Source organism: Notolabrus celidotus, chromosome 10, assembly GCF_009762535.1.
Source record: "Notolabrus celidotus isolate fNotCel1 chromosome 10, fNotCel1.pri, whole genome shotgun sequence".
NCBI lineage: Eukaryota > Metazoa > Chordata > Actinopteri > Labriformes > Labridae > Notolabrus > Notolabrus celidotus.
The window spans coordinates 18,947,223-19,453,753 of record NC_048281.1 but is presented as its reverse complement, the minus strand read 5'-3'; the positions used below and the strand labels follow the sequence as shown (position 1 = coordinate 19,453,753).

The 506,531-nt window shown below is 39.5% G+C and overlaps 17 protein-coding genes, 1 long non-coding RNA gene, 5 other non-coding genes and 1 pseudogene across 32 annotated transcripts; 14 read left to right on the top strand and 10 right to left on the bottom strand.

The window, feature by feature from the left end:
- Window positions 1-19,499: 19,499 nt before the first annotated feature.
- On the top strand, window positions 19,500-54,203 carry vwc2l (von Willebrand factor C domain containing 2 like). 2 transcript variants are annotated; one of them, XM_034693276.1, is made up of 5 exons: window positions 19,500-20,388; window positions 21,190-21,723; window positions 30,373-30,486; window positions 42,904-43,033; window positions 53,625-54,203. In XM_034693276.1, exons 2-5 carry the CDS (start codon window positions 21,298-21,300, stop codon window positions 53,774-53,776), a joined length of 822 nt encoding a protein of 273 aa, XP_034549167.1. In that variant the 5' UTR covers window positions 19,500-20,388; window positions 21,190-21,297; the 3' UTR covers window positions 53,777-54,203. The 2 variants fall into 2 exon arrangements, with proteins under 2 accessions (XP_034549167.1, XP_034549166.1); XM_034693275.1 differs by lacking the exon at window positions 30,373-30,486.
- A 7,017-nt stretch (window positions 54,204-61,220) lies between these two features.
- On the bottom strand, window positions 61,221-101,173 carry bard1 (BRCA1 associated RING domain 1). Its single transcript, XM_034694143.1, has 11 exons — window positions 100,963-101,173; window positions 100,410-100,466; window positions 98,927-99,075; window positions 96,311-97,356; window positions 93,613-93,693; window positions 90,632-90,804; window positions 78,678-78,804; window positions 78,426-78,558; window positions 74,213-74,305; window positions 65,309-65,406; window positions 61,221-61,722 (listed from the first exon to the last, which is right to left on the bottom strand). Exons 1-11 carry the CDS (start codon window positions 101,052-101,054, stop codon window positions 61,375-61,377), a joined length of 2,397 nt encoding a protein of 798 aa, XP_034550034.1. The 5' UTR covers window positions 101,055-101,173; the 3' UTR covers window positions 61,221-61,374.
- On the top strand, window positions 80,151-81,327 carry LOC117820400. Its single transcript, XR_004632735.1, has 3 exons — window positions 80,151-80,258; window positions 80,798-80,867; window positions 80,977-81,327. It is a non-coding gene; the product is annotated as an uncharacterized LOC117820400 (long non-coding RNA).
- A 2,025-nt stretch (window positions 101,174-103,198) lies between the features above and the next one.
- On the bottom strand, window positions 103,199-198,595 carry abca12 (ATP-binding cassette, sub-family A (ABC1), member 12). Its single transcript, XM_034694676.1, has 77 exons — window positions 198,139-198,595; window positions 197,026-197,103; window positions 196,767-196,860; window positions 193,274-193,424; window positions 191,623-191,738; window positions 189,951-190,021; window positions 188,405-188,575; window positions 187,991-188,184; window positions 187,085-187,203; window positions 186,721-186,815; window positions 184,642-184,788; window positions 183,665-183,831; window positions 183,225-183,358; window positions 182,491-182,621; window positions 181,229-181,393; window positions 180,504-180,712; window positions 180,015-180,145; window positions 178,504-178,624; window positions 175,103-177,988; window positions 173,830-173,942; window positions 173,498-173,565; window positions 172,741-173,171; window positions 171,470-171,582; window positions 171,137-171,204; window positions 170,372-170,808; window positions 167,866-167,978; window positions 167,535-167,602; window positions 166,993-167,141; window positions 166,696-166,826; window positions 166,200-166,342; window positions 161,664-161,831; window positions 161,236-161,453; window positions 158,459-159,367; window positions 158,160-158,266; window positions 156,814-156,920; window positions 156,135-156,334; window positions 153,740-153,816; window positions 153,244-153,374; window positions 151,539-151,709; window positions 148,178-148,342; window positions 147,794-147,992; window positions 147,479-147,618; window positions 147,179-147,298; window positions 146,908-146,998; window positions 146,297-146,476; window positions 144,726-145,044; window positions 143,683-143,797; window positions 143,065-143,394; window positions 142,449-142,518; window positions 142,221-142,355; window positions 139,350-139,511; window positions 138,933-139,116; window positions 137,831-138,049; window positions 136,425-136,621; window positions 134,166-134,323; window positions 131,482-131,715; window positions 130,235-130,382; window positions 129,518-129,764; window positions 128,157-128,246; window positions 127,042-127,129; window positions 126,735-126,862; window positions 125,290-125,377; window positions 124,821-124,929; window positions 122,222-122,276; window positions 119,312-119,489; window positions 118,936-119,051; window positions 115,955-116,117; window positions 114,780-115,033; window positions 114,115-114,319; window positions 113,557-113,666; window positions 112,152-112,302; window positions 107,777-107,911; window positions 107,177-107,280; window positions 105,749-105,841; window positions 105,423-105,528; window positions 104,556-104,693; window positions 103,199-104,078 (listed from the first exon to the last, which is right to left on the bottom strand). The coding sequence occupies exons 2-77, from the start codon at window positions 197,089-197,091 to the stop codon at window positions 103,977-103,979; spliced, it is 14,916 nt and encodes a 4,971-aa protein (XP_034550567.1). The 5' UTR covers window positions 197,092-197,103; window positions 198,139-198,595; the 3' UTR covers window positions 103,199-103,976.
- A 1,088-nt stretch (window positions 198,596-199,683) lies between these two features.
- On the bottom strand, window positions 199,684-213,756 carry pofut2 (protein O-fucosyltransferase 2). Its single transcript, XM_034694736.1, has 9 exons — window positions 213,380-213,756; window positions 211,493-211,746; window positions 211,154-211,298; window positions 207,084-207,194; window positions 204,213-204,279; window positions 203,887-204,012; window positions 203,264-203,444; window positions 202,991-203,114; window positions 199,684-201,054 (listed from the first exon to the last, which is right to left on the bottom strand). Exons 1-9 carry the CDS (start codon window positions 213,553-213,555, stop codon window positions 200,901-200,903), a joined length of 1,338 nt encoding a protein of 445 aa, XP_034550627.1. The 5' UTR covers window positions 213,556-213,756; the 3' UTR covers window positions 199,684-200,900.
- LOC117820796 (tubulin alpha chain) lies at window positions 213,642-244,194 on the top strand. 3 transcript variants are annotated; one of them, XM_034694731.1, is made up of 5 exons: window positions 213,642-213,754; window positions 219,717-219,847; window positions 242,321-242,543; window positions 242,794-242,942; window positions 243,076-244,178. In XM_034694731.1, exons 2-5 carry the CDS (start codon window positions 219,815-219,817, stop codon window positions 244,051-244,053), a joined length of 1,383 nt encoding a protein of 460 aa, XP_034550622.1. In that variant the 5' UTR covers window positions 213,642-213,754; window positions 219,717-219,814; the 3' UTR covers window positions 244,054-244,178. The 3 variants fall into 3 exon arrangements, with proteins under 3 accessions (XP_034550622.1, XP_034550623.1, XP_034550621.1); XM_034694732.1 differs by lacking the exon at window positions 219,717-219,847 and having other exon boundaries at window positions 213,656-213,754; window positions 243,076-244,194; XM_034694730.1 differs by lacking the exons at window positions 213,642-213,754; window positions 219,717-219,847 and adding an exon at window positions 240,816-240,965 and having other exon boundaries at window positions 243,076-244,194.
- Window positions 214,544-214,662, bottom strand: LOC117820844. Its single transcript, XR_004632864.1, has one exon. It is a non-coding gene; the product is annotated as a 5S ribosomal RNA (ribosomal RNA).
- Window positions 215,115-215,233, top strand: LOC117820843. Its single transcript, XR_004632863.1, has one exon. It is a non-coding gene; the product is annotated as a 5S ribosomal RNA (ribosomal RNA).
- Window positions 217,345-217,463, bottom strand: LOC117820842. The gene has a single exon (XR_004632862.1). It is a non-coding gene; the product is annotated as a 5S ribosomal RNA (ribosomal RNA).
- On the top strand, window positions 217,917-218,035 carry LOC117820841. The gene has a single exon (XR_004632861.1). It is a non-coding gene; the product is annotated as a 5S ribosomal RNA (ribosomal RNA).
- LOC117820833 lies at window positions 218,640-218,773 on the top strand (annotated as a pseudogene).
- LOC117820802 (trans-1,2-dihydrobenzene-1,2-diol dehydrogenase-like) lies at window positions 219,375-224,218 on the bottom strand. The gene is made up of 7 exons (XM_034694739.1): window positions 223,946-224,218; window positions 222,887-222,998; window positions 222,535-222,698; window positions 222,199-222,451; window positions 221,879-222,003; window positions 219,882-220,032; window positions 219,375-219,757 (listed from the first exon to the last, which is right to left on the bottom strand). Exons 1-7 carry the CDS (start codon window positions 224,033-224,035, stop codon window positions 219,648-219,650), a joined length of 1,005 nt encoding a protein of 334 aa, XP_034550630.1. The 5' UTR covers window positions 224,036-224,218; the 3' UTR covers window positions 219,375-219,647.
- LOC117820832 lies at window positions 220,460-220,578 on the top strand. The gene has a single exon (XR_004632853.1). It is a non-coding gene; the product is annotated as a 5S ribosomal RNA (ribosomal RNA).
- On the bottom strand, window positions 225,147-232,580 carry LOC117820798 (tubulin alpha chain-like). Its single transcript, XM_034694735.1, has 4 exons — window positions 232,406-232,580; window positions 226,910-227,132; window positions 226,582-226,730; window positions 225,147-226,424 (listed from the first exon to the last, which is right to left on the bottom strand). Exons 1-4 carry the CDS (start codon window positions 232,406-232,408, stop codon window positions 225,450-225,452), a joined length of 1,350 nt encoding a protein of 449 aa, XP_034550626.1. The 5' UTR covers window positions 232,409-232,580; the 3' UTR covers window positions 225,147-225,449.
- LOC117820797 (tubulin alpha chain-like) lies at window positions 237,567-240,369 on the top strand. 2 transcript variants are annotated; one of them, XM_034694734.1, is made up of 4 exons: window positions 237,567-237,584; window positions 237,804-238,026; window positions 238,421-238,569; window positions 238,654-240,369. In XM_034694734.1, the coding sequence occupies exons 1-4, from the start codon at window positions 237,582-237,584 to the stop codon at window positions 239,623-239,625; spliced, it is 1,347 nt and encodes a 448-aa protein (XP_034550625.1). In that variant the 5' UTR covers window positions 237,567-237,581; the 3' UTR covers window positions 239,626-240,369. The 2 variants fall into 2 exon arrangements, with proteins under 2 accessions (XP_034550625.1, XP_034550624.1); XM_034694733.1 differs by lacking the exon at window positions 237,567-237,584 and having other exon boundaries at window positions 237,771-238,026.
- A 2,972-nt stretch (window positions 244,195-247,166) lies between the features above and the next one.
- Window positions 247,167-259,296, top strand: dnajb2 (DnaJ heat shock protein family (Hsp40) member B2). 2 transcript variants are annotated; one of them, XM_034694738.1, is made up of 11 exons: window positions 247,173-247,630; window positions 250,397-250,490; window positions 251,400-251,509; window positions 251,680-251,733; window positions 252,073-252,189; window positions 252,329-252,403; window positions 252,590-252,722; window positions 254,207-254,277; window positions 254,510-254,785; window positions 258,194-258,260; window positions 258,435-259,296. In XM_034694738.1, exons 2-10 carry the CDS (start codon window positions 250,426-250,428, stop codon window positions 258,220-258,222), a joined length of 930 nt encoding a protein of 309 aa, XP_034550629.1. In that variant the 5' UTR covers window positions 247,173-247,630; window positions 250,397-250,425; the 3' UTR covers window positions 258,223-258,260; window positions 258,435-259,296. The 2 variants fall into 2 exon arrangements, with proteins under 2 accessions (XP_034550628.1, XP_034550629.1); XM_034694737.1 differs by lacking the exons at window positions 258,194-258,260; window positions 258,435-259,296 and having other exon boundaries at window positions 247,167-247,630; window positions 254,510-257,993.
- A 111-nt stretch (window positions 259,297-259,407) lies between these two features.
- ptprna (protein tyrosine phosphatase receptor type Na) lies at window positions 259,408-288,771 on the bottom strand. The gene is made up of 24 exons (XM_034694729.1): window positions 288,163-288,771; window positions 284,713-284,763; window positions 276,096-276,206; window positions 273,848-273,980; window positions 273,512-273,659; window positions 271,779-271,974; window positions 271,446-271,598; window positions 271,224-271,349; window positions 269,323-269,357; window positions 268,967-269,235; window positions 268,791-268,877; window positions 268,590-268,669; window positions 268,315-268,379; window positions 266,725-266,934; window positions 265,607-265,864; window positions 265,379-265,526; window positions 265,105-265,178; window positions 264,817-264,894; window positions 264,512-264,631; window positions 262,980-263,146; window positions 262,158-262,211; window positions 261,958-262,022; window positions 260,414-260,487; window positions 259,408-260,282 (listed from the first exon to the last, which is right to left on the bottom strand). The coding sequence occupies exons 1-24, from the start codon at window positions 288,236-288,238 to the stop codon at window positions 260,211-260,213; spliced, it is 2,850 nt and encodes a 949-aa protein (XP_034550620.1). The 5' UTR covers window positions 288,239-288,771; the 3' UTR covers window positions 259,408-260,210.
- A 12,558-nt stretch (window positions 288,772-301,329) lies between these two features.
- Window positions 301,330-312,246, top strand: desma (desmin a). Its single transcript, XM_034693925.1, has 10 exons — window positions 301,330-301,910; window positions 303,933-303,993; window positions 304,257-304,352; window positions 306,747-306,908; window positions 306,994-307,119; window positions 307,218-307,328; window positions 309,046-309,155; window positions 309,288-309,340; window positions 309,925-310,013; window positions 311,519-312,246. Exons 1-10 carry the CDS (start codon window positions 301,330-301,332, stop codon window positions 311,558-311,560), a joined length of 1,431 nt encoding a protein of 476 aa, XP_034549816.1. The 3' UTR covers window positions 311,561-312,246.
- A 2,832-nt stretch (window positions 312,247-315,078) lies between these two features.
- Window positions 315,079-335,446, bottom strand: tmem198a (transmembrane protein 198a). Its single transcript, XM_034694028.1, has 6 exons — window positions 335,308-335,446; window positions 327,838-328,076; window positions 327,372-327,584; window positions 325,821-325,944; window positions 319,852-320,156; window positions 315,079-317,889 (listed from the first exon to the last, which is right to left on the bottom strand). The coding sequence occupies exons 1-6, from the start codon at window positions 335,444-335,446 to the stop codon at window positions 317,737-317,739; spliced, it is 1,173 nt and encodes a 390-aa protein (XP_034549919.1). The 3' UTR covers window positions 315,079-317,736.
- A 25,007-nt stretch (window positions 335,447-360,453) lies between these two features.
- LOC117819721 (myc box-dependent-interacting protein 1) lies at window positions 360,454-379,700 on the top strand. Of its 5 annotated transcripts, XM_034693146.1 has the most exons (20): window positions 360,743-361,161; window positions 362,085-362,165; window positions 362,480-362,534; window positions 362,678-362,772; window positions 363,411-363,506; window positions 365,125-365,235; window positions 365,900-365,992; window positions 366,091-366,176; window positions 366,502-366,577; window positions 367,031-367,086; window positions 369,017-369,058; window positions 369,932-370,001; window positions 370,261-370,383; window positions 371,030-371,113; window positions 372,292-372,312; window positions 373,772-374,131; window positions 374,658-374,711; window positions 376,148-376,282; window positions 376,370-376,471; window positions 376,571-379,700. In XM_034693146.1, the coding sequence occupies exons 1-20, from the start codon at window positions 361,075-361,077 to the stop codon at window positions 376,670-376,672; spliced, it is 1,929 nt and encodes a 642-aa protein (XP_034549037.1). In that variant the 5' UTR covers window positions 360,743-361,074; the 3' UTR covers window positions 376,673-379,700. The 5 variants fall into 5 exon arrangements, with proteins under 5 accessions (XP_034549042.1, XP_034549037.1, XP_034549038.1 ...); XM_034693147.1 differs by lacking the exon at window positions 371,030-371,113; XM_034693150.1 differs by lacking the exon at window positions 373,772-374,131.
- Window positions 379,701-381,344: 1,644 nt separating this feature from the next.
- LOC117820380 (indian hedgehog B protein-like) lies at window positions 381,345-389,006 on the bottom strand. The gene is made up of 4 exons (XM_034694116.1): window positions 387,964-389,006; window positions 386,480-386,637; window positions 386,018-386,121; window positions 381,345-383,576 (listed from the first exon to the last, which is right to left on the bottom strand). Exons 1-4 carry the CDS (start codon window positions 388,267-388,269, stop codon window positions 382,825-382,827), a joined length of 1,320 nt encoding a protein of 439 aa, XP_034550007.1. The 5' UTR covers window positions 388,270-389,006; the 3' UTR covers window positions 381,345-382,824.
- A 29,150-nt stretch (window positions 389,007-418,156) lies between these two features.
- Window positions 418,157-432,916, top strand: LOC117820022 (sorting nexin-4-like). Its single transcript, XM_034693635.1, is given in 15 exon segments — window positions 418,157-418,298; window positions 420,350-420,401; window positions 420,404-420,473; window positions 421,744-421,885; window positions 422,016-422,165; window positions 422,496-422,543; window positions 423,695-423,750; window positions 423,994-424,066; window positions 424,218-424,279; window positions 425,399-425,464; window positions 425,608-425,697; window positions 426,783-426,882; window positions 430,797-430,942; window positions 431,438-431,552; window positions 431,703-432,916. Coding segments are annotated over 15 exon segments (1,314 nt in total). The 5' UTR covers window positions 418,157-418,202; the 3' UTR covers window positions 431,751-432,916.
- A 518-nt stretch (window positions 432,917-433,434) lies between these two features.
- On the top strand, window positions 433,435-458,648 carry si:ch211-39i22.1 (translation initiation factor IF-2). The gene is made up of 13 exons (XM_034693636.1): window positions 433,435-433,487; window positions 434,939-435,230; window positions 443,268-443,395; window positions 445,110-445,323; window positions 445,705-445,799; window positions 446,445-446,514; window positions 447,200-447,235; window positions 448,833-448,925; window positions 450,134-450,160; window positions 450,751-450,771; window positions 453,550-453,666; window positions 455,559-455,618; window positions 455,726-458,648. Exons 2-13 carry the CDS (start codon window positions 435,167-435,169, stop codon window positions 455,752-455,754), a joined length of 954 nt encoding a protein of 317 aa, XP_034549527.1. The 5' UTR covers window positions 433,435-433,487; window positions 434,939-435,166; the 3' UTR covers window positions 455,755-458,648.
- A 5,249-nt stretch (window positions 458,649-463,897) lies between these two features.
- arsh (arylsulfatase H) lies at window positions 463,898-479,410 on the top strand. Its single transcript, XM_034693155.1, has 11 exons — window positions 463,898-463,993; window positions 464,878-465,033; window positions 465,186-465,307; window positions 465,434-465,556; window positions 469,087-469,289; window positions 470,809-471,029; window positions 471,821-471,957; window positions 473,130-473,267; window positions 473,623-473,782; window positions 474,298-474,419; window positions 476,290-479,410. Exons 1-11 carry the CDS (start codon window positions 463,989-463,991, stop codon window positions 476,697-476,699), a joined length of 1,797 nt encoding a protein of 598 aa, XP_034549046.1. The 5' UTR covers window positions 463,898-463,988; the 3' UTR covers window positions 476,700-479,410.
- The last annotated feature ends 27,121 nt before the right edge of the window (window positions 479,411-506,531 follow it).

The following is a 506,531-nucleotide window of genomic DNA, read 5'->3' as shown; positions in this document are numbered from 1 at the left end:
CTAAAAATATGAGTCAATGCGGAAGTGTTAAAAGCTGCAGTTCATCGAGATCCGCTTGAGGCTGGCTCCGGAAGTACTGGAAGTCACATACATGAATGGAAAAAGACTTTACAGCAGAAATAAACATGTTTACAGCCTGGTACAAAAGACGAGTGTAGTCTGAATAGCTAATTTCTCGATGTCCTCTCACTGTGAGGGGGGTGATTTTTTTTCTAACGCAGCAATTATGAAGATGTTGAGATTACTAGTCTTCCAATGAAGGCACAGCTGCCTGTGGGAAACTGCAGCTGTTGGCTAGGAGGCTCAAAGCCCGCCTCTTTACGTCACACTGGCTTGACAGAAGCAATATGGCTGCCTCTGCCGATTGGCTTCAAAACAGCGTTCAGAAACAGATGGGTGACGTCACGGATACTACGTCTATATTTTACACAGTCTATGTTGCAGACACAGTTAAAACAAAAAACAATCAATGGCATCCACGTTTCTGTGCTTTGTTGTTAGATAACTGAAACATGAATTTGGTAAACTAGATTTGGTAAACTAGATTTGGTAAACTAGATGTAGATGTATCCCAAATCTTAATGAAAGTAAATCAGCAAACAAATTCAATCTTTGAAGCTACAGGTGAAGCTTCCGAGGCATCCAAAACTGCGCAGACTTCCCCCACAATGCCTTCTGTGGAGAGATAAATCCAGCTTTGGTAGTAATGTGAATCCTGTTTTGGTATTCAGTTGCACAGTAGAAGCTCAAGGAATTACAGAAGTATGATCCTACATAGGAACAAAGCATTAACAGAGAAGTCCTTCTTTGGTAAGCTTTCATTCTGCTTTAATAAAACATGAAATGCAATGCAATCTTGATTGGCTGACTTCATTTTTGTACTTCACCAATCCAAGTGTCATGGCACCCTTTTTTATCTACTTCACTGTAGGCTTCAAGAAACGTTTGAAATAATAATAAATAATCATGTGAAAGCTTTTCTGACATAAAAGTAAGAGAGGAAAATACAAGGAAATGAATGGACTTATAATATACACTAGCTATGTTTACATGAGACTTTAAGTCCTCTTTAATTCAGAATAAAAATTAAATCCTCTTTAAAAAGATTAAAATGACCTTGTAAACACCTTATTCTGAATGTAAATGACCATTCCGAATTAAACTTAAATCCGAGTAAGTGGCTGGTTTATTCTGATTTTAAAACTGAATTGAATAATTCTTCAATCATTTATACGTTCATTTCCGCTTTAAATTAATTCCAGTCGTTCTGTGCATGCTCGTTCCCTTGTCCTGTCACAATGACGCACATATTCCACACTGGCGGGCACATATTTCAGGCTGGGTAGAGCAGCCGTTGCACTAACTGTTGGCTTTCATTTGCTAAAGTACGGTCTTTCACCTCCCTTCTCTGGTTGTCTATCTCTCTTCTCCTCCTCAGCTGACGAAACTGAAGCAGTATGTTTGTGTTGAGCTGCTTATTTCAACACTACAATCAAAATCAAGTGAAAATTGTACTTGTTGTGTGGTCTTCCATGTTGTAACTGAAAATAAAAGAAGCAGGAACTGGAGTCTGTTTTCTTCTGGTAGACGTAAATAAGTCACGCCCACCCCTGTCCATCAGAACCCTTCCCAACCCCCCAGACCTTAAGGGGAATTGAATAAAGACGATTAAACTTGTTTTCCATGTAAACCTCAATTTGGAATGACTATTTCCATGTAAACACGAAGGAGAATACTTTAATTCAGAATGATTTAACTCAGAATAATTAATTCAGAATTAAAAAACATCATGTAACCGTGGCCACTATCACAGAAACAAAAAACTTCAAATGAGCTTTACTTCATGATTGGCACTGTCGCAGCAGCAGGTTATGTGATAACTTTCAGTCCATAAGTCTCACTTGTACAAAATTGGGATGCATGTTGACCTTGTTCATTATGCAGATAGAGTATGTTGCACAAGGGGAAATCTATTTGTCACAGTTTGCTCTCTAGTTCTTGGCATCGCTGAACAATTAGTCAACAAGTCAGGAATTAGAGGCCGTGTATGTTTGGAAAGCACTTTCATAAATGGGTACGGCATGAATATTAAAAGCATTCCAGATGCTGGGCTTTTCTGCATCCTACACGCACTTAACAGTTAAATGGGTTTGCATTTCATTTGCAGGTCCATTTAAAATGCAACGTCTCTTGTGGTGTAACACCTGGTCTTATTAGTATAGTGCAAAAATCCATATTCTGCCATCTGCTGCAGTGATGTCAGCACCCCAGTGGGTAACTATTCCCACCTCTACATCTCCCAGAATCAGTGCTGCTGGGTGAAAGAAAAGGAGCTGATGAAGAGGGGGGAAGAATGAAAGATGGAGGAGATGCCTGCAGTGAGGGTTGAGTTCTGCTCGAAGCCAGTGCTCCCAAGAGATACAGTCCCAGAGCAGCAGAGACGGGGAGGATGGAGAAGGGCCAGTAACTCTTCTGTAAGCTTCTGGCTAATTATGAAGCCAACAAGGGACAAGCAGCTGTTCACATCAACCACACACCATTAGACTAATATCACACATTAGCAGGAGGAATAGTCACATGCCATCTTGGGAAAGAGAAGAATTTACAAAAACTAAATACGATACTGCATACCTTCATAGAAGGCATAGTTTGTATTGTGTTAACTGAAATGATTCATTGTTAATCCCCAAATGGTGAATAGGGTTGCCAGACAACTGATGTTTACAGTTTTCTAATGCATTACACAATCCCAGTCAGAAATAAGTTACTCCTATGAAAAATATTACGTTGATATGAACATCAAAAATTCTCACAGTGGTACTTATACATGCAAAAAGGTTTAAACCCCAGAACAACAAAGACACTTTTTCTAAACGTTGTAATGTAATAACTTAGTTTATAAAATGAAACCAGATGACCCTGACCTTACTTAATATGTGTAAGTTATATTTTATTATTACCCGGCATACTTAATCATCACCCAGCTGCTTTAAACACTTGGTTCTGATTGGTCAAAACCCCTTTTACAACAGTGATTAATTCTGCATAATAACAGTAGCAACAGAGAGAAGCAGTTCACACACTTCATATCAAATCAGTCCGTGTAAAACAGTTCCTGCACATTTACTTCTGTGATTGGACACTGAGTCAAAATATTAGTTTCCATGAGCATCATATTTGTAAACCATAGTGAAAATATGTTATGTTGTATTTCCTTTAGCAAGCTGAATTGGTGGGCTATTAAATTTTTTTTTTTTTTAAATAAGATGATGTCCTGCAAGCCAGGCAAGGGCAGCAGAGCGGATGAGTGCATCACTAAGTTACCGAGCGTTACAAAGAAAATATATAAAATATATTGAGTGGTAGTGATAATAGCAACAGTGCTAAAAGTTGTGACTTTTGCACATTTATTTTTAAAGGTAAAGGTATAAAGCTTCAAGATCAACAGCAGCATCACTGTGTGGTACAGGGCCTGCACTGCGTCGTGCCGAACGAAACTCCAGCGCATCGTGAGAACAGCTGAGAAGATTGTTGGTGCCTCTCTCCCCTCCCCTCCATGACATTTACTCTTCCTGCCTCACCTGAAAAGCCCTTGATTTTAAATTGCACTATAGCAAAGATTTTGCACTGTTTTAAACTGTATTTTATTATTTGCATTAGCTTACTCTTTTTAATTTTAGCTTATCTTTTTCTAGCTATTACCTATGTTTATCTGTTGTTGTTGTTGTTGTTGCTAGAGTCTGAGAGAGAAACATAACATCAAATCCTCATACTGCAGTTTTGGACAATAAGGAAGACTTTGAACTTTGACATTGATTTATATACTTACTGAAGATCTGTTCACCCTGAGAACAGTCAACATAAATGTTTCATTTAATGTGAGTAATAACCAATAAGCAGGCTACAAATATTCCTGCAGAAGTCCTTTTCACCTAGTCTATGATAACCTTCAATGGACATTTTCAGTTGAATAATTATCATATCAGCATGCTAATGTTAAGCGTTAACTGAGATGTTTAGTTTGATGTTTGTTTCTGCTGCAGTAAGGAGGACTGGAATCCAAAGTAATGGTAGTGTTACAGAACGTGAAAGTAAGGGACTATTTTTTGTATCCTTTCCTAAATCAATAAAAACATCTTTAAATCAATATTTAGTGTAATAGAATCCCTTCAGGGTGGACAAGACCCCTCTGCATCTTGCCTCGCCCTGTTGGGAGAGAATTTGGCATAACCAGTGGCTAACTATACATTATACCTTACAAACTGATGGCTTATACAAAAAATTGTCATAACAGTCATTGACTACATGCATTGCATCATTTAAGTGCTTTCTTCCCATTTTTGCATTGGTGAGATGCCTGTAACTGCTTCTCTACTTTTTTGTATTTCCCTTTGCAAAGTTATAAGCTGGTATTGGCATTGAGCTAAGAGGTGATGCCTTGTTTAAGATCCAACTTAATGTAACAACTGATTGGGATACATGCCTGTTGTCCATGTTTTTTGGAGATTTCAACAACATGTATTTTAAAATATATTGGTGATATTTTCAGAAGTTATTCTATCCTGAATAATCAGAATAATTTGTAATTTTATGAATAAAATAATAGACTTAATCTTTTTTAATCCTATATTTGCACGTTCTGCTACATTTTCAAATGAACTCAAATCCGAATTCCGTGTCCTGATTATTTATTATCTCAGTTTTCGAGGCCATTAGCAAACATATGCAACAGATGCCTCAGACTAATCTGCCAGATCTTATGACTCAAGAAAATATCCAGCCTCTAACTCTGCTAGAAAACAGGTAATCTGAGTGTAATCAAGGAAATCACATACAAATGCGTGAGATGGTTAGGTCATGCATCAAATGGAAGATTCGACACATGACCTCTGTGAGGAAACCTGGAAGGCCCAAATCCACACGAAGCGTAAAACTGTCACAATATACTGTCAAGAACAGAGTACTATGGAGGGGGCTATGGGGACATCAGGAAGCATGATGTTCCATAGGGAATGAAGAGTTTCTAAGATTATATCATCATGTATCCTAACTTTACAGGTCCATTTATTCTTAGATTAGTATTATCAATAAGCTTGTGCATTATATGTATGGACAGTTGCAAGGGATGATAGTTAAAGTCTTAAGCAACATTATCAAAGGATCAGGGATAATCTTTGAAAATCACAAATGATAAATGTGATGTTTTTACTGATGTTAAAGACAAACAATAGCACAAGATTATCTCAAAGCAGCAAACATCAATTCAAATATGAGGCTGCTTTTCAAATCAATACAGATGGCTTTTCACCTCAACACCAGTGCATCACAGTGGATTGATTTTGTAGTTTGCATTGCGAGGAGACAGTCTATAATGTAGCCCAATGGCCATTCACTAACTGTTTTGTGTGCTGTATTAGTGGACTAACACATAGCACACGTCTAATGATGTTGTCTTTTCAGAGTGATCAGACAGACTTGTAAATGTGCTACTTTGCATCAAAGTAAACAGATGAAATGGTTCTGTTTTGAGCAGAACGTATAAAGTATGATATTTTCTTACTTCTTTTTTTTTTTTTATATCTCTTTATTATTTATGCCCATTGAACCCAGAGAAGAAAAAAGGGGCTTTGAGGCTGCTGGAAATTAGTCATGTATTAAGATAACACTTGAAATGCCTTGAAGTCACTTTAACATAAAGCCATAGGAGGAGTCAGTGTAGACTTTCCATGAAATGTATTGAATTTTTATTTCCAATATATTCAGTTGATGAGCTTTGATTTGTATTTGTTTTGACTGCAGTTCTGTTGCCATGGCAGCAGCATGGTGGTCCCCTTCTCGCCTTTGGTCAGCTTTAATGAGGGTCAGACAATACACACTTGAAATGAAGAAACCAGCTTCACCTCTTCAGTTTCTCTCTCACTCTCTCCAAGCAAAATAGTTAAGTTGTTGCATAGATTCAGCTTAATAGTCATAATACGCCCCTGATCTATGAACAGTGATGTTAGACTAGAAATGTTAAATTTCCTTACCACAAATGTGTTGACATGCAGAAGCTGAAATCAATAAACACTGCTGGAAATGCAGAAAAATGAAAAAATAAATAAATAGCTGAAAGCTGCTGAAATATTTGGCTGCCCTGCTGAAATTCGTAAGTCTTAATCAAAGCTAAAATATGTTAAACTTTTTAATAGCCTAAAATTACTAAGAGCAAAATCAGTTGCAGGGTTTTAAAGATATTAATATAGCTGTTTTATCAAGAAACATAAATGAAAAGTTGTAAGGAAGTGAAAAGTGGAATGACTGAAACTGAGAAATATAGAAAAACCTTGTCATTGTTGAAGCCTGTATTTTAAAAGCATATGAGGCGCCTCATCAAATATTTGAAGAAATAAAACAGCTTTAAGAAGAAGTTGCAGCAGATGAACTGACAGACGGTGAGAAATGTACAGTAACTGTATAATTGCTAAAGATTATATTGTTGAAGCATCTATAAAGCATCACTGAATATTAGGAAGAAGGAACTAACTGCCCGGGATAATGGACATGAACTGAATTTATAGCACTGACATCATTAAAGCATTAAGACAGTTGGTTTCAGAACTGGGATTTTTGGTTTACCAACTGTCTGTAACTGTGGTCTTTGCTCAGAAACTGTATTAGTCAACAGAAAAAGCAGTACACCGTGAGCATCACAATGCTCGAATTAACACAGTGATCTGTTTTTTCATGTCTGTAATGCCAAAAATGTGGGCACCACAGCAAGATAAAAAAAATGATTCAAAGTTGTTTGATCCAGTCGCTCCTGGTCAATCTTAACATTATTGCAGAAGATAAGATTTTGTATATTTTGATGTAGTAATTATGTACTTAGAGTGAAATTTGTGGAATAATGAAAAATTAACAACCCAGTGAGCAATGAGCAGAATTTCAGTGTTAAATGTTGGTTGAAAACAGGGTGAGTCCGGTTTGAAAGTTCAAGACCGGATTTCAACCATTTAATATGTGTGTTTGGAAGTGTGAAGAATCTTGTGAGGGACGTAAGATCTAGCTTAGGGTCAATCTGACCGAGTCAAAACAAGATTTTCATGGATGCAAGAGATGAGCATGAGGATAATGAGATACATATCATTTCTTATCCAAATATTCTTGATAATATCTGGACATTTGAATAAAATGAATGTCATGTTTTATATTAAGCACATTCATTCATTCACTAAGGTTGTGGCTTCATTGTTTCAGTAGGATGGTCAAATTTCCCTCAATTTTAAAAAGCCCCTTTAAAAATGTTTTCATTTAGTGGCTGTGTAGCTGTCTATCACTGTCCCGCATTGGAAGAGGAGGCATTAATAGTTTGGCAGTGAAAGCCTTGTCCGGTAGGTTGAATTCTTTAAAACCCCTGTAAACTATGCATTCAAACTAAGTTTACAAGCTTTCATATTCAGTTGAATGTGTTAATTTCCTCCACTTAGAAAAACCAAGTCTTAGTTCAGGTGAAACTCTGTCTTTATCAACCAGGGAAACTCAGTCTCACATTAAGGGGGAGAGAGGCAAAAGATAGGAGGAGCTACCAAAGGCAGGCACTGGCAGATGAAAGTCTGGTGTGGCAACTGGTTATACCATGTATTTCAGTCATCTTTCATCCATTTAAGATGTAAACCCTAGCCCTAAATTTTGTTTTAGTATCCACTAACTCCATGGTAGTGTATGATATAGTTATTTAAATAGACAGCAACAAGTTAAAGTGACATCAATGCCAGAATTAACATGACTTAATTTAACACAAAGTTCATGTGTGGTTTAATTATGTCTGCTATTAAATTTTTAATATAATTGTTGCAAGAAAGCTTAAAGCTGGGGTTGGTAGTCAGATTTAGATACACTTTATACATTCAAATCAAGCGGCAAACTCCAGTCTCAAATGATGAAGCCAATGCGGAAGTGATATAAACTGCAATACATCGAAAATCCGCTTGAGGCTGGCTGCAGAAACACCGGAAACCACATAGATATGAATGGGAAAAAGACGATCTTTACAGCATTAATTAACATGTTTACAGCCTGGTTCAAAAAACGGCTTGGCCCTACAACGCTAATCTCTCTAATGGCACACACTGTACGGGGGTGAATTTTTTTCTAACATGACGGTTAAGAAGATATTAAGATTATGAGTTTTACCCAAATAAGGACATGACTGACGTGACTCTTGGTCGGGAACACACAGCCATTGGCTAAGAGACTCACACTACGTCACACTCTGCCTAGTTGAGTTCCGCATTACCAATATGGCTGCTGCCGTCGATTTGCTTCTAAACAGCGCTCAGGAACAGATGGGTGACGTCACGGATACTACGTCCATATTTTATACAGTCTATGATTCAAATTCATGTTAGTTTTCCTTGACTACCAACCCTAGCTTTTAAAAAAAAGAAAAAACATTTGGTATAAGCCACACCCACTTCCAGTTTGAAATACAGATACCTTTCAATTTTTTGGTTGAACAGATGCAGATACAAATAATGACTTTTTGGCAGACCTTTAATGGATGCAAAGTTACTTTTTCCGCTTCATTGCAAGTATTTGATTTCTGTCTGAGACACATCCCCAGGGTGTAGTTTTTATAGATGATTACAGTCAAATACATTACAGTTTCCCTTTGACATCTTTTGTAAGCAGTGACGATCATTCTAAATGGATGCAAAACTCCAGCAAGCATTCCACATCCAGAGCGCCTTGTGAGCATTATGAAATCTGAGGAAGTTGATGCTATCACACACAATCATTTCTCAGTGTAAGGCCAACTAAAAGCTCTCAGTACTAGTAATCATTGTGAGTTATCCCTGAGGAGCAGTAGTGCTCAGACTGAACAGTAAATGGATACGGGTGTCACCTATGCAAATTAATTTAAATGATTGTCACAAATGATTAGAATGATGCTGCACCCACACTGCTCGCATGGAATTGAAGTATCAGGTAGGAAAGGGGACAAAGTGATGCTGATGACTCAGGTTTGTCACATAAACTAAAACAAGTCACACATAAGTCTACATGTTTTTGCAGTAATAAAAGTGTAGTTATTTTTGTGTTGACAGGCCCAATTCAGTTCCTTAAAGTTAATTTTATAACCCTCGCCTTTGATTATTGTTCATGCTGTTGAGTTATTTAGCATTGGCTGTTTTCCTTTTAATATCTGCATTGCTAAAAATATTAAACACAGATGAATTCATACATCTGGACAAGTGTTTACAAAAGAAAGTGGAGAATGTTGTTTGTTTTTTTCATACTGAAAACAGAGTGAAAGATAAACAAAACCTGGCTGCCTCATTCTGTTATGTGACCGAGTGTTCTCAGAGGAGTGGAACAAATGCACAGCCAAAAATAGCAACAAACAGGAGAGAACCAGGACAAAGGCAACTGTTTTTATACTAATTTTATTTGGACAACAAACAAGTCAAAACCACCACACTGACACTGAAATCCAAAGTCAGTTATTAATACTCCAATCTAAGGATGGAGTTATCATTTGCCCAGTCCAACAATTATCCTCAGAGCCCAGACAACAAAGACTGGGCAGATTGGCATTATTTTTTGGGTGGATATCCAAAGCTTCCTGGTGAGTGTTCCAAAATAATGATTTTTTTCACAGTCTGTGTTGTAGCTGCATTTAGAAAACAGTCAAAAATGACCTGCAACTACAGGAATTTTAAGAAAGTGTTTATCCCACTTTGTTGACTGTGCAACTTTTGAAGGAGACACAACATTTTTTCCTAAAAGTTTATTGATGAAAAAATGAGCTTAACACTCATGCACATCACAGGCATGACTGGGATGAACCAGCCATGAAGTCATGATGGTATGAAGAATGTATGCACACCATGTTACAAGTGAAGTCATCATTTTTGTCTCCACTTTGAAATTAACATTTGGACATGAATCATCATGATAAGAACTAATTGTTCTGACAGAAACCAACTTTTCAAATAATGTATTTGACCTGTATTTTTGATTTACAGTTCCCCAATGTTCCATCTGTTAACATGATGAAGGCAGAGTTTATGACCTACACTGCAGTTAGTCAGCAGGGGGAGCTCTAAATATTTTGCCTTCACAGTCAGTGAACACTTATGACATCAATTTTCATATACGGTCTATGATGCAACACAGCCAAAAAAGTTAATCGTAACACAAGTCCCACCTCTGAAAATCGTTGAACCAATCATTGTTTAAGATTTGGAGGTGTCATGTATGGTACCACTGAGATCTAAGGGGAGGGAATGCAAGGCTACTTCTCTGGCCTAGCCCCTATTTACATACTGTATATTACTAGATAGGTTGCTTATGTTAGTTTTGGGGGTTTCGTTAACTAGTGCTCACTGGATTGTTCAGCTTTTGTTGGAATTAGTTATTGTTTTCCAGGGCTAGCTATTTTCACATGCTATTGGTCTATCAGCTAAGATTGAGTATTTGCTCTGAGTCAGATTAAGTAACTTTCAACAAATTAGCATAATTACTGAACTGTATAAATATTTAATGTCCTATGAGTCTTGACTTGAACACGACTACATGACTAGATTAGGGAGAAAGTATCTTACGCTAAAGTATGCTACAAAACAATACCAAAAAGAAGGTGCAATACAATATGATAGGAGATGGTAGAATAGAATACGATAGGATAGGATATGATACAACACAGTATGATATGATAGGATACTGTACGATACAATTCTATACTATACAATACAGTATGGTATGATACACTTTATCATCATCATCATCATGTGTGTGTCCGGAGATCCTGCTTGTAACCTTGGTAACATTGTTTACATACGAGATCAGCTGTTAGCAGCCCGTAGCATGTCAATGCTAAACGATGCTAGGCCTAATGTTCCCTGCGAGCTAAGGAGAAGGAGGCAAGGACGACGTGCTGGTACTGGTACAAGCTAAAAAAGATGACATCGACCTGTCCTTCCACCCACCATTATGGGGAATGTAAGATGGACGAGCAAACTAGCACCAGAGTAGCATCATGCCAACAGAGCTAACACCAGACACGAACGCCACATTGGAAGGATTTCACCTGCTGTTGGCGGACAGGATACAGGAGAGCAAGACTGAACACACTGGTGAGGAAGGCCAGCTCAGTCCTGGACCCTGTGGAGGTGGTCGCTGACAGGAGAATTATGGCCAAGCTGTCGTCTCTGATGAACATTTCTTTTCTATATATATATTCTTCTTGAAATTCTTGTACTGTACACCTTTTTGTTTGCTACTGTAACTCCATGAATTTCCCCGTTGTCGGACGAATAAAGGAGTATCTTATCTTATCTTATCTTATCTTATCTTACCTTATAAAAAAGGAAATCTGTTGTGGTCTCCATGCTGCACATATTAAGCTGCCTCAGTAGTATTGATAATTCTCTTTGATTTAGTGTGTATGGTAAAAAGTGATCAGAACATTTAAGAGGTCGACACTATTTGTTGCCACAAACCTTACTAGAATGTTGTAAATGATGATATTGGTATTCAAAAAATAAAGGATGCATTCATCCATTCATACAGTTAGAATTCAGTCACATAATACACTGTAAAATCCAGTATACTGCATCGATTCATATGCCAAATTGTCCCCCTAGGCCCTCTCTCCACTTCAACTCTATTTGCATGTCTAAAGCAGCAGAGTCATTAAGAGGCAGCCAACCACAGCGACACAGTCTCAGCGCTCAGTGCCTCCCTGGAGCTGCTCAAGCATCGTCAGCCTTTGGAGAGAGCGAATCAGAGAGTCTCTACAGGTCCCCTATGGGAGGAGAAGAGAGCTCTTATTCTAACTCTGTGGAAAATGCCAGCACCCACAGGGGCACGGTTACACACAGCTGGGATAATAAGTATCACAGAGAGACTCACGATCCACCAGCAAACTGAGAGCAGAGCATGGATTTCTCCCCTATTCACCGTCGCCGCCGAGCTGACTCATCCCAAAGAGCCAATGACTCTCTCCCCCCTTGATTTAGAATGGCTATTTGAATGTCTGAATCAGTGCGCCATGTAATACAGGATGTGGTTTATAGGACCACAGGGGAAGGCAGATGGGGTTAAACAGTGTGGGGCTGTGAGCTCTATGGAAGGCAGGCTCCTGTTGAAACACTTAGGCATTCAATCCACATTGCACCCAGACTACAAGAAGCTTCTGGCGTAGATTTATTGCACTTTTTTATACTTTCCTTAACCAATTAACACACATATTCATCTTGTGTTTCCCCTCACATTATTTAGCTTTATTGTTAAAATGATGACTGTACAATGTTGTATCATAACTATGTGCTACATAGTTTTCAATACCTGTATGATATTATATAATGTCTTTAATTATCTATGTGATATTGTCTAATCTGTATCATTGTATCATATTGTGTGATCTGTGTCTCTTCATTTCCCAAAAACTAATTTTTTAATCTAAGAATAACTTTTTGACTGAAATCAAGCACTCCTGATTTAAACCTTTTATTTTTTAATAATAGTTAGTTAAGTGTCTAAATGTCCATCATACAACCTAAACTTGTTCATACTGTACTGGAGCATTATTTGCTGACACATTTTAAAAATGTCCCCCTTGTGCCCCCATAATCCGGCTTTTTAGGTAATTAAAATAATAATTTCTCACTTCGTGATAATATTGTATTTCCTTAAATGTATCTACTTCAAAGTTAAACTTTATTGTGCATCATTCTACACATATTTTCTTCAAACTCGACCGTCAACCCTTAGTTACCTTTTTTGTACCCTTAAAAACAGTAACAAAATGGGGCAAAATTTTTGATACATTGAGCAAAGCTTATAACCAGGATATCCCCCCAAACTCACTCTCGGCCATTTCGCATACCCCCTGACTCTAGCCTCCCGGTTGCGATGAAACAAGCTCTCGCTTTCACTACTTTGTTAGCTCGGCGGCTGATCCTGTTTGACTGGAAACTAGCTTGCCCCCCATCATATGATCGCTGGATCAGAGAAGTCCTCTGCAACCTTAAGCTGGAAAAACTCAGATTCTCTTTGAAAAACTCTATAACATTTCAAAATATATGGAATCCTTTTCTGACCTTTGCAAAATCCCTTACTTTAATTCCTGATTCTAATGATGAGTAATTCACCTTAGTCCCACTCTTTTCACTCTTCTCCTCAAACTGCTGCATCTTCTGCTTGCTTGTACATTTGAAAAGTAATAATAATTAAAAAATTTTACTTTTTTTTGTCTTTTGTTGTCTTTTTTTTCTTTTTCTTTATTTATTGTTTTTCTTTCTTTCTTTCTTTCTTTTTCCCTGTTGTGTGCCTGTTTGTGTAGTGTGTGTCCACCAGCCTCCGTACAGTCTGGACCTGAACAGGGTGGGTAGGGCGGGGGGGTTTAAGACATTACTGTAATCCTGTGCCTTATTATTCAAAGCAACTTGACATTGTCTGATAAAATGTTCAAAACTTAATAAAAAGAGTTTGAAAAAAAAAAAAAAAAACAGTAACAAATGTCTGTTGAATTATCATGTTTCACTGTCTGATATATGCATATATGTATCCTGATGATTTTTACCAAAGTTGAAATTCCAGCTTTTGTTATTATATAATGTGCATGTTTCAAAAAAAATGTTTGGAGTTGCATTATTTGAATCCTCACTCAATACGAACTAAGCACCAGAGTCTTGCTCACCCTGTCATGATGCTGATTCACATAACCACCTGCTCAGTATTGATCATCCCTTACACATATACTCTCCCTTTCCACTTCATACACACATTACACTACTACGTTTCCAACATATAGCCTCAAGCATCATCCCTATCTATCAGAGGTGTCAAAAGTATTCACATTCATTACTGAAGTAGAGGTATAGATACTAGGGTTTAAAAAGACTTCTGTAGAAGTTTAAGTATCAACTCAAGCTTTTTACTCAAGTAGAAGTGCAAAAGTACTGGTTTCAAAACGACTTAAAGTATAAAAGTAAAAGTAATGTAAGGGGAAAAATGCCATTAAGGACAAAAGCTTAGGCTGCGCCACAGGGGCCTATAGTGCAATACCCAACCTCCCAAGAAAACGTGTTTCTAAAGGCCATAATGACTAGAATGTTATATTAATATGTTAATGTTGAAATATTTGGGTTGCACCTGTTTCAGCCGCATTTATGCCCATTGAAAATTAAAGCATTTTAGTACAATGCAAACACATTAAAGAACCACATATGTGCATTATTGTGTTTCATGGAGCGGAAGATAACGAGGCTATTTTTAAAATGTAAGGAGTAGAAAGCTCAGATAATTGCGTCAAAATGTAAGGAGCAGAATTAAAAAGTCGGCTGAAAAATAATTACTCCAGTAAAGTATAGATAACCAGAATTTCTACTTAAGTAAGGTAACAAAGTATTAGTACTTCGTTACTTGACACCTCTGCTATCTATATGCCTGTAACATTTAGTATATTTCTGTATCTTTATATTGATATTTATGAAACCCTTGTTTTTTATGTAATGTGCATTAACTTTCTACATATAATCCCCAAGTTCAATCTGGCATAATGTGCATTTCTCCAAAACTTAGGAATAGAGAGATCAAGTCATCTTTAGAGACCATTTTATACCCTGAATACTGTAACAAATGTCTGATTTTCCATTATGCAGCCTCAGTGTTTTGATGCTGTACTGTATTATGTGAAGAATAAATTGTCTATGGAATCAAGAGGATTTCACTACTAATACATTTATTATAATAAGATGACTAAATTACTTTAAGGACTCAAATGAAAATCCACAAGAGTTTTATTTGTAAGCAGTGTCTGGATCCAGAGAAACATGGATTCCCCTTGTTACACAGTCAAATCAGCAAGGGATTGTGGGAGCTCAAGCCAAGGATTAAATTTGTCACAGTAAAACTGTACTACTAGTGTTAATTTAAAGTCACGAACAGAATACTTAGTGACTGAGAGGCATAACTGCGTTGTTAAAAAGTGAATGTCCCTGCTAGAGACATTAGCACAAAGCCCTGGCTTTATTAGGCATAACCCATTTCCATGGCAGAGGAGAGGAAAATGTATGCTTCACTAACACAAAAGTCTTGATTCGCCTAAGGCCCTCCCCCTCCTCTTCTGCTATCTGTTTCTTCTCTTTCTCCTCTGCCTCACTCTGCTCTCTCCCTCACTCTCTGGCATTCAGTTTAATAAGTTAGCGTGAATAGCTGTGACCGAATATAATGCCTAAGACCTGCTAGCAGGCTATAAATGTAGCCCTAATGGCTAAACCATTATGGCATTAGGTACAGGCTGCCGCAGTCACTGTGTTTCTGCAGGAAAACGGAGGTGGTGGAAGGCGGATGAAGAGCTCTCCTTCCATTAGCTGATTGAATTGGAACCCATTCCTGTGGGCCGGGAATTGTTTGCCTCACATCAAACAAAACGGAGATGTAAACACCTCTGTTAGTGGGCGCAGGGAAGTGTCATATGAAAGGAATGTCCCATCAACATGACTACCCAGCAGTACGACACAGGTACAGACTGTTAATAGAGCTGGTTTCTTTAGTACCTTTGTCGGTACCACTCTTGTTTTGTTTCAGACACCACATGTTTTTCGTGAGCTAGAGTGAAGGCCTAATGGACCATGGCGTGCTACAGCAGGCAACACATCTCACATTAGGATCCAACATTTACCCAAGTGCAATGTCAGATTTAATAAATGATATATATACTTGTTCTGGCTGAGTCGCGGAGAGTGTTGTGAGAGGTGGTAGGAGGATGAGGGTTTTCTTATGAAACCTTAAGTGTTCCTTGTCTTTGTAACCAGGTCAGCGGCCAAGATGTTTCTGCACTGAGAGCTGGGTAGGAGTGTTGTGGTGCATAGCTAAACACAGTGTAGTACAGAATGGAGAATGTTTTTAACACGGACAAAGGTTCATAGCTTGGTCTGAGAGAGAGAGAGGGAGAGAGAGATAAAGAGATAAAGAGAGAGAGAGAGAGGGAGAGAGAGAGAGAGAGAGAGAGAGAGAGAGAGAGAGAGAGAGAGAGAGAGAGAGAGAGAGAGAGACAAGTGCTTTGAGAAGAAGAAGCCTTCAGCAACCATGTATCAATAAGTTACTTTATGTTCTTGTACATTTCAGAGTTGAGAAATCAGAGAGTGCTTCAGATGCACACAAATGAATAAAATAAATAAATAGAGATGTGCAAAGAAGCATGGCTGAACAAATGGTTCTTGAGCTGCGATTTTAGAGGTGTCAAACGTATCCATGGATCTGAAGTAAAAAAGAAGAGCTTTCCAAAGTTAACGCAAAAAATACTCCACATTTTCTCTCAAACTCAGTCCGGTCCAAAGTGAGAGTATTTTGAAGGATTCAAGGGTATAGAGGCATCAACTATCTAAAGGAGGGGGTAAATAAAAACTTCTGTTTTGTTGGCATTTAGCTGTACAAAGTCATCCGGTACTCTGTTTTCTTGGAGTCAAAGCAGATATTCAAAACCAACAACAGTCTGATTCCTATTCTGACATAAATCACATCTGTTTGTGGAGGAGGCATGATTGGAAGGGGAAACAAAGTCAGTCGTGTCAGAGTGAGGAGGGAAATGCAGCCCACACACGCAGCTTGATGTAGTCAAATACAGATTTGGAATGATGAGAGAACAGCAGTCAGAATTAGAGGCAATTAAAAGAGATGCAAACAGTGTATGGAAATGTAAAGAAAATATGCCTTCTTCAGTTCTGTATTCAAGCCAGAGAAATAACCTCGCTTTGCCCTTGTGTGTTTGCCTTGCTAAATGTTTCAGCTTACACAGTAATTATGCACTTTGGGCGTGTTACATGGAGTTTGACAAACCCCTGCTCGCCACAGGTTTTGTTGTGATTGCAGCTCTGCCGGCATCTGCATTTCAAACACCTGCCACCTTTCAGAGATAACTAACCCCCACATGATCCCTGTCTATGGCACCAGCTGAACTGCCTCCCAACCTGAATGACTTAACACTGCACTCAGACTCTGTATTATTATGTCTAATGATGGAGATGATAGTATATATAATTTTTTAGCCCTTAGATTCTCTGTGATTGAGAAAATAATTGGTGGGGTGTATCTGACTGAAGCTTGCTCTTCAGTCACTGAGGTTGAATGTCGTGCGGTCTGAGCTTGATGCTTCATTTACTTGACAAATGCTCGCCCAGAATCATATTCAAAGAAGAAGAGGCCCAATACTTGATACATTTAGGACATCTCCTCGAGGTTGAGCCACAGCATTTTTTTGCACTACTAACTTGTTGGCTGTCGCAAACATTTAAAATCCCTCTCTACTGTGCTTCTTTATATCTATGTGTTAGGTGTAGGAATAAATGTGTACATGTATATAACTATTATACTTATCATATGTTGGTACCAACACATTGCCTATAAATACAACTGAATGGAATTGTGGGGTGGGGCTTCACTCTGCACAACTGTCACTCTGCAATTGCACTTTCTGACAGGCTGATTCCTCTCCTACAAAACCTGTCTACTACAACAGATATGTGAAAAATCTTCCTACAATTTAAAGTACCAGAAGTGAAACTGTGCTATATTTAAATGCAAATAAATCTACCAGCAGCCTGTTGAAAAACAGCCCAAGTTTGATTTAAACATAAGTCCAAACTCTGAGAGATAGCTCATCATAGTTTCAGATTGTGGATTGATAAATCAAATTTCTAGAGGGACCCATACCACGCCTGGAGATATGCCCCTGCTCCCTCTATCCCAATTTCTAGGTCCATTCAGCCATGGCAGATGACCCATGGGTCTGGTTCTGCTCGGGGTGTCTGCCTGTAATAAGGAAGTGTCTTTCTTTCTACCTATCAATCATTGCATAAAGTTGCCAAAGGCTTGCTCATGAAGGACTTGTGTTTGGGCACTGTATATAGGATAAAGACAATAGTCTAGAACTGCTACTTTTGTTAAGTGCTCGGTGAACCCTTTTTCACGAGTCAAAATTTATATTTATTGTATAATTGATTTGAATGAATAATTCCTGTAAAAAATAATGCCAACATTTTGCTTGCTTTGCCTAACATTGGACTTTCTGCTAACACTGAACTGCTCTTTAATATTGTCCACAATAATAAACTTAAAACCAGTCAATGATTTACAGCTAATTGGTTTTCTGACTACTGACTTCTACTGCTTATCTTTATATTAATATAAACACAGCCCCATGATAATAATTCATGTTTATTATTGATGCACAATTACCCACCTGAAACCATTGACTTTGGAGGGTTAATTAATTATGGCTGGTATCTGCACTAGTACCTGATGTTTGTTGGCTTTGCCTTACATTATCCTCTGTTGTTTTTTGTTGTCACAAGTTAACCTTAAACTGATTCATATTTTTGGAACATGGTTAAGGAGTCAGATTGATGCATTAGCATTGTTGCCAATACCTGACCCCACAGAGGCTGATAACAACACCCGTATACTATTATCTGCACTGGAACAACTTTGCTCAACACTTATTGGGATAAATTAGATTACATTGTCAAATCAGTTTTTGCTTGTTATTGATACCTTATTATTTACCCTAAACCAATTTCATTAGGCTAAATGACTATGATGTTGGATTATTGAATTGGTTGGCGTAATGATAATACCACTGTATCACATATAATTCTGGTATCTCTATCGATTCTGGTATCTGTATCAATGCTGTTATCTGTATTGTCACTGTTAATATATCAGTACCTTTAGTGGTATCTGTAACTGAATAGTTGTGATAAATACTCATCTGCATATAGCTAGTTAAATTAAATGAATGTAAAAGCTAGTCTTTGTTCAGGTAGAATGTGATGCAGGTAATACCAGAAGCATTCATGACCCAACATGTTTTTATTCAGGCTGTTTGAGTTGGATTTGACCTGCTACAGGGAGTCGTTCATGCAGCAGATGTAACTGTGCGATTTGTATGTACAAAGGTGAGTATAGGAATATGTTACACAGGGGACTGACAAGTGCTTCAAGTAAAGGAGCTCCGGTAAAACAGCAGGTTTGAATCATTACTCAGATAAAGGCCATGAACACATTCTCATATTAGAAGGAGACAGGCCTTAAGGTTGCAGTTGATAAGATGTGCGTGATTCCTCATGGGAAAAGCTAATTAAGGGAAAGTCTTTGGGGTCTCACTCAGTCATCTGTTCTCAGACTGAATGTAGTCAGGCAGTGGCCCCTATGGGCTACCATCTGTAAAACAAAGCTGCTGCTCTAGCTCTGCAAAGCCACGTTGTATTTTTTCTGTTGTTGTAGGGGCTGAGAAGTCAGCCTCTCTTTTTTCTGCCCTGCACTGTGGAATACAAATGGGTTTCCACAAAACTGTGCTGCAAATAGTGAGTGAGTCAGGAAAACATGCTGCAGGTCATGTGTGAAGACAATCTGACACGCACAGGCACACATGCGCATGGACGCACACACACATGACACAAATACAAACACGGACACAAAAAGGCACTCACACACTCATTTGACTGATCGAGCCTCACCTCATCTGCTGCTCCGTCGGGACCATCTCTGACTACAGAGCACTTATTTCGACTCCATATTTGTTAGCCTTTAACTCTTGCTGGACCAGTTCAAGAAACGTAGTCGGAGTTGTCCTCGGATCGTGGGATGTGAGGGTTGTTGTGTCTGTGGGTGAAAGAGGGGGGCGGTGGGTGCTGTGCTCTGCTCTGCTCTGCCTTGCTGTGCTCAGTGCAGGACGCAGGAGACAGTCGCTCTCCAAGGTGCTGAAAGTCGGAGCGCTCCCTCCTCAGCTGACGATGAATGCGACCTCTGCCGAAAAAACGAAAATCAAATAATGTCTGACTTCAATCCTGAATGGTTTAAATTTTTATACTCTTCAACTTCCACTCACTCGGATTGTCATTTCTCGTCGTCATGCAACCGCTGGATGTATACGCACATATGTGCAACAAGACTGGCTGCTGCTTTCTAATGTTCACCTGCGTCGTTTGGAAATACTGAATTGACTCCGGATTCTCAGGGAACGCTACTGAGGATTTTTTTTTTCTTGGTCTCCTTCCCCACATACATGCGGTATGCCTTTGGACGTAAACTGTGATATTGTCTCAAAAAAAGGTGAGTCCAAGGAGGATAACCATGAAGCAAACCTACTTTTATGTGGATATCATATTCTCTCCTCTTCTAAGGGGGAACCATATCTCAAAAAGGCTGGTGTTTAATAGCTTTTAAAGCAACCATCACGAACGACAGGGAGGATTATAGAGTCTGGTGGAGTCTGGTGAATATACCCGCTGGATAAAGTGAAGTTTCCAATACAGGCTAGACGACTATCTCTAATCTGTTCTGTGTGCTGAGCTCTCCGGATACACGCTAAGTGGATATCAAGCAATTTTCAACGCGGTGAGTTTCCCTTCAGTGAATATACATCCCTGCTGTCACTAGCATTGCAATTGATCTAAAAAGGTAGACACGTATTTTTTTCAGCTGTGTATTTGTCCGAACTGTCTGAATTATGTACCGTGCGTTTCCATTCCGGAAGGACAGATGCGTTTTTTGGAGGGGTTAAACCACTGCGCATTTGAGATTCGGGACATTTGCATGTTGCATGTCTGATTTAGTGAGAGCACGTAACTGTAAGTACATTGTAGGAGCAGCAATGTGTAAAATCATTGGTTTCATGGGAAATTAAAACGGGACTAATAGCTACCTGTTGTCTGTGGTCGCTCTCATAGTTTGGAATTGCACAAAGATAGCTCATAGGTTGGGTTTCTGTGAGTTAGAAGAATTATGTGATGAGCCCACTCCACCCACTTTAGATTATGCATGTTTTCACCTTTCCTTTCACTGTTGGACGTTGGAGATTTTGCACAAAGTGAATAATTTGGACCTAAACACCCACAAACCTCCACCAACACCAAACAGAAAAAATACAGACAACGCTATTTCTGTGTTATCAAAGGTTTTTTGTTTCTGTAGGAATGATGGCCTGTTGAGTCCCATTTGTCTTTGGAGATAGTAATGTAGAAACTTGAATATCCCCTATAAACACAGCTGGTGGCAGCAGGAGGATAAAATATAGGCTACAGAGACCAGAGCCAAAATCAAAAGTATTGAAATGTAAGATTTAGTGGTCAAAGGGGGTGTATCTGAACTGCTGCAGAGAATCATCGTCCATCATATTATCTCTTATTCTCTCCACAGCAGCCCTCTTCCTCATGTGGTGATGACTGTGGTGATGGTAATGAAGCGCAGAACGGATCCGGAGAGGATACAGAGAGCTTAGGGATGACATCCAGACAATCTTGTTGAATGTGGGTATCGATGCCGCGGCGAACGATGGGAAGGATGGGCCCTCTCCTCCTCTCGGCCGCATGCGTCCTCCTGCTGGCCCCGAGCGCCGTGCGTCTGGCCTCAGTGGGAAACCCCGAGGATTACCCCGCGGACGAGGCGGAGCGGACGGCCAGTGAAAGCATCGTCTTCGATGACTACCGGGGTAAAGGGTGCGTGGATGACAGTGGCTTCGTGTACAAACTGGGGGAGCGCTTCTACCCGGGACACTCGAACTGTCCGTGCGAGTGCACGGAGGACGGGCCTGTGTGCGACCAACCCGAGTGCCCTAAATTGCACCCCAAGTGCACCAAAGTGGAACACAATGGGTGCTGCCCTGAGTGCAAGGAGGTTAAAAACTTTTGCGAGTACAGGGCCAAAACGTATAAAATCCTGGAGGAATTCAAGGTAAGATCTCAGTTACCAACCTTGATCCTAATTTTCTCTGTTTCTTTTTCTTATTGTCATTTTAACTTTTAAACAGTTGGTTTAGATGCGTCAGCCTCCAAAAGTCACACTCTTGCACTTTAGAAAATTTGACATTGACATTTCTAGTATGCGTCATGCAGGGGGAGTGTGATTTTTGAAAATACTGTTTACAATCTGTGTTTGTGTATCTGATCTTTGTCGTCCAGTATGATAATAGAAAGATGTATTCACTACAAAACCGTATTAAATCATAAAAGGACTGATGCTGATGAGTTTGTTCCATCCTGCCAGGTTGACTCACTCAGTCAGAGTTTAACTCTGGATGTCACTCAAGCAACCACATGACAGTCTGTCTGGGTTATTTGGTTGTTTTAAAATTCAAACCCAGTAACCCTATCTCCCATAAATGAATTAGCATGTTCATACTGGGCATCAATTCACTTTAATGAGAAGCTGAATCCAATGCCAGGATGATGCCATTTTTGTTGCAGCCACTAGCCTATGTCCCATGGGAACAGAGGCCAGTCTCAAGCAGCATTAATCAAACATCTACACCTTTCTCACAGTTTTCTTGGTGTTGCAACTTGAACAAAAAGGGAAAAGCAGCTCATCAGCAACACTGTTTGGATAATGAGGCTTTTGGTTAATATGAGTAAATTTCATTTTTGGCAAACCAGAAAAGTATCATAAATGTGTTTGCTGGCCAAGGGCAGAAACATGGCTGCCTCCCAGAGTGATGTCACATGCTTGTCCTCCCCTCCCTGCACCATCAAATGAACACTCAGCCAGCATCTCTAAACTGACAGATGCTACAACCTTATTTTAATGCTCTGATTCGTGGACTCGACACAGAGTCATAGCTGGCAGATCCAGTTTCCCTGCATCGCCTGCAAAGAGAGCACTGTTTTTTAACCATCAACCCAGCGTCTCAGTGGTTGTTGTAGAGCATAACAGCACTGTCTGATTCGAAATGACACTTCCAGCATGACAACTACGGTCTGTGTTTAAACTGTTGCTGCCCACGAGGAACCCCTCTTCATTCAAATTCATCACAAGTGGATTGGGGCTGTAGGTGATTGAGATATAATATGACACAATGGAACTAAGAAAGGGTATAGCTCCATGGTTCAACATGGTTGTTTTTCATATTTTTGGAAATGTGACACGAAGGAGTTATAAACTGGACATCGATTTTATTTCTCTCAGGAATATGTTACACACATCCAGTAGAGAACTTCATTTTGTTATGTTCACACAATTACGAGAATTCAGGGCTGTTGTAATGTTGGTGTTTGTGTTATCAGTCTCTCATATACCTGCATTTAGAGTGTGTGACTTATAGTTAGAAGAGTAATAATCAAGTTAAGTGATCCCAACATTGAGAAAAGTCAGCAAGTTGGTAGTTAGATGATGACTCATTCCCAGTGTCCTCTTGATGTTTCAAAAGTTAAACTACATGAAAAATACCCACATATTCAGTCAGGGCCTGTGTCCACTGATGGCATTATTCATGCTGACAGCACCCATGATTGCCACAATCTTAATTTCAGAGCACTTCTCACCTGAGTTTACTGCAGTTGGGTTATTTAAGTTTTCCCCCATCAATTCCACTTCCCCCGGTCTGTTTCAAAATGCTCTGTGGGAAAATGTAAAAACAATTGATAGAAATCAGCTTTGGTGGCAGCCAAGTTGATATTTGAAGTCCTGCCCTTCTTGATTTTGATTGGTCGGTCAGAGAAGTGACACTGACTGGTGCAATGGTGCTAAACAAGTTGAACTATGTTTTTTTTTTTTTGGAACTTTATTTATATTTTATTTTCATTAAACATGGAAAAAACACAACACAGAACATTCCTTGACAACATCACAGAAAATGTACGACAGTGCGAGGAAAAATGAAATAAAACAAAGAGAAAGAAAACACATTGGGGCCTAGAAAGCCGAATAGAACTAATGAGTGGAAAATAATTAAGTTTAACAGAGTGCTAAGAGTACAGGGACAAAAAACATGCGGCCGTTGTTTTGCTGAGGACACTGAGTGCTGGAAACACTGAACTGCATTGGTTTGTATAGAAAATGGCCACTGCCAATTAAAAAAACACACTGATAGGGGACATTGGCCATCAAAATCTGATTTATGTGGATTTTCACAAACAACCACTTTTTCAACAGCTTTCTGGGTAAGTTCTTCCAATCACGAGTAGCAGTTAAAATAACTATTTTGTGAAGCCACCCTGAAATGATAGCTGAGCCTGAACACATTGCTAAATGTCGCTATTTACAGACACTTTACCTTGACCCACAGCCAAATTTGTCAGAGCTTACTCAGCTTCATGTAACTTAAATCTTATAACAAAGGTTCCAAAGCTTAAAAGAGAAAGAGCAAGTCATTTCACCAAGCTCATTAAACATGGAACAACATGAAATGTCATTCTTTCCGAATGCTAAATACGAAGATGACTGCAACTACATTGAAAGTGCTCCTAAGTGCTTCATAAGATGAAGTAGCACACTCGATTTAAATGTTTCTTGATAGTATACTATATAGTAGTATAGGACATGACTTTTTTTTCTGCAAAGCATTCGAAGCCCTTTGGTTTTTGCATTTGCAAACTGGTACAGTGAGTTGTAACCCTTAACATTATATTTAAAATCATTGAACTATTCATTCAGTTGAAGCAGTTTCAATTGCTTCCTGTTTTGCCACCAGGTTTGTTAAATTTACACTGACATACTGTCACTATGACAATCTGTTATTGCTAATGTTTTAGCCAGCAGTGGTCCATTTACACTTTTACTTTGTGAGACTAACCGCCTGAAAAATTTATTTCCAATATCCGCCATCGTCCCATTTCTGGCTCTCCTTTGTTAACTGGTTGCATCACAAGCTGAACACGTCTTGGTCGGATGGTTGATAACTCTTTCAGTCTGCTATTTGGTGTTGTATGTGTACCATAATGTTTCCTGTTTGAGATTTTTTGCCATAAACTGATGGCCCATGCAGCTTGAAATGAGTTCTATGGGTGCATTGACAGACAACCAAAACATTGAAGTCATGGATATAAAAACCAAAACAACAGGCTGAAAGATCCTAAAGTGTTCCACATGGCTGAGGGGAACAGCAAAGTCTTTAACGCTTCATGTGTGCTGGTCACTTCAAGCGATACATTTTATATTAGAGATAGCTATCAAACCAATTTTTTAACACATACTGTAAATAAGGGAATGTGTAAAGTTAGGGGAAACTAGCTGTTGGAGAAAAAATATGTATGAGAGGAAAATAAACCTTGAGTTTTTACTGAGAATTCACCTTGTTAAATGGGTCTGGCTCTGTTCAATTAATTTCCTTTTTTCCAGGGGGCATTAGCAATGGCCACTTTTTGTAAGTGCTTCAGGAAGCAATTGGACAGGCATACAACCAATCAGAGCAACGCAGCATGTGAGGTAGCACAGAGCGGCAGAGTATCTGTTGTTAATAATTTTTTTAATGAAAATGCATCATTCCACTTGTTCATGTTTAAAACTGCAGCAATAGCAAATTCAACAGCCCTCCCTGGGGTGAAAGCTGCCTATCTAGGCTGTTTACGAATAGGATGAAGAGGCACTTATGTGGCCTCATCTTGTAAGACCCATCCCATTTCTAAATAAAGGGCTGTGATTGGTCTGGTGAGCCTGAGGTTGGTGGGAATTCGATTAGAATAACAGCACCTTCAGGACCACCTGCCAGAAAATATGAAAAATGGGCTGGCTGATTGAATGCTTATACATTCTGACTATAAATTTAAACCTTTTATTTGAAAAGTTCTGGACTTTTTTGCAGCAAGTGGCCACCTACACAAACAATCCTACTTTTTGCAGCTAGAGTCGCTACAACTAAGTTTTAAATTGGGTTTATCACAATTCTAATTCACCTCTTAGAAAAAAGAGGAGTAATTAATGTCTGACATGCACATCATAACTTCACCAAGATACCTAACAGTAAGATACATTCTATCTACCTGCCAAGAAAGAAAGCACAATGTTCTTTACTCTCTAGTACGTTTGTTCCAGTCTGGTTTCATCAAGACTCCAAGGCACAGCAAAGAAACATCTGCTGGGGAGATGTTGGAACATGTTGAACCTGTGAAGATTAGCATGTCATGACACTGAAACTAAGTGAAGCTGGCAGGAGGGGCTGCACACTGAGCAAGGTTACATAAAATGGAGACAAGGGCCATTATTAGAAATCTGCTACCATTTATCACCATTTGTTTTTGAAAAATTAGAGAAAAAAATGACTATCAGGTGTCAATGTTAAACCTTTTCTACTGCCTTTAATTTTCACTTTCATATTGTATACACCTGTGGTATAGTCAGCTGACTGGGTAAAGGGTAATACCCTGCTGCTTTTGTATTGTATACAAGGATTTGTGTGCCTCTAGTAGGAGCTGAAACAATAGTTTATTGAGTAGTTGGTGAATTATTGTTTTGATAGCCAAATGGAAAAAACAAGCCGTAGAAAGTTGTTATCAAAGGCTTCCTCTGTTAATAAGGGGTGTTTGGGATCAGCCCATTTGAAACCCATGTACTTAATCTGCACTGATTGGTGTGTTTGCACGTCAGACAGCATCAGCCTCAGTCCTGCATTGGGATGCAAGGCCACAGCTTTTTAAGGGCTGCTGTGAGTGCATAAGCCTCACAGTTTGATGTGAGATCAAGTCCATCAATAGTGCAGCTCGCCCTCGCGCTAACCTTGGCTGGAAGGCCCAGCGAGAGAAGGACAATTCTTCACACTTGAGGGAGAAAAAAGATTCATTCGTTTTTATCGATTATCTGAGTGAAAATGACTTGACAGAAATAAATAAGGAGAGAGGAAATCTGTGATGCAGGATGATCCCCCCTCCTCTGTCTCAGACCTCACAAGTATAAGTCTGAAGACTTAGTCCACATCCTGCGTGAAGGTCGAGTATTCAGCGACGACATGAAAGCTTTGGAACCCTGCGGCGCTCAAGGAAATCAAAGACTGTCAGGATCTGGTTTACAGACCCCTGTTTAGAGATGCCGACAGGTTAACCTTTGATGTCGGCCTCATTGGCATTTCCTTTTTCGGAGAAATGCAGCATTGTGCAGACGTTTGCTTTATATTCACAAACTAATGATTGCCAGGGAGATGCAGAGGCAGAGCATCTTTGAATATTAATTGCAGGGGTTTGGCCAGTTTAGTCTGGTGTTCTGGGATGGCAATAAGCTTAAATAAAACATTGATGCTGGTTTACATAAGTTTCCAGTTTAATAATGCTAAACCTCACTGGTATGTTTTGTCAGTCTGTTGCAGAGGTGGGAATTATCAAAATAAAAATATTTTGGTACGGCACATCATTGACTCTATAGACATGTCCAACACTCATGATAATAAACTTCAATGACTCTTGTGTTAGTGTCAGATACAACTCCTCATACTGTTCCTCCTTTACTCTGCTAATCCTGTGCACACAGCACCGCATGAGCAAAGTCTGTAAAAAGAGCTGTCAATCATGGTGTCATACCCTATTTTTAGCATCAAATAACTGATTCAAACTGATAAAAATAAACACTATGACATGAATCAGTGTAAGAACTAACCATAATCCCAGAAACCGTTATTGGATAAAAAATATTTGACGTGTATTTTAACTTTATATTGTGACCCTGGTACCATCTGTCAACATGGAGGAGGCATGGTTTATTATGCTAACTGAAGACATTAGGGGCACAGTCAGTAGGGGGAGCTCTAAATATATGTGGCTTAACCTTTGAGAAGCTGATCTTTTTTTCCTTTTTATATAAGGTCAATGGCTGTTTTTGAAACTGCCTGCTGTACTAGCAGTACGTACTGATTTGGCCAAAATTCAGTATGTAGTAAGTAGTATGTGAACAAGAGCAAAATCTGCAGTATGCCAAAGTAGACCCGGATGTCTACTGATTCAGGAACATTTCACAGTATGCAGTCTCCCTCTCATGCTGTTTCCCACAATGCACAGCGCTCGTTCCACTTTTTCTTTTCTCTTCTTTTTTTGATGGGGGGAACTCAGATTTAAGGTGCTGTGAAAATTATTGAATTGCATATAAACCACTTCTTAACTTTTTAAATCATAAATTGATGCTAAAGAAGCAGTTTTGCGATCAGCTTGGCCGTTGTTTACTTCCGCTTTCTGAAAACAGAAATTCAGTGACGTCTGGCAGTACCTACTGCCTACTACATCAATAGGTAGTATGTAGCAAGCCGTTTTGAAAACAGCCAATGTCTTTCCCTTCTAAAGTTGTTTTGTATCTATGCTTTTCTCAAGTATTTATTTTCTGTGCTTACACTAAAATCTTTACCTTTGATTCCTTACACTTAAAAAGGCTAGTCACTTGAATCTACTGCAAAGAGTTTTGAAAACTGGCTGTTAAATAGACTCAGTTTAATACTAATGTCGTTGCTTACAAAATTAATTCAAGAACATTGACTAATTTAAGTAGTTATTTGTAATAACTGTCGACTCCGTCAGCGGTTTAGAGTCCAACGAAGCAATTTACAGCACTCAGATCACATTGAGCTTTGTTTACATTTCCACAGGAGTGAATCACGGTAACATTAAACTGTTAAAAGGAAAAATGCTTTGGATGCAAACAATTGACACAAAATGTAAAGCTCAACTGCTTTACCTTAAATGCATTTTGAGAGTATTATTGATTATTTGTTTGTGTCTGAGCACACCATCTAAAGAATGTCAGGACATAATTTTAACCCAAATACTGAGGAATTAATTGCCTTGTGTATTTGTCAATCAATCAAACAATCAATCTTTATTTGTATAGCGCCAAATCACAACAAACGTCATATCAAGACGCTTTTACAAACATAGGAGGTCTAGACCACTCTATGTCAAATTATCAACAGAGACCCAACTTCAAGACAGGGTAAGACTCAGTCTGACCCCACCTTAATCCATCATGAGCATTGCACATCGCAGTATTTAGCTAGTTACAGTGGTGAGGAAAAACTTCCTTTTAACAGGCAGAAACCTCAGGCACAACCAGACTCATGTTAGACAGCCATCATGCCTCGACTGAGTTGGGTCTGGAAAGACAGATAGAGGGGAGTAAGAGAGAGAAGTGATAGTGATGAGACGTGTAGTAGAAGCTGTTGCCGCTGGAGTCCAGCACGTCTGTATCAGCTGGAGTCCAGATCGTCCGCAGCAGGAGGACGTCTACGGCAGCTCAGAAGAATCTACGAGACAATGGAGCTCAGAGACTCCAGAAAGGTCTATGGTTAGTAACTTTAATGGGACAGGCAGAGTTAAAGTAAGTGATGAAGGGGTTGGGGGGAAGGGGGTGAGCTAGGATCCCAGTGTGTCAGTGCGCCAGTTCCCCCGGCAGTCTAGGCCTATAGCAGCATGACAAAAGCTGGTCCAAGCCTGAGCCAGCTCTAACTATAAGCTTTATCAAAAAGGAAAGTTTTAAGGTTACTCTTAAAAGTGGAGAGGGTGTCTGCCTCCCGGACCCTGACTGGTAGATGATTCCAAAGGAGAGGGGCCTGTGAACTGAAGGTTCTACCTCCCATACTACTTTTAGAGATTTTAGGTACAACTAGCAAGCCTGCATGTTGGGAGCATAGAGTTCTAGAGGGGTAATAGGGCACTATGAGCTCTTTAAGATACAAGGGTGCATGATTTTTAAGGTTTTAAGGATTTGTAAGTGCATGTGACACACAACAGACAAGACGTGAGGGAAAGATGGATCAAAGTCAAACAGCCAACATTGTCGATGAAGTAGGAGCAGATTCAGAACAAGACATTCCCCATTCAACCTCTTTTCACTTTGGAGCCAAGATTATGTTTATTAGTTAATGTTATGTATTATCTTAATACATTGATGTTAAAAAAGATAAAGTTTAATAGTCTCCCAATTTGGATAGATGTAAGCAGAAACTCAGTAGAAATATCGAACGGGGGGGCTGGTGGCCTAGCGGTCAAAGCGCCCCACATACAGAGGTTACAGTCCTCATCGCAGGGGTCGCCGGCTCGATTCCCGGCCAGTCGACCATCTCCTGCATGTCCTCCCCAATTCTCTCCTCCCCACATTTCCTGTCTCTCTTCAGCTGTCCTATAAAATAAAGGCAAAAAGGCCAAAAATATAACTTTAAAAAAATGAAAAATAAAAAAATAAATATCGAACAGGGAGCTACCGTTTACAAGTCCATTTCAGCACCTGTGCTCTTAACTTTTATTTAAGTGAAAAATATTATCATCTTTAATCTCCTTCTTTTAAAAACATTGAAGCACCAGTACTTTTACTTCAATAAATAGTGTGTACTCTTGCCACCTTTGGTCATATAGCCTTTAGTGAGAAGAGCCATTGTCATGTCAGTGGTATTGGGCATTGGTTCAACACAAAGCAGCTGACTGCAGTGCGATGTCAGCATGTCATTTGTTGAATCTAAAGCTGGTGTAACTCATGCATCAGCAACCAGACTGACAAGTTCAGATTATTCACCTCAATATCAACTTTTAGTGACAAAGCAGGCATTATGAAATTAAGTGTACAGTGATATTTCAACCAGTAGTTGTATTTTCCTCTCTTTTATTCTTCCCCCTGTGAGAGAGTCATGCCACTCAACCTAAGTAGGTGTCTCACCTACAGGGTTCCCCATCAGATGAGGAAGGGACCAGTGCCCCCAGCATGGCTGCCGGCAAGCCTCAGGCGTCAGCACAGCTGCAATCAAGAGCCAGGAGATATAGGGTGAGTTCAGATCCCAGATCACCAGGCTAGGGCTGGGATGTGAACTCAAATGTGAACTATCCTGTACGTGCTTTCCGTCATCCGCTTTCCGGAAGGGATGCAGAGTTGAGGAAAGGAGTGAACGGCTCCAATATTTTCAGTTAGGCTCACAAAGTAGATTTAAACTCCAGACTATGTTTAATAGTTTCTCATTTAAAGGCAGTAATGTTAATTGGCTCATTTTTAAGTAATATAACAAAGACATGCAGCTGTAATACTTAATTTGTACTAACCTTTTCCTTAATTCCCCACGAGGCAGGTACTAATTTCCCCTCTGCAGCTACAGCATACCTCTGAGCAGCCACATTTAATAATTTCTCAAAGAAAAATGTAATGTTTTTTACACCCTTGCACCTTAAATAGATGCAAATGATAGAGCAGGTTTTGTGTTTCTTTCTACTCGTAAGAGTCCCGTCAATACGCCTTGTCTTTGCAGAGCTTGGTGCACCATAATTATGAACGCATACTGTGAAAGCACCTGTACTCACAATAACAACATTTAATTTAAAACAGCACGCGCGCACACACACAGACACGGCGCTGCCTCCACATTACACACAACAGTAATTAGTGACTGTGTTTTTCAGCGCTGACACCTATGAGGCAAAAACAGTCATAAAAGCTGTAAAAATGATTGCTCAAATTGATTTTCCTATTCCTTTTTCCCGAGGCAGCAAGGGGCTGAATTAGGAGAAAATAATTAAATGCAGACAATTAGGAAACAGATCATTTTCAGTTCTTTTTTTTTCTGGATTGAAATTACTTTCATTTCATCCCTGCACAATGGGGTTTCTGTCCACTCTCTACCCCTCTCCTGCACTGTTTCCCTCAACCACCAGCTCAATATTGTTTTGACTTGGACAACAGCATTATGCAGTTTGACTGTCAACCCATTCCCTGCATGGGTGGGATTCCTGTGACCCTGTTGTTCAGCCTCAAAGTATTTCACATTACCGTTTACCTCAGTGAAGGTTATCTGACGAGTCATTGCTTTCCTACCTAGACTCCATTTGTTCCAGAGTGGTGATCAAAAGCACAACAGCCTATTGACTTTTATACCAATAAGGCGGGGACATACAGGAGACTTTCTCCCACAAAACATAGATACACGGCTCAATTTAGTGCTCCATTTTCTTTTGTGAGGCAGGGCTGGTAATCTTCATGAGAAACATCACACAAAAATACATGCTGAAAACATCAGGTGCTGCAGAACATAATAAAAAAAATCCAAAGTGTGTCATGGCTGCATGAAGTGGTTTTCTTATTGAAGCTTTGTTTTGAAGGTCATTACTGAGGTGCTACCTGTGAGAAAAAGACACACAGTTATGATGAGGAAACTCTCAACACAGCTTCAAGTATGTCAGAAATGACAAATGGGCATTTATGTGGAAGCCCCTAAAGTCCCATAAGGTCATCATTTTTGATCTTGTGCACGCAAGTTTCCTATCTTGTGCACATGAGTTATCAACCTGGGCAAGTGCAACATGTTTCCACTTGCCATGAATTGACGTTATTTGACATTAAATGCCATTTTTTGACTAAAGTCCTTTTTTGATTATGCAAATACTATTAAAAAAATTATTTTCCTAAAGCGTCACACTAGTATTTTTTGTGTGAACCACAAGCACCCTCTGCTGGTCACAGTTAAGGGGTGTGCCCCATGTAGTGTTAATTTGTAATGAACTAATCTGCATGAAAATACTACAGGGTTTTTTGGTGAAAGAGGCATTTTTGCGTCTATATCTAATATTAAGCACTTCTATTATGATATGGATTTGATGTATAGTAATTACAGCTCACCATGTAATGCTTTGGCTAGCTACTTCATAGCTACAACATTAATGTCTTTGGTGTAGCAACGCTATCCCACAGCTAGCAAGATTAATGCTCCCTGTGTTGAAGCATTTTTCTTTTATTTATTACTTCAAAAAAGCTGCTATGTTTTTATCAGAATGGAGCTTATGGTGATGGTTTATGTGTAGGTCACCACCAAGCAGCAACCTCCGGTCTCAACATATGAAGCCCATGCGGAAGTGTTATAAACTGCAATTCATCAAGAATCCGCTTGAGGCTGGCTGCAGCAACACCGGAAACCACATACACATGAATGGGAAAAAGACAATCTTTGCAGCATTAATAAACATGTTTACAGCCTGGTTAAAAAAAACGGCTTGGCTCTACGTTGCTAATCTCTCTATCTGCACACACTGTACGGGGGGTGAATTTTTTTCCAACGTGACGGTTCAAAAGATATTAAGATTACGAGTTTTTGCCCAAATAAGGACATGGCTGACTTGACTCCCGGTCGGGAACACGTAGCTGTTGGCTAGGAGGCTCAAACTCCACTTCTTTACGTCACACTATGCCTGGTTGAGTTCCGCATTTCCAATATGGCTGCCGCCGTCGATTGGCTTCAAAACAGCGCTCAGGAACAGATGGGTGACGTCACGGATACTACGTCCATTTTTATACAGTCTATGGTCACCACACAAGAGAGTGCTACCCAAACTACTTATTTTGTAAGCACAAGTCCATAATGTGTGCACACAAAGAAAACAGTGTCTCCATACATTTCTTGTCATTTTGCCAAGAATAAAGAAAAATAAGTAAGCCATAACAAATGAAGCCTCCCCTTACTCATGTTGTCTGTCTCATATTCATCTTAAAAATGAATTATGTTGCCTCAAATTACACAAATGATATATAGTCATGTTCATGTTGAGTTTGATTCCATTTCATTCCAACACTGTACCTGCAGCTACTTCATGAATGATGCATCTGCTTCGAAAAACAAATAAAAGGTTTGGCAGATTTAGCCCTCGAACACTAGCATTATTTTGAGAAACATAATATGATGTATAATCAACTCCTTTGCTTTCCACTAAAGATGGAAACATGCCTTGTGGGGGGGAAGAGAAACTGAGTGTGTGCTGCATGCAGATTGTGGTTCAACTGATTCTAATTAATCCCATTTTATGTTTTGGGGTTATGCATTTGCCGTTTGATTGGCAGCTGATCAAATATTCATCAAAAATGGATCCTAACCACCCAATTAACTAATTGACCTGCTACTACAGAGGATTCATGTGTGTGCTGTGCTTTTAGCCAGAAGAAGATGCTTTACCTTTGATGTGAGCAACCATCCATTGCTGGCCAAACGCTCTGTTAATGAGAGGACTGTTATGTTGTTAACCTGTTGCTAGCTGAGAAAGGAGTAGTTTGTACTTTCTTGTTGATACTGTTTACAGCTGCTTGTTTTGACTCAAACTTTGCAATAGATATCATCCAATCAGGAGAGTCTTAAATATGAGAGATAATTTAGTTTGTATGACGTCATTGGGAATTTAACGTGACATATTCAAATCTTCAAAGGGGTGATGAGGCTGACTGCAGGATAGGATACCCTGATAATATGGAGCTAAGGCACAGGTGATAGTGGTGGGTGTAGAGGAAGGATGCAGGATGTGCTAAACCCAGACACTCCTCCTGGGAGTGAAGGTGATTTGGGTGAAGGAGGGTCACAGCGATACAGGTTGAACAAAAAGGAGGACAGATTTAAAGTTTGGCGGCAGCAGGGTGGTTGGTTTATTAGGTCATGGCAGAACCAGGTTTATGAATACTTTAAAGTGGATCCACCCATGATCAGGTGACAAGAGAAGCAGGAGGACATAGACAGGAAGATAAAGAGATGCAGAGTGATATGAATGAATGATGAATAAATGATGAATGAATGGATAAATATGGAACAGTCTCCCTGCTTGAACTTATGCTGAACTTCGTTTAGTTGCACTTTCATTGGCTTCACATTTACATGAAAGCAAGACCTTAACACCGAATTCAGATATATTTTTCAGATATTTTAACCCTCCTGTTATGTTTGTTTCTCTGGAACAGCAATAATGTTGAAACAATGAAACATTATTGCTGTTCTTTAATTCTCACAGATCATGGTTCAATGAGGATAACTCACTCGTTTTTCATTAAAATTAATGTTAAAACTTTTTTAATGTACATCGGAAAGCCCTAAATATAAATACAATAGTTTTACATGACAAATAGATTTTTGTTTATTATATTTTACATTTTGATTTTTTTTTTTTTTTAATGAAGTGATGTTGATAAATTAAACTCGACACCTCTTCTGTCACATGCTGCCCAGATTTTTATGCTGTATTTAACTGGTTTGGAAGGCATGTATTGTCTAAAATAGACTTTAAAAAGGGTCAATTTGACCAGCAACATAACAGGAGGGTTAAACATGACAGGTCCTGACTCGATCTTGCACTTCCCTGCATGTGCAAAAGAACAACAACAAAGACGTCTAGAGGGTGTTCAGGAAAGTACACATGGCCACCACTGAAATAAGCATGGTTTCCAGTTCCATGTTGAAATTGATGTGCAGTGAAAGCCGGTGAAGCTATGAGCGGTTGATAGTGAGGAGGAGAAACCACCTCCGTTGCAGCTGTCTTCCATGTTTGTTGTGATTAAGTGTTAGTGGCTCCTGCTCCCACCAGCCCTAGCAGTGCAGAGCTGTAACGTGCGTTCCAAACTGGCTGTACCTATTGAGTGCCACATATCTGATTGAAGAAGATCACATTCTGTGTGACTTTTGCTGTTAAAATTGTCATGAAATCACCCGATTTGGGTCCCTATTGGCTGAAATGTGGGCATATTCTTAGTGTTGATGCCAATCTAAAATTGTCTCATACATGTTTTCTTCGTTGTTTTCTTTTAAAGATAACAGCTTTAATATGACGACATATCAAAAAGCTGTCCTGTATTACCCTGATGCTATATACCAACCAATATATCGTTAAGGCTCCAGTTTTCATCCTGGTTTTAAATCATGTCTTGGTATTGATCATGTAAGGAATGCATAAAATCTGTGAAACCAGGTTATTCATATTCTTCTCCAGTCTCTTGTACTGTGCGTTAATGCAGGTCTGTCTGATCCCTCAATTCAAACCGTCCATTTTTGCACCAACTGAGCTTTTTTTCAGTATTATAGAATGATCCATTTTTTGTTTCTAGCAGAATTCTGCTGCATTTTGATTTCCATTCCTCTATCTAATTAGCTGCATTAAAAGAAAGAGAGCAACAACACATTTTATCCTCTGCATTAGAGCTTGAGGCGCTATTAGATGTTCACTTTCTCCTCACAAAGTGTTTAAAGGAAATAGGGCTGGACGTGACTGTCACACTGAGTTAGTGTTCCATCACATCTATTGTGACTGAGAGGTGGACTTTGACTGTTGGATTCAAAAGTTAAGTTATTGTACAGATGATTTAAAATTGCATTATTTGTTTTCCAAATTAGCTGATGCTGTCTATCACTATAGAGACAAGTCATTTTGAATGCTGTGTGCTCTTTATTTTGTAAATGAGACTTCCATTTAGAGTAAAATTGACAAACAGGTGTACTATAGGGTGCAGTTGCTTGTAAATGGTAAGTCATCATCATTGCCCTCTGCCAAATGCCAAACCTGAGGCTTCAAAAGAGAACTCACAAACTAAGGGTATACAGTCTATGGAAGTCACTTCTTCCTGTCATTGAAAGTCTGTAGGTGTAAGGCAGATAGCCTCTCCCTACAACTACTGGAACCATCTTGGAAACAAGAGTGTCATGTATGCCATGCAACTTCTTCTCCAGGTTTTCTTGCCATCTTGAGATATTCATCTACATGGTGTCATCTACAAATAATGAAAGTCCCTGGGGTCTTGTTTTTGCGCATGGTAGACTGCAATTTGGATTTTTATTGCGTGTTAAAATGCCATAGAATCTGTGTTTCTGTTGCTTCTGACTTGCACATACATTTTTTTAAGTGCTTGTCTGGGTTTTTGAAGCCATACAATGTATCCCTACATAAAATTCCCTAAAATCACACCAGGGATAATAGTGGGTATGCATACACCAAATCCGAGTTTGCACCTCCGTTTAAAGATGACAATAAACACAATATGAAGCTCATTATTGCCGCACGCTGTTGCTTCAATCCCCTGATGAGACATATTTATTATTACCTCACATAATCCTGACTGAACTTGGGTTTCTGCTGCTGGAAGTGTCAAATTAAAGTGTAATTGCTTTTATATGTTACCCAAGGTTAATGTACCTTGTCTCCAGTCAACCAGGAACTCTCATGGGAAACAAAGCTAGAGCAAGCCTTAAATATTTCATGGCTAATCCCAAGACATGGAGAAATATTCCTGTCGGGAATACACGCAGAATGATAAAGCTGGATTCAGCCATGACATCACGGAGCCTTATTGCATGTGTCAGGTGCAGCAATATAATCCCACCCTGACAACCCCCACAGGTTAAACCTGTCAGGCTGACAAAATGGAGTCCATCGTCCATATGTATGAGACAACATCTCACTGTGTTATTAGTGCATGTCTGTGTGTGCATTCAAACTGTCACAGGGGTGGACAACATGACTGTAGAGGTGATAGAAAAAAATAGAAAGTGCCATGATTTCTTCACTTATGTGGACTTATGTGTCATGTAGGGGAGAATGGGGTTGGTTGTCACACTTTTTATTTTTTGATGATTGCTCATCATAAAAACATCTTTCAATAGTCATTCCTACATTAAATTGAAGCTTAAGGTGTTGGCTTGAAATGTGTATCCTTCTCATTTTCCAATTCATTGTAACAAAGAGGCAATTAACTATCAAAGACACTCTGACACATTGTGACAACCAACCCCATCACGGGGATGGTTGTCACACGATGGGGTTGGTATTTCAAAGGGAAAAATCTTTTAAAAAAGGCAAGAAGGCAGAACTAAATTTGAAAGTTTAATTGCACTGACAAGTGATAGGCCTACATAACTTAGTGCATTTTAACATAAAATGAGCAAGGAACATGAAACACATCTTTAGGCCAGCCTATATAACAACATAAAGAACAAAACAAATAGGCCTAACAATAATGGCCTACTCAACTAGGCCACATGCAGTCACTGCCTGAGTTACAGTGATGGCAAATATAGGGTCTGCGCACTCCAACTCATTTCACCATGCTTGATTTGGGGATAGGGGTTGGTTGTTATATGTCACAACCAACCCCAAAGAGAATGTGACGACCTACCCCAACTGGAATTTTTTGCTAGCATCAAGGCTAACAACCATCTAAAAACGACTTAGCTAGCTAATAAAAATATAAACTATAGCTTTCCCCTCACACTTTGTAAGGGTAACACTTGTTTTGTTATAAACCCGTCGTTTAAAAGCCTAGAAGAAAAATACTGAGGAGCTGAATATTTACAATTTGACTTGAAAAACACAAAAAGTCATCTCACCTCATGTTCAGCTGTCTTACTCCAGAGAAGACTATTGAGCTCTGATCTTAATTCCGGAAATGTCCATACCCCAATTAGAGAGACAGCGCCCTCTGGTGGCGAGATACAACGAGTGTGCCAACCAACCCGTGTGACAACCAACCCCTTTCTCCCCTACTTGTGGATGGGTTAGATATGAGTAGCTGACAGGAATTCCCAATAAGGTGAGCATATAAGTTATAGATGTTCAGGTGCCATTTCTATGTGTGTTTAAAAGAAGCCTTTATCTTGTCAGTGTGGGTTCACCAGAAAGAGGAAAGGCCTTGAGATGTGTCTCAGTGGATCAGTGGATCTAATATATGCAGCAGACACAATGAATGAGCAAACAAAATCAATCATCATTAACATCACTCTGAGTGGGAGTCATTTGAAGCAGATATAAGGAACAGAGTTTCTAACACCAGAATACAAACAAGTTGTCAACATTTCCACACAGAAATTCAGAAACTGTTGCAGCACTCATTCACTGCCTGCAAGGAGTCGATTTTGAACAAAATACATTAATAACCGTTTGTCGCCTTTCATGAACGACATATCTGATAGACAGCTTCTCATCCTTATTTTTATTCCCACTGACAGTGTTGACATATCAGAGAGGGCACAATCACCTGAGACAGTTTTATTAATGTTCTACCTCAGGGAAGAAAAGAGGAATAATGGGAGTAGAAGCTGTTTTAAGTTTGTGTCTGAATTGTTTCTACTCTGAGCCTTTAATGTCGAGCATTTTATTTCAACTTGATTTTGCAGAGTTCATTCAGACAGTAATAATTTCAGTAAGTACATCCACAATCAGAGAACGGGTTCTGCATTCCCACTGTTATGCTCCTCTCTATCTGTTAATGTTGCAAATATTTAATTTGTGGCTCTAGTGCATCCAGATTGCAGTAAATTCCTGTAAAAATACGAGGCTGACTTCCCATTTTGTGGCTCTTAATGCATCCTGGCAAAGCTGGCTGATAAAAGTCACATTAAAGCATCCAGATTTACCACAGCCCATTCACTTATCTCTGCACAAAACTGGATTATGAACAGAGGAGCTGTTGTTGCTGTTGTTGTTGAACGGGGTAATATATTTTCTGAAGCTAATGCCGTTGTAAAGGTTGATTTGCAAAATAAAATAAAATCTTATGACCTGCACAACATTCAGCTTTTAAAGGAATAGTCTGAGTTGATTTTGTGGAATCGTCTCAGTCGTTTCCTTACCAAGTCTAAGATGAAAAGTTTGATGCCAATTATCAGTTTTGGTGCAGTAAATGTGAAGATTGAACCAAAAGGCTCATATGCATTGCCAGTTATAGGCAATTTTTTAATGCCCCGTTTACATTTTGTCTACAATGTGAAATGGACAGAGGCGTAATGGTGTCGTTTTGACTCTGATCTGCTATTGGAGTCAGTAACAGAGGCAGTATGGGGGGGAAGACAGTGGCAATGTGACTTGGTGGAACAGCACTGTGTGTATGTGTCAGAGTGTGTTTGTTTGCCAATGTGTAAGTACAAGAGGGTGATAATGGCAGAACTGTGTTATGGCGCTTTTGACATATTGCAATTTGTATTTGACTAGCATACAATGTATATGGAATGGACAAAACAGCAGATATCCTGTGTGAAGCCATCATTTTTAGAGCTCATCTTGGTGACTGGCTGCAGTATAGGTCATAAACCCCACCTCCTACATTATGTCAGATAGAAAGTTAAAAGACATTGTCAAATCTATGCAAGTATTATTTTTTGACAAGCCTAGTTTTAATTAGTTATTTGATGTTAAACAATTCGTTAGCCTTGCATAGCTTGACAGGAAACAGCGTGGCCCTGGCTCTTTCTAAAGTTAACAAAATCATCCATCTTCAAGAACTTCTAATGCAAATTAGTATAAAGTCCAAACAAAAAACACAAACACACTGTAACCCCCTTAGCTTCCACTAGTTAGCTTATGAAACAGGAGCTTATGAAATGGAGAAAGTTTGGGGACAAAGGAGACCAGTTTTGAAAGTTAAATGTTATCCCATTTTTGCCTGATGTAGGATTTCAGCTGCTCATAGTTTGGGGTCTCCTTTGTCATAATTTTTGTGTTGTGATGCGGCAAATGTTTTCAATCGTTGACAGAAACTGCAGGCAGGCCAGTTTAGCACCTGGACTCTTCTACTACAGAACCAATTAGTAGAAGAGTTTAACCCCTCCCCTCCCTCCCCTCGGAGCTCCTCCAAAACGATGCCCCTGCTCACATGCATAAGCGCCGGTGATTCGCGACCATATGATCGTGACTGATTCAAAACCAGTCCTCAGCACATCATTTGTGTTTCGCTCTACGTCCACTCATGTCTCACTCAGTGATAAGAAAACACCAAAACATTATCATAGTGAAAGTTAAAAACACAAACATGAAATGTACGCGCAGGAAGCGGGCAGAACGGCAGGACAGGATTTGATTGGTTTCATAATTTGGCTCCTGATGGCAGGGATTGGTTGGTGTTTTCCAAGGTTTACTCCGGCTGTAGATAGTCTTTTTTCACTCTTTTTTTAGAACACATTATGTATTGATTACCATCAGGACATAAAGATAATTTTAACCAGTATAACAAAAAGTGTATCTGAATCTGACTACCAACCCCAGCTTTAATGGGTCCTAGATGTGTAAACTAGCCATTCCATGGGCACTGCATCACCATACCATCAGGGATGCTTGTTTTTTGAATTGTGTGTTAATAACAATACAGGTGGTCCCTCCCCCTTTCAATCCATGATTTCCAAAAAGAAAGTCATATTTTGACTTGTCATGGTACATTTATAATCTGCATTAGAGAACATAGCAACAAACTGTTTTCATAGACAAAGGTTTTTGGATGTGATTTTGAGCCTATGCAGTGATCTCCACTACAGGGTCATTTACGTTTTTTTATGCAGTGCCGCCTGATGGCTCATAGATCACGACCATCTTGTATCAGTTATTGGCCTTGTACCATTTGTGCAGAGATTTCTCCAGATCCTTTGAATCTTTTAATCATCTTTTAATGATACTCTGTACTGTCAATGAAATCCTAAAATTCATTCCAATTTAACACTGAGGAACATTATTCTTAAAAAGCTGAACTAGATCCTCACCCAGTTTCTCACAGAGTGGTGAGCTTCTTCCTATTTTTACTTCTCACAAATTCGCCTCTCTAGACCAGTGATTGTCAACTACTGTGCCGTGGAACACTAGTGTGCCGTGACAGATCGTCAGGTGTGTCGTGTGACATTTTCCAATTTCACTTAATTACTCCAAAAAAATGTTATTGCTATACTGCATTTTTTTCCCCATGTAGTGCGTACAACAGCGACGGATAAATATTCAAAAACAAAAAATGAAAAGTCCAAACTGGTACCTGCACAAAATTCTAACCTGGATGAAGAGCGTAATATGGGTGGTGGAAAAGACAACTTTTATGAGCTACAACGGTGTCTGCTAAATCAAAAAGCCACACACTGGCAGAGACATTAATACTACCTGCAAAAGCTATTGTAAATAAGATGTTTGCCCTGACACTGTTAAAGAAGTAGCCAAAGTCCCTCTCGTATATAAATAGATTCATAAATTGAGAGACTAAATGTGTGATTTTCGTAACACTTTTGGTTGGTGGTGTGACTCCAGATTTTTTTGATGTAAGAAATGTGCCTTGGCTCAAAAAAAGTTGAAAAACACTGCTCTAGAGTGTCCTTTTTATACCCAGCCATGTTACTTACCTGTTGCAGATCAATGTTATTCATTAGGAGATGTTCCAACATGGGATGTTCTTTGAGCATGTCTCAACTTCTTTATTGTTTTATTGTCCCTATCCCAACTGTTTCAAAATATGTTACTGTCATTTTCAAATTTAAAATAAGCCAAATGCAAAACCATTAAGCTCTGTTTTTATCAACATTTTACATAGCGTCCCAACTCCTATGGAATTGGGGTTGTAAGTTATGCTAACAGGCTTCAGCCCACAACTGTATTACCATAAAGATGTGACACGACCTCCTCTTTAACCCATCGGCAGGAAAACTGAAAGTGTATTTCCAAACTGTTGCTCTGTTTTTGTGGAACAGATAGAAGGAATGTGACTCTTGTATAGCTAAGGGTAAAAACACAGTTAGTCAGCTCGTTGTCATTCAAGAGCAAAAGAATGCTCATCAAGTAGCTGGTGTTGAATATAAATTGATTTGTATAACATATTGACAGCTGAATTTTGGGAAAGTTTTAGACTTTGAATCATTCAAATGGATTGCTCACCCAGTTCATTATGACTCATCTGAGCCATTTTGTCCGGCTGCTGCTGCTGCTGCTGCTCTCCACATACACCAACCTGCCTAACCCTAAAAAAATCAATACTTTGTCAAATGTAAACTGCAGATCCGTTATAAAATATGAAGCATTTGTACCCTTTAAGGTTGGTACAAAGTAATGAGTCACTGGCAGATCAGACCTGGTGCAAACAGGCCTGTCGAAAGAGTGTTCACTGTGATGAGCAGAAGGAAAGTGTAATATGATGAACAGCTGACCTTTCGTGATTTGGAAACAGTTTGTATTTTTCCACTCCATGTAATTGCATTACAGTTCATTTTACGGTCAAGAGACTTTGTAAAGATAGAGTCAAGTAAGAGGCAGCGGCACAGAGAGCTGCATAGCTCTGATTTACATGTTGCAGAGTAGGTTAGATAAGCCTGTGAACTGCCTCCTGAGGTAGCAGAATGCAGCAAAATACTAAATATCATAACCACAGTTTTATAGACCGCTTTATTGGTTATTTCTAGTGATTTTATTCCAAGTACAGCCACCGTTTGTTAAGATGCCAGTGGCCTAATAAAGCTGGCTTAGTGCATAATTTATTAACTTGCCTCTTTGTTTATGATACAGTCAGAGATACATATTATAGGAATATATATCCAAATGGGAAAAATCTGCACAATGCGCACAAGAGGAGGCTGTTCTGTAGTAATCATGTTGAGTACACACAAGGTGAAACCTACTGACTCATCTAACCCAGATTCCTGATTTCTCTTCCCCTCTCTGCCCACAGCCGTCACCCTGTGAATGGTGCCGCTGCGAACCAAATAATGAGGTGCACTGTGTGGTGTCCGACTGCGCTGTCCCAGAGTGTGTGAACCCCGTGTACGAGCCGGAGCAGTGCTGCCCCATCTGTAAAAACGGTAAACACTCGTCTCCTCTGGAATTCAATGCACACACACTCCTCAGAAGTCATTAAATTTTCATTAAACCGATGACGGGAAGTTTATCTGCAGTATCGTCATTTGATGGCCGCGCCTTTAGAGGATGAGGATGTAATTGATGTTTTATGAATTAAAATTATTACCTTGGGCCTGTTGGACACTAATGAGCAGTACTAGTTTTAATTATAAATGACACACTAAGCAGAGTAAACATTAGCCCACTGATTAAAGGCATGGTAGGAGGGACTAATGGGTCCTCGGAGAGCCTTTTATCTCCCAGTGCCCCGACGCCCTTGTCACACACAGCCAATCCCTAAATTAGAATTATAGGATTCCAATGGTTCATTGGCTATTTACAAGGCGAGGTGGGAGATTTCTGTTTGCCAGCATCAATCCTGAGGGAGAGATGGAGCTTTATGACTAAAGTACAGTAAGTGCCCTTCTACAGTGTGATCCTAGCTTGAACGATCAACAGCAAATAGTGCCGGCGGGATATATCAAATGCTGTTACAACAGAATGGAGTATTCTCTAAACAGACTTTTATTTTGTATTTTTACAGGCCTGAAATGTGAGTAAAAGATAATCTGAGAGTTAAAAAAAAGATGGCAAAGTTTTCCTGAGCCTAAAAAAAGATCCACTTTCATAATTGCATGCCTTATTTTTGCATTCAGTCTTCTCATTATGAAGGATGTAACGCCAAAAAATAGACATTTTTCATGAGTATTTCTGTTGAAAGAAGCTTAAAAAAACCCAAATATCCTGAATATTATTTCTCTTCCTTTCAGGCTGTCGTTGACCTATAAATGTGAAGAGAGGAATTTAGTTTGAGGCAGATGCTAAGTGGCCATTTCAACACAACTACCCACATTTTCTTTCACACTTGCGCTCATTTCTTCTTCGTCCCCCTTGCCTTTTTTTTTTTTATCACACACATACACACACCCGCACACAAACACCCACACTAACAAGGCTGCAGAAGCTGCTAGCAAAGCGCTAATCCAGGCTGACAGGACACAGTGACACCCTTGGCATTTCAGGGTAGGCCTGCCGTTTCTAGACTTCCCTAGGGTGCATGGTCAGGCTCTGGCAGGCAGATAAATCGCTATAGGAGTAGATGGCTGAGAGAACAATGAAGAATGCTATTTAGCTTTCATTTTTGGCCATGTGAAAGGAAGACGTTTACTCATGTGCTCTCCTTAGACATGCAATTAACCGAAGACATTTTCCTCTTGCTTTACCTGCTCCAAGCATTTCTAATAATAAGGTGAAACGAGTCCAACCCTTCTGAAATGTCAGTGTATTTTTTGCACCACCTCTTCTCACCAGGGGCAGCTTATAAGACAGGACATGAGCAGAACACTTCGTAGTTTGGTACAGGGGTTGTAGTGTCGGTTTTGCTCTAAAATACCTAATGCCTCTAGGTTTTGTACTGTGACATTGTCATTTTTAGTTAAAGCTTTCTCAATTTTACCAACAGTCTGTTGAGTAGAAGAGTTAGCAGCTTGTTCTAGCAGCTTATGACAGTGGTGCTTTAGCTTAATGCTATCATTAAAATGCTAACATGGTCACAATGGCCCTGTCACATGTTCCCACATAGCAAAATTGGTCTGATAGGCCTGGGCCAGATCTGGCGTCAAGCCGGCACTGCTGGCTGACTGCTGGCATGGCAAGTGGTATGTCAACCAGATGTGGACCAGGTCTGGCAATGATGGCATTGTATATATGATGGCATGCCACATCTGGCCCGATTGTGGCTTGGTTTATGTGGCCCAGACCTGTCCATGCCGCATCTGGGGAGATTAAGGTTGAGCTTGTGATTAAGCTGGCCCGTGTGTCGGCCATCTCTGGCAAACTATAGCTGGGCCACTTAAGGGCCGTCTGGGCTGGACTGAGTCTAAGTGTATTGTGGGCCAGAACCGGGCCAGACCAATTTTGCTATGTGGGTTGTTTAGGAACAAGATGCACTATTATGTAATTAGAATAAAAAGCCACAGCCAGTATGTATTTGTGAGTCTTACTTTACTTTCTGTTGTGACAAACGTTTAAAAGTGAGAAAAGCTAGTAATGGTAACCATTTGTGAACATTTAACCAAAATATAACTCAACATGCTTGAAGTAACAACTAAGTAACAAGTGATTCAACTAGATGATGTCACTAAAGGCCCTTTTCCTATGGGCACGGTACCTTGTGTCAGATACCAGTTTTTCGTACCTGCTCTGCTCTGGTTCCAAGCAAGCTGAGCCGATACTAAAAGGTGATGTCGACGGACTGCTGGCCACTGATTGGTCAGAGAATGTCATCACCGAAGGGTCATGAGCGCAACGCCAAACAAAGGAATCAAACCCGCCACTTAAAAAAAATCGACATCTGTACTGTAACATTGTTACTGTACGCTCGGCCTACGACAAAAAGCCACAGACCGAGATGCAAGTACACCATTGCCTCGATGTCCTTTATTGTTTGTGATTGTTGTGTTTGTGTCACGTTTAAAATGATGTGAACGCAGTTTCGCACAGCTCTGTTATGAAGACCCCGCCCACCGTGAGTCGGTACTCGGGCTGGTGGAAAAGGTACCCAAACCGAGTAGAGCTGAGTCGAGTAGAGTTGAGTCGAGTCGAGTAGGGCTGGAACTGTGTAGTGGAAAAGGGCCATAACTGGTAAACATTTAGGCTTTCTGTTCAAACTCTGGAACACTGCTTTAATAGAAATGTGCAGAGAAGCTGGATAATCACATCCCTCACTATTTACGATGATTTCTGGGTAAGTCCCACCAAAGCTCCTAGAAATACAGACAAACAGAAATCACTTACTGATTTCAAAACCTATAGTAGCCCTTGTAACGACTGTCTGAAGCACCACAGCCCCCCCTGCAGACATTCATAGTTTTGGTCTAATATGCAAGAACTAAATATTTATGAAGGCTCTGCATTAATGTTTCAATGTACTTAATTGAATCTTGCGTTGCCAACATAACATATGAATTAATCTTTTTGGTATAGCTGTGTGAGTTCTATTTGGTGCTCATGATTGATTAGCCTATGTGTGCTCATAGTCAGGACAAGATTGATAGACTTATTCATGAAATAATCTAATTTCAGTAGGTCATCTCACATTGTTTTGATCAACACTTTAAAAAGATTAACTTTAAATGCAGAAATTAAGAAGTGATGACATAATATCTTGAACCCCCTATAGTCAGAGGCTGCAGGTGAATGCTGGGGAGATGGCGGGACAGGAAAGCAGTGGCGTTGGCAAAAGCAGAGGCAGAAAGTGGAAATCTTGCAGCTCAAATAGACCATCTAATTGGGAGGATACATTGTCAGGTGATTGTGAGAGCGAGGCATGGCAAATGTGAAAGCAGTGCAGCTCGAGTTGCCTGCCTGGACTAGCTTGCAGGCGATGCTCCATTACTTTTATTACATTATCACTTTGTATCAGGGGGAGATTGAACAGTTTTGTCTTTCTAACATGCATGGCTTTATTTCTTAGTTAATCTTTACTCGTCTTATCTCACAAATGTGCCGATAACAGTTGAACTGTGAACTTCTTAAATTGTCAAGCTGTGTGAGATACTTTTCAAAGCATCTCTGATATGACATTAGAAGCTTCTGATGTCACCAATCTCATGACTTTTTCTGTTTGACACAAGCTCAGACACTTCAGAAAAAACAGTGTGGATCACTGAAGTAATACAAGCTTCCACTCATCTCTAGCATTTGGTGTTGTAAAGTCTGCATCAGTGCCCTCACACACTTGATGATTTAACAGTGGGGCAGCTCCAAACACTCACACACTTACCAAGAGCACGCCTTGAAGTCCCCAAGTTTGGAGATTAGGATTGAGTCACTGACCATTCTAACATGTTGCTGTTGATCAGATAAGATTAGTACATGTACTAAATAGTTGCGCATTTTAGAGTCCATGCTTGTATTTCCAGGATTTTATATGACTGTCTTTTTTCAGACTGAATGAAGCAAACTCTACCTGGATAAACAAGGTCTGCTGGGTTACTTACATGAAACGCAGTGTCATGGTTGAAGAGGCTGATTCATCTGCAGATCCAATCCAATCCAATCCAATCCAATCAAATCCAGCTTTATTTGAATAGCACCTTTCATGCATGCAAGCACCCAGTCTCAAGTGCTTCACATAGAACAAACAGAAAGAAAGGTTACAGAGATCAATAAGTAGTAAAAGGCTAAGGCAAGAAAGATGATAATAAAATAATAATAATAGTAATAATACACTTATGTATATAGCACCTTTAAAAACAAATGTTTACAAAGTGCTTTGACAAAGCGTAGTTCAAATAGCAGAGTTAACAATTTGACAGACAGGGAGGAGAAAATTTAATCAATGCAAAACAAAATGCAACGGAAGAGGTTAAAGGGAATACACGTCGATTAAACAGTATGGAGTGGTGTGCCAATGGACCAGTAAATCATTGTTCAGAGTTTCTTCAGGGTAAATAGATTAAAAAAAAAAAAAATGGAGAAGTAAATAAAAGCATTAAAAGGGCAATAAAAGAGGTTTTCAGAGTAAAAGGACAACATCACATCGGGAAAATTAGAAAAAGTGCAAAGGATGAATTAGGAACATTAAAATAATAAAAGAAAATAATAATAATAAATTAAAACAATAAATAATCAAATAAAATTTAAGACAATGAATTAGTTGGATAAAAACTAAAATTAATAATAAAATAGTTAGAAAAATAAAGTCACATAAAAGCTAGTCTGTAAAAATGGGTTTTAAAAGGAACCCCGGCTACCAAAACGTATTTTCCTATATGATAAATGTTTGTATCAGCTATATAAAAACAATAATAAAATCTCTCAAAATATCTTAGTTTGTATAAAACTGGAAAAAATATTTTCACTCGTAGGCCACCATTGTTCTTTGCGTTGCAATGATGTTTGGGTAGTGACGTCATTTGGTTGCAACAGACTGTTTTCTTCATGCGTGTCAGCTGAAGCATGTGATTCCTGGGTGCTCTGTGAAGGCTCTGATGAACTTATGTTATGTTTCGGATCTGCCCAGGCCCTCGCTGAAAAAGTCATCATCTGAGAGGAAAAGATCCAGAGATTCACTGTCCTCCTGAAACAGTTTTTTCAGCTCATTTTCACAATTAGCAGCATAAACGTGGTCTTGAGTAATAAGTTGGTGCGCATCAGCTGGCCACTGTACCGCTGCATCAGATGTGTGTTTTTCTGTCTGAGTTGCGACATCACTCTTATTTGGAGAACAATGTACACTTACGGACTGCTGTGTTGACTGATCGGGGGACTCGTCGTCAGCTTCCTCCGTGATCGTGGTAGTGGTCGTGGTCGTGATCGTGCCCGATGGTTCGCCATCAGAGGCTACATCTGCAGGTGCGGGTTGTTGAAATCCCCGCAGGAGCACATCCAGCGTCTCCTGCCTATGGCGTTTCCTCGTGTGGACTTCACTCTTTTCCCGTGGGCGTTTTGTCTGTTTATGAACGAAAACTGACAAAACAGCATTGGCTTCAGTCTCTGTTTATAACTAGCAGCACTTGTGAGCTCTGTCATCAGCCTAGGTCGGCTAAATGCATCAAATGCATCTGGAGTGAAGTGGTGAGAACATAGCCGCGGGTCCTTCGGAAGTTGTGTACGTCCACAAGCAATTTCCCACTCCTTTCTTCTCTTTTTGTCTCTTGGAAAGCTGTGTAGACATCAGTTCCCTTGTTGCCCTTCGACTGGAAATTACACCCAAACGCAGCATAGTGTGGCATTATTATGGTTTTCACGCTCCTGAAAGCCAGCGAGTAAACACGGCGAAAACCAGAGGCTCAGCAAAACCCAACCATTACACGTCATCAACCCAGCTTGCATTGTGCTAGTAAAACAATGGCTGCGCTCGTAGGTTAGAATATGTGTTATAAATTTTGCTCTTTAAAGAAATAACAATTCTTCATGTCTATTTAACAATGCATTCTAGTATGAGACAAACATTAAAGCAGATTTATGCCTAATAGTCCCCACAGTCGGGGTTCCTTTTAAGAAGAGATTTAAAAGATGTCACTGACTCTGCGTGCCTTATCTCCTCAGGGAGGTCGTTCCAAAGTCGAGGAGCTCTGACCGAGAAAGCACGATCCCCTAAATAACAATAAAAGAAATCAAAATAAAATCTAATAATAAAAATAATTTAAATGTAGACCAGTTACTCCATATAAATAGCTATATCAAAACGATAGGTATTTCATTTAGTTTGAAAAACACAGAGATCATTCTACAGTGTAGGAAGCTAGCACCTCAGCACTAAATTTGCCCCTTTCCAGTAAAGTTGCAAGTTGAACCTGCATATTCTGGGATACATAAAGGAAAGCTATTTGTTTCCTAAATTCGATTTAGGGCAGATCCTAATTACATTTCAGCATTTAAAAATATCCCTTTGAATATATTTCTGTTGTAACCTTGATGAGCAGACTTCTCTTGACCTACAAATAACCAAGTCAAAGCTACTTTCTGCCAACCCTTTGTCAAGACGATTCATTATTAGAAGTAGCTTTTTAGCTTGTCTGCTTCTCTTTGTGCTTCACCCTGAATACAGCAACAGAAAGTGGAAGGACAATGGAGCAGTCAGCTATTCAAAGTGCTTATCTCTGAGCTCCACATTCATTAAGTCGGAGTGATGCAGCTCTAATCTTTATCATGACTTATATACTGTAAATTCATCAGGGGACATATGTAATTATATAATTGTCCTGGAGAAAATGATGATGAGAAGCACTTGGAAAACGTCCTGTTTTTCTTCCTTTTTTTTTTGAGGATGAGAGGATTAAAGCATGTATAGATCTGCTGGGTCTTATCTATTTGAAGGCTGTCATTGTGGTTTTATAACAGACATATCATAGAGTAGCAGTGTCACATAGCTGTCTTTGGTTAGGTAACATATTCAGAATGACATTTTCTGTGAACCAGCTGCAGGTTTTGTGAATAAGAGGTTTTTGGCAAGTGAGTTTTTTGTGGAGTACATCTTCCCTCAAGGCAAAAAACAATCATATTTGAGCCAAATAGACTGTAATGAGACCTAATATGCATTCACTCCTTAAGCTGTATTCACTTAATGTATGATGTGCTGAGACAGTTTTGACATAGGACAAACATTTTCTGTCTCGGGTGAATTTTATTGGCCATGAATCGATCACAGGCTCGACAGGTGACAGTGCGCCCTTGGAAAGGAGACAGGTAGCTCAAACTGTGTCCTTGTGCCTTCAAATCTATCTGGCTATAAACAATCACACTTGGCAGCGTCACCAGTCACTCTCTTCCCTCATCAACCTCGGCTGAGTTTGTCCTGTAACCTGTGCCAGCGGTCCAGAAGCAGATCAATGAGAGTTAAGACTTGGCAAGCGCTCTCAATGTCTCCTCTAAGCTCAGATCAAAGGGCTTTTATCAGGTCCGTATAGAGCATTGGACTCAGCTATACTGGGGCAAGAAATGAGGATTCTAAGTAGCTAACGGCCCTCTGAATATAAAAAAGGACAGCTAGGGCGTCCTGTAACTTATTGTGACTTATAAACACTGAAGTAGACAGATCAAAATCCTTTGTTCAATAGAAGCAAAATCTAGTAAATGTACAATCCAATTCCATTTTCCCATCTTTAGGTTATCAAAACACTTAACGTTAATGTTGGGTAAAAGTTGAGTCTTGGTGAAATACTGCGAGTGTTGGCATGCTATCAAATTCCTTTCAAGTGTGTTAGTTTGGTGTGTTTTTGCAATCATCAACACAAAACTATGTTCCTGACCTGACTTTAACACTAGAAGAGCCAGAATTCCATTTCTACTATAAAGGCCACGAGAGGTCGTTTTGACCGCCAGATTCCAAATTTTATTATCTGTTATGATAAAAACCCAATATAGAGATTGATGTGTTCATTGTTTAAGAATATACATTATATTTATATACTGTATAGGATGAAACTTTCCTCGGTGAGTCACTTTTATCCACTTCTTATTCAGATAGATCGCCGGTCTGCTTTGTCCAATACTGGAACAACTGTCAGGCTTCCTTAGCAGTCATCCCTCTCTTGTGCTTCTGTTTGCCAAAGTACTACCCCCCAAGCAGGGGCTTTTCAGGGGGGAGATTAACTACCCCTGAACAAAATTTAGACCCTGGTTCCTCCAGGTGAAATGCACGTAGTTCAGGGGTAAAGTCCCTAGTTCCGGGTTACAGTTCTTGCGGTCGAAAAACACCTAAAGGCCGATTTTTGCCAAAGGCTGAACCGTCACTCCTCACAAACTCCCATGCATCCCTTTTGTTGGGATGCTCATTGGACAATGCACACACCAGAGAGATTTTTCTAGGTGTTCTACTTTGATGTGTTTTGCTGGTCTAGCTGTCAGTGATGGCTAGACTACTCAATACTACTCCTATGGTGTCTGGGGGAACTGCAGTGTTTGGTCCATATGTATAGGTTTCCAGGAAACAGGCAGAAATACTTCAATAATAATGGCAGAGTACAGGCAGAAGGCTCCATCCGTATCTGACAGAGAGCATAAATGAGCCATGAAAAGTTGCTACCAGTCTGGAGATGTGCAATATGTATCCATCTTCTCATGCAAATGTGGTCACTTCTGGTTGAAAAAAAATGGTGGCAGTTAGAGTTCCAAATTCTTGGCTTCACAGTAGCAGCATATAAATCAATTGTTAAAGGCAAAGTTGCCATGTCTGTTATTTACATACAGACAATGCGTAAAAGAAGTGTCATGGATTGTTGGATAAAATACTTAAACATGCTTTTTTCTGTTTAGTGTAACAGAAGAAAACACACAGGTGTTACTAAAAACAACAGCAGGTTCTTCATTTCAAGAGTACATTCAACAGAGTGACGCTAAGTCAGCATTTACAACACAGCGACCCTGGAACTGAAGAACTTGACAGCAACCATTCACTCTGTTATTTACTCTTGTGCTGTTCTAACTTTGACATAATAAAATGTCTGCTGAGAAAAAGAGGTCTATCTTGTTCTCGTTCCCCACAAAACTCTCTTCAGCAGACAGAATTAATGGGGCTGCAAAGAAGTTGTTTTTGAAAGAGCTCTGTTCTTCATGCAAATTTGCAGTGTCGACTCGGGTAAAGTGGAAAAACAAAGACTGAGAAGTAGAGCTACTAATAATAATATGAGCCTCCAAACAGGAAGCTCAGATAGACCGTCTTTTTTCAGAGCAGATATTTCAACTTGGCAAAGCAGGACAGGCACAGGTGTTACAAACAACATTAATAATGGCACAGATCCCAGTAAGCCATGACAGTGTGGCAGTGAACCAGCATTCACAACACTGAAACCCTGAAACTGAAGCCGCTAAATGGAGTTCAGCCATCATTCATTCATTGCTTTTCCTACTGTGACAGGAAAAACTGTCCTCTTGAAAAAGACCTACAGTATCTTGTGTCCAAGATGAGTGATTTTCTAGGTACTCATGCAGCTGACTCATGTCCCTAAATGCACTCCAGGTCTACTAACCATACAGCCTACACTAAATCAAATCTCCTGGGACTATTAGATGTCCATTAATATTATCCATGGAAGCTACTGTGTCTCCTAGAGTTATGGGACATATGAGTATTTTATGACTACTTGTAGAGGGCTGTTGAATTGTGCAGATTTTTTACAGAGCTGAATACTGAACTCTATCCAAAGTCACCGTCACACCAATTGAGCTCCTGATTGCTGTCTTTAAATGATAAAAAAAGGAGCAAATTCTTCCTACCCCTCTGCATGAAGAAGAAGAGTAAGACATGTACGCCTACGATCAGCCCGAGGCAGGAGAAACAAATTAGATAAACCACTTTCATTTGGTATTTACCAATAATAAATGTGCTGTCGTTTCCACAAAGGTAAGGCTTTTTCTGGCTTCCTCGAAAACAGATCCTTGGATGTACCCAGCCTAATCTGCCTGTATCAGCTTAGATTATCAAATACATGAGTATGAAGTGTGCCAGTGGTACACATTCCAAAATGTTTGAGAATTAATCGAGTCTGATCAGTGAAAAAGAATCCAAAGAAGTAAAAATCCTCCAGTGTTTTAAGGAGATGTCAAAATGAACCTGTTATTTACTGTTTTGGAAGCCAACACAGAGAGTGTGTACGTGTGTCTTCATGTGTGTGTGTGTGGAGAGGAACCATGTAAGGAATAGCTAAGGAGTTCTTTGGCCTTTTCATACAGGCTGAAGTGATTAACACCATCCTCCCTACTGCCTCTCAAAGCAGATTTCTCTCTCTGTACTCCAGCCTCTCTGTACTGCCAAGCAAGCGCCTGGCAGGCTTCTCTGCTCGCGGCGCATTAGGATGCAAAGCGCTCCATGTCGAGGGAGAAGGGGAGACTAACAAAAGCGCTTTAGTGTTGCAAAAACAAGCCCATCGGTGCATGCCCGTGAAAAGATCTGTACGTCTGCTTTGACTCCCCCTAACTCCCTGCAGCTCTCTGCATCACTCCACCACCCCACCAAAAAAGAGAAGCTCTCAGGAGGGCCACATCCATTTCTTGTCGTTCTAACTCCTTCTTTCCTGTCTTTCTTTCTCTTCCCTTCCCATGCGACAGGTCCAAATTGCTTCGCTGGAACAACGATCATCCCAGCCGGAATTGAAGTAAAGGTGGACGACTGCACCATCTGCCGCTGCCACAACGGAGACTGGTGGAAGCCGGCGCAGTGCTTGCGGCGGGAGTGCCTCAACGGCCAGTCGTTGTCATAGAGAGACTCCACCTGGGATGGTGGGAAAGCTCAGGCAAGGCCCTGCCTACTGCACCATTTTGTATGATTGACAGAGCAGGAGCACAATTCCTAAGCAACCTGAGACAGCATAGTATCAAGGAGATGCTCACACAAGCTTCACACAAATACAAATTTAGCCACTGGGAAGAAGACGGAACTTGTCTCCTGGCTGTTTTCACCCTCCAGTTTTAACCGTCCTCTATATTTTCAGAAATTGACTTACTTGACTTGCTGCTCTCACACAAAAAGTTTCTAAGCTCTTTGAACTCTTTCCTAACCATTGGCAATGTTGGATTGCTCATGTTGATTTCTGTATGTACGTCATCTGCTTGTTGTACTTGTCTGTCACAATCACGCAGGTGTTGTAAAGTTCAAACAGCAGGAAAACAAACTGTAAGCACACTTAACGGCGCTTCTTTTCTTTCATACCAGAATTGACACGGCACTGCAAAAGTGTGCTCAAGTTTCACAACTTCACTCTAAGAGCTTGTTTACAAGATGCACATCACACCTACATGTTTGTGTCTTCATAAGACTTTTTATTGCTATGGCAGGAACTCACCTCTAACACTTAGATGACGCTACTGTCAATTTTATAAACTGTTGTAAAATGCCCAAATGCTGATTTTATTCATCAAACTATTGTAGTTTTGAGTCATGTTTCTCTATAATAGCGGCACAGGCAGGGTAAGTTAGTACTGAAGGGTTCGCTGAGGGAAAAAAGGAGATTGGTACGCCAACTATGGGAAGAGTACATTTCAAATTCAGCAACACTGCAGCAAAACAACTTTGGGCAGCCTCTTTCCGGCTTAATTGTCGTTATTGTTGTCTCTCAGAGGTCCATACCCCCCCCCCCCCCAAAAAATATTCCCTCTAACTAACTGCTTGAACTTGTTATCAAGGCAATTAGTGAGCCAAGAGCAGCCTGCTTTAATTTCCCTTAATCAAGGAGTATTCTGTGATAAATCATCCAGCTGGGTGCTTGGCGCTGCCGCAGCCTGCATGCTGGGCACACTCAACCAGAAGCAGCAGACAAAAGGAGGGAATCTGCATCTGCCTGAGCAGCATTCATGTGCACATTGTCCATGTGAGCATACACATGCACACCATTCATGCAAAGTCTCCTAGCCAGAGTAGTCAGAGCTGCACCAAGTGAAGCCACTAACTTGTTAAAATACAAGGCTGTTACATTATCCCACTGCTATAAGTTATGTAATAGATTATCAATACCTTCCCTCCCTGTAATGTTGGAAAAGCTCCTCCAGAGTGGTGTGGCAGTGGCTGGGGTTATAACATAGACAAGCTAATGTATTGCCTTGATATTTTCTAAGACTAGAGTGGTCCTCAAGTGGTCCAACCTGTGAGAAAAAGCCCCCAACCAGGCCCCGAATCCTGATATTTTTTACATGATAAATACTAGTCATTAATCCAGAGGTGAATTTCAGTAAACCCTTGCCATTCATCACAAGAATTTTTTTCCATTTCCAGAAAATCCGTTCCTGTTAACCTTTTAGACCCTATTCCTAGGTGGTGATGGATGATCTGTTTAATAGCTGCTACCAGCACCCTGTAATGAGACAGATATGAACATGCTATAAAGACCCATGATTAAGAGCTGTGTTTTCTTAAAAATCACTACATTTGGGGAGAATCTTATTGTGTGCAAATTGTGCTGCACGTTGTAAACGATGGAGCACATGGGTAGTGGAAGGAATTACGGAATTGAAAGAGTGGGGGCGGACTTCAATTTTAGGTGCAACAATGGAACTTAGGTCATTTTCATCAATAAGCTACAGTGATTTAGTGTCTTTCAATGGGAAATGACAGACCTCATCTATCTGGCTTGGGGTCTGCAGACTCATAAAACAAAACTGACATCTACGGTTTATCAATCACAGCCTCAGCGCTCCACACATTTTAGGATTAATAAAAGGAGCGTCATTCATCTTAATTACTTTAAATGCCAAATAATTATTCATCTCATGCATGTATCTGAAAATATATTGGTGTTTTCTGGGTAGCAACAGAAAGTAACTAGGGTGAGTGTGCCAGTTGACCGGTGTTTAGAGGCATTGCTGCCACCAACGATGCCTTACTGCTTCTGTTCTAGTCATGATTCACATACTGTACATACAGGAAAGACTGCTTTTTAGTGCTGCTGTGTTTGCACTTCACAGTGCGGTGGTTTTCCCCAAAGCTAGTTATTGTTTGACCATCCAACATTCCAGCAGGGTCACTTGCATATTCATTTGACAGCCATTTTTTTCTGATATCACTTTCAGGTTGGGAGGCCGAATTCTGTTCTAATGTTGTACTGCTGTGCTCATAGTTGCAAACTCTGTATCTAATAAGTCATTAGTGTTTCACCACTTGCTGTAGACATCAGTAGCTAATGAAAATCAAGAAGGCCATACTTCAAATTTATACTATTTATCTGTTATACAATTAGCTACCATTTAACAGTAGCTAACGTTCTCATTTAGCCACTTTCTAGCTAATAGTATCATTTTATAGTGAGATACAATAAGAACTTGCTTGTAGTTAAGTTTGCTAGCTAACAACAGTTCTAGCTAGCTTAAAATAATTTCAGTATGCAACTGGATAAAGCTAATGTTACTGCAGTAACATAGCACATAGTTGTAGACAGACTTAAAATATGGACAGTCTAATTGACGTCATTCATTGGTGTTTGAGGGGTTATGGAACCCAAACATGGCGGTCTCCTTACTACGAATGCTGACTCCAACTCTTGTGTTGTAAATCTAGAAGCAGGTGGACTTCTTCGTAAACATGTTTCGTTCTGTTGTAAAAAATGTGGACTCTAGTGGCAGCAAGCCTCAAATTGGACACTGGAAGAACTGCTTTATTTTTGTTTTACTCTTTATTGTTTTGTGTAGTTTAGCATAGGCTTCATTTTCCCACATTTGTTCTGTATCAGATGAGCTATAAAATACTATAGCAATGGCCCGTCATGCTTTTTGGTGGACTGAACGCAATTTATTGATTTTGTTGTTTGTGTTTCAAATATGCAATTGTTGCTTGTTTTTGTTGTTGTCAGTGTTCAAAGGCTGTTTTGTGCAGTTGGGTATCATTTGTGTTGGCTGATTTGTCTTCTATATTTAGTTTGACCGTTAAAGAGGAGCCCGTCTGCCTTGTGTGGGTAACCTCCAGCAAATGTTGGCACTAGCACGTTGTAAAAAGATAGATTCTGTCTCCTCTTCAAAACGTTGCTACAATATGTTGTGCAGGACGATGCCCCCCAGACTTTCAGTAGGCTATGAGTTATCTTGTCAGCAGCTCACCAAAAGAGAAGTTTTAAAGGTGACATATTATGCTCTTTTTCATCAAAATATATTGGTCTAAGAGGTCCCCAAAACATGTCTTTAAAGTTTATTGCTCAAAAAAACACTTTGAAATCAGATTTTGGTCTGCCTGTAAACCCCTCTTTTTCAGCCCTGCTCAGAACAGTCTGTTTTCTGTGTCTGTGCCTTTAAATGAGAATGGGCTCTCTGACCACGCCCCCTCAGGAAGTGGATGTGGCCTCAGCTCTCCAGCACGTTGATCTAATGTTTACATGTTGGCTGAATATACAGTACATGGCTGCTCACAGACCCGCGTTACTTCAGCCCTCTGAATTTGATCCAGAATCTGATCCTGACGGAGAGGCGCCTGCAGCAGGACCTTTCTGAACGATTGGTCACAGATTTTGTGTTTCTTGTTGTTTTATTTGTCAGTATGTCTACGTGTGTCTTGGTACACAGCTACAAACATGTAGCTATGTGGCTATGCTAACTAGCGCTAGCACTTTTCCATGAAAAAAAAATGAATCCATTAGATCTTCAAATCTGCAGACGTGGGGAGTAAAACCGACCTTTGTGTTTATTAAGACAGCCTACAACTAGCATGCCTCCCTCCTAAGCTCCTTGTTAGCACACGTGTGCAGGTAATAAAAACGGAGGAGGAGTTGAGTTGTATTTTATACAGTCTATGGGCTGAACAAGCTCCGAGCTCTGACTTCTGTTACAGACCGGATGTCGTTGTGACGTAACAAAAAACTGAAACGGCTCGTTTCAGCACACATTTACAGAAAGGTGGAGAAATCAAAACAGGGGCAGAATGGATTTTTTTTCATTTTTGGGGGGTTTGTAGACATGCCAGGGACACATATTTCAGGTAGAGAACCATTAAAAAGTCGATTTTGCATGATATGTCACCTTTAAATCGCAATGATAACAATAAGTTATGTACCTACTTTCATCTGGTTTGTAAAGCTAAAACACAGCAGTATGACGTTATTGCATTGAGACTTCCATCCCTGAGTGTGATGCTGCCAGAAAATGGCTGCCATTTGAATGGAGTAAAATTGTAGGGGTACAAACAGTTCTTTGTTGGAAATAAATGTAGAAGCCACGAAAATTGCTTATGGAACTGTTCACATAATCTGTACCCCATGACGATGGGCCATTGCAAGTCATTGTAGTGTTCAAATTGCTCGGAGGGGTATTGCCTTTGATTAACCAAACTGGATTGCTCTCATCTTTTTAATTTTCAAGCTACAAACTGGTGTTATCACGAGGTGTACATCAGGGTGCAGTGAGGAAAGTTCTTTTCATCAGAAAGGCAAGTCATCTAGACTGTACTTCCACAGGTAAGTGCGGGTTGTTATCCAGGCTGCTGGTGGGAAGTGGGGAAAGGAGAGATATGAAATCAAATAAGCAAAGCATATATTCCGAGCACGTAGTAAAGTTAAAGAAAACCATGGAAGAATTTTTCTCAACCCGGCAAATGAGATGCAGAAATGCAGGAGGACTGTAGCAGTGCTTACAATGCACTGCACTGTAAGCTGGTTGACTCCTTAAGAGCTGTCGTAAAAATGACTGTTACATCTCTGCGCAACAACCAAACAAGATGAGTTTCCATCCAGGTGGATTAACATACATCATCTCTGTTTGAAAGAGTAGGCCTCATTTAAAAACACAATATACATAGTTTATGTGGCACAAATCCCCTATATCTGAGAGTCTTTTTCTGTTTACAGCAGGTATTACATTTATCTCCACAAATTCAAGAAAGTGCAGTGTCATAGACAAACATGCAGCAGAGTCTGCCTTTGTTTATTTTGCGTCATGAATCTTGAGTCTTTCTGTATGTTTGTGAATGTCTATTCAGATGACACCATCTTTCATTCAATCCACAGCTTGTACATGGGCATTTTGTAAAGGTAAACCATTTGCTCATCCCATGAGACACCGACTTACTGTAGCTGGAACTATGAAAGATTGTTTTTTTTGTCCCTTGTGTTTTTTTCTTTTTTTTCTTTTTGGCTTTTTTTCAGCAACGAAACTGTTATATAAAGTGTGCCTGAAAACCAACACAGAGTATCTGGGATACAATGAGAGAAACACTGTTATTATACAATCAATTGTATTAATTTTAGGGACACCAAGGGGTGTGTTGATAAAGGACTCAAATGTGGGTTTATTTCTTTGGCAAATTTGAGTTTCAAATTGAGAGCATCTTTGATTGTATATGACTTCATGCTCACACAGGTTTAACCCAAACTGTACAAGAACTAATGAGTCTAAATTTTAAAAAGCTAAACAACCCTTGGTGTTCCCCCATGTTGTTCATATGTAAATACCTTCAAACGTATAATGTGTATTCTGAAATCTGAGGTGGAGTAAAAAAAAAAGAAAAGAGAAATGAAAAATGTGTATCATTGATCAAGACAAAAAATATTTTGTTAAATAGACTCAAAAAGAAGTGATATTTGGACAAAGTGTGGATTTATTTTTAATGCTCATCCCTTTTTGTTCACCTGGAAGTACAGTCATGTTTTAGACACACTTAAAATGCTTAAGTTGGCATCAAGACAGCACCATTAATAGGCTGAAAAATGTGACCTTCTTTACTGCAAAATGAATGAACGTAGACAGCATGTAAAAAGTCAACTGAACCTCAGAGAATTCAGACACATTTTCTATGTTCTAAAACCATACAAGGACCAACAAACAATCTATGGTATGACACTTATGAGCTAACACAGGTCCACAGGTCCCTTTAACTGGGCCGAGAAATATATAAGTACAGTATTTTCCGGTCTGTGTAAGAGAAAAAAATAAGAAGATTTCAGTGCTTAATGGTTTTGTAATGCACGGTGAGTTCAAGGACATTACTCACAGGTTCAGCCTTCTATTTCATTACATGTCGGTCTGGGCTTCTATCTCCTCCGCACTACTAATTGCCTTCTTCCACCTCTCGCTGTGGACAAGAAAAGAGAAGCAATTTTATGCAGCACATTGCAATCAATAGCAATTAGGTGCATCCCTGACTAATCCCATTGAAAATGGCATCTTGGGAAATGGCCAGTAGGAGACCTCTCAATGCACACATACCTTTGGGGCAGCGTCGGTGGTGGAGAATGTGCACACATCCACAAATGGTGAACAAAGCAAGTGCCAGCTCTGTGACGGAGCAATTAATTGCTTTGTTTTTCTTTTTCTACACTTTTATTGAATGTCCATCGATCTTTATCAGAGACACACTCTACTCCGTTTGTATCAACCAGGCATTTTCAATTAGATAATTATCTCTTCCTGCTAAAACCATGCAGATTATAGAACACATTTCCACTCTAATATCAATTATTAGACGTTGCAGCAAGCAACTGTCTGATTCGACTGCAATACACACAAATGGAACAGATCAAAGTGTATTAATGCGTCAATCGAAGGACGAGCTGGTCAGGGGCCAAAAAAGATGAATGCTGGAAGTGTCATGGTGAATCAAGGAGCAGACCTACTTTCCAATTGTACCCGTTGGGTAATCACTGGAAGATTCTGATCAAGGATACAGGCGCTCTCAGTTATTTTTCTCCAAAGGACAACGGGGCTCTACTTTAGGAGAAATTAGTTAAGGTGCTTTGGGTGACGGCAACTTTTAAATAGGTGGTTGTGTTGCACATTTTTTAGGAAGTCTCTTCAGTAAGGCCTCCACGCTGTATTACTTGGTTGTTTACATGAAGAGGGATGGAGACATTTCAAAGCAAGAAGATAAAACCCTTCGTCCTTATTTACTCTTGTGTATGCTGCCAATAATGGTGTGAAGTTGATGTAACAGTTGGATTTCAGAAACTTGCCTAAATGGTCAGACACAGTCACACAATGTTGTTCAGGGATGGGGGTTGAGGCACCGTGCTCCGGCAACCGGCAAAAATAGAAGTCTTGCGTATCTGATCTGTTGCGTTCTGACCTGCCGGATCTGATACGCAGCTGGAACACAACAGCCTATGCCCCCTACAAGAATCCAGTTTATCTAACCAAAGATCAACCCCTATACTATGAGGGTAGAGCGTTAACTGTACAGCGTACTGTATGTAGAAGACATTACCACTCCCTTAGCCCAAAAATGAAGAAACACAGAAATGCACAGATATCCACTTTAATCTTAGACTTTAAGAGGCACATTATTGTTTCATAATAATGGTTTACATGATTTGTGTCAACTTAATTGATACATATTTAAAAATTATTAAAAAAAACAAACATGATATGTGAATATGAGCATACAAAGGGTAGTTTACACCTTAGTCTGAGGGTCCGGCACGGGCAGGAGGCGAAATGCTGTGATGCAGTTAATGATCCATGTGGAGGGAGCCGACCATACCTTACCTCTCCTCACTACTGCTGGTCTGTGTGGGCCCTTGGGCTCAAAGATGATGTACTGGGTGCAGAGGGCTTGGTCAGAGCCTGGCAGTGCGTGGTAGGCAGCAGCACTCAGGGTTTGGGTCACATCGCTGTCGGGCTTTGGCTGGCGGCTCAGGAGCTGACCTCCTCCCTCTCTGAGCAGCTTGGTGAGCTCGTCTTTGGGAGGTGCCTTAAAAGAGCCGAGGAGGAAGAAAAAACAGCCATCGAAGAGTGGAGGGAGCTGCAAAAGTCAAACGATTAGAAGGAAAAGATCCAAACATTAGAGGAAACTTCTATTAATTCTTCGTGCATTAAAGCTATTATCTGTTATCCTCTTGCAATAAATTTGGAGAGCAACTTGAAGCCAGCGCCAAGATAACACCCCAGTTCTTCTGAGAACAGTAGCAGAAGGATTAAAGTCTCCTCTTTGTTTATGATGAAGTTGAACACTGATAATTTCTTTGCCACTAAATCTAGGTCCTTATAACACAAAGTGTCTGTGAAGATGCTTTATATTTACTTCTTTGCGACAGAGCCAGGAGACGTTTTTTTTTGTATCAGTGCGGTTCTCCAGACAAACTGAGCCACTTAGCATTGCTGTTTAAAGCAGCATTGAATTAGGCCACTGGAGACTGTTCTATTCACAGCATCAATGAACTCAACTGTTACATGGGGTAAACTGGCTCTCTCCAGAGTCTGTAGTAAGAGTGTTCTTCGACTACACTGAGTCTTGATTTCACTTTAAGATGTGTTTTTATGTAGATGACACTTTTAGAGACAACAGGGATATCTTAAACTACTAAATACATAAAGTGTTCATATATACTGTATATATGTATCTTTGGAGTTATCACTACAAAATGTCTTGAATTAGTCCACATTTTAAAACAGATTTGAAACAAAGGTTCCCACTTACTACAAAGTGTGTACACTTTTCATACTGGATTGTGTTTCTCAGACTGTATAAAACATGCATAAAACTTCAATGACATTACCCGTTGGTTTCTGAAGACGCATTATGAAGCCCTAACAATAGACTATGAAAAACATGGACGGAGTCTCAGTGACGTCAACCATTGGTTCCTGTCACGCTGTTTTGAAGCTTTCTGACGGCATTTTTTTTAAATGCTGACTCAACCTACCTTTCGGTCGACCTAGAAAGGGGCAAAGAGGCAGAGCTGAGGAAGGCCTTAAGCCTCCTCGTTAACAGCTACTGTGTGCTCGCCTGTCAATCAAGTCAGCTGTTTCACTAATTGTGATGCCTTGTAATGTTAATGTCTTCAAAACTAGTGAGTTATAGAGAAATCACCACCACCCTACAGTGCATGTCAAAGGGAAATGAGCTATTTAGACAGAATTACTTTTTACTGTTAAAGGGATATTTCAGTTTTTTTGAAGTGAGGTCGTATGAGTTACATTACACTATTGCTCCTGCGAGCCACAATGAGTGCCGGTGAGCTCTTCCCCAGGAGGTTTGCATGTTTGAACAGCTGGGATAAAGACAAGTATGTTCCATCTTTTAAATTTGCAGAACAGTGAGTTTAATTCACTCTAAAGACCGATACCACTACTTGATCCTGCTACCTGCTTGTTGATCCAAACAGCTGATTGGCGTGTATCCGTGCTCATGCAGCGGAAGAACACCGGTCTGCGAGGTGCGTCTGAAAATAGTGCCAAAACAAAGGGGGTTTGTGACGGCAAACTGAATAGCTCCAATTTTTTTTACTGGTGCATGCATTTGTACCGTGATGAGTGCCTGGACCATATTTTCTCAACTTTAGCCAAATTACACGAAATAGGAGGCCCCGTCGGCAGAGAAAATAGCCTAGCTTACCTGCCGGTCATCTGAGAATATTCTAATTAAAAGAGGAAGAGCTCCCCTGCAATCATTGTGGCTTGCAAGAGCAATAGTGTACTGTAACTCATACGACCCCACTTCAAGAAAACTGAAATATCTCTTTAAGATCAGCTCAGCTCCAATGTGTAGTGCTAAAAACTGCAGTTCCTCAAGTTTCTACCTGAGGCGAGGACCAAATTCAGAGGAACTCCTATGTTCTCTCATGCTAAAATGTTTACAGCCTGGTTCAAAAAAATATTTTTTATTTGTACACACCATATGGGGGGGAGTTTTATAACTCAAATTTTTTGAGGATATCAAGAAAAAAGTTATACATAGATTTGCATAATTAGAGGTACAGCTAAATTGACTGATGGGTGTGTTGTAGCTGTTTGCAAGGAGGCTTAAGGCCTGCTTCTTTAGCTTTAGCTTTAGCTTCTCGTCTGTATCCAGGTGATCAGAGAGACAGGCAGTTTTCGAAACGGCCTGCTACATACTACCTACTAATGTAGTAGGGAGTAGGTACTGCCTACTACATACCTGTTTTAAATTTAGTATGTAGTATGACTGTTTTGTTCGATCTGTGTTGCAGTACGCTGAGCCAGACATCACTAAATTTCCGGTTTCGGAAAGCGGAAGTAAAAACGGCCAAGCGGATAGAGAAACTGCTTCTTTAGCATCCATTTATGATTTAGAAAGGTAGGAAGTGGTTTATATGGAATTTAAAAATTTTCACAGCCCCTAAAAACTGAGTTCCCCTCGTCAAAAAAAGAAGAGAAAAGAAAAAGCAGAACGAGCGCTGTGCATTGTGGGAAACATTACGTGAGGAAGACTGATCTGATGAAATATTCCTGTATCAGTAGACATCAGGGGAGTTTTGGCATACTGCAGATTTTGGTCTTGTTCACATACTACATACTGAATTTTGGCCAAATCAGTACATACCGCTAGTATAGTAGGCGGTTTCAAAAACAGCCTTAGTTTGAGTCGGCGTTTCCAATACGGCCTCTGCCATCGATGGGCTTCAAAATGTCTCTTCAGAAACCAAGGGGTGAAGTCACTGAGGCTCTGTCCATGTTTCATACAGTTTGTATTTACTTTGGTTTTCCTTTTCAACACTGGAGTCTACCACTTGATTTTATTACACTGACTTACAATGTATGCGTTTCAATTTTTTCACATGAATAAAAAAAAAAAGACAAAATATGTCTAAACTAATTTGACTAGGTATTTAACAAAAATTATGACAGTATAAAGAAGGCTTCTACCCCACTAACTTACTACTACAGACTAGGGAAGTCTTTAGTAGTACAGTCTTGAGTGTGTAAACAGGTCTGTATCTGCTTTGCATCTAGGCCCTGCAGTGTGCCGAGTTTTTCCTTTTTTGAATAATAAATTCTGTCAAATTTCATAACTACTGATATTTTAAGCAGCAATTTTCCCACAAATTCTCATTTCCACTGAGGTCATACTTTTGTTTTGGCAACAGCAACACATTAACCTTGTTGCTGTTGTTTCGGAGCTACTCCTGTCTGGCCATGGCTTTGTTTGGAGAAGTTGTCTTACTAAAAAATAAATCCCCAGAATCACACTTGTCTCATAGACTGCAGCAAGTTGTCCTCCAGGGTTTTGCTGCATTCATTTCACTCTCTACCCTTATAAACCTTACAGAGCTGGCTGAAAAATAAACATCCCCACAACATGAGTCTGATAACACCAGGGTTTAAAGGCAGGGTGTTGTGTTTGTGCTGATGTATCGTGTTTGGTTAACACCATACATTGCATTGTCAAAAGGCTGACTCTGCTAATTGCTGCAATTCTATCTGTCCTCCTACATTCATTCAGTTTAAAACAGAAAAATGTTCAGTTCAGTACTTTAAACGGCACTCTACTGGACCATAGAAACAGTGGCCACAGATTCTTTTTTCACAAGGACTGAATGTCTTATCTATCATGTGTTTGTTTATTTGTTTGTTTGCCTCTCATTTACCAAACTGCATCTGTTGATGCGACTGCGTTGGGGGCCCTCTCCTGATTCATGCTCACTTTCGGGGATCCACTTGCCCGCCTGCAGACATGCCTCCACCCCTGGCATCAAAGAGAAAGAGAGGAAAAAAAATTAAAGCAACAGCTAATTATGTTGACTTGAAAGAGGGTGACAAGGCAATTGCAAACGGGGGATGACAAAGCTTGCGTCTGTTTTATCGCAACGAGTCGGAAAATCTCAAGCATTGGCAAAGCTGCAGTTGTTGACAGAGAAAGATGCCCACAGCGTGATGGAGTTAATGATGCAGCCCTCGTTTTAAGTATCTCAAGCTTAAGCAGAATTCGAGCATCGTCTCTTTCTTTTTGTCTCCTGAGGTTTTACAGAGCTGAGCTGGGGCTGTGTGACATTCAGCATCGCAGCGTTTTATGAGTGGGAAAATAATCTTTTGTTCTAAACTCTTACAAAAAGCATCTTGTAAGACTGAAAAGTTTTATTAAGAGAGGATAGGCAGATACGGTGGAGGGGAAAGCATCACATTTAATGACCCCTCACTGTCACAGATAAAAAATGCTTTTGTACAAAACACAGATCACAGAGCTGCTGTTCTTGGTAAGTGCTCTAATACTGAATATGTTTGGGGAATAGACAAAAAAATCCAACCTGAAAAGTATAAAGGATGGCAAATACACCTGAGCATGAGGCTTGGCCTAAATAACTATTTTGATTGTGTACATTTAAAGACTTCTTACAACTTCAGTCACACAGGATTAATACACATACCCACGCATTTTGATTCATTTCACATTCAGAGTAAGCTCCGTGTTCTTACACTTTTTCTTCCAGCTAAAAAAAAAGCCTACGTGAACAGATTAGGCTAAATCTGTGCTTCTGCATCTTGTCACAACACGGCCCCCTGTCATTAAGCGGCACATTACACATTTACAATACATACACACACACTGGGCAGAGAGGTAATTACATTTCTTCATCCCCCTTAATTACGGCTTTCATTGACGAGGACCCTGCCAGAGCCAGAAGCAGGGACGAGGGGAGATGTGGGGTTAATCGCTCCGGACGATGGCACTTAGCGCTGAAGAGTCATTAGCATATTTGCTAATTATGCTCACAAAGCCTTGAATGCAGAAAAACATCTCAAACTCCTTCCTTCCTGAGTCAGTGAATGAGGGAACAGCCAGATGAAGCCACTTCCTTGATTAACTATGAGACCAACTGGAACTGTGATCTCATTATGAGGACAGCCACTGGAGACTGATGTGGAATTAGGAAAGCCGATAGTGACGCTACAGGATCCAGGGTTTAATAGCTCATGCTTTTTAGGATGAAACAAAGTATTCAGGTAAACACAGGTGGCACAGCTGCAAGTCACACGGCTCACAGTTGAATCTGAGGTTTAGTTCCCTTGCAGGGATGCCTCTGGCAGGGGCAACGGGACAGGTGTCTGAGAGGAGCTCTTCACCGGCAGCCGAGGAGAAGCAGCCAACAGTAAGAGTGGCGGTGAATTAACTATTACAAGCGGAAAGAAGAGATAGATGTGCAAATGTTTAAAGGAACAGTTACACATTTTTGAACAAGTGCCGTTGGCTTTCTTTTAAGACAAGAAAATCATTCACCCACTTGATGTGTGCAATAAGCTGTTAGATTAGTTTAGCTGTAGGACTGGAGGTACAGTGTAACAATTTTCCTGACTTTGTACATAATGAGTAAAGCATGCCTGCCAACAACTCTACAGCCACCTTATTTATACAAGGGGTCTAGTTTGTGCAACGGATGTCAGAAAAATCGGAAAATGTCAATCCCTGTGGCATTTTCTGAAAAGTAACCCTTGTTGTTAGTCAGGATTGCCTGCATAGAAACACGATACATATTTACAACTGGAATAAAATAACTGAGCTTCTTCTGGAACTACAAATCAATTAGATACAGTTGATTTGTCAACTTAAAGTATCAGTGCATTCACAATACAGCTGAAGAGACATCAAATATAAAGCCTTGGGTCCACAGGATGCACGTCTCAGCTCCTTCTCAGCTTCGTCTCGGGAGTGTGCCCCCGAGCCGCTCCGCCAAAGATACGCTTCAAGTCTATTTTTGATGGAGCCTGCGCCAAGCACGCGTCAATATGCACAGAAAAGAACGACCTGGACAGGAAGTCAGGCACAAGGATCGCATGCAGCATCCGCCAATCTCAAAATAAAAACATCATATACGGACTGCCGACCGTTTAAAGATCATATAGATCAGAAATACTCATCGATTATAGATGTAAGCTACAAACATCCACATATCAGTGATCCAGGTCGACTACAACAGGACTTTAAGATGATAACTGTGTCAGAAGGTAACAGGACAACAAAATAGAGCAGAATAATTACTATTATTAAACTCATCTAAACCTGCAAAAACGAAACTTAACAGTTCTGCAGCATACTCAGTGATGATTAAAGCATAAAAGTAATGGAATACTCTCCAAATGAGCAGAAATTCAACATCAGAAAGGCTCTGTGATCTGTTGTTTGTATGTGGTTCTCTCTATGCTGGATCCAGCTGATACTGCCTGCTCTGAGCTGCGCTACACTCCAAGTAAGAGAGTGAGCACTAAAAGTGATAATCTAACCCTTAACAACTGTGATTTTATAAATAACAATAAGGTCATCAACAGATTGTATTATTTTCTCATTAGGTTGCTTTCTGAATAATTTATTTTTTATTAATGCCCCGATCAAATTCACAAAACAAAAACTTTGTTGAGATAAAAATACTGTTAACTTATGAATTAACTATACTTTACAAACTATATATATATTTTTCTTCATAATAATAGTCTTACTTTTTGTTCCATTAACAAATCAAAGTAGCCACAAACATGGAGCTTCTGTACCAGCTTTAAAGCTCCTGTAAAGAGTGTTAGGTCTTTGTTGATTTGAGCACCCCCTGTGGACAAAGTGATGTCCCTTGTCTCTTTACTGAGCTCGTCTTGTACAAGCGAGTAGTTATTTTAAATCTTCATGTTAGACAACAGTCCAACGTATAACTCATTGGAAATCTTTAACATGGAAAATGAACTAAAAGGTGGTTTCATCAATCTGTGAAAGACTCTTCACTTGAGCTTTAAATTGATGCAACATAAATATTTATGAGATACACCAATTGGCGACTACAAATATTTTTCCAAAGCTAATATCCTATAACAGAGGCCCTCCGCCGGCCACCTATTTGTGGCCCCTGAACTGTTATTCCTTCACTCTTTGTTTTGGTCGGGTCACCACGTGTTTACAAGGACTTGTCTCAATGTCAACAATACGCAGACAGGCTGTTACTGGGTCACTCAGAGTCCACTGCTAGTGCAGTTTTTAACTTTCACTTTCGTTTTTGGAGCAGTTCACATATTGGCACTTTGCCAGCTGTAGGGCCCGAGAATATACGAAAACGGTGTGTTCCAGGTTCGCAGCTCAAAGAAAAGTTGACGGTGAAAATGGGCGATTGAAAGAAGAATGGAATGAAACTTAAATTCACTCACCCTCCAACCACCAAAGACCCATGTGCTTTATATGCCAGGAGACTATAGCTGTGATGAAGATTTCCAATTTGAAATGGCCTTATAAGACGAAGCATAGGAATTTTGAAGAGACATTTCCTCAAAATTAGAGGGAAGAACTACAAAATAAATGCACTGAAATCATCATATCAAGCTGCAAGCAGGACTCTTGACACATCTATAGACTATGACACAAAAACACACAACAACAACGTTTACTGTTATTTTGAACGAAAGGGACATTTTGTTTTGAATATTACAGTATTATTGCATATGGTCTGACCAACCTCATTAAATGGACCTTTGGTTCATTGAAAAAAATATTTGTGGCCGTTTAAGATTTGTATTTGAGTACCCCGGTCCTGTAACAAGGCTACCAGAAAATACTGGTGTTCAGCCAACAGAGTGACACATCCCTACTTAAAATGTGCACATATATTAGGGTCAAGCAACCGGGCTGGCTTAAGGATTCATGAGTCAAACTGAAATAGGCAGCAAGCCTGACATGACACGCTTTGCCTTTAAAAGGGAGAGACCTAAATCTCTAGCCTTAAGGGAAGTGGCTTTATTGGCTGTGTAGTGTGTGTGAGGTGTAAGAGGCTATTTTTACTCCTTTTATTTCAGTTCACCTGCTGTAGATGCAGCTGCTTAAGCTTTGATTTTTGTATGAATTTTTAGTTTATGTTCATGTTACATTTATGAATCACAACATGCCAATTTGTGATCTTAAAGTATGGTGATTTGTTGCACACTGCTTTTTGCTTTTTTGTCAGTCGAAGGTAAGCTAAAAGCATCCTGACTCCAGCTCAGACATAGAGATCAATATCAATCTTCTGATCTCTAAATCATAATTTTAAAAAAGGTGCACTTCCCATGGAGCTGAACCATTTCTTAAAATGATGGGTGCAGGATGGATGAAAGGTTTCAAACCACAGTTTGATCTTCAATGAAAGCTTAGTTAAGGCTGTCAGCCGGGATGGAGGCCCGTAAGGCAGGATGAAGTTGTTTTTCATGACGGGGGTTTGAAATATAACACCAGAGTTGCTTTCCAAAAGAAAAATGGCTGCAATGAAACCTTGAACCAATAAAAAGTTAAGCTCAGGCTCGGCCTAGTTGACAGCGGCGGCACACAAAGCCAGGTGACAGCAAAAAGTCAGCGGCTCGTGTGTGTGTGCACACAAAAACAAGGATGGAGACAGATAAGATGCCACTGTGATTGTCATGAGGGAGACAAGCTGTGTCAAGTGCTCAGCCTGCGTGGAGAAAAGAGAAGGGGAGGGACTGAAAATGGTCCTCACAAACACAAAGTCGTATACAGTGACAACCACACACGCAGTCAAACTTAAAATGGCTTTCTGGCAGAGACAGAGACAAACGTTTTACTCTCAACACACAAACAGGCACACACATACACACACACACAGATGCAACTGACGGATATACCAGTCAAGGGCACACCAAGGTGCCAGAAAACTCTTTGACAGCAAGTCTCTTTTTACTTTCCCCTGAAGCCGATTTTTCTCTGAAAATCTGCTTGTTGACTTGGTTCACGGAAACCAGGGAGGCTGGGAAGGAATAGCAAAAATGTTTGCTAAGTATTCATCTTGGAATGAATAAAACAAGAAAGGAGAGTTAGCCATCTTTTCATCGCAGGTGATATGGAGGCCTTGAGGTGCGTTGATTCCAAGATTCTTTCCCCCCAGTCACCCACCCGCTCTATTTGGCTGTCAGACATGTAAACAGGTGTTTCTGCACACAGCAGCTGGCACAAACAATTTACCTGAAACTCACCTGATGCAGAATTGTCTTTTAATGTTTGCCAGGACATTTTTATTATGTGTTTCACAAACTAATAAAAAAAACTCTTCAAGTAAAGAGGTTATATTCCAAACACAGATCCTGATTTCACCTGAAGGTTTAAACCGAATATTCATCCGTCAGTCTGGTGTGGTTACTGTGGAAGTGACACTGAATGCTTAGTGGGACTATAAGACAGCAGCCAGAAGATAGATTTACTCAATTTATACTAATGCCCTCGTGTTTCCAGTAAAATTTGGGTGCCAGAGTAACTTACATTGTATTAACCAATGGCAATCCATCTTATAGCCTTCCCTGAGACTGAGAAGGCTGCTGAAATGTTCTCTGGGATTCAGGGAAGAGCACAAAACCCATAAAATTACTCGAAAAAGCTTGTGCAGCACGATCCATTTGTTCTGCACTGTTGTTTCAGGACTCCAATATTTACCTCTTAGATTTTTCACTTGTCCTATACTATGCAGAGAGTCACCTTACTGCAGCAAACATAACCCCAAGGCTGGCAGAATACTTTTTCTTCTCGAGCACTGCTGAACGATTCAGTAAGACCAACACAGATGTGACCTTGTAGGAAGCAAACAAACACTAACATTGAAATAGATGCAAATCGATTGAGACTTTTCTCTAAACACAAGGTGATTATGGTAAATGGTACAAGGTCTGCACTCATACAGCTCTTTTCCAGTCTGAAAAACACTCAAAGCACTTTACACCACATGTCTGAATTACCAGACACTCCATTATACTGATAGCTGAGAACCTTTGCATCATGATCTAATGTAATTAAAACATTCACACACCCAAATGAGGTGGAGATTCAAGTATTCACTGCATTTTGGTAACTTTTGTTTCAATGAAATGAAATGTTCTCTTTTCTTTTTCATTATTTCTGTCAGCTTGCCCTCAGTTACACTTCTGCCTTCAGAGCATCAGTGTAAGTGTCCTGCATCACACTTGTTTGCAGCACATATGAACGCCACATTGGAAGGATTTCACCTGCTGTGGGTGGACAGGATGCAGGAGAGGGGGATGGGACGGGCTGGGAAAGAAGGCCGGCTCGGTCCTGGACCCTGTGGAGGTGGTGGCTGATGGGAGTAGCTGCTGTAACTCCATGAATTTCCCCGTTGTGGGACGAATAAAGGAGTATCTTATCTTATCTTATAAAACTCTGTCACATGCAGTCCATCTATCGCAGGTGACTGGAACTGTCCCTGCAGTGTGCAGACTGGAGTGCATCCTCTACCTTTCCTCTTGTGTCAGCACAAAGAGCTGGAATAGTTTTTTCTGGTTTTTTTCTTTCTTGATTTAAGAGTGGAAAGCACATCTCTTGACTTCTGTTTGCCACTGCCCGACATTATTCTGCTGTCTTCTTCTGCTACTTTGTCACTGTCAACTTCTTCTCTGGCCAATTAACTTCCGTACATGTTCCCCTCATTCCCGCCATTAGCACAAAGGTGAAGAGTCATTAAGTAGTGCCGTGAGGAGTGAAATTGGCAGGGAAATTTGTTCAGAGCGTTGTATTTTGTCAATTAAAATATCAATAATTGTATCTCAAAAGTCAGGAACCCGATACATACTGCAGGGATTGATAGTTCATCCCACACCTGGCAGTCATCTTATTAGAAGACGGCCCAGTTTACCTCCTGAGTAACAGCCACCACAGCCTTTAGCAAGTTTCTCAGTAGATTTGTTGTCTGATCTGACCCTAAATGCATCCTAAACACTGGTTGATTACCAAATCAACAGTCTGGATCTGAGAATATGGGGTTGGGGTGCCATTGCAACCAGCAGAGACTCCACAACATCCCTTCAATTGAAATGCTGTATTCTGATTTACTTGTGTTTTTTGTCTGATCAAAACACACATAGTAATAACTGAGTTATGCTATCAGCTGCCCTTTGTGCTTTTAATTTTCATGATGGAGAAAAGCAGGGGTGGGAATTGAAAACCGGATCCGACTTAGAACTGGTTCCAATTGATCAATTCCATCAGAATTGTACATCTCAAATGTTATCGATTCTTCCTAATGATTCATTCCCAACACACCGTCACGCCAAGTCACGTCACGTCGCGGTACGTTGCATTACGTCACAGACTGCGACGCAGAACTGCTAGATGCAAATATCTCAAATATGCTGAAGCATTTGTCGACTTGGGCTCGAAGCTTGGGGTTCGAGTCGGGCCGAAGTGGAGAAAGGTTCCATGTGAACATGTTCGCATCGGGGAGGCGAACCCCTGACTACCTCTCCCATTTTGGAGTCGGGACGCTTTCCCTCAGGCTCGAGGGGCCACGCCCGGACTCACATGGCCGAAAATGAGGCACCGAGAGTGGGCAAAATACCTCTGCGATGACCCCCGGAGGAAAAGTGTTTTTCCTCCAAATTCAAAGTCTTTTCATCCAGGCTCGAGGGTCCGCGAATGGACTCACACGGACGAAAATTAGGTCAACTTATCGTTCAGTATGTTCAAGTTGAATATGTTCATGTTCAGTCTTGTGCAGACAGAATTTTGGAAAAAGTAAAATGGTTCTTTTTGGTGCGGAAGACTGTGTAGAATTACTTTTTTTCCTCTCAAAAACATACTCAGGAATCGTTAGGAGAATTGATAAGGAATTGGATTGATAAGCAGAATCGACAATGGCATTGACATTGATAACATCTTATCAATTCCCACCCCTAGAGAAAAGTCAGGCCTGTGCCATGTTGTATAGTTTTATGTAGCATCAAATGCATGTCTTTAGATTGTAAATTAATTTTTGAAAGATTCAGGCGCTTGTCCAGAAATGCAATCAAATCCAGCTGTGAGGATAACAAACGTTTCAAATGCATTAGAGAAACGACATTTGATTTTCTATTGTCGAATGATAGATGATTTACAATATGTAACCAAAGCACTTCAGAACATTTTCTGTCTGTTGGTTGAATTAAAACATCAAAGATAGAAAAGTTAAAGCCAAAAAATCAAAAGAAGAGTATTATCAACATGCATGGTTGCACTGGGTCTAAGAATACTATACACAAAAACTTGCTGTCTGTTTTTCCCGATCTGCAGGTTGGAAAAGAGAGCTTGAGCCTTGGAACCAAACAAACTGAGAGCAAAAAATATAACATCCAATTGCCATTCATTGCCTTGGATGAACTCTAATCTCTCTGCAAGAAGTCATCAAATCTAGGAGATGATGAGGTAAATATTTGAGTTTGGGATTTATAGTCAAATTATTTGTCTGAACATTGATTTACACAACATGGAGTGGTTGAACTTTCTTTATTTTCAGAAAACCCTGTTTGCAGCCACAGCTGCTGCCTTAATTAAAGCCTTTCACTGCTAATGTAACCTGCTGTGATTGTGGGGTTACATACACTTCATTTGTGTTTGTGTAATATGAAGGTACAGCCTATATCAACAGAACCCATTTGAGGTACGCTCTGCTGCTGTTGGAGCCTGGGTAACGGTGTACTGCCGTGACATTGTTTAACATGACGTCCAAAAATAGCATCTACAGAGAAATACACCCTCTGACGTCTCTCTTGATACTCACAGCTGAATTTGACGATCCAGCAGCCAGCAAGGAGACCCAGGAGGGTGGAGTAGGTGGTGGGCATGAGTCCCTCTGGCACAACAACATGGCTTACTGAAGGAACAAGACAGACACCAAACACAAAATAAGCCAAATTAAGGTGGTACAAATGAGTTGTGCTCCACATACAAAAATAGCAGCTGCCTGCTGCTGCTGCTGCTGCTGTCCTCCTGCTGTGTGTGGCTGGCTCCAAACAGAGCTGTGGACTGTTCAGCTAAACAGAGTGCAAATAAATGTTTTAGGTGCAAATAAAGGTGAGTTTTTACCCTAAGTGCTGCAAGATAATATATCAAACTTCATAAAAGCTTTGAGTTTTTATTCTACTGTTTTATTCTGATTCTGTAAAAAAACAACATTTGTATTCTTTTTGTATTCCATCACAGTTAAGGTTGTATGAGTCATGCTCCTGTAATCTAAAATACAAATATAGTAACACACCTGAAAATAGACGACGACCTTTATGATTGCTACCAGGAGGAAGAGTCAGTCAAGGACACTGTGTAGAAGCAGCACCACAAGCGAGGGCTTATAGAGGCACATACAGATTTTGCTGAAGTGTAAAGCTCTATCTCATGAAGACTCAAACAATAGCAAGAGATGAATGACAATATTAAAATATGAGATGTTTTTGGTTAATTTTTAATCAAATGCATCTTCTGATGTGCTTTGAATTTTGCAACAAAAGAGGCCCCTGCTGAGGCTTAGCTCATGTAAAAACACAGAGTCCTTGCTGTTCCACTCAGGCAGTGAGACTCTACCGACATCGTCACAAAGAAATGGAAATCATGCAACACGATAAGATTTTTACTAAGAGTGTGTCCTAAGGCAGGACCTCTTCAACAGTGCAGCTTTTTGCACTTTATTTTCATATTTCACATACTACCACATATCTGGTGCACTGATGGATTGTTCTCTTCCTTTCTAATGTGATTTTGGAACAACCTGGCACTAAAAGTCCCAGATTTATTAATACAGTTCTATCTTGTCTTATCTATTTTTTCCAGTGTGTTTTAATGTTTTCATAATTGGTGATACAAAAGCAAAGAAACTAATGGAGAACAGCGGGGGAATTACCTTTTTTTTTTATTTCAAGTTTTTTATTTTTGGCCTTTTATGCTGTTATTTAGAGCAGTGGTTCCCAAAGTGGGGTCCTAGGACCCCTGGGGGTCCGCGAATCATAGCGTGGGGGTCCGTAAAATAATTCTGATAAATTTCTAATGAATTATAAAATTGTGCTCTGTCATTAAAAACAGCATACAAATGAGGACCATTTGCACCAATGAAACCAGCATATTGTGCCCATTACTCCCACCCTAGTTAACTTTGGGCCAATAGAAACTGATATGATTGTGACACGTCACATCAATCTGTCACTTCACTCATTCACACTTCACTCAGATCACAACTGTTCCTGCTACTACTTAGCTTTGCTTACTAGCTCGCGAGCATGGAGCCATTTCTAAATCAGTTCACAAATAATCAATGGAACAAATACAATACAAATAGTTCCACGGGCATCTAAGAGTGAGAATGGTAGTTAGCATGTGCTTAATCCATGTTACAATTGTGAGGGGGTCCTTGGAAAATGTTCTTGCCTGTAAGAGGTCCCTGGCCCCAAAAAGTTTGAGAACCCCTGATTTAGAGGATAGGACGGTGGATAGAGCATGGAACAGGGAAAGAGAGAGGGGGGATTAACATGCAGTAAAGGGCAGCAGGCCAAATTAAAACCTTTGCCGGCTGAGTTGATAACTAAAGTTTCTGTACAAAGGGCGTGCAACTTAACCACCAGGCTAAACCGATGCCCCTAGAACACAGCTTTAAAACTATGGGAGTAAATTAATCACCGGATCATGCAACTTCCACACATTTAATGAGTGGGTGGCCCACTGTTGTTGGAGATGAAGCTGAGGGCAGGATGTGACTCTTCTTAATTTCTTGACTTTGTTTTAGTCATTGTGACATTTGGTGTGGATTCATTTTCAGCCTCGTTTTGACAAAAGGTGACCTGCTTTTGAAGTGGTGGCACCAACATTGTGGAACGCTCTTCCTGTAAATATATTTATTCAGCTGTCTCTGTTGTCAATTTTTAAAAAACTCCACTACAGGAACTTTACCCCCGAACTACGTGCGTTTCGACTGGAGGAACCAGGGTCTAAATTTAGTTCAGGGGTAGATAATCTCCCCCCTGAAAAGCCCCTGCTTGGGGGGTAGTACTTTTCAAAGGTCCTGGGACTTTGGGTTGAACGTAATGGTGTTTGTGGAGTTTACACAGTTGTTGATACACAGAGGGAGTTCCTGGGAATGCATACTAGTTTAGTTTTTTATTAATATTTCAAAATATTAATTAATAATGTTTTTCCTCCATACGTCACTGGCCTGATTTGCACAATCTACCCGGAACTTCAGCCTGCGGTCGAAACGCAGACAACAATGGGGGCACAGGAACCTTTTAGTTCTGGGGAAAGTAGTTCTGAGGGCTAAAAGACCCCAAAACTCTTGGTCGAAATGCACCTTTAAAGACACACTTATTTAAACAGGCCTTCCACTCACCTTGTACAGACTAATGTTTTAATCATGCTATTGCCTGTTTCTTTTACTGTTTTATGATTTCATTTTAAGTTGAATATTTTTCCTGGGAAGCACTTTGTGATTTTATTCTATGAAAGGTGCTATACTGAATAAAATTTACTTACTTACTTACCTGGCACTCCTTTTACAAAACTGGCCATGCAGAACAGAAGCAGCCCCCCCCTAAGAGTCCCACCCCCCAGTTTGGGAATCATTGACTTAAAGTGACCTGTGAGCTGCGAAGGGACTGCAGATGTAGATTAGCTTTAAGCCGACTGAGGTACATGACTCCAGAGGGAACACTGATCAAAATATAAAATTAAAATACACGACAAATACATTTTTCTCAAACGTGGTTTCAGTCATGATAGTTCATTCTAAATCATGCTGATCAAGTTTAGTTATTTCATTTGAAAAAGAGAGGATGTAACTATACATCATACTATATTATATATTATACTATATATAGGATCATTTATTTTTTATACTATATATAGTCAATGGCAACATATATGATAAATCTTGTTTAAAAAAAAAAAAAAAATTAGAAATATTTGAATATTACTTGCTGATATTATACAAAAGGACTGCTATGTTTGTTTAGAGTATTTTCCAGTCATTCAATAATGTGTGTTTCCTCCGTTGCCTGAGTCAATTGTTAAACTTGCTTCAAACCTGTCAAATAGTTCATGACAACACAACAAAAGGCGAGGCAGCGGCTTATTTCAATAAACGTTTGAGACGGGGACACATAATTACAGGTTAATTAAAATTTTAAATACAAGCTCATTGCCTCTTAATTCAACAAGAGAGGATGCTTGACAAGTATAAAATGAACATAATTACATCTCCAGGGCTGAACTGTCCTCCACTGTGCATTGACCGTGGAATTTTGTGAAGTTGTAGCCTTTGGATAAAATTGTTAAGAAATATATAAAATCTCTAAGAGCGGTAACTTTCACCCCTCTGGTCCAAGTAGAAAGCCTTATGAGAACACTTTTGTTTTCTATTAGTGCCTGGCAGTACCTGAAACATTATATGAGGAATGATTTCAATTATTTTTGCTCTCTGGTTTTCTTACCTCCATTAGTATGCAACAGTGAAGGAACGGCTGGATCACAATGATGCATACAGCTCTAGAAGCACTTGTTAGTTACTGTTGAACCTTCAAAATTGATTATGCTTAAGCTATTACCGTTGGCTTTTACAGTACAGAGGATTCAAATAAAAGCCTTGCCTCTGTGATGGCGAAAGGGTTAGTTTTTGGGTTTTTTTGCATAATTGTCATTATAAACCCCCATGACCAGGGCTGACACTTCCTCCAGACTACATGTCTTTTGGTGGTTCAGTTAATCAGGGCATCCAAATCGTGATTAATTACCAATCACAGTATTTGGCAGTGAGTGAACCTGCCAGCCATGGTCCCGGCGCCCCAGCAGTTGGCTGGTGGCTGCTGTTAATTTGCAGAGTTGTTGAGAGCCGCTGTGTCACAAACAACAACATTAAAAAGCAATCATATGTGACTGGTATTCTAAGCAGCTTTGAGTGTAGCAGTGAGGAAGTTTAAGCCCCCCTGTGGAGGTGCTTCTGCACACACAAACATTACCTGAGCCAGAAAATGTGTCAGCAATCCTCCCTCCCAGTAGCTCCCCCAGTCTGCCCAGCTGAAGTTGCTCTCGGTGTGACAGCTTACTGGACAGAAACACTACCATTTCATCCCTCCATGCACAGTCACTCACCTGGGAAAGGACAGAAGAACATGAATAAGAAATGCCTTGGCCTATAATGCATGGATTTAAGAATTCCAGGGGTTAACTTTTCAAGGGGAATATGAATTCACATCTTGATGCAGACGTACCACAGAGAGACTGGCTGAGGGGCTGAGAGCTGTATTAGCATTTTGGGTTCCGTCTGAGGCTTCCTGGAAAATCTGCAGCATCTCCAGACTCACCGCGTAATCTGCAGGCCGCTTTCCATGCAGATTACTACAAGGAAGAAGAGTCAAAGGAAAACAAGTATGTCAGAACGTGGGCTTCATTTGTACGTGTGCATTTGCATCATAAAGCAGACCATCTGGTGACCAAAGGGACAGCTGGAAGTGTTAAAACTGAGGAAAAACAACAACAACAACTTGCTAAAAAAAATTAAAGTTACATAATTATAATCACAGATTTCTTCACCAAGAGTGCAAACACAATAAAGGGGACTTCCACCAGATCCGTGTCCAGTCCGTCTACAATCCACTGCGGTCCGGCTCCGTGCGCCCTTGTCCGTCGACACCCACCGGTTGCGTTTTCGGAACGCAGCGCGGACTAGGACCGCCGGACAGCTGGAGTCAGGTGACAGAGATTTTCCTACGGCAATCACTGAATCAAGGATTCTCCTCCTCCTCTCCTCATCCATGTTGTCTTTATTGGCCTCTGAAAACATCCGACTTGATGACTCCAGGCCTGCCTCTGCTCTAAATGGCATTTTGTTTTCATAGTTAAGTTAAAAACGATCTAATGATAACATAGAGTGTTTTATTCTGAAAATGAACGGGGATTTGATTTTGTTTTGGTGCCTGACTTCCTGTCCCGCTCCATCTGCTCTGTGCTGAATTGATGCGTCATGCTCCGGCATCTGGTAAAAATAGAAGTCTTGTGTATCTGATCCGTTGCGTTCCGGCGACCTCCGGTCTCAAACCATGAAGCCCATGCGGAAGTGTTATAAACTGCAATACATACAGAATCTGCTTAAGGCTGGCTGCAGAAACACCGGAAACCACATAGACACCAATTCAAAAAAGACGATCTTTGCGGCATTAATAAACATGTTTGCAGCAAGCGGCAAACTCCGGTCTCAAACGATGAAGCCAATGCGGAAGTGCTATAAACTGCAATACATCGAGAATCCGCTTGAGGCTGGCTGCAGAAACACCGGAAACTACATAGATATGAATGGGAAAAAGACGATCTTTGCAGCATTAATAAACATGTTTACAGCCTGGTTCAAAAAACGGCTTGGCCCTATGAAGATAATCTCTCTAATGGCACACACTGTACGGGGAGTGAATTTTTTTCTAACGTGACGGTTCAGAAGATATTAGGATTACGAGTTTTGCCCAAATAAGGACATGACTGACGTGACTCCCGGTCGGGAACACACAGCCATTGGCTAAGAGGCTCACACTACGTCACACTCTGCACTCTAACGAATTGCTGTAAATTTACAAGGAAATTTCAACAATAAGATCCTGTTATGTTTAAATACAGGACAACCCTGTATAATTACGGTTTATGACATTATTTTACTGTATTATTGCTTCAAGGAAAGAAAACAGCAATTTCTTGTAATTTTTGCATTGCATTTTGGGAAAAAGAATGTGAGACCACATGCTTGGAAGGAGAGCGGAGTAAGAAGACAAATTTCCACCCAACTCCATCCTAACAACAAACAGGTGAGTGCCTTACTGCTTTGCTTGTTAGAATTGGCAAAAACCATCACTTACTAAGTTTGAAGTCATTTGTAAGATTAGCATTAGCTAGAGTTTGACATGACACAAAAACAGCAGTCACACAGAGTGAGTAAATTTTGCCAGCTAACATTAGCTTGATCTTAACAGTTGATGAATGGGAAATCTCCACAAAGCATTTTCTTGTAATTTAAATGTGTGTAGGGGTTGTTATATGGGTCAGCAATGCGTTGAAACATATAAATTAAAAGTGGCAACCTCCAAAAAGGCAGTTTTTACAGTATAAATTGTGCGTGTTGTTCACAGCCTCATAAATAAAACCGAATTGGTCAGAGATTGGTCTGACAAGCAGAACAGGCCTCCTCTTTCTTTATTCAAAAAGGGAGACACTGATAATAGTATCAATAATACAATACAGAGAATTATTTTTGCTTTTTTGCTGCTTTTATTTTGTCCTTGTCATACTTTTTAACTTCTTTTCAAACTACCAATCATAAAATTATTTACAATTTGAACTGTCCTAGGAATCCGTCACAGCAACTGATATGGAGAGAACCCTCTCACTTCCCACAACTCCTCGGCTGATACTCCATGGTATGTATGACATTTTCTTATTCTTTGTATGTTTAGATGAGCCACCAAAGTGTTTCCTGTAATTCAATAACTAATAGTCCCAACTCTGACATGCACTCTTGTTTTTCAGGCAGGACATAGGGATCAACCCTGAGCGGGGCACAAAGGCTGTACGGGGCAAAGGGAAGGTCAAAAAGAGCTCTGGCAGACCTCCGCTCTCAAGTCTCCTAAAAAGAGTAATGGACTTCGAGTGGGACTTCATGTAGTCAGTGATACACACACGCAGACACAGACATACACACACATACACACACACGCAGACACAGACATACACAGACGTACACACACGCAGACACAGACATACACACACATACACACACACGCAGACACACACATGCAGACACACACAGCGATACCTAATACAGTGCATAGCTGTATGTATGTTCAATTTCAATAAAGACAGACATGGTTTGAAAAGACACTTTGAAGTTTGATTATTTGTCTTGACATTTTAAGTTGCAGTTTCAAAGGCTGTTTATTTATCACATTAAAACATGTTGTTTATAACATGGCATGCAAGGAGTGTTTATCAAATCAATAGGTTTAGAAAAATAAATATATTGTCAATTTTCTTAGAAGGAAATTGATTAACAGCAAAGTGTAGTATTTAGCTACAATTAACAGTAACAATCTGCAAATATACCCATAATATAAAAAGTGTAAATATACGTGAAGAAGCTGCTAAACTTTTCAACAGTATTTTCCTGTTAAGGTTTAAAATAACAGCTGTTTGCAGTATTTATAAAAACATTAGCAAACTGTAAATTTCAGCAACAGCAATATACCGTGAATTTTACAGTAACTTCCTGGCAACCCTACTGCCAGTTGTTTACTGTTTTTTAACAAGGGGAATTTCTAAGAGTGTGCCTGGTTGAGTTCCGCATTTCCAATATGGCTGCCGCCGTCGATTTGCTTCAAAACAGCTCTCAGGAACAGATGGGTGACGTCATGGATACTACGTCCATATTTTTTACAGTCTATGGTTTGCAGCCTGGTTCAAAAAACGGCTTGGCTCTACGTAGTTAATTTCTCTATCGACACACACTGTACGCTAGGTGAATTTTTTTCTAACGTGCCGGTTCAGAAGATATTAAGATTCCGAGTTTTTGCCCAAATAAGGACATGACTGACGTGACTCCCAGTCCAGAACACATAGCTGTTGGCTAGGAGGCTCACACTACGTCACACTCTGCCTGGTTGAGTTCTGCATTTCCAATATGGCTGCCGCCGTCAATTGGCTTCAAAACTGCGCTCAGGAACAGATGGGTGACGTCACGGATACTACGTCCATATTTATACAGTCTATGGTTCTGACCTGCGATCTCAAACAATGTCATACACTTTGGAGTCCTTTTATTGCATCATTATCACATTTTTTGGCCACTGTGCATTTTTTAAGCATAAATCTAAGGAATTAAATTAGTAACCAACCTGTTGCAGTCCTAACCGCTTGTCAAAGTGACAAAGCCCTCACAGATAGCACTGTTACATTGTGATAAGTCCTTCTTTTCCGACAAGATAATCACTCTGTTTGTTTTTCATTAAAATCTGTGCACATTCTGGGGTTTTCTTTATCACTGGTCGAGCAGGACAGAACTAAATCAATATTTGCCAGTCCAGAGCTTGGAGAAAAACAATCTGCCGAGGTTACACCCTGCTTGTTCTGTGAAACTGTGCATCCGTGTGAGTCATTCACTTGTTGGAGCATAATTGTTTGATAAGAGGGTTAGCTGAAATCTGTGCTCTAGATTACAAAATACAATGAAACATACTAGACAGTGAATGCAGGAGAGATATATTATCTTAAGAGATTTTTAAGTCGCTGTTTGACTTTGATACGATTCGCACGCATCAGATGAAACTCCAACTGTCCCCAATAGGTACAGTTGATTGACGAAAATCCTTTAAAGGATATATCTTTTGTTTGAGAAGCTGTATGAAACAAGTCTAGAGTCACCTTGAGGAAAGGAAAAAGAGGACAAAAGAAGGGAAAAAAGGCACAAGAAGGAGGAGAGGGAACGAGGGAGAAGAAGCGAGCCCAGCAGGTCGTCTCTCAAAGATTAGGCGTCAGCAAAGATAACACCTGGGGGACAATTAATAGGTCCACTGGTCCATAAAATATTTCATTTGGATTCATACCCCCAAACCCCGTACACACACAAACACAAACAAACATAAAATCTCCCTGACACTAATACGTATGCGCACACACTCCCTCACACACGCACTGGTTTATGCAGCTGCACGTGTGAGGCATATCAGAAGAAAAATAATAAAGCGTGGAAAATTGTGCAGGAGGCAGAGTCACAAACACTCTCCCACAAGCCTCTACAAGTACACAAGTGGGAGGCAGGCGGTGGTGGATCTTAACCACTGCAACCATGACTCTTCTTTGAACTGGGAGGAAGAGATTCAAATATTAATTCTTCACCAAACACTAATTTGGTTTACACCTACCAGTATCCTGAAAACAATGACATAACATACAGACAACAGTGCTGACGAATGTAGGTGGTTGTTGATATCGATCCAGCGTTGAACTTAATCTGAAATATTATCTACATTTCTGTTTCAAAGTGTACTCCCCCTCATAGAGTGCTGGAAGAGTTTGTCAGATCGATGCAAAATTAAAATGCAGCCTCGTGCTCACCCAGCAGCAGGCAGAACTTTTGAACTCTGTCAGCTCAGCAGTGTGTCTAAAGAAGGAATCAGAAGTCTAATGATGGAAACATGTGGCAGGCAGCTGATGAGGCAAGGGGTGAGGCCTCAATGCATTTTTAATCAAAAGCATCATTAGTTATACTTCCTTCCTTAACAATCCACCCTTGATTTGTTCTGATGGTGAGAGCAGCTGAGTGTTACTGCTAATGGTAGATGAAGCATTACATGACTCACCCCATGCCTCCATTTAACTCTGTCCAAGTGCTGTGTCGTTTTTTTTTTTTTTGGTTGTGCAGACCTGTGCTCTTTCTCTGACGTCAAACTGTGTATCACAAATTATCAAGAGCGGAGCTAGATGCGCCTGAAAATCGGCTCGCATGGGATAAATCTGCCACGTTTTATGGATGAGCACACTTTTTATGGTAAGATGAGGACACTCTTCACCCTGGTGGTTCACAGTGTACATTTCGAAGATTAAAGGAAATGGAGAATGGAATCCACCCAGTTAAAGGTGAGAACATGGATGTAGTTTTTAGTGATGTCAGGCATTGATTTCTGAAAGGGTGAAGCCCAAAGATGGTGTCACCGTATTGGAAATATCGCCTCCCAAATGACTTTCAGCTGAGCTAGAAACTGGCATGGGGGAGGAGTTGAGCCCACTAGCTTGGCAAACAGCCAGAATGCACCCACCTGGTGGTCAGATCAGCCCCACCTTAACCCTAATTATGTATGATACTTAGACTTAACATAATCAAGATGGATGTGTTACAATATATCATTTAATTCTTCTATTTAAAATCAATTCAACCAGTAAAGCCTCATTAATTCATGTTTAAAAATCTATTTTCAGAGCAGAAGCACATTCTAACAAAGTTACAGACATAAAATACTTCACAATTACAACAGATCAAAATATCCTGTTACATAATGTAAAGCCATTAGTCAAAGCATCAACAACCTGATTCATCTTTCTTCAATGCCTTGCACACACTTTAAAAAGACATAAAGAGACCAGCTCCCTCAGCAGGGGTGGGAATCGTAAACCGGATCCGACTTAGAACCGGTTCCAATTGATCAATTCCATCGAAATTGTACACCTCAAATGTTATCGATTCTTCTTAACGGTTCATTTCCCCGGCAGGACGTCATGGTACGTTACAACACTCCTACAACCACGAGGAAACATGAAGAGGAAAAGCGTTTTTCCTCTCCAAATTCAAAGTATTGTCATTCCGGCTCCAGGACGTCCAGGGCGCACGTCCGGACTTACACGGACGAAAATGAGGCACCGAGAGCGGGTGAAATACCTCCGCGATGACCCCCGGAGGAAAAGCGTTTTTCCTCTCCAAATTGAAAGTCTTTTCATCCAGGCTCCAGGGGCCACGTCCGGACTCACGCGGCCGAGAATGAGGTCAAACTATTGTTCGGTATGTTCAAGCTGAATATGTTCATGTTCAGTCTTGTGCAGACATAATTTTGGAAAAAATAAAATGGTTCCTTTTGGTGCGGAAGACTGTGTAGAACTACTTTTTTTCCCCTCAAAAAATACTCAGGAATCGTTAGGAGAATTGATAAGGAATTGGATCGATAAACAGAATCGACAATGGCAGTGACTTTGATAAAATCTTATCAATCCCCACCCATATCCCTCAGACCCAAATCCTCCTGCAGCCAATTCCTGGCTGCAGAAGAACCATACCCAAAACTGTTTCCCCATTTCAAGACACACTGTGGAGACCGACAGCCAAAATAACTCTCATGAATGGGTCACAAAGCGACTGTAGCTTCCAGCATTTTTTGCAAGAATTGAACTACATGAATAAAAGGGAGGCAAGTTCAGAATTGCCTTATAAAAATAGCATGCCAATTATGTGGTCCACAGGTGGACAATGCAGGCCAGCCAACTCCAGCATACAGGGAGCAGTGAGGAGTCAGAGTCTTAAGGCTTGTGGTAAATCTAAAAGCTCCATGGTATACACTATCCAAGGAGTGAAGGCATGGAAAAGACGCACATTATGAAACATCACAGTTGTCAATCAGGGGCATAAAAGTAGCAGCAACAGGTCTTCTTTTCTAAGCATAAATAAAACATGACTTGTTTCTGAAATAAATGCCCACCAGCAGCTTCAATTTCTGTGTGTGTTGGTGAATGTGAAGCTTTACAAACATCAAATCATCTAGATATAAAAGATTCAGACTTAATCACTTCACCCTGGGCAGAATACTAGACAGCAGGTTCTGTGGCTTTGTCTTTTGAGTTTGTTATATAATGCGTTATGCTTTATTTGAATTTAAGATCTACTTAAACTCATAAAAGATGTCTTGTAAATATCCAATGCATCCTGTAAATAACAGAGAGTCTAATCACTTTGTTTAAATAAAAGTATCATCTGCATATAAGTGAAATTTGAAATTTGGATTGACATAAATTGTGAATGACAGTGGTCCCATGGTTAAGCCCTGGGGGAACACCATTTATTATTTAAAGAGATTTTGAGATGATGCGTTCAGCCTGCACACATTGTAATCTATTTAATAATAATCAATAGATTAAGATGTGTGAACCAATCTTTGAATATATTTCATTCTTCTATAAATTAAGATTTTAATACGGGCTCCTATGGAGTCTTCTTGGTTTTTAAGCCAGCCAAAAGAGGACACTCAAGGAAATTCAATATTTTGCACCTTGGCATTGGATTCATTTTTGATGAAAATATCTTATCTTATGAAAAATAAGCCCTGCTAATAAAATTAAGCAAATATCGTACACAATTTCTGGATGTAATTGTTTTGTCTTGTTCATTTGAATGCTGTTTTGAGTACTGTATACACAAATGTATTAGTCTGACTGGAAATAATGTTGTTACCATTCAGTGCCAACATTTGAAGGCTGTCACTGTGTGTTCCTTCTTTTATTTCTCCACTCAGTGTATTAGGATTGACGTGTCAGTACAAGCTCACAGGTAATGTTAATTAATGTCTGTATAGATTCAGAGCTCCAGGGTTGTGCTGGTAGATTGGAGTAGTCCAATTCACATACGTTGCTTTTTTTTTCATTAATACAAATTAATTTTCTTCCTGGAGTGACATTAATTTAGCTTGTTCAATCTACAAAACCTGTAGTATGACCAAGAAAAGGTTGGTAGCAATAGACACAAAATTTGTAACATAGGCACAAATATAGAAAATAATAGGAAAATAGTCATGTAGATTTGTGGACATAACAAATGCTGTCTGGTAACACCTTGCAGGGCGCGCCTGGGCTGTCAAAATGTGCTGCACTGGTAGATATTTGTGCTTGCAGAGCTGAGACGTATGGTCAGGAGCCCTGCTGTGCATGCTGTGCGGCTCCTCTGATAATGCTTAAACCTGTTGTTTTAGAGATAACGGGGAATCTTGGACTGTATAAAACATTAGTATTCAAGTAAGAATTTGCCTATTTAAAGACTTCCCTTGGCGTTCCTAATGGCAAGCCCCACTGAGGCCTATACATGTGAAAATGGACTCACTGTCATTGAAAGACACACGATCCAATCATTCAAGCTTAATGTGGACACAAATGTACACAGAGGAACAGTGGAAGTCTGAAAAACCTGTATTTTCAAACCCTGAGCTGTGTGCCAATCATTCCATTAGGGATTGCATTGGCAGATGTCTTGGTTTGCTTCTTGTCTGAGTATGCATATGTGTGTGTGTGTGTGTGCGTGCGTGCGTGCGTGCGTGCGTGCGTGCGTGCGTGCGTGCGTGCGTGCTTGCGTGTGTGTGTGCATGTGCGTGTGTGTGGGCGTGTGTGTGGGGGGGGGTTTGTGGTAAGTGGGGAGGCTGGGGCAAGGATTGCAGTCATCTTGCAGCGCTCTGACAGACAGTCCAAACCACTGCCTCTTTTTTTTTTCTCCCCCCTTGTAGCAAAGAGATAAAATGTAAGAGAGGGCAATCGGGACCCATCAAAGTCATGAGACAAATAAAGCGAGATGAAGAAGGGAGGAGACAAGAGGATGATAAGTATAAGATGATCGCAAGAGAGCGCTTACTGACCAACAAAGCGACCCTGATCAACTGTTCTATCGATCTTGATGATTAACCAGCATCCCCCTCTCCCTCATTAAGGACCCCGCCTCCACAGGCCAGAAACGCTGATACAGCATCAATGGACTGACCAACGACTAATCAGCATCAGTAGATTTTCTGTCTATCGACTTACTGCCCTAACACGGGCCTGTTCTTGGTACCAGAGAGGCTGAATGCCTGGTACAGTGAGTGGGAAACAAGCACCTGGGGAGTAATTGAAGAAGTGGAAAATAAGCACTGGTCCAGAATTCACCTCTATGATGTAACACAAAGAAATACAATAGCCCATGCCAGTAATTTTAACTTTCTTTGAATGCTCACTTTCTGTAGAGATTTCTTTTCTACAGTTGTCTGATTCAGTTAAAGTTGTTTTGATATGTTTTGTTCTCATTTTTTCATGTACAGCCAGACCTCATCAATGAAGTTAACCAAAAAAAATGCAACCAACTACTGCACTGACACAGTCCCTACAACCATTGGAATATTCAGTGACTGTTTCAAAAGGCAGTGATGACTGAAAATATGCTGTACTAGATTTATCTTTGGGTTTGTTTGTGTCAAATTCAATGAAAGCCATCGCAGACAATGACTCTTGTCCTGCCCGAGGTATCTGCCCTTTAAAGGTTGTTTGGTTCCGCCTTGCTCTTGCTATAGTATGTTTACATGTGCTTTTTCAAATTGGGCGAACATGAAACACAAGACTTACACCACGGCTTATATGGCAGAAGTTTAACTAAAGGAATCAGCTGACTGAAATAGACTTGGCACACATGTGGTATGTTTTAAAGTTTGAGTATTCATTTCAAACAGGTTTATAGACACAAGCTGGTTATGCCCGTAGAACACCAAAATATGTATTTATATCTAAATGCATATTTCATACTAATCTTAAAATTGTTCTATAAATCTGTAAATGTAGTTCACAAACTAAACTTTTTTTTTTACATAAATTGTTTCATTATAGCAGTGATTTTCAACCACTGTGCCGTGGCACACTAGTGTGCCGTGATAGATCGTCAGGTGTGCCGTGGGACATTATCAAATTTCACTGATTAGTCCAAAAAAATATTGTTCATATACTGAAAATAATTTGCCTGCAGTGTAGTGTCTGGCAGAGTAATTAAATACTTGTCCATGTACTGACCTGCGCTACCTGCCCACTGGGTGGCAAAAAAGCACACTTATGACCTTGTTAATTTAAGACAATAGAATTAATGATGCGTGTGAGGGGTGTATGTGACAAGACGTAGGTGTACAACAGCGATGGATAAATATTCGAAAAGGAAAAATGAAAACTCCAAACAGGGCCATGGACAAAATTCTAACCCGGATGAAGAGCGTATGATGGAAAAGGCAACTTTTATGAGAAAAACTACAACAGTGTCTGTGAGAGCTCTCAAAGCTAGCTACTCAGTAGCTGAACTCGTAGCCAAATCAAAAAAGCCACACACCGTGGCAGATACATTAATACTACCTGAAAAAGCTATTGTAAATGAGATGCTTCGCCCTGACACAGTTAAAGAAGTAGCCAAAGTCCCTCTCTCAGATAAATAGATCAATATATTGAGAGACTAAATGTGTCATTTTGTAAAACGTTTAGTTGGTGGTGTGACTCAGGATTTTTTTATGTATTAAATGTGCCTTTGTTCTAAAAAGGTTGAAAAACACTGCATTATAGTGAGACCAAAACAAAGGACAGTGGATAAATACATGAATCCTGCACTTTACTTTTTTTAGTAGGGAAGTGGCAAATTATCAATACAGCTGTAAACCGTCGTCCTAACCTGTGATAAGATTATTGAAACATCTGACTAAATATACGTATTTTATTTGATAAGCACTGCACTCTAAATAGGCCGAGTTATGCGGCATTGCAGTTTTGTGATATTATTGTTATTGTGAACTAAGTAAGGTAACTCAATGCATCGAATCCTATAATGTCATGATGTGTTGTGCCATGTCGTATCGCAACGCATCGTGACGCATCGTGACGCATCGTGACGTAGCGTGACATATCGTGACGTATCGTGACGCATCGCGACACATCGTGATGCATCGTGACCTATCGTGACGCATCGTCACGTATTGTTACGCATCGTGACGTATTGTGACGCATCGTGACGTATCGTGACGCATCGTAACGTATCTTGACGTATCGTGACGCATTGTGACATATATAACTGGTATCCTATGGACCGACCATCGTACCATATTGCATTTTGAGTCACTGCGCCTCATTTTTGAGAGGCATTTTGTAATTTTCAGTTAATCGGATATGGTGATTATTATTTCTATTATTTTATTGCAATATTCTGATTCAATTATTATTATTATTATTATCATTATCACAGAATCCAAGTACTGGGATATCATGAATATTCGTGGCCATGTATCATGCCATGTATGCTATTGTTTCCTATCGTACAGCTGTAGGGGGGCATTTGAGATACTTTTATCTCATTATTAAATTAATGTGCATAACATGCCTCATCAAACTGTCAACAAACACTTTACATGTTTGCATACAGCCAGTTTGGATCCTGAATGACACGTCAAGAGAGTGGATACATTTTACAGCATAGCACTTATAGAGCTGAAAACAGGGTGAAAGACAGAAGACAGAAGATAAAATACATAGAATAACAGCAGTTATCAGTCACGTGTACAAGACCTTTAGAAGATAATCCTGTTTTCAGGTCAGAGTTTCTGGCCAGCCCTTAAAGATCTTCACAAAAGACCGGTACCCACTCAGCAAAGCCCACCATCTGTGCAGCTAATTACTTGTCCAGCTGCAGCTCTATTTCTCACATTGCACCAACATGTACAGGTCTGACCCCGACCTTGTAGTGGGTCACTATGTGATTACTCTGACATTAGAAACACTTTAGTAAAGCTAATGCTGTCTGCCCTACTGTAAACACTTTACTGTTGTTGTTACAAGCTAAAAAAAAAAAGAAGCTATTTGAAAGTGTAGAAATATGTTTGAAGAGACTCACAGCACACTCTGGGAGGCTCCACGCTGTAGTAATAGCTCGACAACGGCTGGGTGTCCATTCCTCACAGCATCATGAAGTGGAGAGTCATTTTCATAGCCAGGCGTATTCAACAGGGCTCCACTTGAGAGCAAGACCTCCACGACAGCCAGGTGACCCAGGTTACATGCTTCATGCTGGAACAGAAAGGAATAAAGCTCAGGGTTATCCTGCTCTGCTTCATCTGTTCTTTTTAACAGGTATTACAAAAAACAGTCTTTAACTTTGTCATTGATTTCAACCCAATCTCAATCAGTATCATTTTGATCTCTTTTCCCAGAGGATAGTTCCTTTCATGGGTAATGTTTAAGATGGGGGGGGGGTGGACACTATCTAATGAGATAGTGTCTCCAAAAGTCTGCAGCTTAGTCCGGGGGATGGAGAGGAGACCCAGGTCTGAAGACCGTAGGTCCCAGGATGGAGTGTGTTGGTGGAGGAGGTCAGCCAGGTATTGGGTGGCAAGGGCATGCAGGGATTTGTAGGTGAGGAGGAGGAGTTTATAGGAGATGCGGTACTTAACAGGGAGACAGCGGAGGTGAATGAGAGTGGGGGTGATGTGCTGCCAGGGCTTTGTATGTGTGAGAATTACAACTTAACCATGTGTTTCAAAGATCATAGAATGAGATGTTTTCCTGGCCTGCCTTTCTTCATTTCTAATTTTAACTTGAATGAAGGATGTAGCTTCATAAATGTGTCTTTCTTTTAAAAAATGCTGTGTTTGCAAATGGTACCTGAAGAAAATTGCACAAAGTAAGGTTTATTGAGGCTTTTCCCCTTAGGAGTGGGATCCTGCTAACTCAAAGAAGTGCACTGTTTTTCAAAACTGTTCATGAAAATCAGTGGTTATAAAATTAATGTAGAGCTACATGTTGTAGTTTTCAGTCCAGATCAATTTTGTGTGTCTTAAGTGGTGAGTGCAGCACAAAACACAAGCCAAGAGCTGCTGGACAATTTCATCATGACTAATGCAGAAAAGAATAAACATCAACAAAAATGATTGGCTTGATGAGAAAATAAATCTGCACTGTTATAGATTATATTTGTCTAGAAATTGAACCCGTCTCTTCCCATTTTTAAAACCTTACAGAAGTGAACACAGCATAGTTTTGCAATATTGTATTAATTCATAGCTGCTAGTTTAGATATTTCTGTTGTATGAATTGCAAATATGAAATTGAACTCTTTGTTAGTGGAGGAATACAGTTGATTACTTTTCAGTCCACTTGGTGGTGCTGTTGAGTTTGATCGCCACTGATGTCAGCAGAGTTGACGATCACTAAGAAGATGTAATGTAGGGATAATATATGGTAAGCAGGTGGTTACAGGAAAAAAAATCTTCACAGGGTCCCTCTGAGCTGCCGTAGGCATCCTCCTACTGCGGACGTTCTGGACTCCAGCTGATACGGACATGCTGGACTCCAGCGGCAACAGCTTCTACTACTCGTCTCATCACTATCACCTCTCTCTCTTACTCTCCTCTATCCCTCTTTCAAGACCCAACTCGGTCGAGGCATGATGGCTGTCTAACATGAGTCTGGTTCTGCTCGAGGTTTCTGCCTGTTAAAAGGAAGTTTTTCCTCGCCACTGTAACTAGCTAAGTACTGCAAGGTGCAATGCTCATGATGGATTAAGGTGGGGTCAGGCTGAGTCTTAATAATTTGACATAGACTGGTCTAGACCTCCTATGTTTGTAAAAGTGTCTTGAGATACCGTTTGCTGTGATTTGGCGCTATACAAATAAAGATTGATTGATTGATTGATTGATTGAGGGTAAGACCAGACTTGAGTCTTGCCCCCCTGAAACTCTTGTTTCCCCCTGTTGGGATTCTATTCCCCATAACCACCAGCTAACCATGAATTATCCCATACATTTATGGCAGGACGTGGTATTGCAATACTCAATACCCTTTTAATTGAAAAGTTTTTTCATTTAATTTAAAGAATTGAAAAAGTACTAAAGCTCTATGAGAACAGACAAATCGTACCGTATTTTAAACCTTCTATTCCAAGCAGAACAAACTGGTCCTAGAGGAAAGGAAACCTTACTGGGATTAGTTGTATAAAAAAAGCTTCTGCTGAGTTCTTTCTGTGACCTGTCTGTTTTTGATAGTCTTGGTATCCAAGATTTTGATGTGCAGCTTTTGTTTAGTTGGGAATCCGTTGTAATCGCAGTATACGTTCTTTAAAAATGAACACAATCAAGTCTGTGGGTTTTTGGCGGGATGGCGGGTGGGTCTCCTTTCTTTTCTCTCAGTTGATGTACATTTTAAAGAGATTTGTTGCCACAGCTGTGTGATTTGTGACTGTATTGAAAAGATGAAAAGCAAACATTTATATTTTTTGCGTTACCCTTTCTCCTTGAGCCTCTTTTTTACTCCTTTCAGGCCTGTATGACCATAGCATGTCACACTGGACATATCTCTCCTTCCCAGGCACATACCAACTCTGTCAAATATAAATATGTCATGCCTTATGCTTATTAGGGGCAATATAAGATCTTATAAAAACTGTCAAAACTGAAATTGGAAACTTAAGTTTGAGTCGAGCATCTTGACAGCAAGTAGCTTTGTGAAGTGCTGCAATAAGAGAGCAACAAACATGATTCCACCTATCCCCAAAGGAACAAAAATGGCTCAGGCAGGACTGAAGGAATTTCCAGTTTGTCATCTGCAGACGACTGAGAAATGCATAACATATCATCATTACAGTACAATACTCGCTCGGGACTACACGGGCATGTTGGTTTACCAAAGGAGATATACTCAAGATGTTATGGACAAGAAACACAAATTTCGTCCATGAAAAAGACAAAAACACAGCAAAAGAATGTATATAAAGTAAATCAATTCAACAATTGTAGCTTTGTAGATGAAATCTTTGAAACCAGAGTTCTTCCACAGGACAAATAAAGCTGTGGCATGTTTTGCCTGTTGTGTTAGTCTTACCAGAGGTGTCCACCCAGCGTTATCCTTCAGGTTAGGGTCAGAGCCCTGGTCCAGCAGCTCTCTGACAGCCTCTACATCTCCCTGCAGGACCCAGAGAGAAAAATCCTGAGGTCAGAACAGCAGACATGCAAACGCAACCCTTCAAACACAGCCACTGATCCCAGAGTACCAAAGGCCCGCTGTTTATCAATCAAACTCCACAATGGGTCATTGATTACCTTGTCTGGGATTCAGAGGGGGATTACTGCGATGTTTACAAGGATTACTGCGAGACAGTTTTATTCTCAACAGACCAGGACTTTACGATCGGATCATCTGAGGACTAATATCTTTGATGGGGGGGGAGGAAAACCGACAAGAAGAGGAGACTGTTGCTCCAGCAGTTTGATGCAAAGTATTATAATGAAAAAGATGAACTAGTCAAGTTTGCATCGTGCAAAATCCCTATTTACACTGACACTTTTTATAGTGTTCACTGGTTCAATAACAAAAGAAAGGGAGGAGGAAACAGTGTTAACATGTTTTAAATAATCTGAGTATGGCTCATTTTTATTGATTTTTATTTGATGAACATAAGGTAACATTGTGAGTGTGTAACTGTTCTCTGCATCCACTGTCTTGTATCTCAGAATTACAAGGTTGTTTTTTTTCCCCCTATGAAACACAAAATCTGGGGCGCTGTTGGCCTAGCGGTCTAAGTGCCCCACATACAGAGAGGCTATAGTCCTCGTCGCAGAGGTCACCGGCTCGACTCCCGGACGCAACAATTTCCTGCATGTCTTCCCCCACTCTCTACTCCCCACGTTTACTGTCTCTCTTCAGCTGTCCTATCTAATAAAGGGCGAAGGTCTAAAAAATATAACTTAACTATAAAAAAAAACAAAACTGAATTATCAGAAGAACCATAATCTTGAAATTAGAAGCAAAGACTTAATTTAAAAAAAGCTATTTTTCCCTCAACAGGATACCAGTACCTCAACATCCCAACAAAAGTTCTGTGCAGTATGTAGTCTGCTCAGATGCACTAAATGACATGCTTTAAAGCATACCTGATCCTGGAGATGCACAGCAACATCCAGAAGATCAGAAAGGACTCAACGTCTGAACATCTGTACAGCCCCAACTGCTAATTAACAAACTTATAACTGCACCATCTACGTTTCCTAAAGACACAAGGATCTCCTGCGGTCTCAAACTCAAAATAAAACAGTATCAAACTAACCACCCAGGGCAGGTTTGCTTTCTTATGAATCCTAAATAAGAACTTCTGTTGGGATTTTGAGGTACCAGTGAAACGTAGGAAGGTTTTTCTTTTCATAAAACGTGTAATTTGTAATTCGTAATTTATGTATTATAGGATAGCCCGAGATGCAGCATCTCGTTTTCAAGGGGGTGTCTTGTAGTTCCATGTAATAGCATGCTTTCGTGAAATTTAATGTGGTGTTTTCATGTGTGGACTTCAGAAGGAGTAGCTGTTTACCCTGGAAGCGGCTAAAGGGGATCCAAATAAATAAATACATACATTAATTAATAATCAAATGTACATATGCACATAGATCCATGTATGTATGTGTATAAATAAGCATAGCTGAACATAAACTATTCTATTTATCTCTTTATTTTTTTCTATTTATCCTGCTGATGGTTTATAAAGAACTGAATGGTTTAGGCCCAAGATAAATTGCTGATCTGCTGCTACTTTATGAACCATCTCGACCTCTGAGGTCATCAGGTACTGGTCTGCTTTCAGTCCCAAGAGTCAGAAGGAAACATGGTGAAGTAGCGTTTAGTCATTATGCACCACATATCTGGAACACACTCCCTGAAAGCTGTAGGTCCGCTCCAACTCTCACTTCTTTTAAATCAAAGATTAAGACTTTTTTATTTGACACTGCCTTCCTATCTTAGCTTATTTTAACTCACTTTAACCTAATTTTATTTTTAAGATTTTTCTGATTTTCCTTTTCTTTTCTGTTTTATTATATCTGTCATTTTAATTGTGTTCTTCTATTCTTGTCTGAATGTTTCCAATGCTTTTAATGTTTTAATGTAAAGCACATTGAGTTGCCCTCGTGTATGAAATGTGCTATACAAATAAAGCTGCCTTGCCTTGCCTTGCTTTATTTTTCTATATGAACTTAATATAGTGTCATATTATTTATTATTATTCTTTCCATTTCCTCTTTTCACTTAATTAAAGGGTTCAGTTGTTATTTATATAAAACATGTCATTCTGCTTTATTTGTTTTCTAGATAACAAAATAGAAATGTATAATAGAAATAACATTAACGATCATAATTGCTAATTAAATGTTGAAGCTCAATCATAGAGTTCAACTCAAAGATCTTCTGTGGGAAATGATCCTGACTTCCATTTCTACTTTCCTTAACAATTGGACAATAAGAACGTTTTCTGTCAGAGATTTTCCTTTAAGGGTAACGTTTGCAACTTTAATCTGAGGATAAATAGACAAACTAAAGGGTAAGTATGGGAGTTTTTCATTTAACTATGAGATTAAGATCACTTCACACAACTGCATTGTATTCAATGCAGTATGTGGAATGATGTAATTCATCTGATAAAACTTTATTTAATCCAAATTTAGATTTGTTCATTATTTAAATACCTATTATGCTGCTGAGCAAAAACATTTATTTCAAAAGCTGATAACAGGGACATTTTCAGTAAAGAGAGCACCTTTATAGCAGCTAGATGCAGCAAGGTCTCTCCTTTGTGATTCCTCTTCATAAACGGAGGACTCCCTGGGCTGGGCCGTCCGGCAGCCGCGCATGGAGATTTTCTTGCAGTAGTAGCTAGGAGAGAGGGGCTGTGTCCTCGCTCTCGTCCTTGTGATTTTTTGATGCTCTTATCGCACCTGGGGCTAGCTGTAGACTGAGGATTTAGGACAGCGGGAGACATCTGTGATTTTCTCCTCCTGCCTGGGGAAGCCCGGGGCCTCTTTGGGGTGGTCTCTGGTGTGACCACCTTCTCCTCCACTCTGGATCGTTTTATGGAATGCTTTGGGGTAGATGTGTTGTCCTGTTTTTCAGGATTGCTGGCTGGGTTGGGGTCATCTGCAGGCAGTTTGTCATCGTCCTGCATGCTTTGACAAGGCTGGGATTGGTCGCTGGGCACAGTGACAGTGCCCTCAGTGAGACTTGTCCCCACGGTGCTTCTGCAAGAGCTTAGCTCCTCAGTGCTCGGCTTTGGCACTTCAGATGTGACAGGAGGGCTTAAGAAGGAAACCCTTTTACTGGACCTCCTTGCCCCTTCAGTACAGGGCTGCTCCGTCTCCTTCAGGGCATCTCCCTTCTCTGTGATTCCCCACTGCTGGTTTATAGCCTCCAGCTTGCTCTTCTTCGTCTTCTCTTTGGACTGTGTTCGTGTGGTCCTCGGAGCAACCAGCCCTGACACCTTCCTGCTGGCAGCATTTTTCTTGGTTGACCTCTTTTTTTTATTCAAGTTTTCATTTTTGCATCCGGCTTCTGAGCAGCCAGAGCCCGAATCTTGGGAGGACGAGGTGAAATTGAAAATCGACAGGTCCTGACCTCGAGCAGTAACAGAGTCTGGCTGTGCTGTACAGGCTTCTTTAGGAGACCGGCTCACAGATATAGGGACCTCAGAAGGCTTCTCCACTGTGCAGCGTACCTTGCGGCTGCGGGGGCTGAACCAAATCTTGAAATTTTTCTTGTGTTTTAATACAGGACTCGCAGGTTGTGGGGGGACCTCAGCAATAGACACGTCTGCAACAAAAAACACACAAAAAGTTTCAACTCTGTAAATAATTTTCCTCCCCTTTGAATGAGGGTGAAATAAACTTGTTGTATTTGCTATAATCTTTTAACTTAAACAAAAATACCAATAGCAAAATGTAAATACATGCACACGGTCAAAATAAAAAAAATCGTAGCGGAGAACAGGATTGGTTGTCACACTTTTTACTGTTTTGATGATTGCTCATCATCAAAACATCTTTCAATAGTCATTCCTTCATTAAATTGAAGCTTAAGGTGTTGGATTGAAATGTGTATCCCTCTCATTTTCCAACTCATTGTAACAACGAGGCAATTAACTATAAAAGACACTCTGACACATTGTGACAACCCACCCCATCACGAGGATGGTTGTCACACACTATGGGGTTGGTTGTCACACACTATGGGGTTGGTTGTCACACACTATGGGGTTGGTTGTCACAATGGTATTTCAATGGGAAAAATATTTTTAAAAAGGCAAGAAGGCAGAACTAAATTTGAAAGTTTAATTGCACTGACAAGTGATAGGCCTACATAACTTAATGCATTTTAACATAAAATGTGCAAGGAACATGAACAGGAAACACAATCTTTAGGCCAGCCTATATAACAACATAAAGAACAAAACAAATAGGCCTAACAATAATGGCCTACTCAACTAGGCTACATGCAGTCACTGTCTGAGTTACAGTGATGGCAGATGTAGGGTCTGCACACTCCAACTCATTTCACCATGCATGATTTTGCCAACATAGGGGTTGGTTGTTACATGTGACAACCAACCCCAAAGAGAATGTGATGACCAACCCCAACTGGACTTTTTTGCTAGCATCAAGGCTAACAACCATCTAACAACTACTTAGCTAGCTAATAAAAATCTAAACTCTAGCTTTCCCCTCACACTTTGTCAGGGTAACACTTGTTTTGTTATAAACCCATTGATTAAAAGCCTAGAAGAAAAATACTGATGAGCTGAATATTTATAATTTGACATGAAAATCACAAAAAGTCGTCTCACCTCAAGTTCAGCTGTCTTACTCCAGAGAAGACTATGTAGGTGAGCTCTGATCCTAATTCTGGAAATGTCCATACACCAATTTGAGAGACAGTGCCCTCTGGTGGCGAGATATAACGAGTGTGCCAACCAACCCGTGTGACAACCAACCCCATTCTCCCCTACCTGGTTAAGCTGTTAAAGCCATGCCTTTTTCTTTGTAACTTTATAGAACCTAAATTCATCTGCAGATTTTATTTGTTTTCCCTACAGGCTTTGAAAAGTTGCCCTGCAGTTCTTTGTCAAAGCCGTGAACCTCTCCCAAACACCACCATTGGTTAATTGCAGTGCATAATTACTGTCATTAGCAGGATGCTGGAAGGGCAATGAAGATAATAAACCACACGATCAAGCCACTAATGCTGTCATTCAGGGGTTAGATTGGCAGAGGAAAAATGTCAAATGTTTTTGGTCAACAATCAATAGAGGAGGATGTGGGCAGGCAGATGAGTGTGGGGATTGTTAATTATACTTTCAGGCTGCTCTATAATAGCTTCTGTGTACCTGATTGCTCAATGGGACTAAGCAAGGACTCCAAATTGCAGAAGAGCTCCACAATGCTGCTCAGCTGCCTGTTGATTTGGATGTCCTTCACCCACGCAGGACTGTGACACATCACGCAACCGTCTCCTGCCCGGGGGCCCGCACAGGACCTGAGCAATAATCAAAGCTTGGATTAGAAGTCAGTCTTCACAGGTCAGTGAGAAGAGATTCAATGAGCTTATTGACAAACCTTTTAAGAGCAGTCGGTCATGAAGACAAGGAATAACTTGAGGATAAAGTTCATGTCAGGGACATTTTAACCACCATGATGTTTAACAATCTAAATCCTGCATTGAAAAAGGGGAACAATGCTATTACCTATTATAGAAGTGTGGGTTTTCTGTCTACAGAATTTCACAATTCTTAGTAAATCATTTAAATATGAGCTGTAATTTTCACTATTTAAAAGAAACCCCGCAAACATATGAATGACTATGCCTCTAATGACAGGGGCGTTTGAATTGTTGCCTTTAAGCACAAATGGGAGATGTCTTCCAGAATGATTTTTTTAAGTTATCCAAAAATATATCTTATTATTATTATTATTTATTTATTTGTATTTCATTTGTTTTCTTATGTTTAACTTCCTTTTTTGTTTGTACAGTCTATTATTATTATTATTTCTTTATCATTATTATTATTATATTTTTTGTATTATTCATTTTTTATTCTCTTTGTTGGTTTTGTGTTACTTACATATAATTTGTTAACTTGGTGAACAAAGAAATACTGAAAAAATGCACAAAAAAAAGTTGAATGACAAAAGTTATCTAAAAATAGTAAATTTGACCCATTATAGTAAACAATATCGACAAAAATTGTAGCTAAACCTGAAATAAAACCCTGAAAATTGAAAATGTAATGAGTTTTCTGCCTTTCTTTTGGCCAGATGACTCCTAAGTTTAGGGTTAGTGAACAGTTAATTATCAGAAGAATCAGGAGCAGTAGGTTAATTCAGGAAACAGCCACATGCTCATATAGGTAGGCTAATTTTCTGCAGACCAGCTAAATTAAGCCACATTAAATCACTTTGAGGGACAGTGGGGGGTGGGGTCACAAGTCTTTGGCACCAATATTTTGGGGGTTGCAGGCTGAAAAGTTTGGGAACCCCTGGATTAGATGATCATCTTCAATTAGTTAATCCTCACACTGTATTAATTTAAGACATCAAACTGTACAAAACGTAGCCCCCTCTCAACTCCTAGAGGGCTCAAAAGACATTACTGTGGACATTTCCATTTGTAACATCACAAAATAGCATGTTGTTGTGAAAAATAGGCTCTATTTCCTGTGAGCGAAACAAGAATGAACAATACCAGAGACCTGGCATTGGTACAGCTGCATTCAATTGACCTAAATAAGCATTAGCTATGTTCACTATGAGTCAGGTGTATTGTTCTTTAAGCATTTCAGAGAAAAACACATTCAGCTGAGGCTGCATTACCTGCAAAGCATATGCTCACACGTCCCTAGACACACAGGTTCCTTCATTAAATTCGAGCTGGAGAAAGAAAGAAAACATTTAATCATTACTCTTAGAACAAGGCTCTGCAAGTATTGATCAATAGAACTGTGTATTCACAGAGACACTCTTAAACACTCAGCAAGATGGCTACAGATACCAGAGCATGCAAGGAGTATCAGCCTCTTCTTCATGGTCACATCTATCAGGTGTTGTCTAATCTAATGGTGCTCAAACCTTATTACTGTACATGTTGTAATGTATCATTGTCTTTAAGTTATCATTCTATGTTGTCTTATAATAACAGACTGACGTGAACTCGCAGACTGCAGTTATAACATTACGCGAGACAGCATACAGTTCAAATTGCCATTCAAAATTATATCAGTTTGGAAGAAAGTCGTCGTTAAACGGTTTGTTTGCTTGCTATATAGTCTAGGTTGTCACTCACGCTGCCTCCACTTAGCCTGTTTATGAATAAAGTACATTCTTGTATTACATTACTGAGATCACGTAACTATATTATTTAATTTACCACTTCGAACAAATTAGAAGTCTCCGAAAGTTTGCCAACGCCTCCTTAGTGTTCTTCCAGTCCGTTGTCTGCACGAGATTGTCACTATCCATTCTTAAATGTGTTGATTGTGTCTTTCTTCTGCTCCAAAATCTCTGCTGCAAAACAAATCCAAACTCACTTCCTGGTTACTTGCGTTTCCCGCCAAAGATTCGCGGAAGTAACCAGCGATGGTTGCCATAACCACAGTGATGACGTAGATTCGGCCCGCCTCAAAGCACCGCCCTCTCCACAGAGGAATACTACCTTCTCCAAAGAAGAAGACTACATAATCTAAAGAGGAATACTACCTACTCCACAGAGGAAGACTACCTACTCCAAAGAGGAAGACTACATAATCAAAAGAGGAAGACTACATAATCAAAAGTGGAATACTACCTACTCCACAGAGGAAGACTACATAATCAAAAGAGGAATACTACCTACTCCAAAGAGGAAGACTACATAATCAAAAGAGGAATACTACCTACTCCAAAGAGGAATACTACCTACTCCACAGAGGAAGACTACCTTGTAGACTTTTAAGCCAGAATAGTTACCAAAATTAAAATGAAAAAGCAAATTTGAAAACTAAATTGCATCAAAAGAAATGCTTATTCATTTTCCAAAACTGGGTGCATTTATCTTTTGAAAAACATATTAATAACACCATCCAGTCTTGCTTTTATCACCTTAGGAATATTGCCAGGATGAGATCTATGCTGACTTTTAATGACACCCAAACCATTAGTCATGCTTTTATTTCTTGTAGACTAGAAATCTAAGGGTGACCGAGCATTTGCTGTGCAGGTTCCACGACTGTGGAACGACCTGCCTGAGGATCTCAGGCAAGCTGTATCAGTATCTTCTTTTAAACCACAGCTGAAAACATATTTCTATCCAAAAGGCCTTCCTGTAATATTGTTACATTTATTTTTAAACTACTTAAACTAATGTGTTATTTGTTTTACTGATTTGAATTATTTTATTGTTTAAATTGCTTTTATTAGTTTCTCTTTTCCTCTTTTATTCAGCTGTTCCTCTTGTCTTGCCAGCCCATATACCCCCCCATGCTTTGTTCTCTTTATTGTGGGTTTCAATCATCTTATTTGCATTTGAAGTTTCATCGTCAACAATGCCAATTATTTTACACAATTCAAATGAAAAATAAAAATACATTTTCTTTTTCATTTCAATTGTTTTTAAAAAAATGCCCTGCTAAATTATTATCATAATTCAAATTAAAATTAAATTTGAAAACTAAAACATAACATGCAAGGCAGTTCAGAGACAATAAACACATCAATATGTTACATAAACAATAACCCAAATGATAAGAAACTGTGGGACTGGGTGAGTTGTTGGAGAACATTTTGTTTCTTATTACTTTTTTACAAATGTATTTTTTACAACTGTTCACTCAGTAAAACTGCACCGAATGTAATTTGAGTTGTAATAAATATCAGAATGCTTTAATTACAAACAGTTTTGTCTGAGCTTTTGGGATGAGAGCATCTGGATTCAATTTTTTTATGTTGACACTAATGTTAACAATAATTTATTCCCACACATTTATCAAGGTAAATTAATTTTATAATCACAGAAGTGCATAATTTGAATGTATACTATGCATTAAGTTTTGCATGAATCAAGCACTTTGAAGGTCAATGTATTCATGTTCGGAAAGGTTTAATGCCATAATGTGGCCTCCTATCTGGACCATCCAATAACAGTCATCTGCTCATAGGCAGCATAAAACTATTCTGTAAAGCTACAATACATGTTACTTTTTTTACAATTAATTTTTTTACTTGTAATGTACACTCACTGTAACCTATGGCTATCTTTTTTTTTTTTAAGGTATATTTTTGGGAATTTCCACCTTTAATGGACAGGACAGCTGACAAGAGACAGGAAATGTGTGGACTAGAGAGTGGGGGAGGATATGCAATAAATGGTCGAGGTTAGAATCAAACCTGCAACCTCTGCGACAAGGGCTATAGCCTCTGTATATGGGGCGCACGCTTAGACCGCTAGGCCAATGGCGCCCCAACCTAGGGCTATCTTGCTGGGTTCCTCGATTTACTGGTGTGTTTAACCTTCTATGTTGTCTTTTGCAGGACCCTTACTTATAAGACAGTAACAATAACATCAAGCATGAACATTTTTTGAAACTTTCACAACAACTCATAAGAAAGCAAGTACAAATGACCAGAAGTTGCATCTGAAAAATAGCTTTATTAGAATAATAATAAAAAAAAAGGCTTGATACATTCAAGGCCATTTTAGAAGGGTCCAAAAGCAGGAAAGAGTCCATTAAATATTCAGTTCGATCTAAATGTAAGGTTTGCCCTTAGAGCACGTGTTAATGAGTTGGGAGAAAGTGCATAGTGAGGATATTCTTCAGTGTATGATTATATTCTTCTTTCCAGTATCATCTAGGGAGGACATTTACAGGTACCTTAGAATTAAAAAAAATCCTTTAGATACGCCTTCAATTCGGCATGTTAGTGCCTTATTGTTATTATCATAAAACATCAAGGTCGAATGAAAAATATTCAAAGTAAAAAATATGGTGTTTTGATTAGCTATGATCATATTCCCACAGTGAACAGTGCCCAAGCCACATAGAAAAATGAATAGCCTTCACATTGCATTTCATCCTTCATAAATAACAAGACCTATGGAATAAAAGGTAAACAGGTGTGTGACCTGCAATAATGGATAATGTCTCTAAATATAATGCTTCAATTCATCATCTTTTTCTATTTTTGCATTCATGCAAATGAGTGTTTGTTCTTTTGCTAAGTCATCCTTCATGTAATCAGTTAGAATATTTTCAAGAAATAACCAATACTTTTTAAAAACATGAATAGTTTAAACTCTTGTTTTTCACATATCAAGGGCAAACTGAGGGCAGACAGTAATAAACAGATACTGTGTTTCATTTCACAGTGGACATAGAGAAAATGACAAAGAAAAGATGGCAGTCAGCCTTATGTTTCAACAGTGTTGAAGGAGCCCAGGCTGTCAACATCAGGGTCATCAATTGGTATGCTTTCCATGTCATTCTTTTCCAATGCAAAGTTGATGAAGACCTGTACAGATAATGAAAAATATAGATTTAGAGTCAGTATAACAGGGAACTTCTTCTTATTTGAGTTATTACAGTTATTCTACTTGTCAGTTTCCTTCCTGACCCCCCTGGCTTTATTTGGCCTGTGGTATCTTCCAATCCCACAGCCCCAGGAGGGCAGAGTGGTTGAAGAATATCAGCACTGGCTGCATATAAAGCTCATGGATTCTTTCCCTAACTCATATTCCATTTATTTTCCCTCTGGCATACCCTCTGTCAGTTTCCCTCTGCTTCTTTTAAACTTTCTCAGCTCACTTCTCACTCCCACTCAGCATTCTCCTGTTCCTGCTCTCTCTCCCTCTCTTCTATCTACAGTCCTCTTTTTTAGTCCTGTCCCTAGCTGGCATGTTCCCACCCCTTCAAAACCCTTCATACCGGAGCCCCCCCCCTCCTCCATCCCTCGTCCTCCGTTTGTTTATGTCCTGTCTCTTTCTCTCACCTCATCCAGTGTGGTCTGGCTCACAGAGAAGTGTTTGATCCGCAGAGCATTCTTGTTGGACTCCAGCTGGTCAAAGATGTCAGCCACCCCTCCTGGAGCGACTGGGACGTGATATTCCACCATACTGGAGTGCTGGTCCTGTGGATTGAGACAGAATGCACAAGTAGAAGGTTTTAATATTTAGAAATAGCCTCTCTGTGGAACCAAAACTCTGTGAAACTCGATGAAAAGCCGTTTACTGAGCAAACTTTGCATATTCATATCAACAACATGAAATCCCCAGCTTGCTCAGGGTTAAATAACAAAACCATCATGTGCTCAGTGACATGTTAGTAGTAAGTGGTTTCCTTAAACTTCACTTACCATCATCATTGTCATGTTAACAATGACGAGTAATAAAGGAGTCACAAAGTATGAATTTATTATTTTATTTTGTATATTTTTCCAGGCCAACAACTTTGTTGTTTTGGTTCCGTCTCCTTGCCCACAGCAACCTTGTTTTCTTGCTGCAGCAGGCAGAAAATTCAACTCTTTGATAAACCGACTCTTCACTGACTTGAGGGAAATATGGAGTAACATTCCTCATCTGGATAGAAACATGATTCTAAATTAGGGCTAATGTTGCCCCATGTCTGCTATAAGTGTAAATATGCTGCAGTTGCCATCACGCTTGCCTTGATGACTTAATATTCCCAGAGCATTCTAATGCTGTTTTCAAGCTATGATCAGCAATTAGTTCAAGAGCCCTGCATGGAAACACTAACACAAATGTAATGCTACATTCCTCTGCAATATAAACTATACCCAGGGTTTGTTATGTTCCCTACCAAGCACTCTTTAGGACTTTCAATGGCTTGCAAAGCTCACCTTGAGATAAGTGCTGGGGAATCTGCGCTGCATGAAGTCAGTGATTGCCTCTGCATCACAGGAGGCCTCAGCCAAGTACATCTTCACAGTGAACCCACTGCCGAACCTGCACAAAGGAGATGTTAGGAACAAAGAATTGCGTTATTACACGTCTTAGGTAAGGGGGTGGGGGTGAAGGTGAAGAGAAGGGATGGCACTTTTGTTCGTACAAGTAAAAAGTGAGCATTTGCTTGCACAAAGGAGCGCATGAGGGTTATTGAGAGCAGTGAAGGCAGGGTGGAGAGAGCAGTAATGGTAGGATTGGAGGATGAGCAGAGGTCACTAACCTGTTCTTAATGTGCTGCAGGGAGCCCAGGCAACGGAACTGACCTTTCACCATGATGGCAAGACGGCTGCACAGTGCCTCACACTCCTCCATGCTGAGATACAAAGACAAGGACAAGAAGAAAGAAGGTCAAAACAGGGCCTTGCGAGCACACAGTAATTACATTTCTTAGCTGTTATCTCTAATGGAGAGTTTTAAAAAGCCATACAATTTGCATTACTTCTATACCTTAGACCTACTCTTAAATTTCGTTTTATGAATTCTCATTAAGCTCCATTTAGGGATGGAATGGGACCTCTTGAGACAGATGGTGCTACACATAAGAGACAATTGAAATCGGTGAGAGGATGAATGATCTGAATACACTTCTGAAGACAGCAGAGGGCACTAACTGCCTTCGACTTCTCTTTTAATTTTTTTTTAGATTTTGTCCTTTTTGTTTGCAGCTGAACAGAGTCATACAGACTGCTAGTGGTTCCCACACATACACACCTGGGCAGCTCATCTAAGCATATTTAAATCCATATAGAAGAGCCATCCTAGTGACCTGGGGGTGTTGTGTCATATCAAATTAATTTTGTAATTGATCTTTTAGCTGTTTTCATTTGCTCGAACAGAAGTACCGTGTTCAGTCCTTCAAAATAAAAGCATGTTTGTTATGAAAACAAGAAATGAAGTCACCTAGGTGTAAGTAAGTAAAAAGACAAAATTAAAGCATCTGAAATGACAGCTATCTGTACAGAAGAGGAAAAGGGACACCTAAAAAAAATCAAAAAGGGGCAATACCTTTTTTGTATTATTATTATTATTATTATTATTATTATTATTATGAGATTAAATTCAGAATTCTAAGATTAAAGTCAGAATTCTAAGATTAAAGTCAGAATTCTGAGATTAAAGTCAGAATTTTGACTTTTATCTCAGAATTTTTAAGTTTTTTTTCTGACATTCTGACTTTAATCTCAGAATTTTGACTTTCTCAAAAAATTTAAAAGGGGCAATACATTTTTTGTATTATTATTATTATTATTATTATGAGATTAAAGTCAGAATTCTGGGATTAAAGTCAGAATTCTGAGAAAAAAGTCAAAATTCTGAGATAAAAGTCAAAATTCTGACTTTAATCTCAGAATTCTGACTTAAATCTCAGAATAATCATGATAAAAAAATACATATATTGGCCCTTTTTAAAAAAAAAAGTAGCCCTAATTCTCTTCCGTGCTATCTGAGCTATCTCTTCCCTTAAGCATGAAGTTAAACTTAAATCTTTACACCCTAATAAAAATAAAAACAAGAAAAAAAACGAGCCAATCATATCTTGACTTGAAGTGTATCATTACATTCTCTCCATACATTTTTCTCAGTATTATCCAATCCTTTTTGAGTCATTTATGTACAAAGGGACTGCAACATGTTTATGTCTTCCAACCTGTGGGAGGTGAGGACCACGGCGCATTTCCCTTTCACTTCATCAGAGATGATCTTCCACAGGTGGCGTTTGGTGCGTGGGTCCATGCCAGAGCTTGGCTCGTCCTGCAGAGAACAGAGGGATTTAAAAAGAGAATCGCATGCTGTGTGAAACAAAGGAAAGACATCAAGATAGAGAGATTAAGGGGAAATGGGAAGTTAATTGAGTCGGGCAGCAGGTTGCAAACAGTGTGCACATACTGTAGTAGAAGGAAAAAACAAGGGTAAAATGGAGAAGACACAAAGGAATATTGCAAAATGAGAAGAAAGATGGAATGGATAAAGAAATGAAGAGGCAACAGAGGAAACAACAGTGGGACGGAGAGAGTGGAGCATCTGATAGAGACATACTGTAAAAAATGTTACAGGGAAAACCACCCCTGGGTAAGCCTGAGGAAGCAGACTAATTAACTATATGAGATCTACCAAGTCTAGGGGATCAATATCCACTTTCCTTCAAAGACCCCTTCAGGTGGAACATTTAGATTAATATGTGTGGTCTGGTGGCCAGTTAGGTTTTAAAAAAAGGCAGCTGGAATAAGTTGAACAGGTGTGTCCTCACCAGGAGCAGGATTTGCGGCTGCCCGATGAGAGCCAGCGCTGTGGAGAGCTTCCTGCGGGTTCCACAGCTGTAACCTTCCGTGGTGATGTTCCTGTGGTAGTTCAGCTCCAGCCTCTTCAGCAGATATCTCACCACCTTTATAGGACACATGTAGGGGATTATATAGTGGATGACCAGAATAACAAACAGCTTAAGGAGGATTCACAAATGTCATCTTGAAAGGAGAAACAGACGGCTATCTAAAATTCCTGCAAGTTGATAGATCACAAAACTGATTTATGTCTGTCTGATGTATGTCAATTTGACCCGCAACATAACAGGAGGGTTAAGTTTTGTTTAGATTGATTATTTGTTGTTTTTCTGGAGACTGATAATGGTTTTTATATTCAATTCAATTCAATTCAAAACCTTTATTTATTCTCGAAAAGACATTGAGGTTTCCCTCATTTCCAATGTTGTTGAGATCACAGGCACATTAGAAACAGCAAACAAACACACACAATCATTCACAGAATAATATATTAATTAAAACAGATACAATTTGAGACACAGTGGTCTGTGATCAAAGTCTTAAAGGTGACATATCATGCAAAATTGACTTTTTAATGGTTCTTTACCTGAAATATGTGTCCCTGGCATGTCTACAAACCCCCCGAGAATGAAAAAAATCCATTCTGCCCCTGTTTTGATTTCTACACCTTTCTGTAAATGTGTGTGAAACGAGCCGTTTCAGACTTCCGTGTTTTTGTTACGTAACAACAATATCCGGTCTGTCACGGAGTCAGAGCTCGGAACTTGTTCAGCCCATGGACTGTATAAAATAATACTGAATCCCTCGCCCGTTTTTCATTACCTGCACAAATGTGTGCTAACAAGGAGCTTAGGAGGGAGGCATGCTAGTTGTAGGCTGTCTTAATAAACACAAAGGTCGGTTTTACTCCCCACGTCTGCAGATTTGAAGATCTAGTGGATGATTTTTATTTGTCATGGATAAGTGCTAGCGCTAATTAGCATAGCCACATAGCTATATGTTCATAGCTGTAGCTGTAGCTGTAGCTGTAGCTGTAGCTGTAGCTGTAGCTGTAGCTGTAGCTGTAGCTGTAGCTGTAGCTGTGTACCAAGACACACGTCGACATACTGACAAATAAAACAACAAGAAACACTAAATCTGTGACCAATCCTTCATAAAAGGTCCTGCTGCCTTTCTGGCAGAGGTCGGTTTTACTCCCCACGTCTGCAGATTTGAAGATCTAGTGGATGATGTTTATTTATCATGGATAAGTGCTAGCGCTAGTTAGCATAGCCACATAGCTACATGTTCCTAGCTGTGTACCAAGACACACGTCTACATACTGATAAATAAAACAACAAGAAACACTAAATCTATGACCAATCGTTCAGAAAGGTCCTGCTGCAGGCGCCTCTCCGTCAGGATCAGATTCAGAGGGTTGAAGTAACGCGATCTCTGAGCAGCCGTGTATATTCAGCCAACATGTAAACATTAGATCAACGTGCTGGAGGGCCGAGGCATATCCACTTCCGGAGGGGGCGTGGTCAGAGAGATGAGGAATGAAGAAGAGGACTTTTCAGACATGCCAAAATCTGATTTCAAAGTGTTTTTTTGAGCATAAACTTTGAAGACATGTTTTGGGGACCTCTTAGACCAATATATGTTGATGAAAAAAGCGTGATATGTCCCCTTTAAATTCTGCAAAAGAGGGAACGAATGTCAGCTTTAAAGTCTGTTGGACTTATATGCTATTGTAGTATTTAAATGGTGGCTTTTATCTATTTGTTTGACGTAATGTTTGTGGGAGAATGTGCCGTGTTTTTTTTTTACACATGTTAATAGAGACTGCGCATTTCAGTGGCAGTAATCGACTTGGAAATTGTCACTTCCGATCATCCCTAGTTTAAAGTAATAAAAACGGCTTCATCTTTCACTGATAGATTTATATTAAAAACAACAAAATGGAGACTTCCCACCTGTGTCTGCTGCTAGATGAAAATCACTACAGTGGATATGTAATAATCTTACTGTCACATAATGGGGAAATTTCATGAGCCAGAATGTTGAAACAATTAATGAATCAGTTGATCGGAAGGAAAGTAATTGCCAATTATTTTGGTGAATCATTCAATCACCGAATTTTCAAAGAACAATGTTAAACATTTACTAGTGCCGGCCTCTCAAAAGTATCATTTGTTGTTTAGTTTCTGGACCGTTGTTTTTACAGAAGAAAAACGACAACAGTCACTTTTTCATGCATGTCTAGGATTCAGGGACATGTTTCACTACTTTTTTGACATTTTAAGGATTTGAATAATGGATTGATTGTATAAAGAAGTAAGATTTATACAAACAAAATCATTGTTAGTTACAGCCCTGTTCTCTGATATACACTCAGCCCTCATCTGTGGCTCTAGCAGATCTACACAACATCAGACCTTTACAGAAAGTTGATTTTCTGTCCTTTTAATCAATCGAATGCAGGCTGTCTCTCCGAAGCAAATCGCCAATATCCACAACTCAGGACCTGAACTCTGCTAGTAGAGGTAGATTTACACAAAGCTTTCCTGAGGGCAAAGCGTGGTCCTACAACTTATTTGCTACTTGATATTCATATTCATTTCTGTTATTGTCACCTCCTATTCTGTCCACAACAGCAGCCCTTTTCAGAACCGAGCTATCTATCTGCCCCAGTCCCATGCATATTTAATTTTGTTTGTACAACAATGATGGCTGCACTGTGTGACTTTATTCTATGTAAACTCCATGCTGTCCCGAGGCTGCAGCAGCTTTACAGAGTAGGAACTGACACAGCATAATCTAACAAATTATCCTCAGAGTTAAGCCACACAAAAAGTGGAGGTGGAAAGGACCTTAATGGCTCATAACCATTTCACTCGCCTAAAAATCTTGATGCTTTCCTATTAATCACAAATTTACAGCACACTATTTCATTAATCATGAAATAGTGTGCTGTAAATACACATTCATTTTCAAACAGCTTGAGGTGATTTCCCATCGGTACACTTCAGGCCTTTTTCCCATCAGCTGGCGAGTTTAGAAAGCAGATCAATGAAGCAAGTGAATGCAATAGATAGCTTTATCTGTAAGAGGATTTGCCTTCACTGATGATTTTCCATATGATTATGAGCCCACTGGTCCATGGTCTTAAAACACAGTGGAAGACATTTAATAGTTGAGAGGAATAAACCATACCAGACACATGTTCTGAAGGATAAGCACGGGCAGCATAGCATATACCTGACTGCTTCAGATCAAAATAGTTTGTGTTTTTATGTCCTCTCACAAAAGCCACTTTCCATCACCTTTGATGTAACAGCTCATTAAGCCTGACAAAACCATGTCAATGCAAAATGACCCCATTAAGGCTTGTCTCATTATCCACAGCTAGGGGACTGTCGGCGGGAGACAACATAAGAGGAACTCTATATATAACCTCATCTTTGTGAATTAGCCCGACACCGATGCTGTGGCCATTATAACCATTGTTGTCAGTATCCTGACCAGAGACGAGGAGCTGGAACAACAGCAGCGAAAGCGATTAGAGCCAGACGGATCCATATTCCTGTGCTGCACTACATAAGTACGTGTGGTTGTGTGTCTGTGTGTCTGTGTGAATCCTTGCTATTGCAAAAGTGTATGTCTGTTTGTAACATGACTGAGACTGTCAGGGAAAATTAATGTTTTCTGCAGTTGCAAAAAAAGGATGCAGAGAGAGCAAGAGAGGCAAACATATACAGATGTTTTTCTGCAAACAATTTAGATAGTGAAGAGTAGGGATGTTTTCAGTATCAACTCAAAGCTGTCTATTTTCTTTTTGCTTTTATGGAAGGGGAAAAAAAAGACGTGAAAACTGTAGAAATCACTTCATATAATGATTCATTTTCTCCAAAGATTCCTCTCATGTCGGAGGCAACAGCAGGAAAGACAGGCACGCTCGGTAATCAACACAGAAGCAAGATTGATTAGTTCTCAGAAAGATAAATGAGAAGAATAGGGCTAAAGTGACACGTCAAATGAGATCCTCTCATCATCAATGTATTGTTTAAATGTAAATTTGTCTCCAGTCAAGTATACAGCATCAGCTTAAATCTGAAGTTTGGACTGCACGAGCTGACAACAGAAGCTTTTCCATTTTTTGCCCCAGATAGTACAGCTTTCAGCACGCATCACTCAACGCTTCAAGTCCTCTGATTCAGTATGCATGGAAGCATCAACAGTTACTCGTCCTGCAGTGGGAGTGCACCTTTTGAATTTCTATCAGATCTGGTGTCATTTTGTGGATGGTGTTGTCACTACCCAGAGCTTTGAAAAAGATGCACAGAGCCTGCGGCCTCTCCTTACCCCATCTATCTCCCTCTTTGAGATGCCTCGGATGCGCGCGTAGAAGTACAAATGCTCCTCTCCGGTGAGCAGGTTGTCCAAAGCGTCTACCTGGGGACAGTAGCCAATGTTAATTCCCTGGTTGCGGCACTCCATGATGTCTATCAAACGCCTGGGGAAAAAAGCAAAGAGACAGATATTCTCTTACACAGTGTCCACACATGAATGGTGTAGTGCAGATGGACATGTCGGGTCTCTTTAGGCCCTGCTGTGCCATGCATATCCACTGAGCAGCTTAGCAAAAGAGCTGTAAGGGAGCCAGACCCATGAGAATAGTGCTGGTTTATATTTGTACACAAACATCTGAAATACAGGTGTTACATACAGCTGCTACTTGTGAAATCCCAAAGCATTTCTGCTCAAATTTTGGCAAATTTGAGGCAATGAAAACCCTCATTTGTGGATATTTGTGTAATGCAAATTGAATCTAGCTCAGAGTCATTAGAGAGAGCAGCTTGGACACCTGTACAGATGAAATCACAGCTTTCCCTCCTGTGATGGGTTGGCTTCTGTTGTGATTCTCTTAAATATCCTTCTGCTTTTAGAAATATATTTAAAATATACAAATGCTGACCTCATGTATTTTGAAATGGGCATGCAGTATCACAAAACTAAGTAGCAAGACATCTTTATGTGTTCATTGGTTGTCAACATTTTTGATACTTTGATTTTTGATTTCTGTTTTCTTCACAGAGGTTAAGCTCAAAAAGAAAGTATCAACACATCCACGTGCAAACGTGCAGGAAGGTGCTGTGTTGTTTGTATGATGATGAAGTTGAAATGCTTCTTCCTGTCTGATTTGTGTGTCTCTGCTCCTCCCTCTGTCACAGTCGCTACACCGCTGACTTTTATCATTCACAGCTTGGTATTTGCCAAGCTGATGTTCTGTTGAATCATTTTTTTCATCCCATAAAGATGCACACATTATGTTTCCATCTGTTGCAGACAGACTGAGAGCATAGGACAGAGTTAACACTGTCACCTGATTCCTAAATGTTGTCTTTTATCATTATGTATGAGAAAGTCTTATTTATTTTGCCTATCATTACTGTTAACAGTGTGTCAAATGTTGGTCAGTGTTTAGTATCTCTTTCTTTGCCACCCCTATGTGCAGGTGGCAAATCAAAAATAACAAAAAGAAGCATTTTGGGTGCCCTGGTGTTCAGGGTTTGATTTTCTGCAGTATGCAAACAGATATCTTTTTTTGTTTGATGTTACTGGTTTTGCATCCAAGTTCAAAAGTCTTATATTGTGACAACTCTGGCACAATCTGGAGGTAAGATTACATTCTGACAAACAATGCTGGAAAAGCTATGCCACACTGTATATGCTAAGTATGGAACAATGGAGTTCATAAACAGCTTACCCGCTACGGTCCCTGATCTGTGCTGTGCCATCAGATGGGCTGATATCTCCAGTCAGCATCTTGAAGGTGGTGGTCTTTCCTGCTCCATTCACTCCCAGCAAACCAAAGCACTGTAAACAAATATGTGTTGCTTAGGAATCCTGAAACAATTGTCCTATATACGAAAAGGGATTTTTCAAAGAAAAAATTAAACATATTTGACTTTAAAATGAAGTAGAAACCAAGTATACTTAAAATAAACTCCCATTATTCACAGGGTTATGATTTTAAGTATTTGGCATCAATTTTGGTCCCAAACTATAGATTAGTAGCAAAACGGATGACTACAGAGACTAGGTTATCTGAAAAATGAAGGTAAACTAACTCTAACACCAATAGTAAACATCAGTGTATCTACTGTATATTTTCATTGAAGTAAGAGTCTTTATCTGCATGTCTGAAGCAATAGCAGAGGGCATGAGATTATTTGGATAATGACCCTCAAGCTGTTTTAGCAAATGGTTGATCATTTTTGGAAATCACACAATGCCCCTTTTATTTGTACAGTTTTAGCTTTACCTCTCCGGCAGGGATGCCCACGGACACCCTCTTGACAGCATGGACCTTCTTGCTGAGGTTCTGATAGATCTTAGTGAGCTGGTTGACCTGCAGGATGTCTGAGCCGGCTGCTCCACTGGACACCCGAAGGTGCTCTGTTGCCACATCCTCATCCTCGTTTGGATTAACCACATTGGGCACTGTCTTTCTGCCACAAATGAGGTGTCTACAAAGGAAGAGGCAGGTTTTTATAGTTTGGTTTGCAGCAACACTGAGAATGTACAAAATATCCAAGAGTTAGATCTAAAGGTTCAGGCTTCTTGTGTCTTTGGGTTCAATGTTTTTGGGTTTTATCAGAATATGATATTCATTTTAAATTTTAAACAGTTTCAATTATTCACTTTTTTACTTAAGAGGAAATATTAATCCCTGACTTTGATATTCTTTGATATTCTTTGATATTGAGTTGCAAAATGATTTTAAAAACCTCTCCTGCATTATCTTTTAACTGCAAACTCAGATTTTGCATTTGTGGAAACAAATTGTGCAAGAGAAAATTCATCAAAGAAATCCATCTCCAAGCATACCCTCTCATCAAAAAGAGGCTGAATATGCCCAACGAGAATTCTCTTTCTCTTTCTCTTTCGTGGCATTACCATGCATTCCTGTCTTTGTTTTTTCCTCACCTGACTTTGCGTGTGACAAACTTGTTGATCAGAAGCCGCAGGCTGAAGAAGACCACGCCTTGGATGAAAGAAGAGATGAAGAGCCAGCCCAGCGCGTCTGTGGAGAATGGGTTCTGATAGGTGTCGATGCCGTAGCCGCTGAGGATCTGCACCTCGATGTTCTTCCTTGCCAGCTGCATCATCCCGTGGCCAAAGTTGAACTGGGGGAAGATGAGGAAGGCGTTGCACATCCGGTTGAAGATGACCTTGATGATCTGCATGAAGAAAGGACAGAACAGACTGAGTGTAAGGTAAACTGAGAGCTCATCCTGATTTGTAATCCCTCAGTTTTCTGCAGGCCGCTTTGATTGATAGGTTTCAGATGTTTTTTTTCTACACCTTATGGATTTTATGTGTCAGAGAATCCTTCATGTTGTCCCAATTCAGTGGTAGGATCCTTTGAATGACCCACCCTTCAATGGAATCAGCCTTTGTAGCTTGTATAAACCACTCAGGGTGGACTAAAATAAGAAAGTCTGGTCTATGGAGGAAATCCTGTTTGCGTCATCACCTGTTCACACGCTTAAACTTGCATCACATAGCGCTGCCCCTTGGCAAGGGGTAGCCAGCTGGCAGACTAGTTAACATGTCTAGCCTAACATAACTTTAACCATGGTCACTTATAACTAACAGTCGGTTAATCGGCCACCATTTCGTTCTAATTGGCGCAGAAACAATCACAGGAAATGCTGGGACATCAAGGATGCACCTGATGTAACCTTAATGTCTCAGTTAAAAGTAGGACGTATTTGAAGGGGCCATTGAAATGGGACAGACGTGGATGCGCCGCTGTGAAAAAGTCTGTCTTTGAATGCGCTACAGGGTGCAGCAACTGAATTAAGACACAGCTATGGTCATGTGCCCCCAGGCACAGTGGAACAAGGGTATGCCCACATTTCAAGGGATCTGACCAAAGAGAACAAAAGAGGGGGGCTTATTTGTACAGAACATGAAATCACCTGTTTCAGACAGAGGCTGAAAACAAGGAGGGGAAATATAAGGTATTTTTTTGAAGCTGTAGATCATGTAACGCTATTACAGAGGTTTCAAAGAGAGAAGATATAAAACTTGAAATGAGCATAATATAGCTTCTTTAAGCGTGCATCTAACTTCTGCATTTGGCAGCTTAGTCTGACCTCAGGCTTCATTGATGAAATTTGACTCAGGAAGTAGAGGATGGAGGTGGACATGATGGTGTTGATACTGATGAAGAGGTTGATGCACACATAGATGATGAAGGCCATCTCTCCGTCCTTGAAGATGCCAGATAGCAGATACATCCAGGGGAAGGTGGCAAACCTGAGGATTTACAATGACAGAGAATCAAGTCAAAATAACTCCACACATACTCTGTCGAATACCCTTACTGTGATCTTTTCTGGGTTTGGTTTCAAATACAGAAAACTCACAAAGACAAACACACAAAGAGGATAAGGGAAAATGTACACCCTCCTACTTCCAAATCCTTCTTAAATGTCATGACCTTGCTTTTTTCTACCAGACTGAACTGGCTCAGACCTTTAAAAGACTAAAGAGAACAGCTGTGAAAATGAAAACAGGCACCAAAGATTACAGTGGAGGGAAAAAGCTAAAATACCACAACATGAAGAGTGTAAACATTCAGTCATGACGCCAAAAAGAGAGGAAGATAAATTGCTTCTCCCTTTATTCCCCTAGTGGCAAAACATTCCTCTTTTTGTTGTCTCTCCTCTCTCATATAATCTGCTTGTTCATTTGATTGGGGTGTTAGGGTCAGCGAGACTCAGAAGAAGAGAACAAGGGAGTAAAGCCTAGGAAGAGACAGAAGTAGGGTGGGAAAGAGAAGGAGGCACAAACAGATAGAGTCAGACAGAGACAAAGCATCTGCGTGCCACATCCAAAAAAAAAGGTGCTGGGTAGGCAGACTGTGGGTGCCAAGCCATGACAAGGAACAGAAGCAAGAAGGCTGCAGACCAGGCCAGGTGGGTGCCGCCTGACAGATGGAGGGCTGTGATTATTCATTGCTTGGGAGGGAGACATCTGTCTGATAAATGAGAGGCAGAGTGCTGACTTGGCCTCCTAAGATCTAGGGCTTGGGATGAGGTCTGCAACAGCAACACCCAAAAAAAAAGGAGGCTTAGGTTCAGCTACAGTTGCAGGATGATGTAAGTAATCTCATTGATCCAGATGTGGGAATCATAGCTTATTGTCGGCCTGAAACCTTTTAAAAAATCAAAAACTCCTTCTCATTACCAGATTGATTTGGTATCTTGAGACAACAGCGTGCTAGTCTCTTTCATAACCAGTCATTTTGTTATTGCCGGGAGCCCTGTTGCTTCCTGATCCCCGTGTCTCCAGCATCTTTGGCTTGCATCCGATAAACATGTTGATAGTGATTTTTCTAACAGCCTTTCAGTCCTACTACCATCTGTCTAAGTGAGAAATTCAGAAAAATTGAGCAGTGTTTGTGTTTGAAGAACAGCAGCCTCCGTATGCTCTGTGCTGTGACTCCTACCTGGTGGCACACACATTAAGAGCAGGAGAGGCTGGAAAACACAGTGTGTTTATAAGAGTGGGCTTAATAAATCAAAAACCTCCTGGATGAAACACATGGTCATGTTATTAACAACGATAACAGCCAAAATAATTCTAATGTTTGGCCATAAAAAAAATCCTTGGGTATTTGGGATATATGTGCAACACTTTCACGTAGCACTGTTTTTAAATCTACAATGTTATCAGAACTGATCAAACCAATCACAACAGCTATAACAAACAGCTGATCACAACATAGTTACTTCCCTGTCCTTGTTTCTTAATGATTCGTCCAGGTTCATCAGCCTCAACTGGAGGTTGTTGTTAACAAAACCAGCCATCATTTTCTTGTCAACTTTTAACCCTCATGTTATGTTACAGGTCAATTTGACCCATTTTAAAGTTCAAAAATCTAAAGAAAAATGTTAAAAGTATTTTTTCGGTATAAAACTTCTTCTGCTTGGCTTAATTAGACCAATCAACATATAGAATATTTTATCAACATCACTTCGTAAAAAAAAATTAAAAAAAATAAAAGGCTAAATAAAATTAACAAAAATGTATGTCATGTAAAACTATTGTATTTATATTTAGGGCTTTCCAATGTACAACACAAAAAAGTTTAAAATGGATTTTCATAAAAAAAACGAGTGAGTCATCCTCATTGAACCATGATCTGTGAGAATTAAAAAACACCATAGCACTAAATACTGATTTAAAAGGTTAGTAATTGAGTTAATAATGAGATTCAAAAACATTTTATTGGGATTTTTTTGGGTTCTGACACTTTTGCATCATTAAATATGCCCCGGGTCAAATTGACCCAAGGACATTATTGCTGTCCCGAAGAAACAAACATAACAGGAGGGTTATAGCAACTCCTATTGATCTTTATTGCTAAGATCTATTTGTCTAATACTGACAGTCTAACAACATTTTACGCAAATAGCACTTATTATATATGTTATGAATGAACGTGTTCTATGAACACAATTCATTTTTTGAATATGTGGTTAATGACGTTTTAATATAACTTAATTTTCTTTACTTAAAAGCTTGCCCAACCAAAAGGGTGGATACTGCTGGTCTTATTAAACTAGCATTATTCTTGCACAGACTGTATTAATTAAAAAAAAAAAATCAGAACCTCAATCATAACGTAAGTATATCGTGTGTATTATCTTTATAAGCCTACTACAGAAGACTTAAAAGTGTTGTAAAAAATTAGCTATTTGAATGACCTGGTAACAGAGACAGTAAAAGCAGCCTATTCAAGTTGTGTAAGATAGACCGTGCTGAGCACTGAACACTCACTGCGTGCCCCAACTGTGTCTGAAGTTAAGGGAATAAATATTGATGACCTGTTATTTTTAACTTGAGCAAAAACCACAAGCAAACCAGAGGAAAATATCTGCTAACAAAATTCTTCAAAGAGCAGAGTTGTTTTTGAAGACATTTTTTTTAAGCTTTGGTTTGAGTCAAGGAAAAAAAAATCCCTCTCCCTTATGAGCTCCAAAGACTTTTTGGCTATATGTTTCAGGTAAAATCACTTCTTCATGTTATCTTTTAATCACTCATATCTCGTTGAGGCCACATTACTCACCCAAAGAGCACCAGAAGCAGAGTGACAGCACCTAAGTTTTGTCGATCTGTGAAGGCTGGGATCTGGAAGGCTGCGATCACGCAAATAGTCATGGTCACTGGGATCAGATACATAACCTGTGGAGAAGCATAGGGCATGATGCAATAACATGTTGGTGTACCTTTGGAAGAAGTTCTTCTGAATTGCAGATTTAAAAAAATACTTTCTGTAATCAATAAAAAATGTATAAACTTTCCAAAATATATAAAAGTACTTGTTGTGTTTTGCATCTGTTGGACTTCTATATAAATAAAACTTGACAAGAGCCTGGTTTTAACTCATAAGGGCGTGTCTGTACTGAAACACGCTAATAAGATGTTGTGATTAAAATTGTTACCATGTCATAGAAGAAGTTGACAGCCCAGTAGAAGTGTTCACTGATGCCGGCGATGTGCTGGAGTCTCTTTAAGCCACTGTGGTGCTCGTTGACGACATAGATCGCAAAGCTGGCTGTGGTGATGGAATAACCAGTCAACACGCACATGGCCACCAGGATCTGAAGCATTCCCTGGACACTGTGAAGGAAAATACTGAATTATTTTGATGCCGTTGATAAATTATCAGTCAGGTCCTCAATGATCAATTTCATTAACCACATCTCCTCTTTTTGTACCCTTTATATCCCTGCATGGTTCACACACTCCAAAAACTCAAAATCTTACCAAGTGAAATTGTCTCATTTTTAGTCAAAATGTCTTCTCCCACTTGATTTAAGATACATTTACTTAACAAATAACATTTGAGCAAGATAGAGAGACTTGTTGTAAGACATCTTAAATATCTTATTCAGTCAAACGATCTTGAAATGATCTTGTTTTGAGTTGTAATTCAGAAGAAACAAGGTTTATTTTACATTTCATACATTTTTCAAGCTGAGGTCTTATTTGTAGAAGACGGATAATCTTGATTTAAGACAAACCCTTTACTTGATTTAAGTAAATGCATTTTATTGGAGAATCTATCAGAAAACAGCTCCATTGATGAAAGAAAGAAAGAAAGAAAGAAAGAAAGAAAGAAAGAAAGAAAGAAAGAAAGAAAGAAAGAAAGAAAGAAAGAAAGAAAGAAAGAAAGAAAAGTTGATTTTTTTTAAGGGTGGGTTACAGTTTTCTGTCACTGTTTCTTCTAAATCAGATAAAAATATACATCCTCAAACAACATGCACACAATGAAACACCTACTTTTGAGCATAGCTGGCTTATCCTAAAAAACAACATGACTGAATATTAGTATATCCAGCTCACTATGAGAAGACATTATATCTCAAAATGCTCAAATTAAACTTTGTAATCTTATTTCAAGTACAAGATGGTCTTCAACCTAGAGAAGTGCTGCTATAATACAACTCAAATTAAGGTGAATATATCTAAAATGAGGAAGTTGACATGAAATGTATTCATGCAAAAATCTTTTTTTGAGTGAAAAATATTAATTGTTAGCATTCCTGGCTTATTCTGAGACAATAAGCTTTAAAATACTGGTAAAATACTGCTTAAAATAAGTTTTCCCTGCTAATTTTAAGATCACAGTTTTCTAAATATTACGTCTTATTTTAAGAAATCTTACCTAGCAAATTTTAACTTGTTCTATTGGCAGATTTTTTTGCTTATTTCAAGGTTGAAGTACCTTGAAATACATTTTTTTTTCTTGTTTTCTGAGGGGCATTTTTTCCAATGCACTGTTATATTCCTTCAGTTGTTATATTCTTTCCTTCAGTTTTCCAACTTCAAACCACAGACTATACTGTACAGGTTTAGATAAAAGGGCAACAAATTGCACGCACACTATCCTCCAGTGTGCTGAGTCACTTTGGAAAAGGCAACCTGCTGTAATTCTTCTCCAAAAAACAACAGCCCATTTCAAAGCCCTCCGACAAACTATCATATCGCTCCCTGCTGGGCACTGACTCATTTGAACTATTGAAGTGGCTCAGTGTAATTTGAATTCCATTAGTAACAAACAGCTATGTTCAAGCGATACTTGCGCACTGCCTTTTGACATGACAACTAAAAGAAACAGATGGCTTAGTGTGGAGACTAATCTTACACTTTTTTTGCTGTGTTATAAATCACCCAATAAAAAGATAGCAAGCCTTCTGTCCGAGATAGACCACGGACAACCAGTTGAGGTTTTGATCCCTTAGTCACACCTCAACTCTGGGGGCTCATTTAAACTTTCTGGATGTCATCACCTGTTCCTCTCCTATGTTCCACCATTTTTTTTTTTTTAGGAATAAGCAGCATGAGGCTAAAAAAGAAGCAGAGGTCGAAGCTGGCAGAGTGACCGAGTTGGAAGGAGAGAGAGCAACAAAGAGTGACATGTGGTGGGCGTCTGAGGCCAGTACTAACTACAGAGGGTAGCCAGCAGCAGCAGCAGCAGCTACTGAGCAGGCTTGTTATCAGTACGGCCAAGATAGCATTTGAATGTTTCCCATGGGCAAAGCTACCACGCAGTAAGAATCAAGACATTTGGAGTTATACGCTTGTTGTATCTTTCGCATTTCTCAGGGAAAATCAATGTATGGAGTCAGGATGTAGAATATCAACATAGAAGGAGGGGTAATGGTGCATTTGCAGTTGCTACAGCACCTTAGCAGGCAAGCAGCGTAGTAATGCATGTGACGCATGGTGGAACATGTGGCAAAACCAAGGGGTGGTAAACACAGGCGAATGGGCAGTGAAATGTTTAGTGCTAATAAGACCCAGGAGAGTAGGGACCTTCATGAGGCCACAGCCTCCCTCAACCCCGCTGTCTGAAGGATTTATTTGATTTGATCCACCCGCTTCCTCAAAAACACACACAAGCACATACAGTCCATAGTCTGGGTCTCTAAAGCAGAGTATGGAGTATTTTATATATAGACTCATTTTGGGGAGCGGGGTAGAATCAATCCACCTCTGTGCCACCTTCAGGGTAAACACTCATTATATTGGGACAGTGATCAATAGTGCAAGCTCAGGGAAATCCATTTAGAAAATCAAATATGGGTAAATACTGCTGTCATGTACCTCCCTGCCCTCAGTCTACCCGACTTTGATGTCTTGAATTGAAAAGTAGGATGCCTCTGCAATTCATCTTCAGCTCAGCCAAACAACAGCCAATAATATTCATTATGACTCGGCTAATCCTGTGATTTTTTTCACAAATTAGAGTGCTAATTGCAATCTTCTATTTAGAAGTGCAGCTAATAGTATTGTTGAATAACGACAAACTACTTAGCAAAAGGAAGAATATCAAGTGTAGTCCTTACATTGCATCTTCATCATCCGCCCGGCCAAAATAGGGGTGACTGGAGACCGAAATGGCTGTAACCGAAAGACACAGAGTATAATGTTAGCAATTCAAAGCATTACACAGCAGCAAAGCAGCATACAGGCTTTATTTTACCACAGGAACCAAATGAGCAATGATACTCTGTAAGCTTGGAACACACTTGATTGAAAAATATATGGCAGGATGATTTGGTTTGCCAGAGAGCACACAAAGGGAGATTGAATTTTCTTTATCATTTTTCCAGGGTCTCCTAAACGCTCAGAGACATAAACTGCTCCACAATGTCTCTGTTTCCATTTCCTGAGACGGGACCGTGAGTTCACCCAGAGCACAGCAGCCCCGGAGCACGTTGGAGGCTCAGTGACTTGCTCAGGGGCACTCCAGAGGGAATGAAGGTTTCTGACAGCTGATCCATTTGTGATTGGTGGTCATTATAGGACATCACTATTGCCTTGACCTACACACCAAAACCCAGAAGTGCAAATGACAGAGAGCAACAAGATAAGATGTATCAAGAGGACATGATCAAAAAAGAGACATTTGCTCTGGGGAGAAACGTTCCATTTTTATCAATTTTGGAGCCCACTGTAGATAAATTGATATATACTATTTATTTTCTGATCTTATCTTGTAGTGAACATATATAAGTAGTGCTTTCTGGTTTTCTGAAAAATCTCATCCTGCTGTCACTCAACACTCAAACCAATCACTGTACATTTTTGCTGTGGAAGAGGAAAAAAATTAATCTGTCTCATCAGTGTGCAACGTGTCGCCTGACACCTTCCCTGTGGCAGCAGTTGTACAGGCATTCAAAATGATCGTACATAAATGATCAGTCTTGTAACTGATGGTCTCATTTGCTTTCATAGGTCATAAGATGTTATCATTATTAATATCAGGCTGTTTCAAAAACTAGTTCAAACTCCTCACAGGAGCATTAAGTGAAGAATGTGTGCATTTTTGACACCTCTGATAACAAAGGGTTACAAAACCCAACAAAATATCCAATTTTGAGAAGCTGAAACTAGTACATTTTTGCTTTATACAGATTAACCATGCGGCAACCTCTGGTCTAAAAATATGAGTCCAATGCGGAAGTACAGTTCATCGAGGATCTGCTTGATGCTGGCTCTGGAAGTACTGGAAGTCACATACACATGAATGGGAAAAAGATGATCTTTACAGCAGAAATTAACATGTTTACAGCGTGGTACAAAAGAATAGTGTAGTCTGGATGCAACGCAGCAATTTCGAAGATATTGAGATTACGAGTCTTCCAATGAGAGGCACAGCTGACTGCAGGAACACTGTAGCTGTTGGCTAGGAGACTCAAACACTGCCTCTTTACGTCACACTGGCTCCACAGCAGCAATATGGCTGCCGCCAACGATTGGCCTCAAAACAGCTCTTCAGAAACAGATGGGTGACGTCACGGATACTATGTCCATATTCTATACAGTCTATGAGATTAACTAGTTCTCTCAGATCACCTCTACAAAGCTTAATATATTTTCTTGTGGGTATGGGGAAGAAAACTTTTCATGACAAAACATTGTTGCAGTTGGGTTTAAACACAATCCCTCATGTGGCTATTGGACAGGAGTGTGATGCACACCAGTTGCCCTGGAAAGGTATGGTCAGGAATTCTGTGAGAAAAACTGTTTGATGGAGACATCCTAACAGTTCCCTTCAAGGGTTGGTTTTGAAGTACACAATGAGGGTCAGGGCTTCACATGTGAAACATGAACCATCACCTTGAAAGTAACCTCCCTGGATATCCAACCCTCTGCCACCACTAACATTTAAATGATTACACTCCACCCTCGAGTACTTTTACCATCCAGTGGGGAACAAATATGCCTGAATGCATGTGCGCATGTATTTCTGTGCGGGCACTGAATGTTTTTATGAGCATTTCTTCATGTGTGTGTGTGTGTGTGTGCGTGTGCATGTGTGTGAATATGCGTGCTAGCGCCAGCAGGCAGATGGTCAGGGTAATACTCAGAGCTGAAACAGTACTGAAAACGTGGGCCAGCCTCGTTCTCTTCAGCATGGCTCCCCAACGAGCAGCACTCATCAGTATTCACAATGCATAGCGATGTGAGTCTAAGGACACACAGCACCCCCTGGCTTTAATCCAGTGAAATGAAGCATGAGTAAACACAGTGTTTACAGCTCTCTTTATATTTAGCATACAAAATGCACTGAGTGTTCAATCAGAAGCACCTTGCTAAGTAGATAGATTTGCCTGATGCTGATGTGTGCATCCCTCCTGCACAATCCAAGTCATGTCTCATTTCCTCTGCTTATTTTTTTGCAATAACAAGGGAGTGTTGTGTGGCTGCATGACTAAAGGACAATTCCACCGTAAATAATATGCGTACAAACCTTTCTAGAAGCATTAAAATATTGAAAAAATATAAGAGGAAACAAACTTAGCAAAAAAATGGCACGCAGCCATCTTTGATGTTACTGCCTTGAATCTATTTAAGCATTGTCCAATTAAAATTCAAGGTGTGTTTACTCAAGTTTTTAGTTCTACTTACAACATTTTCTCAGCACTAACTCCTGCTTACCATATTTACGTGGATCCTTGTCTGCTGGGAGATTGGAGCGTAGGATGAAGTTGTTGATGCTGTTCAAGTATGCTGGCATTGTGTGGTGGCCCTCAGGGTTGAACCAGACCTAAAGCAAGTCACACACAAACATTGAGTGGTACAGAAACCATCCCTCGCACTGCTACTACATATCAGCATATGCAAGTCTTGTACCCCTCTCAGTACGCTTTACAATATCTGAAACCCAGGCTTTATAGATACAATAAAAGCAGTCGTCATCATTGGAGGAAATTTACGCACTAAAACAGTGGCGTAATTGCTGCAGTAAAGCATATTTATGATGACACTGATGGTGTAACAAAGTAGTTCCATCTGCAAGACAAACAACTTTAACAAGGATGTCATATTTTAACTTTCTATAACTCATCAGTGCAGCGATTAAAGGGATAATGAGACAGGAGGCATGAAAGACAGAGAGATACATTACCTTAGACAGAGTGCGGTTTTTTGGTACAGCTTTTATATCCATCTTCAAGTCGGGAGGGAGCGGCATGCCGAAAGCAAAACCGCCATACCTGAAAAACACAAACGGGTATTGATCAAAACAAAGACGTCACACACTGTGTCTTATGATTGGTTCTTTCTCTGGAAATGTAGCAGATGTCCTCCTGCAGATGGGAGGCAGTTTTGGTAAAAGCACCAGAGCCCATTTAAAGTAGGACAAACACGACTGACAAGGTGCTAGAAGCCTTTTTTGTTTTGAGAAGAGCAACAGGTGAAAGGAAGCTTTTAGACTGCGAATGAAATGTCTGCTATCAACTGATGATTAGACTCCAGCAAATCCTTCATTTGATTAAAATTAACTTTCCTTTCACAGGGAACATTTTTAGTTGGCTATTTAAAGCTTTCATGCCAACTAAAATCTATTTTTTCAAAGACTGGAGCGGTAAAAAAAATTTGGAGGATGACAACACTTTTTTGTTAGGGGCAGTTATCTACTGTGAATGAATAAAGCAGGAGGTATAATATTGATTAAAAACTATCTTGATCAGCCACTTTAATTCACATGTTTTGGGAACATCTACGATGAAGCAACCAAACCATTTAAGACCTTCCATTATCTTCATCAACAATTAAACTCACCACAGTAATGACCAAAGTACCAAGCGCTGGGTCACTCAAGAGCTGAACACAGATTCCCAGTTACATTTTGTAAAGCTGGAGAAGGTAAGGTATAAGTACAAGTTTGTATTGATATGGCAGCCCTTTCTGAGGGATGTTGATGTTTTAAGCTCTGATCATTTTGTGGATGAGTAACCTTTCATGTCAATGTAAGTAATAAGAGGCATCGGGATCAAACTGCAAGGACCCTTGAGATGCCCCTTTGGCTCATGCTGCTTCTCCCCTCTTTTGTGTGTTTCAGTGCTTGTGTATGCCCTAGATAATGGTGTACTGCTTTTACCTATAACATTTCACTTTATACATTTTTGTATTCATTTCAATTTATTTATTGTATTTAATATTATTTATTTTATTATAATTATCGTATTCATTTGTTTTTATTTCATTCTATTGTAATGTTTTGATATTAAGTTGTATTCCCTCTTAATGTTACCATGGGTGGGGCTGGTGGGGGATTCTATTAATCAGTATATGTCATCACTGTGAACTATTACTGTTGTATTGGAAAATTCAAAATAAACTTTGTTTAAAAAAGAAAAAAAAAAAGTGTTACAAAAAAAAAACCTATCTTGATAATACAATAACATTTCTCCTGTATACTGGAAATAACATATTATGATTTTTTGGGAGTTTTGTCACAGATACATATATATATATATTCTATTTTATACAATCACTGATTTCCACTCAAACATGTTTCCACTTTCTCTGTGGCTACACCAACCGCATGTAAACCTTCATCACATTCACCTGTTCCTGATGAAGTCGTTTGCTGTGGACACCAGGTATTTTTCCACATTGATGCAATTGAGGTTATACACAGTCTGAGATGAAGGGACGTTTTTGTGGGGGGGCTGGTAGCTGTCAGTTTCACAAATCTGCACAGGACAGAGCAGACAAACATATCACACCTGTTTCTTTTCAGGGAATTGCACATATGAGGACACAAAGACACATTGTAGTGTAGAGACGCACAGATGGATGAGAACATAAAAAGTCACTCACACACTTACACACACACACACACATACATACATACACAGTGACCCGGACTCACCTGTTCCTTGCGGGTGCATTTACAGCCACTAAATGGTTTGGAGCTGTTCCCACTGGATTTCCAGAGACTTTCACTTCTTGAGCAGACCCTTAAATGAAACATTCACAAAGTGAAATGGTGGCTCAGTGAAGTGATGGGAGTCTGCAGTGCGTGATAATGCCTCCAGACTATCCCCAGACACACCCCACAACACATCTGAAACCGAGTTGATATGTTGGCCTTCTTCGCCGCAACTGTCTGCAATCATTCATGCAGCAGCTGTGAGCTAGCAAGATCCTTTTTTGAGATCAGGACCGTAATATCCTTTGATATCAGTTTAAAGCAGTTTTCAAAGCTGTGCAGAATCTTTCTGTAAAGTCATATTGTGTGAGATTTTTCTCATGTGGGTTGATGTCAAACTCCCCCACATTTTGTTTTTCTGCCAAATGGGACACAGTGCAGAGAAAGACGAGCTATACACAGATCTCAGAGCACTTGCACAATTGTCTGCACACCTGTTGGTCAACAAAACAAAGACAAAGTCCAGAGTATGTTTTCATAAAGGTCAGCTAGATGCAGCACTCACTACCCATTCACTCACTGTCATGTAGCTGTGATTTTAGGACATAGTGAGCAAAAGCACACAGTCTCTTTTGGACTACAGCACAATTCCCCCCCCCCCTCGATATTTCTTTCTCTCTTTCTTTATTTTTGCTAAGAATTTTAAAACGCCTCAGAGGTCTAGTTCAAGAGTGCCAACATTGATTTGAGTGCCTGTAAGGGGAAAATCTCGCCTATAAACACGGGGTGTTTATGGAATACAAATTACGCTCTCACATGGCAGAGTCCTGCTGCAGGCTTTCTGCCACATACGTTGAGCTAAGCAGCAGGAAAATAGAGAGGAGGGACATGAGAGAAACGGGAAAGAAAGAGACACAGAGCAGCTGGAATTGGAGGGAGTCAGGCTAGTAAAATGAAACAAGGTGAAAAGAGAGGAGGCATGAAAAGAATGACAATGAATGAGAATTTGAAAACACTGTGTGAGCAGAAGAGGATAGATCACAAAGAGAAACCGACTGATAAAATTGGTCATTTTAAGGGAGAAAGCAGCTGACAGTGGAGGCATGATTACGTACGGGTTATTGGGCTTGTTGAGGCAGGTGTTATCGATTCCAGGGAATGACATCATGGCGTCCGACAGCTTCTCTGAGTTGGGATTTGAGTTACTGTGGAGCCAGAAAAAAACACAACCTCAATGGTAACACTCAAATTTCATCATAATTAAAACAATAATCAACATAAGGCTGTTTCATGAGACTCTACATGACATTTGCAAAATGACAGATACACTTTAGTTAGATTTATTACAGAGTTATCTATTCCATCTAGGGTTTTTAAAAAGGATTAGAATTCAATGCCGGCATTTAGCAGAAGTTTCAAAGCAGATAAGCTGGTTTGAAAGCAATTTACTGAAGAAGAGCGTTGTCAATAAAGTGACCGTAGCAAGCCGAGTTGGTGTGATTCCAATGAAGCATCCTTACTGTGAGGAAATAAAAGGAGAATGGAGATGCTTGATTTGCAGAGTTACATCTAAGTGGATTTCTTTAATTTGAGCACTCCCCAGCCTTTAAACGCTCACATAAACAATCAAGGCTGTTGATGCGGTCTAATATATAAGATCCCAACTTTGGAGCATCTTTCTAGCTATGACCACGCTCAGCAGTAGACCCTATCTTAAAATAAATAAATAATCCATGTTGTATTTCGAGCTTAAGATGACGAGTGAGAGCGTCCACACTGTCTTTGATATGGATCGGCTCATCAGCCTTTCCTCCCTTGCTCCACACTCCCTTGATCAAACAACAAGACTTTTCAGGAATGAAGACATCTCGCAACCTCCTGACACCCTCGATCCCTCTCACTTTGATCTCGGCATCTCTCAGCTGTCTTCATCACAATCATCTCCTTCCCTTACACTCTCCCTCGCTCCCTCTCGTTGAGGTCTGTCTGCCCTTCAACACTACACTACAGCATCACGTTCGTTTTAGAACAAGTAGGACATGCTGTCTCTTAAAAGCGATGCAGGGAGCCGACGTGCCGATCAGTTAAAGAAAAGCACCAACACTTCATTCAAGTTGCAGGGGTGGGGCTTCAAGATTTAATGCTTCACTTTGGATTCAGTTGATATAACATAAGGGATATCTCTTGAGGTAGACATGTCACTGTGATTTGTTTTAAGGGTTTGCCGTAACTCTCATAGTTTAAACACTGAGACCACAAAAAGTGTTCCTCAGACTTTATCAGTATTTGATTTCAGGTGTCTTGCTGAGGTTATTTGTTGCCACCTGAGTCTCAGAGGCATTGGTCAGACCATGCCAAATAAATTTAAACAAAAGTACAAAGCATCTCAAACATGCTCAGAGAAACAGCACCCTGATTAGTCTTGTTCACTTCTGTGTGCTCTTCACCAAGCACCTCTCTGTACACAGGAACTGACCTGAAGAAGGAGTAGCTCTGTCCTGATTTGTAAAGCGCCGGGCTGAGCTCGAGCTCAGGATAGTGCTTCAGGTCACTCTTGATGGAGCCCAGACCCATAGCAAACACCATGAACAAGACAGGGAGCAGGATCTGAGCAATCAGGCCTTTCCAGTCCCTGCGACTGTGATGGAACCTCTTAGTTAGTATGGCTACAAACTGCTGCCAGGCCAGCATCATGCCGCTCACTGTGGTTGAACCGGTCAGCTCTGCAACACATGGGAAAAGGATTGTTAAATAAACTCACTTGATGATGCATTTTTTTCCTCTATCAGGCACACTGTACTGGAAAAAAAAGGTTCTGGGCTAGATTGAATCTCAAAAGACGGCAGTGCAATCCATCAAGATGAGTGTTCCAGTTGTACAGTTTGTTGGAAGTAGGTCAGAGGAGTTTCATTTTTCTACCATTTGGGGATTACGAATGAAAGTTTTGAATCTAAAATAGAAAACCCACTCTTGATAAACATAAAAAGTAGTTACAGAAGTGCTGCTGAAGGCGTCACTAAACTTCATGTAAAGTTTTCTGACATGCATTCCTTTGCTTTAACGATGTTTAATCATCAAACTTAATGCCATGGTTTGTATCAAATGTGATATGTTGATGGTTGGCCCCTCTAAACTAAGCAAAAATGCCCCAAAAAATAGCTTTAAAAGAGAGGGAAGTATTGAGTGGACTCACTGATGCTATCGCTAAAGTCAGGGATGCTTCCGTCGAGGTCTGACGGGAAGCTGTTGATGGATCCGGTGTCAGAAACTGTCTCTGAGATAGACGGGAGGATGTCCTCAGGCCCAAGCTCAGTGTCTTCATGAGCTAACTGGAGGAACACCTACACAGATAGAAAGAAACTGTTTAGGCAAAGAGGATGGATTTTTATTCTCCAAGTTGATTGTAATTACAAAGATACTTAATTTTTTAATTAACAGAGGGAATATTGACCAACTGTAGAGATTGTTTTTCTTGTAGGGGAGAACTGGGTTGGTTTTCACACGGGTTGGTTGGCACACTCGTTATATCTCGCCACCAGAGGGCGCTGTCTCTCAAATTGGGGTATGGACATTTCCAGAATTAGGATCAGAGCTCACCTACTGTACATAGTCTTCTCTGGAGTAAGACAGCTGAACTTGAGGTGAGACGACTTTTTGTGTTTTTCATGTCAAATTGTAAATATTCAGCTCCTCAGTATTTTTCTTCTAGGCTTTTAACAAAACAAGTGTTACCCTTACAAAGTGTGAGGGGAAAGCTATAGTTTAGATTTTTATTAACTAGCTAAGTAGTTTTTAGATAGTTGTTAGCCTTGATGCTAGCAAAAAATTCCAGTTGGGGTTGGTCGTCACATTCTCTTTGGGGTTTGTTGTCACACGTAACAACCAACCCCTATGTTGGCAAAATCATGCATGGTGAAATGAGTTGGAGTGCGCAGACCCTACATTTGCCATCATTGTAACTCAGACAATGACTGCATGTAGCCTAGTTGAGTAGGCCATTATTGTTAGGCCTATTTGTTCCTTGCTCATTTTATGTTAAAATGCATTAAATTATGTAGGCCTATCACTTGTCAGTACAATTCAACTTTCAAATTTAGTTCTGCCTTCCTGCCTTTTTTAAAAGATATTTCCCATTAAAATACCATCGTGACAACCAACCCCATAGTGTGTGAAAACCATCCCCGTGATGGGGTTGGTTGTCACAATGTGTCAGAGTGTCTTTGATAGTTAATTGCCTCTTTGTTACAATGAGTTGGAAAATGTGAGGGATACACATTTCAAGCCAACACCTTAAGCTTCAATTTAATGTAAGAATGACTATTGAAAGATGTTTTGATGATGAGCAATCGTCAAAACAGTAAAAACTGTGACAACCAACCCCGTTCTCCCCTACTGCATCAAACCTGTGTTTCTTGTGAGTGGGTGTATACCAGAGCTTACCTCCTCCAAGGTGGTGTCAGACACGCCATATCCTCCGAGTTGCAGGGCGTCCAGGTTTGAGTCCAGCGCGGTCAAGAGGGAGCGGTATGAAGAGGCGTTGGATGAGGTGAAGGGAGGCAGCGAGTAGACCAGGTCACCCCCCTGGGCTTCCTTAAGTCGGGCTTCAGGTACATGAGCTTGGATGAAGGCTTTCAGTTCAGCGTTGTCAATCCGCTCTGTCTCCAGTTTCATCATCTGAAAACAGGAAATGGTTATGAAATGCTCTGCTCAGAAGTTTCCAAAGATTTACTTTAAAAAACTACAAATCTTTGGGGTTTTGGGCTGTGTATGCTACATTCTACCCTACATGTAAGAAAACACACTCCTCATGTTGCTCTTGTGCATGTAGAGCATGAGCCATTATGCAGCCTGCGTGGGCAGCTGGCACGCTTGAGACGGATGACTGGAAAACCGCAGCTGAAACGCCTGCTGGGTAGACACGCTGGGAGTTTTAAAATGTTGGTACTGCTTTTTAAATAATGTATTGTCCAGATAAGTAACAGGTCATTTAAATGCACAGCTGAGGGTGAAACACACTTAGAGAACTTGCAAAACATTTTGTTAGAGGGTTGCCTGAGGGTTGTGCAAAACGACTGACCACTTAATGGAAGAGGAGTTTGATGCAGACTTAAAGACATGTAAAAATAGATCCCTAATACAAAACATTAAAGAAGACTTAAAGCCTGTTATAAATCTTTAAACGCCATATGGAATACTGAGATACTCACTAATTCAGTAAAGCATCAACAGAATATTAGATTTCTACAGTTGAAACATGGTCTGCAGGGAAGTACAAGACAGTTTACAGCAGTAAGCTTACATCCTTTCTTCTATTTATGTGATACCAATCACAATATTGCAATAAGTGGTGTGTGTAACTCTAGAGTTCAAGCCAGCAAAAATAGGATCTAGGATTTTTCCCCTCTGAGGGAGATGTTACTACAGTGTTTCAAGCACACATGTTTTGCCTGGGAAGCTAGCCTAATTATATTTACCTAATTGCATTTGCCAACCATTTAAGCATTTTTCTATCCTGACATGATTTCCATCTGCAACTGATTAAGTTGAGGACATTCTCCCTTTGAGTACATGCTTCTGACACATACTACGCAGGTATTTAGACAGCATATCCCTCCTCTAGTTGCACTTACTGAAATGTCTGTTGTTACTATAATTTGAGGAGTTGATTAGAAGCATACAGGCAAACAGAAACTGTAGGAGGCATGGTAAGAGGAGTAGCTGTGTGTATTGATAGAGGAGGGGCATAGGTGTGTGTCCTTAACCCTCCTGTTATGTTGCGGGTCAAATTGAACCTTTTTAAAGTCCATTTTAGGCAATATATGCCTTCACAACCAGCTAAATGCAGCATAAAAGTCTGGGCAACATGTAAGAGGAGGCGTGTTAATTTATCAACAACACTTCATAAAAAAAATAATTCAAAAGGTAAAATAGGGGTGCTGGTGGCCTAGCGGTCTAAGCGCCTCACATATAGAGGCTATAGTCCTCGTCGCAGGGGTTGCCGGTTCGATTCCCGGCTGGTCGACCATTTCCTGCATGTCTTCCCCCGCTCTCTGTTCCCCACATTTCCTGTCTCTCTTCACTATCCTATCAAATAAAGGCAAAAAGGCCAAAAAAATATAACTTTAAAAGGTAAAATAAAATTAACAAAAATCAATGTCATGTAAAACTATTGTATTTATATTTAGAGCTTTCCAATGTACATTAAAAAAAAGTTTTGACATTAATTTTAATGAAAAACAAGGGAGTTATCCTCATTGAACCATGATCTGTAAGAATTAAAGAACACCAACGGACTAAATCTTGATTTAAATGGTTAGTAATGGAGTTAAAAAATAGATTTAAAAAAACGTGTATTGGGATTTTTTGAGGTTCTGACACTTTTGGAAAATTGAATATGCTCCAGGTCAAATTGACCCAGGAACATTATTGCTGTTCCGGAGAAATGAACATAACAGGAGGGTTAAGTTAACTATAAGGGAAGCAAGGTGAGCAGATTAAAGTTGTTTGCGAAAATGTATGCAAAGAAGTTGGAAAATAAAGCACAACTGAATATATTTCACAAACTCCTTTAAGGATTTAAGTGCCATCAGAGTTCTTTTAAATTAATTTGAAGTCTTTTAAAATGTTTATTTCCCAATCATGCCTCCTCTGATGCCTTTATGACCAGCCTGTTTTTACTTTGCTTCCCTTGTAAAGCACTTAGTAGCTTGGCTTTTGAAAAGTGCCCTATAAATAAAGTTCATTTGTATTAAATGTTATTTAACCCAGTTTAATATACATTGACAAGCAGCAACCCCCCACCACTGGTGCAATATCATTCTTGAGGAAACACTGCACTATTTATGCTGGCTGCATGTTGCCTGATATCACTGTTAATTGAAATTCAGGAAAAAAGCATCAGAGATATGCTCATCAATTCTCACTAGAAGAGAAAGCTCCTGGCAGCATCTCCTGACACTACAATGTTAGATCCAGAACCAAATGTGTATTTTTTTTTTTACAGAGATGACGTCTAAAAAGATGCCAGATGAGATTTTCACAGTAATTTCAGGTTGTGAATAACACAATCTTGCTGTTGTGCTTCAGATGAAAATAGCAGTTGGATGCCTCTTCAGAGTGAGTACCTTCTTAGTGAGAGTGAGTTTGTAGCCTTGACCCAGCTTGTCTTTCAGGTGGAAGGGTGATCCACAGCACTTTAATCCTCCCTTCTCCAGGAAGGTGATGCGGTCGCTCAGAACTTCGGCCTCATCCAGGTGGTGCGTGGACATGATGATGGTGCGTTCTGAGAGGACAAATGTATTGTACAAACATCATGTAATTGGATGTGATCTGCACAGAAAGAGGTTATGTTTACCAGCCATGCTAGTCAGAGAAGCTTTGGAGGAGTTTTAAGGTTTAGAGAGGTGAAAGAACGACACAGACGTTATATTTAGATTCCTTATGGCAAAACTGTGTTTCAATTTTTTCCTTATTTTCCTGTTCTAGTGAGTACATGTTTGCCTTTGAATGCAGCACATCCAAATAAACAACCGAAAAGCAGACATTACACACACGGTGTCACGCACACACACCAATCATTAGAGAAACAGGCACACAAACAGCAAGTGATGCAGAAAGTTTATTTTGAAGAAGATTCCCCTGAGCATCAAAATCCCACTCACATTGGAAACAGGGCCAATTTCTCAGGATGTCTTCCACATCTACAATTATATGACATTTAGCAGCCTCTCTGCCATTACTGCAACTAAACTAAGAGAGTCCAAAGAAGAAAGAGTTCTGGAATCCTTTTGGATTAATTATATGCTAAATTTAAAGTCAGAAGCCTGAGCAGGGAAAAGCCTTCCGGGGTCGACTACAGGTTGGCTGCTCTCTCCTGCTCCTTCACTGCTTTCTCTCTCAGGAAACAGAAGAAGAGGCATTTTCAGGGTAAAACACAAGAACAAGAGCTTGCTCTGTCTTTGCCATGTGTGTGTGTGTGCGTACTTTAGACTGTGGCTGTGAGTATTTATATACAAGGATTAGTTTTTAAATGTTTCTTTTCTTTATTGGCATCCATGTCTAATAGGATTAATAAGATGTCATGTGACTGACTTCATGTATTGTGTAGCTGTATAATCCGACAGTGAATCCTATCACAGAAATCCTTTTACTACATTTCTTTTCATTTCTCATACTGCCTGGGCGTTACCTACACTGTTACCTACACATTTCTAAACAAATTCAAAAGCCAGAGTGAGAAGACGCTTCACTAAAAATAAAACACAGCACCATAAAACACAACAGGAGGCTCCGGGATCAGGCATACGTAGAAATACGACAGAGTATAAAAGAATAAAATAAAACCGCTGGAGTGAAACGTTACAAAGTTTACAGCCTGTACAGGTGGTTTTAAAACGCTGGTATAAATGTTACTCAGGCTCAGCTGGTCTGATGTGATATTGAAGTAGAGGAGCTCTTTTGTCTTAGGGCTGAACAAGGGAAACTTTCACACAACTTTGATTTGGGGTTTTGATGCAGAGCTAGGAGTTACAAGATCAGGAATATATGGCACAGACAAACCATGCAGGGCTTATTCTGAGACGCTATAGATGGGTATTTGCTGCAAAATTGAGTAAAGTAATTTATAGATTGCAGAGGTTAAAATGAAAAGAAGATATGAACATTTTCAACCAAGCAATAATTTCACTAGCATTATGTTTGACGATATTTCTAACCTTACATGTTTCTGTCTAAGTGTTGTAAGTAAGTTGCCTGTGCTCCAAGTCAGGGTGGGTTGTGCGTGTGTGTGTGTGTGTGTGTGTGTGTGTGAGTGTGTGTGTGTGCGTGTGTGCGTGTGTGTGTGTGTGTGTGTGTGTGTGTGTGTGTGTGTGTGTGTGATACAGTTGGAAATATGATCTGGACCAATTACCAGATTTTTACTTTTCTCAGTATTCAGTTCTTAGAGGCCTTCTAGTCTTTGATCGCAGCAAGGCAGCTGTGTAGGGAGTCTGGTTAGTTGTGATTCAGGACTTGTGGAGACAAATGATTGGGTGTCACTGGTGTGACAATTTTAGGGCACGATGTCAAAGAAAAATAATAAGACCAAAGCAGGCAGCCGAGACAAAAACAATAGAGAATGAAGCGATACCACATTACGTTAGAGGAGAGAAATTTCTCTGTTTTATCATCTTTTTCTGCTATTTTTCACATGTTCTCCTCTTATAGTTTAGTTTAATGCTACCTTCATTAAGAAGGAAGCTTGCAGATTCATAATAACCTACTGGGTTAATGTAATGATGGCATTGTTGTAGGTGCAACTTGGAAGTCAGTGGTGAGGTTATGAAATTATACAAATGCTTAGATATGTAGGAGCGTGAATGAGAGAGAAAGAGAGAGCGACTCACGTTTTTTGTGCTGGATAACAATGTCCCAGATGGCGCGCCTGGAGCAGGGATCGACTCCTGTGGTGGGTTCATCCAGCACCACCAAGCGGGAGCCCCCTATGAAGGCGATGGAGATTGACAGCTTGCGCTTCATGCCGCCCGACAGGGTGCCCACCCGCTTGTGTCTGTGAGCGTACATTCCTGTCTCCTCCAGGATCCTGGTGGGGGAGTCATTGAAAAGCATTTAACATTGAGCTTGTGTTAACATACTTATTCTGTGCATTACAACCGTGTTTCTGAGTTACAGTTCCATCATCTACCCAGCAGGGGTTTGTGGGAAAAAAAGAAAAGAAGAAGAAGCAGGAACCAGTAGAGAGGTGCAGTGTCTTGCCCTCAGGTTCAGGCTTATTACTGCAACTCTTGTCATGCAGAGATCCTCCAGAAATAGTCTCATGATGCAACTCAGGGTTCAACCCATAGTTTAATGATGCTACAGAATAAAAAATGGTTTTTTCATTGCTTGCTCCCAAGAGCTCAACAGAGATATATTCTTCCTCTTTTATAGAAAATGTGACTTTGTAACTGAGGAAAAATGTTGTTCCCCATTTGTCCTTGATGTCCTGAGCATTATCACATCTTCAATCTGCATCAAATTGCTGTAAAAGAAGCTGAAACAATTTATGATCATGAAGTGACCTTTTTCCCCAAAAAGTGAAGCCATAAAATATTACAGCAATGAAATATCTAAATATATATTTAATGCTTTTAAGATTCCCCTTGTTACTACTCACTGGTGTTGAGGACTGGCAACTTTTCACACTTTACCTCTCATAACATGTACCCCTGCCCCCTTTTATTGGAGGACATGCCATTAACTGAGCTGTAAATTATGTTTAATGTCATCTTTCAACATCATTCATAATATAGAGATGTGAAAAAAATCGATACAGCAATATATCTCGATACTTTGTCCTCAGACATAATATCGATATTTCAACTCCTAATACAGATTTTTTGTAAAAATAAAAAATCACATTTTAGCCGAGTTGGAACTAAAATACGACTTCAGTATTTCAGAAACAATAAAGTGGAAAAGTTGTTTTCAATCAAATAGTTTTGACTTAATTTGTCCTTTCAATTTCTATTAATATTGTGTGATTTACATATACACCATCTCTATTGTTTTCTTAGTTAACTGTGTAGAATATTAAAATATATCATAATATCGTGATATATCGTGATACTATCGTATCATGACCCAAATATCGTGATGCGTATCGTGAGGTTCTTGCCAATACTCACCCCTAGCATAATAAAACATATCATACAATTAAGCGACATCTTACATGATCCTTGACATTATCTGTAAAACACAGCACATTAGCATTTTGAGCTGAATCCCCTTAACTAGATGAGCGGTCACTCACGTGCGGACTTGTTCACGCAGCTCCCTTTGTGACCAGTGTGGGGCTTTGATCTGGCCGTACAGCAGCAGGTGCTCCTTGGTGGTCATGTGGTCGAAGAGGACATCGTATTGCATGCACACTCCTAGCTCTTTGCGGACGTCGTCGATGTGGGTCTGCATGTCTCTGCCGTACACCTCAATGGTGCCCGAAGATGGAGCGAAGAGGCCAGTGAGGAGAGACCTAATAATGCATGACGATTAATTAGCAGGGAGACAATATTATTTATTAATTTAGATTATTATATATTATAATTACCTCTTTAATTTTAACTGCTAATAACTTTTTAATAATTGTTACTTTATAGGCTCTTGTTTGCTTTATATATTTCTTTTGCATTGTCTACTCTGTTACTGTGACACTTGAATTTCCCCGTTGTGGGATGAGTAAAAGACTCTCTTATCTTATCTTATCTCTTATCTTATAGAGAACTAAGATATCTCATGATGGCAGCACAGTAGTTTGACGATCCTTGTTTCATCAAATGTAATGTGTGAGTTGTTTCTTGTTATTTCATGTTTGTTATTGGGAGAAGTTTGCATATAAATCTAATACATATTCAGCCAGTTTTTACAATTACCTCTGTCCGTATTTGCTACCTGGGAAACAAGATGTTAAAAATACCCTTTCTCTGTGTCCAATTATCTGTTTTTTTGGTACTTGCTCTATGCACTGCCCTCTTAAATTCTGATTTATTGTTCCCAGGAAAATAATAACACATGAAATCCCTTCTAGGTTTCGGTATTTTAAAAGCTGAATCTTATTCTGCTGCTGCTCTCATTGTGCGTAGCTCTGGATGAGAGCATCAGCAAAATTAGTCACATTTAAAATGTAAATGTAAGTGCTCCAGTTGATGAAGAGCCGTCAGGCTAATCTCTACCATGGTGCATTTTGTGCTGCTCCAGATTTGAACAAAACAATCTCCCTGTCAGCAGCAAGCCCTTTGAGATGATTAAAAGCGTGCGCAAATCAAATTTAAAAGACACCACATAACAGTATATGAATGGTCAGAGTGAGTTAGACATGCTGATACAGTGAGAATATAAAGAAACTGGGCCACACATACATGGTGGTGGTCTTGCCGGCTCCATTGTGACCAAGCAGGGAGGTGACGTGGCTCTCGTAGAAGGAAACATTAAGGTTTTGAATAGCTACTCGGTCGCCGTACATCTTGCTGAGACCATGGAGGGCAACACCCACTGGGAGATGTGAGTAATCTTCGCTGGCCTGAGAAGACAGTGTGCTCTGGCCTGAAAGAAACATAGAGACAGGGAACTGGTATATCAAACAAAAGGGGGACAGGAATTACATGAAGAATGAGGAGCCTTATAAAAAGTAGTGAGGTGTCAGGGTTAGAGAAAAAATGACAGACCCTGAAAGCGAAGACATCATGTTCCTGCCTCGAAACATAACGCCGGAGGAGACAGGATTTCTCATTGTTATCTCCTGCGAGACAGTACAATGTCATTTATTTGCTCTGTACCTTTTCCCTTGTCGTCAAAGAAAACAGGCTGGTTTTCCTGCATGATGTTGGTGAAGAGGAGTCCCCTGCTCGACTTATTGTTTGACTTAACACAGCAGCACAGGTCGGCCCAGAAAGAGGCTTTGAAGGGGAAGTACCATGGGGCAGGGATGCCATACTTTCCTAAAGGGGTGAAATAAAAAGACATTTGATTGAAACATAAAAAAGAGGTGGCCAGGTTAATTTGGATTGCTGTGAGTTACTTGATTTTATGAAAGCATCATCTAAAAGAGCAAATAGGTTTATTTATGTTGTATAAAGCACCTGAAAAAAGCTAATTGAAGTGCTTTACAGAGTTAAAATGGAGCATAAAGTACTTTATTGGAATTCAATGAATATGGCAAAAACAAAAGTAGGACATAACATGTATATCAAAAACTGTGAAATGATAGAGATTAAATAAAAAGAAATAAGTTGAAGTTGATAACAAAGTAATTAAGCTAATGGGGAGGCAGTAGTAAATACCTGTTCTAAAAGAGCTAGCACAAAGAAAGCTTCAAATACTGAAGTAGGTTGAAAAGCTGCCTCATCCTGCTGAGCAGTAAAGACATATCAGAATAATGTTAATACACCAAACCTAACTTCGATATCTGACAGAGCTTAGCCAGCGTTTTAGTACAGGCTGGGATTATCTGAAAGTGTATTGACCATGGCATAGTGGTTGATAACAGCTGAGTCAAAGACAGCAAGGCAATGACACTTCAGTGACATGATGAAACCAATTCAATGACAAAGAATGCTGTTGAATGGCATGAGAGTGGCCATGGCCTGAGACTGGAGATCTCTTCTTATACAAAGGCATCCATGGAAATGACAAGTTTGACCTAGACTCTAGAGTCAACAGAATGTAGGTCACAGTATGTGGTCAGCAACACATGCAACTTCAGCTTCTACGTTCTGGTCTGGTCAAGTCTTTACAAGCGTATTTAAAGAATATGTTTGCTTCATAGAGAAAAGCAATGCAAAACTGAAAAGGACACAAGTCAGCTTTAATCTGATTTTAGAATTGGTGTTTTTTCTGGTTGGATCTTAAATCACCAGACACATGGTATCAGTATTTTGAATTCTACTTCTACACTGACAGTACACATTTAATGTGTGCAGTAAATGGTAAATGGACTTATATAGCGCTTTTCTAGTCGTTCTGACCACTCAAAGCACTTTTACACTACTCCTCACGTTCACCCATTCATACCCATTCACTCACTGATGGTAGGGCTGCTACAGAAAGGGACCATCAGTGTTAGATAATCTAATTTGTTCACATTAACACACCTCTGAGCAACAGAGGGAGCAATTTGGTGGGATTCGGTGTCTTGCTCAAGGACACTTCGGCATGTGACAGCCGGAGCTGGGATCAAACCGTCAATTGATAGATGACCGACTCTACCCACTGAGCCACAGCCGCCCCCCAGTACTCTCTGTCAGGTCAGCTGCTCTTGATGCTTAATGACACTATTAGTAGTGTTGTGGTATAGTAACATTAGCATTGCTTACATTTCAAGTTTAGTTGTATTCTCTGTAATCTATAAGTTCTGTATTCATGTTAAATGTTGAATGGATTATTAGATCTTCAAGCTTTTATCTTACAGACAACTGAGACATTTCACAAAATATTCTAAGAGGAACTGTTAATATTTGCATTAAAAGCTAAGATCAGCTTTCCATCTGAACTAACTGGACATATGTTATGACATGTGAACAATGTTTTAATGAAGTCTTGATATGTTCTGATATAATGTTACTGCCTTAGTCTGAGTTTTATCATACTTCATATCATATGTCTTTATTTTAAATATCATTATACTTTTCTTAGCTGCTCCACGGTTGAAATATGTGAATTTTGCAACATTTGATCTATATTTGATAATTATTTTTCTGTTTGCGCCACTTTGATTTTTGCTTTGTGAAGCACTTTGAGCCACATGTAGGTGTTTCTTTTTTTTACTTATTTTTGTCTATTAATGTTTTTTGAAAGGCGTTTACACTAAACTGCTTTCAAAGGAATACAAAATATCAATGTCTCAAATACATTTCCAATACAGTCTGCTTGTACAATGTCCTTTACACATGTTTTCCTTTCTTTTTACTTACACAAAGACCAAAATAACATAAATAGCCTGGCAATGAAATACCACTCGGGCCAGACATAACCGATTGACAAAAAGGCAAAACAAAACTCAAAAACAAAACAAAACACTGGGACATACGGATATGCTTCATGTATCTTATCCAGACACATTATGACTTGAGTTAGCTTTCTATATGAGTCCTGTGAATGAGGAATGGGCTCCATATTTCTTTAAATAGATCCTCTCTCCCTGCCACTCTTTAAACGACCCGCTCGTAGCTCGCCATTGTGCTTCTATCCATTCTTTAAAAGAACACTGAGAGTACTGGTGGATTTCCAGTGGCGTAATGTTATCCTACATCCCGTTATCAGAGCGAGGCGACACCACAGTTTGTGACCTTTTGATAATAAAACACTGTCTGGTAAAATTCCCAATATACAGATGGAAGGATCTTAAATCAGGTGTAATCTAAATATCTTATTCAAGAAGGAGATTATCAGATCCCACATTTTCTTTGTTTTTTTCACAGCATTATAACATATGCACTAGGGTCCCCACCTCTCTCTCACACCTCCAACACACATCACTGTTTCTTAGTTTGAGCCTGGCTAACCTGAAAGACCAGTAGGATCTATTCAGTATTTCATAAAACACATGTAGGTGTTTCATAAAAACTGTTTGGTTGAGGGATATTATGAATCTTTGACTTAAGATTACCCGGAATGAGTTTTTAAAACGCTACTATGATTTCACAGTGTACCTGGGAAGACCATGCGAATGTAAGCTCCAATGATGAAGTAGAGGATGGCGTCGATGAGCATCAGCCAGCACAGCCAACCGAACGAAGCGGTGTCTCCAGCCAAGGGGGATGTGTATGAGTTGCTCCACTGAATCCCTAAAGACACCCACAGGAGAAATAATGTTGTTTATACCGACCAAATAATGAAAGAGGCTTTGCTTAACACAAGTGAGATGTCTATATGTGTACCTTGTCCTTGGGATTCGTAGCGAGAGATGTACTGACTGGCGTAGCTGAAACAGGTCGGTGAAAACAAACTCTGCGGGACAATGAGAGACAAATTAGACTGGATACAGAAAGCAGGAAAAACAGAATGAAACATCTTTTCACTTTTATGCCTGTCTGTGATTCCCTCTGTTCATTTTTTCTGTTCTCTTGACAACTTTACGTAGTCTTAAATGATGTACTTCAAAAGCCTTCCTCTGAGTGATATGATGTGTTATGTTCAAAGCAAACAAGGCTTTGAATGTTCGCAGTGCTGTTTTGTAAGATAAAAACTAAAATGTCTGGCCTCCAATTTATGAAGACCAGACAGAAATCAGCAAAACAAAAAAAGTTTTCAGAAAATGAAGATGTAGTACATTAATGTGCAGAATTTATGTCAGGATAAGAAGAGGGGAAACTGTTCTGCGAACAGCAGCATTTGTAAACTGTCAGCTCAGTTTCTACTTGTGTGTCGCATGAAAAATAAAACAGTGAATATCATTTTTCAGGCTGCATCTTTATATTTTGAACCATAATTTCTCAGAATCATAACAGCTTAGTAAACATTACTCATGACAAATGAGATTCAGAGCTTCCTCACCAGGAGGCTCTTCTGTGTGAAAGTCAGAGTCCTCTCCACGGCCATGACCACGATGAAGGGGAAGAAACAGAGGATGTAAAGGAGACTGCCGCTCAAGCCGGCGATGAAGGTTTTGTCGAAAAAGGAGCTGATGAGGTAACTGAAAGCCAGGATGCTCAAGCCGTAGTCGCAGAGGTACAAGAACAGGATGAAACCGTTGCTGTGGGGCAGGATGCTGCCGTACTTGAGCACCAGTGTGAGGATGGAGATGGTCAACACCAGGTAGGTGGCACAGTGCAGGAACCAGGCGAAAAAGTGACTGAGCGGGTTGACTCCCATCATTTTCATGTACTGTTGGAAAAGTAAGAAGACATTTGGAAAATGCAGATATGTCATTAAAAAGTAAAGGTTGTCAGTGCTGCTAATAAATGTTACATGAGAGAGGAAACTTTGAGGAATTAGGGAAGGAAAAAGTTAATCTGATGTTTTCCTGTTGCTGTGTTTAAACCTCACACAGGAAGGCTCAATCACAGCCGGCTTCTTCAAAAACATGAAGAATGATCAATATCATTTCCGCACGTCCTTGAAGCCAAGAAGTCAGTTTTCAAAGCAAAAAATACGATGGCAGCTTTTATTTACCTCATGCAGCCTCAGCTCTCTCTCATGCACCAGCTTCTTCACAAAATCTGCCACAAACAGCACCCAGGCTAACATCAGCATCAGCGGGAAGACAAAAGAGATGGCCTCCAGGTACCTGGGGAGAGAGCAGCGGTACAACTGTCAGTCAAATTTGTTGAACACCTAACATCCAATCACTGTCAACAACAGCAGATGAAAAGGACAATCTTTCAGTCACTGGTCTGACAGTGAGATGGAGATGCAGAGCGGGAGAGCAATATCCAAGGGATGCTGGGGGATTTTTGACAGCCGTGTTTTGATCCTCTCATTATTTACGCAAAAATAAAAGGCCTCTCTGTTTCATTTTTTATTTTTTGAACTTATCATATCCAGTGCCTGATGGGAAGTAATTTAGTGCTTTCTGTTTCTCTTACCACACAGCTATATTTCACTGCTATCCTGTCAGACTTTTGTATTGTTGAGTAATAAATCAGGGGGACAGAGAGGCGAGGATCATCATATCTTGCTGTTCGTCTTTAAGGCAGCCAGATAGAGACAGCAGCCCGTTGGTGCTTCTGAGATGAGATATCAGCATTGTCGTAAGATGCGCTCCGGGGCAAGTGCTAACATAGGCATTGTGTTCAAGCATGATTTATTGGAAACAATGTTGTGTATCGATGCACAAGTTAATGCTGAACCCGTGTTAGATTGGATATATGCTGCAGAAATGAGTAGTGCTCTCTCTGATCCTTGTTAAAGGCCTGAAGGGTGTTTCAAGTGTTTGCACGTATATGGTCTTCAAATATGAATGCACAATAATAGTGAATATTCATGCACATGGTGCGGAACCAATTATAATGTGAGAGGCTACTGTGAATGAGTACTTACTGTCAATCCCAAGTGGCAAGTGAATAATGAGAGAGCATGCATTATTCCACATCAATGCCTGTGAGTCCCCTCAGAGACCTTGTGTAACGTTTCCATGCATCCATAAGGGAGCATATTTCTACTGTGCGTGAGAGTGTGCTTGTTTGTATGTGCACTTGTGTATTCAGTGGACTCACTCGTCCCGGTGGTGGCAGGGATACGGGAAGGGCTGCAGCTGGACAGCTGGTTCGGTCACTGTCTGCCCGGTCTGGGTGGCGATGATGGCTCGATCTATGGTCTCCTGCAGGTAGACGAAGCCACGGTTGTAACGCAGAGTGTGACTCGCTGAGATGTGCGTGTCCTTCGTGAAGTAGGGGTCCCGAACCCTGTCGGTACGCATGACATTGTCCATATGCATGCGGATGGTGTAGCTGACTTTGGGAGGAAGGGAGGATGTGAAGGGGGCAGCTCTGCGCTTCCTGGATGAGCTGTCTTTGGGAAGCTTGAAGATGACACCTTGAAGACAGATTGCACCATCTTAAGTTATACTCAACAGATATATTCAAAGAGCAGACTAACTTTTTAAGCCGCCCTAGATAAACTGTTGCAAAATCAGGTCTCCAATAAGCGCCCTCACTCCAACTCATTATCAACACAGAAGATCCCTTTAAAGGAAGCACGGGAGATTAAAAAAATGTAAATGAGTATCTCTTTGATGAGGTGGATGCTTAATGTGCCTTTGAAGATGCCAGCCTCCATTACAGGCAGGGCTTAAACTCATCCATCCTTGTTGTTATCCTGCCCACAAACTCACATACAGACAAAGTCCTGAGAATGTGGCGGATAACTGCAGAGTGAAAGCAAATGAACAACCTGAGTGGTTAATAAACTTGACTACAGACTTCTTTCATGTTGAAAATATAGGGGAGAACGGGGTTGGTTGTCACACTTTTTACTGTTTTGATGATTGCTCATCATCAAAACATCTTTCAATAGTCATTCCTACATTAAATTGAAGCTTAAGGTGTTGGCTTGAAATGTGTATCACTCTAATTTTCCAACTCATTGTAACAAAGAGGCAATTAACTATCAAAGACACTCTGACACATTGTGACAACCAACCCCATCACGGGGATGGTTGTCACACACTATGGGGTTGGTTGTCACACACTATGGGGTTGGTTGTCACACTATGGGGTTGGTTGTCACAATAGTATTTTAATGGGAAAATTTTTTTAAAAAGGGTGTCACATGTGACGACCAACCCCACCTGATATTTGTTGCTAGCATCAAGGCTAACGACCATCCAACAACTAGTTAGCTAGCCAATAAAAATCTAAACTATAGCTTCCCCCTCACACTTTGTAAGGGTAACACTTGTTTTGTTATAAACCCATCGTTTAAAAGCCTAGAAGAAAAATACTGATGAGCTGAATATTTACAATTTGACATGAAAAACACAAAAAGTCGTCTCACCTCAAGTTCAGCTGTCTTACTCCAGAGAAGACTATGTAGGTGAGCTCTGATCCTAATTCTGGAAATGTCCATACCCCAATTTGAGAGACAGTGCCCTCTGGTGGCGAGATATAACGAGTGTGCCAACCAACCCGTGTGACAACCAACCCCGTTCTCCCCTACTGAGCTTTATCCTTTTGTTTGTGAAAAATGATCTCAATTGTGAATCTCTTAGTAGACACATGATCCTGCTGTCAAGTAGCACACAATCTACAATTCTTAGGTGTGTCTGCTACAGCCTAAATTCACTCACTTGCATAGAGATCCCTGTTTTTGGCGAGGTCCTCAGCATCCGCATCGAGCTGCTCCACTGAGTCGTAGCCAAGGTAGCGGTCAAATTTAACACAGGAGGAGAGGCTCATCATGAGGGTGGACAAGGTTGTGATCTGATCCAGCATGGATTTGTTCTTCTCCAGCATCACAGTCATGTTAGCTTTGGAGAGTAAACAAAACACAACACATATTTAGGAGATCTATTGACAGGATTTGAGCGCAGTTTAGCTTTAATGGATGTAAATCAGTGCGAAAATAATCATATTTGTTGTCTTTTTAGTGTCATACCCTGTTGTATTATGGGCCAACTGGGATAACAACATTGTCTGACAATACAAGGTAATCTAATTTAGTAGCTGTATATCAAAGTCAGGCCTTGTGTAAATAAACTGACTGACGTGTATAATCACATCAAGGAGAGACGCCCTGAGAGATGCACATTGAAATGAGAGCAAGGCTTCCTGTAAAGCAAAGGAGCAGTCCTATTTCCTGATAGTGTGGATATTTTACAGGCAATAAGTGAGGGAGGAATAGAAGGGTACGCCTGGTTTCTGCAGCTTACAAAAGTAAGACCTTCAAACGTTCACTCACAGAAGTTGCTGAGCGTCTCCTTCATTGTTCCGACATTGATGTCTGTCTGCATCTCAATGAAATTCTTCACAAAGGAATTGCCCAGGGAATTCTGGAAAGGGAAAGGAGGAGGAGTGGAAGAGAGGACGCACAACATCATGATTCAGCTGCTGAAACTCGATGGAGACCATCGCAAAGTTTATCTAAAGACTTTCAGACGAGAGTGAGCCAGCGAGAGGGGGGGGAAAAAAAATCTGATATATGGAAGGCAGAAGGCTCTGAGTTTTCGTACCTGCAGCATCGGCAAAGTGTGGCTGAGTATTTCTGCAGCCTTTAAGACGTAGCCGGAGGATTCGATCCATTCCCTGGAGTGCTTCCTCAGGTTTGCGAGCTCGTGCAAGGTGGCGTTGGACTGAACAAGGACAGGACAGGACAAGGACGATGACATGTGAATTATGTTTTTTGTCTGGTTTTCAGAATCTGTGTACGCAGCAGTACAGTGAACTCAAAACAGAACCATACAGGCATACAGGGCTACACAAACATGTTTACACCCCTCTTCAACTCTCTCTATGATGTTGGTACTGTATACCTTCTGCATGATTTCCCGTGTAACAGGTGTGTCGGGCGTGAACAGAATTTTTCCCATCAGCATCGGTTTGAGGAAGGCCCAGGCGATGGCCCCTCCGGTGGTATTCACCATGTCAAGATACATGTTCATACAGAACGGAGCTACAAAACGAGAAGAGAAGAGAACCATTAGACATTAATATGATGGCATCAAACAAAGGAAGGGACATTTTTATCTGTCATTTTTCTTCTGTAAATGCAGTGAAAAGTTATAACACTACACACAAATACATGCATGTGAAAAACAGTGACCCACAGTGTCCTCTTCCTCACTTACAGGCATTTCTTGGAAGTTTGAACCTCTCAATCATCTCCTCTCTCTTTGGGTCATCCTGAGAGGACGGGTCTGAGTCGTCTGAAGACAGAGGGAGTTTGGAGATTCCAAACAGAGCGATGATGCCGTTACTACACAGCGCCCGAGACAGGGTGACAAATGAAGATTTGGGTACGTCGGTGGACCTTTGCACTCTTGTCTTCTGTAGACAAAGGAGGGTTTGAAACTTTTAACACTTTATGATTTTCAGAGAGTGGTGCTATAAAACTGAAGACTCCAAAAACATAAAAAACTGTAACATTTCTTCTTCTTATGCTGGGAGAGTGATCACAAAACTATACAAATACACAGGAGATTATAAGAATTATGTAGCAGTAAATTACACACGTGGTGAATTTTGCTGTTTGCCATTGAGTCGAGATCTTCCATAGAGGACACGTAGCTTTGTATCTGATGAACAGCAGGAACAATCTTGTCCAACATGTTGATTAGGACTTCAGCCATCTGAAGCATCACTTCCACAAAGCTCTGCATTTCTTCAGACAACACCATCTGAAAGAGTTTAAAATGTGTGTTATTTTTCTCACTCTGACTGCTTATTTTCCTTTTCTGTGACTCTTTCTTCTTCATGTTCAAGTGCATTTGACAATTTCTGAGTTTCCAAAGACAGTATTTCTTTTTGTCATGTATTGCCTCATATTGCAGTTTCTTATGGAAGACAGCAGCAAAGTATTCTTTTTCAACCTTAAAAAAATGGAGTAAAAGTTGGGGGCTTGCAACAACTATTCAAAAAGGAGGAATAGATTTATGCAATGGGGTGAGCATCGTGTGAGCAACATTTGTTTTAGTTCAATCTGACACTTACTTATACATTAACCCTCCTGTTATATTCGTTTCTCTGGAACAGCAATAATGTTCCTGGGTCAATTTGACCTGTGGCATATTCAATTATCCAAAAGTGTCAGAACCCAAAAAAATCCCAATACACATAAATCTAATTTTTACCTCCATTACTAACTATTTAAATCAAGATTTGGTCCATTGGTGTTCTTCAATTCTCACAGATCATGGTTCAATGAGGATAACTCACTCATTTTTTATTAAAATGCATGTTAGAGCTTTTTTTTAAATTACATTGGAAAGCCCTAAATATAAATACAATAGTATTGCATGACAGATTTTTGTTTATTTTATTTTAAATTTTGAATCTTTTTATTTTTATGAAGTGATGTTGATAAATTAACACGACTCTTCTTCTGTCACATGCTGCCCAGATTTTTGTGCTGCATTTAGCTGGTTTGGAAGTCATAAATTACATAAAATAGACTTTAAAAAGGGTCAGTTTGACCCGCAACATAACAGGAGGGTTAAACAGCAGAATAAACAATATTTCAAACTGCTGCTGGGTCACTCCTATTACAAATCCTAGTTGACAGACTGATTTTGTCTAGGCTGAGTTTCTCTTTGGAGTTTCTGTGTTATTTTTTAAAAATGTTTAATCATGTGTTAGATACTGTGGATGTCCATCCTCTCTGTCCTAGAATCAGACCTTATCAACTTTTTGTCTGCCCGGGGCATTTGTTGTTATCTGCTTACACAACATGTCCATAGTGGGTGGAAGACAGTGGAGGATACAGGGATTCAACAAAATAAGACAAGACAGAATTCACGGGATAAAAGCTGCCTGGCAGTTTCCAATCTGGTAGAGATTCTAGGTAAATACACAGAGGGACGAACTGACAGCATGCAGTCTATTCTGGGTGTCTCTTATATCCATCGAGTCTATGCTTAGTTGATTTTAGACAACTCAATAACTTGTTTTGTGCCATTAATTTGCTATAGACTGTTATGTTTTACCATACCTCTAATCTTCGACTAGTCTACCACAATAGAAAATCATGTTTCCCACTAAGGTATATCACTTTGTTCACACAATCAAATCTGAATTGTTACATACGTGCAGCTAAAAATGTCTCCAAGTGAATAACTTTGAGCTATCAATGTTTAACATAGCAACAAAAGATGTTCTTCAAATACTCTCTTTTAGACTCTGGCTATGACAAAACAGTTCCAGCTACAAGTGGCTTTAAACTATGAACTGCCTTTTAGTCTTTACCACTTCTAGGTTGCTAGCTAGGAATATCTCTATAAAAATGTCAGGCTTTAGTTTCTGCTCGCATGTCTTCTTGGTGAGATTATATAATCTGCAGACTCACATTTGGTCCAATTTATACTGAGTTGGCAACAATGTAAGTAGCAAGTAATAGTTTGAATGTACACCTCCAGCTGACACTATTCATCATTTTGGAGTTAATTTCTTTTGGAATTGATTTTAAAATTTGTAAAGCTCTTAACAGCCTTGCTCCTCCATGCATCACTGATCTCCTGTCATTTTATGTTTCAACCTGATCACTGAGGTCCTCGAATGCTTCCCTTTTAAATGTTCCTCTTGTGTGTCACACAAGCGCCAGCCAGAGAGCTTTCTGTTTTTACGCCCCTAAACTGTGGAACTCTGCCTCTGGACATTAAAACGGCGAGCTCTCTGGGTGTTCTTAAAAGTAAACTTAAGGCTTACCTTTTTAATCTAGCTTTTAATTTGGAGTAATGTATTTCTAGATCTGGACTGAATTATTATTTTGATTATTTTTAGAATTATTTTAACCATTATTATTTGAATCATTGCTTTAACATATATTTATCTTGTTTAATTATGTATGTATCTACTTATTTCTTGTATTCACCTGATCTTGTTAATGCTACCTTATTTTTAACTTTTCTTTCCACTATTACTTATTTTATTAATTTTACTGTATTGATTTTATTTTGTTTTAAAATATTTTATTTATAACCATGCCTTTTATAATGGTACCTGTTGTTTTCTGTCTGTTATTCTGTGAAGCACTTTAGGCTCCATGTTTTTATGTATGAAAGGTTCTATATAAATAAAGTTGAGTTGAGTCATGCTTCTGAATACCTGCAAAGATAAAATCCTTTTTTTTTTCTTGTTAGCTTTGGTTTGGGCAAGCTTTACTAAAACCTCTATAGCAACAACATCCTGCATTATCACATAACAAACACTAGCTCATTGTCTTCTGTTTGCTCTTCTTTTGCTTAAAAGAGAAATTAAGTTTACTGAAACGTAGACATTGAGGTGAAACATGCTCAAGGCTTCAGAGGTCTGAAAGGAACTAATTGTTCATAGGTCTATCACTGTAATTGATGCATTTTATGTTAATTTTGACCCATTGTTCTGATAAAAGTCCAGTTAAATGTTGATAGTTAAAAGACATAGAGACTAAGATTTGAAATAAAAAGAGGCCTATTAAATAAACCTGTTGGTTCTACAACAACAGAGGTAGTACCAGTCTCATAGTCTTATATTGTGTTTGAAGGTTTTCTCTTCTTTTGCTTTTTGATCGACAGTGTTTGTTTTTTTGGATCAAAGAGAAAAAAACATCTGTGTAAATGTGTGTGTGAAACAGAGTCTAATCCAGTAAACAAATATTTTCTTCTCAATTATTTTCATCTGCCTTAAGTGTTCCTCAAACACAATGCAGCATCAAACAGTTTAACAACTGCCCAACAGAAACGATTTATTTTTCGATCCAGCTATTACAGTTTTTGTGCATCCACAAAAACTCACATTCAGGAGGCTTTTTTTACCCAAACAAAGAAAAAAAACATTGGCTTTAAAAGAAAGTGAGGCATGGCATTTTTCCTCAGAAAATCGATCATAATTCAGCCTTACTCTGTAGATGAGTTTCTCCACGTTCAGATGGCGAGTTATCAGAAGTGAAAAGCTGTACCAGCCTTGAGGAGACATGGAGCAGAAGATCTTTAAGATGGTCTTATCTGCCTGGTCCATGTCCACTGTTGATATGGAGTCACAGTGACGCATGTTGACCAACCAGGAGAGGATCTGTTTTTAAAGCATGACACAAGTATGAAAAAAAAGTTAAGGACAATTTTCAGCTTTGACTTCCTCTTCCATGTGCTGTATGGCGAGACAGGCGACCATGTTCAGAACAAAAGCAAAGCAACATCTGCCCCACACATAAGTCAGCAAAATAAATACCATCAGTTCTTGCTTCACTTCATCCCCCTGACAAAGAATTGGCCTTCCCATCTGTTTTTGATGGATCTCAGTTTCACCGTATATACAATGTTGGATGGAAACATCACTGTGGCTGAGCCACCCCTTAGATAAACTGATATGTGATTAACAATCTTAAATTTAGACATTTTAAAAAGTTAAAATTCAGGCACAGGCTTAGCCTTATGGCTAAGTTTGTGCCCATATGGCTGGCCAGTTTCCTGCTCTATCCACTGTCCTCTCCTATCTAAATAAACGTGTAAAAGCCCAAATGTATACAACTTTCAAATGTAAAAAATCCAGATTTGTCGGATGTGTTCAGAAGACGAGGAAAATACATTGCAAATGCTTGCTTACTGAATGGAAGCTGGGGTGAGGCATTACAGTAGGCTATGAAATTTAAATTCTGACTGTCTTTTGTGGTACAGCATCAAGTATGTTGTTTTTGGGTATATGGAGATAAATAAACATTCCCAGATTCCTGTCAGCTTGCGGTGAATTACGCTATACCTGAGAAGAGCGTTGGTATGAAAGAGGGGTCGAGGAAGCCATCTATGTTAAGCTTGAACACCCTTTAACAGAGGTGGTGGATTAAGACACCATTTGTCTCCTGCATGCAATGCTGTTTGAATTCTGTGTCAAAACAAGTAAGACCATACTCATACCAGAGACCATGTGACTCTAACGACTCACAGCTGAACCATCACCCTAACGACTGTCAGGACCTAGGTTAACAATTGTCAGGAGGTACTGAACGACTGTCAGGAACTAGACTAACGACCCCACTTAGGACCCTTTGAGACTCCTGGACACACCCACGACTGTTAGTGGCTTGTATCTTCGAGCTCTTCCCCAGTCTGGTCAGAACTGAAGAAGCCTTTCGGAGGAGAGGTGAAACGTCTTCAAGAATTTCTACCAGTCCAGTTGCCTTACGGATCAAGCTTTGGATGACCGAGAACCTTCACAGACATAATGCTATACCTGCTTTTGCTCTTCATACAGACTGCTTTCATGGTATACCCCAAATCCTGCAGCTACATGATTGGTGAATACTACCTGAACTATAAACAGAATCAGGACACATCCCATACCAAAGTTCAGTCCTGCATCTAAAGACGTTACATATTTATGTAGAGTCTGTACAGATGAATACATTGTACAAGGTCAAAGCTGTAAATAGAACATAATGATTACGTTCTCTCCAGTTAGAGAAAGTGACTGAAAGTATGTTAGGAGACACATCAGTCTTGTTGTTGTTGTAGCATGATTGCTAGGTACTGGTGTGTCTTCAAATTCCCAGAAACAGGGATTACAGGTTTTCTTGTACACAAGAGCATCTGGAGGAATGATCCTGTCTTACCACTAAGTTGTTATTTGGTAGAGTTGTTTCCAACAGGATCGCGAGAGCAGTGGGATCAAAATCCATGTGTCTTTGCACATCCTCAACAAAGGCTGTTGTATTCCTCAGTATCTCACCAATTGTCACCACTCCTGGGAAATAAAAAAATACAAGACATAGTTGAAAATAGATTTTTCATTATGAGGATCATACAGTGTGTTGTTTGTTTTCTATGTCAAGAAAGTACAGCATGTCTTACTTTAGTTGGGGGGAAGATTTTGTGTTTGCTTTCAGGCCTTTTTTATTCAACATTTCATTTTTCTAATAAGTGTCTTGTAAAAATGTCTTGTCTTTGTGTATTTTAATTGTATTTGAATGATGGCAACACATGCAGCTCTGTATTTAGCTTTACTTTGTTTACTGAAGGTTGCAAATACCTGTGCCATCCACAAGAAACACCTATTTCAAAGAGATACATGTGACAGACAGGATGTTGAGGCAAAAGGAAATGTCTCACCTGGAGAAGTGATGTTAATGTTGAGAGAGCTCAGACCGCTGATGTTAAAGCTCAAACCTTCGCTCAGCACAGAGGTCCTGGAATTACACACACAGATGGATGTAAACACAAGTATGAGAAGAGAATTGAACCTTAATCAACAATAACTTTTCACTTTTTTATAGGGCTGTTGAAATTGATGCAATAATAATGAGTTAACTCAAATTCTCCTTAATGGCACTATTTTTTTTATTTTTATTTAACCTTTATTTAACCAGATGAGTCCCATTGAGATCAAGACCTCATTTACAAGGGCGACCTGACCAAGAGGTCAGCAGCACACCGATCTTCAAATCTGCAGACGTTGGGAGCAAAACCGACCTCGACCTCGAAATGCAGCAGGACCTTTTATGAAGGATTGGTCACAGATTCTGTTTTTTGTTCTTTTGTCAGTATATCGACGTGTGTCTTGGTACACAGCTACGACATGTAGCTATGTGGCTATGCTAACTAGCGCTGGCACTTTTCGATGACAAATAAAAATCATCCATTAGATCTTCAAATCTGCAGACGTGGGGAGTAAAACTGACCTTTGTGTTTATTAAGACAGCCTACAACTAGCATGCCTCCCTCCTAAGCTCCTTGTTAGCACACACGTGTGCAGGGAATGAAAAACAGAGGAGGAGTTGAGTTGTATTTTATACAGTCTATGGGCTGAACAAGCTCCGAGCTCTGACTCCGTGACAGACCGGATATTGTTGTTACGTAACAAAAACACAGAAGTCTGAAACGGCTCGTTTCACACACATTTACAGAAAGGTGGAGAAATCAAAACAGGGGCAGAATGGATTTTTTTCATTCTCGGGGGGCTTTGTAGGCATGCCAGGGAAACATATTTCAGGTAGAGAACCCTTCAAAAGTCGATTTTGCATGATATGTCACCTTTAAGATGGACCCAAAGGCGTTCAGTGAGATAAGATCTGACAGATTCAAGTCCTTCTGGAGTGTAATCCAAGCAGTAGGAGCAGCAAAACTGAACGCTCTCTTACCGAACTCTGACCGAACACGGGGAACACACATTTGTAAAGTGTCGCAGGAGCACAAGGAATAGTGGCTTTTTGATCTTTGTAGGTAAACACACAAATACATTGGGACCAAGCCAAGAAGGCATTTATAAATTAGACGTAGCCAATGTGTATGCCTGCGCTCACTCAGGGATGGCCAGTCAATTTATTTGACGCATGATTAATGCGCGCACGTTCTGTGTATGACCCTCGGCCCGCCCCGTAGTTTGGGAAATCAGGAATGGATACAGCAGTAACATAACATTGTGGATGACATGAAGAAATTGATAAAGAGGGTGTTTTGAATGGCAAGTTCAGCTTTAAAGCACTGCCAGATGGTTCTCTGGACAAGACCAAAGTGATCTGCATTTACTGTCGATGTGATGGAGACGCATGGACAACACGTCTGTTGTTGTGATGCATGAGCTCAATCACTTTGTGTTGAGCTGCTTAAATAAACAGGATGTTAGTGAGTTGGATATTACATGGTGGTAGTGTAACACCCTAACTTGTTTAATCTCACAGGAAAACTTCTGCTGTGCGTCGTGATGCCTTTAATGACTCTTCCTCAACATAGGACAACAGCACATCTAACTCGTGACACCTTCACTTCAACCCAAAACCATATCACCCTGAGCAACCTTAAAGAGGCAGTGCAATATATGAAATAGAAGTATTTCGAACTTCATTAAAGAACTCAATGATACAAATACTTAGACTAAGATAAATCTCATCTTACAGTAGTTTTACTACGTAATGTTACATTCAGGTCAAAATGCCCAGCATATTGTGTGGCATCGTTGTGTGGGGATTGTTCTGGACAGTATTTATCATTGTTTTGGATTGCTGCAATAATAATAAACATGCATTTGTATAAAGCAAGCATATTTGTCCACTCCAATGTTGATAAGAGCATTAAAAACTTGAAAATTATCCCTTTAAGGTACATTTTGAACAGATAAAAAAATGTGCGATCAATTTGAGATTAATCGCCAGTTAACTATGGAAAATCATGCGATAAGTTGCGATTAAATATTTAAAATGATTGACAGCCCTACTTTTTTCACATGCTTTTACTTCAACTCTGTGAAATGCTGTCAGTAACTCTGCAGGTTACAAGGTTTCAGGTGATATTTCACTTTAAACAATGCAGGGAAACTTGTCTCCTAGCCCCAAATACCTGTACAAGATAGATGTCTGATTTTGGAACTACTGTCAAATCTGCAGGTGGTAGGGTTTTTTAAAGTGCTCTGACAACTCTGTAATAACTATAATGCAAGATAGAGAAGCAAAGCAGCCTTTTCACTTCAAAAACCTTCAAATTATGAAGAAAGATGAAGACAATCCCATACCAGTTGGAGTTGACATCATAGGTACTTGGATCTCCGATGAAGGTCTCGAACACTGCATCGATCACAGTGGTCATGTTCATTGTGATACTCTTAACCAGGAACTGCAGGGCCGGCATCAAGGTGTCACACAGCACGTCAGGCTCAAAGCCAATAGTCCTCACCAGCACACGCACAGACTCTGTTTTCTCTACATTGCAAACCTATGACAGATCAGTCATGGGAGCACAACAAAGAGTGGTTAGAAAATGCTGCAGTTCTGTTTTTCTGATGTGAACTAAATAATAGCTTTTGGCATTTAATCAAAAAACAAATCACAAACTGTCAACCTTTAAAAACAACATGTTTTTTGACCCAAGCCTAATTAGTGCTGTTGTTATTTTTTTTGCCTTTTCATGTCTGTATTTACTTCAATAAAACTGCCACACGCTGGGCCAACCTATTTTAAAAACACTGAGTCATAATTATAGAGTAACTTCAAGAGGTTTGTAGCTCTGAAAACATTGGTGCTTTGTTGTTGTAAAATCAAATCATTGAAGTTGTAAACACTCATAATGTAAATATGCTTTTTATGACTTTTTTATGACTCTTAATAAACCCTAACAGTGAAACATTCTGACAAATTATTTTCCCCCTTTTTTTATGATAAATGTGCAAAAGTAGCTGGATAGATATGAGAAACCTGGGACTTCAGGTGGCCTAGTTGCTCCATGAATCTGGGGTCTGTCAGGCTGATGTGGAGGAGCTCAGCAGCTGTGTGGAAGGTCTCTGCCATAAGCTGCAGGTTCTCTATAAAGGTAAGGAAGAAAAGAAGGAGGGGGGAAAGACAGCGGTTATTAGAGTTCGACAGAAGAATGGCACAGGAAAGGAAAAAGGAGGGCAATAAGGTCTGCAAGGTGACAGAATAACGTGACGTCCCTGTGGGCTTCATTACAACTCACACCATTACAGGGCGGCGGTGGCGTCAGGCAGCGAGCAGCAAATGATGTGCTTAAAGTGAAGCCCTGTGCAGGACTGATGGGGCCAGAAGGGCCGGCAGTACTAGACGCTGTCGTGCATTAAAACACATTTGACAAGCCCTAAGAAAGGCACCACCTCAGGCAGCAAGACGTGATGACAGAATATTTAATTAGGCCAAAATTAGACAATGGTGCTGTTTAATCTCAGGGTGCTCAACACCTACAGGCCTTTGCAGTTACAACTGTTCTCCCCGAATGTGTGTGTGAAGAATATGAGAGGGTTTTTTTTTTTTTTTGGAAAGGGAGTAAAGCCCCTGCTGCTTACATAGTGATTGTATGCACCGAAAACATTATCACACAAGCACAGACGCCAATTAAAAGGAGGTCATAGATGTCCACTTGTGTGAGCGCGAGGGGAGACGTTTAGCGAGGGCGGACAGGATAAGTGATTGAATTCTACTTTGCTAATGAGATTTAAAAAGGTGCTGAGTGGCTTTCTGCTGGAGAAGGGCCATATGGCCTTGGGCTCTTTGGGAGCTCAAGCTAAGCTGATGTGAAGTCTTATTCCTCATATCTCTGGAATGAATTATGCCGTGCTATAATCATGTATACAACAACAACGGCATTAACAAAGTGGTTTACGGTCTTCCCTCAGTCCCAGAGTAGCTATGAAGGTCAGGCATAAGGTTGCCACTTCTGCATACTGTGTCACAGTTAAACTGCGCAGGCTGGTAGACTGTGTTTATATATCCATACTGTCATGGTAGCTCTGTAAACATCAGCTGAAGCATCACTGGGAGCACTGTGGCAGTTTACAGTAAAGCATAGTTATTGTAGTACAGTACAGCTCATGTTTAACATGAGTGTGGTTAAGCAGGAGTGTGAGGGAACTGACCGAGGACTCAGGAGGTGAAATTCATTTGAAGAAAGGACAAAGCATTACTCATTTCAAGATCTTGCATTCAAATAATGAGTGAATATTACTCAGAATAACTCTGCCCTTAGTCCAAGAAGTTTCTAATTGTCAAGATGGTGTCAGAGTGATAGTAGATCTGAACTTCAAAGTTACTTTGCTTTTCTTGGGCAAATGCTCTGCTGACATTCTGAAGCTCTGAGGCAAATGGAAAACCATCGGGAAGCATTTCTGCAGCCTCCAGCAGGAGTTCCATGGATGACCTGCAGAAGATTAAACAAAGACTGTTAATGAAAAGAGGCAAATGGAGCAATAAACCGATGAAACACAAAGAAGTCAAATAAGCTCTTTTTGATGTTTGAGCCTATTTATATCTGAAACTAGACACAAAAAGTGACAATGTAATATTTTCTAATTACTTGAGCCATATTTTGGAAAGTGCAAATTAGACTAACCTTTCAAACACATTATGGAGAGTGAAGAAGGAGAGCATCCCCGTAGCAGCATCTATGGTGTCTTCCCGAGAGGCATTCAAGTACCATGGCATGTCTCTTGTCACTCCCTTCATCACAATGTCAAGATCAGGATTTGCAAAAAACATGTGGGCTGTTTCCATCATTTCTTCTGAGGTCGGGGCGATAGACATGGCTTTGAACATGGTATGGTAGTCAATGTTGAACAGATCGATGAAGTCATCAATGGGGCTCCTCATGGGCATCAACGGGGCCTCACGTTTGCGTCGGATCCCTGTTGAATGGTTACGGCCTGTCATGTCCTGCATATACATGCCATGATGGTAGTCCACCGGAGCAGAAAAAACACTGGCCTTCACCAACTGTCTCACCATTTCTACAATGTTGTCAGCGAGCTCTTCAAACAGCCCCATGTTTGCTGGCATGTCCATACCCATATTAGTCAGAGAAGACACAAGAAGCCTGACGATGTGGTAGATTTTGGGCGGAACTTCTACCACCAGATACCCACCAAGCGTTTCAGCAGAGAACAACCCTGCAACCAACTCAGCCACCTTCTCCAACACCATACTTGTGTCATCCAGAAATTGCTCCAAGCCTTGGTAAACCATGGGCACATCCTCAAACAGCTCCATCAGAACTTTGACAGCTTGCTTCATCATGTAGGTCAGAGAGTCTTTGTCAAGATCAGAAAAGTCTGATGTGATGTTTGCATGGTGTAGGAAGATCATGACCGCTTCATCGAAGATGTCCTCGGATGAGCTCTCTTCTTGAATTTGATGGAAGTTGACCACGAGGTGATGGAGTGCTTTCTCCACAGCTTCAACGTAAGGCTGAAGGTATGGAGACACGGTGAGCAGCTGGTCTGTGAGCATTTTGAGTGAAGACAAGCTGCAGAGGGGAAACACACAATGAGTGTCACATAAGTTAATAACACAGTCACAACCTAATTTGAGCAATTACAATGAGAAATACAATATTTTGAGATGATTTTAAGATCTTCAACACTTCTATGGGTAATGGACAGAAGCCTTCTTGCTCATCAACTTCCTCTGTGCAATGCGAAGCTTGCTTCTGATTCACTCCCTTAATACAATGATTCTCATTTCTCCTCGTAGTAATATTCCTCCATCAAACTGCTTTGTACTTATTCATATAGATTCCCATTTCACCCTCCATAATAAACTGTGCAGTCTTTCCACTGTGATCAATGATCTATAACTCATGGAGTCAGACTTGATTGATTCCCTGCGATATGCAAAATGTGATCCTTATCACTGTGCCCGGCTCATTATTGCAGCTGGCGTATAAAGGGAAATCAATTTTAAGAGGATGTCTCGGCTAGCTAAATCATGGTTAAGCAGCTATCTGCATAGGCCTCGCTGTTTTCAGGCAAAGGGGCATTAAATTAGGCAAGCGGGATGCAAATGTGATCGCTCCAATTTCTTGTGTAATTATGTTGGAATCAAATTGGCCTGACTGCGGCAATGTGGGTAATGTTGTAACAACAAATGGAGCGATGAGTTCACGTATAGGTGAATCTGTGGCTATCGGTCTGCAACTGGAAACCATGAAAATGAGATGAAATTAGACTGAAAACTTCAGATCAAATCCTTCAAAATGTGATCAGACTGGGTTTTGTTTTGCAGCAGCTGCTCTGTGGTATGATTGTGCTGCACTGTACTCATATCCTGTGGCCTCAGCGTGGTACGGCCTGTCTGATCTATTAAGGCCTCTGCTGGTGACAAATTTGGAACAAAAGAGAGCCATGATGGATTTCTCTCCATGCAACTTTGGACCATTACATAAAAGCTGTTGCTCTTTCATTCTGCTGAACTGATGAAACAAAATGATGTCCTTTTCTTTAAAGCAGGGGTCAGCAACCTGCGGCTCTGGAGCCACATGCGGCTCTTTCATCCATGTGCTGTGGCTTCCTGTGGCTTTGGAAAATAAATGATGAGTAATCAATTCAAGTGTATTCTATTTTTGTTCGTTAGGTTTTTTTTAATGGTAATTCCAAATTTGAAGATTATTGTGAATTTGTAACATTAAAATAAAAAGCAGACAAATAATTTTTTGTCACTCAAAATATGCATCACAATCTTCGAATAACCCATTGGCGGGTCTCACACATCGGCACTTATACTTGTTATACTCTTATACTTATACTTTTTCAGTGAAATAGTGCGCTTTTAAAAATAAAAAATTCAATTTAGGTCAACACTCTGCTACACGCTCTGGTACACGAAGGATGACGGCATTTTTGTTTTGCAGATGGATAATTTAAGTTTGGCTTTTTATTACATAAACCTTCCCAGCGTGTTTTTTTCCCCAGAGTTTAAAATGTTAAAAATGTTTTCTTTGCATACAGAAATAACATTTCATTTTCCCTGTAGCACTTTATTGATTTCATAAGCAACACACTATAGTTTTTTGTACATAGCATAAAGGTAGAAAAACAATATATGCACTGTTATCTTCATTTTAGAGGCTCCCGGTGTTTTCTTTATTGTGGAAACCAGGTCCAATGGGTGTTTGAGTGTTAAAGGTTGCTGACCCCTGCTTTAAAGGCTTTGAATCTAAAAGGTGAATTTAATTTCAAACAATAAATATTGCATAACTACATGGATCTGTGAGGCCTATTTGTTAAAAGTCCCTGTTAGGGTTCATTATGTTGAAAACTCAGCAAATCCCGATCTTAGCGAAGGGTCACGTCATGTAAGCAGTGATATAACCTGTTTGTTTTTGTTTACAGTCACCTGTTCAGCAGCTGCACTTCCAGGAGCTGCATGTTCCAGCGCTGCTGTGCCTCAGGGCTCAAAGGCTGTCCTGTCAGCATAGAGAGCTTGCTTGAGAAAGTCATGATCAGCTCCTCTGCCACAACGGTGCGGTTTATGCTGACTTGGTAGTAAGACTGTAAGGTCCTGACAATCCTGGCAGCTGTGGCATTCGCCATCATTGGTCCCACACCCATGTGCTGTACAGACGACATACACAGCAGAGATAGACAGTTAATGAAGTGGCAGCTTTCTCTGTGCAGCAACACTGCCACCAAGTGGTTAAACTATAAATTGACTTGAGAAGGCATCACATTTTGAGAAAACATTGGAAACAAAATAAGAATGTAATATCCTATTGTTGTTGTTTTTTTTGTATTTCCTGTTTAATTTGGCATGAATCTACTCACACTCATATTCAGGTGGCTGTAGACAATCTGGGCTTCATTATAGGCCTCCAAAACAGACTGCAGGTTGGTGTTGCACCAGAAAGCGATGGTAGAGTGGTTTAACCCTGCCGCCTCTCTTACAGGATCCCATATATTTAGAACGTCACTGCACTCTAGTGAGCCATTAGCCTGGGGGGCAAAAATGTCAAAAAAAGACAAAATGTATCATGTTGCGTACACACTGTTCTGAGAAGACAGGTTTGGTTAACAAGACAGAGGAGGAAGTAGACAAAGTGTGAGAATAAAGGCAGTGGCACAAGGGAATTAACATAATCTTTCAGTTCATGCAGTTTAAAAAGAAGTGAAGAAAAGGGCAGAAGTCTCACACAGGTATCATCGCTTCTCACAGACTTCAATACCAGGTACACACCCACGCGTACAGTACAGTATAGACATACAATGTATGTGAATGTACAGTAGGTCAGCTATAGAATTTCTGCCATATTGGAAATCTCTGGCAGGTTGTAACAAGGTTCCCTCTCAGGTATACCCAAGACAAAGAATATCAGTTTAATAGTGTTACATTATACAGTGCTCTGATATTCTGGTATGAACTGGGTCCCATCACATTGTGCCTTTTTTTCCTCTTTGACTTGCCTTGATGTCAATACATGAGAAAAGATACGCAACGGGTGGATAATATGCGTAAATAGTGAACATAAAAACTGTTGCACGTCATTCGGAAACCTTTTCTTTCCTGGTCTTACTGTGAGCTTTGGGAAAGGAAGTGTTTTTACACTTCTAGCATTAATTTTTTTACAAACAAACACAAGGAGAAAAAAAGGTGATCTTTGAGGGTTTTTGAGGGGGAGCTGGTAACTTCATTCAGCACTATTTTGTTCCCCGTAATCCAGTCTTTAATGCTAAGCTAAGCTACCTAGCAGCTAGTTGTACTTTTATTGTCTTTACTGTGTTGGCATGTGAGATATCAATCTTCTCATCTAACCGTCATCAAGAAAGTAGACAAACTGGGGGTGACGGTTGGCCTTGCTGTTTAGGCGCCCCATGTACAGAGGCTATAGTCCTCATCACAGTGGCCGCTGGTTCAACTCCGGGCCAAGACCCTTTGCTGCATTGCTTCCCCCAGTCTCTACTCTACATTTCCCAAATTTCTTCAGCTGTCCTATCATGAAAGGCCCAAATCAATCTCTCTCTCTCTCTCTCTCTCTCTCTCTCTCTCTCTCTCTCTCTCTCTCTCTCTCTCTCTCTCTCTCTCTCTCTCCAGTAATTGTATTTATAAAACTTGATCTGATGTCTGCTGCATCACTCCCATTTTGGTAGACCTGTACTGATGTATTTCAAGTCAGGTAATTAAGGTTGGTTTGAAAAGGAGGAGCCAATGGCCTAAAGCAAAGAAGTTAACAGAAGGTTCTGATGCCTCAGTTACAATATATAAATTTATTAGTTAAAAAGTCATATTTTAAATTGGGTATTTTTTGACAAGGTATGGTGTTATGGAATGAACCTGATATTGGATCTACAATTAAATGTTGCGCATACGGGCACCCTACGGGGGTGTCAAGAGGTCTGAGCCAGCTTCAGGCTGCGACTCGATACAGAAAAGATTCAATCTGTGATTCTTAATCCTTGGGAAGATGTTCTGAGATGAATGATTAAAGGTTAATTTCGGTTAAGACAAGATCAGTTGTGATTCTGTGTCCGACGGGACAGTAAGACTCTGCAAGTTACGGACTTCAGAGCAGCGAAGGGGGCTGGTTATTTATAATAATCCCTCCTAATTTAAATAAATAACAAGACCCAACACTATTTACTATGTACGTTAAGTTACATAAGTACACAGAGACAGACAGAGAGAGAGAGAGAGAGAGAGAGAGAGAGAGAGAGAGAGAGAGAGAGAGAGAGAGAGAGAGAGAGAGTAGATCAAACATGACTGGCCGCATATAAAATGTAAATGTTGGAAGTGTTTGCTGTATGTTTTTGTTGATTGTTACTGTTCTGGTTTTTGTTTTTAACTCTGTAAAGCACTTTGAATTGCTCTATGTATAAATGGTGCTTTATAAATAAACTTGCCTTGCCTAATTGATTCACCAATTAAAACAACACTGGATTATAGGGAAAAAACATCTGAAAGAACAAACACATAACCATCCATTTAGCTGTTCCTCATCATAGGGCTCTGAGAGAATAAAAAGTGACTTGATGCACACATGTATTTTAACTTACTTCTCATGTTTTAATGAGATTTATTTTTGAAATATTTAAAGTATGTGGCTATAATTTTCACCTCATTAAAAGTAATATTTTTTTTTCTTGAGCATGTAAAAAAAAAAGAAGTTATCTATAATTTTGTAGCCATTCACATCAATAACAAGCATTGACTGTGTTTCTGAAATTACTCTAACTGCCAGAAGAGAGCGACAAAAGCCCTGCATTAGAGCCTATTCTTACATGTTAATGGTAAATGGACTATATTCATATAGCACTTTACTCTTCTGACCACTCAAAGTGCTTTTACATTATATTATATGTTTTATTCACCCATTCACATCTCATTCATATACTGACGACACACTGTAAAAAGGGATTTTAGGTTTTTGTTTCCTCAGCTCACTTTCTTAAGTCAGTTCAACATAAATGTCAGTTTTACTTGAAATATCAAGTAAAACAGTGTCCAACTAATCAGTCCAACCAGAGTAGTTCAGGTAACATAGATTTCGTTGTTGATACAACTCGATGTAAGTATGACCCCTGCACAAATGCACAGGAAACCCCTTTTAGTCACTGGAGTGACCAACCTTTACAATGCCATGTGCTGCAAGAGACACTCGGTTTGGATCAATCCTTTAATACTTTTCTGCATGCAGTGCAGAAGCTAAGTGTTTACCAAAGGGAAATGTTCAATGTGTGATATTTGTAGACTTTTTTTTAATACTAAGTTTCTGTTTTTATGCCTGCATAGTTCTTATATAGTGAGAGCACTCTTCTGTTATTCTGCTTACAGTGTTGTAAGCCAAGTGTTTACTTCTAGATCAATATTGAACATATGCCATATTACTCAATTCTTCTTGATAGCATTCTGATGCCAAGTCAAATTGGTACAAAAAAAGCTATTGTCAGTTTTGACATTGAATTAAGTATTTTGAATGTTGTCCCATGTTGAGAAATCATTTTTATGTAGTATTTTTTTTTTTTTCATTTAGGCTTAGGTTGTTTAAGAAATGAAAAGTACTTCATTTTTTGATGAATGTAATGTCACAAGTAAGATGAACAAGTCAGGAAAAAAGTTACCTGGCTGCCTTAAAAAGATATGTTGATTGAACAAAACACTTTGTTGAACTAACATTTTGGACATCTTTGCAGAAGTATTAATTATATATTGATCAAACAAGATGCTTAGTTCAGGCAAGTTACATTTTCATGTTTCTACAACTCAATATACCTGTATAAACATGTTGATCTAATTTGTTTTTTCATGTTGTTTCGACTAAGATTTAGGTTTATAAAACTTAGAATTGCTTGTTGGTCTCACTAAAAAGGCTTGTCGATTAAACTTAAAGTACGAAGTTGATAGAACTCATTTATCAGCACTGTCTTTGTCACCCCAACTAATAAAACTAAGTTTAAGGAACTAAGACAAAAGTGGAAACATCTTACATTTCTTGGCTTGCTGAACTTAACATTTTAAGGCAGCCAGGTTACAAATTATTTTAAGTTGAACTAACTTTCTTACAGTGCAGAGGGTATCATATAAAAGCCATCAGTATAAACTAATCCAATCCACACAGCGCTGACATAGTCACAGAGGGTAGTTTGGTGTCTTGCCCGAGAACATTCACCCTGCGTACAGTGGGACCTGGGATTGAACCCCCCAACTTTCGGCTGATAGACGATTAACCCTACTATTGAATAAAAGCTGCCGCATGTGTGTTTGTACTGTAGGTTTGTACGTGTCTCTCTATTCCATTGCAAATTAAAATGGCATTCCAGTGGTGTCACCAAATGCAAAGCACTTTTTTATCACTGACTTTGGTACATGTATCCCTTTGCCTGAGGTATAAATAATTTGTGTAACAAATCTCAAACAACATGTAGGAGACAGCTGCCTATTGATAATGTCAACAGAAACGTTCAACAGCCGCCTGGTTATTTTTATACACCTGGTATGAGAGTGTTTTCAGTCAAAAATGTTCTAAAGGGTAGATAAGCATGCAAATATCTAGGCATGCAGGTAGAACAGACTGTGTACCTAAAAAGCAACATGTCCTCACCCTGCATGAACATCGGTCAAGCATTTGGAAACATAGCCATCAATAAGATGTGACGGCAAGATGAGAGACGGACATTGTTTACTGCAACAAAGCATGACACTTTAAGCAGTCATACAGTAGCTCTTTTCTCCACCTCACTCTTTCTCTTTCTCTCACACACAGACACAGAAGCATGTCCACACATAACAAACGGCTGTAAAAAGAACACTCAAATGCAGGCTTATGGAATGTACTAGCGCTATTTCGGAGGGAAAAGTGGATGTCTAACCTGCTGAGCTGCCTGCACTGTGTGTTCAATGGCATCCTGCATTCTTTCCGAGACCTCAGTGAGGTTAACATGACTGCTGTTGACAGAGCGTGCAAATTCATTCATCAGGGTCATCACAGGCATTTGAAGGTTTAGTATCAAGGCTGTAAGGAAGAAAAGACAAAGGTTTAATAATATGAAGTGTCTTTCAAAAAGTATATTTAGAAAGTAATGACAAAAAAACAGGCTATGGATAAGAGTGTTTGTTATATAGATAAAAATAATGTGTGAGGCACTCTAGAACACCTGTTTCTAATATTCTAAAGGTGTGTCATGTTGTGAAAGGTGTGCCTTGGAAGCACTCGTAATCTACATTTGTCCTAAATATTTTACCTGAACTGAACTGAAAAAACATTCTTGTTGTTTAATGCAATTATTCAGGATCACTGAACGATCTGTTCTCATCCATTCTCCACTGATGAAAGGAAACTGACTTGCTGATCAGGAGTTTTCTCACCGTTCTCTGCTTGCATGTTGTTTACTAAACTTCCTACGATTTTCTCAAACAGGGGGATAACAGATGGGACACTTTCCCATAGCTCTGTTTCTTTGAGGATTGAGAGCAGGGATTCTATTATCTCTTCAAGCCTGTGGAAAAAAACAGCATTCAGTTAAGGGCAATCACAGAAGCATTTGATTCTCAATTTTAATACCATTTCCTGTGAAAACAAAAATGAAACTAAAATTCAAGGTGCCATCCAACCAGAAACAAGTAGGCAGGTTTGTTCGTACTCCAAGTGTTTTGGAAACATACTTGTCCCATGTGGATTGGTCTGCCATCCCAGTCAGCACCTCCTCCAAGACTGCAGCAAGATGAGCAAAGCCTTGAATTGACAGAGGGCCTGTTTGTGAGCCTGGGCCTCCCATGATGAGTGGCCAAAGCATGCTGAAGAGTTTGCTCATCTAACAACACACAAAAGGGTCATATAAGCAAACAGAGATTTTAACACACCCATTCAAATCCTCAACATGAGTTGTGTTTCACATGTCCTTTGATCTATGACAAAGAACATTAAGTGCAGGACACACAACCGAGTTAAAGATCATGTTTTTTTGTGTTTTGTTTGGCTGTCTGTGATAACGAATGACTCTGGCTTTCAATACCCTCACAACCAGCAGACACGAAAAAGGGCGCTGGCAAAACACTTCCAGTATTCATTTTGAATGTAATGTCATGCTTAACTTTCACATCATTGGTAAGTTACATTTCTGAGTAAATGAAACCACACCTAACAATTTCAAAAGTAGAAAAGGAAATGTTAATGCAAGTATGTGATGTTGTCTTTTAGATCTTACCTTCCCAATGATCATGGGGACATTTTCCACGGATGCATTCTCAAACATTGACCAGATACTCATGTTACCTAAAATCACAAAAAATATTCAAACAGTGGACCAAGACTTCAATATCAAATTGATCTATTGTGTCTTTCTTACATTTAACTTGGAGTAAAGAATCTTACTCTTACAACAGGCAACAGATTTACTACCCTACCTTGATCTTTAGTTCTTTAACATTCTGGCATTTATTCTTGAATAATGAAGTAAACAAGCAACCTCCACCCCAAATGAGTTCATCAGGATTCATGTGTTGCCTACCCACACTGAAACAGAGAAGCTGACTTGCCTTTGCCAGAATCCAGGATGAAGTGAGTGATGTTAATGAGGATGGAAACGTAGGTCTGTGCTGTGCTGTTTGGTGGCAGGAGGCTCTGGACTGTCTGCATCTCATTCAGAATTCTTCAGAAACAAAACACATCAATATTTCAGATCTGGATGTGTCTTATCAAAAGGTCATCATGTCTCATCAAATGTTATCAATGCATTGTAAGAATGCTTGACTTTGTCTGGTTATTTAAATGATCTAACTGTCCCAGTGTATGTTAATTATGACCAGGGGAATGACAGCTCTTTTGGTCATTTTTGACAGCAAACAAAGGGTAGAAACGATTCTGATATTCCGATTTTCAAGTTTACAGCTTCTCACATTTTCATATGAAGCAGGTTTGGAGTATTTAACTTATGAATGTAAATTCTGTTTATCTTTCTTTTGGTCTCAAACAATACCAAAGGTTTATATTTGCTAAATGATCTTCTATGTTCTCAGGCTCATAGCTATCTTTGTCTGTTGTTTGATCCCTTGTAGGGGCATGTCAGGACCACATTGACTTGGGTGGCCTAACTTGTGTTTGTTCAAGGTCACAATCTAGAGTACTGGAAAATTAGCTAGAAAACTCCTGGTAACGGTACAACTATTAAAGATGCATTCATTGGCAACCAATTGGTACCATCCAGTGTTAAAAAAATTAAGTGCAAAAAAGTGCTGTTCTTCAAGTGTCCTCTGAAAGCTGGCTACAAAAGCCAAGAAATCCCCATCAGGTTCAATGTTCAAATGTCCAGTTTGACAACAAAACTTAAATTTTTACTGACTGGTTCCAAGAAGAGATTGGGTATGTGACTCATTTATCTTTGAAGGGGCATTTTCTTTTTTCATTTTGCATCCATTCAGAGAATTTTAAAGCTAAGAGTTAGGTTGATCAAAAGTTAGGTTGAGTTAGATTTCCCAGTATTGCAGCTGAAATTGTCAAACTTCAAAACATCCCTTCAGAAACCAAGGGCTGATATTACTAAGAGTGTGTCCATGTTCTGTAAAGTCTATGTTGGCAAAGTTTGGGTACCAAAATGTTGCTAATATATGTAAATAAATAAATATGACAGTTAGACAGTGTGGAGCCCAAACACAGCCACAAAGTTGATTTTAAAAGTCTCGCCCAAACAAGGTAAACAGCCAATCATCTGGTTTTCAGAGCCTTCCTCTTCAGCTTCCTGCTGGGTCTGGGCTTAAAGACGCTTAGTGTGGTATAAGTGCAGGGAACTACAGAGAGGGCTGATAATGGGAGTTAACAAATACATGTAACCCATGTCATGTGTAATTATTCATGTGACATTTTTCTGTTTAAAAATCTTTATCATTAAATTGTGTTTTGATCACAGTGTCTTATTCCTCTGTGGCATTACAAAAATATAACATCATTGGACAAACTCATAAGCATTCCTTCAACTAACCACTTACAAAGTGAGAAACAAAAACCCTGTTTATTTTTATTCTAAAGCATGGTTTTACTTAGTTTATCACTGGAGCACCATTTAATACTTATCTAACTGTCATACTGATTCAATTTTACAGGCTGTCTGTTGGTATAGGGGAGTTCGGGGTTGGTTGTCACACGGGTTGGTTGGTGAACTCGTTATATCTCGCCACCAGAGGGCACTGTCTCTCAAATTGGGGTATGGACATTTCCAGAATTAGGATCAGAGCTCAACTACATAGCCTTCTCTGGAGTAAGACAGCTGAACTTGAGGTGAGAGGACTTTATGTGTTTTTCATGTCAAATTGTAAATATTCAGCTCCTCAGTATTTTTCTTCTAGGCTTTTAAACCATGGGTTTATAACAAAACAAGTGTTACCCTGACAAAGTGTGAGGGGAAGGCTATAGTTTAGATTTTTATTAGCTAGCTAACTAGTTGTTAGATGGTTGTTAGCCTTGATGCTAGCAAAAAAATCCAGTTGGGGTTGGTCGTCACATTCTCTTTGGGGTTGGTTGTCACATGTAACAACCAACCCCTATGTTGGCAAAATCATGCATGGTGAAATGAGTTGGAGTGTGCAGACCCTACATTTGCCATCACTGTAACTCAGACAGTGACTGCATGTAGCCTAGTTGAGTCGGCCATTATTGTTAGGCCAATTTGTTTTGTTCTTTATGCTGTTATATAGGCTGGCCTAAAGATTGTGTTTCCTGTTCATGTTCCTTGCCCATTTTATGTTAAAATACATTAAGTTATGTAGGCCTATCACTTGTCAGTGCAATCAAACTTTCAAATTTAGGTCTGCCTTTTTGCCTTTTTAAAAAATGTTTCCCTTTGAAATACCATTGTGACAACCAACCCCATAGTGTGTGACAACCATCCCCATGATGTGTCAGAGTGTCTTCGATAGTTAATTGCCTCTTTGTTACAATGAGTTGGAAAATGAGAGGGATACACATTTCAAGCCAACACCTTAACATAACTTTATGGCATTTTTCCCTTTAGTTAACTGAAGTATTAGAGGAAAAAGAAGCATCACTCACATCTGATTCCAGCCATCCTGTCCATTGGCAGTGAGGCTGCTCTCAAAGTATGTGGTTATCACTTTGATTCCAGGGAGCAGGTATTCAGTCAACATTTCTGGCAACAATTCATCGATGACGCTCTCAGCCCTCTCAAGGATTTTGAGTGAAATTAAACGTGAGGTGTTGAAGTTGGTGTCTGGTTGGAGAATGAGTTTAAGTGAGTACTGCAACATTTCCAGGATGTTCTGCTCTACAGAGTGTGGGAGAGGACCGTTGGTTGCAGTCAGGATCTGCATTGCAGTTTGAGCTGCTTTCAAGATGGCATCTAGGAAGTCGTCACTCTCAAGACCGCCTGGTTGCTCTGCCACCATTACAGCGTTACTCAGGGACTCGGTGATGTCGCCAATGAGGGAGAGGTAGGCCAATTCTTCACCACTGAGAAAGAGTTGGCTCATCTAACAACACACAAAAGGGTCATATAAGCAAACAAAGATTTTAACACACCCATTCAAATCCTCAACAACATGAGTTTTGTTTCACATGTCCTTTCATCTATGACACTGAGTGCAGGACACAACCGAGTTAAAGATCATGGTTTTTGTGTTTTGTTTGGCTGTCTGTGATGACGAATGACTCTGGCTTTCAATACTCTCACAACCAGCAGACACCAAAAAGGGCGCTGGCAAAACAGTTCCAGTATTTATTTTGAATGTAATGTCATGCTTCACTTGTAGATAAAGGAAATGTTAATGCAAGTATGTGATGTTGTCTTTTAGATCTTACCTTCTCAATGATCATGGGGACATTTTCCACGGGTGCATTCTCCAACATTGACCAGATACTCATGTTACCTAAAATCACAAAAAATATTCAAACAGTGGACCAAGACTTCAATATCAAATTAATCTATTGTGTCTTTCTTACATTTAACTCGGAGTAAAGCATCTGACTCTTTCAACAGGCAACAGATTTACTGCCCTACCTTGATCTTAAGTTCTTTAACATTCTGGCATTATTTCTTGAATATTGAAGTAAACAATGCAACCTCCAACCCCATATGAGTTCATCAGGATTCATGTGTTGCCTATCCACACTGATACAGAGGAGCTGACTTGCCTTTGCCAGAATCCAGGATGAAGTGAGTGATGTTAATGAGGATGGAAACGTAGGTCTGTGCTGTGCTGTTTGGTGGCAGGAGGCTCTGGACTGTCTGCATCTCATTCAGAATTCTTCAGAAACAAAACACATCAATATTTCAGATCTGGATGTGTCTTATCAAAAGGTCATCATGTCTCATCAAATGTTATCAATGCATTGTAAGAATGCTTGACTTCGTCTGGTGATTTTAAACAGCGGTTCTCAAAGTGGGGTCATAGGACCCCTGGGGGTCCGCGAATCATAGCGTAGGGTTCCATGAAATAATTATGATACATTTCTAATAAATTATAAAATTGTGCTCTGTCATTAAAAACAGCATATACAAATGAGGACCATTTGCATCAATGAAACCAGCATATTGGGCCCATTACTCCCACCTTAGTTAACTTTGGGCCAATAGAAATTGATATGATAAGTGACATCAATCTGTCACTTATCACTCATTCACATTTCACTCCGGTCATAACTGTTACTGCTACTACTTAGCTTGGCTTACTAGCTTGCTAGCATGGAGCCATTTCTAAATCAGTTCACATCGTCAAGTGATGCTAAGCCCAAGCTAGCTAAATTAAGACAATATGTACAGAGAGTTTGGCTTTATTGAGAACAGTGAGGGGAGACCAGAATGCATCATGTGTCTTCAGGTGCTAGCGAACAAAGCCATGAAGCCAGCCAAGCTATAGCTACATCTGATCACCTGGAATATGAGGACAAAACTAAAGTGTTTTTTTCCAGTGAAAAAGCAAGGAATACAACCGCCAGACAACACAGATGGGGAAGTGTTATCTGTTTAACACTATGGAACAGGTCTGAAGTATTTAGATTGATAAGTTTTAAAATACAAATAGTTCCAAGGGCATCTAAGAGTGCAAATGGTAGTAAAAATGTGCTTAATCTATGGTACAATTGTGAGGGGGTCCTTGGAAAATGTTATCAGTGCTGGCTTTCTACTGAATGATGACTTTTTGCATAAATAAGTTGGTAGGACTGTACAGCCAGATATAACCTTGAACACCACACACTGCAATTTGTGCCTTGTTACACATCTATAACACAGCTGGTGGTGTATAGTTTGTTTAAAATGTTAGTGTAAATTTAAAATTTTAACTATCCGTGTAACTGTCCTTTCTGAGTTTACAGTCAGGCCTTTTTAACTGCAAAACATAACTTTATGGCAATTTTTTCCTTTAGTTAACTGAAGAATTAGAGGAAAAAGAAGCATCACTCACATCTGATTCCAGCCATCCTGTCCATTGGCAGTGAGGCTGCTCTCAAAATATGTGGTTATCACTTTGATTCCAGGGAGCAGGTATTCAGTCAACATTTCTGGCAACAATTCATCGATGACGCTCTCAGCCCTCTCAAGGATTTTGAGTGAAATTAAACGTGAGGTGTTGAAGTTGGTGTCTGGTTGGAGAATGAGTTTAAGTGAGTACTGCAACATTTCCAGGATGTTCTGCTCTACAGAGTGTGGGAGAGGACCGTTGGTTGCAGTCAGGATCTGCATTGCACTTTGAGCTGCTTTCAAGATGGCACCTAGGAAGTCGTCACTCTCAAGACCGCCTGGTTGCTCTGCCACCATTACAGCGTTACTCAGGGACTCAGTAATGTTGCCAATGATGTAGGCCAGTTCTTCACCACTGAGAAAGAGTTTGCTCATCTAACAACACAAAAGGGTCATATAAGCAAACAAAGACTTTAACACACCCATTCAAATCCTCAACAACATGAGTTTTGTTTCACATGTCCTTTGATCTATGACACTGATTGCAGGACACAACCGAGTTAAAGATCATGGTTTTTGTGTTTTGTTTGGCTGTCTGTGATGACGAATGACTCTGGCTTTCAATACCCTCACAACCAGCAGACACGAAAAAGGGCGCTGGCAAAACAGTTCCAGTATTTATTTTGAATGTAATGTCATGCTTCACTTGTAGAAAAAGGAAATGTTAATGCAAGTATGTGATGTTGTCTTTTAGATCTTACCTTCTCAATGATCATGGGGACATTTTCCACGGGTGCATTCTCCAACATTGACCAGATACTCATGTTACCTAAAATCACAAAAAATATTCAAACAGTGGACCAAGACTTCAATATCAAATTAATCTATTGTGTCTTTCTTACATTTAACTTGGAGTAAAGCATCTTACTCTTTCAACAGGCAACAGATTTACTGCCCTACCTTGATCTTAAGTTCTTTAACATTCTGGCATTATTTCTTGAATATTGAAGTAAACAATGCAACCTCCAACCCAAATGAGTTCATCAGGATTCATGTGTTGCCTATCCACACTGATACAGAGGAGCTGACTTGCCTTTGCCAGAATCCAGGATGAAGTGAGTGATGTTAATGAGGATGGAAACGTAGGTCTGTGCTGTGCTGTTTGGTGGCAGGAGGCTCTGGACTGTCTGCATCTCATTCAGAATTCTTCAGAAACAAAACACATCAATATTTCAGATCTGGATGTGTCTTATCAAAAGGTCATCATGTCTCATCAAATGTTATCAATGCATTGTAAGAATGCTTGACTTCGTCTGGTGATTTAAAACAGCGGTTCTCAAAGTGGGGTCATAGGACCCCTGGGGGTCCGCGAATCATAGCGTGGGGTTCCATGAAATAATTATGATACATTTCTAATAAATTATAAAATTGTGCTCTGTCATTAAAAACAGCATATATACAAATGAGGACCATTTGCATCAATGAAACCAGCATATTGGGCCCATTACTCCCACCTTAGTTAACTTTGGGCCAATAGAAATTGATATGATAAGTGACATCAATCTGTCACTTATCACTCATTCACATTTCACTCCGGTCATAACTGTTCCTGCTACTACTTAGCTTGGCTTACTAGCTTGCTAGCATGGAGCCATTTCTAAATCAGTTCACATCGTCAAGTGATGCTAAGCCCAAGCTAGCTAAATTAAGACAATATGTACAGAGAGTTTGGCTTTATTGAGAACAGTGAGGGGAGACCAGAATGCATCATGTGTCTTCAGGTGCTAGCGAACAAAGCCATGAAGCCAGCCAAGCTAAAGCGACATCTGATCACCTGGAATATGAGGACAAAACTAAAGTGTTTTTTTCCAGTGAAAAAGCAAGGAATACAACCGCCAGACAACACAGATGGGGAAGTGCTATCTGTTTAACACTATGGAACAGGTCTGAAGTATTTAGATTGATAAGTTTTAAAATACAAATAGTTCCAAGGGCATCTAAGAGTGAGAATGGTAGTAAAAATGTGCTTAATCTATGGTACAATTGTGAGGGGGTCCTTGGAAAATGTTCTCAGTGCTGGCTTTCTACTGAATGATGACTTTTTGCATAAATAAGTTGGTAGGACTGTACAGCCAGATATAACCTTGAACACCACACACTGCAATTTGTGCCTTGTTACACAGCTAAAACACAGCTGGTGGTGTATAGTTTGTTTAAAATGTTAGTGGAAATTTTAAATTTTAACTATCCGTGTTACTGTCCTTTCTGAGTTTATAGTCAGGCCTTTTTAACTGCAAAACATAACTTTATGGCATTTTTTTCCTTTAGTTAACTGAAGAATTAGAGGAAAAAGAAGCATCACTCACATCTGATTCCAGCCGTCTTGTCCATTGGCAGTGAGGCTGCTCTCAAAATATGTGGTTATCACTTTGATTCCAGGGAGCAGGTATTCAGTCAACATATCTGGCAACAATTCATCGATGACGCTCTCAGCCCTCTCAAGGATTTTGAGTGAAATTAAACGTGAGGTGTTGAAGTTGGTGTCTGGTTGGAGAATGAGCTTTAGTGAGTACTGCAACATTTCCAGGATGTTCTGCTCTACAGAGTGTGGGAGAGGACCGTTGGTTGCAGTCAGGATCTGCATTGCACTTTGAGCTGCTTTCAAGATGGCACCTAGGAAGTCGTCACTCTCAAGACTGCCTGGTTGCTCTGCCACCATAACAGCGTTACTCAGGGACTCAGTAATGTTGCCAATGAGGTAGGCCAGTTCTTCACCATTGAGAAAGTGAACCATTGTTTGCAGTAGGTGGTTGAGGTCCTTCACAGGGGTGGAGGGATTGGAGATATTCCCCCATTGGAGCATGCTAGAAAGGACCAAAGAGACGCTGGGTTTCTTCAGCCAGTTCTGAATGTTGTCAAGTTGAAGCTCAATCTGATGCTGAGCCTCATCTAGAGCGGTTGTGTTGAACAGCTCCATACCTGCAAGATTATTCTGAAACTCTAGGTTGCTCTTTATGAGTTTAAATAGATGCTGGAGAAGATTTGCTGCTGTTTGGCCAATTTGACTCACCCCTGCACCATCTATTGGGTGCTGGGTATTGTTTATCAGGTGCTCAACACTCTTCATCACTAACAAAGAAAAGTCTGCCTGTTCCAACTGCAACTCCATTTGCATTAATATCTGGTTGAAGAATGGTTGGAACACTTCTGAGAGCGAGCTTTCCATGGTTTTCAAGTACACGTGCACCGCCTCCAGACAAACTTTCTGGGTATGAAGTGAGTCTGCAGCTGAGGGGTCATTAGAAAAACAGTTCAGTAGTTTCTGGTTGGTAATCAGACCCCCCAGCGCTCTGATTACTGCCTCAATTTCAGGGGTGAGCTGGTTGTTTAGCTTGAGGGTCATCTTGAAATTGGCCAGGGTTCTGTTCAGGGTGTATATGACAGCTTCATAAGGATTGGAGCTGAAGTTCACTTTGGCGACATCCCTGATTGTTTCATTGGCGATTTGCGGGATGAGGGAAAGGATGGCTGTCTCATTTTGGAGATTTGGCAGCAGTGATACCAAACCAGTGACCCCATTGATCAATCCCATGACACACTGGGGTGTCACCATTTGGTCTTGCTGAAGTTCAAAACAGTTCTGTATGATGTTATGGTAAAGTTGAATTTGTTGCTCAGCGGGATGCAGAGCGGTTGTGTTGAACAGGACCATCTTGACATTGGCCAGGATCCTGTTCAGGGTGTATTCGAGAGCTTCATTGGGATTGGAGCCGAAGTTCACTTTGAGGATATCATGAATTGTATTGTTTACAATTAAGGGGACGAGAGAAAGGATGGCTGTCTGATTTTTGAGAGCAGGAAGCTGTGTTAGGACACCTGTGACCCCATTGACCAATCCCATAACACACTGGGGTGCCACCATCTGGTTGTGCTGGAGTTCAAAACACTTTTGAGAGTTGATAACATCCATTATTTTTGCCTCCAGGTCAGCAATGTTGGCAGCACCGAATAGTGATGTCAGGTTGTTCAGCTCCTCTAGAGTAAGGTTTGACTGAAGCAGAGCAGTCTGAACATCAGAGATGGTAACATTTGGCATCGCTATGACCAATTTGATGAAGTTGAGGGCTTGTTTCAGTGTTTTCACATAGACAGCATCATGTGGAGGCAGGAGGAGTGAGAAGAACAGGGGTGCAATTTCCATGTGTTCCTGATCCATTAGCAATGCATTGGGTACATTTATTTTGATGTTGACATCTTCAGCTGAGAGCACCATGTCTATTATTTGATTCAGGAGCGCAAGGATTTCTGAGATTCCACCCAAGCAGTCGTGGCCTGCTGCGCATTTAGTTAAAAGATGCTGGAGAGCTTTGAAGTCCTGTAGAAAGCGAACAGCATCCTGTTGGATCTCAGTTGGTAGGAATGCTACAAATTTCTGTATAACCATGTCCTGCGCAGCATCTGGTCCAGCTTGAGTCAGCTTCTGAATGTTCTCGAGGGTGAGGAGGCTGAGAAAACTCTTGGAAACGATGTGGAGGTCTGTGAATTGTGCTGCACTCAGCTCCCCATTTGATAACAGGGATTGTTGTTCTCTTCGCAGCCTGAACAGAGACATGATGAAGTTTTGAAGCTGGCTTATGTACTCAAGAATGACATGAGTTGGGTCACCATTTGGATCTATTACTGTCTTCAGAAGTTCCATGGCTGTAAGGATGGCCTTGACTATGCCTGCTGAGGTCTGGTTTGTGAAAGGTCTGATGGCTTCTTTGAGTCGTTCTACATCGGCAGGGTTGAAGTAGCCTACATAGGTAAGCACGATGTTAGAGAGAGATGCAGTGAGGTTACCTTCCGACGAGAGAAAGCGCATTATCAATTGCTCCAGCTGGGGCATGGTGGGGTCTGTCTCATTGAAGGTAAAAATGTGCTGGTTTTCTTTGATAAGCTTGATGGCAACATGGAGAACTGTGGAGACATTGACTTGACCCTCGCTGGAGAACATAGGTAGCAGTGGTGACAGACCGGTGGACTCTAACAGGTTGACAACAAGGGGATGTATTGTGTCTGGGTTGGTGATGTCTTCATCAGTAAGCATGGAGATTTTATTGATAAAGCTTTGCAGGTTGTGTATAAGGTTGGTCAAGAAGCTGGAGAGTGCATCGCCGCCTTTGATATTTTCTTTCAAAAGATGTCCAATGGCAGACTTTACAACGTCCTTGTACACATGCTGCAATAGATTTACAGCTCCTTTAAGGGAACTACAAAAGAAAAAGAGACAACAAGACGCGAAATATGAAAAATAGTAACAATTTTGAGCATCAAATACAACAAACAGATATGAAAAAGGTTGTTTTTCTCATTTGAGTCTTATACTCCCTTAGGGTTGGGGGCCAGGGGAAATCAATGACTGTTGGGGAATAAATTGTTTTCACATAATAGATGACAACGGTGCATATGTAACAGGAGTCAGAGGTAAACTATCTGTAGTCTAGGCTGATGAATTAATTTTATCAATGGAGGAAATAAAAAAAAGAGCAATAGTCCAGGGATGGGAGGAGAACAAGAGCTCCTCAGTGGATGCCTGTCAGCTATCAACAGTGGATGATGGCACCAGTCCCTAACCCTATTACCAACCATTATTTAACTATACAAGTCAACATCGTACCGACAGTTGAAAGATGATGACAGGACAACAGTGTATTCCAACACATATACAATAAATACTGGTCCAGTAAGACGTCATTTAGAAAGTGTAACAAGTATAAGCACTTACTTCACCACCACGTGTGGGTTTGGTGACATCAGAGTCTGAGTCATTGTTGTAACAAAGTGGTGCCAGTTGAATTCAGAATCTGTGTGACATTCAATCCCTTGGCTAATCATGGCCACGGAGCCTAAAATGGAAGAATAAACATAATACATAGAACTTGATTAGGTTACATATATAGCACTTATCAGCCTTTTAAAAACACCTCGGCACATGAGAAGTACACGTTAAGTTTGTATGAAGTATTTCTATCATGCCGCTTAATGATGACCAAAATGCATGACATTTCACTGACAACATGAAATTGTCAAGCTGATACACAATTGAATATACTTAAGAGTAGGGATGCACCGATCCGATCCTGGTATTGGATATCGACTAGATCGGACTCAAAAAGCTAGATCGGATATCGGTGACAAAGGGCCGATATATAGTGCTGATCCAGATCTATTCATCTCAGTTCTATGCTTTTCTGTGTTTACAACAGCCATCTGCGTCTCCTACGTCATCAGCGCCGGTCTGTGCATTTTTGCCTGGCAGAGCATGATGGAGGATAACTACAGAGGCTCTGCAGTTTAGACACATGTTTTTTATTTTCTCATTTGAAGCATTGTTTTTATACAGAATATTTAATTCCTCTTATCCTCTGCTGAGGTTTACAGTTGAATTGTAATATCTGTTGGTTATGAGGATTAACTCACCAAACTGCTGGTACATACTTATAATCTCTTGAATAATGATACTGTCAGTTTAAAAATGTTCATTTTACTTTGGTTTACAAAGTCAGAAAAGCCTGAAAACATGGGTGTCAACACCAGGATCGGATCGGCTAGTATCGGTATTGGCAGATACCAAAGCCCAGGTATCGATATCAGTACCAGGACCTAAAAAGTAGGATCGGTGCATCCCTACTTAAGAGGCCTCTTTTGCATACTGTACTTCCTCAGTGTATGCATTAAATAGAAGAAAGAAAAGAAAGCAGGCCAGAAGAGAAAAACTTAGGAAAAGGAGAAAAATATTTGAAGCTGCTTTAGGAGGAGGAAAAAGAAAGCAAAAATGGTAAACGGATGATGCATAATACAAGTTAGAAATAAAGGAGGATACACATTCATCAATAAACCTAGAAGCCATGATTAATGCAACCAAAATAGTTGTTAAAACACCTGCCCACTTGTGTCAAAACAGATATCAAACTAGTTGTAATTTTCCTGTTAATTAAATATTATTCTGCTAATTTGTATGAGTCATTAAGTCAAGTGAGAGGTGTTTGCAATTAAGTTCTAATATTTTTCTCTCCATAAGTTACAGAGTGATGTTGAAAGATGGTTTATTTCCATTGAATTAATTACCTTCAACAGGGACACATATTCACCAGTTAAACATTTACCACACTACATCTATCATGATATTACACATTTTCTTTTGTCACAAAATTTGCACCAGCTGTTGGCTCTGCTGTTTGATGCTCTGTGGAGCAATGTGTACTGAATCAAAAAACAAGATACAGTAGAACTCACAGTTGTGGGGAGTTGTGACACCAGGTGCGTAGTTTAAAATCCAGTTAACGATGTGGAAGTAGTTCTTCACGTCAGCCCACTGATCACTGTTTTCAATCTTTTGCCCCAAATTTATCATGACATAGAAGACACTACAAAGAAAACAAGGCAAAAGCAAAACAGCGTTGAGACAATGAAACGATAACAGTATTAAATTAAATACATTAGGGTGGAAAAATGTGCCCCCTAATAAAGTATATACACAGCAGAGACATATTTGACTTAAATTAAATGTCCTCACTGGAAAAAAATGTTTGAGGACCTGACCTGGACTTGATAAGTTAAAAGACATATTCACTATTCATTTTAAGACGTGAGACTTTGCATTACAGAACAGGAATATTTTACAACAAAAAGCATCTCGTGTCAATCATCTGTTCTGATCTGAGGCCAGCTGATGCTGCTCTGGAATGAAACCTTGCAAGTTCAAAATCAACATGTCCTTAAGACCTTTGTTGAAGAGTCTCCGTCACATCATGAGTGCTGTTGTCAGGCATCCAGTCCATCCAGTATGCCCCACCCAGCTCCTCGGCCAGTCTGTGCACAAGCGTGAAAAACTGCATACTGTTGTTGTACATTTTCTGCCACTCAGAGAGAATCATGGGGAGTGTTACATTGTAGTCTGCAGGGACCATTAGAGTGCTGTTAAAGTCCTCTGCCTGTGGGAGAATAATAAACAAAACACATGTCAAGTTTTGTATGCAATCTCAAACTTTTCTCTGATGTAGTTTTACAGGAAATAATAAAACTTAAATAGAATGTTTAAAGCCATTAGTTTAATCATTAATCTTTAGATTTCTCTGTAAATTTGAGTATTTATTTGAGCCTGAACTGAGACTCAGAAAATATGTGTCCAGAAATGTCACCTATTGTACCAAAAGACGAGGAGAACCGTCGTATAAACGTATAATTTTTCTCTTTTTTGGCTAGCCTCTATACATGGGGCAATTCCACCACTAGGCCAGACCAGCACCTTATGTCTTGTATAATTTGTTAACATATGCAAACCAATCAGAGGTGGTGAAGTATCTTATTTCAAAACTTAGATCAAGTAAGAAGCTGTGATGTAGCATAATAAATAAAAGCTTAAATTGGACTCATTAATCACTCATGTTTTAGTACAATAAGAGATTCAAGAAGCATATCACTTAACAATGAAACTCTTTCAGCCTTACCGCTTCAACAAACGGCATCAGGCCCATCAGTAAAGCCTGCTGCAGGTCAGACCCGTTCCCACATATCGTTGACCTCAACACCTTAATCTGCATTGTCTCTGTTTTCAGGAGCCACTCGAAGCGACCCAGCACATCCTCACATGTTACAGACTCTGATGTCAACACCTGGTGAGGAGGGAAAGAAAGTACAGACTGATAAGATTTTACTATCTTCATTGTTTTCAATGCTAATCTCATAACCCTTTAACACATCATCCCTGAGGTCAGAGCGTTACACATGGCAGAGAGCTGCCATGATGAATAATGACTGATGAATAATGACTGATAAAATGATGATTGACAGATGTTTAATGAGGCATCTAAGCCTCTAGGCTTCTGGTATTCCTTTAAATGCATTTATATAAGTTGTTTCTCACATCTACGTAACATATTATAGATGTGAGCGAATTACAGTGTTAAATAACATTTTGTCATGTTGGTTATTTGAAGCAGGGTTCCTGTTTGTCAGATTTAGCCAATTAGAACTGACTGAAATGATTCCCTAAACCACAAACAATGCTATGTTAAAAATCATATAACTAATGTACCCTCAACTGTTCATGGCGTCATTGCCTACACCACCTTACTGGCCAGGCACTCAATCCTTTTTAAATGGAAACTTGTGTCTCCCCCGACTCACAATAGATGGTTACAGGACGTATTACACTGTTTAAAATTGGAGAAGCTGAAGTTCTCACAGAAAGGATCTCTAACATCCTTCAACAAGACTTGGGGCCCCCTAATAAGCCTTATTAGAGACAAGCTCTCTATCACTCCTGATGATGCTGGAGACACAGCGTGAGCAGAGTTAAGTGCTGGAGAGAGAACCCCCCCTTTTTTATTTATTTATTTATTTATTTATGGTCTATTTATTTATTATCGTTGTTTTTCATTTTACCAACTGTTGAACTGTGTGTACTTATACTTATGTATGTTCTGTGGCTACTTGTATTGTTTACTAGTATATATAATAAGACGGTCGCTAATGAACAACTACCTTAGGAAGCTGAGAGGGTGAGGGTTGGCAGGGTAATAAGGATTTATTTTCTAGTGTCTGTTTTTTCTGTTTGATTGGGGTTTTTTGTTCTATTTTATGCAGATACTTATCTCACTCTTGTGTGACATCTTTTTGTATTGCTGCAATAATCTAATAAAAAGATATGGGAAAAAAAAACGTAAAATAATAACGAGATTATTTGTCAATGAAAGCATTAGTAGCATACCTTCATTATCACGTCCATCGCACTGTCCAGGACACGACTGAGCCACATGCTCGCCTCAGACTGGTTTGTCACCAACATCAGATAAGTTTGTTTGAGTTGATCGGCATCTTTCAGGACATCGGCCACTATTTCTACAAACCAGGGAGAGTGTACACAAAATATTATGAAGACAGAATGGTTATGTATAATTACACCAAGTAGGATTATATGAAGAAAAAAGAAGAGGAGTCATTTTTAAACAGAGCTGTAATAAGTATTGCACCTGTTGAAACTTTTACATCATTGAAGAGGCTACTGCACTTTGATTTCCGTCTTACAATACATCCCAGTGGGTTGTTTTGTAGAAGTGTCATACTTAACCTGCTTACTCCTCTAGTCCTACTTTAGTAAAGCAGTATCAATCGTACAGTAGTCCCCTGAGAAAGGGTGTGCACTTGTTCCATTCACTTCAGGTTACACAGTTTATCACAGGTCAGAGATAACAATCGTGACAGTGTCAGTGTAAGACAAAATGGCCTCTTTTACTGAAATACATTCTCTGTATGTTGACTGGGCTTTAATCTGATCCTGCTCTTATATAATAAGAGATCTGTTTCATTTTGACAGAAAAAAAAACATCAGTGCACTTTGCTGGTACCAGGAGGAATACAAAATCTCTTTTTAATAGAGAATGAAATAATGTTAAACTTTTACTGATGACAAGTGCGTGTTGGGAGAGGCGCCTTGTGTCTTACCATCTACAGTTTCAAGGGTCAGCGTTGCTAACGTCATGGACTCAAAGCCAGATCTGAGGACACCACGGACAAACCTATCCGCTTCAGGCCATATCTGTATTAGGTCCATCACAACACCACCGACAGCCAGAAACCTATTCATGAAAAAGGTTGAACACAAAGTTAAGTACTGTATTGTTTTGTGTACATGTTTTGCTATCTTTGCAAATGTGTAATGATATTTGTTTTGTTTTGTATGGGTAAAGTAGAAAGCAGATTATGAGAAGGACAAACACATAAGAGACAAAATAAGATGGTTCTTGTTTTTTTCTTATAATGATCAAGAAGTAAGGCAAATAAAAACATAAAACCTAATTTCCTTTTTGGCATGAGCAGCATTAAAGAATCTGAATAATTTGCATTAAAGCTGTAAATGTAATAACCCTCAGGACTGCACTTACAGCTCCTCCTCAATGTTTTGTGGTTCTGTTTCTACGCTACGCCGGGTCCTGGTGATGTGGGGGGCCCCCTGTTCTCCTGGGGCAAGTTGTCCCATCAGACTGTGCAGCAGCTCTTTGGCGAAGGCCACGTCTTGTTGAGCAACATGCTTACTCCATGCCAGGAGAGCCTGGGGATAATGACGTTAACATGGGAGAGGAGAGAGAGGGAAGGAGAGGCATGATGTTTTAAGATTTGCAAAGTTAAACCAACTTTAGAAGATTATCAGAAAGATCAATTGCACAACAGTGTGCTACTTGTTATTTTTCAAGGTTGTACGTTGCACAAAATATGTACAATGCACATGAGATGCTAGGCATGCTTATTATGACTGTTACTAATAACTCATGTACTGTAGCTTTCAATTAAAGAGATTTAACAAGTAGGTTTGGAAGCAGAAAGATGAGATCAGATAAACTAGTTAGTAATTAGCATTTTAATGGATGCATGTGTGTAATGACAATAAATCTGTAGGTAGGAGTGACATTAAACATGCAAGTCATTGCTGTATGTCAGTATTCAATGGCTGATTGATGTCCAACTGTCTCTGAGTGGCTACTCATTATAAAGGTTAGCTAACAGCTTCTGATTGGGGATTGTCTCATCAAAACACATCTACCATAGTGGCAGCACTAATTGGACATGTTTGACGTGTCTGTTCCCCAGGTGCGTCCTGAGAGTAGCACTTGTTTGTTGCTATGGCCAACAGCTTTCTTGTGACCAGAGACTAATTATTTGGTACACTCTGAATCTAATTGCTTGTGAAGGTGGCACTTGAGAACGCAAATTAGTAGAAAGGACAGAAGAACAAAGACAAGAATCAAATGAGTCTGGGAAACAGTGAGGATTAGAGAGAAGGGTAAAGGGAAAATGCCTCCCACACTTTTGACTGAATCATTTCTGGTGTCGATGATTCCTTTGCAATATCTCTCCAACGTACCTGCTGTGCAACTTTGTTAGGACTGATCCGGCCAAGCAGCATGTGCACAGTGCCTGTGCTGCACACTGCTGTCATCCACAATGGGTTATTGGTGTTGTTACACAAGTACTGATACACCATGTCTTTGTCCAAAGTCAGGAGGATGGCCTACAGAAGAGAGAATAATTAAGGCAGGGCAGGGCAAGGCAGCTTTATTTGTATAGCGCATTTCATACACTAGGGCAACTCAATGTGCTTTAACATTAAAAGATTAAAGCATTGGAAACATTCAGACAAGCATAAAAGAACACAATTAAAATGACAAATATAATAAACAGAAAATTAAAGCTGGGGTTGGTAATCAGATTTAGATACACTTTTTGTCATACTGGTTAAAATGATCTTTATGTCCTGATGGCAATCAATACATGATGTGTTCCTAAAAAAGAGTGAAAAAAAACTGCTATCTACAGCCGGAGTAAACCTGAGAAAACACTAACCAATCACCGTTTTTTGGCTCCCCAAATTTTAAACCAATCAAATCCCGCCCAGCCGTTCTGCCCTCCTCCTGCGCGTACATTTCCCCGGCGTGCACTCCTCCGAGTCCCCGTCTCCTGCCTCTACTTCCCCTGTCTCTATTTACTGCCCCTCTTGCTCGTCCTTGGGCCTGTCCCCTCTGACCTGATGAGGTGCTTTGCTCAGGACTGTAGTCCGGATCAGAGTCTAAAAAGCTCTCACCAACAAGCAGAATAATTAATGACCTTAATTAAGTCCTACAGAAAATATATATTTATTGTAGCGTCCGTCCGGACGCTGTAGGAATGACGAGCCGATTCGTGAACACGTTGAGCTTTAATAACCGATCACTGTCGGCCGTGATCACGCTAACCAACAAAGCAACAATCAATGTTTGAATGAATGAAGAACACACCTCTCCTGATGCCTTCACTGACCGTCAACACTGTAGGAATTAAGAATATCTACACTGAACACGTTTAACAAACAGTAGAGCTGTTACAGTATTATATGTGTTATAACTTTTCTCCTGATATCGTGTCACCAGTACAACTGGATAATGCTAGCATGATAGTTGTGAGTACTAACAGCAGCCATGTTTGTTTGTGTTTTTAACTTTCACTATTATAATGTTTTGGTGAGGACCGGTTTTGAATCAGTCACGATCATATGGTCGAGAATCAGCGGCGCTCATGCATGTGAGCGGGGGGCGTCGTTTTGGAGGAGCTCCGAGGGAGGAGGGGAGGGGTTAGACGGAGTCATGAGGAAAAGCTACATTCAAATTCATGCCGGTTTTCCGAGACTACCAACCCTAGCTTTAAGGAGATGTTATCAAATTACAGTCCAATGCTCACTCTTTATTTCAAGAAAAATTATAACCTCACTATAACTTAGTATAACTTAGCATCAGCAGACATAATAGTGTTCCATCCAAGGAAGAGTTAGATAATTTGGTAAATATACCCACAATATTTGAGCCACTCAATTAACACTTAAATATCTCTATAAATGAAGAAAATGCTGCAACAAGGAGATCATTAGCTAGCTAGCTTAGCTTTGGGACTGAAGTCAGAAGAAGTGACTACCTTTAGCCTCTCTCAGGTAACAAAAACCAACATACATTTCAAAAACGTAGTCATTTAAAATTCTTCACTAACTTGTTTTTTAATGCAACAGGGGGTTTAGTAATATCCTAATCACAACCACATTAGCTGTTGTAGCTAGATTATGCTAACAGACTACTTGCTACACCTACCTAATTTCTGTATTTCTGACAGCTGAACTAGATTCTGTTTGAAGTCAGCTTTCTTTACACAAAGATTTAAGTCTGGCTGCCAACGGAACAAGATGAAACCAGTTTGGCAGCTTTGAATACAAAGCTAATGTTTTGTAATTCATTTTGACATGTTATATTTAATATGAGATTATACTAATTTTCTTTAAGAGTGAAAAGTATGTTTGTACTAGCTTGTATTGCAGATTGTGTGAATTGTTTTGCTATCAACGTTTACATGAATGTATTACCGGTCATTTCATTTCTTTTATGGACAGGTAAAGGTTGTATAATGATTTGTCAGCACATACCTTGTCCAGTGGTATCTTGACCTCCTGTAGAACTGGCGTCATCATTTCACTCAGTGAGTCATTGTTCAGTATGTTTCCGAGGGGAATGGACACATCTGCACCAAATCAAATCTCGTGGTCAGGCCTCACACACCCTCATGATGCAAAACTTGTTCAACTACATTTCTTTGTTGTCTGTGTATCAAAGGTGAACTCTGTCAAGGCTGTCTTAATGATAAGACTTCATGTCTACATATGATTCTACAAGCTAGGAAATAATCCAGAACTATAAATGCATATTCAATAACTATGGTTTTTAAGCAGTATATAAGAAAATGAACATAAACTACATTAAGGCTGTTTAATCTAAATGGTATAAAGTTACCTTTGCCAGGCCAGTTCTTAGCATGGCGGATTACTCTGAGGCCAAGTGCAAATGCTGGATCAACCATAGAAAGTGGGACCCCAGCTTCAGGGAACTTTTGCTGGACGGTACGCATGGCACTAGAGAAACCACAGGGGAAAAAATATATGATGCTCAAACTGGCAAACAACCTAGAGGATAAACTTGACAAATAAAACAATTTCACCTCCTGTCATTCAGACATTGTGGGCTCCAGCAATCTTTTGGAATCACAAAAAATTCAGTGTACCTAAACTGATGTGCCTACCAGGAATGAATCAAACTGTGATCACATTAAAGCACCTGTGAGACATTTATAGCTGGTTATGAAAAAGACCGAAATTATATTGCTGTCTCTTTATGACTGAAGAGTTGCTATTTCTTTACATTTAATAAACTGTTTTTAATTTCTGAAACCAATGGAAAGGTGGGTGTTCAAGGAAAAGTTACTCACAGGATCTTTAAGTGTTCTTAATTTCTATCCTTTTGTGCCTTAAAGAGCCAAAATGTGAATCTTAAACATACTTTTAAGGCCAAAAATGCTGAAATTGAAGTCTGACAAAGAAGACTTGAGCAGTTTTTAAAACAACTTATGATTAAGAAATTGTAGATTTGTGCATTTTATTTAAAATAAATGCATTTGATTCAACACTAAACATTCTGAACTGATAAAAAAATTAATCTGAAAAGGATTATAGAGCCATCAAAGCAGCCATACTGAAACTGAACTCCAAATTAAACTGTGTGGCTTTGAATACATATTCAGAATAACCATATAAATATGTGATTCCTTTAAAAGTTTCTTTCCAAACTAACTACTTGAATAAACACCGTCACACAGCAGCCATTAACTTGTTTTTCAATCCTCCATCATTAAAGGGACATTACCCCTGTACGTTGCTGAGAAGGGACTCTGCACTGTCCAGTACTTGGTCTATAGAGCCAGAAGAGAAGAGCTCAGGAAGAGCTAAAAGGCTTTCCCACAGTGAAGTCTGATTCTGCAGCTGATCGAACACAACCACAGCCACCCCAGCAAGTGTTGCCATCTCATCTGGTTTAGTCAGCATCAGCTCCATGAGTATCTGAAAACCAAGGCCAGCAAAAATAAAAAAATAAAAAGACTTTTTCAACTTCTTTAAAACAGAAGTTAAAGATGTAGTTCAAACACAGCATCATCACACATTCCAAGAACAAGCTGACACATACAGGCACATTCCTCTGTACTTGACAGTATGTATGTATGTAGACAAATTTACACACACACACACAGACACAGACACACACACACACACACACACACACCTGGTTGAGCATGTTGAGAGAGACTTCAAACACAGTGTCGTTGGATTTGCAGAAAGTGACAACAGCATACGATGCGGGGCTGGATGACGTTGTGTTTATCATGGGCAGCGTCACAGTGCATATAGCTTTCTTTAGCATGTTCGCTGACTCCAGCATTCTGTAGAAGGTCTCCTGAGAGGGATAAGATTTACATTAATTCAGATTATTAAAGTAACAGAGATACATTTCAACATTCAAAAACAGCTAATCATCACTACAAGAAAAAAATATTTAAAAGTTGATTCAAATCAATAAAATGACTAAGTCTACAGCGTCAACATGCAAAACATTATGAATAGAACTGCCTCTAAAAGACTACATCTTTATTGTAAATTTCTCATACATTTTAATAATCATATGAAATCTGTATAGCTCTGAAAAAGAAACAGCATGAATTCACTATAAGGTAAGTCAGACTTGAGTTAACAAACAAACAAACATTGGACTCAACTTAACCCTAGAACACTATTGCCGGTAATTTTCACCCGAGCAAACACATTTACATGATTTTTATTATGTTGCGTTTGTCTGAGTGTCATGGGTCCCTGGGTAGCTTCAGAATCGTCTTTGCCATCTTTGAAGGCGTGGGTGTTTCCCTACTCAAAAACCCGCTTTTTCCTCCAGGCACGTGTTTGGGTGATTTTCACCCTTTTTTGTTTCTCTCTCTCCTGCTGCTGTTTGTGTGTCAAGGAGACTGTGCCTTCACCAGGGACGTCTCAAATGTCCCAAGAGTGGGTGGACCAAACACCAGGTTTCCAGTTCATCATTTTTTGTTTTAGAAATATTTGGTCCCAAATTCAAAAAATGTCAGTAATTTTAGAGCATTTTTATAAGGTCCCCCATTTCATTTTGTTAGACAAGGCACAGTTGAAAATAAATGAACACTACTGTAATTTGTCATGTATCGTAATATTTTGATATATTTTGATGACAAGTACTTTTTATTGGGTATATGATATCGGGTAAAAAAAAATAACTGCATTAGTGATGGTGTTATTAATTTTAGCGATAGTGTTCTAGGGTTAAACTAGTCTGCTTAGATATTTTACTGAGAATGAACTGGCTGGAAACTCTGAAGCCTTTTTCTGTTTTACTCAGAGATTCATTTTTTTAATTGGTCAGCTTATGATGCCAACTTTTACTCTGGGAACACTATGTGTTGATTAAAAAAAGGAAAAATACTTTTCTTTAATCCTCTATTTTGTTACTTTCGAGCATTTTGGTGAGAGGTTTAGAAACTTTCCTGGAGGGCTTTAACTGCAATTAAATTGTTCTACTCCTGACTCTTGACTGGCTGCCAACACAAAAACAGAAACCTGCTCTTTGAATACAACTGTGAGGTGTTTCTAGGAGCCATTTCACCCAAAACTAAGGGTTCTTTTTCAATTTATAATGACCTGTATATAAGCCTAATAAGCTGCCCATACTAATGAGATAAATTACAGGAACAGGCTTGTTCTTATTCTCAACAGAGCTGTCCCTCCCATGACTCTTGAACAATACTCACATTATCTCCCAGAAGACTTGCATTGATGTTCATGAAGGAGCCATTGTACTGTGTGCCTCCATTTGATGTACCTTTAAAACAAGAAAATATTGTTTAAAAAAAAGGAAAAATGTATATGATAAAACAATTTCTACTGTTTCTTAACGTCTATGCAAATGTGGGTTTGCGCTTGGGGATCAATTCGAGTAGGAGCTTTAAAAAGGAAATATGCTTATTGGCTTTCCCAAAGATATTCCAAGATATACACGGAACTGGTTAGCTTAGCTTAGCATAACAATAATTATCAGTTTCTGGGCCTATTTGCCTTTATTTGATTGGACAGCTGAAGAGAGACAGGAAATGTGGGGAGTAGAGAGTGGGGGAAGACATGCAGGAAATGGTCGACCGGCCAGGGATCGAGCCGGCGACCCCTGCGATGAGGATTGTAGCCTCTGTATGTGGGGCAATTAGACCGCTAGGCCACCAGCTCCCCAGCTTTGTATTTTTAAGCTGAAAATAAATAAATAAGTAAACAAACCCTTCTCTTACTACACCTATAAGTTTGATATGTGTAACCGTTCATCCTAAACAAAGTTTTTATGGTAAGGCTTTGTTATATTTGATTTAAGTGAACAAGCACATTTTATAACAGTCAAACCAAATATGAAGTTCAAAAAGATGCCCATACTTTTATGATGTTTAATCTATTATTTATTTGAATAACAATTAATCCTAAATCCTGTGCCCTGTCCTTTCTCTTTTATAACTTTGTTTTTGTAAAGAAACATAAGAAGACATCACAGGACATATAGTAGGACCAAAGAATTAGTCATCTGCACATCCTTACTTTACACTGATGGGAATACATGTCAGTTAGTAAAGTGGTGGCTCAGTATTCACCTATTTAGGTCACAAAGGTTTAGGTTTCAGTATTTCAAATAATTTTCCTGACCTCAGATTTACACAGAAAGTGGTTCCCCCTTGATACTTGCTTGAATCAGAATCAGAATCAGCTTTATTCGCCAAGTATGCTTGAACACACAAGGAATTTGACTTCAGTAAACTTGCTTGTCATTATTTGTAGATTTTTGTTGGAGGTTTGGCCTGCAAACATAGTATTTCTAATAATATCTTGCACAAGGCATATCTATGAGGCAGAAAAGTAAATCCCAAAACCAGAAATGTTTTGTATTGCCTGTGTTACCTCCTGCCGATATGACTGCATTTCTAAACACTTCCAAGATGTGTGTGTGAAAACTGTCTGCAAGCTGTTCTCTACAATTCCTCCAACACAGACCTCTTCTAACCTCAGCTGTCTGTACACACTTTGGTATGGGGGTTATAAAATATCTAATCAGATTACATCAACAGAATTCGCCAAAATGGATGATGGAGGCGGGCTGTCCAGAACACAACATTAGCCAATCCTCATACAATCGGGACAAGTCCAGATTCTTTCTCTTGCTTTAATCTGACCTTGTTTGTTGAGTGTGTCTTAATGGATTTAATTTTTGAGTTTGACCCATCTATTTTCTGAAATAGTTTTTTAGTTGTCTGCTATAAATCTGTTCTTAAAAATGGCTCCTTGGAAGGTGAGTCAAATAAGTCCCCAAAAATGTCTCATCCTGTACAGAAAAACTTTGATATGTGGACATGTGATTATAGTATTACAGCGTGTAGGAGGATAACATACCCACAACGTTCATCAAGGCCTTAACCAGAGTTACAGGATCTTTCAGGGGGTCTTCCATCAAAGGAAATTTGAATGAATCCCCATTCATCAGATTTCCCCATTGGGAACTCCTGAAGCTGTCATACAGAGTAAAGAAGTCAGACAAAGACATTTAAAGAATATATTCACAGAAGTCTTAACAAAAGGTGCGTCTACAAATGTTGTCAATGTGTTGTGGAGCAGTCTTAAGCTAAGTGAGAATGCATCTAATCATCACTATAATCTATAGCAGGGGTGTCAAACGTAAGGCCAGCGGGCCAATATCGACCCGCCGTAGTTTCACATCCCCCACAGGACGACTTTGCAAAGTGAAAAAATTACAGAGAAGACATCCACTGCAATTTTTCAATAAAAGCAACTGATATTTCAGATTTGTCCTCTGCAGGTCGCATGCAATCATAGTGCTGATGGAGCGCACTGAACAGCTCTACGGGACTATTTTTCTCAAAGTGAGGAAAAAAAATATTTGCAGTTTGCATAATCTGGTTGAAGTTCATAGACTTTTTTAGAGCATTTCATGATCCAATCAACATAAAAAATAATCAAGTTTATCTTGTCCATTATTTTAATCTATCTGTTCTTTTGCTGTAAACATTACATACTGTGTCAGGTGAATGGGAAACCTGTGTGTTTGTGTGTTCGCAGCAGGTTTCAGGGCTTAAAGAATATAATATTTAGCCCCACTATGAGACTCATCATGGAGAAAAATACAACAGCTGTTTTTGTAAAGAGAAAGTTCATTGAATGTGAACATTTTCAGAATGTACTTGTACTTTGCCGCTATTTATAGGTTATTATGTTGTGATTTTATTGGTCCAGCCCACTCAAGATCAAATCAGGATGGATGTGGCCCCTGAACTGAAATGAGTTTGAAACCCCTGATCTAAATCTATTTGTTGTTGTGTGTTTTTGTATGCTAACTAGATATTTGTCAAAATGGCAAAAGGGTTCTATTCAGATCGTTAGTGGTTAAATATTAAGCTGAGATGACGACGAAACACTTCAAAAATTCTAAAACAACAATAGAAAAGTTTTCCAAGATGAAACCTGTTCTGTTACAAAAGCTAGTAGAGCAAAGGGTGGCTATGTCAAATCGGAGGCGGGACTTTGGCTCTTATAAAACACATGAAGTTTCACTAGAAGTTAATGGAGATCTGCTAAGCATCATTCAACATGCCAGCAGACCAGAGGTTAGAAAAACTGGTTTTTCTGTCAGCCCTCATGAAGTATTCAAATCTCAAAGCTTTAGTCGCAATAGTGGTGAAAACACTTGTGAGTCACTTTGAGTCACTGATGTTGGAATTTAAGCTTGGGCCTCAACAAAGTGGACAGGTTTCCATGATACAGGCCCTCATGATTATGCAACTGCATGTTACTTTTAAAGCAGATACAGTTTAAAAATGAGAAAGACTGCGGCTCTCTACTGCTTTGTAACAGATGAGGAAAAGCTAAGCTTGAATATTTCAAAGGATATTAGGACATTCATTCAAGATAAGGAAACTCAATGGAGCAGCATAAATACAGTGACACTTCCTGACAATATCTGTTTGGTGATTCTACAGTTCAAATAATACACAATATATAACCGTGATGATTAATAGAGTGGGAGTACCTTCCACGTGTTGAGGAATCCTGCTCTGACTTCGATGCACTTGGGTCCACAAGTCGTGATTGGTTGTAACAGTGGCTGTCTGTGTTGCACATGAGCGTCTGCAGGAAAGGGAAGAAGCCTGTGCTTGGTAGGTTTCGGGGTCCCACATAACCTGGAAGAGACATCACAAATTCAATAATGGAATGTTTCAAAAATCCAAGTAGAGCATGTCCTTTTCTTACTATACTGTTTAGAACTAACCAAGGCAAGAACAGAAAATCTTGAAATAGTAGCCAGAGCAGCCAGAGAAAAACTACACATGAGGCTCAGAGGTCTAAACAAACGAAAAAATAAAAACAAAAACATAACTTTTTTTATCTTAATAACGATTGCTATTCGGACTAGCCGTGTCCTCCTTTTTACTGGATTGCCCAAAAAGTGTATTAGGAAACTTGAAGTTCATAACACTGCTGCCAGAATATTAACTCAAGAAATGAAAATACATTTAATGTGAAGAAATGAGTACAGTAATAGGGCAAAATCTGCCTCCTAGACCACTTTTGTGCCTACTTGGAAGTGTACCAGACTCTTTGAGGACACAAAAGGAAATAATTCAATTTCTTTTAATGTTGGCAAGGAGGGCTACAATGACAAAGTGGGTGGGAGATGAATCTCCATCTATTATATTGTGGAAATCTCTGATATCGGATGTTGTCACTTTAGAGAAGTTGAGATACTGTATTGGAGGAAGAGCTCATCTTTTTAAAAGAAAATGGGAGAAACCTCTGAATCTTCTAAATATTAAGTGCAATTTATAATGAAGATACTTAAGGGCTTAAGGATTGTTCTACTAATGTACAATACAACTGTCTATTACAACTGTGCTATGCTGGACTGATGAATGCTGGATGTGACTATTAGACCAACTATGCAAAAAGTATTAAGATGTCCTGAGCTATTGTTTTTAATGTGAAAATCAATAAAAAGAATGTTCAAAAAATAAAAAATAAACTACATTTAAAAAAAAAACACTGCTGGGGCGCTGTTGGCTTAGCTGTTGAAGCACGTCCACCATAAACAGAGGCTATAGTCCTCTTCAGACCAGTTTCTGCTTAGTCTCCTGGCCACAACTGTTTTCTTTTTGTATATTTTGCTGTCAATTTCCATTCTCACTTCCTGTCAATTAGTTCCTTAGTGAAGCATCCTTTAGGCTGCATGCTTGTAAGTATGAAAGGTTCTCTAAACATGAACTAATACACGTTTTTGTCAGCATCTTACTTTAAATTGGTTCCAGGAAGAGTAAAAGCCTGTCTGTATTATTGAAGTCACTGTTGTATCATAAACCACATACCAGCGGAAGACAAATATCATAGACTTTGTAAACTAGGTTGAAAATGTATGAATATGCTTGTCACTGGTTCACCTGTTTGAATTATGTTTGGTTGGAAATGATCACAACTATGTAGCCCAATGTCTAATTATTTTCTTTCAGGACCATATCTGATGAAAAGATAAAGAGCTTGAACTAATATCCATGTGCCTGTATCACTAGCATGTTAGTAACTTATACCATCTTTTGTCGTGAAACAATCCTAGCTATTGCTGAGATTTCAAACAAAGAAATACGGATACCATGTATATCAGGTTACTTTCAAGCTACTGTGACTAGACTGACCTTTCTGATGTTCAATCCTGTTAAACTATTAACTCAGAAAGTTATATTTCATATTGTCAGAACACAGAAAGAGAATACTGTCTTAGCAAACAGACTGTTAAGCACAGTCGTGGTATGCATAGGAGACATTATGAAACCTTTAGCATGCACACTGACTTTAAAACACTGGGTTACAAAAGACTGCACAGAGCTAACACCCACAGCAATACAGCATAGAGTTCATTCCAATGTTTACATAGGAGAACAGTGAAACTGTAAATCAGAATGACAATGAAGGTTGAATACTATATGACAGAGGACGGGTTTGAAAAGAGGATATCATGTGAATACAGTTTCTAAAAACTGCAAGGAAAGCAAATGAAGTTCTGGGACAGTGTTCTGATTTATCAAACATTTTAAAATGTGGAATGCTGTGAAGTCTATCGGTTTATTAATTCAGAACATAAGTGGGTTACTGTTTAACAAGAGAAACATAACAGGTTTTTAATAATGATCACATGGCTGGATCTTATACAACTAAATTGCATAGTCTGGTTATCGTAGATCAATTAAGACTGTGTTTGCAGAGTATTCCTGAACACTACATTAAATCATTAAAGGCCACTGCTTGACATTCACTCCAATCAGGTGTTACACAAGGTTTTGTTACCTGTCTTGGGTGTGGTCTAATGCTGTTCCTGTTTCTGGCCACCATTAACCACCAAACTGCACTTAACATGAGAGGGTAGGTTCTATTGTTCACGTCCACTGAACTGATTCTTACCAGAGCACACAGGGGCTATTGTGTTACACATGAATCTCTACATGGATGGAATCTGATCCAGGAAAAAAGACTGAACAAACAAAAGTGGGAGGTTGAACCAGTTACAGTCACTACCAGAACTGAGACGGTTGTTGTTTCTTAAATTGTTACTTTTATTGATGCTTTATATAAAGCAAACATGTATACTGTATCCCAGTGAAACATATCTAGAGGAGGAACTCCTGATGTTTTTAATGATGCTGAAGCTGTTATGAATTGAAGTATTATGATGTTAAAATGATAAGCACATTAAAAAAACAGGCTTTGATTGAAAGGCTTGTTGCATATTTTCACAAGCTAACTCGCTGCTTTTTCTGCCCCTCCCCTCCCGCAACAACAAACTTCTTCACTCTTATCTTTGGCTCAATGTGGCAACACAAAAGCCAAACCTTTCCCCTCCCTTCTCACGCACCTTTACCCAATTTGATCATAGGTGATCAACTGCATTTCAAAAGTAAAATAGTGCAAACACCACGTCATACGCGCAAGGGACAGGCTCGGATCTGAAGAACCATTTATGTTGCAGTTGAACTTGCACTTTGTTTGCCCTTATTGTGAAAGTATGAAAAGCCGCCATTAATTAACACTTTCAACAAAAAGCCTGCAGTCCATGTCAGGTATGTATTGTGTCAATACAAACTTGGGCCCCATCATAACCTTTTATTCTTCAGTATGATGTGTGGGAAACCAGACAGGATGTCAGATTTATCAATGGGTCTGGTATGTCACGATATCAAAGAGATTATAGTCAAATAATCTCAAATTCAATAATCTAGAGTTACAATGTAGATAAGGAGGCATGAGAGATAAAGTTTTGATACCAACGACGGGAGTTTGTAATTTATTCCATTGAGTTTACTATCATTTTTTCTTTACTATAGTAGAGATAGGAAAGCAATTTAAAGTTCTGGTTTGTTATACAGAAGTTAGTTTTGTTCAATACACTTTGGTACACCGTAAAACATCCTATGCTTGGGACAGGTTGTATAAAAAATCACCAAATCTAAGTACTTTTCCCTTTGCCGTTTAATACTTACAAGTGTTCTTTACTATCGGTGGGAACTGGTGTCGGGTCACAGCAATGATGATGAAGATTATCAGAGGCCAGATGATCAGAGTCAGGGACCATAGCTATAACAGAAGATTTCAATCAAACACTTGTATTTAGTTAATGGAGAGTAAAATTCTCATCACTAAGTATTGCTACAATATGGCTTATCCAAGGTGTAATGGCTGGTATTGATTTACGAAAAAAGACATTGAAATCTGACATCAGTGTGCCTGAAAGTCACTTACCGGTTGTCTGATGACTGACAGTCCATTCTTCCAGAGAAGGAGTCTCAGCTGGTGGAGGAAGGCCATCAGTAGAGCGGCCTAAAGTGAAAACAAAAATATATATAGAAATGATCCATCAACTTTATCTGTGTATCTTTCAGGATTTGTGTAGAGTAGCTGATTTCATCTCAACATTGGGCAAAATGTTGGCCACAGTGTCGCAAGGTTTTTAGTCCACACCTTTTTGATGTGGCCCACTTGTGGAACTGACTTACACATAGGGGGGCTAAGTATGCGGAACACTTAGGCCTCTAGGATTGTTTTCTACCTCTCCACTTATCATATCTACATCAACTTCTCACATTAAAGTATCTCAAACAGGTTATATTACTGTTTATATCTAGAAAAGTCACTGTGGTTTCAGTTTACTCTGGATTTTGAGTACCTATTTTTTCAGCAAAACATGCACAAAATGTCAAATGAGGTATTCATTTTTAGTTTTTATTAATAGTTTATTTACAATTGGCAACCAATTGAAGAAAATTTGTAAAGAAGTGCAGTGAAATCTGCTTAACAGACACATAAACAAATTGAATATGAATTGAAGGAATTGGTATGGAAGAGGATTAGGGCCAGCAGAGAGATAAAAAGAAATTAAGGTCGATTTTTTTTTAATTACTATAATTATTCTGAGAAAAAAGTCAGAATTCTGAGATTAAAGTCAGAATATTAAAGTCAGAATTCTGAGGGGAAAAAAAAAATCAGAATTCAGAGATTACAGTAATTAACGTCATAATTCTGAGATTAAAGTCATTAAATTCATAATTCTGAGATTAAAGTCAGAATTCTGACTTTAATCTCAGAATTCTGACCCTATTCTCATAATAATAATAATAATAATAATAATAATAATAATAATAATAATAATAATAATAATAAAAATACATTGGCCCTTTTTTCAAGTGGCCCTAATCATCTTCCGTACATTGGCATTAATTGCAGATACATACACTTGTTAGTTCCATTTTTAAGAGCTATAACGTTTTTGACATTTTCATCTTGGAGTATCTTTTCCATGTGTAGCTCACACTTGCTCCTAAAGCAATACTTCACTGTTACAAAAGGGTCACCTACCTTTCTACGTCTGTCCTCTGTAAAGGTCCAATTATGCGTTATCTGACAGTAGCTCGTAGGATCGTTGGCAAGTACATGGCGCTAGGTGTGACCTAGCAGGATGTCTTTTCCATCAGTCGGTTATTGAATTAAAACAGAATAAACACACGCTCTGAAAAAGAAACCCTGAAATCCTTCTTCTCTGGCAGCGCAGGTTTTGTAAAGTGTTATCACAAGCTTGCCTCCCGGCTCCTGTCCTATGTGCACAGCTCCACCTGCATGTGGGCAGGTAAACGTGATGGGCGTGTAGCCGACTGCTGCTGCATGTTAAGTGCTCATAATAACAGAGGTGATACAAAGCAAGGCTAATGGGGAAAATTACCAACATGTGGGTCGCTTATGATTAAGCAATAACAGGGTGGCTTTGGGTGCCCCCTCTTGCTGAAGTAGAAAGTTATCAAACAATTGTATGCTTATGATTCTTATCGACTTATACAGCAAATAAAACCCTACTTTTATACTTTTCCAAGGTGTATGACGGAAGTTAATCACGTGTTATTGTGATGTATGAAGACAACCATGCTGGTCACATTTCTAAGTTTGTTTGGTAATATTCCTGCCCTTATTTAAAGGTTACAAAACAATTATATTGTTCTATTCTATTGTTCTAAGGTAGATTTATGACTCTCAGTTTCCAAAGACTGTATGGTGTTGTCTGGGAGATAAAGGCCTCCAAGGGGGAAATCCCACTCATACCACATAGGGGACCTACTGGGAGAAGTCAAAACAATAAAGAGGGTTTAAGAGGAGCAGCACTTCTTAGGGAAATGTGGAGAGGATAAACACAACATAAATCCATGTCATACTGAGATGCTGAGTCATACTGTCAGACAAAATCAAAATGCTTAGAGAAAAAATCTTAATCAAGAAACTAGCAAAAAACATAATGCAGGAAATTGATGCCGTTTTCAGCAAGAACACTCTTTTATATTAAAGCTTGATGTGACTGATGAAAATCTCTCTCTCTCTCTCTTAATTACCCACCTCATCACTTTGCATATAGTGGCTGACACTGATCAGTCTGAATGTCTGAAAGCCAGTATTTTCATGAACTACTTGTTAGAGTATGATCTTTCACAGACATGAAATCTGAGTCAGGACATTTTTTTGACGGTAACAGCAGACAGGCGATTAAAGTATTGAATTCTATTGTACATTCTTTTAATAAGTACAAACTTTAAATAAAATATGAAACACTTAACATTATGGAACTTCAGGTTTGAGCTTGGATAGGATAACATGGGGAAATGTTTATCTGTACATATCAATAACAGCTTCAAGAGTATCAGGAAGCCAGCTGGTAAAAATGCTGAGTCATCCAATGCCAAAGAAATAACTATTATGAGAGTTATCAGATAATCTATAATCAAGCAGTATTTTTCAGAAGCTTTCTTCCAATAAGATGAACTCTTGTGTGTAAATGCTATGTGATTCATTGCTTTTGGAAATATAGATTAAAAAAAACAAAACATGTTTACCTCATTCACATTATTGTTTCCTGAAATGTTTGAATTCTGATAAAATCTTTATTAGACATCAAAAGAACACATCTTGTGCACAAACAATGTCATGAGACAATGCCCATTCAAGATCAAAAATGTGGGCACCCTCAGATATGCAAAAAATGCATTGTCAGATAACAAATGTACATCTGGCTGGCACGGTGGCTCCTCTGTGGCATTTCAAATCTTGATAATGAAACTATCACCTTCAAACTATTATTCCAAATAGTTTATGTCTGACAGATGTCATCATCTATTATTTGAATTTATAGGTACAGAAAATATTTTTCAACATCAATAATACCGTAATAAATATGAATACTGGCACTGCATACAAATATCAAAAAGCAAGACATATTATTCCACATGAAAACTGAAATATTTTAGAAGAAAAAAAATGAAGACAGGCCAACTTTCTAACAAATCATAAGACAGGAAAGTTATGGTTATATTTAAAGCTACCTTGTGTTGCTTTTGACCCATAGTGGTGCTTGAGAGCAGTGTCTTTATTTAAGTGGTCCTTTGATTGGAAGCATTTCCTAACATTTTTATCTGTAGCTGGTGGTATTATCACGCTTTAAAGTAGAGCGATGTGCAAACACAAGGCAGCAAGTGGGATGAACACTGCAAGCACATAATAAATGAAAACTTAGCAAGGTTCAGAATACTTATGTATATGTGGAATAAAGGACTAGCTTTTTGGTTAAAAAGGTAAACACATCTGTTGTAAAAAGAAATCTCTTTGATTAAAAACTGCATTATCTTCATGCTGTGCTTATGGGACACTTCCGTGTTGTGTTTGTGGTACATTAAAGATACTTAAATACGGACACATGGGAGGTTTAACAGCTATGAATCTCACTAAATGTCAAAGACGACACTATCTGTTTCACTCATAAGACACGTGTCACAGGCAGGCATGAGGCTTGAACGTTCAACACGCAACCTACAAATTATTTGCAGATTGACTAATTAAACGTGACAGTAAAACATGTTGGGCAGCACAGTCTTGGCCCTTTGTTCATAAGGTTCAGTCACAGTGGTCAAAATAGACCTGATTGCACAACTCTTCAACCAAAAAAAAAGTAAAAAAAAACCAAAACATCATAAAATAGTAAACGTATCATGTATAGTTCAGATTAATGTCCCTTTGATTTTTTAAACACTTCTTTGAAACACTGGTTTTGGCACTTGCGTGTGTTAGGTAAGTCACAGGTCACATCAGTAGACAATTTTCCAGTGTGTGGGCTGTTCACATTCTTTCTCAGTGTCCCCACAGAATCGATTGTATGTCGTTTTAGGATCAAAACCAATGATCTCCCTTTCTTCATGGATCCGGAAAGAGAAGGTGGACACTGATGTCCCTATAAAATATCTACAAACAAAAGAAAACATTAAGGAAACTCACACTAACACAAAAGATACATGTACCTAGGAAAATCATAGACATAAGAACACAATGTACGGGCACCCTGGCCAGTTTTTCAAGCACAAATACTTTCCATGGGTAGGTAGAATAGTCAAAGGTTATGAAATATCTGAGTTTAAACCAGTTTCTAAGTTGGCTAAAGGGTGAAACACATATACCTGCACAAACTCGTTATCCAACAACCTTTTTTATTTTACATTAAGCAATCACTTGTTGGTTCAGCTTAAAATCATGTGATAGCCCGACACTCTTCTAATACAGTGTTTTGTTGTTGTAATAAGTGCTGAATGTGGTTTGGCATTGTTATGCTGGGATCTAAAAGGTCTTCCCTGGGAAAGATGTGGTCTGGGTGGCAGCACATGTTGCTCCAAAAACTGCACCATTGCATCCCCATACTATCACAGCTGCTGACTTTTGAGCTGTGTGCCAATAGCAAGCTGACTGGTCTCTCCCCCAAATGAACACATATTATTCCTGAAACAATAACATTTTTCATAGTCAACCTTTGATAGGAAATATAATGTTTAAATGATTTGCAAACCATTAAAATCTGTTTTTAATCAACATTTTACTCAGTGTCCCATCTTTTTTTCAGATTGGGGTTGAATTATATTTAGCATCAGTGGTGGTTAACAAATTAGAATTAGACCCAGATAGGAATTTACTTAATAACATGAAAGTGTAATAGAAATCAGTTAAAGAGAAGCACTTCTATAGTCATTGGAATATTTTTATCTATAAAACTGATTTAGGACAATTACCACTATACCTCACTGAACTTCTTAAATACCCAGACCGTTTTAATCCGACTCGCACCTCAAACCAGCTACTTTTGCTTGTTCCTCGAGTTCGGTCAGAACTGGGAAAAACTGCCTTTTGTTTCTCTGCTCGTGACTCCTGGAACAAGTTGCAGCAGTGTCTTGATTTAAATGCACTTTTAACTTTCAGACAATTCAGAATCTTAATTTTTAACCTTTCAACCCCGCTCTGCAACTGTTTTAGCTAGGTTAACCTGTGTGTATTATTTTATCATTTGCATCATCTGCCCTTCTTGTTTTTAGTGCTTTTATACTCAATCCCTAACACCTCCTTTTATTATTTTATTTGACCTTTTAAATGTTTTTATTTCCAAATCAAAAAAAAAAAAAAAAAAATTATCCCATTTGATGACTTTGATACTCTTGATGCATTGTTAATTGTTTGTGACTGTTTTTTTAAATGACACTGTAAATGACTTGATCTCATTGTAAATGAGGGTTCCCCTTCGATGATCTCTTGAGATGAATAAAGGTTGACTGACTGATTGATAGTCAAGAAACCTAGTTCTACTGTGAGGAACTTTCACTTTTAGTTGAGTTTGTCGCCCTCTATGGGCAGAACAGTGCCTCCTATCTCTTTTGATTTTGTCTTGTACACAAGAAAATAGTGTTTTCTGACAAAAAAAACATACATCTTTTTTAATAGGCTATTAATTTCAGTCTGTTTTATAACCAGCTAAAATCATCATAGGATCTTTGAACAATTACATACAGATATGTGAAAGAATATGTACAAGGCTTTGGGAACAGTTTAGGAACCATGGTGAGGTAATAATCTGTAGTGTTTGCTTAAAATGTATTATTTGAATAGGACATAAATGACAGCAGAGCCTCTTCAAAGTATTGGGTTTTTTTTGCTGGTTATTTTTCATAAACCAAAGTACAAAACAATTTTTTTGTACCTGATGAAAATGATAGATTTACATTCCACTTAAGGTGAGTTGGCCACTCATGCAGCACATATGTTTTAAGAAAGTCTTGAAAAAGTTAAAGGTTTAATTTAAGCCTCTCAGACTGAAACACTCCTCACTGTGAAATAAACACATATTACAGAGGTAGTTTACCTGGCATGTGCACATATCCACTGATCAATGATGGCCACTCCTCCATCTTTTAGGAGTTCCAGGTCCTGTGCTGATGTCTCAAACCGCACCATTTCAGGCAACAACCTTCTAAGCTCCTTCAGTTCTACAGCAGAATAAAGTTAGTTTAAAATTACTCACAAAATAGTACCACTTTTGAATGTACCAACCTCTAAAACATAACTCAAGAGCTATAAAAAAATATTGAAACATCCATATCGATACAACAAATATACTGTATAAACGTGTCTTTACCTTCACCATCTGCGTCTGTTGCAACAAACACATATTCCAGTTTGTGCTTCTTCATCAAGCTGCGCATTTTTTTGACCGCCCCCTTCAGACTGGGCACATCCTCTCTGTGCCCCCAGATGAAGTCCTTCCTACGCAAGTGGACCCCCAGGTATGGACCACCTTTAGCTGAGCCTAGCTTAGACTACAGAGGAAATAAAAACACAACAAACCTGTGAGGTATTTTTTGTTTGGAACTCAAAACTTGGTCATTAGAAGCCTAAAATAATGGTTGATTTCAAATTAAAGTGACCAAATACCTATATTTAAAACTGCAAAATTCAACAAATGATTACTTCAACCGCAGTATGAGACATGGGTGATTTAATAGCACCTATTTTGAATTTGTTTACAACACTTAAACATGTTTTCTTAAGGTGCACGCAAGCACAAAAACAAACCTTATCTGAACTGCAGATGTGTTTAGAGGACAACAGCAGGAAATAATGGAACATGATAAATAATGTTGTGATGTATGTAGAAGATGGTAACAGTCTCATGCTGCATGACATTTAGCTCATTTCAACAGCCTTAATCCCCTTTTGAACAAACACATCCTTGTGTCACATTCAGACACACTGACTCACTCTCATGCGAGTCCAATCCTCACTGTAAACTGTGTGGTCTCTGTTGTCTGTAGAGTTCAGGTACTTTGCTCTGAAGTCATCTCCTATGAGTCGCAGGTGCTTTGAAAAAACCATGCTGCGGCGGGTCTGCACCAAACACGGACAGATACAGAGGAAACAAAAAGAAGAGAGTCAGTCATCGATTACAGTTATAAAGCTCTATAAGACAAGTTATTTTCAGCTACAAGCAAAGCAATGTCTCTGAGCTGAGATACTGAGCTGAGCTGATTCTACCCATCATTTTTTACAGAAAAAGGTGAAATATATCAGCTCATTACTTTACTTACATCCCAGTAATCCTTCCCAGCGTAGTGATCATGAAGGAGTGTCTCTGCGCGGTCAAGCATAACAGATCTGTAAGATATCAGTTTTACAAACAAGTTAATCCCCTTCAGTGTGCCCAGGATCTAAGAGAAGAAAGAGTAAGTGATACCATTCTTTAACTACAAGTAAGACAGATCATATTTCAGGTGTTCACAGAAGTGGAATCAAAGACTCCACTAATGTATAGAAGAGTGCATAGTGATTTGGCTGGGTGACACTTTTGGATCCATATGATCAATCATGTGCCAGGACTGTGTCTTTTAAAGTCACATAGTCCTTATGGAGTAGCCTGCACTTCATCTGTCATCTGATAGGACAATGGGATTAGACACGATTAATGGCATTAAATTAACTTTGACCTAAGAAGCTTTCCCTACATAGTACCGCTGTATTTTATCCCTTCTTTTTTTCCCACCATCAGCTGTGGTCAGACAACATGACCTAGCTGAAAGATGTTGTTTCACTTTGAAAGATGGACCAACGTCCCTTAAGATTTTTACTGTTAACATTTTTCAATTGGATCACAATGATTTCAGACGCCTGACACTGATACCACTTACAGCCTTCAACACAGCAGTAGGGGAGAACGGGGTTGGTTGTCACACGGGTTGGTTGGCACACTCGCTATATCTCGCAACCAGAGGGCGCTGTCTCTTAAATTGGGGTATGGACATTTCCAGAATTAAGATCAGAGCTCACCTACATAGTCTTCTCTGGAGTAAGACAGCTGAACTTGAGGTGAGAGGACTTTATGTGTTTTTCATGTCAAATTGTAAATATTCAGCTCCTCAGTATTTTTCTTCTAGGCTTTTAAACGATGGGTTTATAACAAAACAAGTGTTACCCTTACAAAGGGAAAGCTATAGTTTAGATTATCATTAGCTAGCTAGCTAATGGCTATTAGCCTTGATGCTAGCAAAAAATTCCAGTTGGGGTTGGTCGTCACATTCTCTTTGGGGTTGGTTGTCACATGTAACAACCAACCCATATGTTGGCAAAATCATGCATGGTGAAATGAGCTGGAGTGCGCAGACCCTACATTTGCCATCACTGTAACTCAGACAGTGACTGCATGTAGCCTAGTTGAGTAGGCCATTATTGTTAGGCCTATTTGTTTGGTTCTTTATGTTGTTATATAGGCTGGCCTAAAGATGTGTTTCCTGTTCATGTTCCTTGATCATTTTATGTTAAAATACATTAAGTTATGTAGGCCTATCACTTATCAGTGCAATTAAACTTTCAAATTAAGTTCTGCCTTCTTGCCTTTTTAAAAATATTTTTCCCATTGAAATACCATTGTGACAACCAACCCCATAGTGTGTGACAACCATCCCCATGAAGGTTGGTTGTCACAATGTGTCAGAGTGTCTTTGATAGTTAATTGCCTCTTTGTTACAATGAGTTGGAAAATGATAGGGATACACATTTCAAGCCAACACCTTAATCTTCAATTTAATGTAAGAATGACTATTGAAAGATGTTTTGATGATGAGCAATCATCAAAACAGTAAAAAGTGTGACAACCAACCCCATTCTCCCCTACAGCATTTGAGCTTCCCAACCAAAGCCTGATGTCAGAGGAAAACAACTGCTGTATGAATAGAGACAGCTGAGTTTGAGTTGAGAGGTGACCGTGACTGGATTGTAAGCTGAAACATGCGTAGTTGTCTAATGAAAAATATTGATAAAATCATTACTATTATTATTATTAAAAACAAATTTAATGTCATTTTATTTATTGTAGGGTTTTGTCAAGAATTTTCTGAAAATGTCCTCTGACAATCTAAGTGCTACTCTTATTTCTTATTTATTTTCTTACGTTTTCTGTATATGTTTAATATTCTGACAATATTTGTGGGGGTTATGTGTTTCTGTATGTTTTGATACATTCTTTGAATACCCTGTAAAATGTGAAAATCAATAAAACATGTCTACAAAAAAGGTTGATAAAAAAGTTAATAGTTGTAGGATGATGGTCGGTGTGTTCTCCTTCTTGCTTCCCACACAGACTCTTTCCCAGTCCCTATGGACCAACAACAAGAATCAAATCACTTCCTACACCCAAAGACCTCACCTACAGTATCAGTATTCATTTGTTGTAGTCGATTAAAGATATTATCTTTTACAGAAATGTCCAATTAGAGGAGCTTCCCTCTCTCAAGCTCTTACTCAGACCTGTGTTGGTGTTGACGGTAAAGAAAAGACAGTTCATTGTGTTTTGGATTGGAGTACATTTAGGGACATTTTCAATCTTTGTATGTTTAATCCAGCATGGGTACAGGGTAAGATGTTTTTCTGACTCATGAGCAAAGGTAAAAAAAAAAATCTGTAGTCTGTTTGTTGGAATCTGTTACTTAGAGCTCCTGTGAGGAACCTTTGTTTAGCATCAACTTTGGTGAAAACATACATCTAATCTCTTCCCCTGAGTTCCCCTGTAAATGTGCAAGTTGTCTTTTAACATTCAAAAATATCCCTCTCTGTGTCTTGGCAGTCGATTTTGTGAACACAGTATTTTTCTGCAGAATGCTTCAACACTCTTTCCCTGACAACTGTACTGCAAAAACAGTTTCATGCATTAAAAATGACAATATAGAAATAATCAAACCGTACACTGTTGGATTGGAAAGAGGCATCAGTATTAATTTCAGTTAATTTCAACTCCTTAAAGAAGCTTAAAACTTAAGTCATGAAATAAGGATTTACAGAAATAATCAAGCTCAATAAAATTTTGATTATTATCTCAAAATCTTTATCAGCAACAAACACATTGAAGCAGCTTCTTATGTGTCTACAGTCAGTGTATTTTATCTCAAGGCGTTGCCTTGTACACTCACGTCACAGTGATGTTTTTCTGAAGAACCGGAGCCATGATTGAGGCATGGCCTTGGGCTGATATGCATGTAACATTTCGAGCTCTTGTCTCCTCAAAGCCCCAAAACCAGCCCCTGGGAAACACACAAACAAGATCAATTAAAAAGTGCATGATAAATGGAGTGAGGAGAGATGAGCAAGAAGAGAGGTAGAGTTTAATATCTTTAAAACACAAACACTATGATTTGAATCAATCACTGTCTAAAGTAGGTCGAGTGTTTCTGTTCTACACTTTCCATTCTTTAATTACAAGTCAGCTTCTTTGTCTCCACAGAAGTATCGTGGCATAGCTTTCACTTCACTGCCATGTGATCGTACAAGTTGAACAACTGGTTTTTCAATTGACATATGCTCGAGATTTTTTTATTTTTTTTATTTAACCAGGAGAAAACCACATTGAGATTAAAAATCTCTTTTTCAAGTGTGTCCTGGCCAATATCGCAGCAGCACATTCCAGAAAAGTTGCAGACAAACAACACATAATTCTAAAACATTACAACATATCACGGGGTTCAGAACAAAAGTAACAGCCTGTAATGAACCTCAGAGCTCCATGAAAAATGGTGTTCAGAGAGTGAAGGCAATGAGTGCATACATACATATATAAAACATCACCATAATTAGTTCTTCATACTGTGTATGTTTTTTTTAAATAACCTGGTGCAATTTTATCCATGCAATAACTTACCTTACTATCTATTTATCAGATAGAAGTATACATAATGTGTATACATCTGTAATAATTGCCATATTTTATTATATTTTATTTTATTTCATTTTATTCTATTTTACCTTTCATCATTACTATTATTATTGCTATTATATCTTCAGCTATGTAAGTACATTGTTGTATTCCCCTGTCCCGTGTAGTAAGCTACGGTGGCCCTGAAGGACAAAACAAAAACAAAAGATCAAACACTTTTACAAAGTTGGAGACAAATTTACATTTTGGAAAACATTTTTACATTTTACCAAACAAAATTACATCAGCAACACACTTTTACCAAAGCCAAAATAAATTTACATTTCATTTTTAGAGAAAGGGAATGTACCAAATACCAGAAGTGATGGAGTGAGGGGTCATTTAGTTTGTTTTGATGGAGAGAAACCAAACGGAGCGACATGGTTTACATATTAGGACATCCTCAGGTCTCAGAGTGAGGTGTCAGACCTCAGATGAAAAAGCATCAAGTCTCCGGAAAAGCTCCGCCATATCTCCACAAAACCTTCATCATGTGTCAGAATTCAGAAGAAACGGCATCAGACCACATAGCCTCAGACTAAACGGAGTCAGGTTAAAAGGAGTCAGACTTAACGGTAAAAGTGTTCCATTGTTTGTAAAATTGTCTCCAACTTTGTAAAAGTGTTTCATCTTTTGTAAATTTGTTTTATTAAATGTAAATTTGTTTTGGCCTTGGGAAAAGTGTTTTGCTGATGTCACTTTGTTTTATAAAATGTAAAAATGTTTTCCAAACTGTAAATTTGTCTCCAACTTTGTAAAAGTGTTTCATCTTTTGCAAATGTGTTTTGTCCTTTAGGCCCACTGTAGTAAGCTGCTGTAACAAAATAATTTCCCCCAATGTGGGACCAATAACGTATATCTTATCTCTTATCTTATCTTATCAAAGGCATGAAGGTAGTGTTTCAGAGGCTCAGGGAGTAAGGGGTTAATGGTCATGCTCTGCCTGCATGCATGAGTCATGCAGCTTGTTAAGCTCCGTTCAGAGTTTGCATGTTTGGGGAGAGACGGGCAGAGCAGAAGTTTGTGTGCCCAGTTGATAGTGTACCTGCTCCTCCTGTTCCTTCTTTTCACAGTTTTATTTGAGTCGCTGACGAAAAGTAAGTGTTTGATTTCGTGTATAAGTATTTTCATGAGTGTTTGTTTATATCCCTTTATTTCCTATACATTTATACATGTCAGTGCATTTTTAGTTTACTGTGTACCAGCGCCTTATATGTTTACTGTGTGTGATTTTTTTCCAGACTATTACAATATTCCTATTTAACTGTGTGAGAAAGGAAATAAATACTGCTGGCCGTACGGCAGCTAAGTGCACGCACCGTCTCCTCATCCTTCCATGTATCCTGATCGATACACCGTCCTGAAAACTGCCTACACTAAAACGAGTTAGCCCTACCTACCTTTACCTCTTCAACAGGTAGCATCAACCAGTTTTTTATTTGCGGCAAAAGAAAAACATGACTTGTTTCTGAAATAGAAACCCAACCTCACCTTCAACTTCTGAACGAGCTGTTGAATGTGAAGCTTAAAGGACAGTGAATCCTCAATTATAAATCCCAGGTATTTATAAAAAGATACAGGCTCAATCACATCACCCTGAGATGTAGCAATGGAAGGCAGGTTTAATGGCTTTGTCTTTGAATTTGTAAACACCATGAGTTTTGTTTTATCAAGATTCAATAACAACAACAGCATAGTGAGCTGTTCACGTGACAGCCAAAACATTGCTTGTGTCCACGTTTTTTTAAGAGCCTCCTCGTTGTGAATCTGTTGATCGTAGCCAGAAAGAAGTCACACGTGCATATCAAAGTATGATAAGTTGACCAAAAATATGCACAGCTGACATGAAACAAGAGTCCCTCCCTCCTTAATCTAAGTTTCAACATCTGTTTGACAGCCAAATCTGTTGTGTACTTTTCTACGGAAGCGTATTGCATTCACATGAGGAAAAGAATAATCTGCTGTTTTTCTGAATTAATGAGTTATTTGTCACGGAATTACAAGAAAAGTTTTTGTAAATAAAAAAAACCTGCGCTGTTTTTCTGAATTAAAGACATACTGCTATAGTAAAATCACATTAGCACCTCAAGGCCACGCAAGGAAGTAAACATGCCCCGGTTGTTCAGTTTAATCCAGTTTTATTTTGCTTTGGGTTTAACCCTCCTGTTAGGTTTATTTCTTAGGGACGGCAATAATGTTCCTGGGTCAACTTGACCCGGGGCATTTCTAATGATCCAAAAGTGTCAGAACCCAACAAAATCCCACTAAACATTTTTTAAATCTCACTATGAACTCCATTACTAACCATTTAAATCAATATTTAGTGCAATGGTGTTCTTCAATCCTCAAAGATCATGGTTCAATGAGGATAACTCACTCCTTTTTTATGAAAATTCATGTTAAAACTTTTTTTAATATACATTGAAAAGCCCTAAATATATAAACACAATAGATTTACATGACATAGATTTTGGATTATTTTATTTTACATTTTGATTTATTTATTTTTTTCATGAAGTGATGTTGATAAATTAACAGGAGACACCTCTTCTGTCACATGCTACCCAGATTTTTATGCTGTATTTAGCTGGTTTGGAAGGCATATATTACCTAAGATGGAAGGAACCTCTGAAAACCATCACTAGCCTTTCATCCACTGTGACATTAGAAATGCAAAATAATACTTTTAACATCTTTTTTTTTTTTTACTTTAAAATGGTTCAATTTGACCCGCAACACAACAGGAGGGTTAAAACATTGGGAGATACTTGTGTCTCTGAGTAACATAGATGGTTTTGTTATTAGCTTGTCAACATTGTGCAGGCACCTGAGGACTTTGCTGCTGTTGATTTTCAGGTGGGCCTCCTGATAACTCGTTCATTCAGAAAAACTGAGCAGATTTTTTTCTCACGTGAATGCAATACGCTTCCGCACTTGTCTCCTCCTTCATGTTCTGTAGTAAACTGTTGGCAGGTTGCTGGTGTCTGCAGACTGTGTGATGGTTAGCTTAGTAGAGGCTGCTTATAGCAAATTGCCCCTAGAAGGATTAATAAAGTTGTTTGAAATGAATTGAGGGAATCATGTGCATGTATGTATCCCTGTTTGATAAATTTGTGCTGGTGTGTCTGAGCATTCACTGGGATTGAAGGATTGGGCAGTGATGTCACTATAATAAGGAAGTGGACAACTTGTAGCACTGCTACTGCCAAAAACTGTCTAAATACTTCATCTAAAGGGTTTAAATTTGTATTCTGTGGATTGGAAATAGTGTTTTGTGCTTTGTTGCAATACCTGTAGTAGCCTTGTTTATCTTTGGAGTACATCAATTTCTCAATACAGGGCCTCTCATCAACTTTTTCCTCCCATTTCCCATCAGTCCATCCTTCAGCGTAGTTTTGCAGAACCAGAACCTTGTCGATGAATGGGCCTCCATTCTCTACACCAAAGGAAAGCACAAACACAGAGCTGAGTCTTAGGCTTTAACTCACTTATAATCAGCTTAACTATCAGTGTTTAAAAAATACTTGGTGTATAATTAGTATATGCATTAACTACAGCTGAGTAAGCTGCTTGTGTTTAAATGCAAGATAAGGAAATATGTCCTCTGAGTCACCTAAATTCAAAGCTAACCTGCAATAAACTCCTCATACTCAATGACAGGGACATTGGCCTGCAGGCTGGTGATGCTGAAAAATTCCCCCCATGGGATTCGCATCTGGTGGATGTTGGGGCTCTGCCAATGGTACAGACGACCCCATGGAGGAAGCACCAATACCCAATCATCCCCCTCCTTCCTGAGTGTCTTCACCAGGGAGGCCATGCGGATATAGACATCTCTCCGCAAGTTAAAACCCTCTGGGGGATTCACATCATACAAGAGGTACCTGAGAGAGCAGGACAGAAAGAGCAGTAGTTAGTTTTTTGGTGAGTGGAGCGCTGTCTTTAGAAATACATCAAATCTATCTCATTTAGTAGTAAGCATCCATGATCCTGTTTAAAATGACTAGCATCCTCTGCTATTCTTCTAATTAAAAGAATTAAAAGAGGGAGCAGTGGAGAGAGCTGAGCATCCCCATTACACTATAGTTGGAATGTGAAGTCATGAACGAATATCTGTGAACATTAAGACCATTCAATAATTAAATAATACCACTGTACTGGCAAACCTCTAAATCAGGGGTGTCAAATATCCTGTCCACAGGACGACTTTGCAAAGTAAAAAAAATACAGAGAAGACATTAACTGCAATGTTTCAATAAAAGTAACTACTATTTCAAATTTGTCCTCTGGGGGTCGCATAAAATCCTAGGGCTGATGGGGCGCACCTGAACGCAATCCGTGACTTTTTTCTCAAAGTGAGAAAATAGATGACTTGCTGTTTGCATAATCCGGTTGAGATTTGTTAGTGCACTATAAGATGATCCACTAACTACTAAAACTAGTACTATACTCCTGCATACAACACTGTCCAGCAAGCAAACTGTTCATGCTGGAGCTGAGGGGTCCAAAATAGTCAACTTTACCTTCTTCATTATTATAATCTATTTGTTCTTTTGCAGTAAACATTACACTCTGTGTCAGGTGAATGGGTAAACTGTGTGTTTGGTGTGTTCGCAGCAGGTTTCAGTACTTAAAGAGTTAAATATTCAGCCCACTATGAGACTCATCATGGCAAAAAAATACAACAGCTGTTTTTGTAGAATAATAGTTCATTAAATATGAACATTTTCAGAATCTACTTGTACTGTTTTGTACTAAAACAAAGGGACATATTTAGAGTTGTGGTTTTTTAGTTATGATTTTACTGGTCCATCCCACTTCAGATCAACTTGGGCTGTATGTGGCTTCTGAACTGAAATTAGTTTGACGCCCCTGATGTACATGTTAGTACACAAGAAAATACAGTGTGTAACTGTAGTGAGTTGAAAATTGTACTAGGTGGTAGGTCAACATCGAACTTTATGCCTTTATATAACTAGTCCTGACCGACTACTAAAAAAACATCTCCTCCTCCTCGTACTTAAACTGATAGGCTTATCAGAGGAGGTGAATTCTGGCAGACAGACAGAAAAACGATGGTAAGATGCTAAAATAGTAAGAGTAATCTCAGATTATTAGTCTGCAACGTTATCAGATTTAAAGTGCGGAGAAAGGACAGCACAAAGGCTGAAAATATAACCATTCATACGCCGATATCCTCAATAAAACGAGTGTTTTGCAAGTATCACTGAATGACTGGCTATGAAATGGCAACATGGTCCCAGGACACAAGAAGTCCTCAAACTAACAACTATTTGAATGGAGTTTGGAAACGTCTCCCTTGCATTCACTGCGAGGGTTACGAGGCTACAAGCGAACAGTTTAGACACACGGGATGAAGAAACAGCTGTATCTGTGTGCTGTGTGACCTGGGACTGTTAGTTACTGCTAAACAAAAAAAAAGAATCACTGTTACTCCTCTTCCGTTAGCATACAGTAAAGCTAGCTAGCAGTAACTTCACACATCAGTAAACTCACCGTAGATCTCTAGCAGCAGCGATGGAGACAGTAGCTGTTTGGCTGGCACTAAAAGCATTGTCGGTGATGACTCTGTCAAATGTAGCAACAGATACCAGAATGGATAAAAGTAACGATGTAAAGGAATTAAATGAATTAATGAATACTATCGGTATATGTCCTGCTCTGTGCGCCATATTTCCTCTCAGCCACGCACTTCCGGAAGTGAAAAAAGCGTCTGTGTAGTTGCCGGGCAACCACTCCTGATGTGCAGCGCGGTGTAGACGGTGATAAGTCCGTTCGTCCGTTCGTCACAGTTTAACCGTCGAAAAAGGAATCCACTGTAGGTGTTTAACGTTCATTGGTACACGGACAGGTCTTTAACACTTCACTGTGGTAAGATTTGTTTATGTTACTTTTTGTGATATCATTTACACCTAAACATTGTGTCTTATACAGGGGCGTAATGGGGGGAAAAGTGGGACTGACTAAGTGGGGAGGGGAGGGGGTCCCTTAAAGCTGGGGTTGGTAGTCAGATTTAGATTAGACACTTTTTGTTATACTGGTTTAAATGATCTTTATTATGGGGCGCCGTTTGTAAAGTTGAGCACACCGAAAATAACAGCAACATTTAGCTCCAAAACGTCATAAAAATGTAGAGTGAATTTTTAAAAGTCAGTTGTTTTTTTTATCACATTTAGAGGAGTATTTGTGATATTCTTCACATTTCATTTTATTATGAAAAATATATTAAGTTAAAATAATTGTTAAATCCAAATGCTAAATATAAATCTAAATGTTAAATATAAATATAAATTTTAAATATAAATATAAATGTTTAATATAAATATAAATGTTAAATATAAATATAAATATTGAATCTAAATCTAAACGTTAAATGTAAATATAAATGTTAAATGTAAATCTAAATATTAAATATAAATCGAAATGCTAAATATAATCAAAATGTTAAATATAAATCTAAATGCTAAATATAAAGCTAAATGCTAAATATAAAGCTAAATGCTAAATATAAATATAAATGTTAAATGTTGCTCTGCGATCCTAAATATTTAGCTGATATGCAAATTCACACTGCAGCCCAGCAGAAATACCAAAATAAAAGCTTCATAAAGCGATACAGATATCCCAATCATCCTCTGCTGTTTTGTAGAGAAGTGCAAAAGCTTACAGCACCTGGTATTCCCAGGCGGTCTCCCATCCAAGTACTAACCAGGCCCGACCCTGCTTAGCTTCCGAGATCGGACGAGATCGGGCGTGTTCAGGGTGGTATGGCCGTAAGCGAAGGAATAGGAATCATGTTGGCTATATAAACATAGTCCAACATCATGTTATATTGTTTAATTTAAACAAGAAGCAAGTTGAGATCATAGTAAATGAAACAAAATGTTCACATAATGCGCACAAAATGAGCCAAGTCAAGTTCCTATCTCTATCAGGAGGAGGAATAATATAAATCAGATATAGTATTTAAAAGCTGATTGTCTTATTGTAAATTAATGTGGCAATTAAATATAAACAGGGATATATATATGTGGGTTTAATGTAATTGTTTTGTGTTTCTAATGTGCTATCATCACCAGCAGAGTGGTCATGAAGTGTTAAATACCTTTTTTTAATATAAAGATTTGTTGTATATTCTATGATCTCCACTTTCTTATTGTCTAAATTGAATTGGCTAATACATCATGATGTTGGACTATGTTTATCTAGCCGTCATGACTTCTAGACCTTCGCTTACGGCCATACCACCCTGAACACGCCCGATCTCGTCCGATCTCGGAAGCTAAGCAGGGTCGGGCCTGGTTAGTACTTGGATGGGAGACCGCCTGGGAATACCAGGTGCTGTAAGCTTTTGCACTTCTCTACAAAACAACAGTGTGGGCTGTTTGCTCTTTGGTGGATCTGGACCGTCAAAGCATCTCTACAATTAAAATGTTTTCGTATTACCACGTTTGTCCAAAGCAACATCGAAGAGTAAATACCACACAAAGGAGGAGGAGATAATATTACTTTCTAATTTCTACATTCTTGCTAGAGTGTGCTGTATTTTTTACATTTAAAATGTAGCCTATAACTTTGTAACCACAGCCCATTATGCAACCTAGTATCCTCTGAACTTTGGCATTTGACTGATGAATGATACATATCCTTCACTATTTTAATAATAATAATAATAATAATAATGATACATTTTATCTAGAAGCGCCTTTCAAAACACTCAAGGCCACTTTACAGACAACGAAACATAATAAATAAAAACATGATAAAATAAATAAAAACAAGCAGAGTTACACCAAGTTAAAATGAGGCAGTGAAGTTAGACAGGGAATGCAGTTTGAAACAGATGAGTTTTAAGTTTGGTTTTTAACAGGGGTAGTGAGTCAGAGTTTCTAATGTCAGGTGGGAGTGAGTTCCAGAGTTGGGGAGCAGAGCAACTGAAAGCTCTGCTCCCCATGGTGCTGAGACGGGCAGAGGGCACAGAGAGGTGGAGGGAGGAGGAAGACCTGAGGGAGCGAGAGGGGGTGTCAATGTGGAGGAGATCAGACAGATATGGACGGGAGAGGTTGTGAATGGCCTTGAATGTGTACAGGAGGATTTTGAAATTCACTCTGAGTTTGACGGGAGCCAGTGGAGCTGCTGGAGGACGGGGATGATGTGGTGAAAGGAGGGGGTTCTGGTAATGATGCCGGCTGCAGAGTTTTGGACCAGCTGAAGTTTATGGAGGGATTTGTGAGGGACACCGAAGAGGAGTGAATTACAATAATCGATACGGGAGGTGACGAGACTCTGGACCAGGATGGCAGTGGTGTGAGGGGTGAGAGAGGAGCGGAGATGGTTGATGTTGCGGAGATGGAAGTATGCAGACCGGGTAATGTTATTGATGTGCGAGTGGAAAGAAAGTGAGCTGTTGAGGATGACACCCAGACTCTTTACCTGAGGGGAGGGGGACACTATTGAGCTGTCTATGGTGAGGGAGAAACAGTCGACTTTGGATAAGGTGGATTTAGTGCCTATGAGGAGGAGTTCTGTTTTATTGCTGTTAAGTTGAAGGAAGTTGGAGATGAACCAGGATTTGATCTCAGAGAGGCAGAGGGTGAGGGAGGAGGGTGGGAGAGTGGACTCGGGTTTACTGGAAAGGTAGAGCTGGGTGTCATCCGCGAAGCAGTGGAAGTGGATACCAAATTTGCGGAAGATATTGCCGAGTGGGAGAAGGTAGGTAATGAATTGGAGGGGCCCCAGGACAGAGCCCTGGGGCACACCTGAAGTGACGGGGGAGGGTTGAGAAGTGAAGGATTTGAGTTGGATGAACTGAGTGTCCTGTGAGGTAGAAGTGAAACCAGTGCAGGGGGGTGTTAGTGATGCCTATGGAGGAGAGTCTATTGAGGAGGATGGGGTGAGAAATGGTGTCAAAGGCCGCACTCAGGTCGAGGAGGATGAGGATGGAGATCAAACTGGTATCAGCTGCCATGAGGAGGTCGTTAGTGATCTTGATGAGGGCTGTTTCTGTGCTATGGCAGGGACAGGAACCAGACTGGAATTGTTCATAGAGGTAATTACTGGTGAGATGGGAGTGGAGTTGAGAGGCAACGTTTTTTTCTAGAATTTTGGAAATGAAAGGAAGGTGAGAGATGGGGCGGAGGTTATTGAAGTCATTGGGGTCTGAACCAGGTTTTTTCAGGGTGGAACTGACTGCTGCAGATTTGAAAGGGGTGGGAACTGATTTCAGTTTCATAATACTTTCTTTCTCAGTCAAAGTGTTTTATACGGAAGCCCTAAAAGGACATGGTTAAATAACATTTATTTTCTCCACTTTCACGAGATAACAAGTTGATTTCAGTTGATATCTTGAGATCTCAACTTATTCATCTCATTATACTGGGAAAATGTATCCCGTTAAGTACAGCTGTGAATTCGGCAAAGAGCAAACAGCACCCTCTGCCGTTGTTGTGGAGGAATGCAAAAGCTTACAGCACCTGGTATTCCCAGGCGGTCTCCCATCCAAGTACTAACCAGGCCCGACCCTGCTTAGCTTCCGAGATCGGACGAGATCGGGCGTGTTCAGGGTGGTATGGCCGTAAGCGAAAGTCTAGAAGTCATGACGGCTAGATAAACATAGTCCAACATCATGATGTATTAGCCAATTCAATTTAGACAATAAGAAAGTGGAGATCATAGAATATACAACAAATCTTTATATTAAAAAAAGGTATTTAACACTTCATGACCACTCTGCTGGTGATGATAGCACATTAGAAACACAAAACAATTACATTAAACCCACATATATATATATCCCTGTTTATATTTAATTGCCACATTAATTACAATAAGACAATCAGCTTTTAAATACTATATCTGATTTATATTATTCCTCCTCCTGATAGAGATAGGAACTTGACTTGGCTCATTTTGTGTGCATTATGTGAAGATTTTGTTTCATTTACTATGATTTCAACTTGCTTCTTGTTTCAATTAAACAATATAACATGATGTTGGACTATGTTTATAAAGCCAACATGATTCCTCTTTCTTCGCTTACGGCCATACCACCCTGAACACGCCCGATCTCGTCCGATCTCGGAAGCTAAGCAGGGTCGGGCCTGGTTAGTACTTGGATGGGAGACCGCCTGGGAATACCAGGTGCTGTAAGCTTTTGCACTTCTCTACAAAACAGTAGTGGGTGCTGTTGGTTCTTTGCCGCATTCACAGCTTAAGTTGAAGTCCAATTTTTTAAGCTCCCAGTGCTTGACCAATGCTACTTATTTATTCAACCTCACATTATTTCAAGAGGGTGTATTGCACTTCTTCGCCTCAATACATGTATTAAAAGTCCTCACACACCAAGGAACAAAACTGGATGAAAACTGAAATTCAATTTCAATTTCAAGTTCATCAACTCCAGCTGTATGTTGTTCAAACAGTGCTTGTAGCCCAATGATCATACTCATGTTGACAATAACTCTTAGCTTTAATTAAATAGCATTTAAAAGCTGATTGTCTTATCTAATATGGAGGAGGCGATTCAATACAAATAGGGCTAGCTAGATCTTTAACTTTTTTATTTTCTAATGATAATTTAGTGGTAACAATAAACTATGTTTGCTGTGTGCTATCATCCCAAGTAGATTTGTCATTAAGGCTCATTTTGTGTGTATTATGTGAAGATTTTGTTTCATTAACTGCTTCTTGTTTCGATTAAATAATACAACATGATGTTATGCTATGTTTATATAGCCGTCATGAGTCATAGAACTTCGCTTACGGTCATACCACCCTGAACGCGCCCGATCTCGTCCGGTCTCGGCCAATCTCATCTCGGAAGCTATGCAGAGTCAGGCCTGGTTAGTATTTGGATGGGAGACCGCCTGGGAATACCAGGTGCTGTAAGCTTTTGCACTTTTCTACAAAAACAGCAGCGGGCGCTATTGGTTCTTTGTTGGAATGCAGACCATCATAGCACCTCTATATTTACAATGTCACATTTTTTACATTTCATTTAGAGAACGCCTGTGTCAAAAGCGACATAGGCCTTCATCTGCAAGTTAGTACAGCATAGGAAGGACACATTGTTTCCTCATGTCAAGATGTATGTTTGAGCGTGTTGTTCTTTATTCATTAAAACTAAGCCGATCATTTTTTTGACCAAAGTAATGTCACAAACTGCAGTTGATGCAACACAGCAGCCTCTGAACTTTGGCTGCCTATCCTTTACTTCCTATTTTAATTATTGCCTTTTTGCTTTCTGTTGTGGCTGTTATTGTGATTGCCTTGCAGATTGAATTGGAGCTTAAAACAATAAGCCCATACGTACTCTTTATGACCAATGTAAAATTGATACATGAGGGCATTTTCACAGTGGTGTGCTTAATGAACAAATAAACATTTCTGTTTTTCAAGTTTATATGTTTTACATATTGAAACAAACTTTACTAAACTAACTTAAATATTTAGAATGAGAAACATTGAAGTATACAATGCATCAAACCACCTAGATAGTCACTTCACTTTATTGTACAAAGAAACAAAATCTGTACAAAACATGAGAAAAAAGGTCACTTTTATAATCTAAGGCTGTTTTTTTAAAGGGAGCATTTTGAGATTTTACTAAGTAGAGGCAAGCACAGATTGATGATAAAATATATGTTTAATTAACATCATAATATATATTTCAGGGTTTTGGTTCACTGTGATAAATTACTATGATCTTTTTTCAATTGAACAAAGTGATTTTTTAAGCTTTCCCGTAGTGACTAAGAGGACATCACTAGGCGTTGTCCTGGTCAAATGTCACTCCCAGTTGTCTTCTGGCCTCATCTATAATTTCTACTATTAGGCTGGAGTGAGCCCATGGCATTCCCGGACTCTCCTTCAGTCCTGGATAGGAAAATGAAGGAATAATAACGAGAGACCACAACAAGAAACCACCTCAAAATGTATCACCTCCCATTCACAGCAAGTAAAAGTGTGAGTAAGCATTGAATGAGAGTATGTTGTATACCTTTCAGTAGACACTGGCGAACCTCCTCGGCTTCATATCGTAGCCCTGTGCTGTTGGTGAAGTTTAATGGCATGGCAGCCTCTGGAAGGGGGAACTGCATATCCTTCCCATTCACCTCAAAGATTGTTGGGCACCACATGTGGTCTGGTACCTGGTTAAGAAATAGCTATGTAACCTCCTTGTTCTATGAGTGACAGCTGTTTATACAGGGGACACATTTTTCATTACAGCCTACTGCAGAATTATGTTTTCAGACTATAGATTGCTGAAGCTGGAGGAGGAATAATATGATTTAGATACATCACTGGAAAGCTGATTGTCTCATTGTATATGGATGTGGCGGTTAAATATAAACAAGGCATTATTGAGTGGTTTTTAAGGTAGAGGTGTATTTATATTGTGTTGTTTATTTTGACTCAGCTATAAATGAGTCAACACTACCAGATGATTGGTCATTAAGGCTCATTTTCTGTTCATAGTGTAAAGATTTATTTTATTTTCTATGATCTCCACTGGCGTCTTTTTTCAAACATGATGTTGGACTATGTTTATATAGCCGTCATGATTCCTATTCCTTCGCTTACGGCCATACCACCCTGAACACGCCCGATCTCGTCCGATCTCGGAAGCTAAGCAGGGTCGGGCCTGGTTAGTACTTGGATGGGAGACCGCCTGGGAATACCAGGTGCTGTAAGCTTTTGCATTCATCTACAACAACGGCAGAGGGTGCTGTTTGCTCTTCGCCGAATTCCATGTTTTACTGTATTATGTTAAAGACACTTTTTTAAGCTCCAAGTGCTTGACCAATGCTACTTATTTATTCAACTTCACATTATTTCAAGAGGGTGTATTGCACTTTTTTGCTTCACTATATGTGTTAGTTTTTTTGGCCAGTTACCTTAAAGATTTAGCTTAATTTAACTATAAATGCACCCTGCTGTATGAGATAATAAACTTTAACTTGAGCTAAACCCGTCTGGCTTTTTATTGTTGACACATTGAATCAAATAACATGCTTGCAGAGAATGAAGCCAAGGGGTCCTAGATATGTGGCTGCAGAATAGAACCGGATCTGCCATGACTAACAGTCTTAACGAAGTTTGTGTTGCATTAAGCCATTGGGTTTAAAAGTCCTCACATATCAGGAAACAAAACTCCAGCCGTCAGTGGTTTTAACAGTGCTTGTAGCTCAATGTTAGCTTGATTATACTCTTGTTAATAATAGCGCTAAGCTTAAATTTGGATATCTTCAGTAATTTTCGAAAACAATAACAAGGGAACTGAGGGTAAGGCTCATTCAATTTAAAATTCTGCACCGTTGTAGTGTAGATGAAGGAACCCTGGTACATGTACTTTGATCATGCCCCATGATTAATCAGTACTGGAGGAAGATTCATTGTTATAATGTTAATGTTGTAAAAGGCAATTTGTACTGTGTCCTAAGCTCTACATTTTAGGAGACTCTATAGTGTTATTTGCTTTTTCAAAACCACTGATCGAATGGATACAAACTGCTATCATGACTGGACGACAGATTATTCTCAGGAATTGGAAGACCCCAGGTGAACCTCCTTTTCTGAACTGGTTGACTGAGCTGGGCACAGTAGCTGCATATGAAAGGATGTCTTATAGGATGCAGGACAGAACAGAAAAACATCTTCTGAAGTGGGGTGTGTATCTTGATGGGATTTACAGGCCAGAATGAAGATCAAGTGAGAAAATTAGAAGTGATTTTGTATTGTTTTTTATTTTTATGTCAATGGGATCTTATTATTTTTATGTTCCTTTAAATGCTAAGTCACTGTAGAAGATAGCACCAGCTGAACCCTCTCGGTTAAGGTTTTGTGTGGGGGGTGGGGGGGGATAGGGGTTATTTGTTTTTGTAAAATAAAAATTGAAAGTCATACATTTTTTGGGGGATATCCTCAAATTGCTGTTATTTGGTCCTGAAAAGAGATGTTTTGACTATTCTTTGTGCATGTCCTACCTCCTCTTACCTTTATGTTGCCTTTGGTCCCAATGATGACGGCATCACAGGTCAGCTTCATGGTGATGGAACAAGTGCAAATGGCTAGTCTGTTTCCTGAAAACTTCAAGGCTAAAACTGCAGTTCCATCTACACCTATAGAGGAAAAATGCAATACGAGCTTTAGATAACTTCACGTGCATGGTTACATCCTTTAGAGAGGACTCTTTATAGAAATGTGTCCTCTGTAAATACCAAACATAATGAAAATAATGAATATTCCAACAAAGAATCTAACTTTTCTTTCACTTAAATATTTTCTTAGTAAATGTTCCTCCCAGGGACAATCACCTGTGTCTATGCAGTGTCCTGTGGCTTGGATAGACTCAGGCCTCTCTCCATTATAAACCATTAGGACAAACTGTAGACAGTAGATGCCCAGGTCAAGCAGTGCCCCCCCTCCTAACTCCCTCTCAGCCAAGCGGGGGATGTGAGTGAGTGGAGCACCCAGATCAGCCCTCACCAACTGAACATCACCCACTTCACCCTGGGCCAGCAGTCTCCTCACTTCACAGGATACTGGAAAAAAACGTGTCCATATTGCCTGAAAAAAATAATGGCATGGTGTCAAATATGGATAGTGCATGGTCGATATACTACAGGATCAAAAGGACTACATTTTTCTACCTCCATGAGAAAGACACTGTTGTCTTGGGCTGCAGAGATGAGTTCCTTCACCTCCCTTAAGTTCATGGCAAGAGGCTTCTCAATCAGCACATTCTTTTTAGCCTTCATAAAGAGCTTGCCAGTGGTAAGGTGGTGAGGATGGATGGTGCCAATATACACTACATCTAGAAAGCAGGGAAAGGAGAACAGTGTTTAAAACATAAATAAATAAATACAAGGAATAGACAGGTTTTTAAAAATAAGGATTCAAGTAGAGTTTAGCACCCTTGGAACTGGCTTACATATACATGACTGTTCTGAAGATACTCAAAACATTAGGCCTGCTAGTCCACATGCTGACACAATAACACACCAATGTCTGGATCTTTTGCCAGCTCGTCATAACTTCCATATGCTCGAGGGATGCTGTGCTTTTTGGCAAATTCTTCAGCATGCTGCAGGTTCCTTGCAGCAACAGCCACGATCTGAGGATGAAGAGTTTTGGTGATCTTGTGATTTATACTGAAAGCATACGCAACATGTTAATCAAAACTGCAGCAGAAATAGACCCAAACTTAGCTATAGCCAGTGGTGGACAGTAACAAAGTAAATTTACTTGAGTATATTTTTTTAATGGAACTTATTTAGAGGTGGTAACGATGGCTATAATTCTCCACCTGAGCACCCATGGTCATATCTTCAGCCCGTGTTAGAGGTTTTTGAAATGAAGAATGATATGTATCTTTTGAAATGTTCTCCCTGTTTCCCACTCTGCCCAAACATACAAACATTCACTGTCCAACCTGAGAAAGCGTGTTGAGCTACGTAACATTTGTTTCATTCCAGATGAACATTTCAAACTAAGTTGTCTGTGCTTGAAGTAACTTAGTTGGTGTTTTTATTTCATGGTATAGTTTTTAGAGATTTCAAGTAATGGTTTCTAAATAAACAGAATGTAACAGAATGTACTCCTCTGTATTCCTGACTGCTCTGATATATTATGAAAATACAACATTTTGAGATTTTTTAATAAGTACTTTGAATACTTCAGTATTTTTGAAAGGAAATACTCCAGTACTTTAACTCAAGTAATAATTTGACAGAGCAACTTTCACTTGTATTGGAGTAACATTTGACCTGGAGGATACTTTGACTTAAGTTATGAAACTGTGTACTTTGTCCACCATTGTCTATAGCCCAACGTATAGAATACAAACATAATTGGGACTAAGGGCAACTCAAAGTTTATCTTTCTGACTTTTTCAACGTCAGTTCACATAGGCATAATTTTTAATTCACAAGTCATGTTTTTAGCCTTATAGCTGGATGACTTAACTTAGAGTACTTCCTGTATGACATAAGAGAAAAATACACACTTTATACAAACGTCAGCAAACTAGCCTGAACAAGAAAAACATTAACACGACTTTACCTCGTGGTCTTTGGGAGCCAGGGTCCGTAAAGCAACGGAGAAGTCGTGACTTATTTTGCCCGCACTGCATATTCCCCAGCGTGTTGCCATTTTTAAATGTGATATGCACGGATATGCATTAAATTCAGCTTCCCAGTTACAAAGTTACACAACACGGGCGATGTGCAGTGACGATCTCTGCCCTTCTGAATCTGAGAATGCAAGCTCGAGTTCATCCACCACGGGGCGCTACTGAGTTATACCTGAGACATCCAATGCAGCATGGCATCTTCGAATAACTTAATTAGCTTGCATTACTGGCTGCACGGTTAATCCCAGGAAAGCCTTGTAGGTTTACCATGAGCTGTTGGGAAAAATGTAACGCAAAGTTACTAGAAAAGAGCTGTCAGAGGATCATCGTGTGGTCGGATAAAACCCAGGATATCAGTGATATCCTAACCTGGATCTTGTCCAGGTTAGGGTGGATCTTGGATCCTGGATTTTGTCCAGGTTAGGGTGACTACTAGCTTTAGATGTGAGCAAGGGGATGCAGTCAGATAGCCGACACATACAGCATTAGTAGAAGGCCTACAGTAAAGTATTCAGAGAATGGAGAACAGGGTAAGGTAGTGGGCTAGTGGTTAAATTGTGCAACCCAATGTATCTAGGCAACCATGAATACAAATACAAATATAACCACAAGGTTCTATCCAAATTTGACTAACTCCAACTTCCCAGCATCACTGACAAGTCTGACTGACAAGAGAACTTTCATTTGTGTTAGTAGGCTATTTCTGAAAGTGTCCATCTGAAGTGTTTCAAGTTTTGTCACAGACTATTTCCCTATTACTTGTGACCCCCCTCCAAAAAAAGGAGATAGCCTACATTTATAAAAACGTATTGTACATAAAGAGACACAGAAGACAATATAGGATCTCACAAATTGAATGTAATAAAAGGACAATCTGTCCAAGAGAATTCCACTTAAGATTCCAGCCTCTTTAATTACATCCTTCAGATTAGAAGAAGCTACGGTACACAAGCAAGGCTGGAATGGACTGGTTAACTTGTGATATTCTGATTAAGTTTTGAAATATGACCACTTTACTAGATTATAGACTAAATGGGTGCAAAATATTATGACATAAAGAAGACTACAGTGCAAATCAAAAGCACATTATGGTTAGAATCATCCTGATAACATTAGAGACAAAAGAAGGTATTATTTGGGAGAAAGTTTTATTAAGCAACAACATGTTTTGGACTTGGAAAAATTAAGTTGTTATGCAATATTTCATGGTTTAATAACGCAAATTAATGAACTGTTACAACTGTCACAAACAATGATTCTGAAGGCACATGGACTATGCCCACTAAACAGGTTTTCATTTAAAAAGGAAAATAAAAACACATTTTATAGCATTGAAGCCAAACTGCAAAATATGTTTTATTACTTCAGCATTATTTGTAACATAAATAGATCCTTACATCTGTGAAAACAGGTTTCAAATTACAGCTAAGCCTCCTAATATTCCTCCCCTTCCTCTTCTTCCTCAAAAGAGTCGAGCCCAACCTCTTCATAATCCTTCTCCAAGGCAGCCATGTCTTCTCTGGCCTCTGAGAACTCTCCTTCCTCCATTCCCTCCCCAACATACCAGTGGACAAAGGCTCTCTTGGCATACATTAGGTCAAACTTGTGGTCAAGGCGGGCCCAGGCCTCAGCGATGGCTGTGGTGTTGCTCAGCATGCACACAGCCCTCTGCACCTTGGCCAGGTCTCCTCCAGGAACCACAGTTGGAGGCTGGTAGTTGATGCCCACCTTGAAGCCAGTAGGACACCAGTCCACAAACTGGATGCTGCGTTTGGTCTTGATGGCAGCAATGGCTACATTGACATCTTTTGGCACCACATCACCACGATACAGCAGACAGCAGGCCATGTATTTACCATGACGAGGATCACACTTCACCATCTGATTGGCTGGCTCGAAGCAGGCGTTTGTGATCTCAGCTACAGACAGCTGCTCATGGTAGGCTTTCTCTGCAGAGATGACCGGGGCGTAGGTGGCCAGAGGGAAGTGGATACGAGGGTATGGCACCAAGTTGGTCTGGAACTCTGTCAGGTCAACATTCAGGGCTCCATCAAAGCGAAGGGAGGCTGTGATTGAAGACACAATCTGGCTGATGAGCCTGTTCAGGTTGGTGTATGATGGGCGTTCAATGTCCAGGTTCCTGCGGCAGATGTCGTAGATGGCCTCATTGTCCACCATGAAGGCACAGTCGGAGTGCTCCAGGGTGGTGTGGGTGGTAAGGATGGAGTTGTATGGCTCCACCACAGCTGTGGAGACCTGGGGGGCTGGGTAGATGGCAAACTCAAGCTTGGACTTTTTACCAAAGTCAACAGAGAGCCTCTCCATCAGCAGAGAGGTGAAACCTGAGCCGGTGCCTCCACCAAAGGAGTGGAAGACCAGGAACCCCTGGAGGCCTGTGCACTGATCAGCCTATAGATAGGAAGAAACAAGACAAATTTAATGCAGTGGGAGGTCTGGGCACAAGTCTGTGCAGGTATTTAGGTCACAGGCTCATAAAAAAGAAGCTAACTGTATGGAGCACTGTTGAAAAGAGTGAAAACCAGACAACTTTTTCCAACAATCTTACCAGTTTGCGGATTCTGTCCAGGACAGAGTCAATGATCTCTTTGCCGATGGTGTAGTGTCCTCGGGCGTAGTTGTTGGCTGCATCTTCTTTTCCTGAAATCAGCTGCTCAGGGTGAAAGAGTTGACGGTATGTTCCTGTGCGAACTTCATCTGCAAAATAAAATAGTGATATAAACAAACATGAATGATCCAAAAGTTGAGCTACTATCAGCTTTGACTGGAAATGTTTTAGCTGTGGCACAAGAAAACTATTCTTGTGATACGTGCTTGAATATCTTCTGAAAGAGGCTTAAATAGCTCATATCAAAAATCATAAACTTTAAACCAACCGATGACAGTTGGTTCCAGGTCAACAAAGATGGCTCTAGGGACGTATTTTCCAGCTCCAGTCTCGCTGAAGAAGGTGGTGAAGGAGTCGTCCTTGGTTCCTGGAGCCTTTTCACTGGGCATCTGACCGTCCGGCTGGATGCCGTGTTCAAGACAGTACAGCTCCCAGCAGGTGTTTCCCATCTGGACACCAGCCTGGCCTACGTGGACTGAGATACATTCACGCTGGAAGGGAAGAAGAGGGGAAGTGGAAAAAACAGTTAACACAAAGGAAGACAAGCAAAATGGCGAAACTGGGAACGTGAAAGGACTGCTTATTCTAGTCAATTGCAAAATGGTTGCTACATTTGATCAGATTTGACACATAAGCCCTGCAGTTTAAAGGATTCAAAGGCATATTTTAGAAACTCTGCCAAGTGGGTGAAGCTGAAGTTATTTGGGGGGAAAGGTGGGGAGAGTCGGGTTAAAGTCTAAAGAACTAGCAAAACAGATTTACTGCAGCTGTCAGACGATCTCATGTGACTGTCTGAGCAGGGCTCCTGATCTGAAATGGAGATTGAGTTCAGAGAACAACTGAGGACTTAACCCTTCTGCCACAGAGACGACCCAATTAAAAAGACACTACTACTGGAATGACCAAATAAACCTTATAATACCTCACTGCATTGTAAGTGGTGAACAAAAAGCAGATCATAGGCTTATTTTTGAAGAAGGATCAGATCTTGAACATGTGCTTTGTAGAAGTTGCAGGATTTACATGTTTTGCTTTATTTGCATGGGCCTCTACTTTACATACGTACATGAGTATGAAGATAAAATGACTGAAGTGAAGACTGAGGATATACAACTACAGTGATTTAATTTCAGTCAACAAATTTTTCCGTGTACTTTGAGAACCACAACAGATGTACTTGGAACAGAGGCCTGAGGCACAGAGCAAGTTTGGGCAACATGAATTTCCTGAATACTTTCAGCTATATGGGAGATTGGACTTTTCTGCTCGTATAAAGATAGCTTCTTTTACATCTCTGCTCGCACTGGACAGTGGAAGGAAGTAGCGCGAATCAATAAGACAATGTTTTTCAGCAAAAATGGATTTTAATAGACTTTTTTTTTTTTAAATCAAAGCACTACATAAGCTTGTTCTATGAGGTATGGTATCTGATGGATTAGCCCAAAGGCATACATTCCTGTGTGGTTAGTATTTCCCTCCATCAGTTTGCATCGGCTGTAAAATTGCATCTAGAGAAATGTGTCCATCCTTGTCCACTCCTGGCCGTTACATTCATAAAATTCCATTTACAAGTTAACTGACCCAGAAATGAGTGTATATTGCTAGACATTAAAATTTGACATTTTATTTCACAAAAATAAAGGTTAATCACTTTGTCTTTGGTGTGGACAAGACATATCAATGTTGGGATTGTGAATTTCAACAAGTTAGCATAAAGCCGGATTTATACTTCTGCATTGATTCGATAGCATAGACTGTTTAAAATATGGATGTAGTATCCGTGACGTCACCCATCTGTTCCTGAGCGCTGTTTTGAAGCCAATCGTCGGCAGCAGTCATATTGGAAATTCGGAACTCAACCAGGCAGAGTGTGACGTAAAGGGGCGGAGTTTGAGCCTCCTAGCCAACAGCTATGTGTTGCTGTCAGGGAGTCAAGTCAGTCATGTCCTTATTTGGGCAAAAACTCACAATCTTGATATCTTCTGAACCGTCGCGTTAGAAAAAAATTCACTCCCCGTACAGTGTGTGCCGATCGAGAAATTAACTACGTAGAGCCAAGTCTTGGCGTAGCCTACGCTGTAGGTCTGCGTAGCTCCCGTACCTACACAGAGGCCTACGCACGTAGCTGACACACACATCCTCTGAAATGTAACTACGCGTTGAATCGCCACTGACCACAAGCCCTGTGATTTGTCCACTTGCCAGCATTGTATTTCCCACATTTACAGCACTTCTGGGATCCCAGACAATAGCCGTGTATTTCATCTCCTCCGACGTCTCCTCTCTATTCTTCCCAGTAAACATTACTGTATGATAAACAGCAACATGTATCAGCTGTGAATTAAAAAAATATGTTTGGAATCCTTGTGAAAAAGTAAGGGTCGACGCATCAACATAAACCAGCCTTAAGGAGGAAGGAAAAACGTTCCTTTTATTCCACTCCATACAACTGAGAAAGCTTTTAGCATACTATACATCCTCATCTTGCTCTATGTCAGGCAGCTATATATATCCGTCCCCCAACTTTTTCTTTCTCAATGATCAGATGATCAAGGTAGGGGGGCTGGTGGCTGTGATATGGGAGCTATAGCTTAGTAGAAAATGAGCAGACATGATTTTAGTGTAGTCTGTTCTCTCTCTTAATCCATGTAGGTCAAAGACATATTTTTAGTTTTCCTCAATACAGCAACAGAATCTGAGCACAGCAGAGGTGACCCAGGGTTTCCAGGTTAGCAGAGCTCTGTGCAACAGCTATTTTGGGTCCCTCCTGCTAACCTGACACCTAGCAGCAGAGGCTGACTGTTTCAAGTAAACACTGACTGGCTGGCTCCAAAATAGTGGTCACTACTGAGATCACTCGGAAGTGTTCTGAGTGTCTGCTTCTTTTAGAATTGAGGCGTCTTTCCCGTTGACATTATGTTGTAACTTGAATAGTACATTATTACTCATCACTTCATGTATGAGTGAGTAACTGTCAGTTCAGCGGTAAAGACAGAGTACCGTCAAATGCCAAACCTTCTTTCCAGTCTCAAGAACCTGTCAGGGTGTGTCTGCATGACAAAAACAACAGCAGGTCAGAGTTTCACCCACATGGACTTGAGAATCCAGTTTTTTCACTGCCTGAAGATGTCTGCTCAGAGTTCTCAAGATGCTATCAGAGACGGAGAGATAAACTGAAGCAGAAAGAGAAAGACAGCCTCTAGAGACATAACGTACCCACAGATGATTGTTTAATGAAACCTTTATGTCCACATCCAAGCTGACATGTTTGTAATTCACTATACCTGGGATGAGATCCTAGTCTCTCATTGGACACTGGTCGGCCCCCTGCTGTGTTTGAGTACCAAAAGTATCATTCAAAAAAAGGATTTTCATGTAATCAAAGCATCAAGTCATCAAACTTGAAAGCAGGATGAAGCCAATGGACTCAAACTGTTTTTTGTATATAACCACTATTGATCTTGATAAATAATTGATAACTCTTCGTCTTTCTTGTGGTGATGGCCCACACTGATTTAATAGATGCTCACCACCTTGACAAGCCCTCGCTGGGTAACTACATCTGTCTCCACTCATGCTTATTTAAAGTGTAAAAATGACTGAAGCTGAGAGGTCAGTCCAGCTAAAGAGCTACATGCTAAAGGTGGAAAAAGTACAACACACACCATAGGCAAACAGGCAAGGCTGAATAAGACTAGATCTACCATTGCATGCAATGTGAAGGAACTGTTTGACTGTTATAACGTTTGTTAATAATGCCGCTTTATAAGCCTCTCTTTAGAATTCAAAGCCATCAGGATGTGATGTGTCATGCTTTAGCTGAATGTGACTTGCACCCCTTTGTGCTACGAGCCTGGATTATGCCAATTATTCCTGGGAGTGGAGCAGCCATGTGAATTGACTTATTATGAGCCTTAATCTGTAATTTTATAACCCTTCCCTAATGTATAGGAGAGTCTTGATCAAGCTAAATGACAGTTGTTCAACTCAACTTGATGCTATATGTTGGTTTTCAGTTAGGATTTAAGCTCAACTCCAACACTAACAATGTATAAAGTAAACATTTGTGATCAGAGTGTTTGATAAGGGTGGGTATGCTGTCGTCATAAGCAGTAGGTACTGGCAATGCTAACAAGCTGTGTTTATACTACTGTGCAAACAGACCAAAGATTAGCTACGTTTGGGTGCTGGTTCCTGGCTCTGAAGCATAAGGCTATGACACACAGTTATTACAATCAACTTCATGTGGCAAGGATAAGCTTTTAGTCCGATTCCACTATGATTATGAAGAGCATGTGACTTTACTTTCAACTTAAAAAAACAACTACTGCATTGTTGTTTGAGTGGATGTAGCCACGCCAGAACTGAAGTCTACTGTGACTATTGATGTGTCATGATCAAAAGTTGCGGCTCTGAGAGCCGATGCTTTATAGTGAATCAGAAGAGCCGGCTCGCATCAAGAGAGAGCCGGCTCCCAGTTTTTTCCTTACGCTGCTTAGCTCTCACAGTGCTCAGCCCCAGCTCTGCTCAGGGCAGGCCTCAGTCTTTCAGACAGGGCAAATATTGGTTCTGGTTCTGTTTGCTTGAGTTTGGTTCTGGTTCTGTTTGCTTGAGTTTGGTTCTGGTTCTGTTTGCCCGAGTTTGGTTCTGGTTCTGTTTGCCTGAGTTTGGTTCTGGTTCTGTTTGCTTGGTTCTGGTTCTGTTTGCTTGAGTTTGGTTCTGGTTCTGTTTGCTTGAGTTTGGTTCTGGTTCTGTTTGCTTGAGTTTGGTTCTGTTGGCTTGAGTTTGGTTCTGGTTCTGTGTGCTTGAGTTTGGTTTTGGTTCTGTTCTGTGGATATGTTTGCAGTTTTTTGTTAATTTGTGCAATAAAAAAGTTTTATTAAAATACTAAACAAAAGTAAGAATGGTTTTGTAACAGAATAAATACACAAATTAGGCAATTATAACGCTTCTCATAAAAATAATTGTACGTATAAAGGGGTTTCAACATACAAACCATTAGTTTTTGCAAAGTTAAGGTAAAATATACTAAATTAAGAGCCGTTCGGGAGTCGAAAGAGCCGACTCTTCTTTGGGAGCCGAGTCAAAAAAGCCGACTCTCCGAAAAGAGCCGAACTTCCCACCACTTACATCCGTCACTTTTACAACGTAGCCTATACGCACTGCAGTTTGAATTTGGAGGGGAAAGCTCCCGCCTAGTAGAAAAAGGAAGAAAAAAACTGGCCTGGCCTCAATCTGTGCAGACATGTTGATAGTTTATATGAGACACACCTTAATTCATTACCGGGACCTATAACTATTTTATACACCTTGGCGCAATAGAATGAGGCATTAAGAGCCTAATGTGAACAGACATTTAAAAACATCTTTTCTCCGATAAAGACGATGAAAGAATAGGCTATTAGTGACGACGCATGTGTTTGTTTTTCCTGATGTGCGCAAAACGAAGACTAATCATCAGCACCTGCTCCTCCAGGCTAACAGCCAGCTCAGCTTTACTGCCAGTCACTGTGTCTATTTCTGACCTGCGAGTGCTGCTACAGAAGCGCAGAGAGACAATTCTGCACAGTTGCTACATCGCACCTTAGTCCGACACATTATTTTCTTTAGATACATTTACATCCTCAACATCCCCAGACGTGTGACCGCGTGTGACGCAGTCAAAATGTATCTCCCGAAGAGACGTTCTCTGAGGAACGAGGGATAGATAATCAGAGCTTCGGAGTGGAAACTTCTCTCCTCCTGTAAATAAAGATGTTCTTACCATTTTGGCTTCGTAGTAGGAATTCCTAGGAAGGGAGAAGAGATTTTAAACTGGCTTTAAAGATGCCGCTAGCTTCTCACAGCCGCCGTCAATGTGGACTCAGTGAGTAAGTAATGTCAGGTGGGCGAGGAGCTGTCACGCTATACTCAACCACTAACCACTCCCACCTGGCTCTGACGTGAACGCGCTCTGACGTGAACGCGCAGGCAGCTTCATTGCAAGAACATACAGTATATTTCTTTTTTTTTCATTCAAGTTTTTATTAACTTTTCAATCTTTTACAAATAAAACAATAGTGAAAAGAAAGAACAAAATAAAACAAATAAAAAATACTGGGATACATTGCACAGGACTTCCATTCAAAGAGAAAAAGTCCATTGTATGTTGTGGCTGGAATAATACAGTGTTAAAGTAATAGTTCTACAGGAGATCCTGATACTGTTGGGATCTGCACAGTGTCTCGGTCAGCAAGAACATAATATTTCTGTCCAAAACCGTGCAAGAGTCTCTGGGAAATAGGCTAAACAGTGACCCTCTTTGTCTGTTCTGTTATGGCACAGATTAAATGCCTGCCTTTTTTGTAATGTGTCCTACATTTAGCCAAACCCTCTGAGATGACTGGTTTTTTTTATGCTTAAAAATTTGATTCAACTCACATTTAAAATTAAATTAAATTTAGTTATTGTTCAGAAAATATATAAAAATTTCAGAATCAGAATCAGCTTTATTGGCCAGGTATGCTTGAACACTCAAGGAATTTGTCTATGGTAAACTGTGCTCTCTTTGTACAAGGGCATACAAATAAAAATATAAATATAATAATAATAACATTAACCATAAACACAAAAGAATAACAAATAGGCATGACTAATATGTAAAGGCTAAAAATAATATATGATAATAGTACAGCGGTTAGTAGTGCAAAGATGCTGATGCTATATGTAGGTGATAGTTAAATAATAAAATATATACAAATATGTGAATTCTGCTTGGAGAATAGGTACATGTGTATTTAAATATAAATAATGATCAAAATTCATTAACACCACAGCAGATCATCGGGGTAGAAACCCAACCTCAGTCTTTAAATTGTTCTTTAAACCTTAAATAACAGTTAGAAAGTTAAAACCTTTGCAGAGGAATCAGATTTATGATGTTTTTTAGTTGTTGGTTGTTTGTTTGCTTTGTTTTGTTTTGGAGGCCTATATTTTGATTTTGTTGCCATGTATTCTTCTATACAAGCTTTTGATGCCTTTTAACTGTTGGTGAAACCTCTGTAGGTGATAACATGGATAAAATTAAACTGTATTGAATTGTGTGTCGTTATAGAAATACTTTTCTTTAAGGAGACCATTTAAAGGGTGTGGATTCAACAAGAGGTTAGTTTTTTCTCATGATGCACTGAGTCAATGGCTCTAGCCATAAGAATAAACATCTCTTTAGAGACAATCGCAACCCAATTTGCCAAAATGTGAAGTCTCATGGTAAGAGCTGGGTAAGAGCATAGAGCCGACCTGCGTGACTTCGCGTTACCGCCACCTACAGCGTTGGAGTGTGAATTAACTCTTTACTCAAAACAGGCCTTAGGAGGAACTCACAGTTTGTTTCAATTTGGCGCCCCCTTATGGCAAAATATATACATCTCTGCTTGCTAGTTGCTGTTGAGTACGTAAAGGCTTTTTCTTCAATATGCTATCAATCATCTGGCCTGACTCTCTTACCCAGCAGTAGTTTCAGGCATTCAAAATGACAACATAGAAATAGTCACTTTTGCTGCTGAAGGTCTTGTTTGCTTCTAAAGGTTGTAACAAGGCATCAATATTCATTATAGTCTCTTTCAAAACAAGTTACAAACTACTCACATGGGTACCAGAGGCACTGCTCATAGGATAAAGGCATGGCAAATACGTTTTGACACAACTTCTTATTCAGGCACACTTTCAGAGCCCACTACTGGATCTCAGTCCATCAGTTTTAGAACAACAGTATTGATTGATCTTAAGAGATATCTTCAACTTTTTCCCTTTTGTGGTTATGTATGCATCAGGGTTTTAAAAAAAAAAATATATATATATATAACACCATTACTGCTGACTGCTAACCCAGTCCTGCTCCATCAACAGACTCAGCAACTCTTTCATCCCCCTGGTCATTTGACTGTACAGCTCCACTCAGGAATTTATGTTTTTTTAAACGTGTCTTTAAATGTTTTAGCTTGTTTTAAATGTATAAGCCTGTCTTTAGAGTCTTTTTATTTTGCACTGTCAAGCTGGTTGAGAAACGGTATTTCGTTCCACTGAGTATGAAAATATGAAAGAAAATGACAATAAAGTGAATCTTGAATCTTGAATCTTGATGGCAATGGGAAATAATATGAACTGATCAGTTATTCACTCTGGACCTTTTTCCATTGCACATAATGCTGTAATTTACCTATTTTTTCCTTTAATATGCACAACACAACTTTCACACAATTTTTTCTTCTTATCATGCTAAAATGTACACTTCTTCCAAACAGCCACTTGACAGGATATTGTTGCTGTGCAGATTCATCCCACAAGCCTCCTAAAAAATATTAAATTTTTTAATTTGTGTACTGTATTAATTGTGTTTAATGTTAGTTTTGTATTAAGGGTAAAGTTACATTTTGGTATGGGTGTAATTAAAATGTTTCCATAGGTGTGATCTTTACTTGTTTATGGCTTGAATTTTAATATTGTGTGTAAATTTGTTCATTTCAGCTTGGACAGGTTTAATATTTTGTTCAAGGAAAAGGACATACTGCATCAACTCTCCTCAGACTGCCACATTACTGAATGTACAGTCAGTGCATCCATTTGAAAGCTAGAGGTCACAGTTGCCTCACTATGAGCAAGTTAAACATACAGACAGTGCGTGAGACAACCTAGCTTTTTTTTTGCTTCTCAACACTACACTACAGTAAGTCCTGAAAGCATGTGTAACATTCACTCTTAAGTTTCATTCTGTTAGGTGCTAAAAAGGATTTTATGCTTTGATTTGGTAAATTCATGGGAGAAAATATACATGGTTTGCTGATTTTTAAACCATACTTCCCTCCCTTTTCCCATCCATTGGGCAAATGAACTCTTTATCTCTGTTTTTTTGTTCTGCCATCAGTCTGTTTCTATTTTCTCTTTTGTTACCAGTTAGTAAAGAAACATAGGTTTGGTGTTGGGGACCTAAACTGTGTAACAAAAGAAGTGGGACAAAGCTCTGTGACTTGGGCAACACCTATGAGGGCAAAGTGCATGAGAGACGAACAGGGAAGTGCACTCATTAATATGATGCCTGTCTTCTTTATAACATATTATATTGACACCATGCATGTACAGGACAAATGTAACCAAAATGTTTTAATTATCATAACCTCGCCTTCTATTCAAACAGTGGGGCTTTGTGATAGCAGGAAGACATAGAGACATTGTTTATCAAAATTGTAACTGATGAGTCTCACAGCCTCAGGAGAGAAATTGACCTTAAAATGGATTGTGGTGCAGTAGATGCTCTGGTTTCACCCTGGCTGCCAACAAACAGACCTATAGTCAGTCAGAGTGACAGTGCTGAATTGGTCTATTATTTTACTTCAGCCTTCCAAATGTCTGTCTATTTCGTCTTTTCTTGTGAAAAAACTGGGTATTAAAAAAGATTGTGATAGCAATGGTGATGACAACGTGACATTTGTGAATGAATAAGCTGCCTTGTTTTAACCTCAAACAATGGATTACACTAAATCAACAATTCCTAATGGCAGTGCATGCCTGCTTCTCATGAAAGTGGTTTGACTTGTTTTCTTTAAAACAGAGCATTCTGCCTTTGGGCTAATGGTACTGTATCACATGCTTAGGTTATTCCTGCCAGCTGAAACAGGCACCCAACTGAAACTCACTTTAAAAACTGCCAACGCTATGCTTCACACGCTGTTGAAATCAAATGCTTCTCCAGGCTTACATATTTGAAAAGAGAGGGAAAAAAAACATTTGTTTTGTGCCTGTTGTTCCTCACACACTCACTATGTGGTTTGACTTGTATAGTGCATATTATAAAACTACTCTGGCAGGCAGTTGCTGTTTACTCCACTTAGTCAGCCCAATTCTAATGAGGCAGTTTCTTCGTATTCTGTTTCGTTGCTCTCCCATGGGGTTGTGAGGCGAGCAGGGAAGGCAGGTCTCATATAAAGTGGGTTACTTTAGAAACACTGACTGCTCATTTTAATTTGGTATGTTGCACATTATTCCATTAAAAAATAGATAGATAGATAGATAGATAGATAGATAGATAGATAGATAGATAGATAGATAGATAGATAGATAGATAGATAGATAGATAGATAGATAGATAGATAGATAGATAGATAGATAGATAGGAACTTTATTAATCCTTTGGGAAGGTTCCCTCAGGAAATTCAGATTCCAGCAGCCAGGTAACACCAAAGACAGAAAAAACAGCATGCAGTGTGTTAAAGTGTACTTTAACTAAGAAAAAAAAATCTATACATTTAGACAAAAAAAGTTAGGACTCTACTTATATTTTCAAAATGCATATTTTTTTAAGTATCAACGCAAATCTTTGTAAAAGAATCAATCTGCTTATTACTGTTATTGGGCAGATGCCTACTTATTGTAAGCCCAGGAAAACTGGATTTAGCAAAGTACTCAAATTCATAACCATCTTATTCTCAGGTCCACATTTAAATGACACAAAGTCACAAAAAAGCCTATACAGCGCCCAGATCCCAGCTTTTCAAATGCGTACTTAAAAGGGGCACATTTTTCTTTTCTCCTGATGAACGTTCAAAGTACTATATACAAAAACTCATTGTAAGTAGTTGTTTGAGTTTCATTAATGTCAAGTGAAACTTCATTGTTACCTTTCTCTCATCAGTGTGTCTTTACTTTTGAAATATGAGGTGCACATACACACCCCTGCAAAACTCTCACACAATGATTAGGGCGGTGACCTCCTTTTACATTGTGCTTATTTCTGTCAAGCGGATGATCTTATCCTGGCTTCATCAGTGGGTTCTCTTATTACAGCTCAGATCAAATCACTGTTCACCTTAAGCTGCAGGTAGCCTATAAAAAAGCAGAGTTGCACTGTTGTCTCCAGCACTAGATCTTCTTTCCGATACCTGAACGTTGGAGAAGAGAGACAAATTATGGTAAGATATACTTTCTTAACAAGACATTTACTGTAAGTGCAATTTTTTTGTGTTCAATACAAATTTTAAGATGTACAGAATTTGTTCAAATAATGTAAATTGTACAATTATATCATGAGAACATGTACATCTATGGCTGGAAGAGAATAATCTCTGTTTCAGAAATACAGCAAGAGAAAACTTTGTTCTGGAAAATCAACAATGATGCTTACTTTGCAGCGTGAATGTATCTCCATCCATGTTGGCCAAGCTGGGGCACAAATTGGCAATGCATGTTGGGAGCTGTATTGCCTGGAACATGGGATCCAGCCGGATGGACAGAAGCCATCAGAAAAGACAACTGGAGGGGGAGATGACTCTTTCAACACCTTCTTCAGTGAAACAGGGGCAGGGAAGCATGTTCCCAGAGCCATCTTTGTTGACCTGGAACCAACTGTAATTGGTCAGTACCTGACTTGAATCTGATGACATGTTACATACTTTTTAAGCTAAAACACTGGGTTTAGGGTTGCTTTACTGTACGTGTTTATAGTAAAATAAAATGTTCAGATTCTAAACAATGTTAAAATGTGGAAAACAAGAATGACCACTACATTAAAATTATTTATTTACAATGTTTAATTACTTATGGGAAATAAATCAAGATAGCCAACACTACAGTTTTTTATTAAATGAAAAAGTGAACCCTTATAGAGATGATACACATGACTGTATTACCACTCAAAAAATTGGGCCATTAGAAAAACATTTATATTTAATGTTTTTGTTGAAACTCAATTTGAGGATCCTTTCTTGAATATGAATCTTTCAATCTATATTTTTATTTTACCTTCCAGATGAAGTGCGTACAGGAATCTACCGGCAGCTGTTCCACCCTGAGCAGCTGATTACAGGAAAAGAAGATGCTGCTAACAATTACGCCCGAGGACACTACACCATTGGCAAGGAGATCATTGATCTGGTTCTAGACAGGACTCGTAAACTGGTGAGCATCTGAGAGAACATGTGACCAGAATATTGACGTTGTTTGTCCTTTGTTCCAGACTAAAAGATGTGAATTGATTTTCAGGCTGACCAGTGCACAGGCCTGCAGGGATTTCTCATCTTCCACTCCTTTGGTGGAGGCACAGGCTCAGGTTTCACCTCCCTGCTGATGGAGAGACTCTCTGTCGATTATGGTAAAAAGTCTAAGCTTGAGTTTGCCATCTACCCAGCCCCCCAGGTCTCCACAGCTGTGGTGGAGCCATACAACTCCATCCTTACCACCCACACCACCCTGGAGCACTCCGACTGTGCCTTCATGGTGGACAATGAGGCCATCTACGACATCTGCCGCAGGAACCTGGACATTGAACGCCCATCATACACCAACCTGAACAGGCTCATTGGCCAGATTGTGTCTTCAATCACAGCCTCCCTTCGCTTTGATGGAGCTCTGAATGTTGACCTGACAGAGTTCCAGACCAACTTGGTGCCATACCCTCGTATCCACTTCCCTCTGGCCACCTATGCTCCTGTCATCTCCGTTGAGAAAGCCTACCATGAGCAGCTGTCCGTTGCTGACATCACCAACACCTGCTTCGAGCCGGCCAATCAGATGGTGAAGTGTGATCCTCGTCATGGTAAATACATGGCCTGCTGTCTGCTGTATCGTGGTGATGTGGTGCCAAAAGATGTCAACTCTGCCATCGCTGCCATCAAGACCAAGCGCAGCATCCAGTTTGTGGACTGGTGCCCTACTGGCTTCAAGGTGGGCATCAACTACCAGCCTCCAACTGTGGTTCCTGGAGGAGACCTGGCCAAGGTGCAGAGGGCTGTGTGCATGCTGAGCAACACCACAGCCATCGCTGAGGCCTGGGCCCGCCTTGACCACAAGTTTGATCTCATGTATGCCAAGAGAGCCTTTGTCCACTGGTATGTTGGGGAGGGAATGGAGGAGGGGGAGTTTGCAGAAGCAAGGGAAGATATGGCTGCCTTGGAGAAGGATTATGAGGAGGTGGGTGCTGACAACATAGAAGAGGATGATGAAGACGACTATTGACTTCCTTAAGTCATGCATTTAATCCAAAGTTTACAGAAGCTTAATCCTTGTTCTCTCTTTTTTGGGCTCTAGAAAATGTGTGGGAAAACCCAAAAAACTACTATTGAATTTTGATACATTCTATCATTTTCAACCACCCTAGGTAAACTGATAGTACACACTACATACTCTTTCACAAAACAAACTCAAGTTTCTGAAAAAAAAAATTGGATTAACTTTTACAGGATGATGTCAAAGTAAAGTTTAAAAACGTATTGACTGCACTTGCTCCTATCCTCTTACAAGCCTTCACGAATCTTTCCTTTGTGCTGTATCAAGCTGAGAAACTGAGGCCAAACCCTCTCTTTTGTGCACCTCCCCCCTCTGTACTATCCCATTTGGAATGTAAGTTATGAAAGGGCTCCTATGTCAGTTTCTATATGCCATTCAGCTGTGACTTAGTGAGAGCGGGAGAGAAGGAAAAATAACTGCTTAACTCAGTGACTGTTGTTGTTTTTGTAGCTCATACTCAGGCAGTGGCCTGCAGCAACAATGTGATCCCAGTTACGCACGAATCCTACACTAGCTCTGAGATCAAAAGGAGATTGTTCACAAAGTTGTAACAGAAAAATGCAGAAAATTTGTCTTGATATTATATAAAAGATTTGTTTTGTTTGTTCTTACTGCTCTACATTTGCTCTGATTACCATTAAAGCACATGTCTTGTATTCTTCATGGTGAATAATAAAGAACCTCACTGCCTTTGTTATCTCTATATTGTGTAATTATTAACTTAAAGACTTAATACACAGGGTGGATTAAGCATGTCTGTAGGCGAGTATCTGGCTGCAGAGGAATGCATAAAATAAGCATAATGAGTCTGCCCATAGTCACAGTTAAACATTGTTAAATGTGATAAAAGTCTTCAGGGATGACTGGTTTGCATGCCTCTTGAAATGACCCCACACAGCTGCTCTGTATGTTAATAGACTACTTCAGAATAGTGCCGCACTAGAAATGGTAAGTCACTCAAACATGCAGTGAGAAAAAGAAGAAAAGTAATTACAGAGAAATGGAACAAGGTTTATTTTTGCAAACATAAGCTCCTAATCTCAAAGTGAAAGACAAAGCAGATCAATGTATGGGCGGATTATATGACACACTGCATTAGGGACTTCCCTTCCTCTTTTTTTTTTTGAACTGCTGCTCCCTCCCGCGAATGAGCAATGCAGCTGCCTGCTGTGGTTTCAGCCTGCCCCCTCCACATCCTCGCCTATATAAACCCTGACTCTCCCTCTCCTCCGCACTTCTTCCTTGGATCTGAATCCTCAACGTCAGTCGAAGGACAAGCAGACAAAATGGTGAGTAACTGCTCCACTGATGACGTAGTCTGGAAATTTCCCTCTCTCTCTTTTTCCTTCAGCCTCCCTTTTGTCTCTGACATTATGTTTCTTGACAATATACAGATTTATCAGCCATACTCATTTAATGCTTATAAGGCCTCTGCTGTGGAGGTTACTAAAACAAAAGGAGCTTTATCCTTTCATGTGACAGTAGTTCAGTGCTTATTTTCAGATGAAACTTTTCAGGTCATGTCTGTTTAGAAATCAGGAAGAGGAATTCACTAGGAAAGCTACATATGGCTACAAGACCTTATAAGTCATTTTTCCTCTCTCAGACAATCTAGGTCAGATGACAGACACTTTATGAGTTGGTCTGCATTATTACTTCATATCTTTACAGCTTGCCATAAAGTAGGAAAGGCATGTACCTACAGACAAAATATATTTGTTTGTTCAGGATTTAGACTTATTAAGACTCAGAAAGAGTGATCAGATAAATCGTGGCATTGGGGGATGGACAGAAAGAACAGAGAAAAGAGGAGTGGTCTGGCCTAGGCCATATGAGTAAGTTGGCAGCCATTTTGCAGCTGTTAGGAGTTTTTGGTTTGGGAGAAATGTGTAGAGGGAGAAAGGGAGAGAGGGAGACAGGGAGAGAGAGAGAGAGAGAGAGACATCCCTGGCTGTTACGCAGCCCTATGCAGCTGGACAGGATGGGGGAGGAGAGAGACAGAAAGGGGGAGGAGATGAGGAAAGGGAGGAGATACAGGATGGAGCAGAGAGGGATGGTTTTCCCATAAACTTAAACCATGGCCTTCCTGTCTGTGTCATAGTTTCTTGGTTTGTATGTTAATCTGTTGGCATTTCCTGCGTGCTTTTGCTGCATCTCTCCCACAAAAACCCATAGTGCAGACTCTGGACTTTTTTTTTTTATAGCTTTCCTTTAAATGCTGGCTCACTGGTGTGCACTTAGAGCAGCTGAAGCTTTAAATTTTGCTTTAGTGTTCTCAGTCAATGTGTCTTGCCAAATTCGCCTCTGCACTCCATGCCTATCATTCCAATAATCCTGACAGACAGGAAGTTCCGAGAAAGAACATGAATGCCAGATAAATAATAAAAAGTGTATATATCTATCCTATTCTCAGCCTTTTTATGATGTAAAGACTCCAGAACAACATTTCCTCATGGGTTTTCCTGGTATTCAATGGTGCAAAGGTGGTACGGGGCAACACTAATGGTAGTTATTTGTGTGCCATTGGTGTTGGGTCTGGCAACACCTAAAGCCACCACTGTAATATTACCATTGGATTCATGTTAGACTGTTTTCATATACCTTTGACTCCTACTTAACCAAACTCTCTCTTCTCTGTTTACAGCGTGAGTGTATTTCTATGCATGTCGGCCAAGCCGGAGCCCAGATGGGCAATGCCTGCTGGGAGCTGTATTGCCTGGAACATGGGATCCAGCCGGATGGACAGATGCCTAGTGACAAGACAATCGGTGGAGGAGATGACTCTTTCAATACTTTCTTCAGCGAGACAGGGGCAGGAAAGCATGTTCCCAGAGCCATCTTTGTTGACCTGGAACCAACTGTTATTGGTTAGTATTGTTTGTTCTGTGTCAAAATTAACATATACTTATCCTTCATATCCTTCATAATATTTGACACTTGTTTGCACTCAACATTGTATTGTAGTTACCATATAATTCAATCAGTTTTCAAATTAAGTACATTACTCTGGAATCCCAAACTCATACACCAAACAAATTAAGAGGCTGAAGTACAGTATGTGATGTTTAAAACAATCTTGACTCATGGACTTACTCATTTCCCTCTGTCTTTTTTTAGATGAGGTCCGTACAGGAACCTACCGGCAGCTGTTCCACCCTGAGCAGCTGATTACAGGAAAAGAAGATGCTGCCAACAATTACGCCCGAGGACACTACACCATTGGCAAGGAGATCATTGATCTGGTTCTAGACAGGACTCGTAAACTGGTAAGAGTTTGAAGAAGTTTTCCTTCAAGAATTTGCATTCAGCTCATCAAAAAACCTTCTTTCAATTGGTTCAAGAAAAAATGTTATCTAGTTTTGAGGGAACTGGCATGACTTGTGACTTCTCATGTTTCAGGCTGACCAGTGCACAGGCCTGCAGGGATTCCTCATCTTCCACTCCTTTGGTGGAGGCACAGGCTCAGGTTTCACCTCTCTGCTCATGGAGAGACTCTCTGTTGATTATGGTAAAAAGTCCAAGCTTGAGTTTGCCGTCTACCCAGCCCCCCAGGTCTCCACAGCTGTCGTGGAGCCATACAACTCCATCCTTACCACCCACACCACCCTGGAGCACTCCGACTGTGCCTTCATGGTGGACAATGAGGCCATCTACGACATCTGCCGCAGGAACCTGGATATCGAGAGGCCCACTTACACCAACCTGAACAGGCTCATTGGCCAGATTGTGTCTTCAATCACAGCCTCCCTTCGCTTTGACGGAGCTCTGAATGTTGACCTGACAGAGTTCCAGACCAACTTGGTGCCATACCCTCGTATCCACTTCCCACTGGCCACCTATGCTCCTGTCATCTCTGCAGAGAAAGCCTACCATGAGCAGCTGTCTGTAGCTGACATTACCAATGCCTGCTTCGAGCCAGCCAATCAGATGGTGAAGTGTGATCCTCGTCATGGTAAATACATGGCCTGCTGTCTGCTGTATCGTGGTGATGTGGTGCCAAAAGATGTCAACTCTGCCATCGCTGCCATCAAGACCAAGCGCACCATCCAGTTTGTGGACTGGTGTCCTACTGGCTTCAAGGTGGGCATCAACTACCAGCCTCCAACTGTGGTTCCTGGAGGAGACCTGGCCAAGGTGCAGAGGGCTGTGTGCATGCTGAGCAACACCACAGCCATCGCTGAGGCCTGGGCCCGCCTTGACCACAAGTTTGATCTCATGTATGCCAAGAGAGCCTTTGTCCACTGGTATGTTGGGGAGGGAATGGAAGAAGGAGAGTTCTCAGAGGCCAGAGAAGACATGGCTGCCTTGGAGAAGGATTATGAAGAGGTTGGCACTGACAGCATGGGAGAGGAGGACGAAGAAGGAGAGGAATATTGAAGAGCCAAAAATTGCCTGGGCTTTACCATCACGCATTCCAAAAGTTATCATGAAAGTTTCACATTCCCATCAACATTCTGATAACCTGTGGTGGTGAAATGACAGTATTATCAATAAAAAAGTTCTAAAAAACCTTTTTAATGAACTTGTGATCATTTCTAAACTGGTCTCGGATTGCCCAGCAGCCAATTTGGAAAGCATTTTGAACTATATCAGGCTTCTGAGCTTTGCATTTAACATCTACAACATAGAAAATGGGTCACATTACATCTAGCTATGTGGTGATAATTATTTGGCACATAAGGTATTTAAATATATACATAGCCTGTATATATATATATATATATTTTCTATATATATAGAAAAGATGAAACCTACTTTAAATGTCTTCCATGAGTTTTTCCTCTTAATATGTTTTCCAAAGAGTTTAGAATGTGTTTGAATCACCTCCAACTCATTTAGAAAGGAAACTCTGGTGTAACACCCTTTACCAATTTCCTTTAGTCACACAAAATACAATGGACTGGGTTGGTTGTTTTATTGTTTTTTTTTTTTTTTTACCTGCAGTTGATTTCTATAGCCACTAGATGGGAGTATTGTGACCGGCTAATACATGGGCATTTGTGAGTTGGTGTCCTGAGACAAGGCCCTGACCAACTATGACAGTGCAAATAATGAAGTGAAAGCAAACTTCCTGGTGAGTTATGTGGTCTCCTATTGTAAACAATGCTCAATCACTCAACATTGACTTCACAAAGTCACTACTGTCTTCTACATATGAATTTAGATCTTCTCTATGGGGTACTTTTACCACTATAGTTATGGTAAGAAGTATGAATCTTATTTACAACAACAAATCTATAATAACTACAACTTGTAACTACACTGTAGTACAATACACACTAATGAATTATTGAATATTAACAGTAGATTGTTCCCTTTTGATAGACCTTGTGTCAAAAATACAAATACTCCTTCAGAAGCATTACAAGTCTGTAGCTTATGATAATATTGAGTGACTCAAATGTGATGATTCATTGTCGTTTAAGCAATTCTAATTAGTAAACAGCTGTGAAATAGTGTAGGCCAACTAAAAAAAGGCTGCAGAAAAGGATATTATTGTTTTAGTCCAAGGAGAGTTAGACTATAGGCCTACTTTGTGCTGTCCTTGAGTAAATAGTGTAACCAGCATTACGCTACTGCATTAGCAACAGTGTACAGGGGTGTCGTAGTGGGGGGAAAAGTGGGACTGACTACCTAGGGCCCAAGTGAGGAGGGGGGGGCCTTCATGGGCCTGAAATAAAATGTTTTCTACTACGCTTTTCTTTTGTTTTGTTATAAGATAACTAGAATTGTCTGAATAAATAAACAAACATTCAGAATTCCTTTCTGGAATACAGGGGAGTCTCTGTTTACGTTTGGACCGCAGCTGTCTGTCAGCAGCAGGCAGCTCCTGGAGTGCTGGGCGGACAGCGGCTGCGGGACAGACCGTGAGCATTGATCAATCAATGTGGATTGCATGATTAATACGTTAAAAACGCATATACGTTATGTGTTCTAGGTATTTTACCAGAGGTGACTAGTCTGCCCTCAAGAATGTATATTTGGGGGAAATTAGCTTTTATAACAGGATGCAGGATTGTGCTGAGACATTGGAAAACAAAACAGAAGATCCGTTTTAGTGAATGGAGAAATGAACTAGCCAGGATAGCTTCCTTTGAACAGCTTATATACAGAATTAACAATAGCACCAAAGTATTCAGATCAATATGGGGTCCTTGTTGTAAATGATTGGAGAAGGTGACTATGGTATCCGATGTGCAATTATTTTGTCTTCTATGTCTGATGAACGTCATTATGAAATGTAATATTGTGACATGAAATACGATATATGTTAACCTCTAAACATCACTGAGAAAATTAGGAATGCTATTTTTCGTTATTATTTTTTGTATTCTTTTTATTATTATTATTATATGTTTTGTTTTGTCTTTTTTTCCCTCTGTTTTCTTTTTGTGGTTTTGTATTACTTATAGATAATTTGTCAACTTGCGGTGAAAAGTAAATACTGAAAAAAATGCAATAAAAAGTTGAATGACAAAAAAAACAACGCATATTTTAAACAGCTGTCTATGAATAAAAACGCTTGTCATTGTCGTATTTTCATAGTAAGTGTGGCTGAATGTGATTGAAAGTAAACTGTAGGTTTTCAGAGTTTTATTTAACTTCATGCGGTTAGATTATATCAAATAATGCCCCCTTGTTGTTATTCAACAAGTCACTTAGCTTCAAATAATCACATTTAAAGAGGTGGACAGTCTGAAGGTCAATATTGAACAGTTGCATTTGGAGAAATTGGAAAAAAAAGCTAATATTGCTATGTAGCTTAGATTTGAGTCAGTTAAGTATGGGGCGGCGTTTGTAAAGTTGTGCACACCAAAAATAACATGGTACAATGTGGTACAGACAAGCTAAGTTGCTTTTTGAAGCTTTCATTTTGGTATTTCCGCCAGACGGCAGTGTGAATTTGCATATCAGCTAAATATTTAGGATCGCAAGGCAACATTTAACATTTAGATTTAACACTTAGATTTATATTTAGCATTTATATTTATATTTCACATTTAGATTTACATGTAACATTTAGATTTACATTTAACATTTAGATTTACATGTAACATTTAGATTTATATTGAGAATTCTGATTTAACAATTATTTTAACTTAATATATTTTTCACAACAAAATTAAATGTAAAGAAGATCACAAATATTGCTCTAAATGTGATAAAAACAGACTTTTAAAAATTCACTCTACATTTTTATGACATTTTGGAGCTAAATGTGGAGAAATGTTGCTGTTATTTTCAGTATGCACAACTTTACAAACGGCGCCCCATAGTTAACCAGGATAGTTTTAAGCATATATTTTTGTTTAATGCAAATAAACCAGTACCATAGCAGCAATGTTATATTTTGTAGGGTTGGCTGTGGTGATGGGGCCCAGTGAGATGTTTTTCAGGGGGTCAGAATGCCTGTTGACGCCCCTGACAGTGTGGTTGGTAAGTATGTTTCTACATTCTTTAAAAGCAGTTTTCCTAATGTCTAATTGGGCCGATATCCTTAACCTGTGTGGATAACCGAGCAGGTATCAGAGGGCCTCATTGTTTTGGTTCAGCCCATTGACTGTAGTTCAGCCACATTATCACAATGCAACAGGCGGGCGTTGAAGCAGGGCTGGTCTGGTGACGTAACCACACACTCGCATGTTCTAGGCGCTCTGACGCAGCGCGTGCAGCTTTAGCCCCAGCAGCACAGAAGTCAGCTACAGAACTCTCCGCTTGTTTTTCCCCGGCTGAGGACTGAACAGAGGACCGCTGTGGCATAGCGGAACACTGCAGACATATTGTGCAAAGGCGGTGGAGAGGGAGGCCGAAGGAGGAGGCTGTCTGTGCCGCTGTCACGAAGAAAGGGAGGGGGCGCATTCCAGAGGCACCGCTATCTGAACCGATTCATTGTTGATCCAAAGCGGTGGAGACGCTCCTCTCTGCCCGCAAGTTAACCCGAAACACGCCGACGGTAAGTACACAGCGTCCGCTAAATGTTAGAAGTTATGGCTGCCCACAGTCTATAGGAGGTTCACCAGTAACTGCAGTTTACCTTAGATGTTTAACTTTCACCAAATGGGAAAAAATTTGTGTCTACCGAAATATAAAGCAATATGATTTAAATGCTTACCCATGTTAAAGTGACGTAGACCTTCTTGAATAGAGACAACACCTGTCCTTGCAAAGTACATCTGCCCGTGTATTTAAGTTGACGTAGGCCCACTGTCATGTCAGCAGCAGTTGTCAGATGCCATGACTCTAGAAATAACATTGTAATAATACTTGTGTGAGCACATGGCTGCTCCCGAGGGGCTTTAGAAAGTTAAGTTTAGTCATTTTACTCCAGTTTGGAAGTCCCCTCCAGCTCTGGATCTGTACTAGTCCACTTCTGGACTAGGAGTATATCATGATAGTTAGCAGGCTGACTTCTTCTGACTGTGACTGCTCTGTGATGTTGTCATGTATATTAAAAATCATAAACATAAAAAAAAATGGATTAGCAATATTGTAACCAACATGGTGCTTGTGTCCTGTATATGAGCCCTTTTATGCATGCACCTTAATAACCTGCTGGACTGTTAAAAGATGGGAACAGAAATGGTGCTAACAATGGACAACTTTCACCCCCTTTATTCTTTATTCTTTATTCTTTATTCGGATCCCCATTAGCCTCCACAACGTGGTCGCTAGTCATCCTTGGGTCCACACTAACAATACAAAACAGTAATTTACAATCACAATTCAAAACATCTTAAAATATATAATAAAATATTGCTGAACATGAAATAAGCCATAGCAACCCTGACAAAAATAATCTAAATGAGAAATAGAAAATAGTACAAAGAATACAGAAACAGAAGATCACAACAGATAATACATTAATTGAGTCTATCTCAAGCTTAAATCAAATCTTTTGATGACCTTTTTAAAAGAGATTTTGTTTTTGAGTTTTCACCCCCAACCTTCCTACTAACCATAAATAAGAAATTCAGTTTAAATAACAGATTATATCAAACCATTATGACTCGATCATAAAACTAATATACCAGTGATGGACTTTATTCTTGAGTGCCAATGACATATCAGCTAAACATTGTATTACTATTATTTAATTATGCTTATTTAATATAACAAATCTTACATCACATAAGATATATCAGAGATATTACAGTTGATGATTACTGCAATGTTGCCTGATCTTAAACAATTTATTGTTGAGTCAAGTTTTGAAAAATAAATAAACACATTTTGTTTGTTTGTTTGTTTTTTGGAGATGTTTTCCAGGCAGAGTACAAGCCCACCTACCAAAAACTTGTAGTCATGACTCTTTGACTAGATTGTAGATTTGCTCATTGCTCAGGATCAAGCTGTTCTCCATATGATAGCATCTAACATCATTTTGGAATTATAGTTTGTCTTGACTAATAGTCAGTCAAGTTTCTTTTTTCTGTAACTCAGCCTTTAAAAAGGTCAACAAGGCAAAATCAATGATGCAAAGGCATTTGTGATCAACACTTTTAAAGAAACATTCATTCCAAAAATAATTGACATATTTTCTATATTTGTGGACAATTTGGTGCACAGAATCAATCAATCAATTAATCAATCAATCAACCAATCAATCAATCAATCAATCAATCAATCAATCAATCAATCAATCAATCAATCAACCAATCAACCAATCAATCAATCAATCAATCAGATTTTATTTATAAAGTGCTTTTCACACAATGACATTATAACACAAAGTGCTGTACATAAACAACCTAGAATAGAATAAATTAGGAAAAAAGATCCTACCCCAACCCCAACCCCAAACCCAACCCACAATCCTAAGGTTAAGAACACAACATATGCAACAATGGTAATAAAAACAATTAAAATGAAATAAATAAATAAAAAAGAAGTTGCTGAATGAACTGAGGAAACGCTCTCATGATATCTTAATGAGGAAACACTGGAGGTAAAATAAGATGTTTAAACTCAACACAGGAAATTAAAACCACCAAAATAAAACACATTTCTAAGATAATAAAACACTAAAATATTAAACCATTAAAAGAACATAAGATGCTATACTTAAAATAAATAAATGAGTACATAAATATATAAAGTAGAATAACAGTGACAAAAAGTTGAACTAGATAATAAATAAATAAATAAAACTGTTAAGAATAAAAAATAAAACTCATTTAAAAGCGAGACTAAAAAGGTAGCTCTTGAGTTTGCTTTTAAAAATGTTTATACTCTGTGCAGCCCTCAGACTTTCAGGTAGGGTGTTCCACAGACGTGGGCAGTGATAATAAAAATCTGCCTCACCGTGAGTCTTAGTTCTGACTTTTGGTACAATTAAAAGTCCACTACCTGAAGACCTGAGGGCTCTCACTGGCTCATATGACAAAAGCAAATCCGATAAATAAGAAGGACCAAAACCATAAAGAGATTTAAAAACCAATAAAATAATCTTAAAATCTATTCTAAAATCATTAACAACAATTCCTTCTTTGGTCATTCCCCAAACAGCTTCTTGTGTATACGAGCACTTGTCTGCAGTTAATAAATAAAGAGCCCAGAAATGTTTTTTTTTTTTACCTTATTTGGATTTTAGGAAATACCTCAGATACCGAAGGTTTCCAGACTTCTCTTCATCATACTTCAATCTGATGCATGCATTATGTGTTTGTCCAATCAGAGCTGAGTATACTGTAAACTTCAAAGAACATGATTTCTCTTTCAGGAACGGTGTAAAAAGTGACAGGAGGCATCATGGTGGATTATTATAGTGTTCTGGGAGTGATTAAAACTGCCTCTCAGGACGACATCAAGAAGGCGTGAGTAATCTCTTTTCATTGATAAATTAACCATAAAGCAGAATTTGACTTGGATATGAGATACTCAGATGAGAACCTTTAAATCAGTGCTTCCAGTTTGTGTAAGCAGTGACATTTTGGGTCTTCCTTAAAACATGCAGTTTCTTGTTTTTTTATTAATTGTGTTTATGATTTTATTCAAGTACGTATTGTATATTAATTTCATTAGATTCATCAGAGATTTCAGTGTCATCAGAGGACCAAAAAACACAATATTACATTGAAAAGATATATTGAGGGTAGAGAACAGTTAGTAGGAAACTGTAAATTCTTATTCTTGTAGAAGTGGCCTTCGTATTAGCTTGTAGATGTGTCATTTAGGGTTGCAAAATTCAAAGTTGGAAACTTTCCATGGGAATTAACAGGAATTTATGGGAATAAACGAGAATAAACCAGGAATTTACTAAATTGAAGGTTGGCTCTTAATAGGGAACTTAAATATAGCAGAGGGAAATATATTTTAGCATAACCCTGACTAAAACAACCAGATTTCATGCAAGTAAAGTTGAATCTCTATGCTGTTCCTCAATCACATGCACATATCACACAGCCTACTGCAGGGCTATTGAGATCACGCCCCATACATGCACTGTGCATTCCTCCATCACATGCACAGATTATTTCTATTTTGGATGGATGTCTGCTTAAAAAAAAGCAAATATTTCTGCTTGGATATGATACCTTTCCATTAAATTCCCATAATTCCCATGGAAAGTTTACAATTTGGAATATTTCCAAAATTCCCCAGCTTAACTTCCCATTTACCAGAAACTTTCCAAAAATTTACCAGAAATATTCCACCCCTTTGTAACCCTAGTGTCGTTGTATGTTTTTTCTTGTGTATCTGAATAAAATTTGGTTTGTGTTCAGATATAGGAAACTAGCACTGAAATGGCATCCAGACAAAAATCCAGACAACAAGGAGGAAGCAGAGAAGAAGTTCAAAGAAGTGGCCGAGGCGTATGAAGTCTTATCTGACAGTAAGTCAAGAAAATGTGTCTTTATATTCCAACATGTATCTATGTCTGCTGGTCTGTGGGATGGCTGGTTGTTGGTGTGTTTGATATTCTGAAAAAAGAGACAGACATGTTTGGGTGTTGGTATGTATTTTTAAATGATACTAAAACTGCGCTCTGTCCTTGTGTTGCAGAGAGTAAGCGTGATGAATATGACAGATATGGAAATGACAGAACGAGACACACAGGTAAATCAAAACCTACTGTTATGATGTGTCATGATATTCATGCGTGTACTATTTGTTTGAATGTAATGGTATGATTCAAAAACATATGAAACTATGATCTGTAGCAGCTACAGTATATTTGATGTTGTAATTACACAGCTGCATTCTCTTTCTCTTTGCTTTCTCAATTATTTCACTCTCCTCCTTTTTTCTTGTGTCTTTTTGTATCTCACTTACTCTCTACCCTTTTTAACTTCTCATAATTTTTCTCTTTCTGGATCCTAATCCGTCTTCCCTCATCTACCCTCTATCTCACTTTTTCTCTCTCACCAATGTGACACCAACACCTCCATTCTCCAGGATCCTCCACCTCAGACTTTTCATCAGATTTCCAAGGATTCAACTTCACATTCCGCAACCCTGACGAGGTGTTCAGGGAGTTTTTCGCTGGCCAGGACCCCTTCGCTAGCTTCTTTGGTAAGTGTACATGCATACACAGTACTACAATAGAAGCCAACACTGCGTGATGTATCTTCCTAATTCATAAAATACTCCTGTAACATGACATCCCATTCAACAGTTCAGTTATCATAAGTATTCTCCTCGTTTCATCCAGATGACTTCTCATCCTTCGGGGGCTCGTCCTCTCGCCTCGGCCCCAGCCGCTTCTTCTCCTTTCCTTCTGCAGGAGGTAAACAATGATTCACTGTAAGCAGGAAGTTGTATGGAAAATAGTGTCATGTTTTGAAGTAATCAAAATATTATATTGTGGGAAAATGTATGAAGCATAAACATACAGTAAATGTATGTTTACTTTTATTCTATGCAAAATGTTAAATACATTCTCCTCTGATTTCTGATCATATCCTCTCCTCAGCTGATTTTACCTCCTTCTCCTCTTCCATGGGTGGTTTTGATGGGATGGACAACATGGGCGGAGGGAAGAGCAACTTCAAATCAGTATCTACCTCCACTCGCGTCATAAATGGCAAACGCACCACCACAAAGAAGTATGTTATGATGCATCTAGAGAAGTTAGCGAACCTGGGATATTTGGATTTTGAAACATAATAGGATTCTTTATTATCCTGGATCTAGATCTTTAAATCTGTCAACACCATGATTTCAAGCTCAAACATTTTCTAAAGCAAGGCGACCTCATACAGCTTGGATTAAATCATATTTGTGCTGTTGGGTATTTTGGAAAAATATTGGGAGTTATTTATTGGCCTTTGTTGTTTTGGAAATTTGCAGACGAATATTAATGCATTTTAAACCTAAATAATAAACGTACAGCAATTAGGGATGCAAAGGGGTGGACAATTTCCAGTGAATTTCCGGAAAGTGTCTGGTAAATTTCCATGGGAAGTTAAGCTGGGGAATTTTGGAAATATTCCAAATTGGAAATTATGGGAATTAATGGGAATTAACTGTGAATTGAGGGTCATTTAATGGAAAGGTATCATATCCAAGCATAAATATTTGTTTTGTTATAAGCAGACATCCATCCAAAATAATACAATACAGATTTATTTGTAAGTAGAACTTTATCAAGTGTTAAATATTTTTTCATTCATTGAAGAACAAAATACGAATGTTGAGTTAAATATTACTCATCCCCCCGACCCAACCCATTCAAAGATTAACAAAAATGCAATCCCAAAAAAAGTCCCATTCAAAATGCAAATAAAAATTGCATGTATGGGGAGTGGTCTCAATAGCCCTGTAGTAAGTGTGCTATGCGCATGTGATTGAGGAATAGCTTAGATATTCAACTGTAATTGCATGAAATCTGGTTGTTTTAGTCAGGATTGTGCTAAAATATATTTTCCCCAACTATAATTAAAGGCCCTGTGAGGAGTTTTGAACTGGCTGAGAAACAGACTGAAAATGATACTGATGCCTCTTTATAACCTTCAATAGCAAACAAGTCCATCAGCAGCAACACTGGCACCTTCTGTGTTGTCATTTTTAATGCCTGAAACCGCCCTGGGGGGTAGGTTTCAGACCAGATGATGGACATCTTGCTTCAGAAACAGCCTTTATTTGACTGTTTTCATGGAATATAATCACATTGCCTGATAAAGGTTACTGTTGAACACAACAGGTTGAGGCTTTTGTTGAAAACACTACTTTTGCATGTATAGGACAAGAGATAAGAGGTATCACTTTGTCCACAAGGGGGGCGCCAGAAACAATACAAAACAAAAGTTCTTCACAGCACCTTTAAGTTCCCTAGTAAGAGCTAACCTTCAATTTAGTCAATTCCTGGTTTATTCCCGTTTATTCCCATAAATTCCTGTTAATTCCCTCTGACTCTAGTTCATCACTCTTGTATTGGAAAGTTAACATTTTAGTTCCTAATCAAGGGGAATCTTACAAAATATATTCTGCACTTTGATTAGAAAAAGTTGACAGGCCAAAGTCACATGATGAACACTAACATTGATTTTTGTATTAACTCTCTTATTACTTTTTTTCTTGTCTTGCATAGGATAAAGGAGAATGGACAGGAAAGAGTAGAGATTGAAGAAGATGGGGTTTTGAAGAGTGTCCTGATTAATGGTAAGAGAACATAATACTAAACAGTGTGATTCAAAAATGTGAGGACAAATATGTAATACTTCTTTCTTTCTGATTATGTATTAGGTATTTGCTTTGAAGATAAAACTGCTGCGTGGTTACAGTTTCACAGCACAGAATATCTTTTTGTACCTCAGTCATCGCATTTCCATACATGTGCATTTTTTATCTAATATTTCTTCTGTGTGTGTGTGTGTGTGTGTTCTGTTCCCAGGTGTGGAGGATGAAATGGCCCTGGCACTGGAGCTAAGCCGACGAGAGGGCCGGCCCGGTCACACGCCTCAGAAGACAAATATCCAAAACAGACCACCTGCCGACTCACACACTACATCCACACATCGCTCATTTAGCTCCGCGCCCTTCTACAACTACGGGGTCGAGGCGGGCAGCGATGACGACGAAGATGACGAAGATCTGCAGATGGCACTGGCATGCAGCCTGTCAGAAATGGAAGCCGAGCAGAGAGCAGCTGTTACCGACATCATATCAGGTGCTGTGCGTGAAGGCAGAGCTATGACTGCCAAAGGCGGTGGCCAAAAGTCACGTGTGTTTGTTGAGACTACAACTGTTAATCCGGATGGTAGTAAACACACGGTGTCAGGGGAGGTTGATGAGAAGGGGCAGTTTAAAATGGATTCAGGGGCTGAGAGTGGGTGGGAAACTGGGGAAAAGGGGAGCAGGGAATCAGACTCTTCCCCTGAGTCTCCCACAACAACCAGCAGTACACAACAAAGCCAAAGCCAAAGCAGTCCGCAGGAGTCTGAGCGTGCCATAAAAAGCAGTGATGAGTGTGTGAAAAAGAAAAAGAAGTGCGGGTGTATAGTGAGCTAAGTTGCTGGTATGCGTGTGCCTTATTCTGTATACTTACCTCAGTGTGGTGACTACAGCCAAACTCTAACGTGTTGTGATTTACAGACTCTTTTTAAAGCGTAGCCTCAACTGTCTTAAGGCTTTGATGCAGTTTTGACACCTCAAAACAGATCATGAGTCCCTTCTGACAGGATTTGGGTGTTTTGCCGTGTTCCTATGATTGACTGCCAACCCAGATGTATCCATGTCATTTAAATACAGCTAAATATAGGAATCAGTGTTGTGTTTGCAAAGCAGTACACAGGACTGTTCATGAATGTAAACATTAATATTAACTACAGATTGAAAGAGTGGGATGAAAGGAGATTTGGATATGGTAAAGGAAGCAGTAATTGAAATTCCAGTAAGAGTGCGAGTGTTGTGAGTGTAGGCATATTTTACTTTGCACATATGTTCGTACAAAGGTCTGTAGAGACTCTGCGGGGGAATTTTCTCAATCCGACCCTCAGGCAAAGGGAATGTATGAGAAGTGCGTCACACTCAGTCCACTATTAATGAAAGATTAAAATGTAAGAGATGAGAGCCACAGAACGTTCTCTGTTGATTTAATTTGATGTCAAAAAACACCTTGATTATTAATGATCTGTTAACTGATTTATGACACTACTTTCAGGAACAAGACGCTAAAGCACAAACATAAAAACGTAGGAAATACAAATGCCTTGTGAATTCACGCGGGCCTTCTTTTCCTGTCAGGAATGATCAAAGCGGTAACTTAGTTTTAATGTATGTACTTATATATATGATTGAATGCAAATCAATCTCTAATCCTTAATGCACTTTCACAAAAACATAATACTCATGTTGGGTCAGACTGCAAAAGATAGATCAGAGTATGAGTTGACACTATGCAGGCAGAAGGCTAAGTACCATGTAGAATGTGTTGAGCATTTTAAAAGATTGTAACCCTTAAGGTGCATTTCAACCAAGAGTTCCAGGGTCTTTTAGCCCCAAGAACTACTTTCCCCGGAACTAAAATCTTGCTGTGCCCCCATTGTTGTCTGCGTTTCGACCGCGAGCTGAAGTCCCGGGTAGATTGTGCAAATCAGGCCAGTGACTTGGGGAGAAAAAAAATTATGTTAAATAATATTTTGAAATCTTAATTAAAAAAAGGGCTGCACGGTGGTGCATTGGGTAGCGCTGTTGCCTCACAGCTAGAAGGTTTCTGGTTTGAATCCCCGGTGTGGATCTGTGTGGAGTTTGCATGTTCTCCCCGTGCATGCGTGGGTTCTCTCCGGGTACTCCAGCTTCCTCCCACAGTCCAAAAACATGCTCACCAGGTTGATTGATCTCACTAAATTGCCCCTAGGTGTGAGTGTGTGCGTGAATGGTTATCTGTCTCTCTGTGTTAGCCCTGTGATTGGTTGGCGACCTGTCCAGGGTGTACCCCGCCTTCCGCCCGAAGCCAGCTGGGATAGGCTCCAGCCCCCCGTGACCCCTAACGGGATAAGCGGCCAAGATAATGGATGGAATCTTAATAAAAAACTAAGCTAGTATGCATTCCCAGGAACTCCCTCTGTCTTTCAACAACTGTGTAAACTCCACAAACACCGTTACTTTCAACAGAAAGTCCCAGGACCTTTGAAAAGTACTACCCCCCAAGCAGGGACTTTTCAGGGGGGAGATTATCTACCCCTGAACTAAAATTAGACCCTGGTTCCTCCGGTCGAAACGCATGTAGTTCAGGGGTAAAGTTCCTGCGGTCGAAAAACGCCTTTAGTAAAAAACAATCATGATAGTTTTTTTATATTTTAATGTGTATTTCCTTTTATAATATTTCAACCACACGTGCCAAAAATATCAAATATCAATTACATTTTGTATTATCCTTTCTTTTCTCTACACCAGCATCACAGTCCACATTTCAAGTATCTGAAGACAATGGTAGAGAGCTCGACAGCAGTGAAGGGAAGTTTTGTCCGGTGTTTGAGAATGGGAGATACTGTAGCTTCATTTTCGTTCCATCAACACTAACATTCACGTCTCTTAACAATATACGTTTCAAGTTTAGTCACATGCACAGGTTTATGTAAAAGCCCGCTGCATACATGATACAATATCCATGCACTGAACCAATCAAATGAAGCCCCTCTCAGCTTCAGCTGCCTGTAAATGAACTGGCAGGGGACTTCTATCTTCTATTCGAATTGTTTGTATTGAGGAGAGATGTCTACTCTGTAAAACATGGGGAATAACAGAAAGACAGGTACTGTAATGTTATCGCCAATATGCTCGTTTCTGTTCACATTAAAAATGAGGTGCTACTAACTGCATTTAATGTGATCACTGTTGTATCCGTGGAATACAGTGAAAATAACAGAAACTGCTGTTGATTCAAAAACACAATATGCTGAATATGTCTAGTGTTAATACGTAGAAAGAATCACTATCTACTGTTGACTGACAAGCCTTTTACTAATGTGACGTATTACAGGCAGTGTTTGTTCCTCTGAAGACTTTTCTACACTGCTCTCTCAGTGCACAATAAATGTATCTGGTGTCATTTTGTATATTTCATGAGTGCCTCCTTGGTTTTTCATTGCAGGAGCCTTGCTTTAACTTAATAAGGGCAAAAATATATCTTCCGGCGCAAATCAAGCACAGCTATGAGAAGATATTGTCATTTATGAAAATTCTGATAATATGGACACTGTTTACTATGTTTATCTGCATTGTTACTGTATGTTGAGGGCGAAAGGGGAGGAAAAGAAGCAGATGGTTTCTCTGGTGAATATATAGCCTGTATTATTTGTGTTTCATTGAACTGCTGTGTTTTTTTTCAGAGTGTTCAAAGAGGAAAAGGCAAATAAAGACTGAAACTAAGAGCAGAGACATTTTGACAGTTATTATTTTCAAGAATATGCCAGCTGTACTCATGCACTTGACATTTTTTCTGATACTGGTATTAACATTGCACTCCTATTAACTGGATAGTTATCTGATTTTGATACACATCACTGAACAGAATTTTTGGCACTGCAGTTGGAGTTTGTTTATTTTATCTTACATTTCCTGCTTCCTGTTTCAGACTCAGACTTCGAGGCCTTCACGAGCTAACCCTGATTGCTGCTCTGTGCCGTAGCCCCCGGCCTGAGGTAAAGAAAGCGTGTGAACCTGAAGCACCCTGATTGATGTTTTAGTCATTCCCTCTCCTTCCTCTGTAGCCAGAAGTACCAGAAGTAGCATCTGTCTTTAGACGTCATGTTGATAATGGGTGATATCTTTTAAAGCTTTCATTGTAACATGTACTTGTACATTTATTTCTACAGGTCAAAGGTCAATTCCCCACGATGCACTTCTCTCTTTCTGCACATCAAGGCTCCCTACTGACTGACTGACACTTTAAACAAAGAATATTTAGAAGAAATGTGTATATTGGATGTATGTGTGTGTCATAGTTTATTATGTAGTGAAAGACTGGAAAAGGAGATTGTTCTTATCATCTCTGCATTAACTTAACCCTCCTGTTCTGTTGCGGGTCAAATTGACCCATCTTAAAGTTCAAAAATCTAAAAAAAAAAAGGTTAAAAGTTTTATTTGGCATTTCTAATGTCACAGTGGATGAGTCCATCTTAGGTAACATATGAATTCCAAACCAGCTTAATACAGCATAAAAATCTGGGCAGCATGTGACAGAAGAGGTGTCTTGTTAATTTATCAACATCACTTCATAAAAAAAAAAAAAAGATCAAATTGTAAAATAAAATAACAAAAATGCATGTCATGTAAAACTATTGTATTTATATTTAGGTCCTTTCAATTTACATTAAACAAGGTTTAACATGAATTTTCATTAAAAACGAGTGAGTTATCCTCATTGAATCATGATCTGAGAATTAAAGAACACCATTGCACTAAATATTGATTTGAATATTCAGTAATGGAGTTAATAATGCTATTTAAAAAATGTTTACTGGGATGTTTTGGGGTTCTGACACTTTTGGATCATTGAATATGCTCCAGGTCAAGTGAACCCAGGAACATTATTGCTGTCCCTTAGAACATAACAGGAGGGTTAACTGCTCAGGCTGAAATTGTATTTTGCCCGCACATTGAATAGATGAATAAGGCAAATTGCAAAATGCTTCTAAGTATACAAAGCAGGGAAAATAAAGCCTTTCCTGCTGAGTACGCTGTGTCAGTTGCTGTTAGTTTATCTTGTAGATGAGTAGTTTATACCAAACAAAACAGATACATTTTCTGAAGCTTAGTTAATATAACAGAAACACTTGAGGCTTTTTTTTGCTGCATCACATCACAAATTTATTCAAGTCAAAAATACATTTTTATAGATATTTTCCATCTGTCTGCTACATGAAATAAACACTATCATCAGGTTGATTATTTACATAAATCACAAGGTTGTACACAGAAAGACAACAAAGAAACCCAGAGAGAGAGAGAGAGAGAGGGTGGTGTGTGCTGTGTGGTCAGTGTACAGCATCCACAAAGGGCCAGTGTCTGAAGCAAACAATCATGATGTCAAGGCGTGGACAAATAAAAACTTGCCAGAGGTCAACACACACCAGACAGTAGCATACAGAGCTCTGGCAGACATGAACCAGCACATTCAAGAGGGAGAAAACAGAACAAAGTCATATCAGGAGAATGGCTGTCTCAGAAATGTGAAAGGATTTAACATTATTCAACATCAGTCCAAGAAGTTAGCACAGAAATAGCCAAACTGTTCAAGTCAGGGGGAAATGTCCTGCCAGACGAGTGTAGAAATTATCATGGACGTTTTATTTGGATTAACAGAGGCACTGTGTTTGCAAATTTGAACTCTTTACATCAGGTGAGATGGTATGTGAAGTAGGTTCATCATATCTGTGCCATGACAGCAAAAATATGTCTGTTGTGTTAATTAAGGTCCAAAACATTTGAAACCCAGAGGATGAGAAGCTGGTAAAATACTGCATGCTGATAATAAGGGCAGTACCCGCTCCAGGTGTGGTGGAGCAAATTCTTATTTACAGTGATGACCTGACTGACATGGCTGGATCGTATGTGCATATCCACATGACTGTTTGTCTCTGTGCATGTCCTCACTGTGGCAGAGCTTTCAAGATGGCGTTCACCTCCTCTGCTACTGCTGTCAGCGCAAACTCAAACTGGTCCTGATCAGGATGAGAGAGAAAGAGATGGGGACAGGAGAAAAAGAAAAGTGACAGATGTAAAGGGAGGTGGTTGGAGTTAAGTGTGTTGGATTTAGGTGCAGACATAGCAAACATACACAGATCTATCATACCTTTGTGCGGACCAAGCCAGGTCTCTGGTCTCTGATGTGCTCCAGTGAAGCTGCAATGTCGATCTCCTTCACTCCTACAGACAACAGGAACAGTAAGAGAATCAGGACAGCAGTTTGAGAGCGTACCTGACACTGTTCTGCTTCTGCAGATATATACTTCCATATTAAAACTCACAACTTTCAGATCTGGCTTTTAAGATACACAGCAAAGTGGTTAATTTAATAGTTATGTGAAGAATATAAGCATTAACCTGCGATGCAAAGCTTTAGTTGTGGTATCTAAAACTATCTCTAACTACGGTGGCCCGGAAAGTTATTTGCACAAACTTTATATGAAATGCAAAAAAAAAAATTTCACTGGACACCAGAAACATTTCACTGAACCAAAGAGATGAGAGTATGCAATAATAATTCAAAAACATGAAAGTATTTCTGACAACGCAAAGAAAAATTCATAAAATGCAAAAATATTTAATAAAAGAATGTTTTAAATCCCCCCAAACACAACATATGTCATGAAACAAAACCCTTAAACAAAATGCAAAAATATTCCATGAAAAATAATAAATAAGTCATGAACTGTAAGAATATTGTAGTGTTTCATGAAATATTTCAGCTTTTTGCTTAGTGTTTTTGTCCTTCATGAAATTAATTTGCATTTGTGAATTTTTCATGAACGTTTTTGCTCTCAGATACATTTTTATGCTGTTCAGTAAAATATTTTTTTTGCATTTCACGTCAATAAATTAAAATAATTTCCAGCTATTGCACCACAACTATGAGGAATAAACCCCTTCAATGACACAAGCATTTATGCCTCTCTTCAAAGTGAGTGGAATAATGTCACTATACTGTAACTCTAGCACCATCTGCTGACCACAGTATCAGCACAACAAAGCATGCAAAGCGAACAATCTCTTTATCACAGAGTTCATTTGAGAGTGGTGCTTCACATGGGCAGTCAAAAACCGAAGAGATTCTCCACAGAGCTCCAACATGAACATAGTATCAAAATGTTCAAAATCCTCCAAAACGTTTCAAGCTTGAATTATGTACTGTGTTAAACCCTGTATAGGTGCATTTCAACCAAGAGTTCCGGGGTCTTTTAGCCCCCAGAACTACTTTCCCCAGAACTAAAAGGCTCCTGTGCCCCCATTGTTGTCTGCGTTCGACCGCAGGCTGAAGTCCCGGGTAGATTGTTCAGGAAGTGACGTATGGAGAAAAAAATATATATTAAATAATATTTCGAAATCTTAATAAAAAACTTAACTAGTATGCATTCCCAGGAACTCCCTCTGTTTTTCAACAACTGTGTAAACTCCATAAACACTGTTACATTCAACCCAAAGTCCCAGGACCTTTGAAAAGTACTACCCCCAGGTAGCAGGGGCTTTTCAGGGGGAGATTATCTCCCCCTGAACTAAATTTAGACGCTGGTTCCTATGGTCGAAATGCACGTAGTTCAGGGGTAAAGTCCCTAGTTCCGGGGTAAACTTCCTGCGGTCAAAAAACGCCATATGTGTGTGCTGCTGTGAGGGACTCACCCTTGGCCATGCGGTTCAGCACCATGTCTATGAGGATGTAGGTGCCAGTCCTGCTAGTGCCGTCACTGTGGGAGTGACAGGACATTTTTTTTAACCCCAATCTACATTCCCACTGACACAACAATCATTTTCTGGTATTCTTAAGACATCTAATGCACTTATTTGTTTTGTTTACTCATCTAATTTTCTTTTTTTTTTACCTGCAGTGAACAATGATCGGACAGGAGCGACCTCTGTAGCATTTATTCACCTTTCTGAAAGACAGGAGCAAGGGACGGCAGAGACAGAGAGGAGAACAGAGAACAGAGAAAAGGCTCTGTTATGAATACATCTTAATCTTCTCAAACTGACCTTGTTCACATATTAGTGAATGTTATTGTCAGTAGTGAGACATTTATAAATGCAGAGGAACAATTATGAATGTCTCCTTTTATCATTGGTTACTTGTGGGGTAATACGAGGGAAACAAATGTGATAAATCTAAGGCGGATAGGGAAAAGACTTGTGTATGTGACAGATAAAAACAGTCAGATTGGGAACAGGGAAAGAACATTAGGAAGGAGGTTATTTCAAAATGCAGGGGGGAGGTTGTGGAGGAAAGTGAGATGGTAAAACAGGAAAGAAAAAAGTTTAAAATAAGGAAGCCACAGATTCACTGTCCCTCTTGCAGTAGCCAGTCACACCTGCCAATGCTCATTTTTGTGACTATGCAACTGGAGCCAGAGTACTAGCTGCAAACCACAAAAATGACACTGGGAGATGTTAAAATACAAACCTGTCAACCTGCACACTGGGAGAGAGGGAGAGAGAGAGAGAGCTCAGGTGATGGAAGGAGTATGAAATGCAGCAAAGAGGGGATTTCAATGGATGACACACTGAAGAATGACAGGGGAAGTGGACTAATGAGTCACAGTAGCATTACACATGCCATCCTCGCCACCTGTTTGCTACATCAGATGTTTTCTTCTAACTGAGACGGAATCTAACAGGAACTAGTATGCGTATTTGTGTGGTTTGTTTACCTGCGGAAGTCGAGCAGGGGTCTTGTGGAGGTGGGGATGCCGTCAGCCGGCCAACTCAGAAGGTGGAACTGCGTCAGAGTTCTAGTCTCCTGCGTCTGGACGTTCTTGAGGTAGAAGCTACGCACCAGGAAGTCCTTACACCAGATGTGCTCTGACACCAGGTTCACCTGAGGAACACAAAAAAAGAGAGGGGTGGCAGAAAGACCAGAGGGAGAAAGAGGGGAAACTTTGTTTAGACTTATATTATGAAGAAGTTCCTTTTTATTCACTTCCTGTCGTAAAATGTTGGATTTCTCCACATCAACATGGAGATGCATAAATGATTATATTGGCTAACTGTGGAGGCTAAATTAAAATCACATCTCCTGTCATTTATGCAAACTGTTATATGGAATAACACACCACAGTTCTTTTGTGATAGACTCAAATTTTCTGGTTTCAATCACAGGTATACGACACGTCATGTGAGCACTGGTTATCTGCTAACACCAAGTCCTAAAACTAAATGTATGGTGAAGTCTGTTCTTTTTAGAGGTTCCTCTGCATGGAATCAACTCCTCACCAACATGAGAATGATCAAAAACAGATTTTCTTTTAAAAAGTCACTCAAACAAATGCTGATAAATTCCTCATAGACGTTATTTTGTAATCACTGTTTTTAAAGTCTTTGTTTTATTATTTATGGTGCCATGTGTTTGTGAGAATTTTGTTTTTGTTTCCATTGTTTTGTAGTTCATTGCTACTCATCGTTTATTTGTTCAGATACTTATTTTATTTTTCATTTTCATTCTTGTTTTTTATAATTGGCTGTTATTGCATCTTTGTTTTATGGATAATATGATATCTTAAATAATTGTTTTTCTTGTTTTTGTTTTGTTGTGTGGACCCCAGGAAGAATAGCAACCACAAAGTGGAAGCTAATGGGGATCCTAATAAAAAAAGAAATAAAGAAATAAACATACCTTGAAAGACTTTTAAAATCTTTTCATTGCAAACATATTTCAGGCTATTCATTTTTCCCTGTTGACCAATTGTTTTGACTTTTGTTACTACGGCAAAACAAAGACGCAAAGGCCTTGATATTTTGCATGTTCATATCCCAAATATGATAATACAAAGGATGCTGCCAGAATTTCTCTGTGAACACAACTGAAGAAAAATGCACCAATAATTGATATGGCCCTAATTTTCCTTCACAGAAAATGTGGTATTGATTCAGAAAACAAAGGATCAATAGAAAATGTGCAAATTCAAGAATTTAAACTCCATATTTTTGCTCTAACTAAAGTAAATATCTCTCTTTTGATATTCCATATTAGTTTCAGAGATCTGACTTTGATTACAGAGCTCTCAGATTCATGTTGGAGTGGTCTTTAGTTTTTACATAAAACTGCTTAAACCATCCTACCATGACAACAGGTCTAAAGCCACCAAGCTGTTTAGAATACACTGAGTGCTTGTTCATGAACAGCATTAAAAAACACACTGGTAGATTTGGAATCAAAGGTTATAATCTATAGCAGAAAATGAACCTCATAGATGTGGTAGAGTGAAGAGCCCTCGTCAGGCCAGTATCGTTCGCACTGTTTCTCTCCATCTTCCACCAGAGCTGACATCATCACTATCACCGTGCAGCCGTTCTCCCACACCATCTGCACGTGGGACAGAATACATCATTGAAAAACATGTATGCATACATGCTTGCTTACTCCCCACATAATAAATCTGACATCTTTGGAATCACCCCTGAGGTTTGAATTTGAAAATAAATGCATGAATCAGAATAAGAACGATTAACAGAGAGGCTAAGAAAAAGATATAGGGAGAATTGCCATACCTGCCAGAAATCAGCCACAGTGTGAGCCATGGGTCCCTGTGTGGCAATGTAAGCTGGCTGGCGAGGGTCATGATCACACTGTGGGTTAAGCAGGAACATATCCAGACAGTAAGATGCTTGTAAATACATAAGTAAGTATTCTAAAAATCTCAGTATTGTTAATCTCTTGTTGGCTTTGTGAGCACAGCACACAGCACCTGAGGCATAAGAATAATGGCTACTTCTTTTGTCATCATTTACCAAATGTAATCAACATATATATGAAATGTTTGTTTTTAGAGTCCTTACAATGGAGCTGGCATTGATGTAGTCGTGTTTACTGGGGTTTACTTCAGGCTTCAGCTTCACTCGTGTGTGATCATCTGTATAAAAAAAAAACAGGTATCAAAAAGAAGAAGTCATTCAGTAAATAAACATAGCAGCACTATCTAAGTTTACCATTTCCTCTGTACTATGCAGTGTATGTTTTTGTGTTTTGTGCTTGCATAGCTATTGCAGTGATATGTTGTTCAATGACTCAAAATTGATGACATCACACATAGTGATACATTAATGAACTTACAGGGGAGGGATTCAGCGTGTCTGTTTTTGTCCATGTTGCTTGGTGTTTGAGCCACAGCGACTGAACTGGGGTCAGCCTGGTAGGAGCACAAAGCCTCCCACTCCTTCTGCAGGCGATCTTTATTACGCAGGTGATCCTCCATGTAAGCCTGATGGAGAGATGACCAATTAAATGTCAAAAAATTCCTTTTCTGCATCAGAAAATCCACCGGATGTGTTTTTGACTCACCAGTATCATGTGACCAGTAGAGATGTCCATGTTAGACTGAGCAGGCTCTTCACTCCAGGATGGCGTGGAGCTGTGGGTGGAGGATGGACTGTGCTGGGGGCCATCACTAAACTGGGAGGAGACGCTGCTGACACGAGAGGTGTCGGTACCCCTTCGACCGCCTGCACCTGTGGGTATGGCGGACCCGGCCATGCTGCTGCCCACACAGTCCTGACGACAGAGGGAGGACTTAGAGGCCATGTGCTGCCGACACAGCTCCTGTGAATAAGGAAGGGGAGGAAAAATGAGAGAACAAAGGTAAGAAATCAATGATGTGCATAAGCATGACACTAATTTACTGTATAGCAAATTTATGAATCATTTTATGTAAAAAAACTAGCATAATATGACAAATACTTAACCCTCCTGTTATGTTACGGGTCAAATTGACCTTTTTAAAGTCTATTTTAGGTAATATATGCCTTCCAAACCAACTAAATGTAGCATAAAAATCTGGGCAGCATGTGACAGAAGAGGTGTCACATCATAAAAATTAAAAAAAATTAAAAAAAAAAAAAAAATCTATATCATGTTAAACTATTGTATTCATATTTAGGGCTTTCCAATGTACAATTAAAAAAGTTTAACATGGATTTTAATGAAAAACGAGCGAGTTATCCTCATTGAACCATGATCTGTGAGAATTAAAGAACACCAATGGACTCAAACTTGATTTAAATGGTTAGTAATGGAGTAAAAAAATAGATTAAAACAAATGTGTATTGGGATTTTTTTGGGGTTCGGACACTTTTGGATAATTGAATATGCCCCGGATCAAATTGACCCAGGAACATTATTGCTGTTCCAGAGAAAAGAACATAACAGGAGGGTTAAATAGTGTTATTTTTATTGCAAGTCTAGAACAGAAGTTAGGGATGGCATGTTAAAATGGAGCTGATTCATCTAAATAACAGATGTAGAATTGCATAGGCCAGGCCCTTCGACTATACATGTTATGATTTCTTATACTTCCCAACCCATTAAACATATAAATAATAAGACCAAAAAAAAAAAACAAGACATCGACATGTCAAAAGCAATCCTTGTTTCAGGACTGTCATCTCTCCATGTTGCCATACCTGATAGTCAAAGTGTGTTTCTGCTCCTCCCTCTGGCCCTAAACCGAGCTTTCCATTGGCTACTTGCTGATTGTAGTGCTTGAAACAAGCTACCGCCATGGCCAATACCAGCACACCACCTACGACTGCCATGGAAACAAGGGTGATGACTGTCCCGCTGGACCCTTGGGAAACCCTGGAAACCTGAGGGAGACCCCGTGCATCCGTCCTCTGGGAAAAACAGACAACATGAGAGAGAGATGTGAGAAACATGCTGACAGTGGATAAGAAACACAAAGAAAATAGATTTGTATCTCCTGAGAGCGCAGTTTCCATTTGTCGACATGTTACGCTCGCTTTTCAGAGCACTCAGGCCGATGTCGATTCACCAGGGAAACTTCACTGGTCTCTAAAGGTCACTTATTTCATTTTACCAACACATGTGTCTATATATAACTGTATGTGACAGTAAGGTTTGCTTAGTGAGAGGTTGATGTTGACTTTTAAAGACAGAGGTCTGAGAGGTCATGGTGGTATGATACAGGAAGCCATTACAAAGACAGCAGGGGGCTCCATGGATATCAGTGAACCTCTGTAGACTATGACACATCCACTGTGTGTCATTACACCTCTTTCTTCAGCCAACACAAAATAAACTCCATTCCAGTTAGTCATTTTTTGGTCAGGTGTCTTATGTGTCTCAGTGTTCAACTAAATCCTTGTTTTCTAATTTAATTCACATTCTCACTTGATTGCACTGACACATTCATATGTACACAACAGAGATATAGGTGATGAATATGAGGCCTCGTATGTGGCTGTTTGTGCGAACAGTGAATAATGAGGTTAATGACACTTATGACTGTTGCCATAGCACCTAGGATCTAGGAGCCACAGTAGGGGGGGGGGAGGGAGATAGAGGATATAAAGCACCATGGCAACAAGTGAAAATGCTGGTTGTTACTATGTGTCGCCTTGCTGATTTGTTCTGGTCGACTGGCCTCCAGGTGGTCCACATACACAGAGATTTACACACAGCTACACAGAATGTCGCAGCACAGAATGTAGCTGTGCATGAAAAACAAACTATAGTTGAGATGAATGTATTGTGTGTGGAGTGGCATCACATAAAGCTATTTGCTAGTGCTCATTAAGTCATTATTTCAAGTTGAAAATTGAGCTAATGTTTACTTTGTATATACTTTGTATTTGAACTGTTTCATCCGACTTAGACACAGAATACTCTGCAACTACAAATAAACCACCAACTATAAAATAATAGGAATAACTCATTGCCTGTACATGAAGATGAATTTAGCATCTTTCCACCCATTGTACAAAAATGGGGGGGGGTTGTCGAGTCTTGCATCTATTTATACAGTCCAAAGTCAAATCACAGTATGGAGGCAGTGGTTGCCACCACGTGAAAACTACACATCCTCATTGGACTCGAGCATGTCTGACAAAGAGTAGGGTCCTCGTATGGATAGATTTCAGTTTAAATGGTAAATAATGCAAAGGAGCAATCATATATCTCTGTTCCCTTGACAACTGCATCATATGTTTCTGGGGTTCAAATGATTACTACAAGCAGTGATGAGTATCAATTACCTCTCCCACACCAGTTTGTACGATCTTCAGGCCTGTCTCAGACTCCAGGAAGGTCTTTTCAGATACTGTTGGGTGTAAAAAACAACAAAAATGATGTGATTCCATGTACAACCCCCCCCTAAAAAAAACAAGTTTGGCAAAACAGTTTCAGTGGAACAAACAAAAAGTGACAGTACAACAGCCTACGTACTTCTCACTTTATGCCTGTGTGTGTGTGTGTGGGTGGGTAGGTGTAAGTGTGTCTGTGTGTCTGTGTGTGTGATTTGAAGCCTCACCAGCTTTAGCAGCCACCTCTGCAGCCGTCATGTTGTGCTCATTCTGGCGGATACGGAATGTCAGTGCAGGACCCACCACACTTGAAACACAAAGCCACAGGGATGCATGCTTAAAACCAAGACAACTGTCTTTATGATTTAGAGTGAAATAGTCACATTAACAACATTAAGACACACACACACACATGATGATGATGTTACCTGATGTTGATGAAGCTGCTGGTTGTCAGGTGTATCTTATCAGCCAGGAGCTCCAATAGCTTCACTCCGTCATACAAACTCAGAGGACTACAAAGATAAACACAACACTTTGTTCAAACACATCAAATAGATCTCATATATGGCTTTAAGGTGACTACTTCAATTGTTAAACTGACCTCTGGTTGGTAACAATGTACCCATACTCCTCCTTGCCTCCTGTCCCCTCAACAAGTGGTGGCCCCTGCTCCTTGGAGCCGTGTCCAGCTTCAACAGGAGCGGCCCGAGGGGGCTGGGAGGCAGAAGGGGGGAGGCTGGCGCTCTTTGCTGGAGCTGTAGCTGGGACTGAGAGTGAGGAGGGGGCAAGTGGGGCCTCAGGGGGACGAGAGGCAGTGGAGGGTTTCTTCTCAGGCTTATTAGACACAGTGTCTGTTTTTAACAGCTGCATCTACAGGGGGATGATGGGAAGATGTGTCAGTGAGAGAAAGTGTACGAGCTTTGTATTGAATGATGCTAACAAAGGATGTTGGCATACCTCCTTGAGGGCGATGAGGTCTTTTTCAATTGGATCTAATCAAAAGAAAGACACAGCAATGATTTGCAGCTAATACCATTTAAAAAAGGCAACATTCTGTGGCTTTGGTCAGATTTTACATTGAAAAATTCCTTTGCAAATGATAACACAAACAAGTTTCATCATGTAGCCTCATAAACCCACTGTTATATCTAAAACATATACAGTGGGGCAAAAAAGTATTTAGTCAGCCACTGATTTTGCCAGTTCTCCCACTTAGAAAGATGAGAGAGGTCTGTAATTTTCATCAGAGTTACACTTCAACTATGAGAGACAAAATGAGAAAAAAAAATCCAGGAAATCACATTGTATGATTTTTAAATAATTTATTTGTAAATTATGGTGGAAAATAAGTCTGTGGTCAATAACAAACAAGCAAGATTTCTGTCTCCTACAGATCTGTAACTTCCTCTTTAAGAAGCTCTTCTGTCCTCCACTCGTTACCTGTATTAATGGCACCTGTTTGAACTTGTTATCTGTATAAAAGACACCTGTCCACAGCCTCAAACAGTCAGACTCCAAACTCAACCATGGCCAAGACCAAAGAGCTGTCGAAGGACACCAGGAAGAAAATTGTGGACCTGCACCAGGCTGGGGAGAGTGAATCTACAATAGGCAAGCAGGTTGGTGTGAAGAAATCAACTGTGGGAGCAATTGTAAGAAAATGGAAGACAAACAAGACCATTGATAATCTCCCTCGATCTGGGGCCCCACCCAAGATCTCATCCCGTGGGGTCAAAATGATCATGAGAACGGTGAGCAAAAATCCCAGAACTACACGGAGGGACCTGATGAATGACCTGCAGAGAGCTGGGACCAAAGTAACAAAGGCTACCATCAGTAACACACTACGCTGAGAGGGACTCAACTCCTGCAGCGCCAGGTGTGTCCCCCTGCTTAAGCCAGTACATGTCCAGGCCCGTCTGAAGTTTGCCAGAGAGCATATGGATGATCCAGAAGAGGATTGGGAGAATATCATGTGGTCAGATGAAACCAAAATAGAACCTTTTGGTAAAAATTCAACTCGTCGTGTTTGGAGGAAGAAGAATGCTGAGTTGCATCCCAAGAACACCATACCTACTGTGAAGCATGGGGGTGGAAACCTCATGCTTTGGGGCTGTTTTTCTGCAAAGGGGACAGGACGACTGATCCGTGTTAAGGGAAGAATGAACGGGGCCATGTATCGTGAGATTTTAAGCCAAAACCTCCTTCCATCAGTGAGAGCATTGAAGATGGAACGTGGCTGGGTCTTCCACATGACAATGATCCCAAACACACCGCTCGGGCAACGAAGGAGTGGCTCTGTAAAAAGCATTTCAAGGTCCTGGAGTGGCCTAGCCAGTCTCCAGACCTCAACCCCATAGAAAATTTGTGGAGGGAGTTGAAAGTCCGTGCTGCCCTGCGGCAGCCCCAAAACATCACTGCTCTAGAGGAGATCTGCATGGAGGAATGGGCCAAAATACCAGCTACAGTGTGTGCAAACCTGTTGGAAGACTTACATGAAACGTTTGACCTCTGTCATTGCCAACAAAGGTTATGTTACAAAGTATTGAGTTGAACTTTTGTTATTGAGCAAATACTTATTTTCCACCATAATTTACAAATAAATTATTTAAAAATCCTACAATGTGATGTAGTGTACCTCTGATGAAAATTACAGACTTCTCTAATCTTTCTAAGTGGGAGAACTTGCAAAATCAGTGGCTGACTAAATACTTTTTTGCCCAACTGTAACAGGGGACTTTGTATTTCTATTTACTTCTGCATTTGCATGAAAAATGCTTCCTCACTTTTCTACTTGGGTTGGTTTTGTCTGGCCTTATAGTTTGAACAGAGCACTGATAATACCTGAAACACAGTACCTGTTTTTTCCTGGGCCTGCAGCAGCTGCAGAATGAGGGCCAGCTTGTAGAGCTGCTCTTGGCTGAGCTCTCTTGGGTCAGCTCCATACCTCTGCAGGACCCCCGACATCCTCTGAAGCAGGCCATCTAACAAAGGATAGCAAAGTTATCTCTATCTCTGTGATATCAAGTTTAGCCATTATGTAATTAAAGTTTAAGTAGGTCAAAGTTCATTTCCCCTACCACTGTTTCCAGACAGAGCACTAAAGTCCTGAGGCACTTTCTTATTCTGCATCGCTTGTTGCCTTCCAGCAGTGTCAAGTCTCTCTTCTAGGGTGTACTCCTCTGCATAGTCCACTGGTATCTCCAGGTCCAATTCCTCATAATAAGGCAGACCTGCTCGTAGCATAATATGTTGTGATGATTAACAAAATTGACTTGCTAAAATGTATGCGTTCTATATTTCAAACAAAACAAGATGTAAGTTATGACAAGTTATCTGATGCTGCATATTCTAATTCCCTGAATCCTGATTAGCCATTATCTTGTGTATTTAATTAAGAAAATCTTGTTTACCTGCAGGGGCCATGGAAGCAGGACCTCGGTGGCGGTAGGATGGCTGTGGAGATGCCAGGTACAGAGACAGGGCTTCCTGTAGCAGCTGCCTCTCACGTTCTTGCTCTCTCTGATTGGCCTGGGACCTTGAAGAAGGGCGGGCATAGCCACCTCCTGCTCCAATGAGTGATCTCTCCACTTCATCCTGGTATCTATGCTGGAATTAGGAGAGATTTTTAAAAATATAATCCAATATAACTGCCTCTCATCATCATTACATTGTAAGTTTTTGGTTGTCCATCTATCTGTTTGTTATATGAAGTTGCACTGAAGCGGAACTAATGTTCGCTAATTAGTTTCACACCGCATCTAAAAATAGAACACCTCAGATGAACACGCTACGGAAGATCGAAAGAGCAACAGGTTCATTTCACCACTCGGAAGTTTCAAGTATCAAAAGGAAGACTAGAGAACCAAGATCTCATGACTTTGCCGTTATTGGAGGGAGCTTTATCCAATACTTTTGCAGGTTTTCAGTGCATAGGACAATTTTGAAACATTTCAGCATATTTTTATGCCAGATTGTGATGAATTATTATTATTAATAATAATAATAACAATAATAATACATTTTATTTATGAAGCACTTTTCTAAAAACTCAAAGACCCTACACAAAGGATAAATCATCATATAAAACAACAGAATAATAAAAACATGAATGAAATACATCTAAAAGCAATCATGTATTGAAAGGAGTTCTAAATAGGAGGGTTTTGGTGAGTGATTTGAAGGTTGACAGGTTGGGGCAGTTTCGAATGTTAAGTGGTAAGGTGTTCCAGAGGGTTGGGGCCGCGACAGAGAAAGCTCTGTCCCCCCAGGTTTGGTGCTTGGTGTCAGGTGGTAGGGAGAGGAGGTGGGCCTTGGAGGATCGGAGGTATACGGGAGGGGGTGTGGTGGTGGAGCAGGTTGTGAGGTAAGAGGGGGCCTGGTTATGGAGGGCTTTGTGGGTGAGGAGGAGGATTTTAAAATGTATGCACTGTATGATAGGGAGCCAGTGGAGGTTTTGGAGGATGGGGGTGATGTGGTCATGGGAGCGGGTGTGGGCAGCAGAGTTCTGCATATATTGTAGTTCGTTGAGTTGTTTTGAAGGAAGGCCATAGAAGATGCTATTACAGTAATCGAGTCTGGAAGTGATAAAGGTGTGGATTAGGGTTTCAGCAGTGGAAAAGGAGAGAGATGGACGGAGACGGCGATATTTTTAAGGTGGAAGAAGGCGGTTTTGGTGATGTGCTTGATGTGCTGTTCCAGAGTGAGATGGGAGTCCAAAATGATACCGAGGTTGTGAACATGTGAGGACGGAGTGAGGGAAGCATTGTCGATGGAGAGGTTGAAGTTGTTGGTGGTTGTGGTGAGGGATTTGGGGCCGATGATTAGAAGGTCAGATTTTTCACAGTTGAGTTGGAGGTAGTTTTTTTTGCATCCAGGATTTAATTTCGGTCAGGCAGTTGGTCAGGGTGGAGAGGGTTGGAGCAGTTATGGAATTAGTGGAGATGTAAAGTTGCATGTTGTCAGCGTAGCAGTGGAAGCGGAGACCGTGACGACGGATTATTTGACCGATTGGGAGAATGTAGAGAGTAAAGAGGAAATCCCTTAATTGGGATTTCAAGCATTTCTATTTAATTGTGTGGTTGAATTGTGGCGATGATTAAAGCTATGGATGTGTGGGTTGGTGTGAGAGTGTGTGTGTGTGTACCTGGTGGTATGTGTATGGGTCCATTGAGGCTGTCTGCATGCGCAGTGGGGTCTGAGGAGGCTCTACTATCATGTAGTCCAGATAGTTGCCACCAGGTGCTGTGGACCCAGACTTAGAGCTGTGGTGCTGAGGGATATGCTGTTTGGACCTGGCAACCCAGAGAGAAACAAAGAGAGGATTAGGATGGATGCAGCCAGGTTGAAAGGAGGGAGTGATAAAGGAACACAGGATTATGAATGGTGACTCAGTGTGAAATGAATGGATGGATCCAATTCCTTCTTTTGACTCATTTGTTTTCTGTAAGATGTCATCACTGAAACTGAAGAGTGTACTTACTGAGAGGAATGAGAGGAGGAGGAAGAGGAGGAAGAGGAGGAGGTGTTCGGCTTATGGGGTTGGGTGGTGTGGGGAACTCTCTTCAGCTCCATTGATAAAATATACTGGGTGATGTCATCTTGCCAGGAAAGACCTACAAACACATACATAAACACACACAGAGCAATTAAATACAGCTACAGAGGCTGAGAATGATGCTGCAAGACTGAGGGGGTACAGTTCAGATTCTCTGATATCAATGCTCTTCTTATGCAATAAGAGTGATCGTTTTTGTTTCATGAATGGATTTCTGCAGAAATCCTAAAATGTCCCTGAGGTCATCATTGCTGCTGGTTAGGTGCACAACCAATCAAACTTTGCAGTGTATCTTTAGGTGCTCTATTAGATCAGCCATACTAATCAACATTTTTAAAGGCAAACTCAAGACCTAACATTTTAGTCTCGCTTTTATCTGAGTTTTAATTTTATTCTTAATAGTTTTATTCATTCATTTATTTATTTATTATCTGTTTCAAATTTTAGTCACTTTTATTCTATTTTATTTATTTATGTACTTTTTTATTTATTTTAAGTATAGCATCTTATGTTCTTTAAATTGTTTAATATTTTAGTGTTTTATTATCTTAGAAATGTATTTTATTTTGGTGAGTTTAATTTCTTGTGTTGAGTTTTAACATCTTATTTTACCTCCAGTGTTTCCTCATTAAGATATCATGAGAGCGTTTCCTCAGTTCATTCAGCAACTTCTTTTTTAATTTTGATTTATTTGTTTTATTTTTATTGTCTTCATTACTATTGTTGCAAATATAACCTTAGGATTGTGGGATGGGTTTGGGGTCGGGGTTAGGGGTGGGATCTTTTTCTTAATTTATTCTATTCTAGGTTGTTTTTATGTACAGCACTTTGTTTTACAATGACATTGTATGAAAAGTGCTTTATGAATAAAGTCTGATTGATTGATTGATTGAATGTAATGGCTAGCAGAAGCTGTGTGATCAGCTCACCACATTGATATGAACTGGAATACTTCAGAAACTATTATTTGGACTTATGTGATTATGCAGACATTCATCTCCACAGCATCATGTGTTATCTTATATACTACATTTCAAATTCCTCCATTGTTAATAAAGTTCTACCAGGACTGATCACTTCCTGATTAGCATCAAGTGTAATTTGTGTTTAGTGCTATAGATATCATTTCATGCCATTCAATGTCTTTTATACGGTGGCCCTGTAGGGCAAAACACAATAACATTTCAGAAAACATGACGACATTACAGAAAACACAGCAACATTTCACAAACATAACAACATGTTGCCTATCCACAACACCACAGGTCTTCTTCTGGAAGTCTTTTACATTCCAACGTTTGGATATTGTACTCAAAAAGCACATTTCAAACTCCAGTGTGAGGAATGTGTTTCATTTCCATCTCGCATGGACAGTCCCTGCTAGGACTCAAACCCAGGGCCCTTGCATTGAAAGGCAGCAGCCCTGTTCACCACACCACAGAGGAACTTTGCAGTGCTTGCCTCTCTAGGTCTTTTCATTTCATAATTTTTTTTGTGTATGAATCTAAAAGCACAGCTCACACACATTGTTAATTAAGGAAGTTTTTCAATTCCACATTACAATGGAAGCCCTTAGTGGGGTTTGAACCCAAAACCATCATTAGAAGGTAGCAGGTCTATTCTTGACACCACAGGGCTGCTTGGATATACTTTCTTTTTTTTTTTTTAGCTCTTTTCATTCCACCACTTTGTTATAGATGTTTAAAAGCACAGTTCAACCACATTGTGAGGAAACTGTTTCATTTTCATCTCACATTGGAGGTCTGACAGCTGACTCTGAGACCTGAGGATTTGTTTTCTGAAATGTTGTGTTTTGCCCTTCAGGGCCACTGTAGTTTTAACTAGCTATCCTGTTAACGACATGCTAGTATGTAACCTCTGTCATTTGAGCATTTTATTTCAATAACAGACTAAGTGGCAACCTCTGCAGTTCCTCGAGTCTCCACTAGAGGGTGGTGCTAAAAGCCAAGGAAACCCATCTTATGTCTATATCAAAATGTCATTTTTTACAGCAACATGTTACAGCCTGGTTAAAAAAACAAAACTCAACTCAATCCACTGCAACCGACATTTTTTCAGCTTCATAAAATGTCTTCAGAAACCAAAGGGTGACATCAGTGAGACCATGCCCACGTAAAGGAATGATAGTGATGATTGCATTGAAGTGTTTTACCTCGTTGCATGAGCTGCTTGAGAACATCCTGCATCCTCTTCAGAACAGGAACTGACACCTGGTACTGGATCTGGTCCTGCTTAGAGCTACGACACTGACCAAACAGCCCGTCTTGAATAAAACACACAGACACATAAATTTACATTTGAATCGCATTTTCACAGAATTCTTTTTCAAGGTGATCTTTTTAAAAAGACTCTTGGCACAAAATCCAACCCAGTTCACAGACAATAACTGCTGTTATGACATGTAACAGTAGTAAAGGCAGATCTATTACAGTTTTTCTCAGTCGCTTTGGTACATTTCTTGAATCATCCTCGACATTTGCAAAACAGTAAGTGCATTTCTCAAAACAATTCGTACAAATAGCTAAACACCATGGATTACCTGCAAAAGCCAGTATCTTGCTCAAAATCCTCAGTTCATCTCTCAAAAGTAAATATCTGTGTCAATGATCATGCCAATGCCATCAGAGTGACAAGTCCTTGTGTCTGTGTACGGATAAGACAGTCAAATTACTTAGTCATGTCGTCGATATAACAGTGTACTCTGGAAGGACGTTCTGATGTAAACTATGGCTAAAGTTTAGATGACAGTTATTGTAAATTGTAAGTTACACCTTAGTGTATGTGGGAGATTGATTGCAAGAGACTGGACAAGATTCACATTTACGCTTTTACTGTTTGTACTTTAATTTGTTGCCTCCCAACTCCTCCACCACTCAGCCTCACTCCTCTTCCTCTTCTTCTTCTCTCTGGCTGTTGACCCAGTCCAATTCCTTGTCCTTCCATTGTCAGACATTGTAACATTGTGTTGTGCTCCGGCTATATATATACTTGCCAGTTGATGGTTCATGAGATGCACCTTTGAGCTATTTCAGAAAACTGGTTGATCTAATGCTTCACACATTTCACACAAGATTCACCGGGGAGCAATTTACCATTTCAGGACAGATTAAGAAAAAAAGTGTAATGGAAATGTACAGAAATATGACTGACATATTCTGACATGTTCAACCATTTTGCATGTGAAGGCTTATGCGATGAACTAATGCCTAAAAGTTGTGGAGGGTTAAACTATTCAACAAAGACCCATTATAATACATTTTTATCAACATGACATAAGCACTTGATAATGTAGGAAAACAGCAGAGAATTGTACATAATCATTTGCATGGATGTACCAAAGCATTTGCAACTTGTTCAAAGGAATGAGAAACTGCTTCTTTGATGTGCACAAGTGACGCAATGATGTGAAGATTGATCAAGTAGTTTTGAGAATTTCAGTTCTGATCTGAGAAATGTACCAAAGCGACTGAGAAAAACTGTGATGATAAAGTTAATCACGGTGGAATTTCATTGAGCTGCCTTTGTGTCAGGGTCTTGGTTTCACTATCATGCTGTCAGAGCTAATTGAGACACTAAAATTCAACAAAGCCATTGATGGTTCTTGTAGTAACATCACTGCTTTTTCTATTATGACAACTCAATGACAGATAACATAACAATGCATCAATGGAAGTTCTCATCGTCTTTATGTCAATTTCAATACAAACATTTCAGTGAAGCTGCCCTTGAGGTACAGTGCTGTGCTTTGTGTTAGCCGTCTTTCTCATGTTAACCCACACCATACCAGCCAGCAGCAGCAGTGACTCATAGTTTTGAAGATCAGCCCACACACTTTGATTGGCTGTCAAATTTCTTCTGACAGGGCTCTGCCATCGTCAGGCAGATGTAGATGATAACCTCAGTATTTTTTCTTTGAACTATTCTTATATTGCTTTTACAGATTGATCCGTTTTGATCACCTGCAGTAAAAAAAAAAGTGCTTCTTCTGCACAATATGTCAACCTCTGCCCACACAATTTCATGCATCAACTCATATGGGAAAAGAAGCTGATGCATCATTTTAAGCTAGAGTTAGTACTTAATGTATGCCTGTATGACTGCACAAAGGCATGGATCGAATTGAAGTCATTTAAGAAATGATACTTTAGTTGCTTTTGCTTTAATAAAAACTTGAAAAACAGGGGGGTCTAGCAGAGGGGATAAGCTGTGCACCAAACACTGTGGCTATGACAATATTTCAAATAAAGAGCAGCTGAAATCACAAACCTCACAGAGATTGTATGGCTGATGATCAATAAACAAAGGCCTTTCAAAAGTGAAAGACTGTTGGACTGCGGTGTGTTTGGAATAAAGATGAAGCAGAGCAGACTTTGCATTATCCAGCGCACTGATGAGTCATCACTGTCTTTCTCTTCCCAGCTAAAACTGGTGAAACTGTGCATGGCTATACTGAACAGATTAAAGAGGATTAATGGTTTATAGAGTCAGGAACAATGAACAGTGACGCTTTTCCTTTTATCGCTCACAGAGGAGAATGTAAATGGACTTGTTTGCCTTAACTTCTGAGGCCACTCACTTTAAATGTCTTTTGTTATTGTTGTTCATGTTAATCTTTAGTCTGACATTTGCTAAATAGATAAAGAAATGCAGCTATAAATCCAAACATGCACATATTTCCTCTACTGAACACACAGGGAAGAGACACAGCTTTTCATACATACTTTCAGTCAGCAAAAAAAACATAAAACCCTAAACAAATTACAAATCCTCAATGCCAGTGATATGATATGACACAGGATATTGTGCTCTGGCATTGCATTTCACTAGCATAGAAGAAATACAGTGGCTGTTATTCCTGGCGGAGCACCGAGTGATGGCAGAGAGAAGAGAGACACAGAGGGATGGAAGAGAAATGATAGATGAATGGAGAGGAGGCAGCAAACTGCATGGCTTGATTGGATTGGGACTATTTCTGGAGCTTGGGTTATTTCTGTGGATATCATATTTGTACAGGGGATATAAAGTATAGCAGTGTTCAGCATTGAACAGGGGAAATCTGTTCTGTGAGAGGAATGTTTTGTTTTGTTAAAATAATACGATTTGAAAAAATTGCTCCAGTTAAATAAGTGCCAAACTGACTGTCACGTAAAGCATTAGACTATTATTCTCTACGGTAGGTGGAGGTTGTCTAAGCCCTGGAAGGATATGTCTGTTTTGCATCAATTGAGGCATGTAAACAGAAATAAAGTGAATTAATAGTAGACATATTTGTGGTGTCGACAACCCTAGAGTTGTATGTTGAATTCAAGACTGCTGTGTCTGCATGTGTCTTCTTTAACATTTCCTCATTGCTGCTTCCTGGTTGTCTTGCTCCATGTATTTTATGTCCATGGACACTTTCTCAAAGACTGTCATATCATGTCCTTATGTAGCTTTTAGTCATTTTTAATTGTATGGTGCTATTTGTACTTTTCTTTTCTTCTCTTTTTACTTGTTTGTTTGTGTTTTGGTTTCTCCTCTACCTTCTTATTCTGATCTTGTTTTACTCTATTTTATCTTTGTTTAATCTTGATCTTTTTAGGGAGCCTTTTTAACATCTGGCAAAGGACAACGGATGCCAACTAGCCTTTTGGCAGATCTGGCATATTTACAGAAGTGTTAATTAATATGCATGGTCCTTTTAAATCATAAATAAATAATAAATAAATAAAAGACACGCTAAAACTTTTACAGCTCAAATCATCACGTCCTGGGTGAATACTTGGTTCTGATTCGCTGCAGGGTGTCAATTTATTCCTGATAACACCTCTGAAGCAGTACGTCTTTAATATGTATGCAATCATGTAAACAGTAATACAGTAGAAATTGATTGAATATCTTTTAGTTTGTATTATAGTGATGTCTACAATCCTAGAGTATTAAGGTCAAAATCAAGAGATGGTACAGTGTTTAGAACACAATTGTCAAGTTATTTAATTTTGATGCAGTGTCCCAACTTGTAAGGACAGACAATCAGACCAAAGGTGACTGGACTCCGCTCAAATTAGCCCAACATGTATCTTATTTTCCTCCTTTTATTTGAAATCTTTCATGTCAGAGTTTTTTCAGAAACATTTTTCACTCTAATCAGGTGAAAAACCTTAAAATAAAGGGGGAAAAAAACAAAACAAAAGTAATACCTGCATCAAACATATGCAAATGCAACATAAGCACAGAGCAAGAAAACCACAAAACAGCATCCAATTCAATTGAATTTAACTTAAACAACTGCCTATCATTGCTTTTTTACCACAATTAATATAATTAATAAACCAACTCAACAATCAGGAGGTCTGTCAAAAGTATTAAATCATATGAAATAGGCCAAGTATTTAATAATTAATCACGTATCATGTGTGTTATAAATATTATATATATATATATAGTTTTTAGTTTTAGTCTTACTAAATACTGTAGATACTTATTTTTATAAACTCACCTAGGATAAAGTTGTAGATTGTATTATAGTCATTTTAATATATTAAAGCCTAGTTAATTATAATTAGTTTATTTTTTCTACTGTTATTTATTTTATTTTTACAGTTTGACTTGACAACAATATGCCCTGGGAGGGTTGGATACTCTGTTCTGATTGGCTGTATGTTGTCAATTGATTCCTGAGCTGAAAGTGGTTGCTGTGTTTAAGTTTTTTGTTCATGTTTAAAATAAATGTCTACTAACCTGTCTGTATATAAAATGAGAGATCATAGAAATGTAGTGAAGATCTGGATGGAAATAGCTTTTTCTGGAGAACTGATTTTATGGACAGCTTTACGTTTGAATTGTACAATGCATGAAAACAAACTAAAATAGTCCTGACATTCTCTTCAACAAGTAGTTATTGTACTGGCTATTTGACTTGGTCAACTTGCAAAACTTAAATCTCAAATCAAAACCCGGCCACGGGGCACGGGGAGAGTGGATCTTACAACGTGTCCAAAAAAGTGTCAATGTCCAGTCAAGTATTCAGTCTTTTGGTGGTTTATTGTATAACAAAAAGCTTTGCTCAAACAAAAGGTAGCATCTCTTTCAAATATCCTGGTAAAAAACCATTCATCATCCCCGGTGTCTGCCCCTCCTATCTTACCTACCCATATATATAGACATCACCCGGTGCAAAACTATCAACCCATAAAAGTGAGAAACGAAATATACTAATACCACTATGGCATCAAAGTTAATTACATAACAATAAATAAATCAATTGATTAAAGTAAAAATAATAAAAAATATGAAACAATGTAAATAGCTCCAACAGTTATGTCGTAAATTCTTTGAAGTGTCCATAACCTGAACTATTCTGGCCTCCACATCCAAAAATACCTAGTTGAATGCAACTCTTTCTGAAAAAACCCTGGCTGTATTCCTTTGTTGACTGTCATGTTAAATGTTGTACATGCACCTGTAATTCACATGGTCAGCACCTCAAGGAGCAGCTGCTTGACAAGTCCAGGGTGCTTCACCTGCTCACAGAGACCTAGGGTGATAGTATGTGACCTTGTGCAACTGACCACATACATCACACTCAAAGAGACTGCACATACTCTACAACTACAACATCAACATGACCATGGTCTATGTATGAATACTGCATCCTCAGATTATACTGCACAGCTGGCCCTTGAGAAAGATAAGAAAAGAGCCTACACAGCAACACAAACTGGACAAGAGCAAATAACAAGAACTCCACTTCTGGCTGTCTCTGAGGCTGAAAACAGGGGGAAAACTTCCAATCTACCTGGCATACAACCAACGCAATAACAGCCAGCAGCACAGCCTGTCTCACACACAGATACAGTGCAGATCAACAAATGCTGAGACTAACGAAAAGATGCTGTGCATTCTATATGGCACGGCAAAACACATCGGGCACAATCAATCTTGTGTATCACTGGTGGCAGACAACTGCCCTGCAGAAAGAAAGTAACTTTAACTGGAAGAAGTCTGGGGGTTTGCTGCAGTGAGAGAAGGCTGTGCTGTGCAGTGAGCATAAATCATTAGGCATCAAAGTGTGTAAGTGTGCCGAGTAACAAACACTGCAAGATGCTACTGGATGATCACTGTCATCAGTATCTTAGAAACATTTAACACCGTATGGATTCTGATTTTTTATCTTAAGTTATTCTCAAATATTCATAGTTATTGATTATATCCTACTTTATTTGTTTAAGCTAAGCTATAATATATTTTCCCTCTATATATGGCTCTGATCTGACTCAAATCACTCTACATAATCAGACATAACTCATATATAAACTCTTGTTATGCTGCAGCTTTTCCAAAGATGGTTAACAATCTAACACTTGGCTTAATGCTTAATTTACTTCACCAAACAACCTTTGGGATGTGGATACAGCATGAGCACGGGAGGCCACTGCTACTGTGAATCTAGTACAGATTTAATGTCTGTCTAGACTGTGATACAACTCAACACAACTGTGATGCATCACTTAGCTGTCGTAAACAACATCACTCTGCAAACTTGAATCATCTGTAACCCTGCTGGCAGAGTGCACATTGTCAAACAGTTCCCTTCTGTAAACTAAGTTGAATACTCAGTGTTTTAATAATTGTTATATCACATAATACACATGATGTCAACCTGAGAAAAATGAGGACTAACAAAGTAAAATTCACAAAACTAAATCTCATTTTAAAGTTTGTTTAAATGTCTTCTTTTTCTGCAAATGAGAATGCGACAGAAAATAAAGCGCTTAGACTAAGGGATGTTATAATCTATAACAATAGCTTGTCTTCAATTAACCATGTCAAAATGATAAAAAGCAACTAGCATTTCATGCTTTTGTCAAACACTGATTAGCCATAAAGGTTGACCACTGGCAGGTGAAGGGAGTTACAATGATAACCTTGTTACAATGACACCTGTCAGTTGATGAGATTCAGTATGTTAGACAGGAGTGAAAACTAAGTACCCAACTCTTGTTGGAATCAGGAAATATGGGTTTGTGTGCGGATGGGCTGCTGAGGCTCTCTGATGGACGAGGGGCGGGATATGTGTTACAAACCATCCGAAGAGCTACTGAAGCTCAAACTGCTGATAAAGAGAATGCTAATCTATGGATGCCCCACATCTAACAACTAGCAGGACTTGAAAGATCTCCTACTAACGTCTTGGTGCCAGATACCACTGTACACCATCAGAGGTCACGGTTTGACTAGAGGGGGGGCTACATAATAATATTAGGCAGGTGCCATAATGTTGAGACTGATCAGAGATATAACTTAACCCTCCTGTTATGTTCGTTTCTCTGGAACAGCAATAATGTTCCTGGGTCAATTTGACCTGGGAAAAAAAATCTAGTTTTTAACTCCATTGCTAACCATTTAAATCCAGATTTGGTCCATTGGTGTTCTTTAATTCTCATAGATCATGGTTCAAAGATGATAACTCACTCGTTTTCATTAAAATTCATGTTAAAACTTTTTTTAATGTACATGGGAAAGCCCTAAATATAAATACAATAGTTTTACATGACATGGATTTTTTTTTAATTTAATTTTAAATTGTATCATTATTTTTTTTTTTTATGAAGTCATGTTCATAGATTAAAATGACTCATCTTCTGTCACATGCTACCCAGTTTTTATGCTGCATTTAGCTGGTTTGGAATGCATATAATGCCTAAAATAGACTTTAAAAGGGTCAGTTTGACCCGCAACATAACAGGAGGGTTAAAGCAAGGATTCTATCAGAATTAAACTATTTTAGTCAAATCATCAAGTAAAATAATTTCTTTATATAAAGATTACAGTGTAGCATGCATCATTCCTGTTTCAATTGTAGGATAATGAACATGGACAGATGATTTAAACATTTTGATATGATGGTGGTTACTGAAGTTAATTAAGACCACAAAGACTCTGAATATTTTGTATTTATTTCATAGTTGCTCCCACTAGTCTCAAGTTTTCCAGCACCTATGTGACCTGTCAATTAGTTACAACACTGTCTGCTTATTCTTTATGTAGGACATGGAAACTGCAGCAGTCGTACTGTGTTCGGCGTTGTAGTTTTTCCCTCCACAAGATGCAAATTAGGCCAATTAGTATTTGTTGGTGACTCAATAAGACAGATTATTTACAGCTCAGTTTGCATTTAAAAAGAGGCATGGAGTCAGAGAAAGAAAGGGCTCATTTCAATCAGACTTCAAACAGTATATTCTCTCCGCTGTTTCAGCCTCAGACCCTCTGATGGGCATAAATTCAGTCCTCTGGGTCTGCAAGCATGCTCACCCATTCTATATTCTGTCCAACGACTGAACGTGTGCGTAAGTGCAGTTTTCACAGACAAGTGCGTAAGCGTGTGTCAGTGACTCATCGCTGTATTAGCACAACAACTGTGGGGGTGTCGACCTCACTGTGATGTCAGTGTTACCATGGAGACTGTGGAGGGGGGAGGTGCTTAGACGTAGATGGGGAATGCAAAAGGGGCAGGTGACGAGAGAGGGAGAGAGAGATACACATGGGGATAAGAGAGGAAAAATCTGTGACGTGTGTTTGTATATTTTTATAGACATTGTTTGTGTCAGCATGTTTGTGTGTGTGTGTGTGTTCTTGCTGCAGGGTTAATTATTCAATAGAGTGTAGAGTGAAGAAAGGATGCAGAAAAGGCCTGGCTTAACAGTTTACGGGCAAGTTATGTTTGCTTGTTTATGTGTGTGTGTGTGTGTGTGTGTGTGTGTGCGTGTGTGTGTGTGTGCTTTACTCACCATCCGAGCAGAACTGATCCCTCGTGCACAGCTTTCTCTCAAACAGGCAACCTGAGGTTTAAAGACAAAAGACCAACAGGTACTCAGAGTGAAGTCTTTCACAGTCATTTCCATGCCAACCACTGATTTAATTCACATTTGAAGAGGCTGAAATGAGAGCAAAACAAGGTGAGCCTAACCCTAGATTACTCATGGTCATTAGCTTCAAATGTTCTGAACAGCGGCTGCAAAAAAACACAAGTCTTTTATATTTCACTGCAGTCACTGTGAAAGCCCACCTCAACTGCAATAACAGTTCATAATACTTTTATATAATCGCTCAAGGACATTTTTACAGCCCCCCCAGCCTGAGTGGCGTCAGTCATCAGCATCATACCTGTAATTTCTGAAAGGCTTGAAGCAAAGAAATTATGGGAATTTCATTTGGGCAGTTTTTTTTTTCTATGGCATTGCCAACATGCATCACAAGTTAGAACAGCAGCTATTAATTAAACATCTTTGAAAAGCATGACTGAAATACAATAGAACGAAATAGAAGAGAAGAGAACGGATACATTCACAGGTACCGGACAGTACAAGTACATTCGAATTTGTGTGTGTTGCACCAGAAGTCAGCTCTATAGAATATAAAAGATAGAAGGATAAATACAAATCTTATCTCTAAAGTACATAGAGGTATACATGCACTATACAAAAAGAATACACACTTAAATAATATAAAAGGAGACACTTATTATTAAAATTATCACCATCTATCACCAAGTCCAAGAGCCATCGTTGCCCCGACTCTCTGGAACTCTCTCCCTCCACACATCCGCAACTCTGACTCACTTCAATCATTCAAAAACCACCTCAAGACCTACCTGTTCAAAAAAGCATACAACACATGACCTCTAAACCCGTCCCACCTCTGTCCTTGTTCTGTTTTATTTACCTGTTTTATATTTACTTTTATTTCATGTAAAGCGACTTTGAGTATTAAGAAAAGCACTATATAAATCCGATGAATTATTATTATTATTATTATTATTATTATTATTATTATTATTATTAATAAAATTTGGCAATTATGATGATCTAAATTATGTGGACATGAGGTGTGTTTTTCCAGCTTGTCAACTAGTTAAAGGAAAACAGTGATTCCATAAATATTTTAAGTCATTGCTCTGTATTTAATTCACTGCTGTTTCACTGGTTCTTTCATGTAAGGCCTTAGGGTGTATAACAGTGTGTACAAGAGCAGATGGGAGGCAGTGTAGCTTTGTTTTTCGCTGGTAAAGAAAAAAACTAAAATAAATGAATGATACAAAATCTGTTTGTGAATGTGTGTGATGATGTGACATATATTATATGTTATCTCAGTAATTAACCAATTGAAAATCAAAAGATAGTGGGTGAGTTGCCGGCAGAATGATTTCCTGATCACAAACTTGCACAAGAACGATTTATAGCTATTTTAAATGAAGTGACGCAGGTTCCTGACAGAGGTTTGAGTGACTCATATCTAACTTCTTTGTGGAGAAGCACACTCTGTAAACACACACATTTTGTTTCATTTAAAGCGTTAAAGCTGAGAATATATTCTGAATTGGACACGTAAAAAGATTAAGAATTTCACTTCATGGTAAATAACCTGGTCTAAAATCTAACTGTTTACTGGTAAGTGGAACCTAGCCAAGAGGTTTCTGTTTGGTTGTATCACATATCGACAGGCACTGACATTCACATTATTCAAGAAGACACTGTGTGTAAATGTCATTCCTAGTCATCCAACACTGATTGGTGGTCTGAGGAAGGACATCTGGGAGTGTTGGGAAACAAACAACATGAAGCTTAAGCAAAGAGCACAATTGATTACTTTACATTTCCAATTATCTTTGTTTAAAATGTTTATTCTGGCATGGGTTGCTGCAATGAGGCTCATCTGAATTTCAGAATTATGATGAGCAAATTAAGAGGAAACCTGACCTATCACACAGTGTTTGTCATAGCAACAGGACATCCGCCATTAAGGAACGACTAGCAGCAGAGACGACAGCTTTGACATGATCATCATACTTTGTGTGTGTGTGTGTGCGTGCGTGTGTGCGTGTGTGTGTGTGTGTGCGTGCGTGTGTATGTGTGTGTGTGTGTGTGAACTGACAGTCTGACGTTCAGATGGATCGCTGCTCAGAAATAGAGATGGATGATCGTGTGAAAGAACGGAGCTAGAAGCAAAGACGTGTCAATGGATGAATGGGCAGAAGGACTCATCAGGGGTTACTGATTTCTCTCCATGGTGCTGAAATCTTTGCAGAATGGCAATCACACTATAAGCATGCAAGTGTTCAGTGATGAATCTTTTTAGGATGATTTCACATTGGTCACTGGATGGTGAGTGATCAGTCTGTGCAGAAAAACTATTCTATCAGAATCTTGTGTGCACAGTTACTTGGTTGTTTAAGATGTTTTGTAGTATGGAAAGCACACTTTGATTCTATAATTTTTTCTTTAAAAGTTGTTGATGAAGCATCACATTTTGCTGCTACATAAACGATAACACTTAAATAATAATAGAAGTGAAAACATGCTTGGAAATATTCAAATGACCCAAGGGTGGAAGGGAAATAATGGGGGCGGAAAGTACTCTGAATAAAATCCAGCTCGCCCATGTTCATTAGAGTCAACCAGAGACAGACAGTAACACTTGGCCTTTCTTAATCTCAGCCTGAATTACTCACTGAGTGCACTGCTTACTTCACAAATATCTACACATGCCAGATACATCCATTTATATGTAGATTAGTCTGTGAAGAAACAACCAAGAAAAAAGCAGCCATCTTTTTGGTGCAAGTCTAAAGGGACAGAGGAAATATCAATGCACTTGTTGCATCCTTATTGATTTCTAATTATGCTCATTAAATGCATCAGTCTTGCAAAGTAATTGAATTTCACTGTCTTTTGCAAAAGTTAATGAGAAAGGGTCCAGTTGAAACCGCTGCTGCTGCCATTTTCAATATGAGTAACTAAAAATCAAATGTCACTGACGCTGTATAATTAGGCTTGAGTCATTATTCTGTTATTTCCCTATGCTCTGTAGATTAATGAATAAAACAGGCTCTCTAGTTTTTATCTACACTGTCATTTTGCATCCTCCATATCTTCTCCCCCTCTGTTTCATCTCATAAACATCCATTATTTACCCTCACAGTCCATCTATAGGCTATATGTTGGATCATTTACTTTTGATTTGACAAAATCACACACACTAAGGCGATGTATTTTTAAATTCAGCACTATAACACAGCCCATAATAGCGATGCCACGGCGGATAAAGTATCCGGATGAGATCACTGAAAGTCATTAGTTGGAAACATCATGTACCTGCGGGAATACCAGACCAACAGGAACATAACATGACTTCTGATAACAATGCCATCATCAGTGTCTTCACCACCATCATCATCTTACCGTATTTGTCTGACATCGCTGGTTGACACAGCATGGTTAAAAGGAGCAGGACTCGCCATGGTTTGAGGTGGATCATGATCCCAGTGGCGGAAGAGATGCAGGAGGAGACTGATGCTTTGGTTCTTCTTTTCGTTTCGCTTAAATCTCCATTATGATTCTTTTTTGAACACGAGCAGCAGCGTTCTCAGCTCACATTGCTACCAATGTGAGCCAGTGTGACAAAAAATGAGAAATAAATGGTTGAAAAGAAAAACTAATTCTTCATTCAGTGGGAACAGACGGGGCGTGGGGATGGAGAGGAGGAGAAGGGGAGGGTTATGGGCTGTGAGCTGCACGCAGCGTAGTATCGACCCACGACATCAGATCTGCAGGAAATAGCGTATAGGCTCGATCAATGTGGAGAACCAACAGGGGGGGCAAGGAGCCGACCTGGTGTGACGTCATGACGGTGTTGAAACACACAGGGGAGATGAATGAATTAAAGCGCCAGGTTTTTAATCCACATACGTCATCAGGCTGTTCATGTACGCGCGAGCATGCACACAAAACGACGAATGGTTCTGACCTATCCGACAACTGGAAGATGTGTACAGGTAGGTGAATAAGACCAGAGCCGGCTCTAACAGACTTGGTGCCCTAGGCAAGATTTCAACTGGTGCCCCTTGTATTGTAACCAACTCCAACTATCACATCACAAATACACTGAAAGACAACTTACATCCAGCTTCATGTTTTAAAGGTTTCCTTTGTTTTAAAATAAAAATTACCTCTAAAAGAGCATTAATAAAATGGCAATAACACTGATATTTAGCATGAAGATAATAATACAATTTCAAAATGAATAATGTAATAGTAGTAGAATTTATTTATTCAGTCATTATATAACACAATAATTTTCACAGTGCAGACACTTTAAACAAAGCAACAGTAACGTATTAAGTGATGACTGGAAGGCAGTAGCAAAATGCTTATTTAAGCCTAGCCTACATTTTCTATCTAATTAATCTAACAGCTTCCAAAGTTTAAGGAAAACAACAGCAAAAAAACAAAAAAAAGTAAATCATGAACACTTATAGACTTCAAAAACTGATTTGCAAACCATTATTTTTAAAACCAAAAGTGAATCACAAGCTTTTAAATGTTTACTGGCATCATTCCGCAATTTAATCCCAAATTAAATGAGATAAAACAATACTATTTTTCCTATTATCTTCAAATTTTCCTCCTCACTCATTAAGCGGCGCCCCCTATGGATGGCCGACGCCCCTAGCATTTGCCTATACTGCCTATGCCACGGGCCGGCCCTGAATAAGACGACCGCAGGGCTCAGTTCGTAGACCAATGTACGTATGTTTTATGTGCCAAATAAACACACTGGTTGTAAGCAACACCATGTTCAAAAACTGTCAAGAAATGATTGGAACCTTTTCTTGATGTTTCATCCCCTGAACTGAAAACATTGGATGGGCAATGGTTGTGTTTATTCGGTTAGTATTGAAGGAGTGAAGTACGCTTGCCCTGAAGGACAAAACAAAATTACAAAAGATGAAACACTTTTACAAAGTTGGAGACAAATTTTCATTTTGGAAAACATTCTTACATTTTCTAAAAAATTACATTAGCAAAACACTTTTACCAAGGCCAAAACAAATTTACATTTAAGAAAACAAATTTACAAAATCAGAAAAACACTTTTCACGGTGAGACAATTTGACAAACATTGGAGCAGTTTTACCATTTCTTAAACACATTTAAATTAATTTTTAACAGAAAAGGGAATGTACCAAACACTGGAAGTGATCCGGTACCAAAGGGAGTACCTGTACCATGGCTGATGTAATAGGCCATTTGCAGTTTTACTGTACCGGTCGTGTGTACTTAGACTTGCATGGATTAATATTTGAGACAAGCATACGCTACTGGCAGGATCAACCAGATAAGCACCCAAGTTGGTTCCAATACTTCATGTTACATCGCTCCATTTGGTTTTTCTCCATCCAAACAAACTAAATGACCCCTCACTTGATCACTTCAGGTGTTTGGTACATTCCCTTTCGGTTAAAAATGAATGTTAATTTGTTATAGAAATGTTTAAAGTGTTCCGTCTTTTGTAAAATTGTCTCACCGCTTGTAAAAGTAATTTTTTTATTTTGTAAATTTGTTTTCTTAAATTTAAATTTGTTTTCTTAAATTTAAATGTGTTTTGTTCTTGGTACAAGTGTTTTGTTAATGTCATATCGTTTTATAAAATGTAAAAATGTTTTCCAAAATGTAAATTTGTCTCCAACTTTGGAAAAGTGTTTCATCTTTTGTAAATTCGTTTTGTCCTTCAGTGCCACCGTAATGAAGAAAGGAAGGGTTCAAGGAAGATAATCAGAGTTATAAAAGGCCAAGCATGCATGAACAGTGTCTGAGTTTAACTCAGCTAAAGTATGACTGCAGTACACTTAAAACAAAAATGTTCATCGTAAATATGTATCCCAACTTTACTGCAAATGTAGGCCAAATTGGTCCCTTCTGATCTGCACTGAATGAGGCAGAGAGCACGAGAGGAGGTACAGCAGGAGTTGTGCTCTAGCGCCCTCTTGTGTCAGAGTAATGTTATTGCTCTAATTGAACCAAGGGCAGCAATGACTTGTTCTCTTTGGACAGGAGTTAATAATGCAAGGAATATTTAACATGATTTGGATATCTGTGTTGTCTTTTTGTGTTCTCAACATTTGGTTTTAAATATTTTACTTCTAATACTTCTTCCAAGGAATATTTATTCAAATGTTGATTCTGATCTTGAAGTTGCACTGACTTTGTAGAAGAATCAACGATGATATAGTTTATTTAGAGAACACCCATGTTGTATCTGCTCTGACTGCTTTTCTTAATGGTACTAACACACCTTTGTCTGAATTCAGGTAGATGTTTAGACTGCTCAATGGAGAACCAGATCCTTGGCCTCAGCCCTGATATGCACACACTGATCTTATCAAGGACTTAATATCACAAGATTAACATCAGCAGTTATCTATGTACCTTCTTGTCATGAAACGGTGCTCATTTACTCAAAGCAGTATGCAGCCACAGGGCTGTGAAAATGTAACCAATCTGTTTGGTATAGCTCATGAATCACATGGTTTGATTTGATGACTATTTCTGGCACATTGTGTCGTCGCCGGCTTTTGATATCACATCACTCGTCAGATTAGCCTAAAATAGATCAGGAACAAATTTCCTCGTAAACGATGCCCATAAAGAAGTTCTGGGTTCAGTCTCGCACAGTGGCCTGCAATCACAAATACTGCACACACATACTTGCACACACACGTATGGTCTATGTCAGCCCCTATCCTTTAGCTCCTTCATCCCTTCGTCCTCGTATCACTCTTGTGTGACAGCCCAGCACATTGGCATGTGTGTATGCATGTTTGGTTTGTTGCCTGGCAACTTGTATTCAGTGTTTATGAAGGATGAAACCAGCTGAGCGAGCTTCGCCTATAACATATATACATACTCTTTAAGTCATATCTAATCAGCCCAGGATTGTCACCATTATTATGTAGAAATGCTGAATCAGCATTTCAACATACTGTTATTCTATGACTTTATTATTCTGTATTCTTCCACATCTTCATACATTTTCAACGCCTTCATACTTTGTCCTATTTTCACCGTTCAACTGTTATACTATTCAGCTCCCTCAAGAGCATATATAACCTTTTCTACTCCTTGTACTTTTTGAAGTATTCAACTTTTTAAAACGATTTTTACATTGGAAACAGATGAGAGAATTCTGCAAATCTGCCTCCAACTCCTTCAACTTTGAGATGCTAAAGCTTCAGCATACTTCAACTTACAGACTTCATTTGTGCTTTAAAATGTTTGATGAAATATTATTAAGAATATATTACACTAAATCACACACTAGCACAAGGTTTCTTAGAAAGCAGAATTTTTATTATTGGACGATCAACAGAACCACACCTCTTCAAGTAGAGAATGTTACCTCCACACTGGCTTACATTCCTCTGAATTTCTGGAGGGCATCCAAATATTTCAGTAGCATTCAGCAAATTGTGTTACATGTCTGCATTTTCAGCTGTGTTTAGATAATTATAGCTTCAGCATTTCAATGCATTTGCTGCAAGGAAATACAAATTCAGTATTTAAACCTCCCCTGTCTATCAACTCTTTGCCAGATTGTTCTCAGCTTCCATGCAAGACTTTACAGCACTCTTCTGATTTGATTTCCCGGTTCAAACCCCCTGTCTGTCTTCAACCTGTCTTCTGCCTGGTCTCCTGTTGGATTGTTTGTTATAACGAACTGATACCTGTTTCTGGTCCTACAAAGTCTGTCTATTGCCCTAGGGTACTGTTGCCAAGTTTTTTGACCTGTTGTGTGAGTGTTTGTTAGACGCCTCTGAGCCTCACAGATTTTGTCAAAAGGCTTGACTAGATCAGCCCAAAGAGACTGGACTCTACTGCTCTTACCAAAGAACTGTACAAGGACAACTTACCGTTGATGCCTCTATTCAAATTCACATAGAGCGGTCTCTGTTAAGTTGACACTTAAGAGTAAACACATACTCTATTTATTAAGTCCTACAGTGTAAAAGAGGATACTCATACCATTCCCCATCATGCTATTTTACCATCATGTCATCCACACTGCGTGGCTTTTGACAGCACTCACATTTCACATGCGAGAAACCCCCCCCAGCTCCAAATCACAGCACTGTTGTGATGTGTTGAATAAGTTAACCTGTCTCTTTGTGTGCCCACAAATGTAAGTTAAGTGCACCACAATTTTGTTTTGTTTGTCATAGTAATGGTGTGTACTCATAATCCACACTTTTTCGAAATGTTATTTTGAAAAGAACAGGAGTGGCTTTGTAAAAGTTTACACATTAAAGTTCACTTTATTTTGTAAGCATTTAAGAATCCAGACAAACCAAAGACACATGGATCATGATAGAGTTCAGGATTCATTTTGATATATCTATGTTACATGATTGCATCCTGTTCCCAAAATAAAATCATGACATGGCTGAGTGGGGTTTGGCTGCTATGTTCTGTTGGTATTCTCAGACATGGTGCGTGTGTGTGTCTGTGTGGTAACTGTTTTCCCAGCCGCGCTGCAATCCCGGTGCTAATTTAAGAGCTTTTACTAGGCTACAGGTCAGGTGTTGCTTCTGTGTTTGTGGTCGTCAGGGAACTTGTAGGGAGCTCATCATCAGCACAGGACGTGCTGCTGTGGACTTCAACTGGGAAACTCCAAAATGACTGCTCCAGGCACATCAATAGATAACACAGTCAGATCTCATCATGATAATATCGAGTCATTTCATAAGATCAGTGACAGGGAAAATGCCTACATTATTCCTGGTACCTGTTTGCAGTCAGATGGGGGATCTTTCTGGAACAGTTTTAACACCTGACAGCAAATCTCGCACTGCAACATTTGGAAGTGGTGTTATTGGGTGTTAGCAGTCCACTTGTTTCCATTCAAAACTGAGTAACTGCTGAATGAAAAATCACAGGACTCGCCTTTGCAAAGTCAACAGTAGAATATTATATGTTATCAAGGTGTAACAGGTAATTCACTGTCACAATGATCCACCCTGGCAGCATTCAAAAAGTTAATCAGGCCCCTTCTTGGGTTCAAGCGGCTTGTGTTGCTCATGAATCACCCTGCTCTATCTGATGCTCTCTCTGTGGTATCAGTAGTCCTCTTTATTATTTCCCTGTCCCATCAGAGTTAATTTAAGTGTTTCATGAAAATAATGTTCACCAACAACCTGTTTTTCCATGATAAAGACCATTCATTGGCTTCCAGTTATTTTAGGATTCATTTTAAGGTTCTTGTTTTTGTGTGTAGAGCTCTGCGTGGTCAGGCTCCTGAATATATCGCCGACCTGCTCCACCCCTACCTCACCAGTAGGTCACTGAGGTCTTCTGACCAGGGATTGCTGGTTGTCCCTCGAGCTCGTCTAAGGACAAAAGGTGACCGTGCTTTTAAAGTGGTGGCACCAACACTGTGGAACGCTCTTCCTGTAAATATTCGTTCAGCTGTCTCTGTTGTCACTTTTAAAAAACTCTTAAAGACACATTTATTTAAACAGGCCTTCGACTCACCTTGTACAGACTAATGTTTCAATTATGCTATTGTCTGTTTCTTTTACTGTTTTATGATTTCATTTTTTATGATTTCATTTTTAATTAATATTTTTTCTGTGAAGCACTTTGTGATTTTATTCTATGAAAGGTGCTATACTAAATAAAATGCACTTAAACTCTGTTTGTTTGTTTTGTTCATGAGATGAGACGATTACAAGACAAAAAATGTTAATGGTGGACCATCGGACATTTAAAATTCACAACATGTTCCCACACTGTGCATCTGATCTATCAGAATACAATAAATGCATTAATGTGACAGGATGTTAGTATTGTTCACTTGCTCACCTGCAGCAAGTGTGCTGTGGGTGCAAACTCTCACTAACTCCATGCGTCTTCCTCATTTTAATTTATGATTTTTTATACATATGTTTGTCACTGACAAAGCCACAACTAGCATGGGGTGACATTTTACATTTTTGGCTGCTTTTACTGTGAATAGCTCTGTGACAAATCCTTGTTTTTTCCTAGTTTGGCAAAACATTAGACTAGGGGTTCCCAAAGTGTGGGTCGGGACCCCCTGGGGGGTCGTGAGACACAAATGGGAGGTCGTGAGATGTCCTCCAGAATGTTTTTTTTTTTCATTATTTCTTTATTATTCTTCTTATTATTTTTTGTATGTGTTTATTTTTTCTTCTCTTTGTAGGATTTGTATTACTTATATATAATTTGTTAACTTGTTGTGAACAAAGAAATACTAAAAAAATGCAATAAAAAAAGTTGAATGCCAAAAGTTACCGAAAAATAGTAAATTTTACCCATTTATAGTAAAAAAATATCGTCCGGGTCGCGGGCTGAAAAGTTTGGCAACCTCTGCCTCAGACAACATAACTAGTAAGACGTTTCGTTACTTTGATTAGCTCAATCATCAAAAATGAAGATTTAATTCAATGAACAGTGAACTGAATGTCTGTCCAGTGTGCCTGTCCCCACCACAGACAGTATAGAACATGAACATTGTCTCAGTGAAATCACCTGTTGGTTACTGAAGTGGTGTTTTGAAGCCTATTGCAGGCAGTCGCCATATTGGAAATGCTGACTCTAACTAACTTTCTGTCAAGCTAACACGAGTAAAAGAGGTGGGGTTAAGGGCTTTTAGCCTCCTCCCTAACAACTACTCTGCCCACCTGTCAAGTCAGCCATGCCCCTAATTATGGAAAACTAGTAACGATAATGTCTTAAAAAATAAGTGATAAAAAAATGCACTCAAAGATGTTTTACATGATCTTGTCTGACTTCTCAAAGACAGATAAGATGTAGACACCCTAACATAACACTGGATTCAGACTTAAGTCCACGTGGGCCCAGTTATTGAGTTGCTTATTGAGGCCTTGGATAATCAGTTTCCTGTCTAATAGAAAGGTCAGTCTCCTCGTCAGGCTATTCATGAATGCTTTGAGCTGATTGTGGACTGCTGAACCCCTGATTAGAGAAGGGGCTACTGCAGCCAACCACACCAGTATTTTCACGAGCAACTCAAACAGAATCACTTTAATGGTGTATCAAGCATTAATGCCCATTTTGACCACTGCCATGCTAATGTGGATGCTCTAAGCGGGACTCTCAAATTAAAGCAGCTGTAATAATCCGATCAAATGAACTGGAATGAGATCCCTGACCATGTCAGGAGCATGGTGCTAGTCCAGTGCAGTTGTGACCAGGTTGTGCTGCATTGTTCTATAGATCATGCAAAGGTCAGGCCACACAACTGTCAAGTCCCCCCTGCCTTACTAATCCTTCCAGATCAGCTGAGTCAACACTCCTGCTTGCTGGATCCTGGTGCCTTCGAAATTCCCCACTAATCCAAAGGTGCTTCCTGGAAAAATGGGCTTCTGACATTAGATGAAGCAAAGTCATGGAAAGGAGCCATGGAAGTCCTGGACAGGTCACAAAAGGACTAACATACATTATAGTGTTAAGGAACATATTTATTGGAACATTTGAGAGGATATATGATGTAGTTAGTCTTTCTATATTATGCAACCACTGGGCAATGATGGGGAGGGGAAGTGAAGTGTAATGGAGCACCGGTTTTGTTTCTCTGTCTCTGTTTCAGTAGGAAAGTTGCACCCTTCGCTCAGAGATTTTGTTCTCAAGTTTTCCAAAAATGGAAGAAAGAAGAGCTTCACATAGCAAACACAAAAGACATATTTGTCAAATGTGAAATATCAGTAAAAACACAAGATGGTGGAGATCATACGTCTTGGTAAAACCAGCTCTGGTGAACACTGAGACTGTTTAAGTGGTGTTTAACAGGGACTGGCAGGAAAAATAAATTTGGTTCTTACATTTCATCAGTAATGATCGGAATTTGTATCATGCTTTTAGTAAGATATCTTTACCTATCATGTTTTATATCAGAATTTGATCGTCACGGAATATTAATCCTATGCTATTTCAGCTAAAACAGCATCAGTAGTTCTTATTTTTATTGACCTGTCAGGCTTTGTCTTGGCCTCAGTCCCATGATCCTTTGGGAAAGTAGCTGGACAACAGTTCAAACGAAAAGGCTTAATATAGAACTGACTCCACTAGCAGCTGACATACTGCTCTGTCAAAAGCATATGCACGCACGACCACACATGAACCCCTCCACCCACCCACCCACCATCCCAGTTTTCATCCTGACAGAACACTCTACTGGATAATTATACCAATCAACACACTAAGCTAATGATCTAAATAAATGTTAAAACATTTCAGGTTGACACACATTAATATAGTTCATATATAACTCTGACATATTTTCATTACGTAGAGAGAACCTGCAAACTTTGCATTCTGTTGGTAGATTTGGCAACACATTATTATCAGTATGAATTACATGTTAGCGCTATCTACCTATACAATCAGCTCACTATTACTTCACCTGTACTACTCTGCTATGTTGTGGTGTCCAGACTCAATTTGGTCTCCACCAACTCCTGAAGCCCCCTTATTCCTGACACCTTTTGGGGTGGGACAACTCATTCTTCCTTGAGTCTAATTAGTCCTTAGAGTTTTGTAACATCACATGTATCACTTGTGTGGGAAGTCAAATGTATGATATGCCTTTCATTTGCCTCTTGGAGTCACAATCACAGCGATCATCATTTTGTCTGGCACATTTGTTCACAGAAGTTCCTGTGACACATGCAGAGCTGTGTGGAGATTCCTCACAAGTCTGAGCTGGCTTTCAGCTGTAGCCTGGGATGTCTGACATGAGCAATTTCCGTCTGTTATAGACCCCCAGCAGTCATCGAGAAGCCCTCTTACACTCAAACACGCAGTCATGCACACAGCCGGTAGTAGTCTGTTGCGGATTTTTTTGTACTTCCAAACATCCTGGAGGTTTACTTTGGAGCCATGGAAATAAGTTTGTTATATAAAAAGGTCAGACAATTAAACTCCTCATAGAAACATACATCCACTTCTGTAATAAAGCTTCAGATGCATAGTTTAGCTCTATTTTGTCTTATATTGCAGCCTTAATGTGTCATTCTGAATGTGAGCTAAAGCCTCGGCAGGCAGCCTTTATTAATTTTTTTTTTTTTACCAATTAGCCTCCTGTGCTAGCTGCCAACCACCAAACAGCAGACGGTCAGCAACCAACTCCTTACTTATTTCAAACATTGTGCCAAATTACTAAGTTAGGACACACAAAAAGATCAAATAGTCTTTTCAAGGTGAACTTAGGCAGGAATAAATATGTAAGGTACAAGCGGCAACCTCCGGTCTAAAAATATGAGTCCAATGTGGAAGTGCTAAAAGCTGCAGTTCATCGAGGATCCGCTTGAGGCTGGCTCCAGAAGTACCGGAAGTCACATACACATGAATGGGAAAAAGGCGATCTTTACAGCAGAAATAAACATGTTTACAGCCTGGTACAAAAGACGAGTGTAGTCTGGATAGCTCATTTCTCGATTGGCTCTCATTGTGAGGGGGTTGATTTTTTTCAAACGCAGCAAATTCAAAGATATTGAGATTACGAGTCTTCCAATGAGAGGCACAGCTGACTGCTGTAACACTGTAGCTGTTGGCTAGTAGGCTCAAACTCCGCCTCTTTACGTCACACTGGCTCGACAGAAGCAATATGGCTGCCGACGACGATTGGCCTCAAAACAGCTCTTCAGAAACAGATGGGTGACGTCACGGATACTACGTCCATATTTTATACAGTCTATGGTGAGGAACTATGTATAGTGAGCAGGTGGCGAAGCGAATAAGAATCTTGTAGGGGTCTTTTCTCACCCTCATGGGATTCTAATTGGCATAACTACCCACTCACCTACTATTATCCTGCTTGTTACCCTGATACCAACTGAGGAAATTAAAATGTTGACCCAATATACTGATAGCAAAAACCTTTTTTTTTTAATTTAAAAGTGATTTATGCTTACAGCTTAAAAGTTCATCCTTTTGAATCCAATGTTTGAGACACTTCTTTGGCAACAGATTCTTACCAGCCTCCATGTGGGATGAATTAACATTCAACTGAACACTTAAATTACCATTCAAGTTGAAACATTAACCTGCTTACTTGTAATTCACACCAAACTGAAATTTTCTACGGTGGCCCTGAGAGCTCACAGCACTGCAACTTAAGAAAACACATGCAAAAAGACAAAACACAAGCAAATTAAGAAATCATCTTCATCAATTTGACAACACATGCACAGCATTTACAAAAACGCCCTGCATTTAGACTGCAACACAACGGAAGTGTTTCCAGAGGAGACTTAAAAGTGATGCACACATCCAGCACGCTTGTTGTTGACGCAGATTTTTAGTCACAGCATTATCAAGGTTCTCTTACCGTCAGTGGTGTTGGAAAATGAGATAGAAAAGCAAGTGTTTAACATTGTGATCGCAAAAGGCTAACAATAGTTTAACTGCAGATCACTGCAATAGGCTGAATCATGTGGTCACAATTAGTTAAAATCAGTTAAAATAAATCAAAAACACATCCTTTTTGATCTCATTTACCAACACCACTGATGTTATATCACTGCTTATCATTGTTTAAGTCGCTTTTTGCCATCGGTAACTTAGAGATGCCGTGGTGCCTTTGCCTGGTTGGACAGGATCTTGCTCCCTTTTTCCTTATCAAGGATGGCTGGGGTCCAGTAGCTCCTCAGGCAGCACTTCCATATGTGCTTGATAACTGTCATTACTCCCCAACACTCAAGACCAGCCTTAGACAGAATCTAACCTATTTATAGCATTTCCACCAAATAAACACACAAACAGTTTGAGTATTATCCTTGCATGGTTGATCTGCACAGATTTGCACCCCCCTCATGGTGCGCGTGAGCCCATTTGAGAGCCCTTATGACAATCTGAAGAACATGAATGACTTTCCCGGCAGCAGCCCTATCAGTCATATCATACCACTTCTTATGTAACAAAGGGTAAATACATAGCTCTGTTCTATATCTATAACCACTGACAGGGTCGGGAAGAACTGAAGATAAATTCTTTGTCTAGAACGTGGGTTTTTATGATTTAGTTTCTTTTTTCCCAACATTGTTTTTAGTGATTTTCAACAACTTTAGCCATACATTTATAAACATTCATACACATATCTTCACATATATGTGCATAAATACAATACAGAACAGACACAAATCCCAGGTACATTAAGAAAGGATATAGAGGACTAAGCACATCTTACATCCACACATATAAAAAAAAATAAATAATAATAATAAAAACATATATACATATTTATATATATATATACACACACATTTTATACATACACATGTACCCACATACACATACACAAACAAATAAAATAAAAGATAACAATAAATAAATACAAGTATGTAATAAAAATAATAATAATGTATAAAATGATGATTTAGTTTCCTAATCCGATTACTTGTGCGTACTCTGAACTACGTTAAGTCGGCTTCAGCTATTTGAAATATGTAAAGCTATTTAAAAGTGTCTTTAAATATAACGTGATCTATTTTGGTCTCTTGACATATAGAGTGGGCTGGGTTGCAAGAAAGTGTTTATGAGACAAGACTATACTTTCTGTACAACAACTGCAGAGACTGACTTACTCACTTACCAACTCACTCAATCATGAGCCCAACTAAAAGCACGCACACACACACACACACACACACACACACACACACACACACACACACACACACACACACACACACACACACACACACACACAAAAACATTCATGGATACATGCCATGCCGCCCTTTCCAGCAGTTGAAACCAGACCCTTCGACAGCTGAATTGGGGGCTGGCAACAGACGCGACATGGAGAGAGGAATGAGAACAGAAGAGGAGCTGCAGGAAAGATGAGTGGCTGGATAGAGGGAGGCGACAGAGGGAAAGCGAGGGTAATAATAGAGGGGATATGATGACAATGAATGAACTAATGCACGAAAATGCCATCTGAGTAATTCCGATTCTCCTAAAAAAGCAAGGGGATTTCCTTCACTTCTAATACTACAGACTTTAAAGTTGATAGAAATACCAAAAAACAAAGTCCTATTGTTGAAAGTCGTTCAGAGATTTAATTTCTGATTGCACTGATGATCACCAAAGCCTGAGCAACATCCAACATCTAAGTATTATACGTTCGGTTTAACCATTGTTGTGTTTTCGGATTACAACTTTGGCAGAAAAACACTGCTAACACTTGGTCAGTATCCTCTGTGTGTTTTCCTTATCTTAACTCATGGCGAAGTCTTCAAAAGTGGTTCCATTGTGAATGGAAAGGGCTTGATGAACCTCACAAAGAGGTGATCAATTGAGTAAAAATGGGATTGGTGTACAGTGGAGGGGGTGGAGTGGGAGGTATTGGCAGTGCAGAGGGGATGAACGGAGAGGAGGGTCCAGTAGGAGTGGGTGTGGTAGATCTACAAATAGCTGTGCTCAGTGTCTGGCATTTCCTCACTTCGTAACCCTCCCAGTTGCCCAGTGGGACAGTTGGGTATCAGCACCTCGTACAGCTCCATCAAGACCACAAGACATCCAAAACCAGCCATGAGCAAGACGTACTCCTCCTCGGCCCAGTCCGCCTCCTCCTACCGCCGCACCTTCGGCTCTGGCATCGGCTCATCCCCAATGTCTTCCCACTTCTCCTCCATGGGAGGAGGTGGTCGGAGCGCCGCTTCAAGCCACATGTCCTCAAGAGTCTATGAGGTCAAGTCTGCCGGTGTCCCCTCCTATTCCAGCTACAGGATGTCCTCTGGTGCTGGTGGAGGGATTGGCTCCTCTTCAGCCATGCGTACCTACTCTGGTGAGAAACTTGACTTCAACCTGGCTGATGCCATGAACCAGGACTTCCTCAATACAAGGACCAACGAGAAAGCTGAGCTCCAGCACCTCAATGATCGCTTCGCCAGCTACATCGAGAAGGTGCGTTTCCTGGAGCAGCAGAACGCAGCGCTGACAGTGGAGATTGAGAAGCTGAGGGGCCGTGAGGGGCCCGGGCGTGTGGCTGAAATGTACGAGGAGGAGATGAGGGAGCTGAGGAGGCAAATAGAGGCTCTGTCCAACCAACGCGCACGAGTGGAGGTTGAGAGAGACAACTTGGGTGATGACCTGCAGAAACTGAAGATCAGGTAAGTTACTGGCTGGATTCTTGAATAAAGAGGAGTGGATGAATAATGAAGACAGATGTAATAAAGAACACATGGTGCTGATTTATCAAGCAAAAGAACAGATGGATGGAGTGAGCAACTGTTCCAGAAAGAATCAAATAGAATCTCTGTTACATGAGACTTCTGTTATTGGGTGAGACAGTCTACATCAGGGGTTGTAAATGCCTTTGGCTTGTGACTCTTTAAAGCAATGCAATATCTACTAGCAAAGCACTGTGACAGGTTTTATGCTAATGAGTTGTTAGCTTAGGTGAGTACGTGATGTTCCCACCTCATTATGCTCTAATATGTTAGAAAAGTCTTCCAACTAGACTGAACTAAAAGTCCATGATTTAGAAACACTATACTTGCTTCAAAAATTGCTTCCTGCCTTGAGACCCCTCATAATTTTCACGCGACCATTTTTGGGGTCGCAACCCACATGTTTGCAACTACTTCTCTACAGTAGATAAACAGGGTAATACATTCCTGGAAGAGAATTTAGGTAGAAATAGAGAGCAGGAGAACGATTAATCGTTCTTCAAAGTTGTAAAAGCCACATTGGGGCTCTTCTTCTCTTACGAAGAAAGACAAAACAACAAGGGACAGATTTGAGAACAGCTATACTTCAGTAGGTGTTACAGTTTAACAGCTTTTTACAAAGGTGTTTCATGATTTATTCACAAGAGACAAAAAAGATAAAGAAAATGAAGAGAAACAGGGGGAGAAAGAGGCTGGAAGGCTCAAGAATAAAGTTGACGCAGACAGAAAGACAGGCAGATAAAGTTTCAGACAGACAGAAGTAAATAGAAACACAGGAACGAAAAGATGTACCCGCCCACAATGTGTTTATTTGTGAGATTAAAGTGAAAGCAACAGAAGAACAAACTTTAAAAAACCACAGAACACAGGTCTTCAAGTATGTGTGTGTGCTGTGTGTCTTTGTGTTTGTGGGCGAAACAGACTGAGAGAGAGAGTGACAGACAGACAGACAGAGGGAAAGAGAGAAAGCTGTGATGTGGGTGTATCTCTCAATAGTCTATTTGTAGCTCCTCGGTTGGCTCTTTGAATTTAGAATTTCAATAGCGAGCAACATCACTTTAAATTAGCTGTTTGAAAAAACACAGCCAGAACTGCCAGTTCGCACACACACGCATGCACAACACACACGCAGGGCACGTACACAGTCATTCACCCTTCACTTTCTTCAGCCTTCTTTAAATTGTTGCCTGCAGCAGTGAGTGAAACTTGCCAAAGCACCTGCTGCTCCCACTTAGATCAAACAGCACACAGAGACCTTCTGCCCTGCCAGCATTTAACACACACACACACACACACACACACACACACACACACACACACACACACACACACACACACACACACACACACACACACTCAACATGCACACTCACATGCACAGAATCACTGCAGAGTATAAGAAGGCAATGACAGTTAGATTATAATATCCAAACATATATTAGCATATATTCTTCCTTCCTGCTCAGTATTTTGCAGAATCTATCACTAAAAATGTTTAAATGTGTTTATATAGAGGAGATGTTATCATATACATGATTTACGTTTTGAAGTTGCTCAGAGTGCATTCTGAAAAGCTAATTCTGGAAACAGTGGCAGCCAAGGGCAGACCTCTGTTCCTTACTCACTGTAACCCCTCTGACTCTGTGACAGCAGCTGCACCACAGCTTTAGGACTCAAAGAGCAAGAAGTGCACAAGATTGTGTGTGCATGTGTGGGTGAACATGCTACAAAAAAAGTTCTGCTCTGATGTGTCATTGTCTAGTCAGTTCTATTCTTGTTACTTTACTGGCAGCCTTAAAAAAACACAGAGCAGAAGCATGTAGGAGGGAGAGGTGGTAACTAGTTTATCTGTGTAATAATTGGTCCCCGGAGAAGAAGACACTGTCTCAAACACAGCTGTTGTCTGACTTTCTTTTTTCTTTTTCTCTTTTCTTCTTTGTCTGTTTTTCTTCCTCTCTCCAGACTGCATGAGGAGATTCAGCAGAAGGAAGAGGCTGAGAACAACCTTTCTGCTTTCAGAGCCGTACGTCTTCTTTTTCCATTAAAAGAAACCCTGGCGTTATATCTCAAACCTTTGTCACTTTATTCTCAGAGCCAAGAGTAAAAAAATTAAACACTCCATCCTCGCACAACTTTCTCTCTCATCAACTTTCTTCCTCTCAGCTTCTTGTTCTCTCTGCTCCTTCTTACATTTCTCTCTCAGTTATTACCACTCTATTTCTATCTAGTACCCTGCAACTTTTCTGTCCTCATATATTGCTTTGCTGTTTGTGTGTTTGTATCCAGGATGTAGACAATGCCACTCTGGCCAGGCTGGACCTGGAGAGACGCATTGAGAGTCTGCAGGAGGAGATTGCCTTCCTGAAGAAGATCCATGAAGAGGTGTGTTGATCAGTTTATAAATTTTGTCTGGGCCACCCATAGACTGTATAAAATATGGATGTAGTATCCATGACGTCACCCATCTGTTCCTGAGAGCTGTTTTGAAGCCAATCGACGGCGGCAGCCATATTGGAAATGCGGAACTCAACCAGTCAAAGTGTGACGTAAAGAGGCGGAGTTTGAGCCTCCTAGCCAACAGCTATGTGTTCCCGACCGGGAGTCAAGTCAGTCATGTCCTTATTTGGACAAAAACTCATAATCTTAATATCTTCTGAACCGTTGCGTTAGAAAAAATTCACCCCCCGTACAGTGTGTGCTGATAGAGAAATTAGCTACGTAGAGCCAAGCCGTTTTTTGAACCAGGCTGTAAACATGTTTATTAATGCTGCAAAGATCGTCTTTTTTGAATTGGTGTCTATGTGCTTTCCAGTGTTTCTGCAGCCAGCCTCAAGCAGATTCTCAATGAATTGCAGTTTATAACACTTCCACATGGGCTTCATAGTTTGAGACCGGAGGTTGCCGCTTTGGGCCCCCACACCTACAGTATTTCTATGTGCTATGTATGTCAGTAGTGTGGAGTGTACTGTATCATATAACAACTCTATGTGAAGTTATACTGTAACATTAGATATATTTGGACATCTGAAGACACACAGCTTCTCAAGCTATCACATATTTCACACTTACTGATGTATAAACATATTTATACCCACATATACTCTTTCTGTTCTCAAATATAACTCTATTAGTTATTGGTTATAAATAATGCAAAGCACATACCTTTATTGCAACACACATTTGTGCACAGTCACCCCCAGACATCAAAGGACATACCATGTTACACACTCAGACATATGGCAGCTCAGTTGAGGTCCCTTCTCATCATTTTTTTCTTCTCTGCCACAAGTTTGACCGCTCAGAAATGCAGAACTGCTGATTGGTTGAAGAGAGCATGTCAGCTGCTGGATGTGTGTTTGGATGTGTATGTGTGTGTCAGGATATGAACAGATGCAAAAGCTATTTATAACTTTTTGGTTCAACCAAAAGACAGCTGAGTGGGACTGAAGTGGACTAGTTTAAAAGTAACCGGCACAAGCCTTGTGCTATACTTCATTTGTAATCATTTTTCAATTTTTATTGATCATAGAGGAAATTTGTGGACAATTTATTTATTCTATTATAGTTATATGAACATCTAATGCACTTATATTGATTTATGTTTGAACCTTTAGTTTTAGTTTGCTAAAACATGAATTGGAAGGCATAGAGTTGTGATTATTGCAAACAGAGTTTATCCACTGTATCCACCGACAGCGTTTTTGTGCAAGGAAGCACCTATTTTTATACAAAACCAATGCAGTTTGGTATTTTCAGCACTCAACGCCCTAAGTACAGAAACACACTCTGCATCTGCTATTTTTTTGTTGCTACACTTGCAGTGCTCTCACTTGAAAACAGTCTCAAGCAGATTCTCTATGAACTTTTGAGAAATCCCCTGCACTCATCTGTCACTTCTCCATCACCAATCAAACCAAGATGGTAAACATAAAGCCCAGAAAGCAATTTAAAACAGACATTGTTTTAATTGCCACAATGAAGAGAAGCCAAAAAGCTGTGGGACAACATACGTAAACTGTGTAGCACAAAAATTCATTAACTAGGAGCGCTCTAAAAAAAGAGTTTCTGTGCACTACTGGTGCAAAATGCTATTAATGGACGAAGGCGCCAAAAAAGATGTTTCACTAGCAAGGACCACACCAACAACAGAATGAGATTTGAAAGATAGTTTATTGATTACGGATTATTGTATTGATCGATATTGGACTCATAGTCGCTTTGGGGAAGCTTCGTAGGGGATCTGCCGTAGCACCCGGGCATGATGAACCCCCTCAGGGCCCTATGGATAAGGAGGAGAGGAGCAGAAGGAGAAAAGGAAGGGAGGGATGCGGAAATGAAAGCGAGAAAGGAGGAAATGGTCAGGTTTGAATTTATGGGAAAACGGAAGAGGCGCGGTTGAGGTGTGGCCCTGCTCCTGAAATTTTGATATCATCACCACTTCATTTCCACATATTTTTCTACACTCTTCCTTTTCTTATAAGTCAGCTAGCCCATTCAGAATCGATCTATTTAATCACCTCTGTCCAACCTTTAAATCATTCGTTTAAATTAGTTTTCAAAGTTATTGAAAGTATTTGACTGTATTCTCCAAACAGTAGGTGCATTGTTAGCAAAAATGGCTTTAAAGGTCTGACATAGAGGAGAAATATCCACCTCTCTCCTCTTGGTTTTGGCCCTTCTTAAACAGTAACTAAATATCCCTGCAAAGTAAAATTCTAATTATCAAACTGATTTTTTTTCTTGTTTAAAATTATTTCCCTAATCCTCACCCTGCAGGAGATCCGTGAGCTGCAGAGTCAGATGCAGGACACTCAGGTGCAGATCCAGATGGACATGTCCAAACCAGACCTGACTGCTGCTCTGAGAGACATCCGCATCCAGTATGAGGGCATCGCTGCCAAGAACATTTCAGAGGCTGAAGAATGGTACAAGTCTAAGGTAGACACACTTACACATACACATAAAAAGATAGTGTCCCTAAGCTGTTGTTTCACAGCTCTAACCCCATCCCCTCTGTTCTCAGGTGTCTGATCTGAACCAGGCTGTGAACAAGAACAATGACACTCTGCGTCAGGCCAAGCAGGAATCCATGGAGTTCAGACACCAGATCCAGTCCTACACCTGTGAGATCGACTCACTTAAGGGCACCGTAAGTACTGCACTACCTTAAAAAGGATATACAACTCTTATCAGTCGTTGTCAGCCTTCTCTTTTCCACCTTCAACATGATGTCTCTGTCTTCTGTAGAACGAGTCTCTGCTGCGCCAGATGAGAGACATGGAGGACCGTATGACCCGTGAGGCTTCTGGTTACCAGGATACTATCTCAAGGCTGGAAGAAGACATCGCTAAGATGAAGGTAATTACCTTTTATTGCTGCTGTTTTTAGACAGTAGCTGGAATGTGAGAGACTGATCTCAGAGATGACTTGAGCAGCTGCTCTTTGGCTCCCAGGGTGATCAGTGCCTTCTTGGCTGGTGTTAATTTAATTAAAAACATGAAGTTTTTATCAGTCCTGTAAGAAAACATGACATTTTTATCAACATTTTACAAGTAATATAACATGGGGAGTAGTCGTCCCATTTTCTACCCCTTGAATTTTAATTTTTTTAATCAAATTTGATTTGCTTGAATCTATAATACAATTTCTGGACACACTTCTGGACAGAACTTAGACTAATTCAAATTAAAGGATACTTTTTATTTTTGTGATCATCATTGACCCTTAAAGCCCCTGAAGTCCTGTAAGAAGATATGTTTTTCTGTGGGAACAAAAGCTAATTAAACTGTGCACAGGATAATTAGCTTCTTGTTTGCTCAGCAGTTGTGTACCCTCTCTTGCATTGTGTGGTGAACCAGCCATAAACGCTGTCTTTTGGCTCCAACATGCTGTGTTTTTCTGATAAGAGAAGCATGTCAAGCCTCCGACAGCCACCTTTGTAGTAGTAATATGCCCCAGAGAATGCTAAAACAGTAAGAAATAATTTGACTAACAGCAGGTTTGTGAGCAACACCAGGGAGATTAATGATGAAGCGACAATTTAGCTAGCAAAGCATAATATCAAGATGAGCTGAATGTACCCTACAGAGAATCTAAATCACCACAAACATGTTTGATAGTTTGGAGGTTTACTCACAAGTATAACATGTAAAAGTGAACTTAATTTGAAATAAACAGTAGGCACTTGTGCTTTAATGAAAAGGATAAGCCCTCAGTAAAGAAACCCACCTCTCTGGTAGGTTATATATATTGCCACATGACCACTAATGTCACCACCTACTCAGGAAAATATGGAGACAGACTGGCAGCAAAAGCCACTGGGGTTATCAAGTAGGCACCTCCGTTCATTGGTGTTCCATCAAGTTAGACCCACCGCAACTCTGGGAGGCTCATCAGTTAGCTCTAGATTCCCTGAACCACCCCCCTGCATGTTAGATCTCACCCTCCCTCATACCCATACTCGAAAAGAGAAAAAACACAGGTTCCATAGAGAGGTGTTTGAAAGAAGACAGGGAAAGAAAGACAGGGTTAGAAGCATGCTCTGGCTCACCCCTGCTAGGTTTATGCTCCCCCCCCAACTCCCCACAGAACTTATTACATATCTACACAACATGGGGTGCACCCTTTATGTCTGCAGGGACTCCAGCAGAGGCACTCATATTTTCCACAAAATACCAGTCTGAGTGAATTCTAATAAGAACCCATATAATTCACACAATAATAAAAATGAAATACTGGAAAATAGTGAAAAATAGTAACAAAATATTGCAATTGATGGGATCATTAATGCTGCTACATTTGCACAAGATACTGGTTTAAGATAGTTATCTTGTGCAAGATAATAATCTCATTCCAACAAGGTATTGACTTGTTCACACTAAATAAAAAATGATCACTGTATGGGACTTAAGTGGTCCATATTGACCACTACATCAGTGATTACCAATACAGTTGACAGTAGACTTAAGTGAACTCTGAAAACACTGTGTGTTCTTTACATGATCTTTGGTCCTTCTATTGCATTTTTTGTAGATTGTGCAGGAAACATTAACGCTCTTTCTGTTCTCGTTTTAAGGATGATATGGCTCGCCACCTGAGGGAGTACCAGGACCTCCTCAATGTGAAGATGGCCCTTGATATTGAGATCGCCACCTACCGCAAGCTGCTGGAGGGAGAGGAGAGCAGGTGTGTGATTGTACTGGGCACAGTTTGAAAACTCTAATTGGCTTTAAGTCTAATTCATTCATTAACTTTTTACTCTCTTTCCTCTTTGTGACCTGCTTGTGATTCTGAATTCTGTGTTTTTCTTTGTCATAGGATCACCACCACTACACCAATGCAGTCTGCTTACTCCTCCATTGGATTCAGAGGTTAGAGAAAACAACACACGTTCTTCCCTTCACTGACAGAGATCCACACAATCTATTTTACATTCCTGATGAGTCATTACAGGGATAATACCCCTAAGTATAGCTTGTGACTGTATATGGTATGTGCTATTTTAAGAGTATTACATGCTTTACAGCTGCAGTGACACATTTAGACCACTGTGTGGCAACATTTGACATGCCATGATTCACAGGGTCAACCATCCACAGGGCACACATCAATAATCACACAACTCAGCCTATTCACTTGATGTATTAACAGTCTAAATACATAATTCATCTCTGCCAGTACTTTCCCTCTCTCTGCTTTAATGTAACAATGAGTGGTAATTAAAGACGATGTATTAGGTCCAGACATGATTCATTACAGTCTGATCAAGAGTTTAATTACAGTTTTAAGTGGCAGACACAGGTGCTCCATAGACTCTTTTTTTTTGTTCTATAATTTTGTTCAAGGCCATTAAATCTTATTAGTCTTAGAGCTGAATGAACTTTATATAACAAGTTGTAGCAAAGATTATTGTATGGAGAAAAACATATGGAGTTCTATTAATGTGTTCTCACAGAGACCAGTCCTGAGTCGCAGCATCGCTCCTCAGAGGTTCACTCCAAGAAGACGGTGCTCATCAAGACCATCGAGACCCGTGATGGAGAGGTATGCAAACACTCATACATAAATAAACATTACACTTTCAGCCAAAATCCCTACATAGACCTAAATGCTGTAGGAAAGTCAATGCATTTACTGGTATTTATTATAACTATTACAAGATCCATGTTGATTTGATATATTTTTACCTAGATTAAGTATTCTATCAGCCAGGGCGCTAATGCCCATTCTGTAAGTCTCCTTCTGATATCTCAACCACTTTTTTATCACCTCTCACTCCAAGAATTACACGTTCTGCAGAGGAAATTCCCTCTTTAGGTTTCATTTATCCACCACCTTAGCATTTCCTTGAATAAAATAGGCTAAATTTTGCATGTGGCCACAAAAGCATGGACCCTGTAAAGACAGCAATCTCTATAGTGATGTTTGAGTAGTAGTTGGCATCACCACTGTATAGACACTTATAACACTACACAAAGGCTTTCAGGCTTCACTGTATGTGCCTACTGTTCTCCCCTACACAGCACTTCACTCCAAACAATACCTACTTCTCTGACAATTGACCATGTTCAGTCGGCCGCTCTTTTCCAACACTATCACACTCAGGGTGGGAAGCTCAACTGCTGCTATAATAATGTGCAACTCTATTCAAGGTTGTCAGTTCCCTAAACTCAGGGTCAATTATTTTTTGGATAATTTCAAAATGTTCTTATTCAAGAGCAACTGAAAGACAATGGATAATGGAATTCTGAAGAGACATTGGGACACATTTAAAATGAAAACAACATGTTTGTTAATCTGTAAGCTACTGTTAAACAACATTCAAGCTCTCTTGCTAACTTCACATATGAAATATGTCCAAATGTTTCTCTCTGCATTCTATATTTTATTTCTGGGTGCCTGATCACCTGGATCACAGCAGTATGACATTATGATAATAACAATAATAATTTTTTTTAAAAAGCTCCTTTCTTAAAACTCAAGGCTTCTTTACAGAAAGATTAAAACACAATAAAATAAATAAAAACAACAAGCAAAGTAACACCAAGTTAAAAATGAAGCAGTGGAAATAAACAGAGAATGTGGATTGGAACAGATGGGTTTTGAGTTTTGATTTGAAGAGGGGTAGAGAGTCAATATTTCTGATGTCTGGTGGGAGTGAGTTCCAGAGTTGGGGAGCAGAGCGACTGGAAGCTCTGCTCCCCATGGTGCTGAGACGGGCAGGGGGCAAAGAGAGGTGGAGGGAGGCGGAAGACCTAAAGGGGGCGAGAGGGTGGTGAAAATGTGGAGGAGAACGGACAGATACAGGGGGACGAGGTTGTGGATGGTCTTGAGATGTGTATAGGAGGATTTTGAAGGAGATTGTAACAGTTGTAACATTGTAACAGAACTGAGCACCCTGAGTGTGATAGCAAAGAAAAATGGCTGCCTTTTAAATATAATGAATAGAAAAATGCTCCCACATAACTCTCTGCAACACTCCACGGCACATAGCCAATGCATTTTCCTGCCATTATAATTACTAATAGTGCCTCTTGTTTCCTCCTTAGGTTGTCAGCGAATCCACACAGCACCAGCAGGACATCATGTAAACCAACAGAGGCAACTTTAGAAACACTGAATATAATAAAAACATAAAAAAATAAAGAAGCACAACATTTTCTTACCACCATTATAAGGATGTATAAGCTGTAGACCATTTCAGCTGATTTAAATGAAACACCAGTATACATCATTCTACATCATAATGTATACTTGATAAACTGTAATTGCAGTATTAAGGCAAATATTGTTCTGCCGATAGCCTGGTTCTAAATAAAGGTCATTCCAGGAATTAAGCTCGTTTTACTGTTTCTTCCTGCACAAATCGATTTTTGTATCTTGTTTACAAAAATGGCAAGAGGTTAAAATCAACAGCAAAGGCCGAGCATGCAAAAGGAAGTTTGCAAGGTGCAAGAAGGATCCCGAGGCCTGAAATACCATTGTCAAATCTAAAATTGTAATGGTTAATTTTGTATTATTCCAAGTCTCTCTGTGCAAACTTGCACATGTAACTTGACAAAGAAGTGCTTTTAGTTGTGCAACAGATCTAAGGAAAGTGTAATGTTGATCTTAGGCTTGTAAGACGTCAGAAACACAGACATGAATAAAAAGGAGAAACGTCATGTTTGAAGTTTGAGCTCAGTAGCATGTGCAGGGTCTGATTGTATGTGTATGGGTGACATGTTATGTTGCTTCGCAGTGCCAAAAAAAGCCAAATAAAGACATTTATTATCAGTGTGGCAGTTTCTTGAGGCTTTGTTGTAAAAGAAAAATCTTGTGTCAGTACATAGAAAATGACAGTATCCATTCTAAACTCTGGTCATTATCATTCCTCAGCATACGCCTTTACTTGGTTCCTTTATAAATGTTCTACCCGCTGCATTCATCATCTGATGTGGGCTGTGTTAGCTTTCTAAAATGATACCAGCTTTCCCAGCCAAGCGCGACGGTCTTCTGTTAACATTTAATTTGCTTTTATAAAGAAAGTAGGAGTTTATTTTATCAGTAACAGAACTGGTATTGGTGCAGGGTAGAGTGAACAATGGCTTGTTAATGAGCTGGCTCAGGAGACGCTTTGTTCCCAGCAAGGAGCAGATTAGCACAGCAACAAGAATAATATAGTCTGTGTGCAGTTTGTGTCTGAAGTCACTGGACTGAAAATGTCAGCAGAGATAAAGAGTGGGAGTGCAGAAAAGAAATAATGTGGAAGAAGACAATAAACGATGAGCATAGGAGAGGGAGAAAACAAAAAAAAGAGAGGGTACAGATGGAATGAAAACGGATATTTAGAGACACAGACAGAGGAAACAAGAGGAAGATTCAGGGAGATTATTCTCAACAGCACAGGAGGAGAGGAAGTGAAAGAAATTCATTTCCCTGCTTTTCCTTGAAGAAATTGATAAATAGTCAGAGGAGCTCTCTGCCTCTGTTTTTGTTTCTTTGCAACTACTGCAAGTCAGTTTTGGTCACAGCATGTCCCTCTGTTTTTATCCCCCTGTTTGACCGTTCTTCAGTCAACTTGACAAACAGGAGCCTGATAGCATTCAGGAGTCAAACATGTTCAATCCTTGCTACCTAGAGGCTTTAATTTAAAAGCAATATGATCAAACTTCTATATCTTATATTTATACATTGTATTTGACAGACTCAGTGTACAGGAAGCTTTTGTTGTTACGTAACTGCAGCACTGTAGTTTGTTATCAAGCTGAAATGCAAATGTAGCCAGAAACCTTCTGTCAGACCACATCAGAGTATTTATGAGCTATGAGAAGGAGATACCACCATGCAGATGAACCGAAAAAGAGAGCCAGAAGCCATGTTTTTCTACTTTAGTTTCATGCTCCTGGCTAGTTTCTTAGTGTGGAGCTAACCAGCAGAGCGTAAAGTTGTATTCCCTCCAAAATGCAAACAATATGATATTTAACCACTTCTAAACTTTTGGGGTTTCTGGTGAAATATTTTAACCCTCCTGTTATGTTGCGGGTCAAATTGACCCTTTTTAAAGTCCATTTTAGGCAATATATGCCTTCCAAACCAGCTAAATGCAGCATAAAAATCTGGGCAGCATGTGACAGAAGGGGAGTCGTGTTAATTTATCAACATCACTTCATAAATATAAATCAAAAAATCTAAATGTAAAATAAAATAAAATAAAATCTATGTCATGTAAAACTATAGTATTTATATTTAGGTCTTTCCAATGTACATAAAAAGAAGTTTTAACATTAACTTTAATGAAAAACGAGTGAGTTATCCTCATTGAACCATGATCTGTGAGAATTAAAAAACATCAATGCACTATATATATTTCAATGGTTATTAATTGAGTTAATAATGAGATTAAAAAAATGTTTATTGGAATTTTTTGGGGTTCTGACACTTTTGGATGATTAGAAATTCCCCGGGTTAAGGTGACCCAGGAACATTATTGCTGTTCCTGAGAAACGAACATAACAGGAGGTTAAGTTTTGGGCAAAATTAAAAAAAATAAATAAATAAATAAAAAAATAACATAAATGTGGCAGTTAAGTTTAGGGTTGAATCCACTGGTGATTTATTAACTCTTGCCGCTCCAAACACACTGCTTTCCTTTGAGCTATGTGCAAAAGTGGCACATGTTGCCAGTGTGTGTCTGCTTGTATGTGTGTGTGTGTGTGTGTGTGTGTGTGTGTGTGTGTGTGTGTGTGTGTGTGTGTGTGTGTGTGTGTGTGTGTTTGTGTGTGTGTGTGTGTGTGTGTGTGTGTGTGTGTCTGGCCCTGAGAATTAATATATTTTATGGGGAACACATATGCACACATAGGACTGAGTAGGACGAGAACAGACAACAAGACCATTAGATTGTAGAACACAATGTTTATCATATTTTAGGTCCATATAAATTCATGCCCAATAATAATAATAATAATAATAATAATAATAATAATAATAATAATAATAACAAACTGCTCATTTGCACACATTTAAACAGGGTGGTCAGGGAATTAAATGCCAGTTAAAAAGTGTCAGTTATTAAATTAGTGAAATTAAATGAAGGCTCAGTTCGTTCAACGTCATATGTTGAAGGTTGAAAATGAAAAAAGTGCTTCAACCACCCGGCAAAAACTAAAGTCAGTTAACAGACAGTAGTAACACAATATAAAATCAGTTCTAAGTCATTAGAAAATAATCAGCTGGATAAATTACATGAGTGATCATGATGTAAACATGAAACAAAACATTTGTACAATTTAAAATTATTTACAGTTTAGTATTTACAGTACAAGTGTTCCTTAACATGTATTCAGTGGTGAAGACAATCATTGAAAAAATCAAAGTAAAACTCATAAGACTAAATGTATTTGGTCCCCAACTCACACACAAGAATGACTGGACTCTCATATTTCAATTTTGTTCAATTTTGTATTTTTTTTGTATTTTCAAACCTAAATCAGAAGAATGCTTAAATAACTATTCTGAATTAATAACATCTTTAATCACTCCTAAATTTTAGAATTGCAAATATTCTAATTCTGTCACACAATTTTAGCGCATTCCTTTCTTACTTATCATTGTTCATCTTTATTTGAAAGGTTTGGATTGATTCTATTTCTGTATTAGTTCTTTGTTGTATGATGTCATCTTCTTCAGTCCTCACATGTTGGAATCAGTTGTTTACCATGTGAAGCACTGAATAAATAACCTTTGTTATTGTTAGTGCGGTTAGTGCAGTAAACCGACAAAAATAGAACAAAATATAGAAGTATAAACAAAACCCCAAATAACACTTGCACTGCCACTACTAGAAACCTTTACTGTAGTAACATAGACAGAAAAACAGAAGGTGACTCAGTTCAATGCTTTTAGTAACGGGGGTAACGCTTTAAATGCTTCTTGAAAGCCCTTTAGCTGGACGGTGTAAACAGAGTGAGGAGAGGAGAAAAGAAAAGAAGAGAAAGTCCTTTAGTTATTTACTGTGGCAGAACAGATTAGAGTTGGTCCTCACAAGATTCACAATGTTTTACAAGAAATGTTACAAACTGCACTGAGGTCACTGTTAACATTGAGGTTTTGATGTTCCTCTACAGCAGACAGTTGATATTGAAACATGTCCCACTTCAGCCTTGCATACTTCCACAACTTTGACTTCTTTAAGTCTATTTAGATCATGTTTTATGCATACTGGGACCAACGAAATAAAACTGTCTGAGGTTTTCACATGACGACAGAGACACACTGAAACATTGACACATAGGAAACAATTACACAAGGTTTCTCATGCAGTAACGGGTTATGTTAAGAATGATTGGTCCTCCAGTGCCAAGTCCATCACATCAGGTATTTAAAAACAGAGCTGTGAAGTCTTTGTGTTCATTTAAACCGCAGGATGTTAAATCATGTGGTTAAACTTTAGGATGTCAACCTCAGGATGTCAAATCTATAAATAGGTACTGTCCCAAGTCATCAACACATCTCTGTTTTTAGTGGAATTTTAGTACATTCCTTCACTTTTGTGTTTTTTGGTCATCTATCTGTGGTTTTTGACTTTAACTGTGATATTGTTAGTGGTAAGAGCGTTTATTGTGAGGAACTACATTACCTACAGAGGTTCAACAAAAACAAGAAAAAAGTTCCTTTGTATTGATTATACTTCCTAAATAAAATCTAACCCTTTCACATTTCTGGATGTTGAATGCAACAATGTAAATGAGCATATTGGAATTGAAAAGCAAATCACAGGCAAATGCATGTACACACAAACATATGCACACATCAACAGCAGGTCTAGAAAAAAGAAGGTCCAGTAGTAAACATTAGAGGGTGCCATTTGCAAATGCTTTCATTTTCTCTCTATGTCTCACCCTCTACACGACAGTATCTTCTCATCAAACCTTCTACATTTCATCACTTAGCATGTTATCAAAACCTAGATTCACATTTTCAACCAGGCTGGTACACTGGCAGACAAGGAGGAAGGAAATACAGCATGTTCTACATACATTATAATGAACCCCCCTCTCCCTGGCCAACATTTGGTACAATCCATCACTTGCCAGAGGGCTAGTATGTCCACACATGCAAACACACTGAATTTGACATTTTTTCTGCCATGTTTGTTCCCCCCAAAACCATTAAAGAGATTTATTTTGTCAATTCCGTGGTGACCTGTATCAGACAGCAGTTTCTTGTTTGTTTGATTAGACAAATTATGCAAATATAGATTGTTTCTTGAGATAAGAAGAGGGAAAGGGATGTGTCAAATGAAATACCAACAGTAGCTTGTAATGTTAAAATTCAGGAAAATGAGGGAAGGTAAAGATGTGTCTCCTGCTTGGGTCCTTGGTTAAGACATTTGCTGCCAGCAGGCAGAGGGAAGTGATGAGAGGTAAGCAGAAAATGCAGGCAATGACGTGGAGCGTTCGCTGAGGAGAAACATAAAAACTGTCTTCGGTGTAAACTGTTTGATTCATTAAAAACCTGAAAAACATCCCTGTCATGTAGGAGAAATAGAGGACTTTCTGGATTCCCACACAGACTGTGGAGACAACATGTTGACTTGATAGACACCTGACGCCATGCAGTGACTTCTCAGTGGAGAAAACGATGGAGCAGAGCTGCCGTTCTGTTGCAGTATTAGCTGAGTTTTTTGTAGTGTCCTTCTCTAAATGGAATCCTTGAGGAAAATTGCTTAGATTAGGTCTTAAAAGTGTTTTCAAGGTTTATTTGAGGGCAGTGCTACCTTGACTCCACGTAAGTTGCATTTTGAAATGGCGTGTTATGAACTGATCCTTCTTTGCCACAGTTTTTCTGGAAATTGCTTTTTATGGCTTAAAGCAACCATTTTTTAAAATTCAAACCATCAAAGAGATAATTCAGTGGATTGACCTGATAGGCCTATGAGTAATTACACAAGAGGCCTGATGTCAAACATAGTCTGCGATGACTCATAGTGTTTAAGATTCACATCCTTATGAACAGTGACTAGCTCTTGCTCCAGCCGAAAGAAAGGGGGTCTTCTCTTGAGTCTTGACATTCAAACAGTACAGAACTGGATGAAACAACAACCATAACAGTGCAGGACTTAGACAAACCACCTTGGAGGCATAGGAAGTTTCAGTTGGTTGATAGGCAGTTGAATATTGGCACGGTCAAGGTAAAGTTTCCAACTCCTTTCTGTGAAAAAGAAGAATAAAGTATCCTTGTGCGATTTTTGTTTGTTGTACAGTTGGCGTGTGTGCATTTCGCTGTCTCAGATACGGACTGGAGCTCCATTGGCGGCTGTGAGGGGCACTTGAGAGCCACAGTCGTAGTCAAGTTCACCCATCCTGGAGCGGCTCATCATTCGACTGTGGGAGTATGCTCGTCTGTCTGTTTGTCTGTCCCTGAAGCTCCTGATGTAGCTCTGTGGATGCACAGATAATACAAGGTTCAGTTAAGAATACAACGTGTAGACTTCGGAAAGAATTGTGACATAATGTGAGGGGCACTCAGTTTGCCACTCTCTGAGTGTGGTGAACTGATCAGCATAGTGCAGGGTCAGGTGTGTGTGCCTGATTGCCCCTGATCTGGATCAGGTTGGGGGAAGCTTATATATACTCCTGGGCTCCAGTTCCATGTGCTGACTCATTAGCTCTCCCTCTGAGTAGTGAGTGGATCTGTCGCATGTTCTCTGTGTTGTGTTGGTTCCCAAAGCATCACAAAAACACCTCCAGCATTTTGCCCCTGCTCTCTTGCTCTTATAAGAGTATTGTTCTCATTTACCCCATGCTTTTTAGTTTTCTTAGAAGGCATTTCTCGCAGCTCTTTTACTTTTATAAAAAGGTTTTCCTGGGTCTCCCTCATTTCTTTGTTCCTCCCAGTTGCTCTGCAGCAGTGGTTTTGTTTCTCTATTATCGAATCAACACCTTGTTTAGGTTTTGGTATATCTTGGTTTCAACCTTCTGTATTATAGTTTTCCCCTCTCCCTCTGATTGTTTGCAATCCTTGTGTGGTTATCCCGTTTTTGGAGTCGGCCTAACTTATAGAAACCCTGTGGTCCGCACTTGCGTCCAACACCCCCCCCAGCCTGACAGAAAATGACTCAAAGCCTACACATATGTACAACCATTGCTTGAAGTGCTTAGTTAGAGTTATTTGCTTACTTTTAGTTCAGAATAAGAACAACACTAGTTTCAAAACTGGCTAGCGTAGCTTAGCACAAAGACTGTCAATGGCGAAATGACTGAAAACAACCCAGAAAGGCCCAGTCAGTCCTAAGCTAACAAAATCAACCTCACATCAACTATAGAACCCACCAGGTGATATGCATTTGTTTAATGCTAAAAATAAATTAAGGAGAATTAACTGAAGTTTGGCTTTTGACTCCCAAACAGCTAGTAGCTCCCAGCCTACACTGTAAGACATTTCAAGCTGGTTTAACTTGAAAATGTAAGTTTTCTACCTCTGCAACTCACCACTGCACTTTTATCATATTATTTTAGCCTGTACATGCCTATTTGTTGTTCTTTTGTATTTATAGCTGATGTTATTGTTATTATTTTTTTATTTTTTTGTCTTATTCTTATGCCTTGTACATAGAGAGCACAGTTTTCCAAAGTCAAATTCCTTGTGTGTTCAAGCATACCTGGCCAATAAAGCTGATTCTGATTCTGATTCTGATTCGGTAAGTTCATTCAACTTCAAAACTAGCTGCTTCACACTGTTCAAACTCCGTTGTCAGGTGCACAGATTTCATCCGCCAGTGAAAGTAGTCCTCTGTTGTTTACTATTAACTGCCTCAATAAAGTTTGAAATAAAATACATAATACATATTCTGTGTGTAACTGGTAGTTTTCAGCCATGCTTAAACCTTGCAATGTATTAAAGAGGACAATTTTTAAAAAGTTAAAATACTAGAAAACAGTCCCTATTCTTGCTTCTTTTGTTCTTTTATTTTTTAAACTTAGAACTTGAAAAAACTAGTTCATTGAACATGTTCAGGTATGACAAAATATCTAAATCGCCCAAACAATTCATTGTTGCAATTTTTACATTCGAAAAAATCATATAGCCTAGTTCAAAGTCTAAAACATCTTCAGGCTCTTTTAGTTAAAGAAAAAACGTTAATGGGTGTAACTAATTGGGCTTATAATGTTTTACAGTGTACAATTTATCAGCTGGGAGCGCCTACTTACTGAGGTTTTACCTGGCTTCCACGCAACTTCATTCAAACAAGACGACATAAAATCTCAATACAAGGACCAGGTCAGTTATTAGCTGCTAGCTGCTTATAGTAGGTATGTGCCTTAGTGCTTCTTTTTTCACATGTGGATTGATTTTTTTGTCTATCATATATCATATCACTGATGAAGGTGCTTCTTCGTACCGGTGACAGCACGTCTCCATCAAAGCGTCTCTTGGGGTTGGATTTTCGGTGGTAGCCAGGCTCAGTCTGGGGAGGAGGGACTTTGGGAGGCTGAGCACTCTGGGCTTGGTGATGAGGATGGGATGCCGCTGGATGGTGGTACTGCTGGTGATGATGGTGATGATGGACATGGGCTTTTGGCTTTTGGCTGGTCTTCTGGGTCTGTCGTTTCTTCTTCTTCTTGTTCTCCTTCTCTTTTTTCAGCCGCTCTTCCCGCTGTTTGATCCGCATGAGCTGGACCCTCCGTTGCTGTCGGCTTAGAACCACTGGAGGGGGAAAGACCAGATATGTGATAAAGTGTGGAAAGAAAAGAAGTAAGAGAGAGAGAGAGAGAGGGAAGGAACAGAAAGAAACATTGAAAATCACTCAGACTGACAACACAAACAGGAGAAACCTTCAACCTATTTATTTATGTATATTCTAATTAGCATCTAAATGTTGGTGCTAAATCTTCCTTATGAGGATTATTGTAGATACAGGCTTCAAAAGGTAGACAGGAAGGAAGAACCATTTTTGTCCATTTCCTCAGTTCCTTCATACTCCTCAGTCGGATGACTGTACTCGTACAGAGCTGCTCAGTCTCCTGACATATTGTGAGTGGGTGACTGTGTTTGTGTTATTTTCACACCCACCCAAGCAAAGGATGTCCGGAATCCATCCTGTCTTGCTGTCCATTAATTACATGTACAACTATTTTTGGATTGGTAGTTTGTCAGCACTTTGATTCAGGGGGGTGTTGGGGATTTATTTCATGTTCATTATATTATGTCAAAGTGTCGCCACAAGCACCGGGACCCTGCTGAACTCCACCAACACATGATGTACTGCATGCATCACAGTTACTGTGTGTGTTTGTGTGTGGGTGTGGAAGTGTTATGAGGTCTATTGTTGTTTCTTTGTGCAGGCGGACAGCTAACGAGGCACCATCTGCCAGGGAAACTGCTTAATGATACCCCCCTTTTTCTTTTCCTCAGCTCACCCCACCGCAGGCCTCTCCGGCTACATGCTACTGTTTGTGTGTGTGTGTGTGTGTGAGGGTGTGTTCATATGCTTGTGTGCCTATCTTTGCTGCGACCATGGTGAGATTAAGACCTTGGGAGTCAGGACAGTGTGTTTTTTCTTAAATTTTCTTTAAAGGCTGTCAGAGAGTTTGGTTCAAGCTAGGCTAAGAGTTGTGGTTAAGAATTTGGTTCTAATGGTTTTGGGGCTCTTACAAGTATAGAAACACAAAGATGTGTGTATCTTTGTCCACGTATGCTGAAAAAAAAGGACAAAGCAAACACATGTGAGCTAATTCATTCATGCCGGGTCCCGCACGCCATTCAATCAGTTAACAGACGGATGGTTTTCCTCACTGCTCAACTCGGCCGCCCTGCTTTTTTTCCCGTTGTGCCCCAGTTAATCACCCTTCCCCCAGTTCCCCTGCTCTCTCTGTTTGCCTTTTCTCTTTCTCCATCCTACATTCTCTGCCAATACAAGGCTTTTGGCCACAAAGAACGCTTTTAGCAGCTAGAGACTACAGATGAACTCTGACAGCAGGACACAAGGTCTTTAAAACTACATTTAAGATTCCATACTGAAGAGGTACATACATAGAGGTTTCTAAACGATGCAGTAATGACCCTTACTGACCCGACTCTTATCTCAAAGCTGCAGGAAGTGCAATAACATTCAGTTTTCTTGCTGGAACCTTGTCTAACCTATACTCCTTAACGCATGCTGTATGCAATGCATATAACACACATGCTGATCAAGCGGCAACCTCGGGTCTAAAAATATGAGTCCAATGCGGAAGTGCTAAAAACTGCAGTTCATCGAGGATCCGCTTGAGGCTGGCTCCAGAAGTGCAGGAAACCACATACACACCAATTCCTAAAAGACGATCTTTACAGCAGAAATGAACATGTTGGGGCGCAGGTGGTATAAGGTCTAAGGTCTAAGCGCTCAACATACTACAGTCCTTGTCGCAGGGGTCGCTGGTTGGATTCCCGGCCGGTCGACCATTTCCTGCATGTCTTCCCCCGCTCTCTACTCCCCACATTTCCTGTCTCTCTTCAGCTGTCCTATCAAATAAAGGCAAATAGGCCAAAAAATATAACTTAAAAAAAAGAAGAAATAAACATGTTTACAGCCTGGTACAAAAGACGAGTGTCGTCTGGATAGCTCATTTCTCGATCGGCACACACTGTACGGGGGAGGGATTTTTTTCTAACGCAGCAATTTCAAAGATATTGAGATTACTAGTCTTCCAATGAGAGGCACAGCTGACTTGATTGACAGGCAGGAACACTGTAGCTGTTGGCTAGGAGGCTCAAAGCCCGCCTCTTTACGTCACAATCGCTCGACAGCAGCAATATGGCTGCCACCGACGATTGGCCTCAAAACAACGCTTCAGAAACAGATCACATCACGGATACTACATCCATATTTTAAACAGTCTATGATGTTGATACAGAAATACAATCATGTTTTTTTTAATCTTTTTTTAACTACTTTTTGACGTTTCTTTACATCAGAAAGTTTATTTTCTACCTTTGTCATTGTATTTCCTCCTTTTTAGTCCTCCTTAGAATTTCAGTTGTAATATTTTTTAAAAATCCTGTCAATTTGTTTGATTGATACCTCTGTTGACAAATGCAGGCTTCTGACCAATTAAAATTCCTGTAATTAGCACTAACACAAGATTCACTTAACTTTGCCTATTCATGATTTTCTGCTTTGAATCAAGACAAAAATAAGTTCTGGTGAAGACTGTACCAACTGGAAAGATCTGCCTTTGGTTAGCACAAGGGCCGTAATGTCAGTCCTGCAGCTCCACCAGCCAGATTGTTTCTGCGCATGCAATATGTCAGCATCCATTGAGACAATATTTTGGCTTCACTTCTCACAATGGGAGGAGGTGGAGGCACACTGTCCATATTAATGGGGGCAATTGGGACTAGTTGCTTGAGAGGTGCCAGTTAACTTCCTGAGATCTGCCTTTTTGAGCAAGGCACCAAGCTCCCAACTGCTGGATGCACTCCATTGTGTGCAGCCCCCTAGCTCAGATATCTCTCCATTAGTGCACGTCCACAGGATCCTGTTTGTGCATGTGTGTGTATTTCAGGCCTATGCATGTGCAGCATGTTCCACAACAGAGTGCGATGAATGAATATCCTCTCAGGGATTAATTAAGTTTGTCTTCTTACACGTATGTTGCTACATTATGATAAATTAGGATTTTGAGCAACTCTCTTTATTTTAACAAAGCTATGTCTCCTGAATCTCTGAGAATTGATTCAGTTGCATGCTAGCAGTATTTTGCCTGCCCGTTCCCTCTTCATGCCTTTATCCATTTCTAGGTCTCTCTTCCCCACACGCAATTGTACATTTTTAAAATAGCACTAAAAAGCTTCCTCTATCTCTTTGCCCACACCCTCTGACTGGAAGCCATGGCAGCTGGCTGTTTAATCCCATTATTTGAGGCCATGTGTGACTTCTTCTAAGACACTATAACTCTGCACGTCACACACCAGCAAAGATCAAATGTAAGACTTGATGTGTGTGCCTGTGCAAACAAATGAGATGTGGGTGTTATAATTTCCCAGAAGTTAGGGTGTGAGGGGGAAACTCTGCCCTGGTGTATTTATGTCTCTGTTTGTGTGTGCTGTTGTTTGTGTTCTGCATTTACACTGTGCATTTGTGTGTGTGTGTGTGTGTGTGTGTATGTGTGTGTGTAGGTGTGTGTGTGTGTGTGTGTGTGTGTGTATGTGTGTGTGCGCGCGTGCGATCTAACCATCTGTGTTGTGGCTGCTTTCAGAAAAGGCTGTTTCCATCAATATCACATTCTGCTGACAACACTCATGTTGGTGTATTCAAACTCTCTCTCCACACACACACACACACACACACACACACACACACACACACACACACACACACACACACACACACACACACACACACACTTTTCCCTGCCCTTGTAATGGTTGAGACTCTTAAAGCTGCCATCAAACTGACTGTTTAACGAAATAACAATGGATTTTTCAGTCTTATAAAATGGCAGCCTTTGTGAGATTGACGCTGAGAGCTTGACATGCTTACAAAATAAGCACAATTAAACATTGAATCATGTCCAAAAACAAACATGTTATTTTTCCACATTTATAACATAACACTGTGTTCGATCCAGCGTTAATGCACACTTTCAGCATTTCTCACATAAACTGCTCCTACAGGGTGCGTATAGCAGTCCTGCTTCATTACATAGGATAATGGTGATAGGCTATTTGTGATAAATACTGTAACATGACTTCAAAGCTGCACTTAAAAAGTTGATCCTCATCAATGATCCAAACTCCAATATCGAGGCTGAAAAACAGACCTTGCAGATTATCCCTCCCTGCCTAAACAGATTTCTGATTTTAGCTTGATCAAACATACTTTTAAACCTTCTCTAACAGGTCTGCACCGGCCTTGACTGCAGCCTGTGGCTTACATTACCATAAAGTTAGAGAGGACACGGCGAGGTGAGCACTGCCTCACTTGATTCAGCTTTTTCAGAGCACATCCAGTTACAGGTAGGAGCAGAGGCTGTAGCTTTATTTCAGCAGAAAACAGTTGGAATGCAGTTAGCTGTTTATTCATGAGATGTTTATTTGTATTTCTACGTTTAGATTATTACTAAGATCCTCAACCAGGAGCAAAGTGTTGCTTTCTGTTTTTTTTCCTCTAACCCTTTCGTTATGATGCGGGTCAAATTGACCCTTTTTAAAGGCCCTTTTTAGGCAATACATGCCTTCCAAACCAGCTAAATGCAGCATAAAAATCTGGGCTGCATGTGACAGAGGGTATCGTGTTAATTTATCAACATCACTTCATAAAAAGAAAAAAAAATTCAAATGTAAAATAAAATAAACAAAAAATCTATGTCATGTAAAACCATTGTATCTATATTTAGGGCTTTTCAATGTACATTAAAGTAAGTTTTAACATGAATTTTAAAGAAAAACGAGTGAGTTATCCTCATTGAACCATGATCTGTGAGAATTAAAGAACACCAATGGACCAAAATTTGATTTAAAAGGTTAGTAATAGAGTTAAGGATTAGAATTTAAAAAAAATGTGTATTGGGATTTTTTGGGGTTCTGACACTTTTGGATAATTGAATATTCCCCGGGTCAAATTGACCCAGGAGCATTATTGCTGTTCCAGAGAAATTAACATAACAGGAGGGTCAAGGTATCATAGGCGCATACTCTCTGTCTATCCTCTCAGCTTCAGACATTCTCTCCTCACAAGGGCATTGATTTGTGGATTTTCAAAACCTGCTGTAGTGACCTGGACCTGCCTTCCCATGTCACCTAAGCTCAACACCTACCTACAGTCTGAATTTGAGTCCTCAGTCCTGTTGCCAGAATATAAACTATGAAAACGATATATTTTTACATATTGTGTAATGACCAGCGCAAAAGAAGCTATCACAGTTTGAAAATTAATATTTTTTCCTTTGAGCATTTTTATCTAATGTAAGGAAAAATAAAGACTGAAGAGGTCAGATTAAGGTAAGGGGTTAATTGTGTTTTGCTACTATTGTAATATTGTATATTGTAATAGGTTGTTATTGATCACAGTGAACTCGATATAGAAACTCTATCTGTTGTGTTCTCATGGTGTTTTTTCTACACCTGATCAGTACCCCTAAATTCCTGTCTTGATTTGAAATACTTCATGCAGTCAATCTCAGCTTTTTGAATAATTCAATATTTGGACACCATATTTAAGTTATACTACCTTTACATTTCCATAAATTACAGACTAATGCACAAATCAAAATCCAAAAACATGGCAAAATATTAAATCTGGTGCTGCTACAACATACCTATATGTAGAGTTAGAATTTCAACCTGTTGAAAGCAGTCTGCTCATTTGTGCAAAGCAGCATTACTCACCTTCTGTGTGAGAAAACCCTTCTGCAGTGACTTTCCACTGGATCAGCACTCCCAGTAAGGCCAGGACAGGCCACACCCCCAAGATGACCCAGGTAAACCAGCACACCTGCCTCTTGGGCGCCACCTGCAATGATTACACTTGTTATTGTAGTTGCCCATCCAATTTATACTCATGTTCTGTTCTGTACATAGAAAGGTTTCATAGATGTGTGAAAATGTGATAATGGTCAGAAAAACAATGAAACCAAAATGAATGGTTTGAGAACATTAACCATCCCACTGCTTTCTCTTGAATCTGTCACCTGTCTACATAAATCAGTCTCTTAGAGCAGTGTATCAAAGCGTTGGAGTGCGTAGGTATGTGTTCATGATTTTCTGAAAGTTTTTGCCCCCGAAACTAACTGATTGCTCTTTTTACTTTGAGGGAAATCATCAAGCAGTGAAATCAGGAGCTGAGCTGATTGCAGACTGTCTGTGAGTTCACCTTTTCTGAGTGATTGTGAGGTATTTGATGTACCTCCATGTAATGTCACGCCAACATTTGGGTGATATGACTCACTGTTCAGAGACAGACAGGCTGATATTACATCTAAAGAGATTTTGCTTAAGGATACTTTTGCAACAGAATAGCTATCTCTTCCATCCCACTGATATATTCAGCAATTCAGCAGGACTGTTTTATGACCATATTGAATTAAAAAATGTTTGCATTAGTGTGATCATGTGCTTTGACTTTTAAGCTATCTAACTCTATGTCATAAGTACTTATGATAATTTCAAACTGGCTGACTAAGCCTGCCTTTCCTCAGCTCAACAACACATTAAATGCATGGACCCCACTGTTCTCAGACAAACACCAAAATCAAGATTATTTCCTCACTCTAAATTTGCATACTCACTAATAGGGGTGAGTATTGGCAAGAACCTCACGATAGTATCACGATATATTGCGATATTCTACACAGTTAACTAAGAAAAAAATAGAAATGGTGTATATGTAAATCACACAATATTACTCAAAATTGAAAGGAAAAATTAAGTCAAAACTATTTGATTGAGGGGCGCTGGTGGCCTAGTGGTCTAAGCACCCCACATACAGAGGCTACAGCTCTCGTCGCAAGGGTCGCCGGCTTGATTCCCAACCGGTCGACCATTTCCTGCATGTCTTCCCCCACTCTCTACCTCCCACATTTCCTATCTCTCTTCACCTGTCCAATGGAATAAAGGCAAAAGCCCCAAAAATATAACTTTAAACCTATTTGATTTAAAACAACTTTTCCACTTTTCTCAATTTTCTCAGAGATCAAGAGTCTAACGTTGGGGTGGTCGACTCTAGAAAAGAGCTCCATATCACAGATCTATTTTACAAGCCTTCTGTCAGTCGGTCTCCCTCTCTCATGCAAACAATGAAAAGGCAAGTCGCTGACCAAGGCAAACAGCCTGATGTTGAATCCTGGAGGTGCTGTGCACACAAGATCTGTCAAAAGTTATAGGGCAGTAAATCACACAAAACAGACACACACTCACACATACACACACACAAAAGCCTACCCTGAGTCTCTCGTAGATGTAGTGTACCAAGGCAAACAGCTCTATAAAGTAATCCACGGTGACGGTGATGATGGCAGAGCCAAATGTGGCTGTGGACAAGGTGACAAAGCAGCGCTGCCACTGAAGAGTGAGGACGGCAAATAAAGTCCCAGAGCCCAGGAGGATACCCAGGGGAACCCACACTGTTCTCGGGTGGTAGAACTCCTCCATTGTCTACAAAATAAAAAGAGAGGAAGGTCAGATTTTCTTTGTCAGTGTGGTATTTTCAGCTTTTTTACTGCCTTAAAGAGAGTTATTTTAAATAGAATTTCACATCCCATATCTCAACACCCTCTGGATGATTTCCTACATTTACAATAGGTGAGTAGATACATTAGATTAATTAAGGAATCGGGGAAAAGATGTGCAACAAAAGGTAAAGGACCAAATATAAAATGCTGTAAGTCAGTCAAATGTGTCTACCCACCACCAGTGAAGCCACTCCGACCAGCAGGCCCAGCAGAAGGCCCACCATAAACAGACCCACACTGCGGACCAACATGGTCACAAGGCCACACAGGGTTCCGATGCCCAGGCCAATGCCCACTGATGCCTCAACGCTGAGCTGAGTGTCCATCACCCTCTCCTTGTAGCACAGCATGAAGATGACCACAGAGCCGAACATGAGGCCTGTGAGGAACAACACGGCCTTGAAGCATCGATAGCCTGAAAGAGAGAAGAAGAGGAACAGACCACTGTGAGAGACTGTCACAGGCATACAAATGCTGTGCAGCTGGACTCATTGTTACTAATGATCTCATTTTAATAAAACGCTCATGCTTTACAGTGCTCTCAAGAGCCGTTAAAAACAAAAACAGCTTTTGGGTTGTGCAGTTGTACGGATAATTGGATGATCTTTTTTGTTACTTATCATACATTTGACCAGTTTGTTTACAACCTGAAGTAACTGAAATAAAGTCTGTTTAAATGGGACTTCATCTTTTAATTTAAGTGCAGCTGATGGACAAGCAGGAACCTCTGGTGTAGAAAAGTGAAGCCAATGGTGAAGTGCAAATAAAACATAGTTCCCAAGTCCCCACTTGAGGTTGACATTAAAAGCCATGAAATCATTATTTGAGCCAAGGTGAAAGGGAACCAAACAGGTTCACAGCCTGGTACATGAATGGTTTCGGTCGCTCTGTATCAGCTGCATGGGGAGGGACATTTCTGATAATTAATCCTTGCATAATTAGGAGTATGTATTATTTGACTGACAGATTAGACAGAAGTAAGTTAGATTCGGCATGCACAATATGGCGACCGCCATCTTTGGGCTTCACAACACCTCTTCAGAAACCACTTGGTGATGTCACTAAGGATATGTTCGGGTTTCTGTGTCCGTGGATGATTTTACAATTGCAAGACCTTCAAATTTGTCTTCCGTATAGTTCATGCTTGATGTCTAGAGGAGAAATCAATAAGGATTAAGTTTAGCCCTGGCAGCACATCACCCCCACTCTCACTCACCTCCACTGGCTCCCTGTTAAGTACCGCATCTCCTATAAACTCCTCCTCCTCACCTACAAATCCCTGCATGCCCTCGCCCCCCAATACCTGGCTGACCTCCTCAACCAACACACTCCATCCCGGAACCTACGGTCTTCAGACCTGGGCCTCCTCTCCATCCCCCGGACTAAGCTGCGGACTTTTGAGGACAGAGCATTCAGTGTGGCAGCCCCCACTCTGTGGAACTCTCTCCCTCCCGACATCCGCAGCGCCCCAACCCAGGAGAGTTTTAAGAAAGCAGTCAAAACGCACCTTTTCCTCAAGGCCTTCCCCCGTTAGGTAGTGTTATCCCCACCTACCCCTCAAAACCCCTACCTGACCCTGTGAAGCGACCTTGGGTTTCTTGAAAGGTGCTATATAAATACAAGTTATGATTATTATCATTATTATTATTATTATTATTATTATTATTATTATTATTAGCACTTAGCAATGTGTGCCTTGTACACATAGCTTTAAGTCCCTAGCTAATAAGATTGGATGCATGTATTTGACTTTGATGTTTTTAATATATTGTATGCATTTTATTCAGTTATATTATTCAGTTTCATTATCAAATTAAAGAAGTGTAGATTGCTTGAAGTTGTACAGAAGTTATTGAAAATGAATGGGTGTAATTAAATGGAAACAGAGAGGATAAAGTATTTAATCGGGGGCATAACAAAGAACTGCAAGCAATTAGCAGTTTGAATTTGCCCTAACTCTAATAGGTAAAGTAGCAGTTTATTCACATACACAGAGGTATTACCATATTGCAAGTCCAGATAAGAGAGGATAAACTGTCTCCTGAAACCTCCATGAAGCTGCTTTAGAGTATGATAATCATTGTATCACAAAAGGTCGTCCACATTCATTAGTCAACTGGCTCGCTGAATAGAACAGCTGCTCTCCTTCGACTTCTTCCTGCCCCCTTTGTATTGTCCCTCCTGCCCTTGGTTTTCGTCTCTCGCCACTTTATTTCCATTTTTATGTTCTGAACTGCAACAAAAAAAGGCAGCAAAGCAAAAGACGCTCACTCTATCAACAGTTCAAATCTCATCCTTGCCTCTGTGTTTATTAATGCCTGTGTCTTCTCTTATTTTTCGCTCTGTTTTTCTTCTTCCTCCATCTGACTGGACTGTGTCTCGAGGGGAACCAACATCAGATTGTTATCTTTGTGTAATCAGGCGTTGCACAGCCGAGCCACACAATACTCCTCCTCTCATCCAACCCTGGGTCCATGCACCTCCCTCATGACCAAACCTCTTTCTAGATATATTTCAAGCAACACAAGTAAGCAAAAGTCTGACATTGTGTACAGAAAATTGATTTTGTCAACAGCCACCACAGATTGCCAGGATTGTCCTTCCATATAAGATAGTCTCCATCAATCAAACGACACATTCTGAAGTAGTATGCTCATCCCTGGCTGCTCCTTGGCCTCTCTCCCTGTGTCCCTTTCCTTCTTCTTCCCCAGTGTTCCACTGCTCCACTCTCCTGCTCAACCCTCCTATTCCCCTCTTTTGTTCCTCATTGCTTCCCTTACTTTTTCCTCCACCCCTCAAACCCTCCATCCCATCTGTTCACTCTGACTGATCCAGCTCTTGCTCACCCCCTCTTCCCCTTTCCTCTCCCCCCACTCTTATTTTGCCTCACCCATCTTGTCACTGTAACATCACTCATCATTTCTGCAGCAACTTTAGATTTTCCACATGCTAACCTTTATTCTCAAAATCATTCATTTGAATGTAATCCAATTGCGAGAGACATCTATCAGCAGGGAGACTCAATTTAACTACTGAAAACCGACAAGATGCAGGTTTTCCCTAATACTTTTCAAATGTAACAGTGGGGTGTCTGTGAAATGTCAACACTATGCATTGTGTCTCATTTGCAGAACAGTGATCCTGTTTGGTTATAGAGCAGCGTGCGGCACTGAGAGTGAAACTGCATCTCTTTATCTTCTCTTTTTGTCAGAGTATGCTGACGAACAAACACACCGATAGATAGCAGATGGTGCAGAACTGAAGAGCTTACATTTTTTGAAGTATAATGGTGCTATTTCTTCTCGTTATTTGACACTTTGCTGTGAATTTTTTTTAGAAGCATACCAGCGATCTTTTGATGAACTTGATATCTCCTACAGACAGTTAGAGCTAGTGTTAATTAGGCAGTTACAAACACATTAATTTGCTCACAGGATAATTAGCTTGCAAACTGAAATGATTTTACTGTTAGCATGCTATAAAAGAGGTAAGCTCAAGGAAACACCGTCTTCAGGACAACTTGACATTTTCTTCCATCCTCGAGGTGAGGATGAACAAAAGCAATGTTTACCACATTTGTTTTTAATCCGCCCAGCTATTTGTCCATACTCCCGCTGCATGCTGTCAACCTTGCACAATGAAGTTGTTGGGTAACTTGTTTGTAATGCAGGAGCGGATGCTACTGATGCTTTACCAGGACATATACAATGAATGTTAATGTCGTCTGTACGCTTCAGTGAATCTGTGGCTACATATTTGCATGCAACTTATCTGCTGTGGGCTACAACATACATAAACACTGTGCGAGACACAAATGTGGGGTCGTGAGATGTCTTCCAGAATGTTTTTTTTTATGTTATCTAAAAATATTTCTTCTTATTATTACTACTATTATTATTTATTTTTGTTTAATTACCTTATTTTCTTATGTTTATCTTCATTTTTGTTTGTACTGTTAATCATTATCATTTTTGTATTTTTTTATTTATTTATTAATTTCTCTTCTCTTTGTTGGTTTTGTATTACACTTATATATAATTTGTTAACTTGTGGTTAACAAAGAAATACCAAAAATAATGCAATAAAAAAAGTTGAATGACAAAAGTTATCTTAAAATAGTAAATTTTACGCATTATAGTAAAAAATATCGACAGAAATAGTAGCTAAATTTGAAATAAAACCTTGAAAATAGAAAATGTAATGAGTTTTCTGCCTTTCTTTTTGTCAGATTACTCCTAAGTTTAGGGTTAGTGAACAGTTAATTAACAAAAGCATCAGTAGCAGTAGGTTAATTCATAGCAGCACAGGAAACACACCCACATGTTCATATAGGTAGGCTAATTTTCTAGTCAGGGTCGCGAGTCTTTGGTATCCATATTTTGGGGGTCACGGGCTGAAAAGTTTGGGAACCCCTGCATTAGACTGTTCGAAGAAGGCAGGTCAGCAGGACAAGACCAACAAAGACATGATAGGTACCATTTTGTTCAAAGGGAAGGCCAAAATTGACCCAAATTACTGTATAAAACATGGACATGATCAGTGACATCACTCAGGGGTTTCTGGTGACGTGTCTTGAAGCCAATGATGGCGGTCGACATATAAGAAATGCTGACTCAACCCACCTTTTTATTAACCAGACACAGGCAGGAGATGGAGCTAAGGCGGGCCTTAAAAGGAGCTGGAGTTTTTTGCACTTTCACATTTGCTTAATGATTTTTTTTAACTGAACTGCAAACTGAAAGTTCCCAACAGGAGCTTTAAAAACCATTTAAGTCTCCTTACTTTGTGTACTCAAGAATCAATTCTAGTTGCATGCAATATGATCTTGTGTGCCTCTGTGTTTCTACAGTTCTCCCAAAACCATCAGTTCACAAGGCCACAACCAGAATAAATTATCAGCAACTCTAACAAGAAAATAGCTTCAGGTATATCCTGTAGATACAATTTCTGTTAGACATCCACAGGCGATACGCTCACATCAGAGTACAACAACTGTATTACAAATTCTGAATGTAATCGCCTGTAATGTTTTGCCGGAATTTTGATAATGTCTAGCATTCATTTTCTTTCCAGCAATATGAACTCTCATGTAAACCATCCTGTAACTATAACAACAGATCTCTCTCTCTAATCATTCATTGATTACACATTCCTGTAAGGACTTATCATCTAAACTCATTAGGGTGTGGCCTTAATACTCTTGATGCAATTAACAGCGGTCACTCACTGGGCACAAAATTAAGCCTCATGAAAAGGACTTAGTGTTTGTATATATGAAAGAACCCTTGCATACAGTATGAGTCTGTGTGTGTGCACAGTGGAATCAAAGTAAGGACAACAGGGGGTCCACTTCATTAAACTCTGTGCTTCTTTTCTCTTGATGCTTCTTCAACATTAAGCTGGGAGAAACTGGGACATGTCTTTAAATAAGAAACAGAAAATAATGTGTTTTTTTCTTTAAAAATCAGCAGGAAGTCCAGTCTTTAATAAGTCTGACATCTGTTGGGGAGGGTGTGTAAGTGGGATGCAGATTTAAGGACTCATTCTAAGAAAGCACTGCAGACTGTAAGTTTCCCATGGTGTCGTCCAGTCCATTCGTTTAAGACAAGTTAAAGCCACATGGAAAAAGCACCACCACAGTAGCTCTGTCTGAAGGGTCAAGATTTCAATATTGATTCACACAGTCTGAAGGAAGGTAACCTCTCTGTACTCCTCCTAAATCAATAACATCATACAGCCGCTGAGCAGAGTGAAATAGAAATGACAGAAAAATGATAAACAGTGGAGATTTCAGGGCTCTCCGGCTGCATGTTTCAGCACTTCCAATTATTTCCCAGCAGTAACACGTCCAGGAAATATATCACAGCTACATGTCCCTTCTTTGTTGTTTCCATCAAGGCTGTCATTTATTCCCCTGGCTGACATCCAATATTTCCTTTTGATTATTAGAACTAATGCTTAAATCCTTTTTTCTTTCTTTTGTAAATGTGTTGTTTACATTGACCAACATAACTGAGCAGCTTTAAACTAATTGAAAAACAGTATGTGATAATAACTCCATGATAACTGTTGGGAGATAACACATTGACTGATTCCTGTCAAGATAAATAGTGAAGAAGCAGTTTGATGTATGCTAATTTGCTTTTTAAAGAGTTTCACGGGAGGATCATATTCTTCCTGCTGTACAAAGCCAGGACAAAGTTAGCTTAGCATGAAGCTTTAAACAGTCAAAAGTAGCAAGCCTGGCTTTCACCAAGGGTTGCCAACTGTCCCGTATTAGCCGGGACATCCCGTATATTGGGCTAAATTGGTTTGTTTCATACGGGACCTCAATTGTCCCGCATATTGATTATTTACTGTTGTAAATACAGCGGACTGCACTCTATAGATCCTAAATCAGATAAAACTGCAGTAGGCGAGTGGCAGATCATGTGCTTATATGTGTGATCATGTATACAGCGCAAATGCGCCAAGTCCTGCAAAAAAGTGTGGAGAGGATTTTGTCTCTGATGGCCATTAAATGGTCAGACTCAAGACACAGATGCAGCAGAGAGCTGATCACAAATGAACTTCAAATATCTGTAAACTGTGACTTGTCATGTACGTACTTCTCTCCGGCTGTGCAAAAGGACAAAATTCTGCTTGAGTCAGTCAAGAGCAGGAAAAAGTATCCATGGAAAAAGTACATTTGGTGAGTCATACTCCTCTTTTGCATAACATTTTTCTTTTGCCTGTTTTTTGATGTAAAGAGCCAAATTGTGGTTTCTTTATTCATATGAGGTTACATAATGATACAGTAAGGATTAAAGGGAATATACACTTTCTGCATTTCCAGTTGAATCAGAATATACGCTGAATTCACACATCATGCTCACACCACCATGGCACCGTGCACCTGTGTCCTTATTTAGTAGTGAGGAAGTTGGCAACCCTACTTTCACCTACAGAGACGAATTTGCTTCTCAAATGGTTGACATTTACATTTCATATTGTGACAATATGGTCTGAACATACATGTCTGCAAACACACTTTATGAACGTCTTTCAGCTGGGACCACAGAGATTTTCAGACAGAATTTCAATGAAAAAATGCAACTTGAAACATAAGTATAGCATGCATACTAGTACATTTGGAGAGGCATTCTAAGGTTCAAGGAGTGCAGTTTTCATACTTGTACAAGCTTTTTCATCGGTTAGCTTTATATATCTAGATCTAGATATGCAGTTTGGGTGAATTCTGTGTTTTCTCCAAGCAGCAGGCTAACTTTCCCCTTGTGTTTTCTGCCTTCATTAGCTTACCAACTTAGGTGGATAATATTATCTTGACTGCTGGCATCAAAAGAAAAAAAGCTAGTACCACAAAATGTCAGACTCTTATTTTACAGGTCAACTGAACCAGAAACAGGCTCAGCTGATAAATAGATGTTTACACAGTGTTGTGTACAGCTAATAAAGAGAGGCACTAGCACAAAATGTCTTTCAACACGCAGACACCAGATTCTGAAAAGATGCTTGAGCTGTTTCCAGCTTTTAATTAAATCCCATTTTTCAGTGCTTTTATTTAATGCATGAACACTTTTTAGATACACTTCAGATACTAGCAGCTCAACCCTAATGAGTAAAACACGGACTGCATCATCACTTACCAAAGAAGCAGTAGATTATCCCAAAAAGGCAGCACATGGAGCAGACCACCGAGGGCACAATCTCATATCTCCTTTCTATCTCCTGGTCACACTTCAGTCCCATCTCAGCCAGGCCCAGAAGTTTATAGGTGTGCGCCATGTTGACTCACAGGAAGAGGGGACAGCGTTATGTAGAACAGAGGAGGGCAGGGGTGTAGGGATGACTGGATCAGTGGGCCTCACCCATTGAGATGAGCATACCTGTGAAAGTGAAGCACAGAAGAAAGAGTTACAGTTAAAGAAAGCAGGAGTGAGGATGAATGAGAGAAAGAAACAACAGAGGAGAGTGATCATTGATTACTCATGTTAAGTTCTTAGCTGTTTGTGCTGACTGAGCAGTAAGACACATCTGAGCTCTGCACAGCCTCTCTAACAACTTCTCCTGCAGGTGAAAAAAACTGCAGTTTAGTCACTATCATTCACTTGGATTGAACAGTTAAGAGGCTGCAACAAATTTTTGCCAACACTTTGAAAGTGCTGGACTTGAAGCTGAAGATCTGTTGCACATACGTACGCGTTGCCATGGCAAGATCAACAGAAGCATTTCCATAAATTTGCATGTGGTGGGAAGTTGTGGCACAAGTACATGACTGCGGGGAGTGGTATTTGCGTCATAGAACTACTTCTATTTTTCAGAAGGGAAGCATTGAAATCTCCTTGAACATTTGTGTCTCTGCTCGGTTCTGATCTACTGCTGCTCAGCTCATTTACTGAAATACATCCGCATTAATGCATGCACTGCTGAGGGACTGCTGGGTCAAAACTAATGTATGCTACAAAGAAGTGCTGCAGTATTGACCAGGGATACTGTTCCCCTACCATTATGAAACAATCATATCTTTAGCAATAGCAATTTTGTTTATAAAGCACATTTCATTACACATATGTTCAATGTGCTTTACATGGATAATTAAAAACATAAAGACATTTTTCCAAATCGAATAAATAAAAACAGAAAAACAATAGATACACCCAACATACATCAGACACAGCAATCAGACAAACAGCAAGTGTTGCTGCACATGCATCCAGTCACAACAGTCATTATATCATTCATATGCTTGAGAAAATAAATATGTTTTCAGTCTTTTTTAAAAAGTGGAGACAGTAGTGATGGACCTGAGATCAGCAGGCAGTTTGTCCCAAAAAGATGGATCACAGTAACTAAAGGCCCCTTCACCAGATTTTGATTTGACTCTGGGTACATTTAAAAGACTTCCACCTGCTGACCTAAGGATCCTGGTCGGGTTATACACTGTGAGCAAGTCAGAGATGTACGGGGGAGCTGAACCATTGAGTGCTTTATGGACTAATAATAGGATTTTGAAATGGATGGATAGATCATGTTGGTTGTTGTTTTGACAGATTTCTGGGGGGATTACAAGCTAAATTGTAATGTGAGTGAGTCTCAAACAACACTAGAGAAATACATGATTTCAACTTCAGTATAACAAATACAATTTAAAGTATAACCTACTGAACAAAAGTTTAAAGTCTAAAAGCAAGATAAGCCCATGAGAAACTGAGCAGTCTTGTTTTTATTTTAGCATTACTGGAAGACAGGAACAAAAGCTCCAGAGAAACAGATCTATGAGAGCAATACACAAGCAAAACCTTATGCCAAAACAACAAAAGAATACATTCTTCATTTTGTTGATACATGGGGGCAAAACTTATGAGACAAGCGCGGCTCTACCAAAAACACATGCATCATTTCAGGAGGAACAAAACAAAACCTGTACTGCAGTCTGTTAATTTTCCCTATAAAACACTCCATTTATTCTCTTCTCCGAAAAAAGAAAACACTATGTTAATAAACTTCATCTAATTTACGATTGTAATGAAAAGAATGATTAAATTGCACCAGTGTTTCTGTGCGATTACCTAATGTAAATTATTAATCCACCAACTTAATTGTAAATGTTGCTCCAGGGTAAATGGGGGTTTGTTAAAACTGTTTGCCTGTTATGAACAATTACTGCTCTTACAGTTTATTTTTCATACCCCGTAGCACAAGCAGTATTAACCTTTTACCTGATAGGGTGTTGTGTAGAGCTGAATTGCTATATACAGTAATATAGCCCAGTATTTACAAGCCTACACTTAATTGATTTCTTTGGGTCTCAAAAAGACACAAAAAGATCAGTTAGGAGAGCAGTGTCAGCTGCAGACCTGCCGCTGGGAGATTTCAAACCCTCGCTTTTTATTGGAGGACTTCTGACGGATAAAATATGCCCCAGGCTTAAACTTTGTCTTCTTTTGGGAGTATCTGCGCAGCCAGCTAACAAAATACATCAAAGTAAGCTGTATCAAAATCACATCATTTCTATGAAGGTAGCTGAGGGCATGTTCAATCACTCACTGTGTAAGTCACCTCCAAGTTTTGGTAAAAATTAACAGTTATTTGATAGTTCCTTTATATTTATTTTGTTTAAATCAAAGATCAGAGAGGTTTACTCTTAACTGCATGCCCATGCACAGCTCATCACAGACTGTAAAGACACAAATTACATCCACTTACATATAGACTCACTCATCTCTGAACACCTTTGAATGGAGTGGCAGTTAAAGTGGCGTTAACAGCTTTATTTTTCTTTATCATCATTATTTCACGAAACAAGCACTACACTGCATCTTTTATGCTGTTGTCGGAGATGTTCTGGGTCTCCAACATGACATCTCTTGCTAAGTCATTCATGCAGAGGTGTGAGTGTGCACTAACACTGACACACTTTTAAAGTTTTACACAAATCTGTCCTTTTACACGATGTCCATGGGACATGTGTGATTCCAAGTGGCGTCAGTCTAGACCTGTTACTTTTCCTTTTCTCAATTCTCCCCAGAGCAAAGTTAAAAGCCTCAGAAAAGACAAAGTCTTGAAAGTGAAGCGTCACAGATAAAAAAGTAGTCTAGCGACAAAGTGCATCCTGTGCTTCACTGTATCTCTGTACAAATGTGCATGAGTGGTTTCCAATAACTCTCTTCCAGGCTGTCTATAATTCAGTGCCCCCTTTCAACAAAGCAATAGCTCCTTCTTCTTTGCTGATCTCGTCCTATGTGTAAATTGTTAGCGATGACAAAATATAATCCTGCTCTCTTTTAAAAGTCAGACATATCAACCACTGGGAATCTTTAAAGACTTTTAACAGCATGATTTAACTCACTTCGGACACCTTCCTAACGACAGTGGTTAAAAGCGTAAAAAAAATACTAGTGTATTGTAATGATCAATCCTAATGTTAATTTTCTTCTTATTTGACTCTGTAGTTCTCATAGTGGGATCAATAATAATTTTACTCTTTCATAAAAACAGAGCTAAAAACTCATCATGAATGATTTAAGAAAACGGGATTAAAATCTGAAACTTAAAGCTCCTGGGAGGAACTTTCAATTTGTGTTGACTTCGTCATCCCCTGTGTACCATCTTACCTCTTATGTCAATGCTGACGCTATAGGGTTTTTTTTCAAACAGAAAATCCCCTCTTGCAATTGTTAAACAGTCAAATAAACGAACGTCCGTACTACGGTGTGCATATTAGGACATCCTCAGGTCTTAGAGTGAGGTGTCAGACCTCAGATGAAAAATCATCATGTCTCCGGAAAAACTCCATCATATCTCCAGAAGCCTTTTAGTCTGAGGCTGTTTGGTATGAGGCCTTTTAGTCTGAGGCTGTTTGGTATGAGGCCTTTTAGTCTGAGGCTGTTTGGTCTGAAGCCTTTTAGTCTGAGGCTGTTTGGTCTGAAGCCTTTTAGTCTGAGGCCGTTTGGTCTGACTCTGTTTAATCTGAGGCTGTTTGGTCTGAAGCCTTTTAGTCTGAGGCTGTTTGGTCTGAAGCCTTTTAGTCTGAGGCTGTTTGGTCTGAAGCTTTTTAGTCTGAGGCCGTTTGGTCTGAAGCCTTTTAGTCTGAGGCTGTTTGGTCTGAAGCCTTTTAGTCTGAGGCTGTTAGGTCTGAAGCCTTTTAGTCCAACGCAGTTCCATCTGAAGTCTGACACATGATGAAGGTTTTCCGGAGATATGACAGAGTTTTTCCTGAGACATGATGCTTTTTCATCTGAGGTCTGACACCTCACTCTGAGACCTGAGGATGTCCTAATATACTACGGGTCGGGTCACGTTTGGGTTCGGTTGGGTTCGGTCATAATTTCTATAATTTTGCACGGGCTCAGGCTTGCGTGGTAATTGAGCGGTCAGGTGAATCTGGACTCCCCTCAGCAAGCAGTCGTGCGTCAACGGCACGAGCACTGGCTCGTGCGTAAAGTGATAATACAGGACCTCTATAAGATCACAACATTTCTCTGGCCAAAATGTAACCAGCTGAGAATGTTGTCACACTCAGACAGGGAGGCCATACATGCTCATGCCCACACTCTTCTGCAAACTATGCACGGTGCTGCAAGTGCACGACGATGTGGAGATGTGGAGACCCAGAGCTTTCCAGAGACGAATGCGCTCATCCTCTAGGCAAAAGGGCGAATTATGAGGAGTGGGAAAATGTACAGCGAGCTGACTGGGAAGGCGACGAGGTATCTCGCTACATTAAAACGACTGTCATGGAAGATGAAACCGATGTTCTTTGCTGGTGGAAGATCAACAGACCATCCTACCTAAAACTTGCAAAATTAGCCAGACCAGTAATGAATAATGTCGGGGGCAGTAAACGGGCTTTAAACGGGTTGGGGCTTTAAAAAAATCTAGGTCATTGGGGTTCAAACGGGTTCAGGCAGAATTCTGTAGGGCCTGGGTCGTGTCTGGTCTAAATTTTAAGGCCTGACTACAGCTCTAACTCATAGACTATCTTTGCCATAGAATATGTGCACAAAAGGTTGTTTCCGCAGCGTGCTTTTAACAGCTTCATTTGACACCTACCCTGTCCCAGCTGCAGTTTTAGCATTCACAACAACAATACAGAAGTAACCATCTTATCTCTTCTTTTCTTGTCTGCTTCCGTCAGTCACTCAGAGGCATCAGTGGTAATTTCAGTCTGTCTCATTATCAGTCAAAACTCCTCACAGGAGCTTTAAGTTACAGCCGTATTGGCTTCCCAACTATAGCCAAGCAGTGCACTTAATAAACACTGTTCTTCCAGAGTCTCTGTGGGTTATAGGTTGCCTTTTAAATTTTAAGTCCTGTTACTCTGGATCCATTACCTTTGTCTGTTTTTCTCCTTCAGGTCATTGCACTTTTTATGTCAGAGTATATATGACAACCTCTTACACTCTCTCTATCTCTCAGCCTCACACTCCAGCGTTTACCCTTGAACACATACATACACAAACTGCAGACACATACTCACCTGCCTGATTGCACAGTAGTAGTATTGATTTAGCAGATGCTGATGCACTGTGGCACAGACACCAAACACACACAGACACTTACACTCACACCTGCACACATGAGCAGCCACAGTGATTTATATCAATATAACTCCTCTTCCATTATGTCCAGTCATACTCCAAGTCCAATTTATTATCATTTCATGTTGTGTGCTGTGGAGAAATAAAGCATCACAGGAGTTGGATTCATGAGGAAATCTAAATGTGATTTGTTGAACATTCTAACCCAGATTTAAAGTACTTTGCATTTATAAATGAATCTAAAATACTAAAACTTCTAACAACAGTCAGGATAAGGAGCAATCAAATTAGAATGCAGTGATTATTGATCATCACATTAACACTGTAAGAGCAACTCAACAGCTAGCAGATTTTAATTTGACTGGGAGCAGTGTGGATGGGGTTCAGCAAAGTGAAATGTAATGCTGCCCAGTATGATGTTAAAGTCTAACGGCAGAGCTAACAATCAGTGAGCTATGATGTGAATGAGTGCCAGGAAGTAATGTCCAGTGTCTCTATAATTAATTGCTTTAGAGTCCCAGGTATCATTAAGACATCTAAATGTCAGCTGCTATGGTTAATTACTTTGAGGCCCTCACCACGGCAGCTTTCATCGGATGAGTTTATGTCAGCAACACCAGCCTAAGTCTGGGCCTCTGGGCCTCCCTGTCATTACTAATATGGAATCAAAAGCATTCCCATAGATTAAGATGAACTATACAGCAGTATTAAGTATTTGAATACCCTCCATGGGTGACGCAGGGGGCACATGATTCAGAGGAAATTGAAGATGATTGATACGACTGTAGGCGTTTAAAAAAAAGCATTCCTCTGTGGCCACCATGTTTGCTACACAACACATACTTTACAGGTAAGTCGATAATAATAATAACAACTCCGAGGAAAGTATGTGACGCTTTATTGATTTCTGAAGTTTTCCACAGGCTTAAGAGCAGAGCAACACTCCTACAGCCGGAAACTTCAACTAAGTACTTATTGACAGGAGGAACTCAGCTTGTCTGGTTCACTGAACGATCCACCTACACATCACAGCATCCTGCTGCCCTGAAGGCTGGTGGTTCTCATTTTCAGTCGCTGTTGATAAAGTGAAATACTGAATATCTCAGGCACTACAAAAGCACTAAGAGAGTAACCCTGAAGTTGTCGTTTTAGTTGTTATTTGAGATAAAGTCAAATACTGAATATCTCAGGCATTACAAAAGCACTAAGAGAGTAGCCCTGAAGTTGTTATTTGAGATTTAAAAAATGTTTAGAAATGCTTAATCTGAAATGCTCCTGCTCCTGATTCTGATTCTGGATCAAAAACAAAATATGTAATGGAATAGACACTTCCATAATTCTGTCAAATGAACCCAATTCTCATATGAAATTTCAAATGAAAGACCTGTAAACAGTCTGTAGCGTGTCCAAGTTTCATGAAAAACCCTGAAAAGCATTTGGGAGATTTCCAATTCATCACTTCCTATTTGGGAAAGACAGATTTGAGCTGGGAAACAGATCTTGAAGGCTGTAGCTTAGTTGCACCGCAGGCCCCTGACTCTGGAGAATGATCCAGCTGAGAATGTATGACAGGGGACTTCACTGCACCGCCAACAAGAATAATGACAAAGTAAAAAGGTGCTATAATGATTCAGTCATTCAAGCTGCCTTTATTTTCTTTTCCTTTAGTTATTGTCAATCAAACATGCCCATTCATGAGGGGCTTTTCTGTATTTTTCAATGCATTTAAGGATTGTTCCCTTCCTGGAACTGTTAATTGTTGGCTCTGCAATGATCTGCAAAATGTCCGATACAGATAACTAAAGGAGCTTCAGGCAAAGAAATGTAAGTCTTTGCAGCTTTAGGGAAATGCTAGTCACTACTGAAACGTCTGTTGCTCTTCTTTTCATTTTCCCTGCACCTTGCAAACCAGACCTTCTTTATTTGTATCATAAAGTCATGAGAATTGTTGGTGAAAGTGGTAGACTGTTTCGTTACGCTATGCTTGCTATCAGCTAATTTTGACAAACTTGCAAATCTTTGACAACACCAGTCAGAAGTGAATGTGAGAGGGATTGTGTTGCACTGTTATTTTGTTTTAATCAGGACCAACAATTTGATGCCAATTAAGTACAACAATATCCTCAGATTCAACTGCAAGACTGCTCAAACTGACTGAGATTCTCCAAATACACGTCATGCTGTGACCTGATATCACCTCTGATAAGCTGCTGCTTCCACAGAGAGATGACAAGGTCAGGAAATAGACAACAAATAACATCAGAATGACAAAGATGAAAAAAAATAACCCAGCGTATTATGCTACAATGTCACGTCCTGTCTGTTGCTATAACAACAAGCAGCGCTACAAGGACCCTGCAAATGGGGAGGAGCCCTTGTCTCCATGGGAATGTTCAGAACCAATCGCTGATGGTTTCTTTGAGGCCACTGGCAGCAGATGGTCCTGATCTCTGACCCCAGTCAGTTAATTTCCCTTTGTGATTCACCAACAATTATGATATCCAATTAAATGGTGCATTTTCTTTAACTGTAATATAGTGATGGTGCTAGACACCGACAATAAAAGTACTCAGGGCTAATCATAGACTTATGAAAAGATTTGACAGTAACCATTCATCCTGTCTGGAGTGATCTATGATATAAAGCCTACATATTTTGTATGACAGCCATACTGAATGTAGGGTAGAGAAATAACTGCAGATTTCTCCAAAGGTGAGATTTTGTCGCAGATGTGCTGTGTGCTCATTTCTGCTTGAGTGATTCAAAGCAGCCAAAATCATCATGGGATTATAAAAGTGTGCTCTGCCTCCAAAACATGCGGGGGAAGACATCACACTGCAAATTAATATCAACACTGGAGAACAGCTCTGGTACTGTTGGTTTCTCCGTGATAAATACACCTAAAGGCTTCTGTTAGGCACAAAACATTATTAGCTTCTCCGTGGCACAATGCTCCCATAGAGACTTAACTATAAATCACTATCTAATTACTACAGTGCATAGTTCTGCTCACTCTTAAAGAGAGAGTGAGGCAGGCCCATGTGATGTCTTCTGTCCTTTATATTGTTAATCTTTGTTTCAGTTATGCTACAGGGAGCTCAAAGTAATCAGTGTCATGGTTTCAACACAGGTCGCAGTGTTTCCACTGTGCCGAACCCCCTAAAAGATATCACTTTCAGCTCAACTTTGAGGTTTTAACATACAAACTGACACAACATCTAAATGCTGGTTCACAGGCTCACTTCTCCACCCCGCTGACAAATGGGGGGCACTGAATCACAGCACAGCACCTCTATCACAAATCACAGCCATATCCTTGCTTACATGCTTCTCTCAGCCCAACAGGCAAATAATGTTGGGTTACATATCAAACCCACAGGCAGCGTAATAACCTTCCTGCGTGTTGATGTGCTCTCTGTTGGAGATTTTACTTCGGTTCCTCTCTCCTCCAGATGAGTCGACAAGCCGGGGTCACAGATCAAATCGCAGCACTGCTGGCACTGTAATAAGGCTTTTATGATTTGTTCTGCTGTATGCCAGCTTGTACTTCAGGTTTCGAAGCTGTGGTTGCCACAGTGCAGTCTGATTTCACCTTCACCTCCACGAGTGTGCTGCCTTCTACAGATCTATGGTTGTAACATCTTTGATCTGTATCTATGAGAGAGCTCGATGGCCTTTAAACTGATAGGAACAGCTGACATGACATATGCAGCTCTCCCTGAATGAATGTCACTGTGTACATTAATGACTCTGTACAAATAATAATAATAATAATGATAATAAATTTCATTTATAAAGCGCTTTTCTAAAAATCAAAGACGCTGCACAAAGGATAAAACATCATGTAAAACAACAGAATAATAAAAACATGAATGAAATACTTTTAAAAGCAATCATACGTTAAAAGCAGTTCTAAATAGGAGGGTATTTTTGAGTGTTTTGAAGGTGGACAGGTTGGGGCAGTTTTGAATGTTAAGTGGTAAGGCGTTCCAGAGGGTGGGGGCGGCGACAGAGAAAGCCCTGTACCCCCAGGTCTGGTGCTTGGTGTCAGATGGTAGAGAGAGGAGGTGGGCGTTAGAGGATCGGAGGTTACAGGAGGGGGTGTGGTGGTGGAGCAGGTCGGTGAGGTAAGAGGGGGCCTGGTTATCGAGGGCGTTGTGGGTGAGTAGGAGGATTTTAAAATGTATGTGCTGTTTGATAGGCAGCCAGTGGAGGTTTTGGAGGACATGGGTGATGTGGCCACGGGAGCAGGTGTGGGTGAGCAGGCTGGCGGCAGAGTTCTGGATATATTTTAGTTTGTTGAGTTGTTTTGAAGGAAGGCCATAGAAGATGCTATTACAGTAGTCGAGTCTGGAAGTGATAAAAGCATATAACTGGATCAACATTTTTATTTCAGATTTAAACAGGAAAATAAGAAGTAAATATCAAACTGTTTCTCTTTCATTCAGATGAATGTTAAGAAGAGTGAAGTTCCCTCTGCGTCTATGAAGCCTGTATATATTTGCACATGTGCAAAGCTTTTCCTCTCTAAACCTGCCACAAGACAAATTATATTTTCTACTCTTCTATTGATGTGGGAAAACTCAGAGGCAACAACATGACAGGTTTGTGCCCGTGTTTCTCTAGGTGTGTGTGTGTTTGTGTGTGTGTGTGTGTGTGTGTGTGTGTGTGTGTGTATGTGTGTCAGCATAAATATTTCAGAGGCCCCACGTTGAGCAGTGGCGACAGAGCATCATCAGAACGAGGACACTCTGCTCTCCAGGGTGAGGATTGGAAGGGTTTGGAAAAGAGCGAGAACAAACCGACACCCAAAAAGAAAGGCTAACTACAGAAAAAATAGGAAAACTAAATACACACTCATGGTGTTTAGCAGGATTAGAGAGGCTTTACATGTGAGGATAATATGACTGTTAGGTCTACTTCTTTTGAAAGTGTTTGCAGGGAAAGTTAGAATGTTTCTACAAAAAGTGAGGCTAAACATGGAAAGTTTTACCGGATTTGGACAAAATGGACTGAAACCGCTAAGATCTGATTTCTTTTAAAGCTATCTGTATTTTGTGACAGCCTGCTCTCTTTGGCTTCTCTTAATTTTGCTTTATTTTTGAGAATCACAAGAGGAAGCTCCCCTGTTCTTTTATTAATATGCTATTGCAATAGAATGCCTCAGGAACAAAAAACCTTGGAAAGGCAACATGGACAAAAAACTCAGACTATGTACTATCACCTTTCCCAATTCCCAGAGAAGCTGGGGGTGATTATGCGATGGAAAATATTTGAAGCGGACTAAAGAAGGACTGTGATACTGAGGTATTAAATGCCAAAGAAATTGTATTGTATACTGTTACATTCCAAATGCAAAGAAAATTTCAACAAGAAAAAAAGTGAGACTGACCTGACAAAAAAAAAATCAAAGGACAGTTATATTTTCTTCCTCACAGTTGGAGGTCAGCTTCCTGTCTTTTAACATTTACAAGGCATGCTGGCATCATCTGCAAAACCAAACCTCAGGTAAACTCTATTTTCTGTGCCAAGGAAAACAGAGGTGATTCTAAGTTTGAGCTCCAGAGAGGCAAAGCTGCAGTATGCTCAAAGGAAGCACACCTTTTGCAATGAGGAGTGTATACTGTATTGAGCAAAACAAGTCTCTTTCAAAGTCTTTTTTCCCATTATTTCTTTCTACATCACAAAATCAATACTGCAGCATTTTGTGGGCTCCTCTGACTTGTTCTGTGAAAGTGGAAAATCTGCCTTTGATTCATACAAAGCTCCAATAAAAAAAAAAAGCTGAGTTCTACAAAAATCCATCATGTAGCTGGGTTTGGATTCATTTGTTCAGGGTTGAGATATTTGTCTCAGAGAGTTCTGCCTTGGCTCAGACACGACGACTTTAAACTCAATTCTCAACAGCTGTTGTCACTGCTCTGGATAATAAACAGACCTCACTCGGAACAGTTTCCCTTGAAGTACTTTCCACTTAAAATAAAGTCTCCACTCATCTCACGTCAGAGTGTTCTGTGGATTGTCCCGAGTAATGAGAACTGCTTGTTTCTTGGTTTTAAATGTAGTTTTCTAACGCTATAGCACCACAAATGAAAATCCATTTGTACTTATTGATGGTGCTGATAGCAGAAATCTCAGTAATCCTGAAACTTTGAAACCACCAAACTATAACCATAGTCAGATATACCAAAGTAGTTGCTTTCCTCAGCTCTCTATCAGGAGTGAGGTAGACTGTCTCCTCTCACTCTGGAATGAAGTGGTGTTATTGATTTTTAAATGTATCTAAGTGCACTCAGCTCATCAGATCAGATAAGGTATTAGAGCATGGTTGTAAATAATGTTATAATTCTCTATGTACCGAATGACTTGTGTGAGGATCCAATACAATACAGTACCACGTTTGGAGGGTGGAGTTCATTGGGTTAAAGAGGTCAGTAGGCTAAAGTGGGATAGAGAATTAGCATGATTAGTCTAGGGTGAAATGTTTGAGAGGTAAACCTTTCTAATACCACCTAAGCTGTTACTGAGATATCAAGGCTTCTCCCCTGGTCAGGTTAACAAGATGCTATAGATAGGATCACTATATAGTAGACAGAACAACCTTGTCTCCAATTATTTGTGTCGCCATTTTTTATGGGTAACACATAGCTAGTAAGTAATTGAACTAGCCACACAGGTGGCCTTGCTTTAGGGATGGCAGTTTCTGTCAGATCTTTGTTTAGAGATTCACTTTATTGTATTTTGTACAGTTATTCATTGTCCCCAGAGGGAGAATCCTTGGGACCGACATTTGTACATTTTTTCCAGCTAGTTATGGTCCTTTTCCACCACACAGTTCCAGCCCTACTCGACTCGACTCGGCTCAACTCGACTCTACTCGGTTTGGATACCTTTTCCACCAGCCTAAGTACTGACTCACGGTGGAAGGGGTCGTCATAACACAGCTGCGCGAAACTGCATTCACGTCATTTTGAACGCATGCAAACACAACAATCACAAACAATGGAGGAAATGGAGGCAATGATGTACTTGCTGCTCGGTCTGTGGATTTTTTGTCCCAGGCCGAGCGAGAGGAGAAACCACAGAGAAACTTTGCGTGCAAACATTGTACAGAACTGATGCCGTTTTTCAAAAATGGCAGGTTTGATTCCTGTGTTAGGTGTCGCGCTCATGACTCTTCAGTGACGACATTCCCTGACCAATCAGTGGCCGGCAGTCCGTCGACGTCACCTTGTAGTATCAGTTCAGCTTGCTTGGAACCAGAGCAGAGCAGGTACGAAAAACTGGTATCTGACAAGAGGTACCTCACCCGTGGAAACGCAACAAAAACCAAGTTGAGTCGAGTCAAGTCGAGTAGAGTCGGGCTAAGACGGGCCGGTGGAAAAGGGCCATTAAAGTGCTAGCAACATAAGCTCTACTCTTTTCCCTAAATATATCAAACTAGCAGGACATACATTTGGTTCCACATTCATGTTCCCCTCAGAAAAAGTCTTTATGGTATGTGACATTACATGTAAACACTATTTTACTCAACCACAGCAATGCTTGCGTACAAGCTAAATTTACAATGCTAACAGGTTAAAGTAAATGGTTAACATGCTTCTGTTAGAAATCAACATGCTAATGGAGTCATTTTGAATATGTTAGCTTGCTGTTCTATGCATACAGATGAAATAACCATGGAGTATGATCTCACAGAACTGCTAGCCTCACTCTTGTCTAATAAAAAGACAGATTTAAAATGTATGAAAGCAGATATGAACACTGTACCCGACCATTTTTGCAGGCAAACGCTCCCATAATCCATAGCCATCCGTCTAGCACCAGCAACATTAGCATTATGATGGAACAGGTACAGGAGGCTGGTGTGTCTGTGTATCTGATGTGAATTTAATAAAATGCAATGACCCCTACTGTCTATATGTTGTACGACTTGTGAATACAAGATATATATCACACTTCCTTTCCGTTTTTTGACTGTTTATCATGTCTCTCTGTCTGACGAATCACAGGCTTATTTTTCCTGGTTCGGCCTCTTATCCCAAAACAATTTAGGTCTTGATTCTGAACAATGATGGTCTTGTCCTGGTTACTGTCTGTCAGCACCTCCAGTCTTTTGTTCAGTTTCCAGTTTAGGGAGAGCAAGACGAAGAGCATTCATGTGCATGTGACACTGAGTAACAGTGTTGCTGATGTCATGGTTACTGACAGGATGACTGTGTTTCCATCTAGCCCATCTGTCACTGGGAAGACTACTACTGTGTGAACGTGTGTGAGAGAGAGAGAGAGAGAGAGAGAGAGAGAGAGAGAGAGAGAGAGAGAGAGAGAGAGAGAGAGAGAGAGAGAGAAGGGTGTTTTTAGAGATTTAGAGATAGAATCTGCTTAGGATTCAAGATAGCTATGTGACAACAAAGACAGCAAAACAATCCTATAAGGCATCTGTTCTCATGCAATCTGCGGAAGAATAAAGAAACCGAGGAATTAATTTACTGTGTAATTATAGGAACTGCACTGAGCACTGAGATTTAACATTAAAATGATCTCTATTAGATGATTCAAGAGGACAATGTTTGTCATTTCTGTAAGGAGGTAGGCAGTAATGTGGCAATATATAGCCCCAAGTGCACTGCTTAAAAAAATAGTATAGGTGTGTTGCTGACCTTTGTTATCCACAGGAAGGTGGCTGTAATAATAGTTATGACGGTGGTGCAGTCATGTGGAACATATGTATCACTTCCTGTATACTCCTCCAATGTTAGGTACATAGACCAGTAACAACGTTGTGACTATCTGTCCAACATCGTGTAGGCCCCCCATCTCGTCAGGCTAGGACCAAAACAGTCCTGAAGGGACATGAACTCCACCAGTCCTATAAAGGTGTGCTGTGTTGTCTGGCACCAGGATGTTAGCAGCAGATCCTTTAAGTCCTGGAAGTTGCGAGGTTGGGCCGCCATGGATCAGACTTAATTGTCTAGCGCATCCCACAGATGCTTGATTGGATTGAGCTCTGGGGAATTTGGAGACCAAGTCAACACCTTGAGCTTGTCGGGTTTCCCCACACCACCTTCTCAGACTGCTTTGTGGTCCAGTTCTGATGCTCATGCGGGCTCTTTAAAAGGGTAGACAAGGGGTCAGCATAGGCTCCCTGACCCATCTGCAGCCACCCAGCCCCATTCACATTAAACTGTGAAGTTCTGACACCTTTTATCAGAACCAGTGTTAACTGTTTGGGTTACATGATGAATTAATTCATTGATGATAGTACTGATAGGCCTATTTCTGTGCACTACTCAATCACTGGACGAGTGCCCATGTCAGTTGGCATGGTAACAAGAAAGGCATAAAAGGCTTGTTTCATAGTATAGGAAATGCCTCCACTGACGCATCTTCAATTAATCGACTGCTGAGCTTAAACTACTGTACCTAATACAAAAAATCTGCATGAACAGTAGAACTCTACATTTTGTCTTTCCCTGCACGGATTTGAGATAATAACACCTTTAAACAGAGCAAAGTTTCAAAACATTCATCACATTCTCCCTGTAATTTAGTTTTACAAGCTTGAGAAGTCTAATGCGAGATTGCCCTGGCTTCTCTTGATTGCTTTTCTACTTTGTTTCCATCCAATTTCCTTTCTGCCCATTTCCGTCTCCTACAGTTTTAATCATGTTTTGATCACATCTTACACTGTGCAGTGCCTGGTTAAGAAACATTTACAAACCCTAATGCTCTACATTTCCTGACAGATTTCCGGACATTTTCATATGATCAGAGGAAACAATACAAGAGCTGTGCTATTATTGAGTATTGGGTTAGCTGAGTTTACACCAAATAAAGTCAGAAATCCTTTTAACTCCAATCTTTTAGCAGATGAAGTATGCCAGAGGAAGCAGCCACTGTTAAAAAGTGCAGAAAAAGCCAATGAGAAAACCTGCAGTAACACGTGTCCACTTGAGGCTAAATCTGAGGATTGAACATGTCTACAGCCTGGTATAAAAATAGGTTTGAAGCTCTATTCCTCATTTCCTTATTTGTGACCACTGTGTGCACGGATGATTTCTAAAATAACTTCTATGTTTTAATTTTATGACATTTTAAGTTGATGCATATGCATGATTATGGGCGTGTTGAAGCTGTTTGCAAGGGTAAGCCTGGTTTATACCTCTGTTTTGAATTGTAGCAGTAGCCTACGTCGAAGGTCTGCATAGCCTTATTCCAATGAAGAAGCCCACGTATGTAACCTGTCGTACTTCTTGCATGTACAATTCTAGTATCGCTGTACGTCTGCCGTACATTCCATCGGCAGTGTATAACCAACAGCAACATTTATCAGTGCCAATTGAACATAATATGCTCGTAGTTGCCTTAGTTCCCTGTGGACAAACAAGCAGAAAATGTAGCAGAACCATACACTGTATAAATAATGGACGTAGTATCCGTGACGTCACCCATCTGTTCCTAAGCGCTGTTTTGAAGCCAATCGACGGCGGCAGCCATATTGGAAATGCGGAACTCAACCAGGCATAGTGTGATGTAAAGAGGCGGAGTTTGAGCCTCCTGGCCAACAGCTATATGTTCCCGTCCGGGAGTCAAGTCAGCCATGTCCTTATTTGGGCAAAAACTCTGAATTTTAATATCTTCTGAACCGTCACGTTAGAATAAAATTCACCCCCTGTACAGTGTGTGCCGATAGAGAAATTAGCTACGAAGAGCCAAGCCGTTTTTTTAACCAGGCTGTAAACATGTTTATTAATGCTGCAAAGATTGTCTTTTTTGAATTGGTGTCTATGTGGTTTCTGGTGTTTCTGCAGCCAGCCTCAGGCGGATTCTCGATGAATTGCAGTTTAAAACACATCCGCATGGGCTTCATAGTTTGAGACCGGAGGTTGCTGCTTGAGCAGGACTGGAAAAAGGCAATCTGACTAGCATAGAAATCACACTGCCTAAAAGCTTGATGGCAGAGTATTGCAGAGCGATGCGGACATATTGACACACAAGTGCTCATGACTGTCATCCCCTATGGGGTAGAGTCAACACAGAAGTATAAACCAGGCTTTAGGGCTCAACTCCACCTCTAGAAAACTGCTGGTTTTAGAGTAGCTGTAGTAGTTAGTTGGGGTCAGCATTTGGGATTGGGCGACCACCATCAATGTGCTTCATTAACATTTTTTCGGAAACCAATAGGGGAAGTCAGTGAGACCATTATCCACATTTAATTCACACTAATATGTGACTCACGCTTCATAGTAGTTAGAAAAGTTGCTGCTAATGTTAGCTTATATGTTTCAGAGGCAAAGCTTTATTTTAGGTCAGGATTCATCTTTCATTTTTCTTTTGTTTTATGATGATTAAGGGTTAGTAAGGGGTTAATAGTATATAACTTTTATTGATAGGCGTCTCACGCTAGTATCTGATCAGTTCTTCATATTGGCAAATTTGCACATTCAAGTATCAGAATCACAGTTATGAAATAAAAAAAAGTGCAGAACCATGTCTTTAAAATACATTTTTCATTTCTTTAACTGTTGGAAGTCTTAACTTCACCATTTTCTTATCTGCCACTAGATAAGAAATCCCTTAAATCCTCTGCTCTCTATTTCATGCCCACATCTTTTTCCTCTGCCTTTTGTGTATCTGTAAAATGAAACTCTGACTCGAGCACACTCACAATGAAACAGCCTCTCCCTGGGTCATTTGGTTGGCCGGGTCGTTAGGTTTAAATGTGAGAGAGTGATTAGTATGGGTACTTTTAACTTCCTCCTCACACTCTCCCTCCCTTCTTTTGAGCTCCGAGTTTATTGAGATGTCTGAGTGACCTACAGACCGCTCACACCCACACACGCAGACATGCATACAAAAACACACGCACACAAAAAAGAATACAAAACACCAAGAGGGAGAGGTATGTCCGAAGATGGTTAAGCATACTACTTTAAAAAGCAACAGCAAAGTATGAAAGTGGATGGAATCTGTTTCTCTGTGCAGTGACCATGCCGTGGATCTTCAGGTGTTATGTGTATTGACAACATCAGAGCTGTTAAAGTGAAGTGTATGGGACTTTGTGTGTGTGTGAGTGTGTGCTTGTATGTTGGTGGCCTCAGCATTGATCCGCCTGTAAGCCCTGGTCGCTGCTCGTGGCTTGAAGGTGAGGTGACAGGGGAGCAAAGAGGCTTTCATCAGATTACAGCTCATTTGCTGTCTTTCACCGTCCCTCACCAGCATCATTTATCTCACCACTGCTCTCAACCTCTTTGCTATCTCTCTTTCTTTATCACTCGTCAAACGCTATACTAAGACTTCCTGTGTGAGTTTTGTCCTCAACCACCTCATGGACACATTTGTCTATGTCAAAATGTCCCTCATGACCTCATGTGTCTATTCATAACTTTTTGAGTGTACTTCAAAACTCATTCAAAATTCATGAAATGAACAACTTACAGAGCAATGTTTTTTTCAGGCATTTATGTTGTCAGTCTGTCCCATTCAGGTATGAAGGTTAATCTATTGGACACACAGATAGATCACATAATGTTTCTTACAGCGGGAAGATATTTGCCATTTCCGTGAAAACCATTATGCTTCATTTCCTACTTAATCATTTTCATGCTGCTCGGCTCTGCTGTTTTCCTGTCAGATTTTCTTTGTACATTTTCCTCTGAATGTAAGACCGCTTTGTGTACACTAGAGACCTACAGCTCCTCACCGTCTTAGAAATAGCATAAAAACCTGTGGTGATGGAAGTATTTGGGCCCTTACTGTGGGTGTGCGTGTTTAGTCAAATTAATGATCAAACATCCATCACTGACTATTCGGCAGTGAAATTACTGATTGTTAAAACAAAAGAGTTATACTTGTATTATTATAGACCCAAAATGCATGATATATGTTGTATCTAGGGAGTAAAGGCTGGAGGTGCTAGCTCTGCTAACCTTAGCCACACTTGCTACAACAGTTGATATTGTTTACCAGCTGACTCTGTGATCCCATATTGAGCTGTGTCAAATAAATTGTGCTCAACTTAGACTTTTAATTGTGTTTTCTTACCTTTAGACAAGCTGGAATTTAAAGATCAATTTTAAGGACTTAGGCACTTTGGAACATCCCATCCCTTATTATAATTATTAACGAAAACTATTCCACAATATCCATATTACTCTTAAAATACAATATTTTCTATGAAATGTAGTGAAATTGTAAAGGCAACAATAACAAAACTCGAAATGGCAACTCAACTTCTACTCAACTTTATTTTGGCAAACTTGAGCAACCTCTGAAAATAAAAGTGTACATTGCCAGTCTAAAGATATGAGTCCAATGCGGAAGTGCTGAAAACTACATTTCGTCGAGGATCCGCTTGAGGCTGGCTCCGGAAGTACCAGAAACCACATACACAACAATTCATAAAAGCCGATCTTGACAGCAGAAATAAACATGTTTACAGCCTGGTACAAAAGACGAGTGGAGTCTGGATAGCTCATTTCTTGATCGGCACACACTGTACAGGGGGGGGGGGGATTTTTTTCTAATAAGGCAATTCGAGAAATTACGAGTCTTCCAATGAGAGACACAGCTGACTGCGGGAACACTGTAGCTGCTGGCTAGGAGGCTCAAACTCCGTCTCTTTACCTAACACTCGCTCGACAGCAGCAATATGGCTGCCGACGATGACTGGCCTCAAACAGATCTTCAGAAACAGATGGGTGATGTCACGGATCCTACATCCATATTTTATACAGTATATGTGTAAAACTCATTTTTCAATCTTATATGCTCATAAAAGGTCATAAAAAAACCCAATATGAAAACTAACTCCCAACCATGGCTGTTAGGCATATAAACCTATTGGAGTGAAAATCCATTATTTGCCTCTAAAATATTGGCATGTAGAATTGGAAGATAGAAAATTACAATATTTGGGTGAGGTACACATACATACAAAATGCAATAAAGGGTAGACCATGAGCAGATATGCTAAGTTCTTTCTAAATGTATGCTGATTGTGTCTAAACTGGTCAATATATGCAGCAACCCAGACACACTACACATAAAAATGCACAGAGTCTCTGTATAAAATCTCTCTGTCTACCGTTCACTGTTTCTATTTGCCGTGCTGCTCACAGCTCTGTACCTCTCCGAAGACCCATCCTGAAATACAGCTTTCAATATCAGCTCTGTTGGCTCTGTTGGCTCTCTTTGTTGATATTTTCCTGTGTTAGCACTCTCATCAGCAAACACACAGTATTAGTTTACACTGCAAATGATGAATGTTTAATTGACGAGATTTAAACCCAATATTAGCCATAATCCTCATGAGGATGGTCAAAAGTCTTCTTGCTGAGTCTTTACTCATAGCAAGAAAGCAAGCACTCCACATTCCCACACACTGTACAACAAAGTTGTGTGTCTGCACACACATTTTTTCGCCATTGTGTTTGTTTTTATCTCTGCGTGAACATTTGCAGATGCAGCAGATGTGTCTGCTCAGACATTATGGAGGGTTTCTTCCAGCTACCAAAAACACATGACAGCCAAGTACACACATGGCCAGAGGGCTTTTAGAGGCTGTGAGTCAGATGTGGGGAAAAAAGAGTGACTTCAAACCTGATTCTGTCCTAATCGCACTGATGGCATCCTGACCACTATACGTTTACTGTTTAGAGTGCTTGAATCATTAAATGGACATCTAGACAGCATTACAGTGAGCTGCATACCAAACAGGATGTATTTCACCAGTGCGAGCCAGTGTATGTGTGGTGTGAAAATGCCAGCGGGAAGGACAGCGCTAGTGTGTATTAATGGGATTAGGATTGACGTTGTCTTTTCTCTCCCGCTTTTCTCTTTCTGTGACCCTTTCCTTTCTCTCTCCTTCTCTCCTCAGCTCGTCTTTCATCCCCCCTGACTATTCTTGGTCTATTTTCCTAATTCGATTGTTTTTCTCCTCATTTTGAATAGGTCATAACACCCCCACTCCCTCTATAGTTTAACCTCCCTCCTAATGTTTACTATTGCCTCCCATTTCTGCTCACAGTCCTTCCACACTCTCTTTGTGGTGGCCTTTTTTCACCTCTCATTCATCTTTCTCTTTAACCCAGAACAAAAACACTGAGGCCAGTTGCAGACCAGCTCTGTCAGACACAGAAACCCCTATAGACATTTTATGCTCAGTCTTAAGTCTTTTTGGCTGATGTTCACTGGACTTACATAACCTGTCGTCAAAGCACTGCACAGTGAGTGCATAGCAACAAAGGCAATCCTCGAATTGAACGAATGTATGAATGAAAGTCTCTCGGCCGTCCATGTTCACTTCCACACTGGGATCTAGTACAGAATCACTTGCTTAGATCTTAATACAGATTAAAACACTGGATGGTGGGAACATTTTTACAAATATTTGAATCCAGATGAAGATAAAAGCTCTTCATTAAACACTTAATTCTTATTGTGTTTACTGTCATGCAATGATTTTTTTCCTTGAATTTAAATTTAGTGAAGTTACATTTTGAAGAGGTCCAGGAAAAAATGTTGTTAAGGCAACAGATTTTTCACTCTGCAGCCAGTGATGGAGGGAACTGAAATGTTATTAGGAGACAAAATTTCTGATTTCCGGCCAGACTTCTCATCTCATCAGCTCCAAACCTGTTCCTTTGGCCACAGTCCAAAGTCTGGGGACTGCTTGGCTCTCACTTATGGTTACATAACTATCAGAAAGCACCATATGGGGATATCATTCAAACTGTTTTAATTGATTTGTTGAAGGTGTGGGACTGAGTCCCAGGAAGTTGTCACATTTCCATCTCCTGACTGTCTCCCGGTCTGTTCACATCCTCCTCCTTATCTTATCCAAACATAGACCTTCCAATTATAACATGGCAATAAGATTGAAGTGGGATATCAAGAGCTGTCATTCAACGTTGAAGGCGTAATTTAGGGAGAGCACAGTGCTGATCCCATTGGGTGCACAAGAGAGATGGGATTTCAACAGAAACTGTTCAGGTTTTTGATTTTGGATCATTACACATTTCAAAGAAAATGTTGAAATCTTTGTTTTTTTTCTCAATAACATGGAAAACATTGCACTGTTGGTCGGGGGATTCAACCCAAACTTCTTCCAGTTAATAGGAAAGATGATGCAGTAGATGGCTTGACCCACTCTGAGTCTGATGTTATCATGTGACAGTAAAAACAGCATGTTTCTGAACCTAATTGTATCTGGTATTTCAAGGTAAGAAGACAAAGACCTGTATCTTTTGCTGAAAAAGTTCAACAAAGGTTCATCGTACTTCTAATTTTTTACATTCATAGGTCACTCCAGGAGATAACTTACAAACGATAGGGCAGTCTGATTAAACGATGTTACAGCTCTACCAAGTAAGAAACTCTGTGGTTTGACACCAGTGCACTCTAGCTACACAGTGGTTTCTAATGCACTTCATGCATCTTCTCACAGCATCTTCCATTTAAATACTGCTCAGAGTTGTAATTTAACTTTTTTGATAGACTGTGCTTGGTCATTTTCCATCCTGTCAGTCACCCATGAAAGCCATATAGCAGCCTATAATCGCACTGTTTATTATATACTCTACATCCCCCTATGATGTTTATATGTTTCCTCTTCTCTTTCCTGTGGCATACAAATAGATTTTTGTTTATATCACCATGTTTAACATTACAAAGAAAGCTGGGTACAAATAAAAAAAAACATAGGGTACATTTCCAAACAAGTGAACACATTATTAGCACCAAAAAACATGTGGAATGAAGCAGATAACTACACTCTTTTCATGTTTAGTTTTTGATCCCTCTATGAATAATGTTACCCGCAGAACTGGGACAGTATGTGGTAGAGAGACAAAATGTGCATGGTTAACAAAGGCAATAAAAGAAAAATGCCTGCACACTTAGCTCTGCAGGCTTATTGCTGCATAATTACATCTCCTTTGCTCCGGCAAAGTACTAATTATGACGATGTTTCATGTGCTATTACTGTACCCTAAAGAAGAGACCAGATGAGGAGAAATTTTAAGAAGTGGAAATTGTTTCACAGGGTTTTTTTTTTCAGTCTTCAGTTCTGGATTGGATTTTAAATGTAGTCCAGATGTTTGTTGATTGATACTGGCTGACAGAAAGATGGATGTGGAAGGAATATGGGCGCACGTGACTGAAAATCAATTTGCCTCCCAGTGTTTACACGCAGTCCAACCCAATTATGCACACGGGTATCGAATTCAGAGTTTTAGTCTTTTAAATTATTCACTCCCACACATCATGAAGGATTCATCCGGCGTCCACTGATATGTGACCGTTAAAGGGTCTTCAAGTGTTAATGTCTCGTGTCAGAGCTTCAAATGGTGCGTAAAACAATTCGCTTTGAAAACAATAGAGGGAAAACAATGGAAGAGCTGTGCTACTCCTCCATGTGTCTAGTGTTCCCAGCCAATTACAGCGATGAGCATGAGGCTGTTGGCAATATGGGAACCATTGTATTCATCATTATTATATGATCATTATTTTCATTTGGAAGTCTATTTGTTAAAGGCTGTTGGGTGGCGAGAAACGTTGCACAATAGTCAGTATAGGCACGCTGCAACACAATATGTGATATACTGACATCAAAAAGGCTCATTTATTTGAGGTGAACAAAGAAAACTGTCTTACCTTGAAAAACTAAACATGTTAGCTTGTTTTCTATTATCCCCCTTGAGGCCAATAGATGGCAAACTGATTTTAAAAATAAAAAATATCCACTCGTCTGTTTGGTCAACTAAAAAAAGCCATCATTCTCTTATTGAACCAGGCTTGGTCCAAAAACAAACAGCAACTCCAGATGAACCTCGAAGCGGAGATGTGAAACAAAGCTCAACTCCTCTTCTCCACTCTTGGCTTCAATTTCTCACTCACTGGTTGCCTTGTCGTGTCCAGACAGAGACGCTATTGTTATAGCCAGCACCTCATGTAATATTGATCGTCAATAATGGACCAGCAAGACGGGAAATGGAAATGATGCCTTGCGGTTTTTATTCCATGTTTACATCATGCTGTCCTATTATATCCCCACTAAAAGACCAGTGTGTGCGCTCCCTTTGTGCTCCCTGTCTCTCTGTGGATAACGGGTTAAACCATTCCCGCAACACGAGAGGGGGGGTGCGGAGGAGCCATTCATGTGAATGTATGGGAACGAATGGGCTTGGTGACTCGTGGCCAAATGTTGTTATTGTCGGGGATAAAGGGACAGGGGAGACGGGTGGAGAATTGAAAGGGGAAGAAGAAAAAGACGGTAAGGGAGAAAGTGAGGGTGAGGAAAAGAAGATACAGACAAGGAGGAAGGAGGAGGATATTGAAACATGTAGTTGATAATATTCACAAGCCTTAAATGTTACATGGATCCCTGTTGTTTGCACCATACATTATTACTTAGACGTTTAAAACCGGTTTCTTCGATCTAGCTTTAGCAGCTTATTACATATACATCCTGGAGCTATGCAAACGCCTCCTCCACGAGCCTCTATACTTCTCACATGAAAGAATAATTTCTGGTTAAGTAGCCTACACACTCATGCCAGATTATGTAACAGAGATAAAATTACATCTGTTATAATAGTAGGGGAAACACACAACATAAATACCGCCAGCCTGGTCTATGAAGAGCTTATTGTTCAGCTGTCAGTCACTTCCCTCAGCAGCTGCACTGTGCAGTTCAGGACCTTGGAGAGCTACTCAGCCAGCAGCCACCTGTGTCAACAAAGAGCTGGAGTTTATGACAGAGGTCTTTTTGATAATCGATTATTGAAGGGGATTCAATCTAACTTTATGCACTTTTTAAAGATGTGTAAGAAAGAGGATACAAAGCTAAAGTTGATATGACTAAAAACATCCCTGACAACCCTTTGATTTATGTGTTAACAGATTGCTCTCTTTGCCGAAGCAGGGCCTTTAATTCTGTCAGAACTTGTCTAACTTTTGAGCAAAAAAATCCCCAAACAGCCTGATATTAAAAAATAAACTACCTTACTCAAGGCTGTGTACAGTTATGCTGATATGTAACAAATGTAACAATTCTCCAAGCAGAGTTCACATATTTGTATTAATTTAATTATTTAACTATCACCTACATATACTTTTTTAATGTAAAACTCCCTCTGCACTATTCACCACTGCACTATTATCATATTATTTAAAGCCTGCACATATTAGTCATGCCTATTTGTTGTTCTTTTTGTGTTTATAGTTGATGTTATTATTATTATATTTATATTCTTATTTGTAAACCTTATTCTTATGCCTTTGTACAAAGAGAGCACAGTTTACCAAGAAAAAATCCTTGTGTTTAAGCATACCTGGCCAACAAAGCTGATTCTGATTCTGATATTATGCTTGACAATAGCGCCATCTACTGGATAGGAAACGAGCAACTGATGGTACCCTAATACATTTAAGGATCCAGTTAAAACCTGCTTTAGTCTGCAGTAGAAAATGTAACTCTGTGAACTTTAAGAGTGAGAAATACAATCTAAGAAGTAGATTTATGTAAGATATATTACTCAAAAATGTTTGAAGTGAAAGTGAATACGCCTCTCTTTGAAAGGCAATTTTATCGCATGGTTATAAGTTGAATTTTGTTCCACTGAAATGCTGCAGGAAACATTTCACTGGTCTCCGGACATTTTCCCATTGAATCCCTTGACTAGTGATCTTTGATAATCTCTTGATGATGAGCAATATTTCATGTCACTTCACGTATTACGTAACGACATAATATCAGACTGAGCAGATGTGTCTTCAAGGCGTGAATACTGCGCATGCGTGGGTGTATTCAGCCCCTTTATATTATTTTATTTTGCCAATGTACCCTGACTTTTTGATAAATTATGATTTTTTTTTTACCAATCAACGTTACAAATGATTTGAGACGCTGTTCATTTGAAAGACTTTCCAGGTGGTATAGGTCAGATTTTATAACTAAAATGAGAATGAAAGAATCATCAATATTTTCTCGAAAAAGGTCGAAAAGTGAGATTTGGTTTTCGGAAATAGTAATTGTTTCAATCGTTTAGGTTACCAGTAGCCTTTATGGTGCTGTATTGTATGGTTTCCCTGTGCGTACAGCAGCATCTGTACCTTTAAGAGCATCTCTGACAGCGTCCTCCTCAGTCACGGACGCTCACACAGCAGCTCAACATTTGAGAATACAGCTTAGCCTTCTGCGCTCATATCTCATAGATACATTCAGATACATCACACAATTGCATTTACAACCATTATTTCTCCACCGGACATTGATGCATTTGCCTCAAACGGTCACCGTAGCGGTCCCTCCGATCGTTATTGCTTTCATTTCCATCCTCTCCGCATCCAAAGACTGATCTACGCTTCAAGATGGCTGAGTTGAATTTGGGGAAGGGTCTGACTGCAGGGAAAGTGGCCAGCAACGTTCAAAAGAAACTAACGAGAGCCCAGGAGAAGGTGAGAGCTGTTCAGTGACACGTTGATATTTGTGGGAAATGGATACACAGGCCTGCGTGCCTCAAAGCAGTAGTGCTGCAGCCTCCAACCAGGCGCAGTGTCGCATCACGACATGATAATAATCATGGCAGGGATGCTGTATTTGGGGATGGGGAAGTCCACTTCAAAAACATCGTTTCTAACGTCAATGTCATACAGCGGGCACGATCATATTGCAGTGGGATAAACGTTACAATAGGCCTACTCATAATTTAGACGTCTTCGACTGATGTGTCACCAGCACGTGAGATCATTGTCTGTGTATCTTAATGAGCGTGTGCCGCACAAATAATGACTGAATAAAAACATTTTGCAAGTAGACAGCATGATAGTAAATACAACCCATGCTGCAATGTGTATCGGTGAGTGATGTGAGGCCTAGTTTCTGCGTCTATGCACCTGCGCGTTTGGCATTGGATAAAAGTTAGGGGGCGCTATTTGACTATCATAACGCATCAAGAGAGAGAGGCAGAATGAAGACAGGCGCTGTAACCCCTGTAAACCAAGTGGGGGTTGCAAATCTATGATTATACACCATTGACAACATGTGTATGAGTGTTTGGCAAAAACTATTTGATGCATAAATGCATTTATGTACAACATGCCTTCTTAGGATAGCTTTTCTGTTATTCAAATATTGTTTACTCCTATAATTCACTGAACCATTGCTAGTATATTGTATCTGTTATACTGCTTTTACACCTCTATTATTTGCAGGTGGAAAATATGTGTTCCTAAACATGGAGAAAATAACTTCACAGAAAGACATTCAAAAAGCTGAATGTTCACTCTCTCAGTGTACTCCAAAGACCACACGTTGATTTTTCACATTTACCTTTGTCAGTTCCACATTGCTGTTAACTTCTTATTCCTTTTACACACAGGTTCTTCAGAAGCTTGGCAAAGCAGATGAGACCAAAGATGTTGCTTTTGAGGAAGGAGTGATCAACTTCAACAAACAATATGTGAGTGCAGTTCAGTGAGTGACACTGTTTTACAGCCGAGTCACGTCCCAAAATCCCCAGAAATCAATGTGCTATTGACTGATGATGGCAAAAAAAACACAATACAAACACAATATGAGAGATATGTCGGCCAGCTTTTTGGTCACCCCTGTACTCTCTGCTCAAACAAGCTGGATTCTGCACTAGCTGGAAAAAGGTTTCCATTGATTCAGAATGTTACAATGCAGGCTCAACAGGCTTTTAATATCAGCATGTGTCTCGGCACACCATTTTGTGTTGTGTAGTGAGTATTATGTTTTGTGTTTCACCTCCAGACTGAAGGTAGCAAACTGCAAAGGGACCTTAGGGCGTACCTGGAGGCAGTTAAAGGTAACACACACACAATCCATTACAAACTCAGACTATTACATAAACACACACAGGAATGTAGTTACAGAAGATATGCACATTGTCCTGAATATATTCCCAGGTTTTCCACTGATGTCAATTGTGTGATTATTTTTTTATCTTAGCAATGCACGAGTCCTCCAAGAATGTGCAGGCATGTTTGGCGGACATGTATGAGGATGACTGGTACGGCAAAAGAGAAGTGGATTCCATCGTAGAGGTCAGAAACCCCTTTTCACAAAGGTCTTTTAAATGCAGACATTGCCTGCAGGTGTGAGGGTGTGAAGACAAGGTGGAGGTCAAAACCACTTTGTTATATTGTATATTAGGTGATTGAGTGAGTGTGTGTGTGCGTGTGTGTGTGTGTGTATGGTGTGTGTGTGTGTGTGTGTGTGTGTGTGTGTGTGTGTGTGCATGTGTTTGGCTCCTGCAAGCTTTATTCATCCCAGCATCTTCTCTTTCAAGGGTAAACACAGCTGTTCGTGATTCTCTTTGGATTTTTCTGTCCCCTTCACATCAAAATTATATCTCATTAAGTCTTCCTCCAACTTCATTAGGGTCATTGTTGAAATTACTTTTGGATTAATGGTTATCATCTGCCAAATAGCTGCAAGATAGCAGCAAGAAAATACTGCAATCAGCAAGAAGAGTTTCAGTGTATTCTCAATTTAGAAACAGGCCACCAGCCAAGAAAAAAGCAAGAGAGCTGCTGGAACCATCTTAACACTAACAGAGAAGTAGACACAGAAAGTGGACCGTTACAATTAGAAGAGCTTTGCTACCAGTGAATCAGATTTTTTGACCAACATTGTGTGTTTGTGATCATGTACTGTACTGTTATGTTCATTTATGCTGCAGGATTGTGATGTGCTCTGGACAGACTACCACCAAAAGTTGGTTGATCATGCTCTCATCTCCATGGATACTTACCTGGGACAGTTCCCTGATATCAAGGTGGGTGTTCATTGAGACCTGCAGAATGTTTTTTAGCATTGGTAATACAGTGGATTCTTGGGTTTCCACCACATCAGACATCAGGTGATTGATATTTGTTTGGGGTTGGATTGAATTCCTAGAACTTGATATAGACATGGTAGGATAAGAACTTCATTAATCCCAAAGGATATTGTAGTTCCTGACTGCGCAAAAAGTACAGCACAAATATAAGAGTTACACAAAGAGCATCATATATAATCAAAATGCAAAATATAAAGTGTTTACAGGGTTAAATGCAAGTAGTAAATGTTACATTTCCAATCATTTGAATATATAACTTGGAATCATGAGTAACTAAGTAAGGGATAATGTATGGTTAGCAGGTTGCAACCTGCTAACCATACATTATCCCACTTATTACCCGGCCACTAACTTAAAATACAAACACGTTGTCAAAAACATTGATTAAAATATTATTTTATTGATTTAAAATGATTTATGTTTAAAGTTTAAAGAAAATAATCCCAGTGATTCCACATCAGTTAGCGTTCCATGGTGATGGATTCTTATCTGCCTGTTAAATGTGACAGAACTCTTTTTAGTGGATTGTTTTGACATGAATGCATGCGATCAGTTTGACACTGATGTTGCTCATGTTAGTGAATGTTGATAACTGCTGTCAAGGAGTTTTGACCAATCAGAATCAAGCTTCTTACACAACTGGAAGATCAGTAAGAAAGCCGAGTAATAAGAAAGGGATAATGTATTGTGAGGGTGGTTTCAAAATGCATTGGATTGCATTGTCAGGAACCCTGACACGAAGGATTCTAATCTGCAGCAACAACTCACTCTCTGTACATTATCACACATTTTACCTGGTGTTAATGAAAGCAGTTTTTAACACTCTACTTGCAGGTCAAATTGATATGAAACCAAAATTTTCATTTACTGTCGAATCAAAACATTAACCAGCTCCTTTAGCATAAATCACACAAAACTTCAGTTTATCTATTATGTTAAACATCAGCATTTTTCCATCAGCACTTTGAATAGATGCAGGAATTGATCACAGCATTTGATTAAGATATCCTAGAACCTTTTCAGTCTGTTGATGTTTTTTTCTTCACTCAACCAGTCCTCTAACACTGCCAAATCTGTTAGCCAAGCTATTTTATCTTTTCTCCATACATGCCTGCGATATGACATCTCCCTTGTATTCAGTTCCTTGCACATTTGAATGTTCCTCCTGTTTTTCCATGTCTTTTCCTCCTTTGCTTTCATTTCTTTTGTTTACTTTGCTGGTGTTTTGTCAGCCATTTATCGCAAAACAAAAGTTTTGTGCTCTTCAAATAAATTACAAGTACTATAAAAAATATCCTCAATGTTGTTTAATGAGTTAGAAAGTTAACAGAAACTAACGCTTTTGCCACAGCGTCAACAGGCAGAGGGGAAACCTGCCAAAACTGTTTTCTCAGATTCTGGCAAACCTTTTCTGTCAATGCCGAGAACTAAGTATTTGCAAAACATACGTAAGCTAAACACAGTTTAAAAAATGAGCAGAAAAAAAACGTGTTTTTCCATAATCGTTATGTTTGACATGTGAAGAACAGAATTACTCCTCTTTTCTTTCTTCCAGGCTCGTATAGCAAAGAGGGACAGGAAGCTGGTGGATTACGACAGTGCCAGACACAATTATTCTGTCACACACAAGGCCAAAAAAAAGGACGGGGGCATCAAAATCACCAAGGTAATACAAAATACAATGAGTAATGTTCCACTTGCTGTTTTTGTTGCGCATTTGGACACAAAAAGTTTCTTTATGGCATGCATGTCTTTTAAAATAAACTCCATTTCTGGATATAAAGAATCAAAAGTATATCAGCTTAGTGTTGCTGTGTATTGCTGGACATCTGGGTCTATTGAGTAACATGTGGCTGACACTTTTGCTCATTCATACATGATGCAATACATTTCTGCTCACACTTTGACAATACTCTGCACACTCACAAAGTTAATATCAAAGCAGGCTGTTGTTAATTACACTGCCGTCTCTTCCCACCCAGCAAAACATGGCAATCGACGCAATTCAAAGACTGTGAATAAACTGTGATATTGTGATATCACATTGCTAGACATCTAAGTCTACTGAATGGCATGTGCAGCCTAATGACCCTGAATCTGCCCAGAAGTACTTCCGTGAAAGTTAACAATTTTAACCAAATCTGAACCTACCACAAAATCACAGGTTCCTTCATACATGAACATATATGACATTACAACTGAGTCACATAACATGCAAAATAAAACATGAGAATTGAGTGTCTCTAATGTCCATTTTATGTTGAACAGTGTCCATAAATATGCTTTATGTTACCATAGATCACACATATTCAAATTCATCTGTCTTTCAGCCCTCCTCTTTGTTGGAGAGGGCCACTCCAGGTTGGGCTCAGGGTATCTTGTCTGCACACAATGTTGCTCAGAGCAGTCTTTCCAGGAACCAGGTACATGAAAATCTTAGTAACATACTCAGCACACAGGCACAGACATACAGTACTGAATTAATCACAACCTTTCGTGTGTTTGTGTGCGTGTGTTACAGGCAGAGGATGAATTGGAGAGAGCCCAGAAGGTGTTCGAGGAAATTAATATTGATTTGCAAGAGGAGTTACCTTCACTGTGGAACAGGTCTGTATGTGTGTGTGGGAGTCTGTTTGTGGAAACTGGTTTTCCTGTTGATGGATTGCTGCTATAATTATGTTTTACTTACATCTGTGCTACATTTCCTTTTACAGGACATTAAATGAAATCAAGCCGCTAACTTAATCAATACTCTCTCTCTCTCTCTCTCTCTCTCTCTCTCTCTCTCTCTCTCTCTCTCTCTCTCTCTCTCTCTCTTTCTCTCTCTCTCTCTCTCTCTCTCTCTCTCTCTCTCTCTCTCTCTCTCTCTCTCTCTCTCTCTCTCTCTCTCTCTTTCTCTCTCTCTGTATCTTTCTCTCTCTGTTCTCCGTAGTCGTGTCGGGTTTTACGTCAGCACCTTCCAGAGCTTGGCTGGTTTTGAGGAGAAGTTTCACAAGGAAATAGGCCGGGTAGGACTTAGTCCTTCATTTATGCTGAATTTAGATAAAAGACCAAACAAATCAAATTGACACAAAGATCAGATAGCAACTGATGAGAAAGGCAGACAAGGACAGTTTTATCTACATCAGCAATGGCTGCTATTGTGCATAAGAGGAAGACTTTTTGATACCCTTCAGAACTTTTTGAAACCTGATGCAAAGTCTGCTAGAGTCTTTTTTTTTTTAACTGTAAAGCAAAATTCACAGATGACGTTTAGACAGAGTAAAGTGAGATTAACTCCTGTCGCTCTCTGAGCTTGAGAGTTATAGATATTATTTTCTGAAATTGAAACAAAAAAATCTAATTAGATAAAAAGACTAATGATTATGTAATGGATTGTGCCTGTGTACGATGATGATACAATGCTTTTGCTGTTAGGTATAACAATAATAATCCTGCATGGCGTTTTTCCCCCTCTGCAGTTGGATCAGGATTTGTATGACACCTTGTTGAAATTGGAGGGTACAGACACAACCAGGTTAGTGATCTTTCATCCTTGCTGTATCATACAAAGAATTACTTTGGCAGACTGTTTCCTAATGACTTTGGCAACTTAATTACTCATTGGAAATAGACTTCATTTTAAATACACTTTTTTAGATCATGTTCTTTAATTTTTCTTATGATTGTACATATATCTAAATAATGTCTTCAGCACATTGGCATCTGTTAAGATTTTTTAATAATAAAAACATAAATAGATATCTGTAGGAGGCAGTAATCCTCTTCGGACTGTGCTGGGATATTCTGTTACTGTTTGGATTTGTTTTTTGTATTCCACCCAAGTAAAAAGAAAATGAAACCACTAGTTTATGGAATTTAAAAATCCTTAAAGTTTGTACAAAGCCATGCAAATTATTTAAGAGCCCTTAACCACCTTAATAATTCCCAAATAAGGGCCTGTGTCCACTACTAACCTAAGTATCAGTGCACTGGGGCTTACTGTCGCTAGACTACAAAAGTTGTCTGCAGCACTTAGAAATGCCCTGTATGCTTCATTTTTGCTTTTATTGGATCAACTTTTTTCAAGGAAAATGTAAAATAAACTGGTAGAAACTGTTTTAGCATTAGCAGCAGCTTTAGAACTGGAAATGGCACCCTCATAAAACAAGTGTTGTTACCTTCTCCGCCATATGGACCTCTGTTGTAAAGACCTCTGCTGTATGGACCTTGGCTAATGTTGTTGACAAAGTTGATATCAGAAGTCCCACCTCTTCTCGATTTTTGATTAGTTGATGATGGAGAAGTAAACACTGAGCACTGAAATCTGTACTGCATTGGTTTTGTGAAAAGAATAGGCACTGCCAGTGCAAACAAAATGCTGGTAATGGACACAAGCCCAAGGTCTTTTCAGAAATGTGTGCTAATAATTTAATCTCTTTAGAACACATTACTCACTTTGCTGGTGAGTGTAGTCCAACTTATGTTGCAATAACAGTAAATTGAGAGGTTTGGTTATGTTTAATAGACATGTTTATTTCCCTGCTTGAATTTTTTTTTAAAACAAGAGGTAAGAATAATAAAAAAAAAAGTTTTGAAAGGTAACAGATGTACTGTACATATCCCCACTGAAAATAGATTTTTTTACTTCCAGCATATCTTGCTGTTAAGATGTGTTCCACATAGAAATACGATTGTTTTTGTAGAAGGTAAGCAGAAAAAATAAGAAATATCACATGGGTAAAATATTTATGTTTGCTTTCTTACTTAACCCTCATGTTATGTTCGTTTCTCTGGAACAGCAATAACGTTCCTGGGTCAATTTGACGCGGTGCATATTCAATTATCCAAAAGGGTCAGAACCCCAAAGAATCCCAATACCCTTCTTTTAATCTAATTTTTAACTCCATTACTAACCATTTAAATCAAGATTTAGTGCAATGGTGTTCTTTAATTCACACAGATCATGGTTCAATGAGGATAACTCACTCGTTCTTCATTAAACTTTTAAAAAATGTACATTAGAAAGCCCTAAATATAAATACAATAGTTTTTTATGACATAGATTTTGTTTTTATTTAATTTTAATTTTGATTATTTTTTATTTTTATGAAGTGATGTTGAAAAATTAACACGACTCCTCTTCTGTGACATGCTGCCCAGATTTTTATGCTGTATTTAGCTGGTTTAGAAGGCATATATTGCCTAAAACAGACTTCAAAAAGAGTCAATTTGACCCGCAACATAACAGGATGGTTAAGTTGGGCGTATAGTACTATTGGTGCACACACTAGTTTTACGATTCTTCATTGTTCATCCTATTTCTTTCTATCTGGCATTAGGTTGATCTTTCCTTTTCTGAAACATCTAATGTATCAAAGCACTTAATGTCAAATCTAAGCTGCAGGAAATAAACAAAGTAAATGGTATGCATTAACCTGGAGCCACCCCTGAACCCCCCCTTACAGAAAGACAGGTAGCCGCGGCGCCTCATCAGGAGCAAATAGGAGGTAACCAGCAGCAAATGTGGTAACAGTGGTGACAAAACAACTTGTCTGTCTGTCCAACTGACATGTTTGTCCAGCTGTCTGTCAGTCAGTCTGCAGGCTTGGGAGAAAAAAAAGACTGAACTAGTGCTTGGGTCTGCAAGTAGATTAATAGATACACTGATCTAAGAGATGAGCACCTAGAGCTGCAGATATTTATGAGTTGAGCAAACCTGTATGTTTAAGTATGCACCAGGCGAGTAATCAGTTATGTGCTATTGGAGTAAGGTACATATCTGGATGGATAGTCCACCAGGGGGCCACAGGGCATCATTTTGTTGGATATAATTGTTAGAAATGACACACAATTTAACAAAAGTTTTTTTAACATGAAGTTACAAATATAGTGTAATAAAGTAAAACCCACCTCCTCCAGTTTTGGAAATGTGCTCGGGAGTAACCTCTTGTTGCCATTGAAAGCTTACAAAACACAAAAATGCCTGGTCCAGCAGTAAGTTGCAGGTTTCCCAACCACGAAATATCTACAGATCCAGAGCTGCTTTTGAATGCTTTATCACTGCTCGCTTGTGAAGATCTAGAAGAAACACGGAAGAAGCCTGCTTGCATGGGATGGTGGGAGGAAATGAAGAGAGATGGAAAAAGAGGACACTCACTTTTCTTGCATGACAGCTCTTGCAACTACAACTTCCGCTTGAACTCTTTGTAGAGCATGCCTTTTAACTTCTCAAGCTATGCTAGCTTCTAGCTGCTCTTTTTAACCTTTGCCAGACATTCTCTCTCACATTTTGCCAGTCTTGTTTGTACCTTCCCTCTAATCTGTAACTTTCACTTTTTGCCCTCTATTTCTCTCTCTCTCTTTCTCTGTAATTCACTTAGTGGGAGAGATGCATCTAACCACACTCTCAGGCCAGGAGGACCACCGCCAATACCCAAATCTCCATCCAAGGTAAACCCACTCACTCACACACGTACACACAAGCACACACACACATACTCAGGCTGTACCCTGCAGTACTAAAAACAATATTCATTGCTTAGGGACATGTCTGCCTGTTTATGGTCATTGCTAGTTGTTCCTCGTCTTGAGATGTTGCTGGAACATGTCTTACAAACTACATGTTGCGGATCTTTCTCAAGGATAATGTAATACCACCACAAAGATCTCCTGGCCAGACAACATCACTATCTAACTTTTTCTATCCTAGCTAAGGCCAGCAGTTCCTCCTCCACCAAAGGTGACGCCATCCAAGGATATGAAACCAGAAAATATAGTCAGCCTGTTTGATGCTGCAGCCGCTCCTAATATCAGTGTCACCTCACCGACAGAGGTTAGTATACCGCTGCTGAGCAAACTCTGCACTTTAATTTCCACCTTTACTCTTCTGGACAGGTCAGAGCCTTTAAGAACTTCCTCTCTAGGCCTGTCCCCCCATCTCTATCTTATTGTATCCTATCGTATCCTATAGTATCCTATCGTACCCTATCGTATCCTTTCCTTTCCTTTCCTTTCCTGCCCTGTCCTTTATCCTACCCTGTTCTGTCTTATCCTTTCCTTTCCTTTCCTTTTCTTTCCTCTCCTTTCCTGCCCCTGTCCTTTATCCTACCATATTCTATCTTATCCTTTCCTTTCCTATCCTGCCCCTGTCATTTATCCTACCCTATTCTATCGTATCCTTTCCTTTCCTTTCCTGCCTCTGTCCTTTATCCTGCCCTATTCTATCTTTTCCTTTCCTTTGCTTTCTTTTCCTTTCCTTTCCTTTCCTTTCCTTTCATTTCCTTTCCTTTCCTTCTTTTCTCTTCCTTTCCTTTGCTTTCCTTTCCTTTCCTTTTCTTTCCATTCTATCTTATCCTATTCTATCTTATCCTATCCTTTTCTATATTCCTCCTATCCTATATTCCTTCCACTCTGTCCTGTCTTTCCCCCTCTATTGTACCCATTCAGCCAATGAGTCCTCCTATTCCTGTTGTTGTCAGTTTGACAGTCCAGCACTGAGCAGCCTGTTGGACATGGACCTGGACTCTTTCAGTGCAGCGACCAAACCGCCCACGGTCACACAGGTGGACAATTATGGCATGGCAACATAGACTTTAGAAACTTTTCACTGCAAGGACTGCCAAGCTTTACAAGAGAAACATTTTATGCAGAAAGGTTTCATTACATGATGCATCAGTCTAAGTGATCTTTGCAGGCTTTATTTGATTTCTAGTTGCCAGCGTAGTTATTTAACTTTGTAAATATCTAACTAAGTATCATGGAGTCTGGATAAAATGATATCGCTTGAAAAGCTTGGCATAGTTTCCGGTGTTACCTGCTCTGCTTTTTTCCAACTTAACAAACAAGAGGTTGATGACGGCATGATAAACTGTAGAAACCTGCTTTTTAGAGATCACTTCTTCCTGCTTCAGCACTATCCACAGGTCACTCACGGCATGTACTGTAGACTAAAGCCCCGCTCTGCTCTAACTTCTTTCTCTTCAGAACTGTTCAGTAGAGTGCAGTTTAGATACTGGAATGATGCGAGTTGAACTTACTTTGTATGAGCATCTACTTGAGAACCTTAGGTTTTGCTCAATTCTCAGGAGATGAGATGAATAAGTACTAGTTTTTTGTATTCATTATAAATAAATTCAGTGTAAGATTTTAATATCTGACAAACAACAAACAGCTATCTCTAGCTTGACCCATATAGTTACCTGGCATTTTGTAACTTAGAATTGTGTAAAAATATCACATAAGATCTGTTTTAAATGTGCGATGTCACTCTGAAACAAATATATTTAATGCTATTAACAGACAATTGACTATGTTAGAGCTGAAATAAAATATACTAATAGTTTCATCATTAAAAAAAAAAGCTATATTGGAAGTCTGTAGAATTTGAAGCTCAAGGTTTGTTTTGATTCTGGTGCCCCCTTTGGACAAGGCAGTACCTCTTATTTCTTTGCTGATCTTGTCCTGCACATGTGAGATTATGGTGCTCAATCTAGCAATTCAGTCATTTTAACAGGCTTGGTGATTTTACCTATATTTAAAACTGTTGTGAACTCTACTCAGGTCTGTATTTAGCTTATTTTCCTCTTTTAACATAGTATTGCCTGAACTCTTTTCTGCTGGAGATTTTCTGCTATGAGCTTGTAATTTTATAGCATGGGACCTGCTCTGGAAATTTCTTATTGAATGCAGTTGATATTAACCTCAGCCACTGTCTATTAATTCTGTTCTTCTTTTTCCACAGCCTGCAAACTGGGATTCATGGGTAAGCATGTCATCCTCATCTTAGTGTGTCTCTAATATCCAAAATGCTTTATTATAAACCTCATAATGATCACCATTATCTTTAGAGAATTCTTAACTGTGTTGAAAGTAACCATCTATTCACATGTTGATGCCAGCATTTACTTCTTATAAAGCCATTATTCACCCCGCTCTTATTATGCATGCTGCTTTTTGACCAGAGTTTGCAAGACATAAGCGGGACATGCTGGATTTTTTAAACACACATTTCCAAAAAAGCTTTTTTTGGTTCTCTCTCTGTCATTTGTCAGTCTTTGGTTCATCTGTCATCTGTCTGTCCCAGATCTGTTTGTGCATTGTCTTTGTGTCTGCAGTGCTTAATGTGACAACACTAAACACTGAGGAGATTGCTGTACAGTGCAAATAGAACTTGGGATTTTGAAATGGTTAATTCAGTTTCAAATAAAAGATAGATGTATATATATATATTACATTAAATGTAATACATGAGGAAATATTTGTAACTGAGTTAACCTCCTTTGTTTCTGTTTCTCCTTATATCCCTGTATGTTCACATGTTGCACAACATGTAGAAGCTACATGCAATAGCTAGATGCTCCATGTGACACACAGGGAACGGTTTTGTTGTGGAAGTTGAGTGAAGTTGCTCATGTTTTCAGTGGATTGTTTCATGGAAATAATACTCTATGGAAAACCAAATGTAGCTAGTGGGCAACTTTCTTGCAACTCTGCATTCTGACCATTGACTAACCTTTTGTTCATCCTTATCGCTGTAAGAGAGATGTGTCAAACAAACGTACAGTACAACTGTTTTGGAGCTTGAGGCAAAGCAGTGATAGCTCAGAGCGAAATGACACCTCTACTCTTACAAAGCGTCCTTCCTCTTTCTTCATTTGAACATAGCCGTGGAACAAAACATACCATGCTTGCAAACCACAAACAGAAGATCCAACATCTATTTTCTGATGGAAAAGGCTGACAGTTTTTGAGTTTCTGCCTTCTGCTGCCACCCTTCCCTATCTTCACCTGTCTTTTTATTTGAACCAAACCCTCCCTGCAAAGGTCTATTCTTCTGCATCTTTACTCTTGGGTCTTATGATAACAATGTTGTTGATGATGACTTCAGAAAATGTTACTGAACCTGTGACATTGGTCTTCACGGCATCTTTACCCTCTATTTCTCCCCATACTTTGCCTACCTGGCCATGTCTGTAGTCTATAATATAATGTTCCCTTCTCCCACCGTTTTGTTCTTACTCTGCCCATAAATTACCCCAAATGCCTTGCAAATATTATCTATCCTGATGGTCCTGGCTCTCACCCAGATTGCCCCTTGTACCTTTCCTTTCTTATCCCTTAAAATGTCCCCAACCATTGATTTCTGAAGCCCTTGTAAAACATCCAAGATAAAATATGTCTTTTGAGCTCTGACCCCTTGAAACCTGACACTTGCCCCTCAGCCTGAGGACAGTGGTGCCCAGGAAGAGGATGCCGAGGAGCACTATGACCCTGTGGCCGCTGCTACAGATGCCTGGGGAGATGACGGTACGCAGCCTGTACGCTATGACCCCATAGCAGCTGCCACAGAGGGCTGGGGGGATGACGGGACCCGACCGGTTCGCTATGATTCTGAGGAGGCGGCTCAGGAGGAAGAGGGGGATGATGGGAGTCAGCAGGCTCATTACGATACTGTGGCTGAAGCTCAGGAGGGTTGGGACGATGATGGGAGCCAGCCGGTCACAGAGGTGCCCGATGAAGCAGCTGAGGCTCCAGCTGAGGAAGAAACACCTGTTGCTGATGATGATGATGAGGAGGGTCAGGTAACTACGGAGAGGAGAGAATTGAGAGATGCATCAGGACGAAAATGGTGGATGCATCGGTTTTTGAGGCAGAGGTGTGAGCATGGGGTGCTGGAGAGAAAAAGTTGTTTTAGAGATAGATTTTAAATGAAAGGGGGAGAAACCTTGAGGTGGAAAGATTTAGGATGCATCTGGACCAGCAGCGTGGATGCATCAAGTTGAAAACTTTCTGCTAGGGAAAGAGAGGAGTATATAGGCTCCTCAATACACAACACACAACTTATCCTAGTCATTGCTAAGGCCTATACTCTGTTGCTGCAAAAAGATTAATAGATATAACAACAGTGCATTTGTACCACGCTTACTGTCAATTCAGCATACACGTATTAGCCATAACTTTGCTGTTTAGGCTGTGTGGTTTGTCTTTTTGTCTGTCTTTGTCTGGTTTGTCTCTTCTTCTTTCTTTTATTTCTCCTCCCACCTTACTTAATCTTCCATCTGTCTCATTCTCTGACCTCTCTCTGTTAATATGTCTCTGTGCTCACAGGGTGAGTCGGCAGCAGCTGCTGCAGCAACAGAGGAAGAACAGGCAACAGAGGAGGTGAGTGCAGAACAACTAATGCAACATGCATATCTGTATAACACTGTAAAGTTTTATTAATAAATCGGATAGTAATGACCTGAAGAAAAATTATTTCAAAAAAGGTTTACTGTTAAAACTAAAGTCCTGGAAAGTGTTCCAAAAAGGATCAGAATCTAGGATTTTCAAATCTACACTACACTGCATCATACACTTGTCCATGCATTTATCTTTAGCAGACTAGACTACTGTAACGGTGTCTGTACAGGACTCCCTAAAAAGTCCATCAGACGACTGCAGCTCATACAGAATGCTGCTGCTCGAGTCCTAACAAGGACCAAAAAAGTAGGCCACATCACTCCAGTTCTTAGATCTCTACACTGGCTTCCTGTCTGTCAAAGAATAGACTTTAAAATTCTGCTGATTGTTTATAAAGCACTGAATAGTTTAGGCCCAAAATACATTGCTGATCTTCTGCTACTGTATGAACCATCTCGACCTCTGAGGTCATCAGGTACTGGTCTGCTTTCAGTCCCGAGAGTCAGAACGAAACATGGTGAAGCAGTGTTTTGTCATTATGCACCACATGTCTGGAACACACTCCCTGAAAGCTGTAGGTCTGCTCCAACTCTCACTTCTTTTAAATCAAAGATTAAGACTTTATTTGACACTGCCTTCCTATCTTAGCTCATTTGAACTCACTTTAAATGCAAATTTTTAATTTACTTTTAATAAATTTCTAATTATCCTTTTCGTTTCTGTTTTATTATATTTGTTATTTTAATTGTGTTCTCTTATGCTCGTCTGAATGTTTCAAATGCTTTTAATGCTTTAATGTAAAGCACATTGAGTTGCCCTCGTGTATAAAAATTTGCTATACAGATAAAGCTGCCTTGCCTTGCCTTGCCTACACTTGGTTATCTTTAGGACTCATGATATTTTGTGATAGATTTGTGAAGATACTTGTGTGCTCATGTAAGTGCATTTGCCAAACTAAGAAGTTACATAGCTCACCAAATGGCCACCCAAACAGCCCTGCCACCTTCACTCCATATGTGAACTCTAGGCATTGACAATGATGATAATACACTAGCACTACCAACTGGCTCCTAATTGCTCACCATGGAACTAGATGGGCTCCTGGGGTTACGTTGTATCCTCTACCTCCCTCTGTTTTCCAATTTTCATTAGGGAAGAGAAAAGATGATTGAGAAAAAACGAGAAAAGAGTCTGTGGAGAGATGTAAAGGGAAGGGCAGGGAAGGCAAAGCGAGAAGCCTGTTTTGGCTCGAGCTCACCCCTACAGGTTTACACTGTAGATTATAGTTTTTATATAGATTAAAGATTCTATGAAAGGCACTAGCACTGTCTCAATAAAACTTTAGGTTGCAATCATGTCTCTTGACAACTCTATGTTTTTTTCAGTGTGTACTACATTACATGTATTTCATTTTTCAGGCACCGGCACCTGCAGCAGCAGCAGCAGCAGCAGCAGAAGCAGAACCAGAGCCAGAACCAGAACCAGAACATAAACCAGAATCAACAGAAGTAGCATCAGAAGAGGCAGATATGCCACCTGGCTTTCTGTTTAAGGTACAAACAGGATATGGAATGGAAATATCTCAGTAATAAGCAAAATATGGCATGTATGAATGAAGATAACTGATGTTTTTGATATAGGTCCAGGTGATGCATGATTATGCCGCCAACGACACAGACGAGCTGGAGATGGGCGCTGGGGATGTGGTTCTAGTAATCACTTTTGACAACCCTGACGAACAGGTAAATGCACATATACAATATGTACATACATTTCTTTTTTACTGATGTGTTACAGGGAAAGTAAGATGATTATGTACTTATTTGCTTGTTTGTGTTCAGGATGACGGCTGGCTGATGGGAATGAAGCAGGACGACTGGCGACAGAACAAAGAAAACGCAGCTAAAGGAGTATTCCCTGAAAACTTCACCCAAAGGCTGTGAGAGAGGAGTACAGGACGTCATTCCAGCTTCCTTTTTAATGTCTCTCTTTCTCTTGCCTCGATCTTTCCTTCCCTCTCTCTCGCCCTGATACTGTATCTTCAAAAGGACTTTGGCCATAGAAACGGAGCTGTCACAGCCCTGGCTGAAATCGTGCATTTCTAAGGTCTGCTACACTGTGCGAAAAGTGGATCTTGGCATTTCTGTGGATTTCTGCCAACATTTACACATTACAGATGTAGCCATTTCACACGTCCCACTCCTTGTTGCAACCCCTACTGGATCCTATAGAATATATGCAGGGGTGGGTACCTCTGCAATGGCTACCGCTGTTACTGCAAAATAGTGTTTTGTTCTTAAGTCATGGCTCATCATAAACCCTCCAAGGCACCATCATAACAAAGAAAGTCTACTTATGAGCTTAATTTCATTCTGGGTGATGTGGGACTGGATAAAACAATGAAGACAATGCCACGTGTAGCAGTGTAGTGAAAGTCCTTATATCATTTTGTAAAGAGGTGAGTGCATGTCATTGTGAAAACCAGGTAACAGGAAGTTAAAAAACTGGGTTCAGTCCTCCCTGATTTAAGGAACTTTATCTCCCCAAATTACACAGAAAAAACATAAGCCTTTAAATCATGCAGACAGTGCAGCGACATTTGTAGCCATCAAAGGCTCACAGGTTTGTTCAGTACGACGAAGGATTAGGGCCACATTGAAGACAAAAAAAAACTGGGAAATAACTTAATTCTCAAAAAACATGTGACTATTCAACATCATTACAACTTGTTTTTCCCCCATTTGTTCTCAAAAACATACAGCTTTATCCTAGTAATATAAGTTTTATCTCTCGTCATACTTTGTATCCATCAAATTCTGACTTTATCTTCTTATGATTTTCTTCCCATAATTGAACAAAATTATTCCTGAGAGTTTTTATCATTATTATTATTTTGACAGGACAGCTTGAGAGAGACAGGAAATTTGGGAAAAGAGAGGGGGACACAACATGCACCAAATTATGCTGGGACCAGGAATTGATCCTGCAACGAGGACCGCAGCCGCTCTTTAGTGGCTGCCTGCGCTACTGACCGAGCTAAACCGGCATCCCTAATTTTTTTAAAATCTTAAACGTGGCCCTATTACCCTGTTGTAACTTTGTCACCTGTGTCAATTAGATTTTTATGGTGGCATACTTCAATTATGACCATATGTAATTTAATTGACTTATTATTTACCCAGAGATACCTTGTGATTTGCTGCCAACACAAGGCTTCTGGACACACCCAATTTTAATCCTCCCTTAATATGTACTTGTGAAACTTTGGCCCATGGTTGTTGTGTTTGTTTCAATTTGTGGTTTCAGTCGTATGAACCCAAAATCAAACAAACAAATATGCAGTTTACTGGTCATTTGACACCAGCCTTGTTAAAGACTGCAGAAATTTAATATGGAGATGTTTTTAAAAACAGAAATACTGGTCTTTAACTATGAATGTTTAGATTTTTAACATTCATGATTTTTATCCCTCGTAGTGTGAATTTTTGTGGACGGGACATGGAAAGGAACTCAATGGTCTTATGCTGGACTTCAAATATGCATTAGCCAGGCGTGCTTGATAAGCTAGCCAACACAGCAACCAGAGCTGCAACTGGTAGTATAATAGTTTGTCAAGTGTGGTTACATCCCTAATGCTAATCAAATATACAATAACTGAGCCAGCCTCATCCAGTTGATAAAAAGTGTGCCGAAAACAATTCCTTCCGTTTGCAGAGAGACGACTTCACTCAAATGCAGATGATTCAGAATATGCACCAGAGCAACTTCTTTTATTTTTCTATGCTGCCAAGCAATGATTACATATAGCCTAATGTAACTATGTCAGAATAATTGCCAACTTATGATGTAATGGAGTGTTTTGTACTTCTGTCAGGTTTACTGCTTTCAACATAGCCGCTTACTGTAGGTAGTTGAAGTTGCCTCATATTCAGTCAGTCAATGAATGACTGACTTTGAGATAGCTCCACATCCAGTCATTCATCCAGTCACAACTCAAAAGATAGTCACAGTTATCATGATGTTATTGACATGTAATATGCGTGTGAGAAAATGCCCGTGTGTACGATTGTATGCGTGTGTGTCTGTGAGTTGTTTGGAAACATAAATTCTTTATCTATAGGCTATTGTTATTGGATGATTTCACCACCTACCTACTAGGAGATGGGGTTGTCTGTTTTACAGAAGGTTTTTTCTGACTGGACAAAGACCACTCAAACATATGTGGGTCTTTTTCCACTGGCTGGTATTATGGTTCCAGGTGTTCTCGTGCATTTGTTGTGTATAAGTGTAATTTTGCCAAGCTGTGATGACAGATACATATTCTATAAAGACATTCATATCTGTATGTGAGTTACTGTGAGCATGCTGACTTCCCATGTGTTGTTGTGTGAACACCCTTAATTTATGGCAATGATACTTTGGTCACTTTTGAGGCATTGAAAACAGGCTTTTTTTAATTTATATCTAATTTATGATAGTATTTTGTTTACCTTAGTAATGAGGTTGGTGGGCTGTTACATATTATTTATTTTTCCACCATTCCTTCTCAAATCAGTCCTGATTTTATTGGCTGGTTGTCCATCAGCCTTGCCTCAAATGTTGCCTGAGTATCAAGGTCCAAACAGAGATAAACAAAATTGCATGGAGACAGGACACATAGAGAAATTTTACAAATCCCCAGACTCAGGTGGACAAGTTTTTGTAATGGTTTACAGTATTTTACCACTTGGCAAGTGCATGATCTTTTTCATATGTATGTAAAAAGCCTCACGTGAAGGCATCACCTGCAGATATACAGTCACTTGCATATTTTTATTTTCAGATATTTATGTAAGGTGGTGAGTGTTTCACTTGGGTCTGCTTCTCTATTTGTTCTAACGGATCAGTCTCCTGCAATGAGAAATGGGATACGACAAAATGTTTTTCCTGTACCTAACTGACCAATAATAATAAAGATTACTTAGAATCTCAGATGTTTGTTGATCTTTTGTGTTGACTAAGATAAGGAAAATCATGTGCCTTTCCTGCAATATATTTTATGACCATGTCTTGACTGCATGTAACAAATTCTCCAGCAGGTTGTGCTGTGATCCAAGACTTATTCCACATCCTGCAAAGAAGAAAAAACATTGAGGCATCATGGGGAGGAAACAGAAGTCAGGCTGTGTGCTGCTGTCCGTGGTACTGAAACCAACTAGCAGCCCACCCTGTAACCACAGCTCATGCAGCATCCACATTGTCCAAGCTGACTTGACCCATCACCATTTATCGCAATCATTAGTGTACAGCTGTTCATGTGTCATTATGTCACATGGTTATCAGAACATCTTAAAAGTTCATAGCCCTCATAGTTCTGAAGTTAGGGATTCTCCATCAAATCCAGCATTTTGTAAGCATAAAGATACTTTACAAAGAGTTAAACAGTAAACAGTATTACTTAGTTCTTTAGTGACATATTGTGTGATGATTAATTCCCTGTAGTGGTAAGAAAACACAGAGTGGTCCAAGTTTAAAAACAACTTTATGTTTCAAATACAAATTGTATGCAAACAGCTGCTGAAAAATAATATTAGTTTACAATATTTTCTAAAAATATATCTTTAAATAGTCTCTCCAACAATAGCTCAATATACATATGTGACAAATCTTTAAGTAAGCATATAGAGTAATGCCTTGGAGTTCCTAGTGTCAACTAAAAGGATGCTATAAACTAAAACTTTAACAAAATGTTTATCCAATCTTCATGAGCCGCTCATCTTCCTCCCTTACTATTCACACCCTATATATATATCTGTATCTCTGCCACAGATTTAAGCTTTTGGTGATAAATGAAGTACAAAAAAGACCATGCAAAGGACAACAATTAAATAACTTACTAATAACGATTAAAGCGATTTTCTATCTATTATCTAACTCAACATATTCACACAGCAGCCGGTGTCCTCTTATGTCAAGCTGAGGAGAGCTTAAATTCTGATATAATGTTGTAGGCTGTACTCAAGGTTTGAAAATTGTTTAAGCGCAGTGAATCTGATACTTCAGTATCAGTTTACCAGTTACTTTTATCAGTTAATGAACAAACAATGGTAAAAAATATTAACCAGCATTACACCATTTTTCATGTTAAAACAACTGTAGCTACTTTTTGAAACAGCTAATATTAGCAGACTATAAAGCCCGTCATAGCTTAGTCTGACGTTTGATGGTTTAGTATACAAAATGGTAAATATTTGAATTTGTTTGCTGGTAATGTCTACCAGCTACCAGTAACTTCATCTAGGAATGCGAATGTTAGCTATTGTGCCTTAATTTTTAGCACCTAATGAATGTGATCAAATATTTTGTCCATCCATCCATTATCTTGACCGTTTATTCTGTTAGGGGTCACGGGGGGCTGGAGCCAATCCCAGCTGGCTTCGGGCGGAAGGCAGGGTACACCCTGGACAGGTCGCCAACCTATCACAGGGCTAACACAGAGAAACAGACAACCATTCACACACACACTCACACCTAAAGGCAATTTAGAGTGATCAATCAACCTGGTGAGCATGTTTTTGGGCTATGGGAGGAAGCCGGAGTATAATATTATATTATATATAACAAATATTTTGTTTTACTTTGAAATATTAGCAACTGAGAAACATTACGTGGTGAAATCTGGTACAAGTAATATCAAGTTAATAACTCCATAGCTGCTGATAGCTCAGTCACAACAGCAGATATTAGCATTCAGCCAAATCCTAGCCAACATTACCGTTAGCATCCTAAATTTACTGTTAGCCAGGAATCCGTCTCTTTCCTTTTGTACCATATTTGTCAAACCGCACCTCCACGCAAAGAAGTCAGTGTCTGCTGTTGTCTTACAATAGCTAGTAGATTATTAAATACTTCAGGCCTATTCTACCTGAAAAAAACAGCCCAATGTCACCCTGAATTTTAACAATATTTTTTTTACTAATTGTGAAGGTATAGAAAAAAAACTTGTTGTGTGTTCACCACTTCTGTATGACTTGAAACCTTGAAAACATCCATAGTACATTATATCATCATTTTAGATTCCTGTCCTGAGCAAAATGAGAAAGGAAGACAGTTGCTGTTTAAATATGGCGAATATAATGCGTAGCTGTTATTAAATACAGTAGTTAAATACAGCCTGAGTGTGGTGTATGCCTTTACCAGATAAAAGTAACCTGAATTGAATACCTGAAACAATTAAAAAACATGTCACAAAATAAACCTTTTAAATTAATATATAAATGAACAATATGAATCAGTTTGAGACAATCAAGTTGACTGACAGCAGATGACATAATTGGTAAAACAGATTGACAGCATAGCCGTGTCCTGTTTACTTCATCAGTACTTCAAAATGTTGTAAAGCTGAAGTAGCCTATATACAGTTACCATGTCTGCTATTACTCCCTGCTATTCAGTAGTTTTTCAGGAAGGCCCAAATAGCGTTATCCAAATGTTTACAAATTGCTACATCAAATTCAGTTAATACAGATACTTCTATCCCATATATTTTAGTCAAATATTATTTTCTTTTGATGGATGTACAGTATAGAAATGGCTGGACTGATGTAGTGATGGCTCAGACAGTGAACAGCAACTGTATAAATACCCAATGTACATATAAAGCCTTAAACCACAGTATGTTTCATCAGTTGTTTTCGTTCACGCTAGTCTGTCTTTCTTTTTGTCATTTGTTTTTAGTCAAAGCTACCACTGTTTTGTTTCAGACATGCTCTGAGGGGAACCTTTTTGTCATTAAGTTAAGCTCTTTATATGAATAAGAGATGCTTGAGTGAGTATTTTCTAAATTCAAGTTAATTTACATCAAGAGCTTCTGGAACTTTCTTGGATTTTCTGTCACCATCGTAGTTTTTCCAGTCTTTAAAATTTTCTGGAATGTATTTAACTTATTTTTCCAAATATACAGAGATGCATATCTCAGCCCTCGTCTCTACAAAATAAAGTTTTTACAGCAAACACAGGCAAGTAGAGTTTGAAAAATTACCATTATAAAAATCGATTGTCTTTGTCGGCCCTCTGTGCTTTGGTTCTCCTGAATACAGGGAAGTGATTGACGTCATCAGTGTGAGACATATCTCTGTTGCTCATCTATGAGTCCTTGGTCTAACCCCCAGGGGTGGAAGCGTCCAGCATCCAGCAGTATTTGTCCCACCCTCTGTAGAAGCGAAGGGTACCAGTGAAGGCCGTCAGTCTGCGGCTCTGAGGGTCCCATCAGGCTGTAGAAGAATCTCAGTGGGGCCAGGACCCAATGGGCCAAGTGGTGATTGTCCATGGCAGCGTAGCATGATGCCAACACACCATTCACCACTACGGACCCATGTTGGGTTAGCGGGGCATACAGCCCTGTTTTCCTCCGTTCCTCTACAAACGTGATGATGGAAAGTTTTGCCTGTGACCCCTCTTTCTCTTGTGAGGTGAGTACGCACTGTCCCGGCAGGACGTCACTGGCGAAAACTGTCCTCAGGCCTGCCTTCAAGCCCGACCTGGTGTCCCATAAAGAGCTAACAAGTGGCTCCCCAGCTGTCTCTTCTTCTGTACAGTCTGTGACAAAGATCAGGTGAGCAGCCGTGAGAGTAATATTAAGCCCTGTGCTGGTGCTGATGATGTAGAAGACCCTTGTGGCGTTGGGCTGACGGTCCAGAAAGGATAAGACCGGGCTGTAGATCAGGGTCTCGTGAGGATCTGTGGTTAAGGAAGCCAGGACACGGTCTCCGGGTTGGAGGTCACGCATTTGTTTAGTAGACCCGCCCTCGACGGTGACCTGAGCATCCCCAGGGAAACAACCACCGGTTTTGGCTGCCACGGAATGTTCTGGAAAAAGAAGAGAAAGATTTTCCATTTTAATAAAATAAAGAAAAACGGTTTTATATTATGTATTTGGAGCAACAGAGCAAAGACACATGGACTTGTACAGTGGATGCATGATCACTCAGTGGTCTAATAAACCTGAGACTTTGACACTGACTCAAGGACAACTTTATCTCAGTGGATCACTGGTAGATTGTTAACATATGCATATAATCTGACTCACGGCCAAGCTTCTTATTCTTTGACCTCATTTACACCACGGAAAACACTTCAGATCAACACCAGCAATGTTGGTATTATATCTTTAAAAAGCACATTTTGAGGGATTTCTAGCATTTTTTGGCATGACTACTTTTTTGTGAAAAAAATACATGCTCTTTCTGAAAACACTTGTATCAGGTTTGTGTGTCCTGCAATGCTATGGTAATACAATGCTACTTTTAAAAAGCAAATTTTGTCGTGTCTTATTTGCCTATAGAAATTCTATTAGGTTGCCAAAACTGCCACATGGCATGAATTTGAGCTGTTTTCTATATATAAGTTGGCCCTTTAAGACACAGTGAGACGAGGTGGTAAGAAAAGGCAGTCAGTGAGAGCTAATGGATAACCAGCTGATTGTATCACCACAGTCAGAGCACGGCCCGGGGTCAGAGAGACAGGAAAGCACACAGACTCAGACCTGGGTCTGGATTTTGTTTGGATTGTGTTTTAAACTGAGTCACATGCCCGCTCTCAATTGTTCCACAAAGAAAGAGCTCTAGCACATTGCATTGAGATTATTTCTAAACAATGCATTTTAGTATATTGGAAAAGAGCCAGTAAACTGACTAAGTAAACTGAAGAGGAGAGAGACTTAGACTGTCTCTAAGACTAATGAAGGCATTGTGAATAAGAAAAGCATCAATATACATGTATGAGTGTATTTGTGGGAGGGTCGTCTTAAAGCAGTCTTAAGGCAGCCAAATATTTGTCCAAGGTGTGTGTGTGTAAGCCCGAGGGCTGCAGAAAAAAGGAGGACTGTGACTGGGAGGTGATAAGACTGGGATAAGAGATCTGAGAGAAACCTACTGAAGGAAAAGCAACAGCAAAACAAAGAGAGAGTTAATCATCTCACAGCCTACTAACCTCTACGCAGGGCTAGAATGTAGTTTGGCATCACATAGCTGGTGGTACCAGACAGGGGGAAATGGATTTTAAAATATGTGAAAAAAGTGAAACGCTGCCAAGGATTGTTTAAATATGAATAAGATCTGATTTGTGTTTCATAAGGTTTGTATTGGAGTTAAAAAGGAAATAAACTTCCAAAAAGTTACAAAAAGCAGAGTTGGCTGTTACTCTAAATATATTGTACATTATTTTATTTATTTTTCTTCATCCTGTGGATATTATTATATTATGTTTTTCCAGAGATGGAGTATTACAAATGAAAAATTAGCTACTGCACTATCCCACAGCCACAGTATCACCTTCATCCATTACCAAAATATTAATCTTTATGCAGACGATACTCTCTTTCTTTGCACACACTGGATGTTGATAACCTACCACTGACTTTGAATGCTCATCAGAAAGCACTGAGACCTGCTACACCAGCAATATATTGCTTGTTCCAGAGTAACAGATATTAGTTTGAACAGTATCATTGAAAAAGTCACAGCATGGAAATATCTTTGTACATGACCTGATAGATCATTTGTATTCAAAGACACTGTGTAGCATTTTTTTTGTTTCTCTTTTTCTGTGAGGAACTTTTTGACTGTGTTGCTTTTGGGAACCCCTGTGACTGACCGTTAAAAATTCTCATCCTTTACTTCTTTAGTGCTATTTAGCATGTCATTTTAATCACCTCTACTGACACCTACCCTGCCACATGTATAACGGGCACTTTAATAACTACTTTGAAAAATTAATCTCATCCCAATGTTAGTCTTGTTGCTTTTGTGGGGTCATACAGAGACATCAATACTAATTTCAGCCTCCTTCATTGGAAGTTAAGAACTCCTCACAGGATCTTTAACATCAATTGTAAACATGAAAAACAATAATTTTCAAGTCTCCTATAAAAGTTTGAATGGATGGATGAATTCAAAAAATGATAAATTTACACTGGCTCTGTTTCCATATTTCACAACACAATATTTCACATTTATGATGCCAGAGTGCCAAGAGCTGAGACTGAATACTGCAAAGAGCCCAGGTGCACACCCTGCTTTGATTGGTTCCCAATAGGCCACACACACAAACACACATACACACACTTGACTGAGGTCGAGTTTAACCAATAGTGAATTGCCAACAAAGGATCTGGCATCGACCTCATTAGTGGTAATGACAGCTGTCCACAAACACACTTAAAGTTAATGCACACACAGGCAAACACGAAAACACAGGCTACACACTCACACACGCACACACACACACTGTGAGTCACATCTATTTCTTACCTGATTTGACACTACAGTGAATATGGGCTTTGGACTCGTAGTAGACCCAGTCAAATCCAGCTTCTACAGCCAGCCGAGCCAACATGGCGTATTTATTTCTGTCCCTGTAGAAAAAAATAAAAAGATTTCACAGAGTTCAAATGTAATTCAATCTGATTTTGGCAAACATTGCAGAAGGCTCCAAACATTAAAACACCAGTTTCCCACTGATATCCATATATTTATCAATGGTGTAATTCACTGAAAATGTTGTATATTTAGATGGAATTTGGCCACATCCAAACCTGGATTTGTACATTTTACATCTAGATTAAAGTCAGTAAAGAACACTCAAAGTTCACAGACAAATTGGTTGTCTTGTCATGTTGCTGACAAGCTCAACTGATTGTCCCGACTATCAGACTGCAAGCAGTTTAAATGTAATCAATCTCATTAAACCCTTGTTCTCTGTTGCATGCCTACCTGTCAGAGGTGGTGATGTCAACAGCACGTCCCTCATAGTGCAGTGAGTCCTCTGAATGGTGACCGTCCTCATCCCAGCCCTCTGTCACTCTCAGCTTCACACCGGGCCACATGTTCATCACAGAGATGGCAAGAGAGTTTAACTTGTCTTTGCAACGCTAAAATGGGTACAAGGAGGGGAAAAGAGAGGCATACTTAGAGATAAGATAACGTAAAAAGATAAAAACAAATTGTACTAAAAATGCTGAGAATAGCCAGAGGAAGAGGAGAACAGAAGGGACAGTGTGAGAAGAGCTGGGATACGAGTCTGGTTGCACCAATGTGTTCAGAGAGTTATCCAAGGTGAGGGACTTTCGGTGTGTATGTGTGTATGGTGGGCACAAAGTATGAGACATCATAGCTATCATATAGAGGTGGAGACAGGGGAGGTGGGACAGAGAGAAGAACAGACAGGTAACAAGAGGGAGGACGAATGAATGAACAAACAGTTAACAACACTTCCATCCCGTAGAAAATGATGAGCTACCTCTACACTAACAATGAGAACACATGGTGGCAAATGTTGGTTATAGATCCATTATATTTGTGTCAGGTGAATCCTGTCAGGTGAATGGTCAAAGTACAACTATCCATGTGGCCTGCTTGGGATGATTCAGCAAATTTCCAGACACTTACATAAAATTTGAGGTCAGGTTGCCTCTTTGCAGTGGAAATTTATTTACAAGAATTTGATTTAAGGAAATTAAATGTGAATTAGTTTCAAATTATACAAATTTAACTGATAAATAATCAATGTAAGATTAAAGTAATTGTCTTTTATGTCACCTAGGTAACAACCAAGTCAGGGAGTTAAGTAGTTATGCTAGTTGTTGTTTCCACGGTGAAACAACAAGAAGTACTATTAAAAATGAAGATTCTAATATGGTATGATATGATTTTATTCGATTTAATATGAAGATGAAATTAAAAAAAAACGTTTTAATCTATTGTAACATATCCTGGATTCACATGGACGAAACACCAAAGGTTGAGGTTTTACGCACTTCCTCGTGCTCAGGTGGTCAAAACTCGAGTTACAATTGTTGTGATTATCTATAAAAAAATAAGGCTTGATTTTGAAGTGAAACAAGCATTTCGAGGAAGCAGCAGTGACAACATTTGTAAAGAAGTAAAATCCGGGGGAAAACGAAAAGCTTAACATCAAGGAAATCAATCATTTTGGTTTAAACTGACGGCAAACATTCAGCAGTCAATTAGATGCAACAGGGTGGCTGATCAGTCCGAAGTGAATCAGGTCATTCAGATTCTTGAGACTGGTCTTCTGCAGTCATCTCAGTACACGCTCAAGAAGACGTCAGATATTTGATTTAAAAAAAAAACACTGGAAAAGGGCAGTAATAGGTGTGTTTTGGGAACGATGGCTCATCTTTGCGCATGATGTTTTCCATTCATGCACTTCCCCTTCATTTATCTGACCTCCTTACCTGGGTCATGAGCCTGTCTGCGCCGGTATCCTCCTCATCTTTGAAGATAATATCTGTGTTGTAATTCGGCGTCAGCTCTTTAAAGCGCTCGGAGTTGCGCGTAATTTTGCCCTCGGGTCTGCCGCTTGCTCCAAGGGTCTTTTCGGCCACGTTGGGGCTGAATTGCTTGTAAGCTAGCGGGATGAGTTTCTTCGGGAGCCGCCTCTTGCCGTACCCCCTCCCCGGTCCGCAGCCCTCCGAGGCAGGTGCGAGGAGGAGGACCAAGGCACACAGAGAGGCGGTAAGCAGGAGGAAGGAGATCCGCATCGCCCCGGGGGGAGGCAGGACGCTCCCGGGGGAGAGAGAGCGACGTCTTCAGTAACTCTCCGGTTCAGCTCCCGACTCCATCGTCCGTGACAGTCGCAGTATCACGTCCGAAAACTTCTGATCAAAGACGCTCAGCACCTCGGCTGTACCCGGCACCATGAGGACACCAAAAACTTTTCAGCTGCTCCAAACAAAACAGAGCCAAAATTGAGAAACTTCGCTCCCGCCGCCTGACAGAATCAACAGTAAGTGTGCAGGCTGTAAAGTCCGTGTATTTAAACAAACAGGTTCAAAGTCGATTTGGTGGGTGAGAGAGTTAAAGAGAGAGAGTGGTTACTGATATCCAAGTTGCAGTGTTGTGGTTTCTCTCCCTCTTTCTTTTTACGCTGGGAACTGTCACAACATCTTCAGCCCCGCTGCCTGGTTTGAAAGCTCTTCCTCCCCAGATGCGGCCAGCGCGCAACAAGCTGCAGCTTTCCAGTTGAATTGAAGGGATTTGAGTGATCCAAAACGATCTGTTGGCACTTCAGACCGCACCCTGCCAGTCCTGCCTTCCTCCTCTCTCCTCTCCCTTCTCTCCCGCTGTCCCTGCTCTGCCACCCACCCCGCCCCTCCGGGCACATGCATGGCGCACTGGAGAGTCCTGTCCGCGCTTAAAACACAGCATAGTAAACAGTAGCTTTGCCCTTTATTAATGCCACTTCTCATTTCCAGTTGTTGTCTTTGACTGTGCCCTTGAAAAGTTTGCATGCTGACAACCTTGTTTTTGTGTTTTAGGTTGTGAACAACAAGCAATCACAATCAATTAATCCAATTTGTTTCCCAGAGTAGGTAGCCAATGGAGTGTTTTTTTTCTCGGCTGCATTCCAATATCAAATAAGTTCAAGGGTCATTGGCTGATTTGCTTGATAGTGTTTGGTTGACTGACTGGGTAATGGAGTGATTTAGATGTGAGACAGACTGTTTGCCTGGGTTTTTGGCAAGAGGACTAGCTGACTGATTGATTGACGGCCAAGCTGATTATTTGACTCACTAATTAAACCTGTTAATTACCTTAATCAGTGCCAAATAATCAAAATGAGTATTAACTCTTTACAAACTTCCTAAAATGGACATCTTTAATTTAATAACTTTTGGCTGTGTGGCTGCTTGTGGCTGACACACACACACATACACATACATACACTGTTCAACAGCAGCAAACCCAACCCCACCAAATTAGCTCTTCAAATATTTGCCCGCAGAAAATCAGTGGTCTCACCCCTGTTTCTCAGGGCAGCCTCCTTTGAATGAGCAGGACTGTACAAGGCTGAGGGTTTCCACAATTTATGTTTTATTATTTGTGAGTGTAAACACCGTAAAGTATTTTTTGCTGCACCGCTGCTTTTCATGTCCCTTGATGGAACAGAGGAAAGCAAAGAGAGGGATTCACACACAGTAAACAGCCATCTATAGCTGTGTTTACCTTTAAGCTGAAATAGACTGTCAACTGACTCTTGTGTAAATTCATTAGGACTTGCCCTGTATGGAGCATACAAGCTGGTAAAAAGGACTCTAAATCATATAGAGCCACCAGTGTTAATTTCTGTCAATCTTTTTATGGTAAAGTATGCTCTGATGATGATTAATCACTCCATTGTAGGAGTGGAATTTCTGGTTTCACTGTGGATGGATGGCCATTGGTTACCTTCTAGGACATTTTAATGGTGGAAAAATTACCTTGCAGAGCTGTTAGCCACATCAATTTCTCAGGCAGTAGTGCATGTTGATCAACACTTTGAAATGATTGTTTTTACTTTATTAATTAAAGATAAATTAGAAGACCAGAGCACTATTAAATCTGTTCATTTTGTCTTAGTGCAGCTAGCATCCAGTAACCTTAACTTAGCCTAGTTTAGCTAAGTTAAGCTTAGCCTAGTTTAGCTAAGTTTAGCTTAGCTTAGTTTAGCTAAGTTTAGCTTAGCTCAGTTTAACTTAGCTTAGCATGAAGAGGAAATCAGCGGACCTCGCTCTGTCCTAAGCTAATCAAATTTGACAGCTAATACATTTAAAATCTAGCCAATTGACACATTGTATCTTGGTTGTTGAATCCATGCAGATATTAATTTGTATTAACAAGTTTTCAACATTTTTCAGAGGTTTATGCACAAATTCTTCGCAGGTAAATTGTTTCTTTTAGTTTATGCTGGTAGTCTGCTAACCTTTGAGCGACCAGTGTTGCCAACTGCTCAGTAAGGAAAGTCCTTAAAGTTGCTAAATGACGTCATCGCTTAATTTGCACAATTGGAATTGTAATGGACACTGCAGGAGAGACGAGTAACGTTGAGGGAGAGACAAAAAGAGGTTAATGAAACACTCTAACTGTGTTTATAACTACACTTAGGAGCCTACAACAAATCAAAGTAAAACCTAAAAATTTTCAACCATAACATTTTCTACATTTTTATTGTATACAATCTACATTAACTATCTAAATGGACCAAAAAGAGACAGTAGGCGGGATCAACCAGCGGTGTCTTCATACATGCATGATACATTTGCAGTCTGGATGCTGAGGGATGAACGCCTCCTGCTCTGAATGCAGCTAGGAGGGACTCACAGCAGCATCCACTGCTTGTTGAGAACGATACATGCTTTCACGTCAGTTTCAAAAAGTCTTCATTTCAAACCAGAAAAAGTCACAAGATTTGTCGCTTGTTGGTTTTTGAAAAAAAAGTCGCTAGAGGGGTCTGAAAACTCGCTAAATGTATAGTGACAAAGTCGCTAAATTGGCAACACTGGAGCCAAGCTAACTAACTAACTAACTAACTAATGTACATAAATGAGACTCCCCATGCTTTTATACAAAATACAAGAGACTGAATCCCAAAATGCTAATGTGTAGAACTTACTTTGCACTCTTAGTTAGCAAATCACTGTTAGTGCTTTTCAAAGGGAAAGTAATAGGTTTGCTCTACTCTCCTAGTTCAAACAACGGGTAAGTGCAGAAAATACACAATGTACACTGTTCAATATCTGTCAATGAATGCTGCAGTTTAACTTTAGGACATTACTGCAGAGCTGGGTGCTGATTCTTTTGTCTACCTTATATTAGTGTGTCAACACGTACAAAGGTTCATGTGCATCAATGAGCAAGCAGAAATCCATATGCAAATTGATGTGTACCCACGGTTGCACAAGCATATGTTTTCCTGTAACTATCAGCATTTTGTGGTTGTGCGTGAGTGTGTGTGTGTCATCTTCCCTTTGAAGATCATAAATACGGGAGTGGCTGCAGGCAGGCCCGCTGCCTATTCAGCCCGGCTGTCGACAATGCTTCAGAAGTGGTCACATTCGCCCATCCATCCATCCATTGATCCCTCCCTTCATCCATCCGTCTTTCAGTTCATCTTTGCCTCAAGAAAGGACGCCATGGCCTTTCAAGGAGACAACAGTCTGATCAGACCAAACCAGCGGAGCACCAAATACCATTTAAAAATATCTCTGTCTCGAGCATTCATCAAACTGTTCCCTTTTGCACCATTTCTGTAAGCTAAGTTCTGCACTTCTCTATTGGTTCACATAGTGTAAGGTATGAGCTTTAACACACATGCAGACCCACAAACACACAAGCAGAACTACACACATCCAGCCATGTGTGCACAGTACACATTCACACACACCAGACCAGCCGACACGCCAACCAAGCATCAGGCCCTGGCTCATTGATGTTTGTTAAAGTTATTAATTTTCTCTGTGAAATAAGAGGCCACGGTGGCAGGACAGAGGGAGATGGGTGCCAGCCCCAGAATCTCTCAGTGCTTTCATCTACTGGCACTGGGGCTCTATGAGTCCACAGCACTCGGCCTTCACATGGGCACCGGGGTTACCCACGCATACCCCGGGCCCTAACCAACAAAGGCTCTGAGTGGGGCAAACAGATGAAAGGAAGTGCAAAGGAGGAGATGAATAGAAAAAATATGGGGAGGAAATAGGATGATACAGAAAGAGAGGGAGATAATGAGAGAGGGTGAGAAAGTGGTACAAAGGATTTGCTGAGACCATATCGGGAAATGAGGGAGCAAGATGTGAAATGAGGAGTTGATAAAAGAAAGGGTACGAGGGGGGGTTGAATGAGTAAGAGTGAGTGAGTACATAGCACATTAGCTGGTAAACAAGTGAGTTTTGGTTGTTTTGCATTCAGTGGAAGCTAGCGTGTTTGTGGCTTGTGGTGATTCGCTGTAATGGGGGTTAAAGGCCGTTATGCTCAAGGTAACAACAGCTGGTGGCAAAAACCACCATCCCTCTTCCTCCTTCTCCTCCTCCTCCTTCTGTCCCTCCACACACTTCAGCGTCCAACCCCAGACCACAATAAACACCTAACGCCAGGTCATTATATCCAATTTCGAAGCATTAGATTGCTTCTGTCTAAAGCGTGTAAGCCTTAACTTTCAAGACAAGAGGGTAAAACATCCAGGGTATGCTTCCCTTGACTCAAGCCTCCATTTAATCCTCATATATACATTATTGTCAAAAATGATTTCTTGGCTTTTGAAAGCACTCTAGGAGCTAGCTAAGTTTTGGCTAACATAGCAGCCAGTAAAAAACCACAATGACCAAATCTGTCTATCAATGTCCGAGAGTCGCATCAATTCTAGTCCAGCTAAAGGCCAATTCAGAGGAGTGTGTTTGTTCAGACGGAAGGAAAATAAAAGCAGGATGATATAAAAGTGGAGCACAGTCTAAATGTGTCCTGGAGTTAGCGGCTAGGCTAGCCACCACATGGCTAAAGCAAACAAAGAGCTGCCCAGGGGACTGAAGTAGGCTGTGCTCTGACACTAAAACACTATGCGTGGAGAGAGGGAAGCACAGAGAAGAAAACACAAGGAAGCAGGTATGTAACTACGGCTATAGGTCGTCAAATTCACACAGTTTAAGTGTACAGTAAAACAAATGAGTTTTAGTTAAGCAGCATGACAACACCAAAGCATTTGCAGTTTTTAACTATCATAAGCATACTTTCATTCATAGACTCACACTACTCCTATGTCAAATAAAAGAACAAAAGGACAGGCACTCTAAATTAAAAAGTGTCTTTGATTTGAAAACAGATACATTCCCTTTACTAACCATGATTGAGTGAGTAATGATGCTGAGGTTTAAATACAGTTGCATGTAGATATTGAGATTTCAGCCTTAGAGTGTTGTGGAATTTCTTCATCACTGCACATGGGTTTCGTATCTAATAACTTGATTTTTAAGTCCTTTAATTGGGCTATTCTTCAGATTCGATGGCTGAGTGATGCTTGCTTGGAAAGGGATGACCAAGACTGGTCAAATTTGTATGAAGTGTCCTAATAACACATCTTGTAGGTATGTAATGCTAACAATAATGCAGTCAGTGCTCCTGGTGTACTCTCTTCATGTCAAATGAGGGATTTCTTCTCCTCCCTCTCTCCACCCTCATCTCTCTCTTTCTCTCTCTCCTGAGTGTGTGCCACATCTGTGGGCTCTGTGGTGATGTTTCTCTGCTCAGAATGGATTCACCAGCTCAAAAACGTCCTTATTATATTTATATTTTACTACACCACTAGAAAACCATGCCAGCTGGGCTGCAGAACTTTGGGCAGAAAGAGGGAGAGAAAGCAAAGGGGAGGAGGAAGGAGAGAGAGAGAGAGAGAGAGAGAGAGAGAGAGAGAGGAAGGAAGGAATGAAAGATGGAGAAAATTGGAAAGAGGAAAACAAGAATCAAAACAGAAAAGAGAAAAGAGGAAGACGGACAGGTAAATTGAGAAAGCAGAAATAAAATAAAGCATGTGAGAGGACTTGACTTGAGTGGAAAAGCGCAAGTGAGGCAGAGAAGAGGATAGAGAGAGGCTGAGTGGGCACCCTGAAATAGGTTGTGACAATATGATTACACTGGGTGCTCAAAGGTAAACACCAGAATGGGCAAATTAAGAGATGTTGGAATATAAAACAGTGTTGAGTCAAGTTGTTCTCACACATACATACCCATGTGCTTCCATACATAAACATATACCCATAGACAAACACGCTAAATTGAATCAGATAAAAGTAACAGTGACCATTGATGAGATGAGCTGAAAGAATGACAGAGGGATGTGGCTTTGAAAAAACAGAGGGAGAGTTGACGAGACATGAGGAAGGGAAAAGTCCACAGATGAGGGGAGAGGAGGTCAGGAGAGGTGAGGGAGGGGACAGGGAGAATTGGTTGAGTGGAGGGAGAGGATGTAAACACACAGTGCAGGTTTGAAGATAGTGATAGTGAACACAAACACAATTGTACACAGAATGCTTGATAAATCCGAAAATGAATAACTGTATTCATTTTAGAGTCCAAGCAAATTCTAAAATGCATCTTAACATCTTTTTTTTTTTGGCATTTTATAATGCTGATGCACATCTTTTTGCCCAAAGCATCTTACAACAAATGCAGCCTTTTAGGGACCATGAAAGTAAATGTCTTCAACTGGTCTGGTCAGGTCAGGCAGACAGGGAAAAATATACTGGGCCACTTGAGTTTCAGTAACGAATTGGTACAGAATTCCAGGTAGAAAGTGAAAGCATCTGACTGAGTGCCTATGAGGAAGAAGTAGATCCTTCTCATGTTGTACCAGGGGATCTCCCTCATTATTTCAAAACCATGCAAACAAAGAAATGGTGGTGTTGCTGTTTACTGTTGAGTAAATAAACCTCATGGGGTCCTGGTTTGTTTGATTGATCGCTCTAAATTGCCCCTAGGTGTGAGTGTGTGTGTGAATGGTTGTCTGTCTCTCTGTGTTAGCCCTGTGATAGGTTGGCAACCTGTCCATGGTGGGATGGAGGGGTCCTGATTTGTTTGAGAAGACTCCTAAATTCAAGACAAATGACACAGAAGAGGTAGGTATAGTCTTTAGATGAATTAGTTGCTTGTCAGCAGGCACACACTGTAAGACAGACTGAGTCAAGAGATGAGTAATGACAAGAGCAGAATAGAATATATCTGTATTCTCAAATGCAACCCATTTATTAGTGCAAACAGCTAGGTGTCAACTGCAAAGGAATATCTTAAGCCATGTGAGACAGAACAGAGTGCAGACAGTGTAAAGCACAATCTGCTTGTGAATTTACTGATCAAGAATAGATACAACTTACCCAAGAGTTTAAAGACAGCAGAGAATGAGTTTTCTCTATAGTGCAAAACCTTCATCAGGATTTTATCAAAAGGAAGTGATACTGGCTTCTCTTAATACCAAGACTAACAACCAAAGTGTAGAGTGTGAAAGTATGAATTGCAACTCCTTGGATACTTCAGTCTTGTTTCTGCACCACCTTTACATGTTGATCCCATGTTTCCCAAGCGCCTTGCTCAAATCAGATGTACTCCAGGGAAATAATCTTACATCATAACTGGACAGTCTCTGTTGTCAGCGCTCCATCAATAATTACAGCAAGTATTCTCACATAGAATGGATTTGCATCCATCTGTTTGATAAATACATTTATTCAATAAATACCAAGGATTGTAGGGCATCATAGTCAAGCAAGTAAACAATTCTTGTGCAATTATGAAAACGTTGCTCAGTATCAATTAAGCTAAAAAAAAAGGAACTGTGGTTCACTTGTTGATCACTTTGCAGAAAACCTGTTTTCTGTGCAAGTCTTGGTGGGACTGTGGGATCTGTTTTCTCGCATTTTGAGCAAATTTTCACCCAGAAAAAAAAAATGTCATTCATAAATCAGACACATTCTCGGAAAGCCCTGGTGCAACTACCAATTACAGAATTGCGCAAGAAAGTCAAAAGAAAAAAGACTGAATCAGGGGTAAAATGAGAGGGTTTCATAAGCTCACAAAAATCTCAAAACGTAAGAGTGACAGTTCACTACACAATACACTCGATTAAAAAAAAAAGAGAAAGGTGACAGAAAGGTATAAAAAGTAAAGGGAATAATCTGAGCTGACTTCAGTGAGGTAGTACAAAAAATAGAAAAAGAGAAACCAAGAAAGTGAAAAAGAGGGCGAGAAAGAGCAAAATGGGAGAGATGGATGGCTATGAGGAGGACTGTTACTGATCAGTAGCTCTTTCTCTGATGCGGCTTCCAGCTTCCAGCCCACCGATTGGTCAGCTGCCTAACTCGGAACATGCGTTCCCACAATCCCTCAGCACCACTTCAATCCCACCACACTGGTTCACCACGCTGCGGTTCAAAACAGTGCCTGCTGGCATGGGCAACATATCAATAAATTCATTACACATTTATACTTAAATATTTATACTGCAGCAGTGTGTTTTGCACAGGGATGGTATTTATAGTGTGCGTGTGTATGTGTTTGTGTGTCTATGTGAACTCATATTTATAGCATGGTGTCACATTGTAGCTCTGTGCTGCGGTGAGACAGCTGTCTGGGTTGGGGTGGGGGCGTAGGCCTTTGGGAAGGGTAGAGGGGGTGTTTGTGCAGATTAACAGAGAACAAGTGGAATGGCTGAGAAACAAGCATCTCATAGAGACTTATAGTAGATATAGAAATGGGAAATCCAGCTGATGCACTAGGAGAAAGATAGATAAGAACTACTGTGAGATTGTAATGGAAAATGAAACAAAAAGGGCAAGTAACTGATAACAATCCATATTAGTGATTCAAGAAACAGTGCAAAAAATACATCTTAAAATAAAGAAACAAAAAGGGAAAAATAAACACAGAAATCAAATACCCTTTATTGGATACACCCATTCACTCCTCCAAGCAACAACAGTGAAATATTTATTTTTTGGAAACAGAATTTAGGGAAATTCCTTGGTGTTTTATTGTTCAGCTGTTTATTGAACGTAGGCATTCCCATTCAGTGACCCTTTTAGATACTTCACTATTGTTCAAATAGTTACAATGGTTTTTATGAAGTCCATTGAAAGCAGTAACGACAGACTACGTGCCATATAGAACAAGGCAGTGAGGGTGAAAAGGCCACTGAGACATCAGTATGGTCTTTCAACATAGAGCTGCAAATAAGCTATAGGCACACTGAGCTTGCATTAAGATGGGGGCTTTGAAAGATGTCAGAGGTGCCCTTCACTACATTCACTGTTGTCTGCAATGCTATTACACGACAAGACACCACATGCCTCGATGCAACACTACACGACACGACACAACACCATATGACATGACACAATATGACAGGAGACCACACGATACGACACAACACAACATGAAACAATTCCATAAGATACGACAGCATGACACAACCATAGACTGTATAAAATATGGACGTAGTATCCGTGACGTCACCCATCTGTTCCTGAGCGCTGTTTTGAAGCCAATCGACTGCAGCAGCCATATTGGAAATTCGGAACTCAACCAGGCATAGTGTGACGTAAAGGGGCGGAGTTTGAGCCTCCTAGCCAACAGCTATGTGCTCCCATCCGGGAGTCACGTCAGTCATGTCCTTATTTGGGAAAAAACTTGTAATCTTAATATCTTCTGAAATGTTGCGTTTGAAAAAAAATAAACCCTGTACAGTGTGTGCTGATAGAGAAATGAGCTACGTAGAGCCAATCCATTTTTTGAACCAGGCTGTAAACATGTTTATTAATGCTGCAAAGATCGTCTTTTTTGAATTGGTGTCTATGTGGTTTCCGGTGTTTCTGCAGCCAGCCTCTCGATGAACCGCAATTTATAACACTTACGCATGGGCTTTGTAGTTTGAGACTGGAGGTTGCCGCTTGGATACAACACAAGACGATACAACATGATATGATGTGATATAATACAAGGCACTTTATTGTCTCCTATAGGGACATTTTTCTCTGACTTGATCGCTGCCCACGTGCAGGCTTGCAATGTATGCAGGTCAAATGAAATTGAAGTAGTACTGTTTCCCTCTTTTGTATAGGTAGATCCTATTTTTTCTCTATCTAAACCCTTCTTGCCTTTATTAATACTGTAAAGGAAATTTCTGATAGCTCTATCTATGTTCCAGCTTTATTAATGTTTCAAGTTTTTTTAAAGAGATTGCTGGTCATTTGAAAAGACTGGGTATCCAGCAATACTTTTAAAATGGGCCAAGCCATGCCAGTCACACATAGCAGCAAAAAGTATTTAAAGTAAGGTCTGCCACGTGTGACAGCTCTTAAGCAAACCAGAAATCATTGCATTCAGTCTTTAAGCTCCTAAAATCTGTTTCAGTCAGTGATTAACGGTGATGTTTGGGTAACATTTTTTCTTACAATTTAATTATCACACATCAAGTGACCACAGGATTGTAAATTAAGCACAATGGGCACCTAAGTCTAAATTTCATTTGATTCAGGCAGAGCTCATCAAGTAGACTCAACACATGTAAGCTGAAACATACTTTTTATTTTCTTTATTTCAGTTGTTGCTTTGCTAACCTCAGTCGAAACATCAGTGCAAACATGACGGAAAGCACATCAGACTTATGACAAGAGTAGACAACATACAGAAGGTTTAACAGAAGTCATCTGGAAGCTCTGGAAGCTGTCACTGATTTCTAAATTAATTTACTGATGAAAGATTTTTGGTTTCAGCTGGATGTGTTGATTTGTTAACTACGTGAATACCTTCTGTTTACTCAATGATGGGAAAACATTTAAACACATATGAACTTTGTGTGTATTTGTAGAGGTGCTGAAAGCTTCTGATGGATTTTGCCTATATATTTATAAGTGTCCCTCGAATGACTACCGAGCACTATACACCAATTTTCTTTCAGGATTTGTAGCTGTCAGTGTTATCAATGATAATCTCTCACATAAACTCTTTCAAGTTCTTGGCAGAGTTTGTCGATGAAGCCATTTTACCCGGACTTCCGGTTGGGGGGCTGAAATGCTGTTATAATGTTATAATACTGCATACAAACAAAATGATCAACAACATATAAGAAAATGAATAGTGAAAATTCAGAAGTACAGCTCTTCAAGCTAAAACATCATATTTAATAATCCATTCATTACCATTAGCCAACAGCATTGGACCAATTAATAGCTAACTTTAACCGTAAATAGAAATGTATGTAAAGTAACACTATCAATTGGTAATTTTAGTTAGGAATCTATTTAATGCTACCGTTAGACGACAGCTCAATAATTCTAGCTAGCTAGACAGTCAGCTAGAAATAATGTTTCTGTATGTTGTAATTGTTCTTGTTGTAATTTTATCCCATAGTGCTGTTGTTAGCAAGGAATTGCCTTCACCAAAATGTTGGCTGTTGTAGCTCGGGTTAATTTAATGTTTTGTTTTGACTTGAATGAAGGCCCAATACCCTTGATTTTCACCATGCAGTGTTTTATCAATCAGAAAGCAGTGAAATGTCAATGATTTGTAAAATTCCCTAAATGATTTCAGAGTGGAACACAGGAGTATGACATAACAGCTTGTAAGCTTTTCACCCTGAGCATGCATTTAGAGATAAATAGACAGCATTTGATTATAATTAATTTTTGAGAACATGGACACCTCATTTTTAAGCATAACACGTCACTGGTCTTCTCTCACTCATGCATTTGTATTTGTAAATGCTCCAGTGGTATTTGTGTAGATGTGTGAGATTTACTTTATATGAAGACCAGTCCTCCTCAGTCTCAAAAACATGTCTCGGTTGCACACATACAGATTCTTTCATGAAAATAACAACCGAGTCAACAACATCAAATTCACCATCAACAGCCTCATTTTACCTCTTACCCATAATTACACCCCAACCAGCCTCCATTTCCCATAAGCAACATCTGCACTCTATTTTCATCAAGCCATAAAATTATAACAATGAAAAAAAATCTCCACCTTGGAATTTGTCCCTTTTTCATACAAGTTTTTCATTTTGCTGACACCTGGAAATAATAGTTTTCCTTATGTGATAATTAGGGATGCACCGATCTGATTCTGGATCCTGACTCAGCAGGTGACAAAGGGCCAAATCATGGGAGGCAGATCTACTCAACTCAGTTATTAACTATTTGCGCATAATACATCATCAGCATGTTGGTATGTCTGTGCATTTTGCTAAAGCAAATGTTTGGAGAGGGAGAGGCAGCGTACTAAAATTTAACACAATCAATTTGATCAAGCATCTTAAGACCCATCATGCAAAAGAAAACAACAAGCTCAACCAAACAAAAACGGAAATGGAAATGAAGCAGTTACTATTATCAGTTGTACAAGAAAAACAGACTTCCCAGGGATGTCTTTAAAGTGTGAAAAATAACAGAGAAAGTTTTACTTTACTATCATGTGATATTTTTTTGACACCACTCTGCCTGAACTCTACAAGAATCTATGCTAATACTTATCAACAGAGTTAAATGATGTTACATCAATGAGCTTCACCACACACACTTAAGTTCAACAGTAGCCTTGTTGGACACAAGTTACACGCCACACAGTGCGGTGCTACAAGATACAAATTTCACAGATCATACATCAGTGACTCAATTTAAACTGCCATTAAGGACATTTCTGACCAGCATAACCCATGAATAAAGTGCCGTAGTATGTTTGTACTATTTTGTAACATGGTAATGATTTAATGTTAACATGCTTTTTTTTTACGCATTTGATGCAGTTTTTTTCCCCACAGGAATTTTAATTCATGTCTAATCCGCTGCTGTATTGAGAGGTTTTCAGTTTTAAGTTATTAATAGAAAGGTCTTAATATTAAGGCCCTTTATTAATAGAGGATGGGACAGTGGATAGAACATGAAACCTAGAGAGAGAGTGGGGAGTGACATGGGTAAAGGGGCCGTAGGTTGGAATCGAATCCGAACCGCCCACTTGAGGACCACAGTCTCCGTAAATGGGGCGTGCAACTCAACCACCAGGCCAAACCGGCACCACTGAATTATAATTCCTGTTAGTATTAAAGATTTACTTAACAAACTGCTGGTAGGCATTAATAATTTTTGTAATCAATAATGATGTAGTCAGTTTAAATATGCATTTATTGTTCGGGGGGGGTTCTGACAAAGTCAAAGTCAGACAAAGTCAGAGAACCCTGATGTTGCCTAAACATGTATCCCAGTCTCATCCTCACATTGAGGAATCCAGGTTGTTGATTTGATACTTCAGATTGAATAAGTATTGGTATTGGTCCATACTAAGGACTAGGTATCAGTATTGGTATCAGGTCTAAAAGTTGGGTCAATGTAGCCCTAGTTTGAATACTTTAATACAACAAAAATGTATCGTATTGTAAGATAAATATAGTTATGAGAAACATTTAGAACCGTGCTTATGTTCATTTTTTGTCATGTGTGCAGTGGACAAGTCAAATGACCATTGCACCTGCGTGAATGGAATTCCCCTTTATCATTACCAGGTTTGTGCATTTTTAAAATGACCCAAGTTAGATTACAGTGGACACTTAAAATGATTTCATCTTCATTAGCAATTCCACATCAAGATGTGCAAAAACAAGACTGTTAACATGGAAGCCCAGTCAACACAGATCATACATTTACACAAAACTCATACCTGAGTACATAGATTCATGCACATTTTAGATGAATGAATACATAGACTTTTGGTTCAGGTTAGCTTACTGACCTGGATGAGAGGGCAACAGTTTTTAGATGTGTGAGAGAGGACTCAGTGAAATGATGTGAGAGTAAGAGAAGTTAAAAGAGAGACTGAAACAGAGAGACTGCAGCGGACAGACCGAGAAATTAGGGGCTCTACTGACCAGAAAGTGCTCTGACTCAGACAAAGTCAACATCTCTTCTGACATCACTGACCATCAGCTCCATCATTTCAACTTTAGATGCTTTGATGGCCCAAACAACCTTCATTTGTCTCAACCCACAAGGGTTTTACTACTGCCAGTGAGACAGGGGGAGCCCTGTGGCACTGTGAAAAAAAAGCCACCACAGGTTTCTGCTACATCCAAACACATTAAGATTTTTCATTAAGATGATTACAGAATTCTAGTTTTACAACGTTCACATTTAACAACTTAAACGATGAGTTTAATATCTCTAAATGATGAGAAAAACCTTTTTCCCAAAGTGGCATATTTTTGCAGTGACTGCCTGTTTGGAGAGCGGTGTTTTGAATAAGAGGACTGTACTGTGAGATGAGAGAGGTAGACAACTAACCACAAGCGTCCTGCAGGCACCAGTCAAATATACACCAACTTATTTAACACTTGTAAAACCCTTTACAAGGCTAACAAGGTTATCCATAATAGGTTTCATATAAGTACATAGAGATGAGTAATTATGCAAGTGTTAGGGATATATATGTAATGAATAGGAGCATCCAGGTATGAAAACATTGAGGTTAAGTGTTTTAGCAGTAAGACAGGTACTCTTGATTAATAAATGTTTAGAGTTGGGCAATGCTCAGCGTCCATATACAGTACAAAACTTTACTCAGAACAATATTCCTTTACAACTTGAATTCATTAGAATGAAATTATATTCTGTTTTTAATCACAAGACATGTTGGGTAAGAGGGAGGTTAGGGTTTAAGGTTAAGGTTGTGGTTGTCTGAGGGGGGCTGGGGGGCTCGAGGTTTCAAACCAGCAGCTTCTAATCCTGACACGCTGCCTCTGCCAATTATAAGGGCTTTAAACACGGCCGGTGGGAGGAAAAAACATGACCAGGGAGACCAGACTAGCGCCGGGGCGTATTTAGCAACATACAGGCAGACTGTAATTACATGTATGGCCAACAGAGAGATTTAATGACTTTTTCCTCCTTCTACTGATTGACAAGGCAGAAGGCTGGAGGATGGGGTGGAGTGGGGGGTGAATAAAGCAATAAGGGAGAAAGTAGAGTCTCACCGATCCATGTAAGCAGTGAAAGTACTTTTAATATTCATTGTTTACTCTGAACTTAGGGAATTGACTGTAATATGTGATTGATCAGCCTGCCATATAGAATTTGAAGGATTTTATTTGTAAATATAGAGATATATTTTTAATAACTTTAAAAAACGTGTGCATTTATTCATTCGTTCTGTGATATTAACTCATTGGCAACTTACTACTTATTTTGTCTAAATGTTAAAGTCTTCAAATCCTGAGACAGCTCAATGGATCTTGTTCAGTGTATCCTATCAGGAAAAATCATGGAAATCTCTGAAATACCTCTATTTTTGCAGACATAACTGAAGTTCCACATGAGGGTCACTGCATTACATCAGAAAGTACTCATTTTACCATCCTAACTGATGGGCACCTGAAAGATTGTGGTTACTCGAAAGACATGGGCCTCATTAAAGAGTAACAGACTTCACTACTTATTATATGTTGACAGCTAGGTCACCAACACTAACATTAGCCACATTATTCTTTAGTTTTACTGTTCAATAGTGCAAGCTAACAAACATTAATGACAAAGGCATTAATTACTAAGCTAATGATTATTTTAGCTAGCTAACAGTATGGTTAGATGCTGTGGTGAACAAAGTACACAGCATGTCAAATCGTACTCCAATACAAGTGAAAGTTGTTCAGTCAAATTATTACTTGAGTTAAAGTACTGAAGTATTTGCTTTTAAAAATACTTAAGTATTCAAATTACTTCTTAAAATATCTCAAAACTTTGTATTTTCACAAAACATGAGTGCAGTAAAGAATACATAGAAGTACATTCTGTTACATTATGTTTATTTAGAAACCATTACTTGAAATCTCTAAAAACTGTACCATGGAATAAAAACAGAAACTAAGTTACTCCAAGCACAGACAACTTAGTTTGAAATGTTGATCTGGAATGAAACAAACGTTACGTAGCTCAACACGCTTTCTCAGGTTGGACAGTGAATGTTTGTATGTTTGGGCAGAGTGGGAAACAGGGAGAACATTTCAAACGATACATACCATTCTTCATTTCAAAAACCTCTAACACGGGCTGAAGATATGACCATGGGTGCTCAGGTGGAGAATTATAGCTGTCATTACCACCTCTAAATGCACTGCCTGATCTGAGTGAAATTTGCTCTTTGTTTGCTCCACGTTCAACTGTGGAGACGCACGATATACAGGTACGGCTAAACCACTGAGACAAACATAACTACACAAACATATTTTACTGTCTTAGGGATCAGTTTCAGAAAAGAGACGGAAATTCATGAGCTGACTTCAAAGATAAAGTAGTGAGTCACAAGAGCATTGATAGAAATGTAGTGGAGTAAAAAGTACAATAATTGTCTTCTGAATGTAGTGTAGTAAAAGTAATAAGTATCTCCAAAAAAATCACTTAAGTACAGTACGCAAGTAAATTTACTTTGTTACTGTCCACCACTGGTTAGATGGGAACATAGGGTAAACTGTTAGCTTTCATGAGTTTCTAGTAGCTGGTCATTACTGTTAACTAGCGATGAATGACTACCATCATAAAGTAATTCCACTAAATGAATCACGTGAACAATATCAATGTTAGCTATAGATTAATAAAACATGTTGTTTGTATTGATAAGGCTTGAATATAGTCTCTAGCATTACCCATGATTTAAATGTATTATTAGAGGGTCGACGTGTTTTTTAAGGACATGAGGGCAAGATTTACTTCTAAAATGATTCCAACAATGTATTAAGGCAAAGTCTATAGAGCAGTGTGACCAGCCTACTGAGTATCTGTTTGTCCAGGCACACTCTTCAGGATGAGCTTAAAGCTTAGACAACTGGTGTTATAATGGCAAATATGGAGGTACTCTCAGAGGAAAACATTGTTATGTCCTTTGCTCAACAAGTCCCCTTGCCACTGAGTCGGCATTGAGTTTCCCTCAGAACGTAATTGCTGCAGCAAATTGTAGCCTATAGAAACATAATTTCTGGCAGACTGGACTCTTTGATGCTTTCAGGAACTGCATTGAGCAGCATGCTAATATCAGCCTGCTCAGAGTGATAACATTAATGTGTTGATGTTTAACATGTTAAATGGGATCATTTAAACATCTCAGTTTAGTATGTTTGCGTGTACACAGTGTTCAGTAGTGGAATGTCTTTTGTATTTCAGGTATCTGGTCGTAAATTGAACTACTGGAATGTTGACCAAATTATGGTGTACAATTAAATGTCAGGGAATTAGGTTCAGTCAGATTATTTTAAGTCTTCCAAATCCAATATGAATGTGTGTTCCACATTTCATGATTCATCCTGTAGTTTTTTAAACATTTTGCTCAAAATCCTAGAAATCTGATATTGGAGATATTGGAGAGATTCGTGCACAATGCAAAACATTGGCTTTAAACCATGAACGTCTGCACAAACTCTGTTTCAATCCATCCAGAAGATGTTGAGGTACTTAAAGCTCCTGTGAGGAGTTTTTAGCTTGTTATGAAACTGACTGGATTTTATATCGGTGCTTCTGATTGACATTCAAAAACAAAAAAGGCCATCAGGAATGTGATCTTCTATTCCTATAGGCTACAGTTATGTTACATATCTTGAATTACTGCCATCAGGTAGGTGTCAGGTGGGGTAATCAACAGCATGCATTGATATCAGACCTTTATTACTCTTTCAACTGAACAGATTTATGATCTGATGTTGCATCAATATCAGACCGTTATTACTTTTCCCATGGTAAATATTTATGATGAGTGATACATCTGACTGTTGAAAGACACCAGGAGGAGATTTTTTGATTAAAAAAACACAATTTACCCATGTATAGGACCAGACAAGCAAAGACACGAGAGGCTGAACTCCGCCAAAAAGGGGGTGCCAAAATCAACACCAAACATGAGTTCCATAAGGAGCTTTAAACAGGATAAGTGACAACTGACATGGAAGGTCCTAACACAAAGTCCCCACCCCTGTGTATGAGTAGCACTTCTGATGACTGGATAAGCAACTATTTCCCGTTGTATTTATTTTCTATAGTTGTATTTTTGATTTCAATTGCTGATGTATTTTTAAAGAATTATCTGATTATGCATTTGTTTTTGCTTATTCATATATATATTTATTTGCATCAAGTTTCCTTTATTTGTTTTTTTTAATTTGTTGTTTTTTTTATTTGCCTTACGTCTGCAGTATCTGCAGTTTGTTTCTTCTTAAGGGGATGCCACAGCCTGTTTGTCCTCATAAGCCACCGTAGTTTAGTGGCTTTAAAGTAGATACAAAAAAAGTCACAAGATCATTAAGTGATGAAAATATCATGGATGCCATATTTTATTCTATCTAATGTTCAGTAGTTGTTGAAACATTGTGATAAAAAGGATTAAACTATAAAGTTGTTAATACTGTTATATACTGTTGTATATAGTATACAATAAAAAGGATTCAAACCCATTTTAGAAGTATTTTAAAGCCCCTTTCCCCCCTTTTAACTCACTTTCCTCTCCAGGTAACCAGCTAGCTGCCATTGTGGTTTGGGTTTCAAAACATAGCTGGGGAAAAACCCTTTTTAATCATAAAAAGAGGGTCATTAAGTAAACTGACTGACCTTGTGTCAGTTCTCTACAGACACATTTTCATCATGCTCTATCTCTTGACTTTAAAGATTTCCTATTTTTGTCATATCATGTCAGTCAGAGGAAAACATGATGTTTTAGTACGTTGGTTGTAGATAGCGTGCTGCTCTTGTTTACTCCGTTGCAAGCATCTTACATCATTACAACCACAGCAACATAATAATAGCGTGCACTGCTCACACAAACAGACATACACACACACACCTCATCCCATCCTTTCATCGCACACCACATTCACACTTCCCGTAAAACCCTGGTCCTTAAACGACGGGTCGGAACCCAAGATGGGTCACAGCCCTACTTCCGGTGGGTTGCCACACGATAAAGAGCCCTTATATTGTTTAATGAGGCGGCGTCCTGGGCTATATTTCCCCTTTTGGTTTTAAATGCAGACTATGAGAAAAAAACTGCCATAAACATCCCTGATAGATCTCTTCGACCCCTCATCTTTCTTTAATTCATCATCAAAAAGGTCCCTTCTCCCCTTCAATTTCTGTCTTTGAATCTCTGTAATCAGTCTCCTAAGATCTGACCACAAACCGTTAACATGGGAATGACTGCATTATTGTTCATTCACAAGGTAGACTGTTATCATTCTATATATTTAAATCTGTTACCATATGTATTTAGATTTGCAGGCATATTGTCCAGTTTTAAAAAAAAACATATGAAATCAGATCCTATTTCTTGTTCTACCCTTTTTCAGTAAACCAGCAGGAATTATAATTCAGCTGGTAGTATTTCCCTTCAAAGAAACAAAGCTTCTGACTCATTGGTGAAAGATGAGTCAGGCCATGACAAACTCATTTAAAGTGATTATAAAATTAACTTCAAGACAGAATTATAATAATATGGCATAAAAAAAAACAAATGGAACACTTTAGGTTTAAAAATATAAAACTTCTAAATATTTATGGTATCTGGAAACAACTGGAAACAACAAATCATCAATCACACAGTTTACAGGGAAGTGAGGTTGTAATGACAAGACAAACCCACCACAAAAACTTGTGTAATTTTAGTACAAGTACATTTGAGCACTATGCACTTTATATAAAATACATTTTATTAATTTTATTTTTTTTGTATCCATACCAGTATAAGTCTAACAATTTCTAAATGGAAAAATGTAACCCCAGCGCTATGAATCAACACTCTCACATCCCTAGGCACCTTGAATTACCCAAATATGCTCTTTGAACCAGCTAAAAACGTTTTAGAGATAGAAAAAAAAAAAGATTTACAATGCGGTGGACTTAAATATTGTTGCAGAGTACTGACTGGGCAGGAATGTGTATTGTAGCTAACAGCCAGAGCCAGCATGTTGATTCAAAACAACAAAAGTCACCTTGAAGCAAAATCTTCTATGATCCTGTTTGTATAATGAGCAGGTGTGTATGCAAAATGGAGCCATGACAGGGTGAGATAAGAAGCTGACATGAAACTGATAGTAAGCCTGCTTAACTGTTATAAATCACATGCAAATTAGCATCTTCATTCACCCTGACTTCAAAACATTAGCAGTTTTCTGTTGGCATTATTAACAGATGCAGGACAAAAAAGCAGCACCTGTTTTAGGTCCTCTTCCCTGTAAATGTTATGTTGGCATTTTCTTCCTGTTCAACCAGTCCACTGCAAAAGCCCATATGGTGATGTAGTTTGTTTTTCATTTTTTTTCAATCTGGTCAATGTCTCTTTCACTCAGCTCCTTGTGTGTTTTAATGCCCCTGTTATCCCTGGTGTTGCTCTTGCAATTCAAAATTAATTACTGTTGTTATGAGGTTTTGACCAATCAGATCCAAGTATTTAGCACAACTGGGGTATTTAGTAAGAAAGCTGGGTATAAATCTGGATGTTGTCAAATTGCACCTTATCCTCTCGGTTTTTTCAACCTTTTGTCTTTGAAAAACATAATTTCAAGCATGCGAAGTTAAGCTTTAACTGCACATTCAAATGGAAGTACCACCTTATCTGAAAAAGGCAAATCAAAGAAGGCATTAAATTGACGAAAAATAATTTTAGAGGTATTATCTAAGCATGTTTACACTTTTGCAAGGCTAATACTTGATAAGAAATGTGTAAGTGTAGCACCTCTTTATTATTTTTAAAAGTAGTTTATATTGTGAAACCCAACTTTGCATGAATATCTATCTTTGAGATGTTTCATAATTTAATAATTACATAGCATTTCTGTATCAAAAGGTGTTTCCCGTTATCATACATTGTTTTCCTAAGAGTCAAACAGATCAGTAAACTTGAACAGGATGCCAGGGCAGTGTTCCTGCATCATGCACATACTCACACACAACACACACACACACACACACACACACTTGCATACATCTTGCTCCCAGCAGATGTTTTGTCCACCACTGCCTTCCCAGAAACCCACAAGTGAGCGTATTTTCCCGCCGCAGGGTCGGGGAGCAAAACCACTGAAGAAGACCGCTGCACCCCAACATAAAACAAAACACCAGAGGGAAAAAAATGTACAGAAAACCTTTCAAAAAGGAAAGGAAGGGAAAAAAAGCAAAGGATTTTCTAATCCATCCTTTATTGAGGTGGCTGGTTTTCGGCAGCGCAACCTTTTTTATGTGTGAGAAGCCTGGCCTGTAATTTGTATAGCCACGGCGACCAGAGGGACTTGTAATAAAACGAGACTCTATTCTGGGATGCTCTGTAATAATGGACGCCACCATCCACTCCTCTTGTTAGAGATGGAGGGACGGATGGAGGGATAGAGATGGATGGATGGACAGATGGATGGATGGCAGCATCACATATGGACAAAGTGAAAGACAGATGGACAGTGGATGGACATGAGTATTTTGTGTGGAATGAACCAACAGAAATAAAAAAAACGTAATCAATAGATGGATAGAGTCTTGTTAGACAAATAAAATGACTGAATGGATAGAAAGATGAAAGGACGAAAGGAAAGGCGGATCAATGGACAAACAATCTAAATAAATCACCCAATCAACTCCTCTCAATGGCTCTAACTAACCTAACTGTTGTGATCAATACTTGGCAGTACTCCTGCCCGGCCATTATGCCCTTCAGCACTGTTACAAGTCCCTGTGGTTGGATTTCTGCATCCAGACACCTCTCTATAATCTCCACGCCATGTTAACAGTCACCCATTATGCACAAGGCCACAATTAGGAAATCACATTGGCATATCCATCCTGTCATTAGAAGTGTCTATTGCTATTGCATTGTAATTACATTTTAGTAGGTTGTTATTACACCATTTAGAAGCTGTCTGTCTTACCTCAATCTCCTCCTTAATTGGTTATGCTGGTCTGTCCCGCCCCCCGGGCTCCGCCCACCTCTTTGACGGAACATTCCAGCGGTCGAAGCATTTGAAGCTGCAGAGTAGTACAACTGAGTCTAATACGCCACAGAATGAAAGAAATGAAGATGGAGAAAAAAAGTGGGCAGCGCCAAAGAGAGAATTTGGTGAAAGAACGACAGAACTTGGGATGAAGAAAAAAGGGATGGAGAAGAAATGAGAGAGGGAAAAAAGGGTGAAAAACACAGATTTCTTGTTGCATGACAGATTCCCTCCCAGCCAACCAAGGCTTGTCCTTTAATACCCAGAAGCCTTCATGTGGCTTCTCAACGATTGCACATGGGGCAACGCTGACCACATCGCTGCCACGCTGCTTATTATACTGCATTGCTCACACTCAGCATGTGTGTTTGCATGTGTGTGTGTGAGAGAGACTAAGTGCCCATGTACTGTAAATGCGTACAGATGCAAGTGTGCATGCAAGAGCTGGTTGGGAAGCAGCATCAGTCATGCAGAGAAGCGTTCAATGAGACTTGCATGTCTTAATTTGTCAACAGTCTGGTGATGGATGGGAGGTACAAAACCAGAGCAAATATTTAAAATGTGCTGATAAAGAGGGCATAAATGGAGAGCTTGAGAATATGGAAAGTATCACAAGACTTCCAACAGAGGTACAGCTCACAAAAAAAGACCTTCAGATACAAGGTCTGCCTCATTTTGGCAAAGATTGTGACTGGTAACTTTAGCGCTGTGTTGACTTATTTACACGGTTGCCAGCCATCCATTGTTTAGTTTGGTCCTGCTCAATGTTTCTGCCTCTTTAAAGTAATATTCCCCTTCCATTTGTGCCAAGTGCTCATGGTGGATCAGTGTTAAATCTCTGTAAATAATATTACAACCAGAAATATTACTGTATCAAAAAATGTATAAAACTATGGTTGCAGTAGATAGCTGACCCCCAATAACCTAGTTCTGATTGAGGTTTCTACCAGTTGAAAGGAGCTTTACCTTGCCACTGTTGCAAAGTGGTCGCCCATGCTGAATTACTATAAAGACTCTGTCCTCCTGAAAGTGTCTCGAAATGCTCCGGAGCTCTGCCCAAGAGATCTTTTCCAAGGTTGCTTGTTCACACATCCCTCGCGGCGTCAAGTCTTCCCAGTTGGATGAGGGAGGTGATGGTGGTGGGGCAAAGAGTCTTGGGAGGCAAGACTTGACATCATAAGCACGCTGCAGGAGCCACAGTGTAATGTTTACAATGTGATGGTGGCCAAAGAAAAAGAGACCCTACACTATGATGACAGTCCTTGCATATACATTACAGTAATATGTGCAAACAGACAGATGCGCGGACATCCTCACTGTTCTTGTCTTGACAGTAAATCTCCTTCAACTTCGGAGGTATTCATTCATCCCATTATGTGTCTCTCTACCAGTAATGCACTGGTCAGTCTCATGATTTGGACATTGTCATCCCCTGCCACTCATTGGCTCTGGATTTTCTTGAATATTTCCGAATCGAACACGTTACAGTTTTTCTCAGTTGCTTTGGTACATTTGTCAGATCAGAATTGAAATTCTTTATGCTACTTGTTCAATCTTCACATCATTGTGTTACTTATTGTTGCATCAAAAAAGCATTTCTCATGTCTTTGAACAAGTTGCAAATGCTTTGATACATCCATGCAAATGATTATGTACAATTCTCTGCTGTTTCCTACATTATCAAGTGCTTATGTCATGATGATAAAAATGTATTATAATGGGTCTCTGTTAAATAGTCTCACCCTCCACAACATATAGGCATGAGTTCATCGCATAAGTCTTCACATGCAAAATGGTTGAACATGTTGTCTGAATATGTCAGTCATATTTCTGTACATTTCCATTAGACTTTTTTTTTTCTAAATCTGTCCTGAATTGGTAAATTGCTCTGAGGTGAATCTTGACTTTCTCTAATGAGGTGTAGGAAGACTGCACTGCACTGTAATTCCTACAGCACTGCATGTACAGTTTCCCCTATGTTCACATTTCTACTTTTTTTGTTTCTTTGTGCTATGCACATTATGTTTTTTTCTTTCTGTATTGCAATGACATGGTCTGTAAACAAATTTGAGTACAAACAGTAAAAGCGTAAATGTGAATCTTGTCCAGTCTCTTGCAATCAATCTCCCACATACACTAAGGTGTAACTTACACTTCACAATAACTGTCATCAAAACTTTAGCCATAGTTTACATCAGAACGTCCCTCCAGAGTACACTGTTATATTGACAAGTAATTTGACTGTCTTATCCGTACACAATGACACAAGGACCTGTCATTCTGATGGCACTGACATGTTCATTGACACAGATATTTACTTTTGAGAGATGCACTAAGGATTTTGAGCAAGATACTGGCTTTCACAGGTAATCCATGGTGTTAAGCTATTTGTGCGAATTGTTTGCAAGTATGAACACAGTTTATACAAAGAGGCATTAGATAACTTATTAACTCATAAAAATAATGATTTCACAAGCTTGCAGTGCTGCTCTAAGGCAAGAAATGTTAAACCTTATGAAGTATTGGTTAGAAATAGAAACAAAATCACACCGCAAATACGTTTTTGAAGGTCAGAACTAGGTCAGTGAAACAAAATCTTCAACAAGACAGACTATTTAATTTTTATCATGGAGAATATCTGTTATGCACATTACCATAACAAGGCACAAAAATAAATTAATGACATAATACATTTCCATCAAAGTTTCACTTCATTAAGACGTTTCATACACTATGTCTACCATACAGGCTGACCCACACAAATACAGGCCTGGTGGACACACTGCATGACTTTTTCACCACCATCAAACAAGAATAGAAAGATGAATGAGGAGAAATTGAAGGACGGAGAATAAGACATGAAGCAAACATGTGTTCCCTTCTACTGACCACAAGGACTTCCTCTTTATGACCTTCGTGACCAGCCTGGTGTACAGCATGCACACACATACACACAGACACGCACACTAAATTCAACCTTCTGAAACTACAGCATATGTGAGAAATATAATGCTTTGAAGATATTTATGCTTTGTTGGTATACATTTTTTAAATATACAAACACTTAGATCCAAATTTGAAAATAAAGCTAAATCCTGTAAACAAAATAACTTCATGGAGCAGACTGATTTGTTAACAGGAGGAAGCATAAATAAAGTTGTCTAGTTTGATGATGGGTACTGAAATGGTCAATGGAATATGCCAAAACAGAAATGTGCTAATTAAGAACATTAAGAGTCAGTGTTAACCAACAAAAGGCTAATGTTTGACACTTTTTTGTCAATAGAAATTTTATAAGAATAAAAGTTGAGAATTGTCTTGATGTAAAACAACAAATTAACCCCTCTTAGACCCACAATTATTATATCTTCATTTTAGTGAAGTTTTTCCTTGAATACCATATTTACCTAGTGTGGAAGCAGTGGAAATTAAACAGAGAACTGAAACAGATGGGATTTGAGTTTTGATTTGAAGAAGGACAGAGAGTCAATATTTCTGATGTCAGGTGGGAGTGAGTTCCAGAGTTGGGGAGCAGAGTGACGGGCAGAGGGCACAGAGAGGTGGAGGGAGGAGGAAGACCTGAGGGAGCGAGAGGGGGTGACAATGTGGAAGAGATCGGACAGATACAAGGTGGGCAAGGTTGTGGATGGCCTTGAATGTGTGCAGGAGGATTTTGAAGGAGATTCCGGGAGCAGTGAAGCTGCTGGAGTACAGGGGTGATGTGGTTGAAAGGAGGGGGTTCTAGTGATGATGCGGGCAGCAGAGTTCTGAACCAGTTGAAGCTTATGGAGGGATTTGTGAGGGACACTGGAGAGGAGTGAATTACAATAGTCAATACGGCAGGTGACGAGGCTGTGGACCAGGATAGCAGTGGTGTGAGGGGTGAGGAGAGGTCCTGTGGTATGTGGGTCCTGTTGTTTATCATCAAAATGGTTTTGGATCGTGAATTTGTTTTTAGGTCTGGCATTCAGCCCATGATTATTACAAGATTTGCACACTTTTCTCAAAAATATTTGTTAGGTAATCACTAAAATGTTTAGAACTAGAAGCTATTCAGTTACTGTTGTACAAACTGATCTAACTGGATGTAGAGCATGTTATAGTTATGTTGCAATATTACACAGTGGCATTTAGTGGTGGCCGAAACAACATTGCGCTTTGCACATTACATCAGGTCGTTGTATTTCTTACATGTTTAAATAATAAGTTTAGTACAAGAAATAATGAAATGCCTATCATGATTCACTGTAAATGAGCTGTTGTGTGTTTTTTTGTTTTTTGTTTTTAAATGTTTAATGTAGACTCAATGTCAGAAAAAAATAGAAAAAGGCTCAATTCAATGTGTTTTGTAACTTATTTGACACCAAAGGAGTTCAAATTATGCAAATGGATTTTTTATTAATCTATTTGTAATGTTAGTTTGAAAATAAGTCTGATTGTGTTGACTGGGCTAGAAAATGCAAGAATGGTTCAGGAACCATGTTTCATGGTTTGGGTGAGAATGCAGTTTCTCTGAAACGAATACCTTTATGGAACCACTTATTGGACACGTATCCAAGGTACAATGGTCCCACAATGGTCCTGAAATGTGAAAATAAATGAAATACTATTGTAGTTATATAAGTTGTAGTTGGCCCTTTGCATTGAATGAAAAAAGGCTGAAAGCCCCTATGAGGAGCTTGTTATGAAGCAGACTTAAACTGATACTGATGCCTCCGTATGAGTTACCGAAGCAAATTATACCGTTGCCATAAAGACTGATCATTACCAAATTGTTATTTTAAATGTATGTAAATAATGCAAGGGGGGAAGGTGTCAGATAGTGATTCACTGCAAACTACCCAAACAGTTTTTTTTTTTTACATTTTCCAGGAAAAGATTTGTGATGAGTGATGTATTTGACTATTTTGGGGAAGCAGAATGAGATTTTTTTGTTAAAAACACAACTTACAAATGTGCTAAACAATAAAAGTAAAGAGATAAGAAGTACACAGCTTTGTCAACAGTGGATGCCAAAGAGAGCAGGCTGCATTTTAAGTAATTGTTCAGATTCTTGGCCAAACATGATGAGGCAAATATGATAAAGCAGTGTCATAATGAAATACCTATGCTTCTGCTGAGAAACATGCCAATGAAGTATGAACTCATATTCATATTACAGTGAACTCAACCCATGGTGCAGTGCTGTGTTACACTGATTAGACCAATGTGCTGCAGGATGTCGTACTCTAATCTAACATTTTTGGATTTGTGCTTCCCTCTACTGCTCAACAACCAAACTCCAACAGTCAGAATCATTTCCTACTCTTACCAACAAATGCACAAAGGAAATAAGGAATTTATTTAAACACCTCATGATTGTCAGATGAGACTCGGGGACTGAGTTTTCTGTACAACAACCCTGAAAATGAACAAGTCATATTTAAAAATCATTTGGAAATAACAAAACTTTTGCTATTTTTGAACTGTAGAATAACAAATAATTTGTGTTGGACTAATACTTCTATTCATTCTTTTTTGTCTCAGGCACTTTGCCATAAATATTGTAGCTCAGAAGTTAGTACACAAACACTCATCTGAAGTCACTCAGCATCTTTTAGGTCAGAACTTCCAAATATAGACCAAGACAGGAACAAACACACAACAGACACCACTGTACATAACTTATCGTAGTTTGGTGTTAAAACTGTTTGTCTGAGGCTCTAAAAAGTTGTGAAATAGACAAGTACAGACAGCCAAACAGGGCTGGAGGTGTGTGTGGCACATATGTGTATGTCTGCGTGCCCCTGCGTGCGGACAGGAAGTGGTGGGGCTGGTTGAGGTCAGTGGCAGGAAAGAATGGTAACTATGCAGGCTGTGACTTCGGCTGGTCGCAGCACAGGCTTTGGGTTTCCTGACACGCTTTAGCCGAAACCGCATCCCACCATCAATCCATCCATCCCTCTATACCCTCTGCATGTGGACATTGATTTCACACTAATTAATTAATAGGGTAGATCATCACAGCTTTAAATTGTTTCTCTCATGTGCATTCCTTTGCTGAAACCTTTTTTCTCCCTTTCAACTCACAGCACCACTCTCCGTGCCCAGTGGCATCTATATAAAATGCTTCCTTACTGAATGCTGCTCCACCTTCTTTAAACATTAACGCTGCAACAGCGTGACCACAGGAACTAAAAGGCCGTGTTTCTGTGTGTTTATAGCCTGAGGCAAACGCATCCCTCTCATTAACATCTGGACCCACAACCATACGACCAATGAGAGAGGGACCAAAAGATGTCAACAAGAGGAAATTAATCAGTTATGAAACCTGTTTCAGAATTTCACTTTAATCATAAAGAGAAATCTGAAAAAGTCAGAAAAATTGAGAATTTGTTCATCTTAAATGTACTGCTACTGTTGATTCCTCTTATTATGACAAAGCACCAACATTTATCATATTAAAAGTCATCTCAGCATGTTAGCATTCAAGTGTCTTTCTTCATTTAAGGTTTGCCAAAAAAAAGTGCAAACCACAGTATGGTTCCTAGGGGGAAAATATAAATAAACAAATCCGAAATCCCACCACTAGATGTCAGCCTTGTCAAAGGAAAGCATCATCAGCAGATGCCAGCAATGCCAAAAGAGGGTAATGGGTTCACTTAACCAGAGCAGCTGAATGGAAACTTTTAAATGTGGACAAGTTTGAGCTCTCATCTGCTCGGTGCCACATTACACACACAGAGACATGTTGTGGTGCTGTATTCTTAATTATAACACTATGCTACATATAGCCAGTTTTAATGTGGTATAGTTTTAGCAAAGGTTCTAAGATCATTGTTGCATTTAAAATGATGGCAGTTATGAAATATATATTTAACTACTTTCAGGGATAATTTACAGGCAAGATTTATTTAAAGTTTTTACTGTAGTGATTGGTGTTAATTGTCATTCTTTTTTAATACTTTTGTTGTCACTTTTATATTACGATTCTGTGGAAACTAATTATATATTGTCATAACTTAACCTCCTGTTATGTTCGTTTCTAGGAACAGCAATAATGTTCCTGTGTCAACTTGAGGCAGGGCATATTTAATTATCCAAAGTGTCAGAACCCAAAAAACCCCAATAAACATTTTGGTTAATATCATTATTAACTCCATTACTAACCATTTAAATCAATATTTAGTCAAATGGTGTTCTTGAGTCTCACAGATCATGGTTCAATGAGGATAACTCACTCGTTTTCTATGAAAATGCATGTTAAAAACCTTTTAATGTACTTGGAAAGACCTAATATAAATACAATAGTTTTTATGACATTGATTTGTGTTATTTTATTTATTGTTATTTTTTATGAAGTGATGTTGATAAAGTAACACGAGACACCTCTTCTGTCGCATGCTGTCAAGGTTTTTATGCTGGGTTTTAGCTGGTTTGGAAGGCATTATTGCCTAAAATGGAAGGAACCTCTAGCCTTTCATCCACTGTGACATGAGGGCCTGGGTTATAAAGTAGTGGAAGTTACACCCACTTGTCCCTCACTGTCCCAATGGCTGCCAGCTTGTCTCTATTCGATCCCAGCTCCTGGAGCTCTTGACCCCTTTTGGCCTCCACTTTGACTGCCGGGTCAAATTGACCCACGAATGTATATGTATATAAACATTCAGGAGGGGGCATTTAATAATAATAATACTTGATTTATATAGCACTTTTCAATACAGGTAACAAAGTGCTTGACAGTGTGCAATAAAAACAAGAAAAAGTGCAAAGCAAATAGAGCGATAAAAATAAAATGAAATAAAAACTAAAAAGCATGCAAGCTTATAAAACAGACCCTTAAAAACAGAGTCAAAATAAAATAAATCACACACAATTAAATTGTATATGTTGATTTCACCTATTGATCCAAGTAGAGAAGAGTTTCAACAATAAATATTTTGAAATTTTTTTTTATTTTTAACTTAAAAAAGGTCAATCTGACCCGTAACATAACAGGAGGGTTAAGTATATGAAGAGTTAGTGTAAAAAGATGTCATTGATCCCTGTCTTAGTCGGAAATGCGCATGCGCAGAGAAGAGGACACATCCCCCCCCCCCCCCCCCCCCCCCCCCCCCCCCCCCCCCCCCCCCCCCCCCCCCCCCCCCCCCCCCCCCCTCCTGCCAGCTCAGCTGACAACAGCAGCACCTCAGCAGCCAAATGATGATGGCAGACTCTGGAAGTACCGAAGAAGTAGCTGTGATCGGTAACACCGATATCACGTCCACGGAATCCGAAAACAACATAATAAACACGGTCGTAACTTTTCTTTTTCCTCTGATACCTATACATGGGTTTAAAAGCCAGCTGTAACGAGTGAGAACTTTCCCTAGAGGCCTGCCGTAATGTAAACGTTGGCTAGGAGTTAGGTGGAGTTAGAGTCTCATTGTCAAACTGAGATTTCACACTCACTTTGTTAATTTTGTTGCTAATTGTGAACTTTAACCGTATAGTTTCTAAGCGAAGTGTAACTATAATAACTCTTTATGTGAACGATAAAGTTACAAAGTGAGCTGAAGTTGGTTTTGCTAACAGCTTAGAGCTACTATGTAAACTTTACTTCTGACGTTAGCTTGTTAGCTAGCAGCTCTGAAGACCAACCCCGAAGTTTGGCTCTGTTTAAATTAAACAAAGTCCCCTAAAGTGCTGCAAGTCTAGTCCCATGTTTCGACGGTTTTGCTGAGAAGAACGTTTGCATACATACGTCAATGTTTTGGTGTTGGGAGTAGCGTCCTGTCTTGTCTTGTGACCTGCACACGCCTGCCATAACCCTGCTTTAAAGAACCAGTGTGACTATGTTCATTATAAAGGTTCAGGAGCAAACCAGTCTGCCCTACTGGGGTTAACTGGTTTATACTTACCTGTTCTGTTATAAAAGATCAGAATATTTGTTTTCTTTCCATCAAGGACTTTTTTGCTGTCTGAACACTGGTGCATTTTTATGCATTCTGTTGTATTTCTCAATCTCTAAAACACTAAACCCTATTGCCTGAACCAAATTCCTTAGTGTCTGAACCCATGTATTGAATCAGACACTCCTTTGGTAAAACCATAAGCACTTTTCCCCTGTTAGACACAACCTGCAAACACATTCTCACTCACTAAAACACATGTTGCACTGTGATGCACTTGTATTGCAAGTAAGCACAGGTAGCAAAAGTTAAACACATTTGAAGCACAGGTGTCACAGCTTAACCCTCCTGTTATGTTGCGGGTCAAATTGACCCCTTAAAAGTCTATTTCAGGCAATATATGCCTTCAAAACCAGCTAAATGCAGGATAAAAATCTGGGCGACGTGACAGAAAAGGTGTTGTGTGAATTAATCAACATCACTTCATAAAAATAAAAAAAATAAAAAAAATGTAAAATGAAATTAAGAAAAATCTATGTCATAAAAAAACTATTGTATTTATATTTAGGGCTTTCCAATGTTCATTAAAACAGTTTTAACATTAATTTTAATGAAAACCGAGTGAGTTATCCTCATTGAACCATGATCTGTGAGGATTAAAGAACACCACTGCACTAAATCTTGATTTAAATGGTTAATAATGGAGTTAAAAATTAGATTTAAAAAATGTGTATTTGGATTTTTTGAGGTTCTGATACTTTTGGGTAATTGAATATGCTCGGGGTCAAATTGACCTAGTAACATTACTGCTGATCCAGAGAAACAAACATAACAGGAGGGTTAAACAAAAGCACTCAAAACTGATCACACTTGTGGCTAATGATGTGAGGAAACCAGTATAAGCCAGTTCAGAGAGCACTGGTTGTTGAAGGTTGTACAATGGACAGAAATAATCTGAGAGGCAGAGGAAGAGTGCGTGTAAGAGGTGGTGGAGGAGGAAGAGGAGGGGAGCGAAATGGAGAAAGACAAAGAACAGTAACTTCTGATGAAATCTGAGCTGCTGTGATAGACCATGTTCTTCTCATTTGTGTTTACTTAATTTTTTACTGTATACAGGTGCTAAATTTAAAATGAATTAAGCCTACAGTAAACAATAACATTATTTCTACAGCTTCATCCTGAGCATTGTGTTTTCAGTGTTTTGTAGTGTGTAATGACTTTCAGTACTGCTTTAATTTTGATTGGCTCGGGGTATGATCTGATAACATTGTTTGGTTTTGCAGGAAGAGTTGTTTTGGTGAATGTAGTTTGAAAATTGGGTTTTGTGCTTATAGTGTGAAAAGCATGGCGGATGTCGAGAAATGTTTTAGCAATTGAGAAATGCTATAATCATCCTGATGTCCTCATAAAGACATGGGTTTCTAACTAATGGTTTGTTGTTTTCCCTGTATGTAGATGGTGGAAAGAGGGACAGCTCTTTTGAAAAAAATGGAGATTAATGTTGCAGAGGCGAGAAGAGGACCGGGAAGAACACAGTTAACATGCAGGAAACCTACACAGTCTATCTCATAGAAACACGGTACGTCATACACTAAGCAGGGGTTCCCAAACTTTTCAGCCCGCGACCCCCAAAATATAGGTGCCAAAGACTCGCGACCCCCACTGTCCCTCAAAGTGATTTAATGTGGCTTCATTTAGCTGGTCTAGAGAAAGTTAGCCTACATATATGAGCATGTGGCTTTGTTTCCTGTGCTGTTATGAATTAACCTGCTCCTACTGGTGCTTTTGATTATTAACTGTTCACTAAACTTAAACTTAGGAGTCATCTGACAACGAAGAAAGGCAGAAAACTCATTACATTTTCTATTTTCAAAGTTTTATTTCAAGTTTAGCGACTATTTTTTTGTCGATATTCTTTACTATAAATGGGTAAAATGTATTATTTTTAGATAACTTTTGTCATTCAACTTTTTTATTGCATTTTTTCTGTATTTCTTTGTTCACCACAAGTTACAAGTCAAACATTGCAAACAAAAAAGGAAGATAAAAATAAGAAAACAAGGTAAAAAAAAATAGATATTTTTAGATAACTAAAGAAAAACATTCTGGAAGACATCTCACGATCCCCCAGGGGGTCCCCTCCCACACTTTGGGAACCCCTGCACTAGAGCATCTGATTCTCGTTATAATTGCATTTTATTTTTATTTTTGGTTGTTTTAAATCTGCTGCTACTTTCTGTAAAGCATGAAATACTTCATACTGATTGCAACATATTTCTTAGAGCACATACACCGCCTCTTTCACAATTACAGTATGTTTCAAACAGAGTCATGATTATCTGGCTAGATAATTATTTGATTGTGAAACATACAGAATAAATCAGCCATTTGATCTCATATTTGGTACATTTGATGGGTATACTGATGCAGCTTCCATACATGAGCCACAATTTGGTTTATCCATGACCTGAAGTTCCCATACAGTTTATTGAGCAAAATCTTGTTCGTTAGAAGAGCAAAGATTTTCTCACTCAGTGTACGTTTTCTGACTTGAATAAGCCAAACAGGATCTAAGAGCAGACCAGCTTGCACTGATTACCCACTACCTTGTTTGACCCTCCACTTTTCACTGAGCACTTGAGTGGCTCCCTGAATTCCAATGAACTTTTGTTTGTGCTTAATCATTTAAAACACTGCCGCCATGCATTTGACAAGATGAAGTCCCATGAAGTTAGCAGTGAAATTTATCTCATTCAGTGTCTGAAGTTACTTTAATCATAAAGATATGCTCAAATGCCCAATCACGTCTATGATAAAAGCCAAAGCTTACGGACTTTGTCTCTCTGCAGCCCAGCTGAGACTGTCCCAGATGGAGGTACTCCTGCAGCACCTGACACTTTGTGGAGACGCTACAGTGAGTTTGAGCTGCTCAGAACATTCCTCCTTGTCACCTACCCTTATATCATCATCCCTCCACTACCAGAGAAAAGAGTGAGTGACTCAAATGTTGAAGAAACGTCACGGCTGATACATGATATTTAAAGATTACTTGAGTGTTATTAACTGGCTGTGTGTGACTAATCCCTGCAACGTTGTACTCTTTGTGCTGTGTCTCTATTAGGCAGAGTTTGTTTGGCACAAGCTGTCAGCAGACAACCTGGACCCAGACTTTGTTGAGCGACGGAGAGTCGGTCTGGAAAACTTCTTGCTGCGAGTTGCATCACATCCTGTCCTTTCCAGTGACAAAATCTTCTTCCTCTTTCTGACAGAGGTGAGCAGTCAAGCTTGTTGCACGAAATGCCTCAGTGAAGTCCTCCACAGTAACTTTGCAGACAGACGCCCCCTCACACACTCATAATCTGTTAACATATTTCATTCTGATGCCATCTTTAAAGCAATCTACAACAAAGTGATGCTTGCTTATAGGCAACAGACAAAGATGAGAGAACAAGAAAGGCCAAATTCAAAACGAAAATCTAAGCAGTATTTCCCTTTGGTGTCCTTTGTGATGTTGTGTTGTCGCTTTGAAATCACCAATTTAACAGTGTGGTCATAACCCTGTCTGTCTCGTGTCTGTCATCTGTCAATCATCTGTCCTCAGGAGAAGGGATGGAGGGAGGCTGTTTTGGAGACGGGTTTCCAAGACAAGGTAAACATTTCATTATGCTTTCCTTCCTTCATTATTTGAATGAGACACTGTACTTTATCTAAACTAGGGATGCACTGAAGTGAAAATTCTTGGCCGAAACCGAAAATCGAAAATGAGGAAACCAAGGCCGAAATCGATACACGGAAATAAATTATTATGCCAATTATTAGTAGGGAGACTGGGGACAGTTGTAACATTTCACTCCTTGGATTTGAGATTAAGCCATTCATTTTCTGTTTGTGTTGCACAGGCATTTCCAGGCCATTTATTAGCAGACACATGAAGCTAGTTTGTATAGCAGTTTGAACACACTGGGTTAAAAGAGCTCAAAGTTAAAGACAGAAATTTAAAAAATGTTACAACTGTCTCCGGTTTCCCCTACCATTGCATCTATGGCTCGGACTGTGTGCTAAACTCACTAAAATCAAGGATCTCATTGAACATATCAGACAACAAGGGTGCATGCCCCTCATCTGGTTCAGAGAGACCAGTCCTTTTTTCTGCGCTTTGTTCTCCTTCTCCTGCGCTGTGCGGGTGGGTTCTCTGCATCCATCCAGCCTGGATCATTCCTTAATGTGTGCTGCTTTATTCCGCATCCAAATAATGATCTTATATCGCAGATCAAGAACAGTCGCGATGAAGTGCAGAGGATCCGAATAGATCTCAGTGAAACGTGTGCTGACAGACTCTAAGAGTGTACTTTTCATTGTTTTCACTCCGTGGTCCGTCTCAACCTCTTTGCTTAATATGCTTTAGTGCTGTAATTAAAGGAATAACAGATGCAGACATGTTGGCTCTTATCCAGACAAGCACGTACTGGCCACGGTTTTTGCTTGCGTCATCACAACATTCTGTTTCGGTCGTGTTGTTTCGGTGATAAAAGTCTTTCGGCCGAAAATCGAAATGCACTTTTCGGCCGAAGATTTTCGGTGGCCGAATTTTCTGTGCCCTAATTTAAACAAAATTGAACCAAGTTCCCCTTACTGGATTACCTTAATGTGAAATTAGTTGTTAACTGACACTATTTGTGTTTAAGTCCCATGGCTTATATATGATAGGCAGATTGAATCAAGTTAGAAGGGCATCTTTATAGATTCTCTTATATGCCATATGCAAATAAAAGCTGCCTTTTCATTGTTTTTTTCTGCCAGGTGGACTCCAGACTTAAGTCTCTGAGTGCCATGTTCAGAGTCAAAAACCCCGACAAGTAAGCATAAACCAGACCATAAAAAGTTTCTTCTTTGTTGGTGTTTCAATGAAACATTTTGCATTAGTTTCATTGAGGCAGCTTCCTTGAAATTTGATTCTGGTGGCAAAACAGGAAGTAAGTAAGAAGCATGATAACTGTAGTGTGTGTAGAGAAACACAGAACTGCGCAGACTGAAATGCTGAGATTCTGTCAAATGCTGTTTGAGGTATGATCTCTGTCGTTGTGTTGTGAACTTCTCAGGCGATTCACAGCACTGAAGCAGTACAGTGATGAACTGACCACAGTCGTCTCTCAGTTACTGAGAGTGCGGGCGGTGAGTTTCACAAAACATACAATGAATATTGAACTGTCTGCTTAGGTTCAGTCAATGGTTTAGGATGCATTGTTATTTACTTTGGTATTTTTAAGGGAAACACCTGAGATTTTAAAAAAGGTGTTCATAATTACAAATGTCTTTATTCTAGAGGGTAGCAGATAGACTGTATGGAGTTTACAAGGTCCATGGTAACTATGGCAGAGTCTTCAGGTGAGAAACTACAATACTTTATGTTGTACATTTATAAAACCATAGCTTGGCTTAATGCAGGCACTAGATTGTAAAATAATTAACAAGCTGTAAGTTGAAAGCGAGACATATGGGGCACAAACTGTATTCAGAAGCCTTTTTTTCTTTTTTAAACTTTGTTTATTGATTTTCACATAGAAAAACAATCACATCCAAAATTAGAGGTTGGTACATTTTCCTTATTTTAGGAACAAAGAAACACAGATGACATATGAAATACAAAACAAAAAATAACCACCCACCCTGACATATACTCCCTCCAAATTAACTAAATAGAAGTCCAAAAATGGAGAACATAAGACAAAAAGCAAGTATGATAAAGATAAACAGATGAAAGCAATAATCTAAACATACTAAGACACACCATGGTGATGCTCAGTCTAAAGACACACAGCAAGCTGAGCTATCGACATGAGATAAGAAGGGTCCCAGATTTTTTTTAAAGATATGAGCCACCCAGGGTCAGCCTAATCTTTTCAAGTTTAAGAAAATAAAGTACACTCTTAATCCAGCTTGAATGGGTAGGTGGGACAAAGGACTTCCAATTCAACAATATCAACTCTCTGGCCAACAGAGTTGTAAAGGCTAACATGTCCTTCTTGGCTGGAGAAAGAACAACTAGAGGAGGAGACACACCGAACAAAACAGTACAAGCATTAGGGACCAGTCTTACCCCAGTTACAATGGTCAACATTCCAAATACCTCAGACCAAAACACATTTAGAGAGGGACAGCTCCAGAACATGTGAGTGTAATGTGCCGATGCTTAATTCAGAAGCCTTTAAATTTGTTTTAGAAATAGAGGGACAGTCAGTGAGAGGGGCACAGGGTAGTTCTTTTATTAATAGAGTCGCCTTGTTTCACCATCAGAATTCCCCTTTTTGTATCAATTTGAAATGTGGTTGGGAAACTATGTGTCTCACCTAATCGCTTATAAAAACAGCACTTTGAATCTTTTGAGCCTTTAGAGGAGTTTTGTAATTAGTAATGTAAATGTGTCTTTTTGCTATAAGATGTATTTTGACTTCATAGACTGCCTGAATGAGAAATAGATCTAACTTCCTCTTTTTGTGTCTCCAGTGAGTGGAGTGCGATAGAAAAAGAGATGGGAGATGGATTGCAGAGTGCAGGCCACCACATGGACACGTATGTAGAAGATAAAACCTTTACATAAAACTTATTGTAAATGTGTTATCTGATGACATCATCATTAAACTATGAACTTCCACAATATTTACCATTTTTCTGTTTTGGCTCACCTGTGATTGTGTCTCTGTGCGTGTCTACAGGTATGCTGCATCAATAGATGACATTTTGGAGGAGGAAGAGCATTATGCAGACCAACTGAAAGAATACCTGTTCTACACTGATGCTGTCAGGTCAGTGGTTGTTGGTTTTAAAAGAGAGATTCATATGAAGCTGAACGGGGAAACAGTCTAATCAGTATGCAGTATGAGCAAGTCAACCTTACGCTCTCATGAGGACTGACGGATCATCGCAGTAGTCCATGTCCTCATGAGCGTTTAATGCCAGAACACCCATTTACAACTTAGTTTGTAGAGGTGTTAATTATATGTGTATAACTACACTTTGTGTATTTGAGTGTTAACTGAAAGGCTGGGCTCAAATGACCTCAGGCTTTAGTGGGATACAGCCCTTAATTAGTTTAGAACTGCAGTGATTAGGTGAGAAATCAATTGGTAGAAGAGGAAAATTAATTCTGACTAACTGATAATGATGAAGTCATTTTCAAGCACATTTATCAGATCGGACAGAAGATTTAAATGGTGCCACTTTGTACTGTAGATATTCAGTAGACATTTTTTATTGTTATGTATCAAATCATTAACGAGTTGTTCCAGCCCTACATTTAAGTACATTATCTAGACTTCTTGTGATATAAGTGGTGTTCATTATGAACAACCAGGAAGTGGTTGATACAGATAAGATCACACTACTTCCCACACTACTTGGTTGTGTGATTGGTGAATCTTGCTTTAGGTAGATCTTAATAGATATCCACAACAGCTGCTTCATGTTGCTGCTGCATAAAGTTGCCATCATTATTAAACTCCATTCCAAACAAAGCCAGCATGCAGCAGCATGTAAATGCAGCAGCATACAAATTATTTTTGGCAGATGCAAATCTGGAGCTTTAGTAGAATACAGAGTGCAGAGCTTGTAACAAGCCTCACTGTCAAGACTTTAGCCTGGATGGAGAGCAGCAATGTTTGTAATATTTGTATTAGGATGTAACAACAAAGTCCTGGATCTAAGTTTTAATCAGTGATGTATTTTATGTGTGTGTGTGTGTGTGTGTGTGTTGTGTGTGTGTGTGTGTGTGTGTGTGTGTGTGTGTGTGTGTGTGTGTGTGTGTTGTGTGGTGTGTGTGTGTGTGTGTGTGGTGTGTGTGTGTGTGTGTGTGTGTGTGTGTGTGTGCGTGCGTGCGTGCGCGTGTGTGAAGATCTGTATGCAGGAAAAATGAGTTGATCCAGTACGAGTTGGAGATGACGGCTCAGGATCTGGCGAATAAGAAACAACAGAAAGAAGAGCTTGCCACAGGGGTAACACACCAGCACTCACTCTCTCTCTCTCTTTCCGTCTCTCTCACTCTCACCGGCTTTTTTATCTCTCATTTTCTTTTGCACAGCTTGCGCAAATAATGATATACTCATATATTCATGGTTCAAAATTAGCACCAGTCATTCGCCAACTTCTCATATGAATTTGAAACTGGCAAAAATGAGTGAGACCAGGTGCCATCAACGATTCCTTTTATTTAGCTGACACAGGGCATCAAACAGTGTGTGAAGTCTGAAATTATACTTTCACAGGTCCCATGGAGTCCCATTGGGCAGTCACACATTTACAATTCATAAGTCTTGCCTCCTGCTGTCAAGCTGTCAATGTGGGGGGCAGAGGAGTGGATAAACACCTGACAAACAGCAGGAAAGATAGGGCTATTATTGATAACCATGTTTGGGATGTGTCATGTTGCTCATTGCGTTTATTAAATGTAGAGCTTATTTAACTAGTGAAATAGCAGGGGGTCTATTCATAATATAACTTGATAGCTTGTGCTGTAAGATAGGTCTGCAGGATATTGGACAAAGCACTGATGTTGCAGTATTTTTTCTTTCTGGGATGTATATATTTCAATCTGAAAAAAAAATCTAGGCATTCATACCAGATAAATGCAGTGTGCTTTCATGTAATATTAAAAAATACAATTTCAATCACACAATTAGATAGATAGATATACCTTATTTCAGTCCCATAGGTACATATCAGCACACAAGTAATACAAAAGACTAGAAATAAGTAAAATACATGTCCAGCAAGAATTAAAAAGATCATATGACAACAGTTTACACATTCATTTTGATTAAAGCATAAAAAGGCATTTGTTCCCATGTTTCCAAAAGCAAGAAAAATACCTTGTGTCACTTAATGTGGGCTGAGCGAGCTCCCTTAAAATGTCATTTTCTGAATCAGCTAAGCGACACATAAATGTATACATCAAATTTCTCAGTACAGCATGAAATAGAGGGACATTGTTTGATATAAACATAAAACTTGCACTGCTCCATCTTGGTAGTTTAAGGAAAATTGGATATGCATCATTACATGCTAACTGAAGCTTTACTCTTTATTTATATGGATTTAAAATCAAAGTCAGTCCTAGTTATACCACAATGGGTGGCTGCTCAGAGCATGGAAGAGGAAGAGAGAGAACAGGTAGAGCAACAAATTACTTCCTAAATTTGATTAATAAATGAAATTGGCTTGCTTAGGATGTTATCAACCATTTCCAACAGTGCTTAAAGTTATTTTTGATCTGAGTCACCAGCCCTGTGGTAGTAAGTTCTAATTAAAAGAAAACTCATCGCTTCTTCAGTATGTGATCTCTCACAATACTACTCTACAGGCCCTACATGTGTAGATCACGTTAGCGGTCTTTATGTGTGACCTCAAAGTTAATGAGCACAAAGATGAATGGGAATACACCGTTTCAAAATCTTTTATGCTTAATCAAGCATTCGCTGGGGAATCTGTGATGGCAGCAGCCTAGTGTGCATGTTTACAGTTTACAGTCATATGACACACAGACTCTGCATACACAGTGGTCAGCTCTCAGTGTGTTGAAGTGAGGGGCTGCGTGAAAGTGATCAGACAGACTTTTATTGGAGATTAATAACAAAAACAAGACAATGGGAAGCTAGGTTTTAGATCGATCAGCAAAACAGTGAGAGCACAAGGTGCCTAAGGTAATATGACTGGGATGTGATTACTGCGCACAAACACAGTACAGTCGCAATGGTTAAACAATATATTGCTATAGTGGCTATTTTTTTTTAATATAATAACATTTTTTTTTTAAAAGAGTTACTTTCAAACAGTGTTAATTTCGTTAACGAAATTATGACGATAAATGTTCGTCAACGACTCTTTTTCTCATGACGAAAACGAGACTGTGACGAGCTAAACTGCATCACTGATAATAAAAACTCTGACAAACATATGTTTTGATTTTGTTGACGAGACGATGGCGAGACAAAAACATTAGTGGCCGACCGTCGGACATTCAAAATCCATGTTTTCCCCACTGTGCGTCTAATCTTTAGATATAAAAGTGATGCATTCCTGTGACAGGCTGAGTTATTATCTGAGGGGCTCAGTGTTAGCTTGTTCACTACCTTCAGCAGGTGTGCTTTATGAACCAGCTCTCCTCACCTCCATGCATCTGTCTCATCTTCACTGATTATTTTTACCCCCGGTGTGCGTTAGTGACAAAGACACAACCGGGGGACGTCTGTTTAGTACTTGATGTTTGACGTTTTGCGCTATTACCGTAAAAAGCTCTGAGTCTAGAGCTTGATTTAATCCAGTTTGGTGATACATCAGACACATTCAGTAAGTTTTGATCAACTCCTAGTCATCAAAGATGCGGATGCATTTCAGAGTGCCGTGAACTGACTGTCTGTCCAGTGCGCCCGTCACTGCAGGTGCATTCAAGGACCGTCGTTAATGTGCAACACATTCCTTTCATGGCATTTTTCTGTGAGTCAACAGAATCAAAATACAGTCACAGTGGTCACATCAAGAAGGTTTTCTTTTGACATTTTAGAAAGGCCAGGCTTAATTATTTAACTTAAGATGTTACACAAGCAAAAGTGTTAAAGGAGTGTTGACGATTTTAACACTTCATATAACCCTCTTACCAATATCTGGTCAACTACATGAATTATTTAGAGAGTGAAGATGTTTCGGGCAAAATCAAAGACTGAAATGTTTTGAGTTTTCGTCGACTAAAACTAGACTAAAACTATAAAGGGCTGAAAAGACTAACATGTGACTAAACTAACAGCATTTTCGTCGAAAGACTAAGACTAAATCTAAAATAGCCACCAAAATTAACACTGCTTTCAAAGAACACCCCTGATGCACGGTTCCAGCTGTTTTGGATTAGGTAACAAGAAGTCGAATGTCTTGTCTGGATACACTTTGAGTTTATTTATTGCCAGACAAAGCAAAAAAAAATCTAATGTAATGCTGCATCTCATTGGTTTCTCTTTGTATGAGCGGTCCACTAATTGTTCAGGTTCTTAGCGCCCCCTGCTGTTTACAAAGGAGACAATCGCATAGCAACACTTTTCGACCTGATAGTAATAAAATAGCTCCTACAATTGTTCAGCCCTACTTTATGATCTGACTCTGCGTAATATAACTACAGTTGATGTGTAATCTACTTAAAGAAAAAGCGCACAATTTCACTCCAGTTTTTTTTTCTTCATAACTTTATTTATATTTTTTTCTTAGTTTTGAACATATATGTACATGTACAAACACAAACATGTACATCCCCAACATCCCCCAAACCAACCGACACCAAAAGGTTATAAACAGACAGGGAAATGACAAATAAAGGTAAAAAACAGAAACAAACAAAAAAAAAAGCATGTATATGTATGTTATATAAGTAATAATAATAACAATAGCAGAAAATAAATAAAATATATATATATATAATGTAAATAACAATAAGTACATAGAATAAAATATATAAAAATAAATAAAAATAGGAGTGTATTGACATGGAGAGCTTTCAATTCTTATTCCCACACATAGAATAAAGAGTTCACTCCAGTTTTGGTATAAAAACCCTGGATGTATAGTATAGTGACCTCAGAATTATATCGTCACTATGACTTCGGCACAACAATACATGTAACAAGTAACTTTATCCCACTGGTTTTCATGAATGGAATTGTATCAACTGTTTCATGGCTAGTAAAAATGATTTGGCAGGTAAAGATTTTTGGCGTACCAGACCAAAAGCTAATCAGGCATTCTTCAGATCAGTTGTCAAAATTGTGTTCAACAAAACCAAGCATGGTAAAATCCTCAAAAGATTTAAATGTGTGTTGAAAAACCTGTTTCAGTTGCCAAATTCTAATTTGTATGTATTTGTGTGCAGACGGTGCGTGTCTTTTCGCTGAAGGGGATGACCAGTAAGCTTTTTGGCCAAGAGAGCCCCGAGCAGAGAGAGAGCAGGCTGGCAGCTTTGGAGCAGAGTATCCAGGAGGGAGAGCAAACACTCAAGGAGAAGAACAACGAGTGCCAGTGAGCTCAACACCACTCACTCAGTCCTTCACCTTTCTTTGATTAGTTTGTCTTTGAAACGTCTCCCACTCGCTGTCTGAGACACTGACATGTCTGTAGTGTCACTCTTTTCCTTTGTCTTGAAAAAAAGCTCAAGGTCTTATTTTGGATAAGGAATGATGAACTGCATTCAACAAGCAGTTAAACAGAATACATTTATAGATTACTACAACTTTGACACTGATGTAATCAAATTGTAAACACACAAAGTGGAGGATGGTGTTTGGATCATTCAGCATGTACTCAAAGTCAATGCAAGGTAATGTTCAATAACTTGTAACACAAAAAACACATCAATAAAAAAGAGGTAATTTGAGCATAGATAAACACAGAGCTGCACCACTTCATTGTTTCTTCAGACACTTCTCCCTCTCTTTTACACTTCTTCCCATGCCTTCACTTCCACACTAAATGACTCACAGCAGCATGTGTCTCTGTTTGTGTTTGTGTCTTCAGAGAGTTTGTGCGAACAGCCTGGGAGGACATTGAACGTTTCAAGGAGCAGAAGGACAATGATTTGCGCGAAGCACTAATCAGCTACGCCATTATGCAGATCAGCATGTGTAAGAAGGTATAGGCTTCCGTATGTTTGTTTTTGTTTACTCTCCTGCTTAAGAATGCCAGGCGTTATCGGCAGACTGTAGCTTCCCATCTGTTTTGTAGAAAATTGTCTTCCTTTTTCTAAATCACTCTGGTTCTCTTTCAATCCTTTCTGTCTCAGGGAATCCAGGTGTGGTCCAACGCCAAGGAGTGTTTCAGCAAAATGTGAGCCACTTTCCACCCAATCATTCTCCTGCAACAAAGCAACAGACAGACAGATTGTTCAGAGTGGGACCTGCAGTCTTATGGAGACAGCACTGGGAGCCTAAACAAGGCCTTCACTTTGTTTGCTCTACAGAATCGAAGCTACTTTGAAGAATTCTTTGCCCTTTATGTCTTGAAAGTTCCCAGGTCATGGTCTTTTATTGTATCTGCGCCTTTAAAACCCCCATCCCATAATATTCTGCGATTCTGCTGATTTGACCTTCATAGTGCAGATGATCCAAATTATTAATGCTGTCCCTCCTTCGTTGCAAAGATGGCAGCAGGTCTACAAGGAGAATCCTGCACCTATAATTCATCATGCTTACACAGAGGAAATAGATGTGCAGTTTATTCCAGCTGTTGCATTTACTTGATTTATTTTGTACCCCGATAGAAGAAAAATATGAGAAGCTGAGAGGGGTCATCTGATAAGAACACCTTGAAATAAAGGAGGATTGTAGACAGTGTGCATCAGTGACCATCTGCAAACTTTTGTTGGTCTAATTGTAAACTTTGAAACATAATTAATTGTCAGTTCCACTCAAGAATTCGGCTTTTATATCGATGATTAGCCTGTCACCTAAAGTAGAGCCTGCAACATTTCTTACCATAAAGAGACTGTTCCCTAGGCCTCTTAAATGTAGCAGAACTTAGCAGTGAAAAAGGGCAACCAATTAGAGGATTGTTGCCAAGAAGTGGTTGCAAAAGCAAATTTCCACAACCGCTTCCTCTCAGCCACAAACAACATCAGGGGTTGCAAACCAAGCTGAAGCTATCCTCAGCTTACTACAATCCCTAACTCAGACATCCCCCTCTTTGGAAATGGTATTTTATTGCATTGTCAGCTGATTGATTGGACAAAAATAATCAGGGGGAACATAGGCTGCACTCAAGGAAGCCACTTAGCATCACTTTTCTTATTTTCTTTGTTTATTTGTCACACACGTCATGCTAAAGTCAGTCTCTATGCTGTTATTAATAAATAGCCGACCAAAGAGCTTTCGATCAGATACTTTTATGGTACAGATATTTTGTGGGGAGCACTGGAGAGGGGAAGTTTGGTCATTGACATCAACCTTTTTGCTTCTGTAAAGGTTTATAAAAGAAACAAACATAAACACCAATAGTTCAGCCTTCTCTTTTACTGCCAGACCTTTCTCCCTTAATCTGATTTTTTAGTAGAACAAGGGAGGGACTGAAATGTTTGAGCTTCTTTTTCAATCAAGCCACAGCACTAAATAATCAACCCATGTTCCAAGAATGCCTCAGGTTAATGTGTATGAAAAATGATGATCAAGTTGTGAAAATTTGTAGCTAAAGATATGTTTGATCCTTAAAAATCTGGCTCAATTTCAATGCTTTATACACAGAACGTGTGCTACTGTTGCTTTCCTTTCTGATATTTATACAATGAGGACAAACCGGTGCAAAAATGATGAGATGATGAGGGCACTTCCCAAAAACTTAAACCTTTCCAAACAAAAGAAAAGATTTACAAGTTAATGAAATGAATCAAAATCAAATCTTGATGTATGTTTTCATTTTATACAAATGAGAAATGAGAGATTGTTTTTTATGTTTATGTAATCATTATGCTAAGACACTAATAAAATAATTTCTTTTTTTACACTGTGTTCATTTTACCAGTAATGTCTAAAGCTTCAGAGATGATAGTAAACATCTGGATCCTGTGAAAAAGCAGGTATCACATCTTGTTTACAGATCACTGTGCAGACTGCCTCATGATCATTCTGTATATGACAAGTTACCCATCATTTGGTTCCTCTTTGTGGCTAGAAGATAAAAGAAACTGTCTTTTAATGAACGCTTTCTAAATGTCAGGTGGGTGTAAATCATATGTGTCAAGGTAACACAGCCTACCCCCTATGCATGGCTTGTTTTTTTCCACGATACCTGTGCTGATGGTGGATGGAAATCAGATGGGCGGATCTGTGTGCTTGCAGTCACGAGACTTTGTTGTGCTGATGCATGCTGAGCTCTTTAATGCATGAGTCATCAAAAAACAGCAGAGACCGCTTGATAGTTTCCTTTAAAGGCAAATGTATAAGGTCACTCCTTCATTTAAGGATCCATGCATCAAGTCCATACAATATGTGATGTTCTTAAACTAAATGTAAAATTCTGGTTGTTATAAATAATGTTTTTCGGAGGAAATCGGATAAGATAACCAGCAAGAAATTATTCAATTGAGTGAAACAAATTCCCTAAGGTGATATTTGAAGAATATCAAGTCTGGTGTACCCAGACAAATAGTCCTTGCATTTGCTTAAACTGCAGAGTATAGGAGCTGGATGGCGGAAAACTCTGTTTAATTGTCTGAATTTCGAAATTATGACATTAAGAGCAAAGTGCGCCACCTGCCGGTCCAACACCGGTAAAACATTTCAATTTGGCACTGAATTGGCTTTTTACGAGGTGGTCAGGAGAAGGAGAAGAGCCTGAGGAAAGGAAAATAAGATGTTCTTTTTTCAAGTCGACCTACTGCTTGGTTTGTATGAGGTCATGTGTGGTTTTCTCAAATGGAAACCCAACATTAATTTAACATTCAAATCAAGCCAAAGCCTTAAATTTCCACTAATCCAGCAATACAGTGTATTTCTCATAAACTTGATGTTTGGATAAATCCAAGTAAATCACAGGCTAATCAGGTCGTAAGAGAGCAGTAAAGACTACTTAACTATAGGAAAACGTATAATTGTGTATGGAAATTACACACAAGCCTGAGAATGAGAGGGGAGATATGCTTTAATAAGTCTGTGTCAGTCCCTTTGGGTTTCTTAGCTGTGCAGGATCGATGGTTCCAATCAGTATGGCAGTTCATGACATAACAAGGACAATTTTATCCTCCTTATTGCAGCCACAGTCTCCCAAAAGGTGAAAGCAATTTTCCATGTAAGGAATTAGTAGTCAGCAATGAAAGAAAATGTTTCATAAGGAGTTTCTGTGATGACTAATTAACCTTTCCTGGGACAGGAACGAGTTTCAATCATAAGTGTTGGTATTAGTCATGAAACCTGAATGCTTTAACAGCCGATTATTGAGGGAAGTAATGCCTCCACAGCCCTGTCTGCCTGCCTAGGAGAGGGGCCCCGCCCACCTTAATAAAGACTGGACCTCTCTCTTCCAATCCAGACAAAAGGAAGGGCATCGGATCCGAGGCGGCGCGCGCTGAGCCAAGCATCTGAGCACCTTGGAGACGCCATCGGGTTCTGATACGACGCGCAAGAACGCACCGGCACACCGACGCACACGCCCTCCCTGATCTACCTGAAACCTCTAGGAAGGTTAATTGTCTTGTTTGAAAGCCAAGGCAAGGTACTGTGAGCCCCGGTTCAGTCGCAGCCAGAACACCGTGTTCCCATGATGTCATACCTGTGGATTCTGCTATTAGGAAGCCTGCTGGCCGCGAGCGCCAAGGCACAAGGTAATGATTTATTCTCCAATTAATTCAGCCTAGTCTGCAGTTTTATGCAGATGGGTTTTGCATGCACGACAGATCTATCTATCTATCTATCTATCTATCTATCTATCTATCTATCTATCTATCTATCTATCTGTCTATCTGTCTATCTGTCTGTCTGTCTGTGTGTCTGTATGTCTGTGTCTGTCTGTGTCTGTCCGTCTGTCTGCGTTCTGTTGGTCATATCATATCATATCCCCCCGGCTCTCCTATCTTTCTCCCGCTCTCCCTCTTTCTCTCCTCTTCCTCTGCCAGCCATCCTCACATTACTCATCCATACATGTCTGTGTCTGAGTCTAATTGCCAGGCTGTCTGCCTCCCTCCCATGTCAATCTTACTCACCTTTAGCTATGCTCTGTTCATTTTAATCTGCTCTGACTGAATGAATAAAATGCTGCTCTGCACTCTTCATCTGTGCTGTGATTGTTCATAGATCTGCAGGCCAGACATTATGATTGAAATACAGTAGGTGTGTCATGTGATGTGGCCATATCTTTTTGGACATGAGTTTTGGCCAACAAAGGGTGTGGTGAACCCATTGTTCTCACATAAGTAAATTTCCCTCCTTTTTCCCTCGCTTTTTATCCCTTGTTCTCCGTTTTTAATGCACATTAGATCTCTATCGTCCTCTGCATCTGTAATAGCATTTCCTTTTTGTCTCTGTATCTTCACGCCCCATTATTCCCCGCTTTCTCCTCTTTCTCCTCCTTCTTCTTCTACAGCTGGCCCATGGGCCCCTGCCCTTCCCCGCGGCGCAAGCAATGATTTCACTTTGTTCAAATGAGCAGTAAAACTCTGATGGATAGACGGGAAGGATTGAAAAAAACGTGCACATGCATGAGAAAAGTAGAGGAGATGTTGTACAAAGATAAAAGAAAAGTGTCGTTAAGGGAGAAACAGACTAGCAGAGATAGTGCCAGCAACTATCATCTTTATGCAAACAAACTTTCAGTTGAACGTTGGTGCGTTGATCAGGGTAAATCTCACTCTACCGGTTTACGTTTTATTACCAGATTAACCATCACAAAGGAACCACCCCTTTACACACACACACACATTGGTTCCCTCTTTTTTTCTTCTTGTTCCCACACACACATTTCCTCTTAATTGCTGAACTGTAACCTTGTGTTAAGCTCAGTGGATGATGGTCAGACCGGAAATCTCCAAGGGCGTGTGCTTGCTTGCATGCCAGTTTGAAAACTAGTAGTTGGTAGTTAGGCAGGAAAAGGTTGTGCACCGGGTCCCCCTTATGTGTGCAAACTCAGTATGGTGTGTGTAGGTTAAAGAAGTGAAGGACTGGGAGTGTCTCAGTAACTAGATCCAGCTCCAGCTGTAGACAACACCCAACAACATAACTAGTTTCAGCGCCTTTTCCTCCCCCTGCAGGCTCTCAGCATCTGTGTTTCAGTGTGTGTGCATGAGTGTGGAGTCTAACTTTAATGTACAGAGCATGTGGGAGTATAAGGAGTACTTTATTAATGTGTGTGAGCGTGCGTGTACATCAGTGTAACGGGCAGATGAAAGCAGAAAACGCTGTGTGATGTGTGCCAGGTGTATGTGTGTGAGTGTGTGCACAGACTTGTCTCTGTTTACACCTTCAACTCCCATCACATAAATCACACTTGTGGTTGATAAGTGAAACTCACACACACAAACACACACACAGTCTCTCCCCTCTGCTCCTATGGGGGTAGTTTTAAGGTGTGCATGGTTGGAGTAAACACAGCACTTTCTGTCCTACAAACCAACAATAGAACCTACCTGACAGAACAATGTGTTATGGAGGTGCTGTTGTATCACCTGACAAACACAACTACACACACAGACACAGTTGTCTGGTTTAGTGTTACAGGGAATGGCTTGGTTATCAGTTCCACACACATGCATGTACAAGTATTATGACTCATTCACACAATCTCACGACACAGAAAATGAAGTTCCTCTGCTTTTTGCATAATGTCTCTGACTCTAATTTAAGTAAAGTTCAACATGCAATACATAACTAAAAGTGAAGTGATTTACTTCACTGTTCTTTTGCAATTCCCAAAACAAAAGGTGAAAGAACAAACTTTTCTAAAAGTGATTGTGATGGAAAAGAAAGGAACAAACTTAATTCTAAAAGTGAAGTGGTATCAGATGCAAAATAAAAGTGTTCCAGCGTTTGTCACCCTTCTTTGGTAATCAAAACAGCAGCACCTGCATTAACGCCAAAAACATCCAAGTGTGAAACATGATTTATGTTAAACTTTTATCTTCTTCTTCATGCTCCATTGCCTGCTGTCATGAAGCTTTCCAACATGATGCAACTTGCTGAAAGAGTCTGCTTGTAAGTTATTAATTAAAGGTACAAACTTTGTATGAATAATATTTACTGTCACACATTTTGAAAAGATTTAATTACACAATAAAGCAAACATTCAACACCTGCTCTGTATGAAAATAGCCCAAAGATATTTTCTCATGATTTGGTGTTATATAAATAAACTGACTTGGCTTGATATGACAGGTACATGTTATTTCAAAGTCCTTGCTGCTGGAACAGAAAGAGCAGGAAAATGAATATTAATGTTCATGGTGATTAAACCTTATATGGTGTGTTTTCAGTGTATCAGCAAAAAAATTTCATTCACAGAAACAGAGTTCTGACTTGCTACTGCTCTGAAAGAACGTAGCATTGTGCTTTTTAGCCATATCCATTGTCAATCTTCTGCTAGCCAGACTTCTTCAAGTTACAAATTCACCAAAGTTAAACCAATGTGGCATTTTGCTCAGTCAGTAAATTTGAGGGAACATGTACCATTATGCCTGTGATTTTTGCCCACACATCTAAAGGAATAATTAACTTGAGAGTTAGACATTTAGTCTGTGGAATTGTTGGGGAAAAAAGCTTACTGCCATCCTCTTAGAAATTAGCATGGGAAGACTAAAACCACTTAAATGCCTTATGAAGATTTAAGAAGCAGCTGGTTAATGTAGCAAAGCCGAGCACAATAACTGAAAACAGTTGGGAACAGCTTGCATGGCTTTATGATAAAAAAGAAACGCCTATCAGTACCTCTAAAGCTCACAAGTTCTCATTGTTGTAACTTTTAGGGACAGTAAAGTGTTAAAACAACAATTTGTGGGTTTATATAGTGGAACACTCTAGACTGTAATATTGGCCCGTACCAGTAACTCACTGTGATGCCAGGACTACAAGAAGTGACTTTACCTTGCCAAGAAATATTCTGGCACAAAACAAACTGTAACACCTTAAATGAGACGTAACATTTGAAATAGGGAGCTACTAGCAAGCAGGTTTTTAATTGTACCTTTTAGAAAGAGCCAGGTAAGCTGTTTCATTCAGTTTCGGTCTGTATATTGAGGTTGGATAGCGCTCTCCGTGATTTCACTCTGTATGCTAAAAACTCACTCAAGATCCAGTGTTTAGGCTAAGATAGTGGTTTTCCCTTTGTTCTCTGTATGCAAAACTAAGACAGGAGCTTCACCCTACTTTCAGGCTGTATGCTAATGTAAGTCAGTAGTTTCTACCTGTTTTCACTCTGTAGGCTACCTAGGCTAAGTTAATGATATCACCTTGGTTCCAATCATAGACTATAAATAATGGACGTGGTATCCGTGACGTCACCCGTCTGTTCCTGAGCGCTGTTTTGAAGCCAATCGACGGCGGCAGCCACGTTGGAAATGCGGAACTCAACCAGTCAGAGTGTGACGTAAAGAGGAAGAGTTTGAGCCACCTAGCCAACAGTTATGTGTTCCCGTCCGGGAGTCAAGTCAGTCATGTCCTTATTTGGGCAGAAACTCATAATCTTAATATCTTCTGAGCCGTCGTGTTAGAAAAAAATTCACCCCCCGTACAGTGTGTGCCGTTAGAGAGATTAGCTACGTAGAGCCAAGCCGTTTTTTTTAACCAGGCTGTAAACGTGTGTATTAATGCTGCAAAGATCGTCTTTTTTGAATTGGTGTTTATGTGGTTTCCGGTGTTTCTGCAGCCAGCCTCAAGTGGATGCTCAGTGAACTGCAGTTTCTAACACTTCTGCTTGGGCTTCATAGTTTGAGACCGGAGGTTGCCGCATTGGTTCCGGTCTGTGTGCTAGACCATGGTTTCTATTTTATATCACTCTGTATGCCAAACTAAACAGTTTGACTCTGTTTTTAATCTGTATACTAAAGTAAGCTAATGCTTTCCCCTTTTTCAGTTTGATAATGTAAGCCAGTGGTTCCTAACTGTTATTTTCACTCTGTAGGATAAGCCAAGTTAGTAGTTTTACACTGTCACCACTCTGCCTGCTAATGTAAGCCAGTCATCTCCCTCACTATTGGCAAAGCTAAGCAAGTACGTTTCATCTTAGTTTCAGTCTATGTGCTAATGTAAGTTAGAAGTTTCAGAATGATTTTACTTTGTATGCTAAACTAAGCTATTTGTTTGACCCATGTCTTCAATTGTTATTCTAGGAGTACCTTTGGGGGGGGGGGGGGTTGCATTGTGTAACTTTTAGATTACCACAACTCAAACAGCAATCTCTATCAGATAAGTCTTTCTACGCCTATTTAAGATGGAAAGATACTCTAATCCCATCTTTGCAGAGATAAGGATTATCAGTTTGAGTGACATCTTCACAGTGATGAAGCTGAACTTATGAGGTTGTAGTTTTCAGTGCTGTTAAAGTGGACATTATCTTGTTTTGCCAACACCCTTTTTCTAAACATGAAGGGGGGATGAATATTAGAAACACATTTCAATGTTTTGCAATTCAGTAAAATGCCAACACTAAAACTGTAATAACAAAAAAGCTAAATAAACTAACACCTCTTGGAAAGTTTTAATATAAAATGGCCATCAGAGGCTTCCTAAAGGAGTAACTAGAAATGTGGTTCAGGAATGTTTTTATCCATCAAACCACTTTAACTGTCTTTAAAGAACACAACGTAACTGCCAGTATGATGTTTTCCCACATGTGTCAACTGGTTTAACTTAAGAGTTTTCCTGTGGGGACCCTTTTGCAGTTTAACTCATCCTGTACAGTCCCATAGAATCGCGTGCGGCCGTGTCAGAGACACACAGATGACTCATCAGCCTCAAGGGAGAGCAGTGGCAGAGAAACAAAGGGAGTAAAGAGTTTGGGGGAGAGAAAGAAGGGAGAGGAAAGGGGGACGGCAAACTCAAAGACAAGAAAGAAAGAGAAAGAAGGAGAGAGAGAGAGGTTTGGATGTGCAACAAATTGTTTCACTACTTGCACTAACACAAAACAGAACACAGCTTACTTATTATGTGAAAGGGAATGTGCACAAGAACTTTACGTGCGTGTCAACATGTGGTTGTTTGTATGTTGGACTAAGGAGGGGAGGAGAAGGTACTTTTACAAGGTTGTGCATGTACATGTGTGTGTGTGCTTGCGTGTTTATGTGTGTTGATGGGTGTGTGTGCTGGGGGGGGGATGTGGGGGGTTTATGGGAGGGCAGTGGAGGTAGTTAGAGCAGGAAGTGGCAAACTGATAGATGGGAACAGAATGTTCTATAGAGTGGCAGGAGAAAGAGAGGGAGTGTGTACGGTGGGCAGTGTACCTTTCTCTTTTGTCACGTACACAAACACACATGTACACACACACACACACACATACACACACTGGAGTTACATGAGAGCCACATGCCTAACACACGTGTATGTCAGCATAATGTCAGGAAATGTGCCCTCATTTACTGTAAATGAGAACATAAACATAAATGTATACAGACAATCACGCACACACATAAACAGTAGTCCACCCTAAAGGTCAGCTAATGTTTGACATTTTAATCCTTAATTATAACATTAATGAAGAGCCTTTCCTGATTTACTTAAAATAAAATATTCTTCTGATCGTTTTCCAATTCTTAAAAGATATCTGTTCCAGAATGTGTTCATTTTCTTATTAAACCTGATGGTTTTATGACTAGCCTGCATTATTTTGCTGCACTTTAATTTCTGAAAGTGAGTTGTAAATCAAGGTAGATAAAGTTAACATGCACTGGTTGTAGTTTTCATGTTCTAACTGTTCTGTACAGATACACGACTTTGAAATCAGTGCATCTAAGCTATGTTCAAGTCTTTGAATCTTTGTACATTTTGAAAAAAAAAACTACCTTGAAGGAAGTCTGGTGTAACACAAACATCCACTCGCACACAGCACACCTGCTCATACATGTATTCAGACATGCAGCCCTGCTGTACATGAATCCCTGACTGCTGTTTAATACAGTGTCACTTACTGGAAAAACATGGATTCAGAGGAACAAAGAGAGCTTGTTTTTTTGTTTTTTTTGCCGGGTCATGTGAACGAGTGCATGTGGTGTGTATTTAGCCATTTCCCTTGCAAGGCGCAAGGGAAATTGTGGCTATGGTATTGTGTGTTTATGATTTTCTTTCTTTATATCTGGTTTGAATATGTGTTTGTGTGTGTGTTTGTGTCAGGGGAGCCAGGTTGTCACTGGTGCTTGCTCACCTCCAGAGAATTCACTGTGTGATGGAAATAGTTGAGATGTGTTCGTGCTGCTCTCCCTCTAGGCTTCACTGCCTCTGATATGATCTCAATTTGCAAATGGAGGGATCCTTCATGGAAACTTGATTGGCAAAAAGTAAAAAAAGATGATTATTTTCTTTGAAAATAGTAAGAGAAGAGAGTTAGGACACCCAACAGTACACTTGCAGTACTTTCTGTTATGTCTTCATCTTTCAACCTTTGTCAATTAATCAGTCAATTTTAATTATGCTGAGCCAAATTCCCACAGAAGTTATGTAATGACGCTTAAGAGAGAGGTCAGGTCCTAAGTTAATTCAAAAATGAGCAAGCACTTGGCAGCAAAGGCAAAAAAATTGCTTCTTTTAGCAAGCAGAAACTCGAGCACAACCAGACTGGTTAGTACTGTAGACGGCCATCTGCCTTGAAGAGGGCTGAGAAAGTAAGATAGAGGGAGATAGTTTCTGGTGGGGTTTAAGTACATGTCCTGCCTCCCTGTACAGTTCTTCTGCACTTTTTCAATCCATCGTAATCACGGTTTTAATCATAGGAAGTCTAGCACATCTGGTATTGTGATTTCTAGATGGCTGTATCTCTTGTTTAATGGTTACCGCTTTTATTTTGAAAGGACACGCTGCCCAGATGGACCAGCATCAGGGTGCTGCTGAAATCAGCAGCGCAAAGAATGATCAAGTCAGGGCACAGCTTGCTGTTTCAGCTTCTCACATGCAAGGGGGGAATGTCACAGCACCAGCTCAAACACTCACCAACACCAACTCATCACACACACTGAGTGACCAGGACACACACTTTGTATTTTCTCATTAGCACGCAGTTGCTATGCCATCGCCGGGGTCGAGACCGGGTATGATTTTGGGGCAGGTCAGACCTTATCAGTGTGTCTGTCTTACAGTTGGGGCTGGAGCGTTAACATCAGGCACCGATCAGAACAGGGTGGGGTACTGTGTGTGTGTGTGTGTGTGTGTGTGTTTGTGTGTGTGTGTGATAGTCATGTTGAAGAAGAATGTGTTGCATCCACAACATCTTAACGACCATTCTGACAGATGATTTGAATGGTTTTAAATGACAACAGATGGATTATGGTTTTTAATTACCAATGGTTTACAGTAATCACTTCCACTCTCTTGTTGTATTGGCACTATTTAATTTAGAGTCTCTGCTCATAATTGACACAAACTTCTCTCAATACAGTATATTGAATTTCAAGGATGTTGTCATATTGCATTTTTTCAAAAAACGGAGTATTCCCTTTGAAACGCAGACATTGGTTTGGGTTGCCATGTCTGCCTCCTTTCTTCTTTTACAAAGAAATTCACAGTCACACAGGCTTCTGTCAGTTGTTTGATGTTTACTGAAGCAGCAGAGTTTCAGGACAGCCCTTTATTCCCCCCCCCCCCCCATTGTTTGAAATTGATATTTCCCTGAAGTGTGAACCTTTCTTTCATTATCCTCTTCCTTCCCTTCTTCACACGTCCCTGTTTAGATGATGCAGCCCCAACAGAGGAGGCAACGGCCCTTGAGACCACTGAGGAACCGACCCCTGAAGCAGACGCAGCGGTAGAGTCCAGCGAAGATACTGCAGCTGATGAGGAAACTGAAGAAACATCTGAGGTGAAGAACAGGAATGTTTGACTATGTGAAAATAATGTTTTATTTTGTTCAGAATCTTTTTTTTGTATTCTTGTAACTGATTCCAACGCTTGGGCTTCATTATTAGCTAATGACAAGCGTTCATTCACTACAAGTCCAATAAAAGACATGCACATCAGTAAGTAACATGTTAGAATAACTGCACGCTATTCTACCAACAATCTGTCAGTCTGACATGGCTGCTGATACCAGTGTATGTTCTCGCTCAGTAGACTGAAGGAATCCAAGCTTAAAAAACAAGCTCAGCAACTAGCAACAAGCCAGCAGCTGCAGCTATTCAAATCCTGGGTCTGCCTAAGAGCACTTGAGCAATGCTGCCTCTATAATGTTGTGATTCACATTGTGATTTGCGGGTTTCAATTAACTTGTCACTCTACATTTTAAAGAGTACAGCCTTCACATCTGTAACTGAAAAAGAAGTGCTGACGTTTTGCTAGCTTTGACTCTCTGCTAGAACCGCGGTATTTTTCTTTTCCTCTCCAAAATAGCTGTTACAACATAAAATGTTATATTGCTCTCAATGTCTCTGGTTTGTAAAAGAGTAAACCAGTCTATCTTTTGGGATGGCTAATAAATAATGGAGTAGCACTAGTGCATTAACTTGCATACCCACTGATACCCAACATAAAGGGCTGGTATCGGTGTCTCAACTAGGGATGCACCAATCCTACTTTTTAGGTCCTGATATTGATACCTAGGCTTTGGTATCTGCCGATACCAATACTAGCCGATCCGTCAAAACATTAGCGCTGCACATGTTGCAAGTTTCTGGCGGAGTTGTTAGCAAAAGAAGCGTGACATGCACCTAAACTATAGAGCCTCGTAGTTATCTTCCATCATGCTCCGCCGGGCAAAAATGCACAGACCAGTCGGCGCTGATGACGTAGGAGACGCACATGGCTGTTGTAAACACAGAAACACATAGAACTAAGATCAATAGATCTGCCATATGGATCAGCACTACATATTGGCACCATGTCACGGTTATCCAATCTAGCTTTTTGAGTCCGATCTGGCCGATATCCGATACCAGGATCTGATCGGTGCATCCCTAGTCTCAACATCTCTGCTGTTAAAGCGATGTTGGCTGCCTGCTTGTATGATATGTAGGTAAATGATGAATAGGTAAGGGAAATGCAGCTCAAAAAGTCTAATTTCTTAGTTTTGGTTTTCTTCTCTGTGCCGCTAATCCACGCTGTAAACACAAACAAACTCTTAGCTTCCACAGTCAGAAGCACAGCTAGAAGACTTTTTCCCTCTTAAAACGTTTAGGGCCCCCATCATTTTGGCATTTCAGGGTAGCTGTGCTTTTATGTAATCTCCAACCACTCAGGCTACCTGAAGTCTGATAAAAATCTAATTCTAAATCTTCTGGCATTCATTGGATAACCTGAGCTGAAAAACATGATCCACATGAAATCTACATTTTGGATTGTAATAGTTTTTCTCTGGATCTTTTGGCCTTTTACTGACTACTAATGTGAAGCTTTAGTGTGCAGATGAGGTGTGTTTAATACAAGGAACAGAATGCTAACAACTAACAGGTACTCAAAATTACGTAAGCGCCAACAACCCAAGGGCCCTCTTAACTATGGCTGTTAAAAGATCTCTTTTTCTTAACCACATCCTGATGTGAATGCATTCTAACGGCATATTTATCTTGTGCTAAACACAGGAATTATCGCCGCCTGAGCCTGAGACTACTGAGGACCCCACTGAAGAGCCTGAGTCCACTGCTGACCCTGAACCCACTGCTGAGGCTGAAGAGGTGACTCCTGCAGCTGATGATGATGCAGACTCTACGACTCCTGAAGAAGAAGAAGAAGAAGAAGAAGCTTTGACTACTGTAGCAACAGACATAGAGGAGGATGCAGAAACAACACCAGCTGGTGAATAGAAATGTGCAGACTCTCTGTGCATACAATTTTTCTGAAGCTATAATAGTACTATTCATTCTCTCACTTGTATACTGTGCAATGATTCACTGCTGATATGATGTACTAGTGTTTGTATGAGCGTATGAAGGACTAGTCCGTTCCCTTCATTTTACCATATGATCAATTCTAGAATTTCCTGCTTCCTCTTGTTCCGTGTTCCTTCCATTCACCTTGACAATGTGCAGGATGTGCTTAAATTCTACATTAAATGAAGCAGTCAATTAAACCATCACATCTTTTCCCTTTAAGTCTTTGACAACATGAATGATAAAAGCACACCACTAAAAAAACTAGCACTAAAAGCTGTTCTCATTGTCGTTTTCTCTTGACCAGTGCCTGCAGCTGATCCCGAGACTCCGGAACCAGAGGCTGATCAACCAGCTTCTAAAGAGGAAGCAAGCAAAGCTACCACGCCTCCTCCAAAGAAGGTCAGTAGAAAAAAAAACTAAGATATACTGTGTTTGGAGTGTTAGGAGTGCTATAAGTCTGGGAAATATGAAAAATAAAGGTGGGAATCCAAAGATAAATAATATATAGACATATCATTTCAAGTATAATGTGTGTCTAATTAATTAAAGTATAATGTTGTATAACTATTTGTATTCTTCATTTATGTCAGAAAGACCTAAAGCCAGTTGTTTTGTTGGAAAAAGAACAAGAAACATGACATTAAAAAATAAATAAATGTATATGCATTGATATAAACATTTTGAAAAGTATTATGTTAGCCAAAATAAACAATAAATTATTGTGAAGTTAATTAATTATTCTTTTATATACTTTTTCTTCATACCACAAAGTAGATTTATGTTTTTAATTGTTTCTCTTTCCATTTCTAGTTTTCATTGACTCTTTTCCCTTCATTTATCACACCTCACATCTTGTGCTATTTTTCTTATCTTTTACTGACACATTCTTCTTTATGGTAGTGTTTTGACTGAAAACCTCCTCTGATGCATAGCTATCAGTATGTTTATAACACAGACATTGTTTAGGAGCTGATCTGCTTATGTAAGCTTTACATTTTTTTTCTACAAGTCTTCACACTGTGCTGTGTGATACATTTCCAACAGAGTGGAGCAGACCCAGACGCAGAGGATAGTGAGGAAGAACCAACTGATCCAGTGGCCCCTGTCCCAACAAGTAAGCATATAGAGTAATAGCTGCATTTTCTCACTCTCTGTAATGTGCCCCTCAATGAAAGAAAGGCAGAAAGGATCCCGCTCATTCATAAAAGCAAGAATTAACATGTCTTTTAAACTCAGAATTCACCCCTGTTCAACCCCAAGCACTGAGACCTTGTGCAAGGATTCATAAATTGCGACATGTTTAGACATTTTAAGGAGTCAGCATGTTTATTTATATAGGACAGTAACGTATAGAACGAGCTGTAGAGAAAGTGAAACACATGCTCTCCGTGGATGAGCTCACCTCTTTGACATGCGTGTCCTTTACATGAGGAAACTGTACAAACTTGTTTTTAAAAATTCATGCTCTGTGCCTTTCTTCTGGCACATTCTGTCCAATTATCATGTCATGGTGTGTTGTGGTAGCAACAGGCTCCCTAAGTCATGATAAAAACCCTGAAATTATGTGATACCTTTAAACACATATAATATACAGTTCTTTTATGAACAGTGAAATTGTGAAAACAGAAGTGTCTTTCGAAATGAGACGCCATCTCTGCGTTTTTTTTTATTGTTTAAAAGATCCCAGGAACAGATTAGTGCTGCACTGCTGTTGATAATGGAGTTCCCACCCTCGTTCATTTCCCATGTTTGGATGTTTTTCCATCAACCGTTAATTTGCTCTTTGTGTCTCTCCACAGTCAAACCAAATGTGGTTGCACCTGAGGAGAATTCAGGTAAAAATATCTTGTTTTTTAAAACCCTTTCTTTCTTCGGTCAATAAAACATATTACTAAACCACAACACATAAACCTCACCCTTGACCGAGCAAAGTATTTCTTCAGTTAAACAAATCACTAAGAGGTAGCACAAACAATTGCTTATCAAAATGACGCAGAAAGTCTTTTATTCACACGAGAGCATTCAACAATAACAAGGTCAAAACTATTATTTTCTCAGTTGCTAAGGTAACATTGAATCAACAAATGGGCTGGCCTGTTTAATTAATGCTTTGGTGCGGTGGACGTCCTACTAAGCAGTATTTCAAAACCACGATGAAAAACAGGAGTACTGTAGTTTGAAAGTCACTATGTTGTGTCATTTGAATACAACTGCTGTACTCTGCTTAAATTGTAAACCCTATTCCAATATTTCAAAAAGTATTAAAGCTCCACTGTGTCATTTATGACTCCAGGAATGCTCATGAAGTAACTGACGTTGAACCGGTCTTGTAAAATAATGCTTTAAAAGATATCGTGTATCATTTTCTGCAACTCCCTAATTTTTGAACTAATAGAGAGCAGATGTGCCTTTCTTTTAAAAAGCAAAACCCCCCTTAGGAAGGTTTTTGAGAAATTCGAAAAGTTTTTTTTTCTTCCTTGTGATACCTGACAGGGGAGAGTTCAGAAATGGAGCGCAGGGGGAAGAAGAGAGTAAAGTACAGGAGATGTTAGGTTAAAAGCAAAGAAATACAAAGGAAAGAGAAGGTAATGGTGTTATTGGAGATACAAGAAAATATGAACAAATCAAAAGAGGCTCTAGAGAAAGAATGAACATGGATGAATGAGTGAATCAATCAGTCAGTATTTACTAATGTAGTGCCAAATTGTATCAAAAGTCACGTGAGGACACTTTATAATAAAAGCAGATATAGACAATGCTCTAAGTGAGATTAATTAGAAGATATGAAAATTAGAGCAAAACTTGGCTCAAAATGCAGCTTAACTTGAAACTAATACACCCTCTGGTGACAAATGGTGCTTTACAGTGTGAGCACAATACTAACTCATTATAATTTAGTGTCTGGATTTTCGTTTGAGAGAACAGGTCACTGAATAATTGCCCCTCTGAGCTTCCTTCAGCTGTAAAATAATTCAGCGATGCTACCTCGCCCTGCCAAGCCTCAAACTGTTTTGTGCTCTGACTCACACATGTTGTATAAAGTCGCTTGGGTTTTCCCCCAATGAATGTAGATTCAGGGTAAGGTATTGTTAAGGACAGACGATATCCTTCAATCTAAGTCAGCGCTGGTTCACAGGATCACTGTCACACCCTCGGAGCAGGTAGTGTTTCAGGGTCCTCAACAGGGACGTCTCTGCAGGGTATTCTCTCAGGGACATGAGGGACTGAAGCATTGGGAGCGATTCCATGATGATAGATATCATCTTGATATTAAATAGTTTGGGACAGTGCAGCGTACTGTGTTAGAGAGTCGACATGTTTGAGGTGAACATCTGGAAGATATCCCTCTTGGGCGGGACGGTGAAAAGAGAATTTCCCTGCAGGGATGGATATTGTATTTCTGTCACTGATGATATCTTATTGTTTTCTCAGATCTGGGATTCAACTTGGAGGATGCTCTGGCAGAAGGACCTGCAGTGGAGAACCCAGCAAAGCCAGGAAAGAGCCGCAGTATGGAAACAGGCCGTTAGTATTTTCTCATAACAATTGCTTATGATGTAGTGTTGTGACCAGTAACCTTACATTTCCCAAAGTATATAGGGATGCATAAAAAACACATGGGAAAAAATGAGCATATCAAATAAACATGAATGTGCGGGAAGTTCAGTTTTAGTGATATTTTACTTGGTTTTCTTGTCACTCCATCTCATGGATTCCATGAATGGAGTCTTTTATGGATATGCTAATTACAAAAACATGTCCTACTGAAAACTGGCTGCTATTTTAGAAAGATTTCTAAAAGAAAATCATATTTCTCCACCGTATCAGCACAAAAGTAGGCTGTTAAATTCATAGATACATGTGCACTGAGCTGAACTAGCCTACTCAAAGGCTAATTTGTAAGTTTCCTGTCTTTGCCATTGCTCTGTCATCTCAAATCTTACAACGTAGCATTTAGCACAGCCTCAACAACAATGACGTGAAGTCATGAGACAGCTAGCTTTATGTACTTGCTGTTTTCAAACTTCAAAACTACAATGTTTCACGCCTACCATATGATTAGTTGCACAAGATCCCTTGCAACTGCAAGAATGCAGTTCTAATTTAATGAGCTGTGTTCCCATGACAAGACACCAAATTGACTCGTTTCACCTCCCCGGCGAGAAAGTCTTATCACTAGCTACAAAGTAATTTGAAAGCAATGCTTAAACACAGATTTTCCTGAAGCTGCTTCTTTCTGCGCTCGCCCTTTCTTCTCCATGTAAAGAGCTGATTCACGTAGGTCGGTATAATCATTATAATCTGGTGAAAGACGCTCTCTCTCTTAAGCACTCTGTGATTAGCGGCTTTGTCAAGTTCGAGCAGGTAGCCGTGATGTCACAGGCAAATACAGACAGGTAGAACGAGATAATAGGGTTGTTTGCATATCGATCAAGATAGAGAGAGAAAGAGAGAGAGAAGCACTTAGAGCGTATTTATCTCCATCTTTGAATTTATACAAACATTCCTATTACTGTACTCGCAGTATCATGTGAGTAAATGTATACAGACTGGTTGGGACAGAAACTATAGACCTGTAATGCCTCAAAGGTATTAAGTACCACAAAGAGAATAATCTTGTTCTCCCTCTCTGTCGTTTTTTTGTCAAAGTGCTTCACATGCATCATTAACAAATGAAAACCTGAACCCTGAACGCCTCCTTTAATGACATGTCTCTCTTTTCCCCCTTTTAGCTCAAGCTGCTGAAGCCACAGGAGATGGTAAGGTTTTTTTTGTGCTTACATTCTTGCTGTCTGTATAATAAAAGGAACAAATAATAACACAACACCATCTGTAGTTCAAATCACACAAATCCCAGTCAGATGTAGTCGTAGCTTTGCAGCTACAGCAGGGGTAGTAGAGTATATAAAGCTCTGAATCACACAGGATATTACTTGCATGGCCCTGACAATAAAAACAGGATACATTAGTAAGCAGGAAATGCTCCTTCCTATTGTTGAGGTTCAAATGATGTCTGAAAATAACTTTTTGGGGAGTATTTTACGATACGCTGCATCTGTTGGAAGCACCGCAATTAAAGCTCCTCCACAATGGGGCTAGCTTCCGCTCCGGATTCTCAAGCATTGGAAACAGAGCGGCAGGTGCATGTTTGTGCCTGTTTAAATAAACGTTTGCACGTGTCACATTTAGTCTGTAACTATTACAGTTTTAATATTCAAATCGCCTATCAGTCTCATGGCAATTCCACACATCTTTCCGCTTTTACTGCAAGGCATTACTGTTAAACCAGTTTGTGAGGGGTTCAGCTTGATGTAACTAACTGTATTCATGTGTTCTCTGTTCTTTACAGTAGACAAACCTGATGCTCAAGGTGAGTTCTCCTGCTTTTTTTCTGTTTTGCACACATTAAGCCACCCTCTCATACATTGCTCCAAACACACCTGCAACATAAGCACTCCCTTATTTTCTTGTGTCATGCAAAGCGACAGCTGTGCTGTCGCTGCAGCTACTCTCAGTTTCTTTGCTTTAAATCCTTTAAGGTTATTTAAGTAGTGTTGAAAATGTCAAGTCAAAGCAAAGGAAACATAAATATACTAAGGAAGGCTAGTTGGAGATATGGGGAAACCAGTATTATCATTCTCTTCTTACATTTTCTGTTTTTTTTTGTTATCCATACACCTCTTTATGTATAAATGCAAGCTAAACATGGCTGTTTACTTGTTTTTACTGTCCCTATAATGACAGGAAGTCTCATAGCTTGTAATTATTATGTGTTGTAATGTCGTTATGTTAGTAACGTTGTTGGAATGTGCCCCTGCTGATTTCGATTTACTATGGAGTCTAGTAAAATACATTTTAATCTCAATGAGGCTTTCCTGTGGGGTAAAATAAATAGAAATATAAATCTTGATATTTTGACAGTCTACTGTTGCAGTTTTGCCCCTGACCCCCGACCTCTGACCTCACCTGCTTAGCAACCAGTCAGGTGATAGGGGTTGTGGCTGCTGACCACAAACAGTTCCCATAGTTTATGTTTCCATAGGTCCATAGTGATACTTTTTCTGTCAGTTTGTTTAAGACCAGACAAACTGGTGTGTCCATGGGTTGCTTTGCATGAGTGCAACATACATGTTCTTACCTGTCTGTGCAGACCTTCACTTCCCTTAACTGACTCACTATTTTCTCCCGTTTCGATCCAATTAACTTCAATGACTCATTCGATTTTGGGGAATTTATCTTGAGTCACACGCGTACTCTGACTCATGCCACTCCTGTGTTTTTAACTGCTCTCATCTTTGTTTATCCCTGGATTTATTGTACCCTGTCGTTCTCCCTTGTACTTACTTTGCTGACTCATCCATTCAACCCCAACATCTCCTCTGCTGCCCGTCCCTCTATTATCACTTCAGAATATCCTGCCATTATTACTCTGCGTTGACTGAAGCCACTGCAAGGGCAGTGAAGGGCCTCTTTTTTTATGAGAAGTGTAACTGAGAACACTGAGTGTAAACAAAACTTTGGTACAATCTAAAGGTATAAAAAGCGTAGTCTGTAGTTTTTGTCTTTTATTCTTTGTTTGAAATGAAAAACAGAATTCAAGTCTTAACATGTTTGTTGTGAGTAAAAAAAATCAGCTGGTGGGGTAAGAATAATCTCATCAGCAAATGTCTTGCAATAAGAAAGTAACTTAACTAGTGGACTAGTTTTTTTTGCTCATTAAAGCAATGCAGGTCTTATTGTTGACCCATGAAATCATGGAATAAGACATTTATCTGTATTTATCGGGTTAATCCAGTTTGTTTTAAATTAGATAAGATATTGTTTAATTTTACTAAATCTGAAACAAAAACACTTAGCTCTGATGTTTTTTACTTAGTTTAGAATTTTTTTACAGTGATGTTGATTTGGCCTTCTTTTCAATATATATTTTGCGCCTGTATGCTTTATGCCACTGTGACACAGCAGCTTGAACAAACATGAGGATTATAAAACGATAAAGACTTCTGTTCTATACAATAATCCACCAAATAGGAATATGAAACGTAAAATATTTAATATAAAGCAGCTGAGAGTAATTTTGTGGACCTCTGTGGACAGTATGTAGTATGTACTAATATTTAGAGCACTAGGAATCCCGATTTGCCAATTCTCAAAGTCTGAATCCAAATCAGGTTGACTGTACCCAGCTTACAACAAAAAATCGGGACCAAAGTACAGCTGTTAAATAGATTACCTGACCCTGGATAGAAAATGTGGACATTGGAAACCAGATTGTCCAGATTTAACCTTTAGTGAAGTCCTTCTGTGCTCAGTAAGAGGAATAGATGAGCTAAGAAGAATAGCTGCTGTATTTGTTTGAAATAGGTTACTCTAATTAAATCTGTTTACTGTTGATTCAACTGAACAAACTACCAACATTAGCACAAATGACACCAATTTACTCACAATTAAAGTAATTTTCATGTTGTTTGCACAAGAACACCTCTTCATGTGACATTATAACGATGCACTATTCTATAATTAGCTGATGATACTTTATTATTTCATCAATATTTATAACTGTAATCATGGCAGGGTCGGTCGTATGTGTGCTTCTGTTTTCTGTGTCTTTAATAGGCTATGAGAGGCCTGTGCTGTCTGATATGACACAGCAGGAAAACTATGCGGATCCATGTTGTCATAGTAACTGGGTTACAGGTGCAGACAGATATATGCTGTCACTGAATGCTTTTCAGGTCTAAATTATAGGATAGGCGAGAGGAAGAGGATCAGAAAGTGCTTGAGCAAGATGATCAAATCTCTCTGTTTCTTCACACCCACAGATACACACACACACACACACACACACACACACACACACACACACACACACACACACACACACACACACACACATACATCTATAATGTCATGCCATTAAGCCTCGATGCTGAGCTGCCACTCATTATTTCAACTGCAAAATGGCACCCAGTTGTGATACTGAACACTACAACCTCATTAAGGAGGCCTTACACTGACACATATCCCACACAGCAAGGTAACATTTGTATAATGAAACATCCACAAAATGATCTGAGCCCTAAATGCAGTTGAAATTACACTGACAAAATTTCAATGATCTTTTTTTTTTTGTGTTTGTTTCCCACAGAGGCCAGTTCCGGCTCTTTAGCAGGTATCCTGAGTGCAGTTGTTATTGCTGCAGTGGGAGGAGTTGCTGCATACATCACCTACCAGAAGAAGAAGTTGTGCTTCAAAAACAGACAGGGTAATTATCCTGCTGACTCAATAACTCACAAAACTATCTGGGGTGCCGGTTAAGCCCAGCAGTTAAATCGCACACCCCATTTAATAGTATAAACTGCTGTCCAAAGTGCTTAACACTAGCATGGGTGTTTCCAGGAAGTTGTTTGGGAACACACACCCCAGAAATCTGATTGGCACACCCCAAAATCCTCAAACTAGGATTGGCTGTCTGCCTAGTGGGACTACAGACTGTAGAAAACAGAAAAGACATTTTTAGGGCCCAACAATGGTGGTCACCATTTTGGGGACGCGGACTCAACCTAACTTTCTGTCAGCCTATACACAGGCAAAGAGGTGGCGATGAGGCTGGCTTTGCCCAAAACTGCCCAATTGTCAGTCATGTCAGCCGTGCCCCTAATTTCAAATGTATGTATAACTCATAGCCATTAGACTGTCTGAAGGGATGTTATTAAAAAACTCACTACTGTACAGCATGAACCAATGAGCCATGTTCTTTGAACCAGGCTTAAAACATGTTTGTGGCTGCTAAAACAAAATTGGGGAATCTGGGAGAATCTGCTTGAGGCTGGCTGCAGAAACACAGCAAACCACATAGACACCCATTCAAAAAAGACGATCTTTGCAGCATTAATAAACATGTTTACAGCCTGGTTCAAAAAACGCCTTCAATCTGAAGAGCTAATTTCTCTATCAGCACACACTGTACGGGGGTGAATTTTTTTCTAACGCAACAGTTCAGAAGATATTAAGATTCCGAGTTTTTGCCCAAATAAGGACATGACTGACTTGACTCCCGGAAGGGAACACATAGCTGTTGGCTAGGAGGCTCAAAATCCGCCCCTTTATGTCACACTCTGCCTGGTTGAGTTCCGCTTTTCCAATATGGCTGCTGCCGTCGATTGGCTTCAAAACAGCGCTCAGGAACAGATGGGTGACATCACGGATACTACGTCCATATTTTATACAGTCTTTGGCCCTAACAGAGTTTCTTTGGGATTTGCAGCCAGCCTCCAGTGGACACTCAAAGAAATGCAGCTTTGCACTTCCTCATTGGCTTCATTCTTTAACACTGGTGGTTGCCGCTTTGGTGGGATCCATTTTCAGACCAATTTTAACTTTTTGGAGCTTTGATGCAATAAGCAACCAGTTTCTTGTTTTTATCTGTACTTTTTAGTGCAACTTCTGGAGATAAATTGGGATAGGACAGTTTTAAGCATGTATGTATTTACTGCTTTGTTTTGGAGGTCAGCAGTCTTACTTTATGACAAAGCAAACTCAGTCCAGCTTTGTTGTCAATTACAGCCACCTCAAACACACAGCCTGTATACCAATACTACCAATTCAGCAACTTTTTCATTTACAGTCAACATCAATAAAGGCCACTCAGCTTTAGCAATGTAGGACAAAAGTCAGATTCAACTATAGCAAATATTTGTATTAACACCTAGTATTCTTTATAATAAGTAAAATGTGTTTAAATGTTTCTTTTAGAAGTGATTTTATCTTTTTTTTTCCTGCAAATGTCTAAGGCAGCCATGTCAGTATTCATGAATATGAATGAGTTAAAGGTATTAAAATGAGCTTGACAGCTTAACACTGCTCGCTTGATGGTGAATAGAGAGGCTTGACAGCTCAGAAACAAGCACTTTTGAGTTTTAAAACCAGACAGAAATCTCACACCTTTCCTTGGTGGTGATAATGAGCAATTAGAGCTGAGAAGTATTAGCAATAACAGAAAATCCCCCAGGGTGCTATCACTGTCATACCTAATGATGTCACACTTTTAATTTATGCTCTGCTAATTAAATGCTCATGAAATCCAAACTGACATGTCCCTTCATTTTTCCTCTCTTTCCTTTGCATGTGTGTGATCGTGTCAATGTCTTTGATCAGAAGCAGATCCAGAAGCTGCACGCAAAGCTGATACCGCCGAGGCTCAGTCAGATCCCCAGGGTAAGGCGCAGAAACACACTAAGCGCATTTTTAAAACAAAAAATCGAGCACATTCAGTACTGTGCAGTGTCATGACCTTTACATTGTGTTTATTCTCCTCTCTGTAGTACTTAGCAACCTGCTGAACTCCTCCTAGACCAGCAATGATCACATGACCGCCTGGAACAACCAACGGCAAGCAGAGTGGCAATCTCACTGTTCAGCTCTATTGTGTGTGGAGCTAAATTACTGTGAGGCCCCACAGTAGGGCTGTGTGTTTGTGTGTGTGTGTGTGTGTGTGTGTGTGTGTGTGTGTGTGTGTGTGTGTGTGTGTGTGTGTGTGTGTGTGTGTGTGTGTGTGTGCGAATGTGTGTGAGTTTCTGTCTGTTTTTGATGTGTATGCATGTGTGTCTGAATGAGTGTGCGTGAGAACAAGCATATGTGAGTTCTTTTTTGTGTGTTTGAAAAAAAGTAGGGGAAAAGTAATAAAAGACAGAATAAATATGTGAACCTAAGGGATTTAATTATTGTGACGACATAGGAATTTATCAAATAATCGGTCAAACTTTCTACTTTAAACCAAATTCAGTTGTTTTTTTTAAATAGGAGACATTAAAGAGATTAAATCTCAAAATAAGTATGACCATGAGATGGCTAAATTATGAATCTATCTTTTTTATTTCATTCATATGGCTACTATAGATTTCTAGTAATTCAGTGTGAATAGAAACCAGTGACGGATACTTTGTAATGAATTCTTAAAACGACTTCTTTATTTTTTCTGCATACTCTGCCATTGTATGAGCCACCCATTTGATTTGAAAAACCTCCTGGACACTTCAGTGAAACATGTCAAACACATTTTTTTCATTTTCATTGTAATCGTCTACAGCACAGGGTAAATGGAAAACAGGGGGCTTCAATAACTACCACTGTCTCCCCTGCATTCTTGGAAAAATAGTAGTGGGTTATAATCAGAGGATTGTGGGGATGCAGTTACAAGGTCCAATGTGTTTTTGTGGGCCACTGATGTCACTGTGTGTGTATTCTTGTGTGTGTCCTTAATTGGTGAAGGGGCGTATTTTAAAACCTGTGTGGAGACCAACACTTCTCTGTCAGTTCAGTGCATTCAATGGAGATCTGTGAAATCTGCAATAACTCAAAACAAAAATCCTGTTCAAACAAACTCAGACAGGTCATTTTAACCTGATCACAATCCCCAAATACACACATTTCTCCCCAGAAGAAATACAGAGATTTAAAGACTAGGTGAAATTCACTGAGTTGAGTTGAAGTGTAGTCCAGCTGTTTTGAATGTCTACCTGACAAGGACAGGCTCAAAATGAGATAATGTAATAATGTAATAGACAATGTTCTGATGTAGTGTGTGTCAGTCTAGTTGTGATGCAGTACTTTCTCCTCTCTAGTGCCTTTCACTGACACAGCCTGGCTTGAACAATCGACAGACACAAAGAGAGCTGGGACAATGAAAGTGAAAACAGGCAAAATAGTAGATGAATGTAATTAAAAAAATATAACAGTGAGAAATTTGAGGAATGTATGATTTTAATCCACTCATAAATAATCATGTTGGTGGTTGAAAAAGCCTCACCTTGAACTGCTCATGTATGTGAAACTGTTACATGAATGTGACAGCTGCTGTATATGTGTTCACAGTGGGCCAGTGTGCTGTTTTATTCTTAGTACTTTTATATTGACCAATAATGCATTCCAAACTCCATTATTTCAAAGCTAAAAACTTTCCTCATTGAGTGTCTCTTAATTTGAGCAAGCCAGTTGCTGTCTTAGTGTTTTTTCTATCAGTCATATCTCCATTCTGGGATTTTTTATGGCAATTTTACATTTAGCAGTGGTGCCTCAGAGCTGTCACAGATAGTCTTGAGTCAACTTGTTTGCTGTGGTATTTTGTGAATATTATTGTGAAATGCCTCAGAAGCAGCGCTACTGCATTTTGAAAAAAAATAGTCAACATTTTTTTGTTGTTGTTTTCTGCAGCTGTAGCACAAAATACAAACTTCTGAATGTCTTTTTGTTGCCTTGCAGTTTTGTACTTGCTCTGCTCCCTTTAAAGTTTCAAATAGGGTCATAGAGTTTTGCATCGTGCTGCAGCTCATGTAAAGTGTGTTACTTGTAAAGCGCCATATAGCTGCAATACAGGACAGAGACTGTTGCTAACAGCCTAGCCACAAGCTGAGATTTATTAATAGTCTGTGATGTCACATATCGACTAATTCTACTGTATAGACTGTGGGCTGGTTGCCGGATCAAAGCGCTGCCTTCTTATCCTGTTACCTGTGATAGACTGAGTTTCTCTCAACACATCGGGACCAAGTGGAAAGTGTGTACTAATTCTCTTACTACAATGGTATAGAGTTCTACTGCACAAGATACCCGTTAAATATAAGTACAAGCTTTCTCGATAGAGCCAATGCTGCCTTTAAAACACACAATCCTTCAAAATAAAAGCACTCTGCTGTCCTGCAGTGCACATTCAGAAATCTAACTGGGACTGATTTGATGTAAAGCAAACTGAAACAATACATCTTCGAATAATGGAATAAGGACTACTTTTGTTTTGTGCATTGTGGCCCCAGAAAGTCAGATTCCTTGTGAACACAAATAGTTGGAGCGTAGCATCCAAACCAGAATGTAAAACAAGGAAATTGAAGACTTTCTGGGTTCTGAAGTGTGCATTTCAGAAAATGATATGGCATTAATAACTGCGCCAAACCAGTTCTGCCTTACGATAGAAGGGAAAACAAAGAACCGTGTCAACAAAGGAAATAAGCATTGAAACAAGCAGGTGATTTGAATCTCTACGGGAGAGCACTTTCCTATCCTGTATACATCTTGATTCATTAAACATATTTAGACAACTCATGTTTGATTTAGACTAGTGATTCTTCCTTTTTATTTAAATGTTCTGTGTTTTTGTGTGTCTCCTTCATTTTTTGTCATCTGGCACTTGTGTTGTTCTCCTGGAATTGTGTAAATAATGTTTGAGGAGTCAATTAAACAGTTTTCGTGGGAGTTGGTCTTTCGTTTTCTTCATGCCACGTATCTTCGTCTTGTGTTTGTGTGAGAGTATGTTTATGATACCAGCCATGAAATAACCTTATCTAACACGTTGAAAAATGTGTGACTGATTTATTTTTTTATATGACATAAAAACACATAACTCATTTGTAATAGTTTCCATTCATAGAAATACACCTGCATGGGATGTTTGTGCAGCTGTCTCCTTCTCTACTAAAAACAGAAACAGGCTTTATAAGACATGACCTGAGATGCTTGATATGTCAGGTATTTATAGAAGAGAACTCACACACAGTCTCAGCTTGGTCAATGATTTATGGTGACAGACATAGATACACCTGAGGCTCTTAGAGGTAAAATGTGAGAACCTGTTCACACATTTTATCCCTACATATTCATTTCATACCCACAAGTCATCACACTCAGACTCACTATAAACAACTTAATTAAACCGCGGCGCAGATGGCGGTGAGGAAGACTTTGATATGGACTCCATGATAGAGTTCCAATTCAGTCAGACTAAATTGTTTTTAATGGTTGAGATAATAAAACTCAGCTGTGTTAATGTCTGCTGGAGAAAGACAACCATAAAGTACCATAGATCAAAGGTGCTATCAGTTCATTTCAGATAAAAGTTCTTACTTTCCAGAGAATCATAAAACTGCATCACAAGTTAGAGGTGTGGTAATAAGGAAAGGTTCCATAGGGCCAGGTTATTGATTAACTCAAATTATTGCACATGTTTATTATGTTGTAGCAGGTCACAGGGGCTTCTATGACAACCTAGTACTTCAATACTGTAGGAATGTTTGGAAAGCCAAAATCAACAGGGGTCACATGATCAGGGGCGTGTCACTGGGGTGGCCCAACTGAGACACTGATTTATGCAGGGAGGATGTGAAGTTTGTAAGCTACACGCACATGTGAGTGGCATTTATTTGACCTTTTATCACTGATAATATAATAACAATAACAATAACAATAATAATAATAATAATAATAATAACAACAACAACAACAGTAATAATAATAATAAATAAAAATAATAATAAATATTATTATAATTCATTATAATAATAATAATAATAATAATAATAATAATAATAATAATAATAATAATAATAATAATAATAATAATAATACTCTATTTGTATAGAACTTTTCAATACAAGTACCAAAGTGCTTTACAGTGGGCAATAAAACAAGAAGAAGTGCAAAGCAAAATGAAGCAATACAAAATAAAATGAAATAAAAGCTTAAAAACCCTACAAACTTATTAAACAGACCCTTAAAATCAGAGCTAAAATTAAATAAAATCACACAATAAAATCTTTCCTGTAAAAATGTGTCTTGAGTAATGACATAAAACAAGGGACTGATTCTGCAAGTCTGATCTCCTGTGGCAGGCTGTTCCAGAGTGTAGGAGCCCTGACTGAAAACGCCCTGTCCCCTTTGGTTTTCAGTCGGGTCCTTTGAACAGCTAACAGAGCACTGCCAGAGGATCTCAGACTGCATCCAGGTTTGTAGGGGGATAAAAGTTTAGAGATATATAGAGGGGGAAGTTCATGTTGGGCTTTAAAAGTCAATAAAACAATCCTGAAATCAATCCTAAAATCAACAGGCAGCCAGTGTAGATGAGCTAAAATGGGGGTGTTGTGGGCACATTTTTTAGTTCCTGTTAAAAGACGAGCTGCTGCATTTTGAACTGTTTGAAGACGGTGGATTGATTTTTGACTAAGACATGTGTACAAGGAGTTACAATAATCGAGAAGGGAGGATATGAAGGCATGAATAAGTTTCTGGAGATCTTTTGCTGATGATAAGGACTTGGATTTAGATATATTTCTGAGCTGATAAAAACATGACTGGACAACTTTTTTCACATGTGGCTCAAAACACAAATTCCAATAAAAAATCACACCCAAGATTTATGGCTGCGGGTTTGACATTATTTGATAGTTCACTCAATTTTGGCAAGATTTGATCCCTCTTTGCTACTTGAAATATATCTATATTAAAACTATCTACTTAAACTACTTACATTCAAGTATCATACAATGAAGTATTTTATTTTATTTTTTATAGATCAAGATTTTGAGTCTTCAAGGACTTAAGAAGAACATAGCTGGATCTCAAAGCTCTTAAATGAAATCTCCTCAGTCCTTGGCCAAACTAGAATAGTTACGAAATAACCATGCTGAGGAGCCCAGCCTTCAAGAGCTCTCAAGAGGGGAGAGGATCAAGAGGAGAGGAGGGGAACCAAAGGAGCGATAAGCCAGGACACACAAGAGCAGCCTTCCCAGAAACAGTCAACAGACATTAAACATGTTGTTTTCTCAACCAAAGTGTGTGATCGATGGAATTAAAAATGTTTGATTTAAGTATAACTTTCATAAAATCAACAAACCTTTGTATCACCTTTGAGCTTGTTATCTGATAAGCTTTCTTATTCACCAGCTTACAAAAATAACTTGTCATAGAGTCAAATATCATTAGGAAAGATGACGATAGAAAGATGTTCTCTTCATGATCAGTATTTCCCCTGTTTAATTTGATTCCAAATAGAATGAAACTCCGAAAGAGTCTGCCTGTCAGATATGCATTTTACTCTTGGTTCTTAACAGACTGCAGATTTATCTTCGTGTGCAGGTGTTGGTTAAAGAGATAACAGGATACAGAGGAAAATAGAACTGTTACAGTGTGGATTGTATTAAAATGAATACAGTGCACATGTAGGCAGACAAAAACAGCTGCTGAGGCTGATTGAAAGTCGATCAAGCAGTGATCAGCTGATGCTGTCATCACAAACAGATGTTGCTTCATGTGACACTCCAGAGGAAAGGATGCCTCGTGTTTTCTCCTTTTTTTCCTCCTTCCTCCCCTCCCTCCCATCTCTTCATGCATCTCTGGTGGTGGTGGTGGTGGTGGTGTCAGTACTTCATACTCAATATGAAGTACTGACAAACTCAAATGTGCCATATAACACTACAAAGAAAGCTACTAGCAGCCTGTTGCAACACAAACTATATAGTTGAATCTGACAAAGTAAATAACCAATCACAGTTTAGGATTTCAGGGTTGTTCAATTAAACATACAATATTTTTGTTCTATTTTACAAGTTATTTTGTCTTTGATGGTTTGGACTCTTCAGATCTCTAAAGTGATTCAATTGACTCAATAAGACAAAAAAAAAACTTTGGCTGAACTGCTTATAATTCACAGACTCGTGACCCTGCACCCATTAGAAAAAACAGTGAGATGAAATTAGGGAATTAATTTATCTTCTAAATGATGTGGAGATAAAGTAATCTGCTTAAAAAGAACACGGGTGAGGTATAAACCCATCCAAACTGTGCTTTGGCAGAGTACTAGCAGAAATTAACTTTTTCCTTCCACTCCTGGAAAATACTGTTTGGATTTGATGCTGGAACATTTAATGAAACCCCTTTTTAATACAGTAGTCTGTAAGTATGGCTGATCGTTGTACAATTTCAAGTTGGCTGAAGTTTGGAATATATATTACCTTCATTTAGCTTATTGTCAGAGAGTAATAGAGTTATTGTGGGATTCCTCCGTATATAGTAACCATAGTTATCAGTGTTTTTGATTTAACAGCCTTTAAAGTTGCAGGCTGCCTTCTGGTGTCCTCCAATACCAGGTTATGGCCTTTCTGGGACCATCAGTTGTTAACAGTTCATGTAAAGCTGATGAATTATAAGACTGCTGATCAACATTTGCCATACCTATATATAATGTGTAATGAAGGCTTGTACATACTAGTCAATATTTTTATGTTAAATGTTTGTACATAGAGAGCAAAGTTTACTGGAGTCATATTCCTTGTATGTGCAAACACGTGTCCAGTGGTGGACAGTAACAAAGTCAATTTACTTGAGTACTGTACTTAAGTACATTTTTTGAGTATCTGTACTTTACTTGAGTATTATTTTTGGGGTGAACTTATTACTTTTACTACATTCAGAAGATAATTATTGTACTTTTCACTCCACTACATTTCTATCAACGCTCTAGTTACTCACTACTTTTACTTTGAAGTCAGTTCATGAATTTCCTTCTCTTTTCTGAAATCTGATCCCTAAGACAGTAAAATGTGTTTGTGTAGTTCTGTTTGTCTCAGTGGTTTAGTCGTACCTGTATATCGTGCGTCTCCACGGTTGAATGTGGAGCAAACACAGAGCAGATTTCACTCAGATCAGGTAGTTAATTTAGAGGTGGTAATGATAACTATAATTCTCCACCTGAGCACCCATGGTCATATCTTCAGCCCATGTTAGAGGTTTTTGAAATGAAGAATGATACGTATTGTGTGAAATGTTCACCTTGTTTTCCACTCTGCCCAAACATACAAACATTCACAGTCTAACCTGAGAAAGCGTGTTGAGCTACGTAACATTTGTTTCATTCCAGATGAACATTTCAAACTAAGTTGTCTGTGCTTGGAGTAACTAAGTGTCTGTTTTTATCCATGGTATAGTTTTTAGAGATTTCAAGTAATGGTTTCTAAATAAATATAATGTAACAGAATGTACTCCTATATACTTAAGTATTTTTAAAAGCAAGTACTTCAGGACTTTAACTCAAGTAACAGTTTGACAGAGCAACTTTCACTTGTATTGGAGTAATATTTGACATGAAGTATCTATACTTCGACATAAATAAGGAAGATGTGTACTTTGTCCACCACTACAAATGGCTAATAAAGCTGAGTCTGATTCTGAATCTGATATTTTACACCAGATTTGCAGGTATGTGTATATAAGTAGGACTTTATACACCTAACTCATTACGATATTGTCTTTTTTAAATCCCTGATCACCGAAAAAGGGGGTCATATCTCTTTGATTCAGTCTACCTTCATAAATACAATGATATTCAAATTCCTGTTAATTAAAAATCTGATTTACCATTTTTAATGGACTTAAGTACAATGCTTGTATAATTGTCAGCAGATATATCTCTGTTAATTGAAGATTATCATCTATTTTAAATCATTGCTTTACTGATTATTTTTTACTTTTAAGATTATTGATATGTATATTTAATAATTATTCCTAAATATTTGTCATGCTTCCAATCTCTCCTGCACAATGTTAAAACTTTTAAGAAACATTCTTCTTTTCCATGCATATTCATCCTCAATTAGAAAAGCAGTGTATTCATTGAAATTCGCATATCTTTCTTGGTGCACATTTATACCAACCATTAAGGTAAATTTGTTTGTGCGCTCAGAGACCGTTTCAGGAAGGAGGGAACATAATCTGCAGAAGAGTACAAAGTGTGTGACGTTGCATGAATTGCTGCATTGTACCGGTATGAGGTGAGTCCGAAATGTTAGGTATGTGTTTATCTTTTTGAAGTTGCACATACAATCATATAGACTGCTGTACCGTAAACCACGCTTAATAAACAAAGAACGAGGAAGTAAAGAAAACAATGCGTTCTTGGATATGGTGGCGACAGTGTTCCCTCTGTGCACCTTTCCTTCAACTAATACAAACTCTTTTTTGTCGTTCATTCTTTCTTTGTAACAAACATATAAGGAAACATCGAACAGCCTGCACAGGACTGTTAGCACAACATAGTAGAGAGTTCTCAGGAAAATCAATAATTCCTGCTGCAAGAGGCAAAAGTCCATACTGTAATGTGGGACAGTTAAGGCTTATTGGTCTTCCTATAGTGCTGATTAGCTCTATGTTTATTTAGACACTTTTACAGTACTTGGTAATGTGCCATACTGTTAAACAACCGAGTGAAGCACATAGGAAATAGTTGGACACATTATTTTATGTCTATGTGAAGAGGAACTGTAAAACTGGAGGAAATGTTGAAAAAAAGGCTAAAGGGATAAATTAGTGTACTTCAAACCGCATTTATAAGGAAAACTCTGTTTTCATTTTTGTTATTGAGTCTTCAATGAGTACGCTTTCAATTAATCTTTGTAAAATGTCAGAAAAGTAATTAGGAAACATCAGAACTGATCATATCTCATAAGATTTAGGGAAAATAGCACTTGAATCCAGTTCTGGGAGCTGGAACAAAAGATAATCAAATATTTTGTGAGAAACAGAAAAAAGATTTTATCAATTTTTAAATTTGTTGGCAATTACATTTCTAGAAATGAATTAAACTGTCAAATTATTATTACAAAATGAAGTTTACTTAGTGTTAAATCTAACTGCAAACATTTATCCTTTCCTTTAGGTCTTCCCTGTTTGCACATCTCCTCCTCCCCCTCCTCCTGGCTGCAGGGAGTGCTGTCACAGGGGAAGAGGTGGAGAGGAAACCCAATATTGTTCTAATGATGGTGGATGATCTGGGTATCGGTGATATAGGATGCTATGGTAATGACACCATCAGGTGAGTGTGAATATATGCACTTCTCAGTCCCTGTTTTTCCATACCTCTTCTCCTCGTCCATTACCTGCTTGTAATCTCTCCCTTTTCTGATGAGAAGTTTTCTAAATTGACAGTATATTTTGTACTTATTCCCACCTTTCCTTTCCTGGTAGGACTCCTAACGTAGACAAACTAGCGTCTGAAGGGGTAAAGCTCACTCAGCACATTGCAGCGGCTCCTCTGTGCACCCCGAGCCGAGCTGCTTTCATGACAGGGCGCTATGCACCCCGCTCAGGTATAGCAGACACTCTTCAACTTAAATGACAAGCAGTAGTATTCATGTTATGTTTGTAAAGCTATTATTAACACAGTATTAGTAACTGATATATGCTACATGTTTGTGTGTGTGTGTGTTGTGTAGGACTGGGAAGTACAGGCCGTGTGCAGGTGCTGCTGTTCCTCGGAGGTTCAGGGGGGCTGCCACCAACCGAGAACACCTTTGCTAAGAGGCTGCAGCAACAAGGATACACCACCGGTCTAGTGGGTGAGATAAAAGCTGTATTCACACATGCACAAACTCCTAAAAACTTACTGAAACGTACTGAAACTTTGATGATGATGATAATGATATGAATTATTGTAGTCGACGTTATTGACGTAGTATTCGTGACGTCACCCATCTGTTTCTTAAGACCTGTTTTGAAGCCAAAAAAAATTCCTTACTTATTTTTGTGCATTGCCTTTACACTGCTTGGCAGTACCTGCACCCAAATTGACATGAAGCACTTTGTTACTCTTACTGATCTTGTTTCCTCTTGTCTAGATCTTTGCTTGTGTTGTTCTTGTTCTCGTATGTACGTCGCTTTGGATAAAAGCGTCTGCTAAATGACATTGTAACATTGTAACATTGTAACAGTCGGCGGCGGCAGCCATATTGCTGCTGTCGAGCGATTGTGACATAAAGAGGCGGGCTTTGAGCCTCCTAGCCAACAGCTACAGTGTTCCCGCCTGCCAATCAAGTCAGCTGTGCCTCTCATTGGAAGACTTGTAATCTCAATGTCTTTGAAATTGCAGCATTAGAAAAAAATTCACCCCCCTTACAGTGTGTGCCGATCGAGAAATGAGCTACCCAGACTACACTCGTCTTTTGTACCAGGCTGTAAACATGTTTATTTCTGCTGTAAATATCAGCTTTCTTTGAATTAGTGTGTATGTGGTTTCTGATACTTCTGGAGCCAGCCTCAAGCAGATCCTCGATGAACTGCAGTTTTTAGCACTTCCACATTGGACTCATATTTTTAGACCGGAGGTTGCCGCTTGGTCTTGCTTTACAGCAGCACTGCTCAGTGGATGGTTAGGGTTAGAGATGATGTTATTAGCTGGCCTCAGTATGTTTTTATTGGAAGGCTGATTCCCAGAGTCTCTGAAATGACAATTTTTGAACATGTTTTCTGTACAGCACTGTAGGACACTCAGAGTCACAGAGGTAAAAAAATAAATCAGGAATCAATCTTCTCGCCACAAAAGGCCCCAGTTGGCGAAGGAAATAAATCCTCTGTCTTGTCTTCGTTCAGACAAAATCAATGTGATCTTTCCAGGACAACAAACTGTCAATCAATACACCCAAATATTTGTAAGAGGACACCTGTTTGATTTTCTCATTATGAATAGCAATAGGAGCTTTATGAGAATCAGATGGTAAACAGAATATAATTTCCTCTGTTTTTTTTTGTAATAATCTCCAGAGAATTTTCATAACTCCATTTGACCACTTTGTTCACCAGATGCTGATGCAGCCCCGGGTCGTCTGTATTATTCAGCAGAGATATCAGAGCTGTATCATCAGGATACTTTATAACGTACTGATGTGGTGTACCCAGACAACAGTCATCCAAATAAACTTAGTGAGAAGCACAGCTGGACTCACAAAACCCTGTGGAGCCCTAACATTAGTTGTGAGAGAGCTTTTATTCACCAGGACGACTGGAGTCTTTTTGGATACTAAAAATGCTTCTCTTGTGTTGAATGCTGATGTGAAAACTAGAAGCAGAGCTCTTGCATGTGTTTGGCTTGTCTAAATGTTTAGCGATGACATGAACCAGAGTGGCAACAGAATCTTCTGTCCCACATCCCTGCTTATAGGCAAATTAGTCGGGATCATCTTGTTTCTTTCGTTGCTTTTCTGACAAGATAATTGAGCAGGATTCTCTCTAGAGATTTATGTTCCACTGAGGCAAGAGCTATTAGTCTAAAGTCTTTATGGTCCATTAAAGTTTTCTAGGCACAATATGCATGTCCACTGAAGTCAGTTACCATACTGGAGCCAGTTCAGTTGCAAAGTTTTCTTCATGTGTGTACACTGATATATTTTCCTACATCTTCAACAGTTATGATAATTCTGTCTGAAGTTGCAGGTATGATCATTTTGAGTATTTCATAGATTGATATAATTTTTTTGTGGTGCAAAGAAAGAGCTCAGATCATTGGTGAATTGTAATTTGTTGTCTGTCAGAACTGACGTAGTCAGGGTTGACATGCCTGTTATAACTTTCTTGGTATTTCACACTTTTTCTGTGTTTTTGTTTTTAAATTCATCTTCCAAAAACTTTCTGTGCGCCAATTCTCCCCATCTCATTTTCAATTCTATATGTTTGAGTTCTATAGACTCTATTTTTTAAAGCATCTCTCCTTATGTTTATGGCTTTTCTTATGTCACAAGCCACATATGATTTATCAATTGGATACATTTTGTTTTCCTTCCTAGGAATAGCCAGCTCCACACAAATATTGACATGGTTGTCATTTTGTCTGATAAACCTTCATAAAACATTTCCCAATTTGTCCAATCAAATCAAGCTTTCAGTTTCTCTTTACTTTCAATTGTCCATGTATTTATCACTTTCTTGTCAGGTTTAGTTCTCTTCATTTTTGTCCTATACACTGGAATCATGTGCACAACATTGTGATCAGGATTTAGTGTGGATGGCAGACACTTACACATACAGCATCTTTAATATACTTAATACAAAACACTCCACTATGTCCACAAAACTAGGCAGCAAGATCTCCAAGGTGACACTGATTTAAGTCTCCCAGAACTATAGCCGCTGCCCCTGGGTAGCTGACTTAACACGGTCAACTTTGGTGCTTGAAGCAAGGGTGCAGCGTAGGCTGTACTTGCAAACAGAAACAGCTGACATTTTCACCATGACTTCTTTCCTGTCAGCCCCCAAGTAAAATCACATGTGTGGTGGGGATGACCTGATGTGAGAATGCAGCAAGTATTTGAGAAATTCACCTCAAGTCGGTTAGGGGAAATGAAGAAGTTTGTATCACGCTGAAAGAGCAACATGTAACAGGGTTAATAAATACATAAAGGTTGAGGAAAGAAAATCATTTTCAAAACGCAGTGTCGACAGTACCAGTTTACACATAGCATTAATATACAGTAAATACAAAAAAAGTCATAATAGCGTGGGTCTGTGTTGCTTCCTCCAATATCATGTTTAAGACATTATACTCTTGCTTCAACTGTGTGCCCTTAATGTCACAGGTTGCCTTCTGAGACTCATCTCCTACCCCTTCAACCATCACACCTGTTGTTTGACATGTTGTGAGGGAGATGTATGAAAAAGCAACGTTGGAAAATTTCAGGGGCACAGTTCAGGAAAACTTCTAGAATTTCATAAACTACAAGAGGCCATTCTCATGTGATCGTTTATTCAGAGGCCCTCATTGTTAAATCTCTACTTTCAGAGAAAAGACAGCAACAGAGACTACAGTACAGTAGTTTATAATCCCTTTCATGTAGGGCTTAAGGCTGGGTTAGCTGCACAGAGAACCATGTGATTATTTACACACAGCTAGGTGTGAGTGTGCAGAATAGGGAGTGTTTTCTTCAAATATTTACACATATAGAGATACCTAGAAATGCGTCATTATTTTACACTGAACAAGCATGGCAGTAAACCATATGGCTTTCCATTTTGTTGAAATGAAACAATTTCTTGCTGAAAGTCCAACTTGAATTCTTATTCCTGTCTTTCTCATGTATTTTTCTCTCTGTCTCTGCAGGTAAGTGGCATCTAGGTGTGAACTGTGAGCACAGAGGAGACCACTGCCACCATCCCAACCAGCATGGCTTCAGCTTCTACTACGGGCTGCCCTTCACCCTCTTTAATGACTGCGTGCCAGGAGAGGGGAGTGACATCCTGGCAGACCTCCAGCACACGCTCCAAAAATTGACCATGTTGCTCGGAGCTGGACTTTTTACACTGGTAAGGGTGATATAATGAACCACAGCGTGCCTGAACAAGAAACATAAAGGCAGTTAAAATGAAAAAGGCTACTTGAGCTGTTATACAATATCAAAACCAACAAAACTGATAGATCCTCTGTAGTTGCCAGTCAAAAATGAAGAAACTGGAAAACAAAGAATGGCTGTGCCGTTCACCCCAAAGCAGAATAACTAATGCGTAATCACTTTGACATGAGCCACAGGCTAGAAAAAAAAAACAGATTGGGAACAGAAGCTGTGATTGTGAAACTCACAATCATGTCAGCCAGAAACCTGTTTTAGGGCTAGCAGAGAAATGTCGAAACTGAAATACAGAAAGAATTCTATGATGGAGGGATGAATGGAAACCAACTGTGCAACAGGTAGAGCAAACTAAAACGCCTGAACACATACAACTGAATGAAAAAGTTAGAATGAAATGAAGGCTAGCTGGATGTGTGTAACTTCAATAGAAGCTCTCACATATGCCGTGAATTTGGGTGGAAGTGTTTCATTTGTTTCTTCATTACACCGTAGCAGAAGGACATTTTGCCGAGGGAAGCCACATGTTGGAGTCCGTGTGGACTTCAGGAAGCCAGCCACTAGAATATAATTTGGGAGTGATAAGACCCTTTTTGGATAGAGTTTTACAAGGCACTAAAAACCATACTTAACACTCAGCTGCCCTGGTAATTTGATGCATAACTCCCAGAAAATGTTGATTTTCAGGCTGTACATATTTGGCATTTTGGATTTCTGCTTGTAAAAAGCGCTTGTGAGGTGCTGGCTACATCTGGAATCCCCAAAATACAGGAGTTTGCTGAGGATTATTTTTTACTGTGCCCTCAGGAAGATTGGTTCACTTTACCCTGGTCTTTTAATTCGTCTGGAGTACACACTTTACCCCCTTAAAACACTTCTAACTTTTAGCTTTCTAGGACAGTAGGAAGAAAATAAAGCTGATTTTGTCTTATTTAATTGTTTCATAATATTAATTTCCTTACAAAATAAGTTTCCAGAAAAGGAAGAACTAATGGGTACCATAGAGACCTAAATAACGTTACAGTGCCCAGCAGGAAGAGAGGAGACCATAAAACCATGTTCAGATCTAAATTTAAATAGAGAACGGTTTGTCTGAAAAAAATATACAATGTGTTTCTTGTTTCATAAAATGAACAAGCTCTATGGTAATGGTTTATGATGCCATCTAGTGGCAAATTTATGGAATTGCATCAGAATTTATTTAATTATTGTACATAGTACAACAGCCTTGAAATAGATCCTAAAGTTATAGGCATAAAAATATTAGATGTTACATGAAACATTGTTGTAGATATTAATTAATCAGCTGTAGCTTTAAGGTTTTTGTTAATGGTAGAAAGGTGTTTGATTGTATGTTGTGTAACAAGCACATTTGTTCCCATTCCTTCCTTTCATAGTAGCTGTGTACTGTAAGATGGCGGATTCATTACTGTTCTTTTCAAACCCCCTCAGTGTGTGCTTGTGTTATCTCTATTCAGGTGTGTGTCCGTGTATCTGGTCTCTTCGATATCAACCTGGGTCTCCTGGTAGCACTGTTTTTCCTCAGTATCCTAGCAACTGCTGTGTGGTTTATCCCTCTTAAATTCCTGTCAACCTGGAACTGCATCCTCATGAGGAACCAAGAGGTGATTGAGCAGCCGATGACGGTGGAGACGGTGCCCCAGAGGCTGCTGGGAGAAGCACAAAATTTTATAAAGAGGTAGGGAGGATTCAGCATAATTGCAATTACTTTTTTCTTATTATAAAAACTATTTATCCAGAGAAGCAAAATAGAACAACCACAATACCTCCCTCTGGGTAGCTTAATGTTTGTAGTTTTATAATTCACGCACATCTGTCGTTTGATAACAGTTTAGGAACACACTGAGCCAGAGAGTGTGAAACTGTAATTGTTCTGTGTTGTACTTTTTTTTAATCACATGAAAGCAGCTGATGTCTCCTGAATAGTGTTTGAAAATAAAATTTTCTCTGAACTGTTTTGGTTAAACAACAGCCAGTTCCTGAAAAATGCTCAGTTTGCTCTTTTTCCCCCTTCTGTCAGTAAATTGCATAAAACGATTAGTATAAAAAAATATGACCTTTGGCTCTCACTGCCTGAACCACTCATTCCAAAGTTAGTTTATTTTATACTACATAAGATATAAACATTTCAAGTAAGATACAGATTAATACTCTTGATGTGTGCCAATAATAACTGCAATAGGACAGCATATATGGGATTCATTTATCACAAACTTTTAATCTCAGCGATATCTTTATGCATAAAAAGACAATATGCGGTTAAAGATGGGGCTCTTTGTTTTTTGGAGTGGAGGTTTATGGAATAAATTAAGAATCAGCTGATATTTAAAATAAAGCATTTTTCCGCCCAGCCTATCCGTGATTTTCATACTTGACAAATAAAACATTAATGATTAGCCAAAATGACATTCTTGGTGTTTCTTACTTTTTTTGTAACTATTGTTATTATAATTTTCCTCTCCTCTTTAGAAATGTGGATCGTCCATTCCTCCTCTTCTTCTCATTGGTTCACATCCACGTGCCGCTCTTTAAAACCCCTGCTTTTGCTGGCAAAAGCCACCATGGCCGCTATGGTGACAACCTAGAGGAGATGGACTGGATCATCGGTGGGTATATCGTCATACTTTTTCAAACATTAAATACTGGCCTCCATTTTTAGGGAGATAAACTGGTTTGACGATCATTGCAACAGTTGAAAGAAGGGCAAACATCCCAAAGTTAAATTGAGTGGATGTTGATGAGAAGTAAAGTATTTGTATTACGTCAAAGTCTGAATTGTAGCGTTTGTCCACTGGCAATAGGAAATAACTGGCATCAGCTGATACCTGTGCTCACAAGTCCTATTTTGAAAAATGTATAAAAATGTCTGCAGACACTGCAGGCAACCTCGCCAGTGCTGTCGAACATTATTAATGTCCCCGTAAATGATAACACATCAACTCCAAAACAGTCACTGGCTAGTGTTGAAATAAATAGATTCTGTTATGATGTGTAGAGTTAATGCAGTTAAGTTTTGCTTCTGGTTTAAATATCAGTCATTATTAACGATAAACTGTTGTATTTTATCAATGGCAAAAAAATAAAAAATAAAAATAATGATATCGGCATAACATCAGTCCACCTGCCCTCCCATTATCGGCATCAGACATTAGAAAACTGATATCAGTCATAAATAGGGTTGCAAAGGGATGGAAATTTTCCGGTAAACTTCCATGGGAAGTTAAGATGGGGAATTTTGGAAATATTCCAAATTGGAATTTATGGGAATTAATAGGAATTAACTGGTAATTTGATGGAAAGGTATCATATCCAAGCATAAATATTTGTTTTGTTAAAAGCAGACATCCATCCAAAATAATACAATTAAAACAGATTTATTTGTAAGAAAAACTTTATCAAGTGTTAAATATTTTATTGAACAATCAGTTATTTCATTGAAGAACAAAAACATGAATGTTGAGTTAAATATTACTCATCCCCCGACCCAACCCATTCAAAAATCAACAACAATGCAAACCCAACAAAGTCCCATTCAAAATGTTCAATGAAAAGAGCCGCTCTCCATCCAACAACAAAGTCCCATTCAACATGCAAATAAAAAAGCATCTTCCCTCAAGCTTCTCAAACCTAGCCTCTGCAGGATTCTAGAAATCATCTGTGCATGTGATGGAGGAATGCACAGTGCTTGTAGGGGGCATGGTCTCAATAGCCCTGCAGTAAGCTGTGTGCTATGTGCATGCGATTAAGGAATAGCATAGATATTATATATATCTTTCAGGTAAAATGGTAGAGACTGTGGACTCTCTCGGCCTAGCCAACAACACTCTGATGTACTTTACGTCTGACCACGGTGGACACCTCGAGGATGCTGATTCAAAGGTTGGCCAGAAAGGAGGCTGGAACGGAATTTATAAAGGTATGCTTCGTCTCACAGTGTTTCTTTTTTAAGTGACATTTCATTAATTGGAACTTTTGATGAAATCATAGTAGACAAAGGCTTGTTCTGTGGGGTCAGTTTTCAAAACCGCACACATACACCCTTGATATGGCATAAGTAACAGCAGTTTGATGTTTTAAATTTACCTAAAGTGTTTTTAGAATAAATCAGCTCTGGGTTGAATATTCTCAGCAGCGTTTAATGACTGTAGTTAAAGTGAAGTAGAGTCTGTTGGTTAAACGACCACTATCAGAAATGTACATGACTGATATTTGTGTTTATGCATTTGCTGCAATAACAGAGGTATTTGTGTCCTGTAAAATCTGACCTGTAGGTGGGAAAGCTATGGGAGGCTGGGAGGGCGGGATCAGAGTGCCTGGTATTTTCCGCTGGCCTGGCAGACTGCCAGCTGGGAGAGTGGTGGCTGAACCCACCAGCCTCATGGACCTGTATCCAACACTGAAATATTTGGCTAAGGACACACAACCTGACAGGTAAACACTAGCTCGTGTGTTTGATCGTGTTTGTATTCTGTGTGCTCTTGGCAGAGTTTTATTCGTCGGTTGAAGCATTTCTGTAAATGTAAAACTCAATAATAGACCCAATTAGAGTCAGTAAAGCAGGGGAGAAAGTGCTATAAAATAACTCTAAACTTGAGCACAATAATCAAAGTGCTTTGTAGCCAGATGATAACTCTTCATTTTATACAGGAAACAAATTCAGCCAATTAAGAGAGCATTGTGGGTAACGTAGACAACTTATCTACAAATTTTTCATCCTGGCATAATACGCTTGTATTCTGCTTTGTCTCAGATAATTACTTTTCTTTATACAGTAGTGTTTATGTGATGGTTACAGTGTGAGAGGTAGTTTATCACAAAGTAAAATACCATTATCTAGTGTCTCTTTTTGTCTAGGGTTGTTGTTAGCGTTGCTTTTATCCCTGAATTTAGAGCATTTTTACCCAACGTTTCTGCTCTTTCGTCACTGACTTGTGCATTTCTCCCAGACTGTTAGACGGCCATAACCTCATGCCGTTGTTGGAGGGGAAGGTAGAGCGATCAGAGCACGAGTTCATGTTCCACTACTGTGGGATCTACCTCAATGCAGTGCGGTGGCACCCGCCTGGAAGTGAGTTGACAAATATTTTTTAGCGTTATTGAAGAGAATAAATCAATAAGATTTTGTTGTTTGTTCGGAACCCCCACCTTATACAGGTTATGAAAAATAGCAGCATGTAAAATGTTTACGGCACATTTCTGACAAGATAGTAGTAAGTCAGATTGAGACCCACGAGTTGAATGTAGGCTGCAGTTCAGTTTAAGGATTGATTGTTACCAGGATTGAACACTCTGTGGTGATTCCTGTTTATGACATGGTGTTACAGTACTGAGGGCAAAACACCAGACTGGAAACTGCATATTTCACAGGACATGCACACTTTATGTCACAAAGTCAGTTACCACTTAACCAGAGGTGTCACAAGTATTCACATTCATTACTCAAGTAGAAGTATAGATACTAGGGTTTAAAAAGACTTCTGTAAAAGTTCAAGTATCAACTCAAACGTTTTACTCAAGTAAAAGTATAAAAGTACTGGTTTCAAAATTACTTAAAGTGTGAAAGTAAAAGTAATGTAAGGGTAAAAAATGCCATTAAGGACAAAAGCTTAGGCTGTGCCACAGGGGCCTATAGTGCACTACCCAACCTCCCCCCCCCAAAAAAAACATGTTTCTAAAGCCATAATGACTATAATGTTATATTAATATGTTAATGTTGAAATATTGAGCAGTTGTAAGATCAGGCACTGATGCTGAATGAGAAGGCCCAGCAAGCTATGTTCTTATTTCTCCTCAAGGCTTTATAAGAGCTCAAATCTGTAAACGGGCTGTTCCAGTGCCTCCACACTAGAGTCTTCGAGCCATGCCTGTATTGACTTTACTTTAAGGGGACCCTTCAATTCCTGAAAAACAGCTCCTAGTATTCCAGTAGGTACAGTTCTCCTTGAACCTAGCAAACCAAGGTTCAGCTGTAAGTGCCAGATAGGAAACTGTTCCATCACTTCAGGGATTCAGTTTGTTGTGTTCCTGAGTCCATGCTCTGCACCTTTCCTGCACACACTTGGCATAGTGCATGATGATGATGTCAGGCTTTGTGTGCTGCTGCTTTACCATTCAAATCTGTGCCTGTGAGCTTTTGACGTACAGTTCATTTAGCTGATTTTGCTTCAAGGTGGAGCTTGTAGTGAGTGATGCAACAGACGATAGTGAACGTCTATGTGCTTCAAGCTTCAGCACTCATTGTCCCTTCTTCTTTGGGCATGTTTCACTACTTTTGAACCTGTGCTGCTTCGGCTTCTAAGTGCTACACACTTAAAAATAATAGCACTTGCAGTTGAACTGACTTGTGACATCCTGTGACAGTGCTGTGATTGAAGTAACTGAGCTTTCATCAGCTTAATTTTACATCCAAGTCTATGGAGATGTAATGTGACTGAAAAATATTAACAAGTAGGGTTGTTGGGCTGAAAGTGTGTATGAATTCTAAACATGTGGATATAAACAAAATAACCTTATTAGGGAGGCTTTTGTTTGGATTCAAGTTTTTTCTATTTTCAATTTTCTTTTTTCTTTCAGTTCTTGTTGAATTGTACCTGTAAGTTGAATCCAGAAACAGATTCTAGGGTTTTTGTGTTTCTTTTTGTGAAAAAGAAAACAAGTCTATGTCCTGCTCTGTATATAAATAGAGCCGTATTTACAGCAGCTATACTAGGACATCATGACTTTTAAGGGCTTTCTTTTTAATCAGTTTGTGAAGTCCAGTTCTTGGTTTTGTAAAAAAAATAGGACCATTTAGAAATTAACATGTTCCTCTCAGTGCTGTAACTCAGAAAAGAAAAAAAAATGCTGTTAAACCTGCAGACAATCTGAAAAAGATTAACCAACCTTTAACCTGTGGCAGTATTAGATGTTAATAACATACCCTGATATTTTCTATCCAGGTGACTCCATCTATAAGGTGCACTTTTTCACCCCCAACTTCTCTCCTCCTGGAGCCGGTGGATGCTACAAAACTAAGGTCTGTCTATGTCATGGAGAATATGTGACGCACCACAATCCACCTCTGCTCTATGACCTTTTTCACGACCCCTCTGAGTCCCGCCCACTGACCCCCGATACAGAGCTGAGATATGCTGAAATCCTCGAGCAGACTTCTAAAGCTGTAGAGAAACATAGAAACACCTTCCCACAAACTCAGGAGTCTGATGAGGCGTCTGTGAAGTCCAGCACAGACGCTCCCAGTGTTCAAAGCCAGATGACGTGGGACAAGATTCTGTGGAGACCCTGGCTGCAGCCCTGCTGTGGGACTTTTCCATTCTGTGGCTGCAAAGAGGACACGACAAATATTTAATGGAAAAAGCTGCCAGACTGTCTTAAAAAGTTTGAAAAAAAAAACCCACCCCAGACTTGATGAAGCTGCTCTGGAATCGACAGCAGGGTTATCACATTTTCATAAATAATATACTACTGTCCTTTTTGTGGTTAGGGGTGCTTTCAAGAGCTTTGAACATTAAAAAAACTTGACATGGCCAAGGTTCAGGCTGCAGACTTAATCTGCTGCCCTGTTTAAAGGCATTTTCAACAAGTTGTTTGTCCAATTTGTATTACATCTAAATGAAGTTAATTTGCACAGTAAAATGATTTATTACTGCAGTTAAAGATGAAGTAAAACAAAAAACCTTTACTTAAGTTTAGCCTGTAGCCTTTGCTTTACTAAAAACAGAAGTCAAAAAAAACTTTTTTACATTTTTTTTTTGTCACCTTTAAAGACACTGTGAGAAATTTCTGATTTCCAAATAGTTTTTATTTCATACTGATGCCTCATCATGACCAACATAGTATTATCAGGTTATTTCTTAATGCTGAAATTTAGCTTTGATTTGGAAAAATAGAGCAGAGTGAACACTCACCAAGAAGTGTTTTTGTCTAGACTTCCACTGATGAACGTTTGCAGTGAGAAGGGAGGTAGCAAGAGGGAGGAATAATTTGTCTTTAATTTCTTTCTACATAATGTTTTGTAGAGATGGCTGATAATGGAGCTGGAAGAGTAAAAACATGTATGTTTCTAGTGATGTATTTTTAGGGATGGAGAAACACCACAACCTGGGCTTTGCAATATAAAAGGGCAAAATGGCTATGAGCATGTTTTAATATTTGTGCTGGCAATTGAAGGCTTCACTAATCTTTGAGGACAAAAAGTTAGAGGTGCTAATGTTTACTTATTCAGCATCTATTGGGACACTGTAGCACACATCATTCAACAGAAGCTGACAGGTAAGATTAAACAGATACATCTGGTCACCTTTTGTAAGCTAACAGTACTAAATCAGAGTTTAAGCTTTTTTGTTGTATAAAAAAAATATGATTTTTAAAACTCAAAACATTACCATTATTAAAAAGTAATGTAAAATACAAGATCCAAATTCTATCTTTTGCCTCCACAACAAATGCATGCTTTTGCAACAGCCACATCTTTACAACATTGGGTGATGGTGCTCATGGGAAATGCAGTCTTCATCCTGGAAAATAATCACAGTATCTGTTTTCGAAACCGCCTACTATACTAGCAGTACGTACTGATTTGGCCAAAATTCAGTATGTAGTAAGCAGTATGTAAACAAGAGCAAATTCAGCAGTATGCCAAAACTACCCGGATGTCTAGTGATTTGGGAAAATTTCACAGTATGCATCGGACCAGTCTGCCTCGCGTAATGTTTCCCACAATGCACAGCGCTCATTCTGCTTTTTCTTTTCTCTTCTTTTTTTGACAGGGGAACTCAGTTTTTATGTGCTGTGAAAATGATTAATTCAATATAAATCACTTCTTAACTTTTTAAATAATAAGTGGATGCTAAAGAAGCAGTTTCTCTATCAGCTTGGCCGTTGTTTACTTCCGCATTCCAAAACTGGAAATTCAGTGACATCTGGCTCAGCGTGCTGCAACAGTCATACTACATACTAAATTCAAACGCAGTATATAGTGGGCAGTAGGTGCCTACTACATTAGTAGGTAGTATGTAGCAGGCCATTTCGAAAACAGACAGTATCTGTCCAAAGGTGTCACCATAAACAACACAACATGAAAGTTCCTCACAGTGCCTTTAACTAATAGAAATAGTTTTGGAGCTGAAAAAGAAGAAGAAGAAAAGATGAAACAATGCACTTTGCATCATTACACTGAAAAAAAGAAGTTACTGCAGAGCCAAAAGAGGATGATTCTGTACCTTCATGAAGATAAATTCCAGTGTTTACGTGTTGATATTTTGTTAAGTGAAATACCTTGGACCAAGATGCAAAGTCAAAGCATTTCCTAAATGACAAAATACAATTTTTATGAAATAAAATTGAACTGTGTTGTTCTTTTTTAAACACATAACTTAGACTTAGTGTTGTACTTACTGTTATTTCAACCTTAATCCTTAAAAATACTTTTGTGATTTAATGCACTCCTCACATTAAGGGTGAAAGAGAGCTTACTGTACTTAAGAATCTTTTTTGTTCTGTTAAGGAAGTCATTCCTTAAACTCTGTTAGATATAACCAATTATTCAAATAAAATCCATCAGCAAGGCACTTCAGACTGCGTGCCATTAGAGGGCAGAGTCACACTGTGTTTGGATGATAGTGAACTCTGACGTTTATTTGTATGAGAGAGAGAAAGATAGGAGGGCAAAAATGAATAAAGAGAAAGTTTCAGGTACACAAAGACATGACTGTACATTTAAAGCTTATGGCGCTTCATTTTGCAATAATAGCATAACATGGTGCCTTGTAAGCAATTTCTTAGAGAATAGACATCCCTTTTTCATAATAAATCCAAATGTCTTCCCTAATCCCTTTATTTCAACCCTCTTTCCTTCATTTCCTCTACACTCACATTGTTAAAAATGACAATATAATGCTCGGTAATCTTAGAAAAATACATTTCTTCCCGTCATTGTCCTCCAGTAATAACAAGATGCAGCTTAAGGACACTAAGGCAGGGTGGATGTTGTCAAGCAGGGTGTCCTAGTTTGACCACAATGCCTTACAGATCTTTAATAATAAAAGACTCTAAAGACTCTTCCATCATCAGTGTCATCATCATTGATTATCATCATCATCAACACTCATGCGCTCTCCCTCCAGCAGTGGCTGCCTGTCAAAACATCAAAGTTTGCTTCAGCGGCAGCCTGTAATTGGTCCCCTTACTTCCTTCCTTCCTTCCCGGCTCTCTCCTCCATCTCCTGGAACTGCTTCTCCTCCTTTCCCCATTTTCTCTCTTTTTCCTTCTCATACCTGTCTTGAAATTTAGATTTTAAAAAGAGGAGGGGAATTTTCCTGATCATCATCATCTTCATCATCACCATTATGTATGTAATTTCTGCTATCATGGCCGTATTATTTACTTTTCTCTCACCATTAGAGACCCATACATCAAACACACAGCAAGTTCATTACAGTAGCAAATCCTCCATTACATATCTGTTACAGTAAATCATGCAGTCGACCATACAGAACGACATTTGGCTCAGCATCAAAGTTAATGATGGCTGGTGGGATAGAACGTCGCTGACCATACATCATGCCACTTGCACATGCAACCATGTGCACACACAGTGTTCATTCTCTCACATGCACAATATATCATGTTGTTTGGAACACATCACTGCTTTTCTGTAAAGGTCAGTGTTTCAGGAGGCGCCATAAAGCATTTTTATAACCCTTTGTGTGACGCACATGACACACACACAGCTTGAAGAGATAAGAATATAGCCTGGCAGCTTAAACACACTGGAAATACCACCTCTGTATGAGGGATGTTTCACAAACACTTGACTCTAAGGGCCTGTTGTTACATTGTTTTCTGATTGTGGGGTTGTGGTTTTGTGTCTGTATTTTGGAAAAAGCCAGGAAAAGAGGTTGTTACAGAGCAATGAATGTGCTTTATTTTAATTAACTTTGTCATTCAGCTGTGGCAGACTATCTTTGCTGTTGAAATTCTCTCTTGCCAAAACAGACTTGGCAATTATTATTCACTGTCATTTCAATTCACAGACAAAGGCTGGCCTTGAAAATGATTGTTTTCAACGCTTCAAGATTGAATCAAGAAACCTCCTGATATGGACCACTTAAATGTCAAATACAGATCCTGCAAACAGAGCTCACTTTGTACAGTTTTGACATCAGAGACTGTCCATGCATTTTTAACCCTAATCAACTTTAGATTGTACATTTGTACATCTAGAATAGTGGAAAACATTACTTATACATGTACAGAACAAGATCAACAAAGAGACAAGATTGATTGTCAAATCACTTGTACTTGCTAAAGTGATTTGTCCACATGGGTTACCAAAACCAACACTAACTGAAGGTTTCTCAGAAAAGCTTGAAGGCCTGCTGTGTCCACTAAAGGCAGCATTTTCTTTTTGCTAGTAGTGTCTATTTTCTATATAAAACTGATGCAGTTAGTCGTTATTTGTGTTTTGTTGCTGCACTCACAGCCCATGTATTTGAAAAAAAAAAATACACTTTTGGAAAATAGACCAAGCTGTATTACATCTCCATCACTGACCAGTCAAAATCAAGAAGAGGCAGAACTTCTAATATCAACTTTCTCGAATACAACGGCGGAGGTCCGCATGGAGAAAAAACTAACCGCCCTTGTTTTTTGAGGGTAAAATTTCCAAGCCTGGAGCTGCTGCTAATGCTTTAACATGATTTGATAAGATTGGTTTTACCTTTTCCTTAAAATTTCATGCAATCAAAGCAAGTATGAAGCATGCAGAGCATTTTATAACAAACTTTACGGTTTTGTAACCTAACAACAGTAAAAGCTGGTGGGAATCACTCTGAAATGGAGGTCATGGGCAGTGCCAACACAAATGCCATCAGTGGGGGGCACCACATAGACTGTATAAAATATGGACGTAGGATCCGTGACGTCAGCCATCTGTTTCTGAAGAACTGTTTGAGGCCAATCGTCTGCAGAAGCCATATTGCTACTGTCGAGCGATTGTGATGTAAAGAGGCGGGCTCTGAGCCTCCTAGCCAACAGCTAGTGTTCCTGCAGTCAGCTGTGCCTGTGTTCTCATTGGAAGACTAGTAATCTCAATATCTTCAAAATTGCCACGTTAGAAAAAAATTAACCTCCCCTCACAGTGTGTGCCGATCGAGAAATGAGCTATCCAGACTACACTCGTCTTTTGTACCAGGCTGTAAACATGTTTATTTCTGCTGTAAAGATTGTGTTTTTTGAATTGGTGTGTATGTGGTTTCCGGTACTTCCGGAGCCAGCCTCAAGCGGGTCCTGGATGAACTGCAGTTTTTTAGCACCTCTGCATTGGACTCATATTTTTAAACCGGAGGTTGCCGCTTGGGGCACCACTGGCTTAGCAGTTTAATCATGTACTACAGAGGCTATGGTCCTTGTTGCAGCAGTTGCTAGTTTGACTGCTGGTCATAGTCATTTGATGTCTTCCCTCTCTATCTGCTCCACATATTACCTGTCTCTCTTCAGCTGTCCAATCTGGGCAAAAGTTCCCCCAAAAAATGCCATCAGGGGATACAGGCCCTTAACAGCCAAGAACAGGTTGGAACAGCTAGCCTGGCTTACTTCAAAGTTTAAAGAACTTCTTCTTACACCTTAAAATCTCAAACACATTAATACACAGTATAATTGTTGTATTCATACACATACACATACACATGCACATGCACATGCACATGCACATACACTTACACATACACATACACATACACAAACAGAGGAAATTCCTAGTGGTTTTATCTTTCATGTAACAGCCTCTGGCTGTTTTCCTCACTGACTCCATAAATTGACTTGCTGTTGGACTACCTCAAGTTGTGACATTGTGATTGCCAGGTGTGACCCAGCAGGGCCTATGCAGGCACCTATAACATACATGTGGAAGGCTAACTATACCTGGCAACCTACACTATGACTGGAGATGTGTGCAGAAGTGCTTTGAATAGAATGGAAAAACTGTTGTTACTGTAGAAATGGAGGGAAATTACCCCTAGGAGCACAAATTGTCTGTGTTTATAGATTCCAAAATCAAGGTGCAGCACATTGGGCTCTAGAGAGAACCAAAATATCTGTTTCGCAGATTTCACTTTGATTAGGCTATTCTCTCAGGTTGAGCTGAGAACGGAATATACAGATCTTGACTAAGTCTTTTTTGTGTTTTTTATTTTGGGGTGGCCTTTTTGCCTTTATTAGATAGGAAAGCTTAAGAGAGACAGGAAATGTGGAGAACAGAGAGCAGGGAGAGACATGCAACAAAGGGTCAAGGCCCTGGAGTTGAACCAGAGGCTGCTGCAACGAGGACTGTAGCCTCTATGGGGTGCACACCTCAACCCGCTAAAACCAAACTGGTGCCCCAGACCTCATCTAACTCAACAAAAGAAGAGAGCATAAATGAATTTCCCAAATGTTTGAACTTTAGCTTTAATATTCTGCTATCTAAACACATGTGTACTTTAAGTGGCTTCCTTTAAGTTTCCCAGAACACATTTTTGATGGAAGAAATACCATCAATTGACATTAGTATAGGCTGCTAAGACAGCATGAATAATAAGAATTGTGTTTTGCTTTCAGTCAATACTGAACACACTCAAATAGTAAACATTACACAACATTCCTTTCCTCAAGAGCACACAGTTTGTCTGTATTTGGAGCCACTGTGAAGATTTATAAGATAATTGGAGACTTTAAACACAATAGCTTCTTTGTTAGCTGTGGAAGTGTGGGAAGGAAAGAAATAGAAAATCTATTTATACACGTGAAAATGAGGGCAAAGTGTTTGTGGCCAGTCCGTGGCCATATTACAGCTCTGCTACGCTAAGGTTTTGTTTAACTCACAACTGACCTAGGTGGTAAAGCTATCACATACCATTAAAATCTTCACTCTGTGCCCGACGCGGCATGCACTCTTTGCCCTCTTACGCCTTTTATTATTTTCTCAAAACGCATTTTAGTGCAATGGGTTGAAATGCCCACAGCCAGAAAACCAGGGGACTGAATGAAAATAAAACACCACTATGTCAAAAAGTGTATGCATGGAGGGGGAAGCAGAGAGATTTAACATATGCAAGATTTATACAGAACATTTTCACAATTGGTCTAACTTTAATGTCGACACTTCTAAAAAGAAGATCAATACTGCTCCATTAACCACTCTTAATCTGTTTCTCAATCTATCTTTTTAAACTTGGTGGTCTCACTCACTACAATATATTACTGTGGCAAAGCAAATTTACACCATTACAACTCCATTACATTACACTGGAAAAAATGCCCCTCCAAAAACAAGAAAAGAAATGTATTGCAAGGAACTTTTACCTTGAAATAAGCAACACAATCTGCCAGTAGAGCATGAAATTAGCTTGGTAAGATTTCGTAAAATAAGAAGTAATATTTAGAAAACTGTGATCTTAAAATTAGCCGGGAAAACTTATTTAAGCAATATTTTAGCAGTATCTTAAAGCTTAGTGTCTCAGAATAAGCCAGGAATGCTAACAATTAGTATTTTTTCACTCCAAAAAATGTTTTTGCACTAATACATTTCATGTCAACTTCTTCATTTGAGATATATTCACCTTAATTTGAGTTGTATTATAGCGGCACTTCTCTAGGTTTAAGACCATCTTCTACTTGAAATAGGATTACAAAGTTTAATTTGAGCATTTTGAGATATAATGTCTTCTCATAGTTAGCTTGATATACTAATATTCAGTCATGTTGTTTTTTAGGATAATCCAGCTATGCTCAAAAGTAGGTGTTTCATTGTGTGCATGTAGTTTGAGGATGTATATTTTTATCTAATTTAGAAGAAACAGTGTCTGAAAACTGTAACCCACCCTTAAAAAAAATCAACTTTTCTTTCTTTCTTTCTTTCTTTCTTTCTTTCTTTCTTTCTTTCTTTCTTTCTTTCTTTCTTTCTTTCTTTCTTTCTTTCTTTCTTTCTTTCTTTCTTTCTTTCTTTCTTTCTTTCTTTCTTTCTTTCTTTCTTTTATCAATGGATCTGTTTTCTGATAGATTCTCCAATAAAATAAATTTACTTAAATCAAGTAAAGTGTTTGTCTTAAATCAAGATTATCCATCTTCTACAAATAAGATCTCTGCTTGAAAAATGTATGAAATGTAAAATAAACCTTGTTCCTTCTAAATTACAACTCAAAACAAGATCATTTCAAGATTGTTTTCACTTAACAAGATATTTAGATGCACTGTCTTAAAACAAGTCCCTCTATCTTGCTCAAATGTTACTTTTTAAGTAAATCCATCTTAAAACAAGTGGGATAAGACATTTTGACTAAAAATGAGACAATTTCAGTTGGTAAGATTTTGAGTTTTTTCAGTGTAGGAAGCATGGAAAATAGTGTGTGTGTGATGGAATCAGAGAGTGAGCTTGTGTCAGGTTTGTCAATGAATGAGGCTTTTAGAAAACAGGTAGGAAGTGTTTATGCAGCTCTTACCGCCAACGGGATCTGTGTGTGTGCATGCAGTGTATGTTGTTATGTGTAAAGCAGGCACAGTGCAGAGTACGGGGTGTATTTTCTCGTGTTGCTGTATGCTTTTTTTATCATAAGTGTTTTGCACGTATATGCACTGTATTACTTTGTGAGATTATATGTGCCCATGTTTGCAGCAGATCTGGGCCAAATTGTTACCGTGTGAGCTATAGGCTGGAGGGGATAAAATGTTGTCTCTGCTAGTGAACTTGTACTACACACTTATACACACACACTCTAACTGACTCTCTAAGCCTTTCTCAATCTCTGCATGCCTGCTCCTATATCTAAATATAAATCTTCTCCTGATCCCTGAGACCTGCGAGGGACTTTCATTGTACCACAACTAATGCGTGTTTGTGTAAGTGTGTGCTTTGCAGTATGTGTTTTAAGTATGTGTCATGTTGTGTGCCATATGGTCAACCTTACCCCACTCAGAGGACAGGGCTTCAGGCAGCGAAGAGGGGAATTTGGACTAGCACATTGGAACAAACACAATTGTTCAACCAATTATCACTGCATAAATTATCCAACCACAAAAACTAATGGACAAATGTAGCCTCAACATTACTTTCAGTCATTACTACACTCAGTCACACACACAGAAATACATACATGCACATCTGAATCACTGAGCAACACACTCTCCTGTGCACTTTTTGCTATGAAGTCCCTCCTTTCTGACAGGAAGTGTTCAGTGAGGTGGGGTTTGATGAAGAACAGATAGCTAAATGAACCAGGCTAATGGGACAATTGTACACACACATACACGCACACACACACAAGCTGGTTTTATGCTTCTTAAACTGATAGAATTTGGCTCCCGCACTCTCATCTGTTTTCCAGTGTAACACTCGAAAGCAGCAGCTCTCTGGCTTTTTGTTGCAGAGGCCCGCTTTGATTCAGGGGCGAGAAAAGAACAACTGCAGCAAAATGCTAAATGACTCCCGGTTACTGGGACTCGACAGAGCGGTGAGAGTAATTTAGGAGAATTACAGGTTTTCAAAGAGAGACCCAACAGCACATCTGACACCTCGGCCTACATACAGCACACAAACAAACACACACATCCTGTATGAGTCTATAATAAGTCTTGACTGCTATTGTCACAGTCATGTCAGTAGCCATGTATGTCAGGCTTCCTGTAAACTACATGTATGACCTGTTCACTCATCCTGTTTAATGGTAACAAAAACCTATAATGAAGGCATAACAGTCTCAGGGTTTGTGTTTTATTGTCCTAGACTTCCTTTGTTGAGGCAAATAACTCAGTTTAGTCTGACATAAATTAGGTCAAAAAAACACCCCATGGGTGTTGGAACTCTCAGACTCGCTGGGTGCAATCATCAGACTTTAAGGCCTTTTAGTTTTTAAAATGAAAACCATAACTCCTTTTTCGACACTAATGATTGTCATTTCTTCTTATTGTTTGGATGGATATAAACAAATCCATGTGGCCCCCAGTGCTTTAACTCTGAAAATGTGGTAAAGCAAAGAAAAGAAGAAGAATTTGATGCTTCCTTTGAGATAATCTCAGAACGCATGCTGTTAAACTCTGAAAAATGTGATATTATTATTCAGGTAACTCAGTTAACAGCTGAGGGACACAAGTTCACTTAAGGATATGGAACACATTTTGATTAAACAAGAAGAAGAAGCAAGAAGTCACTGCAGCTTTACAGAACTTGAATATTAGCATCAATTTGAGGTTGTGTTTAAAGGAACATTTTGTCCAGAGTATACAGGCACATACACACACGCACGCACACACACACACACACATGCACGCACATACGCACGCAAGCATGGACACACAAGGACACACACACACGCACGCACGCACGCAAACACACACACACACACACACACACACACTGAAATAATTAATATTCCTGTTCTGTCTCCACTACTTCAACTGCAAAAAAATTGTATCAAAGCGAATTTTATATTCCTTTGTCTATTTTTATTTGTCTTATAACTTTAAAAAAGTAACCCAACAGAGTGGCAGCTTATAAAACTTCAAAACGTTATTCTTTGGAGATTGAAAAAAGTTTTGTCCAACGTCACATCTTATTAAAAAAAATAAATAAACAGTTTTTTTTAAAAGTTGTAATACCCACCCTTACGTCCCAAACCTGAAAAAAGTCTTAATGCCCCCCCCCACACACACACACCTTAAAGCTGCTGTTGGTAGTCACAGAGTAAACATCTGTACAGAGAGAGGGACTTTGAATGTCAACACTATCCCTCCCAACCAGATTTCCTCTTAGCCCCCCAACACAGATCAGCGTGTGCTGATATGATAGTGCCGGACTCATAACCAATCGGAGAACGTAGTAGGGGCCACCCCTTAACCAATCAGGACAGAGGATTGGAGATTAGCCATGATTGATCCGTCATAACGGAAACGAGGGGAATAATAACATTGCTTGATACAAAGGTATTGGAAAACGCAGAGATTTCACAATAGTCTCAAATTACTCCACTTATCAATGAGTACCGATGGGTATTATGACCTTTTCTCCAAACCCAGCTGAAAAAAAGTAACGTTTTTTACACCATTCCTACCAGCAGCTTTAAGTCCCAAACCTAAAAAAGTAGTAAACCCCCTCCTTACGTCCCTAACCTGAAAAAAGGTCGTAATACCCACACTTCAGTCCCCAACCTGAAAAAAGTCGTAATAATTAATAGTTAATCCAGCTGAAACCAGTTTAAAGCATGCTCAGCTTTAGCAGCAGATACTCCGACCATAACTCATCCTGACATGGTCTCGCCTTGTGAGGAGCAGAGGGATAGGACACGGAGCTGGAATGAATAATGGAAAAATGGTGCGATGGTCAGTGAAGGAGGGAGGACTGATGTCTGATGGAACAAATGATAGTGGGAATAGAGGCAAGGGATGGAGGCATAACAATAGGAGAAGTGCTTGAGGTGTGACCAACATGATACAGACTGGCTGATGACAGATTGAAGAGAAACTTTTTATTGCTCATAGGACGGTTACAGGTGAGAGAGAAGTGGAGAGAAAGGAGAGGGAGAGAGGCGGTGGGATGGGGGAGGGGGGGGGGGGGGACTATGACCAGCTTTGTTATGCGATTGAAAGATTGACAGAGACACGAACAGGCGATGGTAAACATACGTTGCATGCTGTAATGATTGGGGAGAAAAATCAAAAGAGACAGGTGGAAGTATGGATCAAAGAAAGAAAATAATCCCAAGATGTTTATCAAAACCACAAGAGGGTCAAAGATAAAAGTTTGAATTAAAAGTGACATAGTGGCAAGGAAGGGGGAAAGCTTTGGGTGATGTGGACTGAATAGATTCATCTCTTAAAAAGAACGTTTAGAAACCAACAAAAGTCAGGTAAGGATGAAGTATAGAGTTCTCACAGATACTATACTTTTCACTATTTCAATGTAACAGCTTTAGCTCTTTTCAGATTCAGATTAAGCATACAAAATATCATTATACAAAATTCTGAAGATTTAGATAACATCTCAAGCTATTGATCCCCAAGGAGATATTGAGACTTCCCAGTAGTGTATAAAGCCAATAAAATGAGCCCCACCTCTGCAAACTACCACATTAAAGTTATAACTCAATAGTACAATACATTACATTATTCTGCAATTGGCTACAAGAACTTTTTCTGCTTATATTATTGCCACTTTGAATTGAATAAAACATTTGAGTATTTCTTGCTTCACTCAGCCATTTCTGACTCATTTTTCTCCTTCTCTTACTACCGACTGTTTTAGTTCTATCAGTTATGGCAGATGGCTGCTCACAAAATAGTCTGGTTCTGCTTGAGGTTTCTGTCTGATAAAAGGATACTTCCCTGCACTTGCTCAATGTGGCTTAACATTGAGTCTCAATAATATACCAAAGAACATTGTCTATACCTGGGCTGTACCATGAAGCAGATTAATAATATCCATGTTTTCTTTCGTTAAAGCTGCTGTAAGGATATTTTGGCTTGTGTTGCTTTGGCACCCCCTTTGGATGAAACAGTACCTCTTGTTTTCTTGTCATATTTCACAAAATATCAATCTTTATTTCTTTTAACAGTCAGTTGTATCACACATTAAGTATCTTGGGCATGGGACATGTATGGTGCTGTACATAGTCTGGCTTGACGCCACACTCCACGGTAGCTGTTTTATGCATTAGCTTCCTCTACGGTTCACCCAATACCCTCCTCAACAAATAACAATACATTCAAAACTCAGCTGCACGCCTCCTCACTCACTCCCGCTCAAGAGACCACATCACCCCAGTCCTCCAGAACCTCCATTGGCTTCCCATCACCTCCCGAATACAGTACAAGATCCTCCTCATCACCTACAAAGCCCTCCATAACCTAGCTCCATTATACCTCACTGACCTTCTGCAGCCATACAATCTCTCCCGCAACCTTCGCTCCACCAATGCCAACCTCCTCACCCCTCTCACCAAACCCAAGCACCGAACCTGGGGGGACAGGGCCTTCTCTGTCGCTGCCCCCACCCTCTGGAACTGTCTTCCCCAACACCTCAGATTCTCTCCCTCACTCACCAAATTCAAATCCGGACTCAAAACCCACCTATTTAGAAAGGCTTTTAAACTATAATTGATTGATTTTTGTTTGTTTTTGTTTTGTTGCTTTGCTTTCCTTTTTTGCACTGTTTTCCTTTGATTTTCTATTGTATAATTTATTTTCTTGTAAAGTGTCTTAGAGAAACTTTTAAAGCGCTTTTATAAATAAAATGTATTATTATTATTATCATCATCATCATCATCATCATCATCATCATCATCATCATCATCATCATCATCATCATCATCATCATCATCATCATCATCATTATTATTATTATTATTATTATTATTATTATTATAATAAATATTCAGTCTTGTCACTGATGGTCTTATTTGCTTATAGGTCATAAAGACACATCAGTATCAATTCCCACCTGCGTCATAGCTAGATAAAAACTTCTTCTTAACACTGGTTCAAAGCCTGAAGTTTGCAATCAAGATAACGTATCACAAAGGTAGTTACCGGCTCACTCTTTTAACAGAGGTGTTTCTGCTTCAGGCTCTGTTCAAGCTGACACAAAAGCGGGCTTTAAACACATCGTTTGATGATTTATCCACACAAAAAGAACCAACCCCCGACTGTCAACTTCAGTTAGACCGACATAATGAGAAGCAATGAAGAATATGAAAAAGGTATTTCGGTAATAAACCATCAGATAAGCTGTGAATAAGGCAAGACACCTATTGTGTGATTCTTAAAGAAATACATTTATTTTACTACTGGATACATTGTCAGTGCCTCACTCCTCCTCCATTCAACCTGACAAACGTTTTTAAAGAGCTGTTTATGTTAAAACATGGCACTCTTAATCTGAACCGTACACTGTTGGGAAAAAAAGATCCCCCAGATACAACCTTTGCTAATAGACCCTCAAGGATCAATTATTGGATGGTAAGGTTCCATTTGTAATGTTTTAAGATTTACTTATATATGCCCTTCAGAAAAAAGTATTATGTACATTTTTTTTTCAAATACTAAGGTCTTAAGGTCAGTTGAGCCAAATATTTTTAAAGAATTATGTGAAACATGATGTTGACACTTGTTTCCTCATATATTTGGATTTTTTTTAACTTGTAAGATATGAAATGAATGCATTAAAGTTGTAAGATTGGATGCATATTTTGTTTTTATGGGGTACAGCAGCTTTACCTTTGAGGGTACTGCTATAGTGACATGCAGTTGTTTCCCTCAATATACATAAAGAGGGTGTAGGGTGTACTTTTTGAGTGGAAAGTTAGAAGCTGCAGACACCATCCATTACAGGGACCTTTTTTTAAAAAAGTGGGGTTATATGAGGCACTTGTCAATAGAAAGTATATTAGCAGCAGGGGATACCGGTCACCTCTGTCCATTTGTTGAGAACCAGCTTAAGCCTGTTTTTTTATTATCTCTGCTTGGACTCTCAATGTAGGTCAGTGTATCCTTGTGCCTATGCAGAAGCTATACGTACGTAGCCTCATCGAACCTCCTCAAAAATGTAACTATGCGTTAAAACAATGCAGACTGCAAGCCCTGTGATTGGTCTGCTGGGTAGCATTTCTTTGGACCCCTCTGCTCTCCAGTTAACACAGAAGTTTCTCTCCTCTATCCTTAGGCTTGATGAGTTTTGTTCTTCGTCTGTAAACTCTGGTTCATAAAGTTGTTCCCTTAACTTAATGGCATGGAAAAAAAAAATGTTGCGTCCAAATTTCAAATTTATTGGTTAGGGTGTATTTTCTTTTAATTCCTGTGGACCCAAACAGCTGACATATTTGTGTCATGTCCGTGACTAGAGCAAAAACAAAAAGGCTTTCTGGCAGCAAAATAACGAGCTGAAAACGTTGCCAAAGAAGTGTACGCTTATTCACCAACTTTAATGTTTGGGCTGAAGTTTCTGACATTTAGCTGAATTACGTGGTAGATTTGACCCCGTCTGTAGCGGTTGATACTTCCGTCCATGTTCACCGGACAGTTTCTAAAAAAAGGGGACAAGCTGACCAGCCTCTTCTGTGGGTAATATGAGGAATCCTACTGCGCCTATCACCATTTAACGCACGGATAATCATCATCTTTACACTGTAGGAAAGATCTACATTGTGAAAGCGAATGTGTTATTAGTATTAACTAAAGCAAACTGGAAAATAAGAGGACGAAGGGCGACATCAATATAAGATAAGATAAGATAAGATACTCCTTTATTCATCCCACAATGGGGAAATTCATGGAGTTACAGCAGCAAATAAGAAGGTGTACAGTACAAGAAAAGGCAAAAATGTAGTGAAAGTATTTCAGGCCACCTTTGAGGTAACTTTCTCCTACTTAAATACAATAACCCTGTGCATACAGTGAGGAAAATGAAGAATATATCCTTTTTTTTTTTTTTCCAGAAAGTTGTCTTGCCTTCCCTCTGCCCAGAATTCTACCTCATTGAAAACCTTTGGGATTAATTGGAGCCCAACTCCAATCTCTGCCCAACAACACAGCCACAACCTCTCTAATCCTTCTGGGGCTGAATGTGAGAAAATCTTTGCGGCCAGGATCCAAAATGGAAAGCCTTCCCAGAGGAATGGAGGCTGTTACAGCAGCATATTCGTGCCATTAGATGTTCAAAAAGCACAGACTGTTGGTGCAAAGTTTTGGTAGCTGTTCTTTTTTAGATGTGTATTGTGGATGTGTGGGTCACTCTATCTGGGGGAAATAAAAGGACAGTGAGAGTAGATTGATGTTTGGAGAGGGGCATCTCAACTTGAGAGAGAAAGAGAGATGACACAGAAGATTGAAGGAGCAAGAAGGAGAGGCGGCTTTCTTGAGAGATGGCTCGAGACTGATAGAAGTATTTGTCATCACTGGAGACATGAGAGGAGGAGAGTAAGATGAGCAGAGGGACAAGAGAGGGAGAGACAGAGTAAGCGAGAGAGGAGGAGGAACATTAAGAGAGATGGAGAAGGGTTCAGGGGGCACAATAATGACAAAATGACAAGAAGATGATCGAAGCATGGGTCATGTTTACCCACAGGAGAGGGAGTGTGAGAGAGACGGCAGAGAGTCTGCAGGCAGAGAAGCGACAGCAGACTGAAGGGTCACTCTGTTTACTGAGAGGAGGAGAGATTGAGGGATATTGATGTGAGGAGGGAGGAGGGAGATGAGGAGAGACAGCTTGGGATGGAGAGAGGCCCTCTGGTGCTGCAAAAGAAAGGGATGATGAAGGGAAGGGGAGACAGAAATGGTGAGAGCCTGAGAGGGGTAAAAGTCACAGAGGGGGAAGAAATAGTTAAGGGGGAAACAGAGAATAAAAGCTGAATCCAGTGAGAATATACAGGCCAATGCAAGGTTCTTTGATGTCCTGGAAAGATGCAAGAAACACGAGGGATTCAGACTGAAGTAAATGTACTGTTATTTATTCTGATGAGGGAGGGATGAGGAGAAGAGACTAAGAAGCATGAAGAATTCGTCTCCTCCTGTTTGTATGGAGAGGTACAGACTGAGGGAGAGAATTGGCTGCAAATGTACACAGCACTCTGTCAGTACTTTGGAGAGAGAAAGATGTAGCTGTCATCTGCAGAAATTCTGCTTTGTCTGTGAATCAGGTACACACTCAGAGCTCTTTAGAAATGGCTGAAATGTCAGTCAGAAGATTTCTCAACAAACACACAAGTTTCAGTATTTAGCACTGAGTACAATGTTCAAGTATTTCAATTTAGCGTTTGCTGACAAAGGATGGGCTTTTGGTGTCATAGAAAATACACAGATTTAGCTCCAAAGCTGCAGTGTTTCATAAGAAATGACGGTGACCTCTTGTTAATTCACAATGTTTGCAATGTGAGAGGATGTGGCACAAGTCAGGGATGATGTAAAGTGAGTGGGCTGTGTTACGGCAACACTGTCCAGAGCATGGGGGGTTATGGCTGTCAAGCTACAGGTGGGTGGACATTGCTGGTCACGTGACCAATTGGCTAATGAGACGGGAACATTGTGGTCTTGATTAGCTCAGGCAGACACCTGCTGAAGAGGCAAGAAGAAAAGAGACACTGTTGTCGGAAGCCATAAAAGGCATTGTTAAGAAGTTCTCCCCCTTTTTTTTTTTTGAGTTTATGTCATGTGTTATATATGTTACCTTAAAATGAACTGTCATCTGAAACCCTGAGGAGTAACAAGAAGGAAGCAGCGTGAGCTGGTCCCGGAGCCGTGCATGGTGTCCTGGAAAGAGGTCGCTACAGGTAAGGTCCGCCCTTTTCCCCATTGCCTTTTGCTCGACAGCCACCTGATTCCTTCCTTTATTATGGCACGGGCAGCCACTGCTTGGATGCCCTAGACCGAGCTCGTGCCAGGGTTGTGTTGCCGTGACAGTTGTCATAGAAAGGAGCCCTGACAGGGTGAGCAGGAGAGAGCGGGAGTCATGGTCCTGCTCACCCTGTCAGGGTTCCATTCTGCTAAAACAAACTGCTCACTACTCATTATTACACTTACTGCATGGCTAAAAAAAAACAATGATTTTAAGCCAAATGTGGATTTAGATACAGATGTTTCTTACATCAAAATGTCTGTTTGACTCACAGTTTGAACTGTGGCTATTCAATGAAGTATTGTTCAGTAAAGACCCATTATTGGAGGGATTTTGAGTGTTAGCTGGCTGTCTGGCTCTGCGCTAATGTTGTAACAGGCAGGACAAACAGTGTGCTATCAAGAAATAACAGAGCATAGCTATGGACTGTTGCTATATAATGACCAACCAGAACTAGGTACTTAACACAGCTGTTTTATAAAGTAGAATTCTGTAATGTAGCTTAAATCAGCAGAGTGTAGCTTAGCATGGCAAAGTGTAACATAAACATACTGGAATATACTGTAGTGTACCTAACCTAACGTGACATACTGCCTTATAAACTTTTTTTTTTTAGAAAGGCTTACTCCTTTATGAACCCTGAACAGCATTGCTTCTGTGGTTGTGATTTGTAATTTGAGCAGATTTTGGGCAAACAAATAATGTGATGTGAAGAGGTATTGGCGTTTTTGTATATTTCTGTTTCTACTCTGTTGAGATCCCAAACCTTCCCTCTATCAAACATTCAGAAAGCATTACCCAACTTCCTGAAAAAACCTTTCAAAGACCACGAGACCACCCAAATAAAAGCCATAACACTGAAACTTGTCTGTTGAATCACAACAACAACAAACACTTACTGCTAAGTTGAATTAGACCACTTTTAATTTAGTGGGGAAACATTGCTTGTACTCGAAGATAATTTATTTATACTCTGAACTTTCTAGAACATGCTTGAGCAATGCCATGCTTAATTATGGTCTCAAACAAGACAAACAAGAAGATTCAATTAAATAATTTAATTTGGAAAAAGCCAGAGTGAGAAACAAATGAGCGAGGGAGATAACGGTGGAGCAAGAATGCTGAGTCACTCAGTTTGACCAAAAAAAAACAAAAAACGTGGTAATGAGCAAGGGTGAGGCAGCAAGAAGTAGGTGAGAAGAGATGGTGGGGACAGAGGGCAGAGCTGGGGAAATACCGGCACAGGAGAGAGAGAGGGAGAGAGATATAGGGAAAATGGTACTGGAGAGATGCAGAGAGAGAAGAATGAGGAGGGGCGAGAAGGAGAAGGGAGTGGTGGGAGTGAGGTCATACTTTTACCATCATTAAAAATAAGTAGGTCATACCTCACACCTGTTTCAGGCTGACATTGACAACATGTTGGAATGTGTCTCCTGCATGTTTTGTTTTGGTGCAACAAGTTCCATTATTGATAAGATAATGTTTCTTTCTTCAGAAAAGTTCTGTTTGGCATAAAAAGAAATTACTTGGTCAAGGTTAACAGGTGTCAGCTGAATAACGGGTGAGAGGTCCACTATTGCTAAAGTGTAAATTTCCCTGCAAACAAGCAGCTGCAACAGCAAGAGGCTTCATTGAAAATCACTCTTTTCAGGCCTTCCAAGGTCAATGGGTTTTAGTTTTGAGCAGAACTTGGCCAAAACTGATTCATTGATTTTAAGACTTGGCTCGTGCTAGTGTTCCCAATGTCATATATATCCTGGCTTCACCTCCCTTTGCTCACATTCTAAGACTTCCAACGAGGCTAAATCAAAAGACAAACTTGTTAAGCAATAAAACAAAGTGTATTATCAAAGGAAACTGACTTCAAACATTACAGCAGAGTTTTGTAGACGTAATATTCTTTATCTTTTTTATCTAAAAGTGACAGCAGCTTGGAGTAAGTGAAACAAAAAGCTTGACACAAAAGGGTGGTGAAGCTGTCATCCTCATTCAGAACAGATGATCTTCATCAGGGTGGAACATGACAAGATTTTTGTTAGGAGACAGAATCCAGCCCCAAATAATTCCATAAACACATGACATTTTTAAATTTTCATGGGATTGCATTTCCAGAAATCTGTTTCATCTTGAAACACTCTTACATCTGTGTTTTCCAATTGTGCAGCTATGTTGCTGATGCTATTTCCTCGCTTCATTCATTCTAGCTCTCTCATTGCTATCTCCCTTGCTTGCTTCCCAGCCTTTAGTTGATGGTCTGATTGAAAATGTTTCAGATGCAAAAGTCATAGAGAATGTAATGAATCAACACCAGCTGGCTGTATATTTCCATCCTATTGCAACAAGTGAAATAAGAGTCTGTGTTGATATGTGAACACCTGGAGAAGATAGTTTTGTGCTGTTTCACTCTATTAAACTTGGTCAGAACCAATTAATGTACAACCATTGTTTTAAACATCAATACTTTTAAAAGAGTATTGTTAGGTGCCGACCCAATTTCTGTCAATTTTATCTTCACCATCATTTATTAAAGTTTCAAAGTGTTGTAAAGTTATAAGGGTTTGTCTTTGCCTGAGCACACAATCCCTCTCACGTTAGTACTTTGGACAAAATCATAAAAATCTGGAAATGCAATAATTGATTTATTCTTATTTCTTATTTGACTTTTCATGTGAGAAGAATCCACAGTCTTTGCATCGGGCCATCATACTGGAGGAAAGGGGAGATCTTTATTTCTTGTATTGTCGAGTTGTCTCAACAGATTGCAGAAACAGCCTGGGGAATATTTTTAACAACAGAGCTCTTTTCATTTGTGTTGCAACTAAAGGGTGTAACATAACTCAGAGAATATCCATCATATTCTTTCTATGTCTTACTGTAGGCGTAATGGTATCTCATTATTACAGTGATGCATTAGTGTATGCATCACAGTATCTTGTTCCAAATAAAATCACACTGTTATGATTCTAGTGGTTTGAGCTGTCTTTTTTCAAAGCCCAGATTTCTACATATACATGTTTGAGATGAGAGTTAGTGCTGAGAAGCACAGTTCAAGGTTAAAGGGCTGCTTCTGTGCCACAGTAGGTCCTAAGGCAAGAGTATAAGTTTTGAATTTTCTCAACTTGAAATGTTTAGGAACGCTTGATCTGAGCAGCATATTGAATTCGGCAGCAGCCAGTGAATCTGAATCAGTTTGGTAAGTAGAGTTGGCAGGCTGACTCCTCTGTTTGTCAGTCTGTCTAAATATGAGCCCAGTGCTTCAGGGAAGATTCCTTATCCTCCTCCTCTTCCTCCTCCCCCTCCTTTGTCTTTGTGGGTCCCTCTACCTCTTTATCCCCTCTCTGGTTCCTCTTCCTCTTTAACGTTCTCTCTTCTGTTAGTTCTCTGTTAGTTATTCTAGTCAGTTGTTAGTTTGTTCAGTGATCCTTATTTAAGCCGATTCTTCCTTTGGGTCCATCGCATCTCTCTGCCCTGCTCTACCCCTACCCTTTTCTTAATCTCTCCTATCTAAATTCATGTCTGTCTCAAGAGAGCCGAGTTCACACCATGAAAAAGGATTTGTATGATGTTATTGGATGAAGTTACAGGTTTTTAATGCTAGGTAAGTTATTTAGTCTTGATATGTTGAAAAAATGTAGCACATAATGACAGTTTTGCAATTTGTTATTGTAAGATGAATCTTCTTCATTCTAAAAAGTTAATATCATATCAAAACTGTACAAAATCATCTGAATTCGGTGAACAAGTGCAGATACAATAAAAAATATGCAATCCAAAATGAACGCAGGAAGAAAAACTTGCCATGCAAAGTCAAAAGTACACAAATCCTGAGAACAAATGTGACAGAAAATTCTACAAAACATGTATGTCATAAAAGAAGACAGAAGTACTCCTGGCTAGTAGGGGGTGCAACATGGATCAGCTTTACTTTTTGAAGGACGAAAGAGAGACGAACATGATACAACACTGTGTAATGGACAAAAAGCTGACATTTAGAGCGGACACAGACTGGCAGTCACATAGATGGATAAAAACTAACAGTTAAAGCAGACTTAAGTAGCTATACGGCTGTGGCTCAGTGGGTAGAGTTGGATGTGTCTCACTTGGAAGGTTGGTGCTTCGATCCCAGCTCCTGCAGTCACATGTTGTTCAGCTGTGTGTGAATGTGCATGAATGTGATTAGTTAACACTGATTAATATATAATATATAGCAGCCTCTGCCATCAGTGATTGATTTTTGTGTGAATGGGTGAAAATTACGAGTGGTGTAAAAGCCATAGACTGTATAAAATATGGACGTAGTATCCGTGAAGTCACCCATCTGTTTCTGAAGCGCTGTTTTGAGGCCAGGGAGCCATATTGCTGCTGTCGAGCGATTGTGACGTAAATCAAGATTACACTCGTCTTTTGTACCAGGCTGTAAACATGTTTATTTCTGCTGTAAAGATCGTCTTTTTTGAATTAGTGTGTATGTGGTTTCCGGTACTTCGGGAGCCAGCTTCAAGCAGATCCTCGATGAACTGCAGTTTTTAGCACTTCCGCATTGGACTCATATTTTTAGACCAGAGGTTGCCGCTTGGTAAAAGCGCTTTGAGTTGTCAGAAAGGGCTATATAAGTACAAGTCCATTTACCATTTACATGTGTAAAAACTAACATTTAAGAGAGCATATAAAACATGTAGGATTGTGTTCACAGATTTCCCTTTATTTAAACCGTGGTTTGGTTTTAGTACTGAAAGCTTTGGAGTCAGTTAATGTTCATTTTTCTGATGGTAAGGTATTCCAAATCTGAGGACCTTTTACTGAGGAAGACGACCGGCCAAATGCTGTCTTGTGCTTTGCTGGATAATTTTTGAATGTGTCAGTCATTTCATGAATGTGTTTGATGACTGCTGCACACCATAATCATCAACACCATCCTCTGCCCTTTCATGTATTCACATGTCAGACATAAACTTTTGACTCTTCACACATGAAATCAGACTGGTTGTACACAAATGCATCAACATCATACGCTCACACACACAAACAGCATCCACCAGCCGAGAGATGAGTCAGAGCCCCCCAGGTTTGCTGACTCAGAAACCTTCTCTGTTAAATCTCTAAAGGCATTGCCTACACTCCCTGTAGCTGGCTGCACACACACAGACGTTCACATTCACAGTCTATTGCAAATGTTGATGTGTTAATCTCTCTTTGCACATAATCACAGTGTTGCATGCACACAAATAATCAAGTATGCTTGAGTAAATGCTCACACTGATGTATAACACTGCCTCACATGCACACTTAAACAAAGTTATTCATAGACAAAAACACACAAATATACTCAAACTATTTAGAAATGGGTGTTTTATTTTTTGCTCCATCTGATATAGCTTTTACATGTTTGGTAATTTTTTTTTTATCTTTTTAAGTTTTTAGTCAAGGCTCTCAGGAATGCAAAGTAAGTCTTTGTTCCACCACCTGGTCCAAAATGAATTATCTCAAAAGCCACAGGATGGATTTTCATATGATTAGTTTTGACATTCATGGACCCCAAAAGCTTAATCTTATCAAAGCATAATTACTGTAGTCGTGCAAATAAAACTAAATAGACTCATAGCATTAAAAAAAGCTTCTGGCTGTGGGTCATAGTGTGGGTATAGATAACAAAATCTAGCTAACACTGTGTGAAGGACAGAGGTGACTTTGAGGCTTATACTCATGCGGCCTATGGGCTAACTTCTCAGTGTATAGATGCTTGTATAGCAGATCACTTAGTGGCTATAGGTCACACAGTCATTATGCAGTTCACAATATACACAAGCAGCTGTCACAACATCCAATCAGTTCTTATTTATATAGCATCAGATAGTATTAAAAGTGATCTCTTGACACGTTACATAAAGATTCGGCCATACTCTTTGTAATGTCATTTGGAACCAACATTAATTCAACAAGAAGCAAGCACTAAGCAATGATGGTGGGAAAAAAATGTGCTGAACCAGAGTCATTGGTAGACTGACAGAGAGAGAGAGAGAGAGAGAGAGAGAGAGAGAGAGAGATCCTGTGTGGGTAATTGTTCATTCATGCGTATAAAATATGAAATATATATAATATGCAATTAATATATGTGTAATGAATATAATATGTTATGAATATAATATGTTATGAATATATTTATAATGTATGTGTATGAATTTAAGTGATTTAGCAATAACATGTCTTTGTTCATGCCAATAAAGCAAAATTGAATTGAATTGAGAGAGAGAGAGAGAGAGAGAGAGAGAGGGAGTTAGAGAGAGAGAGAGAGAGAGAGAGAGAGAGAGAGAGAGAGAGAGAGACAGTGAGAGAGAGAGAGAGAGAGAGAGAGAGAGAGAGAGAGAGATATGCTAATATTATCAACCAATTCACACCAAATGTTATCTTAAGACGTTTGACAAAAAGAGAATGTCTAGACCAGGGCTTCCCAAACTTTTCAGTCCGCGACTCCCAAAATATAGGTGCCAAATATTTGTGACCCCTACTTTCACTCGAAGTGGATAAATGTTGCTTCATACTTGATTTACTTCAACTTCAAAATTAGTTTACCTACATAATTAACTGTAAGCTAACCCTAACCCTAACTTTAGGAGTCATCTGGCAACAAAGATAGGCAGAAAACTAATGAAATGTACTTATTTGCAGGGTTTGATTTAAAATGTAACTACAATCTGTCTATAATTTTACAATACTATTATAGTATTATATTTAGATTACTTAAAAAAAATAAAATGATCTGGAAGACATCTCCGGACCCTCCATTGGTGTGTCGCGACCCCCCAGGGGGTCCCGACCCACACTTTGGGAACCCCTGGTCTAGACTTTACTCTTTAGTCAGTCTTTTTTTGAAAAGACTGAACATCAAGGTAAAATAAGATTCAATCGCATCCTTTTTTTATGATTCAGTTTTTTACTATCTTAGTCCACCATGAGCTGAACGCTTTGCAGAATTTAGCAAGTTACAGTGGAAAGAAGAAAAACTTCCTTTAAACTGGCAGAGGCCTCAAATAGAACCAGACTCATGTTGAACAGCCACTGCTGTGACCATGTTGGGTTTGGAAAGAGTGATGAAGGGGAATGCATAAAGAAAGAGATGACAGCTCTTACAGACTAATTGTGACAGTTCAATTAATAGTGGTAAATGAACATTTACTAATTGCAGAAATTGCAAATTAATGATAATTGACTGCTCTCAGTATTTATGGCAGTTAAAGTCAACAGGTCTAATATTAGCATTTACAATAATGATGATGATAATAAGGGTATGAATAATAACATCAATCAAACCAGTTGGAGGCAAGCTGTTCTGAAAATTAACATCAGCATTATAACAATGATAATGATGGTGAGACTGATATTGATAGTTGCAGCAGCTGGAGTCTGGCAGGTCCACAGCAGCAGGCCATCTGCAGATACAATCCAGAGGAACCTACGAGACAAAGGAGCTCAAGGACTCCCAGGAAGATCTATGGTTAGAAACCTTAATGGGACATGAAGATTTAGAGTTAGTGACAGGCAGACAGAAAGTGGAGAGAGACAGGGAAAGACAGAAGCTCTGTTTGATAACTGAAGGCTCACCCTCCCATACTACTTTCGGAGACTCAAGATACAGGCCTGCATGCTGGAAGCGTAGTGTTCTAAAGGGGTAATAGGGCACCATGAGCTCTTTAAGATAGTTGCCTGACCATTAAAAGCTTTGTGGGTCAGAATAAGGATTTTAACAACATTAATCTCCAAGGAAGATTTATTTAGTCAGTAACAAGTATTAATGGCACACAAATGCATTCAGAATATAGAGAGGAGAAGACAGGAGCTTGGTGTGTGTAGTCTTACAGCAGTCTAAGCCTATAGTAGCCTGACAAGGGGACAAATCTGAGCTAGCCCAAACTATAAGCTTTATCAAATCAGGAAGTCTTAAGCCTTTAGAGTAGAGAACGTGTCTGCCTCCTAGATCCAAACCTGTAGGTGATACCACTGGAGAGGGGCCTGATAATTGAAGGCTCTATCTCCCATGTTGTTCTTGGAGACACCTAGTAAAAAAAGGTGTGCAGTGTTGCAGGGAGGAACCAGGGCCCTTTTACCTGTTTAAGATATGAAGGTGCCTGATCAATAAGAGCTGTTTATATGAGAAGAATACATTTAGAATTTAGAAAAAAATATGATCTGGATTTTGCAGAGTTCAAGTTCAGATAACTAATGTGGGAAAAAGCTTTTGTGAATATATGTGCTGCTGCATTTTAGACCAGATGGAGAGTCATTTGAGACTTCTAAGGGAAGCCTGATAACATAGAAATGAAATAATCCACCCAGTCATTATCTACTTCTTAAACTTAATGTACATGAAATACTGTTCAGATGTGATTTTGTAAATGCATTGCTTGTTATTATATAGTTTCCTGCACAAATATTTAAATTGGGTCTCAATGGCTTAATTCCGGCTGTGATGCTTCCACCACTGGCTAACTAGTAATCAAATTTAACTGTATATTTTTGTGAAGCTTGGAAACTCTGGACATCTGAGTCAATCGATACGTCACGTCTTCACAGAGGAGCCCGGAGCTCTGTTTTTATGGGATCTGTTTTTGTGGGCTTTATTTAATTCCTTTCAACACAATCGGTAGAGGATCTCATTATGTTCGGCTAACAGAAGCTTGTTTTGGTTTGGTTATATATCATGAGATAATATACACATAACACACTTGTTCAAATATACATTAAAGACACTCACAGAACCAAAACAAACAGATTCACCCGAGTAAATTTACTGACATACATGTGAGCATCCTGCTCTTCATGTGATTTTGCACTCACACAAATTCACATGCATGCACATCATAATCACATATACTTAATCTGCATTTTTACGTCCAGCAAATTTGACTCACAAGAGGCAGCTTCCAATGATTTGGTTTTATCCTTCTTATCTGGCAAAGTTAATCCTATTTGTACTTCAGCCTCTTCGGCATTATACATTCTTTACAGTTGCAGAGTACACTGGAAATCATACAAGCTGCATATAGCAATTTTTATGTCTCTGCTGTTCTGCAAGTCACCACAGAAGAGACTTTCAGCTCAGCGCCAATGGTGTAAAAGCAATGTAACATTTAAGCTAGAACAGACACATGGGGATGAGGGTATATTTAGTATATCTGATGCTCTCAGTGTAAGTCATTGTGCAAAGAGGAGAACCGCTTCAGTGACTTTAATATAAATGTAGGCTGGGGAAGAGACTAGGGAATAAGAAGACATCACCATAGATGGTGACTGATATTCATCCTGCCTTTATTGTGAGTCTGTCCCTCCCTGCCTTTCCGTTTCCTCTAGTCGATGCTCTTTCCCTTTCTCTTTTCTTCCCTATGTTTCTCTCCCTTTTTATTCTGTCTACCGTCCCCCCCAAAGAAGATAAAATTGAGATTACATTAGCAAAACCTCCTTTCTTGTCTCTCAGAGGAGGAGAGCATAATTACTGTGTCTGGGCTTTAGCCAGAGTCCCTTGGCCCTTTTTTGTTTTGCAGGAAACCTAATTTTCACAGCTGCAGTGTCGCACTTCAGTTTGAAAAATGGAAATGGTAGAGTTGTGTTTACCGAAAATCTTATGCAGTCACTTTGAAGAGGGGTTTATAGGATAAGTGTAGGATATGTAAAGGGCATATAAGGATGCCTGACCATTTTGAGAAAAGGTGGTTTAATAAATTTATTAATGTATAACTGGTTACCCCAATCCTCAAATAAAACACATTTTTAAAAGAAAAGCTGTAACATACTTTTGATTTCATGACTCTTAAATACATTTCTTGGGGGCAATAAAGCCTCAAAGTCTACAAGCCTCCTGCCTCTGTAAGACTATGCATTATTATGGCTCCCTGATACTAACCAGCTCTCTCTGTGTCACAGTGCCTTTTATTGCTCCTACACAGAGCTTTCTCTTTCATCTTTTATTACGGCTTCTTCTCTTTGTAGATATTCTTTTTGTCGTCTTTCTCTTATCTGTCTGTTTTAATCTCTGATTCTTTCAATCTCTCTATCCCGCACAAACACATACACACACACACACACACAGACACACATCTCTAAAACACATTATGGCGCAGAAATAGTCCCCCTAATGAGATACAACAATATCTAGAAACAGCTCACACACTAACAGCAGAGATACAGCGAGAGAGAGGCTTCTGCAGCATATGATAATGTCTGTCTCTTCCAATTAGGCACCTCTATCTCTGTAATGTTTTCCACTCTCCTTGCACTCTTTTTCACTCTTTGGTCCCTCCTTTTTTTCCTTTCTGTACTGGCTCTCATTCATTCTTTCTCCATCTAAGCCCCACCATCAGCCTTTAACCTGCTGCTGACACAAAACAGATGTCTCTCCATCCCCGCCTTCCTCCTGTCTATCTGTTCCTGCGTCAGTCTATCCTTTCACTTCATCTTCACGTACCTTAAGTTCCCAGCACTGTATTTCCTGTCCCTGCCTTTTTTTTTCACTGCCTTCTTTTCTAACTTACCGTCTACCAGTCAACATTCTCACGTTTTTTTCTCCATTTCTGTGATAGCATCAGCTGTAGTGTAATGATTTCCAGAGCATAAAGTGCTGTCATGGATGGTGCTTGACTCCCTTTGTCAGCAATGTCTTTAAGAGCAAACAAACACTCTTGTAAATCAAAGCTCTTAGACACTTTAAGTTGCTGTTGACACTGTTGATCTTCATGTGAACCTTGTTTTCTCTCTGAGCTTATTTTGTAATCATTCAAACTTTCATTGATCAATTTTTCCTTTTTCATCGTAGAATAATTCACCCATTCCTTACTGTTTTTTTCTCCTATATTACTTCATGACAACAAACATCTGTCCATATCCATCATCCCTCCATTCACTTTGTCCCGACAGTATTATTTCCTCCTCATGAATCCCCTAAAGACCACCTTCCTACAAGCCTCATAACTCAGCTGTGTTTGTTTCACGTATAGGAGTCTTACATCTGCCAATTTATTGCTTTGCTAATCCTCTTCATACACGTCCATTTGTTCATGCATTCCCCGTATTCCCTCTTTTTCAATCCTTCACTAATCTTTTCCATCCCAGATCACCTCAGGCAAGCTCACCTGCTGCAGAGTCTCATTATCTGTGGCACCTGATGAGCATGTGCGTCAGCGTGCATGAGCTGATGTTGGGTCTCTATTTGTTATTGTAGAGGCTTTAAGTGGGGCGTGTACAAAGTGTGTCTTCAGCTTGTCATCCCTGAAAAGAGAGGTCATCTGACAGCTGCTCTGCATTTTATGGCAGTAATTACAGGGTGCATGTGTTGGAAAATGTTGCAGTAAACCAAGCGTTATCCATTTGAATGTCTGTGTGTGTGCATTTGGATGTTTTTGCAACCCAATCTGTAAGACACATTTTCAAAAGTATGTCACTTTCAATTACTAAATCTGCGGTTCTTTTGCCATGAATCAACCCAAAACTGTTTTGCAGGCTTGTTTCTGAGGGATCTTCCACAACACAAGAGCAATACTTTGTTTTAATGGGCCTGAGTCCCAGTGTGACACTGAATTTATGCAATCTGGTGAAAGTCTGAGGCTTTCTCTTCTAAATCACTGGTTTACAATGACAAAAGAAACACTCCCTTCTGCAATATTCCAAAGCACCCTTCCCTCTATAAATCCAAAACTTCCTTTTGGCCTCATTCAGTTTTGTTTATTGGTCTCTTGGTTTGGTGGCCTCTTTTTGGCTCGGCTCTTCCCACTCAACACCTCCACATCCACTCACCCTGACCCTCACTTAAGCCATTGATATCACTGATGTCCCACATCTTGAGGATTTATTTCGTGACTGACCTTTTTTAAAATTAAATTTGAAAAGATACCTCCATGTGGTCTTCCCCCCTTTGTCTGAATTGTGAGCTAGTTAATCACACATAGACTTGATTAAGCTCTTTCACGCAGATGGGATTTCCCAAGTCAACCTCTGCATGACTCAGGGAGCCGCAATAACAGCCCTTATGAATTTACACCTGCATGGTAACCAGATTGTTGTCATCATAAAGTAATAGAGAAGCACATACCTAGATTTGTATCTATTACATTTAATCTCCCAAAGAATTAACTTTTGATGGGTTTTTACTATCTGTTGTTTCTGCCAACTGCCAAGAAAAAATATATGTTTAAATAAAGTCTTTATATCAAATGTTTAAAATATAAAACAGATCCTATTCAGCTTTTTTAAAAGACCATAAGCATGTAACAATGTGACCCTGGGAAAAAGTTTGGTGTTTAAATCTCCTAAAAACACTATGAAACTAAATCCTCTGTTCTTTAACAATACAGGTTTGGAGCTACTTTACCCAAGTAAAACCATATGAATGTCTTCTATATGAAGCTTGCATGTCCCTCAATTAAGTCTGTATAACTACAAAATGTATGTTGGCTGAATGGAAAAACCTGGGACGTACAGAATGTTGTGATTTGCATATTATGTTACATGCTGAGAGATCTCTGTATGCAGTATTCTACCACATTCTGGCTCAAGGACCTTAGTCCAACCAATCTTTAAACAGCTGAAAATATCACAAATGTGTCCACGAGTTTTGTATAGTGTAAGGATGCATCATTAAGAGACACTTAAGTTTGATTCAAGCGGCAACCTCCAGTCTAAAAATATGAGTACTAAAAAGACGATCTTTACAGCAGAAATAAACATGTTTACAGCCTGGTACAAAAGACGAGTGTAGTCTGGATAGCTCATGTCTCGATGTGCTTTCACTGTGAGGGGGACGAATTTTTTCTAACTCAGCAAATTCAAAGATATTAAGATTAC

Coding starts and splice junctions, on each gene's coding strand:
- vwc2l (XM_034693276.1), top strand. CDS start 21,298: ATGTGGGTATCGATGCCGCGGCGAACGATGGGAAGGATGGGCCCTCTC. Junction 21,724..30,372: donor AAATCCTGGAGGAATTCAAG/GTAAGATCTCAG, acceptor CAACCTAAGTAG/GTGTCTCACCTACAGGGTTC. Junction 43,034..53,624: donor CTGCCCCATCTGTAAAAACG/GTAAACACTCGT, acceptor CCCATGCGACAG/GTCCAAATTGCTTCGCTGGA.
- bard1 (XM_034694143.1), bottom strand. CDS start 101,054: ATGGATAGTGACAATCTCGTGCAGACAACGGACTGGAAGAACACTAAG. Junction 78,805..90,631: donor GGAGCCTCCCAGAGTGTGCT/GTGAGTCTCTTC, acceptor TCTTCCTTGTAG/TAATCTGCATGGAAAGCGGC. Junction 74,306..78,425: donor TGACACATTTTCTGGCTCAG/GTAATGTTTGTG, acceptor TTGTTCCTTCAG/TAAGCCATGTTGTTGTGCCA.
- abca12 (XM_034694676.1), bottom strand. CDS start 197,091: ATGGCCTTCCTCCACCAGCTGAGACTCCTTCTCTGGAAGAATGGACTG. Junction 191,739..193,273: donor GATTCCTCAACACGTGGAAG/GTACTCCCACTC, acceptor TCTGTATGACAG/CTTCAGGAGTTCCCAATGGG. Junction 142,356..142,448: donor CTACGAATCCCAAGGACAAG/GTACACATATAG, acceptor GGGTGTCTTTAG/GGATTCAGTGGAGCAACTCA.
- pofut2 (XM_034694736.1), bottom strand. CDS start 213,555: ATGGCGCACAGAGCAGGACATATACCGATAGTATTCATTAATTCATTT. Junction 204,013..204,212: donor CTGGGAAGGATTACTGGGAT/GTAAGTAAAGTA, acceptor TGTTTGGTGCAG/ACCCGCCGCAGCATGGTTTT. Junction 201,055..202,990: donor TGGATATGTGCACATGCCAG/GTAAACTACCTC, acceptor TTTTGTTTGTAG/ATATTTTATAGGGACATCAG.
- LOC117820802 (XM_034694739.1), bottom strand. CDS start 224,035: ATGGCAACACGCTGGGGAATATGCAGTGCGGGCAAAATAAGTCACGAC. Junction 222,999..223,945: donor TGGCTCCCAAAGACCACGAG/GTAAAGTCGTGT, acceptor CTTCATCCTCAG/ATCGTGGCTGTTGCTGCAAG. Junction 222,699..222,886: donor GGCAAAAGATCCAGACATTG/GTGTGTTATTGT, acceptor CCTGCTTTCTAG/ATGTAGTGTATATTGGCACC.
- LOC117820798 (XM_034694735.1), bottom strand. Junction 226,731..226,909: donor CCTGGAACCAACTGTCATCG/GTTGGTTTAAAG, acceptor TTTATTTTGCAG/ATGAAGTTCGCACAGGAACA. Junction 226,425..226,581: donor TGGACAGAATCCGCAAACTG/GTAAGATTGTTG, acceptor TCCTATCTATAG/GCTGATCAGTGCACAGGCCT.
- LOC117820797 (XM_034694733.1), top strand. CDS start 237,786: ATGATGCTTACTTTGCAGCGTGAATGTATCTCCATCCATGTTGGCCAA. Junction 238,027..238,420: donor CCTGGAACCAACTGTAATTG/GTCAGTACCTGA, acceptor TTTACCTTCCAG/ATGAAGTGCGTACAGGAATC. Junction 238,570..238,653: donor TAGACAGGACTCGTAAACTG/GTGAGCATCTGA, acceptor ATTGATTTTCAG/GCTGACCAGTGCACAGGCCT.
- LOC117820796 (XM_034694730.1), top strand. CDS start 240,831: ATGCAGCTGCCTGCTGTGGTTTCAGCCTGCCCCCTCCACATCCTCGCC. Junction 240,966..242,320: donor AAGGACAAGCAGACAAAATG/GTGAGTAACTGC, acceptor CTCTGTTTACAG/CGTGAGTGTATTTCTATGCA. Junction 242,544..242,793: donor CCTGGAACCAACTGTTATTG/GTTAGTATTGTT, acceptor GTCTTTTTTTAG/ATGAGGTCCGTACAGGAACC.
- dnajb2 (XM_034694737.1), top strand. CDS start 250,426: ATGGTGGATTATTATAGTGTTCTGGGAGTGATTAAAACTGCCTCTCAG. Junction 250,491..251,399: donor CAGGACGACATCAAGAAGGC/GTGAGTAATCTC, acceptor GTTTGTGTTCAG/ATATAGGAAACTAGCACTGA. Junction 252,190..252,328: donor CCCCTTCGCTAGCTTCTTTG/GTAAGTGTACAT, acceptor CGTTTCATCCAG/ATGACTTCTCATCCTTCGGG.
- ptprna (XM_034694729.1), bottom strand. CDS start 288,238: ATGATCCACCTCAAACCATGGCGAGTCCTGCTCCTTTTAACCATGCTG. Junction 276,207..284,712: donor GGATCAGTTCTGCTCGGATG/GTGAGTAAAGCA, acceptor GTTTTATTCAAG/ACGGGCTGTTTGGTCAGTGT. Junction 271,350..271,445: donor TGCTCTGTCTGGAAACAGTG/GTAGGGGAAATG, acceptor ATCCTTTGTTAG/ATGGCCTGCTTCAGAGGATG.
- desma (XM_034693925.1), top strand. CDS start 301,330: ATGAGCAAGACGTACTCCTCCTCGGCCCAGTCCGCCTCCTCCTACCGC. Junction 303,994..304,256: donor ACCTTTCTGCTTTCAGAGCC/GTACGTCTTCTT, acceptor GTTTGTATCCAG/GATGTAGACAATGCCACTCT. Junction 309,341..309,924: donor CTCCTCCATTGGATTCAGAG/GTTAGAGAAAAC, acceptor GTGTTCTCACAG/AGACCAGTCCTGAGTCGCAG.
- tmem198a (XM_034694028.1), bottom strand. CDS start 335,446: ATGGCGCACACCTATAAACTTCTGGGCCTGGCTGAGATGGGACTGAAG. Junction 327,585..327,837: donor TCGGAGTGGCTTCACTGGTG/GTGGGTAGACAC, acceptor TTTATTTTGTAG/ACAATGGAGGAGTTCTACCA. Junction 317,890..319,851: donor ATGGAGACGTGCTGTCACCG/GTACGAAGAAGC, acceptor GTGCATCCACAG/AGCTACATCAGGAGCTTCAG.
- LOC117819721 (XM_034693146.1), top strand. CDS start 361,075: ATGGCTGAGTTGAATTTGGGGAAGGGTCTGACTGCAGGGAAAGTGGCC. Junction 362,166..362,479: donor TCAACTTCAACAAACAATAT/GTGAGTGCAGTT, acceptor TTTCACCTCCAG/ACTGAAGGTAGCAAACTGCA. Junction 365,236..365,899: donor GGGGCATCAAAATCACCAAG/GTAATACAAAAT, acceptor TCTGTCTTTCAG/CCCTCCTCTTTGTTGGAGAG.
- LOC117820380 (XM_034694116.1), bottom strand. CDS start 388,269: ATGCGGATCTCCTTCCTCCTGCTTACCGCCTCTCTGTGTGCCTTGGTC. Junction 386,122..386,479: donor GACATCACCACCTCTGACAG/GTAGGCATGCAA, acceptor TTTTTTCTACAG/GGACAGAAATAAATACGCCA. Junction 383,577..386,017: donor TCACTGTAGTGTCAAATCAG/GTAAGAAATAGA, acceptor TTCTTTTTCCAG/AACATTCCGTGGCAGCCAAA.
- si:ch211-39i22.1 (XM_034693636.1), top strand. CDS start 435,167: ATGATGTCATACCTGTGGATTCTGCTATTAGGAAGCCTGCTGGCCGCG. Junction 445,324..445,704: donor TGCAGAAACAACACCAGCTG/GTGAATAGAAAT, acceptor TCTCTTGACCAG/TGCCTGCAGCTGATCCCGAG. Junction 447,236..448,832: donor TGCACCTGAGGAGAATTCAG/GTAAAAATATCT, acceptor TTGTTTTCTCAG/ATCTGGGATTCAACTTGGAG.
- arsh (XM_034693155.1), top strand. Junction 465,557..469,086: donor ATACACCACCGGTCTAGTGG/GTGAGATAAAAG, acceptor CTGTCTCTGCAG/GTAAGTGGCATCTAGGTGTG. Junction 473,268..473,622: donor CTGGAACGGAATTTATAAAG/GTATGCTTCGTC, acceptor TCTGACCTGTAG/GTGGGAAAGCTATGGGAGGC.